The sequence below is a fragment of the Accipiter gentilis genome, chromosome 2 (assembly GCF_929443795.1).
Source record: "Accipiter gentilis chromosome 2, bAccGen1.1, whole genome shotgun sequence".
In the NCBI taxonomy this organism is placed as follows: Eukaryota; Metazoa; Chordata; class Aves; order Accipitriformes; family Accipitridae; genus Astur; species Astur gentilis.
This window is the reverse complement of record NC_064881.1, coordinates 44,664,143-45,207,914: the sequence shown is the minus strand read 5'-3', so window position 1 is coordinate 45,207,914 and position 543,772 is coordinate 44,664,143. Positions and strand designations below refer to the sequence as shown.

Genomic DNA, 543,772 nt, shown 5'->3' with positions numbered 1-543,772 from the left:
AGACAGGGATGGCTTTCTGTGTTATGCCTCTCAAAATCTCCATTAGCATAACCACGTTCCCAAGCAAAATTGTTTGCTAATGAAGTCTGAGTCTGTGTTGACCAGATAAAGAATTTGCTATATCAGCTCATTACCATGAATAATTCTTTAGTGAGAAATTTCACCTGTGACTGCCTCAGGTAAATCCCTGCTTGGGACTATTTGTCTACACTAGCTGGCTATTTGTCACTCTAGCAATTACACTGCTTGTTCCTTTTCCAAGTGTGATGACCTTAAAGGGTCAGCAATGTTATTTCTCATTGTAGCATCTGTTTTCAGTGGAGCAGCAGCTATTATTTATGCTCTCAGTCTTCCAGTTTTACTCCGTGACTTTATGGTATTCAGCTTTCCCTCACAACTCTATCTTCAGGGTTCCTTGTTCATACAGGGTAGAATTGCTCATACAAGGACCTATAAAGCAAAACCACCTAGTTAATATCCTTTGAAACATGCATGTCTGGGTTAATAAAGGCAAATTGCCTTGATATTGTAACTCTTTGGCCAAACCAGCTAGACAGTGTCGAGACCTTTCCTCGATTTTCCTCATTAAGAGGAGGAAGCCTTGGCAGAACCTGATTACACTCTTTGATGTCACCTTACTTGTTTCTACAGATGCACACTACAGAAACAAACAGCAGCCAGCTGCTTGGTCGGAAATTTGTACCTCCGTCCCTCCAACAAGCTCAGTGCCATAAGCTCTGCTGACTTAAATGTTTCCTAAACAAACAGGCTGAAATTCACAGCTTTCTGCTCTGAAAAGCAACATACAATCAACTACATCAAGGGCGGTTTATGCCAGCTTTGAAGTACTCATTCTTAATCATTAAAGCAGATAGAATATTGACTATCTGGACAACAGTCCTGTGCCAAAATCATTACTGTAATGCTGCAAGTGCATATTTGCAACCATCATTCCTATATTCTAGCAAAGACCATATCTGTGGCAAGAGTGCTTGTTTGCATGACAGTGAAGAGGTTTTAGTGTCGATTAATTTAGGCCATTCACCAATCTTAGTAACTTCTATCCAGAAAGTCACAGTTAGATACTGATACCTGTCAAGGTATCTACTTTTAGCTCACATTAAGACTCAAGACAGGGAGAGTTTACCTCTACTGAGAACAGTGTGATAGGTGTGATATCACTTAGAAACGTGTGCTGAAAAAAAAAAAACAATTCAAAAAAATAGCTCTTGCACAAAGGGGAAAAATATCACTCACTGTCCTCAGCTTTAATTCATTCCTGATTACATCACAGTCGTTTGCACATTTCGAAAAGCACAGCAAAAAAAAATCAAAAACAAAAAAAAAAAAAAAAAAAAAAAAAAAAAAAAAACAAACAACTCCTCTAATCCTTTTATCATTAGCAGAACTTCAGCTGCCTTTCCTAAGTGCAATGGGAGTCAAGGAGTTTATACAAATACACAGCACAGGAAAGGTGGCTAATAGCCAAATGTCCTGTCGCTGCAATACTGTCAAGCTGCAATGCAGGGAGCAGAGAGCCTAGCTCCAGAGCTGACTTGACGAACACACAGCAAAATGATCAGAGGAGCAGGAAATAACCACATTAACCATCGTCGGTGGTACATGGTAAGCATTATAATTGCACAGTCAACTTATTAACCTCCCCATCAATCTTTCTGTTGCACAATGGCAGTGCCACAATTAAGTGTTTGTGGTTTCCCCAACTCTGGATTTTGCTGGAAGAGGGGAAAAAATATGACAGCCGAGCAGTCAGCAGATGGGAGGGAAGGGGTAAAAAAATCAATATCCATATCTCCAGGCACTTGAAACTTACCGCAGCTCAGTTAGCATTTAAGGAATGCTCTCATCAGCTCTCCTGGTACAAGAAAATATTTCCTTGGTTTATGTAACTTTAGTAGGTAAGGCCCAATTTAAAAAAAAAAAAAAATCTTTTTTTTCTGTCCATTTTCCACTAAGCTCATTTTTAGGTGACAGCTGTCAGTTACAGAGCCATCTATAGCCCAATTCATTCAACTCTTTCATGTGAAAATGACAGCAATGTGCAGGGCTGGTTAGACAGCACCTCCTGTAGAATGCGACTCATGCTACTTCTCTTGGCCCAGATCTCCCTCAGCCCAAAGGTTTGTTTTGGTTTGGTTTCTGGCTGATAAATATGTTAAAATTGATACACTGAACATCTCTCTGTTTCATAGTCCATGTACCTGTTGAGGGTCTTGAAATCAGTGCCTTCTTCAGCTTTGCAATATCAAAGAAAAAAAAAAAAAGAAAAGTACCAATGTTGCCACATGGAGAAGAAGACGAAACCTCAGCTGGTTTGCTGAAAATCTATGGTTCTAAAACAAATGAGATGTGTGTGAAATGACTTGACTGTAAACCCCTTTTCCAGCAGCATTGACACCAAGGGATATTTTCACAGCAACATCATATTAAGTATCATTTTAATTAACTCATCAGTTACTTAAAATAATAAAAATACAACGGCCTCTTCCCACTCATCTTTCCTCACAGATACTATTGTGACAAGATGTCAGTTTTCTAAGTTTCTGTAAATCGCAGAGTAATTTTGCTTCAGATGAGCGATTGCCTGCTCTGGATGTACCGAGATCGATACTTTAAAGCTCTGTCCAGGAGTCAGGAGCCACATCCCCATCTCTGGGGTCAAAGCACTTTGTATGGTTAAGACCAAGGCTCCCAGTGGCACCAGCTCTTTCCCCGTGGCCCTGTTCCTGAGAAAGGCAAGACCAGGGGTTTGGGCAGGCTGGGAGCTGTAGCATAACGCTTTTCCCATCTGAATGAGGGTGGGAAGAAGATCCCAGCAGGACCTATCCCACGAGGTGAGTCAAGACGCTGCCTTTACGGCTTATTCTTCGTTAACAGCCTAGTGACCTGCAAGTTGTTATAATGGCCACTCAGCAGCTTGGCTGGCCCAGACCTGCTCACAGGGTAACGAGGGCACAGGGAATACCTTCCCCCATGCCAGAGCTGACACTGCCGTATGCAGTCACCTGCTGCCCCATTAAATTCCCCCTTTCCTGTCAATTAACTTGGCAGGACCTATTACCTCTCAGAAACCATTGTATGGATGTTAGCTAGCAAGTTTTCATGGAACTATCTCCAACAAATCCTCTTCTGTTGTTGGTTTTGTTTTGAGGTTTGCTTTTTGTTTGTGTTGTGGTTTTTTTATTGCTTCTTGCAGAACAGACAGAAATATGTGTTTTCATAGTTTCCATTTTATTTAGCCATTCAGAATTTATTTGGAAACAAAACCCACACCTGTGTCCAATACTTAAAAATTAATTTAAGCAACAACATGCTTTCCCCTTACCCTCTCAGACAAGATTGATCCTGTGTCCATTGCAGCTTAAGGATCTCCACCATACTTCCCTCCCAGAGGTATTCCACCCTCAGCTCTATGAACTGAAAGGTTCATGTACAGCATGTTTGCAAGGAGACCTCAGCCACCAACTCGCCCCATCTTTCTGCTCCCATCTCTTTTAGAGCTAGAAGAAAAGAGCAGAAGGGACTTCATGGGCCTGAGAATCATGTAAAAATAAAAAAAAAAAAAGAAAAATTCTCCATGAAACAAGTTCCAGGCTATTTTGAACTTTACAGATAATAGTCAAGATTTTATTTTCAGCTTTAAACTCATGGTGAACACAGAGAATGTCAGTATCACCCATTGCCCCTAGAACACAGTTTCACGTGTTTTATGTTCACATTTGTTTCTACCTCCACATTTAATCTGTATTCCCATGCAAAGCATATTGACATTAGCAAGCCTTGGCTAGCCGTAGCAACCCATGCCTTTGTATTCTGCCTTGTGGAGCATCACCTGACAAACATACAAGAAAGAAAAATTTGATGGCAACAGCTGCAGTGTGAACTTCCGCTTCAGACACTTAGCTATACCTTAATTTGTATTCTTTGATTAAGAGTCCAAAAAACATCCTTTCAGCTCCAATCTATTATCTTTTTTTTTTTTTTTTTTTAACCCCATGCTGGAATACAACTTGTGGATGTCAGAAAGTATTGCACCTTTGCACCAACACACTTGGGAAGAAGTTGGTTTTGTTCCATGTTCCAATGGTTAAGAAATTACTAGTAAAACAAGCAAGCAAACAATCAAAACCCCCAAATAAATGAACAAAAACCCCAACAAAACAAAACCCTTACCTGTCTTTGGAGCAGAGACTGGTATCCAACCAGAGTTCCTCCTCTGAGGTGGAAACCACTACGTCTACACAACAGCCATCATCACCTTTGCTCAAGGTCATAACTTCAGATTTGGGCACCTGTCTTCTGTGTATGTCCATTTTAGATTTCAGGCTCTTTCAACCCTGGTTTGCAGTTCTGTAATAGTCTTAATTACTCTATGGCCAGCGGGAGCAGGGTGGTGATTGTTCCCCTGTACTGGGCACTGGTGAGGCCGCACCTCGAGTCCTGTGTTCAGTTTTGGGCCCCTCACTACAGGAAAGACATGGAGGTGCTGGAGAGTGTCCAGAGAAGGGCAACCAAGCTGGTGAGGGGCCTGGAGCACAAGTCTGATGAGGAGCAGTTGAGGGAACTGGGGTTGTTTATCCTGGAGAAAATGAGGTTCAAGGGGAGACCTTATCGCTCTCTACAACTACCTGAAAGGGGATTGTAGTGAGGTGGGTGCTGGTCTTTTCTGTCAGGTGGCTGGAGATAGGACGGGAAGAAATGGCCTCAAGTTGTGGCAGGGGAGGTTTAGATTGGATATTAGGAAAAATTTCTTCACTAAAAGGATTGTCAGGCATTGGAACAGGCTGCCCAGGGAAGTAGTTGATTCACCATCCCTGAAGGTATTTAAAAGACATGTAGACATGGTACTTAGGGACATGGTTTAGTGGTGGACTTGGCAGTGTTACGTTTATGGTTGGACTCTATGTTCTCAAAGGTCTTTTCCAACCTAAATGTTTCTATGATTCTATGATCTTGTGATCCCTAAGACTGTCAGAGATGACAAAAATGTGTTCATAAAAATTCTGGTGGAGATCAGTGGCATAACTGAGTCAAGCAGTGCGGCTTATGGAAATGAAGGCTCCGCTGGAGTTAATTGATTTAATACCAATATATGAATACTTTCGTGGGCCAAAAATAGTAGTTTCTTGAGACTTCTTTAAGGTAGTGAAGAAGAGCAGAACAAAAATGATGATGGGAAGTTAAACAAGGTCGAATTGGAAATAAAGCATATACTTTTGACAGCAAACATGATTAACCACTGGAACAAATCACCATGAAAAACAGTGAATCTATTATTTCTGAAGAGTTCAAAACAAGATTATAGAGACCTTTATAGAAATTATGTTTTATTCAAATACAAGTGCCTGAGTCCACTGATAGGGGAACAACGAGGCTTTCTGCAATCTGTGAAGTCCTGACAGACAGACTGGATATTTTAAGGTTTGTTTTTTGTTTTCTTTTTTCTTTAAATCCATGAATTTGGCATTATCTCTTCACCACTGATATAAACAACCAAAGCAGAAGGCGGCAAAATCTTCAGTACTGAGAATATTTCACAGCTCTTGCTAGTACTTGAAGATGAGGAAAGCAAACCTTTTTCATCTCATGCATTGATTCAGAGCCCAGAAAAAAACCATAATTTGTTATATGTCTCCCTTTGCGGAAGGCACCGGAGGTGTTGCAAACCAGTGGTTTGGCTCCCTGGCAGACACTCTACCAAGCTAATCAGCTTTCCTATCACTTTTATAACTGCTTCATTGATTTTAGCAAAAAACTCTGTAGTCAAGCATCAGGAAAGAAATTGAATTACTCCCGCAGTTGCATTCCACCATTCCCACCCCACCACCTCTCACTGTGCCATTTCTCCTTACTTCACTCCGGTGCTCAGAGCAATAACTCCCCGTTGCATTTGTTCTAAGTAAGGGCTGTAAGATCCACTGGGGAAGAGCATTTGTTTCTTAACATGAGTCTGTTCTCAGAGGATTTAGTGAGATCTCAGGAAATCTTTGTGGTAGTTGAGTTGTGTGACCTTGGCTATACTGAGGGTGTTCGTACTTCCCCTTATAACTAAAAGTGTGGCCTTGAGTTAAATGGATGAAGAATTTGCTACAAGAGTAGTTTTTTATCATGATGTCTCCCTTTGATTTTTATATAAGCATATGATATTACGTACATAAGAAACCCAGCCTGACAAGGCTTCTGGAGGCTTTTGTTCCACAGCCAGAAAAGCCTGTGTTGAATAGAAAACACGGGATTCAGTAAAAGAAGAATAGAAATAAAAGCTTCCTCTGAAGTAGTGTGGAGGGAAGAAAGAGAGGCATGTTAAATGCTCAGAAAGTATCTTCCAAATAACCCAATTACCTATTTGCAACCTGTAATTCATGATGCATTTCTTAAACTTCTCACAAAGGCTGACAAGAAGAATTTTCCCCCTTCCCTCCCCAAAATGCACCGCTACCTAATTCTGTCACCAATACGAGAACAAGTCCTAATATCTCACTTGGATTAGCAGTTCCTACCAAGTGACAGAGGTGAGAGATTTGTACTGGAAAGTAACAATGGCAAGGCAGAATAAAAGCCTCTGCTGCTTTGAATTATTAATAGTGTATCACTGCAGTGCACACAGCAATCACACTGTTCTCTTTTCTGGTGCCTCAGGAGAAAGGACTATAGTTTCCAGCGCACTTCAAGCTTTTTAAAAGCGCTTTGAGTCCACCCAGCTATTTCATACCAGGGATAGTTTCAGGGCAGGGCAAACTTCTTAAAGACATATCATCCTGCCTAGGGGCATGAAATAAGGATTTCACATAGGTTATTTTGGGAAGACGTTTTCAACAGCATCTAAATGGAGGGAAAGCAGTTTAGTGCTCCTAAACCCCTCAGGTGCTGTTAAAAAAAAAAAAAAATTAAAATTTGTAATTATATAAGCATATGATTGCCATGCACCGTGATTTCCTTCTGCTGGTTGTCTTTATGCAGTTTACACCATAGGTTCTGATGTTTAGTCTTTTCCTAACACATCTAACAGGCTTGAATTGTATTTTTGAGGCAGAGGAGCAGCTTCTTCAAGACAACCAGAAAGCACTTTGCTGGACACCTATTATATGTGTGCTGGAATCATTGTGACTCATGGGAAACACCAGCAAGCACAGCTCGGTTGTCAGTGGTGTATTATCTGTGTCCAAATAAATGTTCTGAAATTATGATGACCTTACTTTCTAATCAGTTTGAGGTTTAAGCTGCAGTGGACTAGAATAAGTTGTCTTCATGGTGCCCTTCTATGGTTGCTCCTGGAATATGTAAAAAGTTCTTTCTGCAGAGACATCTTTATTTACAACCTTTCCTGTCTCCTCTGTCTTTGATAGGTGAAAAGTTTCAAGGTGTGACGGCTTGCAGGGGAATCACAAATCTGTCTCAATAGATTCATTTACCTAGAAAATGTAAGACACTATTTCTACAGCAGAAGCTCACTTTTTACTGTTTTAAAGCAGAAGAAAGCTTTTAAAGCCTGAAACAAGTATAAATGACACAGCAAAATCTTTTTGCACCTGCAGGCAGGATGAAACTATTGGCCTGAGAGATGAGAAAGATGAAGCACACACAGCTGACAGAGTTACTAATTTTGACTCCCATAGCAGGGAGTAGCCTTGCTCAGGATAAATTCCGCTTGCTTATCACAAGCCACCCAGAAGCTGCTTTTGTGTAGGTACCCTCTTCACAATGCCACCACAAGGAGATGCAGGGATAATGTATACAGAGCTGTGGACATTGCCTGTGGGCCTAGTCCCTCTGCAAGTTATGTCCATGGACCAAGGCTTTTATTATCTTGCACTGAAAGCACCTAAGGCTGGATAATCTAAATAAATGAGTTTTATGACCCAACAAAAAATTAGCATTTATTTCTGACCTTGGTTGCTTTTAAACTATGATCTGGAGCCTGTCAGTCTACCAAGTCCTGCAGTTTCTATCCCAGCCACAGGGACAGCAAATACTTTCCTCAGTGGTGTATACATTGCATTTCTTCAAGCATTCATGGAAACCTAACTCCTCCCAGCTGTGTCTGAAGAATCCTTAATCAGTTTAGGCCTCTACTCTGCTGATGCAAATCTCAGTCACAGAGAAATGGATTGGAGAGCCATAGGAACGAATGAGCCCATGAATGACCAACCAGCTCAGCTGAGACCCTTCTTTCCAACCCAAACAGCATAAAATGCCACTAGCATCTCAGACACCGCTGTGAATTTACCTCCTAATCTGACTTTGGCTGTCAACTTTCCCTCATGATCATGATCCTACCAGTATTGAAAGGCCACTCTAGGGACTAGTCATGGCACTCTTTATGCTGAATCTTGTACTCTTGCTGGATTCAAGCCCTCAAGAGCGTGATGTTCATTACTTTGGTTGCCGAAGCACATTAGGGACTGTTAAAGTTAAAGAGCTTTTCTTCCAGAGCAATCAGATCATAACAGCTACCTCTCCTGACCTTTGCTATAGCTCTTGACTGCATCACATCAAGTTTGGGGATGAAACACTAATATGCACATTCTTATAAAACAATTTTAGCAGATGAAAATTCCTACACTTGGCATTACCGCATGTTAGAGTTCAGTGCAAATTCTTCCATTACTTTTGGTAAGACAGGGGGTCCCATGACAGAAGCTATAAAAAGCAACAGGTGCAGAAATAGAAAGGATGCAAAATTTGATGCAGAACATGCAGATGAGCAAACACTGGCTCAGACCTGGATATCTGAAAGAAGCTGCCATGAAACCAAGGTGCCTCATTTTTGAGTCAATAAAGACAAAAACACCTGAGAAGTTGGTGGGGATGGAGAAGAAAAGAGAGACAATGCAAGCTTCTTTTGGAGGCAGGGAGCTTGAAAAAGAAAATCAGAGAATTGTAGCAGGGTTGTCTTAAAAATGGCTCTGGAAAACAGTCACATCTGCTGACTATTGCAGTCTAATTCATCTGAAAATCTGTCATGCTGCTTGCAGAGGAAAACCACTAGCATTAGAAACCCTTCCAGTATTTTCTGAGAGATCCATTTACTGTGTAATCATTGTTTAGGTAGCTACAAACAACTTTCCCTCTTTCTTGCTTTCCTGTGACACCCTTAAATAGCACTCACTCTTTTACCAGCACAGAATGCTAATGTGCAGAAAGGTCAGCTGCTTTCAGTTCTCTACTGTGCATCATTTTTTAAAAGGAGCTCTTAACTCACATAGGCCTCTAACGAACGAGCATCAGATGCTCTTCTCGCACTCAACACCCTCTGCCTGGAACAAAGAAGGCAGATGAGTCCAAAAATATAACGTTACTGTATTTATAGCTGAGCAAAAATTTTAGAGTGGAAATTAAAGTGCATGGAAATCATCTGACTTTGCTCAAAGATCACATCAGGTTCCCAGGAGGTCACATAACATTTCTGAGTTTTCAGGTCAGCTGTAGGGCCCAAACTAACCTAGAGAGGTTTGGCATATCAATTGGGAAATGTGTGGTTTTGATATGAAATCATTATGTTTTGGATGAGATAGGAATTGAAATGAGAAGGAGTGGGACAGGGAGAACAGATGGACTTTTCTAACCTGATTTCTTCCTGGCAATCCACAGCATTTCCTGTGTTTTCCTTCAGCCTGGAACAAGGATTTAGTATCTTTGTCCTATAAAGCAGCCAGATGTGCCGTGAAGACTTAAATGAAAGTAACAGTGAGCAATAACACCCAAGACATCACCATTCTCCCTCCTGGACCTCAGTAAGCCCTGAACTGTATAGGACTGCAGCTACTCAGCGTATATATCTCTGTATGTCTAACACATGATGCTGCAGGAGTCACCGCAGCCGTGCTCCAGATGCACAGACAAATTGTTACCCACAAAAGTACCAGTTGCCATTGACTGCGTGCCTGCTGATAGCTCCTGGCAATTGCAAAGTAAAGCCTGTTTCTTTAAAACAGAAATGTGACATATTGTCACATTTGTGACCATATTGTGACCCATGAAGCTCTGGGACCTCTGTTGTCTCTGATCAGGAGAACACAGCCTGAGACCCAGCCCAAGTCTGTGAACAGCATCAGTCATTGGAAAATCATTCCAATCACCTGGGAGAAATAAAACTTGCTTTGTAGTTTTATCTTGCATAATACATAACCCAGCACTTTCTAACATTAAAGTGGAAGGTTAATATTAAAAACTTTCTACCGGAGTTATTGTACTAGAAACCCTGAAAACTCTACCCTATGCATTATATTCTCCAAAACATTATCTTCCATGAACAAAATGAAAGGTCCAAGCTGTCTGGCTAATTCATTCCACACTTTTTTTTTTATATTACACCAGACTCTTGTTTATTTGCAATACAGTCTCTAGCCAAGATTGGAACCCCACTTTGCTCCATGTCATATGGTGTAAAAGGAGTTAGTTACCTCTTCAGTGCCCCTGGAAATGTTATCAGATGCAGGTGCAGGTGCAGTCACACTGTGGATGAGGGGAAGTATTCGGTAGTGCTCTTGCACTACTACAATCTCATGTGGGGTGCTGGCATGCCAGAAGGCACTGCTACAGGAAGGGAGACTTTCTTGGTACCCCTCATCTCCATCACTGCGCACAGATCTAGCATGGTGGGACTACACAAGACTCCCTGAGTGGGTGTCAGGTTGTATTAATCACTTCACTAGCTACTTCTGGAAGTGTGTCTATAGTGACAGCCTTGAAGAGTTTGCTACCAAAGTAGACAAACGGGATGAATAGGGAAGGAAAAGAAAAGCCCTAAGCACCAGAGGGATTTGTTTGTTGCATCTTGGCTTGTTCGTATCAGTCAAAATTGCATTTCAGGTCCTTGATCTTAACCCAGACCTAAAGAACCTGGTTGTGTCACTTCAGATAGCATACAAGATTTTTACAGGCTGCTTTGTTGACCTGACCGCACATATCTGTCAAACTTTTCTTTCTCCCCATAAACAAACCTTTATAGAAGAGTTCCTGCCTGAGGAGTTTAATCCTCTTAGAGCCTCAAAAGAGACTCACATGGATTTTTGTCTGTTTTCTGTCACTGTTAGAGGATTTGATTGATTCTTTCATTATTCTTCCAGCTCAGAATAATGGAGAATGGCATTTTGCTTGGAGAGATGCACATTGGCTTAAAAAACACTCCCAGTCCATCCATCTGCTAGAGCTCTGGAGGGCTGAGTGTTACTTACTATTTTAGATGTTCAGTCTTACATGGAAAAGATTTTGTTTTCCCTTGCTTGAAAGTACTACACTGAGTGCATGGTTGTATCCCACGTGTGTTTCTCTTTTGGTCTTAGCCAGGGCTTGGCCAGGTCCTTTCCTGCCCTGGAAAAGATTTAGGGTTGATTCTTGCAACCCTGAAGGGACAAGACCATGCACCTTATCCCAGTAAGCCATAGCAGAAGCATGACACAAAGACATGGTGCCCTGGTGCCAGGCAGATGTACTGAGAAAACTTTTGCATGGCTGCAAGCGGATGCCTGACAGGACCCAGTGTGCTGCTCGCAGCAGTGCATAAAGAGAGATGCTCTGCAGTGAGTGTTGGACCATGTCAGTCTATAAGTAGCAGCAGACAGGGCACAGTGGTTATCACTTCTAGTTTGAGTCTGAGGAGGAGGGCTTCACTAGGAAATCAGAAATAGGCCCATTTGTGGCAAAAAAAGGGGGGACAGAGGGACACAGAGGTAACAACTTTTTTTAGGGCAACCTTCCAGGCAGCCAAAATTGCCCCAGTTAAGACATCGGCTCCGTATGGCTGCATCTGCCACAGATGGCAGTGGGGACACGGTCCACTTCTTTATCCGAGCAGCAGGTTGGAGCATGTTGGTGCTTCCCCTGAGGCAGATGCTCAGGTTTCTCTTCTGGCAATCAGGCACATGGTGGAGGGATGCCCAGGTCTTGGGCCCAGACCCAATAGTTCTTGGGCATCACTTAAAGCGATAGTTTATCTGCATCCTCAGCCTCAGCTAAATTGTAACATTTTGGTTACACTTGTGGCTTGCTGCATTTCACGTCTCATTCTACCGCATTCATTGGAAGCAACCAGCATGGAGAGGGATCCTGCTTTGAATAAACAAACTTGTCCGTGTGTGGTCCCTCTTACTTGTGTTCTGGTGTCACCCAGAGCACGCTTTCTGTTAGGTACACTATGGCAGCAGTGGTAGCAGAAAACACCACCATCCTGAGACTACAGAATGACTGAGATTTGGATCCACATCCAAGCTCTAATACAGCCCTTGGAAAGATGCCTTCACTTTCCTATGCTAGTAATTTTTTTTTCTCTGCCTTCTGTTTGTCATTTATGTAGAAGCTGAAACATTCAAAACGGGGAAAAGTCTCCTGTATATTTTAAAGGTAATTAACATGCCAGTGCCCTGGTTGCCTGCAGGATTGCAGAACGCATGAATGAAAATGCAGGATGCGGCACAGAACCACTTCTTTGACTAAATCGCTATTTGCATTCAGCACAGCCACTGTGGCACACAGACACTCCCCCAGCAACTCGAACCATCTGTAACACCCCAGCTCCTGCTTGAATAGCTCTAGGTAAGGCTGCCAAACAACAAAACCCCCCAAATCAGGATTCCTTTATTACCTAGGTGGGATCTTGGGATAAAAGACCCAAAAGTGAGATAGTTTTGTTGTCACCAGGTTGTTTTTCAAGTGTAAGCCTCCCCATTTGTGTCAGTGCTTCCCCAGGCAAGGAGTGGTTTAGAAAGGGAGCGAGGGGTTTGGGGTAAAGCTCTTCAATTCTGCAAGGATAGAGCAATTAGCACTAGAGATGAGGATGCTGAAGCCCAGGAGACCTTGCTTAGCTGCCGTGCTGTTATCACATGATCAAGGAGCGTATTTAAAGGTAATAGCAAGTAACTTCATTAAGGTCTCAACAGATTTGGAAGCTCGGAGAGCATTTGAAAAAAAAAAAAATCTATTTCTCTCACCAGGTGGCTTTCTACAAGCTCTTCTAGTTCCCACACAATGGTATTTTCAGTATCTTATTAAACACAGCAGGAAACTTAAATGCTTAAATGTCCTTGAATGTTTTTGTCTTGTGTTTTGGCAACCATTTTCCTTTGCTGCCCTCTTGTGGGATAATAGACAAAACGCCCATTCAGAACAAATACAAAAGGCTTCATTCACCAAAAATATATCCTGACCTAAATTCACCTAGACTGGAGACAGATCTCTGTGAAAGAAGCTTGGTTTATTTCACACAGTTTCTTCACGAGAGGAGGTTTTCTTTGAGTGTCAGTCTCTGTATAGTAAAACAGATCAAATGTAAAATAACCATGTAGCAAAACGTTGTTCAGGCCAGGTGCAACCAGCATGAAACAATTTTACCTTGAATGAGCTATGGGGGGGAATATACATATATGCAAGTATACAATATATACCTCTATATACCGTATACACCTATATATACTGTATACACAGAAATTATGTAAATGTATACATATGTATGCATATATGTGTATACATATATATGCATACATATGTATGCATATATAGAGAAAGTACAATATACATAGCTGTTTACTTAATGCAGCTCAAGCAGAATTCTCATTCTTACTGCCATGACTCCTAGGACAGACCAATAAAATATTCTTGGATTGGTTATGAAGCCAATCCTGTTCTTGAGAGACTAGTTCCATACCAGAGTTTGAAGACAAAGAGTCAGACAAGATTAACAACCAAATTTTGCATTCTTTAAATACGCAAATGCTGACATGAAAAGCCAATATATGATGAAGGCATTAAATGCTCACAAGTTCCCAGTGAGGCTGAAGAGTGATCTCACAAACCTTCATTGCATTTGAGAGCCACAGGTTTTTCTGGAAACTCAGGTCACAAAAGAAGTTTGCAGCCCACCAGTTCTAATGATCTCAGTGGCACTTGCACTGTGCATGCATCTCATGGTACAGATCACGTTCACCTCTGTAAGTAGATTGTTATCCAAGATCATTCTTGTTTTTATCTGTTTATGGAACTGCTTGAGCTGATGAATGCTGAAGGTTATGCAAGTCCTTGTTCATTATGAGGGAAGTACTTTTTTATATGCACAGATATGATTATGATAGTAAAAAGTACACTGTATGATTCTCCATGCAGGCAGTCTTCTGATCCAAAATAGGGAAAGAACAGAAAATCCTCAAAAAAAACCAAAATACTCGTAGGATAGATCCTATAAGGACTGCTCAAGTTGGTAGGAATGACAAAAGTCACCGGCAATTTAAGGATGTTTTCTCCCAGTGGTATTATGAACACACACTATAACTTTATGCTGGTAAATCATAAGAATTGACCTGAATGTTTTATAGCCATAGTAGATTCCCTTTCACAGTACTAGTTTATTAACATCTTTACTTTCTGAATAATGATGCCACGTGATCTTTATTTATGAGTAACCAAATGTTATTATCCAATACAGGGTGGCCCAGAGCAGATAATGCAATCATCTCTGGATGAGCTGCAGCCAAGGCTGCCTCCAGCTTGCTTCGCTGTCAAGGAAAATATCCACAGACTACGTGACATAAACCTGTGAGGCCTGAAGGTCTTTATGTCATCCTGGTAGAACAGTGCTGTAAAAGCCTGTGGCACTGCAGGGCTCTGTAGGTACAGCGTTGCAAGGAGACATGGTCTCTCATTAAGGCACTGAAAACAGCATCAGCTGAGACACTTTCAATATGTTACCTCGGAATTATTTCTGTCTCTTTTTTCCTCTCCAGTTAAAATTTATCTCTTTAAGAAGAAAAAGGTTGAATCCTATAAAAAGCAGACAGATATTCACATTTTTCAGAAGTGGCTGACATTTCCAAAACTCAGGCAGTTTATAGTACCCTAACCTCTTCCCAGGAGTTTTCAGCAAGATGCAGCCAGCCTCTTATTCCCTGGGCATGGCCTGTCATTAGCCTGACAACAAAACCAAACAAAAGCTTTGGAGTGGTCATTAACCCAAGCAGAGGAAGGAGCACTCTTCTGTAAATCCACCACAGCCCCCTTTCAGTTGTCTCTTTGGGTGACGGTGGCACGTACAAGCCAGGTTAGTTTTTTGGGGGTGCTTTGGGTACACTAAATATCAGCCCTAAGGGAGATGGATCTGGGGGATTACCCCCCCCCCCTCCCCAAGCTGGTTTATTCATGAAACCAGTGCATTCTTTGGGGTTCTTCACAGTCACTGCTGAAGTAAGCCCAAACATTAAACTTTTATACCAAACGCTGGCATTTTGAAACATAGTGAGCTCACCTGAGAGGATGTTTTCAAAGATCCCCATCAGTACACTGCTATTTTCAGAGGAGAGTATCACAACGGGTCTTCCTGTTGGACTGTGCTGCATCACAGTTTTTAATATACGTGAACTCCAAAATCCAGGACAACTACAAATCCTTTGTGTTGATGATTCTGTGATCATTTAGAAAAACAAAGAACATTCTTTGTGTAAATTCACTGAATTACTTAAAAAAAGTTTAGATGGGGAGATGACATATCCTAGAAGAGGACACGTGGCAGATGGAGTGGGAAAGTTAGTCATCAAGCAATTCATTCATGAAGCATGGAGCCGTAGATGTAGAACAGCTACTTTCTTGTTAAGTTTTGCAGTAAACTATAGAAAATATCTTGTCAAAAGTGGTAAGTGTTGTAAGCCAGGACCTCAGTTTAAGAGGGTGAATCACTGCAATGGAATGGATTCATCTACTATGAGCTTGGCACTAATATTTAAAGCACTTTAGCTAGAGTTTGTTAGAGATAATGAAGTAGGCATAACTAAGATGTCCTTTTCAGCAGTTTATCCCAAAATATTTTCCAATGGAGATCAGCAATACAGCCACAGTTCTACAGATGAGAAAACTAAGGCACAGAGAGGCAAATCGATTTATGCAAGGTCACGCAGCAGGCAAGAAAACTCCATTCTTTGAATTGGAGACCAGTACTCTGCCCACTTGACCACACTGCATAATGTTTGCATTCTCTGAGGCCAGAAAATGCTCTATTTGTTCATGTAATGCTTAGCATAACTAGCTGTGAGTGCCTTTCTAAGGGTGATGAATGCTATTCAGTGTGCAAAATAGTCTGGCAATTCACTGATGCTGTTCACCCATGCGAACTCCAAGCTCTACCTCCTCTGACCGTGTAACAGCACACAGTAAGACAGCACTACCTTATGATGGAGCCAAGCAAACGCTATCATCAGTAATTTGCTACAGTAATTACTGTTTTGTTTAAATCAGTGTCACTTCAATAAACTCATGTACTGCCTGTCACATACCTCATTAAGAAACAGCCCAAACATGAAGAGCAAAAATAGCTATTGCACTGACATGTGGGGAAGGTGTGCAAAGGGAATCAGGATGCTGTTCTAAGCCAATGCAAATTTCGGTATATCATCAATTGGTGCAAATTGGCATAGCTCTGTTGCATCGACTTACATTAATTAACACTGCAGAAATTCTAGGCCATAAGTCATCATTTTCCTCATGTCTAATTTAAGGAACAACCTAACCAATCTCATGCTCTGAGCATTAAAAACAAACCAACACCTTCAGGTCCTAGTTTTCTGCAATCATTTTTCTTATGTCCTCATGCAGAATCTGGCAAAATGGGTGAACTCAATGTCAAATCACAGTTTTGCATTCACTGGCCCCACAATAACATTTAACACCCGCAATCCACAGCATAAATGACGAGAGAAGGAAGTGATGCCAATTAGTATCTGACCTGTTGATTTTCAGTAATGAGCAACACATTCAGTTCTGCAGCAATTCAGGCAAACAGGGAAGAGTCCTGGTTGCCAAACTGTACTGACAGCGCTGCTTATTCATACTTTGTGAATTCACCACATTATTTTGTCTGGGAACACTAACAATACACTTATTCACTGGGGAAAATAATGTATCTCACTTCCAGGCCTTTACAATGCTTTGCTTCTTTATTTTTTTCTTTCCTTCTTCCTCCCTCCCTGCCCGCCCTCCCAGTTAGAATCTGTCAAAATCTAATGAATTGCAGAATCACATTGTACTATGTTATGGCTGGAAGAGTCACAATGATTTTCTCTGAGTTACTTTCATGTTTCAAAAACTTTTCATTTGTGTTCCTCCTGGGAATAGGGAAGCATATATTTTTCTTTCATTAAATACATTTATTATTGTCCTATATAAACACCAACAAAGAGCAAGGCCCTTTCACCTTTATATATTTGTAAACTGCATCCTTTATGTGCTATCTATGGAGTATAACACAAAGCATAGCATAATCCCAGTTTCAAAATTCTCAGATTAAAAGGAGAGGACTGGCACAAGCTTGGGGTGGGTATAGAATCATAGAATTGTTTAGGTTGGAAAAGACCTTTAAGATCATCGAGTCCAACCATTAACCTGAAAAGTCCACCACTAAACCATGTCCCTAAGCACCACATCTACACATCTTTTAAATACTTCCAGGGAAGGTGATTCCACTGCTTTCCTGGGCAGCTGCTCCAATGCTTGGCAACCCTTTTGATGAAGAAATTTTTCCTAATATCCAGCCTAAACCTCCCCTGGCACAACTTGAGACCGTTCCCTCTTGTCCTATCGCTCGTTACTGAGGGTGCACTGGATCCCTTCATCCAGACCATTGATAAAGATATTAAACAGAACTGGCCCCAATACTGAGCCCTGGGGAACACCACTTGTGACTGGCTGCCAACTGGATTGAACTCCATTCACCATCACTCTTTGGGCTCGGCCACCCAGCCAGTTTATTACTCAAGGAAGAATACACTCGTCCAGGCCATAAGCAGACAGTTTCTGCAGGAGAATGATGTGGGAAATTGTGTCAAAGGCTTTACTAAAATCTAGGTAGACAACATCCACAGCCTTTCCCTCATCCACTAAGTGGGTCAGCTTCTCATAGAAGGAGATCAGATTAGTCAAACAGGACCTGCCTTTCATAAACCCATTCTGACTGGGCGCAATCACCTGGTTGTCCTGTATGTGCCATGTGATGGCACTCAAGAACTGCTCCATAACCTTCCCCTGCACCGAGGTCAGACTGACAGGCCTATAGTTCCCTGGATCCTCCTTCTGGCCCTTCTTGTAGATGGGCATCACATTTGCTAACTTCTAGTCAACTGGGACCTCCCCGTTTAGCCAGGACTGCTGATAAATGATTGAAAGTGGCTTGGTGAGCACTTCCACCAGCTCCCTCAGTGCCCTTGGGTGGATCCCATCCAGCCCCATGGACTTGTGTGTGTCTAACCATTTCCCCTGGGATTATAGGGGCTTCATTCTGCTCCCCATCCCTCTCTTCCAGCTCAGGTGGCTGGCTACCCAGAGAACAACTAGTCTTACAATTAAAGACTGAGGCAATGAAAGCATTAAGTACTTCAGCTTTCTCCTCAGCCTTTGTCACTGTGTTTGTCCCCACATCCAGTAAAGGATGGAGATTCTCCTCTGCCCTCCTTTTGTTCCCAGTGTATTTATAGAAACAGTTTTTACTGTCTTTTACAGCAGTAGCCAGATTAAGTTCTAGTTGGGCTTTGGCCCTTCTAATTTTCTCTGTGCATAACCTCACAACAGCCTTGTAGTTCTCTTGAGTTGCCTGCCCCTTCTTCCAAAGGTCATACACTGTCTTTTTTTTTTTCCTGAGTTCCAGCCAAAGCTCTCTGTTCAGCCAGGCAGGTCTTCTTTCCCACCAGCTTGTCTTCCAGCACATGGGGACTGCCTGCTCCTGCACTTTTAAGACTTCCTTCCTGAAGAATGTCCAGCCTTCCTGGGCTCCTTTCCCCTTCAGGACTGCCTCCCAAGGGACTCTGTCAACCAGTCTCCTAAACAGGCTCAAGTCTACCCTGTGGAAGTCCAAGGTGGCAGTTCTGCTAAACCTTGCTCCTTACTTCTCCAAGAATCACAAACCCTGTCATTTCATGATCACTATGCCCAAGATGGCCTCCAACCATCACATCGCCCACAAATCTTCTCTGTTCACAAATTCTGTTCGCCTTCCCTCATTGGCTCACTCACCAGCTGTGCCAGGAAGTTCTCTTCCACACGCTCCAGGAACCTCCTAGACTGTTTCGTCTCTGCCGTATTGTATTTCCAGCAGACATCTGGTAAGTTGATGTCCTCCACGAGAACAAGGGCTAGTGATTGTGAGACTTCTCCCAACTGCTTATAGAACATTTTGTCTGCCTCTTCATCATGGTTGGGTGGTCTATAACAGAGTCCCCCCATGATATTTGCCTTGTTGGTCTTCCCCTTGATTCTTACCCATAAACACTCAACCCTGTTGTCACCATCATCAAGCTCTAGACAGTCAAAACACTCCCTAACACACAAAGCTACCCCACCACCTCTGCTACCTTACCTATCCCTTCTGAAGAGTTTGTAGCCATCCATCGCAGTACTCCAGTTGTGCAAGTCATTCCACCATGTTTCTGTGATGGCAACTATGTCATAGCTCTCCAGCTGCACAATGGCTTCCAACTCCTCCTGTTTGTTGCCCATGCTGTGTGCATTGGTGTAGATGCACTTCAATTGGGCTATTGATCCCGCCACCTTTTTGGGGGGAGAAGCCCTAATTCTTACATGATCATTCTCAGGTTCTTCTGTGGTTTCTAACACATCAATAACTCTTGCATCTTTGTGCTGCACGGATCTCCAAGCCCTACCTCCACCGAGATGGTAAACTGAAGGACCTCACTAGCACACTATCCCTCAAACATTGGCGTGTCACCCCCAGGCTTATCTCTAATGAGCCTGGTTTTATCCCTTTCCTCCTTCATATCTAGTTTAAAGCTCTTTCACTGAGCCCTGCTAACTCCTGCACAAAGATCCTTTTCACGCTTTGAGACAGTTTTACCCTGCCTGTTACCATCGTGTCTGGTATTGTGTAGAACAACTCATGATCAAAAAACCCAAAATTCTGCTGGTGACATCATAAGTGGAATGAAGGAGGCAGCTCTGGTGCCTTCTACCCTTATGGTGGTGGTGTTTGTCTTGGCATGTGAGATTTTGTAGGGAAAAAACAGCCAAATACAGAAATTAAGCTGAGGAGAAAAATCAGGAGCAAGAGTAGGTTTGGAGTGATGGAAGGGACTCAGTCTGAGAGTACAGCAAAGTGTCTATGCTGTTTATGGCCACTGCTTTCAAGAAGGGGCTGCCCATGCTCACAGAGAAGGACGCTGGACACAACACCAACCCCAGGCCTGTCTCACTTGTCTGTGCATCTGCTCACCCCCAGGCCTCTCCAGAAAGCAGAGTGAGCTGTTTGTGACACCTATCCACTCCACAACTGCTACATGGCCATGCCAGCTCTTGGTTTCAAGAACAAGCCATAAACAAGCTCTTTCTTGAGTCACCATGTCCAGAGAGATTCTCTTGTTCACAAAGTCCTCCATCCACCCTGGTCTGGAATAGCTTGTTGCACTCCACTACAAGGACCTCAGTCTTCCCTCCTTACTCCTGAGCTATTTTACCAGTGCTGACATCATCACTGTTCAGCAGCTTTCCCAGGAGTTGTTTCTGTGCCCCACAGTGTAAGCCCAGATCATGTATCAGGGGCAGCTTCTCCTAGGAGACCTCCCTAAACCCTCATGGTGGTGAAAAAGAGGCGTCACCGCAAGGAGACCCTGGGTAGGTCATCTCTGCATGCAGCTATAGGCTCCAGGAGAAGAAGGAGTCCTTACCTTCACAAGACACTCCTTAGTGTATGACCTGCTGGGACGCTATTAGTCAGGGTCTGATAAGATTTGGAAATGGTCAGAGAAAAACAGCTCAATAAGAGCCCAAGTAGAACCTCATCTATTCATCTGAGATTGACCTGGGAGATTTCTAATCAACAGACTTGCTTTTGATCTGGGTCTCAGCTGGTGACTAGATAGGATTGCGGTTGCCTGTGGTGGCAGGACAGCAGCCTGCAGGGTTATGATCCAGGTGCACATAACAAAAAAGCTTTGTTAAATGGTGTAGTCTCTGCATGTCACAGTTTTCTCTGCCCCACAGACAAGTGGGGATTCCCCTGTAGAGCATCCCAAATGAAGGGAGATAAGAAGCCCCTGTCCTGCATCTACAAATAGAGATGCTGCTTTGTGTTGGGAAAGACTACCTACCAAGGAAGGCAGGAATTGATGTCCCATTTTATTCAATCCCCAAATACTTGGGGGAGCAATGCAGGTACCTATAGCACCATTTTGGATTCCTCGAGGTGTCCCATCCAGGCATCAGCTGCTGTTCATGAGTGGTGCTGAGTCCCCACCCACCCCATCTCTCATCTGCTTGCCATGTTTGGGAGACCAGTGCTACACTGGACTGACGTGTCTGAAATGCCACGGTGAGCCACGGTGCCATGGCATGGAGAAACTGCTCTTGTCTGTCTGCTCTGCAACTCCACCCAGCCCTGGTTACAAGACCATATTTAGCTAGATTAATTTAGCATCTAGTCTTTTCTTTTTTATTTAATTCCTCTGTTCTCCCAAAGGCCTTATTTTTTGTTCTTTGAATCTTCACCATTTTGAAATCATGGCCCTATGTACAGTGATGCTCTGGATACATAGATGAGACTGACACCTCACAGCTAAATGATCACTTTCCTTTGCTCAGTTTGTTTATGCAGACTGAAAGTTTCAGTAGTAGCTTGTTGAAAACTTGCAGAGTCCTAGAAAATAGGACAGAAAGGAAGAAAGCATCTAGGCCATCCTCCTGATCCAAACACTGTCAACTCTACCTTTAACATTCTCACTGATGTATTTGTCTCTACTTTTTATTCAGCACCATTAATTTTTAATATCCCTCTACCCACTACCTAAAACAAAAATCATTTTCACTGAATCATTTTGCTTCTTTTCCTCTAAACGAAACCTCATTTTGTTATTTGCTAGCAGCTTTGTGTCCTTTATCGTTATTACTTTCTCCTGCCTGGTGTTCACATTTCCCTTCAATTTAATAGCCTAAGAATCCCATTAACAAGCAGCCTACTCAGCCTTCTTAGACCATTAACATGGGTGTTAAACAAGATTGACTCTAATGGTAACCCATCAGCCACGTCTTCAAAAATGCTGCAGTTCCAGTGGGGTTTAGCCAACTTGCCTGCAAAGACATTTTGAATTAATGTTTTGGGTAAGATTTATTCACACACCATTCACAATAGCTCCTTGAAATCCAAAGCTGATTCTCACATTCCGTTTGTCCATCCAGATCCTGATGTTTACGGACAGCTGCAGAGGGCAAACATTTGCAGTGTAATTCTGTCAAAAGTCAAGTCTCCAAAACAAGTCCCATGTTTTTTTGCACATAGTGCCAGTGTTTTCTTCATTTCAGGACACTCCTATCACTTTAGCTGCAGTTTAAAGAACAGCAATTGCCAGGATCATTTTCCCTTCATCTTCTGAGCACTCTCCTCTGAATTTTCAGAGCTATGCCAATTGTCTGATGCTTTTCAAGTTACGGTGTTGTTCACCTGAATGAATATATTTCTTTGTCATTCAGACCATGTCTCAGGTCAAGGGAGGTGAGAAGAAAAAAGAGCCTCTTTCACGATACCTGATGGGGTGGTTGGACCCTGCTTCTGGGCACTGAGTGCGTGGGAACTGAAAGCAGTCACGGCTCTGAGAGGCACTATTCAGCAAAATAGCACAATGGCTCTTTTTCTACTGCTGAGGTGCTGCAGAAGATCCCACGACCTTTAGGTGGGTGATTGATGATCCACAGCTCTCAGGAGTGTGGCACACCTGAGGACCTGAGCACTTGTGTCCCAGCAGCTGAACCACTCAAGGTGCTTGTTTGCCTCGGGTGCCTCTGGGATTCAATTCTCCTCAGACCTTCACTTGCCGGTGCACGAGGCCAGGATACCTCAGTGTCAGCCCATTATGACAAAGGGAGCGTAGATTCAAGACTATTGCTTTCTAGCTGCTGTCTGCATTACCTGAGCCACAAAGCTGTGCATTAGCAGCTACACAGACCTGGCAGATGTCTCTGCCTTGAAGTGACTCACTAGCTTCAAACCGGATGGTTGAAAAGCTTGGCTAAGAAGGGCTAATTAGTTTGGAGAGATATTCTTCTATGCTTTTAATTGATTTTATGCTTAAGGAAATTTAGGCTGTGAGAGATTTAGTTTTTCAGACAGCAGAGAAATTATTTATCCACAAGAATACAAGGCTGCACAGATCTTTGCCCAGCTCTGTGAGTGGGAAAAAAATATTCCAAACCTGCAGTTAGATGGCTTGAGGAACAGCAGCACAATTATACATTTACCAGTCTTAGAACAGGAAATGATCTGTGTAATAGACCCCTAATTCAAGCACCTGCTTTGATTAGAAGAGAACGTAATTAACACTGAAATCACTGCCTTGAGACATAGGTTTACAGGAAGAATGGACCACTGGTCAAATTCAAAAGTTAAGGATATTTAAAGGGCCATTTCACATCCAGGAAGTGCTTCTGAACTACTAAACACTGACTTCTCACTTTCTTGACCAGTTAGATTTTATTCTTTTGTTGTTGCATAGGAAACATTAGAAAAAATAGTGCTTTCCTAAAAATATACCAGACATACATTGTCATCTGCTCAGAACTAGCCCTCAACAGATATTCACAGATAACTCATCCAGCCTTGCACAAAGCCTGTAAGTCTCTCCTCTTCAAAGCGAGAGAAGTTTCTGCAAAAACTTGCATATACTTCTTTAGGCATCTTTCTTACATGTCTCCACACACACACTCCCATTTGTGCACTTGAAGTCTAGGAATACTTTCAAACGAGAACTGAACTAGCGCACTAAGGATGTGTATTTTACAGAACTGGTAAAACAGACATTTTTTAGAGAGATACATCAGTCATTGACAGTTCCTGAAGTGGACTCTTTTTTATTCCAACAGAAGGCTTCCCATGGCGGGGATATAAACCATGACTCTCCTGTCAGTTCATAGCAAACAGTTTCACACTTAATGCCTAATTAAAGGCTTCTGTCCTATTGCTTTAAAACCAGCTGGAGCCTTTCCGTAGTTTGACTAGGCCCCAGCCAGCTACAAAGAGATTGTGATTAATGTTTGACATTGGTAAATTCGATACAAACGGCAGCATTGGTAGTAACTGACTCTGAGATTTTAATCCCACAAGTAACCAGTTGAAATTAATTCTACTTGAAGACTTCTGGGCCTGGTTTATTTGTATGTTAACCCATGAGTAAGATGATGCAGGTCCACTTTCTCAAAACCGAACCTCCAGAGCTGTAACCGATGTCATGGAATAAGTGGGCACAAAAAGCTATGGGAAAGCATAGTGAAGTACTAAGAACAGTTTAATCTACAATGTATCTGTCTGCTCGCTCATGGATGGGCATCTTGCAAGCCAGACCCCAAGAAGGAATTCATTCCAACTGTTGGCATCTATCTTGACCAGCTAAGTGCCCTTGTAGTCAATGGGGAGTCAGTGGAGCCTGGGCTGTGACCCATCCAGTCAAATGTGGGCACCTACTTTGCAGTGAGACAAATCACACCCCACATTCCCTTGACTCTGCTGAACAGGTCCTTAATTATAAAGGGAACCTATGGTCCCATATAGTAGCCTGTATTATAAACACCTAAAACTGAGCAAGCTAAATCCCTCCACATCCTGACATTCAGGGTGTATTGGGTTTGTCCCAAATTGCCAATGCATTTTTCTCTATTCCTTCGGCAGCAAAGTGCAGGCCACAGTCTTTTTGGTGCAGAAACCCAGGAATGTGAGAAATTCGAGATAAGGATAGTAACTGAGAGAAGTAATGGGCAAAAAATGGACTGAATACAGCCAGAGAGTGAAGAGCTGCATGACTGTGGGGAATTTTTGTTGTTATAATTGTGGTGAAGGGACGAGGGGTGGATTGTGCGTAAATTGTCCACTTTCTGTCAGTGTTGTGATAATATTATTTTGATTTTGGTGTGGAGAATTCTCTTCTGTTGATGTGAATGAAGTTTGCAAAAACTGTGAAGACTTTGTGTGATGAATGTAGATTTTAATGATAATTCTTAAATGTGTGATGCACAGAGGTGAGGGGTGGAATGTATTGTGTTTGCATGGCAAGGTTTTGGTAGTAGAGGGGGTTACAGGGGTGACTTCTGTGAGAAGCTGCTGGAAGCTTCCCCTATGTCTGACAGAGCCAATGCCAGCCGGCTCCAAGACGGACCCGCTGCTGACCAAGGCTGAGCCCATCAGTGACAGTGGTAGTGCCTCTGGGTGAACAGGTTTAAGAAGTGGGGGGAAAAACTGCAGTGGGAGTGAGGAGTGAGAAAATGTGTGAGAAACAGCCCTGCAGACCCCCAGGTCAGTGCAGAGGGAGGGGGAGGAGATGCTCCAGGCACCGGAGCAGAGATTCCCCTGCAGCCCGTGGTGAAGACCCTGGTGAGGCAGGCTGTCCCCCTGCAGCCCAGGGAGGGCCACGGGGGAGCAGATCTCCACCTGCAGCTCGGGGAGGACCCCATGCTGGAGCAGGTAAGTGCCTGAAGGAAGCTGTGACCCCCTGGGAACCCCGCGCTGGAGAAGGCTCCTGGCAGGAGCTGCAGATCTGTGGAGAGAGGAGCCCGTGCTGGAGCAGGTTTTCTGGCAGGACTTGTGACCCCGTGGGGGACCCATGCTGGAGCAGTCTGTGCCTGAAGGATGGCACGCCGTGGAAGGGACCCACGCTGGAGCAGTTCGTGAAGTATTGCAGCCTTTGGGAAGGACTCATGTTGGAGAAGTTCATGGAGGACTGTCTCCTGTGGGAGGGACCCCATGGTGGAGCAGGGGAAGAGTGTGAGGAGTCCTGCCCCTGAGGAGGCAGGAGCGACAGAGACAACGTGTGATGAACTGACCACAACCCCCATTCCCCATCCCCCTGCGCCACTGCAGGGGAGGAGGCAGAGAATCCGGGAGTGAAGCTGTGCCTGAGAAGAAGGGAGGGGTGTTTTGAGATTTGGGGTTATTTCTCATTACCCTACTCTGGTTGATTGGCAAGAAATGAAGTTAATTTTCCCCAGGTCAAGTCTGTTTTGCCCATGACGGTAATTGTTATATGATCTCTCCCTGTCCTTATCTTGACCCACAAGCCCTTTGTTATATTTTCTCTCCCCTGTCTGGTTGAGGCGGGGAGTGACAAAGCGGCTTTGGTGGGCACCTGGTGTCCAGCCAGGGTCAACCCACCACAGGGGGCAGTGGGTGTCACACCAAGTTGCTGGTAATGTCATGCAAAGCTGAACTAGGATCCTGGAGAGGAGGTTAGCTCTTCTGTGCGAGGATAACTGCAAGGTCAGAGGTCTGGCTCCACCCTTTGCAGAGAGAGCTGGGGTCAGCATTTCAGCACTTAGTGTCCATACACAAGATCTTCCAAAGTCATTTACCTCCCCTCACTCTTTAATGGCCTCAATAAGAGGTAATGATAAAATCCTACTATGTTTTTGTTTTTCAAGGCTTGATGGCTCATTATCTTCCAGCTTTGCTTTTCACCAAGCAAATTGTTTGTTTAATTCTTTAGCTTATGTTGAAGCTGATATTAATGTGCTTCTCTTCAGTAACTCCCTTTTTATCATTGTTATTAATATGATGTCTATCATTTAAGCAAAATTCAGATTTTGCATAAGGATACTATACAGAAAATTAAAGATGATCTCTCATGGCTGCTGGAAAAAAATTCCTCTCTATTATCCTTCATTATCATAATGAATTGTCACCACTGACAAGAAGTGTTGTAAAATGAGGTTTAAAAATATCCTGCTTCACAAACTAAAGTTAATCAGGTCATCCCTAGGGATGGAAAGATTTTAGTTTGTGGTACCTGTCAAACCCTCGGCAAGGGAAATAACCTGTACAGGTATGTTAGGAGACTTCAGCCTGCAAAGCCAGGGGTTTTTCTTCATTAACAGCAGAATATGAACCCCCAAATGAGATCAGTCTCCTTTAACTTTTGTCCTTTTAAGGACATGCAGCAGTTTTACTGTAAACAGAAGACTACTGAATAAGTGTTATATCTGTATTTCTTTAGGAGTGCTAATGTATGAAAAGCCTAATCTGAGAAAGATCACAGAGAATGTGTTAAAAGTCATAACTGACCTGAGGCCTGAGATGTTGCCTTACTCACAGGATCAGCCTCTAATACATATTCTGCAGCTCTGGCCCATGGAAAGCTCCCTCTGACCTTTTACAATGTCAGTTTTGACCTACGCAAAGAGAAAAGATCCAAAGTCCAATCCTTCCGAAACAATTAGTGTGGTTACTTCTTCAACCCACACAGAATGAGATTTACAAATCTGCCCTTTAATAATGTTTCAGCTACCTCGTATAAGCTCTTAGAAGCGTAGCATGACAAAGAACTGAATACCTTGCTTTAAAACCATTATTTACCAACCTTATACCTATACCTCCTGTAAAATCCTGGAAAAAATGTGTAGCGTTAATGTCCGTGTTGCCAGGGTGTTTTATCAACCCCTCACAATTACATAGTCAGCAATCAGTGAAGACACTTCACTTGAACAGCAATTATACTTCTTGCCATCTAATCAAGATAGCCGTGATTGACATTGCTGCATCTCCAGATGAAACAAAGTTTTCCTCTCATTAATTTATGAAGGCAATGCCTTATGCAACCTCATGTTAGAACCTCTCCTCACACATCACATAGAAATATGTATCTGCTCATAGTACACAAATATCTTCCCTTACAAAGAAATGATAGTTTTATCCAGAAGATGCACACCTGGAAAACCTAATGTAAATTCATATTTTATGCAAGGTTAAATTTATGAGATTAAATTTTTGAAACAATTCACCAGCTCTACTTGGCTAATGACGCCTCAAATGCAATAAAAGTGCATACAAAATTAATGTAATTACTGAGCTAAATCATTTTACACAAGCTGAGGAACAATGAGAAATAAAACATTTTAAGAAAAAGAGGAGAGGTTTTTGCATTGTCATGGGAAAGAACCTGCCAGATGTCCATTGCAAAACACTGGAGCGGGCTAGGTGCTGGAGTTAGCAAAGGACTTACTCTTTTACCAGCTACGTAGATGGTCATCTGAATCAGCACCTAAGAATAGCACACATAAATGTGATATGTGAAAATTAGGAAATTATCTGAAACTTTCTTACATGATGTTCTCATAAACAAATGGAATATAGTCTCTATTAATCCACCTTAAAGCGTCTGAACAATCTGTTGATAACTGCCTTGTAAAGTTTCACATCATTAGCTGGCTATAATGCAGAAACAGCATTTCATGTGGAGGTTTAAAAGGATATCTTCTGCCCTGTCCTAGTCAGAATTCTCATTAACAGCTTGGCTACTCTAATGGCATGCATTTGTAAAAGCACTTTAGATGAGGGACAGAGTACAGGTGATCTTTTTATGTTAGCTGAAGTTCAGTAAACAGAAGTGTCACATTGCATTTCTGAAGGAGAAAGAAAATATGCAAATACAACATGAAGATAAATGGGCTTAGCAATAACATGGAAAAAATAGATTTTGGAAGCCACAACTGGGCAGTGCTTGCTGCTGCTGTCCAAAAAATAAAATTTCCTTCCATGAAGCATGAACAGGTGTAGTACGTGTAAGCTGTGGGACATCATCACTCTTCTAGTCTTCACATTACTGAAGCATCAGTTACAGAACCGAGCTCAGGGATGCCAGTGTAAGCCTAGAGGAGAGAAACAAAAAAGATAAACATTCTGCAAAATATGGCCTCTGAGAATATTTTTTCAGGACTTACTATGGTAAGTCCTGAAAAGAAAAGATCAATGCTGAAGGAATAGAAGTGGAGAAAAAAAAAAAAAAAAAAGAAAGGAGTAGGAAGGAACAAGAGCAGATGAGTTGATACTAGAAGGAATTGTGATCAGCTGCTTGCTAACAGTGCTCCTAATTCAATTTTCCACATGGTCCCACACGAAATCCTGAGTTTAATTTCCAGCATAGGAAACATGGTTAGATCTGAGAAAAACCCTTCCACAACATTGCTAGCGAAGCATGGGACAAAGATACCTGCAGAAGATACCTACCATGGTCCCTCCTTCCAGAGAGTTTTTGAGTCCTGCTTGGGCAAAAAAAACGTGTTTCCCATGAGATGGTCAAAGTTTGATCCCTCACTAGAGCAACAGCTTGTCTTCTGCCATTATATCCATCACAGCTTTGCCCACATTCTCTGTTCTCTCCTACAGTACTGCCTGCCAGGGACAGTCTAGATACACTTGCTCCTATTTTAGTACCAAGGTCCTTCCAGCCCAATATTATTGTGAATTTTCTCCAGTGATATAGAGACAGACAAGTACCTTAAGTGTTTACACTTGGTGGCAATAACAACAGGTTATTGTGGTCATTGTAAATACCTTCAGTGAAAAAAAAAGTTAAAATTGGATAACAATTCCAGCAGGTGATTGCAGGAGTACTACTTTTATTGCTGTAGATGAAAGTTATGATGATTTATTGTTAACAACTCATGTAAAACAAATAAAAATAAATGAATCTGCTTTAAAATGGACAGCAAATCTTATGAGATAGTTACAGAGCCCAAAGAATGAGCTTTCACCAGGGCTATGACTAAATTAGCTTTCAAATTTACAGTTTTCTTATTCCCTTAAGGGTTGAATTGTTCATTGCCTCCCTAATGTAATTTTCCACAACTCCAATCAACAGCCTTAAGAGAAGATATTGCAACTAGAGGTTTTCCTAATCTTTGCTGCCAGCTCTGACTGATGTTCTACTTTTGGTCAATAGCCCTTCATCATAGGTCAGGGCTGCTTCTTCCCTTGTGTTTGATGGCTTACCTGTCTTACATGGATAGCACATCTGGTTTGCAGAGCTCACTACCTTATAAATGAAAATGTGGCTTAAGAGTAACCATCTGTCTAAATTTCTATTATCCTTCCAGTTTCTGGTGGATTTGTTTCAGAGCACTGCCTCAGATAGGTAACACCTTTTTCACTTGTGGAGGGAATTATGACGTTATTCTCACGGGTGATTGATTGGTTGTGTGATTGATTTTAGGTGAAAGTAATAAATGATAATTAATGGAGAGAAAGAACATTTTAGCTGTGTATCACTATATAAGATCTTTTAAAATTACTTTCAATTCTGATTTCATAAGACTAGAAGGAACCTCACTTTTTATCATCATTTTTGTGCCTTGTGGGATCAAAAAGAACACATTTTTCCACTTGATAGTGATTTTCCATCCCTGTGAAATACCACAGGCCAGAAAGGAAGGTGACTGTTTCCTGCACAGAGCAAGACAGGAGCAAAGGAAGAATTGCAATATAATGCGACAATTTCCTCAGAGTACTTTTGGGGGGGTTCAGTGAACCACCTTCAGTGCATACGGCTGAGCCAAGAAACTCAATCCAACCACAGCAATTAAAATTCAGATAAATAATCTGGTAATGAGTTTAGCAGGGAATTTTTGTCTCCAGTTTCACACATGCATTTCTTCAGAGGCACTTTGTGTGTGGTTTGTTTTTTCTTTCACTGCTATTGTAATTCCTCAGCCTTTGGTCATTGCAGGGAGGCGACTGCAGAACGATGAAAGTTTGGCAACATCACCCATAAAAGTGTTACAGCTTCAGCTACCTCCTCTGCTCCAGAGTAGCACATCCTTTGCTGCCTTCATGCAGGTTCCTCAAAGGTTTTGCAGGAATACTGTTCATTGTGCTGTCCCAACACAAAGCAGTGCTCTCACAGATCACAAATGTATCTGCAAATTCTCAGTAAAGCTCTAACACAGTAGGAAATATAGGGCCCTATCCTATTCATACTGCCAGTTGCTAAGGGGAGCATATAAGGAAGACCATATGCAAAATGAAATAAAGTGCGTTGCACAGTTATGAGCAGTGATTGAAAAATTGCAGCTGCAGAGGTATAATCTGATTCCCACTGCTTTTTATTCATTATTTGATAGATCTCATATCAAGTCTTTACCACAGCAGCAGACTACAGCTCATACCCCTCTTGATTCATTGCTGCAAGCATTGCCACTGAAGATAATGATATTATTATTTTATCAGATCCTATACATAACGGAGTCAAACTGCAAGATTAGTGGTATGTCTTAGTGGTCTCTTGGCTCCACCTAAAGATGAAGAGGCTGACCTGGCTCAGAGGCATAACCAACCTGTGGAGAGAGTAAGTCAGTCAGCAGGAAGGAAGGAAATCTCTTGGAACCTGCATGGGGGATCAGCCCTCTTCTTCCCACCTTAGGCTCATGTAGCCACCCTGCGCTAGGGGACAAGCCCCACAGACTCTCCTCTGTGGGAAAAACACCCAGTGTCTGGCACTACAACTGTAGTATTTCCCTGGCATTGTGAATTGAACACTTCAACAGGAGAACTTACTAATACATCTATGAAAATCTTTTACTTGCATTTAAAATTACTTACTTTCTAGGGTCACATAGGAATCATATGTTCATTTCCTCATATGGCTTAAAAATTATAAACATAATGATAACAAAGTAACTATACCCTGAAATATGCTGGTTACATATTGTGCGGTAAGTAGCTCCATTAAATGTCCTCTCTCAATTTCTCACATGCCTTAGTGTTTGTTACTTTTATATTGTTATACAGAAAATTCATCATAATTATAAACTCTGTGTCAGAGTTTCCATTAATCATCCTTTAACAAACCACAGGTAACACAAATCAGATTATGGAAATCTGTAACTCCTGGAATCTCTTAATTGTTACATCACTAGCTCAGCTAGTTACCAGATAATAGTCCACATACTGTTTTAATTGATACATCTCATTAATCAGCTGTAGCCCTATAAAGGTTTCTTCAAGTATCTGCAAATGCCATCTGATTACTTCTGGGACTGGTCTCAACAGCACAGGCCAAGAATTGTTTGAATCAAGGTAACTCTGATGAGTTGCTTCCAAGGGGAGGAAAGCTAGACAAGGCTTCACATGGGATCTTTCACAATATAAGGGAAATAAGCTACACCTGCACTGCTGAATACAGCTTCAAGACCAGACTCGTAAACAGTCCATGCTATGATCTTACACCTGAGGTGTTCCCAGGTAAGTATCCCATCACCACGAAGGTTATTTGCTCAGCAGTTTGGGGAAGAAGACCACAAGATGGGAAGCACGCAGTGCTACAGCCACACTTCTCACACAGTGTATCTGTAAGCTAAAAGAAAAAAGTGGGAGAACGCACAGACTTCATACTGGTACAACAGCAAACTTCCTCACCTAACCTCCCCCTTAAACCCTGAGCACATTGGGGCAACCCTTCCATCTTGCTCTGTGCTCCTCTGCATCCTCAAACTGATGGTCCATGCCCACCACTGCATCACAGGGCAGAGAGCCATCACGGAGGGCACCAGCCTTCTTTCTCTCTATCCCAGAAGTCTGGGGGACATCAATGGGTATAGATTTTCCTCCCCCAAATTAGTTGCACAGTTCAGGAAGTGCAGAGAGAAAAGGATGCTCTGTTGAATGTAAAACTGGCGCAGCTTTCCCCAGACAAGAGTGGGACCCAAGGAGCATGTTGTAAAACTGCCTCAAACGATCTAGCATCGAACAAGTGTGCGCCATTGCCTCTTCAGAGATTTGATGAAAATCTGAGCACTGAAGTTGCATAGGCACAAAGAGGAGCTTAATAAAGGATAACATAAATAGAACCGTATTTTGTAGCCAAGATCTAAAAATACAGGATAGTAAATATAAGGGCTTTGTTTGTTCTTCTTTTATCTTTGATCTAGTCCTGTTGCATTAGTATATTAAATTATTTAGGCTGGACTGATTAACTAAAATCTCTGATTTTCCTTTAAATCTTACAAACTTCTTTCATTGCCTGCAGCCTGGCACAACTGTTTTGCTTTTTCCCCCCATGTTCACTGTGAGGCAGAAAGTTAATATGCTCTTTGCAAACAGCATAATCAGCTAGGTGATATTGGAATGCCTCCGAAAACTTTAGCAAGTGCAATGTTCTCAAATCTCTTCGGCAGCAGAAGCAGCCTTTAGGGATAAATATTAAATGCGGTGTGGTGGGATTTAGCTCCATGCCTCCTATTACCTTTCATGGGAGGCACACAGCTGAAGCTTTCTGCACCGTGTTAAAAATTTAGGCCTTGATGTTTAAATATTGAACAAAATGTTTAATGTGAGAACATCAATTGCTCTTTCTTTGTTGTTCAGCTACTATCAGAAGGGGATAGAAACAGTTTATGAGATTTCATATTGGCTTCTTTCACCGATGCTGTTATAAATGAGGGCACGATTCAGCCAATTTGTGGCCCCCAGCCAATGGCACAGAAATGCCAATTTTAATTTTTTTCATGGTTCATAAATGCACATACAGGGACCTTTAAAATTCCTACCCCAGCTTTCAACATCACAAGTGCTACAGGATGACAGACTGCAGGAGAAGAAAAAGGCATCAAATTATGATCTCAGGAGGGAAAGTTCTGCCTTCCACCAGGTTAGAAGTTCTGGTTGATGGGAGTATGGGTCACCCTAGGGAAAGTGCAGCTGCTATATGAAAAACAGAAATAAGGATCATCCCTTCACATAGACCCCTTGCCAATTGCTGTGCCCTTTTATCAGGGATATTATTGGTATCTGCTTCCATGTTACTGTTTTGCTGCGTATTTGTTGTGCTGTGGAAAGGACAGCAACTACTGAATTTTCTCCTCTTGTTTCAGTGTAAGAGTCAGTTTAGGCAATTAGTAGGAGCAAGTTTTAGATGACTACAGATTATTGGAGTTGGCTCTTATGTTACAATATAAGTATTTAGCACCTGTAGGCTAATAATGGTCTTCCAGGATCCCAAGAGCTATGAAGCTCTTGGGAGCTCCCAAGGGCTATGAAGAGGAGATACAACTTCACACAAAGGATGTAAGCCCATCACACTCAGTAAACAGTGGGAAGACAGAAATGACCAAATGGTTAAAATAGGTCTACTGCTAGCTTATGTCCTGGTTTCAGCTGGGATAGAGTTCATTTTCTTACTAGTAGCTGGTATAGTATTGTGTTTTGGGTTCAGTATGAGAAGAATGTTGAAAACACTGATGTTTTCAGTTGTTCTTAAATAATATTTATACCAAGTCAAAGATTTTTCAGCTTCTCATGCCCAGCCAGCAGGAAGGCTGGAGGGGCACAAGAAGTTGGGAGGGGACACAGCCAGGGCAGCTGACCCAAAGTGGCCAAAGCAATATTCCATACCATGTGATGTCATGCCCAGTATATAAACTGGGGGAAGTTGGCCTGGGAGGAATTGCAGCTCAGGAACTAACTGGGTTGGTGGGTGGTGAGCAATTGCATTGTGCATCACTTGTTTTGTATATTCCAATCCTTTTATTATTATTACTATTGTCATTATTAACATTATTAGTTTCTTCCTTTCTGTTCTATTAAACTGTTTTTATCTCAACCCATGAGTTTTACTTTTTTTTTTTTTTTTTTTTTCTGATTCTCACCCCCATCCCACTGGGTGGGGGGGAGTGAGTGAGCAGCTGCGTGGGGCTTAGTTACTAGCTGGGGTTAAACCACAGCAGCTTATACTGCAGTGATGTACTTGTTTTTCACTACTGATTTCCTTCTCCATCTCTTGCTGGTGGTTCATGCTTCTATCCTGTTTGCCAGAACCACTGATCTCCAGGAAGTGATTTCATCCCCAAAGTAAAGAACATGCTCAGGGGAACTGCCTAAGGGTCATGGGCTGGGAAACAGAGTGGTCCCCCACTTAGGTGGACTGAATTGTCATTGGGAGGAACACTTCCCTTGGCTGATCTTGTAAGGACTTGGTAAAATAGTGTAACAAAATAGTTGCCATGTGTCAGGGCAGAAGAAGCACCCAATAAAATAAGGAGACAAAATTGAAGGGAAAGAAAAAGGAAAAGAATTGGAGAGCAGCAGAATAATAAAATGAGTGAGAGGGGTAAATAAGATGCATTGGCTTTGCATGGTAAGTTTTTGGTAGCAGAAAGGGGGTTGCAGGGGTGGCTTCTGTGAGAAGCTGCTAGAAACTTCCCCTATATCCAACAGAGCCAATGCCAGCTGCTTTCAGGACAGACCTGCTGCTGGCCAAGGCCAAGCCCATCAGTGACGGTGGTGGCGCCTCTGGGAGAACAGATTTAAGAACAGGAAAAAGTTGCTGTGCAACAGCAACTGCAGCTGGAGAGAGGAGTGAGAATATGTGAGAGAAACAACCCTACAGACCCCCAGGTCAGTGCAGAAGGAGGGGGAGGAGATGCTCCAGGCACCGGAGCAGAGATTCCCCTGCAGCCCGTGGGGAAGACCCTGGTGAGGCAGGCTGTCCCCCTGCAGCCCAGGGAGGTCCATGGGGGAGCAGATCTCCACCTGCAACCCGGGGAGGACCCCACACTGGAGCAGGTGGGTGCCCGAAGGAGGCTGTGACCCCGTGGGATGCCCGTGCTGGAGCAGATATTCTGGCAGGACTTGTGACCCCATGAGGGACCCACGGCAGGAGCAGTCTGTGCCTGAAGGACTGCAGCCCATGGAAGGGACCCACGCTGGAGCAGTTCATGAAGAACTGCAGCCTGTGGGAAGGACTCATGTTGGCGAAGTTCACAGAGAACTGTCTTCCGTGGAGGGGATCCCGTGCTGGAGCAGGAGAAGAGTGTGAGAAAGAGTGGCAGAGACAACATGTGATGAACTGACCCTCAACCCCCATTCCCCGTCCCCCTGCACCACTCGGGGTGGGGAGGTAGAGAAAATCAGGAGTGAAGTTGAGCCCAGAAAGAAGATATTTTAAGATTTATTCTTATTTCTCACTATTCTACTTTGATTTGATTGGTAATAAATTAAATTAATTTCCCCAAGTCAAGTCTGGCTTGCCCATGACAGTAATTGGTGAGTGATCTCCCTGTCCTTATCTTGACCCATGAGCCTTTTGTCACATTTTTCTCCCCCTGTCCAGTTGAGGAGGGGGAGTGATAAAGCAGCTTAGTGGCCACCTGGCATCCAGCCAAGGTTAACCATCACATAAGAAAACTCCAAAGCAGAAGGAAGAGAGGTCAGATTAAGCCCAGTGCTTCTGAAGGCACAGAAAAAAAGGTGAGAAGATTGGATGAAAGTGGAGGCGTGCAATTGGGAGGCTTCAGATATTGCTTAATACTGCCTGTCCTTTTTATATCAACTGCATCCCAAGAAGAATCCAGGTTGACATGTGGCGTGTATCAGCTTAGGGTAATCCATCAGCACAGTTGCCAGAGATCCTGGAAATCTGTCAGCATGGTCTTCTTTCCTGGTTAGGGGTGTAAGGACCACAAAGTTAGGCAGTAGAAAATAAAAAATAAGTAGGGAATAAGTGATCAGACAGGTCTTTGGTGGCAAGTGATCAGGAAAACATACTGGAAGCCTGTTTTCCTCCATAGCATTGTCTTGTAAGTGAGTTGACATTGTCCTGTAAGTTCTTGCATACAGATTAATTTTATCATTCACGTGGCGGCTACAAGCAGAAGCTGAAGTAAATCATTTGTCATTGACAGCACCCGATGTGTTTTCTGCATAAATGGAGGAGTTATCTATTAAGCAGTGTACAGAAAGGAAAGTCAGACACCTGTGGGTTTTTTCACCACTCACATAATGACAGTTGTTTGACATTCCCCAGTTCAGCTTATCTCTGTGCCTTTTGGATCCTAGCCTGCAGAGAGGGGACAGTAATGTCTTCTTTGCAGAGGCCTCATGGCCTCCGAAGGCAGCGTAACTGCTAGTAATGTAGAGAAATACCTTCTTTTGCTTTTTCTTCATTTACTTTAATGATATTCTAAACTACAGACACACTCCTACATGATTTTGCCTGTTTGTTTTCTCCCTATTTAATAAGAAACAACTCTGTCAGAACCAGTTAAGCTTAGCCACATGGATTTTAGTAGGAAACATTAAGATCATCAACGTCAGTTGTATGGCCTAAGGCTGCAATGCCCCTGCACTGTCCTCTGCTGCAATGTCAACATAGTCTTCCACGGCGGCAGCCGCTGCCACATTTTATCTATCTCCTCTCATGGAAAGCTTTGCCTGCTTGGTTTCTGGTTTCTGAAATCTAGGAGCCATGTCTTGAGGGAGCTGCTTGTCTGTCTTAAATTCTGCCAGCCATCCCAGTAGAGTGCGAGGGGACATCTGTGCTTCTGTTAGGTCACCAAAGGCCTCCAGCTTCAAAAGCATGAACTGGGACCTTGGTGGGGACAGGCACTGAAGGCCACCTCCAAATGATCCAGTTGTAAACAGGTACCTGATCACTCGCACCAAGAATTCAAGATGGGCAGAGGGAAATGCTGGTCATACCTTCCCCTGCCCTTGTGTGCTGCTAGCTGTGAAACTAGAATGTCTTCAGACAGCCACTGAACCTCACCTGATGGGGACTTTTCTTAGATATTAATTGCCTATGTTCAGCAGGATAGATTAGATGACCTACAGAAGTCCATTCTAACCTTATAGTCTATGATCGCTAGATATTAACCAGAAGAAATGATAAAACAGTAAAGACGTAGAAAGACCCAAAAAACTGTTAAGTTTATCTAAGGGATAGTGTGATCTAGAACATATGCAAGATGGACTTGTGCAATATGTCATTTAACACAGGCTACATTAAGGTTCATCATAGTGACTGAGATGCACTTTCATAATAAAGAACTGTGTCTTTATAAAAGGCAGCTCAGAATTCCCTGAGGGTAACCAGATGAACACTGACTCTTTTTGTAATAAATAACTAAAGAGACCAAACCTCATAGCCAATTAAGGAAAGGAAATGCTAATCAGGAAAAGGAAGACAATATTTCTTTTGCATGAGGAGCTCAGTGCTAGGATATCGAGCCCAGTGCTAAGGTTTGCATTTGGAGAATGATGGATTTCACCAATCATGAAGTTTGTGGGATTCTTTTGTTCATTTTCTTTAGTTTCTAAGAAGCAAGAGTTCCAGAACAATCTAAAGATAGGTTGGAGACAGCACTAGGGAGGCAGACTAAAGGTCAATAGAGAAGCTTAACAAAAAGGAAGGTGAGAAGATGATTCAATAACAGAGTATAAATGCTTCCACGAGGAAAAGATGACCACTATAAAGATTGTTTAATGTAATAATATAGAATACAGGACAGAATACAGTCTCTTTTAAAGTTAGGCAAATTCAGACTGGAAATAAAATAGCATGTTTTAATGGATAATTAAGCACTGAAAAGCTTTCATTACAACACAATTAAATAACCATCACCCTTTAAATGCATACTCTGTGCTACTCTGCCTCTTTAAAGAGATATTTTTTAACTTAGTCATGGATGTGAAACAGAATCACTGAGCAATACTTGGTGGCCTGAGTGATCCAGGAAGTCAAATCACAAGACAATAATGATGGGTTAAGGCAGAGGGACCTAATTCTTCTAAATCCTTGTCCACAGTCCCTATCTACTATTATATCCTGCTTCTGTAAAACTCTTGCATAGACCTAATCTTGCTGTGTTCTCTATGTAACCCTTCCAGCAGGTGAAGTTTTGCTGATCTCTGTGAACAAAACCTTTGATCAGATCACAACATCAGGAGGTAGAGGATATTACTAGTGATACTATGCTAAGCCATAGTCCTGTCTTCAGCAGATCCACCTCCATATCTCCTTGGACCCTTTCTGACTTAAAGATTATTAAAAGGCACCCCTCCTTGGAGCTATCTTCCGGATCTTCAGACTACAGTATAAATTCACTATGACTAGCAATTTTTTTGTGCATCTGCCACTGAGAGGTGCTGAAGCAAGGGAAAAGGAAAAAAAAAAAGAAAAAAAAGAAAAAGTGAGGTAGTTTCCCAAAAAATTTCATTGTTCATTTTGTGTTTTGATCTCCTTGACAAGATAATATTTAGAATTTCACTGGTTATCCTCTTGGTTGCTAAGTGACAGCAGAATTGATGATAAGGAAAATTCACTTTGCAGTAGAGCACCCACAGAACACTGTTCTCAGGATAATGCTTTTACTATTTTAGTGCAACACATGTCATGGAAAATGATAAGCTAAAGAACATCCAAGAAAGGGACTCCTCCAGCAAAGTTGACAGTTTGCAAATTTGAACTGAAACAGTCATTGCTCAAAAAATAGGGGGTTTCAGTGTGAGATCCATGCTGTCATATTCAATTGATACTTCCAGTTCATACAGCAGCCACCCTAGGGCTCTGATTCAGTGTATTCTTAAGCACACTGCCATAACCCAGCCACGCAAGGAAATGTGTGGTATCAGTGACTGAGTTTATTCTCCAGAAGATTTGATCCTAGTGCAGGTGCAATCAAGGAGTGCTCTGTCTCCATGTAGCTGCTTCAGAAAAGGTTGAGGACTGCCTCTACACTCGTCGTTTGGGTACGACTGAACTTGTTCTGCATGTACTATAGAGGATATATCTAAATCTATGTTTGCTGGCTTGTGGTGCGCATGGACTATTATCCTGAGAAGACCTAAACCTCTCTGGGGCTTGTCCAGCCCTACATTCAATCGGCAACCTTGTTGTGGATTTGGATCATGAGAGAGTGTGCAATGACACAGCAATAGCTTAACACCACACAACTTATTCTTTCAGAACAGGAAAGAGGTATGTGTATATCTGAAAAATAACAGGAATACCATGCCAAAATTTTGTGTGGTGAGTCATCTTTACAAGTATAAATCTTCCAAGCTTTCAGGCTGCATAGAGTGCCACTTGTCTTCTCCCTTTCTACCAGTTCTTGGTCGCATGAAGTCTGTACACACGCCACCTGAAGAAGCATCTCTAATCTCAATTCTCACATGGCTGCATGTGTCCAGACTGAAAACCTAAAGGTCTCCCACATGGCCACTAGATAAATAGTCTTTTCTTTCAGATGATTGAGAACAAAGCTGATGTTTCCAGACTGCTCCCTGTGTGTTGGATTTATATGGCAAAGTTTTGGTAGCGGGTGGGGTGGGATGCAGAGGACTGCAGAGGTGACCCCTGTGGGCTGAGACCAGAGGCTTGTCCCCATGTCAGACAGATCTCCAGCTGGCTCCAAGATGGCCTCACTGCTGCCCAAGGCTGAGCCCATCAGCAATGCTGGTGGTGCCTGTGAGATAACATATTTAACGGAAAAAAAGCCACTGTGCAGCAGCTGTGAGAAAGGAGTGAGAAAAAGTGAGAGAAACAGCACTGCAGACACAAAGGTCATGGAGAAGAAGGTGGGGGAGGAGGTGCTTCAGGAGCTGGAGTAGAGATTCCCCTGCAGCTCATGGCAAAGACCATGGTGACGCAGGTTGTCCCCGTGCAACCCATGGAGGTCCACGGTGGAGCAGATCTCCACATGCAGGCTGTGGTGGACCCCACACCAGAGCAGGTGGATGTATCCTGAAGAAAGCTGTGACCCCACGAGGAGCCCATGCTGGAGCAGGCTCCTCACAAGGACTCTGGCCCATGGAGAAGACCCCACACTGGAGCAGATCTGGCATGAGCTGCGGCCCATAGGGTACTCATGGCAGTTTTTTCCTGAAGAACTACATCCCATGGAAAGGTCTCATGCTGGAGCAGTTCTCAAAGAACTGCACCCTGTGGGAAGGACCCACATTGCAGCATTCTGTGAAGAACTGTATTGCGTGGGAGGAACCCCATGCCAGAGCAGGGGAAGAATGTGAGGATGAGGGAGCGGCAGTGATGAAGCATTATAAACTGACCACAACCCCCATTCCTTATCCCCATGTGCCACTCAGCGGGGAAGAGGTAGAGGAGTCTGGAATGAAAGAGTGAAGTTGAACCTGGGAAGGAGGGCAGAGCAGGTGGTTTTAGTTTCGCGTTTATTTCTCACTATCCTACTCTATTTATTTAATTGGTAATAAATTAAATTAATCTTTCTCAAGTCAAACCAGTTTTGCCCATGATTGGTAAGCAATCTCTCTCTCCTTCATTCAGCCCAGAAGCTTGTCCTTAAAACGACCTATGATCTTTTCCATTTTCTGTCCCTGTCCTGTTGAGGAGGGGAAGTGAGAAAGCGACTTGGTGAGTGCCTGGCAGCCATTAACCCACCACACCCTGATGGCATCTCCGTGTTGTGCTTCAACAAGACATCGAGCTTGCTTTCTCTGAACAGGCAGCTATAATGAATAGGCCAAGTACCTTAAGCCAAGACAGAACCATGATTAATCCACTGAACAAAGTGGATGTCTTACTTTGATATAGATGTATCTCAGACTCACAAACATGCCTGCTTTAGCACACAGGTCCTTTCACTGGCTTCAGTGAGACTGTTCTACTTAAAAGTGCTCAATATTTGAGATTCCTGTTTAGCTACAGTCCATAGCCAGCATAGCAATTGATTAACAGTTAGGGTTAATCTTGATTGTTGTCTAAAGACATTGAGGGTGTGAAACTGCATATAGGAGGTAACCTCAACATTAATTCTACCATGAAGCCAAATGCCTCAGACCTCTTTAACAATCAATGATAATTGAGACTAATGAACAGTGGTATTCACTGACCATAATTACATAGTTATTTAATGGTAAAGATGGCCATAAAGGGGTCTGTGTGCACCTTTTCCCTGTTTCTATGCTTTGCTATACCTGGGTCTCTTTTCATCACTGTATTGGGTTTGCATGGTAAGGTTTTGGTAGTGGGGAACTACAGGGGTGACTTCTGTAAGAAGCTGCTAGAAACTTCCCCTGTGTCCAATAGAGGCAATGGCAGCCAGCTCAAAGATAGACCTGCTGCTGGCCAAGGCTGAGCCCATCGGCGACGGTGGTAGTGCCTCTGGGAGAACAGATTTAAGAAGCGGGGGGAAACACGGCACCTCAGCAGCTGGGAGAGAGGAGTGAGAATATGTGAGAGAAACAGCCCTGCAGACCCCCAGGTCAGTGAAGAAGGAGGGGAGGAGATGCTCCAGGCACCGGAGCAGAGATTCCCCTGCAGCCCATGGGGAAGCCCCTGGTGAGGCAGGCTGTCCCCCTGCAGCCCAGGGAGGTCCATGGGGGAGCAGATCTCCACCTGCAGCCCGGGGAGGACCCCACGACAGAGCAGGGGGATGCCCAAAGGAGGCTGTGACCCTATGGGAAGCCCACACCGGAGCAGGTTTTCTGGCAGGACTTGTGACCCCATGAGGGACCCACACTGGAGCAGTCTGTGCCTGAAGGACTGCAGCCCGTGGAAGGGACCCACGCTGGAGCAGTTTGTGAAGGACTGCAGCCTGTGGGAAGGACTCACGTTGGAGAATTTCACGGAGAACCTTCTTCCGTAGGAGGCACCTACGCTGGAGCAGGGGATGAGTGAGGAGTCCTCCCCCTGAAGAGGATGGAGCAGCAGAGACAACATGTGATTAACTGACCACAACACCCATTCCCTGTCCCCCTGCACTGCTCGGGGTGGGGAGATAGAGAAAATTGGGAGTGAAGTTGAGCCCAGGAAGAAGGAAGGGGTGGGGGGAAGATGTTTTAAGATTTGGGTTTATTTCTCATTATCCTACTTTGGTTTGATTGGTAATAAATTAAATTAATTTCCACAAGTCGAATCTGTTTTGCCCATCATGGTAATTGCTAAGTGATCTCTCCCTGTCTTTATCTCGACCCATGAGCCCTTTGTTATATTTTCTCTCCCCTGTCCAGCTGAGGTGGGGAGTGACAGAGCAGCTTTGGTGGGCACCTGGTGTCCAGCCAGGGTCAACCCACCACAATCACAAATATTAATTGTACTTTTTTTTCCCTGAAATTACCTTTGTAAATATTCTAAACAATTTATCAGGAATGTATGTTGTCCTAAATTAAAAATATGGGGGTTTATATAAACAAATGACATATCCATTGTTCTTAATCATACAGATTAAGATCACCCATTCTTAAATTCTTAATTTAAAAAAGTTATTAAAAAAGTATTATAGGAGTATAGGCTTTGTGTTTTGCAATCTGGTAGAATAAGATTCATTTAGAGCTCCAAAGAGAAATTGGTATAGTTTTTTGTCTTGCTTTTGTCTTGAATTTTCCAGTGGTGTGAAAAGACTGTATCCCATCTGTTTCATTTTACACTTCTTCTCTCCTTATAGCACTTTAGTATTTTTCTGTGTTGCCTTGCCCACTTATGGGATTGACCAGCTGGCCCTGGATCCAATTTAGCCAGCTGTTAGATGGTCCAGAGAGGGAGTACCTGTGCTAGGGAGGTTACTAAACTGATTCTCAACCTTCATAGAAAGTTGTGAATGTCTACTTGCAAAATAAGCATTCCCCTGCTGGTTCTGTCAGTGGATTTATGCAGTACTTCTCACATCTCAAAATGCTTCACAGCTTGTTCAGTATTAGTGATTAATTTATAAATACGACTTCAGAAGAACAGCTTGGTTCAATGTATTTATTGACTGAAGCTATAAAAGACCATAACTAATCAGCTTTAAAAAGATATGTGTTATGAAGTCCTTTGCTCTTGTTCCTGCTATAAACAGCAGATCAAAATGAAAACAAGTTTTAAAAATGCATAGTTATATTTCCAGTCATTGTTTATTAGCTAATTGCATGTTTTCTGTAGCCTGACATAATCTCTATTTGACCATTGAATAAGCAGCTGTACCAATCTACTAAAATATTAATCACAAAGACCACCTACAGGCCTTCCTGTTTTCTAGCAGCCATCTGGCTGTTAGAGAAAACCTGGCTCAAAAGGGAAAGTAAGAAAAATTCAGAACTCCAGAATAGCTCATATTGTGGGGGAGAACAACAACAACAACAACAACAACAAAACACCAAAAAAACCCAAAAAGAAAACAAGCTCTGGGTTAGCAATCTAACAACCCCCCAAACTGCTAGGTGAAATATGAGATCTTGAAAAGTTCACCCAGGCCTAAAACTGCACAGCAAAGCACCTTGGAAGTTCGTGACACAGCTTATCATAAGCACATAAAATCTTATGCTAATGAATAGCCAAAATAATGGATGATAACAGGAGTAGTTGAGACAATATTTCATACTTTGAAAGAGGCAATGGGATTTTTATAATAAACTGTGACTTACTATATCAAAGTGCCTGTTTCAGACTTTAATTTAGTAGAAGTATGAATCCCATAAGAGGAACAGAGCCAAAAACTATTTTAAAACTACAGGCTGGTTTTATGAGAAGATCTTCATACTACCAGCTTATGGTCATTTTGTTGTTATTTCACAGCAGTTTCTAGGTTTGGCTTGCAGCAAGGAAGATAGGACACGGACTTGTACCTCTCACCTTCAAATCAGCCACCAGGAAGGCAGCACTGCCCTATATGTCTCTGTAGGAGATTTAATTTTTTTTAATATAACTTTTTTTTTAAAGCTGCTAAATGTTGTTGGTCCTCCTCTCTTCTCTGTTTATACATGTAAGTGCACATTTGCACTTCTATATACAGGGGTTTTATTTATGGTATAATTGCAGATTTTGCTACAGCACCTCAAGTATTTAATGTTCTTTTGAAAAAGCCAGAAGTCATCTTGTAGCCTTAAATCTAGCCCCAACAGATTCTCTTCATGAGTTTTCTCTTCTGTAAAACACTTTGTTGGCAGTTGTGAGGATTAATGAGTTGATGTTATGAAAGTACATGGAAAACAAAAAGTGTTACATTAGATGCTAAATATAATTTGTATTTTTATTTCTATGCTAAAGGCTTTTGCTGAGCTTTAAATGCCACTGGCTATTGGGTGGGTGTTTTCAGTCCTGTTATGTATCATTTTGTGGAAATATTTGAACTAGACCAAGATAAAAGTGGTTTCTTGAGAATGAATTTCATTGCTCTCATTTTCTTAACTTAAAATAAACCTAAACCTAAAAAAACTAAAAAACAAGACTATGTTTTGAGAAAGACCCACAAAACGTTTTCTCCATGGTCACCCAGAATGGGCCATCAGGGGAACAGCTACTTCTCCAAGTGTTGATCAGAGCTGATTCAGCCCTGCAAGCTGTTGCACACTCTGTCAACCCTGTGCAACAAGGCAGCTTTGTGGAGATAAAATGATTGTCTATAAATTATTTTGAGCACCCCAGATGAGTGATTTGAACCAGCAGCTGGATTATCACCAGGTAAGGTATAGTATGGTCATGGCAAAAAGGAGGATCATCTTGACAGAGGGTGAAGCTGACATTTTTGTCTCTTTGGTTTGCTTTTCACATTCAGTTTGGAGTAAACTGGGGATTTTTCCTGGAATGATGAGCTGTCTGCTTGGACATTTGTGTGTAAGCCTAGATGAAGAATATCCAGAGCTCTATGTATATCCAACTTTCCTTCTTTTTAAACCAGTGGGAAACCTCTTGCTGCCTGTATTAAAAGAAAAATGAGGCCTGTGTTCGACTGTTTTGTCTCCAAACTACTTAAATTTCACTCTTGAAGATAAATCTAGTACCCTTGCCAGACAGCTTTTTAGAAGACTGCAGCAATTAGAAATCCAGGAAGAACAGATTTGTTGCTCTATTCCTATAGCTAGCCCAGACACTGTCAATAAAAAGAGCAGCTGACTGAGAACAAGATGGAAACTCTGAAATTTCAGACTTATCAGTTCTGGAAGTTCATCGTGAAAAAACCCTGCCTTTTCAGACCTAATACTAGCCAGATGGAAAATGCCTATTTATTTAAAGAAGACTGAGAGGTTTGTTTTATCATATTTGCAGAACATTTTTTTGCCAAATGTTCATCTCCCTTATTATGGTATAAATATTAATATAGATGTGTGGGGGTTTTTGTTTTATTTTGGTATAAATATAGTGGTCAATACTACACAAGACCAGAACTTGCCCCGTCAAGTGCAAATTTTCTTTTTAAATTTACCCATTTCACATCAACAAACAAAATGAGGAAGATTTAAAATAACTCTTGAAGATGAATATAAAAATTAGCAGTGTATGTGTGTGTGTATATATACATATATACACACGTACACACACATGTTTTCAGGCCCTTTTCTGAGTCTGGTTTCCCCTGTCATAATCATTCTAATTTCATCAGATGGGAGAGAAAAAGCCTGAATTAAATGTTAGTTGTTCAGAAACTCCAGAAGCAATATCCTGACAGCTCTCAGCAATTCACTTAATAAGAGACTGGTGCTGGATTTGAAGATACACGAACTGCCTTTTTATCTGACCTGTTTAGGACAGAGGCACATTCACTAGGAGCATGCACTGGGCAGATATTATCCTTAACAATATCTGCCAGTCACTAATTCCATTTTTCAGATTGAAAAATAATTCTGCTTTAATCCAGGGATGGTAAATTAGACATTCCCTGAATTAAGAAACATCTTACATGTTCTGCTTTCCCCCTCATCATTTGCCTGGGGATAGGAACTTGGATATGAATCACTGGATGTTTGATTTTTCCATTGAACCAGACTTGTCTGTAAAGCAAAACTGCAGTTATAAATACATTACTTGAGAAGGAAGCCACCGGCACCACCTGCGTGTGTGTATCGATACTCAGCATCTCTATTTCTAAGGCCTACAGCGAACGTGTGATAAAAAGCAAGACAAAAGGCCTCTGGAACAAATAAAACTCATAACAGCATCACATTGTTTCTGCACTGAGGTCTAGTAGAAAGTCAGGATTTTGGCTGGGAATGGCAGCCCCGTTGAGGACAGCAGTTAGGTGCCCATCCTTGTTCCATACAACCACTCACCACGGGATGAAAGCGTGTATGTGTTTCACCACTTAGTGGAAGGGGAAATAAATGGCTCTGCTACCAGGTCCACAACCTCCTGAAATGTCTTGGGATTTTGGATGCCATAGGAAGAAAATATTTATTTTTATTTCAACTAGCTCTGCCTTCCCTTTTTTATTTCTGTCTTGGCCCGTTTCTTATATCTGGCTTGGGGACAAATGCAATACAAATCTCTCCACTCCGCAGACCGTTGCGGAGGTCGGTGATGTTCACTGGTGTTTCAGTCTTCTCGGAGAAGAGAAGAAGAAGAGGATGGAAAAAGAAACCTGTTTAGTATGAAACATTTCCCTTTTTTTTTTTTTTTTTTTTTTTTTTCCCCTAGCAAGAGCTCTCTGTGAGAACAGGCATGTGTTTCAGAGACCCCTTCTGTCTGCAGGCAGGTCCTGCTATCACTAGGGCTCGCAAGAGAGCTGCTGGAGCCAGCCTTGGTTTGCCGCAGGAATCTCTGCTCCTCTGCTAAGCCCAGGCTGTAACACAGCTGACTGTGGCCTGCCCACTGCCAGGTAGTGATGGAAAGCTTGGGGAGACAACCTGAACACCGGGGACTCTTACAACCTTCCCTACGAGACATCAGGGGATGCGCCGGTACCCAAAGGAACCAGGCTGAGGGGATGCTGCCAGCTGTGGCTGTGGAAGCAGATCCCTCAGGGCTCAGCCCTATCCTGGTGTCTGGATGTGCTGCCACTCTCCCTGTGCTGTTTACGAGCTCTTACCAGGCAAACACTGGCATGACGTCTTTTTCTTAAGTCGCACTCCCATGCCAGTCCTGACAGAGCGAGAAAAAGATTTTTCCAAAACAAGCACGCTGTTCCACCCAAACAAACACCTCTGAGCAGTGAAATGCCCCATGGTAATTTCATATTTAATCATATGGCTTCTCCTGGCACTGGGGATAGCACTGCTGCTGGTGTCAACTAAGCGTGAATTGTGCCTTGACACCAGCACCGGCATTTCACTGTCATCTCCCTCCTGTTCCAGCATCCCTGGAGAGCACTGCCGGGAAGGGGAACGTGACCAGCTGCATTTCTAAAGCGCATTCAAAGCCATTTCTGTATGCCATGTCTCTACAGAGCTGGACAACTTGACATAATTATTGTGCCATACAAACCCTTTCCTAAACAACATGGCTGCTGTCAGAAAGCTCTTTGATAAGCACTCACTGCCTGCTTTTAAAAATAATTGGTTCGTATTTTCACAGGTGCTGAACTTGTGTAAACCCAGTCATTTCATTGCAGGGTGGTGTACGGTGAATTAAGAACGTGCCAAAGCATTCACCAAGGTAAAGGGGATCACTTACTAGAAGAAAAGAGAAAAGTTGTCCTACCTACTCCCACCTAATTAACATCTCATTTGCATTTGGCTATGCAGCTGCTCAGCTGCACTCCCAAAATGTGCAGCTCTGAGATATGGGGGTCCTGAAAACAGTGTTTGGGCAAACGTTTGTTTCATATTGCCCGTTCTGTGCCTCGGGCCCTTCTAAGCCAAACAACTGATCAGACCGAGACCTATCTGCAGGGAAGATTTGTGATTTACTGGCCAGGGCAGTGGCTTGAGAGGGCCAAACACATGGTTTAACCCCCTGCCCTGAATCTTAAAGTGCCTTCCCATGTGTGAGGTGAGTGTCTGAGCACTACTTGGTAGAAGAGGGGTGTAGCAGCTTCTTGTCCCTGTTTTAAGACTTGATCCCCTTGTGACTCTGTCATTCAGATGAGGACACTTCCCCTTGCAAATACACAGTTTTTGTCATTCCTAAAAATTGTTCAACACATTTGATTTAGTTGAAGATGCCCTTTGGGGCACACAGATGATTCACTGGTAGGAAGTCAGCCTGAGCTCAAGACTGCCTTAAAGAAGGGGGCAAAGCCACAGCCTCTCAGCCCTGTCAAAAGCAAGCCTCTTGCTGATGTCAAAGGCCTTTACATCAAGGCTTCTCAGTGCCAGGATCTTCTCAGGCTCCATTTAGGTGTCTTAGACTAGTCTTCTGAGTTTATTTGTTAAAGGAAGTTGTAAGAGCACTTTGGGATTTCTGAAGCTGTTGGGTAGCATCTGTAATGCCTCTTGACCTCACTTTCCAGGGGAGGTAGAGAGCACAAGAAGAGGCTGGGAGAGCTGTAACTGATAGCTCCTGTAAAAAAGAGTGGTCTGGGAGGGATGTGGAAAAGCAGAAAACATCCAGCAGCATCCAGGAGTTGCTGCAGCTCTGTGGCTGCAATGTGAACCACGGAAAGCTGGAGAGCTGAGGAAGACGGGTCTTCCAAGGGCTGATATCCTGATTTTTGGGGTATCACTCCAAGCCACTCAAAACCCAAGAAGATTGAGGGTGATCTGTGCATTTAGGAAACCAATAGACCCAGGTAAGAAATATAGGCACTTCATCGTCTTTCCATTTGTAGGCTGCTGGTAGGAACAGCAAAGTTCCTTATGGAAATAAAAAGATAAAACAATAACCAAAAAAAAACCAGTTCCACCCCAAATATATCAATGTAAGAAACAAAATATAGGTGCACTGAAGTGGTTTGACTGACTCTTATACCAGGACTGTCTGAGCAAGTGGCAGAGTAGAGCAACGGGTCAAGGGAAGAAATCTGGGGGCATAAAAAAGTGAAGGATCACTCTAAATGAGTCCAAGATCTCATCCTGGAGAGAAAATTAAGAACATTTGTGGTAAGAGCTGGGGTGGTTCTTGGGGGGACAATAGGGATGCCATTATTCATTTTATTTCTCCTATGTCCAAGAAACCAGGATTTCATACATTAAAAAATAAACATAAAAGATTTGTGTCTATCATCTCTCTCTCCTCTTTAAAGAGACAAACAGCAGTTTGAATTCTGCTGTCCATGTGGGCTATGAAAGGCTGGTGCTACTTTTCTGGCTGTCGTGGTTTAATCCCAGCCAGCAACTAAGCACCACGCAGCTGCTCACTGACTCCCCCCACCACCCAGTGGGATGGGAGAGGGAATCAGAAAAGAAAAGTAAAACTCCTGGGTTGACACAAGAACAGCTTCATAGCACAGAAAGGAAGAAAATAATAATGATAATAATAACAATAATGAAATGACAATAATAATAATAATAATAAAAAGAAATAGAATATACAAAACAAGTGAAGCACAATGCAATTGCTCACCACCTGCTAACCCAGTTAATTCCCAGGCAGCGATCTACCCCCCCAGCCAAGCCGCCCCCCAGTTTATATACTGGGCATGACATCACATGGTATGGAATACCCCTTTGGCCAGTTTGGGTCAGCTGTCCTGGCTGTTTCCCCTCCCAACTTTTTGTGCCCCTCCAGCCTTCTTGCTGGCTGGGCATGAGAAGCTGAAAAATCCTTGACTTGGTATAAACACTACTTAGCAACAAGTGAAAACATCAGTGTGTTATCAACATTCTTCTCATGCTGATTCCAAGACATAACACTGTACCAGCTACTAGGAAGAACTCTATCCCAGCTGAAACTATCCCCTTACTCTATACAATTTACATCATGCTCAAGTCCCATACTTTCCAATACATCCTAATTAATGACTTTCACCTTTCCTGTCCTTTGAGAGATACATATATATACACAAACAGTTTTCGTTCCCTTAGTCTATGGGCCATCCCTATAAAATGTCTGTTGAGTTCATTTAGTCCCTGACTTTGGGCTCCATCTGCCATACCAATCTTTCTGGGCAGGAGGGGTGGTGCGAAGTCCACTCAGTCAGCAGAGCAGGATCGGGCTTTGGTGCAGTGCGGTGGGTGGGTGCTATTGGGCACAGCAGGAGGACGGTGTGTAGTGTTGGATTGTTGCATGCTGAAGTCAGTTCTGGTCCCATCCCTACTGTGCTTCGCTCAGGTTTGTCAAAGTTCATTCTTGCTTAATCTATATGATTCTTACTGTAATACCATTGATATAGCCTATAACAATTATAGTGATGATAACTTACAGTGGCAGGGTTATATAGCAATTAACATCATACAATTTAATTCATTGGCTATTCTCACCTAAAATCAAATCCCCTTGAGGTACATATCAGACTTCCCCATCCTTTCGCATCATCCACCAAGTGCACCCAGATCCTTGAGCAAAAGCAATCCCACAAATGGGTTTGCCTTTGCCTGAGGCAGGAGTAACCCAGACCGTCTTCCCCAGCATATTTTTCATGTGCACTACAGGGACTTTATCCACTTCTACAGTACGTAAAAGTTGTGATTGGGCAGGGCCACCCTGATTGGCAGATTGTCTCGTGTTGACTAACCAGGCGGCTTTTGCAGCATGTGTATCCCAATATTTGAAAGTTCCACCCTCTGTTGCTCTCAATGTAGTATTTAACAGTCCACTGGATGGTTCAATTTTCCTGGAGGCTGGTGCATGATAAGGGATGTGATATACCCACTCAATGCCATGTTCTTTGGCCCAGGTGTCTACGAGGTAGTTTCAGAAATGAGTCCCGTTGTCTGACTGAATTCTTTCTGGGGTGCCATGTTGCCATAAGACTTGCTTTTCAAGGCTCAGGATAGTGTTCCAGGTGGTGGCATGGGGCACAGAATATGTTTCCAGCCACCCAGTGGTTGCTTCCACCATTGTAAGCACATAGCGTTTGCCTTGGCAAGTTTGTGGGAGCGTGATATAGTCAATCTGCCAGGCTTCCCTGTATTTATATTTCAGCCATCACCCTCCATACCACAGGGGCTTTAACCGCTTGGCTTGCTTAATTGCAGCACATGTTTCACATTCATGGATAACTTGTGGAGTAGTGTCCATGGTCAAGTCCACCCTTTGATCATGAGCCCATCTATATGTTGCATCTCTTCCCTGATGGCCTGAGGTGTCTGTCTTGGGCCCACCGAGCTATAAATAATTCACCTTTATGTTGCCAGTCCAGATCCACCTGAACTTCAATCTTGGCAGCCCGATCCAGCTGCTGGTTGTTTTGATGTTCTTCAATGACCCGACTCTTGGGTATGTAAGCATCTACGTGATGTACTTTTACAATCAGATTCTCTAGCCAGGATGCAATATCTGGCCACAGCGTGGCAGCCCAGATGGGTTTATCTCTGCGTTGCCAGTTGCTCTGCTTCCATTGCTGTAACCATCCCCACAGGGCATTTGCCACCATCTGTGAGTGACTATAGAGATAGAGCACTGGCCACTTTTCTCTTTCAGCAATATCTAATGCTAGCTAGACGGTTTTCACCTCTGCAAATTGACTTGATTCACCTTCTCCTTTAGCAGTTTCTGCATCTTGTTGTATAGGACTCCATACAGCAGCCTTCCACCTCCGATGTTTCGCCACAATGCAACAAGACCCATCAGTAAGCAGGGCATATTGCTTCTCATTTTCTGACAGTTTATTCTACAGTGGGGCCTCTTCAGCACATGCCACCTCTTCTTCTGGCGATATTCTGAAATTGTTGCCTTCTGGCCAGACCATGATCACTTTCAAAATTCTTGGGTGACTGGGATTTCCTATACAAGCTCTTTGCATGATCAGTGCAACCCACTTACTCCAAGTGGCATCAGTTGGATGATGTGTAGAGAAGACCCTCCCCTTGAACATCCATCCCAGCACTGGCAGTTGGGTTGCTAAGAGGAGCTGTGTTTCAGTATCAACCACTTCTGAGGCAGCCCGAACTGCCAATATGCTTTCATATGCTGCCAATATCTTTTTCAGTTGGAGTATAGCGAGCCTTGGATCCTCGATATCCCCAACTCCAAAATCCTAGGGGTTAGCCTCGGGTCTCCCCCAGTGCTTTCTGCGAGCTATTAATTAAAATGCTTGCAGAGCATTTGGAACCTCGTATTAATGACAAAGTATCTGTGCATTTTATAATTTGTTTTATGGCAATCTTGGAAGATAGACAGTAACATTTCTCTTCTCTGCACGTTTTTGTCCTTTTATATTTCTGAAGCACTGCGCTCTGTTTGTTTTCTCTCCTGGTTTTTAACTATGATGAAGTTTAACTTGCCATATTTTTTGTTTACATCCCTGTTCAGCAGCATCCTCATTCGTTACCTGTCAGCACAACACCAGGAGCTGCAGTTTCAGAAACCACTGGTGTAAATATCTCCCAGTCCTTTATCAGAAGCAATTAGTCACTTTGGGTCAGAACCATCTATCTAGGTGCCCTCCTTCTAAATACATATGCACTGCTATTCCCTTCAACAAACTTCTTGTTTGCCAAGCTGATGCACACTGACAAGATAACCATGAGAAAGCAACCTCCGTAAAGCAAAGCAAGCCTGAGCCCATGACAGGCTGTGCTGCTTTTTTGGAGTAATATATGATCTCCAAACTTTGCTTATGCAGACAGTTGAGAGCAGGTGCAGCTGCTTGTGGAAGAGGCAAGGTTCAGCACCTTGACGAAGTACGTGTCAACCCGAGAGCACTGGGGACTTGCTTTCCCAAGCAGAAGGCTGGGCCAGAGAACAGACACAAAGGTTCTTGCAACCTTAGCAACAAAGGTGAGATTTGGCTCCCATGTCTTCATTCATCTCAAACTACAGGCTCCCTCTAATCATTGGAAAAGTGGGACCAGGCACCACATTGAAAACTTTCTTCCGTGATTCCTTACCAGACATGCTCTTATCCACTGACTCCAGAGGGAGCCTCACGTTTGCCAGCTCTCCAAGGGCTATCAGTTGAATCCTACAGTTCTCACTTTCCAAGCCTGCTTAGCAGATATAGGTGTCTCACCACCTCAGAACTCCAAGGGAATTCCTTCAGCAGGGCTGAAGGTCCCAAATACAAACCTTGCTGCCTACCAGTGCAGTAAAATAGTACATGGAGCATCACTGGGAGACCACATGGGAGTGCAGCATCTTCCTCCTGATTCCGCTGTGGCAGTTTGTTCATGGGGACATGCTCAGAGAAACAAGTCCACTTGCAACTTCAGTCATACTGCCTATGACTTGGTACATCAGTCAAAATGTTTAAATGGGGACCTTCTCCATTGCTCATCGCAAAAAATAAACCAAAGCAGAAAACAGTTGCAGCACACACACACAGAAACTAAAGGTCTTTTCTACCTCCTTCATCCCTCCCTCCCCAGGTTTTATGATAATTTTCAAGTATTTTTCTGCATGCATAAATCTATCTTTGTTAAAAAGTAGAACTGACAATATGGAAAGTAAAATAAAAAACTCTTCTCCCAGTAGAGATAATAATACAGGAAAATGTTGTCTTTACAAACTGGTTTCATGTATAGTATCTAAATCTAGTAATTTGAAAACTAAATTGATTTACCAGCTGGCATGAATTAATACAAAGATGTAGAGGCTAACTACAGGTACAAGCTGACATTTGAGTTCGTTTAAGGACAAACCTGCTCCTTCTATTTATGCAAAGAAGAGTGACAAGGGCAGGGCAAGGGGAAAAAAGTGCAGGACAAAGCCACAATGACCACAAGCCAGTGTTCATTTAGGCAATCTTTTTGAAAGATAGACACAAGATCAAAGTTTGCCTAAATGAAAACAGTGGGCTGAGAAATTGGTTTATTCCTTATATCTCCTCCCACCTAGCTGAAGGACAAGTTACTGCTCCAAACTTTTTATTAACATCTCTAAATTGCTAGGACTCTGCAAGCAGTGAGGGAGGCAGTGCTTGGCAGCCCTGACCCGGGATCTGCTGTGATCTGAGCCTGGTTTTTCATCTCCTGCAGGGAGCTCACTGCCTCCCCAGAGCAGTCCGGAGATCTGCCTAGATATTTTTAGAGCATCTCTGGTGACAGTCATTCAGTTTTCCTAAGGACTGAAAAAAAAAAAAGACAAACAGACTGCCTTTGTAGTTGGAACAGACTGGGGCTAACTGAGGCTCTGCAGAAAAAAATGCTTTTCCCCACCTCCTGTGATGAAAGGCAACCATGAATTCTCTTATTTCTACCCTTCCTTGTTAGGAAGGGTCATTTCAACCCCCAGGTTCTCCCCCAGGGCTGTCGCAGGACCACTACACACAGAGCCCATGCAGATGAACCAGGAATGACAGCTGATATTCCTCTCCACCTTCCTCAAATCAGGCCATTACTTGCCTGCAATCATTCTTGCTGCCTTGTGTCAAAGCAGGGATTGGGGAAAATGGGCATCTGTTGGCAGTCTCTTTTTTTGTCAAAACCTAATCTGAAGAGATGCTGAAGAGACAGGGACTGTTAACCTGAAGGGCCCCCAGGCTGGATGGGGTGGTATCTGTATGCCGACACTGAGAGTCGTATCAACAGACTCTGGCCAAGGTGTAGCAGCTGCTGCTGCTGCCAAAAGAGAGCTGGGTGCTCTTTAGCCCCTCTCTGTCCCTGGTAAAGTCATTCCTGGTGAGAAACAAAAATAATGCTCCATCCAAAGAAGCTGGTGGGTGCTTGTTCTGCCAATTCTCATTTAAGAACAAGGAGGCATTCGCCAAAATTGAAAACTGAAAGTTCAAAACCAGTAAGGTTTTCATACATCACATGCAATTAAACTGTTTTTTCCTGTAATACAGCAAGTAGTCAAGATCTGGGACTCAGCAAGATGGTAAAGTGCACAAACAATTGCCTAGCACAGCCTTCACATCCAAGTTTCCCTAAACTGACTAAAGAGAGAGGATGTGGAAGAGCTGATTAACCTCTATTGAAGGATTTGAAACGATTCGACTATCAGAGACCAGAGTGACAGCTGGTGCATGATAAGGACTTTCGGGTAACCACTTCAGAGCTAAACTTTCCCCTGAAATATCAAAAATGGCCCTTTTAACAAATAGCTTGCATTTTATGCAACCTGTTTTATGACAGATGGACTGGAAGGACTAAACCATGTTTGCTAACTTCTAGTAGCGTTTGGCAAACACTGCTTAAGCCTGGAATTAAACATCAGGTAGCCAAGTGCCATCTATCTATGGTATCATACTAGCCTCATGAGACGTAATGTGAGCTGAGACAGTGGCTAGATGACATAGTTTCAGCCTTGAATATTGTGCAGGCCTGTGGCTTGGTGGCCCCCTTCCTCCAGGAATATGCATGAGACAGCATAGCAGTGGCAGAGTTTAAACAACAGTTGGTGGGGTCTGATCCCTGCACTCAGCTGACAGGAGTTGCCACGTTGCTTTACCAGGGCCCAGATTTGGAAATATCAGCCCCTTTTCATCTCCAACAGCCATCAGGATATTGTGGCATATGTGCTTACCACACCAGTGGGGAGAAGGGGAAAAAAGGAGTGGGAAAGGGGGTACTAGGGTAGTCCCCCCAGGGCCCTTTTTCCATGGCAGTCAGTCCCCATCACATAGCCAGGCCTCCACTTACACCTTCCTGCACGCTCCAGGAATTTACACCCATTACTGCTTCCTTTAGCAAATACTTGTGTAGCCTGGAGCCCAACACTTAGTGGTTTTGCATGAGGACATCCTAGCCGTGCCTTGTTGTCACTCCATCCCTTTGCCATGGGCTTACAGGGAGTAGCCTTAAGCCAGTCACCCAGTTTTTCCACTAGTTTCTTGGCTGGGGGTGGGGGACAAGGAGGTCATTATCTATCAATTGCCAATTAATTGTAGCTTTAAACTGCCAGGGTCATAACACTGTCCATTTCAGACAGTTCAGGGGAAAGAAGAAGCTGTTTTCAGAGCTGAAGGCTCTCAGTACTAGCTTGTTATCTAGGAAATGCTTAAATTCACACCAAAAGTTCCCATTTCTCAGTAGACCATTCTGCCCAGGTACTGACCCCATTAAAAAGGCCAGCTCCTTTCCCAACAATGCAGTACTTGCACATGCATTTGGGGTGTTATTGCATAATACCCATACATTTACAGAAGACTTTCTTGGACTAAGTCTGCTATCCTAACAGCATTGCCTTCATGCATAAACAACACAGAGAACATCTTGCAATAACGTTTATTATTTATAGCAGCAGCCAAGAGCCTTCTGACTGCCTGTTCTGCCTGAAGGCAGCCCATGCCCATCAGATCATGGCCAAGCTACTCCAGAACACCTATTTATTAGTTTGCTGAGATTCAGGAACAGCTTTAACAAGTCTGCTCTGACTCAACATAAACAGGCACCAAAGATCTCATTTAACCAGCTGTTCCCTAGTGCAAAGTGCAAGGTAATGCTTCTGCAGAAGTGCCTCGCTCTTCAGCTATTGTAAAATCTCATAGCTCTATTGAAATTAAACTTGAATACCCCTTTCAGGGGTTTTATAGTCTAATGTTGGTTAAGATGCCTCCAATTATAATGCTAATAAGTTTTATTCCTGGCCCTGCCACTGACTTGCTTACCCAAGAAACTTATTTCACCTTTGCTTCATTGTCCCCATCTGAAAACCAATTTACTAATATTAAGAACCTTTCTTTTTCAAAGTGCTTTCAAGCTTGGAGCTAATTCACCATAGAAGGTATAAGCATTGTTATTATAACCTTGGCCTATCTTGAAAGCAAAGATTGTATTAAGCCAAAGGTCTGTTTTGATGACATTATTGTTGCTGAGATGGGTCAAAATAGCAATGTCTTTGCAAGAATGCTACCAGGTAGCCTCACATCTCATAATTTCTGTCTTGTATGACTAGAGGGAAGTTAAATAAACACACAAGAGAGGCTGCATACAATGAAATAGGGAACATGTTTTACGGGCCTGATCACATTTGTTCCTTTTAAACTTGGTGGTGCTGCATGCCAGAAAACTTCCATTCATCGCTGCCAGTTCAGAGGTTCTTTGGCATTTGAAGTAAATAGCAGAATAAAAGTAAGATAGTGTTTCATAAATGGCACACTGACAAGCCTGAGCCCATTTTTCTAATGGTTTCCTTCCTTTCTGTCCCTTGTTCCCCATTGCTGGTTTACAGCAACAGAATAATCACTGGGCCAACTTAAAGCTGATATTTTAAAACCTTTTTAATGTCTTTATCTTGATGATAAATAGTAACAGCAGAATGATCTTTCTTTGCGTTCCATATTGCACGTGAAAGGGCTTCCTGGAGACACTATATGAGGGATACCACACTTACATCCAAGGAAAATATAAGCCAGAATTGTCTATGAGGCTCTTTAGCAGTGCAGGACTTAGTTTTATAAATAGGAAAGTAGTGGTTTATATAAGTACATGGAGGGAAGCAAAGTTTGGAGAAGAGGACATGTCTCCCGCCAGACCATCTGATAAGGTCAGAGGAGATGAGTTTCATCAGCTCGCTTAGACCAGATGGCAATTACTGCAGATGCAATAACACTGCTACTACCAAGGCACGCACATTTAAAACAGACCTGCAGAGCCTCCCGTACTGAACATGAGGCTCACAATTGGCTTCTGCCTCATGTAAGTCTGCAGGTGAGACACACATAGCATCACAGCCAGGACTTCCCAGCCACTTTCTTCATCAGACCTCCCAGCCCCATCTCTCCCTGTGAAGGGGACCGTGCAGGATGTGCTGCTTCAGCCCGGTGTGGACGAGGGGCACAGGCCTGTGTCACAGCTTCTGATGTGTCACGAAAATTTACAGCTGTGTTTAAAGAAGCCCTGGCTGTGCACCTGGCAATGAGCATGGGTCCTGGCAGTGAGCAAACCCATTCATCAGGGGAACTCCTCTAACAGGGAAGTTGGTTGCAAAGATCTTGTGCGTGATGCTAAACTCTGAGAAGTCCAACATGGACAGGGCTTGATCCACAATTTAGGGCCTAGTAGAAACAGAATACCTGGAACGTAACTGACCTGTTTACGTGCTTTTTGAAACAACAGTAAGAACCATTGTATAGGTGGGCATATACCAGAAGTGTGATTTGCATTGCTAAGTGTAGGCACAAACTATAAAGCCAATTAGCTAATCTGCAACATGACACGATGAAATGGGATAGTCCTTGTGCTTTGGAATGTTGTCTTGTGGCTGTTTCATGGGTGGTTTCTGACCAGCTGTATGCAAGTATTATATTGCTTGTCAGACAGTGTAAATGAAAAACAGACAACATAACAACACAGATATCCTGGTGAGAAGGGTCAAAGCCCCTGGCTGAAGAAGACCATGGCGGCTGGCTGAACATATATCACTAGAAGACAGCTCAGGCCAAGCATCACATATCCCAGTATATTGTCCAAGTCCCATGACCCAGTGCATAAGGTCTGGTGCACTTAGAGACACGATACTTGTGAGGTCTGATAAATGAGCTATGTCTGTGTACAAAACATTAATGGTTTTCTTCAGCTATGTTGTGCATTGAAGCTTTTGGGGTTTTATTTTATCAGAGTTGCTTGAATCAGCCCTGCATTACTGGGAGGCCAAGGAGATGCTGTTTTCCACCACTGTTCCACAGCCTGGGTGGTCTTTGAAGCTGACCATTGCAAGAGCTGGACACTACAGCTTTAAGTAGACTTAGAATATATTACCCATGAAAACTGGCTATGGCTTAGAGAAAGGAACAAGGGTCTTCCTAAGTAAAGACAGGCACTAGAAACATCCCAGCTCCTCCACTATTCTCTCCCACTAAGGGTCCTTGATGAAGGCATCATAGTGGAGTGTCCCTTCTCCTTTGATCCAACAAGCATAACCTATCAATTCACTTAAATTCCAGTCCTCTGGGACTAATAAAAATGTTGTTTGGCCCTTTGCACAGTGTTTGTGGATAGGAAAATATTAATATGATAAGAAAACTGTAAGTTACTCCACCACACCTCAAAATGGTAGGTGAAGATTAACAGCTCTACCCCAAACACAACCTGTGTGAGACATTGGCATACACAAGCCACTTAGATATGCTGCTGCCTCTCAGACCTTTGTTATGGCTGTCAGTCCTGTGTCAATAATGATCACAGAATGAAAGTGTTCAGCAAAACTTCATCTAACCCTTCTGTCCTTCTCCAGTAATAATCAGCTGTCTCAATATACTAGCAAGCTAACCACTAATTACAGTGGGTTTCCCTCCTGACACTGATGTCTGTTGAAACAGACTAGGAGAAAAATTCTTCACAATATTAACATTAACACTTATGTAAGCACCACTAGCCAAAATTTTCAGAGCATTTTGTGATCAGGAATTAATTAATCTGCATAGTGGAAATAGAAGTGAAGCGACTTTGACTATTGTCCCCTTAGGTTTAAAGCAAGAGTGTACAAGCTGGTTTTGCATAAATTTATTTCTGGGTCAAGCCTTGCGTTCTTTGCCAGCATTAGTATTCATTAGAGAAAGAAAAAAAAATATGCAAGAATGGAAGCGAGTGGATTAAAAGTTGCTTTCAGAATTGCCTTGAAACATAAATCATACAAGAAAAGAGCCAGTAAAAGTGCAATAATACCTTCAGAGTTAATGAAATAAAAATAGCATTTTAACAAGTCGTCGTGGTTTAACCCCAGCCAGCAACTAAGCACCACACAGCTGCTCGCTCACTCCCCCCCACCCAGTGGGATGGGGGAGAGATTCGGAAGCAGAAAGGTAAAACTCATGGGATGAGATAAGAACAGTTTAATAGAACAGAAAAGAAGAGACTAATAATGATAGTAATAATAATAATAAAATTACAATAATAATAAAAAAAGATTGGAATATACAAAACGAGTGAAGCACAATGCAATTGCTCACTACTTGCTGACTGATGCCCAGTTAGTTCCCCAGTAGCAATCCCCCCCTGGCCAACTCCCCCCAGTTTATATACTGGGCATGACATCACATGGTATGGAATATCCCTTTGGCCACTTTGGGTCAGCTGCCCTGGCTGTTTCCCCTCCCAACTTCTTGTGTCCCTCCAGCCTTCCTGCTGGCTGGGCATGAGAAGGTGAAAAATCCTTGACTTTAGACTGATCATTACTTAGCACCAACTGAAAACATCAGTGTGTTATCAACATTCTTCTCATACTGAACCCAAAACACAACACTATACCAGCTGCTATGAAGAAAATTAACTCTATCCCAGCCGAAACTAGGATAGAAGTTTAGGTCAATAGAGCTCAGTCATGAAGGATTTTCATTGATGCTGTACTAGAATGGAAAGTCATTATAAAAATCTTGATCTGTTCTATTTCACAACAGATGAAAAATTAAAACCAGAGCTAAACCTCAGAGTAAGGAGATCCAAATTCTCTTCCAGACTGTCATGTGACAAATTACTTGAAACCTTCATATACCTCTATGTACCTTCTTATGACCCCTCCATCACAAGACATTAGGTGCTATCAGTGAGGTTGAATGATGGTATTTAAAAGGGTCCTTGTCCCTCAGAAGAGCCTGAGCACTGCACCCGTTTTGCCTGGAATACTGAACTCAAGAGATGACTACAGTATTTGTGTTTTGCTTTTAGCATAGACACATATTTGAAAAGTTTTTCCAAGCTTATTTTGGCCTTTCTCTAAAATGAGGTCCAGATAGTTAAGACATGCAGAGCATCAGGTGTGGGTGCTGGGCAAAGGTGTGTACCAGGGAGAACACTGTAGCTCTAAGGAAAGATGGGGTGCACTTTATTTCATTGTCCAAAGTTTACTAACTTCTGAATCACTATCATGGAGAAACATTCACATCACATGTGGCTCCTTTTGGACCCTTCTTGATTCCCAGCTCATGGCCACAGGCCACATCCTCTCTTCTGTACTGCGCTATCCCATTTCCTTCATCCTTTCAAGGCTTACTGCAAATTATCACTTGGATTTGTATGTATTAGCTGTTCTCTTAATCTTTCAGCTTAACTTCTTCCAGCACCTTTTTTTCAGACCCAGCCCAATAGTTTCAACGGATGTTTACAGAGACAGGACAAGTTGCAGTGTGCAAGCCACATCTAAAAAGTCTCAAGAAATAGGGCTCTGCGGTTCTTATCCCTATGAGCCAGAGCCAGTTCCTTCCTGATGTTGCACCACAGTCACTCCATACCCTTTCCTGCTTTAGCACATCCTGACAATGTTTACAGGCATGCAGCTAGCATGGATGGGTAAATTCATTTAATCACTTAATCAGGCATACTTGGAAGTATAGGACCAGAAGGAATGACAATAGACCATTTTACCCTAAGGACAGGTATTTATATTTAGATTGTCTGTGAAAAATTTTTGTCCTACTACTCTTAGAAATTGTCAGTGAAGAAGATCCCATGAAATCTGCACACTGTGCTTTGCATATTTCATATTTTGGAATATTTTCCTAATGTGTAATATACCTTTTCCTAGCTGATTAAATTTATTAAAGTGAACTAATTTCTTCCTCTCCTACCCAAAGCGCAAATGATGACATTCTCATTGGCCTCATCACACCATCTTGCACACTGACTGACCATAACTTAACCTGGTGTTTTCTAGATTAACAAACACACTTTCTCCAGCCTTTTCAAAACTCATTTGTTTCTGTAGATTTCATTTGGATTCTTCTGATGTTGCCTACATCTTTTTCTTTAAGTTATTCTGGAAGTCATACTTCTTTGGTCTCACATCCAAAACCTTGCTCAATACCTCTCAGAAGAAAATTTTTCAGTCTTGCAACATGGCCTCATTTTAATGTAATTTCAGTTTGTGATCCGCTATATTCACCACACTCTTTTTGGCAGTTGTACTAATGAGAGCATTAGCCACTTTGTATTTGTCCATTCTTCTTCCGAAAGTACAGCACTTGGCTCCTGTCTTTCACTGAATTTCATCTGACTGGTTTCAGACACCCTCTCCAATTCACCAAGGCTATTTTCAAGGCTGATCTCCCACCAAGAGCTTGCAGCCCACTTCCATCCAGAGCTCTCTTCAGCTGTCCCAACTATGTTGCCTCTTCATCATCAAAATCACTCACAAAAAAATAACCAGCACAGGAGCCCAGACTGGGCCCCACTGAACCCCTATTTCACTGAAAATCTCCTCTTTCTCCATGACTCCTCAACCTGTATTTACATCCACTGACATAATTTAGACGCTGGTCTCTACCCTAGGACCCTCTTAATGGAAAATGAGGATACGGAAATGAAGGAGAACAGGCTAACACAACCCATTATTTATCCTGCCCCACTCCTGTGCCGGTGAACATTGGCTGTCGAGGATCTAAACTGTATTCTCCTAGTTTACGTACTACTGTTGATTGGGAGATCATCAATAACATCACTAAAGCTGGATCTATAAATTGCTAAACAAATCTCATCTTCTGTGTCCACACGATTTTCCAATTCTCTTTCAAAAAAAGGAAATTAAGTTAGTTTGGCCCAATTTGTTATTGACACTCATTGCTTTTTAAGCATCTTTTTATTATTCTACAAACCTGCACAGATTGATTATTTATTAATCTTTTCTGGTACCTACCTGGGTAACAAAGTTACACTAGCTGATCTTGATATCCCTGATACAATGTATAATTTCCTCCAGTCCTCTGGGACCATAGTGCCCTTGCTGAGTTCTCGAAGATAATCACCAACAATTCTGAGCTGCCTTGGCTAGTTCCTTAAATCCGCTCAATTTTATCAGGCCCTGCTGAGCTGAACACATCTATTTTATATAAATAACCGTTGACTTTTGGTTCACTCCCTGATCTCATTTGCATTTCAATCTCTTTGTTAAAATTAATTTTGTCATGTGTCTAGGCATAAGTAATCTTTTTGGGGGAGAAAAGTGAAGCAAAGATGGCAATTATTTTCAGTCTTCTCTGCAATAACCCCCTTTTTTTGTTCTTCACATTAAATGGTGGGTCGCTATGCACTCTCTTTTCCTCCTTTATATTTCTAATGTATTCACAGAACAGTCTCTTGACAGCTTGGTGATTTTAAATGTTGGGTTAGAACTTGGACCTTTTGTGTTCAATCTTTACTTTGAGGAGAATTTAAAGAGGAACAGGGAAAGAATCAAAGGAGAAATCCAGTGAGAAATTGAAGTAAAAAGAAAGGACAGGACAGGAAAAGAACAGAGGAGTTGGAACAGAGTATCAAATAAAATAACATCGCAGTAACTGACAGTCATATTTTATCACATTCAGTTTAAAGATTTCTTCTCTGTGTGAAGATAAAAAATGTTAATCTAGGAAAACCGTACTGATGTCTTAAAATTATTTCAATTTCTGGGGACACATGAAGGGGAAGAGGTGATCCGTGAATCTGAGTCACTCTGTTATCTTAAAAATCAGTTGCTGTGCTTTCCCAAAGCACCCTGTGAGTCACCCAGGCCATTTTCAGCTCTCCCAGCTGATACAGTGGTGAAGGTCACTTTTCAAACACACTTGATGTTGGCAGTGACCCTTTGATACCTGGTACACTTGTTTAAGCCAATCTCTTTCAGAAGTAGACGTACAAAGATGCCACTAATAGAATTGGGTCATTGTCTCAGCCAGTCCCAAAGCCTCGCAGGCTATTCTAGCAACATCCCCACTGCTTCACAGGTGCCAGGATTTCACCACAACCTCTACCAAAGCAAAAAACTGATGCCTCCAAAGAAGGAATAGGAGTAGGTCAATCAAGAACACACAGTGCAGAACAGTCAGTTCAGGGTTAACATTAATATGAGGACTCTTTGTTATTTCTCCTCTATGGGAATTAGTTGTTATTCACTGCCATAGGACTGCAGGGCAGGTGTCATTTTCAAGATGCTGAACTACAGTGACGTGCTGGGTTTTTGTCAGTATGCTCCGACACTGGATACTGCAGAAGAGACCTGATCTGCTGCTACTACCTGTGAATTTGTCACCCCTGGAAAATAAATGAATTACCTGCTAGAGAATTATCCCTCCACTTGCCTCCTTAATGACTCCCTGGCTTTTGTGAGTGTGTGCATGGGTAAAAGATATCTGGCTGGCAGGTTGTGAAAACCTGCGGGCACTTAGCATGCAGTGTTTGCAGCACACTTCTTGGATGGCTTTAGATTCTTTGATCTGACTTGACATTTCAAATTTATAGAATGATATTGAATTTTAACTAGCCAGGAGAAGCCTGGCAGCCCATACTTTCCACACAGCAGACATGTGGAACAGGTACAATGTGGATCACATTTAGAGTACAGCTGTCAAATATTTGGTAGCTGTTACTGGGAGATCAGAAGACTTTTGCTATTCCATTAATTAATGTTCTTTTATATCATGCCTCTCCTAGGGTGCTTTCCTGATTTATAACTATGACACTGAGCTTTGGACTTTGATATCAGCTATGACTAATATAACAGCCCAAGCACGTTGGATGATCTAGATCTAAAGCAAAAGGAACAGACCCAGGCCTAAGGAGTTCATGATTTTAAAAGGTGTGACCAGAGAGGAAGTGGGAAGGAAGGAGGGACAGGTTAATTCTGGTCAAGCAATTCCTCTTAACCTACATATTTGTCCCTAAAAGACATTGTTTTTTTGTTACAGTTTCTTTTTCTAATAATCAGACTGATGAACAACTGCTGAAATAAGGCATTTTTTAATGCACTGACAGCATAACTAATCACTGGCATAACTAGCTCAAAGCCAGAGCTCCATCATGGCAGATCTTTAAATCAAGAAGAAAATTATGTTCCGGCTCTCCGCAGAAGTATATATGTGATGCAGGATCCCATGGGTGACATCTTCTGACATCTGGTTGGGAAAAGATTGGATTTTTTTTATCACAGTGGTTTTTTCCAGTCTTAGTATTTTCTCTTTCTGATTTCAATCATATTCCAGTAAACCACTTCTATTTCAGAGAACACTTAGCCATATGCTTACTTTGCAAAATGACTCCTGCCTAAATCCTATGAACTCCACAGTGACATGAGTACATGCAAAAGAGTTCATTTGAATTTGATTTACATTAAAGGCTGGATGCACCACGCCAGTGAACTGAATCCTAATTTCTTTCTTTTTCCTGCATCATCATTAAACATCATGTGATCATTAAGAGCAGCCTGAGTTTGCACTTGTAACTTTGGCTCAGGTCTCCTCAGTCCAGATCCTGTGGGTTCTGGAAAGCCAAGGGTATGTTAGGATCCTTGCATAACCTCTGCAGCTTTGATGTGGTTTAGTTTATTTATAACAGCTAGCTCTTGTGAATAATAATTCCCGCTTCAAAGAGCTCATAGTCAGCTTCAAGTTCTTGGCCCTATGCTACTCGCCCTCCGGAAAAATAGTCTGTTTATCAGTGCACTTTTCTACCACCCGTGGGGGGAGCGTGCACGATGACAATACCGAGTACTCCAGTTTGATTCACTGCAGGTTGGTCAACGCTCAGGACAATACCATCAATCAGGAAATTAATTCGCTGGATTGTCGGCATTTTCAGACATAAGTTTGATGTTCAGCCTGAGCCTTTTGCTTTTTACAGTGTATTTTTAGAGGCTTTTGCCACTGGCGTTAGTAAAATATTTACAGATGAATACTTTGACTTTTGTTGGCATCCAAATGCTCTAGGTGGCAATTAAACCTCAAAATACAGCAGTAACAAATTTGGAGTTGTGAAAAAAGTTTCTTTGCTCGGGACAATATTTTCACTTCAATCTATTCACTGAATTTCTATTGACATATACAGGAACTTTGCCCAAGGGCCCTTGAGGAGAGATGAACTATTTGTGCCAGTATTGCATAAAGAGTTTAAAAGCATTGTGTTTCACCAATATAATCTCAGTTTCTGTCCTGAAAGAAAGGCACTGAGTACTTGGAAAAGAAGAGGCTGAAGGAAGAAATTCAAAGGGATTTTCCAGCCCTTGGGTTTCTGGTTACAAAAACAGTATTTCAGGGTCAGAAGGCTTCAGAAATGAATCAAGCTTGTGTTTCTGGATTAAACTGGATTTTTACATTACTAACTAACATATCAGAACTGGCATTCACCTACACTGTGGTTCTTTGATGTTCTGGGTGGTGTGGAAAACCACATGTGGAGCCCTTTGTGGAGCAATTAGCTCATCATTTCATCTTTTCAAGGATGTGCTTTAATCTACCTCATCTTTTCTTCCTAGGTCAGTAATTTCAGGCCCCTAATCATTTTTATTGCTCTCCTGAATGCCTTCTAATTTCCAGTAGTTAGAACTTAATGCAATATGCCCAGTGCAGTTACAGCAAAGCCTCCAAGAGCTACAAAAAAACTTCAATTACCTATTTGGTCTTTAAGTACAATTCTGCTTTGCTTTATTTGCTGATAATATCAGACTGACAAATTATACGTTCCCCATATTTGTAATGCCTGTGCTCAAACTATTTTCCACACACTATTTGAGAGCAACCAGCATTTTTCTGACACTTACTGTGTTACTTTCTGTTCTGTATTCCCAGCTTGTTTCTCTGTGTCTTATTTTTCTGGTTTCATTAGCATGCACAGAAGCTCTAGTCCATTTAAGAGCTATATTCACCTGCTCCAGGTCATGTGAGTGATCACCTTGTTACAAAAAATCTGACAATTATAAGGAATTAAGGCAAAATGCATCTGCCATCAAGGAACAAACCAAATCTGGATACAGCCCTGCCACAGCACACAGTTCACCTGAGGACAAGGAGGACACCCCCACATAGGCATCAACATCTGGACTCCCTTTACAGTGAAGAGAAAGAAATGGGCACTCTCAGGGAGAGTTTTGTCTGGTCTGCTTTAGGCATCTATTTTGGCATGACATGCCCTACAGATGCTGTCTCAATTCACTGACTCAAAGGAGCAGAGGTTGCCTCTCTGGTGGGCGGTGCTCTACAGTGTAGGTGTCTAAAGCAGGGTGAGATGAATCCCATTTTATCTCTTTCCAATTACAGCCCATTTCAGAGTCATGTACAGGTGCAATAGATGCCTAATTTCAGCTATAGCAGCTACTCTGACATCTGAAACAGTGGGGTGATAGAGTCAGATCAGGACTCATTTCCTAGGATCTGCACAGACAGTAAGGAATTCTTACGACACCTAAGCAAGGTTCACAGAGTACGCTAATTACCAGCATCTCTGGCCCATTTTCACATTTTTATTGCTTTGATCATGAAAGCCTTTGAGCCAGACTCCTGACTCCTACATTACATATGTACAGAATCTAGCACAATGAGTCCAGTTTGCCTATAAACCCCCTGGGTGTGACTTAAGAAATAATACTGGAATAGAATGGGATTTTTGTTTTTTTCTAAATACAATTCAAGTGGCCAGGCACATTGCCCCTGGTGGATACTTGTCTGATCATATGATCAACCGTGAACACCTTCTGTAAATATCTTTCCTGCGATGAATACTAAAGAATTTAGTTGCTCATTATTCCCACAAGGCAAATTTCAGCTTCTGGAAACCAAACAGCCTGAGCTGCAGCTCAGGATGATAAGAAGGACTGAAGACAGTGGGTGGATGTGCCCAACAAACCAAGCACCACAATACTTTCACACAAGTACTTTCCTTTTAATTTAAGAAGGCTCTTGTAAGCTACCACAGTGCCTCAGTCTCCCTCTCCTTACCTAAGAGATCATAGCAGAGCTGTGCTCTGCAAGGTGAAACACGTTGAAATGGAAAAACGTTGTTCATTTGGTGCTGCTCTAGTATTGTCCATCTCTCAAGGTCATTAGCAAATCTGCCTAAAGCCCCATTTGACAGGCACCTAAGATGCACAAGTCTAAGCCCTTTAAGGCTCAGTGGAAATGATGAGATTTCACAAGCTATATTCAGCTTGTTAGGATATAAGCAGCCTCCCTCTGGGCACACACAGGTCTCTCAATCTGAGCAAGCTAGCCCAGGAGCCAGGGTTGACTTGACCACGCTGTGACATGTTCTCAAAATGACAGAACAAAAACCAGCAGGTCAGAATGATAGCTGTGAGACTGTTTCAATGCAAACAAAGTTTTATATTACCTTGGCCTCCAGATTCAGTATTGCTTATTTCAGGAACAAGGAGTAATTAATAGTGAGAGAAAACACCAGGGTTTTACAAGATAAATAGTCCCAAAGGGACATGCAGGACAGACTTCTTTTTTCCCCATCTCTTGCGAAAGAACTGGCTCCATCCTCGTTCTTTGTTCGTTTGTCCTACTTCTTGCAGCAGCATCTTTGTTGAGTCTTTTAAAAATGACACTGACCTCTGTTTACAATCCTGAGCTTTCCCCAGTCATCCTCAGGGATGACACTGTACCCTGGAAAAATGGGAGATGTTCCTGGACTGGGCACACTGGACATGGTCACAGGTTTTGTTGTGACCCAGGCTCTTCTTGTCACATACAAAATGTTGTTAGCAATTATCCCCCACTGGAAATCCCTGTGTGCTTGAGACACAGAGGACAATCCTGTGTTTAAATAATCCTGGACAACTGCTAGGAATAGGAGACTGGAAGGATCTCCTGGGCCAAGTCTCATCCCCAGCTGCCGCATATCATCGAGTTCAGTTTATAAGCTTATCATGTTCCAAATTTAAAAAAAAAAACAAAAAAAAAAACCAAAAACAAACAAAAACAAAAACAAAAAAAAACCTACAAAACCCCCCAAACAAACAGGAGGAGGGATTTCCAGAATCTCACTGCTGCAACAATTAGAAGCACTCTTCTAACTTCCAGCCAGATTTATCCATAAGCAGTTGTATCCCTGAAATTAATTCATTCTGATCTTTCCCTTGTGTTCACCCGTTGGTGTATTTATAGCCGACAGCCACATCCCTTCTCACTCTTCCTTCTGCAACACCAGACAAGCTCCCAGCTCAGTTAGACTCTTTTCAAATGATGAACTCGCCCTTCCCCGGTCACCACCATGACCTCTCTCTGTGACTGCTGCAGTATCAACTCATCTTTCTTCTGAAATGGGTGATGAGAACTGTGCAGAATGCGGCACAACTTAACGCTTTCCTGCTGGAAATACTTTCCTTGAGACACTCCAGGACTGCTTTTGTCTTTTTCACACCTGCATTATTTCTGTGGCTCATGCTCAGCTTTTATTTGTTACACACAAGTCTTTCTTCTCCTTAGCTATTTCCTGCTGATGAGCTCCCAGCTTATAACAAATCCATCTTATTACTCCCTAAGCCCCTGCTATAACAAAGTATTTAGGTTTCTAATTCCTATTTAGACCGCTCCTAACATCCCGCTGAAATCAGTAGGAATCAACTGATGCTACCCTGCTCCCACTGAAATCAGTGGGAATGAGGTTTTGTAGTATAAAATAGACTAAGTTATCAACTTTTCTTTAAGATGTTTACAATAGAAACATTATCAGGAGGAGACCAGACACCATGAGCCTTAATAGTTCTAATAATTATTCATGGAGTAATAAATCAGAAGTTGTCTTTAGAGACCTAGTAATGAATTCAGAAAACAAAATGAGCATGCACACTGATTTGACAGCATCCATTCTTTCAATAAAAGCTTTACTAACTGAGCAGCCCTGTGCTGTATCTTCTGTTTGCTAAAGAAAAAAATGTTGATACAAGTACAAAAAAAAGGCAAAAGACTGATATAACAGTTCTATCTTTTTTCACTGAGTCAGAATGGACAGGTAGAACTGTGTTGAAAAGAAAATGGTCCCTCTTAGCTTGCTGGTCCCTAAATTGGTATTGGTACCCACAGTAATATTTTGTTCTCAGGAGTTCCTATGAGCAAATCTTGCAAAACAAACTTTGCAGAGAGGGTGAAATTTGGTTATTGTATTCTCTGCATCACAATTTGTGACATTATCCAAACCTGTCATACATTTTTCTTACTGTTACAGTCTAGCCTTGCCATATTGCTAAATTATTAAAGGATGACACTGCTTGGGATATCACTTGAAAAAAATAAAGCACAAAAATAAGAGAAAATTCTTTGATGCAAAAATAACAATAATTTAAGATTGAGTTATTTCCAAACAAACCATAACCAGACAATTATTTCTTGGAACTAGACTGTAAAAATATTTCTGATCATAGGATTCTGCAAAAGTTATAAAAGTGTGCACTTTACTTCCAACCTGTTTTATAAACACTAAATAATGTAGGAAACTGTAACTATGAAGCAAGATTGTATTACAATAATTACATGACTGCTCAGAAGCAAAGGCATATTAATTTTCTTCCAGGACACTTAGTTTCTTGGGATTTTACCAAAAATGACTGGCATTTCTTCATATGTCAGAGATAAGCCCTTGTTGCAGAAATGGGTATGAGAAATGGGAAACCAGAACTGCTGGCAGTGCTTCCCTGTGGCAGCCCATTGCAGGGACAGGGAGAGGCTGCAACGTGCAGAGCAGTAGTTTGGCTCCAGCCCCATCTCACTGCATTGTGTTGAGTCCTAAGTTTGCACCCAAAACACCAGTCTATTCACCCTTCTGTTAATTAGGGAGGATTCAATTCTAGCATTATGTTCTTTATTTTACCAAGTAAAAGGTCCAAACTACTTCAAATCCTCTAGCTGTAGCTAGATTTCCCTGACACAAGCATTTTGGAAGAAAACTGCAATACTACCTTATGAGAAGCCCTAAGCCAGGCACAAAGGGCGACAGAGGGAAGTAGTTGAGATGTGTCCAAGACCTCAGGAGATACACAGAGCAGCCTGAAGACACAGCTGAATGCTTTGCCACCCCATCAGACTTTTTAAAATACCTCAGCCCCCAGAAAAATCCAGATTTATGGTTTCAAAGCTAACTTTGTGAAGCTAGTGCTGTATATCGAAGAAGCACCATGAAGAGACTTGACCTCAGGATTGTGAATATTAAATTAATAGAAGACAGTGAGATGCTCAGGTACTACCTAAAAAGTCAATCAGGTAAGAAGATGCATGGAGGTGTAAGTAACAAAGACATGTTGATGGAAATATTCCCATTTTGTAGATTAACAGTCAGGTTGGAAGGCCAGGAGGTGGGTGGCCACCAGGATCTTGCAGGGTGGCACAGGCCACTGCATTCTTCAAAAAAACTGGACTAAGCATGTGTTTAATAGAGATAGCTAGTCTTATTGTAAAGACTTCAAGCAAGGGCTTGTTCAACACCTTTGCTGGTAGCTTCTGCAATATTTAGTTAATCTCACAACTAGGGCATTGCCATTTTTTTTCTAACTTATAACCCATCATGTCACAATATAATAGAGAACAAGGCCGGGAGGGACCCTGAGACATGTCTTGGTTCATCGTGTTCCAGGAAGGAATCAGCTTTACCTAAACTGCTAATGTATTTGACGTTTATTCTTAACAATCTTGAGGGACATATATAGGACCAAGTCCCTCATTCCCACCTTTTCTTGAATAAGCTTAATAGATTGTGCTTTTTAAACTTTCTAAAGGAAGGCTAATTTCCTAGCTCCCAGTTAATATTTTGGCCTCTTCTGCAGTGTTTTGGTTCTTTCCATATCTGTCTGGAAGGATGTTCAGCTCAATTAGATGAAATATTTTGTTAATGAACCACCCAAAGTTGTGTCCAAAGAAAGTATCACTCTCCTACAAACATACTCTTTTTTCATATAGCCCCTGTGGAGACATTTGTTTTCTTTCCTTCAAGTCCTTTTACCTTGATTAGACCATATGAGACTTAATTTTCAGGATGAAAACTAAAAAAGCAGACATTTCCAATCATCCTTCTCACAGCATGTGTTAACTAACAAATATTTACTATGACCTGCTACATCAGTGATGAAAACATCATATGGTACCAGACGAAGAGCCAGTGTCCAGACAAGTCCTGTATTAATAGCCTCACTCAGGAACAGCTACATTAATGACTCCATTTCAAGGTCTGCCACTGAGCCATTTTTTTCATCCATCAATTTTGTGCCCTGTTGATTCCTTATAACGCAAGATTTTAATCAGTGTGTCAGGCAGTATTAAGTGAAGCGCCTTGGAGAAATCCAAAGGTACCACCTCAGCACAGCTGTCTTAATCATCCAAACCTATAATCTTATCAAAAAGAGATAACGGACTAGTTTAACAAGATGTACCTTCCATTAAAACCATTTTGCCTGGCATCAATTACCTTCTTAAGCTCTAACTCTTCATTGACAGAGTCCTGAATTCACTGCCCCACTGACTGGCCCGTAAGGAACACCAGGCTGACTGATCTTCTCTGGTTTATTCCTTTTCTGTCTAACTATAGGAATCACAAGAGGATTCTCTAATGATACGGCATTGCCTTATTTACCACGATGAATTACCAACTAACCACAGACGTTTAGGGTAATTCTCGCCTCAGGCCTTCTCAACTCTTAAATGTAAATTTTTTTCTTGATTTGTTTATTTGCAGAAGTCTGGTATTAAATGCCACTTCATAGCTTCTTTTGATACGTTTAGTAATAATTCTTCTTCAACCACAACATCACTTGGGATGGGTTTTTTTCTTTATTCTGTGTCCTTCAAATACAGAACAGAAATATCTGCTGAACATTTTTGCATTTCTATGTATGATTCTACATTTACTTATTACATGATTCTACATCTGTATCCAGTAAAAGACTTATACCTGACCTTAGCTTTTTTTTTCCTCCCTAAAATGTTTGTTCTTACTGTCTGTAATCCTTGCAATTGTTGCTATTCCACTGATTCTTTAGCTTTTTCTATCAAGCACTTATATTTTAAAACTTGTAACTTACATTCATGGTTATTAACCCCCATTTCTTTCTTGTTCTTTACATTTGGGAAATGTTTGTTTCGCAGGTGCTTTTTCCTACAGGATGCCTTTTTTCCAAAAAAAACACCCACTTTCTTGAGTTTGGAGGATCATGATCTTATGGACCTTCATGAATATTCAGATAACCAATTTACAGCATTCATTAAGATTTGCCACTTATGTTCCCACATTGCAAACAGATGTTTAAGAAGACAGTTGTGTTGTCCAATGAAAGCCAAGCAGAAGTGGTAACTGCCAAACATCTCACACTTTAGTATTTCAAATCTGTAAGCATTCAAGCATTCTCTCTCACTTGGAATCACACATGGCCCCATAATGGTAACATGGGCTGTCATGAAAAGTGTCTCCTCTTTTTCCTTTCCCTTCCAATGTTACAGAACCATAAGGATCCTCTTATCTTCCCCAGCATCTTGCTTCTCTGCTACCAAGAGAGATGTCTCCTCCCATTTGCAACATCTCCCAGGATCTATGCAATAAAGTCACCAGCTCCAGTGCAGACCACTGCCAGGGGACTGTCCCTCCATACCTCAGGATCTCATCTGTAGTTAACAAAAGCTTCCCCTCCTTCTCCTATAAAGTAGCTGCACCATTCTATTCTTCTACTTGCAGGAGACCTGATCAATTTTCTAAGACTTTTCTCCTCTTTCAGCCAATCCTAGCTACTTTCTGAGTTGCCCAGTTTGAGTTGGATGGAAGTTACTTTGTTTCCCTTTTTTTTTTGAACCTGTACTCCAGTTACTTCTTACATATTGTTCTCCTCCATCTAACCAGATAAGGACATAATTTCCTTTTCTCTCCTTATCCAAGCTGTTTCTTACTCCCTGTCCTTGTGATACAACCTCCACTTCTGTGACAGGACGTGCTGTGCTACTGCTTGGGTCTGGATGTCAAGGAGGTCATCTCTACTTATGACAAATATGAAGATGATCAGCTACTCATCAAGAACATAATTCTTCTATAACTTATAGGCAAAGACTCTTCCTCTTCAGGCAGGAATATCCAAGGCATATCATGACCATTGATTTCTCCACCAACCCTTGATAGTGAATTAAACCTGTATCTAGAAAGCAAGACCACTAATCTTTCTCCCATTAATTCCCATGTAAAATCCATTAACTAAAGAGATGTTATTTCTTTCCATAGCCCCTTATGTCCTTCAGCAGGGAGAGACTGGGCAAAAATGTTAAATACTCTCTTTCTTTCAAAGATAACTGAAGAAAACTACCATGTTTCAGTCCTAAAGCAAAATGTAGCTCTTCAAGAAGGTTAGCTGAGTTTGTTTCACTAAAATATTCATTACTTCCAGAAATCCAGACAGGCAAATTACCCATTTTCTCTCAGTTCAGCTGGGATGTATTTTGTAAATATTATCAAGCAGAAGACTATATTTGAGTATACTTTAGCATCTATATAAACAACGTACACTGGGGGACAAGAGATGGAAAAGCACTCTGATTTCCATTTAAGATTCAATCCTACCATCCTTGCATACACAAAACTTCATGTATTTTCAGCATATGGATGCGGGATCAAAAGACAGAGTGCACAGTAAAACTTCCTACCAAAAAATGTAATGTCAAAAGCTGTCTACTGAGTCTCCCATTCTTTTGTGTAAATTGCAGATCATTAAAATGTCGCAAACAGAGATCTGCTTCTCAAATCTGGACTTCTGAAATGAGAAAAGGGAGATGCAGAATCTAGGTCATGTAATTTCAGAGCCTGCAAGTGTCAACAAAACTTCATAGTCTGGGGTGATTAACATTCAACTGCAGAAACGGCTACAAGTAAAATCTTTTCTTTTGTTCCAAAGCCTTAAGGCTGTAGCCATAAAACTGTCTGTTTAGCAATTATTGATGCTGGACTGGGTTTCTCTTGATTGTTTGGGGGGTTCTCCACACAGTTTTCAAAATAGTGCAATTCATACATTGATTTTCCACACCTAGTTTATAAAATATTGGAGAAGGATGAAATGAGCAGTAAAGAGCCTATTTGTGTGCATCGTTGAGTCCATCTGAGTCTTGGGTGAAGGCATCAGGCTCCTGCAGTCTTAGGTCTTTTTAAGTGTCTGCACCATCAGATTTCTGTGCTCCTCTGTCAGGATGAGGGCACACAGGACGGCAGTGAATTTTACTGTACCTCAAAACCTTGAGCCCTTGATTTAGCCTCCATGATAAGTGGGAGGGAAAGGGATGAAATCTCCTCCTGCCTGGATTAGCTGGGAAGGGCAGGCTACTCCAGTTCCCCAACAGCCATTTTCTAGAATAGGAGGTCAGGTACACAGCCATGGGCCACTAAATAGGTTAGGTGGCACTGTAATTATTTCAGTGTATGTATGGAAGGAGAGATGGATCTAAAACTCCTCCAGGGCCATCATGTGTTTCAGTGCTTTCATCAGCCAGAGTGAGCCACCTCAGTCACTGGTAGATCAATGCACCGTGCTGGAAAGGCACCAGCATAGCAAAGGGGCTGCAAGGCAAGAACAAGTCTGGCCCTGTTTGTTCAGTTGTCTGTAGACATTTTGAGCATGGAGCACCTCCAAGAATGGACCCTAAATCAGCAGGTTATTGCTTGGCAGGCTCTGCCATGTGCAATTTACTCTTCCTTGGAATTCCTCTGTGTCTCTTTTGCCCTGCATTGAAGAAGTATATACAGTTAATTTATTACAGCACCTGCTGTCTCCAAGGTGTGTTTCAGAGTGACCTCTCTTTGACTCTGCGTTATTACCATTCCCTCCCATCACCATTTGAATCATATGCCTTTCCTGCATTTTTCCCATCTGAATTTCAAGGGGCTGGAGAAGCAGAGTTTAATTACAGTTTCACTCGTTTTATTATGTTATGGCACTGGACCCCAAGGCTTGGCTATAAGGGAAGCTTTATAATAAGCTATAATGATCCATCTTTTCTTATGTACCCTCCCCCCCCCCCCCCCCCCGATTATTTATTATTTCAACCAGGTATATGAATTATTTAATTCTCCCAAGCTCTAGCTTGTATGAAAAAATGCTGTGAAGCAATAAAAATCTAGACTTGCTTCCACTGAAGACAAAAACCCAGCCCCTGGCAATTTCAGTGGAAGCTGCATTAATTTCTAAGATTGTTTAAATGGAAATTGCTTCATTACCATGGTGATTTACAATGTTATCTACAGTTGGCTTTCAGGACCCATGTAGACACACAAATAACATCCTGGTGCAACTCCTAAAATCATGTCCTGACACTGCAGGGTCTTGTAGCTCTTCTGGAACCTCACCTTCTCTAGTCCTCTCTGATTTGGTCTAGCTAAGCTAGAGTCTGGGGTCTGAAAGAGGGTATTGGTATGATATTTATGGTCTAAGTATAGAAACTACATGCTGTGAAGCTCTGTTTTGGCTTTAAGCCTGGAGTAGGTATCATTCCTCAGGACTGGCATAGACAGTACTCTTCCAGGAAGCAGTCACTGTTTGGGAAGGGTCCAAGCTCTGCCAAAGAAAAAGAGTGAGTGCCAGAAGGGACATTTATGCACCTCCTGGAAGACATCTGCATCTAAGGGAACAGATTCCAACCTTCTAGGCAAAGGATCCAAAAAAAACCAAAAACGTCTGCAAAGCTCATCTCAGAAGCTCGCTTCCCTTCAGCAACAGCTGTCTTTGAGGGGGATAGAGATGCTGCCCATGCCATGCTCCTGTCTTCTGTTGCTATGGTAATGCTGAAGTTTTTTTAGGACAGAGCTTTATAAGTTTCATTATTTACATTAGGTTACTCTCATTGTTTCTTTCCACTTTTCTTGCTTATTTCCCACTCTCCCCATTCCCGTGGACTGCCTGTACACATCGTTAAATAATTAACACTCCTTTGTATTATGCACCGGGGAGAGCATTGCAAACATCAACTGTAAAATACAATTTAAAGTACAGAATTTCCTCTCTGATTTGATATTAAGCAGGGGAAATGTTCAACCCTGAGATCATATTTTTCAGTGCATTTACATTTCTATGTCGCTTACAGCAAATAATTTTAAAAACTTAATTTGCATTTCAATTTTTGTCATTGCATAGTTGCTTTCTGTATTTTGCTCCACATAAAGAATGAAAATAGACTGTGAAACTTACTGGAAGCTAACAAATCTGGCTCTTCTTTTCTAGCAAAATGATGCAGTGTTTGGCTTACAAACCCAGCAAGGGAATAATTCCAATCAAAATTGTTTTCATTGGAATGCTTAAATATGGAAACATTTCTATTGGTTTGAATCTTCATTTCACAGAACTTAAATTCAGCTCTAACCTGACTTGTTGGTGTACTTCCTAAAAAATACTTCTGCATATACTTTCTTCCCAGTCTGCAGTTAACTAACCCTTAAACAGAAGTTTTTAAGTAAACTTATTGAGGCTTGTCTGGGGACAGCAGGATCCCATATTATTTTTGAACCTAGTGATAGGCTTTAACACTTCTACAAGGAAATAAATTCAAGCAAGAAAAATATCCCAAAATAGATGAGAAAACAAGAATTTGAGAAATGTATTAGGAACATACCTGAAACAAGGCAGCCCTATTTTCTCTGAGTTAGTTGGAATTGGAATAAGAATTTTTCAGGTTTTTCATGTCCTCTGGGCTGGAGTTATCCCGCATTTCGAAGTTCTTTAAATCTAAAAAAAATGTAGGAGAAAATCCAAAATTGGCTCCATGGACTGATTTCCTTCCATTAGACTTTATTTTTCTGTAAAACAGAAAGCTTAACTTCATTATTTTCATGTCCAAAAACAACAGAGCATGGTTCCAAATGTAGACATACGGATTTAGTGTACTTCCACTGAAAACATGTGTAAATCTCCAGCTACCTTTCTTTGCCTGGAGGAAAATTCCTTACTCTTCTCAGCCCTTGAAATCAACTGCAACAACAAAAAAAGGATGATTTCTGACAATTAGGAATCGCTTGTGATGGAAGAAGGTAACTAGGAGGTCATGTCAAAGGAATATCTTTAACTACTTTTGTGATGCTTTCTCAGCTCCAGAATGACTCTCAGTTAGACCCCCACAGAAACATTACTTGTCCCTTGTGACATTGAACATATCTCTGAAACACGTTGCTTCAAAGGCTTGGTTTTGTTTGGGGCTTTTTTAAACTCTCCCAGGACAACTTCCAATGACAGTCCTTGTGCTGGAGAAATGGGTCAGGGCTGAGCGCTGGATCTCTGGAACTCACTGTTGCTACTAATTAGTATATATCCTTGGAGGATTTGAAACAGTAACACCAGTTCTGTCACTAGCATGAAAACAGAGTCTTGTTCAGCAGAGAAAAATCTCTTTTTCTGACTACCTATCAGTAATTAATGACAGTACCTTTCAGAGGAAGAGAAGGTGGCAAGTGGAACAGTTTCCCCTGTCACCCTGTTTTGAATAAGCAGGGGATCTTGACTCAACACTTCTTGGTATCTTCTACCAGAGATCAAGCCACAGTCTGAGATTTTTATCTCAAAACTTCTGTGCACCATGTTAATCATTATTATGCATGTATACACTCCAGTGGTACGGTACGGTAGTTCGTCTGCTGGACCTGAACTCAGGGAGCTCTGATGGGATGCACAAGGGGATCTGGTCACTCATGAGACATGAGTGAGATCAATTCATTATTGCTGGCCACCTGGAGGCAAGGTGGGAAGACTAATCCCCTCTCCCTGCTCCCAAAGTGCAGGAAGAAGGTGCCACGTGGCTGGGGTTGGCTGGCATCCACGGGGCTGCTGAAAGGCTTTGGAGCCCACTTGCTTGGCAGCCATCTCCTAAACTGAGTGCCAGCTCAGTGCTCTGTAATGCAGCCCAGAGCAAATCTCCAAGCCTGAGCTCTGCTGTGAAAACACTGATTGAGAAACAGAAGCAAGAGATGAGGTCCCCGTAGGCTTGCAGGAGGTAGCTGTAGAGATGAAGAGGTCATCCAGCGGTGAGACCGCTTGCTTCCAAGGGGGGAATTTGAGCTAAGCTCTTGACCTCCCACAGACTTCCAGCGTGGAATCGAAGACAAATTATATGGTCTGGTTATGTTTTAGGTCCCCATGTACAGCATGGGTGTAATTCTGTTTTCCCTGCTTCACAAAAGTGTTGGGAGGATGAAATTGGAAGGTGCTCCCATAGTGCAGCGGTGACAGCTACGAAAGCGTGTAGGAGCTGAAGCCCTTGGATGGGACACAAGTCTGGATCTTCTGTGAAACTGGGGAGAGCTAGCGTGAGTCAGCGGTCTGCCAGGCCCACGCTTACCAGAGGAGAGGAACTGGGATGCAGAATGACTTTTTACATTCCCACAGCAACTTCAGAAAATGATAATAATATTAATAATAACTATTCACTGCACTGTTACACCCAAATAACCAATGCAAAGCTCAGCTAAATGTCAGATCTCCTCTACTGTCATAAAAGAGATTGTGCAATGCTGACAGTCAGAAACAAACCGTTTAGGGGAATGAGGAAGATTGTAATAAGAAATGTCAGGAAGACAGTAATAACTGGTCCCCTCGCAATTTCACCCTCAAGAAACACTTTTTTTTATGGGATGAGACTAGGGATGGAAGGGGGTGAAGGAAGGTTGTGAATCATGCCATAGAAAGTCCTTGTTAGAGAGAGATCTATATAAATATAAATCTTGTAAAGAGGATTTTTTGCTCAGCATCAGCAAAAAGGCAACACTGTTCTGTGAAGAATGTCACAAGGAACGATGCCGTAACTGAGGAGAAATTCAAAGTTTAATTGTTTGTTTATATGTACTAGGGGGAACAGTATGGACATTTTCCATCATGTTCACACTTGCATCTGAGATGCTAGTGTCAAGTGTTAGTGTGTTTAACCTTATGAAATCCTTCAGTAGGCATAGGTACAGTTGGAGGACACAGTTTCTAGGACAGCCAACTGCCAAGAACAACAAACATGCCCAGTTAAAAGGCAACCATGGCTTAGCTGCCTTCCGTGCTTATTCCAAGATGCAGTATAGCCAGCCAAGGGTAGGGTAGATGGAGGGGAAACATGATGGCTGCAAGGAGCTGTGGGTAATACTTTCCCCTGCTTAAGACACCAGCTTCAAAGCACACAAAGAAGGAGGAGCAGAAAAGGAGGATGGTGCATGTTCTTCAGCCATACCTGGGGGCCCTCACCCAACCCAGTTTAGACCTTAGATAGACCTCCACATCTTAGACCTGAATTTCATCACCACGTATATCCACCTATTGCTCATCCTGTCCGAGGCTGCTAGGCAGCTGAGAGCAACATCCCCCATGACAACTTAGACCGCGAGCAGTCCCAGATGTTAGCATTCAGCCTTCCAGCTTCATTAGAGAGTCATTCAGTGAGAGTTTAAGGGGGTTGTTGAAAACTTGGAGTGTAGAGGGAGAAAAGAAGCCACAACACAGAAGGCCACGCGTTATACTTGCCCTGCAGCTGCCTTTCATCAACTGTTCTGCAGGAACGTGCACTAACTCAAGAGGGAGCAGCCGGGGTGGTCACGCTGAGGGTGTAAAAGGACGGGGCTGAAGCGTGGTTGAGCAGCCAGGCCCCATGCCCTGTCATCTCAGGGGCTTCCTGGCATCCCCTGCAACACTAGTGAGGGTTTTCTCCAGGGCTTAGCAGCTTTCTTATTTTAAATAATTTACACAAAAGCATCTTCCTTCCCTAAGTCTGGTTATTTTTAGGCAGAGAAAAATACATACGCTTATCTATATAAATAATCAGAACCATATGGCCCAAGCATTCCAAACAGATCAGTGAAACCAGCTTTCTGAGAGAGGGACTTTATGTGTGCGTGTGTGTCCGTTGAGCACAGAGGAACTGTGTACTAGCCTGGCAGCCTCAGAGACCTGAGTGCAGGATTGATCCACTACAGACTGACAGCAGGCTTTACAGCCAAAGAAGCTTCCTACAGCACCGTTGCAAAGGTACCTCAGGCTCTATAAAGGAGGAGACAGGTCATTGCTGCGGTTTATTCATGCATGGCTGCGTTTTATGCCTGACCCAACGTGGCCGGTAAGTGCCAAGATGAGTACAGAAATGAAGACAAATGCAGTTTGACTTGGAGCTGCTAAAAAATCTGAGACAGTCCAGGCCACCAAGGTGATCAGAGGGTTGGAGAACTTGACATATGAAGAAAGGCTGAAGGAACTGGGTTTGTTCAGCCTTGAAAAGGGAACGCTAGGGGGAAACTAATCAGAATCTTCCAATATCTAAAGGTAGTTATAGAGAAGGTGAAGGTACTTTCTTCACAAGGATGCACAGTGACAGGACAAGAAGCAATGGACATAATTGGCTTCAAGAGAAATTCCACCTGGATATAAAAAATAGGCTTCACTGTGAGAACAATTAACATTGGAACAGGTTGCCTAAAGAAGCAGTGGAGACTTCCTCGCTGGAAATGTTCAAGGCTTAGCTTGGCAAGGCCCTGAATAACCTAATCTAAAGCCTGCTTTCAACAGAAGGTTGGACTACGTGATCTCCAGAGGTCTCTTCCAGCCTAGACTTTTTTGTGATTCTGTGATTCAGAGTTCTTCATACAGGGCAACTCTCTAAGTGCAGTAATTAAAAAAATTAAATCCCCTAAATCCATCAGCTGGGCTCAGATGGTGAAGTAGAGCTCATAGCCTGTTTCCTAATGCTCTGAGTACTGCAGGCCCAAAGGGTTTGACAGTCTGAAGGAACTGAAGGTGCATGCAAAAAGGAATGAGTTTCCATATTTAAGACAGGTGCACACAAAGTGACTCAGGTCCGTTTATTTTTCACCATGTTTTGCAATAGAGCCGGTCCTGAGGCCCCAGCTGTCAGGGGAGTCCCAGTGTAGAAGGCCCTGTACCCAACAACAGACTGACCATGTCACTATGAAATGCAAAAGGATAAGCAAGATCTGTCCCCATGTTTCTATGGAAGGCAGCGTCCCTTTTGCTGCAAATACCCAGCAACTTCCATAACTCATCTGTTGGCTTCCACTCCCATTCTTCCACATGGCAGGTCTGCACAGAGCTCTGGGATATAAATCTCCGTACAGCCAGCAGGAATCATGCAGCAACCTGCACATGGGAGCTGAGGAGACAAACATACACCCCAGGAGAGCTTGTTTATTTTTAAAGCTGAAGAACCCACTAAAAATCTGTTGAAGAAAATAAAGACAGAGTCCCGTGGTGACAGCTAATACTGTAAGTAAGAAGACAGATGCATGTATGTGCAGAGTAGATTAGTTGAGAGAGCACTGCCAAAATCAGTTGGCGTATAATTTTCAGGTCATAAAACTGTTTTTAATAGTAGGGCAGAAGCAGTCTAACATTGCTTCTCTGTTTACTTGTTTGTTTTAATTCCTAATCCCAGGAAGTAGTCACTTTGAGCGTTTCGCACTGTATATGTGCAGTCAGCAAGTCTAAAAATTAAGAGCCTCCACTGAGAAGTGAACGAAGGTCTTTGTACTGCCCAGCCTCCAGCTCTCCTTGGCCATCTGAGCATTTCCCTCATGCGGGGAGCTCTTTGACAGATGGCATAATGGGGCTCAGAGGGGTACAAATCCCCTAGGGTTTAGGAGGGTTGTGCGGAGGGTACGAAAGGCCACGCCGAAGCAGACTCCAGCAGCTCTCAGCCAACAGCCACTTTGGCACCGTTCCCAGCCAGCGTAGGTTCCTGCAGTCTCTGGAGTATTTCTAGCTCTGGTGGGGGTAGGAGTGTAAGAGGGGAAGAGAGAGAGAGTGAGTAGGCTGCAGCATCTGTAACTCCCTCAGTAAAAAGTACAGTCCCAGCCTTCCCTTTATAAACACACATATATGCACACGCACTCTCATCCTTGGCCTCACATGGCCAGGAGAAACTGAGCCCTGGATGAGGGACACTGCCAGCAAACGCAGCCATGATAAGCAGATTCCCAATGGCTGTTGCATCCCCAAACTCAAGACAAGATTTGTGCTTACAGTGGGGGCTATAAAGCCAATCAAAGTGTGGTGAACAGCAGAGGTGGGATGGCCCTGGAGTAGTTCTCTTAGGGATGAGGAAGATTGCAGAGACTTGATCATTGCTGCCAGCAAGGGGCAGTGGTATATTTATAGACACCAAAAGTTAATGGATGAGCAGACATCAGTATTGCTCGTGCAGCTGTACAGAGTGGCAAAACAGCGAAACAAGACTACGTGGCTCATCACTGTTTTCCCTCACCTCACAGTAAATTAGACACAGAACATTTCTCCTCTCCCTAGTTCTCTTCTGGTCTTTTCGTTTCCATCAACATGATTGCAAACTCCCGTCCTTTTGACCTGTACTGAAGGAGAGAGAAAATCAAACACACACATCCCTTAAATTCATCACTTTAAAGTTATTTACCTCTGTTATCTCTATCCAACCAGAGTACTGTAGGGGCTTTCTGTCACAGCAATATTTGTCACTGATCTGGCTTCAGCCTCTTGCTTTTTGTTGGTACTTTAAAAGGATTGGTTTTCCTTCTAAACAGGTGCTTAATTTTAAATCAGTGTTTAGCCCCATTACTCATCTAAGTATTCATTATTTCTCAGTTCACTGATATTTATTCATCCACATTTGATCAAACTGAGTTCTTCTTCATCTGCTCTTCACAGCTTCCACGCTTTGACTCTGGTCCCTGGTGTACCCAGCTGTTTTTCTGCCTGTAAAATTTCTCTATAGGCATTTTATTTTTTGCTTCATGCGTAGTTAGGAGCAGGAGATGAATCCTTCCTTTGAGTGATTGCTTTAATATTCATCCCTTTTTGTGCCTTTTCGTGTGCATTACTTGCTTTTTTGTACACGTGGGATTTGTGTCAGGAGGTGTTAATTTCTTCCTCTGACGTGGGTGTCGTAAGTGACAGGTGTTAATAAGGTTTGATCTATGACTTTCACTTTATTCAACTTAAGGATTTTTTTTCTCACTTTAGCTGTCTCTTTAACACCTTTGATAGATGGTGTACAACTGCGTATCAAGGCATATTAGAGAGGTCTCATTGATATTTATATGTTTAGGATGTACTCCACTCACTCTCGCTGTGAACTAATCCCTTGACTGAAGAGCTTTTCATCTTCTGCTCGTACTTTCACGTTTCTGCCCTGACTTCCAAGGAAAATACATCCAGTCCTTCCCAAGGGAGCCTTGGAAAGGGCAGGAAAAATTAAGAGTCACAAAGACAGCAGTGTGACAAAGAAATATCCACATGTTTGTTTAACCCTTGCTCTTCTCCCAGAAATTAGATTTGATTTTTGCTGAGACAGAGGATTTTCAGTAGTTACTAATAAGGATAGCCTTCCCCAAAAAACCTTTCCTCAGGTTGAGACTTAGCCCTGGCAGCAGTGACTCAACTGCTACAAATTCCTAACTGGGAATAAGCCAACCATTAACCTGGTTTGGAGTCTTTCCAGAAAATGATGGGCAGAAAGCGACTTTGCACTTGCCTCTGGGAGCCCCACAGACTCCAGCCTTTCCTGCATTTGATGTGTTATCCACATATCATTGCAGGGAGCTACTGTGAGATTTCACCTACAAGAGTGGTGCATTTTTCTGCATCAAGTTCTTGCACTGAAAAATGATATTTCCTTTGGAAGGGGCAGCATGGTCTTATTGAGGAGTTGGTGCTAATAGCGTTAACTTAGATCCTGTTCCCATCTCCATAAGCTGCTGCTTCTGCTAGCTTACTTGTTATGTTAAATGCTACCTTGGCTAGTACCAGGGCTGCAGTATAGATGTCTGCAGCTGAACTGTTTAGCCTCTCTCTCTCTAGTCAGTGAAGAGAAATGGGAATTTCCACGGGGCAGTTCATTGCATCCGGGAATAGATATCAAAGCTGGAAAGGAAGCCTGTCAAGACACAAGGACTAACCCAGATGTTGACCTCTGTGTGGTGTAAGAGAAGTGCCACACTCAAAGTTCAGATGACATTAACCCCAACCTTGCCTTCTCTTCAATGACCTTTTGCAATGCTTTTTACCTTCCCATGATGCTTCCTTGGTACAGAAGAGCACAGGGATCTTCTCAGCCTCACAGTTGTCTGCAGACATGCTACTCTGGGCTCACTTTATTGGCTTACTGCTGAATATTGGCCCAAATTTAGACATACTGGCAAAGCTTCGGAAAAAATCTTTTAAAATCTCCCGTCTACCAACACCCCTTAATCCTGTTGGTTTCTGTGGTAAAGTTTATGAATAGGAGTTGAGTAGTTCAGTGTTTATCCTATTTGGGCAGAAAAGGCCCATATTATCTACCAGACCTCAACTCCTGCATTTTGGGATGCCCCTGAAAACTTCCGAGAGAATGAGAAACTTGCCTACCATGAAAGTCTACCAGCATAAGGGTTTTCTCAACAGCCAAACCATGTCTCTGCAGCATCCAGCATCTGAGGTGGACTGGACCGTTGCCATTTGCCAGTACCAATATAAATCTCCTCACAGTACTCTCCTCACCGAGCAACAGGTCATTAAGTTAATAACAGTAATTTAAAACTATAATTATCCCACCAGCAGGGAGAGAGAGAACAAGCTATGGAAGAGCCATTCGTTTATTTCTTGATCGGTGGGGTGTCCTAACGCTACAGAATATGCCACCCTGAAGAGAAGAGTCCCATTTCCAGTGAATAGGAACCCACATCACAAGAAGTCACATTAACAGCCATAGCACGAGAGGTCAATGAATTTACATTGATCCAGGGTACCAGCTGGAAATGGCAGGGGTTCTTTCCACAGCACCACGTCCTGCTGTGCCATTGCTTATCTTCCATATGCTGTGGGAATAAATAGAAAATGTTAGCCTCTAACTGCCCTACAGCCAATAAATGTCACACAGGATTATGTTTTTTTTAAATAACCATTTACATTTAATTTGTAGATGTTGAAATGGGAGAGGGGAGGAAGGAAATTCACCTGTATTTATGTATCTTATGATTTCTTGATGATTTTGTCAGACCTGCCCCGAGTTAGTCACGCGTTTTCCTGTCAAAGAGAATGTTTCTCTCAGAGTTTCATTGGGTTAAGTACACGTTTTGATTGACTGTTAGAAATTCCTTGCTGTAGCTCTGCACTGAGGGGAGAAAAGAACTGCAGTCAAAGAGAATAAAACTCCTGAGGACTCGGTTCTCTGTCACCCTGTACTAAATTTGGCCATTCACAGCTGTGCTAAGCAGATGTAAAACTCACAACAGGAGTAAGCATCCACTTTGCAGTCATGTAAGTAACCCTACAGGGTGCCAGGCATCAAGGAGTTGAGTCTTTGTAGTGGAGAGTCTTCAGATTATGGAAGAAAATGGACTTTCAGCATGCATGTATTTTAAGTAGCTCTGTGTGTATGTGTGTGCATAAACAGATAGAAAATAAGCATTTCAGACTAGCCGTGCCTCATCCCTTTGAAGCTATGCCATCTGAGTCATCAAGAAACTTGTTAAGAGCTCCATGGCACAAACGTTAACATGACTGTGAAGAGATGTTGTTTTCTACTTCCAACACTTGGACAAGGATTCATCTGTAATGGTCAGGCGGGAAGTAATCAACAGAATCAACATTGCCTGGGGTGCCTTTCATCTCATCCCAAAGTAGTCATCTCAGGTAGCTGAGATGAATCATGCCCGATCATTAGTTATGTAAAGACATTAGATACATAAAATTAGAATTAATCTCACTGTTGAGGTTTACATCTGAGTAAGAAATCTTCATGATCTCTGAAGAAAACAAGAAAATATCCTTAGGGATTTTCTATTTCTGTCCTACCACAAGCAAACATAATTTGGTTTGGTTCTTACTGAAGGGCTAGAAAACAGAATAACTTTAGAGACTATAACTCCTGAAGTCAGTAAAAGGGAATTCTGTGGAGATTAATGGGTTTTGAATCAAGCCTGCAAGAAGAGGCTGAAACACATCTTTACATCAAATACCTACTTGAGGTAGGAGCAATGTCACACCTATTATCTTCGGTTTTCTGCCCCACAGACTTGCTGGCGGCCTCCACCCAGGAGGTCCCCATTAGTCTGCTTTGCCCTTTTTCACACCTTCATTTGTTCCTGACCTGTTGCTGGACTTTCTTAGCTGTGTGGGCAGAACTGTCTGTGAAGCTGTGGTGGATGAAGCCCACTTTCACAGAAACGTGTTGGACTTTTTTCTAAAACCAGTTTAAATTCCCTAGTACAGTTCATCACAAGGGGGTGTGCAGACACATGTGAAGGGTTATGTGAGTGTGAGAGCAGAAAGGGACAGATATACCTTGGGCAGGAATTGCTGCCAATGCTTCATCTTGGGCAACCAAAGCCTGAGGGTTTTGATCATGCAGTGGGTGTCTCACACGCTTCATGATCTGATCACCTCTGAGCTTTCACCTTTCTCAGAGTGCTCTTTGGTACTACAAGAGAGAGACTCTCAGCAAAAATTCCCCTCTGATATAGCTGCCTTTTTTCCAAGTGTCATATGATGAAAAATGCTATGGTGTTCCATGGTAATGTGAACCACTTGATTCAATATTTAGCAACTTAAACAGGTGCCAAGCAGTAGAGTTATTTGGGTATTTTCCAGAAACATAGTTTATCATTGGAAAATGCCAGTTTGTTGAAATCAAGACTTTTCTTGGGAATATGCCAGTTTTGATGAAATTTTCATAAGAAAGGTTTCCATGGTAGGATAGGATTTCTGGTCAAAATGCCAAAGAGAAAAAAAGATGCTTTTCCTTCCGCTAGGAAAGCCAACATGCTATTGTTAGGGCACCTGCTGAGGTCAGGGCATCCAGGCCCAAATCCATACCCAGACCACAACGTTGGACCTGCCTGCCCGGTTACCTGGTCGACTAGCTTAGCAGCCCATTTGCTATTCTCAGTTGACTGTGTTTCAGCATCTCCTATAAAAGCTATTCTGCATTCTCTGAACAATTATTGGTGTAGGAATTTGAACCCTAGTCCAAACAGCAAGGCTTGAGTCTCAGCCAAGCTCTTTTTCCTTTCTTGGCCAAATATTATTTATTCATTAGAAATGTAGTCATTGGAACAAGTAGCTATTCCTCACTTAGCCTTACTGTGTGCCCCCAAGTCTCATTAGTTGTGTCTATGGAACAACAAAGTGTGGTGTCCATGTTTATATCCGTATCTAGTTTGCATTCCACCCACATATCAACCTTGTGGATAGCCCCCAGTTTGTGTGTTGATGAAAAAGTGCTGAGCAGCAACGTGTGAGCCAAAAAGTTGCCTGAGTGGTCCCACATGCTCTGGTGGGCACATCCCAGCTACACCTAAATCCAACAGAGGACCTTAGTGAATGTCTGGTGAGTGGGTCCGGTCTGGGCTGCAGACTAAGGGCCATCTCAATAAAGAGAGTAAATGCAGACATTGACCTCAACAGGAGTTAAGGACGTGGAGCACAGTGCAAGACGCCTGTTAGGGTTGTTTGGATCCACGTACTTAAATGGATTAGTTGAAATAAGGAGAAGTCTTATTTGTTTGAATTCAGTGAGGGGTGCTGCATATCAGCTTTTGGTTTTGGCATCTCTCTGATGTCTCCAGCTGAGTGAACTTCTGACTTTTTTTGCTGGTAAATTTCCACAGTTTCATGTCCTTAATGTCATCCGAGCAGACAAAAACAGCAGATTATTTTTTTTTTTTTTAACCAAGAACCATTTCATTATACTCAGAGCTGGTGAAATAACCTCATTGTGGATAATAATGAGTGAGAAGTTTTCTAAGTTTTCTCCATGGAGTAAACATTATTTGCAAGTACAGGATCCCTTAGGGTTCTCTGAGGTACAGTAGTGAACAGCAGCATAACCAAGGTCTTTCTTATCTACAGACTCAATGCTGTAGATTATGTAGGAAAGGGCATAGGAACCTTATAGTGTCTGAAACTTTTCCATTCTATATCCCACTGCCCCGTGTGTTGAATCAAGGCAGAAAAAGTGTATTTGTGTACTTAGTTATGGGGAGGGGCAGGTTCTCACTGTTGCTGAGTCAGAAAGAGTAGGTTTAGTGCGGGAGGAAGGGGAAGTGTAAAGACTGCAACAGTTGTTTATCCAGTCTAATTTCCAGTTACACCACTTGACATCCCCCCCAAGTCATGAGATGATAGTGTGAGAAAGAAGCCTCTGCCCCGCCGCAGCAGGCACCCGTTTCTGGAGAGCTGAGATGTGGGCAGAGCTTTGGGTTTGCTTAGTCAAACTGGTAGCTGTGGGAGCAAAGGGTACTACTGATAAGGGCGAAGGAAAGGACAGAAAACAACCGGAGGGAAAGTCTTTGTGGGAAAACTTCTACGCTTCCTTTACTAACAGCTGCCAAAGACACCCACCATGACCCTGAAGGTAAAGACAAACTAAGGCGCTTGTTACTACCACAGTCATTTCTCACTTTCACAGTGCCACCGGTTTGTTGGTCTTTCCTTAAAGGGTGAGTTATAGGTTGCGTACACGGTGCAAGTGACACTCAGCTGGCACTTGGCAGTTCTGAAATCTCACATACACACAACCCTCACTCCCTGAGGCACCCAGGCGAACATGCATTTCCTTCTAATGTAACAAAGGGGTCATCAGGAAAGTAATAGATTATTGATTTTTTTCTGCTGGTAATTTTAATACAGGACAGACAGATGGAGCTTTGAAGATGAAAAGAGTAACATTGTCAAAACAAACAGATGATAAAGAAGATTCATCTAGCAAACAGCTCACTTTATGGCATTAGTTTGGGGCAATCTATGGAGCGTAAGGTGAACATCTATCCTCAACATGCCATCGGTTTCTAGACAGTCTGTACTGAAATAAAAATTGACTGCAATTCCACCATCATGACAAATGTCTTCTACAGTATGAGCATTTTAAATATTTATGTTTTCAATCATTATGGTATAGTCCTATGCTTCATTACATTTACATAGACTTGCAAACATCTAATAAACAAAAAGAAAGATTAAAATCCCACTCCTAGAGAAATCTGGACATTTGTTACTTCCTTTAGTCATTTGGGAGGGAGCATGGCAAGAGTCTCAAAGGGCTGGGCCTCTGTTGCATAGCTTATAGACAACGTCTTATCAACGACAACCAAAAGATCTTAGGCACTAGTTTAGCAATGCATGCAGTGAAATCCAATCTCGGTTAACAAAACACCTAAGTACATGCCTAAGTTACACATTTAACAGCAGAGAGTTAAATGTGTTCTCGAGTCCCTCACTGGCCAGGGAGCTATGGCAGGTAAGTGGCTGCAAGACACTATTAGCTGCCACATCATGCCTGACCCATGCGTCACTCTGCCATCTGGCTTGGACCCAAAATGCAAGCAAAAGCATTTTCATCTCTTCTCAGCAGACTGCAGCCACACCTGGAGCCCCAGGATCTCACCTGGGAATGTGACAGCTCAGTGGAAGGGCAACAGCCACAGATTATTGTCATAGGAGGTACCAATTTCCATGCACTGCATTTCTTCAGAAAACTGAGTCTTTCTCTTTCGCTCTTTCTCTGAAAAGTCGTAACACAAAGGAAAAAGTGTTTCTTAGATGAGGCTATTGAGATGTAGCCAAGTGTTTGGGATGAAGGTAATATAGCATTCAAATTGTGGTTAATCAATTTGCACATTGGAGTAGAGATGGAAGTTCATTGCAGACATTACAGAGGTGGTCATAATGCAGAGTCTTACTTGGGTCTAAATCAATTGCTTCCTTCAAATCATAAAAGGGTCTTAAATATGCATAGATGAGAGACCATCAGTAAATTTTTATTTATTCATGAACCTCTGTCTCTACTAATTGCTGCATTTTCAAGGATAACAGAAAATGCAACACAGTCCTTCCTTCCCTGACTTCCTTCTTGATTATAGCAAGATCTGATGAAATAATTAATTGCTGCAAAGATTGTACAATTAAATGCCTGTCTATTATTTCACAGGTATGAAAATAAATCAGGATTCATTTTATTGTATTCAAACATGGCTATAAAATTTAAAATGGGTGGCATGAGGACCAGACCTCATATACAGTTCATTCAATTGCTATGTCAGTAAGCTTTGAGGAAATTAGAGCTTTGAAGCAGTTTATCTGGCAGAATGTACAAATTCCACCAGAGATCCCAGCAGCAATTACAAACTCCACAAGTACTGAGCTATGAAAAAGTTTGTAAATACTGAGTTTTTAAGAAGTTCTCCAAGGTCCAAGCATTTGGTGCAGATTGTATCAAAATGAATCAATCAGCTTCTTGGGTAAATAGTCAAAGATTTTAGCCAGGAATGGAGTAAATATTATATATATATAGAGAGAGAGTATATATATAATATTTAGGCTAGGTTATTCTAGTTCTGAGACCGAGACATTGAATTTCTTACTTTTTCCCCTCTCCCTCAAAATCAAAAAGAGAATAAAAACCTCTCATTTTTCATAACCCTGCCTCAAAAACATCTACTCTGATTTAGCTAAAACCTCCTGGAGAACAAACATGCTTCTCACAGAAGGCCATGCACCAGAGAGCAGAGGAGAAACAGAGGGGTTCCAGGAAACATTTCTAAGTCAAGCTAGTAGTGTGGAGTAAACTTTAGACAGAGGTGACTGAGGAGTTCTGGTGCCCCTTTTTTTTTTTTTTTTTTCCTCATTGTGGTAAAAAAAGTCATTTCATCAAAATGTAAACTGAACAAAGAAGCCTACTGACTTTTTTCTGGAAGGACTTTGGGGCCTTTATATGGGCAAAACTGGAACAAAAGCAATTACTGCGGTGTTCTGAGGCCCTATAGCTGGGGCAAAGGTTTGGAATAAAAGTGATAATCAGTAGGTTCAGTATTTCCTAACTTTTGCAATAAAACCAACCCCCATTTGCCTGCCTTGTTTATTTTGGCAGTAAACTTTCTAAAATAAAAAGATTATCTACCCCTGTATATGCAGCAAAACAGGAGCCAGATTTGGACTGGGGCTTCAGACCTGTGTTATTTTATAAACAGTCATGTCCTTGTGCATTTATTTCTAACTAACCGTTGCCAACCAGCTATAGAGACTCTGACCATGTACTGCGTGGTGTGTTTGATGGAGAGACTCTGAGTGTCTCTGCTGCTGTGGGAGCCACATTGGCGACCGATGGAGCAGGGACTGGAAACATCCCCAACCAGACAATGCTGCAGGTCCCATTTCATCACAAAGACTCGCTGCAGGGAAAGGCTAAGGATGCTGCTTCTCTGTTTCAAGGATAAAGATGAGGGCTGGAGTTGACCTTAATGAATCTGCTCTTCATAAGACACTCTGAGCATGTAATGTTAAGCTGGGTGCTGGCTATGCTAGGATTACCATAGTCGCTCCTAGGTATTTAAAACCCTAAACCCCAGCCTGTTCCTGATTTTCTCCCTCTAGGCACAGACTCTATGTCCTTTTATCGGTGCAGTAAAATCTTATGCAGTGTTTCTTTATCAACCTCCAAACACAGTCCGTGTCAGGCTGAAAAGCTTTCATTGAGAATACTTTGGCAGATAACTACTAACTTTGGCGTCGTATGCAGCAGGGCAAGTGGCAGCGAGAGTGGATCTGAGGACGGGTGCTGTTATCCTTGGATTCACAGCTCACTTCTGCTGCAGCTTTTAAAACCTGCCTTGCTTCTGTTCTCCAGTCCCCAGCCTTCACCTACTTTAAGCACTGTAGTGTCAGCTCAAAGTCACACAGTGACTTCAGTTCCCAGATCCATATTTAAGCTAGTTTCTATAATCTGACTACAGCGAACCTGGGGGTTTTGGCTCAACATGAAATTGCAGAATGTGACACAGAGAGTTAAACCTAGCCAAGGAGGATTTGGGTTTGTTTTCTCTCCTAAAAAGAAGCTGTAATCCATTCGAAGAATTACTGAGGTATTTTGGAATCAAGCTAGCTCATTTCTGAAGTTCGCACCGAGGTAATGTGTTATTAACCTCAATTGTTCTGTTTTAATCTTCTCTGTCCATGTGAACAGAGTTCGGTTTTGGCTCTAGCTTAATTAAGAAAATATTCAACTACCATCCTGACAAAACTTACAAGTGAAGGGAGCTGTGTGAAGGAGAGGACGGTAAAAGGCATGGCAGTACTATATTCTGCTGAGGCAAAAAAAAGAAGGATAGACCCTGTTTTCCAGACCATTTAATACCATGGGTTTATATATCACAGGCTTACTCAAGTGAGCAGAGGTTGCGTCTCTCACCAAGAGTGTCTGAGCCCCGGGGTGCTCCCAGTTTCTGAAGAAGGGAGGCAGCCCAGAAGGAGGGGAGCTGCTAGGCTCTCCCATTTTTCAGACATGAACCAACCGAGAAGCTTCAAGTCCTTCACAAATACCACCCACTAATCCCCTGCTTTATTCAAAGCACCAGGGACCATGACAAACCAATAGTGACTGTGGCTGAAGAAGTTCTCCAGAAGCCATCAGTTGGCACTTTTCAGCCGTAACTGTAATCTGGGTTTACTGGCCAATTCCTTCTGAGCTGATTTTTTGCTATGTAAGACGGGTCTGCCTGCTCCACTGTACTGATAGGCAGAAGTAAACAGGAGCCAGAAAGCCTGGAAGTGGAGCTAATGGGAAATGCCAGCTAGCACGGTGAGACACGATGTGCTTAGTGCAGAAGTGGTCGTGTTTCATGGCCTGTAGTATGCCCCAGGTCAGGCTAGAGAATCTTAAAGACCTTCCCATCTAGGAAATATGGATGACTACTTTGCTATTTCTTAAAAAAATCATTAGTTGATTATTTGTCCTAGAAAAAGCAGAAGCAGTGTCACAACCTGGGAATAGCTTCACCAGTTTGCCAGCCCTGCTCGTAGCCAGAAGGAAAGGGTGGTTAGGGCAGATGGCAATAGGAAAACATCTGGCACAACACCTGGCAGGGCTACAAGGTGGGGATGTGGGTGGCTCCATCTTCCTGAAGGGGGCCTCAGCTTTCAAAAGACTAGAAAACACTTCTCAGGACTGTGCAAAAGCCGTTCTACAATAGCAGTGCAATATAGTCTATGTAGTGTCTCCAAATAGCTGCTCCTGTCTCTTCTCTCTGTCCTCTTGGCAAAGAGATCCAGATGTTGATTTCACCAAAGTCAGCAGATTTCACACTCCTTTTTGCTGTTTCCTGTGAAATGGTTTCTGTCTTCGTCTTTCTCTTTAATTCTGCATCATCCAACTGCCCCTTCTGGCATTCCTGATTTTTAACATTCCCAGGTTTATATGGTTTTCAATGATTATCCTTAAAAATAAAGTATATAGGTATCTATTCAATCCATTTTTCTGCCTCCCTTCCTTTTCATCTGGGTAATATGATTCTCTCCCTCCTTTTTTTTTCTGCAGGATGCCAGTGCCAAAACAAAGCTAGTCTTATTACTCTGGTCATACATTTTTAATGAATTTTTGTTTCATGCTAGCTATTCCATTTTTGTGAATAGATTTCTATCTTTCTTTCATGTACTATTGTTTATAAAGCTTTCTCACAGGTCTCCCTGCTGAGACTCTTTGACAGTATGTCTCAGAGAAGCAGAAAGATGCACATTAGCCGGCCAGAGACAAGCCGGTTCCAGCACACAAATTGGCTGGTTTCACTGAGGTTGTTGGGAGCCCAAGCACTCAATACTGCATGTTCACTCAGGCTCAGCACAGCACGAAACAGAGCTCCACAGCTTCTTGCTGGAGGTAGCTCAGGTGCAGCCAGCTCAGAAGGGTGTCAGAGCGAGCGTGTGACTCTGCACCCATCGCACAACTACACCCCCATGGCATTCGTCTCCGAGGTAGACTCCTCTAGGAAACGGCTGTCCTTGCAGCCACCTCCTGCAGGATCCTCGGTCCTAATCCCGAGGGTCTGTGGTGTCAGCAAAGATGGAAATCCCCATTGTCCTCTCAACCTCCACAACCGTATAGCACCTGGAGCTGCTTTTAGGACTAGATGCTTTTTTTCAAACAGCGTTGCACAGACTATCACTCTGTCAGCTTTTCTGCCTCTGTTAGCTTTGGTTACTCCAGGAACATTTTTTGCATACTGTCACTATACCTTCCGTTCAGGTCTAGTTTATGTCCTTTTAATATTTTGGGTTTGAACCTCTGGCTCTTTGGTTTGCTCTTTCCCAAGAAGCCTGCAAGGGCATTTGTCTTCAAAGTCCTTGGAAGGAGTAATTTTGCCATTATGATTCTGTGTGTCTTCATTTCCATAGTTGACTGCAATCAAGAAGGTGCAAAGTCTTTGGATTCTGGCTATTCTTGCATTTTAGACAAGATAAGTAGCAGTCTTCTCAGCCGGACAGAAGGCTTCACCTTCCCCTGCCAGAGAAGAACCTGATACAAAAGTTGGGTTTTTTTTTCTTCTCCCCCCACCACTTCTGTGCTCAAATATTCCACTGCACAGTGATCAAATGAATTGGTCAGAAAACTTCAGATATATCACCTTCATCAGGACATTTCTTTAGCAGCTAGGACCAAAAATACTGGTCTGTTAGTCCTTTTCATGACTCCAACACAGTACTATCTGAGCTAATTCAAAACCCCAAATCTAATTTTGAGGGTCCTCCATGGACCATGGTTAGCCTATATCACATCCCTGTCTCCAAAGCCCTTCTATCTTTAAAGTCTATCCAGATGGAAGGACTTATCCAAAAATTCACATTGAAGAGGCTGGAAAACCACTCCCTGGCTTCATGTTTCATCTCCATTGGACATGTGGTTCAAAATATCATCACTGTGAGCAACAAATCTCCCTGGTTTGCCTCAGAAGCCATTTGAAATAACAAGGCTTAGATGCTACATAACAAGAAAAAAAGAGAAGAGAAAAGATCTAAGGGTGTTCTGCAATAGCATACAAGAAAAGCAAGAATCTTCTAATACACAAATGTGGATATTTTTTATTTCACACAAAGTATTTAACCCATAATTTCTTAACTTCAAGTTTAAGCTCTCTAGGCTGTCTTCTTGAAATGCAATTTTACAAAATCCTATATCAATAAATACATTTTATGTGGGCAACCCATTTCCTGGAAGCCAAGCAAAAATGTGATAGGAAAAGAATACTCTCACAACATTTTTATTTTTTTAAAAGAAAACCAGAGTTTCTGGAAAATTCTGCAAGTACACTGTAAATCTGGCTGCTCTGTTGGCTTCCTCTTCCAAATTCCACAGTGATACGGAGGACTTTCTACACAATAGTGGCTGACATTTGAATAGCTTGCAAGAGGTTTTGCTGTTAGCATCCCAGCCTCAAACACCCGGCAGTATTTCCATTTCCCCAAAAAATGTTTAGAAGGAAAATAATTCAGAATTGAGTTGTCTGGAATTATTTTTGGCCTGAACTTGAATCACCTTTGGCATTAAACATGCCTTTCATTTTGGCACTTGAACTTTGCTCAAGGAGATGGGGAAGAGCACAGGCACAGTGCCATGTTTCAGAACAAAATACCCATTTCACATTACATTCCCACTGCCTGTATCTAATTGCATGTGAATATCTGACAGGAAATGGAACAGGATACTCAGCATTCAATGCTTTTAGGAAACAGATAATCGGTAAATTGCTCTTTGCTATAGTTAAAGAAGCAATTGTTTTACTGGACTGACCAAAACCAAATTGCACCAGGGATGCCAAAGAAGATTGACAATCTGTACCCTACTGGGTGAAAACGGGATAATTCTTTTCTTTTTTTCTCAGTTTTTGCTGCATTTCTTTCCTAGTCTAATGTACATGTATGATTTGTAAGGAAAAAAAAAAAAAGGTTAAATTCAAATGGTGTTGAGATAGCTGTTGTGTACAGTTTTTGCTTATTCCCCAGCCAGGATAATGTCATTTATAACAAATTATCAGAGTTGGCCCTACATTAAGGAAATGAGCTGTGTTCGTAATGATCATTTTCCAGCCTTTGAGACAGAAAGAGGTTCTGTGCTTTTTGAGAGTCTTGAGACAGTGATCTGTTTGAATAATGGTAATCAAGTGGTTCAAAGACATGTAAAATATTTTTTTCTTTCTTTTTTTTTTTTTTTTTAAAAAAAATACTTCCCTGATAAAGAAATGAGGGGAAAGAATCTTCCTGAAAAAGAAGCTTTCCAAGGAGACACAATACTCTTTACCTCCACCTAATAGTAACTGTTAATGATCTTCCTATGAAACTTTCCCCTAAGCAAGTTTCTGCTAGGCCATGACGAGTGCTCAGTAAATTTATATTCTCTCAGAGTCACATTTAAAAGTGCAATACTCAAGGGCACACTCCTCTCCTTTGAGTTTGCAGAATTACTCTTCAGCTCGCCTTAGCCAAGCTGTCCTATGTGCCTTTCCTCCTCAGTGACACGGGGGAGGAATGGGGATGTATCCGAAGATGGATCCTCCCTAGCCCCCACCATCCTGCTCTTTTTAAGCCCCAGATCCCAGGCTCTGGAGGAAGAAGGATCAAGTCAATTCCAAAACAGAGCAGGTGCTTCGGATAATGTTTACTCATTTCCAACTAAGAAATCCTAATTCTAGTGTGGTTGGTGACTCCACATTTGAATACAAGACTTCTTCTTATGTGGGCATGTTCAATCATTGCTCAGCACGATGGGATCTAAAAGGTCGTGGTTGGGTCCTCACAGGTCCATGATTGACCTACTTGATCTTCCCTTTCTCCTTTCACTAGAGATCATATTCCCGCCTAGTTCAATAAATTACAGAAACAATTGAAGTGATTTTTTGCTATTGTCTTTGCAGGGGATCAGGAAAAAGAGGTGGGATGGCAACTTTTCTTGTCTTCTTTACACAACGTGCTCTGCAATTGGCACAGATGTCATTGGAGCAAATGTGGTTTGTGTACCCACTGCAGTCCCAGCCTAGGAAATGTAGCACTGTTTTCTTGGAGAGTCATCAGAACTTGTCATTTTGCCCAGCATGGTTTTGTTAGTGTTCATCACATTAAAATATAGAACACCTATTAAGGAGCAAAATTCTAATTGAATGATACAGCTAGGTAGGAAAATTCAGAGATGAGCCCAGGGGACAATTTGAGTAGCTTTTGCAGTTCTAAATCATTTCCCTTATAATGAGAAAAGGAAACAGTGAGGAATAGAGTATGAATATCTAACAAATATATTATATATGACTTGAAATAGGGTTTGTGGGCAGCAAGATTATATTTTACTTTGTACATTTCTTCATGAGAGAAATATAATATTTTTTTTTTAGAAAGCAGAGGTGCAATTCAGATCAAACCATTTGAAGACTGATGTGCCAGATGACAATGAATTTAATGATACTTTACAGTCTTTGGCATCTCTAACAGTAGGATAGTGAAGCACTTCATTAAACTTTACAATGCCCCTGCCAGGTATTGCTATTAGAGACCACTAAAAGGAAGGTGACTTGCCCAAGGTACCACTACAGTGGCAATAAACCTCAGAAGTCTGAAGTTCGTTCCCTGGTTGAACTATAAAGCCTGAACTATGTCAGCCCACTTACCCCGTCCCTCACCCCGGGGTCTGGCAGCATCGTCAGACTTTCACATCATGGAGTGTCTGGTGGCTGAATCGTGCAATCACATCTTGTTGCCGTCTCTGTCTTCAGCCGACTTGGTGTGTCTGTCTGCTTCCTAAACACCATCTCAGCTGGCGATGAGCTAATTTTTTGTGGATTTTGTATGGAGAACACCAAGTTCAGCAGTTCCCGTCTGATGTATGATTGGATGGCAGCTAAGAGACGGTGTTGCTGTTACAGAGTGAGAACATTGGCTTTTTCTAGTAGGAGAAGCAAACACAAGCAGCTCTGAAAAGTGATATAGACAGCCATTTGTTTTTTAAAGATACATTAATCTTTCAGAAAAGTGTTTCTGAAGTTGCATTTGGACTTGGCTTTTGTTAACATCCCATACTGCTAATTGATTTTTCTGACCTTCCCAGCCCATATGAAAACAGGGCGGCTGGGACTGCTGAGGGAAAGTACTGTTTGCTACCACAAAAGCTGCATGGCCAGCAGCCAGCAGCACGATTACACCACGTGCCTGGAATGATAATTGAGATATTGCTCCCTTCTTTACTCGTAACCTTGATATTAGCACTGATGCAGCATTTGCTTGACAGAGTGACAGATAAGATGGGCCACAAAGATTTATTATGAAGGCACTATATAGAAGGTCCTCAGAAGGCAACACAGTGAGAGTCCACTTGGGTTCACTTGATGATGGATTGCCTCTGGAGAAAAGAAGATAAATCGTTGTTGTTGTTATTATTATTAATTATCACTATTGCTGTTACTGCTGTTGCTACTATTGCTATTACTATTATTACTTGCTGCATCCAAGAAGGATCTGGGAGGTGCTAAGGTGGTAGTTTGTACTAAGCAGGGAGCAGGATGGAGAGGAACATCATGTCCCAGGAGAAAGATCTACCATTTTTTACTCCTCCCATCCCCTTTGTACAGCTTTTCCAGCCTCTCCCACAGCCCTGTTTCAGTTCTCGTTCCCATTTCCCTCTAGCCTGACCTCCACCCCTCATCGCTGGGGCTGCAAAACTCCTGGGAAGCCTGAGGATAGCTCCAGAAGTTGGATTTGCAACAAGGAATGAAGTCCTGAGCTGAAAACTGAAATCAGAAGTGGGCCACCAGCAAAGAAGTTGGCAGCATCTTTCCCTGGGAATTAGACCCTTTGGAGATCTGTGGTGCTCAAGTCTGTATAGCACATAATGAGAGACAGTCCCTCTCCTCAAAAAAATTTACAGTCTAAGCTTCATAGGGGAGGCCAAAGCATGGGAAATACATGGTGGGGAATAATAATCAAGGACACAAAATGAGATTCATTGAGAGAAAAAAAACTTCACTTTAAAATCAGAAATGATGGGGGGAGAGGTAAGATTGCAAAGCATTACATATAGATGTAGATTAAGATAGGATTTCCAGATTTCAGTATTGCTAATTTTCAGAGGGCTTTTTTTTTTCTTGGGTTTTGGGGGTTTTTGGTTCAGTTTGTGGTGGGTTTTGTTTTGTTTTGATGGTTTGGGAGGGGTAGTGGTGTTTACATAGAAACCCCAAATCTGTTCCTTTTTAATTTTTATTTTTCTTCAGGCAGGGTATTTTGCCTTTTAGGCAATGAGATTTACTTTTTTTCCAGTAAAACCCTAAGGTTTTATTTATCTTTAGGTTTAAAGTGTAAAAACTACCTCTACATTAGTTTAACCCTTCTATTCTCCTTAGTGGATCCTTTCATCAATATTTTACACCTTTTACACACATCTCATGGGTAGCAGGCTGGTAATTTTTAAGCCCAAATTTACCATAAGAAGTCAGTCCAAATTTAATAATAAAATAACTTAATAACCATACACACAGCACTAGCTGAAAAAAAAGCCTCTGAGGCAACATGAGTCATAACGATCCATTACTTGCTGTCCTTTGCTTTTTCCCTCTTCTGCCTTCCACAATTAAATCCTAATGGTCATGAAGAGATTCTCTGGGGCTTTTTCACAATGTACTTTTTCTCAAAAGCATCTACAATTGCTCGTGCAGCATTGTTCAAAACATACAAATAAGCTGCCCCATCCAATATTTTAAAAGTAGGATTTTGTTGCCAGTTGGAGCGGGTTTAAAGTGCTTTTCACCAATTACCATTTGAGAGAGGCCAGGGAAGAGATGTTTATAGAGATGTACTGCACTGTAGGGGTGGATGCAGCCGCTAACTTCATGGGGGCTGTGCAGCGTTACTGCCTCTCACGTCAGACTGTGCACTGCACTGAGCACTGCTGATGGAAGGAATAAATCCCATTAAACTACTACCTTTTCTGCCTTTTTATTCTCCCTGCAGCAGGCTAAGGATCAAGCCTTGCAGATCGCATTTGGGGACATCTCTGATTTTGCAATGGGGCCCAGAGCAGTTACTACAAAGACATGATCTCCCAGCTACAGCCTGACTCCTTCTCTCACTCTCTTATCCCTGCTCGGCTTCAGAAGCTGTAAATTTCCACCCACAAATGACACAGGAGCTGAGTGAGGATAGCTGATTTGGCCACTCCTATTGGAAAAAAGAAAGGGGGAAGGAAAACACATCCAATAAATACGATGCCAATGTCAATTAATTAGGGAGAGGGAATAGTTTTGAATTGTTCACATAGGGCAGCACAGTTTAGTGGCAATTTTTTCTTCTTTAAATAATCAAAAACAAAGTGTTGAGATTTCTGGATGGGATGTGAAGGAAAATTCAGGGGTTTAAATACATAGGAAAAGAGAAAATTCAACATTCTTATGGACCTAGTCTGGCATAACACACATAGCTCAGTATAATCACAAGAGTTCAAGTTCAGACCGACACTATGCTTCACTCATCATTGCTGCTCTCACAGAGCCACAGCCTACCATCTCTTCTGCGGTACTGCCAACCTCAATGTTTTTTATTACATCTCACATTATTTCATTTTTTTTTCTTTAAGACCCTGCTCCTGGAAACATGCATTGCTCAAGAATCTCAGCTTTCTCTTGGAGAAAATTAAGTTTCCAGACCTCACTGTTGCAGGACAAGGCTTGGAAAACATGAATCTTAGTCAAACCTAAAAGCCTCAGAAACCAGAAGGAAACTCAGAAGAATCAAACCATCTTTCTCTCTCTCTTTTCTTTTTCTTTTCTTCTCTTTTCTTTTCTTTTCTTTTCTTTTCTTTTCTTTTTTTTTTTTTTTTTTTTTTTAAACACCTCCTTGCTTTTAAACCTGTCACATGATTGTTCTGATACCTGACTCAAGATTTCTGAGTGCCCGAGGCTGGAAGTCCAGCTTCCCAAGATGAGGAGGTTTGCCAACGAGGAGCCTAACGGTTCTGAGCGAGAGGCAAAATGAACACAACAGCATCCCTGAGCTATGCAAAACTTCAGTCCACAGGGATGAATCCCTACATGATTTGAAAACAAATGTTGGACTGTGTCTGCTTATGGCTTCCCTCCAGGCTGCCTTCCCCTTCGGTGTCCAATTGCATGAGCTGGGCAAGAATGCTCTGTAAATATTTAGCAAATGCACCTGAGGCAGGAGCCACAGCTATGTATTCCTTAATGAGGGAGGCAGAGGTCTCTCCAAGATGTAAAGCCAATGACTTTCTGGCGATGCTTCCATTGTCTGTAGAGGAAGCCTTCTGATGACCATGACTCTAATCTTGACATATTAATTAAGTGCCTAAACTCAGGTTGGATGAATCCAGGATGAATCCTCATGTCTTTAACAGCTGCCTCTTGGAAAAGTGAGGACTGCAGGGATCCTTACTGCAATCATGGAGTGATCCTGCAACTAAGAGACTGCTCTTAGTAGTGGCTACCTGAGCCTAGTCACAGAAGAGTGTAGACAAATCACTACCCAACATACATATTTCATTTTTCAAAGTGTGTCATATGGATTAAAATATCTGCCACATTCATCCCTTCTGCCTGCAGGAGATCACGGTGGTATGCAAAAAGAAAAAAAAGTTAATAGCTTCCTTCAGATGTTCATTAACAAACACTGGGGAAAATTTGCATAGAGAGTTTCATACAGAGGTGCCTTAAAAAAAGTCCTTTTAATTGGGTATTTCAAACCATAAACTATGGCGGTGGTTTGAGGGGTGTGCAGTATCTCTCACAGCAAGAAGCAGAGATTTTGACTCAGGGGTCACTGAGATAGCAAGAATATGCTTTCTGCTACTCTCCATGAAAACATCTAAAATACCTCCTTCTGCACACACTCCTCTCAGACTTGCTGAGTCAGCTGAATTCAGCAGCGGTTCCTTCCATGCAGGCCGTGCTCTGGGCAGCAGATGCAGGGGTTGACCAAACTATTCTCTGCAGTTCCACCCCAAATATTTGTGGTTCCAAAAACTGGAAACTAGAACCACGCGTGTCTCCATGCCCAAGCGTTGGGGAGGAGAAGGTAGCGATAGCCCTGTGGGATGCGGGTAGGTGGGAGTTAAAAGGATAGCAGAAGAGGTTGCAGAAACACGGGGATGTTTAGGTGGAGGAGGGTGGCATGGTCAGAAGACAATACATAGATGCAAAAAAACCAGAAACCAAGAGGCTGATCAGAAGCAAAAGAATTTCCAAAGCCTGAAGTTTGGAAATACCAGAATTAAAGTTGCCAGGGTCCCAGTGTGTATAAGCTTTATGATACAGTCTTTAATTAGGTGACCACATACTATTTTTTCCACAGAGCCTAAAGATCATTTTCAGTGCAGGGATTGGGCGCGGTGCTGGGCGCAAAGGCTGTTGTCCCCAGCAGTCCTGCTCCTACGGCAGGGGACAGCTGCAGGGATAACAGGGCAGAGCTGTGCGAGCAGCAGCAAAGATGCTCCCACGGTTGGGGAAAGCAAAGCCTCAGATCCAGCAAGGCAGGGCTCTTCCCCTGCTCTCCGACACCGTGTGGGGAAATCACCGATTCCTGTATTTTCACAGCCGGTCACTAGTTGATGTTTTTTGTTGGATATGTCGCTTAATACTCCCAGCTCTAGGGAGGAACATATGCACTTGAAGCCAGCAGGTGCTATGCTATGGGAGTTAAAAGGATGGTAGAAGAGGTTTCATGAGGCATGAGGCTGACCCTCCTCAAGTACCCTGCTCCGTGTTACAGCCCGCTTTGGATAATTATGTCCTTCTAGTAAACCCTGATAGAAGCACCAGAGAAAAGAAGTGTTTTCAAGTCACTCAAGGGCTGGATGGAGCACCTTCAGTATTGGGGTCACAAACTGCCCAGAGCAGATGATAAACTAGCTGCTGGGGCTTGGCAGAGAATCAGCGCAGGACCCTCATCCCCACACATACGGTGTTTGAGAGGAGGCTTCACAGCCACCCTGGACATCGGCATTACCTCTCCTTTTGTGAGCACCACCCAGCAGCGGCCATGCTCCTCTAATACTGCAGGGGTGGATACAACATTAGCAGAAAACCCGCGGCAGCAGCGGGCCCCCAGCTACGTTATGGTGCTCCCCTCGCTGCTGCTGCTGCTGGGCTCAAATGTGCCAACAGCCACGGGGCGACCTTATGGAGGTCATTACCCTGAGCCCCTGCGTCTCCTCTCCTCGTATTTTGTCTCTCTGGTTTTTTAGACTGGTAGCTTTTAAATCAGGACTTATCCTCACTGCCTTTCCACACAATGAGACATGATTTTAGTCCAGGTTTTTTAAGGCCTCTCATAATCCAAGGAAAACCATCTAAAGTACTCCCAGGTCTTTACTATGTCACCACCGTTACAATGGTATCGGTACTGTCATTTCAATTTTTCTGTTCATCTCCAACACTACAGGAGCACTCTGGATGCACACACAAATATTTGTGAAGGTGTTTGTTGCTGACCCAAAGAGAAGTGTGTTACTTTGGACCTTCCTTCCTTTTAAACATTAACACAAAGAAAAATAAAGGAGAACCAGAAAGAAAGCAAGCAGCTCACACAGCAAAATCACTTTCGAGCAGAAATGACTCAGCCATTTTCTGCTTAAACACAAACACATACACAAAAATATCCCTGCCACATTATGCAGAAATCACCCTTATTTCAGCCGGAAAAATAAAGAGCCGCTGAAGCAATATGAAAGCAGCCAAAGCCAGCCAGCTCCTGTGCCGAATCCACCGCGCTGCCCTCCCCCTCCACTCTGCTCTTCTGCGGCTTAAATCTGACAAAAAGAAAAGGGTTTTGAAAATCAGGAGGGGAGGGGGATTATTCCTGGCCTGAAATCAGACTTTTGCTGCCAAGTTTCAGCCAGAAGCAATTTCTTACAGCTGAGTTATAAAACTCTGGGAAGAAAAAGAGGCTGGGAGAGAGAGAAGGGAGGGAGATGGAGGAATTTATAATGGGAAGGCAGGCATGACCTTCGCTTCAGCAACATTAGTGGGTGATGCTGGAGTCTTTCAGGGGCAGAAAGATCTTGCAGTAAACCAAAAAGATGAGACACCTTAGAACAGCAACAAGAAAATTTTTTGAGATCTTTTCTTTCTTTCTTTCTTTCTTTCTTTCTTTCTTCTTTTTTTAATTTATTTAGTTTTCAGGCCATTCTTGGGGTTTTTTTCTGAGTTGTTTTAAAGTACCTGTCAGCTAAACCACTGAGTCATATAAGCAGATATTGTCATTTTACCGGTGACAATGTTTCTTGAACTGTGTTTTTGGCCTGTGTTTTACCTTTGGCAATTATTGAAAACCCTCACAAAAGTTCAGTTAGCCAAAGGCCAGTAGGTATCAATTATAGTTCATATGCATAAAAATTGCTTCTTAAAAATTGTTTTCCATGTTTTCTAAGGTTGCCTATTAAATGCTAAAAAGCTGGACATTTCTAACTTCAGACCAGTGGCTCAAATACCAGCCATTAATCTTCTTGTGACTATTTAAAGACAAGGCTGTGCTTGTAATTCAGGACTCCTCTGATGCCCCAAGTATATGTGTAAACACTGAAGAAGAAAAATGTGCCAAAGACATGGAGTTGTGAAGCAACTTGGCTAATACCACACATAGGCTTTTGGCAGATGGAGGACCTGTGTCTCGTTGCAGAGTCCAGAGCTGTGCACTTTTTATCGCTGTTCTGACCTCAGGACAGTGTTTCCCATCCTTGTTAATTAAAGGGTGCACTGTTCCTTTGGAAACAAAATACCAAATAGACAAAGAAAAATATTCACAGAAAGTTTGCTGCAATGTTGTAGCAATGTTTTTTATTTCCAACTGCATAAAAAATAGATTAAAAGATAAACATCCATTTGTTACTTTTATTTCACCCCTGTTTTGTTCGCTTCCATGTTTGAAGGTTTCTGTGCAGGAGGACTTTGGATGGGTGGGAATAGGGTTTACAACATTTGTGGCAATGCCTCCTGATAGTCAGCACCAGTCAGCCCTGTACAAGGGCTTTGCTCTACTATAAACTGCTTCTTAGCGAGCTTGAAGTTGACCCATGCTGTCCATGCTGATACACCCTCGCTCTGACTGACAGAAAACACTACAGTGCAGAAAAATAACAATTCTGTCTTCAAGCCATTTACGTCTTTGGTCTTGTGGCTTATACCACTAAACATGACAGCATCTGTGGTTTACGTAGAGGTTTACCAGAGATCAGCTACCAGAGGTCATTGAACAGTCATTGACGATATCATCTATAAGGTAGGATCTGATTTAGTTGAGAATAGAGATTTCTAGTCACTGTTGATCTTGAAATGTTTATTAGTTTCATTGTATAAGCATAGGGCAGGGCCTCCCACTTCCATCTTATACACAGTTGCATTTGGGCTCAAGGCACCAGGAGCACCAATATTAAGGATAAATGATGTCTGGGTTGGTTGAACAGTACATTTCTTTTCTGTTTTGGCAATGCTGTGAAGGGCTTCATGTATCCCTGGGCCAGTTTGGGGAACTGGTTGCGAAAGGGAACTACTCATTGTTGGACTTTAAGGAAGCAGTGACTATGCCATAGCCTACAGAGGCAGATCAGTTCAGATGATGCTCAGGAATTGTCCTATTCATCTGCTGGTGGTTGTTCATATGCATGCTCATGTGAGAGTCACTGATTTAGGACCTGAATAAGAAATATGAAGGAAATGCTCACCTTGCAGTAACTGGGTTTACAAGTCATGAAAACATGTCTCTCTCCTCCACATTTGGTGTATTTTTTTAAAAGACCCGTCAGTGCACTCTGCTGCACAGCAGCCATTCATGTAGCTAATTTCTTTTATACTGTCTAAAAATAGTTCACGGGTTTGTATCAAGTACCCTTTGTTCTGTATCAGAATTAGGAACGGGGCCAGACCATACCCAATTACTGAAGTTACCACTGATGCTGGAAAGTATGAAAAAAATTAAGTCCGAAGTTATCCTTGGATTTCATTTTGTGACAAAGTTTTGCCAAACCACACTTACATGCTACACAATTAGAAAAAGAAATGGATTCAAAAATTGTGGAGGTCTTTCAGAACTGAAGTCCCATTTTTATATATCAGTTCAACCAGATCTTCAAAAACAGGTAAGTATCTAACTCCCACTGAAGTAATTTGAAGATAGTTGGGTTCTGGGTGTCTTGGATGTTTAAACACACTGGACTTGAAAGGTGCTAGATCTTACATCTTATTAAAAGTAAAAAAAAATGGGCTTGCAAGTGACTTGTCCTGACTGAAGGCATTTAACTAGCATCATCCTGCTGTCAACAAGACTTGGGGTTTGAGCTAAAATGGTGTCCCTCATAATTTTTCATTGGAAAACTGAAAATAAAGCCCTTCTGATTTTGAGTATTCATAGGCAAGATGCCTAGCCTATATTCTATGCAGTTTCGTGTTCTTATATCACAGCTGGTGTAAACTGGCTTCAGTCCTTGATAGAGGTTCAAGGCTGGACCTCTCAGTGAATCCTAGGGACTTGTATTGTCACTCAGATTCCATGTGTTTGCTTCTTTTTGAAGTTTGGTGCCAGTTTCATGCGTGAAATGTCCAATCCAGAATGCTGGTTTGACTTTGCATCTCTGTCAGCTCTGCAGAAAGTCAGCAATTAGAGCCTAAACCAAAACCAAAATGTAGTTAGAAGTAAAATGCAATGCAGAAGGCTAACGGAAATGCTTCTGTCTGCTCCTAGATTATTCAGTCAAAAATAATTTTTAGATATCTGGCCACTTCCCAGCGTTTCCTAAATGGAAAACTCAGTCAGCTCTAACTCCACTCCTTTTAGATGTTTGTCGCCGAGTTGAAATTGACTGGAAAGATGCAGGACAAGAGGCTGGCTGCCAGGAGGCAGGGTTTTCATCCCACTCCTACGCATAAAGCTATAAATCATATTCTGCCATCAGATCATTATTTTTCTTCTGTTTCTTATAAACACAGCAGCAGCATCAAATGAAATATGAGCTTTCCAAGGCTGTTGGATTTCCTTGTACGTACTGTAGAAGGCAACATTTGCAGACATATGGCATGCAGGCTACTCTTAGAGAAGCATTTTGAAAACTGAACTTGGACATTTTTCAGTCCAATAATGTGTAGGTGGTCTGGGTTACTAACCCTAAATCACTTCAGTGGTAACTATTTTTCCTAGTCCTACACATCAGTCTACATGACATTAGGTTTGAGGGTTTTTTATTAAATAGAAACCTCAGACATAATCCCCTGAAATGAACTGTAAAAGATTATCTTCTGGATGCATGGCTCTTTTTTTTTATTATTATTGCTCATTCGGTTACAACACCCAGGAGTATGTGGGTCAAGCACACACCACTTGCAGTGCTCTGGTGAACAGGCCTCAGGCAAGCTGGATCTACTCCCTGTTCCTCTACCAATTTGTCTTTCTTCCTGCCTGTTTCCCCTCCTTTTGCCAGGGAAGCATTGTTGGGATAATAACACAAAATTTGTCAGGATTTCAGTTGTTATGGGAGAGGATGGCCATAGAAACACCTCAAATATTTTGTTAGTTTTGCCCTTTTGGCTTACATTTACCTCCCTATCTATATTTGTGGAGAAAGATATATATAAGTGGAGGTACATACACACATATATTCATATCCATAGATAAATACGCAGACCATAGATTTTACAATGAATTGTTTTTACGTGATTGACTACTAAGTTACACTCTTCTGTATGGGAACTGGGCTGCGTAGGCCTTTTCAGAAAGGCGGCATTTCAGGGATGGCCATGGAAAAGAGCAAAGGAAGAACAGGGACGGGGTTTTGGCACAGGGAGCTGCATGGGTACAAGCCTGGAGACTACAAAGGCTGATGCAGATTGTTGTGGCGGGCAAGAAAGTGTGAAAAGCTCCATGAAAAGACAATGCGGCAAGAACCTACCACAGGGCACCTTGCATGCGAGGGTGGCAACATTGTCCTGACAGCAAGCACATCCAAGATCCTCCTATGAACTCTCCTAAGCTTTGCTTCTGGTGCGCTCTGCCTCTGGATGCTGCAAGCCCGCTGCGATCGGTGCAAGGGCTGGACCCAAGCCCAGAGGTCCCCGCTTGCAGGAGTGGGGATGGGGCACCCTAAACCACACCTGTATCAGCACGTCACATGTGCCCAGGGTCGTTTCTCAGCTTTTGGAGAACAACCCGTGTCTGCCCTGCAGAGTAGGGTGGCCACATTCAAACCACCTGTGAAGAAGAACCCCCGTCCCATGCTGTCCCCCAGACCGTGCCCAAAGGAGGTTTAAGAGACAGCCAATTTGAGTCAAGACATAACAGTGCCGGCAGCTGGGCTGGTATTTTCACAGTACAAATGATCAAGTTCCAGTTCCTAGAAATGTCACTCGACACCATTTAAGTTACTGGTATGAATGCAGCCCTTCACCTTGTTCTAGCTACAGCGAGGCGCTCAGACACGCACCGGGGAGGAGCTCACCCACAGCCAGTGTTCCTCTTTATAATTCCCTGCCGTAGCGTATGGCAGATGTGGCCCATCTACTGCGAGATTGGTCTGAGGACATCTTTTGTGCTGAGAGTGCGGCCAGTTTAATCACACTGTGCACCCTTTAACATGATTGCATTCATATTTATTGCTGCACTGACACGGGCAGTTTAGCTACATTGCTGATGGATACCCTAGAAAACCTCATACATTAGCTCAGTTAGAAAATCTGATTTCCTGTCTCTAAGTGAATGGAGAGATGCTTTAGAAGCTGATACAAATGTCTTATAATCCAGCTATAGCATACCATTAAGGAAATTGTCTTGAGACCAGACACTGTCAGATTGATAGTCTTTGTTTCATTGCCAAGAGCGCAGGTGCAGATGCTATTAACAAATGCACCAAGGCCTTTTTAAAATACTACTAAGCAATTTGCTCCAAGGCTAACCTGCAGCAAGGAGTTCCTTGAGTTAATTATTCACTGTGTCAGCGCAGACAAAATCCCCAAATTAGAATTAGTAAAACACTAGAAAGTTAACCCTGAAGGCAATACCTCAGAGAAGGAGCCTACATTGACAAAGAGATTGAGTAGATGACCTAATAAGAAAAAGTTAGTCCCTTTTCTAATTTCTGTTTTAAGACTTTACCATATGTGCTCAAATCCCAAGCACATTACATGCTTTGGAGAACTTATCCAGCCCTGAGTGCCTCTCGAACTAATTTTTTCTTTGGATATAATATTCCTCACTGTTGTCTCTTTGGCCTTATTACTGCTGACAAGCCTGATGTGCGCATTCACACTCAATTCAATTCAATTAACACTTACTGTTTGTGCTTGAGTGTTCACAGTGAAACAGCTTTGAGGAACACTTTGGATAAAGCATGAAATCTTATTAGTTATTTGCATTTCTTTGTTCTCAGCCCACCTCAGCTTTTAGTTGTGTCTGCAGAATTATAAGTTTTTAATACCAATGAAGTAAAGAGCACAGGAAGAACCGAATGATCGAATAGGTCTTCTTCACAGCTGAACTCTGAGATTTTAAGTGGTGTTTAAAATTCAGCCAGAGCTGTGACCGCATTTTCTTGTGCTCACTCAATCCTTGATCTCGAATTGGAAGCATTCATTATTTATCCACATCTGTCATTCATAAATCTGTTTATTATGAAAGGGATTAGACACTTCCCCCATACAAATCCCATTATTCCATAGGATTTATAGTCGTACCAACTTTCTCCTTTGAAAATGCCGCTCTCTGTCCTTTAGCAACATTGAGTGGTTGCTGCCATTTACGTAAACACAGGATAAATTCCACACTGCAATAGCCCTTCTCAAAATAGGTGCACTCAGCCACACTGACGAGCATCTCACCAGCCACTTGCACTGAGTAAAGCAGTAGTAAGATGATACACAGCGCAGGAGAAACACCTGAGAGTCCTTCCGTCCTCCCCGACATGTGGTGTGGAAAATCCGACCCTCAGACCAGGAGTGTAGAGTTACCCTGGACAACAGATCTACCACGTTGGCACAACCAGTATCACCCTTTTTGCATGCTGGGGCAAGTAGCACAAGAACAAGGTGCACAGATTGCACGGGAATTAAATACTGGTAGGAGAGTGATGTCTGCAGTAGGAGTGAACAGATGACAAAGAAACAGCACTGGGGGATCAAACCAGCAGCAGACTTAGAAGTTGCCCTTAGAAACGGAGCTTACAGAAGGTTCTTACAGGCAGCGAAGGCAGGCAGACAACCTGTGCCAGGTTTTTTCACCTGATAGAAGATTTATGGTACATACCATCCCAAAGGCAGATCTTGGAAAGGTGTGCATTAGAGCAAAGATCCTTTTGAAATGAAAATTGTCTCCACAAATGTCCCCAACCAGCAGCATAGATCTGAGATTTATTTTTTTTATTGTCGTGTTACTCTTGGACTGAATGGGTGTTGTAGTTTAGCCCCAGTTAAGCACCACACAGCTGCTCACTCACTTTCCTCCACCCCACAGGATGGGGGAGAGAATCGGGAAAAAAAAGTAAAACTCATGGGCTGAGGTAAAGACAGTTTAATAGAACAGAAAGGAAGAAAATAGTAATGATAATAATAATTTTTAAAAATGACAATCATAATAAAAGTATTGGAATATACGAAACAAGTGATGCGCAATGCAATTGCTCACCACTCACCAACCGATGCCCAGCCAGTCCCTGAGCAGAGATTCCTCCCCTGGCCAACTCCCCCCAGTTTAGATACTGGGCATGACGTCACTTAGTATGGAGTATCCCTTTGGCCTCTTTGGGTCAGCTGCCCTGGCTGTGTCCTGTGCCGACTTCTTGTGCCCCTCCAACCTTCTTGCTGGCTGGGCATGAGAAGCTGAAAAATCCTTGACTTAGTATGACACTACTTAGCAACAACTGAAAACATCAGTGTGTTATCAACATTCTTCTGGTACTCAATCCAAAACAACACTCTACCAGCCAGTGGAAAGAAAAATTACTCTATCCCAGCTGAAAACAAGACAATGGGATGGCAGCACATTGAGTAACGGGGCAAGATCACTCAGTAGTACAAGGACATGTGACCGTGCTGACAACAGGCTTGTTTTCCTTCATTCCCTTGACCCAGGATACTGCAGAGAACTCCTGATATATAGGCTGGGTTCAACTCCTTCTAGGCACTACTGCAGGCACTCAAAAGCAGTTCTGGTGGTGCTGCTCCCTGCACTTCCGAGCATGCTGCTGGCTACGTGGCAGAGCTGGGCGTTGAGCTCTGCTCCTCTGATCAGCCGGCTCCGCGCAGCCAACACAGCTTTTCCCCAGCAAGGAAGCAGATGGCTCCTGGGACCGGAGTCATCCCTGGCATAAGTCACTGGGTTTCACTGAGGTAGGACTGCAGCTACGCTCATCCCAGGGGTCCAGACCTTGACTGCTCATCTGCATTGCCATATGCTCTGCTATAATTGTAAGCTCTAAAGTAAAAAACAAATATGCGGCTTAAAGAAGCCTGCTCTGTGTGGTGTTATTTCACTTAAGGATTAGGTGAATCAGCCTCTCTGAAGAAAGCAATCTCTTGCCATATGCCTATACAGACCCACGGCTCCCCTGTGGAGGTGCTGCAGGGCAGAAGGGAGGTGCATGCTGTAAGCTATGTGCCAGCTCTGTGTCTCTCTGTTGTTAATGCCTGGCTATAATAAATGGTATTTAGAGAAACAGATCTATCTTTAAACGAGGCCTCATCGGGTAAATACCTGAAATCCAGCAAGGACTAGCCTGAGTTCTCAGAGAAGGAGTCTTGCACCTTATTAACACCAATGTCAAAATTCCCACTGTCATCAGTGAGCCCAAAGCATCACCTTCAGGTTCCTCTATTTCAGTGCACAAATTCAGAGATATGAAATTTTAAAAATAGAATAACCTCAGCTCTTCTTAATATTTGCATCTCTGAGGCAGCACTTAGTTACCTAAAGCTCTTCTTTCACACAGAGGAGAAGCAATTAGCACAATGAGTACCACACACAGACTCAGGCACATATATATCACTGAGCATCAAGCTGTGACAACCAAAGTAACGGGGCACCAGAAAACAAATAGACAAGCACTGGTTTTGCTCCCGAGACAGGGACATAGCAAAAAAAGCCACAGAAACCTGCCTTAAACTAAAAAAACCCAAACCTGACTATCAATGAGGAACAGCAGCAAATACCAAGAAAAGATTAAAAATAACAGTCAGCTGTTAAAATTGTAGTACATCTTGAGGAAGAAAATTTTAACCTGTGTATCTAAAATGAAGACAAGCAATACCGAGAGTTTCATAGGCAGAAGCTATATGCTTTATGAAACCAATTAGACTAATGGGTAAAAAGGAGGCAGACTGGTAGGCACAGAGCCTTCCTTCAGGTCTGTGAACTTCTGCAGTTGCTTTTCATGGACACTACAAACTTACCTCAGACTTTCAGATACGTGCTGGTTCCCGTCCATCTCCCTTCGAGCTGACAGAGGGTATGGCCCGACTTTGACCTGTGCAAAGCTTCAAATCATTGTCTGAAATACAACTCTGTAATTCCACCACTTTTATAGCTATACAGAGTGAAGTCTTGATGGGAAACTAGTCGGATATTCCCTCCATGAGGCAAAAGGAAGGGCAGAATCCTGCTTCCCTCTCCCTGAAGTGCTTTTCTGCACGGCTAGCAGAAATAAAACACTATTTATGTCACTAGCAGTGGCATATTTTATGCTCAATCCTTGCAGAAAACAGACCTCTAGAGTAATGAAGGGACAATAACTGTAATAATTTCTTCAGAGGAGAGAGATGCTTTAAAATTACAAATAAAGTACTGGGCATGTTGCTCTTATAGGAACCATTTATCTTGTATATACTCCCTCAACCTTCTCTTGAGCTCCAATTATGCACAAACACACTTGTGTGCATGTAGAGTACATATCCACATGAGTCCAATAGCCCAAGAATTAAAAGTCATGTTTTTCTTCCCTTTGATTTGTATTTCACCTCTTAATGCAGCCCTACTTACCCTATGGGTCTGACTTCAAAAACTCAGGCTGATAAAGTGACAGAAAATCTTTCTGCAACTAGCACAATAATTCCTGTGACCTCAAAATATATCCCAAACACATCCAAAAACTTTCATACAAGGAAAAGTGGTCTTAGTATTAAAGGAATTTGGTTCATTACAGCTAGAAAATAGACAGGGGGTTTTGCCATCAGGTTCTACTTAGCTGGCTGTAAGATACTCATTGAATTATTTCACATAACAGTATCAGAAAACCACAGTAGATATAAAAAAATAAACAAATGGTACTGATTCTCTTCTCATTTACTTTCATTCATACCAGTTTAGCTTCAGTTAACCAGTTTTTCAATTAATATAAAAGAGTAAGTTTCTATTGCAACCAATAACTCCAGAGTGATTTCATCAATTGACGTTTAGGTCAACTGAGCTCAGTGAAACTGCTGCTATTTATGTCAGAGTAAATAAGTGAATAATTGGGTTCCATATTTTATATTTTCTTACTATTTTCTTTATGAAAAATATTACTAAATATATATGAAGGAAAGTATCAGAGCGGTAGGCATGGACGAATGCAGCACATCCACAGGATTTCCTAAGCAGGAAGATAAATATGTTTTATTAGGTACAATAATTAGCACTAAAAACATTCTCAGCACTTCCATGGTACTGCTTACACCGCAGCATGGTTACAGCTATCTTTTGGGGCTTGCTTTTTCCAATGCCCCAGGCAGTTTAGATCTTAGTTTGCTGCATAAAGACGAAAAAATTAATTTAGATTAAATGTGTCAACAGAGAGTATTTCCATCATTGAAGTACAGTTTTCTCTTCTTAGCCTCTACAAGATTTCCAGTAGAGACATGCCCATTTATTCACTTCTCTACTCACTCTGTAGAGCTCTGTAGGGTAGAGATAATTTTCTCTTACCTCGGTATGGCTTTGATTCTGAAAGGGAGAAGCATGGATTAAGAAAACACCCCAGCTGAGCAGCTGTTATTTGTGAATCTATCCCTCAGGCTAATCATGTAGCTCAAGACCTAATAAAGCAATGAAACAGGAGCCTTAGTGCTGGCAGGGCATTTTTTGGCATGAATTGCAACTCATCTTAACCAAAAAGGTAAAAGAGTAAAAAACTAAAAGGGTTACATTTAAAGCTGTATGACATTGTTCTTAACAAACCAGATTGTGAACCTCTTACTCCCACTTTGATCAAAAAATAGAGGCAGGACAACCCCTAACAGCCTGAAATTTCAGGTATTTTGGTGTACAGCCAGGAGAGATATTTTTCTGCTAAGGTTTGAAGTAAATCCAACAGGTCATTTCTAAAACAGCAATACCCTGAAAAGCATGTGTTCAGAAATAGTCCTTATTTGAAAGACCTGCTCCCCATGTTCATGTAGCAAACAACTTTCATGTGGAATTTCTGTATCTACCAGTAAAGGGAAAAAAAAAACAACCCACAAACCCTTTTAATTTGTAAATGGACTATATTTGATCTTATATCATTAGTAGACAATCAGAAGGTAACTCCAAAATTGCTAACATCATATTTCCAGAGAGTGTTTTTTGATCTTCACATTAGACAGCTGCAAATTTATCTTACCTTCCCCTGATACTTTTCCACCAATTATAAGTCAGGAGGTGTGCAAATGAACAAATTCTCAAGTTTGGGAACAAAACCTGGCAAGGCCCAATGAACTAATATGAAGTTTTCTTGATTAAATGAAAAAATAAGGCAATACTTTTCTATTTTGGCCTATTCCATTAAAAAAAATTAAAAAATGGAAATAATATTTTTTAAAAATGCCCCAAACAAGCACTACCACCTCTTTACTCAGTGGTTGCAGAGTCCAGCCAGGAGGTAGAAGACTGGGGTTCAGTTCTCAGTTTTCACACAGAGATCTGAACCTAGAGAAGGAAGTTACAGCTATTTCATGGGGGAATTTTCTGCTGGGAAATACTTTCTGTTTTGTTGGTTTTTTTCCCCTGTTGATGTTGTTCCACTGTATATAGAATATTGAAATATTCATTAAGCCAGAGAGAACAACTCTATATCATGGTGTTTAGGCTCTGCAGCGGAGAGGCAGGACATCACTCTCATGAATATTTCAATATTGTAAACAAAGTAGAATATATTCCATCGGAGGTATTGAAAAAACAATCTTTCTTCTTTCTCCCTCCTTCACTGCAAGATACTGAATGGTCTGGTGATTAGGGGCTGTTACTGGGAAATTAAGGTGGGCTCAGATCTCCTCAGGCAGATGAGGAATCTAAAGCCTTATTTTCTGCATTTTGAATGAGTCCCTTGCCAAATGAACTATTGAAAGAAAGGAGACAGGTGGCTTTTAAATCAAGTAATCTATCATTATGTATCTCTTTCTCTTTTCTCCCTCTCACCCTCAAAAATGACAAATTTATCCTGACTTTTTGAACAGTTCTAAGCCCACTGAAATGCCACTTTTGGGCAGAACACTTAACAACTAAAGCTTACTCAAACCTGAGCATATTTTATGTTATTTATATGTTTTTCACAGCTTTAGGTTCAACTCTAGCATTACACAAATCATGTTTTGGCTTCTTTCTACACCTCCTCATACTTGGACAATTTCTTACCCCTGGCTCTGCACTGCAAATTGGATTAGCAAACTAATGGAAAAAAATGGTCCAGAAGGGCCTCTGATAGGTGATCGTTTCTGTTTGGAGGTGGAAATCTTTGATTTGGTGGAGAAGAAGATGAATGGGTTGGAGGGAAGGAAAATGGTGCATAGGAACGCAAATACATTTTACTGTAAGTAAACAGATCTATTAGAATTGACACTTATGAAAAATATTCACCTGATTTCTATGTTACATGATTACAGCCTTAAAGTTGAAAGTTACTACTAACTGTGCCAGAGACTGGAATTCTTCCGTGATGTATTAAAGCCACAGGTTTGGTAGCTGAAGAGGTAAAATTCTTGTGAAGTGCCTCAAAAAAGTCCTAAGCGCTATTGCATTTCTGTCTTTAAAAAAAAAAAAAAGAAAAAAAATCAACATACTCTGGTGAGCAAGGCTTCCTGAATTATGTCTGAGTCCACATTAAAGGCACAGCATGGTATTTCTTCACAAGCTGCATGGAATACAGTGCTCCTTTCCTACCTAAAAGTAGCTAGCCTGAGAGAGTAGAATTTAGGCCAGCCATTTAATTTGATTGTGAAGTTTGCTTTTATGCCTATACAGTATAACTTGGGGGCATGAATAAAGAAGTCGGGTAAGAACTGCAACAGCTGAGGACTTAGCAGAGCCTTTGGATGTTCAAAGCTTTAGCTTCCCTGGGTCTGAATGATAGGCGTACTTAGATCAGGACAAAATTTCTTCTGTTGCCTTCAGAGCTGAGAATATCTCTTTAGCTGGCTAAGAAAAATAATGTTTGGGAAATCTCTGTGTGATATTATATTATTTATATTATTTATTTTGCCTGAATTTGTTCTGTAGCCAGCATTCTGGAAGTAATGCAAGTAAAATAACTCTGCAAGGAATGATATAAATGCAGTGAACTGTCGTTGCATATAGCTCCAAGAAACACTTTCCAGATATATTCACCTAGTTTTCTTCAGTGCAGTTGTCACAGGAGAGTTTATTAAGAATCCTAGTTGACAGAAATTTCACACATTTATTCTGCAATTTATTCACCAAAGAATAATCCCCAGGCTTGTAAGTACCAAGGGAATCATTGATGTTCTGGGAGACAGGCTGTTGCGTAGAGGCAATGAGCTCGCATGTATGTATATGCTCCTTACAGACACACACGGATTCGGGCTATGTCTGCATTCGTAAGTGAAGTGGTGCAAAAGGAGCACCAGTTATCCTATTGCAGAGTGCAACAGCAGCAAAACCATTTGTGCTAAGGACCTAGCAGCTACACCCCACACCTCGTGGTTTTACTTCAGGACAGCTCTAATCTGGTCCTCAGGTCAGAACTCCTGTTAATTGCTGGAGCACATTAGGTGCTTGGTTGCCTGGAGCACATCATTTGGCTTACTTTTATCTGAAGGGATCTGGCTCAGGCACTCTGAGACAAATGATGCAAACCAAAATATGGAGAGTGGGGACAATTAGGAAAGTCAAACGCACAACGCTTGAAGCTAAAAGTTTGCTTATTCCTGACTTCAAACCCATCATTTCTACACTGTTAACTCAGAATACCATGTTCTTCATAGAAAGCTCCAATCTCCTTTCTCACAATGGTGGATAAAACTAAAGACTATTCAAAGCCACCAAAGCCAGGACGACAGAGTGCGTTACAGCCCCAGGTGCAGCTCCCATGGTAGCTGTGAGCCATCCTGGATGCTTTTGTGATGGCAGCTGGAGTGTTACAGGCTCCAGGCTGGGACGGATAGCCATGGCATGTCTGCCCAAGGTCCCTCCCTGGGGAGGAGCAGGTGAATTCATTCATATAAATCTCTGGGCCAAAATGGCACTAATGCTATCGCAGTGAAGAAGCAATTTAGAAGTTCTGCTAGGATTAGACAGCTGCGTGGAGTTGGGGGGTCAACCATCCCAGCTAGCCAGAGACTAACTTTCCTGATCAGTTAATATCAGGATGAGCCTCAGATCAAAGCTGCATATATTGAAAGAGAAAATATAAAAATTTAAGCTAAGATTATTACGATGACCTGAGAGATGCCTGATGGCAAATTGGAAGTGGTAGTAGTAGTAGAAGTAATACTATGATCTTTACTTATTTGGTGGTTATTTGGTTTACTTATTTGGTGGTGCTGAAGGACCCAGCTCATACACTGGCAAACAGTTCATGCCTTGTGATGCCTAAATTGAGGGAGAGGGAGCATTCACAAGGTTAGGACGAAACCCAGGGAGCCTCATTTTATGTGGTTATCCAATCTTTGAAAAAGTCACATGGCTTTGGTAAACCAAAACATCTCACCAGCTTCACTGGAGGTTCAAACGGATCTGGTTTTATACCCATACACAAAGATAAAAGTCCATGACGCTCAAGTTTTCCATGTCAAAACAAAAATACATACACCCTTCTTTATGCATCTCTATCCCAGCCATGGGAAATGCCCTCTTCCACTACTCAGTAACATCCTGAAAAGGTGTTACCAGAACCAGATCCCATAACTGTCTGATTAAACATAAAAACTCAGCTTTTAATGTTATGTCAAAAAACTACAAAGAAAGAACTTTACTTGAATCTCTCACAGTTATAAAAGCAGATTGTCTTAAAAATGCACCTATGACTTTTGGAGCTGGGGCTCACATCTTGGCAGGAAAAATGGGGTTGCAGCACATTGCAATGGTTCCTCAACATAAATAAAAATAATCTAAATAATTTCTCGTGTCTGCATCTCTCACACAGTAGGGATCAGACCCGGCTGGCGTCCTGTTGACAGTGTCATATAAATATTAAATATTAATAGTACTGTTACTGTTAATTTGGCAAAATGTGATACTGTGTAAATGGAAGCTTGTCTCTTTTGGCCGTGCTACAACAAGGAAAACACATGTTCTCAACATTTCTAGCTGGATGGCTTTCTCTTAGAAATGTTTGCTTTTCTTAAATTAACATACATGAGTGGGTTGGGGAGGTGGGGGGCTGCTGCCTTTACCTGAAGTTTTTCAGCCCCCTTTTTTGTGAGTCACATTTACACCTACTGGAGATCTGGGCTTGGGTGACACTTGTCTCTAATTCAGAGACAGTCTCTTATTCATCAGATAAAAACTGGAAAAAGCTATCTATCTAAACCATTCCTGTGTTTTACTTTCGTATGTTTTAATGCAGTTCTTGACCTAAATGTAGGTCAGAGACTGAAGCTAGTGGCTGGAGGAATTAAGTGCTCCATTTGACACAATTGAAAATCAAATAAAATACTTGAGTGTTCAACCATTATATATACACATTTACTCTTATGTTTTCTATATGTTGTAATTAGGAAATATTTATTGTCATGCAATCTGGAGCCACAGTATCAACAGTGAAAAATAATCCTCATGAATATGGCTATCAGGATATTTGCCAGCATTCTCTCTTCTTTAGCATAACAAAAATGTTTCTACTTTACCCCTTCCTAAATGTACTTGAAACTCGGAAGATGAAGTAGAAACTGGAAGAAGAAAAAGTCTGGAGGAGGTTTCCCTAACCCTCTCTAAGTACATATGGTAAAATATGAATTGCACTCTTAAATAGCTCTGCTACTAAGAGCTTGTGAACAGCTCTTAGTAGCAGAGCTATGGAAGCCTAAATGTTATTAGTTGCAACACAGCACAAAAAGGTGAGGTTTCATTGGCCATTTCATTTTAAATGGGGAGAAAATGAGAAATAAACAGGAAGATACAGGAACAGTTGTGACCTTTAGAAATAAAATATGAAGGCACAATGGAAAAGCACAAGCATGAAAAGAGTGAAAGCTGGTAATGACTCTGTTCAGAACTGACTGTTGAATACCGGTGAGAAAATCATGGAAAACTCCTTCATTATCTCACTGGGGAAAAGGGAAGAAACAACACACCACAGAAACAAATAACAGCATTTGTGGAGATATGTTGGAGATTAATTAGCCGAGATAATGCTCTGGCACTTTGTAAACATGATGAGATAGATACAACTGCCCAAATTCAGTGCCCCATGAGATGCCCAGGAACAGCAACTGGAGGTCAAACAGGGCATCCAAGGGCATTTCAAGTAGCCCCAGACACTTTACTGATAGTGAGATAGCCAAACTTAAGCATTGACGTGTGTGGTAGATGTCTAAAGTCCTGTTTGCAGAGGCTGATGAGTCCAGTGTAAGTTTAGGTTCTGTGGAGCATCTGCTCTGGTCTCCATCTGCTCCTCTCTGTCATATTGGCCAAACCACTGAAGGTGTCTCAGGTATCCTAGGGAATCTCAAACAGCACTAGACTTGTTTTTAACAACAACGTTTCCTCCTTTGTCACTACAGGCAATGGAGATTGCAATGGGGATTTAGTCAGCCATTCTGCTTCAAAACAGGCACCCAAAATTGGCCAGTTCAGTTCTTTCAGGTCTCTGAACTGGGCCTTCATTGACTATAATGTAAGCTTAGACACCTCATGCATGTGTAGACCCCTACAGGTAATGTACATTTAAGTGGTTTACTCTTGAGATGAGCTCACCCTAAGGAAACAGAACCTTGGAGAAATAAATCTAAATCTGGGACAATTCTTGGAAAATTCTGAGGGCTGCTGACCTATTGAGGTGAGAGGATCAGACAGTAGTAGTCATGAGGTCAGCAAAGATGGGTTTAAGTTAAAGCTAGTTAAGAAACACAATACATACCTGGGTCGATTCAATTGCCTGATGTGGCCTCGTGTTGCCTGGAAAAGAAAGCTGCCAGCCATGCAACCAGTACACCCACTGCAAGGCTGCAGGATCAACAACAGATTCATTTCCATGCAAATAGTGGGGTCAGCTGCAGTGCTTATCCCAGCAACAACAATCAGTATAAAGCTGCAAAAAATCTGACTATGTGTCTGTGGTATACAAAAAGCCATGCTAAAACCATCAGATGAAAACAAACCGTCAACAGGAAACTCTTACAAAATGCATTGTCTGGTGTTTATAGGACCCAGCAGAAGGCAGGACAACGTAAACCCTCATCTTGTAAAGCAGAGCCGGAGAATGTCCTCAGGGTGCGACAGCAGCCACTGTAGGTCAAGCACTCTAATGGACAAGGGCACAAGACAAGGAAGCGAAGCTGTAAGTAAGCTTCTATGCAGCCTATGAGACATGAGAAATGCGTGGTGTAGTCACCAAGGAAGGAAGTTACAAGGCTGCGAAGAAAATGGATTGTGACATCTCTGGAAACTAGTACAGACTGGGTCTCTAGTCTAATAGCACTGAAAGCCTTGCAGATACTTAGGTATATCTGCATCGACCCAGAAACACTGAACAGAATCGCAAAAAAAAGTGTCACTGCTGATTACCAGTGAGTGAAGCCAGAGCACTTGCCTTGTTCAAGGCAAAACTGCTGACCATTGCATCAAGACGAGTATTTTGGGGAAGTGCTGTGGATAATGAATTTCTCCCGGCTTGAGCTTACCCTCAGTGAGCCACAGGGAGGGTCTGGTGAACACTGAATCACTAGTGGAAGCCCAACCAGCAACATTTACACATGTCTTTCAGAGTGCAATCAAGACTTTGCTGGATTAGGGGAACCTGTCTGAGCACAGAGTAACGCGGCTATAATCTGATGGGGCAATAGTTCAGTTGGCATTTGGGAATTACATGGCTGGTCAAATCACAAGGAGTAAATGCTCCTGAATGCCCGGTCATATACAGAAAAAGTAAAGCATGCAAAAAAGTATCCCAGCTATCAAATCTCAACCAGGTCTTGGAAAAGATCAAAACAGACTTTTAAGAGGGGAATTGCATCATGAGAAAGAACTTTCCCAGCTTCTAGTAGGTGGATAATTTGGAAGCCATTCAGGCAAAACTCCGATGGGGAAACAGAAAACACATTTTGCAAGATATGACATAACCAGGTCCCGTACTCAAACAATTGAGCACATGACACAGTAGCAGAGTTCAAGTGACTCAGCACTCCAGGAGAATTTTAATACAAAACCTCTTCCCCTGGGTACACACAAAGCAATAGGAAAACCAGATCAGCACTAAATAGCCTGAGCTAAACATCCATCTGGACAAAAGAACAATCATGCAGGCAAATCTGGCAGGCTTATATGAAATAGCAACAGATTCGGGGCAGCAGATGAAATGAAACCAGTAGCAATAGGAGAGTAATGGCAAGGAGCTGGAGCCCTTGCAGAACCGAGGCCAAGGCCAGCAAAGCACTGCAAGACACTCAGCTGAGTCAGAGGAAATGGGAGGTATGCGAGGAGAAGACCCTACGGACGACCGACCGCTCTGCGCTGCCTGGGGCAGCAGGGAGGCAAATCCTGCGCTCGCAGCAAGCACATGCTGGTAGTGGCAGCTTTCTTCAAAGACCCACACGTGAGAAGGACTACGCAACTGAGTAGGTCACAGCAAAATGACTGTGAAAGGAATAACCATATACCTGGAACTTCAAGTTAGCAATTTTTTTTTTTTTTTTTTTTTTTTTAATAATAAAAAAAACCAGAGTAGTTATTGCAACGACTGTCATGAAGACGAAAGGGAGAAGTACAGGTTGCAAAAGCATGCATTTTGAAAGAGTCACTAGAGGAGGCAGTTTGGGTGCACGTGACTGGGGTGCTGAGCCAGAGAGAGGAAGACAAAACCCTTTCGGGACCTCTAAGTAGGCCAAAAGGAAACATAAACCTGAAGCTCAGATGCTTATCTTATTTTTTCCTTTCCATATTCCCTCCTAGGTCACAATAAATGCTGTCCCTCTGTGTGCACCCAAAAACTCTGTGGGTCAGTACACGAAGGAGATACCACTTACTGAGCTGGAAATGCTGCAGTCTCTCTTCTGCTACTAAAAACCTCACTAATACATTCCTTTTCGCAGTTGTTTTGCTTCAAACTGTGCAGAGACACATCAGCGCAGTTCCTCCTAATCCTCTCTTGCTCAAACATCCCCTCTTGCTCAGGCGCATTTAACTGCTTATGAGGCTACCACTACCTTAAGGTCAATCATGATTATGCTGTTCAAAATTTCCAAGTGTTTCTTTCCTATTGACTAACCACATCATACAACAGACTAATTAACCCACCAGGTTCTCATTAAGCAGTGTTCCTTCACTCTCCTCCAGGACCACCAGCTGTGCTGCAGATTTCCTCCGAGTTTAGGAAAATAACAAGATTCATTATCAGAAATGGATTTTTTTTTCCTTCGGCATGTCACAAAGCCCATGATCAAGTTTAAAATAGCAACCCCCAGACCCTGGGACTTGGGGCAGGATTTAGACAGCCTCCTGCAGGAGACCGGGATGATGTTTCAGCAAGTCTGTGGGGAGTGAGGGAAGGATCCCATTACGAGGAGACCTGGATTCTTCCCCACATGCCCAGGATGGAGGAAAAAACATGTTTTACTCTTTCACAGACCATGATGCATTAAATACCACTGCTTAAGGTTAAAATTTCATTTTGGAGGCCACAGCACGTCTCCAGCCAGCGCATTCTCCTGCTCTTGGGCAACTCTTCTACCACTCTGGAGCTGATGCTCACCAACTCCCTTGTTTTCCAGAGGAAAACTGCAATACAGATACCTAAGCCCACAAACAGAGAAGGGTGCTGAGCCCAACCCAGCCTCGATCTACCCACCCTTTAGGTGTGTAACAGCTTCAGACACCAGCCAGGATTGAGCAATTCCTACATCTGGTTTGGACACTCATCCCTCAGGATGCCAGCTGCCCTGTATCCTGATGAAGGAGCATCTCTCACATCTGTCGGAGCCCTGCTCAACCCATGAATTCACACCCAAACTTCATGCCTTGTAGCACAAATCATCAGGACACTAATGTCTTCTGGTCAGGCAGGCCAAAATATTTGGTTCTCATATTTAACATTGGTGGTGAACAAATTAGACATCAGTATGTAGACAGGTGCGTTGGGTGTGAACTGGTTTTAAAAACTGGAAAAACTCTTAGAAACTGATTTATTCAAAACATAATGGACCATTTTGTTGGGGCTTAGTAACTTCCAACTCAGAGTGGACAGTGTTTCTGGTATTGCATGCAGCCAGTTTAAGAGGGAACGTTTCTCAGTTTCTCAACCATTGGCCTAATGCTGTGATTTGGGGGATGTTAAGATTTTAAAGGAATGCTTATTCACAACTTAAAATTTCACTGATGTGTTTCCATAATGAAAATTTCTGTTAATCTGTATTAAGTGTAATAAAATGTCTATTTTAAATAAAAATTTCTAATGGCCTGTTGTGAGTAAAAGAAAGAATTTCTAAACTAATTTGTGCATAGAAGTGGATCCCTCATTTCATGAGAATCAGCAGTATGTTTCCATTTTGAATTGCAAGAAAAAAAGCAAGACTTCAACATTTTCACGAAAACACAGGAAAAAAAATATTTTTGTCTGATGTGTTCCCTGATCTCAGTCACTTTGAAATGTTTCTTTTAAAATTTAATATTGCTTAGAAGTTTATGAAAATGTATTAATTAAAAATAAGTTGTTTTGACTAAAATCATTCATTCTCAGCATGTTTTCCTTCAGATTTATTTAGTCTGATTTTTTTTTTTTTAATGTGATACTCATAAATGAACTATTTCCAGTTTTTTACTAAAATAGGGGGCTTTTTCCACTTGGGCTATCAGAAAATAAAGGTATACTGGAAGATTACAAGCCCACTTTTATCTCCAATAAAAGATTTTCCTTCCATAAGAAAATTTAATTTTTAAAGTTTCTAATTTTTTAATTGAGCTGTGCAAAAGGGAAAAAGAAGGGATAAAACATTCATAAGAAAGAAAATCCATATGCAGCTAAAAGGCGGTATATTACATGAACTGCATTAGAATATATCAATTTCATGAAGTTATCTTTCAACTGCTAATTACAGATTTGTCACAGGATTATAAATCTTAATAAAGTGATTGAGTCAATGTATTAGAAGGAAGAAGCCCTTTCAAGTACATGGGTTGCAAGACCAAACTGTGTGTTTCCAGCATCACGCCCAGGCAGGTCTGCTGTGAGAAGAGGTCTTCAGGCTGTGTAAGATCTTTGCGTGAAGCCAGGAGCAGCCTGATGGGGCTTCTCCCTGCCTATTCTGCATGGGTGGGATTTTCCCCCTTCAGCCCTCTCTGCAGAGATGGAGCTGGGACTATTTGAAGAAGGGCCAAGCTGCAGAGCGGTACAACAGCTCACCAGGAACCTAAAGACTTCAAGTAACGTGTAAGAGGAAGCAGCTTCCTGAACACTGAACCAATGACTAAAAAAGCTTTTTTAAGAGGCACTTACAGTTGCTTGGGAATATTTCCTGTTGTTCCAAAATCCCCAGACAATTAAAACTCAGTCTTCTGCAAACTATATTGTGCAGTGTAAAGTGCTATTGAGAAAGACAAATACACGCATGGTAAGAGTACATCCTTATTCAAATACTAGTTTTAATTTGGCTTTCCCAGAAATCACAGCACCATGTACTATTTTGTGTTAAATGGGCAAAATGAGACTATGTGATCCTGCAAAAATACCACTGTGAGCCATGGAAGTCCTGGGCACAAAGGATAAGACAGGCAGGTTCAAGTAGTTTTAGCTGAGAAACTTCTTGCTCAGATGACCCTGAACTGGGATCCCTCTGCACAGGTAATCCAAGAAAACGTGTATTACATAGAAATATAGTCCTGCAAGAGTAAGGACTACTTCAGTGAAACATATGATATTCCACTTGGATCCCAGCACAGTCATTCAGGGAAAGCTTAAAGCAGTAGTCTCCTTATTTGTAAATGACAGTGGTTCACTTGCGCACCCTAAAAGCCATGTTCAACCCAACTGCTGAACTCTGCCCAGCTCTGATTTACAGCATGTTCTGTTTTACAAAACCGACTTAGTCAACATATGGGAACAAGGATGGAGGAGGAGCCGGGAACATCTGCTTTCCTTGTCTTGGGCTAGCACTGTTGCTGCGTACAGCTTTTTGCTCTGGAAGGCTGTCAAGCCTGTAATAGTCACCAACCACTTGGATGCAACAGTGTGCTCTGATGTTGCTGCTGTCTGTCTTCCTGATGTGACTAACTCAGGATTTTTCTGGTTTTGACAGAGTGCTGACGTGCCCGGTGGTTTGCTTGCAGGGCCAGTGGCCGAGGTCTCCACACCACACGTCCACCAGCCACCTCATGCTCATGCTAAAGGTCATCCATGTTACCGGTGAAACAACTGCTGCTTATTACAGATTTCCAATAAGGTGCTTTGGAAAACAACTCTCTTTCTTCGTCACAATCTATACCCCTGCTGTCACTTTCTACGTGCATCTCTGGGACAAGAGCATTATTTTCAAGAAAGAGCAGCATTTTTATTTCAGAGGTGGCAGAGAGGGAGAGGAAACAGCCCGATGTGGCATTTAGCTTTGGAGCATGATAGGGCTTCGGGTCCAGCAGACAGAGCAGAAGTATGGCTCTGGTATGGTTGTGCTTTGGAGACTGGCTGGCTTCTGTCAAAAATAAGATGTTGCCTCAAGAAGAAATTAGCACAAATCTTATGAAAGGCTGTCCGTCAAGCCTCTTCTTCCCTGGGATAAAGAGGCTTGAAATGCTCTTTCTAGTCCTTGTGGTTACATCTATGAGCTCTTATCCTCAACACCATAATTTGTTTGGACTGTGGCAGGAACTTGTCCCTTCCTTTAACAAAACTCTTGCCCCAGCACATGCAACTGGAGAAATTTCTGCTTGTCTGAAATGCCTGGCTGCTCTTGGTCAGAATAATGTGTGATCAGCAATTGCACAGAAGCAATGCCCCGTGTCTGTACGTCAGGCAGAGGGCTTTCCTCAGCCTCTCTGCACACACCACAGCTCTCCCACAAATATTCTTGCTCCCCACTGCACTCCTGGTGGCACAAAATGCCTCAGAGCAGGGAGCGAGGAGGCTGCCCTGTTTCCTTTATTACTGTGATGATCAACTCTGAAATCAGGGCCTCCCAAGGCACAATGGTAAGCACTCCATGATGTGTTAAATCACTATAAAGAAGGCCATGGGAGATGGGTTTGAAGATGCCAAGAGCGCGGCTGACTTACGGGAAAGAAAATGGAGCAGCTCCTATTGTTTCCACAGGGCCAGATCCTGCCTCTCTCACGTCCGGTCCTTTGAAATCACTGCAGCATTAAAGAGCCGACAGCCGATTTGGCCAGCTGGTAGATGGTGAAACAACCCGGGGCCGAGAAGTAAACTTGAGCGAGGGACAAAACGCAGGTCACGGCCAGAGGCTCGCTCAGATGTTGTTTGCAGACTGCACCACCAGGATGCTCAGAGAGACACCCAGCAAGGAGCACCAGTCCATGAACTGGAACAGATTACTCAGAAGCTGGTTGTCACAAACAAATCCCTTTCCAGTCCCATGTCCTCCAGCCAGCAGACCTGCTCCCCAAAGCGGTGATTGGGGCTTCTGAGCACCATGAGGAAACAGGAGAACCGTGAACTGGAAAATGGGTCTGAGAGCAGCTGAGTGTGCTTCCGAAAGCAGCCTCTGCTCCCAGCCGTGTAAGCACAGCCTTGTCTACAGCTCAAAACTATTGAAAGTCACCACTAATGAGTATCTTCAAAAACCATGCTATTTTTTGTCTCCATTCCGTTTCTCTCGCTCTTTATTTTCAATCTTTCTGGGTCACACAATGCCAAAGGATGTTATTTTGGTTGTCTTGCATGTTTTCTCTTAGTACTGCAGATGAAAGTTCGTCCCAGACGCTGTGTTGTCCTTGGCTTTGTCATTTTTCTAGCAGGTTATTTCCCACATTGCAAGGTCATCCCGTACTCTTCAAGCCACTGAGCTGGAGGAGTACTTGGTCACCACTTTTCCAGTAAGTAGCAACTATGATTGCAGCTGTAGAAGAATGAACATCTCTCAGGCTTCCTCATACCTCTCCCAACTCCAAACGGAATTGCAAAGTACAGACCAGGACACTGCCCCAGGTGGTGTCTTTTTTGTGTTATTCATGTTTTTCTCACGCCAACAGTGAAGCAAACAACAAGGCAGTTTGTTGCAGGAGCCCTTGCCAGGTCGCACGGCTCTGTCTTCCTGCCTCCCTGCATTAAACTCAAGCTCCAAAACCCTGCCCTCCCTCCTGGAGCATCCTCCTTCTCACTCCCCTGGGTGGGCTCATACACTTCTTTCACATTGTTGATATGCTACGTGTTTCTCATCTCCCCGTTTGTCGGCTTTTGGGGCCCGCTGGGCCTGGAGGAGGGAATACAATGTGTTGTGGAGACAGCAACCTGATGCTGAGGCAGAGCATAGCATTAGTAAGAAAGAGGCCATGGCCCAAGATCACAGCCTGCCTCCTCGACCTGGCCTGCCCTGCTCCTACATCATCCCTGACTCCAGCCATATATTCAGGCCAGTTTTATCCATTAGTTTCCCTGTTAACGCCCAGCTCTGTTGCATTTTCCTGAGGAACCTGGTTGAGCCAGTGGGCTTCGGCGTTGCTGTAACAGCCAGCTCTGTTTAACAACTATCACTGGATTTTCTGAAGACCCAACTTTGCTTGCACTCACGATCTGCGTGTGTCTCTGTGTGCATCCTCTGAACCCACAGGCCAATCTCAACCAAATCTGGGAGGGGGCAAGACATCCCAGAGTGACTGCATCATTAGCCACGTTAGAGGTGAGAGACTCAGCTCAGGAGAAAGCTGCGAAGCAAGCTCAGCCCTTGATGGATACAGGAGAGAGATCTCATTAATACTTGAACCAACATCAAGAAATAAACATCAATAAACCTCAAGGCAGAAGAGGAAATTAGATGTATTGTTTCTGATCACGGGGTAACTACTTGTTTTCAAAAAGTCGTTTGAAGTCAGAGCAGACAGAGCCCACCTATTAGGAATGACTCCGCCTGTGATTGCGAGAGCTGCCTTGGTTTTTTCCAGCCCTCTCCATCACTCACTTCCTCACATGCCCCACACAGTCACACATCAGCTTTGAGGATCAGGGTCTGTCACACAGGGCTCAACCCTGCAGCCACTCCAGCAGCTTGTTGGTCTCAGCGATCTCCACCTGCACCTGAGGGGCAAGGGTGACCTTTGGCTCTGGAGTTGTCTGGGCTTATCTGAAGGATATTTCATTTTGTTTTCTCCAGTGGGACGGCATTTGAATTCCTGATCTTCTGTGCAGAGGAAATCTGCTCTTCAGAAACATTTCTAGGGAGGGTGACAAATGGACATTTCTGTTCAGTTAACATTTTGGGTTTATTCTCATTCAACATTGCTGAAGTGCCCAGAGCCATTCCAGATTATAGCCTTCTAAGTCTCATAACTTCCCTTAAGCATTTGCACCCTGTTTTCTGGAGCCGCTGGGGTGAGTGGAAGGCAGTGCAGAGGACGGTTGCAGACACCACTCCAGACACCAGCACTTCTTGTTCTCTCACCTCCAGTGACTTCATCACCCCAGGCCTGGCCCTTCCTTTTAAGACAGTGTTGCATAGTTTCACTCAGACATTGCTAAAGTGGTAAGAGAGGATCTGGATCTGAACGCCCAAATTGCACATCCACAAAATTTTTGCAGACTGGTTTTGAGAAGTCCATTACTATCCAGCCTGCTTGTCTTCACATCCTGGACACTAAGCCTGAGCAGCACTGTGAACATTAACTCTTCTCAAAATATTCTCAAAAATTTGGGCAAAGAGCATGAAAGAAAAAAAAAATGCAAAGCTCTAACTGAATCTGTGCTACCCTGAGTGAGTGACAGAGGAAACTTGGTAACCTCAAGGATTTGTCAGATAAAGAACAACACAGGAAGATGTGTCCTGAGGAACATCTGCCAGTCTCAAAAAATGTGTGCACATCTCATCACAGTGGTTTTCTGACACCTTCAGTAAGATCTCAGTGTGTTTCCATGGGTACTTCAACTTTGATTTTCTGTGTTATCCTTCCTTCTGTGCTGCTGTCGCCTGTGCAGCCAGTAAGAAGACAGTGAGCTTCTGGAGGTACAGTGTGGATCTACAAGTTGGCTTGCACACCACTCCAGGGAAACACCTTGGTCTGGGACCATTGTCTGTGCTTGTACACCAGTGGGGGCCCAACCCTGGCCTTCGTAACTCAATGGCTATCCCTCATGATGCTCTTTGGAAGCGAGGAGCCCCAAAGCCTGATCCAGATTGAAAACAACGTTGTCTATCTCAGCCTAGATCCTAACATCATCTTTGATGTTACCATGGTATCATCTGCTGAAATACCATGGTATTTTAGGCCCTCCAGGGAAACACAGGAAGCAGCTGGGTTTCTGTTCATCTTCTCCTAGAGAGTTTTCCTGTGAAAATGGAAAGAAAATGTTGGGTGGAGGAAGAAAAGAAAAAAAAAAATTAAAAAAAATCATTGCATCTGGTTTATATAGTTGCGTGGAATGTCTAATAAAAAACATTAATATTTTCATTCTTTGATTCAACACCATGCACATTAGGTAGAAATGGCACCAGAGACTGGAGCGTACAGCATAGACTTTGTTTTATGGTATAAATATCTGAAGCTATTCTTGAAGGAGGAAAGAGCTGGAGTTTTTGTGACAGCACTAGTCAAAGGACAGCCCGTAGAAATGCAGAAACCTACGCAACCAAGAGAGACATGGAACAAAACCAAACAAGAGGAAAAGGCAAAATGTTGTGATAAATGCACCAACTGTATTTAAGAAAAATTAGAATCAATATTTTGCCTGTCTTTTTAAGTGACTTAATGATAGAGAAACATAGCAGAGGCAGCCTTGCAATTGAAAACCTTCCACCTCGCCACAGAAACGATTGTCACAGGCATTGATCCTCCTAACACAGCTTCTACCAAACATACTCCTGAACTAATCAGTTTGCCATGCCATTTTCCAGACCAGGTGGAGTCACTACTGTAAGTGCTAACAGGCTGAAATGGATTGCCATTTACTTGGATCAGAGGTCTGATTCAGCTCTCAGAGAAAACCAAAACCTCTGTGAATTCCAAAGAAAAACTACAAATGACACACAAATCACTGAAAGCAAGGCTTGACCATACAATAAATCCAGCTTTAAGACAGCTGGTATCAAATAAAGACCACTGCAGCTTCATGATACAAAACATTTATCTGATAAAAACTCACTCTGCCATCTCAAATTTGTTCAAAAACTGTGAGTAGGTTGACTTCACCCTGACAGGCTTCAGGCTGAAAAAAAGTTATCACTTGCTTCCACTGCTTAACTTGATGACAGACCTCTGTCATCCCAAAGCCAAGCTTGAACTCAGCATGAAAACACAGAGCCAGCCTGAACTTCATGGTGGGTGCCCAGCTAATTCAATGGAAAAGTGGTTCTCATACTTGTTTTTTCTATGCTCGGCCTCAATCAAAATTAGTGCTGCTGGGTGGTATGTTAATGCACAGTCCCCGTAGTGGGACTGCGGTCTCTGTGTTTTCCTACCTCTATCTGTAGTTTGAAGGAGGTGAATGTATTTTTTTTCCAGGGAATGCTTTAGAAAGATAAAATGAACCAATGCCAAAATACCAAGCAATTGTTGTCACTTCACCATTAGCTCACTTTGACTAGGGATAGCAGCAGCATGCCAGGTTGCTACAGAGCCCTTCAGCAATTCAAATTCCACCCGCTCCCCCGAAAATTCAGGTATGAAAAACGGGGTGCTGTCAGCTGGCAGCGTGCCACCCCTCTGGCACTGCACGGAGCAAAATCTCCCTCCCCGGCATCCTATTTACGGCGACCCAGCAGCCAGGCGATGGGAGCACCGCAGCCAGCAGCTTCATGGGCAGAGCGGGTGCAGAAGATCTCTCTATTAGCTTTTTAACTGTTTTCGCCTGCAATTTTCCTCCCTTTTGTCTCCCTGTGGTCACGTAACCCATTTTGTGAAATGAGATAATCTGAGACTCAACAGGCAATTACCCGCCGCTTTGCTGAAGTCCGTGGCTTTATTTGCGACCAACCTCTCTGCTTACAGCATACAACCAAACCCATCCCTGATGTGTGAGGAAAGAGGAGTGCCTCACTGTCTTTAAAAATATTTTTCTCTGGGTAGGCCTCTATATTCAGTGTCTTAATATTGGAAGTTGTTGATTTTTTTCCTCTTTTGCTTGTCGAGGAGCAGGGTTATTTCTGAGGTAAGTTGATGTGCATGTGTAGGGCCGTATCACACCTCAGCACAGTCTGCAAACAGAGCATTTCACAGGTAAATGAAGAAAATCATCAGTTTAAAAACCACGATACCTATTTAATAGAGTTAGGAACTGTCTTTTAATGTCCTCTTGATACCTGAAGAGGCCATCCTAGGAAGATGCATGCATGCATTTTTGGTAGCTAATGAAACTGAAATAAGCTATTGACCTCAAAGAGTTTTTCATGTGATTGAATAAGCTTTGTGAAAAGTGCCTGTGTGTGCGCAGCCTCTGTGTATCCACACGCAAATAAAGAAAACAGCTACCTTTCATATTTCTCTTGGCTATTCCTTTTTGCCCATCCTACAGCATTTTCCTTTCTTTATTCTTCAGGCATTGCTGGTAACAACAGCACTTTTCAGTTATTAAGTAGAGCTCTGTGTGTGCTGGCAAACTGTAAAATATTTGGCAATGGAAAAAGACTGTGGTTATCTCCATGGTACCAATGAAGAAACTACTATAGGAGGAGGATTTTGGAGATTTATATCTTATTTGCAGCATATTTCATTGCTCAGTTATCCCATTTGTAATAATTGTTACGACTGATAAGAGAAAATGTTCACTCAAATATTTTCAAGAATTCAGAAAAATATACTGAACCAAAATGAAAAGTCAAAATAATGAAAATACTTTGTGGATCAAAAATCCTAAAAATAATTGTGTTTGACTGAAAGCCTTATTTTAAGTATTTAGAATTTTTTCATTTAATCTTTACCTTATTTTCCCTTATTTTTCTTTTTACCTATTAGTGCCTTACTCAAAAATAATCCATTAATTCATATATTAATGAAACCCTAAACTCCAACAGCGAGCATCTCAGAAGCAGCTGTTACATGTAATGATGTTGTTTATTTAGATTTATGCTATTTAAAGTAGAAACAACAAAGTACAACACCAGTTCAGAGATTCTGGATCAGCAGAATGTATTGCTCCCATCATTAGTTAAACAGTTAGCCTTTTTCTGTTTCTCAACACCACGAATTTCCCTCAAACAATTCAACACACCTGGACACAGTTAGGAAGAAAAATATAAAACACCTCCCAAGTATTGCAATTAGGTTTGTTCTGGCAAGTTCTGCATCTGTATTCTGGTGGCAATTGGCTTCTGGCGCAAAAAGTTGTGCCAAAAGTAATGTTTTCTTTTGCGTACAACATATGGAGCTTTTTTTGCTGAATTCCACTGTGCAGCGTGCTTCTGGTAATGCTGTTGTCCAACCTGGGAGAGGGACAGCCCAGCACCACTAGTTACTGCTGGGACTACCAAGATGCTCTCAGTGCTACTATAAGGAGAGAGTGGCTTGCAAGTTGGTGAAATGGCTTTTAACGCAGTCAAAGACTAACCAGCTTCTAACAGGGGGGATTTCTGACCTACATGTGATGGCCATGAGCACCCTCAAACCCAGGAGGTGGAGACGGGAGGGCGATTTATTGAAATGTGGAACAAGGAAAATACTCAATTTGCATAATTTTCCAGCCTGAGCCTGTATCTGCAAATGGCGAACCTGTGCATCGCGCTGGGTGTGGCTGTACCTCTAGCTACCAAGTATTGTTTTATGTGACAAATCTTTGGCATCAAACACAAAACAGATTTTCCCTGCAGAGCACTTGCAAAGAACTCGATGACATTATTTGCAAAATATTTGCATTGTTTCAGTTTGCTCTTAAACTGGTATTAAAGGATTTCTGAAAATGGTTTTCAGGCCTCATTCATAATGCAGTCGTATTACCAGGTTCAGTAAGAAGTATTTTCTTAGTGAAACTCTTTAGAAACTGAAAGTAAATTGTCACAAGCCAACCTCAGAGAGCTCATTTTTTCCTCAACTTTACAAAAACTGAGGGTAGTAAATGAGCGCCTCGCTGCACAAACCGATCCTTGGAGGGGGAGCAGCATCCAGCCCTCTCTGTGCCCACTCACCCATCTTCCAGCTGGTGAGTTTGGGCTCGGGCCAGAGTTGAGGCATCACGTAACAGTGGGACTTGATTAAAGTGGACCCAATATTACAAAAGAAGCTTTGTCACCCTTTCTCCTATGCCCACAAAAAACTCTGCTTTCTGGCTAATATACTGGAAATGCACTTGTGGGAGGGAGCCTGATGCAGATCAGCATGGTCCTGGAATAACAGCCTGAAAGTACAGGGGAGGGATTTGCAGAGAGACTTGTGCCTTGGTCCTGGATGGAGCTGGGAGGGAGGCTGGACCTGCCGAGGTCTAGCGGGAACCACCCACAGCCCAAGGTGGGAGAAAGCCCCGAAGAAGAAATTAGGACTCTGGAAACTGTGAAGTGTTCAGTCTGGAGAAGAAACTGGGTAATTCAAAGCGCAAATTAAAACAGCTCATTCATGTTCAGAAGCTGGGCCAACCGTTCCCAAGGAGACGCTGTGAGCCAAGGGGGGGAGCTGCAAGGCAGGTTCAGGGGTTTGAGGGCCTGCAGGGATTTTAGGGCCAACAACAGCATGTGTGGGCTAGAAGTGGATGTAGGAGCACAGCGGAAGCACCACCAGAAAAGCTTGGCTGAAGAGTGAGAAGAGCTTGCTTTTCACCAAAGTATTTGCTAAAGACCTTGTGGAGGAGAACTGGAGCAGGAGCTGAGGCGGGCTGAGGAGGTGCTAAGCCACAAACCTGACCTTCCTGTGGGTATGAAAGGCCCAGCAGCTGGCTTAAGATAAGGAATAAGAACAGTAATGGGGACTTTGCCAGCTTTTACAATTCATTTCAGTGACACCCGAACACCCCTGAAGCGGTGGCCTGTGTGTGGCTCTTTGGCATGAGGAGTTTTTCAGCGTGTGCAAAGCATTAAGCACTGCAGAAATAGGAAGCTGTATTATTTCTGAGCAAACCGGTCCCTTTCAGACCCACAAAGTTACTCCCCATGGGGCCCTGGTTCATGCTTCGTCATCTTTGGGCACGTGAGGCATCTCAAGCACCTTCCAGGAGCTGGAGACTCATGCGAAGTGAACCCAGGTTGTGCCATGTGTCCCCCAGCCTGGCTCCTGGGAACAGCAGAACTACCTTAGTTGGCATTTTTTAGAAAATGTTGGTTTTGATAGACTTTCAGAAAAAAACAGCTGTATTTTAAATGAAGACACCTATAGTGGAAATGTTTGGTAAGCTGAGCTACAGCATGGTCAGAGGCAACTGTACTGTAGGGGCGGGAGAAGGTTGTAAAGCTGGTCCACCCCCAAGTCCTGTGAGTCCTGCTCACAAACCAGGGAGGGGATTCAATGTCCCTAAACCGCTCTCAGGCAAATCTGTGCATTAAAATGACATTTTGTTTGCTGTTGAGCCCAGACACAGCAGAATATTAATGAAGCCATCCTCAGAGATTGCTGACATGTGAATATTTGAATGTTTGGCCTTTTTAATTCTCCTTTTTTCTTTTTTTTTAACCCCTGAGCTTTCTCTTTAACTCTTGGGTTGGAAAAATAAGCCAGTAATATTCACTTTTAAAAAAAAAAAAATTTGGCAGAGGTAGAGGACAGTTTGGGAGTCTTAAAGCAGAGCTTGGCCCCAGTTCTGTTCCAGACCCCCTAATCTTATCATTGATTGTGGCATTCTTAACGGGCTTTTTAAAAAAAATAAATAAATGAAAATGGATAGTTCAATCAATCCACTATCTTTAATTCAATATTTATCCCAATTGATTTTCACTTCCAAGTTTCACTTCAGCATGAAACACGGCATTGTGTTAAGGAAGTTGTGGGGGAACTTGTAGGTTTTGGCAGCTGAAGCGAGGGGAAACTGTGGTTTTTAGATTAGAGGAAGGTGTGGGAATCAGCTCTTTAGCTAGCGGTTGGAGCAGCAGGGATTGTGCACGTTGTTTGTGTGCATTTTTGTTGTCAGGCTTTAGAAGTTGTTGCCTGGCGGAGGTGAGCGGGATGCAGAGGCACTGATGTGCTCACGCTCCAGCCGTGGTCCTTGCCCTGCCACCAGCTTGCTCCGCAGCGACGATGGCACCGTGCCATCCCAAAATCCCCAAGCTGCTCCCCAACTCTCCCCTGCCCCTGTAACAGGGGCAAAGGATTTCCAGGCACCATCCCCATGCCTACATTAGCTGCCTGGGGAAAAGAAATTCCCTTTCCCAGCTGGGGCATCTCCATTTACAAGGCTGCCAAGCTCCTGAGGACTGCAGCTCTTGGGCGAACATATTTCCAGATATTTTCTGTGGCTGCGCTATATATTCTGTGGTTCAGTCTCATGAGATATGCAGGGCTTTCCATGGCAACCACAGAGATAGCTTTCTTCTTAAAGAAACAGCAAGTAACAGAAAACGAGAAGTTTACATGGATAAAATCAACCCATTTAAGGACGTCAGGAAGCCCATCAAAACAAACCCCGCTCCCAGGAATGCAGCTCTGTCTCCATGGGGAGCAGGAGTGGGGAAACAGCGTATGACAGACGTTAATCACAGTTCTGAATGCACTGTGGAAAAAGGCAAATTGAGAGCAAGAGGAGCCAAGCAAAAACCTGTCCTATTTGTGCCTCACCTGTCTCTGCCCCTCGCCCAGCTGAGCCCATCCCAGGTCCCTCACCAGCGCCCTGGGGTGCGCTTTTAAAGTGCATTCACACTTATTCCCACTCAAAAAAAAAAAAAAAAAGGGGCTTGCCTGTGCTTCACTACACCTGCCCAAACACCCAGCCAGATTGGCGTCTTGACCATGATCCCAGCTGGTCTCCATCTCCCTTCTCCCTCCATGGTCAGTGTCCTTCATTTCTCTGTATCTCCTTCAGAGCTCACTTTTCCTACAAAGCTCGATGACCTGCTCTCAGCCACATAAATATCTGTCATTGAAGTGGTTAGACCACTTATAATGATCTGTGTAGCACTTTGTGCTTTGCTACTCCATATTTTTACTGGGAGATCCTTTGGGAAGGCATTTTCCCACTTTCGGGTTTGGTGACAAAGGGAGGGAGCAACCACTCCTGAATTATTCTGTTAGCTATTATATGTGCTAGATATCATTAGAGTTGTAATAGAGAAGTGTTGACAGATTAGAGGGAAATTCAGAAAATTACAGCAACACCAGGGGACCAAAAGGGACTACCTTAGGATCACTAAAAACTCTAAATATCCTCCCCCAGGAAGGGCGTAGAAAAGGCTTTGCTAAGTCCACAAGGGTGCAATGGGTACACATAGAAGGAAAATACATGTTTGGGTGGAGTCTGCAAAGCAGCTAAACTTCAGAGGATGATATTAAGAAACAAAACCTTAAGAGAAACCTTTGGCCTGGTAATCTCTAGTGGCTTGTGGAGTTGCCGCTATGGCAGACAGCATAAATCTCTCCATTGACACTTTTCCTTATTGCCAGTTTAACTGTGTGATTTTGAGCTACCGTCTCTCACCATCCAGAAGAGAACCACAGCAGACAATTGGATGGTATGACTTGAACCTCTCTTGTCCAAAGCACTTGTGCTATATGAAGCAATGACACACACTGATGCAGGAATCTATCCCAGATCCACACCTATACCATTATGCTACTGGAGCAAAGATTCTACTATTTCTCTTTCCTGTGAGCCTTTGCTGTGCCCCAAGTCACTGCTTACCCCCACCCCAGGAAGCTCAGGGATGAGACTCTCTAAAATGATTTTGTTGCCTGAAGTGATTTGTCCTCACCAGTGAGAGATGAGGCTTAATCCTACCAATTTCTGAGAATGCTCTGCCCAAGGACTTGGTTCTCCATAGCTGCCCACATGGCATGAGGAGCTGGAGTACCTAAACCAAGGGCTGCCACAGCTACACTCCCTTGTAAACACAGCTCTAAATGCACAATAACAGTCACCCATGTCCCATGGGTGTGGAGGATTTGGACCTAAAGCAGTCTGGCTTTTAACCCTGGGAATTAAACCTCAGGCTCTTGAGGAAGCACCCTCACCAGAATGAGAACCCAACATTCCATAGGAGGCCAAATCATTACCCTCCCTGAAGGTTTTGCCTTCAAAACATGGGTGTGGTCATTTGGAGAAATTTATATAAAAACAGTGAAAATCATTTGTTTGATACCAGTCAGGAGACTCAGTCACGGGATGCGGTGACATGGTGCACTGAGTAAGTATCACGAAGCACTTTGGAAAGCAAGTTACATGATTTGCTCTGAGTCGCATGGAAACAGAGGACAGGACCAGCAGCAGAGCCCTGGCATCCCAGCTTCCAAATCTGAGCCGTAACCACAAACCTCTCCTTCCTTCCTCCCACGGCTCATCTTGTGCAGCTTCACTGGGGGAGGGAAAAAAGCAGTCAGTGCTTGCTAACTGGAACATGAACTCAGTAGCAAAAGCAATTTTGTTTCCAAAGTTTTAAACTACAAATAGTCAAGGGAGGGAAGGGCATAAATCTATAAAAACAGATAATCTACAGTGTTCTGCTAACTGGGGTATACTATAATCTTTATAAGTGAACTATTTTCCAGCTAGAATATGTATGTATTCATCCTCACAAAATGTCTGGAGTAAGAGCCACAATAAATTGTTACAGCTTCTTTGAAGTCCGCCAAGCTTCTGCAAGCTGGGCAGGCTGAGGACTGGCTCTGGAAAACTTTCTCTTCATTTGAATATTAAGAAGGCTAATAAAACAAAGAGGACATGGTAAGTTCTGGAGGGTTTTCTTTAGTTGCTAAGGGACAATTTGGATGTGAGCATGGTTTTTAATAGCTTTCTTCACTCTAGTTCGTTAGTTGTGCTTACAGAACCAGTCGCAAAGAGCATCTCCTGCTGCTTTGCAGATTAATTACCCAATGTTTGGATGAAGTGCTGTGTCAGTGCTAAGTGTTATTACTTCCAGCAGCATCAGTCTGCAGCGAATGCTAGCAGCCACTTTGAGAGGGCCATCATTGCTTCTGCAATACCTCCAAGTTTCTCAAAGCAACGTCCTGCCCTCTGGTCCAGCGAGTGGCATTTCACCATAGAGCTGGAGATACTGGCCCACTCCAGCAAGCATAAACATGGGGAGCAAACACCTCACAGCATTTCATGCATGCCAACAGACCAAATAGGAGCCCTCAAGGGACAAATCCTGATTGCTGGCATGCACTGAATCCTGTCTCACTACTCTTGTTACCCAGCTTAGCTGCTCAAAGAGCTTTTGTCTTGCACCCTCAATTTGCTGTGGAACTGGACCCTATATATAATAATCCCCATGGAATTTATAGAGCCATGGTGTCTAGTCACACTAAAATGTTAAGGTGATGGCTGTCCTATATTCACAGACGAATGTAGGGATTCTGCCATGATGGTGGCTCACTGCAGAATATCTCTAGTGCCTGACCATAGAAAGCAGGATTTTAGGATCAAGAATTACCTGCTTCTCACTCCCTCCAGCAGTGGCTAATGAAAGCCACAATACAGAGCAACATATGTGTTTTCTCACAGTCCTTGGGACAGTGCTGTCTTGTCTGCAGAAGTCCATATGTGTGCTTTTACAGTAGAAAGTCATAAAAGGCCTTTTCCTCTCCTTGCCTGTTTTACTCAAAAGCCAGCTGTCATCACGTCCTACACTCAAGAGACGTGACCTGTGGTCAGCTTGCATGTTCCCCTTTCTCCAGCTACCTTGAAATCCTGTTTACACTGATATCCTGGCAAGACCCTGGGAAGGTGCAGTTCCACTTCTCCCTTGTCAGGGCATTATTTAAAAAGGTAGTCTTGACAGTTTTCCCTCCTACATATGCTATGGACCAGCCCATGCGCATTCATCGTTTCCAGGACAAGGAGGAGGAGAGTACAGAACAGATCAGAATCAGTCTTTGTTTTCTCACCACCTTTATAGCAGAAGTCTGAGAGAAAAGAGGAAGCAGTTCTGAGACCTGAGGTTCCTCTTTATGTTTCTGTAGGAATTTGCTATAAAATGGGGTGTGCATTTTCCAAGGAAATGAGTTATTCACTCAACACTTGCTCTGAGAAAGTCCTGTGGGGAAGAGAGATGGGAAGGGAACACTCATAGAAAATGTATCCATCCACAGGAAACTTGGATTAATGCAAGGTCACAGCCCATTGCTGAAATACACATGGAAAAAATTTCACATCACTTTTATACTGCTCGCTGAATTATTATATTCCTAAAAGGAGCATTACAGAGAAGACAGAGACAGACTTCTCAGGGGTGTACTGCAAAGGGACAACAGGCAACTTAATCTAACTTTGAAGTCGGCCCTGCTTTGAGAGACCTCCAGAGGTCTCTGCCAACCCCAGTTACTCTATGGCTCTATGATATATAAAATGAAATGTATGTTATGTAGAATGCCTATTAAGAGGTAACATGATTTCTAAAGACGCTTGATTTTTTTCAGTACTAAGCTTCTATTTAAAGTCATCAATATCTCCACGAAATTCTCCCTAAAATTGCCTCCATTTAGCTCAAAATTTCCCTGGTTTTCTTCAGAAGTCAAAATGAATCAGCTGTCTCTGCATAAGAGCATAAGCTCATTAGAAATACCCTGCTGTGTCAGATCCATCATCCATCTATTCCACCAGTGACAGTAGGAGATGCTATTTAGGGAGAACACACAAGCCCAGATACTATCTGTGGTTTATTTCCCTCACACTCCCCCAGCATCGACACTGACTGGAATAGGGATGTTCAAGTTCCCTCTGGTTGCTGTTCATGGACTATTTCACAGTCTCCCGTAGCAGCAATGCCAGAAGTTCGGTACACCTTATGTAAAGCAATTCTTTCTTTTATGTCTTTTTAAAAGATCCTCTAGTGGTTTCGGTGAGTGTCAGGTAGTTCCAGTATTGTGGGATGTGGTCAGTAACCGTTCTGCAGTCACGCTGCCCACCACCTCCCTGATCTTGTCAATCCCAGTCATATCCCCTCCTCCAGTTTTCTCTTCAGCCAGAAAAGACCCAGCCTTTCTAGTGCCGCCTCATAAGGCACCTTCTCCAATCCCTAGGTTTTGTTCACCTTCCTCACCGCTTCCCCTCACTCTTTAATGCCGTTGAGATGCAGAAATCAGGATCACACATGAGACTCAGAGCAAGGGAGCACCAAAAATGTAGCAGCAAAATGACTCTTTGTCATGACGGCAATATCCTTCCTGATAAGCTCCAGCATTTTATTGACTTTCTTCGTTTCCACTTAACATTAAGTCAACGATTTCAGAGAGCTGTCAATGATGGCTCCAAGACCTCTTTCCTGAGTTATAACAGCATCTTTACTTTTTTTGTTACAAAAAATCTATACAGATATGTAAGAACAAGAAAGCTCTGTGAGTAGGTGGTGTAAAATGAGAAGTACCTAAAAATACTTAACTCATTTTTAAATAATGATCTAATAAGCTAAATAATTAAAAATAACTACCTTAGGACTATAATAAAAATAAAGCTTAGTTGCATATTCTTAACTCTGTCCAATGTCAGTAAATGAGATGGCCTGGTCTTTACCTATATTATCACATATTACCCCTCAAGCAATACATTTGTTCCATTACTGGAGCTTGGTTTGTGTTTCCTTGCAGAGTTGCATTTCACTCTATGTACATTTTCCTTGGAAATTTTCTCAGGCTTTGCTTTCTTACACTCTTTAGAAGAAATTATGCACTTATGCACTTGATGTAAAGACGCCTGAAGTACCAACATTAGTGTGGCTTGTTACAGCTACATATGTGCATTTTACCTGGACAGTAGTGATATTCCTGCCATACTCTTCCCCCTTGCATGTCCAGCACATAAGCATGACGGACCTATTTCTTCTACAGCGTTTCTATAGACAAAACGTTTGTCAAGAGTTATAACATACCCTTGAGGTATACAGATCCACTCCAGGGCTGAACTAAAGAAGGGTGGTCTTCTGGGTGAAAAATTGATGAACAATAATCATAGGCTCCAAAATCAGTATCAGAAATGTACTGTGCCTTGAACAGTAGTAAATTTGTAAGAAAAATGCAGGCAAGTAATCAGATAACTGACTATTATGACAATGAACATAGTAAAAAAAACTAATAGGAAAAACTTTATTGAGCAGTATCTGCAGCTAAAGTAATAGGTTTACTCTTTTGTGTTTCTGTCATCATTCAGTCACACCAGCCCGCTGCCTGTGCAGGAGACGTTAATTCTCAGTGTTTGATAGCTGCTGACATCTGAGCTATGGATTGTGCAGTCTGAATTTTCTAGTGACTTTTATTTTGTCAAGGCCTACAATTATGAAACATTTGCTCTAAAGAGCTCAGTATCTTTTCACATTGCTGCCTCTTTCATTGTCATAAAATGGGAACATACACAACCTAAGGCTAAGTGCTGCTCTGCACTGGACAATGGATAAGTTACTATGGAGAAAGCTGTGTATGCAACTCATTTCAAAATCTTGCTCCAGGTTCTGAACACGAACTAAAATCTTCTTATACTGACTTATCAGCTTGCAGAATAAAAATGAAGGTGGATGAAGGGCAGAGTCATCCATCCTGGGATTCAAGCACCTCTCAAGGCAGTCCTGGTAGAGCAAACCTGAGGTTTGGGCTGCCTTGCCATGATGAAGACACAGGAAACAACATGAAAATAGAAAACTCCATGGACTTCAGCATCAATGAGAACAGCCAAGTCTTTTACAACCCAAGAAAAGTCCAGGTCACTTCTGCACTGACAGGGTGCTGGTGTGGCAAGAGCATTTCCCTGGTGCTGCTACTTGGGAGCATTCAAAGGGAAGACCTGGGCGAGGGGGCCACTGAGGGTCTCTAAAGCCACACTCCCACTCCCAGTAAACTTCTTCCAAGTTGCTCTGGTAGGGAATGATGTGATGTGACAGAAATGGAAAGCAGGAACACAAATTCCCCAAGGGACCAGAATGGAGGAGTCGTCACACATGATTGCTGCTAATTATGCCTCTGATGACGAGTCGAAGAAGAATCTCAGATAACATAGCAGCATTTAAACCCTGGATGAGAAATCCCTTGGTTCTGGCAGAGTCTGAACTCCCAGCCCGGGGACTCGCCTGTCCCTCATCTGAGCCAAACATTGAACCGATGCCTTTGCCCAGATGAGGGAAATCTACCTCCAAAACCCCATTTTTTAAAGACCTTGTCTTGGCTAAATACGACATTTCTCTTTTTCATCCACTGAATGGCTTTCACAGACATACACAGAATGCAAAGGCTGATCCTAGAAATCGAGCTGTGCTGGAGGAGGCATGGAGAGCCAGAGGAGTTAGGACCCTGCCGGCTGCAGCGAGGCTGCCTGTAAGCAATTAGCTCCTGCCTGAACTAGGATGTACTCTCCTCTACCGCTGAAATCACTGTGGCCAGGCCTGCCTGTGCTACCCTTATGGTAACTAGCTTTAAAAAAAAGATGATAATAACCAGATTAGCATGCTGACATCATAAACCCAGCTACATGTGAATTAAGGGCATCCATTCTCAAGCTGTGAAGTTATTTAGTCAAAAGCACTGTACCAGCAAGGAGAGGAAATATTTAATTTTTTTATGATGTCAGGATCAAGACCTGGAGTGGCTGCGACGGGTGCTGCTGGTGCCATAAGAATCAGTGATTAAAACAAGATGATGTTTATCCACAGCCAGCACTGAAACAAGCTGTTTAAAAGGGAAGTTTATTTACAGCACAGTAGTACCTAGCCTTCCCCTGAATGTACTCCCTCTTCCGGGACCCATCTGCTCTGCAATGTGCAGAATTGCCTTAAAACAGCTCAACATGGGGGCTACACTCTTTGGTGAGGACAAGCAGCCTGCTTGACCCTAACATCCTTCCTCTCCATTAAGCGAAATCCTAATGTCAAACAGGAAAGAGAATGACTATGGGTACCTTTTCAGAGGTGATATGTTATAAGAATATTTGTTTTTTTCTCTCCCAGCAAATTCCAGATGTCAGAGGTTGCCAACGGATGGACATGTCAAACAGTAGCAGGAATAGTCACATGGAAGGAGTCACACATCCACCTTTGGCATTGGGAGGGAAATTCTTTGTGGAGATGCAACCAGAGCTCCAGGATGACTTAGAGATGTCATACCAAGCGTGTCAAAACAACCTTTGGAGTCTCCTACAGCTCAAGCCAAAAAAAAAAAGCATAGGAAACACTATGGTACTTTAACGTCAAGGCACAGTCAATGATGCTACTACAGTCTACAGCTGGTGGAGACTTGGTCCTACATCAGTGATGTTTCCTAGCTCTTCTCTTGGTTTGAGGAAAGCTCTGGTCAGCTCAGCTTCACACACCTTTCTGAAACTATGTGCCTCCCTTGTTTGCAGTGTACTCTGTACTTTGCTCAGTTTGTGGTGTTCATATCTTCGCAAGGAGAACAGGGCAGCAACCCTCTCCAGAACCTCAACTCCATCTTCCACATTCAGCTTGATCTCTATATCAGCTTTCAGTAGTATGACATGACAATGGCCGTCATAAGGGAGACCATCAGCCTTGTTTGTCTTTGCTGGAAGAAACATCTTTTGATCCATGGGCTAGAGTTAACAGTATAGCAAATAGCCTGTACTGCATTTCCTTCAAGTTCATTCTGTCCTCATGAGGAAAAACCCTTTGTGTCTTCTATTAAACACCAGTCTGTGCCTTGCCATTCATGGGCATGCAAAAACAAGTGATGTTATTGCACAAGCCCATATCATACTCAGCTGCGGACACTGTTCTAGTTCATTTGGAAAAACATACACCACATCTGGCAAGACTGGTATTCCTTTTATTAAAAACAATGAGCTACATTTTGGTATGACTCCTGTTTTGCTAAAGCTGTGCAGCTGTTAAATATAACGCATGTGAGCATTAAATAGTGCTTTCTCTGTGCTCATGTGAGCACACGCATGTGGGGAATTGGCAAGTCTTCCTGCCTTAAAAGACAAAAGGGAGGCATTTGAGCTTGGGACAACATAAGAAGAACTTGGACAATTGGATGAATTTGTGAGCGAGAGGGAAGTTCTCTCTGCCGTGCTGTGAAGTGTGGCCAGATAGCCTTGGGCAGACTTGTCACACACAGAGAGGGAAAAACAACCCATCACTCTTTACCTCAGCCATCATTTTCCTTTGGCAAAATAAGTTTCACCAAATAAAGTAACTGCTGATGCTGTTCTGTATAACCAGACCACAGAAAGGTAGCCCTCAGAAGCCATGTCTAACACCAGGTGGTGCATGAGATAAACAAAATGCTGATAGAAGACGCCCCACATCTGCCTTAGAAACCTTACATCCCCACTGGAGGTCTTCCTGGCAGCAGCGAACTCCAAAATAAACCACGCTGAACATGAGGAAAAATTCTCAAAGGTTGAGCAATGCTCTGTGTCCATTGCAATCACATTCAACATCTGCCAGCATCCTCACCAGGCTACCGCAGTGCATCTTGCTGTAAGAGAAGCAGGACTTGGGTTACCTCTACCCCAAGACTGCTTTGCTAGTCAAGTCCTCTTAGACTGGCAGCTACACCAGCAAAGTTACATTACGTTGGTACAATAAAACCACTCCCTTGAGGGAAACAGCCTTTACCCTTACAAGACCAGATTTTTCCAGCAAGAGCATTTATAACAGGGACCAGCAGAGCAGCGCTGTAATGACCAAACCTCTGCACCCAGCACCGATGTGACTAAGCAGGCAGAAGGGCATCACGGAGATAGAGTTCACTTGGGATGTGCTTTGGCTGGGGTAAAACCCCAGGGAAAACAGTAGGGCTGTATCATATCCGTCTCAGGCCAACATGACTGAAAGAATAACCAGATCAGTGCTGAGCTTTCTGAAGTCCCACTGAAATATGAATACAAATCCCTATCCTACCTGCAAGTAGAGGTGAAGGCTGACTCTTCTGCTTCTCTCTTTAAGGGCCACTATTTAATTTCTTTGCTTGAAATAAAGTCCAGAACAACATGGGGGCAAAGTACTCCATAAAGATGGGGCCTGCTGTCTTCATTGTTCTGCCATTCCCTGGCCTGGGACATTATCAAAAATACCAAATCTTAGACCTGGACTTCAGAATCCAAGTGTGACATTTTTAAAGAAACCAAGTTCCTAGCCCAAGCAGCTGAAAAAAAAATCACATTCCACACATGAACCTCTTTCATGTGACTATGTTCTGTATTCAGAAGGGATATTTTCTCCTCCTCTAATCTCACTACAGTCAAACCTTAACTTACATTGGGCACCTTAATCATGACACGTAACGTAAATGTCAGTTCTGTTAATTCTTTCTATGTGGTCCAACTTAACAGAAACCTCACAGTAGTTATTATTATCATGGGCATATTCCACAGCACCAAATTGCTTCTCGTTGCATTTGCACATCCAGAAATCTCCGTCTTCCCCAGATCTCTGCGATGTTGCCATGAGCCTGCAGTAAAAAATACTGCACTCAACAGAAGAGGAAAGCAAAATATTTAGGGCAGCTTAGAATAAATCAAACTGAAATAAGTCTTTGGCAGCCACGTGGGGTTTTTTAAATTTAATTCTGAGGAGGGAAAAAGAAAAACCCTAAAGATTTGCTCAGTCTGTGATCTGCTGCTTAGGTAAGCTTGGTAATGCAGGTGTTTTGATGGAGAAACTAGGTCAAGTTTCTCTGAGACGTGGGCAAGGCCTCAGATGTTATTTAGCATTGCAGGAGTCTGTGGTACTTCCAGGCACTGCAGTGAGGAGAGGACACAGAGGCAGAGCTGTTCTCATGTGGGCACCATGGCAGACAGTGCTAGCAGCTGGGGGAAAGGTCTACAGACCTTTAATTTGCATCTCTGCCCTCCTCGTCCCTGGCAAATCAGCTGCTGAGAAATTAGGCAAGTTAATTTGCATCCAGCACAGAGCAATAGACAATGACGGAGGCTTTCACTTGCTCTCATGTTTAGATTTCATGTGTCACCTGTTTAATCCAAAAAATAAGCGCAGCATGTAAAGCACCACAGAGCCTGCAGCGAGATGAAAACCAGCTTCTTCAAAATGAGTCCAGATCGGTCAGACGGGACACAGACCAGACAGGGCTACTTCCTCCATCAGAGGCATCTGCCTCTCCCCTGACGGCTAGCAGACCGTCACGAGGCCACCTGGGACCTGGGCCCATCCTGCACAGCCACAGGACAGCGCTGAGAAACCGTCCCTGCCATCTTCAGCCCCACCAGAAAGCACCTGGCTTCACCTTGAATGGGAAGTAGGGTCACGCCGAGAGCAGGAGAGGTCCCGGTGGTGTTTCCGTCAGGCTGCACACCCTGGCCACGGCCAAAAAGAAAACACACTGAGCCCTGTGGCTGTGGAGCAACCCGATTTCCTGATCTCTCTCGATCTCCTCCCCTTCCACATATCTGCTTCCTTCCAGAGCAGAGAAGGCTAAGCACCGACCTCCAGGTTTCACTCCAGCATGGAGGCAGAGGGACAGCAGAAGGCACCAGTGCTGCTCCACAGTCCCAACACAACCACCCTCTTCTGCTTTTCTCAGCTGTAGGTGACACCAGACTACAGCATCCCGGCCATCTGACCAAACCATGCAAAAGCGGCACGGCGCGGCATGGCACGAATGTCAAATGTGTCCACAACACCAGTTCCCCAGGGAACATGATCTACAGGATGCCAAGTGCTGGGCCAAGACAGTTAAAAAATGGAAGAGCAAATTGACTGCCAGTCAGGCCAAAGACCCTTCGTATTAGGTCGTTGCTACTACCAGTGGTCTGCCATTTCCAACCCACTTCAGGTGGCAATTGAAGGATCTGCTCTTGCTTCGGCAGCGTCTCCATTCACAACTCGCTGACCCAGCTCTGCTGGCGACAAAACATTTCCAGACAAAAGCTCCTTCTTGACTCAACCACCCTGACAGGAAAACAGAAGGAGGCTGTAAGCGTGACCCTTTTCCATGCACGTGGCACATGACTCACCTTCTTCACAGCTCTCTTTCCCAGAATAAGAAGGAGGGGGGAAAAGGAAGTACAGCAAGAAGAAAACCTCAGAAACACAGCGGGAAAATAAGCAAGCACCGAAAATGTAAAAACAACTGCTATAGGCAGCTGTACAAATCTTCATTACAATATTGTCACACGAGGTTATTGTGAAGAAGCCTTGGAAATACAGACAACGACACGGTGCAGTGTGAGTTAGTGTTTGCAAGAGGACAGTGAATCTCAGCATCCAGGAAACTGCTATTAGTGAGATATCTGTCAAGCCACATTCACACTGCAAACATCTCAGTGACCTGCAAAAAAGCATCCGAGACAGGGTAAATGAGCTTCCAAACTTTGTGTCACTGCAGCTAATATCCTGCTAGTAGCAAAGTCAAACTCAGCTGAATAGCTCTGCCAAGCCCCAGCTGACTGCCTGCAACTCTCACGTGAGCAGCAGTCATGAAAAGCCACATCTCACCAGTACTATTGCTGGCAGTAAATTAAAATTTGGCCCCTGGTTTAGCCAGGCATTCATCTGGAAAGGAAGTGTGGGATCCATCCGAAAAGAGGAAGGTAACTAAAATATAGAGAAGTGCATCTCAGCTCATCACTGAGTCTCCTCTAGTAATGAAACGAGAGGAACCAGCACTTGGAGGCAATAATTCACCCACCCCAAAGCAGGCAGCAGATCTAGAGGAGCTCAGAGGGCTGTTTCCCCACTGGTAACGCAGGGAGGCCACCTGACAAGCTCAGGTGCAGATGACCAACAGGAGGGGACGATTCCCATTCCCACATGCTGGCATATGCTGCAATACAGCTGGCCCATGAGGCCACTGATCCCCAGGTCCACGTCTGGTGGTTCCCTGAATGAAGCCAACCACCAGAATTCCATTTAAATCAAAGTCACCAAAGAACTGGGGGAATTGAAATATGTTGCCAGAGTGGTTGGATTTGGTCTGGTTTCATGATTTCCTCATTCTTCTGACACCCGAAGCTTTTTCATTATTTTATTTCTTGAAGCAATGGGGTTTCCTCCCCTTTGCTAGGGCTGGCATGGGACACCCATCCAAAATCTGCATGAAAACAACCCGGATGAAAGAAACGTCAGTGGAAAGACATGGAGGGGAAAGAAAAGACTGTTCAGAAAAACAGCAAAAAGAAACCACGTTGGCAGCCCTGAGCTTTTCACACTTGTGTTTGCAAAGATAAATTCCCTGGTCAGTTCTGGAGTGCTGAATACATGGAAAAGTCCCTTTTTATCCCATAATAACACTAAGTCCAAATAAATGCCAGCTGTCCCTTATGTGAGGCCCCCCCTCCTTATTCCCTCTCCGAGGAGTCCATACTGAGCAAACTTGCCCCAACTGCTCTCCCGCTGCGATCCTTTGGGAACCCCAGCAAGCGGGTGGAGAGAAGACCTCTGGTGCCATTACAAAGGCAGAATATGATGCATTTATGCCCACAAGGGAACTAGTCACTAGATACCATCCCTGCTCCCCAAAAGAGGCAACAGCTTTTTCTCTAACGCTGCTGCCGTGTGGTTTGCGCTGAAATCCCAAAGCCTCCTCCTCCAGCAGCTGAGCAGACAAACCACAGGCCAGCCACTTTCTCTGAGTTTCAGTTTTCCTCTTAGCAGAGGGGATAATAAACTTACCCAGCACTCGGGAATGCTGTAGCTTTAATTCATTAATATCTATAAGGAGCTTAGAGATCCTCAGCCGTAAGGGGCTCGGGAAATGCCAGCGGAAATGCTTTGCATCTTGTTGCTGTGCTCCGACTTCCAAAATTTCCCTACTGAATCCACCGATTCAAATAATTTGAGTTCTGAATTTTCTGACTCGGCAAATTCGAATCAGCTTTTCACAATGACGCGAGGAGCAAAAACATGCTCTTTGTCAGTGAGAGAAAACGGGGAGCAGCACTAGGCTATCTGTATGCTGAATGAGTCAGCCACAGTTTATGCACCTGCTGTGACTTACAAGTCTGAATGCACTGAATGCACTCGGAGATGCTGGTTTTGCAAACAGATGGATTTTGTAAATCCTGTTAACGTTTCTGTGTGTAAGAGCTTCCCAGCAGAAAAGGAGCATGTCCACGTGAGTATCGGATCCACTTACCCTTATAGATTTTAGAATAGTGTCTTCATTTTACTCAGGCTGGACATATAAATAGATTCATTGTAGAGTGGGCACTTCGTTGTTGTTTGTGAGAACAGTGACTTTCAGGAAATTAAATTTTAAATTAGCTGCTCTAAGCTATAAGAAGAGGAGAGATGTGTGCCTCTAAAGACACATTGGCTCTGGAGGGCTCCGTTCAACCATACTCCAGCAAAATAACCAGTTTGGAGATAACACGGGGGCTGCGTGCGCAAACTGCTTGTTGTGCTCTCTCTCAATCACAGGGGTTTATTCCAAAAAAGTGACTGGAATGTTTTGTTCTCGTAAGGTTTAAGCAGCTTAGGCAGGGAAAATTGCATAACCCGTTTGCTATGTAAGCTTCAGTCTTTGACATGTACTGAACTCCTTTTGCTTCATGCGTATACGGTCGCCTTTTGCATGGGACAGGGCCAGCGAAGTAAACAAGGAAACCGAGCCTGATAAGAAGGAAAAAAGGGTCCTGGGAGCTGCTGTTGTGAATACAGGAGAAAGGGGCAGGGGAGCAGCAGAAACACAGCCTGTGTGTCAGCAGTTTACACATGAAATTGCTGAAAACCTTCCATTCACCTAGGCAGGGAGGCTGCCACGGAGCAGGGCGCACGCACGCCATGCACCTGGCCGTGCGTGAATTGACTCAAAATCCACAGCAAAACAAGGCAAAAAGGGAGAGTGGTGAAGGTTAGCTGGCTTCAGCAACCTCAGCAGGACACTCTTTGTCACTCCTGGAAGTGGCGTCTCTGGGCTACACAGTCAGCCTTCATTGGTGGGTTTAAGCACGGCTGTGGTTTGGGAGGAGGAGGTGGGAACTGCTAAAAAACTCACCCTTTTGTATATTTACGAAGGGACCCTCATACCAGTAGGTATTGAGGTGCTCAGGCAGGGAGGTGGCAGTCTGGCTGTGACCCCACTGCCTGAGTGCAAAGGAGATTAGCAGAAGTTGCATTAGAAATTGGTGTCCAAAAAGCTGAATGCAGCTCTCAGACTCGCCTCTGTTTAGAGAGATGTAACAGCCCTGTGCTTCCCCGCATCGCTGTGATCATCAGTTATTGAATGCTAGAAACCCACTGTATACTGTAAAATCCTAGCTGTTGTTATCGGAATTTATTATGTGGGCAATTAACATAGGCAATCCCATTACCACTGATGGGATTTATCTGAGTAAATCTCACATGTGTTATTCTCCTAGAAAAACAAGCGATCAACTTTTTGGCTTGGCCTAAGTTTCCAAAGATAAATGTATTCCCTCATTTATTACTAACCACACAGCTTGTGGCCATGTGGTGTGAGTATAAACAAGTTGAACAAATGTCTAGTATGGGAAGGAATAAAATGTTAAAGCAAAAAAATGATTCGGTGATCTCTTTGCAGCCAGTGAGATGGGTATTTCATTGCCAGGTCTGACTATGTAAAATAGTAATTGTGCAATTAGCACTTAATGACTGGAGTTTGTTTCTTATCCTTCCCGATCGTTAAAGCCACATTGATCTGCTCAGAACATATTGATAGTTTCTGGATATATAGGCAAGCAAATCAGAAACCACAACAGCTTGTTCAGGCTCTGTTTATTTCTCTGCATTGACATGCAGTAGCCCTTGCCAGATAAAGATGTCTCCAGCAAGGTAGGGCAGAGGACAAAGAACAAGGAGATGGTACCTGAGCTGTTACCCCTCAGAAATACCAAGTCACAAGATTCCATCCATCCAGAGGAAGACGACTGGGGCAATCCTGCTGCTAAAACTAGGGGACAGTGTCATACACAGCTGCTGAGCACACAGGCCCCCGCTTGCTGTGGACTACACACAGCTCACACCCCAGACCACAAACTTTAACTGCATGACACTGCTGCAGCACAACCCCACCTGTGCGAGACCCAAAACACTTCTCCAATCCATTCTTGGCCACAAAATACTTGCTTTGTGAGGTGGTTTCCTGCTTCCCTCCCCCATTACTTTCTGCAGCATTTCAAAGCTTGCAGAGCAAGGCTGCGCTTCAGGCAAAGGGCTTAGTGTCTCTCTGCACCCTGTGTAGGTATGTCTTTTAGCTCAGCTACAGCTATTATTTTGCTTTTGACTACATCTGCAGCATTTCCCAGTCCTGGGAGATCTGACCCTTCACCACCACTCATGCTGCTACAAGTGGTGCTTGAAGTGGGGCTGTTGAGTACCATGGCTGGGATTTTCAGAGATGTGTAAGGGGTTAGGTGCTTACCTCCTGAGGTTTTTCAGGAAGAGAGGACAGCTAACTCCTCCAGTTACGCCCACTTGTAAGAAAAGAGGGTTTCTGCACATAGCATACAGCAAGGACGCTCTCAAGCACGCTGTGAACTGACCGGTGTGAGCACGCTTATGTCCCTGCTCATCCCTTGGCCCAGGGCAAGATAGATGTAGGCTATGTGCCAAAATCACTGCAGAGATTCTTGTTCTTGTTCTGCAGGAGGAAAATCCCAAAACAGAACAAGCTACAGTTATGGATAAATATTCATCTGGCATTCAAGAGAAATGCATAGATGCATCTTGAGTTGGTTTTCATCTGTTAGTGATGATGCCAAGCGGTGTTACTGGAAGCAGAATGGAACCGGCTAATTCGTCCCTATTGCATGACACCTCCAATGCAAAAGCAGAACGCCTGTTTCCTAACCCGGGTCTGTTACCAGGCAAACTGTCTGCCTGAGTGATGGACTTTATTATGAGCAGGAACAGTGCCAGTGCTTTGACTCTGTAGGCAGACGATGACCACAGCAAGTCTGAGGGTGGCATGGTCAAAGGGAGCAGCGCGTTGCTCCTGCTCTGTCTCCTTGCTCAGGGATGCTCCTGTCAATGTGTGTGGGTGGGCGAGCCAGACCCCACCATGTGGTCACACAGCCTAGGTGAAAAAAGTGATGATTGGGTGAAAGGAAAAACCTGTAGTGGTAAATAGAACAAACCAGGATTCTTTGCATGTTTTTAAGGGCAAGTGAAGCGATGCAGCTCACATCCATTGAGCTCTGCACCCCCAAACCAGAACAGCTTCATCCTTGCTACCTGCTGGCCCTTGTTGTCCTCTGAGCTGTGCCACAGCATCTGTGGCAATAGCAGTTGGGACAGGCCAAAACATTTGAAGGAATGTGTTAATTAATAATTAACAGAGAGAGTCTCCAGCCTGTGCCCTGGCTCTGTTTAGCTCGCTAGCCTAGGTGTAGTCAAGGGACATGACTCAGGAGCCAAGCCCTTTGGACTCAGGAGCCCAAAGCCAACTTTTCTCAGCACTGCGGGTTGCGCTGGCCCTGTGAGTCTAAACTTGGAATTCCCAACGGGACATGAATTCCCCCATAATTAGTAAAGGAGTCTGGAGACCGCTTACTGTCCCACTTACAGCCCATTTCCACTGGACAGGCAGTGAGCCCAGATGGCTGGTTTTGATATAAAACATGTTTTCCCTGTTTTTGTCACTCCCTCCCTGCTGCTTATGTGTTTGCTTCACCCGGTTGTGACTCCCTCCTTATTGCAGCCTGACTGTGGCCGTGACTCCAGATGACATGGCAGTACACCCATAAATGCAGAGCTAAATACCCGAGTTTGATCCAACACACCGCCGCAGAGCAGTACCAATCAATAACACAAAACTGGGTACACAGTAAAGGAAATGGATAGAAATCTCCCTAAATCCAACTTCAAAAAATGGGGAAAATAGCCTACAGAAGTCACTTTATTTCTGGTTTTGCATTTCCGATTGATACTACTGTAGGTGGACATGCAAAAAATTGTAGGTGTCCTGCTGAATTAAATTTGGAGGCAACTGATGATGCCATGTTACATTATAAATAACGTCTGCCTAAATCAGTTGAATTCATTCTTGTAAGGTGGTGTGTTTTTTTTCCTTAAAGCCTGGTGCCAAGCCCAATAAATTGACAGAAGAACTCCCACTCACTTTAGTAAATTTTGGATCAGGTCCTGTGGGATTAGCCCACATGAGCTTTACAGAGCAAAGACTTGCACACAGCAGTAACAGATTAATGAGACCATTTCTGTGACCAAGTATTTGCCGACAGGGGTTAAGTTTGCATGGCCAAGCGCTAACAGACTTAAGTCATCATCTTAATAGCCTGTGCATCCATTATATTGAAAGTGAAATGAGCGCATCTGGGTGCCTAGAGATGAGAATGATTAATAAAGGGGGAAAAAAAAGGCAGCGAGCTGAGCGGGTCAAGTGAAGAAACAATATGAAGAATATGGGACTGTCATTCAAAGAGTCATGCTCAAACCTGGGGAGTTTGTGGATCCAATGAGTGGCGTGTTGTCTTGCACAAACATGCCACGCTGACAAATGAGCCCAGTGTTTGATTTCCATTTGAGCACTGGTGTCAAAGCCGTACTGCTGACGCAGAAGTGCAATTCCCGCTCGCTTTGGTAGGAGCTGCCCATACGTGACGGAAAGCACAGTGTGAGCAGCAGGGTCCAGGTCGAACCACCTAACATGAGGAAATTGGGAGTTAAGTCTAACAACTGACTGCATGCGCAGGGAGAGGGTTTAAATAAACACGCTTCTGTGCGGGGACAGGAGATATGTTTGGAAATCTGGGCAGGCTCTTTCTGCCGTCTGTGTTTTGTTTCTGAACCCAATGCTATCATAATGAATAAGCTGTTTGCTCTTTCGACTGCACACCACATGACAGCTCGTTTCCATCCAAAAGCTTTGGCCCCTGCATGTAAATTGATCCTGTAAAGTTAACTCCTTTGTTCAAGAGGTTAAGTATGTGATGTATCAATTGGGCTTTTTGTGTAAAAGCCACAGAGCAATATACTTACTGAGCCATATGTGTATTGCAGAATAATTTGCATTAAAGGTATGCAGAGGAGCAAAGATGGATCATCCAAAAAAAATGTAGGCTCCAGTTCAAGAAAGTGTCCATTTAGAACAGAGCAGAATTTAAGCATATGCTTAACTCCCGCTGAAATATGGTTTCTAATCACATGTTTCAGGTTAAGTATGTGGTTAATGCTGGCCCCAACAGGGAGGGATTTAGACACATGCTTAAAACCTCTGAACTGGGGCAGGGGTTACAAAAAGGCCTCTGGAGTCTGGGCTGACCAGACCAGGAATCCAGACTTGCACCCGGTTGCTACCAAATGTGCCAGGAAGACCCACAAGGGGAAGAAAAAGTCTGAAGAAAACAGCAGGATCATCTGGAGACACTTCAGAAGGCCAAAAATGCAAGCTAGGTTTGATCCTAACCACAAGACATGGCAATTACACCTCTCCGGGATGCAGCAGCACAGCCAGGAGTTGATGATACCTGGGGCTTCACCACTCCCACGTGGACCCCCTGCTTACACTCTCGGGGCAAGTGGATGCTGAAGACACCAGCCCTGGACTCACAAGATCCATGTTCAGTTCTTTTGACTCATGCTTTGGACATCACCTTGGGCTACGTTCCCACTGCAACACGGTGACTCTAGTATCTGTCCCAGCCTCCCACATGACAGTGGAGGACCAGGAGATGCTCTCAGACATGGGGGGGCTACGGAAGTCCCTTTTGTAGATGGAAAAGTACCTCCATCCTATATCCTGGCTGCTGTCACTGTAAAAACGTTCCAGGGAGCAAAAAGGGCTTCTTTAAAAGCAGCTTTGCTAGAACGGAGAATTGAGAATGAACCATGAGGGACAAAGGAATCTTCCTTGCAGGAAACAGGACTGTCTTTGCGTTGTCTTCTTCAGTGAAATCAATGTTGCCTAGGTAGAATGACGTCTCCTCTGACATCTTAATCCCTGCCGCCTACCCTGCTGGCAGTGGGATCATACGCATCTTTGGCAACAGACAATTGGCATTTTCAAAACATGTTAAATTCTTCCCTTCTGCTGCAGTGCATCTGGACACAGAACATACTGGCAGCCTCGCTCAACGTTATCATTTTATTAGAAACTCTTGAAGGAGCATATTTGTCTTATCCCTTCAGTTTTTTGTTATTTCTCTCTGGTAGCAAGAACCAACAGCCAGCAAGGTACTTTCCAAAGAAAATAGAGGCACAGCCTCTGCCTTGCAGAGCCAACAATCCCTATAAGATCCTTTGCAGTGTTGTGAAATAAGAGAATCAGAAATCCGATCCCACCATTGTGAAAATGTAAAGATACTTTTAGCGTTTCTTTTCTGTGTGAGTCTGTGTGTGTATGAGTGTGTTTAACCTTCGTCTCTTTAATAAGGAGGTTTCTTTTTTCCATTGTAAATGGGTAGACTGGGAAAAGAAGTGTTCTCCTTGATTTCCCTGCCTTAATCCAGTTCCTGCTCTGAAGTGGAGCATTGCATCAGCCGCACTGTTAAACACCTAACATGCTCTTCCTCCGTGGCGACCCTGGATTAAGCAATTCCTACGGATGCACGAGCAAAACCTGGAACAGCACCAGCTCCAAGGGCTTGCAGGGATTTCAGGAGCACAGTCAGGCTCTCATCTGATCTAAACCGGCGGAGCTCTGCTGACTTCCCCAGAGCTCTGCCAATTTGTACCAGGTGGGGATCTGGCCCTCAGCCTTTATTAATTATCATACGCACTCAGAGATGAAAAATACGTTTATCACTAAGCAGAGAGAAACCCGTCAGCTGCACAAGCTGCCAAAAGGGAAGGTGCTCGCTCATCTCGGCTTGAAGGGGCATCACCTCGGTGGCACTGGACACATATCTGCCAGGAGCAGGTTAGCTCTCACTGATGCTAACTGGAGGTGATGGAGAGAGACCAGACAGCTTTTTGGAGTCCCTCCCTGCCCTGTTTTTCCGTGATGTCTGTTATTTAACAAGGGATCAAGTCTTCCCTGTTGGTACAAATTATACCAGCCAAGGCCAGGCAATGTCTTGCAGGAGCAGAGGGCTCAGCAGGCTGTGCGGCTCAGTTTGGACAGGATTTTGAGGACAAAGTTGGGCTTCTTGGGATTGGAACTACGGAGGGGGTGACCTGGAGCTCCCGGCGGAGTAGGGTTACACACAGTGTACATGGTGGACAAATTCAGAGCAGCCAAGTTTCCCCGGGCATTTCTCTGTCTGGTTTGGGAGGTTTCACATGGATTAAGGAAGGATTTGTAAGGCTGCAGTGCCAAACCAGTGTTTATCCACAGAAGCCTTTTTATTTTTTAATTGTGTCAGAGATCTCTAGCTGGCATCTCTGTCTCCAAACCTGGCCAGTCGGTGGAAACAGAAGATGTATTCCCAGTCTTTGTTTCATGGCTGGGGGGAGGTGAGGGGAGGGCTGAGGTTTCTTTTGTCTGACTTTAAAGAGATACCCCCTCCTCTTCATCTGCTTCCAGCTCATCCTCCTGGCTGGCAGACGTGGAGGCTTCCCTGCCAGGGCTGGGAAGGGAGGGGGAAGCCGACAATGGCTCTCTTGGTATGAGAGCATCAGTAATAACACAAGGCTCCCTCAGATGCACACGTGCCTTTCTGTTGACTGCTGTGGGAGTTGACTGCATATTTTAGGAGACAATTAGGCCAATGCAGTGTACGCTGCCTATTCACTCTTCATCTCCAACCCCAGGGAGCAGGACAAATGATTTATTAGGGAGACAGGCTTAACATCTTATGGCTTTGGTCAGCTGTGATGTGAAAATAGCCTCACTGAAGGCAATTAGTATCAAACTCTAATTAAAAACAAAATCTTTTGTTGGTTTGCTCACAGACAGCTACTGCACTGCAAGAAGAGCCTTGCAGGGGGACGACAAGGAAAGTGGGAGAGGAGGAGAAGGGGAGCGAGGGGAGAAGGCAGGGACACAGCACAGAGCACCTCGAGGTGACCCATCACCCCCAGCTCCCACTCACACTAAGGGCAAGCGTGGGCTCAGGGCAAGCAGGGGCTGCCCAGCAAGGGAAAAGTCCCTGCTCTGCTCTGCTGAGGCTGTGCAATGACCTGAAAGGCTCGAGAGAGACGGTTTGGGTCGGCCGGTGCGTATCCAGACAGTGCAGGAGAGACTAGCACCGCTCCCCATGACAAATCCTCATTAATCCTCCAAAAGCAGAAACAAAAACTAAACAAGTGATGCATCCTGAGCTTGTGAACCAATGCTTGGGTGGCATTGTCCGACCTTTGGCTCCTGCCCAAGTGGGGCTGGCTAATCCCCCAGCACTCCCGCAAGGTTTACAGCAGCAGAAAGCCCATCTTTCCATAGGTGCCGGGATGAGCTCTGCATCCCTTTGTGCTGGCTTTGCCTGTCAGACCTTACACCTTTGCTGTGGAGCCCCACATTGGCACTCTTACTGAAATTGTGCTTGTTCCATCCTTGCACCTGGCCCTGTGTCAGGTTCTTCTTTTAGTGACACCGATCAAAACCTTTAAGTGCCTTTGCACTAAAATGTGCCCTCTTTTGGGTGTCCCACCCTGTTGCCAGAGGCTGCAGAATGGGAGACCATATGTGAGCGATGGGGAAGCCCCTCTCAGGTTGGGTGACAAGTCGCCATTAGCCCAGTGGTGGGGGTGGTCCCCTTGCCCACCAACTGCCTGCAGGCAGTGAGGCCCTGGCAGGGCTCCTCACTGCACACACTGCTGTGGGGGACATGGAGACTGCGCCTATAGTAGGCAATTAAACCTGCCCAGGACTCTTCTCTGGCAATGAGGCCAAGCAGTTTGGAATAGCCTGCACCCATCCTCCTAAGCTTTTTTTCTCACCAAAACGGTGTGCTCTCTTCCAGGTTGCCTACTGGGAGAGTTGGTTGACCCACGGTAATTCCTGAGCTGTGCTGGGGACCTTTCTAACAATACAACAGTGCAGACAAGTTCTAGCACTTGGGAAAATCCCCTGGCACTACTTAATTTACCAGTCAAGATGTAGATTAGGCGCTTGCAGTATATTCAGGTGACTGCAGGATTGAATTCTGTGATTGAAGGAGCCGCTCCGAAACGCCAACGGTGTAGGAGAATTTTGTAGGGCTGCTCTTCTGGGGAAAGCAATCACTGCTGGAGCCGAAGCCATTACTAATCTGAGCATGAGTCTATTCAGCATGTTCACATCCGCCGCATCTGCTGCAGCCAGCGGCTGCGGGGTTCTCGGCGCACGCCTGCCCATCTGCTGAGCATCCCACCGCATCGCGCCCTGCCGCTGCGCTCCCACCTCCCGGCCCCAGCCCGGCTTCCTACATGCGAGGGAAGAGCCAGAGCCCGGGACCGCAGGTGTTTCCCACTCAGCCCCGCTGGGATGCTGCCAGCAATGCCTCGGACGCCCGCCAGCACCGTCAGCGAAGGGGATGTGCCAAACGGGCCGGCCATGCCGTCTCCTTCCACACCACCCGTTTGCTCTGCCTTGCGCGACTGCCTTCACACTCGCCGTACATTAGACCCGCGGACAGGATGAACGGAAACCCAAAGCGAAGCTGGCCCACAAACATTACGTGTTGTTTCTTAGGCTGGAAAAGAGATTATTCCAAATGCTAGGAAAATTTGGACCTGGAGTCTGCTCCTCGGGCTTATTTAGAGCTTTTTAAAAATTTAATATATTTCAGTTAAGTCTCTATATGCCTCATCATAGCTTAATAAATCAGATGACACATTGCAGTCAATTAAACCAACAATGTTATAGTAAGCAGCGATGTAGAGTGTGTGTGGCACAGTATGCAGTAATGTATACTGTGGTAAAAGAAACTCATTGATGAGTCTGTACTAAAGCAGGCAATCCCACTCGGTTCTGGTTAGATTTCCATATAAAGAAGAGGCTTCCTTATTTGAGGTTTCCATAAAACTTAGGTTCCTGTTCCTGAAAGGAACTGATGTATGTCATCCTCTGTCCAATTTATTCTGAGACGTTTTTCACTTCAGGTCTGCCTGCATCCCTCTGAATAATTTCCCCAGAATCATGTGCAGATATTTAAAATGTGCACTTGGCGTATTTAAAAAACTGAGTTAATAGCCAGTTTGGGGTTCCTTTAGCATAGGCTACTGAAAAGATTTTGAAGATTAACTGTTTTATTAGATAGCAAGGATTAGATCTTCAGCTGTATAAACTGGGGCAGTCTCATTGCAGATTCCCAGATATGATCCTTATCTCACTAATGCATACGTCTTCAGCCTTAAGCTACACTCGCTTTTTCTGCATGCTGGGAGAAATCCAATGGGAGGAATAACATGTTATGTAGCCTAGTGTGGGGGAGATGCTGTCATAGCACCTGCCCTAGAGCCCACTGAAGGCAGCAAAAAGCTGCGCTTTGATTTTGGGATCAAGCCTAAGCCTGGCACAGCAAAGCACTGCTTAAACAAGTAATTAACTTTTACCATGTGCCTCATTTTCAGTGACTTCAACAAGACTCAGAAATGAGATTTTCCAGAGACTGATTTGTGGACATGGTAAGCGTGCTGCTGATTCAGAGCCTGGCTGCAGTTGTTTCATTTGCAGAAACTGGAACAGGGCTTGCACTGAGTGATGCTGCCACATCCCCGCTGCCTCTCCAGGGTGGATGCTCTCACTGCGACTTGGTCCATCACATGCAAGAGCTGCAGCTTTCAGATGCTGCACTTAACCTGCCACAGCCCCTGTGGAAAAGTCATTCACAACTTAATAGGAAATTCCAGCCTTGTTAATGCTTATTTGGGGACTTTTTAATCGTTTTCATTTTAACAGGAAATTACATATAAAATGCTATAGAAAAGATAGGAAATCTGCTGAATTTCAGGGGGTAGCTCTGATTTTTTCTATGGTCTCCCATCCTTGAAGATCCTCACGGTTGCACCAATATTAAATTCTGCAGGACTCTTCCACAGAGGAAATCTGTCATTTGTTTTCTTTACAGTCCTGACTGAGCAAATACAGACAAAATAAAGTTTACTGTGGCACAAGGGAGACTTGAATTTGAAGTCACTTTTCAATCGCTTCACGTTACAAATACCTGGAGCTGTGACTGATATCTCATGCCCGCAGCTGAGTATGTTCCTTGAAAAATCCTGTTACATGAGCAAATAAGAAGGGGAATATACTACTCAAAGTTTTTCACTTTGCAGGGTGGTTTTTTTTTTTTTCATTTCTCATTTTGTCTGCCTTGATTTTAAGAAGCTGACTCACAAACAAGTGTGCTTTTCCTGGCCAAGAGAGAACTGTATCCTCAGAATTATCACATCTGGTCCAAACTGAACCTTGATCCATGCACGTGTTTCCTCCAAGCCCCAGACTGTTTCAGATTCAGGATTGTGATTCAGGTGCATCTTCCTAATGAAGATTAATTACATATGGGTTTCTTTGCAGTTTCAGAGACCTAAAAGGCTGCAGAGAGACTAGCAGAAGCAGATTTTTAAATGAGGGGAGACTGGTGCACGTACATCTTTATAGGCCCAGTTCATACAAGCAACAACATGATGATTGAGTATTTGTATATGCCTTTGTCTAATTGGGAGACTAATTATCCAGGTAGATTTATAGAAAGAATGGAAAAAGAGGGCTGAAAAGAGGTAGAAGAGTGGATTATCAACTCCATCATACACAATCTATGCTCCTGCACCCCAAATGCACACACTGTCCCCTCCCCAGTGTTGGGCTCCATCCACTCCTGTCATTCAGGAGCATTTTCATGCACACCCAGGTGTGACTTTACATTGCTAGGTTCTACAAGCCCAAACACCTATGTGCTACCTGGATGCATCCAGCTTTGAAATTTGAGCCCTGCTATCAAAACTGGCAGATAATGACAACTAATGTAAAAATCAGATTCAAGAGGAGATTTTATGCCTTGAGTTATCATGGCAGTGCAGGGGACCATCCATGGTTTTGGAGTGGCTGCTGCAAAATGCATGTTTTGATTCAGTGCCCTGGGAGTCTCAAGTCTGCAGCTAATATTTCTTTTCCAATTATTGCTGTGAGTGGATAAAATACATTTTAATATCTTTGTGCTAAGAGTCCTATCTACAGAGAGAGAGGTATTTCCACTGTACTGCAAGACCATTACATTTATTTGCACAATTCACTTAACTCTGGTCCATGATATCGCCAGAAGCCCTTGATGGAATTATGGTTCCATAATTATAGCTTTATAAATTACAGGCCTTAATAGCTTTAGGGCTGGATTCTCACTTGCAATAAATCATCAGGGCTTCATTGATTTTATTGAAGTATATGGAAGTATGTCAACTTACACCAGCTGAAAACAGAGGTGAGATCTTCACCCTTTGAAGTCATTGGGAGTTCTGCCATTAGCTTAAAGGCAGCCAGAAATTAACCCTTGGTCCTCATTTTTCATAGCCACTTTGCTACCATGAACTGCATCGATACGATAAATTGTTGAAGATAATGGTATCACAAACCAAGACGAAGTTGCTAATTAAAATCTATCATTACCACTCATGCTCTAAAAGGTTGGGCACTAAAAGCGTTTGATTCCCTACTGCTCTGCACCTTAGACTCTCTTTGTATAGACGAACACAGCAACTCCTACAATACCCTAATACCTTTTTATGGGTGTTCTTAAATATGCACACATAAATATAAAGTTTCAGAGTATGTCACTGTGCACTCTCAGCTAATTTATTGTTCATACATGAGCCTCAGTGGCAGGAATGGATAAATAACTGGAAGGCATCCAGCATTTCAAATGGTCAGCAAATGGGTGGATGAGTTCACTCAGACTCCTCTGGCAACCTGCACAGCCTTCTGCCAAGAAGCCAGACAGTGGAAGAGGAGGATAAAATAGTGAGCATATGGGAAAGCATTGTGCTTAGTGAAATAAATACAATATTCCTATGCAAGTAGTGAAAGTCACTCACTGCCATGGGTCTGATTTGACCTAGTATTGATCGTTCAGAACTGGATGCAACTGTCATTCACTTGAAGAATAAGTAGAATACACTGTCGAGTCTTTCCCATTAAAATAACATATATACCACTCACATAGCGTCAGTGTATTTTAATGACCACAATACTTTTGTGAGCTTAAATTTGGCTATCTGCATTTTCAGTTACGGAAACAGAGCTACTGAAAGTTTCAGTCCAAAATAGCCATTGATTTTTTTGGCAACTAAAATGTGCATATCTGTGCCTTGCCCAAAGTCAATTTTGGCAGGCACATCAGAGATCATCCGTTCCTAAGACCAAGCAGTGAACTCTCGATTACAGCTTATTCCCTCTGAATGTAATTCCTTTAAAAATCAAAACAGGTCCTCCAGAGGAGGATTATTAGGGGTCTGTTGAGGATAGCAAAGCACAGGCCCAAATTTACCAACAGATGAAGCGGCTGTGGCGTAGGCGAAGGAAGGCATAAAATGTTTATCCCTTTAAGCCACAATGACTGATGAAGGGTAAGCTTCGGTGAGGGCTCTCCTGAGAGTGCTCTTGTGCTGTGCTTCTCCGGTTTTCCTTTCCTCTGTGCTTATGGTTACTACCGTATTATTTGTCCCTCAGCTAAGATAAACATAACTTTCCCACATTTGAATCCGTTATGACAAATTTACTGGTTTCACTCAGAAAAAAGCTATCTGTTGCTTCTTGATAGCTCCACCACAGAAAGATAAGAGCAGGCCGGTGAAAATGTTGAGTTTCTCGTAACAAGGGAATCAATGGCCGTGAGACAAACAAGCGATGAGGGAGCTCCTGCTCCAGGGCAAGCTGTGCTCTTCTCAGGGAGCCTGGGGCAGCCGGAGTACCATTTCGGCTCTGGCACGTCAAAGGTGGCATTTGGGAAGAAGGTCATTACTTCGACTTGTGTCGGGACCATGACAAACAAAAAGCAAAGACAGAAAGTCAGGAAAAGGGTAGAGCAGCCAAAACATATCCAAGGAGCAGATAACAGAGAAGTTAAAAGCACTTGGCTGGACTTTTAAAAATGGATGTCTCAACTTAGAGGATGATGTGCTGATGCCACAAGCTACCCTGCAACAGTAGAGTGGCTTTGTCAACAGGTAGCTGGAGTCCTTTTGGGTCCACTGCAGCACGAAACGCAATGGCAGGGAAAAGCCCACTCCAGCAAGCACTCCCGAACCTACATGCTTTTATGTGAACTAAGCCCTAAAAATAACATGACAGCAATATCAAAAGTGAATTGATGATAAAGTCAATCCAGGGGCTTTTTTCCCTTGCTGTTGCTTGAAGGATGTCGTAAGCACAGTTTCATCTCAGTCATTCAGTACTAACACATGCCTCTGCTCATTGTACTGATGGAGGAGAGTGAAGTTTTCATAGAGAGAACATGGTTACTCCAAACTACCTGCAAGGCAGTGATGAATACAGCCCCAGGGACTGCATTTTTCTGGGTACAGTGCATTAACAGAGCATTAACCAGGAGAACGTTAGTAACACATTGTCCCTGCTGCTCACCCAAAAGGAATTCAGCCTGGCGAAACACGATCATAAAAAGGAAGGCATTTGGAACGAATCAGCGTGTGTGTGACATATATAAATGCCATTTGCATCCTGCCTATGAAGGCTCCGCAAGCCTTGTGGCTTGCAGCTGGCTGTCAAGGTCTCTGCAGCACCATCAAGCACACCCTCAGATGATGGTCCAGTGACTCTGATCTCCACTTAATGAACGCTGACAGGGAGATTAGAACAAAAAACAAAATACCCTCTGGTAACATTTCTAGATATAAACCCTTCTTTTCTGGTGAAGCTATAGGTTTGAGCTCTTTTTTTCTCTTAATAATTGTGTTTTAAGGCAGGCTTCAACATTTCAGTCACCATGGACCGAGGCATCTGGGTCTCTGGGGTTAGCAATGTGCTGTGGGGACACGGCTCCCTGAGTCCCTGCCCAGTTTCATCCCCAGGGCCTCCTGACCTGCTCCAATCCACACTGTCCCCAGGGCCCATGAGCCAGTGGGGAACAAGCCAACGTAGCACACCCCTAGCACTCAGCTTGCACCCATCCACCCCTTGGGGAAGGAGACGAGGAGGTCTGGTCTGCCACATCTAGGGCTGCTGAAGATGCCACAGCGGAGGGAGACAGCCAAGACAGTCCCAAGGGGCCAAATCAGTTCCTCACAGTTACGTAGGATTACATTTGGTTTCCACTCCGACCAGTTGTTTAATGGAGTACTGATGGCATCCATCTCCAGGGCACTTTGAGCAAAAGCATACCTATCACCATCACCACTACCAGATGGCCAAATTGCTGTTCAGAAGAGCAAAGTGACCTGCATTTTCAAATCTATACAAGAGAGGCAGCGAGTTACGTTCAACAGCTGGTTACATTACCGAAATGCTGTGTTGTTAATGTATGTACGCGCACGGTGTGCAGACTGGTATGAGCGTTGTGACTTTGGGTTAAAGCCACCATCATTTTATAAATTGTGCACAATCATCCGTAATCTTTGCAAAATACAAAGTACAGTTTGCTCTCTGTTGCCTGTTCTGCACAGCCCTTTCATTACAGAAACATCTGTTAGAAGTGCTTTAGCTAAGGGTTCGTCAGAGTTTCCATTATAAACCCCTATATTCAAGGGGTTACTGCAACTGAGCCATAAAAAGTTGCTCCAGGCTCAAACTTGGCATAAAATGTCTCCAGTGGGAGAATTTATTTTTTTTTTCTAAAACCAAAATGTTAAAATACATGCAGTTAAACAAAAGAAATTTACTTTCCCTCAGAGACCGCCTCTCCTGAATCTATATGTGTTAGACATACTTACATGTACATACATTGTGCATGGGCCTTTAAAAGCAAACTATTTATTAATTTATTTTTTAAGCTATTTATTAAAATAAAGTTACAACTTCACAGCCTTATTGATTCCTTTAAAATATAAGTGGCCAGGTGATTTCAGATAGCATCAACGACATAGAAAATAAATTATCATCCACATAAAAAGCAGGGGGAGGGCAGCACTTCTAGGGCATTTTTTCATCCCCAGCTTTAACTAACTTTCCCCTTGCAGACAATGGGTTTACCCTTGGGCTGGTGGTAGGATCCAATGACCAAATGACCTGAGGGCAAGTGGAGACAATATTTCTTTTAAGAGGCAGTCTGCTCCAGCAGGATGGAGGAGATTAGCAGAAAGATGTTAAGTAGGAGGAAATATGCTTGTTTAGAGAAGATAAGCAGAGGGGAGGGGTTCACTGTACTGTACTGATGGAGGAGGTTAAGGTGATCCATGAGCAGTGGCAGACACAGAAATCCTCCATGCAGCCTGGGGACAATAATGAAAAGGCAGAAACGAGAGCAGAGTGCAATTTAGGGAAGTCTGGTTTGCAGGTAAAGGAAGATGAAGCAAAGCTAAAATCTAGGAGACCTTTGAACTGAGGAAGGGCTCATTTTTCAGGCTTGAGGATATGAGCAATGCTGATGTTCAGCAAGGCAGCCCTTGGTTACAGAACGAGCAAAACTCTTCTTACACCATTAACTGTGCTGCCCCCGGCAGCTGCAGCAACAGACCTCAGTGCTGATCCTGCAGGAATTTAAGCCCATGAGTAATCCCATTTAAATTAATGGGATTATGCCTCAGAAGTGTAGAGTTAAGCATATGTGTATGCGTTTGCTGGAGCAGGCCCCGGGCGACAAGAGCGCTTGCTCGCGGAGCGCCCTGCCTACGGCCAACGCTCTTTGTGCTGCCGTCCCGTCCGTCCGGCAGGACGGCTCCAGAGTGAGCTGTAAAGTCTCTAAGGAAAACCCCCAAACTGGGGGAAGTCAGGCAGTGATTCACCGCGTGGCACCCTTTCCTCTGAGTCAGTCCTGAACAAAAGTCCCAGCAGGGCTTTAAGATGGGAAACTATGGCTGGATGTGCCGTCCCTTGGAAGAGATGGAAAACAAACATCCTGCCCCTGACCGCCATGCGAGGTGTCAGCAGCTCTTTAGGAGAGTTTGGTTGTTTGCCCTGGTGTTTCTGGCCAAGATCCAACTCCCGTAATTTCAGCTTTCTGGTTCACCCTCCCAGCATGGGTTCCTGCTCTCCTGCAGCCTTGGTTGCATTTCTGAACATCAATAAGCAGCTGCCGCGGCTCCGACAGGTGAGGGAAGATGTTGCTGTACAAACAACAGATGACCCAGGCACCCTCAGAGAACGAGCATGATGCAAAGAAACAACATCGCTTCCTTCACCTGCACTGAGGAGCGCTTTGGTTTGTATTAAAATCAGTTATTGCTCAGCATGCTTGACTCCAGCAAAGTGGCTCCCCAGCATTCGTTGATGTTGGAACAACTTGAGATTTCACTACACGCAAACGGTTCCCTTTAATCCCCTCAAAAGCTTCAGTACTAACTGAGCTTAGGGAAAAGCTGAGAACATGGTACAGCATCTTATGTGAGTAATGCAGGTATTGTGTTCTCCTGTCTAGGGACGTAAGAGAGGAAAATGTATCCACTGCACCTTGTTATCAATCAGCATGCAGCATGCTTGAGAGGCTTCTGATTCTTGGGCATTGGCCAACCTCTTCCAGTGCTTTGGAGTCAACACTGCCATTGCCTGATGCCTTGTAGCACACCCCCTCTTGAGCATCAGGAGCTCCTAGAAAGAAAAAGCTCAGGTAAGGAATCAGTCACTTAAGTCATAGGTTATTTGAAGTGAAGGCTACCCATGGCTTCCTTCCTTCTTCCTATTTTCTGTAACCTTCTTCTAAGGCAGTTGTCACCACATTTCTTAGATCAAGAATGCTCAGAGGACCTCTCCTCATGTTATTAATTGTTATTATTATGAAATCATAAAAGTCCTCTCAATTAGAGAGAATGTCCCAAATGTAAATGCTTTGACTGGATTGCTCCCAGCAAGTCAGTTTTCCGCTTTTGCTTTACGCCAACCATGCAGATACATGTTTTGACCGGTTCAATAACTCTTCTTGAAAACATAAACAAATACTAAAAATCTGACAAGAAAAGTTGACATTAAGTAGCTGGAGAGCTGGGATAGACATCAGTTAATAAGAATTTCCTGCTGCTACTACTTATATTTCTACCTTTAATCATTGTCACATACATTATTTTATTATCCCAGATTGTCCTACATGGCATAATAGCAACAGATACGTGACAGGTCCTAAAAAGCCTTTTAGAATAGACCAGACTTTAAAGATTTGCCTTTGCTGTAAGAAGAGAACAATGTTCACAAAAGTTATATACATTTCCATGTATTAAAATATTTTTCCCCAGCAGTCATAGCTAATGTCAACTCTATGTATCATTTCATTTTGAAATTTCCAACATGCCCATCTCTGCAAGTCCAAGGAAAAAAAGTCCTTTTCTTTGCATTCCTTAGATGAAAGTGCTGAAAATCACGTATTTAAAATGAATGGGGATTGATGTGAATCTGTTACTTTAAGAAGAAACAATCTGGTATTTCCGTAAGCAATTAGACTATGGTAATAGTCTACAATCTATCACTCCAAGAAATGACAGAAGCAACTTCTTAACTATATAAAAGTGTCAGGGGTTTTGTTAATGTTTCTTCTTTAGAGAAAAGATAACTCTCATTTCCATCTGGATCCAACTCAGCTGTTGTGAAAGAGCAGCATCAGCATCCAGAACAGCAGAAACAGCAGAGAGTCAGAGTTCAGGTCCCAGTGCCATCCTGTTGTTTCTGCAAGAACAAGGCAAACGACCCTGGAAAAATACAGCAGAATGCATCAGGGAGAGGTGCTATACTTGGCTGTAAAGCTCTCTCTTAGGTAATCACTAGGGGTGTTGACTTGCCTTTCTTTTATTTTGCTTATTAAATATGATCTGTGATCCTGTTAGCACTTTGCATGTCACACTGAAGCTTCACACTAGAAAAGGACTGCGATGGAGATTCCTTAGCTGTGGTCCACAGCGCACTGGTGAACTCACTGTGCCTGCAGTACGCTGGCTTTCATCCTGGACTTCAGTTGAGAGGAACAGAGCCAAGGGAAGGAGAAGAGATGAGATAAACAGCAAAAGCAGAAACCATGGTCAACTTTTACAGGAAGGTCAATACCCATATTCCTCTAAAGACCTCTTAAAAAGAGGCACAAATGCTTTTTCAGTATGATTTTCCATGTAATGTAAATTGCCACAGGGATGTTACACAATGACTCGGAGGATAAGTGCCCATGAGGCAATTTCTTTATTGAGATGTGGAGCTCATCGCAGAAAAGCTGGAAAACACCTGTAGGCGTGGGAATAAGTTTCTGCTCTTACTGGAATAAAATATATCCTGGTCATTGCTCAGGCTTTTCAAAATCCCACAGTGTACAATTTCTATTTCTGTCTTTCCTCTGAAGGACCTTTTCATTTTTTTCACAGATGAGATAATTTACCTGGCTTCTAGCAGAAGAAAAAACATTAAACCACACAGTTAAGGTGGTACATGATGAAGAGAAACTGAGTGTCATTAGCAAAGTGGGGAAATGAAACGTGTAAAATGCAAGATTACGCTAAGCCTGAGATGCAGTGTTATAACTGGCTTTTGATGCACCATATATGTTGTATTGCCCATGAATATAATAAAAGGCACAGCACTGAATGATCCAGAAGTCTGACCTGAAGATCACAGAAGCCGAGGGAAAGTTTCCTGTTGACTCCAGTGGCCTTTGGATGACAATCTTCTGCACGAAGCACCATCGATTACTGAAATAGCGTCTACCATATGAAAGCCCTAAGAAAATTAGTTCACTAAGCTGTATCTATTTGTGCCACATTTTCTACCTTAGCTGTCTGTCTCAGGCTGATCTATTTTAAATAATTATTTCTTTCTGGAAGTTTAAAAGCTTGAGTCATTCGAGATGATGAAGTTGCAGGGAAAGCTCCTTTTCCACCTCCTCTCCCCGCCCCCATGTTACAGCACTCATGAAACTTCACTCCTTCCTTTCATTAGAAGAACTTGAAATTTCACAGTGAAATGGCTTTCAGACAGAGATGTGCCTTTCACATCTTTGAAAGCCAGCATATATGCAGACAAATCCAGGTTTCAGTGACCAAAATTGCCCAAGACACCCTTGACACATAGGATATGCCAGCCCAGAGCTGACCAGGACTGATGTAGTTTACAACTGGGCCAGTGCACAGACATCTGAGAGCTGCTAAACTCACCCCTGCCGAGAAGAGAGGGAGGGAAAATCAGGGATGATTCAAGGAGAGAGAAACACATATCCACATATCCAACAGGGATGGGAAGAAACTTAGTGGCCGAAGATGGGGAAGAGGCAGGTTTGCAACGGCTCTGCCCACATAGCTTTAAGTAACCAATCTATGCTCCCTTACAGTTTGGCTATGGTATATTCTACAGTATACATTGAATTTTCATTTTTCTGTGCAGATTTCCACAGCCTTTCCTTCCTCCTGTGGCTTTTACTACCCAAGAAGGGAAAGAGGTGGAACAAAAAGCTGCAAACCGAAGGGAGTGTGGGTGTGAGGGGGTTTATGTGTGCTTTGGTTTCAAAGCTTTGGCCTGAAAAGAGATATTTGCGTTAACAGACTACAAAAGACGGATGATTTGCTGCACTGAAAAAGTTAGAAACTCCTGCAACGTCAACACAGTTCATTGAAAGTTAAAAGGGGGGCGTGTTATTTTTAGGTGCTAAGTAATTCACAACATTTTGTGTTTAAAATAAAATATTCATCTGTATCATTATGAGTCATCTTTGTTCAGATAGTTTACTAAAATATTCTCCTTACGTAATACTATCATCCAACATACCTGGGATCTCTATTTTATCAAAATTTGGTGTACACTGGAAAGTCTACAGATATATTTGTGTTCTTAAGGCTAACAGCAAAATGAAACAATATTTCAGGTATAGTCACTATTAACAAGTTGTAAAATGTTGACTTTTCTCACTGTATTTTCAAATACGCTATGTCTTTTCTATTATTATTTTTCTTCTGCAGTTTATGTGCTGTATGCCTGCAGCCAGGAACATGTGTTTCCAATTATCTGAGCTTTCCAAACCAGCTTTGCATTCAATAGCAACTTTTTTTTTAAGGTACAGTTCCTCCTCCCACAAAAGTTAATATTCCTCTCCTTTTTCACACAGCAAACAGCAGTGGCTCTTGATTTCAGGTCCACTTAGAAATCATTTAATTCGGAGCTCCCCCAGACAAGAATGTTACTTTCTTCTAAACTTCTTGTACATTTTATGAGGCAAAACCAAGCTTTCATATTGAATGTATATAAAGTGTTGAAGCAAGAGAGGGAAAAATGATGTCATCCAGTCCGCCTTGTATGACACTTTTTCTAGTTTCTTAAACTTATACTTATATATAGTGAAGAATCCAATTTGACCACTAGAGCCATAACAGTAGAAACGTTAGATAGCATCCAATTCTTACAACTCATGCTTAGGCCTTACAAAACCCGTCACTGAAGCATCTGTGCAATCTGTGACCTGTAGCATATCTGAGTCACGTGTTGTAAGGTCATAAATTGTGATTATCCCCATTTGTACATGGAGAATTGAGGCAGACGTGTTTGAACCTCTGTGTTGGCTTAGGGCTCAAGCCTGCATTTGACTTTTCTGTGTGCAGTTCTGGCCCCCACAATTTAAGAAGGATGCAAAGGTCCTAGAATGCGTCCAGAGGAGGGCAACAAATCTGGTGGTAGGGCTGGAAGGTATGTCCTGTGAGGAGCGGTTGAGGATTCTGTTTTGTCGAGTTTGGAGAAAAGGAGGCTGAGGGGCGACCTCATTGCTCTCTACAGCTTCCTGAGGAGGGGAAGGGGAGCGGGAGGTGCTGACCTCTTCTCCCTGGGATCCAGTGATAGGATGTGTGGGAATGGATCAAAGCTCCACCAGAGGAGGTTGACATGACATTAGGAAGCATTTCATAGAATCATGGAATCATAGAATTATTTCAGTTGGAAAAGACCTTTGAGATTGAATCTAACCATAAACCTAAGACTGCCAAGTCCACCACTAACCATGTGCCTAAGCACCACGTCTACACATCGTTTAAATACCTCCAGGGCTGGTGATTCAACCACTTCCCTGGGCAGCCTGTTTCAGTGCTTAATAATCTTTTCAGTAAAGAAATTTTTCCTAATATCCAATCTAAACCTTGCCTCATGCAACTTGAGGCCATTTTCTCTCATCCTATCACTTGTTACTTGGGAGAAGAGACTGACCCCCACCTCGCTACAACCCCCTTTCATGTAGCTGTAGAGAGCGATAAGGTCTCCCCTCAGCCTTGTTTTCTCCGGACTAAAGAACCCCAGTTCCCTCAGCCACTCCTCATAAGACTTGTCTTCTAGACCCTTCACCAGCTTCAGTGCCCTTCTTTGGGCACGCTCCAGCATCTCAATGTCTCTCTTGTAGTGAAGGGCCCACTCTACTGTACAGGGAGGGTGGTCAAACACTGGAACAGGCTTCCTAGAGAGGTGGTCGATCCCCCAAGCCTGTCAGTGTTTAAGAGACATTTGGACAGTTTGGTCAGCCCTGAAGTGGTCAGGCAGTTGGACTAGATGAAGACTGTAGGTCCCTTCCAACTGAAATATTCTATTCTATTGATCATCTGCATCAGTGAAATGTTGGCCTCCGCTCAGGCTTTGGTCTGGGGAAGACCATGGGCTCCCACCCAGAGAAATTCAGGCACAGAGCTGCAAATTGAGATGCAATCTTTATGGACAGTGCAAACATAACCAACATAAAGCACCTAAGAAGAAAATGGACCCCATCCTGAGGCATAGTTCACGAAGACAAGAGATGTAGCCAGAGAGACCCAGGCTATGTCTTGCCTGACTGGAAGGTATAGGGCAGCATATGAGGTAAGTGGGGTTACTGCACACCCCTGGGTCCTGCTCCAGGTTGGGATGAAGCCAAAACACAACTAGACAGCAGTTTGGAAGTGTCCTGGGGTTTGTCAGTTTAAATGAAGTCTGGGTAAATTGACCAAGGCCAGCATAAGAGCTTGAACTTAGTATAATCCACGAATCTGCTTAATGAATCTTTATTAACAACTCAAACTGCTTCCTAGGACCGGAGTGGAATCAGAAGGGGTAAACCACACCAAACTTCATGGGCACCACTGGGGCAGAGCGTGCTCTATGCCCCAGGCAGCAGAAAGGCTGGTTGGAAGGTGTTAGGGTGTTAGGAAGAGGTTATAAACCCCTGGCCTTTAGTCACTGAGTAACCAAAGATTGAATAGCAGATCACTCATCTGACCTCCGCATAAGGAAAAGTCACGATCCCTCATTTTTATGGCAATCACCACATGAACACTACTGCGTGGTTGCCCTGAGTACCAGGAGATATGGGTACCTCCTTCTGAAGCACAAAGCTAGTGAGGCAGTGTGTACCGCAATTAAAACGTAGAAAAGCAAGATGTTTAACAGAAGAAGAGTCATTCAGAAAGAGGATTGTCCTGGTTTCAGCTGGGATAGAGTTAACTGTCTTCCTAGTAGCTGGTACAGGGCTATGTTTTGAGTTCAGCATGCGAAGAATGTTGATAACACTGATGTTTTCAGTTGTTGCTCAGTAGTGTTTAGACTAAAGTCAAGGATTTTTCAGCTTCTCATGCCCAGCCAGGGCATAAGAAGCTGGCACAGGACACAACCAAGGCACCTGACCCAAACTGGCCAATGGTGTATTCCATACCATGTGCCGTCCCATCCAGTTTAGGAACTGGGAAGTGGGGGGGCAGGGAATCGCCGCTCGGGGACTGGCTGGGTGTCGGTCGGCGGGTGGTGAGCTATTGCCCTGCGCATCATTTGTACATTCCAATCCTTTTATTACTACTGTTGTCATTTTATTAGTGTTATCATTATCATTATTAGTTTCTTCTCTCCTGTTCTATTAAACCGTTCTTATCTCAACCCAGGAGTTTTGCTTTTTTTTTTCCCCAATTTCCTCCCCCATCCCACTGGATGGGGGGGAGTGAGTGAGCGGCTGCGTGGTGCTTGGTTGCTGGCTGGGGTTAAACCACGACAAGGATTAATTCATGTTTGGTGTTGTATGACCCTCCTCCACACAGGATGTGCTGTGTAGCCCTAAAATGGATGTTGTGATCAGCATAATACTGCAGTGTTCGAAACTTCCAATGATAACATGGCAGACCGCAAGTGAGATATCCTGACTGAGCCAGGATGAGTGCTTCAGCTGGCGAACACTCACGGAGGGGCTCACAGCAAGTGAGAGTGGGATGAAGGTGGCTACCACCTCCCACAGAAGAGCCGAAGGAATGTCTCCCAAGGAGAAGCCTATAACCAGAGCATAACCAGCCAGAACAGTGATATGATCGGGAGAAATATGGAAATGAGACACCTGCAGAGCCCATTCCTCCTTCAGGGAAGTGCTGCAGTCCTTCTGTGACAACTACTCTTCTCTAATCTCTATGTTCTTCTCCCCAGGAGCCATCAGACCTCTCTGGTGATAGTCCCAGGTGCATTGGTAGTGGAGGACAGGAGCTGCAGTACTTCTGAGCACGCGATACAGCACTTTGTGACTCACTGGATCTAATGGAGGCAACTTCACCACCTACTCCCCCCATCCTGGCTTCTCCCCGCAAAAGTCGCATCTTTCTGCAGCAGTCCCCACCTTCTGCAGGGCCATTGCATTCTCATCTACATATTTCAGGGCCATTACAGGCCAGGCTTGTATTTTACCCTTCTGTTTTGTTTCTCTGTCCTGTTCCCTCATCAGCATTTGAGGGTTTGGATTTTGACTACACACACATATGCATACACATAAAAATCTAATGGTCTAAAGGATTACAGTTGTGGGGAAAAACCTGGCTTTGAATTTACCTTCATCACTGTAGACATGTTGCCATGATGATCAACACCTACTTCCAAAAGCTGTAACTGGAATTAGAAATAACTTTTTTTTCCTGTGACCTTTCATTTTCCAGACTCCACTAAAACTCCCTAGGCTAATAGCTCTTGTATACAGCCTATGCTGTATACATGAATTTTGCAGCATTTATAACAACGTTGACTCTCACATGTCTAAGACAATTCTCATGGCACCCATCCATACTTTTAAATGTTCAGCTCCTTGTGATAAGGGATTGAAAGAAATTTAGCACTAATTTTTATGTATGCGTCTAGTCTTCATTCGTAAAAAATGCTTAAAATTATTGCTCAAATGACTTCCAAAGACTGAGATCATGAGAACCTTACATTTCTTTTTTTAAAAAAAACCATAATTGCTAAACCAATCTGATGATCATCTGGGGGTTTGTGATAGTGTTTATGAATGTCTGGAATTCACATGTTGTGTTCATCATTTAAACTTTTCTGCAACAAACCAATGACAATACACTGAGGAGGCATCTTTTTCACCCGTTTTTAGAAAGAAAGCTGAGGAAGACTTTGGTGGCAAAGGCAGAACAAGCCTGGTGTGATGCTCACAGCATGTCCAAGGTGTCCTCCTAACCCAGCCCTTTCAGCACAACTGATGGCCTGGAAACCTACAGACAATGATGCAGAGAGACTCAGAAATTCAAATTTCAGCCTTTTCCCCACACAGCAGCATTTAATTACTACTCGTGACTGTGGTGTATAATTTAACTTTTAGTTGTCTCTGAACATTATCTGGAGTTTCCACATATCTCTGGCAAGTGATGAGGCCAGAATCTACACTCATACCATGGGGACATCTTTAGGTGACAGCTCTTTTCCTTAGTACCCTTTACTGATTATATTTCTATATAGCGTGTTTTGAGCAGAGCTGGTTAAAAAAAAAAAATTGTTTGGATGTGTCTTTGGCTTCCTTTTTTCACATGCCACCTTGAAATAACAAAATTAGGCGAGAAGAAGAGGACTATGAAAAAATTCCCCTTTTTTGCCACTGCAGGAAGGAAGAATGAATGAAAAGGAGAGGCAAAAAAGAAAATGCTTTGGTGTTTCTTTCCCCTATTAAAAAAAAATAAAAAAATTAAAAACATAAAAACAGTTGAAAATGAAACATGCACAGCCTCCTGCGCATTGGTACAGCCTGTAGTTACCAGCAAGGGTCAAGTGCTTCTTGTCAAGGTAGTGTCTAATGCCCGGACCTTTTCGTAACGTCAAGAGGTGCTATTTGCTTAATAAATGTACAAACATGTCATTAAACCTGTTAGAACACAGCTTCTGCTGTATTTCACTGAATGAACAGAGGGGAACGTGGCAACGTTTCTTGTGTAATGTAAGAGCGCTTAGGTTTGCTGCTGGTTGAAGGGGGCTCGGTGCTTTTCCTAATGCAGCATTGCCAGCAGGGATGCTGGTCTCAAAAGTAAACCTCCTTGACTGCTCATTTAGGAAGGAGCGGACTAGTAATAAAATTGGCAGGGATCTCCAAGCAAACGTCAACATTGAAAGCCAGTGCACAAAGAGATATGTTTTGTAGCGCAGCAAGAAGCCTCTACACCAGTTAATTACTGAAGTTTTGCGAGAAACATAGTGTTTATAGTTTATGGTAAGTTGTGTCAGTGTTTATGAAATCCTTTTGGTTAGAGTTTTTTTACTCATTTTCTCGAATGTTTGCTAAGTTTTAGCTTATGTTGTTGTAAATCCAGATAGAGTCACAGTGTGAATGAGGAACTTTGTTTAAGCGTGTCACAGTATTTCTCTGGCATCCAGTTTTGGTAGCTACTGAGAGGTCTGGCATTGCTGAGCGCACAGGGCTGGCCATGCTCTAAAGGGAAAGTAAATTAGTTTCACGTGAATATATTAAGTCATTTTTTTCAAGGATGTAAAGCCTCAGGGTGACTGAAGGGTGAAGAATGACAAAACTGGGACCTGCGATTTCTTTCTCCAAATGTTTTAATTATTCTGTTGAAGTCTTCTCCAAATCCAATAAGTAGAGAGGTGAAAATTAAAGAACTGATCTTCCTTTCAAATCTATACTGAAAAAAAAAATCCTAACTATTTATAATGATAAGGCTTGTCATTGAAACATGAAAAATAACAGAGCTTGGGGCCTCGTAGGTTAATGATAACTCTTTCTCGAGCATTTTGTTCACAATCTCAATTATAATTTCACGTGCTTTATCTTTCACGTACATAGCTAAACCCTTTTAATCTTTAATTAACTGATTCGTCTTAATTCAGTAGCAATAGAGCTCTTTGTGGATGAAGTGAGACTTTCATTATCAGCTCTAGGACTATAGAAGTTACATCCTGGGGATATAGAGCAAGTGAGCAGAAAGCTCAGCTGCTGTGGGTACATCAAGGGTGGATGTGGTGGAGGGTTTTTTTCCAATTTAAAAGCAAGCATCTTCACATCTGTATTGAGTAAGGCCACTGGCTTTTTTTCTCAGGTGATGGTGGATTTTTTCCAGCTGCTGTGCCCTTTCAGGAATCTTTATCCACTTTTTAGCTTCGATAACTCTGCTGGCCTGAGTTTGAAGTTTTCTCTCTACCCTGCTTCTCCTGAAATGTTTCTGTATGGCTTATTTTTGTCAGCTTCGTTATTCTACCTACCATGCTGTCCTTGTTCTCCCTTATACCAAGACTGGCAATAACACCTTTCTGTAGAGCTTTTCAACAGAAATTTCTCATTAAATGAAACTTTTCACAATAAGCACAACCTTTTTTCAACTTATTTTTAACTAGAAAAACAGAAAAGTATAATACGTTGTGGTTCTGTATGGAAATTGTTGGAGCTGTTTTATAAACTGATAGTTTTCCATTGAATATACCAATGACTTTTTTCCCACCCTTTGAAAATTTTCTAGACAAAAAACCAGTTTTGCAGCAAGCACTTGCTCTTCAGCTTGCAGCCTGTTGAAGGGAGCTAGAGGACACTGGTCTTTTTAATTATTGCTTTATCCCCTCTCACCTTGACCTAACTGTGCCCTGGCAGGGAATGTTTGCCTACCTCTAACTGATTTACAGCAGATGTTAGTGGTAATAAATTATATCCCACTTCCCCCAGCTCCCTTTTTTCTAGAGCTGCTCAAATGTTTTCAAATGAAAAGTCTCTCAATCTTAAAAGGCTTTCTTTTTTTCAAGATGCATATTTTGAGCGTTTATGAATATTTTCTCTTTTTTCCAGTTATACTGAAAAGAAAATGCTGCACTTTATTCTTTTCCTCTATTTTTAATCTCCTTTTGCTACTGGAAAGAGTGGCACTAAGGGGAAAATACAAGAAAAGGGAAGGTGAATAAAAGCGTGACAACAGAAGAACTTGTATGGAAAAAAAGTGAATAACTGAAATAGCTCACTGGCAAAGCACATGGAACATGAAGAAAAAAAAAAAAGTCCAACCCTGACATGTTTTAATTTTTCCCTGTTTTTCCACCAGTTCCCTCCTGACATCATCAAGCAACCATTTGATACTTGTTTCACGTAGCACGTGCTAGGCAAGGGGAATGACTTCATGCCTCTAAAGCCAAGCCTTTGTTCTACCACCTATTTGCACAGATGCTGCCGCCAGCACTCCAGCCACGCTTGTAGGGACCGACCTCCATCACTGGCCTCATGCATCCTAAAAAGTAGTAGGAGAATGCCTGGGAACGTGAGGACCCAACTTGAAAGAGGTTTCCTGACTCAGAACTGGGCTGGAGACCAGAGGAAATTTCCTGAGGCGGGGATGCCCCAAAAGCCCCGTTTTCCACCCCAGCTCTGCTGCCAGGCTCCCCACGGCGTCGCTTGGCCAACACAAGCTGTCTCAGTAGACCAGGCGTGATTTCCAAGCCTGGCCACTTCCAGGGAATGCTGTAACCGATGTTGGCTTGCCAGAGCTTCTGTCTTTGAAATAATAAGCAGAAACACACTACAAGTAGTAGAAGGTGCTGAAGGAAGCCTTTTCCTATAGCGCTCCTATTTTATTCCTAGTGGGTACCTTAATATAATGACATAGGTTAATACTGCATGTGGGACTTACATTAAGGCTATTTCAGATGAGCTAACTGCCAATGCCTTAAGCAAGGGCACCAGTCAGTGGATATTACCTCTGTGTCTAATTACGTCCATCAGCAAATGGCAAAGTAAAAGTCAAGGTACTAATTTTTATCATTTTTTTATTGCTATGAGGTCCTAGCAGAACCGGAAAATCTGAAGACACGACATTTTCTTTCCAACAAGCTTTGTTGGCAGGACTGTCCCAAGAAGTCAATTTTAAGGGAGAAGGAGCACTTTTGGAAGCAGGCCTTTGCCTTAGGAGTCAGTGACCTCTGAAAACCAGTGAAGCCTGCAATTGTCCTCCTGCAGAAAACACGGTGAAGTCCCCATCCTGCAAACACGCAGGGGCTTAATTGTGTGTGTGCGCTTGTAGTCCTAGGGATTTAATTTGGACAACTCTCACGTAAACTTCACTTTATTAATTACATCTGTGGGAGCGAGGGGTCAGGTCTATGAAATATTACTGCTTCTTGTTGCTTTTGTGGCTAGCTAAGAGTTTTACATTAATAGTTTAACCAAGGTAGATCATATAAAAGAAACCAATTAAGAAGCTTCAAAGAAGAAAAAAAAAAAAGTTATGTTTTTAATCATGGGAAGTGAACACAAGACACAAAGAGCAAAGTCTATGTTCCAGAAACAAGCAACCAAACAGGCTTCATCTTACTTTTACTAAGGACTGCAGAGTTTGAGCCTCAATTCCTTGACAAAATGGCATAAAGGGAGTTTTCAAACTCCCCCTGTTCCTTTAAGAACGCTCTATCTCTAATTTCTAAGGTGCCCCCCCAGCCCTGCTGCACTAGCCCTGGAGTAAATCATCACTGGTACCCTGCAAGTATCTTACAGAAAGCCATATAAATCTTGCATTACAGCAAAAGAGAGAGGAAAAACCAGGTAAAACTAATTTGGGACTACCGGGTAGCCACTGGTTGGTGGCACACTGGCATTCAGGCAGGTTGCCCAGCTGTTGCAGGGCACAGGGTGCGATATCATCTCCTTCTCAGAGGAGGAAAATCATAAATGTTTGAACTAAAGCATCACTCCGTAGAAACCAAGTGAGGAAAATATCCTTGCCAGAGCAGCGAGGGAAGGAGCAGGCAGGGTTGAACGCAGGGCTGCTGCTCAGACTTTTTGGAGCCCCCGGGGCAGCTTGTGTTTCCAGGCGTTGCATATCTGATTTCAGCCTCAGCCATGGGCAGGCTAAGGGTTAACGGGAGACGCAGCACGTTAACTGTATCTGTGGAGATTATGGCATGTTTATCCAGTGTTCAGATTTCCTGTCTGAGTGTTTGGATTTCCTGAAATCCCTGCTATCAGCCCAAGTGCTGTCCACTGAGCAGACCTTACTCTCTCTCTCTCTCTCTTTCCCCCCCTTTTTTTTTTTTTTTTACTTTGCTCACATGGTAGGTTTTCCTTCCTGCTCTCTTTCCAGTTGTAGTGCCTGTGTCTCCTCACCCGTCAGGACATTTATGGATGCAGATCAACACTCTTAGACTCCAGAACTCTGGGGATCGCCGTACATTGGATTTCCTTTTTTATTATTATTATTTTATTTCACCTTATTTTATCTTTTTGTGGCAAGAAAACTTGAAGAAACATGCTCTTTTTTCAGCAGCCCATGGAAGAATATGTTTTAGTCTGAGATGGAATAATGGCCTTAGGTTTGAGGACCAAATCTGGAATGGGAATTCAGACTGCACACGTCCTGGTGAGTTACAACGCGCTGGGGCTGAGCATGGCTGGTAACGAGCAGGTCTGAGAGAGGGACAAAGGCTGAGCACGTCCATTCAGTGTGGCTGCTGAGCAAACTGCAAACAGCAGATGGGTGAAGCTGAAGTCAGACCTTTTTCCAAAACAACAACTGAAGTCGATTTTTAATTCCTAAAAATACACGCTGCTCTACAGCTCAGATAACATCTAGGTAAACTTTACTGTAGCAAAATGTATAAGGCCAGATTCTGTGAGCCATTACTCATGTAAGTAACTTTTACTCACATGAACAACCTCAGTGACTTTAAGAAGAGCTCACGTAAGAAAAGACTTACAGAATGGGGCCCACGCTAAGTAAATTGCAACGCCTCAATCTCAGCGAAAATTAATCTTAAAAGAAAAATGAGAATTTTCTGAGTGTCTTTGCATGTTTCGTTGGTCTTTTATGTTTTATTGTTGATCTAGATTTAAGTTTTAAGAAGAATCCATGCGCCAACTATTCCTCCTATTGTCTCTTAAATAAGTTTGCAGTAGGAGTGACAACGTATTTCAGGCAGCAATGTTCCGGGAGGCCAGAAAGGGGCTTGTTGTTGTTGGAGGGAAAATGCTGAGTGCTATGCTGCTTTGAATGAACTGGAAAGCTGCATTCAGTCATGAGGCTTAGCTAAGGTTTTCACTTTATTTTTGGATGTGAGAGTCCATGATGGCATTATTAGCCCTAGGTGGTTTTAGTTAAACCACGGTCACAAATGCAACGAGTTGACCAGTCTCAAAATCAGTGATTCAGCATTTGAAAAGGAAAAATCATCTTTTCAGACCTCTTCGAAGCAGATTTCATTGTTGGCACCCATGGAAGTGTTGCTGGAGTAAGATGTGGAAGATAAAGCATCATCACTGTTGCAACTTTTGTTCTGTCCCATAGCTGGAGGCTGTGGTTGCGCTGAACATTCCTGAGCTGCTCCTTGGAGCTGCTCCAGGGATTCGATTCTCTAATTTTAGGGAAAAAAGCTTGATTCAGTAATTCAGTTAGGAAACATCTACAGGGAAAACAGCTTTCTACAGTAATTTTACTTTAGCCCTGATTTTCCTTACACTATTGAATATGTCCTGAATTCTAGTGTATACTACTGCACATCAATCAAGAGACTTTAACATTTAAATTCTTGGGATTTAGCAGGACAGAATACTTTTCTTTTTTATACCAATAAAGGCAAAGAGCCATTTTCCAAATTCTTTGCAGAGCTTCCAAATCTGAAGTTTTAAACTAATTGCCTAGTGTGCCAGCTTTCCGCACAACCCTTTGAATGTGATCCTGCTGCTCTTCCTCAAGGTTTCCTTTGGTATCAGTGGAAGGTTTGTGTGAGACCAGCCAGACCAAACTAAGGTCTTTTCTGCCTGCAAGCCCTCAGGAATCCAGTTTTAATTATTAACATGGGGCAATGCTGAAACTGATGGCATTTTATGCATTGAAATGTTAGTTCTTGCTGTGTATGTCGCTTTGTACTCTTGACTGACACTCAAAAAATGAAAGGGACGACAAGGAACCCCTCACCTGAGTTAGACCAGACCATGGTGCCCTGCCTTGTGGTTAGCATGCAATTTGGTGGTCTGTGGTTATGGGTGCAATTAAACTGGCTAAGGCAGAAATGTGCTCCTCTCAAAGCTGGCAGAAGAGTCAAAGTGTCAACAATGATCAGCAAAGTGCAGAAAATAGAGTACAGATGATGACTCAGGGGAAATACAGAGACTTGTCTAGGTCTGCCCAAATTTCCTAGCTTTGGAAATTTTGTTGGCTTTCCAATGAACAGGATGCTTGGGACTGGGTCTGTTGTGGGGGTTTTTTTCCCCTTTTTTGCAGGACTGTCAGAACTTTCTGGTTTCAGTCAGGTTGGAAATGCTGTGGGAATAGTTTTTTCTGGTGGTATTTTGGTATTTCCTCTTCTGCTCACACCCAGACCAGGAAGTGCAGAAGCACAACCTTCAGCTCATTGTGTACGTGTTTCTTTTTATAAACCTGAATTCTCTTCCCTCCCTGTCGGATTTTTTTTTTTTTTTTTTTTTTTTTTTTTGGGTGTGTGTGTGTCCTGATAGCCCTAACATAGGATTAAGGTTCTGCTTGATTTAGACTGGGGGAATTTTTTATATGTCTTCATATAACTATACCAAGCACTAAATAGTTCCTTAATAAGTAATTATCACATTAGTTTTGAAAGGTCTAAGTGCAATATTCCCAACTCAGCTACCCACAGCCAATAATGTTAATATGCCAATATACCCCAGTAGCTGTTTCTGCTGGGATTTATACCTGTACCTTTAGCAGTGTGAGGACTAACTGGCCACTAAGACCTATCCACTCAGTTGCCCATGAAGAAATTCTGCAAAAAGTGATTTTTTTTTGGTAACTGGCTGCATCATTAAACTCTCTAAGATTAGACACTTTGTGCTTTAATGGTCTTTCCCTCCCTCTTTTTCCCTTTCTGTATCAGTGAGGAGGTTTGACTCATGTGCCCTCACTCCATGTGTCCAACTCATTCACCATCATGACTGCCAGTCCTCCTGCCTTTCTTGCTGTTGTTGGCAAGTACGGATAAACAGTTTTGACAGGCATAGAGTCCTGCAGAGCTAACTTCATACGCACAGTGATGTTTCTCTGCTCAGATGATGAATGGACCAGAGGAACTAAATCACTTTCACTGAGACTGGTCCCCACATCCAAAGCTTTTAACCCTTCCTTTTTGCACTGTTTTCCACAAAAAGCAAAGAATGCAATTTTGTTTTGTATCTGAGCAAAGTGGATCACATTCGGATTGCAGCTTTTCCTTCAACACTCTTCTAGCCACCTTGTAGAGTCTTTAATCCGCCATTTTATAAGTGAAAATAAACTTGAGATGGATCTTAAAGTTGGCCCATGGCAAAATAATTATCTATGTTTCCACTTGGGTCCACTCTCATGAGCGCAACATGGACAGCTATGCCAATCGTGTTTGGAAACTGTCCCCATGTAGGATTGGGTTTGTAAGACAATTTGCTCCTCAGCACCTTCATAGTCCTCAAAAATACAAGGAAATGCATGCAAGGGGAAGTTAGTTTACTTCATTAAAAAACTCTGTAATTTAAGAAGATTTAAGTAGAGGCAATGGAGTTACTGAGGGGTTTTGAGCTCTGTGCTTGTTTTGGGGTGTTTGGTTTCTCGTTGCTGTTGGCTCTAAGTCTCTTGGCCTTTGAGGAGCTGCAGTGCTTCAGAGGGAGGGCATGAGTGGGGGAGGGAACGACAGCATGGTTCATTATTGCAGACACCGATTAGCAGCATGGCTCAGCCTGGACCATGTATCGCTCTCCTCCCACGTGGTACCCACGAGCCAAGCTCCATCCCTGCTGAACAGGGCGTGATGTGAAGTTCCTCACTTGGTTCCCCCCAAACCCCAGAACCATGAGAGGAAGCGATGCTTTTCGTGTATCCTCCTCTATCTCGGCTGGAGTTAACAAAATCCATCTGCCTCTGTGAGTCAGCAGAAAAGTATTCAGCTTTTATAAGAGTTAAGGGACATGGGATAGGGCAATGTCAAAGCGCAGGAGACTTCTCCCGGCTTAGCGTTTGCACGGCACGCATGGAGAGGAGGTCGCATTTTCAGTTCTCATTCACCAGACGAGCTGATTTACACCAGGAGAGGACTTGGCCTGTAGCGTACATGGCCACAGCTGTCGAACAAGCTTCCTTTCATCAGCGGTAAACGCGAACAAATGTGCAATCGGCAACAACCAATGCACACTGCGACACGGTGGCTGCTAGCAGTTTGGAAAGTTGAAAGAAAACTCTATTTTCTTCTCATCAAAAGCAAAATGAGGAAGCTTCCCTCCTCCCCTTCCGCCCCCACCGCTACCACCCTGGCTCGAGCAAGTTGATCCGTAGGTATTTGTGTGGGGGTTTGTTCTCAATGGTTAACCACATAACAATTTGAAGCATGTGGCTAACTCAAAAGAAACTGCCTTTAAACGTTTGCAGACTGTAATTGTGTTAGGGAGACCGGAGCCCTGGCCGGGGGCTGCTGGCCGCCCCGGAGTAACATCCCACAGCAAGGTCCCGCGAAGAGGGAAAAAACCTGATTTTATCTCTAGGAGCTTCTCTTCTTGCCGATGCTCTGCAGCCAGGGCCAGATGTTCCCCACCTCCTGTTTCATGTCTATTTGGTGTGTCAGGGTGAAATACCCGGCAGGAAACAAAACAGAGAGAAAAGGGGTGGCGATGAGGGGGAGGGCGTTTCGGCACGCAGCTTTCATAAATAAAGCCGGAGGAAAAATAACAAACAAATTGGAGAAGCTTTGCCGCGAAGCCGAACGTGCCTGAGACCGTTGGGCGATCCGCAGGGGAAGCGATGAAAGGCGGGTGGCATGGGGCGGGAGAACCAGGCTCCGGAGGGAATGGCAAGGAACAACCCTGCTCGGGGTGGTAAAATGCCCCATTCAAGCTCTTCCATCCCTCAAACCTGAATTGATTGGGCTGAAGGGAGGATATGTGCGAAAAAGACGTGAGTGGTTGTGCTTGTGGGAGTAAAGATCCCAACACCCTCACGGTGCCACGGCGCTCGTTATCACAGAGCCACAGGGCTATACTAACATCCAGTTCTAAAGACTTCTGGGCTTGAAGAAACCAATAAAACGGAAGATTGCAACATTTCCCCATGGGAGGAGATGCCTGTGAGACATTCTGCAAGTGGTTTGTGACTCCCAAAGGTCATGGGCTTTTAATTTCCATCCATTTCCAGTGCATCCTCAGTCTGTGATTAGGTGAGCCTCTCCCTGGCTACAAACAGACATGCTCTTAAGTGTTCATTGCGCAAATAAAATAGTGCAATTAATCTTCTTCAGCCAGCTGCAGGCCTCATTTGTAATTCAGCAGGTAAAAATACCCTATCTGTACAATCACCAGAATGGCCCCTGATCTAGGAAAGCAAATGACATTTGGAGTGTGGCCTTAAGGTTGAAAATTCAGCCTGCTTTGGAGAAAGGGCAAATGAGGCTTTGCCAAGTCTTGTCTCTCAGTTACAACAGCTGGAGCAGTGGCCTTGTGGCACAGGGATGGGGTGGGATTGCAGTTAGAAACCGAGCCGTGCCCTAGGGTCCTGGGACGATCTGCACCCACGTGCATTTCCCTGTATCTGTTCTCCAGTCTGGGGAGAAAAGAAATCAGCTTTTAGTTTGTGGCTGAACAACAGCCCTGGGATTGTCACCTTCTGGCACTGAATTATGATGTGACCACAGGCAAGTCCCTGCATGGCACTACCCAGATCAGGAGCAGGAGAAGCGTGGCTGGCTCCCCCTTTCTTCTCGTTCATCTCTGGAGTAGCCAGAAGGGAGCACGTAAGTGGGAAATGCAGGGCACGTGGTTGATGTGCTCCTCAAAACTACTGGGGCAAGAAGAGGGAGTTGTCTCCTGCCAAGGCTGGCACAGCTGCATGGCTTTCTTATAGCAGTTGGCCAAATGCATAGAAAGCAATTTTGTTCTGGCCAGAACTGCCAGCCAGAGAGGCAGTAGGACATTTCAGGCACTAGGACAAGCCTTAAGGTATCTAGATTCAGCATAACACCAAGCACCTAGCATAATACTATGGTTCTATATAAGAACATAAACCTGTCTGAACCAGCACTTCAGGATCCTGTCTCCAGTAGTGGCTGACGTGTAGGATGCAAGAGTTGAACAGGGAGAACATGTAGTGGTATTTTCCCAGATGATGGTCCCAGCTTTCCAGGATCTCACCCACAGGATTTTCTGAGTCAGAGCTCATATTTAGGATGTACTTGTCCTGCAGATATTTGCAACATGGATTTGTAGGCTTTTTTGTACTTAAACTAATGGACATTTTAAGCATCCATTAAAAGAAGGCTTATGCGGGTACAACAAATTGGTAGACAAAAATGGGTAGACAAAAATGGGTAGACAAATCCATGGAAGGAATTTTGTCCTGAATTTGCAGCTATTAAATCATTATTGACAGAGAGGGTCCAATCCTAGTCTCCTACCTGATTTATAGTAGTGCTACAAACTGAATTTTGTGGGAATATTCCAGATTTATTTGTGGGTAAGTAAGATCTATGCCAGCACCATGGAACTCTAACATTTATTTTACCTAATTTAGCATGGAACTATGTTGCTACTTTCCTTCTGCACTCAAAGCCAAGCAGTGCAGTAGTCACCCAAATTAATATGCTTACTGATGTAATTATTTAGCTAATGGTATATTTGTCATAAAATGTGTAAGACTGCATTCTCTGCTGATGTAGGATATCGGCTTCACCCATCTGATCGGAGTCAGGTTGTAGTTCCATATCCTTTAATAATTATTTCAGCAGGTGTCCTTTTATTCCTGTTCATAATTAGGAGCTGAGTACTTAGCAAAGCTTGTCAGGATCAGAAATTCCTACAATTCAATAGTTATCTATATTCATGAACAAAGAGGATCTCTACCTTGGTAGAATAATTTCTGAAGATATTTTATTAAAACTAATGGGTACCATAATTCTACATTAAATGTAGAGCTTTTAAATTATTATCAACCAGCAGGGTATAATTCTGATCTTACACTTGTCCTACACTAATGTCACAATGTGACTCCAGATTTATTCAATGGTAAGATAGTTCTTAGCCAGAATCCAAGATATCATGGGTGATTTAAACTTTATCAATTTTATTTTCTGTGTTTATGAAGTTGTGGTTGAGAAAGAGCTATCATGTTCACATGTTGACCAGAATGGGGTTAAAAATCTACTTCTGACCCAAGATGATCTACAGCTGGTATTTGTTCTCACTACCTAGACAGACAAATGGGATTTGGCTTAGTTGAAACAAATTTTCTTACCATTGAGAATATTAGACTTAAAGGGTGTCAGTAGCAGCAGGAACAAGGATAAAAAGGTGATTGTAAATCATGTTTTGGTCCTGTATGCTGGAGCCATACGACAGCCTACCTGACACCTGGTCTGAATTAGAGAAATCACTTGACTGTTTTGATTTATGTTTTTCTTCCCAGAGTTCCTAGGAAGCTCAGAACTGTAATTACACAGTCCCCCCTATAGGGTGGTATATACATGTATGCACATGGTATATCATAAACTCTTATTCTTCGTCCCTTCCATTGATTTCAAGCACAGAGACCAGTCTGGCTGTAAGGTTCTGTGCTGGTTTTGGCTGGGATAGAGTTAATTTTCTTCACAGTGGCTCTAAGGGGCTATGTTTTGGGTTTGTGTGGACACAGTGTTAATAACACAGGGATGTTTTCATTACTGCTGAGCAGTGCTTACACAGACCCAAGGCCTTTTCTGCTTCTCACCCCATCCCACCAGCGAGCAGGCTGGGGGTGCACAAGAAGTTGGGAGGGGACACAGCTGGGACAGCTGACCCCAACTGACCAAAGGGGTATTCCACACCATAGGATGTCATGCTCAGTATATAAAGCTGGGGGAAGTAGAAGGACGGTGAGGACATTCGGAGTGATGGCATTTGTCTTTGCAAGTAATTGTTAAGCGTGATGGAGCCCTGCTTTCCTGGAGATGGCTGAACACCTGCCTGCCCATGGGAACTGGTGAAAGAATTTCTTGTTTTGCTTTGCTTGCAGGCACGGCTTTTGTCTTACCTATTAAACTGTCTGTATCTCAACCCATGAGTTTTCTCACTTTTACCCTTCTGATTCTCTTCCCCATCCCGATGTGAGGGGAGTGAGTAAGCAGCTGTGTGGTGCTTAGTTGCCGGCTGAGATTAAACCACGACAGGTTCCTCTTCAGCCAGAAACCTCCTTGCTCCAAGGATAATTTCTAAGACTAATTCTGCTCATTTTAAGACTGTTTCATTTCCCAAACAGCCAGAAGGCCCTAAGGAGCTCCTTCTCAAGGCTGGGATCTGCAATAGGCCCATGTCCTGTGAATCATATTGGCAGTTTCCTAATTAAGTCCTCCAATCACTACAACTTGAGCAAGAGGGTTAATCTTACACGTGAACTCCTACCATAGATTTGCACCATTAGACAGATCAGGCACAAGAGGGAACATGACCCCAACCAGGGAGACCAGGTTTAGCTTGACCCTAAGGAAAACAAGGAATCTTAGACAACACTTTTTCATGATGCTGGATGCTGAAGGACATCATTTAAGGGAATCTTATTCCTGTTGCAACTTACATCCTGGGAGAAAAAAAGAATTTATATCATGGAAATTTAGATCATTTAAATGAAGTTTAAATAGCGTGTTACTGAGAACTCTGCAATATTTGTAGCCTGGTCTCTATGAATGAGGCTGAGCTAATTGCATGGTGTGTGCACGTGTGCCCCCAAGACTTTGAACCTCCCTCAACCAAGACAGATGGAGGAACAGAGGGCTCAAGTGCTCCTACACATTTTGTAAAAACAGGCAGACGGCTAGAAGAAAAAAACCACTGTTTGTAACCTCTGACTACCTCCTCCCCAAAGGAAAAGCCACAGCTAGTGTGAGATGAAGAGAATTTCCACAGGAGTGCTGTGCTGTGCTCACCACAACCTTGGGGAAAAGCTTCCACAGGCATTTGCCCTTCAGGCTGTGCTCCCAAGTCCTCCTGCTCTTCATGCAAACCTGTGTGTGCCAGCATGGCTTTAGGAGCAATAACAGTTAGGTGAAAGACACCTGTTGCTATTTATCCTAGTATTTAAATTCTTTCCTTGGAAGAAATACCTTCCTGCAATATCACAAGCCATTAAACCACCATGTTAATGCAAAAACTGTTTCCTGGGGATAATAATATCCTGGCATCAGTATTGCTTGCATACTAGTGCTGGCTGCTAGTACAGTGGCAATGTTTTGCTTAGGCAAGCAATACCAGGAGAGGACCCTGTTTGCTAAAGCTGGCCATTGTAGATAAAAGCTTAAATCAGTAACTTTCAAAAGCTAGTTGCCTAAAATTCAGAGCCTTCGCTTATACCAAAGTCCTGGATAAATTATTTCGATGTCCTTTTGAAAGCAAGGTCAGTTATTTTAGTCCACTAATTAGGGTTTCAGTAGACAAGAGTTCAGCACTTCCTCGAGTTTCCCAGCGCAGGGCAATGTATCTCAGTCCTGAGCTGTGGAACATTTGTTTTTATAATTCAAGGCCCTTTCTAAATAGAAATCATCAGCTGGGCTGGACTGTTGAAGACAAGTCAATTTGCATCTTGGAGAAAGACACTGGTGTCCCTCCAGAATGTGAACTTAGATGGGAAGGAAACTCAGATCCCCAGGAAGGGCCACTTAGTGCTTTTGCTCCTCAGCACCTCCAGCCATCTGCAACGTATATTAGTTTGCCGGGTTTAGCAGGAGATGAGTGGTGGTCACAAACACCAGAGCTGAACAGTCTCATCCAGCTCCTACTCCAGATGCAAACTGGTTCCCACAGATACAACGCAAGAGAGGAGGAAGGACCACAGTGGTCATGCAGCTTCTCCGTGAACGCTGGCAACATCCTCTGGTTTCGACAGTAGTTATCACAAGAAAATATGTTTCTGCTTTGTCCTTTCCTGTGCATGACAAAAACAAACAAGATATTTGTTTCCCAAAAAGGAAATAGGTTCATTCTGGAATGCACTGGGCAGATCAGGTTCTTCTAAGTACTGAAGGATACATATGTGGGATTTCAACATTTTTAAGCCCTCCCAGGATATTTGTGCAATATTGTGTCAGTTACTGCACTGTTTTTGCAGCAAACAGTAGACCTGATGTAAGGAAACCTGGCCTCATTTGTGCTGTTAATGTAGTCTTTCTTAGAAGCAGAAGCTATTTGCAAGATTATCATTTCCCTCACAGACACTATTTTTAATTGGGGAAGAGTTCTCTCAGAGGAGTAATAGTCTTACTTCTGTTCACATCTGTGCGGTATTTTCCTGATCAGGAGATCAAGAGAAAGGGGATCTGAGCAACTGCTTCTCTAAGTAATAATGAACAGAGAGCTGTGCAGTAAATCATAATGTGCAATAATATAAAAAACAAAATTTGGCTGGAGATTAATGACTGGAGTGGGACTTACTGAATTAAATTGGATCAGATGTTCCCTGGAAAAAATCTGAGTTAGCTTCACAGTGCTCTATGGTTTTGGTTTTGTTTTTCACAAAGGAAGATTTAACTTGATTGTTTTGTAACTGCTAACAATTCCTAGGCCTTGCAGAGTCGTCTTAGGAGCCTGCAGGAGAGGATAGGCGCTGGCTGGAAATCCTGGTCCCGCTCAGGCAGAGGAGGGAACTGAACATGAAGCCTCCCCAACACACAATGCCGCTAACTGCTCGAGTGTTACGGGGCACATTGCTTTTTTACAAGATATGAAGGGCTGACTTTAGTTCCCACCTCCAGGGGCAGATTCATGATTACAGGTCTGCTACAGAGACGGATCGCCCTGACTTCTCAAAGGCTGTGACCAAAGCCCAGTTGCACCTCCCGTGTTTCTTGTTAGGTGGTTTAGGTGCCTCCTTCTTACCGTGTCTTCTTCTGTGAACCCACTTTTAAATGTCTAGCCTTCTGGATGTTGGCTAAGAGACATCTGGGCAGCTGACTCAGGCTTTTGAATTTTCCCAGGGACTAAGGCACCCGAAACCTACACTTGGCTTGGAGTTTCAGTGCCAGATTTGCTTGTGACTCCAACCTCCAGCAGCAAAACATTTATGCTTCTAGGACTGTTCACTGAAGAAACCAACTTAAAACTGTAAACCAGAGACAGGGACTGACATTTCCCGTTGGTGTTGGTGGTTTTTCTAATCAGAGATGTCTCAGGTTTTGTCAAGATCCAGGCTCAGTTCATGAATATATCAGAGGAAGGAAACCAAAGCTGCATAAATTACCACCGATTGTGCTAGAGATACCAAAACCCTTTCCCCTTTTAATTAATTTTATTTGCCAAACTGAAAGTGAAACAGATCCATAATTTGACAGATAAAAAGGCCCACCTTGGTAGGTGTGATGCTGAAGGTAATGCACACATCTCCTTCTCACCTGCTCTCAGGCACCTGGCAGCTCTGCAGCAGTGAGTTTAGTGACTTTGCCTTATTAACTCAGTTTCCTTAGGCTTTTGTAAAAAATGGACTTCACAACAGTTGCCTAGAGCCAGAAGAAGAGCAAGGCTACGTTATTAAAATCCAGAATGCAATACCATTTTAAAATTCATCAAAATGCTCAGAACAAATTCTCCAGAGATTGGGGGCTTAGTCATCCCAGGTTTCTCCAGCTCATTTAGATAATTGCCCCTTGAAATAGTTATCTTTTCTTTTTTTTCTCTCTCTTTTTTTAACACTGGCACTTGGCAAGTATTCACTGAGCAGGCAGCTCAGCTCCACAGCTGCAGAAGGGCAGAAGAAACTTCAAGATTCCCACCATGCATATCTCTACTTTCTATAACATGAGCCAACCGCATCTGAGTGCATCCAAAATAGTTATCTCACTGTCACTTGCTGAGATATTAGCAACTCATTAGTCAGTTTAACTAATTATTACATTAGTAAAATTCATTTATTTGTGATTTATTAAATAATAGGAGACATTTAGGGAGTTATTATTTTTAACTACCATCAGGGTATGGACACAGTCAGTCTCAATGCTTTCCCACCCTCTTCAAAACCATATGATTTGACTGCTTCTGTCTCAGCATAAATTCATGTTGTCACCAAGAAAGGCAGTCCAAGTACCGTCATGTGAACTTGATCAGGAAACTGATAAAATGAAACTGAAAAAAAGAAGGTTATTTTTTCAGCTGCATCATTCTTCTCTTGGTAAAAATATAAAACTTATATTATAACATATAATTTTATTGTATTTTATTTCTGTAACTTCTACTATCCAAGAAAATCTAAAAATCATTACACACAATCATTACGAAGAAGTGTGGCCTGCAGGTGGAGGGAGGTGGTTCTCCCCCTCTACTCTGCTCTCATGAGACCCCATCTGGAGTACCCCATCCAGCTCTGGGGCCCCCAACATAAGGAAGACATGGACCTGCTCAAGTGGGTTCAGAGGAGGGCCGTGAAGATGATCAGGGGCTGGAGCACCTCTCCTATGAAGAAAAGCTGAGAGAGTTGGGGTTGTTCAGCCTGGAGAAGAGAAGGCTCCAGGGAGACCTTCCAGCAGCCTCCCAGTACCAAAGGGGGCCTACAGGAAAGCTGGAGAAGGACTTTTTACAAGGGCATGTAGTGATAGGACAAGGGGTAATGGCATTAAACTAAAAAAGGGTAGATTTAGACTAGATGTAAGGAAGCAGTTCTTCACTGTGAGGGTGGTGAGGCACTGGAACAGGTTTCCCAGAGAAGCTGTGGATGCCCCATCCCTGGCAGTGCTCAAGGCCAGGCTGGATGGGGCTTTGAGCAACCTGTTCTAGTGGAAGGTGTCCCTGCCCATGGCAGGGGAGGAGGAGCTAGATGATCTTTAAGGTCCCTTCTAGATGATCTTTAAGGTCCCAAACCATTCTATGATTGTATGATTCCTATTAGATTACCAGTGGAAAGTATGTCCAAATCCACGATAGTGCACCAATAGGTATTTTTTTTTCTGGTCATTTCCATTAAAAGTTTCTTTTGTTTAAAATGTGTTTTCTTCCTCCTGGCTCCTCTTCTTGAATGTAGAATTAGAGATACAGTCATGTATCTGCCCACAGTATGGTTCAGGCAGAAATAATAAGGCCCTTCTGCAACACACTCAGGGCACGCAGCATCTTTGGGGTAGGTGTCTACCTTTGGGCTGGGCACCTTACTCTCTCTTTTAGTCAGTAGAATGAAAGAGATAGTTTAGGCTGTGATTCATCTGACCTTTGTAGACATCTACTTTAGTATCTCTACTTTAAACATCTACTTTTGCAGGATGGGGTGAGCTGCAACCTAGTTTTAGTTGTCTGTATTGACTATAGCATCAGTAACGAAAAAGGGACCCTGGGGTGGACAGCCCAGGCAAACACACTTTGTCAGTTACATCCTACTTTTAAGTCTAAAAGCTGAGTCAGAGCTCACTATAGTGGATGTAAAGAATCCCATTTACATGGGCTGAGTTTGGATCAAGCTTTAAAGGCTCTATTCTGTCACTTGGAGTTAATCTCATTTTTCTACGTAGATAGTATATACGATTTCAAAGAGCATGCTCGTGGATTTGGGCATGACTCGCTGTAGGGGCAGATACAGACATGACGAACAAAAGAAGAGAATATTTAGGAACATCTTTGTATTCCCGTATTGAGGTTTCTGTGTGCCTTGTATTTTGGGATATTTCGTAGACATGCTTTGATAGTTCCGCACTCAGCTGAAGGACAGGACGGCTAGCAGTATTACATCAGCCAAAATACATGGTATTTTCACAGGGCTGCTAAGTAGGAGAGTGGTACTGCTTGGTGCACGTCAAAGGCGAAGGCATGAAAAAAACATCACTTTGAAGGGCAGAGCAGTACAAGACGAGGCATTGGCAGAAGGCACCGTGGAGTAATCCTTGTGATCAAAGCCTAGCTCTGTATTTGAGACCCCAGAATGAAGATGAGCATGTCAGGCTTTGGTTTGCAGCAGAAGCCACGAGGTCTCAAGCACAGAGCCAGGCTTTGATCATAAGGATATACAGGCATCCTACAAATATGTATGAAATATATTCATTAACTTCCGTGAGGTGTTCAGACACAAGGACAATGCAAGACCTTATTAGTGCCTGACTAATCAACGAAGGCTACAAGCAGGAGGTGTGCCGCTTGTTTTGCTTGAGAGCTGCCAACACAGAGTACAAAAGCTGCTGTAGGAAGGACATGGAAGGTTCAGATACACCAGACTATTCTTGTAGTGACAAGTCGATCTTCAATATGGCTCCACCAGGTTTAGTTTCTAATTTCTATAATGACTCCTTTCTAAAAATACATCCAGCAAATGGTTGATTTTGAATTCAGCCCACAATCAGTGGCTATTGAGAGTAAGTCGGGTCGGTGACAAAAGGACTCGATGTCACATTCAGATTATGTTATTAATCTATTATTCATATACTATGTACAGGCTATTTTGCTATAGACTACGTACTGAGTAAATAATTAAGCAGTGACTAACCTTACAGAGAAGGTGGGAGGCAGTCTCGTGTTATTAGCCACTCACAGTCTTCAGAAGTGGATTGTAAGTAACTCAAAATCTTGGACTGTGGATGGCAGCCTTGTCATCAAATATAAAAAAATACCCTTGACGAGATCAGTGAAAGCTCTCCAGAGGTCTGAAGCTGGGCAGCAGACACTCTGATTAGCTGCTGCCTCCACAAAATGAAAATTCTTCCCTGAGCCCGAGAAACAGCCAATGGATATAGTCAGAAGTGATAAAAAGGTCACTCTTAAGTGGATACAAGGAGATTCAACTCACAATACCATCATCCTGAAGCCCTTAGACAAATAACAAAAGACAGGCTTCAAAGGCTAGAGAGTCCTTCAGTCTAAATACTTACACAAATCTCTTTGTCATATATCTGAGTCTTAAAGAAAATTCACCTTTGAATGAGACTGCAGGAAATTACCAAACAAGTACGCTTCAGCCCTCTGGCCCTCTATAACAATGTTCCGTAACATTGCATGGTGGAGATATACTACAAAACTGTTGAGTCTTAGAATTATCCTGTTTTGCAGCATGAATTCCTAAACCACATTTAAGCTGTCCTGTGCAACTATTCTGTAGCACTTGCATAGCCCATATATTCTACCATGATAATTTCATAATCATGTGATGATCATATCAGATGAGGGTGGAGGACTAATTTGCATTCTTACAGTAATGCATTTTCTTAAAACTAGATTTTTTTTAATCAGTTGTTGTTGCTAAGAGTACTGTTCAAGAAACTATCTGAATTTTTAAGTTGGTTTTCCATACATATTCAAACAAACACATGAGTATTTCAAGATGAATGGAAGAAAACTCACGCTTTGCCAATATATCTAAAAGTTCAGTGGAATGACCTGAGGATTAATAACCCTCTCAGCCTGACATCAATCCAGTGTAAAACACTGGAATGGCTAATTCCAGACACTATTCATAAAGAATCAGAGAAAAGTAATGCAATTCATTCCAATCAGAATGGAATTAAGGAAAATATATTTTATTTCAAGAAAGCTATCTTGATATTTTTTGAGGTTTTAAATTTTCCTGAAAAAAAAAATCTATACTATTGATGTAGTACTTATGAACTTTGGTAGAACTTCTGGTACCAAACAAAATTTTGATTAAGAAATTAGAGTTATCTGAAGTCATCACTGTAATTATTTAATAGACTAAAAACTGAGCAATTGACATTTCTCAGAAACCATTATAAATAGGGACTCATCATCAAGAGGATGTCAGTCAGCTCTTCAGGGTCACTCCTGGGCTCTATGCTGGGTTAGTACAACTCAGTAGATGACTTTTCCATTATTATTTCTTTCAGGACTCAGCTTGTGCCTATAAGCATGCTAGCATTTTGATGTCGTATTTTTACGGAAGCACTGAAAACACATACAGCTAATGCATGAGGTCAGGATGGAGCTTCTATTGCTTAGGACATACCAAAATCGAGTCTGAGGTGACTTGTCCACAGACAAATATCCTCAGATTTGCTTCACTGAAGTTTGTTAGACCACATCCTAATACTGTTATCCAAATCATGGATTAGGGTGAAGCCAAAGAACATATGTTTGTCACATCCTGTTTGGATGATACCAACATAGACACAAACAGAACAAGCAGATTTTGGCACAAATGAAAGACTTTTTCTTTCATCTCACAGTTGTTCAAGAACATGTCAGTTATCACATGGACTGAGTAATTTAATTCTATATTTTGCCCATGAAAATAGTTTCAGTAGCCTTTGCAAAATGTGATTTTGAAGACAATCTTTACATTTGTAAGATACACTTTTCAACAGAATATAGAGCAATGACTTTATTCCCTGTAGTTCAAATAACCAGCTTAATTTTTTCATTTGCAGGAAATGAGATTTTTTTTCTACCTGCTTTATTTTAAAACTTCTTGGGATATAAAAGCTTTCTGCTCAGTCATTAGCTGTAAATGGCAGAATGAAGCAGTACCCTACAGCATTTCCAGATGAAGTAGTCTGTTTATACAGAAAGCACAAGAGCTATAATTACTACATGATCACATTTGTATATCGAGGTCAGAATTCTGTGATTCACGCTATTGTTTGGACATAAAGGGAGTTGATTTTCAGCATTGTGGTGTACAACTACTATTATTGTTACATCAGTGACTGTAGAAACAATATTAACTTCTGCTTGTTTGAGTTTTTCTAGTTAGGTTAACTCCAGTTCAGGCATACATGGAAACTGGCTGGTTAATATTTGTCCTAAAATATTCATTAGACATGCAAAATATATGTTTATATTATTGTTGTTCAGGTTGTGTATTCTATTATGAAAGCAAAACAATCCTCCAAAGCAAAAAGCAAACTAAAATAGGTCATTAAATGACTTACGCATGAAATCACACAGAGTTTAAGCAATATCAAATGCAGGTAATTAAAGAGAGTAAAAATATTTCCTGATCTTTTTCTGTCCTCTAAAAAATCCCTGCACAAGATTTTCTTCTTGACTATTATCCATTACATTGGCAATTTCCTGAGAATCCATTGGCTTTCTACACTATTTAACCAGTTCTAAAAGCTTAAAAATATAGGGATTCAACTCGTTATATGTGTTAATTAAAAGCTAGGATTAGTCAAGCACTTAGATTGTACCAATTAATTCAATATGATTGTAAGTATTTATAATCAGGCACAAGAACAAACGCTTTCCTCATCTGAGGACTAAGAATCTGCTATTGTATTATTGTATTGTATTCAATTGTCACCCAGCTGCCATTAATGTCACCCTGTTCTCAGTTAGGCCTCTTTCTTACTTAAGTCCCAACTAGTCTTTCTCTTTTCAGGTGTAGGTGTCCCTATGTAACAAGCCATCATAGTTCCCCAGGTTTTCATTGTTCTCTATCTGTTCTGGGGTTTTATATTTCCTATTCATTCCCTGCTCCCACTCACATACTGTCATAGATAAGGACTTTACATAAATCTGATAGTGTTACCTTCACATTGCCAAGGATGGCTGGGAAGCAGCGTTTTTTCTTTTTTGATCTCAGGGAGAAACAGAGTCAAGATGCCCTCTTGACACAGTCCAAATTCTACTGCTGTCCTTGGGACGAGAGTTTCATAAAAGCTGTATTTAGCCTCAAAAGACTCTACCCAGACGATACAATTGCATGGGCATAAGGCCTGAGGAATTTGCCATCTGAATGATGCTCTAATAACTTGTCCAAGGTTACTGAGTCGGGGGTTGAACCCACATGAGCTTATTCAGCACTGGGCCACCTTTCTTCTCTCTAGGGAACCACATCTATTTCCTTCTCAGTGTTGTTTCTCATCAATCAATCCTTATAACATCAACCAACTTGATTGCTTTATAAATATTTTTCTGGATTTCTTTCATATTTCACTTTATTTGCTGGTTGCTGTAGTACTGAGAGGCCTAGAAATGAGTAGGAGACCTACAAAGGGAATGTAATCATCCTGAACCACTGAGATCTAACCACAACTGCTGGTAACGCTGCCTATAGCAAATGGGTAATTAAGTAATGTTCAGTAGATTATTGCAGGTGTAAGGAGATTCTGTGACTTTTTGGACTTACGAAAAAATAAATTACCATCAATTCAAAACATAACCTAATGTAAATCATCGTTACTTGTGAACTTAGGTCATCACTCCATTTAGAAACCAATGAGCCATAATATATTTTTTTTCTTTTTGCTTTGATTTGAATAGCATAAACCTATAATCATGAAGGTGACTGTTTTGCCTAAAAAGATGGATAATATCATTAAAAGGAACAGATGTGCTGGAAAGTTAAACAACAAGCAGACATGTCATCATGGGTTGAGTCAGATCCAGGGTTGCCAGTGGCTATGGTCTTGTTGACGGTGGTACTTGGTTGTCTACTGGTGGAGGCCCTTCCCAGTCCCCAAAAAACAGTGTAGTGCCCAGGTCTTCTTCTAACACCTTTTTCCTCCATGTAACATAATATTCAAGCATAATATTCTTGGCTTAAGGTACATACTTCCCCTCTTACATCCTTGTCTTCATATCAAGGGCACACCTCTCCCTTATGGACAGAGCCCATAACCATTTCTTTTCCCAGGCTGCCAAGCGGGTGGTACCTGGTAGAATCTCAGATGCTTTCCAGCCAGTACGTAAAAATCTGAAATCTGCTGGTTAAAGAGATGTGTAGTCCTCCTAATGGCAAAAGAGCTCTTGACAACATCACTTGAAAGTATCCTAAAGGCTCAGAAACAGAAGGCAAAAGAGATACAGTAACATCCCATCCAAAAACTTATGTCGCAATTTTTAATTGAATCCCATGTGTCTTGGAGACAGGGATTATTCTATGTTATTTTTAATGTTAAGGGTTGGCAGACCTCCAGACCCACATGACATATTTGGAAACATAAAACAAACACGACAAACCCCATAAACAAACTACAGCAGTCTCTGGGGAAATAGGTCAACAGAAGTAACAAGACTTCTCTTAAAAGAGAAGGGGAAAAAAACCCCCAACTTATAGAAGAGGAGATGTGCTTTTCCTCATGGAATCAAGTGGTCTGCTCAAATGGAAATAGGCAGACTAGCTAAGCAAAGGGTGTGATCTGCAGGTGACCTCCCTCCAACTCCCCTTCTGCCTTGGTCCCTCTGTTCCATCCCAGTCTCATCCTTATGGGTCCTTGTCACATCTCCCATTCTGCCAACCTACCCAGTCCACATCTCTGTGTCTCATGTGGCTTGTCCCAGCCTCCTTGCTTCACAAGCTCATCTTTAAAAGCAGTGGCTTCTGGGTACTATTCTCCTTCCCAGCACCGATATCTGGCCCAAACGCCTGGTCAATCTTTTTCCACCTTGTCCTTTTGGACCTACCATGGAGATCAGCTCAGCAGGTCTCAAAGTGAAAGGTACGTCCCAGTCCTTCCCACCTCGTCCAGAGGCTCTGCCGAGTCTCTATCACCTTCCGTCCCCCGCAGCAACGCAAGTCTTAAACTGGAAATAGTATGCAATATAATGGTGGAGAGGTCTGATGAAAAACTGTGAAACCACTTGTCCATGTCCTGGTTTGACTGTCTCCCCACACCCTCCTCCCCTCTCCTGCACGCAGGATTCCTCCCCATCAGGCCACTTCTTGCTCCCAGTCTCTTTATCCTTCAAATCCTATCTCCATCTTCCAAAAAAGATCAGTCTGGTGCATACACCTGACATGGAAATTTTCAGCCTGAATGGTTAGACTGAAGTTATATCTGAAAACAGGGTCTTCTGAAGTGTCAGGCAACTGGGACAGGCGACGTTACCAGCTCTGCATTCAGTGCAGCTGAGTGAGTAGTTGCCACATTGAGTTAGACAGAGAGTTTTCCCAGTCAGCTAAATGAAGCGCTCCTATAGCAATTTCTAACAAGGTGTTCTCTTCAGGCGATTCCTGAAGGATCTGTTTACCACAATGAAATTCACATTATCAAATGCAGTAATCAAATAACTTATGATAAATTGCCATCACTGAACAATTCATAGGCATTGTTTCAAACTGACTGAATAATCTTGTCAGTCCCATAGCTTTGGTCAGTTTTACTTATTTGATCTTTTCTCCTCTTCTAGGTAGGTTTCTGGTCGTGACAGATGAGACATGAGATCTTCAGCTTCCAGGCTTTCAAGTTTTTCTTCAAGAGATTCACTATGGAATCGGTAAGAAGAAAGACGTAAATATAAATTACTGTTTTTAAAAAGGCAGACCAGAATCTATGAAAAATAAGCCTAAAAGAAATTGGTTTTATCAATCGCAATACCTGCCAGTGGGTTTTTTCTCGGCTTAAGGCCACTTTGGACATTACTACAGTGGGTGTTTTTCAGAAAATGACTAAACTATTGATCCTTCCAAGGATCAAAAATTCCAATAAATCAGTAAATCCTTACAAAACATTGACTGCCTGGGCATGTACTGAACAAACACCAACATTTATTATGTATTTTGCTTTGCTTTCATAGATTTCAAAGCTGAATGAGGGGGGCAGGGTATAAAAAGGACACTTTCTGTAACTCATTTCAACTCATCTAGATCTTGTAACTGATGTTGTTTTAACTTTGAAAACAACAAATCTCTGAGATCAGTCTGAAAAATCTATGGCAAGATTTGTGCGGGGGCTTGAAAGAGGAGGGACTCTCTTCTCGTGATGTAAAGTGCTGAATAGCGCACAGTTGTCTAAATATGCTTTTGTTTATTCAGTCTCTGGATGGTGAGCGCTCTTGTTTTAAAGTTTTTACTGTGTTTCATTGAACCACTAAAAGCTACATTTGGATTGCCTGACTTGAACCCCCTACAACAACATTATTGACGGTTAAGGCTGAAGTTTTATTTCTACCTGGTGCGCTGGCTGGAGCTATCCTGGCGCAGGTCACTGCTCCCTGCCTGGCCATCGCAGCAGTGCGGGACTTCCATCTTTTCTTCTTCCCTGGGGAAACCGTTGACCATATTGCACCCCAGCCCAGCCAAGAAGGGTGAATAAATGCTGCTGATCTTCTGAAAAATCAAATAAATCTTCCTTTGGTGCATTTGCTTTGCCACATGGCTACACATATTTTTCCTTTTTAAGTCCATGCTGCCTTAAATAAGCAAGAGTTCAGAAGTCGGACAATCATCTTTTGAAAAATATGAAACTATGAATCTGGATATTCTTATTTGATTTTGAAACAGCACTTAAGTTTTTATGTCCTACTGCCCCTATATATTGTTGGAGGAATAAAACAAAACACAGCCACCAACAAGCAAATAAGTAGTGGTAAGATCACCGAAATTAATGAAACCTGATTCCCTATGGATTTGTGTCTTGACTGCAGCTCCTGAGGAGGTGTGAACTATCAGTGAAACTTTTCCCATGATCAGGACACTTATAGGATCTTTCTCCTATACCAATTATCTTGATAAAGAACAAGATGAGGGTGAGCTTTTTCTATCCATCGGGGCAATAAACATCTTTTTGCTCTGGTCATTTTTATTTTCCCACAAAACTTCTAGGAACTGAAGAATTTTGACACCTTTCCTGCCCCCATATCAAATTTGCTGGGATCAGCAACGCATTAAAAAAATCATTAGAGGCAGGACAGAGGAGCAGATGATCACCCTCTACCATAGTCAATGGAAAGCCAGTGAACTTAGGAAGCAGCAAGCTCTATTTCAGTGATTAAAAGTAGAAGCAAATGAGTAGGAGAGGGGCTGCTGTGATGGACTTCTAGACTAAAATTCTGAACTTCTTTATTTCATTTAGCACCATGTGAACACTGACTCAACGGAGACTAGGTCCACACAGCAAGACCAGTTTCCAAAAGTTTCCAGATGGTTTTCTGCTGTCTTGGGTTTTAACAGAACCCAACAACTACAACATTCAAACATCTACTTTAATAAAACATTCAGGCCCTGATTTTAAATTTGAGTAATTTTTGCTTGATGACAAGCCTTTGAGCATTAAAGCAGATATGCCTCAAATTATTTCAGGTCTTATGTATTGTTAAACATATTGATTTCCTTAATAAACAAACAGACAAACAAACCCCCAAAATAAACACACACCCGCTCCCCCATCAAAACCCAAAAGACATCACTCCTGAATTGAAAATTTTCTATGCTAGGTTCAAGTCTAGAGTCTGGCCAAGTGATGCATCATTGAGAACAGAGACTTATATAAGGGAAATGCAGATGTGCTAGTAAGTTCAGTGGTTGCAAGGGCCTTTTTTATAACATCCAACACCTGCAGATTTATTTCCAGCATTTCTCTAACGAGACGCTATTTAGGAAATTAAGAAATGAAGTATGCCCAGTCAAAATTATAAGCCAGCTTTTGAACTTCAACTCAGTAGGCCCATACACGTGCATGTCTGCAAACCGTGTCTTAGAAAAGCTTGTGTAAAACCACAAATGATTTCTGTGTATCTGTTTAGCATGATGGGGACTCAGTCCCTCTTCTTCCTTCCACTAAATACTGCTTTAATGCTAAAAAATTCATAATACAGAGGGAAAAAAACCCTCACAAAACCAGACCCGTCTGCTTTATATATTCATATCATCAACACCTAGTAGAAAGAAACCCTTTCATTTGCCTGCCAATCCTTTTTGTCTATCCAATAAAATGCTGATGAAATTGTTAGGCCTGAGAGCCCTTCTCAACTTTCAGCTATTTTCTGAAACTCTTACAGTAAAACCTGTAATAAAAATACTTAGTTCTGATATAGCACTACTCAGCTGGAAAAGCCCAGTGTGCCTTCACCTAGAAAAATAAATGTAATTGTCTGCATTGCACAGATAGAGAAATGATGTACACAGAGATCAAATGCCATGTCATAGCCATGACAGCAGCTCAAGGACATGATCCCAGGTCTACAGAGCCTTTATTTCATTCTCAGTCTGCTTCCCAGGTTCATTTTGGCCTGAATCTCCAGTTTCACTGCAGGCAAGACGCATGCTGCCATCAGCATGCATTTAGCAGCTTAGGTAGAACCAGAGATGTGCCTGGATAATGACACAGCCATATCGTTTCCAGAGGGAAAGAGAAAATATTGAAATGTTTGCAGTGCGGGTTGAGGCTTTATTTCATTCTCTTTTTATTTTGGAGAGCCTGCTATGCCAGCTGCCCTGCAACATGTTCATTTCTGCAGTATCACACTCTGATTTTAGTCATTGCTATTTCTCATATTAAAACAAAAAAATGTATTCAGCTACGATTCCTGCTTTGGAAAGACTCATTTCTCTTGTTTCAGTCACAGAGTACCCCTTCATGATATACTGCTTTGCCTCGTGCTTTGCAATCCCGCTAGCATGGCCTGCTGTTGTGCTAATGTGTCTGCTGTGCCCTTCCCAACAATCCTCCAAGGAACCGCTCAGGGTCACGAATGCAAGGATAACCACGCACAGGTTTCCTCCGCGTGGGTCCTCACCCTCACCGACACGGTGGTGGTGGGTGCTGCTGGGGGAGCAGCTCCCGTGGGGTCGGCAGTCCTGGCGTGGCTGTCTCCGTGAGCAAGGGGCAGGCAAGGGTTAAATTTGCCAGAGGCTGCACCGATAGCATTCATAAGAGTTTGGTATCTTTGGAGTCTCCAAAACACAGTCCTTACAGGAGAATATACTGCTGGGTTTTTATATTCTGTAGTTTTAAGGGCTCTATTTGAATCTGATTTTTCCCAACACACGCAGTATTACAATTCCTATGAACCGAAGTAAGGTTTCTGAAATGAGCATCCCTAACAAAAAACCCGTGTGCAATAAAAATACCAAATTCAGCACACCTGCAACAAAAAAAAGAGCATGCCTTCCCTGTCCTTAGCCTGCTGCCTCTTGCTGCTGGTGAGCATTTTGCCGTTTTTCTCTTTGGAGGATGCAGAGGTTGCAGGGGAACAGCCCGTTGCTTGTTGTTGTTACTGTGAGCCTGGAATGCCATTACGTGTTTGTCTGCATGACTCTTGATCTTGCATGACAAAACCAAAAAACAAAGGCAAAACTGAATCAGCAGATTAGTCAGCTTAATCTTGTGTAACTCAATGCTGCACTTCATTTTCAGTGCTGTTATTTTCAGCTGTCCTTTCAAATGGCTATTTGAGCTCACCTATCGTTTAGTCATGCTCCTTGCACAGGACATTCAAGTAAATAAGATGCAGAATTCAGTGGTACCGTTCAGTGGTATGTTTCCGAAGTTTTGATTTAATCTTTTTCATTTGGTACATATAGCGTTAAAAATGCAAGATCTTAATGTTACCAAAATGTCATTTATAATGAGAACACAATGGGTTCTCTTTTTGCTATCATATTAATATTGAAAAAATGCAAAAAGAACCTTTTGTTTAAGCCACTATTCCTAGTGCTAAAAGGCCTTTAAACTAATACTGTGGTTTCTGAGAGTTGCTTATGTTTTTTTATCTAATTTTAAATACCAAATGAAGACAAATGCTCAGAGATGCCAGTATTAAAATTGAAATCAGCTGATCCTTGTATTCAAAACAGTCACAGCAGCAACAGAAATTGTTGATGCAGTTCATGTAGTCCATAAGCCATATTGGTAGATACTGTCGCTTAAAAATACTGAATTGCAATCAGCATGTTTGCTGGATCTGGATTTTGGTTTTCTGCATGTACAGTGATATGATTTAAGTAAGAACGTTTTTCATTGACCGGAAAGTTACCTGACTATTCTGTCCTCATAAAACAATCATTTCAAAGACTTGTTTGCAAATGTCAAATCCCACAGCCTTCTTTCACAAGCAGAAACACTTTGCAGTTTACCATATAAGTTCCCTTCAAGCAAATTAGCACCAGTCACAATGTGTGATGTAGGCTTCAGTGTTTAAAATAGACTTTGCCTTTTCCTGTGAGTACATCATGCACTTATGCGATATTAAAAGTGTAAACATGCTGCAGGTTAAAATATGTGGTTGTTACATTTCATACAAGGCTCAGTCAGCCGACGGGACTGTCCTCCGAGAGGACACTGCTCCTGGAGGTGGAACTCCTCCTGACTAAACATTTCCCGCTGAAGTACAAAGCGATGATGTTATGTGTCCTTACATAAATGGGGCGGTTTTGTTTTTCAAAACAAAACTATGGGAGTTCCATTAACAAAAAAAAATTTACCGCATCTTGAGCACATGAGATACTCCAAAACCAAAAGCCAAACTCACCCTGCTGATATTGTTGATTTGAAGCTCCTTTTATCCGCTAAGCCCAACATTCAACTCAAATGAGAGGAGCTGATGTTCAGAAATTTTGTGGATATTCTAGTACTGATGGCCATAAATTTAAATAAGCATTTCCCATTAATTTTGTCAGAAGTTACCTGAAAATGGAATTACAGAAATGTAGCGACAGCAATTTACCACATAGACGTTTTCTCAGGGAATATGTAACCAACTTGATCGGGGATCAAATGCCATGGCTGCCTTGTGCCATACAGTGATCCCACACAGGGAGTTAGGATAGCAAGGAGGATGGGAAGTAATGCTGACTGCTGTGTTTAGCTGAAATGGATAAATGTAACACCAAACCACAAATTTATTCAGAATAGCAGCATAGTAGAGCAGCATAGCCTAAGGATATTTTCCTGATGAGTTTTAGCACGCCACTAGTTCTGTTGCTATTTGCTGCTGAGCTGGTGATACCCTCCATATTTGTGAAGATACTAAGGAGCATAAAAAGAACAACTATATAGTTTACTAACAATAGCATGCGTATTTCAATGATCTGATGTTTTAATTAGACACTATTCCCTGATCTACACCCCTTTTGTGAGCAGTATTAGCCAAGATGGGAACCTTGAAAGTAAAGAAATGCATGTATGTGTAAGCCCTTATTGGCAAAGTGGCCTCCTCTCTTTCGTACTTGGGGAGAAAGAAAACACAAACTTGACACGTGAGATCCTGGCATGACTATGTCTATACTAATCAAGAGGATTCATCTGCACAGTAGCCATGTGCACAGTGATTTCCTCCTTCAGCTAACAACTCACTTCACCGCCACCACTGACAGGTTGCAAATGGCCCTGGAGGCAGCTTGTCTGAGCATGCTTGACAGCATATTTGGTGCACAGCCAGGGACCTGGGTCAAGCTCGTTTCCAAAAACCAAGCGGCAGCCACGCCTGAGTTTGTATTCCTGAGCTCGTTCTCTATGCAAGCAGGCAAGCGTGGCCTCGGGGGTGGTCCCGGGGCTGCTTTCTGCGGGCAGCCTAATCGTATCCCGCGGGAGATCCGCCACCGGCTTCAGCACAGCCGAGGCGTTGATACCCTGAAGAGCTGACTTGGCGTGACTAGAGCGAGGCGGCCGAAAATACAGCCCTGCCTTCGGTCAGCAGGGCCACAGCCTCCTGTATCTGTCTCCTTATCTGTAGTGGAAAGATAATCTTGCTGTTCTCTACCTCACCACGGCGCGGTTTAAACGGTTAATTGCACTGACTACCCGAAGCGTTGTGCAAGTGCAACGTAGCGCTTCACCCCTGACACGTATCTGTAAGGTTTGAAAGTTCGCAACGATGACAACAGTCATCATCACCTGATGACTACCGCTCAGCTCTTGTGAATGAACTCATGATCTCAATCTAAATATGACTAGAGTACTATAAAATGAAAAACACCGTAGTTGCTGTTCAGCTTATTGCAAAACACCTGTGTTAGTAGTTTGTGCTGTGGTTGCTATGTTCCTTAGCCTCTCCCTAAGCATGGTGACTGTCACCGATATTGCAGAAATATTATCAGTTTGCTGCAATTAACTCTCCTGTTGGCAATCACAATAAAAAAGGCCAGGGAATCAGATGGATTTGGGGACTGAATCACTGGGTGGGATGGAAAGACAGCAGAGCTTCCTTGACTGCAATGCATCATCAGTAAGGAGTGGGCTTTCCAGGGCTGCTTGCACGCTCCTCACCCGGGCTAACTTGTCCCAGGACGGACACTGAGATGCATTTCACACCAGAATACCAAGAGGAGTGAGATAAGCATAACTTCTATTGGCAAGCCTCAGATGAGAAAAAGGCTGCGCAACAGCCTCCTCCCCCAGGATCTAGCACAAACGAAGATAGCGTTAGAGCAGACGCCGTGAAATATAACTTTCACACTCTGCTGATTATTCTTTGACATTTGTGAAGTGAAACAGTGATTTCAGTTAGTGACAACTTATAGGGAGGTGCATCTTATAAATTTAGAAGTGAATCTCAGATACTGATCGCAATTCAAAACAGGAAACGTGGTTAAATCTGAAATCCACTAAGAGCTATCTGAAACACTTATATAATTTGTCTAGTTTAAATGTAAGCACATTTTTACAAGCAAGTTGTAGCATTTATTTTTGATTAGCATCATATTAATTAACTAGTCTTGCTTCCAGGGAGTTTAAGTGAAGATAATCCAAGCCTAAAGAGGTCATGCCCATAGGGCTATTTTCTCTACTAGCATTTGTATAGGGGAAGAGGAAATGCTGCTTCAAAGCAGGGAAATTGAGCACCATACTCTCTTTAATAGAGTTAACAATTTCAGAACTGTCAAAACCCCTCGACTAATAGGCAATTATGATCAGTAGCTATTGGTCTTCCTTTTTCATCTTTAGGCCTTGTGCTCTTCTCTTTGTTTCCCAGTATTCTTCTGTATTCATTCTATTTTTTTAATCTATTTTATATTTTATTTGAAAAGATCATTTTTTTTTCCTGATGCGGAAACACAGAAGCTCAGCTACTGTTACTCTCTGCTATGCCTTCATTTCTGTCACTCTTCACTGCTCCAGTTTCCTTGGCCTGCCTCCTCCCTTTCTTTATCGAACAGGCTCTTCAATTCTGCAGTTTAAATTTTCTCTACATAGTATTAAAGAAATGATGTCTGCAGCAGTATGTCCGGCTTTTGTCCACACTCTTTGCGGTAGGATTTGTTCAGGATAGCAGACGAGGTTATTTCACGATCCAAAGACTAGTGCTCAAGCTCAGTAACTTCAGCCTGAAGAGGAACAATTCAACATTAACAGTGGGAGTACTCAATTAATTAAACCGGTTTACCCATCAATGCGACGGATTTATCCTCACTTGAAATCTGCTAGAGAGGGATCAGGTCTCCTTCCAACGTGAGCACCGCAGCTGACCCGCAGAGCGTAGGTCTGGCTCAGGATGGCGGTGTGACAGCCCATGATCGATCCTCTGCAGGAAATTTCAGGAGATGACCACAGAGGTCCTGTTTGGCCCTCGGGCCGTATCCCAGCCCCTCACCCCTCCGGTTTCCAAGCAGGCTAGGCACTCTGAAACAGCTCTTTCTGATGCCACCAACAGTTCTTTCCTGCCCCAACCCCCAGACAGTTCTTCACTCTCCTTTCCATGCTGCTTTTGATGCCACCAGCCATTTTTATCTTCTTGTTCTCTCTTCCTCCTCCACAGCTCTTGCGAACGCCATCCTCAATTGATTTTCTTCCTACCCCTCCAGTCGCTTCTTCACCGCTTCAATTTTTTTTCCGCCCAGATCCATTTTTTCAGTGCAACTCCCACGCGGTTCTTTTCTTGGCTTCCTCCTCCTCCTCCTCCTCCTCCTCTTGCCTACTCTACCTTCCAGAGTCTCATGACGTTTAACACTCATCTGTACGAGCCCGGAGCCTTTGTGCCGGAAAGCTGGATCACGTGAAGCAGCGGGAGCAGCGGCAATCACATGGCCAGATGGAGGGCTTCTGCACAGGCTCTGAAATCAAAGAAACGTGTTCAGGCAGGACCATTTCTCAGGAGTATTGGTCATATTTTTGCTGGCAGAACTGCACGCAAGTAATTTTTTTTATGGGTATACACAAATCAGGTATCTCCTTTTTATGCTTACTCAGGCTTCGCAGCCTTTTGTTGGCATTTTCAACTATTTTTGAGTTGTACAGGCATTTCATTAGAATTACGTAAAAGCCCATGTAAAAGCCTAAGCACGTTGTAACACAGGAGTAGGTGCTTATGTACAGAACATTAAAACCTTTGAAATGGATATATCCATGTAATATTGCTCATTTTCAGTTGTTCAGATTTGAGACTATTTACCACTCCTGGATTTCCCAGCTTCTGGGGAGAGAATCCCAAATACAAAGAGAAGGAAAACACATAGTACGACTAAACAAATCAGACGGAAACAGCAGATGACCATAATTGCTTGAGCCTCCTGAGACCCTGCCTTCTCTAGAAAGGCACATATGGGCCCCAAAATCTAAGCTTCAAAAAAAACCAGAAAGAAACCCTCATTAGTGCTGCCTGTCAATTCCCAGAGTTACATGAGGCAGTAGCGGATAAAGGATATTTTAACTTATTCGGGAATGCTCGTTGTGCGAGGACGCAGGACTGGTAAAGGACACAAAGGGAGGGCAGCAGGGATGCGGGGAAGGTTTCGGGCCAGCGCTGCGGCCGCTCTCTCGGTTGCACCGGGGCGAACTCTGCGATCCAGCCATTTCGATCGTCAGATATCCCTCTCCCCTTCTCTTTCGAGAAGGCTCGGGAGCGGAATTAGTAGCACGAATCAGCACCAGCAGCTTCAAGGGTGTCACTGGGACACGGCAGGACTTCTTAAAAATTCCCCGGGTGTAAGGAGGGTAAAAATTTATAGAGGCAGATTGCTTGGAGCGATGACTTTATCAGCAGCGGCTGTAAGAAATCTTCACGCTTTACATCGCAGAGAGCTCGCAGCGCAAAGGGCTTGACGCAAAGGGGCTTCGACCGGCTGGGATGGACTTAAAGAAGGAAAAGGAAAAACAAACAAACCAAAAAAAAACCCACACAACAACAACAAAAAAAGACACCCGCCGACTTGCCCTTGGAGCGTACCCGGCACCCCCCGACCTTGTACGCTTCCACCAAGAAGCCTTTTTATAACAAACAAACAAACAAAAAAGGAAATAAAAAAAAGAGGCGCAGCACCACCACCACCACCAACCCGCCCCCCCCCCCCCCCCCCCGCCGGCTCCGCGCCTCCCCCGCGCCGCAGCCCCCGCGCGCGCCCCGGCGCGAGGCACCCCCCGCGGGGGCGGGGCGGGGAGGGGAGAGGGAAGGGAAGGGGAGAGGAGGAGGGGGGGGGGGGGGGGGCGCGCGCGCGCGCGCGAGGCCGGGGGAGGGGGCGGTGCCGCCGGGTGAAGGGGTGGGGGGGGGGAGGCCAGGCGGGCTTCGGCGCCTGCGCAGAGCACTTCCTCGTTGGCCCACGTAACGGCTGCGGGCGGGCGCTGGGCAGCGCGTGTCAGTCACCGGGTGACTGTCAGCGGCGGCGGGAGCCCCCGCCAGCCCCGGCCAGCCGCCGCCGCCGCCGCCGCCCCCGGCCCTTCCCTCCTCTCCTTACCCCCACCCCCCACTCCCACCACCCCCACCCCCCCGGCCGGGGGGCGCCGCCGGAGCCCGCACAAGTTAGTGCTCAACTCGGCGGCGGGCGGGAGCGAGCGGCGCCGGCGGCGAGGGGCGTGAGGAGGGGTCGGCGGCGGGTGGGGAAAGGGGCTGAGCTCGGCGGGGTGGGGGCTGGCGGGCGCCGCTCCCCTTCCCCTCCCCTCACCTCAGCGCCGGCGGCGGGGCCGGGCTCCTCAGAGGCGGCCCCGTCCCCGCAGCCGTCGGGGGGCCGCGGTCAGCCGAGGGAGCGCTCCCCACCGGCGGGGCCGAGCGGCGCGGGGCGAGGGGTGCCGTGGGGGGGGGGGGGCCCTCTCCCCCCTTCACCTCCTGCCCGGGGAGAGGAGGAGGAGGAGGGGGCGGCCGGGAGGAGGCTGGATGCGGAGGGCGAAGCCCCAGCCTCTCTCTGCGGCTCCGCTGCTTTGATGCTGCGGGTCTCTGCTGGCTGTTAACATCTTCCCTCTGCTTTTTTTTTTGTTGTTGTTGTTGTTTTGTTTTGTTTCCCCCCCTTTTCTTGTTTTCTCCTCTACTCCCCCCTCCCCCCCCCCCCCCAAAAAAAAACAAAAAACAACAAACAACTTGGCTTCCTCTCCCCCGGATCTGTGTCCTCGGCTCCTTCTGGGCTTTACCGGTGGGGTAGGATCATGCCGGACCAGATCACCGTGTCGGAGTTCATCGCCGAGACCACAGAGGATTACAACTCCCCGACCACCTCCAGCTTCACCACCCGGCTGCAGAACTGCAGAAATACGGTCACACTCCTGGAAGAGGTAAATCATCCCCCGCCCCCCCCCCCCCCTTTTTTTTTTTTTTCCTTTTTTTTTTTTGTGGTCTTTGAGAAAGAGCATCAGGGACGGGGCAGTACCACCCGCCCAAATCCACGGGAGCTAGAGGCATTGGTATGCATGTAATCTGGTCTTTTAATTGTGGGACTTTGCTCTTGTGTTGAGCTAGTTACGGAAAGCTTTCCTGCCCTGGCGTCTTAAAGATTAGTGCGTAAAGCAGTTGCCTGAACTGAAATATTACTGTTGTACTTCTTGGTGGTTTTGGTGTTGGTGGTTGTTGCAGTAGAAAAAAGTGTGAATGTTGGGATTTTTAGAGGGAAGATGAAGGTTGAGTTTTGTTTGGGAGTGTTAGCAGAGGTTTTCCCCAGCCACTCGTTAGATCAAGTCAGTGCAGAACTCTGACTGCAGAAACCTGCCAAGGGAGATTTCATTTAAGCAATGAGGTAAGGATGGAAGGGGTGAACGTGGAATGAGGAAAATAATATGGAAAACAAAATAAGTGGTGGAAGGAGAGGAGCAAAACAATGCAGCAGAAGTGATTAGACAGTCTCGGCATCTCAACCTTGAAGCCTCAGTGTTGGGGTTTTTTAATGCTTATTATGAGCGTCATTTAAATGTTCATCCTGCTTCACTATCAAGAGATAGGAGTGTGAAAACAGGTAAACTACCACAGCTGGTTTCTATGGGGTATCAGTCCACTGCTTCCTATTTGAGGTTTAAGTGTGATTTCCTATGGACTAGGTCAGCAGTTATGAGGAAATGCCTTCCAAACGACTTTAAAACAAGACAGTGTATGGCTCTTCTCTTGCCCTGCACTTGGTTGAAGGTACTAGCGTAATGATGCTGAAAGAAAGGAGTTTTTTGCCGTTGTTTCATAGATTGCAGTTTGTTGTTTTGGGTTATACGCTTAGTTCATCAAGTATTTGTCAGTTCTTCAGGAGCCAGCACGTATCTAGGAGATGGATTTAATAGATTCTCTTTAGTTTTGCTGAATGTGTTGGCATGAGCAAAGCATTTGGTATGCAAGGAAAGAGTATTAATCATGGCGTTGTCCTGATAGTCTTGGGTATGGAAAATATAATTCCATAGGATTAAAATTAGTTAATGTTGGCTTAGTGAAAAAACTATGTTCAAAATTTTAGCAGTGCTTTTGTTTACAGTAACTGGCTAGGTAAGAGAGTAATTGTAATATTGCATTTAAAATTATATATTTTATTTTTATTATGTAACCTAGATTAACTTCTGTAACTTCCCTGTTAACTGTAACTGCTTCTTTTCTCGTGTGACTAAGCCATGGTTGCTTATAGATCTGTCAGAAATCAACCTGTTCTGTTTTGTGTTTGACAGTATTGCTGCCCCTTGGTCTTAACTATGTAGAATAGGTACAGCCATTGGTATGCTTATTAGTGCAGTTGACAGCATTCATAGAGTTAAGTAAAAATATGTATTCTGCCATCTCTGGTGACTTCTAGGGTAAGAATACAGTATAATGCTTTCATGGTTTGGGAGATACATCAGTACAATCTGAGCGTGGGAATGCCTGTCCAAAGAAAACCCAAATGTAGAAGATAAATACAGAGTTCTGCACCATTTGTGTGGATTGTGTGTATTTTCAAAGTTAAGTCTGATTTGACAGCAGTAAATCAGAGGAATAGAGAATAGTGGGTGCTTCTAGTACATTTCTTGAGTTTCTTTTGTTTGTATAACTATTTTATGTTCCCTCTTTAAACTGTTTGCAGTTTAAATTGATTCTGGACTTGTTTTGTATTATTTTTTTATTATCTGTAAATATAAAAAAGCTTTATTTGATGGGAAACAAGATATAAATATGCTCTGCTATTACATACTGCAAAAAATCTGCAACTCTCCCAAATTTGTTTTTATTAATTTGCATGAGGAGATACAGATGGTCAGAATCTGGCAGGCAAAGTGCTCCAGTCTTTTACTGTGTGTCTTTATTGTAGTTGTAGCTTGCATGCGCAGTTCTGCTGCTGCTACTTTAAAGCTAGGTTGTTTTCTATACATCTGCTTACCTAAGGCTGTGATTCATATGAAGCAGGCGATTGAGACTGAATGGTTGAAGTGACTGTTACGTAGCTCTTATTACCTCTGCTATTGTCCGTGCATCGTGGATGACTGAAGAGCTCTTCAAGCAGCTCCTGAACTTCAATTTTGAGCCCACTATATTAAGGCAAAGGGGATGATCCCATCCTTGCAGCTGTTTGATTTTTAACTTAAGTGTTGCATGTGGGTTGGAGCCCTCACTGAGCTTTTGCAGGCAGTGTCAAGCTCTGTGCTGTTACGGTGCTGCAGCCTGAAGTAGCTTAAGTCATTATGTTAAAGCTAACTTAATTCAACACAACCTGCACCTACCTCAGTGACTTTAAGTTGGTTTGTGGATAAACTAATTATTTTCTTTATTTTAAATAAATAATTTAAATAATAAATACTTTTCTGAACAGAAATGGTAGGGAAATTAAACAGATTTAACAAAAGTTAGATCTGTTTCATAGCCTCTCGGTGTGGTATAATTCCTACAATAGTTCAGCTCAGTGGTTAGATCAGAACAACCTTTTCATAAAGAACGTGACAAAAAAGAAATAGACTGTTTTGTGTGTGTGTTTGTGTCTGTGTTTCTATCGGTTCTGTGAAGGTATTACAGAATGGTGAATTTGCTGTTCCTTAATCACAATTAACAAGTTTTCTGAAATAATAAGGTAGATGATGGACTCAATTGCTGGGTTTTTCACTTGGTTGTCCTCCAGTAGAAGTGCAGTTAGTTCAGCTGGATGCATTGATACATATTTTCTTCTAGTTGTGGCTCTTTTCCTATTAAAACTAAAATTCTTTTCAGAGGAGACTTTGGATCCAATTAGATGCAATGTGGGAACAAGTTTCAGATGAAAAATCAGACCAAGCATTTTTACTGATTCTGATGACTTTGCATTTGGTAAGTTTTTAGTGGAAAGCACAACAAAATATAAAGGCATACCTCAAAAAATCAGAGTCCTAGGAGGTATTCTCCAAAGGACTTCTGTGTGTTTGGCTTATTTAAAAAAAAAAAAAAAAAAAAAAAAGGCAAAACCACCCCCCCAATACCCAAACTTAATTTAAATCTGTTGTAATATTATCGAAGGAGAAAATAGTAAGTACATGCTGCTGTGTAGCAGTGTGACTAGAAAGGTTTCATGCTATGTTCTTTAAACTACTGAAACTTTTGAATTTTCTTTGTCATTCAGTCACAACAGACACCCCCCCCCCCCCCAAAATACCCTGTCATCTTTCTAGTTGTGCTTAGGCATCTTGTACAAAGAACTGCAAGATTTTTTTTAATAATAATTTTTTTTAAAGCATGAGTGTTATCTAATGGCCATCAGTAAACACAATTTTTAAGGTCAATTCTACTGCTAAAGTAGTGCTTTGAAGGAACAAACCCATTGTATTGTAGTCTAGGTTTAGTTTAAGAGAATTTACAATCTCTACTCCTTTCTGTGTTGATTTCTTCAGCATAATGTTACATTCATGCAAAGAAAACATCTTTAACTTCATATTTCTGCATGAAACTGGGAGAAGATTTTTATAATATTCAAAGAGGTGGATTATTACACATGTAGATGGGTGGTTAATTACTTTATATAAAAAAAAAAAAGTTGAAATCTGAAGATGGTATAGACAGATTACTGATACAGTGTCTTAAAATACGGCCTCTGCTTTGTTCTGACCAGACATGCTTTTATATCCACAGTAGCTCCATGATTTGTGTTACTCAAATAGATTTTGAAGAGTTGATTTTAATCCTTGAGTTAGTATTACTGTGTGAGCTAGCTGGAATTTTTAGGGAATGATGACATCTGTTCTGAGAATAAGTACTGCACATGTGGGATCACCACAAGACCGTCTTGATTACCATTCCGCTGTGTCCCAGCTCCAGCTGAAAGGACATCTTTGCACTCAAGGGATAACTCAGTTATCATGACCAGGCAGTTCTGAGACTTTCTCCTAAAGCAGCAGATGTTTTGCAGGACTTTCTTGAGATACAGAGGTTAAGCTTACATTTTTAAATTCCCTTTAGGCAGGCTGGTAGATAAGAAGGGACAGTTAGAAGCTGATGATACAGTACAGAATAGCTGCAGTTGTTTCCGATGCCTGTTTTACTGTTATACTTTTGTAATACTTGAGCATCGTTAATGACTAATGTTATTTCTTTCTTTCTTTTGCTCTTCAATGAGAAGTTGAAAACTCAAAATGTGCTTTCGGACAATTAGAACTTGTCACGCATCCTTTTTTAAAGAAATATTTAACTGATGAGTGCAATGAAATATGGCTGTAGATATGTTTGGGTTTTTTTTTTTAAATTAAAAAAAAACCAACCCAAACCACCATTCCTGCGATGGCTGTTGCTCATTTTGTTTCTCACTATGCTGATCTGCTGGAGCTTAGAGGTCTGTTGGTCTAGACTGATCCTGTAACAGATGTGTGCGTGCTACATCAGTGAAAGAATGACTGGCTCCTGCTTAGCCTAACATAAATTTTGTTGTTCTCGGTGCAAGTCTGGTGTAATCTAACATAACTTGAAAGGGGAAGATTTCTTAATGTTCTTCGTTGTGTCATGGACACTTATCTAAGATTAGAAATGGGAAAGGGGAGAGTATGGGGTTTTTCTTGTTTGTTTCGCCTTTTTTAAAATTTTCTTTGAAAGTATGTTCTGTATGAATCATTTTCACAGTTTCCTATATGTAACTTTCCCTTTATGCTTCAGTTTCTGTGAATTTTTTTTATTGTGCTGGGGGAAGGACTTTTGGGACAAGGTAAAGGGACAGGGTTTTTCCTCCTTATGATTTTGTAGAAACTTATGCAGCACTGAAGCTGCTATACAGTCACTTAATCTACAGTGATTTCAGACACTTTTCTACCACAAGATCATTTTCCAGCTACAAAGTATTCTGTCAAGTGAGGCAGGTGAAATCATGCAAGAGAACAGGAGCATTTCCATTCTAAATCAACTTTTTGTGTTTGTTGGCAATACGTACAGACTTTGTTCATTAGCCTGGACTGTGAAAACCGGTAAGATCTATTTTGTATGTGTGTCTGAAGAGAAAGAAATTTTTCTGTCGTTTCTATCACTTCATTTCCCTTGAAGCATCACCTCTACGTAATTACAATAGGTAAATCGTAACATCCTATTTTTTATCCTTGTTTATTTTTTTTAATTAAAATAGATTTTTATTTTTTGAGGTGGAATCCAGGCAACTCCAGCAGCACTAGACTTAAAACCAGCCTTTTTTAACCTTGTAACCAGTCACTTAGGGCAGTCAGAAACAATCTTGCATCATAGAAAGCTTTGTACTTAGAAGCTGGTTCTTATGTAACAGGCTACAAGCAATCTTCAGTTTTCAGAGAAATATGCTTTTGGTAGCAGACCATCCTAAAAAAAAAAAAAAAAAAAAAAAACCAGATAAGAAAAGTTTCTTTGTCTAGTAAATAAAACTCAAGATAATTATTACTGTTTTTACACTGAATGGCAAATTGCACCAAAGACGTAGAAATGGGTACATGAGCATTCTAAAATACAGAGGCCACAGTGACAGCTCATGGGTGGCTCCTGATCACGATACTGAAAATGTGGTGCAGGAGACTTGACAGCAATGTCCTGTATTTACAAGACCATGTTTCATAAAAATGCAGTTGAGGCTGCTTTTACATTTACATGCTACAATACTTACTCATTTAGTATACGTTTTACACTTCATTTGGTAGTAGCCAAAACATTTGGTTGTAATAATCAAGCAATCTCCTTTTGCCTAAATGTGACTGATGTGAGGAAACCCCCAAAAATATTCACTAGTAGCTCAAAGTTTCAGTCATCTCAGATTAATTAGCTTTGCCTTTTGAGAACTTGTATTTGTTTTAGGCACATTTTTGAAAGTACTTGCTGCTTTTTGGTAGCTCGTATGGTTTTTAGAGAAGTACTGCTTCTTGTTTTGAACTTCTAACAGGCTTCTTCATATTTGCTCATCAGTTAGGAAACTGTGAAAGTGCTTTTTGGTGTGCTCTGTTCAGTATGCCGTTCAGATAAATCCTGACAGAGTGTGTACCATGTAGTCATGGGAACTTGGGCTCTGATGGAGAAGAGAGAGACGCTTAAAGTGACATGACTTAAAGTTGGTTTTAGTGTTTAGATTGGAGTCCTGTGGAGATATCTTATGTTGTTAAAAAGCAATAAAAGGGAAAAAGCTGTCTGAAGAAAAAAAAGGGGGGGGGGGGGGCACGGAACAACCCACAAAACCATGTTTGTAATCCAGCAGGGTGTCACTGAAAGACTGCAGATGTAAGATTCAGAACAGAATTAGGTTGGTTGATTTAATTTCCAGTATTTTTCTCACTCCAATGAAGGAGTTTGTTAATAATTTTTAAAAACAGATGTGAAACAAATTTAGAGAGCAGTACTGTAAGAAAGATCATAACATCTTATTTTGAATGGAGCAGTACCTTGCAATAAAATCATTAGGCAGACTCAAGCCAAGAATGCTAATTATTAGTATTGTTTCAGGTGCAGAGGTAGACAATATAAGCATGTTCTAAAAAAAGTGCCCTAAACCAATAGTATATTTTTATATTTCATGGGAAACTTTTCAGAATCCAGTTAATAGCATGTGGCACGGTACTTCTCTTAGAGACTGTTCTGTCAAGTTTGATTGATACTGGCCAAGAGGCCTAAAGTTTACTGGTGAGCGTGAAGGAAAACACCTGAGATAATAGCACAAGTTTCCTTTCCTGAAGGAGTACAGCTTAAAGTATGTATACTCCCTGCTGAGAAATGCAGCAAACAGTTATTTTATATTTCTAAAGAGACAGTATTGATCTGTGTTTATATATATTTAGTTTTAAATACCAGTGGGCTAATGCTGAGGTTTTGTATAAGCATTGTGACAACTAAGATTTTTGAGGACAGTGGGTTTGACTGCTGATTATGGGAAACTTAATGCTCTTGTGAAAAAGCAACAAAACTGTTGGGATCCCATTTCCCCCTTTATACACATACACGTGCACTTGGGAGCACACACAGCGTCCTTGTTTCTTGCTCACTGGTGAAAGGACAGGCCTGAAGTTGTGTTGTTACTATGGTTAAGCCACAGGGTGTATGCTTTTTCTTTCTTTTTAATAGCCAACTCTATCTTCACCTTACTTGTTTTATCCTTGTTACGTTTATTTTCAGGAGAAGTATAGAAGTCTTTATGGTGCAGAAATAGATACTTACGATACCAATAGAGTTATTTTCTTTTGTTGTTTTTTTCCTTGCCCAAGAACTAAAAATCTAGTATGATGCTGGAGATAACTTTCAGTAAAATAAAAGTCTGTAGGACTGCAACCTTTGATGTGGTTTGCTCTGGTAGCCTTCTATACAGGTTAGTGAGAGATGGACCAGATAAGTGACCTGCAGGGTGGGTGGGACATTGACTGGGTTGCCAAGCCCAGAGGGTAGTGGTCAGTCAAGCAAAGTCCAGCTGGTAGCAGATGGCAAGTGGCATTCTTCCAGGCTCTATTTTGGGGCCAGTACTATTTGGTGTCTTTTAATTGTCTGGTTGATAAGCTGGAGTGTGATCTCAGCAAGTGTATTTGGGTGATACCAAGTTGCTCAATATGCTGGCAGGCAGTCACCATTCAGTGGGTCCTGGAGAAATGGCTTGACAGGAGGAGCCTTTTGGGGCTCAGTGAAGAGAAATGTGAAATCCTGTGGCAGGGAAGGAGTAGTCCCGTGCAGTAGTACAGGCTGGCTGGAAGACGGGTTTCCAGGAAAGGACCTTGGACTCAGGTGGATGACAAGTTGAATGTGGGTTGGCAGTGATGAAAGCCAGCCACATACTGGGCTGCATTAGTAAGAGTACAGCCAGAAAATAGTGGTTCTTCCCCTCTATTCAGCAATTGTGGGGCCACATCTGGAGTACTATGTTTGGGGTTCACCAATACATGAAAGAAATTGCATACTGTCACAAGTCCAGGTGAGGATCACCAAGATGATTAGGGGCCTAGAGCACATCACTTAAGGAGGGGAAAGTGGATTTCTTCAACCTTAGAAGAGAGGCTAAGGGAAGGTCATACTACTTGCTTTAAGTATGCAGGGAGAGGAAACTGATAAGGCAAATATTCTGATTAGATTTGAGGTTGTTTTTTTGGGGAGGTGTTTGTGGTGGTAGTGGTATTATTATTACTACTTTGGGGTTTTTTTTTTTTGTTCATTTTGAACTATGAGTCTGATGAACAGGTACCTGGAGAGACTGTGGAACCTCTGTCCACAGAGACATTCAAAACTCCATTTGACTGTAGTCCTTCTTAAAATTGTTTGGACTGCATAATTTAATCTTTAAGAAGATATGATGACAGAGTAAAGTGGTTATTTAGTTTCATGAATGTGTTTTTTGTGTTTTCAGGTAAAAGTTTATACTGAGCTTATTCTTGGAAAACCAGCACATTTAAACCTAATAAAATTGATGTAAGCAAAGTTGATAATTTTTTTTCCTTCAGTGGAAGACTTCTTTAATAGAGTTAATGGGATACTACTCACATATTTACAAATCTGTATTTCAGAAAGTTATCAAATTTGGGCTTTTGTATGATTTTTAAGAATAGTTTGAATAGTTACTGAGTGTTTGACAAATATATAGTTCTTTTCAAATGATCAACCTCCACATCTAGAAAGTCAGCTAATTTATTCTGCAGAGTGATAACTGTTACAGTTTAAGTATGTCTCTGCTGGATTAACTTTACTTCTATGAGGAAGATGATCTGAAATTTGAATTCTAGAGTTCCCATCTTCCATTTAGTACACTAATTGCCTTTCCTTTTGTATTATAGTTTACTTTTCAGGTAAATTACCTTCTGATTTTTGGATTCACAAAGCAAGAATTTAGGATCAAAGAGGGAAATATACTTGAAGTGTTCTTGATATGAAACTTAGTCTTTTCCATAGCACTTCAGAAAAACTTCTTAGGGGAGCAAAAAGGAATAAAATGTAGCAAGTTTTGTTTGCCAGGAGGGTTATGGCTTGTTATGAAACTGCTAGGATTTAGATATCATATTCTGGTTATATTCTTAAGACTTCATTTCATAGAATCACAGAATATCTCAACTTGAAAGGGACCCATCAGAATCACAGAGTCCAACTCCCTGCTTCTCGCAGGACTACCTAAAACTAAACCATATGACTAACAGTGTCATCCAGGTGTTCCCTGAACTCTGACAGGCTTGGTGCCATGACCACTTCCCTGCGGAGCCTGTTCCAGTGGCTGACCGCCCTTTTGGTGAAGAACCTTTTCCTAATGTCCAACCTGAACTTCCCCTGATTCAGCTTTATTCCATTTTCTTGTGTCCTATCACTGGTCACCAGAGAGAGGAGATCAGCACATCCCCCTCCACTGACCTCCTTGAGGAGGTTGTAGACTGCAATGAGGTCACCCCTCAGCCTTCTCTTCTCCAAGATGAACAAACCAAGTGACCTCAGCTGCTCCTCATAAGTCTTGTCCTTGAGGCCTTTCACCATCTTGGTCGCCTTGCTCTGGGCACACTCTAATAGTTTGTCCTTCTTATACTGAGGTGTCCAAAACTGCATGCAGCACTTGAGCTGGTGCTGCGCCAGTGCAGTGTGGAGTGGGACAATCACCTCCCCTGACTGGCTAGCTGTGCTGTGCTTTCTGCACCATAGGACATGGTTGGTCCTTTTGGCTGCCAGGGCACGCTGTTGACTCATATTCAACTTGCCACCAACCCAAACCCCCAGATCTCTTTCAGTGGGGCAGCTCTCCAGCCTCTTGTCCCGCAGTTCGTATGCATAACCAGGATTACCCTGTCCCAGGTGGAGAATCTGGCACTTGCTCTTGTTAAATTTCATACGGTTGGTGATTGCCCAGCTCTCTAGTCTTTCCAGATCTCTTTGTAAGGCCTCTCTGCCCTCAGGGGGGTCCACAGGTCGTCCTAGCTAGTATCGTTGGCAAACTTAATGTACATTAAATTCCTGTGTCCAGTTCATTTATAACAAGATTAAAGAGCACTGGCCCTAAAATTGAGCCCTGGGGCACCCCACTGGTGACTGGCTGCCAGCCTGATGGTAACCCCATGGACTAAAACTCTTTGAGCCTGACCCATCAGCCAGTTGCTCACCCAACATGTTATGGAGTTGTCTAGCCATGTGCTGGACATTTTATCCAGAAGGATACTGTGAGAGACAGTATCAAAAGCTTTGCTAAAATCTAAAACCACCACATCCACTGGCTTCCCTTGGTCAACTAGATGGATGACCTTGTTATGACAGGACATTAAGTTGGTTAAGCAGGACTTCCCCCTCTTGAACCCATTCTGGCTATGACCAATGACTGCATTGTCTCAACTGTTTTTCAATAACTCCCAAACAATCTTCTTCATAATTTTACCAGGCACTGAAGTGAGGCTGACAGGCCTGTCATTACCAGGGTCTTCCTTCTTATCCTTCTTGAAAATTGGGACATTTGCTGGCTTCCAGTTGACTGGGACCTCTCCAGACTCCCAAGACCCTTGAAAAATAATGGAGAGAGGTCCTGCAATGACATTGGCCAGCTCTTTCAGTACCCTGGGATGAATCCCATTGGGCCCCAGAGACTTCTGTGCATCCAGCTAGAGCAGCAAGTCTCAAACTAGTTCAGGGTTGGCTTGTTTCTTTAAAACAAGACAGAAAACCCTTAATGAGTACATGAAACTCACTTAACATTTTGGTTATGCTCTGCTCCTGATAGATATATGTCAAAGTTTCACATTGTATTTTAATTATTTACATCTATTTTAGAATTCAAAAATTTTCATGTTGAGCATATTGCTGAGAAAGTGTTTCAGTGTTTAAATCTCAGTGTGTATGCTTTTGATGCTATCAACAGAATTTGGTTTTGTTGTGTTCAGGTCATCTTAGAAGGAGACTGTCGTGTTACCGCTAGGTGTAGAAACTTGGATTTCTGAGATACTTCAGGTTTTAGTTAATGAAAACTATTTTTGCCCAAGCAATATTTAGGTTATTACACATCTTCTGGAAAAGTGATGCTTTTTGCTGTACTCAAATTTGGATTGCACGGTGTTTTTGTAGAGCTGGTTTTGGTAGTTCTTAGTCATGAAGGTGGCAGGTAGCACTATGTAGCATTTAGTAGCACTGCTTGCTAGTAATCCTAGTATGGTTTGGTTTGGAAGGGACCTTTAAAGGTCGTCTAATGCGACCCCCCTGCCCTGGACAGGGACATCTTCCACTAGATCAGGTTTTTCAAAGCCCTGTCCAGCCTGACTTTGAACACTTCCAATGATGGGGCATCTGCAACTTTTCTGGTTAACCTGTTCTAGTGCCTTACCAACCTCATTGTAAAAAAAAAAAAAAAAAATCTTCCTTATCTCCAATGTAAATCTACCCTCTTTCAGTTTAAAACTGTTGTGCCTTGCCCTGTCACTACAGGCCCTGGTAAAAAGTCTCTCTCCATCTTATAAACCCCATTTCAGTATTGAAAGGCTGCAGTAAGGTCTCCCCAAAGCCTTCTCTTCTCCCAGCTCTCTCGCCCTTTCTTCATAGGAGAGGTGTTCCAGTGGTTCCCCTGACCACTTCTGTGGCCCTCCTCAGGACCTGTTTTACAGGCCTATGTTTTGTGCTAGGGCCCGCAGAGCTGGATGCAGAACTCCAGACAGGGTCTTACGAGAGCAGAGTAGAGGGTGAGAATCATCTTGCTTGACCTCCTGGCCACACTTCTTTTTATGCAGCCCAGGATACAGTTGGCTTTTTGGGCTGCAAGTGCACATTGCTCGGTCATGTCCAGTTTTGTGGTTTTTTTTGTGGGTTTTTTTGTTGTTTGGTTGGTTTTTTTTGTTTGTTTGTTTTGTCCACCAGTATCCTCAAGTCCTCCTCCGCAGGGCTGCTCTCAATCCATTCATACTCCAGTCTCTTGCTGCTGGGGATTGCCCAGACCCAAGGTGCACGACCTTGCACTTGGCCTTGTTGAAATTCATGAAGTTCATGTGGTCCCACTCCTCAAGCCTGTCAAGATACCTCTGGATGGCATCCCTTCCCTTAAGTGTATCAACTGCACCACTCAGCTTGGTGTCATCTGCACGCTTGCTGCAGGTGCACTGAATCCTACTGTGTCATTAATGAAGATACTGAACAATACTAGTCTCAATATGGGCCCCTGAGGGACACCACTCATTACTGATCTTCACTTGGACATTGAGCCATTGATTCAAAGTCTTTGGATGCAGTCATCCACCCAATTCCTTATGCATCGAGTAGTCCATCCATCAGACACCTATCTCTCCAATGTAGTGACAAGGATGTTGTGTGGGACCATATCAAAGGCCTTATAGAAGTCAAGGTAGATGACATGAAGGTATGTCACAATGAAGGTACGTGAACGTGATGTTCACTGCAAAACAAACAAGACTGTTCTAATAAATACTTCTATATGTCAATGTCATTGTCTTGAAAGTACAATACTATGAAAGTAGTTGAGCTGTTGTTTTGTCCAATGTGTATGAAGGAAGTGAAGACAACTGTTAGAAAAATGTAACAGTGATATTAAAAAAAATTTGAATGCTTTTGTTCAGTGATGACAATGTCTGTTTACAACCTTCAAAAACTATTTGTTAAGTGTCAGTTTATGAAACTGTTGAATTTTAAAAAAGTTGAATGATGCTGGAATGGGTCTGGGAAATTCAAGTCCCTTGACACATTGAGCAAGCACTTCTGTGCTGAGGATGTTGTCTGGGAACTCAAGAAAAGTGGTCTGTCGAGTGTAGTAGAACATGCAAACTCTGTGCCAACCTGTGCCACGCTGTAAGCATGCAGGACCATGATGGTCCATTCCTGTGTTCTTAATAATGTAATGTACAATGCTGATGGTAAGTGTTTTTGAAATCGGCAGGAATGGGTGACTTTTAGCAAAGAAGTTTTAAGGAGGTACCTTAAATGTAAGATATACTGACATTCTTGTTGCTTGTGTTTTGTGTTTGTATTTTTCTTCCCTCACTACATGTCAGAATTATGGGGAAAATTGTGAAACTGAGTGATGATGCTATGACAATTCAAGTGGGATATCCTGACTATGTCTGTTGTTTAATCCAAACTCTTATCCTAGAAGAGTGTTTATACTATCCGTGTTAGTCATTAAGATGGAACTTGGTATAACAGGCAATGAATATAACTAAAGAGAAAGTTGAATTAAGTTGCCTTGAATATTTTGGCAAAGTTGTTTGTTTTTACTATAGAACTGGTCTTGCATGCTCCATTTTCCTAACCTTGCAAATGATGCTTTGATTTCTTTTGCAAATTGTTCTTCATATGAGGCCTTCCCAAAATTATGCATTTATGAGTTGATCTGTGAAAAATTACTTTGATCTTTGAGGCAGAGGGATATATTTTACAGTTTTTAGTATATTGTCATGTCTGCAGCACCTGCACTGGTGTCATTTTTTTGGGGTGGGTTTTTTTTTTGTTGTTCATTTTGTTTTGTTTTCCCCTGCCTTGTAGCCTCTTCTGGGAGGGATGAAAGAAGCCTACAGAGGCTCTTTGATGTGAAGACCTACTTAAATTAGTTTTCAGTGTTACGATAGCTGGGCTGTCTGTCTGCAGATTTGGAAAAAATGATGGTGTTACGTAGCTGATGTGATTTAAGCATACAAGGGAAGTAACATCTTTTGGGGTAGGGTCACCTGCAGAAGTTTGAATGCCCAAAATACTGTCTGTTCACTAGTACAGTTATAGGGAAAGAGGTGCTAGTTCTCTCTAAAACCTCCCTTTTAAAAATGTTTATAGTCCTCTGGTGGCGGTTCTGTTGCCAAGCTAGTGTTGCTTTCACAGGGAGTGCTTGGAAGGATACCTTGTTTAAACTGGCAGAGAAAACATGAGAAGTGCAATTTTTTTCTTTGCTGACACTTTGCAGGGTCATGAAGGTGTTTGTGATAGATGCTACTGATTTAAACCCTAAAATTCACTGCTTGCCCTTCCTTGTCTCCCCACTTCGTTTGAACTTCAAATGCTTCCTTGCTTGCTTTGTTCCACCATGTCTAGGATAGGTTCTTCAAAAATATTTTTGTCCATGGGTATGGTACTTTCTGGTTAAAATATCTGTGACAGTGTTGCTTTACTTCAGCAAAGCCTAGCCTATTTGCTGAACTCATCTGTAGTTTAGTATAGCTTCCTGTTTTTCTCATCTGATTTAATTGGGCAACAAGTTGCAGCAAAGCAGCTTCCTTTAAATTGAATTAGTGAATATTGCGCATATTCTATATATGGAAGCAACTAATGTCTCTTTGAATCTTACAAAATTCTTGGACACTTTTCTATAGTTTAAATGTTTGTGTGGAAGGCCAAACCTGGTTACAAATAAAGTAATTATCTGCCTTTCTGTGTATTCCTTTTCAATTTTATTGGATTTATTTTTTGCTCTCCGTTGCTGTCTTTAGATGGTAACAATAAAGAGCTGTCCTACCTTATTTTTTTCTGTCACCTTTATTGCTTCGTGTCATATAACTTGTTCCTGCAAGTAATGGTGCTATTCATTGGGTCCAGATGTGTGTACTGCTATGCTAAGATAATTATACAATAAAATTGACATGTAGAAGTATTTATTAAAACTGACTTGTTTGTTTTGCAGTGAGCATTGCATAGTGTGATTATTTTTACAGCAATACAACTATTTCTTTGAAACACTGTGTGTGTGTTTGCCTTGAGAAAAGCAAAGGGAAATGAGAGTAAATACAGGCAATCTAGCTAGGTGCAGAGCATAGTTCATACTGTAAACCCAGGAAACTGACTGACGTGGGGATTAGTACGAGATCATTGATTTGTGAGTCAAACTACAAGGCTGAACTACTGGATGGAGCAATGATATTCTGCTGGTAGTTGTAGTGTGCTGAAAGCACATGTACAATGTATACAAAGATATTTGGATGGATGTCTCTTCTCTGACAGAATGATTTTGCCCATTGTATACATGCAGGCTGGACCTTTGTTTGCCAAAAGTTAAACCAGAAGGCTGTCATGACTTACTCAACAGGGCATTTCAGAATATCTGTCATCAAGTTGCCATATGAATCTCTAATTCTGAAACAATCCTGTAATCTGTGGTAGAGGAAGAAAACCTGAGCTTTTTCATCATAAAGTAGTGTGAAGTAGAGCTAGAGCTTTGCTTGAGGTTCTAAAAATAAGTGGATGCACCTGTAGAGAACATATTAGGTGCAAGAAACATGGTATCTGTTTGTGATTCCTGAGCATCGGAGAGTGAAGTGCAGTGCTTAGAGGACTTCCCAGTTAACGTGGACATGGACTGTCCTACTAACCTGCTGAATAACTCCACCACATGGAGTTTCTGGTGCTTCTGTTGGAAGAATTTACAAAGGAAGTTACAGCTTGACCATGATTGAGAATTTTTAAATAAAGATTAGATCACTCCTAAAATGATTCTAGATGAACTAAATGTATAGAACACTAGGTTTTGATAGTGTGGATTTTTAACTATTGCTTATACAAGCTGTAAGAGTTTTTGGTGTTATTTCCTGTCTGGCTTCAAAACCTGTATGAGAAATGAGTAATTGCAGGAAAAAGAAATGAAGATCTGTCAGTTGAATGCTAGAGAAGTAGGTTTTGTCCCTGTCTGGTTAATGAATTCGCCTGAGATATTAGAAAAGTAATGTAAACAACTCATTTTTCAGGTGACCAGTAATTGAGATTTCATAACTTCTGAGAGTTTGCCTTGAAGTTGAGTGGTCTAGTTGAATGTAGAGTGTGTTGAGGTCTCCACCTGAAGACAACTGAATGTATTCATTTAACATACAAAATTTTGTAAAATGCTTGTGTCCTGGGCACTCAACATTAATGGAAGATTTTAACCCTAATCTTTCATTTTACTGTTTTTGACAGGGGTCCAGGCAAATTCATTCATATTGTTAAGCTCTGAGATTATAGTAGTCTCATAAAACTGCAAGAGGAAATTTAATATTTATGTTTTCAGAGCAGAGTTTTAAATAGCATGTGGATGTAATAGGAAAGAAAAAGAATGCAAGCCTAGAAGTGTATGATCACAGTAGACTGAAAATGCTTTAAAAAGCAGTTCATTGATTGAGCACCATGCAGCCTTTGTACAAGATGGACCGGGATAAGTTAAAATAAAAGGTTATAGAGACACATGATCACTTAGTGACGCAGTAGAGAGAGGTGTGTGTCTTACATGCAGTAAGAATTAAGACGTGAATGGAGCCTGTAATCAGGCTTCTGTGTTCTCTATTAATCTTACTGCTCTACGCTACGTGTGAGGGTATATACACGCACATCAGTATGAAAAATATACGCATGCCTCAGTACAAAACTGTTGTGTGAATGGACCTGCTTCTTTTCTCTTTGTGCTATGGTTTCTGGCCCACTAAGCAAGGCAAATGTAGCATGTAGAGAAATGGTGCTTTTTCTTCAGCAATGTAGGCATTTCATTTGAATCAAGCTGGTGTGTAAAGAGTAAGTGTTGCCCCAAGCATATTACTTCTCTCCTGAAACTTAAAGACAGTCAATCAGTTTAGGGTGGTATAGAATCATAGAACTGTTTGTGTTGGAAGAGACATTTAAAGGCCAACCCCTTGTCCAACCCCTCTGCAATGAGCAGGGAGGGACAACTTCAACTAGATCAGATTCAAGTGCTTTGGTTTATTGAACTGCATTGGAAGCCTGTTTGAGCCTACAGTAATCAATGGGTTTATTTGTGTTGGACTTTGATTTTGTGGATTAATGTTCAGATCCATTTGGAGCATTCCTAGGAAGCTTTCAGTTGCGTTTGAAGAAGCCCTACTTCCTACTTTGTTGCTAAAAGTAAATGTGGTCAAGTGCGTATGTTGTAGTTGGCCTCTACAACCTGGTTTGGATCTACTGTTCTGCCCCATCGAATTTGCAGCCTTTGAAACATTTTTTTCTTTTTTTTTCTTTTAAAAGAAAGAGTTGACAAAATGGAATAGGCAAACATGTTAGCTGAAATGAAAAGACAGTTTGTCTAGAAAAACAAAAATGCAGACAGGAGAATGACAGGTCAAAGGCAGACAAACTGATGTGGTCCTAAAGTGCGTATGCTGTATTGATGTAACGGGTTATGCTGTCTTGGACGTTGCTTTCCAAAAAATTGCATGAGCTGCATGAAGAAATATAAAGCAAAAGGTACATGATGAAAGATTATGATCATGTTCCAGGGACTGCTGGGGACCAGATACAGTTTAGTGCTTAATGAGCTGAAGCTTCATGTTATTGCTCCAGAACGTTGGAGGCAGAAAACTTTTTAATTTCAGCTGAGGAAAGAGGAAGTGATATTTAAAAAATTCAGCAGTATTAAACTTGAGCAGTACCTTCTAATGAAGTTATATGAATTTCTGCTCTGAATTTGAACAGAACATTTGGATGGTACTAATTTGTAGCCCATAGTAAACAATTTACTTACAGATACAAGATTTACTTGCAAGATTTATTTAAGTATATTTGCTACCCAGTAGAAAAGTTAAATTCTTACAAGGAGAAAAATCCTTTCTTTTGCTGTCTTAGTTTTACGTTGGTGTTCACGCTTTCCACCCAGCTTTTCACCTTTCTGTTGTACCTCGTGTCTTGTCCTGTCTTGAGTGGCCTGATGTTGACTGATACCAAATCTGTGTGAAAGGCTTTTAAATGCTTTAGTGCTTGTAGTAAGATCTCCGAAAGACTCTCCTAATAACCCTTTCTATAAAAGTGCTTTTATTTTGCAGAAATAAAGTTGTGAATAACAACTTGGTAGATTCTGGTTTGCTGGGTAGTTTGTTCTGAAAGACAATGTATGCCTTTCTAAATTGTACTAGTTATAACTTTTATTCTGTTACTCATTTTTGTAACTGCTTTAACTTAAAGCTTCTCAAACTCCCTGGCTTATGTGACGATGACCATCTGTATTAAGAAACAAGAACGATGAATTGGTAGGAATTTAAACACATTGTGTGGGTTGAGAAACGTAGTTGAATTGTGTGCTATGGTTGAAACAGTAAAAAGTTTATTTGCACAAGATATTCTCAAAAGTTTTCTAGGTTGTCATTTTTTTCCCACCAGAAACTACCATCACATTTGGTCAAACCACAAGTTCACCTAACCCTGTATCCTACCTTTTAACAGTCAGTGATCAATAGCAGCTGTCTTGGGGAGAACATTAAGAACAGGGAAACTTGCTGTGATACTATCCCTACAATTTGCAGCTCAGAAATTTTCTGAGCTGAAGGTGATGAACTATTAAATACACATATGTCTTGGATATCCCTCTCATTAATTGTGTGAGTTCAGAAAGAATTTGTTAGCATCCATGGAAACCTAAATTTTGCAGCTTACCTAGGTGACGTTTAGAGTAAAAAGCAGATTTTTAAATGAAGCCTGCATCCTGATGATTTAATTTGATGTCCCTAGTTTTAACAGTTTGAGAAAATAAGTAATCATTCCCTGTGCATTCCTTCAATTCCTTACAGACTGTAGACCTGTCTTGTTCTACATTAATCATTTTTTCTTGAGGTTGAAGAATTGTGGCATAAGTATGTTTAACTCCACCTCTCTTAGGAAATATTTCCCTAGTTGAGGTCAACTTAGTTGCCTTCCTTTATCCCTTTTTTACTGTTTTGAGATACAGAGAACAAAATGTAGATGTACTATGAACTTGCATCTTGGTATAATGATGCCCTTTGTGCTGCTTTTACTCCATCCCGGATTACATGCAGCATTATGGTTTGTGCTGGTAGTTCCTGAATATTCAAGCAATAGTTCAGGAAAACATCTCTTAAAATTGCAGCATGTTTTTGCCTATCCTGGTAATGGGGGATTCAGAGACTCACATTATATATATACATTTACAGAAGTGTTTTTTCCTGGGTGTGTTGCTTTATGTTTATGTATAAATTGATTTTTTTCATCTGTGGTCTTAATGGAGAGTTAGTATTTGTGAAGTTACCTGTACTCTCCACATTTAGTTTTCATTTTTCTTACTTGAACAGCTTGTATCACCAGCAAACTTTGTCACTTTACCATTCACATCCTTTTCTAGATAATGTATGAATACATTGAGCTGCACAGATGATAGAGCTGCTTCCTTGACTTCTGAATGACAAAGCTGACAGTTTATTCGTATTTCCTTTCTTTTTAAACAGTTGCTGCTCCAGAAGAATGGTTTCCCCTCATGTTGTGTCAGCTTATTTTTTTCCAAGAACCTTTGGTGTTGAATATTGTTAGATCTTTTTGGAAATTCAGATAGACTGTGTCAAAATAGTTGCCAGCAAACCCATTTGTCTACCAAAAAGTGGATGTAGTTTACTAAATGACTTGGATCTTGAGAGATCTCTTTATAAAATTCATGATTTGGGTTATTTTTTTACCTCCTCTCCTCATGCTTTGTCAGTTTCTTTGTTGGTTTGACGCATGTGAATGAGAGAGGAGGTACACAGCAGAAATAAGACAAGCTTTTTGCTGTGAATGTTTTTGAAAAATATACTAGTTTTTATACAATTAGAAAAATTGTTACTATAAATCTCCTGTTATGTGATTTTTACATATAATTTGTTGAGTACTTGTGCAATTTCCTCATTTGCCCATGACTTCAACTTGTTGAAGGATGTCTTCTTTTAGTAATCTCCTTTACTGGCTCTTCTGTCATTGTGGTCTTTCTGAAAAGATATGTTTCTGAAATGACAGCCATTTACTTAGGTACAATCACTTAAAATATTATTGTCAAAGATATGAAGTTGTATATCAGGGAGAATGGGAGAAGATTGCCTTCAACATATCTTGCTGAAACACTGTAGTATTGAAAGTTATATGACAATACTATTTTGGAACAACTAAATATTTACAGTGTTTCAGCAGGAGACCATCTCATGTTAAGCTTAATTTTAATGTACTTTCAAAAAGTTTGCGTGTTTCCAAATAAACTGTTACAATTGGATTAATAATGCCCATGCTAATACATTTTAAAGAAAAAAGATCTTTTTGACCAGCTGGACTCTGCTAAAACCATGTGCAAGACTGGAATGCTTATGGAAGAACTTTAGCTTAGAAATATGCTGAAGACATCAGCATCTAAATTTCCTTTTATCATTTATTTGAAGAGGTTCTGACACCCACTAGCAAATGGGATCGGTGAACATGCTTTCCATGCGTTGTCCATGTCTGTTGAGCTCATGTTCAAATGTCAGGAAACTTCCTTCTTTCCCTTTGGAAAATTAGGCAGCACTTCTGTGGGGAAGCTAATATTGGAATATCCTGCTACAGAGAAAATGGTCTTAAGTGCTTTCTTATGTCATCTGAGAATTGGGCAGATGCTTACTTGAAAGAAATGAATAGTACTTAAACGGGGCAATCCATTTAGTAAAATGAGGGGTAAGGTTCACAGTGTTACTGCTTTTCTCTTACCTACTTGGATGAGTTAAATTAAAAATAAACCAAAACCCTTTATTTTTTACAATGTCATCTTTGTGTCTTTGCTGAGAAGATTTTGGCAGCTTTTTTTCCTTCTCTTCTTACCTCAGTACATTACTGTCAGGCAGTCTTTGCACTGCTGGAGCTTGCATTAACCGCACGAGTGCCTGTGCAGGAAATGGAAACTTTCTTGCATGCACTGCAAGAGAAGTTGTGACATTGGCTGTGTACGTGGCATTGGTGGTGTGAAGTTCTGCTTCTCGACAGGAAGAATGTACCTTCTCCGCTCCTCTCCTGAATGGGGCTGATCAGGGAGAAAGGTCAGATTACCAAACTTCAAGTGGAGGTGATCAGTTCAGGATTTAACAATATGCAGTCAACTGCTGTTAGTTACACTGTTAGTCAAAGAAAAGGGTAACTTTGGTTTTTCATACTGCCTTTGGGGTTGCTTTTCTTACCACTTTCTTTTGGTCACTTGTGTAGTAGACATGGAAGAAGTAAAGGGAGTAGTCCTCCAAACTGAACTTGTTAACCAAGACTTTTTTTGTTTCGATCTTTATATCAAACAGTAGGTGAACCACTATGCTGGTTTTATACAATTCCCCTTTAGCCAGTGACAGTTGTGTGTACAGCAGGAGGGGCGTTTGCTACTGCGCTTCTTCCCCAGCCTGCTTTTCTTGACCTGCTTCTATGCCTACAATTGGGAGCGGGCAGCACTGGATGGTACAGTACCAAGGGCTAGTTCCTTGGCTCTTGCTGCTGAAGAATGAGATTGCTTGTCTCTCCTTGCTTTTATTCCTGTTGACTGGACATTTGTAGTTCTTTTCTAGTAGAATATTTGTTTCCTGAGCTGAATGTTTTGGTTGCCAGTTTCTAAGTGTGAACCAACCCCCCCGCCCCAAAAGACATCTGCCCCACAAGTGGCATTGTGCTGGAAATGCAAGATGATGCAGTTCTGGGAGAAGAAAAAGGGAAAAGGGCTGAAAAGGGAGACGAAGTTCTTCATGCATGGTGGGGTAATATGCTTCCGTGCTATCTTCAGCATGTAGCTCTCCTCTTCTTGTTTCTTCTTTTCGTTACAGAGATAGCAAAATGTATCATTAGATTTAACTAGGAATTTTTTTGGGGCCTGAAGGTACTGAGAGCACAGGGGTTTTGGGGACCTTTGATGTTCATTAGGGAGTAGTTCTGTTTCTGTGCCAGGCAGTATTTACTTTATCCAGTTGTTTTTTTTGTTTCTTTTGCAAACTGCAGTCGTCGTCTTTCTCCTGTAAATGTTAAGGTTTCTTATTTAACTTTTCTTTCCCAGAGAAGGTCCTAGGCTTTAGAAAATTTGGTTTTCTGACTTCTATGGGATTAAATTTAATGCAAGGGAAAATGGAGGGGTTTGGTTTGTTTTGTTTGATATTGGTGTTCTTTTTGTTTTATACAAAGGACTAATTTTTTTTAAACAGCATGTTAGTATTAAAGTTGCATTTGAATGGATAGGTTATCCCCATATGGTCATTAAAGCCAGTACTTAACATATTACAGTCTTGATGTCATGGTCTGTGTTTGTTTTTTTTATTATGATAGACAGTAAATTGTAAGTTAATTTTATTTCCTGTTTATGTTCTGAGTATTTCAGTGTTTGGCTTTCAGGTAATTTTAAATAAATATTTGTTTTTTAAGGCTAATGGAATCATTTCACAGTTTTAAGAGATGACTCTTCATCAAATTAGCAGAACTTTACATTTGATGTCATATTTAAACTAAATTACTGCTTAGGAAGAAAAAGAGAAGTTATTCCTTGCAAGCCATCACTTATGGCAAATGGAAACTTACTTTATTTTTAGCTTGCAAAGATTTGTATCATACTTGCTTTTTGCTGTGTTCCCCAGTCTCGATATATTTAAACCTCTCTAGTCTTCACAGAGTAAACTTCTGTATCAAATAGTGTGGGTAGGCTGGTACTACAATCAGGTGTCATGCATGCTTACTAAACAGATTAAAAGAAACTGAAATAGAGAAAGCAACCTGCACAGAAGGTCAGACTATTAAAATAATATTAATGAAACATCTACGTAATACATATAGGAAGTTACCAGGTTTCAGCTTAAGGCCAGCAGATGAGACACCTGTACCAAGGTTACTTTGTGTGATTGATAGGAGGATTGCTGTTTGAAGGTTGATAAATAAATGAGATTCCTATCTCTGTAATCATGTTGTGACTCAGGCTGACCTTAATAGGTTACACGGCACCACTGCAGCAGCTGAGAACAGTTGTTTTCAACCAGTGATACCACTGAGATACCGTAGGTTGTCTAAGAGAAGTCATGTCTTCTAGGGATTCTCACTAGCCTTCCTGTGTGTAATTTTTTCTGTTTCTTAATGAATAGGATTTACTGATTGCTATGGTGTCTCATTAAAAGGGATTGTAAGGAACATACCTGAAGAGCTTTAGTCAGTTCATGAAAGTGATAATTTTCATGATAAAGTTGAATGAATGATAAATTAAATTGTAAAATTATCTTAAAAAAATACTCCTGTGATCAAAGACAAATTCAACAGTTGCAAGTAAAAAATGTTGCCAAGAGTATTGGGTCCTTTGTTGAATTGGAGCTGTCTGACATGGAGGCGGCTTGTGGTGGCTTCTCACTGAAGACACCTCCGTAGCCCTTCTCTGCCTGCCCCCCCAGCTGCCAATCCTTGCCACATGTCCTACTTGGTGTACTGAGTTTAGGAACTAGTTTGACTGATAAATGGACTTAAAGGACATTTAAATCAGTTCTCTGGGATTATTGCATGTGTAGCAAGTTTGACAGTTTTGGGAGATCTAGGCTTTTAGTAGAGTTGGTCTGAAAGTGTTTAACAAATGCAGTGCTTGCTTTCAGGAGTTACTGTGCATGCCTTGTGGATTTTGCAGAATGGATATAGTGAGTGGGTACTGATGTCCAGATTCATCAGTATACACAGGCCCAGTAGGAGTTTCTGCTGTACATGTTGTGAGCTAGTACTTATGTTGGATCACAAAACCTCTGGAAACCCAGACAGCTGCAGAAAATCCTCAATCTGTGCGGGCACAATTTCTGGGTTTCTTAGCCAGTCGTACCACTTCGCTGCTTGGACCATTCCATTGAAATGGGAACTTGTGCTTCTGATAACTCCTTGAATAATCTAAAAGATATAATAGGCAGCTGGGGTGTTTGGTAGCATGCCCCTCTTTAGTAATTTAATACATGGTAGGAGGAGAAATTCATTACTACTTCTTTACCTTAAGATCATACTCAATTCAAACCAGGGTAAAATAGAGTACAAATTTAAAACATTCATCATGACTTGAACAACACAATTGCAAATGTTTCTAAATGATGTAGGGGGAAAAAAAAGGGAGAAGGATACTTAATGGAGTTGCACCTGACTTCACTTAGAGCTTTTCCTCTCTCTCAAGTTAGCACACTGAGTCGGCTGGAGAACTGCCTGTTGGGGATTCTTTCTTTCATTGTACCTCCTGCTGCACAACCAGTCTTGAGGCAGAGACTTGATGTGTGTATGACTAATCTTATCCTTGAAGTCATCGGTGGAAAAGAGGGAGGGATCTATACTTCTAATCTTTCTCCAATTTTTTCTTTCCTTCTTGGAGATGTAAATATGGGTCAAGGTGTCTTGCAAACTACCCGGTTGTATTTGACAGGCTGAGGTTTGCCTGAGAGTGTGGTACAATTTTCCTGTCCCTTTGTGACTAGCTAAGTACGTTACGCTGCAAAGTCTTTCTGATTTAACTTTTTGGTTTTTTGATGGTACAGACTCTGTCGCTCTGTACACCGACAGTCATATTTTATACAGGGTACTGAACAGGATAAATATCAATACAGGCATTGAATTAAGTCTAGCCACAGTGGGGTCTATAGTTTTTGGGGTCGCTGACCTCCAGCTTTTTTCCTAAGCTTACAAGAACAGTAGACAGTAACCCATAACTGCTTATCAAGTATGAGGGGGGCTGTGGAATGAGTAGTTAAGCAAAACAAAACAAACCCACCCCATCCCCCCCCCCCCCCGCTTTCATCTGTAATTGTTGTTCTCACAGGATCAGGTGTCTTCAATTTTTTTAACACAACTGTAATAAAGCATCTTCTTGGAAAAGAATAACTCATTCAAGAATTCTCTCATGTACTTTAAGGGTATTTTTAATGTATAATAAGATATACAATTTGGAAGAAATATAAATATTGTATGTAAGTAAACATTTTGTTGCAAATATTCCCTATTTGATGTGATTTATGATGAATGAGTTGTAGCACAACCTGTTAAAAAAATTACTGCTTTATGTTTACTGATGTCAGTATTAAATGAAAAATTTCTGCTTTTAGTTCAGTAGTATAGTAAATTGTACCAATGATGGCTTACCTGATGTTAAGACCACACAGATGTGGTGTTCTTGTTGAGAACACTTAAGACGGCTCAGACAATAGTATTTACAGGCAAAGCAAAATAGTGGAGAGCTAGTTTTTCATCCCCTTCTACCAGCAGTTGAGATCAATTGGGCTACAAACTGACAATCATGTTTCATCTTTGGAGTGCCTAAAAGATACCTTTAAGGTATGTATGTTTTAGTGTCTCTCTTGGTACTTTTTGAAAATAATATTTCTCCTAACAAGTGAGCTGCTTGGAAACTACTAAGTGATTTGGAAAGCATGCTTTCTGGTTGAAATACTCCTTTGTAATCTATGGTGCAGATGCAGTTAAGGCCTGTAAGTTAGGCAGTGGCAATGATTGTGCAGTGCTGTTAATGGAAGGTAACCTGTAAAAATGTGGTCTAAGCTATGTAGTGTTTGCTGCAGGCTAGGAGGATGCACAGAGGTAGTTATTAACGGTTCAATTTCATTTTCCTTGTTAAGATGCTGTATGTTAGTTAGATATCTAAGGTTTGGGAAACAAGAACCCGACTTATATTGTATGGTCTATGGACATTCCTACATTCTTAATAACTTACTGATTTTCAAGACTTTCTTTTATTTTTATTAATTTGGGTGAATTATTTCTACAGGACTTGTTTTGTTTCTTTGTATCAGAAGAAATTCAAAAAAACTGCTGCTCATGCTAATGAACAACAAAAAGCTTTATACTGACTCAAGGCATAAACAGAATAGAGGTCTCAACTGAGCATGTGACTGTTCAGGCATAACAAAATCAAAGCAGCTGGTTGAATAGCTTGGGGGTTTTTTTTAGTGCCAACCTTGCCAAGACATCTGTTCTATAAGATGTTAAGGGGAGAAGTTGATTTCAAATAGTGGTATGTTTTTGACAGCCTTGCTTTTGAATAAGGGGTTTGTACAAGTTTTCATAGTCAGAAAGGCAGGATCCCATGTGACTGTCCCTTCCACTGCAATCTTCTGAAAATGCAAAGTATTTTAGTAAGAGTTTGTTTTAATTTGGAGTGTCAATTTTTACATTGTCTGTTCTCTTACCAAGCAGGAAGGTACTTGGATTCATTGCAACAATAGAACCAGCACTGAGCTTTGCATTGTAAGAACTGGGGGGAAAATCTTTACTTTGGGGGCTTTAGATAAGCTGTTGTACCACTCAACTGTGAAACTAAGAGGTGCACAAGGTATTTGGTTTTTAGCTATGAGTTTTGGAAAGGTACACTGGAAAAGTATCCTATAGTACCTTCATGAGTGCATCTTTGGAATATCCTTTTTATAGTAGAAAACTACCTCCAGCTAATTGTTTTGGTATGATTTTTCTTTCAGTTTCACAAAGCTTAGAATATAACTGAGATTTCCCCCCCCCCCAAGATTCTCAAGACACACCTTATAATCCCATATTTAACCTACCTCAAGGAGTCTGTGATACCTTACTTCACTTTAAATGACACATGTAGGGATTGGAAGATACTGCTATATCATAGAAAGGCTTATTTTCTTATAAGACTGAGGATTCTCTGAATTACTTGAGCTCAGTTGAAGTCAGTGATGCTTCGTCATAGGAATAACACTTTATAAATTAAGTATCCTAGCTAAAATAAAATTATATACTACCACAAATTGCCCAGGAAGTTTTAGTTCTTAACGTCACCGAACAATTGAGAAGAGGAGCAAAGTTGCTACTAATTGCTGTGAAATAGTGATGTTGCAGTGCAGTTCTTTTTTTAATATTACTGTTCCTGTATCTAAGAGCATGCACACAGTAGTTATAGGAGCTGAACGTGTGGTGTTACCTGAGTGACCGTGGAGTCTTACCCTATTGTCATGTGAAGGTAATTTAAGGTAGCTTAGTGTAATAAACAGTCTGAAAGAATCCTTGGAATTTAAATGTCTTAGTTAATAAAAAAAGTCTCATTGTAAATATTAGCAGTGTAAGTGTGAACTAATAATTTCTGGAACTCATAATTACAGGCCAAAACCTAAATCACCACTTTTCAAAGTTTCACAAGCAAAGTTTCTGTAGCATCTGTTCTTTCAGGATCAGGCACTGTGACCAGTTGAAGGTGCTCTCTCTTCATGAGCCTGAGTGGTTTGTGGACTGAGTGGTACAGTCCTGCCTGTCTTCTAGCCCTGGGCTGCAGATTTTGTTCTGCCACATGCAGCTGTGCAGGTGGAAGGCGCAACAGCAGTATGGATTTGGGTTTTCTAACTGGGAAACCATTTCTTGAATAAAATTTGAAAAATTAAAGAAATTCTGCATTTTCCCATTTTATTTAGTAGTGGCTATAACAGCACCTTGTGTATGGTGACTTTTTTCTGACTGCATGTTTTTTAGGTTTGTATTTTGTCATATTCATTTGTTCTAAATTTGTGCTCGGTTAATCTATGAATTCACTCAACTGTTTGGTTAGTCTGTGAGCATGTGATGTGCTCTTTGGTTGTTTTGCAGTTACCTTGAAAGTGTGTTAAAATGTGTTACTTGTCTGTTAGAAGTTTGGGTAGGTAGTGGAATTAATATTTTTTGGAAAGACATGAACTTTTACTGAGCTCTTAGCCAGAACAGTTGTAGCTAAATGTGTTTTGTAAGCTATCTGTGAGGCACTGATTGATTGACAAAGAGAAAGAGAGAATGGGATAGTGGAGACTTGAGGAAAAAAGCCATGAAACTCTCAAAGTGAAAGTGGGAGGAGGAAGAGACTAGCTGGAAGAAAGACTAGCTATGCTGGGTGAGCTTAGACAGACACGGTAAGGATTCAGAAAAGGGAGGAGCCCAGAGAACCTTAACAGCAGGCAGGAAAGGACACAAAGTATTATCTAAGTGGGCTGTAGATCTTTTAGATCAGTAAGTTAAAACAAATATTACCAAAGGGGGTATATTTTTAAGGACATGCAGCAAGGCAGACATCGAGAAACCATGGCACTTTCAGAAGTGCATGAAATGCAGCATCTTGGAGCTTGTGGATCTTGCCAAGGTTTGAACTTGATTAGAGTGAGATTTTCTGCTTTTCCAGAGATTTTTATGTAGTTTTTTTTTATCTCCAGTCCTTGACGAATCCATTGATCTCTGGGATACATCTGAAGAACGTGTGCTATCTTGAAGATTGTTCTCATGAGAAGTGGTTGTCTTGTGATTCCTCTAAAATAGCAGTGGTGGCTTGTATATACACCTTCAGCTGTTTGGTTTCTTTGTGGGGAGGAGTAACCTTACAGCTTTCCACTTTTTCGTAACCTCTTGTCTCTTTCTTGCTGTCTTCCACTTGCATCTGTCCTTGACTCTGGCCTTCTGTGCTCATTTGCTTGTAAACTTAAAGGGAGTTTCTTTGACTTCTGTGATACCTCTTATGCTTGCTAGGGACTCCCTACGAGCGTGCTCAGATGTTACATATCTCTCTTTCATGATGTCAGTAGAAACTTGAAAAGACTGCTGTCTGTTCATGCTATCAAGTGCTGTCTTGTTGTACTGCTCCTTTGTGTAAGAAAGCGTATTCATTTTCTTTCATGTGTTGGCTCTGTCAGATCAGAGGCTTTTTCGGCACTTGCAGAGTTCTTACCCCAAAGGAGCTTGGCTTATGCTTGGGCACTTTGGTAATATAAGTAAGAATACTTTAACCTTTGCTGAAGCTGACGATTTGACTTAATTTTTCTTTTTTTTTTAAATTGTTAGACTATACCATCTATGGGGAATTTGTCATTAATTGGTCAAGACAAGTCCTTATTGCCATTGCAAATTAATTTCTTCTCTTAATTTTTTTAGGGGATAGGGAATGGCATGTATGTCCTAGTATGTTTCTGATTTGATTTTCAGGCTTTAAAATAAATTTTATAAAAAATAATTTTTTCATATCACAACACCTTAACTCCTGAGTATTTTGAGGTACAAAGCGTTCAGTGGTACAATCCTGCCTGGCTTATGTACAATGGTGCAATCCTCTCTGGCTTTACTTTTAAGTGGGGGGAGAAGTTAGGTTGTGTGATAAAAGGCTCATCTCCACAAACACAAAGGAACCCAGTGGAATGGTGACAGGTGGGGAAATCCTAATTATCTGAGAAATGGAGCACCCTGACCTGGCTCTTCCTGAGTTTGCCACGGGAAGGTGATCAGCTCCATGAGACTCATTATGGGATGGGGAGGAAGAGCATCATGGAATTGTTCAGGACTTCTTATGAAATGTTTAGAGGAAGGACCAAAGGCAGGGTAGAGGAGGATTTGAGGTGGTTTGGGGAGAAACAAGCATAGGAAAACAGAAGTATAGGGTAATAAAGGGGCTAGTCCTATTTTCCTGGATGAGGGGGCTCTCTTCTATACGCATGTTTATATATGGAGTGCTAAGTGCAGATGCAGTCGGACCATTGGGTCATAGGGGCCTGCATGCCTTCGAGTGCCAGCAACTGGAGTGCATGCAAACTGTGTGGTTAGGTATGTCCGTGTACAACATTAAGCAGGAATATTATTAGGCTGGTGAGTAGGTAAGATGCTTGGGAGCCAGGTACTGAAGCAGCCATAAATCTGGGAGAGTGAGAGAAAAGAAGGTCTGCCAGTTCGCTGCTAGAGGGACCAGCAGGTCCAAGCCAACTACCAGAGACATGGTAAGGTCTCAAGGCTGGTTGAGAGACCCGTTTGCATGTGTACATCTCTGTGTTTGTCTTGGTCAGCCATAGTGGAGACCAGCATGAGGAGTCCTTCATGCTGTGTGTATCTGCTGGAAGTAGGTGCTCAACCTTGGTACTGGCTGGACGAGGAATGTGGAACCTCACGTTCATCAAGCTACTGGAATCAGCAACCCATAACCCATTTGGATGGAGTTTGTGTGTATGGTTGTCTTTTTTTGTCTGCTTTCTTTTGGGTGTGGCTAAAAATAGTATAAGGTAGACATTTGGGATATATCCAACATGGCAATGAGTCTTTTTATAGATTTTTATTCAAAAGAGGTTTATTTACCACATTATATGTCTAAAGATAGCAAATCTTTATTGAGATGTAACAGACTAGATTTTTTGGGTTTTTTTTTGTTGAAGCCCTCTGAAGATCATACCTAATATCAGGAGGGCTTCTTGCTTCTTCCTATAGTAGCCTAGCGATAGCTGCCCTTCACTGCATAATCTGTAACCCATGGTTCCCACTTTCAAGGAATAATGAACGAATACAATTTTGTATAGAAAGGAGCACAAATTTAAAGAGCTGCAGGATGAGTAAGCATGTGGTAGTCTAACTATTGCCTTCTGAAAATCAGACTCATCTGAAACAAGAAATCTTTGATAGTGGTTGCAATTTTCAGCACTCTGCTTTGTTCTAGTTTGGAGTGTGAGTGTTGTTTTGAAGTGAGTTTCCTAATTATCTCTCTTATTATGCCATAATAATCATGTCATCTCATGTCATCGAGCAGTTTTATAGTAGGCAAAACTGGCTTAGTTTTGGATGAAAATAAACTGGAAGATGTACTCCCAACTGCTACTGGGCATTCGGTGCACAGAGCAGTTTAGATCTGATCTGGAGTAAACCTGTCTGAAATGCACCTTATGTGGATAAAATATATTTTGTTTTACAGATCCTGTCCTAATATTGTGCTCTACTTGTGGCTACAGATAGGATCTTTATTTTACGGAGCAGCACAGATATATCTGGTGTGAGTTGTTTGTTTGCTTTTCCTCCTTTAAGCAACAACAAAGCTTCACCTAGGAAGAGTTTGCTTCCCACACTCTCTAGGGAGGCTTTGTTTTTGTGCACCATCCTGATGAGGGAGCTGCAAGTAATGTATACCCCTTGAAAAGACTGCAACTCTGCTTCATCTTTCCCTTCTTGTAGTATATTTTTAAATGCCTTTCCACTGTGCTGCTTATTTTGCTTCACTATATTTCCTTAACACCATTTTTTTCCTCAGTGCCTATGACTTTGTCAGTTGAATGTCTGTAAAATAATCCCTTGTTTATGGTCCTCAAGCTCTGTCTTTGATGTTTTTGTAACTATCGTGAAAGGTACCATACAATCACATCTACTGTGGGAGACAGTTATCTACAGTTGCCATCACCTCTTGTATTATATGTCTTTAACTATGGTTTCTATTTGTCCACATTACACAAACTGTATGTAACGTTGGCATTAAATCAGTCTATTTCCAAATTTTGGAGCTCTCCAATTTTGTGATTAACAAGTGTTGCCTTTTATGATTATTCAGTGTATAACTAGAGTTTGAATGTGTTCCAAAAGTGAACACTTAGAAAAATAGTTCTTTACTGAATCTTCCAGTTATACTCCTCATGTGAATAAGCTGGAGGTTTTCTTACTTTCTTCCTCGTATTCAGGCAGAATACAAAGCAGCAATAGGATTTTTTGCATCATTGCACACAGCTTCCTTTTCTAATGCTCCGTTCTGTTTGTGTCCTGCCTTCAGTCCTGCTCAGATACAGCCCTTAGCATTCTGTGCAGTACTAGCTTCCAGAGAGCCAAACAATGCGACGTTCATGAAAGCTTTGAAAGACTGCAGTTGCCAGGTGTAGGATTTACTCTGTTCTAGCTGCCTACTGGTGACTTGTAATAAGCCAAGACAAAAAAAATACAATCCTACAATATTCTCTTGTGAATTCACAAGGAAAGGTTTATGGTCATGGGTATGTAAGTAAATTTGCTTGCTCGGCCCATAGCTTTCTCTAACTAAGGTGAGAAATAGGTGCTTACGGAAAGAATGTAGAAACAGTATGCAGTGATATTTGTCTTGATATGTTGTTCCACCAGTTTATGAACAGGGATATTTTGAGCTGGAGTTCCATAAAAGGTGTTGCGATTGAACCAAGAGTTTCTGACTTAAAGGCAGCATCACTGCCGTGTCTTTTTCCTATTTCTATTTTCTCTACCCTCAATTTAATCCAAACCTGTGATGATGTATACTGGGATTTTGTTGTAATTTGCCTGGTAGATGTTCATCAATAAATTCTAATTTTATTTTATTTTTTTTGGTCAAAGTATTCTGTGTCAAGGTAGATACTTCTCAAATAAACCTTGTTATCCTCATTGGTAAGGAGATCAGTAAAGGGCTGAACTCATCATGGTGTTTTTCTTCAGTGTCTGATGCACCAAGATCCTTTCCAAAACAGTATATGAGTAAAGAAAATCTATATTAAAAACATCATGCTTAAAAAGCTAGGAGCTAGCTTAATAACAGTCCGTTCATTTTTTCTGTAAAGGATTATGGGTTTTGTCAAACCAAAATGGCCTTCTGAAAAGACTTTCTATACTTTCAGTGTTTCAATTAGGTGCATTAGTTCAGTAAGTTTCCATTCACTGCATAAAGACTGGATATTCTGGAATAATATGAAGTAGTCAATTGACTTTCACTCTTGGTGGGTTTAGGGCAAAAGATACAATATCGAACAGCTGTCCTTGTTAAGACTGGCAATAAATCACAGCTTTCCTTTTTCTATGACTGTAAAAGCAATCATTATCCAATCTATACGCTAAACAGTCAGCTTTCGTTCTCTTTTGAATTTAAGATGTACTGTAAAATATACAATGGAAATTTGAACAAATTGTTTATTTTGTTTTAAGTTTAATAATTTGATTTTACTAGAGCACATCAATATAATTTGTGAAATTTGGACTAATGTCTAAGGGCTATGTGCATTTAAAACCCAAAATGTATGAAATGTTTCATTGGTCCAGTGAACATAATTGTTCAGTTAATATCTTGCTACTTAATTACTGCTAAATCTTTCAGAAAAGCTTTCCCTTTCCATATGTAAATAGTTTTGGGGGTTTTACAATGATAGCTGATATTCAGATCTGGAGAAAACAAAAGCCATATAAAGGAAGAGGAAAAATTGTCCTAGCTTGCTACAGGCTTTTTGGTTTTTTTCCCTGTGTTTTACTGAGGTTTGTCTGTTGCTTGGTATTGTTCATATATGGTTATCTACTGGTGAATTCCTTCTTGTTGCAGCTTACATAACAGAAATACCATTAGTGAGTGGAAGAACAGCTGTGCTGGGATAGTCCAGAAGTTCATGAAAGCCTAGGATCTCTTCTGATGTCGCCAACAGCAGATGACAAGAGAAGAGTGTAGGAAAATGGCAGAGACGTAGGGATACCTTCTCCAGTAACTTGCAGCTGAGAGTATGGCAGAACAAAGGTGTTAAATTTATATTTAATGGCCATACTGAATTTCTCCTCCATGACTTTATCTCCTTTCTCTTTCTTTCTTTTTTTTTAAGTATATAAAATTTTAGGATCCATAAGGGGTTCTACAGCTTACCATATGTGCTGCATTATGCTTTTCCATTTTTAATTTTTTTTTTTAATTTGATTTTGCTACCCGCTGGTTTGCTTAAAGTCCTCTGCCCTTTGTGTCAGAATAGATTGGATATCCACCCTTCTTTTCCATTTGGGATTTTATAGGCCTGTGAGGTCAGGCTTGTCTCCAGAAATGCAGCTTGTGCCTGCTGTAGCTGCCCTGCAGAGATCTGAAGGGTTGCGCTTACTGTCTTGGGTAATAAGGAGGAATAGGTGGAATTTTTGAAGGGGCTTCTCTGTGTAAGGAAACATAAGGTGAAGTATTTCTGGAAAAGCTACTGTCAATTTCCTACGACTTCTGTTGCATCACTTAGTGTTTTCTTTCTGTTTAGTTCTCTATCAAGGCAAGCTTCTGGCCTTTAAAACTAAATTCACCTTTGCTAAATAATGCTTTCTGAGTGAGAAGCATGCTGAGAGGAAGTGCTGCTTGCTTGGAGTGATGTGTGGTGTTAGGGGATAAATGGTCCTGTAAAAGTAGCAGGAGGTATTTAAGCTAGGTTACTAGAGAGTTAATAATACAGCACACTGAAAGTTACATAAAATGCTTTTCAGGTTTTGCTTGATTGGTATTGTCAAATGCAGTAATTCTCTATAGCTGCAAATGTAAAACTTCAGTCCATACTTCAGTAATGGTTTACGCACTTGTGAAGATCATGAGAAAAAGGCATAAAGAACTCCAGTTAGTTACTGTAGTTTAAGTAGTTGTCTGAGTTTCTGAAGGATATAACCATTTTAAAATTAAGAGAAAGAATGTGAGATTAAAAAAGGAAATCTGTAGCCCGAGTTACCCCTGCTGGTGAGAGAGAAAATTGAATTTAACTCCTACGCGTGTGAATATTGCTGCTTTTTCACAGAGCTGGTTTCTGAGGTTCCAAGTTTTACAGTCGCAAAGTGTATCATCATGGATCAGAAGTAGGTGAAATGCAAGGCATGCAGCTGGGATGGAACAGGTTTTAATGTAGTTGAAATATTAAATATAATCTGTCTCCTCAGGTTATGGTCGCATAGCAATTTTAATCTCTTATAAATTTGTGCATCCATTTGAAAGAGGTAGCGTCACCAAGTGTGTAGTTGTCCTTTGTGCTGTCCATAACGCAATAGAAAAGGCAATTTTCATCTGATCTAGTTTCTTGACTTTGTGGTTTTCTGAACACTAGTGTGCTGGTATAAAGGAAGTAGTGGGAATGGGTGTTGGCACCGGGCAACAGGAAAACCACCTCTTTCAGGTCCTGTGGAGCAACTGAGTACTCTAGCTTTCCACAGAAACCTGCAGGGATGCCTGTTGACCTCTTGCTTCTGGCCATAATATGCCAGCTGGAATATGGAATGCGATTGATCTTAACCTTCATTTGTTTAACCATTTCATCTTCCCTGTCCAAATTTTCACAATATTACTCACCATTTTTTCTATACATTCATTCTGCATTCCAAAGAGGGTATTTTAACCATACACATACATGTAGCGTATATAAGACTTATAATGTATTTTGTAGACATCTGAAGCAGTGAAACGGTGGTTTATTTCCTAAGGAAAAGGAGAAAAACCCATCTTCATTCATATGCCTCTGCTGAATACAATTAGATTTGGAGGTTTAAAATTTTTATTAAAAAATACAATGAAGAAGCTGCAGAAATGTAAAAATGAAGAAAGTATCTTTCTGGCTAAGTAAAAGTGTTCATGAAAAGGTACTACATTTATTGGTGATAACATTGTGTCATGTCCTATATCATCTAAGTCTAAGGGTGTTTTTCAAGAGAGTACGCTGTTGCATAAATTTACAAGTTTGTTCCGGTCATAGTTTCTTTGCAAATTTGTGAGAGCAACTGTGCCGTTACTTATTTTAAAATACTGCAGCCTATTAATCTACTATTGTTCTAGTATCTCAGTCTGTCTAGTTTTTATGTAAAATCATTTGTCAATTGTGTGAGCTTCTTGAGTATCTTTAAGACTGATGTTGCCATGTTAATTTTATTTAAGCACTAACTGCATCCATTAGTATTAGCTAATGTAATTTTTGGAGTGAGCTGGAATGAATAAATTGTTTTTGAGAATCAAGGTAACTTTAAGATAAATGCTGCAAATTAATGATTTTAGTATTAGTCTTAATTTTGTGCCTGGGGGGATTATGTAGTTAAAAAACATCATTGGAGTAAAATATGAGTAACTTGGTTTCTGATTAAATATACTTTATTATATAATTACTCCTCATTTGGGTGGGTTTTAAATTATGCCATTGCTTTGTCCTATGTTTAAGTGTAACCTATATTTTCTGTTTACGTATTATACAAGAATGAAAAGCTACATGGTTATGATTAGCTTTGTCCATGCACTCTTGTTACCCTGTGGTAGCAGTCTTGGTTTTCATTAGCTTTCCCAAATTCCTTTCTCTATCCTGAATCATAAATTATATTCCTTATTCTAAAGGAGAATATTGCCAACCTGTACTCTTTTGAAGTGATATATATCCTCTTCAGCTGCAAGACTGCTGTTTAAATAAACAAATCCAAAACCCGACAATAATTTCCTTCTCACTGGTGTTTTCTGATTCTTCCGGTATGCAAAACTGTTAGTTCCAAACTTTATTTTGCCCCGAGTGCTTTAAGTTATATTCTAGCTAATCCTTTGGGAAATGCCATTTGATGATTATTGAAGCTGATTCTACCTTTACCTTCCTTGCTGCTGCTTGCAGAAGACAAGGTCTAGGGACCCATGTTTTTTAAATCCCCTTAAATAAGTAGTAGTTGTCTGAAGAATGGACATAGGAATGCCTCTTCCAATGGGGGAGACGGGGGAGACAGGAGTAAACAGACTGAAAACCTACTTTCCATACAATATCTAATATCAGAAGGAAATGATAAGCTGAGTATTTTGAAGGTTTGTGGTGGGGGTTTTTTCTTTTTTTTTTTTTTTTTTTGTCTCCAAGCAAAATAAGCTAAAAGTCAATAGCTGCTGCTAGAATCTGGCTGTTACTGAATAAACTGGTGTTGTCATTAGTAGAACAAGAATATTGATTTCCAAGAAGTTAACATTCATTGCTGTGTTTAAGGTCCCTTATGTCTATGAATCACTATATGTGAGTTATGTACAAAGCCTATGTTTTATCTGACAAATATACACTGAAATAATATTTTGTAGAGCAGAGTTTGTTGCACAATTAGTTGATATTCAGCGTGGGTATATTCCTGGGAGTCTAGCACAAGCGTTAGCAAAAGTGTTTTAAGCCCTAGCTTGAGGAAGAAAAGGATGACTGTGCATGGTATTCTCTACCTCCACTGAATTTGAACCTTCTACTTAGGTGCTGCATATATGGGGAAGTCGTTATCTTTGACTACTTTTTGCTTTTGAATCTGTGGGATTTGAATGCTTTAGAATCCCCAGGTCCTCAAACAGTCACCTTCCACTTTATTCCTAAGACATTTCCCTTTCTGAAAACTCTTCTATTTTTTTGCTAATTTGCACAAGCTGCTTTACAGTGCCTCCCAAAACGATTAAACAATGTAATTGAAAAGTATTGTAAAATTGGGACTCTTTTTTTTGGCAGTTAAATACTCCCTAACAAAACAGTTATTTGTTCAGCTAGTAGTAGAACTGTATACTTATGTTATAAATGTGGGTTTACTTATATTAATATTCAGTTAAATCTGTGATCAGACAAGGCAGTTGCATTTTCTAAATGGAATACAGTGCAGCTATTTTTATTTTAAAGTATTTATAAGTATTTTAAAGAAAGTTGTTACCAGTGTAATTTAGTTGTGTTTAGGATCTTGGCTGTAAATTGTATCTGAAGCTTAATATTGTTAAGAAAACTTATAGAATACTCTGTAAGGGTGTCTGTTCTCTAATATAGTCATAAAAGAGAAATAGCATAGGACTATTTTTACCAAACACAATACCAGGTAAAAATTGCTGTGAAGTAAGTAACAGTTTGCTTGCAAAGCGCTCATCCTGTTTCCTAACACACTAGAAATTACTGCCAAATTCTTTTAAGTTTCATTGTGGTTTTAAAACAAAACCTTTAAAATCAGCACTGTATTTAAAGTGCCCTTCCTATGGAAGGGAAAGTGGTAGCTTCTATGTTGTCCCAATGACTTTGCCAGGTCATATATGCAGTTCGGGCAAATTAAGGTTACCTTTACACTGTAGGATTTCAGTGTTGTTAGTATATCCTTTTCTTTCACCTTTGATTGATTGCTATAGCTTATGCATTTGTACATAAGTCAGAAGTTCCTTTCTAGACTTAAACAGTTTGGCAATGTGTGCCAGCATCTTCAAAATAAACCTAAGAATCTAATTAGAATATAGGTCTTTGCTTTGGGTTGGATATCCCTTCTCGTTTCACTGTATTACTTGTATATTGAGAAAGCAGATCTCTGGTTGTAAGTTGTACATAGAATTATTCTGTTAATTACAGCATATATATCATTATATAATATGTATGACACATATGAGTTGGGTTTTTTCAGCCTGTATTGCTTTTAGAGGTCTGTTTGTTTTCTGTACCACAGTGAAGATGCAATGCACATCTTAGTTTTCTAATGTACATTTATGTTATTTTTTGCATGTTGATCAAAAGAAATGAAAGACAACGTAGGAGAAAGTAGAGGGTTTTAGATAAGGCTTTTATTAAGGTATTAAAATTGACTATGCTGATTATCATGTTTCCTTTTCTGTAATTTTCCCCACAGAATTAAATATGTTCAGATAATATGTTTGTATCAAAGAAAATGACATTGAAATTCAAAATTACCTCTAATGCTTCATGTGTAAATTATGCTCTTGTGATTTTATTTTTTTTTTCTTCCTCGAGGGGAGACTCAAAAGCCCTCTTGTGGATTTTGTGAATCAACTCTTAGCCAAACTCTAATCATGATGATTAGAAACACAACTCCTGTTGTACATTGTAAAACTTCTCATTTCCATTTTTAACTTTGACCTTAAAAACGAAGAAAATTGAATGTGTGCTTATTTTCTAGAATGTTTTTAAATTTGTTGTTATTCTCTCTCCTGTTGTTATCCTATAGTGTCAATCTACATTACTGTAAAAAGGATTAGATGGTAGACTCTTCTAGCTGGTCATCCAAGTGTAGCTCTGAATTTCATAGTAAGTGGTAGTGGTTACAGGTTTAACATGATGTAAGATGAAGTCTTACTGAGTCTGTCATCGTAGCCCTCTCCAATAACAAAAGGAAACTGAGTTGTAAGCAGTGTCCCAGAATGCTGTAGTAGTCTTAAAGGTCTATGTTGTAATGGAAATACCCTTCTTTGTTTTTAAAAAACCTAATGAAAGTCTTGAAATCTGCAGCTTGGAACAAATAGCCACAATTCAATTTTACTTTTTTTTTTACATAAAACAATTTAAATGTGTTAATATACCTGCTTTTTCACTCTGAATGGATTAATTCTGAAATGAAATATTGCAGTCATGCATCAATGTACACATTTAAGTGTTTCTTCAGGGGTTAGGAGGAGAAGGAGCATGGGTTGTTTCTGTTCTCAAGAAAGGGACCATGCCCCCCACCCCCAGTTGAAGCAATTTTTTTAAAGAAAAATGGTTTATAATAGTAGTAATAACATTTTGAAACAGCTTGGTCTACCATGAATATGTTTCTGATGTCATCCATATCTCTGTGGCTAGCTGATACCAGATATCGACAAAGAACAATAATGATTGAAATTTATAGAGCCAGGAGGTGTAAGTGTACTGTGTAATTGCAACACCACTGTGAGGCTGGCAATGGCTGAGTGAGGGAGTACATTATTTATCCCTCAGTGTCACTTTTGAGCTCCTGTAACGTTCACGGAATCTGTGTACAATACTTGAAAAATTTTGCTGCGTGAGAAGGTGGTGATAACCGTAACTCACCAATCCTGATCTAGTGCATCTTCCCTCCCTGCCTAGGTAATGCCTGTGAGTTACTGGGATAACACTTTAAATACAGAGCATGCTGCAAATTATTTTGTGGTTTCAAAAGAAGAAAGGGAAGAGTTAACATGGGAGGAAAATATTCTGTGGTATTTAACTCTGGTGCAGCAGCTGAAGAACTCTCCTGTTACTGAAATTTACGGTCAGATATGGTGGTGGGGAGCAATTATCCAGAGACTTTTGTGCTTTTTTTCCAATTCAGTTTGCTAAGAATCACAGTTCTTTCTAATAAGTCTTCACTGTGAGGGTGGTGAGGCACTGGAACAGGTTGCCCAGAGAAGCTGTGGATGCCCCATCCCTGGCAGTGTTCAAGGCCAGGTTGGATGGGGCTTTGAGCAACCTGGTCTAGTGGAAGGTGTCCCTGCCCATGGCAGGGGGGTTGGAACTAGGTGATCTTTAAGGTCCCTTCCAACCCAAACCATTCTATGATTCTAGAATAACTATGTCTGCTAGCACGTCTGTTTAGTGCATTTATGTTTGTTCTTTGCATGCCATCTTCTCTTCAGTTTGCTTCCTTTTGAAAGACCTTAGCTCAAGTATTTGCAGTCTTCTGATGTATTTTTTTATTGTTCTAGAAAATAAATAATCTTGTTCTATTTTGGGCTGTTTTGAATTGTATTTTGTTATGTCTTTTGCATATAAGCTTTTTAGTTTAGATTTTGTTAAATGAAAATGGCTCTTTATAGTGTATTTGGTTTTTCAAATTACAAGTATCTTCAATAAATTAATTAAAAATCTTGTTTATATACTATTTCTATGGGACTGTATGTTTGTATGCTGGAAAAGAAGATTTTTAAAGATAGTATTTGGTAGCCAATACTGGCACTTAAGGTAATATATTTCCACTGGACTTTGAAAAAAAAGTGTAAGGAGGGTTTTGCAAGAGCACAGGTACAGTATAGGCTTCTATTTCTTGATTTTTAAGATAATTCCCTTTGTGCTTTTGAAGCAATACTTAGTAGATTGCTAATGCGGACAAGAAGGATTAACTCAGGGGAAAAAAAATTGACAATATGCCATGACTTGCTAAAAAGTAGAGCTCAACAGCACTACTTATTTTTAAACAGAGAAGCGTTTATAATGTAGGAAGACTCTTACATTTGTGTTCTGTGCAATCACTTGCTAGTGCTCTGCAGCTTTAACGCTAGCAAAAGCTGTGTGTGCAACTTGGGATCTTGTACTGTGGTATCTTCAGGAGCTGTGGGGCTGGCTATGGGTTTGCTGCTTTCTGAGCTTTAACCACATTTTACCCCTTTAATCATGCTAGTATGTTTTTTTTCTGCTGCTGGCGTAAGAAATAGTTAAAACTGCTGCCGTGATATGGTCACTGTTTTTGCTGTGGTTTCTAATTGGCAGTAGTAAAGCTGACTAGTGTAATGAATTGAGTCTGGTTAGAGTGAATGATAGCTGTTCAACCAGTCTCTGCTAGTTAAAGGTACGTTGTTGCCAGTAAGGCAAGAATATTGGCACTAAGTAGTTGCGGATGCCCGACTGTGCCCTGGGAAGTTGTGGATGCCCCATCATTGGCAGTGTTCAAGGGGTAAGGTTGAATGGGGCTTTGAGCAACCTGGTCTAGTGGAAGGTGTCCCTGCCCGTGGGACTAGATGACATTTAAGGCCTCTTCCAACCCAAACCATGATGTGATTCTTCGATAGTTATCACCAAGATTAGTTTCTACCCAGTGGAAGCTGGTTTACAGTCTGTGCCTGTGGGGAGAATTTTTTATGTGTCACTGGATGTTTTCAAGTGCTGTCACTAGTTGTGGGTTTTTTCAGTATCTCCTACACAACAGAAGTTAGAAAATGAATCTGATCTGTGTCATCGTCATATCTGGGAACAAATCTCATCGTTTTATTTTTCACTATCTCTAAATGTACCTTGTGCACAAAATGAGCTAGACACAGAAATATTAATGTAACTCAACTGAGAACTTAAAGGGAGGAACTGCCCAAAATATTGTTAAATATTCCCAAATGTATCAGAGCATGATCAAGATCAAATATCAGTTCCAAGCTCATTAGGAAAAACGTGATGCTATAACTTCATTTTATCTGTAATCATACATAGATAGCAATTAGTATCTGCATTCATGCACTTGCAGAAAAAGCTTCTGGGTAGGAGCATGGTTGCGAAGAGGGATCCAAAGATCAATTGTCAAAACAAATTGCAATTTGCAGTACTGTATTTTTTTATAGAGAGAGATTTTACAAGCAGTATCTATTGTGCTGCCATTTGACTAATACTTGAAGAATAATTTATTGACTATTATTTTTGAAAGTCTTTTTAGAGACTACACAAATGAGCTTGCTCATCTAACGTGACCTTTACAGCACTGAAGGGCTGATGATTTTTCTCATGTATGCTGGTTTGGAGAGAGGCTGTTGCGTTGCATCAGGCCATGTAACTAACAGCAGGAGATGTGAGGAAAGTTCAGCTGATGGGATCTCTGTTAAGCTTTGGCATTACCTCAAATATTATTTTCTGGAAAAATGTATTTCCTAAATTTGATTACTGATGCACTTTTCATTAGTTTATGGTTAAACACTTGAAGTTTCAATTTTCAGGGAAATCACAAAATTTTTTTAAAAGTATCTTATCTTTTAATTGGTGTTATTTTGGGAGTAGCTGGTAAATGATGGCGTACTAAATGATGTTGGTAGCAGTTATTACAGGGATAAGTGTTTGTTGATGTGGGTTTTTTTACTTTCTTTCATTTGGACCCTTTGGATTTTTAAGTAATTCGGGACAAGTTCAAACTGTGCCTGTCTATATCAATCTTTTACACAAAGTGATTAAGCGTCTCTACAAGACTTTTAATCACTCCCCTATTTTTGTTATATAGACATGTGCTGAGATCAACAGTTCAAAACAGACCTTATACTGGTGACTGGTAGGGCCAGTACAAACTGAGTGGAGAGAGAAGGACAGGAAGGGTGGTTTGAATCACTTCTTTGTGTACAGAATTAAGTGAGTTTGGTAGTCTGCTCATTTCTGAGTGGGTAAGCTACGGGAGACGACTCTTACCTTCTCTTTTCATTATATTTCACTGGGGAAATTATGGGGTTTTTTCTTGTTGCAACTTCAGTGGCATGTAATAACTTATTAACCTGTCTAGTCTGCATTTATTATCCATCTGATAAAGTTTGGATTTTATTGGAAAGAAGAGTGATACTGGTGCTGAACAGCCGTAACTTTGTAAGGTGCCATTGTTCTACTTTGTTATATGGATATTGTAACTGGGACTTGAGCAGGCGGCAAGCATATTTTCTAGTACAGACAATAGTAACTGTCAGTCACTTCTGTGCCGGGGTTAGACTAGTGTGTAAATTGATAAGTGACTTAGTACTTTTAGTCCCTTGAATCCAATATATCATCCATGTATTCTCCATTAATTAACCTTGTATCTGACAATGGATGCATGTGACAACTAAGTATTCATTATGCCCATTTGTGTGTATAACCTCAAATATTTTACACTTACATGGATTATTTTTGTAATATATGAAAATAATTTCTTAATGCATGGAGAGGTTTTTGTCACGAGTGCATAGATTGTGCATGCTCTAATAGACTTAAAGCTTCTGTCATGGGTTTGTCTTGTGCAAAATCTTGTAATTGTTTAAAACACTTCTGGTTTGGTATATAGTTTTTGTGGGTGGGTTTTCATAGTGGTAAGATATGGCATTTTTTAGGGCAAACCTCCTACAAATGGAGTGAAATTCTAAACCTCCTCTGATATGAGGATGAGCAGTTTGTACCAGTTGGAAAATGCATCTCCTCTGGATAATAATCTACTTGAAGGGATTAATAATGTATGCTGAAATATTAATGTGATTGTCAGTGTCTTGAGCCCCTCTTCTGTTTTTATTATTGTAAGGCTGAAACAGAAATCGGTGGGGCTTTTTTCTCTTCAAATTGTAAAGGTTTGCAAGGTGCACAAAACTTGTTTGATATTTTAGTAGATATAGTGGGCTGAAGCGGCCGTAGCATCCTCTGTGCAAATGTATGCCCCCAGGATGATGCCGATTTCTAGAGTTTCTGTAATAGTAGTTTTACATCAGTCAAGAAAGGAAGGTGGTTGTTTAGGGTTTTTTTAGTTGCTCAAACCATGCTTTTCATGTTTGTTAGGGATAAGTACATCAAATATTCTTAAGTATGATCTCCAGTATATAGACTTTTACATACACACACATGCATACAAATACATACATACTAATATCTACACACACGCGTGCACACAAATATATATATGTATCTATAGAACCTTGTGTCTTTGTTTTCTGTAAAGAAACAATAACTGGTGTATCTAAATGTGAGTTTGGCAGTTTTTAGTACATCAAAGATAGATCACAATCCAGAATCTAGGACTTCACACACTGCACGGTAGTATAATTTCTGGTTTAAAATTTATTAGCTATTATAACAGAGCATGGCCCAAAAATAGAAATACACTTTAATGACAAGAGATCAGGTTCTAGAGGGTTGAAGACAGGCAAAAGCCGTGTCTGTCTGTGTGAACCAGCAGTGCATGGCTCTGCCTCATCTAGCAAAGAGGACTGTGGTGTAGATTATGGGATGTCAACATACACCTACTCTGACCTGGTACTGACTTGTGTGCTGTGTTATGCTGGTAAAAGTGTATGTGGAGCTACCCAGTGATCTACACCAGTGAAAGGATCCATTAGGAGGACTCACCTTCCCTCCACCCCAAAATTAATTTGATTTAGTTTCCTCAGGTGGACAAGTTTTCCAATTTTTATATTGGTATGAATAGCTACCAGTAAATATACATCTTAAAAGGGAGGTTGCTATGAGAAGTCTTGCTTCTGAATGTGAAATGGTAGCTGTAGGAAGGTGAGCTAAATCCATAGTGCTCAATAGGAGCCCCTGGTTTTCATGGAGCTCGGGTCCCCACAGCAGCTCCTGAACTGTATCACAGTGTAGCCTACATGAGTGTTCTGGCATGAGGAAGGAGAGGCACTACTTTCTTCACTAGTACAGATTTGAACTAGGTTGGTGTTTTGAAATTGCAGGCTAGGTTCAAAGTAGCTAAATTTTAGCAGAAAGGAGAAATTAAATCTGGGGTGACTGTCTGGGGGATTCCAAACTGATTAATTAGAAGAGCTGATCTTGCGTGATCAGGAGGTTTTCTTCTTGAGCATAAGCTTTAATATAAGGGAATGCAGGAATATGAAAACTCGACAGGGTATATGTCAGAGATCATGCATAGAAAATCTGCTGAGCATGAGGAGCAAGGAGCTTTCCTTGTTTAATTTTATATAAGCAGATTAAATATGGTGCCTTTCTTTTTTTCCTTCATTTCTTTGCCAATATGTCTCAGGGTTTTTTTGTGAACACTAATTTTACATTATTTTGAATAAAGATAGAGGTTGTCTCCAAGATTACTGTTTTTAAGAATAAAGCTTTGTTCAGCCTAGGAAGTAGCAAATCTGTGTTGCAGGTACCTTTAGTAAATTATCTGTCTTTTCAGAATGCATAAGGGGGTAAGAAAACATTCTCCCAGGGAAGTTAAAAACACCTCCTGGGAGGTGGTATCACAGAAATGAAGAAAGAAGCCTTTTCCAGGAATGGGTGGTGATGAGGAAGAGTTTAGTATGTAGGAAGGTAGGAAGGAGAGCATCTGAATACCTAGATATTGTCACAGAGACTCCTTGTTCTCCAAGACATTGTAGTTTTCAGTAATATAATTGTATGTAATTTTTACTGGAAGGTCAGATTTTGTGTTTTCTAAGATGGGGAGTAAAAATATTTTTTATTCTAAACGCTGGATAATAAAATTAATGCATACTGCAGAAGCATGCTTTCACCTAACTGGGGAAAGCTAGGCCGTTCCCGTCTAGTTTAACATACATAAAAGGTAACATTACTCTGGAATAATAATTGAATTGAGCACTGAGTGCAGCTTACTTCCTTTGCAGCAGAGTGCAGCTAAAAATTGATAGCAGAAGACATTCAAGAGTCATGTAATATATTTGGAAACAAACTCCCTACAGTTATATAAAACAAACAAAACAAAACCAACCAACCAAAAATACCCCCACTCAAAACCACCTAAAACCCCCTAGATAACAGTTCTTGTGTAGCTAGAATCCTACGTAGGATTGGGTTCCTGCTGTGGTAGGCATTTTACATTCTGCCCTGGTATACCGTTGTAAATGTACATGGATTTGTTTTATTTAGAGAGTTTTGGACTAAGAAGAACTAGTTCATGTAAAGTAAAAATTGTACTTGCAAATATAAAAATACAAAATTGACCTGTGATGTCATTCTGACTTAGATCACTGGCTCCTTCAGGCAGTAGATGTCATCTCTGTATATTGCTTTGCTCAGTGATTGCTCTCTTAAAATAATGAATGTTCCCTTCCCTCCTGCTCCCATATTAGTGATTAAATTTAACTCTACATCAAATCCAATTTTGAAGATTTTTCTAGTCTATTTGTCCTAGTCTTCCAGATTGATATCTTTAGGAACAAGTACCATCTTTCTTGGAGTTGTTGCATTTGTTTTTTCCTCCTGAGTGTCCAGTTTGCTTCAATATTAGAATTTAGTACAAGGTTTTATCTCTGAATCTCATCAATGTTAACTGCTGTCTTTTTTCCAAAATATTGGTTTCAAATTCTTATACTATCCTGCATTCAAATTCTAAGTAGACAAGTGAATTATTTTTTTTTCTGGTCATTGAAGGTGGAGAGAACTGCAGTGGAAATGTATGATAACAACTGTCTGGCATAGCATGCAGGCAGAAGCAAAAGCTTTTGACAGCATTTGCAGAAGAATCTGAGGAGAATCACCTTCTGTGCACTGTCTTGAAAAGGAACACAGAGTTCTTAATATTTTATTAAATTTAAAACTTTTAACTCTGTCAAGATGAAAGTCAAGTAAAAGCCACTGTTTTATTGGGGAGCAAAATAAATGATATTTGCAGTACTGAATATTTGAATCCATTGTTCTGCTGCAAAAGAAAAACTAAAGGTAAATAGTATTAGAAAACACTTAAATTCTGTGGTTCCAAACTTGCTAGTTTTAACTACCATAGAAGTGATTGTGTAATCTGAGAATGTGGTGGTTTTCAGTTAAAGAACAGAAGCACTACATTTTTCTTTTGTTACAGACTTTAATGTATTGTTGAACTATAATGTTTCACTTGGTTAAAATTGAGCCACTGCAAAAATTATTGGTTTCTTTCTATATGTTTTCCTACTGTAAGTGTGCATACACCGAAACACTCGGCGTTTTGAATTTATCTAGGAGCCGTACCCTCATGTATGGCCATCTCCAGTGCTTAACACTCTAGTTGTCCTGGAGCTCCTGCTCCAGGCTTTTGGAGCTTCTTAATGCCCAGTGCAACATAGTGCAATCATCTCAGCTTTGACAGTAAAAGATCTACTTATTGGTTAAGTTTTCACTCATAGTGTTGCTGGTGATGACCTCTCTGATGAGGTACACTCTGCTGTAGGAGTAGCTGCCATTCTGCCTTGGTCTGCCAGTCTTCAGATATCAGACAACAGGAGATCCAAGCTGTTTGGATAAAATGGCTATCCAAGGGTCTCTGCAACTTGAACTTTGTGGTCTACAACAGCTAACACGCTCAGTTGGGCTGCCGTCCTGACAGCCACTCTATGTTCTCCAATCTTCAGTGATTTGAACATGAATATAATACGGCAAACACTGCCGGCTTCGTTAAAACTTGAGATTATTGATCTAGCATGATTTATGTGATGGGAAATTGCCTATGATCTAAATGGGAAAAAACATAGGAAATAATTTAAACATTTCTTTGTATGTTCTCCATGGATAGCAGGGAACCATGTACAACATGTTAAGCATGCAGAATATCCAAAACACACTTAAATTAAAATTAACTGGATCACTGCACACAGTACCAGTATGTGGCTTTTAATTTTCTTAATTCTACGAGTCTACACTAATGTTTACTTTGAGTTTATATTTTGCTTTATCATAATAGTTCTTTCTCATGTTAATTTGATTTCTTAAAGCAGATTGAGAGTGGGTGGGGAGAAGTTAAGTTGCTTAAAAAAGAAAGTATCTAGAAATCTAATCCTGAATTCATCATTACTTAATACTATTTTCTTCTGGATTTTAAGTATTTCCTTTCAGTCACATTGTGTTGCACAAAATCAGATCTTAGTCTTTTTTGTTTTATCTGCTACTTTTCATCTTTTGTCTTCATAAAATGCTGTTGTGGAGTTTGGGGCAAGAGGTTAGTGTGATAATCTGTGTCTATAGTTGGAAGACTATTACTGTGGGAAAACCATAGATGTTAACAAGCAATTTGGTTGTAGTAGAAACTATAGGGCTATAGTAGAAGCATCTACTAACTCTTTCTTGGTGTTTTTTTCAAACTATATTACAATTTGAATAAATGCTTTGTCCCTTGCAAAACTAAAATAGTGGTTTAGCACTGTCATTACTGCTCTACTCTGCCTTCAGAGCATTTTCAGTTCAGCTCTTTAATTCATCTTGAAGGGGTTGAATGACCTTGGACCTCCCTGCAGGCTGAATATGTTGTATCTGCAGTTTTTCCCAGCCTGTGAAACTACTTACTCTGTGGGTTTCTTTTTAAATGTTACAGTGTATTCTGTTGATCAATGAAGTAAATATTTAAAGGTTATTTCTTGTTATTGTAGGCATTGGATCAAGACAGAACTGCACTACAGAAGGTGAAAAAATCTGTGAAAGCAATATATAATTCGGGGCAAGGTAAGACATTGTTTTCAGTTCTACGTGAGAACCTAAGCTTTTGATTTCAAGTTTGCGAAGTGTCTTGCAATTTATCCTATTGAAGCGTATAGCATAAGAGATACTTGTCTGTTTAGGAGTGTTTGGACTTAAAAATGTTCTTTCTTTGCTTATGATTATACATCAGATTAATGTTCTCTCCAATGCTTTCACCCTCATATTCCTTCTCAAAGGCCTCTCAAAGAATTCGCATGGGTAAATTTTCCTGCTGTCATAACATTTCAAGCAGTTGCTTTCAGCTAGAACAGTGACAAGACAGTGTCCTTCCTACTCTGAATTTATGGAGTGCATTTCTAAGTGAAATAAGAATGAGAACTTCTGAACAAGTTTAAAAAATAAATAAAAGAAATATCTACGGGTAGATGTGTTTGTTTCTTCAACACATGCTCTCCCCTCATAACATGAAAAATAAAAATTATGTATTTCCCTTCTTAACTGAAATAGCGGAGATTTATCATTATTTTGCTTGTTTGAAGACACTGTTGATGTTTTATTGGAGCTATAGTAATAAATTTGATGAGAGGATAAGTGGCTGTAATATGAATTGATAATCAGTTTCAAATCAGTAACAAATGATCAAACACAGATCAATATACATATTAGGCTTTAAAAATGTTATAAAGTGTACCTGGCTTCTCACTCTGTTTCTCATAAGGTCTAAAAACTGTGCCAAAGGCAGATAGGGTAGCAGAGCTGTACACCTTCCAAGAACCATCTGGCTGTAAATATTGGATTTTAGAAAATCCCAGTTCCTCTTCCCTAGCAATAATAATCAGTTTAGGGAGTATTTTCCTTATGCAGAGCCACTTCTGAGTGGTCTTAGTTTCTCTGGTGTTTTGTGTGTTGTCCCATTAACTCATGTTTATGGAAGTGTATGGGGGTTTTAATGTATTGTAGATTCTTAACTTTTCTCTTCTGCCAGTCACTAATACAGTTGTGCCACTAGCACCATGTTTTAATTAGCTTTTCTGTAACTTCAGTTGATGATGAATGTTTTCCCAGTAGACTGTGAAGCCTGATAGAAAGTGAGAATAGTATTTGCTACATGTGTATTTAGTTTTATGCTTTTAGAAGTATTCAGATGCTGCAAGCAGCTTTTCCATTTCAAAGTACCTACTTACTGAATTTCAAAACTGATGAAAATTGTAGAACACGTGAAGTGTTCTGTCTGTTTTGAAATAGCTAAAATCTCTACTATCATTAATATATGATGCCATTTGAGTCTTGTAATAAAAGTAATACTGTTTTCAATGCCTTCAAGTAGGCCATACTATATCATTAACTAGTCCCATTGAGTAAAAGCAATAGAAGGTTGGTTAATGGTTTTAATTGGCTGGCTCTACACTTCAAAAGGACCAGAGATAGTTAGGTAGATGTCTCTCTCTCTGTCTCTGTCTCCCCCCACCCTCCCACCCCCCACCCCCAACAGGTCTTGTTTCAAAGGTACAAGTTAGTATGAATTCTTTTGGATAAAGAAAGCACTATACATAATACTCTAGCTCCCTCTTCAGAACGCTGTTGTTACAGGCTACATTATGACTTGAAAAGGGGTGCACAGGAGGCAATTAATGCAGTAATTGATAAACATAAACTAGGCTTAGTAAGAGCAAGACTAAAAGCATGTTACACATGTGAAACCTTGTAAAAATAAATCTAGAAATAAAGTGACTGAATTAAACTCATTTTGCCTGCTTGTGCAAAGAGAATTGCTAAGCCAGCTATTTTCTTATGCTTCAGCGATGAAAGTGGATTTCGTTGCTGTTTAACTTCATGTAAAACGTACTAAAACCAGCTGTAAAATGCATTGTCATTTATCAGTTCAAGCAAGAATTTGGTGACTATTTTTGTATTTCAAAAGGAGCCTCTAACTACATTTTTGGGAACTCAAAATTGGAATTTTGTTTTACAAATTTAATTGTTTGTTAGAAGGTGAGACCATATTTAAACTACTAGAGTAGGAGATTGTTTGGGGTTTTTTTTGTTGGTTTTTTTGGGGGGTGGGGTGTTTGGTTGGGTTTTTCTTTTTTTCCAGACTCCCCTGCTTCATAATCTCCTTTGAGAACTCTGGCTGGACTGGTGTGAAATGTTTATTCAGGGGCAATAGAAATTCTTCTCTTCAGTTCAGTAATCCAATTCCTACTCTACCAAAACTCATAGGTAGGATTTTTTGGGTTGTATTGGTTTTTTGTTGGGTTTTGTGTTTTGTGGGTTTTTTTTTTTGGGGGGGGGGGGGTGGGGGGTGTGTCCCTCCCCCCATCCCCCCAAGTAACTTTTGAACAGTGACATTCACACAATGCAATGTCTTACACAGAAGTCTTCAGAAAGCCCTAGCCCTCTGGTGTGTTGGTTTGTTTCCTCTTCATTGCTGAATTAGGAACTGCAAGGGACTCTCTTCTGTTATGAAGAGAGCTTAAATGTCGCCCAAATACTTTTTTCTTTTTGTGCAGATCCCTCACCCATTTGTTGTATTTAGATTTAGATCTTCTGTTGTGGAAGTGAAAATGTACCAGCACAGAAATGTGAAAATCCCTTAGAAAGGTCCCATCAGTTTTTCCCTATCTGAAAGTACTGTTTCAGAAGGTACTGTTTATGAAATCCAAGGAGACATACAAATTGATACCTCTTTTTCATCACTTCCTCCTTATCTGGTTTGCTGTTTATTTCTGGCATGATAGATTGCATCTGCAACTAGGAACCCATCTTATGTGAATGGTGCTTGAACTTAATGGAGAATCTGTTCTGACTAGCTTTCCCACAACATTTGGATTGAACTGAAACAGCAGTAGATTGCACAATTAGTTTTGTTGTAGATTTTTCAATAGTTCTTTTTCATTAGTTCCCTGGTATAACTCCCAAATATAGTCAAAAGAATTTACGCAATGGAGAAATAAAAACATAAAATCCATGCAAGACCAAAGGTACCGAGCTGGACCAGCAGTCCACATGGTCTCCCACAATGATCAACAGCAGATGCTTGCTTGAGGAAGTAGAAAAATGGTGCAAAGATGGAGTGGTGGTTGTAATTTTTATTATTTTTTTTAACACTTTCTCAGCTCACAATGACATGAAGGCCAGGAATTACCTGAGTCAGGACTGATATCGTCATGCTTGATACTTCTTAATGGACTTTTACAATTCATTTTGTCTAAGGAATTTAAATTCATGTAAATCTTTATCGTTTGTAGTCTTGCATCAATCTAGTTGAGTGCTCCCTTATGAAGTTGTCCCATGCTCTTCAGGCCTTAAGTCTCCTGAGCAGGAGACTGGCTCTGTCCATGCCTCAAAGTGTTGGCCTCAAGCCCACCAGAATGACTCATTTGATGTGGAATTGAGGGACTATTTCATGTTCTGAGGCATGAGAGTTTGTAAAGGGCTTTGAAGCTAAAGCTTGCTAGGATAGTGTCAGAAGACTTTTTGGTGGGTGAATCCAAACTTGATTCAGTGTCGTCCATTCCGTCTCTTGAGATAGGTTTCTGGATTGAGTTGTTTCCACAATCACCCACAATATCCTTCTTCTGAACTCAGCAGCCCTAAGGGTTTTTGAGGGTGGTTTGCAGGTTTTTTTGGTCGGTGGGGTTTTTTTTGGGGGGTGGGTTTTTTCTTTTTTGGTTGTTGGTTTTCTTTGTTTGTTTTTTTTACAGAAACTGTCATATTTAATCATCCTTACTGTCTTTCTCCAAAATGGCAGCATAGGCTTTCGTTTTTAAAACAGGGAAGAGGAGGAGTGAATTTTGGGCAACAGGGACAGGAACTGCAGACAGTATTAAGGGTTTAAGCATGCTATGGTAATGTTTTTATGTTGCTCTATTGCATGCTGTGGTTCTTGATAATTTCTGATGTTCAGCTTTGTTTAGCTTGGTACTGAATGTTGAAGTGATAGAACTCCAGAATCTTTCTTTATAATGTCTAGTTACACAATCATTTCTTAAAGTTAGGAGTGTTTTCCCACGTGTGTTACACTGCCTAATGCACGCTTTCATGCACTGGCCGTTCAACATAGGATTCCACATGTAACCTGGGAGCTACCCAGATGCAAGCCTGTTGCTGTAGCCTCTGTGCACAATTAATGGATGTATGTAGATATTTCTAGGGTGAGATACATCTGACTTCCTCTGCATTTACATTAGGATGGGCTGAGCTGTGACTTTTCCTATGCTGAACATAAGGGGAAGGGTAGACCCCAAGGTTCAATATGGATATCTTTGTTGTAGAAGTCTGTGTTTGGACAGATTAATCTTACCTTTGAAGTCAGCTTTTGCTTCTATTGCCCTGAGTAATTTATAGTATTGTATGGAAAAGAACAGTTTATCACTATGAATCTTATTTCCCAACTCATTTATGTTGTTAAATGATGTGGGCCTTATCACTGTTTCATACAGGACTTCACTGGTGATCTTCCTTTGTTGAGAAAATTAACTCTTTAGTCTTTCCTTTCCCCCACCACATCTTTTTGACCTGTCTTTCTTCTGTGTGAGGCTCATCCCTCTTAGTTTGCTTAGTTCCTTTCAGCGTTTTGGTGAGAGGACCAACCTTCTCAGAAATCCAAACAGATCATTTAATGTGGATTTCCTCTCCCCATATGCTCATTGATCCCCTGGAGGGGGGAGTTTTTCAAAGTAAAAATTTCTTTCTATAAACTCTGTTTCTTCTTCAGCATTTTATATTTATCCACATGTCCACAAATTCTCTTCTGCACTGTAGTTTCTACATATTGCCTGAGGAATATATCGGCATTACTGCTCTGCTGGTGCATACTTGAATTCTCAGTTCTCTCTGGAGCTCTTATTAAAAATAGCTATTGTATTCGCCTCTCATTCTTCCTGTAGTATTGAGGCTGTTATAAATAAGTGGCTTTACTTTACAACTGTATAGTTTGCCTATTTTGTTCTTCTGTATGTGGGTCTAAGTGACTTGCCATTGCTCATTTTGTCAACTTTTATGAATTCTACTGTTAGCACTTAGATTTGGTATAAATCCTTGGAAGCAGAGTTGAAAGAAAATTCTTCCATGAGAACTTCTTCAAGCACATCAGCAATGAACACAGATGCAAAAAGAAGTCATTTGCCTTTCTGGACTGGCTTATCAGTACTCTTATACCGTGATGATCTAGAGAACCTTACAGACTCACTGAGATGCTCCTTGCTCTGGAAACCTTTTGAATAAGGCTTTTATTACTTTTCCCTTCAGCAATCTCAGTCCAGAAGGTGTTATTGTTATCAAGTCCAGGTAACAATATAGTGGTCAAATGTTTTTTCTTTTATTTTTTCATTAGATTTCAGCTTTGTGAAGGATGAAATGAGAAAGGATGCTTTCTTACTTCAAATAACTTCTTTTCCCATCCTTTTTAACCTTGCCAGCTTTCTTGCTTTTTCTAAAGTCATTCTGAGTCTTTCTAATGTGTATGTTTTTTCATTCAGAAATGCAGCTTGGCTCTGACCTTGGTTATTTTTCCTCTTGCTACCCGTGGAACAAAGCCATTTTATAAGTGCAACATAAAAATAGTTGATCAGGAATCCGAATCATGATTTTTATTTTTAATTAATTTTTTTGGACTTAACCAGATACACGGAAGTAATTCTCAGTAATTTAGACATTCTTCAGGTTTCTTTGGGTGTAATTTAAGTATAATCAGTGACAGGAAAGAGTTGTATTTGTGTGTTTTTCTTCTGTAAACTATTTAACTCTTTTGTTGTTGTTTTGTTTTGTTTCGTTCCTCAGTGGTTGCAGGGTAACATATCTGAACAAAACCGGTTTAGGCAAAGGGAATTTTAAGGCTTTAAATTTAGTGTTGTGTCTTCTAGCTCCAGTATGTAAAGGCTGTTCCTTAACCTCTCTTCACAGTATTTGTTCTTCAGTTTCCTTACTTAATATGCACAAATAGACATGAATTTCACTGGGTTCAGAAGCATATGCTAAAATTCTGGTAACTTTGAATGGGAAATAAACATAGTACTTAATGTTGTGGGTTTCAATGAATGAGTACAAATTCTCTGTACGCCTTGGGCATCCGATTTCAGTCTTCTATGTGCGTTCTGGGAAAAGTTTACCACAAGGTGACTTTAGGCACAGACAACTTCAGGTGACTCCCTGTGGCAGCAGAACAAGGTGGGATTCAGCCCCAGGAGTCCTTAAGCCTGAGTCTCCGCAGTGCTTGGGGCTCAGAGCAAGCGTGCTCCCTGCTCCTTGTGAGTACTGCTGTGTACCAAAAGGCTGCTGTAAGCTGCTGTGGCTGTCGTCCCTTCCTCACTTGCTTGGATCTGCATCTTCAGATGTGTTTGTATTATTTCCTCTTAACACATAATCCTCAATATACACGTTACAGCGCAGAAGTAAGGGATGCCACCACATTGCTGTGCACTGGGCCCTACCAGGGTTTTCTCAGAACAAATGTAAATTCTGTGCTGAGTGTTTCTCAGAGTTGAAGGTGTGGATTGTGGAGAAGAGAAGATGCATGTCTTTCAGCTCAGGAAATCTCGCTGCTGTATCTGGTCCAGTATGTTGCTTTATACTACATCTGCCATTCTGTAGTGAGGTCCTCAACATGGGCTCAGGTACTGGCTGCCTTGCCAGATCCCATCGGGGAGGGGATGATTAGTGAGGCCCCTTTCCTGTCCCCTTTGAAGAGAGCTGCCTTTGTCAGTGGGTGCAGAGCCTGTCCTCAGTTGTCCGTGATTCTGGCACCTCTCGGGGAGCTACTGAAGGAGGAGGATGTCTGTCTGAGGAAGCTGTTCTATTTTCATCACAGTACTGAACTTTGTTTACGATATTGAGATGACATGAGCCAGTTCTAGAAGGCAAATGTTATCCTTTGTGTGTACTGCTGTCAGTGGTTGTGTCTTGCTCTCTAGAGTTATTAAAGTCCTTCCTACAGTATCTAAGGATGTAAACATTGTCATGCACATTATAACTTTCTTTATGCAAAGGTCATTCTGTTAGGACACTAGGAAGTCATTTTTGTGTTTGCATGAGGCGCCTAAAGGGAGATTAAAGCTTGTTCTTTTTTGCTCTAAGCATGTCAGTTTTCCTGTGTTGCATTCTACCATAGGCTATGTTGCAGATTTAATTTTTCATCTACGTGCCTTTAAGGTCAAGTAGGGAACTACCTTACCTCTTCAATAGAAAATATTTCTTCTCCTTTTAAAATATTTACATTGATAATTATGTAAAAATTGAAAGTTTATTTTTCTTACACAGTACTTGAATTTTGTGTGTATATGTGTGGTAATTACAGAAGTATTCCTTTTATATTATAAAGCCTCATTTCTAGATTTAAGTGATCTGCTATCTGGGATTCTTGAGAATTTCCTATATATTGTTCTAAGACAATGATCATCTTCCTCTTTCTGACGGGATTTTTTACCTTTCCACAGGCAAAGGAAACAGTTGTCTTCAGCTCTTTTACAGTCTCTTTACAATTTTTTTTTTAAAAAAAAATGGTGTGTGAAACAACACAGCACTTAAAATCAAAATGCTAGGAAACGTTGTGGGGTTAAAGTGCTTCACAGGCAAGGACAGGGTTTCCATGATATAGCAGACTTCTTTCTGACCTTGTTCCATTATCCTTCCTTTTCCTTCAGCATAGTTGGGTACATTTGAGTTTTATGAGCTCAGGACTGCATAAGCCAAAGCTCCTTCTTAGATGAAGTCTTCTGTGTATATTTATGCAACAGCTTTTACATCAAAACAAAATGCATATTTTATTATTATATAGTGGTTTTCTTGGTTTTAATGCTAAGCTATTTGATTAAAACTGTATGCTTTTGGAACAGTTTTATTAAAAACATACTGTTTGAATTACAACTCCATATTAACATATGATTAAATATTTGGCCTTTTGAAAACCTCAGTGTTAATGTCTGATTTTAAAATGTAACTTGTCTGATGTGTGGGGTTTGGGGTTTGTTTTTTGTAAATAAGCATTGTGATTTTTTTTTTTTCTTTTAATAAGTTTTAACTTTTTTGTGTTGGAGCTTTAGTGCACTGTTATTTTGAGTACCTGTAATGCCTTCAAAGTATTAGTTTAATGCTTCATCAGCGCTTAGTTAGTGTCAAAGTAGATTCATGCATTGACGCATTGTGGGACATCATCCACAAGCCTTGTTTGAAGCATATGTCTTGTCTTCCCCCCCCCCCCCCCTTCTTTTCACTTTTATCTGCACCCCCCACCCCCAGCCCCCATAATTCAAATGCTCTCAGGCAATATGAGAATTTGAAGAATATAAACTTTGCAGGTCTTCTGGGCAAAAACATGGTACCTATTGGCAACTATTCTCTCTTCCCCCCCCTCCCCCTTTCATTGCACAGAACTTGTTCTAGTTGGAATATCTCTGTGGTTTTGTGTTTGTGGCTTACAGAAAAAAACATAGGAAGAGTAGGAAACTCTTTAAAGTGAAATGTTGATTTAATTAATACCAACAATATTCCTCTAAGAGAGATGGAGGTGATAAAGTATGTCCCAAGGGGCTGTAGTGGCAAATTTTCTATTTAAAGATGCTAAAATGGAAGTAACAACAAAATATGCAAACAGATGCCAGAAAGGAAAGTAATAGAAGCAAGAAAAACATTTCAGGCACAATGGTCTAATTCAGAATTTCCTTCATCCTTGAGTTAAGGATTTTGCTCACTTACACTGGCTTCAATTTCATTTTCTTGGTTCTGACCTCTCTGTAAGTCCAGTTTGCTGTTAAACATATTGAAACAAGTCTTTGGCTATATACCAATATATATTCCATTCTGCGGGGTAACTCGGTTTTACAAAGCAGGTGAAAAGGGCATCTTTGTCTGTAAGACATGTTTCTTCTTTTAAACTTGCAGTCAGATTCAGACTTGGTCTCCTTAGTTTTATATCTGATACTATTGACTTTTTTGTTCTGTAGAAGTGTCCTACATTACAATTAAAAAAAAAAGGTTGTGTTACAGTAGACAATTATAAACTCCTATGTTGTTTACAAAATGGGCACATATACTTACACTGTTTGATTGACCTTTTATTTATCTTACTACTTTATTAATAACTACAGAGCTTTTTTCCTTGATGTATTACAAATTAAAGTTGCTGATTTAAAAGAAGCATTTATGTGTATATGGCTAAATACGTCTTTTTAATATTAAAATTATTGTAATTTTCAGTAAATGCATTAATTTCTGGCTTTTTTGAAAGTACTGTTTGTTAGTTGGTTTGTCACTGCACTGCAATACATAAGCCTAAAATAATGTCTATAAGAAAATTTCTGACTTTTATTTTTTCTTTGCAGATCATGTTCAAAATGAAGAAAACTATGCACAAGTACTAGATAAATTTGGAAGTAATTTTTTAAGTCGGGATAATCCAGATCTTGGCACAGCTTTTGTAAAATTTTCCACGCTTACTAAAGAATTATCAACGCTGCTGAAGAACCTGGTAAGGAGTTTCTAACATTCTTAGTTTTTTATTTTTTTCTAAAGTAAAATACAATACAACTGCATGATCCTGATGACTGATGATAATTTTAGAGATGTTTTCTTTTTCAAAACACAGTAATTTCATCAGAGATTATCTCTGAAAGGTGTTATTACACACTTGCTGTGTTTGGTTGTTAATTGGCAGTTAAAAAGAAAAATATAAATGTTGAGACATTGCTTAAGGCATCATTCTCAAGTGCTTGATGATGTTACATATCTCTTCTTATGGACCTTAATTTTAAATCATTCCCTGACTTGAAGTCTTTCCAGTTAAAAATCCAATACCATTACTTATGGCTGGTTTTTCTTACCTCAAAAAGAGAAACTTTCACTTTTTAGAAGAAAAATAACAATTTGGGGAGCATGCTTAAATGGTGTTGCTAAAGTCTATTCTCCCTGTGGTATCCGAAGCATCCATTGCTTAAATATTAGGTTTATGAAGGTGGTTTAAAGGTTTGCCTCATCTAAAGTTCATCTTAGTCCTTTTATAATGCTGAAAGCTGGATAATAAAACTGTAGTCATAGCAAATGTCTTTGAACACTGAAAGTAATAAAGCCAAATTTCATGTGAAATAATGTTTCATGGATTTGATAGCTGTTGTATTCAGAAAGTGGTAGCTTCAGTTTTATGTTTTTCTTAGAGTTGGGGTTATCTTCAAGCTTTTTTAGTGTGTAAAGTATAAGCAATATTACAAGCTAGAGTCCCTAGCATGAGCATAGCTGCTTTTAGGTCCCATCAAAGGCCCATGTAGCCAGTACGCTGGCTTTGACAGTTGCCTCAGAGTGAATCTTTAGGGAAGAGTGTAGGAAGAGAGCAAACATGTAGGTATAACTTCTGTACTGTGGTTGTGAAAACAGTCTTCAGCTCAGAGACATTGGAGCTGGAGGCAATATTTTTTTTTTTGTAGTCCTTGTTAGTATTACCTCCATGAATTTGTCTTAGGATTTCTTGAACGTATGCTATGCTTGGCACAGAATATAGTGAATTCCTCCAGAGGGCTAAAATGAAATGCTCTCTGAAATATCAGTTCTATTTTTTTTTTGAACCTGATCCTTTCATTTATTGTTCCCTGATTCTTATATCTTACAAGAAATGTAAGAATTTCCCTATTTTTCCCAGGAATTTACAGATAGCCATCATTCTTCCTTTCCTTTCTTCTGTTACTTTTCTAGCTGAGTCTTAGTTATTCCGTAACTTGGATTGTCCTTGTTGGTCCTTTCTATATCTTCTCTTAGTACTACTGTACCCTTTTCTGAAATGAGGGGGGACAAACATGAAGATGGTTGCATTTCTTATTTCTTTTCCTGAAGGCTGATTGGTTTATAATTACTGAGCATTGAGCTTGATGTTTTCAAGGGATTCTATGTTGTAACTTCAAGGTATTTTTTTTCCTTGAGACATTTTTCTTGATGATTCTTATTTCATAAGCATGAATCTGTATGCAGTTTTTTCCTCCTTATTCATCACTTTACATTTTTCAGTGTAGACCTCAATCTTTAATTTCATTCTTTCAGCGGTAAGTGTTACAAGGTCCTTATGCAACTCTTCATACTGGCTTTTGCTTTAATACCCAGAATAGCTTAGTATCGTCAGACATTCTCCCCTGACTCTCTGCACTCCTCTGAGATTCACTTATAAACATCTCGGACCGCACAGGCCCTAACAACACTCAAAACACTTCTGACCTCTCATGCTTGTGCTTATTTCTGCCTCCTGAGTCTTGCCGCCTCTTCATCACCTACTTAATCATCTAAGGATGATCACACTTGCCCTAATGAAGCTTGCTTTCTTTAAGAGCTTTGCTCTGGCCTATTACCTGGATCATCCTTTGTTTCAATGTTGGCAGTTTTAAAGACCAGTAGGTATGCGAGGGACCTGCTTTCCTCTGTAAAGACTTCTGTCATTCTTGGTTGTTTTGGCCTCCTTTAATCTTAATTTAGCACACAATTAAAAATAAGTATTTTAAAATGTGTGTTGGAGTGCAGTTTGAGGACAGTTTGGGACTAGAACTCATGTTTGTTGGAAGCTGTCTGGACCTCATCATTCCTTGCAGGGCTTCCACAGAAATTTTTAACTTCTTTCAACTGGCAAACAAGAAGTCGGGGTTTATTTTATTTAAAGTAGTGCTGATTGAGAGGAAAAAGCTCTTTTACTTAAGAAGCCACACTCATTCAAAACAACATTATGCTATTTCAGCTAGACTATGAAGCATTATCTATCTAAATTCTTGTTGACAGGTTTTAAATTAGGCTATTCCCTAATTTACTTCATTCAGAAGTCTCAAATAGACAATGAGCTTATTTTGCAAATGTCTCAGTGGTTTTAAAACACTTATTTTTTCACCCTTTCTCCAAGATAGATAATTCTGCTGTCTTGATCCACTGTGGTTCTTAAGCATAGTACTGATTAATACGATTACACTGAAAGAAAAGGATTTTTATAATATCAAAATAGAAGTTGACTGAAAAAGTCCACTGAAAAAGCAGTTGAGAGGAGGACTGTATAATGTTACTGATAAAGCCCCACAGTAGGTGCTGAGGCTTATGTTAATAAAATTAATTGAAAAAAATGGCAGTAGGTATTAAAATGAATGGCAAGCTAATAGGGCACTTTTTTTTTACATAAAGTAAATTGTTGCAGCCTTATTTAATAAAAGTACAATAAAATGATGAATGGTCTTTAAGGACAGGAAGACGAATAAGGAACAGAGCTACACAGTTGGCAACAAAAAAAATACTTCAAAAACTTGGGTCCGTTTTTATTAAATCTTTTGAACTTTAATTATGATTCATTAAATATTTTCCAACAAATTGTGATATTATGCATATTTCATGAGATGGAGGATACAGAATATTCTTCTGTGTAAAGGAATTGCAGAGTGATCACTTGCAAAGTGATCTTCACTTACTTACTTATGACCACTTACTATGATGTAAAGCCAGCAACTTGTATTATATATACAACTTCTGGAAACCATCATTTTGATATGATTGCTCTGCACACAGAGTCAAGAGGAAAAGCGTATCCATTAATCAGTTTAACAAAACCAAATAAGTCACTATGCAAATTTTACTAGAAATTGTTGATGTTATCACTAAATATAACATATGAAACTTAAAACCTATAAATATCATGTTATATTTCTGAGGGGTTGTTGTTGTTGTTGTTAAGATTATCTTGTAAGATTGACACACAGTGACCACTTCTGTAACATTTTCTAAAGGTAATTACATTTTCATTGGCCATTGCCAACATGGGTCTACGTTTTCTGCAATCTCAGAGTGTCCCGCCAAAATTGGTTTCTCTGCTTTTTACTGCTTCTACTTCCTTTCCTGATCCAGGTTTCATTCTTTATGCAGTAATTCATTATAATAGTGCGTTAAAAAGCTGTATGAAGATCTACGCATGTGAAACTGAGTGTGTCAACATCTTTAAATTGATCTAGATGAGGTTTTGGAAGAACATTTGGAGCACTTGCAGATTACTTTTTTTTTAAATTTTGCATGGTTCTTGGCTTTTTTTCAAATGTTTAAAGCCTGTTTTTTCCCCTCTCCCTTTCCTGTAAATGTCCTCAGCTAATCTTTGCAGGCAAATTATCTTCTCTTCATATTCTTCCTCCTCAAATTATCATATGTGTTTCCATCTGTTAAGGTTTTTTTTCCTTTATTTTGCTCTAGATAGGAGACCGTTTTTGCTTTATCAGATGTGTTTCCGATTCATTTGGGCTACTGTTTTATCAAGTCTTCAACAATGTAATAAGTGATTCCGAAATCTTACCATATTGGACTAATACACTACTATTTAGTTGGGGGGTTTTTGGTGGTTTGGGTTTTTTTTCCCTAGCTGCATACTAACTGGCTACTGTTCAGTAATTTCAAGCCAAGTATTTATGGCTTGAATTGGTTATCCTTAACGGATACATTTGGAAAAAATAAAAAAAGCTACAGTAATGTACTGTTGTTCATGCCTGCCCTGATAACTAATTTAAGTCTGCCCATATTGCAGAAATTTGTGTTCTCTCTGTTTTTATGAACTACGCTAGGATTAAAATCTTTTGAAAATTCTTTCTCACAATTCACATTTGAGATATCAACTTTGGTTTAGGTTGTTAAGTGGAAACTGATTAAAATGGTTGATTATGAAAACAGGAATGCTTTTTCTTTAATCTTTGTATTGATAAAGTAGGTATTACCTTAATTACTTGTTGGCTTAGTAGTCATAGAATCATGGAATCTTTTAGGCTGGAAAAGACCTTTAAGGTTATCAAGTCCAACCATCAACCATGTCCACTAAACCATGTCCCTAAGTGCCACATCTACACGTCTTTTAAATACCTCCAGGGATGGTGACTCCACCACTTCCCTGGGCAGCCTGTTCCAGTGCTTGACAACCCTTTCGGTGAAGAAGTTTTTCCTAATATCCAATCTAAACCTCTGCTGGTGCAACTTGAGGCCATTTCCTCTTGTCCTATCACTTTTTACTTGGGAAAGGAGACTGACCCCCACCTCACCACAACCTCCTTTCAGGTAGTTGCAGAGAGTGATAAGGTCTCCCCTCAGCCTCCTTTTCTCCAGACTAAACAGCCCCAGTTCCCTCAGCTGCTCCTCATAAGACTTGTGCTCCAGGCCCCTCACCAAGTTGATTGCCCTTCTCTGGACACGCTCCAGCACCTCCATGTCTTTCCTGTAGTGAGGGGCCCAAAACTGAACACAGGACTCGAGGTGCGGCCTCACCAGTGCCCAGTACAGGGGAACAACCACCTCCCTGCTCCTGCTGGCCACACCATTTCTGACACAGGCCAGGATGCCGTTGGCCTTCTTGGCCACCTGGGCACACTGCTGGCTCACTCAGCTGGCTGTCAACCAGCACCCACAGGTCTTTTTCTACTGGGTATAATTCTGTTACTTCTTCAATAAAAATGACATTGCTAAGGAGTTGTTCGTTGTGATGCATTGAGATAAAAAGCCAACAGAGGACAAATTGAGAAAAAGCGTTATCGTCTACAAATTCCCTGGCTCCTTTTATATCTGTTATGAAATAATACTGCATGGGGGTCATGTGCAAATGTTTAAGCTAAGTGGAAAGAAAAACAGAACCTAGCTCTTTACATAGAATCAAAGCTTAGACTATCCGTTATAAACTCCTTTTGTGAAGCCAGGTAAAGAAAAAAATCTTTTGCTGTTTTAATCACTAAAAGTGATCAGGTTGCTTTTTTGCTTCATACGAAATCAATATTTGAGCATTAATTATGTTGTTGCACCTAAGGAGAAAATCCATTCTCAGATCATGATCTTTCAAGCCATGAAGAACCTTTGCTCTGTGTTCATGTTATTGTTTGAAGCTGCAGCTCAAGATATTCTAGTGGCTGTCCTTCATCTCGCTTTGAATATATTTTGAATATAAGATTTTTGTGAATTTAAAAAATATAAAATATTGACACATGGAACAGTTGTCAAGATGTCTTGAACATGAAGATACAAGTGTGTGTCATGTTTTCTGAATTTGATTCCATTTCATACCAAGAATAATCATAGAGTAGCGTGTGTTGGAAGGGACCTTTAAAGTTCATCTAGTCCAACCCCCCTGCAATGAGCAGGGACAACTTGTACTAGATGGGGTTGCTCAGAGCTCCGTCCAACCTGACCTTGAATGTTCCCAGGGATGGGGCATTGACCACCTCTCTGGGCAACCTGTGCCAGTGTTTCACCACCCTCATCCCATAAAAATTTCTTCCTTATATCTAGTCTAAATCTACCCTCTTTTAGTTTAAAACCATTACCTCTTGTCCTATCACAATAGGCCGTGCTAAAAAGTTTCTCTCCATCTTTCTTACAGTCCCCCTTTAAGTACTGAAATAAGGTCTCCCTGGAGCCTTCTCTTCTCCAGGCTGAACAACCCCAACTCTCTCAGCCTTTCTTCATTGGAGAAGTGTTCCATCCCTCATCAGTTATGATATCTGCAAGCTGTCTAATAAGAACAAAACCTGAGGGGTGTCTGACAAGCTACCAGGTGATAACTAAGTAGCTGTGTTAAAAGATCCACCTTCCCCTCTGCCATGCTGAGCCCCCAGTGCGTTCCAGAGGATAACGCACATCAAGTTCCAGAACTGTGCTTTGTAGGACTGCTTTGTATCTTTATTAGAACAACGGGCACCTGAAGCGTGCTGGAGCTCTTGCGGCCAGGTTTGGCAATAATCTCTAGGGGACCATACGGAAATCCTTGTGCCCAGGATATATGAAGAATGAAGCAAGCCTCTTTGGTTTTGGGTGGGGTTTTTTTTGTTTGTTTGTTTGTTTTTTCAGTTAAAGACTGATAGTGAATCTAATGAAGGAAAATATGCTATTTTATATGTAGTGGATGTAGTTCTTGTAAATAATGTGCATGTATTTAATATTGTGTAATGTCTCTTTTGAAAAATTGAATATGTAATTTTTCATACATGCCTTTTAAACGTATAAGGAGTTTGAATGGAACGTTAACACCTGGAGAACCTGTTTGAGTGATCATTTCGATATTCTCATCTGTGTGGATCATCTATTTCACAAAAGTCCCTTAAAAATTAGTTTCATCGTGTAAAATATGCTCAGAAGACCTTGGGGGGGGGGGGGGGGGCTGGCTGTATATATATATGGCAGATTAAAAACTAACGTAACACTTCTCCTTTGGTTTACAAGCAGAGGACTTGGTGTCTTGCAGCCTTCCTATCATTCTCCCTATCGTTCCCTAGCAAGGAACTGAAGAATTCATGAAGTGTTTTGGGGGAGAAACAAAGGGAAGGATGAAGGGAAGCGGCAACAGACTTTTCACTAGACGGGGATAATATTGATACACATCTTCGGGAACCGTACACACCATATGTGTTCAGATAGGATCATAGCAGTAGGTTTTTCTACCCTCAGACTGGCAAAGCCAGACGGAACATTTCCACAGATATGTAATCAAACAGACATGGACTTAATGGGGTGAAATTTAAACTCTCAAGAGTTTAAGGAAGTGTCAGATTTCCACACAGGACAAGGAAAGGAACAGTCTTCCCAAATAGTTGTGAATAATCAAAGAGCTGGTGACTCTTTGCTCCTTTTGTTCATGGTTGAATTAACGTGTGCCTTGCATTTTATCTGCCTGTAGCACAGCACGTCCTTGCTTCTTACACAGGAGGCTGAGAAACATTTGTTCCAAAATTTGCTTCCTCAATAATTAAGCAGTATTCAAATGTTTGCTTTGAGAGACTGAAGATTACCTTGAGGTGCTTTCAGAATTTTGCTTTTATGCAAATTTTTTAAATTCTGGTTTTGTATCACCCTATGTAAGTAAAGATTAATTATAATGCTTCTATAGCTGATGCAAGTGAACGTCTATTAATTCTTCCCAGACCTGAATTTATTATTGATTTAGAAATTTTGAGGTGATTGCAACTACATTAGTGAAGTTCAAAGACTTGTTGGCAGTAGTTTGATAAGATCATAATAAATCTTTTTGAATTATAACAGTATAATCTTTTTCTTTTTAGCTCCAGGGTTTAAGCCACAATGTTATATTCACTTTGGATTCTCTCTTAAAAGGAGACTTAAAAGGTGTTAAAGGGGTAAGTGTTGAAAACTAACTTTTTATTTAGGGAAATGTTTTCAGGTTCAGCTGTCTTGTGACTGTTTTCCATTCACCCATCAGATTATTTGTTATGTTGGCATCCATTAATATTCTGTTTGTAGTCCAAAGAACAAGTTCAAAATTGACGTGATTGTGATGCTGCTTTAGAATTTCATTATAAATTCTTGTCTTAACAGGCACAGGAAAGCAGTACTTTACAAGATTCAAAAATAGGGTTTTTTTCCAACTGCTGTCTGAAAAGTTTTAAAAGAGAACAGTATTTTTTGTTGCTATTTATAACTTGATAACTTAACTATAGAGACAAAGTTTTTAAAATGTTCTAAACAAATTTTCTGTTTCCTAAGGACCTCAAAAAGCCTTTTGACAAAGCCTGGAAGGATTATGAAACCAAATTGTAAGTATTTTTCTCCCTCTTTTTTTTTTTTTTATTATTCTCTTGCCTCCTGGTCGCAAATGATGTACTGTATCTGTGGATGCAAATATGAATACAAGCAAGGTATCTCTTCTGCACTAATAGAAAGAAAGTATTTTTATGTGAAGTAGTTAAATGACTGCCCAGTGTTTCTTTAGTGTAAAGAAGGTACCTCATGCTTAGATACTGAATGTTGTAAAGTGAATTGTGGAGACTTAAGATGGCATTTACACGTTCTTATAACCATATAAATAAAATCTATCGATAGTAAAAATTATGAGATTTATATGTTGTCCTGTATTGCAGAACTGTATGTTTTCCAGAGGCAAGAATTTTAGTGCAGTTGGTGTGACTTCTAAAATACCTGTGGTTTTAAAAATATTTTCTTGCTATAATACCTGTATTCTATGGCTAAAGAATGATTTATAAAAATAGAAGGTTGGAAACGAGTAGTATCATAGTCGCAGAACTGTTTGTGGAATGGTTCAGAATGCTATCAAGGAAGAGATGGGCAGGTTGCTTTATCAGAATTCAAGAGCTCTCAGGAGTTAATTCATATTTTGTATCCTTCCATTTATTCCCCTTTTTAATCCTATTATTAGCTTTGTTTCATTTCTGTCTAACCAGGAGGGGAAAAAAGGAATGAAAGAAAAAGTCAGGCCACTAAGAACTGCTGAAACATTTATTTTTGGCATAATTTTCTTACCTACTTATAGTAACTTTTGCCTTCAGAGTTCATTACAATGTTAAATCCCTGTGAACAACTGAACTGAAATGAGGTTATTACTAATCTAAGGCAAAAAGAAGATTGCTGTCCCAAAATCACATCATTGTACTCAGTTAAACATTCAGATTTACATGCAGAATTGGTTTTTTTGTTGCTTTTTAGTTATTTAGTTCTTACAGATATTGCATATTTTGCAAAAATATTGAATAGTTTTCCATAGGCAGCAAACTGGTTAAAAAATATATATATTTCTGCCTCTCAAATTGCTATAAGTAAAATCAGGGATATTTTTGCCAGCCTATTTATGCTGAATGACATTAAACAGAATTTAGGAGACAAAGGTGTCCCATTCAGACTCAATACATGGAATCTGTGGGATTCTGTTCTGAATTTGGAAAGTTTACAGAAAGGTGCCTGTTGTCTGGTTATTTTCGGTTTTGTTTTTTTTTATTTTTTTTCTCCCCTCTTGTGAGCAAATTTCAGTTGGGCTTCTTAAAACCAAGAAGGAGGTGTCCCTTAAACTTCTCACAGAACCCCATTTCCCAGAATTTGTTCAAGACCAAATATCAAATCAAGTTTAGAGGCACAGTGCTGAAAAGTGCTTTGCTCTACCTGCAAACATTATGCTTTCCTTAGTTGGAGAAAAGCAGAGTTCAAAACCAAATAAATTAATCCTTATTACATTTTTTTATTCCCCCCCCCCCCCCCCCCCCGGCAAGGGGTACCAGTCTAATAAACACACAGTGCTTTCTCACCTGTTTTACGAAGTACAGCTTCAGTGTTTACTTTTCTCAAAAACGCTGCTAGAGAAGAAAGGTAATTTCTTTTTTAAAAAGAAAAATGAAAATCGTTTAGATTTTTCTATTGGACATCTAAGTTTGCTTAAAAATGGAGTATCCAGTTAGTTTGCAGAGTAGATACGTAAGGACAGCCCCACTGTAAAGCTCTAAATAAAGTCTCAGGATGGCCTCTTAGTTCCATATTTGCATTTTATTATTTCAGAATTTTGGTGTTGGCTTTCTCTGAAATCATGACTGGAAGTCATCATTTAGCATAGGTGGTAAACTTCATATGCTATCTTATTGTTTTTCTTAACTCCTGTCTTACAAGCATGGAACATATTTGATTACATTATTCTGCCACTTTCCTGCCAAGTCAGTAGTTCCTTATGTATACTTTCCAGTGCAGTATGTAGAGATGAAGACTACGGAGCACATCATAGAAAGAATGAGAATTCTCCCCCATCCCTGCCAAGTAGTACACCAACTAGAGAAAAAACTTAAAGGATGAAAGGAAGGAGGGGCAACTTCATCACTCCATTACTTCTGCACACTTACTAAAAATATATAGGATTTGGTATCATAGAGGAACTCATCTTCAGAATGTCTTCTTTAATATTTTTTTGTTATTATTTTTTTCCTAAATAATATTAGGTCACAGGATAGTAGAATAAATTTTCTAAAATGTTTTCTAATTAAAATTTCAGTACAAAAATTGAAAAGGAAAAAAGAGAACATGCAAAACAGCATGGGATGATAAGAACTGAAATAACAGGAGCTGAGATAGCAGAGGAAATGGAGAAGGAAAGGCGGCTATTTCAGCTACAGATGTGTGAAGTAAGAAACGAGTTTCAGCTTTTAATTATGACACCATAACTTAAAAGTACTTTGTGGGCCTTAAAGGTGGTGAAATCTACTCTGTTGTTTAATGGGGGTGGAGAGAAGAAATTATTTCAGTGTCACATAGTACAGCAATATGAAGATAATTATTTTAGCAACTCTGTACAAAACTTGTCTTTTTGTTTTATTCCTTTTTTTTTTTTTTTTTTTTTTTAGATTATTATGCTAAGGTTCTTGGGCTGAAAATATTGGCTATGGTAATATTTCTTTTCAGATTTATGGTCGAGCAGTTCAGGAAGTATTTTTGATACCTTTCTTCCAACATGCTTTCTGCAGCCTTTATAATGAACTGATAATGATAGTGATACTTTAGTTCCATAAAACTGCTTTTTATATTAATAGTTCTCTATTATGTTTTAGTTGTGTTTACTTTAAATTGCATAGTATTTATATTTTTAGAATATTTCATCAATTACTACGGTAGCATTCAAAAAGGGACATCTTCAGACAATTATAAAAGATGCAACTTTTTCCTGAATTGGTTTTATGGTTTGGGGTGTTTGAATTTTTTAGGAATGGCCAAATAAACTGTTATCTGTTTTATATTTTGCTTAACTGTGGTGGACTGGTGGCTTATGAGTCAGCACCCAGGTTAAATAGAGAGATAATTAATTCACAGACCAAATGATGTTTTATCGATTGAAAACTGTTGAAGGTTATGAGGCATGATTATCAACCTGTTTTTCACTGTCTATGCAGTATCTTATTAAGGTTAATGAAATCAAGACAAAAAAAGGTGTGGACCTTCTGCAGAACCTTATTAAGTACTATCATGCACAATGCAAGTAAGTGCAATGCTTTTAATCTTTAGTTGCAATTTTCTTTTTCACACAAGTGTTTGTTCCCCTTTGTTTTGAATTTGTTTTGGTTACATCAGGAATATTTATCATAATTGTAGTCTTCTAGGTGTCTGCAATGTCATCTTATTAGGCTGTAGTCTTTCAGTAGAGAGTATGGAGGTGAGTGGGGCAGGGGAGTGATGGAGAAAGAGGCCATGGGAAAACCTTGCATGCTGCGTACAAAATTAAATTTGGTTCCCAAGGCATAGATCTAGAATGTAATTTTAGAAATAGCTTGTTTATTCTATTTAACAGGTTTAGGTTTTTATGCAAATTTTAAAACCATTGTGAAAGCCAGTAATTTCTTTGAAATTTCTTGAGGTGAAACTGGTAAGATAGAACCTTGTCATCAGTAGAACCACAGAGGCAAACATACATGAACTCTTACTGAAGTTAAACACAGGAAAAAGATTCTGGAAATTACTAAGGGGAAACATATTGACTAACAGTGATAAAAATAAGCTAAGCTATATTCTGTCTAATTTGGTATATGTTAAAGTCACAATGGTATATCTCCATTGCTGAAAGATACTGTACTTTAAAACTACTAGGAAGAGGGGTTTTTGTTGTTTTTTGGGGGTGGGTTTTTCTTTTGTTTGCTTTGTGTTTCGGAACATGGGAAGAGCTGGATATTGGTTTTGCTGTTTTTCTCCACAAGACAATCTACTTTGTGTTATGAATTATATGTATTCCTGGTAAATCACAGGTGTTTTTCATTATAGTTTCTTCCAAGATGGCTTGAAAACAGCTGATAAACTTAAACAATATATAGAAAAGTTGGCTGCTGACTTATATAACGTAAGTTTACTTATAAATAGTTTAATGTCTTAAAATGGAATTATTTTTATATATGAATACATTTTAGGTATGACTACAAAGGTGTATATTTTATTTCTATCTTATAAATGAAAAGTGTGTTCTTTGTAATTTTGAATTAGCTAGACGGAGGAAAAAAATCTTGGCTATTTTAAACTTTGTATTCTGTTTTACAGTTATTAGGAAAAGTAGCTTTCATTCTACTACTAATTTAATGTTGCATTAAAATAAAACTAATTTAAAGTGGGAATCTTTGAATTAGATTACATTATTACCACCAATTTTAGCTACCACTTTCGTTTTTCAAAACCGAACTGCTTGATGATAGCACCATAGTTTTTAAATGAATTAACTTGTGATGTTCATTGAAGGCAAGTAATAATGTGGAATCAAAGCCCACTTGTCACCCAAGTTCTTCTGTATTCTATAATCAGAATTACAATAATCCTATTTAATATTGTAGTTTGTGGCTAAATTAAACTGTATTTTCATTCCTTAAATCATCTGTCAAGCTTATTGGAGTTATTTAATTATTATTTCAGAGACTATTTTAGTTGCATTAGATAGAATGAACCTTTAAAGCATAACAGAACAGAGCATGCAGAGTTGTACATTCATTTTGGCTTGCTTTTCAACTAATACGTGCATAGAAGGTGAATACATTAGAATGGACTAGTCCATGAAAATAGGCTCAAATATTACAGAAACACAGAGTAGTTGAGCTGGTTGTTCAGGACATCTAAAATGGTATATTGGAATGCATAAAAAATTAAAATTAATGTTGCATCCAGAAACCATATAATGGCAATGTCTTTTCATAGATAAAGCAGACACAAGATGAAGAAAAGAAACAACTTACTGCTCTTCGTGATTTGATAAAATCTTCTCTGCAGCTTGATCAGAAGGAGGTAAATAATTTAGACGTTATTCTCGGAGATCATGTCAATTTATGAATTCTGTATTCAGAAGTTTGTTTAATTGATGTTCAATTTGTATAGTTACTGCTTCAGAAGAATTGGACTTTGAACATTATGACAAAACTAATATTTAGAATGTTTAACTACATATAAATAAACAATAGTTTTAGATTAATTTTCTGTTTCTGTTTTATATATGAAAAATTATTTCTTTTTTTATGTAATTTTGTATTTTTTTAATGTACTTTTTTAATGTACTGTAAGAACAGTTGTAATAGATCAGATAAATGCTTCATCTAGACCAGTATCCTGTCCTTGACAATGATACAGAATGAGTGTTCAGGAAAAAATATAAAGGGATGGGGTGCACAGTTCTTTCTTATGTCCTGCCATCCTCCAGCCAGACTGTGTTGAGGATTTTCCTGACCTAGGTGTTCCTGAATAAGCCAGAACAAGAACTGGAGGCTTGCCTTTATTTATGGTTTCCATATTACTATTCATCTGCTAACTCACGTGGATTTTGTAATGATGTTCTCCTTCAAAAAACCCCTTTTGCTAGTACTATATCATAAGGAAGAAAATATGTATGTTAACCAGATGGCAGAGGCTGAGACAGGGCAGTTAAAAATACATCATCAATTGCACTGGTATTAGAAGTGAAGGGGCAACACGCAATGTCTATTGTAAATATTCTGGAATACTTCTTGAACTAGGAGATAGGACATAATATATAAAACAGCTTTTACCTGAGATAATATTGTGACTTTTTCCAAATTGTAGTGCCTGAGAGTCAGAAATACTGAACATCCTGTGGTGAAGCTGAGTGTGTGGGGGTGGGCGAGTGGAGGAGAGGGAGTGGCTTTCCTTTAGGAAAAGATCACTTACTCTCTGTTCAGTTTTCTCTTAGGTAAATAAAACATTAGTATTTGCTAGGTGTCTACTCAGATTATTAAATATTTATTAAAAAGTTATTATTATTAAACATCAGACATGCCATTCTGCTGCATATACATGATCATATATATATGATTGGGCAGTATTGCTATTATCAAATATACATAAGAATATAACTTGGAATCAGAGGTACTGAGTCAACCAAGTTTCCAACAGTGATCAATCATGGATGTTTAGAATATAATGCAGGGCAATAAACACTGATACTTCCCCAGAATACCCTCCCATTAGTAGTTTGACTCTCCTCGCAGTCTCTCCACCATCCTATGGATTTCCTTTCTTTGAATTTGTGCAGTTGCTTTTTGAAGCAGTGTAAACTATCAGCTTCTGTTATAGCTGTGTCTTTCCCACCATCACTATGTGTTGTGTGGAAAAATCTTTTTCCTTTTGTTTTGAACTTTTAGATCTGCATACCGTACTCAAGATGGGAGTACTTGTGAATTTATGATAGCATCACTAGATCATTTCTGATCTTTTTTTTTCATCCAAGTCCTAACATCGACTTGCTTTTTGACCAGTGCTTAGTGCAGAGAAGGTGGTGTGTAACATTTAATCAGCTGTAAAGCTATAACCATATCATTCTGTTTCTGAATCTTAATAGTCAACTCACAGTATCTTATTTCCCGCCCCTGCATCACTTTGCATTTGTTTATGCTGATCTTCACCTGTCATTTATTGTCAAGTTACTCACTACTGTGAGGTCCTTGAGAAATTCTTCAGTCAGCCTTTCTTGGGTATCCTGAATAATTTAATACCATTCAGCAAACTTTGACAGTTTACTGTTCACCCTTTTCCAGACTGTTCTAGTGTTAGATACCACATGTGCTGGCACAGCTTTCTGTGAAACTCTTTTGTTTGTTTCCTGCTTTTAACTTGTTAGCTCATTTGAGGACTTTTCTTCTTGTCCGTGAGCAATGTAATTCTTTCTCTTTCACAAGAAACACTTAAGTGCCCATTGAAAGTCCAGGTACGCTGTATCAGTCTGATTTCTCATGTGTATCTAGTTACCGATTTCTTCAGAGAACTCCAGGAGATTTTTGAGACATAACCTTTCTGTACAAAAGCTGCACTGATTTTTCCAGTATATATAATACTAAATGTACTCTTAAAAGTAGTTTTCATTAGTCTTCCCTGTATGCTGTGAAGCTTACTGATGTTTACTTTCCTGGAATTCTTTTGGAACTGCTTCAAAAATAAGACTTTAGTAACTGGGGCAAGTAAAATATTTTTATGGGCTTTCATGTAATTTTGTAGGTAGCACGTTGTGATTATAGCTACTGTGTGTAGATAAATGGCTTGAAGTTAGAAAATTATTTCAAGTGGAATCACAATTAGTAAGGAATGATTGATGAGTCATTCCTTACAGTGTGGTGGTGGTGGTTCTTTTCTTTTGAATACTTGCCTATGTGTGCTTTTGTAATGTAATGTACGTTATGGCTAGAAGGCATCTTTAATCCCATCGTTCTGAAGGACAACACAACCTTACAACACACTATGCATGGTTTTTAGAATTTCTTTGTCACAAATGATGACAGGAGCACTACAGAGCACCTTTGAATAGATCCCAATTTATTGTAAGACCTGCCAGCTTTCTAGTACTCAGTTTTCCTTTACCTCATGGTCTACAGTCTTTTCCAGTGCTCTGTTTGGTATTTGTTTTTCCTTCTATCCCCAATGTGCACATGGACCTGCTAGATATCTTCCATAATACTTACAGAGCTTCCCATAAATGTGTTACATCTGTAATCTTCCTAGTATCTAAATCACTGTGAAGGTGACTTATGCTCGTTCTCCATCCTCACCCCCAAAAGTTGAACAGAGAACATTAGATTTCAAGACCTGTTTGGAAGTAACTTTAAATTCTAAAGTGTTTTATGGATTGATTCCCAACACACAGAGGAACAAGACCTGCTCTCTCCTCAGGTACCTTTTTCTTCCACAAGCTGGTTATCTGGGAAGCAAAGAAAAATACCTCTTTCTCTCCTGGCTGCTGCGTATTCTGTTAAGTTCAAGCTACTTGGTAATCAGCCAGATCTCAGAAATAAAGTAGGACAAACAGGTTGTTCTTTGATGCTGTGTATTGCATATACATGGCTGCATACAGTACAAGTCAAGTTTCAAAAGTTGCTCACAGAGTATTATGAGGTAGAATAACTGAATGAAATATAGTGTTTGTTTTTTTTGTTTTTTCCTGGATGTGTAGTAAAAATTACTCTGCTTCAGTGGAAAGTAACCTCATTGAAAATATAAAAAATAAATGAAATTCTGAAACTTAGATACATGTTGTAATAAAGTAGCTTCACAGGCATCAGCAAAATAAACTAGGCAACTTTTGTGACTTTCATTATAGTGTAGACAAATCCTAGGACTTGAAAAAACTTGTGTGTGCATGTGTGATATCTGTATAAAAGGTTATATGATAAATATAAAAATAAAGTGTTTGGCTTGAAGAGAATTGAAGTTGTGTCTTAGAAGAAAAAGGAAGCAATATTGTGATTCTCAGATATCCAGGAAAATCATGGGAGAGAGAGATCTGCTTTAATGAAAGAATCCACTATTTTGGATAAAATAACCATTTGATCACATTGATGTTCAAGTGTCTCTTTCAAAGCCAACATGAGGACTTTCACTCATGTGATTCTCCTACATTACGTGAGTCAGAGTGTAATGATGCTGGCAGATACTGAGGAGCTTGATAAAACAATGTCTCTGTTATTTAGGTATTCACTGTTTTAATCCTGAAATAGTATGCCAGCATTCATTACTCATTAGTTAAGTGACAACGAAACTTGAAGATACACAGCCTGAGTTACAGCAGTAAGTTCTCCATCACTGTGTATATCTGAATCTTCAAGTATGTAAAGCTGGCCTGGTTGTTTGAGGTTAAGAACACATTTTCCCCCTTATATTAGTGCATTAGAATGTCACTGCTGGAAAATTTATGGATTAATGGAAATAATGAACATGAAATGAACGGGATTTTCTCTGGTGGATTTGTAAAAATTTAGAAGTACTCTTAGTACAAATTGCTTTGGCAGGGAAACAGTTTGAAATAATAAAATTGAGGCTCTGGTTGTGTGTAGTCTGAAGTTTCTTTGACCCTTTGTGCAAGAGAAGGAAATTGAAACTAGTGATTCCTATCCAAATTGTAAATTCTGTCACCTTTAACCTCTTTGGAGTTGCCATTAGATGAGTGAGGCTTCCTACCCATCTCAGACTGACTTGCTACCTACCACAGATGACAAAAGAGATTCCTGCGTGGCTGTTGATCCATCAAAGCATTTAGGATCTTCTTGAATTTAAAACAGTATGTGTGGACAAATTACTCTTCAGCACCCATACTTTCATTCAGGAAAAAACCACTAATTTACTAAATGAGCTAACCTTGTTCTGTACACTTTCAAGGTCTCATAATGCAACTCTTGTTTTACTGTTGCATGCATTCAAGGTGTTTATTTAGCATTATGGACAACTTGTAATGCTCTTACACGTTTTGCTAGCATACCTGTCCTTTCATTGGTGAAAAATCTGTTAATGTAATCTTTGCGGTTACCTGGTTCTTGGAAAAGCACATCTTGACAATCTTTGAATCCGTGGTTGTGCAGAAGTGCTAGTGCTGTAGCTTCGCTACAGAGAGTACAATTTACTGTGGCTCTGTTATATGCAATGTCTCTTGTTACCACTATGGTACTGTCTTCATATCAAGTTATGGCAGTTTCTATTACTTTGCACAAGAATGATCTGATTTTGTAAAATGACTATGGTTTAAAGCTTTAGGGAAGATATTTTAAGGGACACTAGTGTAATTTTAATTGTGTAAAGTATTTATTTTGTATGTTGAAAAATGCTTATATGTTAAGGAGCTTAAATTTTAAAGGAAACCAGGCCTTTAATACAGGCTTCTATTCCCTATTTTTGTATATGAATTATTGGTACGAATGTAACTTAATCACTTTGAGTATAGATAGTCTTCAGAATCATGTTTTGTGTCCGTTTTGTTAACTATTTCTTTACATTTTGTTTTATTTCCCCAAATCTCCGTTTGATATGCTCTTTGGCACAGGAATTGTATCTCATTACATTCTTTCCTATGCTAATACTGAATGGACCCTAATTCCAATGGGGGTTTGAAATTTACTTATAACAAATGAGCCGCTTACTGTGATGGTGTAAACACTGCTGACAGCACATTGCATGTAGCAGCTTTCATGCTGCTTCCAACCACAACTGCCAGTTTTACCAAAACACTTCTTTCTAAACACCTATGGCAAATTTGTTACAAAATGAAAAACAGTTGTAAGGACCCTGAATAAAATAAGAGGGAGTAATCTTCAATATATATCGGTTATGGTAATTTTAAGAAACTCTGCTTTGAAAGAGAAAAGGTTTTTGCCAAGGGAGTAATTGAACTTCCCATTCTTTTGACTTTTTGTGGGATTTTGTAAGGTGTTTTGCAGGCAGTTGTTTCACAGCTACATTTAAAACTGTATCAATGTGTCCTTAATTATAGCTTTTTATATAGATTTGCATAAATTGAAAGTTAACTTTGGGCCTGATCTTTTTTCAATGGAAATTCAGAATTAGCTCCAGTTTGGTGGAGGATACAATATAGCTATCATTTAAATGCAATAAAGACTGGAAGACATTTAGTAAATTTTGATCCTGTAGTCATCTTAGTTGCTTTTTGAAGCCAATGTCATATATGTGGGGTTGCACAGAATTTTGTTAATGATGTTTTGTTACTTGATGAGAAAAAGCACCAATGTGCCTAAAAAAGTAATTCTTGCCTTCTTTCTAGTACTGTTGTTAGGAAGGGGAAAAATTGTTATACTAGATATGGGGGCTATAAAATTTTATGTTCAAGGAACATGTTTTTAAAATAAAATAATAATTCTTGTTTTAAATTATTTGCTTTCTCTTTCCTCTATTGCTTTTGCCTTTCGTGATCGAAGTCTAGGAGAGTAAGTCAATGTTTTAATGAACTTTTGGGGATATTTTTTTTCTGCTGTGCTTATAACAAGTTAATCCATTTCACTTAATTGTTTCACTAGATCAGGCCAAAAGTTATTTCAGTTGACTTCATTCACTAAAACTCATGAATTATATACATATTTTTAATTGGATAAAAAAAATAGTAATTATTAGCATTTGGTTTTGTTTGTTTATATATGTGTTTCTGTATATATGCATGCTACATTCTGTTGCTTTCTTCTTGAAATTTTATCTTAGCCTTTTACTCTTTGATTATAAGATTATGCAATATTAAATTTCTGTATTTTAAAAAGTCATTGTTTTGAGATGCATATTTGCATCCATACTGTACTTCAAATGCATAATGAAGTAATTGAATCTTGGAACATGCAGTTAGTTCAAGGTCACATGACGTAAAAGCAAGCTCTCCTATGGATGTAAAACATGCATTAGGAGTTTTCTCTTTTTTTAATCTTTATTAATTTGTGAAATTGTGGTAGAGAAGAGAAATAGAATAGGCTTAAAGGTTAAGAAAACTTACTGTTCACATCAGGAAACGTTCATGGTGTTTTTCCCTTTTTTAGGATTCACAGAGCAGGCAAGGAGGATATAGTATGCATCAGCTTCAGGGGAATAAGGAATATGGCAGTGAGAAGAAAGGTTATCTTTTAAAGAAGAGTGATGGGTATGTTCTTGGAGCGCATAGTACATAGTGAGAATCATTACTATGTCCATGCACTGATATTTATTGTTTTCTACTGTGGGTGCTTAAGGCACATTCTCGTAATGCATGTGCCACAAGTACTCAAGAATTTCACAGTTCAAATCTGAACACATCTGAATTTAATATAGTATAAATATATACAAAGCATGACAAGCAATTGTAAAAAAAAAAAAAAAAAAAAAAAGTCATATTAGAAAGAAAGCTCTTGTCTTTATAAGTCTCTAAAAGGTGATTAAGACCTGTCATAAATTTCCAAGTTACTTTTGGTGAGGCATTTAGTAAAATTTTTACTGTACCTGTTTGTTTCTCAAGGCTAATCTTCTCAAAATGTTAATGGGATTAACATGTGTTTTCAAAATGTTTCTAGTTACTGAATTTGTTGTTGTTGATGTTCTTATGCAGGTTAAGGAAAGTATGGCAAAGAAGAAAGTGCACTGTTAAAAATGGAATTCTTACCATATCACATGCAACGGTAAGTTATTTTTATACCTTTTTATTAAAATAATAAATTAACATTATCCTTTCCTGGTGAATCTGTTGGTGTTAATCTGCTATTACAAAAAAGATGCCAATTCTGGTTTTGACTGTTGAAGTTCTGTGGATTACCAGAAGTTGGAGACTGACTTGCAAAAGTATTCTTACACTTGCTCTGTTAAAATTTTTCCTGATTGTCTGCTGCTGCTGACCACTAGTGGGAACAGTGCTTCAGATTAAATGGAGCAGTACAGCTGTTCTTACATAGAATCATAGAATGCTTTGGTTTGAAAGAGACCTTAAAGATCACCTAGTTCCAACCCCACTGCCATGGGCAGGGACACCTTCCACTAGACCAGGTTGCTCAAAGCCCCATCCAACCTGGCCTTGAACGCTTCCAGAGGGGGGGCATCCACAACTTCACTGGGCAACCTGTTCCAGTGTCTCAGCACCCTCAGTGAAGAATTTCTTCCTCACATCTAATCTAAATCTACCCTCTTTCTTTCAGTTTAAAACCATTACCCCTTCTCCTATCGCTACACTCCCTGATAAAAAGTCCCTCCTCATCTTTCATGTAGGTTCCCTTTAGGTGCTGGAAGGTTGCTGTAAGGTCTCCCTAGAGCATTCTCTTCTCCAAGCTGAACAATCCCAACTCTGTCAGGCTTTCCTCATAGGGGAGGTGCTCCAGCCCCTGATCAACTTCATGGCCCTCCTCTGGAACCACTTGAGCAGGTCCATGTCTTCCTTATGTTGGGGGCCCCAGAGCTGGATGCAGTACTCCAGGTGGGGTCTCACGAGAGCAGAGTAGAGGGGAGAATCACCTCCCTTGACCTGCTGGCCACAATTCTTTTGATGCAGACCAGGATACGGTTGGCTTTCTGGACTGCAAGCGCATGTTGCTGGCTCATACTCACCTTTTTATCCATTAATACCCCCAAGTCCTTCTCCACAGGGCTGCTCTCAATCCACTCATTGCCCAGCCTGTAACTGTGCTTGGCATTGCCCTGACCCATGCGCAGGACCTTGCACTTGGCCTTGTTGAATTTCATGGGGTTCACATGGGCCCACATCTCAAGGCTGTCAAGGTCCCTCTGGATGGCATCCCTTCCCTTAAGCGTGTTGACCGCACCACAGAGCTTGGTGTTGACAGTGAACTTGCTGAGGGTGCACTCAATCCCACTACCCATGTCACTGACAAATGTTAAACAACGCCGGTCCCAATACCAACCCCTGAGGAACACCACTTGTCACTGGTTTTCATTAGGACATCAAGCTGCTGACCACAAATCTGAGTGTGACCATCCAGCCAATTCCGTATCCACCGAGTGGTCCATCCATCACATCCATGTCTCTCCAATTTAGAGACAAGGATGTTGTGTGGAACAGTGCCAAATGCTTTGTGCAAGTCCAGGTAGATGACATCTGTTACTCTTTCCTTATCCAGCAAAGCTGTAATCCTGTCATAGAAGCCCACCAAAGTTTTCAGGCACAGTTTGCCCTTAGTGAAGCCACGTTGGCTGTCACCAATCATCTCCTTATTTTCCATGTGCCTTAGCACAGTTTCCAGGAGGATCTGCTCCATGATATTGCAGGGCACAGAATTGAGACTGGCCTGTAGTTCCCTGGGTCTTCCTTTTCTCCCTTCTTAAAAATGGGAGTTATGTTTCCCCTTTCCAGTCACTGGGAACTTTGTCGGACTGCCACAACTTCTCAAATATGATGGATAGTGGCTTAGTCACTTCACCTGCCAGTTGCTCAGGACCCACAGATGCATCTCATCGGGTCCCATGGACTTGTGCATCTTCAGGTTCCTTAGATGGTCTCAGACCTGATCTTCTCCTACAGTGGGTGGTTCTTCATTCTCCCAGTCCCTGCCTTTGCCTTCTGTGACTTGGGTGGTATGGCCAAAGCACTTCCAGGTGAAGGCTGAAGCAAAAAAAGTCATGGAGTACCTCAGCCTTCTCCATGTCCCAGGTAACCAGGCCTCTCCTGTTTCCTTCTGGAGAGGGCCTGCATTTTCCCTAGTCTTCCTTTTATCACCGACATACCTATAGAAGCTTTTCTTGCTGCCCTTGATGTTTTATTATCTGAATAAAATTAAGCATCTATGGTGTAGCTGTCTGCATCAGAGCAAGATCATGTAGACTCCTCTCTTCGCCACTGGAGAGCTGGTCAATGTAGTCAAAGGAGTCTGAGTAGGTTTGGTCAGATGTCTTGTTATAAACTCAATTCTGTCTGTTGACTGTACTGGAAGACCAGTACCTAGCTCATACATAGATGTCTGTATTAAAGATGTTTTATTCCCACATAGGTTGTTAACTATTTAAAACATTTTAATGCCTACACATTAATTTTGTATAAAAAATAAAATTGTTCAACTAATCAGAGTGAGAAAATGAGAATAAAGGCTAGCTTGGAATTGATTTCAAAACTTCCTGTGGACTGTATGAAGTAAGTGAACTCTTCTTTAGCCTTCTAAAATTTTTCTTATTTTTTCCCACTGCTATAGCTTATGATAGTTGATAAATACATCTAAGTATTAAATCAAAAGTTTTATAAGAAAATGGCAAATATATTGAACAGACTTTTCAATTAATACTTCAACTGGTTTTGCTCAGAAGGATTGTTATGGTATATCTGTGAAGCACATAATTTGGAAACTTGGAAGTGTTTGATGTTAGATGCTATCGATAAAGTCTGACAGAGGAGTAAATGTGTTAACATTTTGAGTGCTTTCAAGTAAAAGTGTGAAATTTTGGGAAGTTTTGATCATAGTGAGTTCTGGGAATTGGGCATATATCTGAAGTATCTTCCTAGGAATCCTAAATCATGTGGAAGCAACAACATTATCATGGTGGAGGCAGTCCTAAAACTGTCTTGCGGCAGTATGACACAAACTTGTTGCAAACGAGTAACTTCTGTTACTCTTGATGAAGGAGATGGTCCCATTTCATCAGCCTTTTTTCCCCCCTTTGCCCCAAATTCCAATGGTGGCCATGAGTATCAGGGTCTAAAGTGAACTACCTACCTTAAGTAAGTTAAAGGGAAGTTACTACATTTTGTGCTGGAGTGTTGGGTTTTTTAATGGCTAGGAACATATCCTCACGTCCTTTGAAGACTCATTTAGTGAAATTATTTATACCTAGGTTAGTAATGGTTCAGTTATCACCTTTATTTAAAAAAACAAACAAACAAACATATATTGTCAAGCTCAAGACTTGGCAATTTAGAATTCTTGGAATTGCGCTATTGATTGTAGATTTCCTTGTCTTGTATGTAGCTGTGTAAAAGCAGTCTGTTTGCTCTTTTCTGTTGCAGTGCCAAGAAGAAAGTAATTTTGTTTTCAATGATGAGAAGTTCAGATTGTGACAGTCTGTTCAAGACTAAATTTTGAAAACTGAGACTCCAATTGCATATTTACTACTTCAAGGAATCATTGCTCCTTAAGTGTCAAAAATACTGTGTTCATGAGCTTGTTCTGACAAACATTTGACAATGTGGGAAATGCACTTCGAGATTTTTTTTGTTTGCTGGTTTTGCATTACTTTTAGTTTACAATTTATAACATGAACAATTTCCAAAGCTCAGTTCGGAAGTATTTACTGATAACTGACATCTCATGTTCAGTTTGTATCTGCCAGCTGTAGTAACTTTAATTCAGTATCTCTATGGTTTCTGTTAAACCTGTATAACCCCCAAATACTCCGAAGACACGTTTAGTTATCATGTCTTAAGTAACCTAATTACAGTAGAGAATGTTAGTAACTGTATTTATTCCAAGTTCTGAAACTCCAGATCTCCAGCTTCCCACTTCCCTTTTAAAGTTTTAGGTTTATATTTTTGATTCATTTAAAATGGGTGGAAAATTGGAATATGGGCATGCTATAATGAAAAATTGCTTAATAGTTTTACCACTGTTTATGAAATACAATAAAAAATTTCAGTATTAGCATATTCTAAATTAAGGTTTATTCCTTTAATTGCTTCAATCCCTTTCAAATAATCAGGAAGAATAGTCTTGAAGATTTAAAATTTAATTAATAATTTAATTATTTTTAATTTAATTAATAACTTAATTTTGTTGAGATTTAGCAATCTGTCCGTTCTGACAGACCAAGTCAGACGAAGTCATGCTAGTCTCAAGTGTTTTGAGAGTGTACATGTATGCATGCCCATGCTTTAAGTAAATATCATATGTGCCCACTCCCCAGAAAGAAAACATAATCGTAAATCAAGACATTTTTAAAGTAAAATAAATCTTCTTTTTAGTCCAACAGGCAACCAGCTAAACTGAATTTATTGACCTGCCAGGTGAAGCCAAATGCTGAAGATAAGAAGTCTTTTGATTTAATATCACGTATGTAGCAACTTAGTACCATCTTGCATTATGTGGGATTTCTAAAAATGTCATTACAAGATAGTTTGAGTAAAAATAAGGCTACAGTTCAAAATTCAGGTTTGTCTCCAGAAACATGCAGCGCCTCACGAGTGTTCAGATCCCTCTAGTTTTGAACATGAGTTGAATGGACGAATGAATAAAGAACCTTTTGTGTGTGTATGTGTGACATAAATACTGTTCGTTTGACAACCATGAAATGCAGCGTATGTGCTGTTCACCTAAGTTCAGAGAGATGTTTAACAGCTTAGTGGAACATGCGTAAGCTATATCCGCTAGGAAATGGAAGAGACTTTTGGCCTCATCTTGGTTTTCCTTCATTGTCTATTCTGCTTTTTGAGTGCTGTATGTGGGGTTGAGGAAGGCAAGAAGAACCCAGTTTCTCTTGTTCTCTTATCCTCCTTTTACAATATGCTTCTGTCTGTCTAAAATTGGTAGTGACTTGTCTTCTCAGCATTAAAGCTCCTGTGATTTCCCTTCTTCCTATTTTGTTCTTGTATAGCAGGTATTTGTATCCAGCCTGATTTTTAAAAACGCTTTTGAAGTTGATGAGTCAACTTACTGTTTTCAGTCTTTACATATATAGTATTAAACAACAAACAATTCCAACATTCTATATTTACAAGGACAGTCACAATTACAGTGAGGGATAATACCCAGTTCATATCTCATCCTTTGGTTAGTGAAAAGAAGTTTAACCCAAACGGAGGGAAAAGTATGTAATAGGAACAAAGTCATGTTGCCATTTTCTGCTACTTAGGTTTCAGATGTGACTTCAGAAGGGCAAAATTTGATTCATGTGCTTATTTTTCTTTAATATTTCTAACCATGAGACTTTTGAAATATGTACATTTGGTATAAATCAAAATTCAAAATTTCCATCTTTCTCTGTTTTTTAGAATTGTTTTTCATAGCTATGAATAAAGTATTAATGTTGCTGGTTAAGAGCAATTGCTCTTAAAGGCTTTAGTTGCCAAACAGGTTTTCATAACAAATATGTTGATATTTTAAAATTTTATCATGTGCCAAATGAAAATATGTATTTATTTATTTCAGATAACAGAACTTACCACTTTCAAGCAGAAGATGAACAAGAATATGTAGCGTAAGAATGTTTACATTTTTTCAAGTTTATTTTGCCAATAGAGGTGTATAAAATCGCGCATAACAGTGGAAATAGTTTTCTCAGTTAATGCAGAATTAGTGCCTACTGTCTGTTTTTTCTACTGTTGTGAATCTATCAATGTAAAACTATTTAGTGTCATGCTACAGGGGTCTTTGATAACCTTGTAAAATTATAACAAAAACACAACCCAGTGAACCAAAACTCCATACAGATTGCGTACCCTGCCAGCACATGGGTTTGTGTGCAGTTGCTTGGCATGATATAGTAGATCAGGTTATTAGGATTCAAATGATATATTTTAAATTCTTAAATCTTCTGTGTCAGCCCTCTTCTGCAGTTACTTCTTTTCCTCCTGAATCCTACTTTTCCTTTAAATTTAAAATAATAAATAGATAAAAGATCTCCATATAACACATAGAAAATATTTACAGGTAATGCATCTTTCCTGCTGTAGGCCTAGAATAAACAGCAAAGAATATCTGAGATGTGGCTATTTCAGAATCCAGTAACTTGCTTCATTAATGCATGTTTCCTTTAAACAATCTTTCTTCTTGCTACATCGAAACTACTTCTTGTCCTAAGAACCATGTACCACTTTTTTCCTCCTGAATATTGCTCTTGGTGTCATCAAATGTGTGTTGTGCAGAACATTACAAACTAATGCTCATCACTTGACAATTCTGGGAATAAAGCTACTAGTGAAGAGGGCAGCAAGCCTTGAACCTTCCAGGCTGCCTCATTCTTCAGGACTGTTGTGGTCTTTTGTTACATGTCCATATTCCAATGGAAGACTGTGTATTTCAAAGGTACAGGGAATGTTAGTAGGGTATTTCTGTTGTTTGGTAGTGTTGGGAGGCAATGGCATTGAGAGTTCAACATTGGAAGGCATGGGTGAAATGAGAAGGCTGGAGAGTTCTTTGTCATGCAGCTATTTCCTTCCAGAATCTCCCACAGCTTTATGTTGACTCTTAGAACACAAAGCTGACTTGCTAGTCATGCTTACTGCATTCATTCTGGAACTTAATTATTCCAGTAATTTTCTCAGTCAAGATAAAATACTCTTATTTCTGATCAGTAATGCACTTGATGAGTCATAAGTTTTTGTGTATATTTCATAGATTAGTTTTTACTGTATTTGTTGGTTTACAAGGTGAAGTGTATTTTGTTTTGGTTTGGGTTTTTTTTGTCTTAATGCATGAGCAAGGTAGAGGTAGAATACATTAGTAACATACTTCTTCTGATTGGCAGGTCAGTAAATTTGGTTTAACTGGCTGCCTGGTAGACTCTTTTAAAACTCCAGGCTGGTTTTGCTTCCCATTAGAAGCATAGTTACCATTTGTTTACCACTGAAGTCTGGTTTATCACCTTAGTCCAGTGGCTGAGAAAATAGAATCATAGAATATCTCAAGTTGGAAGTGACCCATAAGGATAATGGACTCCAACTCCCTGCTCCTCACAGGACTACCTGAAACTAAACCATATGACTGAGTGTCATCCAGATTTTCCTTGAACTCTGACAGGCTTGGTGCCATGACCACTTCCCTTGGGAGCCTTTTCCAGTGACCGACCGCCCTCTTGGTGAAGAACCTTTTCCTAATGTCCAACCTGAACTTCCCCTGATTCAGCTTTATTCCATTTCCCTGTGTCCTATCACTGGTCACCAGAGAGAGGAGATCAGCACTTCCCCCTCTGCCGCCCCCCTTGAGGAGGTTGCAGACTACGATGAGGTCACCCCTCAGCCTTCTTTTTTTCAAGATGAACAAACCAAGTGACCTCAGCTGCTCCTCATAAGTCTTGTCCTCAAGGCCCTTCACCATCTTGGTCGCCCTGCTCTGGACACGCTCTAATAGTTTGATGTCCTTATACTGAGGTGCCCAACGCTGTACACTGTACTCAAGGTGGGGCCACACCAGTGCAGTGTAGAGTGGAGTGTAGTATTTTTATGTTGTTGCAAGTTTCAAAAGTTTCATTTAGCTAAAGAGACGTTAGCTGCATCCAAGTGTTGGAATACATGCAGACAAACTAATAGAAGCTAAGTGTATTTTACCTGTATTGGCACTGTAGGCCACCAACAAAAAGGTATTGTAATGTTACTCAGACAAGGGTTCTGTTTCAGAAAGTTACTGAAGTGACCCAAGTAATGGTATATATGGATACTTACTTTCTTTTTTATTTAGGAAAATTTCTGCAATATATCTAGTTAATTGAAGTTCATGAACCAGAATGACTGTTAAGGTGTTGATGAAAAACTACAATATAACCAAATGTTTTGTTTTTCTTGTGCAGCCACTGAGTAGGTCCTAAACAGCTTTATTATCTAAGGTGTCATTCAAAAAGCACCCTTTGACTTCCAACCTTCTTGATTTAAGTGTTGTGCAGGAACTATGTGATGTAGCTCCTTGGTTAGAGTTGTCATCCTCTTGTTCCAATTTCCACTTAACTTGTATATGTGTGCCTCTCTTGACCCTTTCTTCTCTATCTTGTGTTTTGTCCACTGAGTTTTAGTGCTGCCTCTGCTCTGTCTTTTTTTCTTTGTGCACCAATTAATTGAAAAATAAATGCGTAAATAGATTTTCAAATCGCTCTCCTTCCAGACTCACATCTAAATAGAGAAAAAAGCAAGATTCATTTCTTTATACTCTAGTTTAACTGACCTTGCATATATACCCCTAGTGATCATTTTAAACTGCTTCCATAAATAGATCCTCAAACAACTTATAAAAATAATTTTTAAAAGCAGATTGTTTAAAATACAAATTGCTGAAGCCTACATTCTGTTATAGGTTTATTACTGCTTCCTCTCAAACATTTCCTTTAGTCTACTGCATTTCTTGATTTTTATCTGGCCAGCTGTCCGTTGACCTTTAATTGCTGCTTGACTGTCCTTCAAAATTCTCAGTGGATTATTAGTTTCTCTTGTAGATAACGTACAGTGTGTGCTCGGGGTGGGGTGGGGGGGAGTGTGTCTATGTGTGCATGTGTGTATATATAATTATATGTATATCATGAGAAACATAACCTCAGATCTCTAAAATAACTAGATTTATTTTTTTAACATACACAATAATAGATGCTTTCTACTTTTTGATAATTGTGGATAGGGCCAAACATACTCCAGACATCACCTTTTAGTTCTTTTCTACCCTCTTTTTGAAGGTCAAGAGTATATTCATTTCTGTAGGAAACATCTGGATTATAAACAAAGCTAGGTTCAGAAATTTTGCTATGAAGAAACACGCATCTAACTTCAGTCTAGTGTTTAGAAACAGTCTTCAGTCATTTTTTTACTTTGGGAAGGCTGAGTTGGAAGGTCTTCATACTATCTGTTGCTTCTTCCGTACAAAAAAGTTGTTTCTGAATACTTGAAAAACATGCTATTCTTGTTCTGTTTATGCATTTACCTGGAAACATCAATGTTGCAATAGCGATTGTCAGAAAAAAACCCAGAGATAATTTTTTTATTGCAAACCAAAAACCCTATTAGACTGGTTGTTATTCTTGGGGAGAACACATGGGGATGAGATTACTTTTATTGGCTTAGAAACACTGAAGAAAAATAAGAGGAATCTGAGTGAAAGTCTGATCCATCTGAGATTAATGAGTACTTCTGTTTCCTTCATTGGATCCAGAAGTCACCCATGATGCCAGATTTTTGTGTAGCCTCGTGAGTTTCTTCAAAACTGGGAATCTCCAGCAAACAAAATGCCTTAAAGGATCATAAGAAACTGCTGAGATCCAGAAAAAAAAGTAGTAGTAGAAGATTGGACAACCTGTCTTATTGTATTGGATAGAAGACAAAGCGGTTCTGTAAGACTTGAGTAATTTTTAAATTATTTGAAAGAACACTAGAAAGTATTACCAGCAGCTTTTTGACTGTTGTCTTGACACTGGTGGTATTGAGAAATAAAGCAAATACATTTTTTAAAGGGAAGAAAAAAAAAAAAAAGACTAGTACAAATAAGAAAAAAGAGGAAGAACAGCAGTCATAAAGCAGTTTTTATGAACTATTGACATTGAATTAATGTACTGTATTTACTGATTTGAATTGTTTATTTTTAAGTGTAGAGCCTGGCAGGAAGGCCTGGCGACCAACTGGGCACTTCTTGTCTAAATAGCACCAGTCATTAGGAACGTGTCTGTTGTTATGCTTGTGTTAAATGGGCTTTGTGCTGATGACTGGAAAGAGCCGACGCTGTGGTGCTTCTCGCTTTGACTGTCTCACAGATGACACCAATGCCATGCAGCCTTGGACACTGGGTTCCTTCTAGCTAAGGAAATGCAACCAAAATAAGTTATTGCTCTTACGGTTTAGAAACTCGTAATGTGGAAATCTGTATCAAACTAACAGCTGGCTCAGTCATGTTGTGTTTATTTTAATTGCATCTAATAATTTTTTAATTGTTACTGCATAGTTGAGTTTTATTCAAATTCTGTCTTTTTAACAAACTAATCAAATTGTAACCCTGAAAGAAATTGTCAACAAATGTCAGAATAAATGTTGTCTGTCTCAGTTAAATGATCATTCTGTGTGTTTAACCAAACATTACTATAATATTAGAAGCAAGATACTGCTGCTTCTTATTTTTTTAATAACATTGGACTTCATCAGAAAAATTGCAGAAGAATGCCATCTAGTGTGGGTTCTTGTATTTTATCATATAACTGGAGAGAGAGAGAGATTAATGCAAATATTGTTTTCAGCATGTGAACTATGGAGCAAATTTGTATTCAAATTTTCAATTTCTTTTATTTTTAAGGTTGATTTTTTTCAATATTTTTTACGCATTTTCTTATAAGTACAAGTTCCCAGATTATTCTCTGCCCATAAAAATTTAAGAAACATATGTGTATGAAGTATATAATACACAGTGCTCATATACCTGTTCAGGCTCTGAATCTGTATTGCAAGACTATATACATAAATCTCCCTCTGAAATCCTTTAAAGTTTGTCTTTGCATTACTATTTCAGTGAGAAATCATGAATTTCAATATGTAGTTCGCTTAGTTTGTTTAGATGACCATAGCCATTTTAGCACATTTTATAAGATTGATGATTTTGGATAATGGGAATATTATAAACAGGAGATGGATTAAGAACACTGTCAATTTACACCTTTTTTTTACGCGGAAATATTTTAGGTTTTAGTTGCAGTAGATCTAAAACCATCTAAAATCACTATACCTGGGATTAACTTGCTCTTTTTCTAAATTAGGCAACACTGCATCTGCAATGTGCTGGTCCTTAGCGTAACTGCTTTCCCCTCTTTTACTTCCACCTGCAGGGTAGCAGTGACTGAGAGGGGGTTTTTTGTTTGTTTTAATTAAAACATTATTGTGTAAACAAAAACTTGCAGAGTGGTTGGGGAGGCAGGGGAAACTGGTGCCAGAAGTATCATTAAAGAGTCTTGATTTGTTCCAGTCAGCAGCTGCTCTTAAAAATTTTATGTTGGCTATCAATATCGTTACTCTCCTGCCATCTTCTCTTCTTTACCCCATTTGTTGCCATGGCAATTTTCATTAATTTGGACATTACAGTCTGAGTCTGATTAGTGCACCGAGACCTGCATTTTGAAAGGCAACTAGACATCAACACATTCAAAAATGTGCCTGCTGTCTTCTCTATGGAGAGAGAGATGCACATTGGAGAAAGTAGTGGTTATAATTTTCTCCTTTAATAATGAGAGAGACTTAAGGAAGATATTGGGCACCAACTTTTAAAGCAGTTAAATTTACAGGAGCTTAATTGCACCCTTTCTCTTCCACAGCTTCTGCTTATTTGAGGAACCCGAGAACTGTACTGCTTTGGCTTTAAAATTGTTTACCAAAGGGACTTTAGAATTAAGACTTTTACTCTTTGTCTTTTTTCATTCTTACTTACCTTTTCTCAAACCTTTCTTTCCTGTCTCTGACTTTTTCCCCCACTCAGTCTCTCCCACAATAGTCCTTCTTTATATTTCCACTAATATTTTGTTCCTGACAATCTTTCTACAGTTTATAGATTAACTTGTATTTGCAAATGCAGATCTTCATTAAGGTCTTTATCTTGTGCTAGATGGATATCAGTATTGACTAACAGCAAAGAAGAAGCATTAAATATGGCATTCCGTGGAGAGCAGAGCACAGGGGAAAACAGTTTAGAGGATCTGACAAAAGCCATTATTGATGACATACAGAGATTACCCGGAAATGAAGTCTGTTGTGATTGTGGCTCACCAGGTATCTCAACTTGTTCATGTCATCAACTTCGTGTTGGGAGCAAAGTAATTTCTTTAAAGAAGTGTTTGTAGAGTGCAAACTAATTTTCTAAATGGTGTGTTGATCAGTCTTCAACCTGTTTTTAAAAGAACAAATATGACTTTCATACCTTAGTTCCATTTAATTCACTAAAATATTTTTGTGTGTTGTCTGTGCTTACTTCCAGCAGTTCAAGCCCCTCTGGAGTTTGAACTGTTCTTGTTGCACTGTCTCTAGATGCTTGTTGCACTTGAATGGAAGTTGCTTGGCATCACTGATCCTGTGCATGCTACTAAGTAGAAGTGAGTAATGCTTAGACAATGATTGTGGAAAAACTGACCTGGCCAGGATCTTACTCTGAGGTTTTATCTTGGCATGAGACTACTGGAATTGCAGTATCAAAAATACTCAGAGGTGGAGTAAGTAGTCTTGTGCAAAGAATGAGACCCAGAGTTGGAATCTTACCAGATTCTGTCGTCAGAAGTACAGAGCTACAGGTCAGTTGTATGTTGCTTAGAGCTTGAGAATTCAACTTGTCATAGAGCTACTGAATCGATGTGGTAGTTGGCAGCTGTTACAGCTTTCACATCTAAAGAGACACTTCAAGAAGGTGATGTTCATTTGGAACTGAGTAGATAGTATGTATCTTGAAGATGCTTACTGATGTAGAACTGATCCAAATAAGAAATACCTAGATAAAAAATACAAAGTGGAATATAATTATGTCAAATCCTGGAATCGGTTCATTCAGTTATTTCATCATGTGATGTTACAGAATCTTCAGATTACCGTTTTCATTCATCTTTTAATTTATGGTGAAGTTTTAAGCTTCACTCCTGCACCCCAGCTTGCTGCTGTAAAACTCTTGACTTAATGCCTTATCAGTTACTATTTAAGATCAAGGAAGAGACTAATTTGAAGACATGTATGTATAAAAAAAAATATCAGGAGCTTTTTCTTTTCCTTAAAAACTGGTCTTGCTTCTTATGTAGCATTCATAGTATAAGATCTATTCCAGTATTACATGCAGATCTCCTCCATGACAGCAGTTTTTTGTATTATTTTTTTTTTTTAATTTGCTAGATTAGCCAGCATTCCTTAAATTTTCTACAATTCTACATATTGGAAAATGCTATGGTTAATCTTTAATGAAGAAAGACTATTTAAAGTTCAAGAAGTAAAGATTAAAACTTCAGAGGTTACCAACAGTGGAATTTAGAAGATCTGTTCCTTTTAAAAACAGGAAACAAAAGTCTTACCTTCTTTATACAAGAAAAAAATCCTAAATGTATTCAAATATGGTCATTCAGTATGGATTTATAAGACTAAATTCAGTGTCTTTGGGACTGTCCCTAAATCTGAAAATCTCAATTCCCTTGGTTGCAATTTGGGGTTAAATTTGCACTGCAGTTTGGAGGACAGTATGGAATATTCTTAGATTTATTTGCATTTGTTAAAACATTAAATGAGGAATCCTTTCAGAATACATTGGGATTTCTTACCACCATTGAAAATCTTTTCTTGAACTTTGATTAAATATATTAATTTTTTTTAATTCCACAGATCCAACATGGTTGTCAACTAATTTGGGCATTTTAACCTGCATTGAGTGTTCTGGAATACATAGAGAAATGGGTGTCCATATTTCTCGAATCCAGTCTTTGGAATTAGACAAATTAGGAACGTCTGAACTCTTGGTAAGTTTCTTTAATTTGGATATTTATTATTTTTTTTAGTCAAATGTTGACCTGTTTATAGGAAACATTCAGATGTATAATTTACAGTTAATTTTTTTCAAGGTATGGGTTTTGCAGAATGTCATCTTCATATTTTTGTATGTCTCTTACAGGAGGGTTTTTACTATTATGTATTCTTGATGCTTTTGACTACTTGTCACTTCTCGCGTTCATTTCATGAGGTTTTGCGGAATGAATATTGACATAAGTTGTGATTAGTGCCATCAAAATATTGTCTGTTATTAGCTACTCTTGTCCTTAAATCAGGACAGTCTAAAATCTCATGTAATTAAAAAAAGTGGAAGCTAATTTAACTTGACAAGTGAGAATGACCATTGCTAATTTTGTCAGAAAAATATTGGATGAATCTTTTAATTTGATGGAAGAAACCCTGCAACATTAAAGTTATGACAGGAATTTGATGTGACCAAAAAAAGGAAAAAAATACAAACAAAAAACCCCAGTAACAGCAGGTTTATCTCCCCAGCTGTGTTTGGCCTGTGAGAAGACACTTGTTAAAGAAATTTTGTATGGGAGAATTGAGAGAAGTTAGAAGGCAATTCTGGATTTGTGTTTAAGTTTAACATGCACACTAGTGCTCTTTTTGAAATCTTGTTTGCAAAGTTACTATTAATTTAAATCAAATTTTATTAAGCATGACTTCCCAGTAGGTCTGAACTTCTTTCCAAAAGTAACTTCCTGATCAGTGTACTAGCACTGTTTCAGTGTTCATGCTGCTAGCTCCTCATCCTGTTTCTGTACTGGTGGCAGATTGTCTTGAAATATAAATAATTAGCTGTGACTGTGAAGTCTGTTGTATTAGTTCTGGGATGATAGGACTCATACTTGAAAAAGATCTTTAATTGCTTTATGTTTAAATGTAATCATCATGCTTTAATTTTGCAATCCTGTGTGTTCCATCTTTTATTAATAGTGTGGAAAATACACATTAGTAGTCCAATTTTTAGGTTGCTGTTAGAACCCCCCAGAAAACCCACCCTCATATATATGTATATTTTTTTTATTTTTCTTCTTATTGCAGCTGGCCAAGAATGTAGGAAATACTAGTTTTAATGATATTATGGAAGGGAATTTACCTAGTCCTTCACCTAAACCCAGTCCATCAAGTGATATGTAAGTTCTGAATTTCTAAATTCTTTAACAATAAGTTTACTGTGGAATATATGTGATGTAAAATGTCTTAAACAGTAACCAAGCCACAGGAGGGCTAGGATGGCAGAAGACTGGGGATTTTTACTCCAACTGTGGAGTTTCTTGTCATGTAGTCACTTTCTAGCCATCTCAGCTTTTAAGTTTGGTTTTCAAGATTCATTATTTTGAATCTTGAATGTTTCTGAGTTTTGTAGTATATCTTTAAGTGATAAACAAAGTTGGACTAAATGATGCTAGCTTCAGGTACTGTCCTGAGATGGTAACAAGGTTTTTCTTCCTTTCCCTGGTGTAGGAGTCACACAGAGAGCATAACAGATGTGGTTTTGCTACAGAAGACCTTTTAACCTATTAATTATTCTGTTTTCTAGCTGACTTAGTATTTTTCTTTTATTCTGTTTTTACCATGTTTTTTATGCTTATCTTGTTTTTAACAGGTAGATATGTTTCCATGAGAAATCACACTTCAGGCTTTGTTTTTTCTTTGGTCTTAGTCCCCAGTGTCAGAGTAATTTTCATATGTAACGAAGTCAGGGTAAAATTGAATATGTACCTTATTTGGGGCTTGTTTGCAAGAAAGATGTGCATTATAATAGTAACTAACACACTCTTTATCTGATAGTTTTCTTCTTCTCAGGTCCTGAGTTTGGCAAGGTGATTTTAAATTTAAGCAATTGACCCATTTTTCTAAAAATTTCTAAACGAAGCTCTCTTTCATACCCCACAGGACTGCACGTAAAGAATTTATCACTGCTAAATATGTAGATCATAAGTTCTCTAAGAAGACTTGTGCATCTGCAGCAGCTAAACTGAATGAATTACTTGAGGCTGTCAAATCCAGGGATTTACTTGCACTAATTCAAGTCTATGCAGAGGGGGTAGAGCTAATGGAGCCACTGTTAGAGCCTGGACAGGTAAGCTTATCAGGTAAACAAAGCAGAGTATTTTAAATAATGTGTATTTGTAAAATGTCCAGGACCTGGGACTGCTACCTTAGATGCTAAAACAAGAGAAATAACAGATGAAAATGGTGGGGTTTTTCTTCCTTTCCTTAATGTGGCATCCTTGTGGGGAGGGAAAAGATGACTGTATCTGTTGTCATCAGTTGGTCTAAAGGAGTGTGAAATGCAATAGTAATATCATACACTGTTCTAGGTGCGACTATAGTATGTTGAAAAGCACCTGTTCTGCAGTAAGTTTCTTTTAGGAATAGGCCCAAAGAGAGAGGGCTAGACTTTATAACCCAGGGTCACTTGATACCACAGACAGTATCATATCTGCTTTTCAAGTAGTTGCTGAAGGAACACATTGACTGTATACAAGTCTCTGTTTACTCTGTATGAGGAAAGAGTAAATCTGATGTTTCATCAGAAGCTGTGAAGGCATTTACAGGCATACAATTTCTTTCAACCAGGAAGAGAGTTTGGGTTTGTTTGTTGTTTTTTTTTTTTTTAAATAAAGTTCTGAATATTTGATCTTTGTTCTGAAGTCAGTAACAGTTTTTCAAAAAAAATAGTCCTGGTTGACCTCAAGTGTCCAGGTAGAAATGTTGCTCAAGAGCAACGTAACCTGTTTTTATAGGTAATTGATGCTGTGTAACCACTTGGTTGGCAATGTTTTTTCCTGTTACTTTTGAACCCAACTTGGAGAGAACTCAGAGAATGTTTTCAACAAGTTCTGTGAAAATAGCTAACTTGGCAAAGGACAGAGTGCCTGTTTGTATCGAGTGGAGGGAATAAGTTCAATGTAGTCTCAGCACTTGAGATATCACAGAGTATTTATCATGGAAACACATTACAAATTCTCTAACTACAAGGTAAACTTTCTATATTTGTCATCCAAAGCAGTTACCACAATTAGCTCCTTAGCATTTCTCAGCTATTAAAGTTGGTGATACCTAGAAGGGTATGAACACCAGCTGAAATGTAGTCTGCAGACGGGACATTTATAGCAGTATTCACTGCTGTAAATTTTCTCTGATGTTTACTAAAGTCATGGTTTTTTACAAAGTTGTGACTTTAATTCTAAATATATGTACTATAATATACTGTTTTTTAAATGCCCTTTATGATCAATAGGGGTTAATGAAATCTGCATTTAAATTAATTTCTTATGCAACTTTTAAACATATAAGTATGTTTTATATATATATATATATATATAGAAAATAAAGTATGATTCAGTTCAAGTTCAACAAGGAGAAGGAAGCCCTGTATCTGGGGAGAAGCAACCCCATGCACCAATATATGCTGGGAACCACCCAGCCGGAGATCAGCTTGGCAGAAAAGACCTGGGTTTCCTGGTGGACGCCACGTTGAACGTGAGCCAGCAGTGTGCCCTTGTGGCAAAGGCGGCCAATGGTATCCCAGGCTGCACTAGCCAAAGTATTGCCAGCAGGTTGAGGGAAGTCATCTCACCCTCTACTCAGCACTGGTGAGGCCACAGCTGGAGTACTGTGTCTAGTTCTGGGCTCCCCAGTAGAAGAAAGACTTGGACATACTGGAGAGGGTGCAACGAAGGACCACAAAGCGTTTGGAGCACCTGATGTATGAGGAAAGGCTGAGAGATCTTGGATTGTTCAGCCTGAAGAAGAGAAGGCTCAGCAGGATCTCATCAATGTATATAAATACCCAAAGGGCGGGTGCAAAGAGGACGGAACCAGGCTCTTTTCACTGGTGCCCAGTGACAGGATCAGAGGCAGTAGGCGTGGACTGAAACACAGGAGGTTCCCTCTGAATATCAGGAAACACTTTTTTACTGTGAGGGTGACCGACCGCTGGCACAGGTTGTTCAAGGAAGTTGTGGAGTCTCCATCCCTGGAGATATTTGAAAACATTTGGACATGATCCTGGGCAGCCTGCTCTAGGTGGCTCTGCTTGAGCAGGGGTGTTGGACTAGGTGAATTCCCCATGTTCCTTCCAACCTCCACCATTCTGTGATTCTGTAAGAGATTTGATGTTTGTAGGACTATGATTTTTGTGATTCCCGCCCCCCCCCCCCCCCCCCCCCCCCCCCCCCGGTTTTGTAGGAAATAGTGTTGTGGCTATGCTTGATGCTCACCAAGGCATCATAAAGCAACAAGTACTGTAAACTCACTCAGTATTCCTTTATAGGATCCCTTTTAATTAGTAGTAACGAAAATGGTTAAAGGCTCTTCAGGATTGTTCCATCCATCTGGGAAAAAGGACCAGTTTTGAGAAGGCTATGATCTCAAAGTGTTATGTCGCTTCCTTTGAAGCACATGGTGTCTTTTAGAGATCAGAAAGGCAATAACTGTTTTCATCATAATTTCCTAATATTTTTCTGTTGAAAGGGTTGTAGAAGAGTGACATATTTCTCCATAGGTCTGATATTATAAGCTTTGCAGAAGTAAGACATAAAAATCTAACTTCTATTTACATGTGTTTAGGAGCCAGGTGAAACAGCACTTCATTTAGCAGTCCGGACTGCTGACCAAACCTCTCTCCATCTGGTTGACTTCCTTGTACAAAACTGGTATGGATTGCTCATTTTTCATCAAATTGTGCATTAAAAATGCAGATGTTCAAAGCTCTGCTTGCAGCGGTTTGGACAGTGTTTGCTCATCACTTATAATCGTTCTCCTTAGATATGTTTCAAAAGAGCATAATTTAATACCTTTGAGTTGACCTTTGTGTTCCTAATGAGTAGAGAGAGGGAAAGAAATGTAGATTAAAAAACATGGAAAGCAGTTACATAAAAATAGAATGAAAGGAAAAACTATGTAGAGCAAAAGAGAGCATTGATTTAGAACACATGAAACAATGCAAATGAATGGTTCAGGTAAAGGAGGGATGGACAACTAAACGTTCCAAATACAGGACACATGCAAAGAAATTGTAAGAGTAGAAGACAAGGAGCTTTCTCAGAAAATTATGAATAGAAGCTGGACTGACTTTGAAAAAGTTGTTCTAATAGTTAATAAGCTGTATCAAAGCTATTGAGAGCATAGTCTTCTTAACTAGTAATTTTCAACATCTAGGTTGTCTGAGCTATTCCTTGTTGTCGAGAGATGTGTTCATAGAAGTGAATAAACCTTAATGAAAACATTAAAAAAAAATAATTTGCATGGTGTAGTGGTACAACATTATTTTTTATACGTTTCACAATATAGGTAATGATTAAATGAGATCAATTCCAGTCCAATTCTACAGTATGCTATTAAGTGAAAGAAGCAGCAGTCGCTTCTGTGTCAGATGGTGGTTTTTACAGAACGATGAGAGGGGAGGGTTGGGGAAACACAGAAGATTCGTCATAACTTGTTTGAGCTGGCGGGGGAAAGGCTTGAGGATTTTTTTTAATTTTTGTTTTTCCATCAGCATAGCGAATCATCCCTGCTATTGAAATGCAGTCGGTGAATACTTATTTCTTTTCCTTCCCCTCTCTCATAGTTTATGTAGCGTTGTATGTAGGGAGTGTTAGAGAGAAAGTTTGGTGTTCTGGTAACAGGACAGACTTGGAATCCATGTTCCATTCCTGACAACATCTCTTGGGCTACGTGGACTAGCTGTGTAACCTTCACTTAAACTTTATTCTACACTACTCCCTCATGTTAAATGGAGTGCTGACTATTGTAGGAGTGTTACTAAAGTAAAAAATAAAATAAAAACTAAGATACTTATATTTGCAAGCTGTTTGAGATCATAATTTGGAAAATGTTTTAGAAGCCCAAATTATTATTCTGAGTATTATTAAAGGACTTGTTATTTTGCATGATTATTTAAAATTATTTTGTTTAGTTATGAAGCCTCGTAGTTTCTTCAGATGACTATCATCTTTTACATGTTTCTGTCAGCTGTCTGTATTTTTGTCTCAATCTCAACTTTTAAGAGCATCTTCACAACCATATGGGCTCGGCACCTACTGTTCAGTATGGGTAATACTGAGTGGAGGAAAAGCTGTCATCTTCTGAGCTTTTCTTTTCATTTTTATAAATGTATTATATTGATCCCAATGTGTCAGTAACTTTTTTGAGAAACCTTGTTTTAAAAATTGAAATCTGAAGGAAGTACAGTTTTAAAAAGCCCTTTGAACTCCTTTGCACATTTTGTCTTTCCCTAACTCAGTGTCTATCCTTGTATTCCTTCTTATGACTCTCTTATGCATCCTCACAGCCACCTTCTTTATAGTTCCTTGAATGCATGGGACTTATTAACCTAACTGTATTAAAATGATTTTTTCAGATACTCTTTACTGGGCTAATTTAGCATGTTTGAAAAAGAAAATTCCAGTAAAGTGCCAGGTAGAAAACAACTGGCATGACCTTACAAAGGATTAGGTTTGAATCTTTGAGTTTCACAATTTGAGTTTCACTTTTTTGTGGTGTTTTGTTTTGGTTTTTTTTTTTCCTTGAATGAACATTTGTAGATGCTCAGTCCTTTTCAGCCACAGCTCAGGAATTTCCAGTATGCTAGGAACTATTCTTAATAGTCTTTGAAAGTAATTTTTAATTTTAAAATCTTTCTTTCTCCTCCTACTTCATATTTGTTCAGTAAAGTATTTATGCATTTATTATTTATAGGGATGCTAGATCTGAAATGAAGAGCACAGCATAGAATACTTTTCTTGATTGTTTTTTCTTTTGTGTTTAGTGGAAACCTGGATAAGCAAACAGCATTGGGTAATACGGTTCTACACTACTGCAGTATGTATAATAAGCCTGAGTGTTTGAAATTGCTTTTGAGGGGGAAGCCAACTATTGATGTAGGTAAGTTCATTATTGAAAACTAGGAAATAAAGATTTCCTAAAATTTCTTTCCATTATTTTAACCACTTTTATTTATGTCCCACTGTGTTAAGTGAACTTTTAAAAGGAAAAATAAAATTGTATTAAGAAGATGAAGACTTTACCACCAGCAAGCCTAAAGGAAGCAGTCAGTTAAGAAATGGGACTTAAATTCTTAGAAGATAATAGAGACAAAAATTTTCTAATACAAAATACTACTGAAAACCCCTAGTTTTTCTGCAGTTTTATTTCTGACACATTGTAAGTGTCCTGGAAATTAGGTTTGTTGTTTATATTGTGAAATTCATCTAGTACTTGTATGTTAGAATGCTTCAAATGCTAGAATGTTAATGTTCAAATGTTAGAATGCTCACATTAATTCCACTCTGGATGTATGTGGGCTTTGTGTACACTACAGTTAATTCTTCTTTTAGTAGTAAATGTCGGTTGGCACTGTGACTTCACCCAGCATGCCCTAGCCACCACTGTAGCTGATTAGGGAAGGGATTAGCTTTCTCAGCTGCCTTTCTTCTTCTGTTTACCATCTACATGTGTAAGATAGGTAAAACATTTGCTGTACCTAAATCAGTCTGTTTTCATCATGGCTTGGCAAAAGTTTAATTAAAAACAACCTGTGTAAACTGTTTGCTCACACTTAGGGTAATCTCTCGTTTACTAGACGGTCTCCTTTCCCCGCCATATTTTGAGTGTTAGGAAGGCTTGTTAGGCTCAGGAGCTAAAGTGTCATCAGCGTGTCTATAAAACATTTGCATTCTCTCAGTTCTTGGTATAGGAGGGAAGCTTTCTGAACAGTTGGTGCAAACTGAAGAGTATGAACTTTTATTTCACCCTTTCTCCTCATTGCCATCATTTTCCTCCACGGCTCAGTAAAAAAATGTTTCATAAATTTAAGTTCATAGCTCAGTGGCAGAAGTCATTGGTTTCCTTGGCCTTTTTAATACTTCCTTAGAATATTATTATCATAAGTCAAAGAATTTGCTGTGAGCTTTTTTTTAGCAGGTATGTCCCTAATTAAGAAAATGGGAAAGCTATCTGAACAAGCTTAAGTCTGTTTATTGGGCCTTCCATTGAACTCTCTCCTAGGTAGATGCCAGAAGAGCGTTCTTACCTTTTTGATTGTTTTGGTTGGTTGGTGTGTTATTTTTTTTTGTTTGTTTTTTTTGGGGGGGGGAGGGTTTTTGGTTTTGTTTTGTTTTTTTAATGCTTTCACATAGGAACTGTATTATCTTCTTTAGTCCTTGAAATAACAGATTTATACTTAAAGGTTGAAAGTTTGAAATTTATATAGTGTCTTAGGCTGTTTGTGTGTTAACTTAAGAAATACTATTACTTTCATTCCTTTTCATATTAAAACTCCTGAGCCATCTCAGATTGAGCTCTCTGTAAGGAGCCCTCCTTCTTCTAAGGAACTTAATTCTTTCAAATTCATAGGCTTTTCTAGATGACTGCTTTGTGTTTTCTAGAATTCATGACTGGCATTCTGTATGTAGTATTACAGATAGACATATTTGCTTATCATACCTCAGTTTGGCTGTTTTCAGTTCCCAATCACAGAAATGCTTTACAATCTGGCTATTATGTAGAGCATACTCTGTTCCAGCTCCATGGCATTTACAGCTATACTGTAAGAGTGAATTTTACCTGAGCTTTGTCCACATAAGGTTGGGGTGTGGGGGCTGTTTTTATTTCTTGAGACTTGCTACTGAGCATCTAGGAAGGATCCCATTAGATGTGCCAGAGGAGCGTCCAGAGTGCTTGGATATGACCTTCTTTCTGATCAGGCATTATTTTAAAAAGTAAACCCATTTTATAGCCTTTATAAAGAAGAAATGGCTAGAAAGTTTTAAAATTATTCTTGTTCAAATGTCATCTTAGAATAGGACTTCTGTCTTCAAATTCAGGCTTCAAACTGCTACATATTAATCAAAGTAAAACATGCTTGGATCAACTTTAGCTTTTTTTTTTTTTTTTTTTTAAATCTTAGAATAGTTTTTTTCTTTAAGCTATCTTACCCTGTCTGCTTGCTTTTTCTGCTTATTCATGTAAGAGTTTTACTGGCAAAGGAGTTGAGTGGAGATTGAAATGACTAAATTTCTTTATATTCTCTGCTAGGATGGTTAGGAGGGATTTGGGAACTGTCCCAGCAGATGCTGCTGTTCAGAAAGAACCTGATGAAATGCATGAGCACTTAGAGTGGAATCTTAAAGAGCTGCAGCTGCTATAGAGTAAATAGATGTTTTTGATCACTTTTAGAAGTTACTCTGCTAAAAATAGTGAAACTTAATGAATTGATTCTTTAGACATCTCAAAGAATCACTTTCTTTTTCTTTTTCTTTTTTTTTTTTTTAAATTGTTAAATTTTGTAGTAAACCAAGCTGGAGAGACGGCTCTGGACACAGCAAAAAGAGTGAAAGCTGTCCAGTGTGAGGAACTGGTAAGAACCAGGGGGGAAGGCAAGGGGGGAATCTTTACTTCTTTAAAGAAGATATCATTACCACTGTATCTTAAACCTGGTATTGCTACCAGCTGGCTGTGCGCTGATCTGAAGGCCTTAGAAGTATTTTCTAACTTCAAAAACACAACAGTCATTTTCTTTGTAACAGTTTAAGTTCTATTGGAAGTACTTGGTTATTTTAACCAGTGTATTTGAAGACCTTTAGTACTGGAGAGTGAGGTATTTGAATACCAATTCATGCATCATTCTAGGATATTTGGGCTTCATCACCTCAGAAGTTCTTAGAGACATTTCTATCAGGAGTGCAAAACAACCCCTGAAGTATTAAATCTATCAAGACCTTTTAGGTCTGGATCTTTGTTTGACTTTTCCTGCTTTGGCTTTCTCCAGTTTATTTAATGGGACAGATAGTTCAGAGATTGTGAAAGTCATCTTAAAAGGAGAATTGAAACAACTTGAAATTAAACCTCCTCAAAGGCAAAAGAAGCAAAAATGTAATGTCTGGAAGTTAGGGTATCAAAAAATGTAAAACACCAGCTTCTGTGGGACTTTGTCTCTGTATTGAACATGATGAGAGCAAGAACTTTCTGGAATTTTGAGAATGTATGAGTGATGTGAACAGATGCCACTCAAGAAAATTATTGGAGTTCAAGAAATAAAGGTGGTAGAGTTAAAGGTACTCTTCTGAAGCAGTTAGCCAGGAATAAGGATTCTACATCAGACCAACAAGCTTGTTTGTTCTTAGCCCTCTGAGGTGCCTCTGACCAGCATGCATTTAGTAGGCAAGTGAATTGAAGTACTATCAATGGATTAAAAAGTCTTAAGTAGTGTGGTAGTTTCACATTCAAGACAAAACCAGAAGAATTTACAGAATAGTTGTCACTTGCTGCTTAATTCTATTTCTTAGAATTTTTTTGCCTCATTTTGATGATCCAAGAAGGGTATCTACTTTTCTCTGCAGCTGATAATTTTAATACCTTTCATTTGACAATTGAAAGTTCTTGTCATGTATTACTTAATTATTGCATAATCAAGAGAGCTTATCCTTCACAAATCATAATGATTTCCCATATTTCTGGGGATGCAAGTCAACATTTTGCTATGGTTCATAAGGTGGTACTCTCACTGACTTCTCAATTACTCCCATGCCTGGTGTGTAAGTACTGTTTCCAGTGTTTTGAGTATTCTGTTCAGGTAAAAAACAGCTCAGCTGTACAACACACAATTGGTATGGATTGTTTTTTTCTTTGCAGTATATATTTAATAAAGTAACATCTGCCGTTAACGTGGACCAACTGATAGTGTTGTTAGAACAAACAAAAACAAGTGGATATTATCAGTGATCTTATCTAGCAGTTAATTGTTATGATTATTGTAATCAAAATTCCATGAATACCTCACTGATTATTTCAGTTAACTGTAATAGAGCATTTATGCCTTTTCTCTTTTTTCATTTTGGAAGGGGAAAATTATTTCTGGATTTTTCTCAAAAGTGGCAATGAGATAAGGTTTAGAGTAAAAAAGAAATATGAGTGAGCATGCTGTTTATCATGTGCAATAAAAAAGTACAAAATAAATATCTAGATGTTTGAAGTATGGTAGATGTACTAAGCTAATTTCTGTTGCATAGGTGGAGTCTTAACTGTTTAATTAAATTCAATTTCAACTCAAGTGCGCTCATTAATGCTTACATAACAGATTGAAAATACTTTCTTCTTCCAAATTTTATTTTGGGAAGGTGGTTAAAAGCTTTCATGAATCAACGAGTACAAAGCAGACTACATTTCAAAGGATATGAAGGGATAAATAATGATAGGAATCTAAGCATTGAAAAGGCGAATTTATGTCCTCAGAATAACCATGAACTGCAATTTTCTTTTATTGCTGATCATTGAAGTAGTAGATTTTTAAAGAATGTGGATACATTATTTGGGCTGGCAAAGCAGAGGAATTTTGTGCTTAAGACACATTGGCCTCATCCAGTGAGAGGGAGGAAAATATTTAAATAAAGGATAAATACCTTGTGTTTTGATTGCAACAGAAGGACTGTGATTTTGGAGGGGTAATAGTTGTTTGTACCAGAATTTATAGATAGGTTTTGCCTTTTCTTTTTGGAAAGCAGGGCTGCAGATGCATTCTGCTTTTGTGCATATGCCTTCTCTTCTTGTCATCTTTTTAAATGGTTGTCAAACATGGCAACTTATACCTTTTTGAGAAAATCTTCCCTTTTTGCCTTTTACCTGTTTTTCTATACCTCAAGTAAATGAAGGATGTTTGTGTGATTGCTCTGAAATTGTTTCTTTTTAGTGTCTGGAAAAGTTTTAAACCTCTAAATATTTCAGTTTATTGCTTGTTGTTACAAAACTAACTTCGTTGAAACCAAAGGAACAGCAAATATTTTAACAAGAATTGTTATTTCTTTCAGCTTTCTCAAGCCAAGGCAGGAAAGCTAAACCCACATGTCCATGTAGAGTATGAATGGAATCTTCGGCAGGAAGAAATTGATGAAAGTGATGATGACTTAGATGATAAGGTAAGCATGAATTACTGATACGACTTTGCACAACACCTGCCAAAATTTCTGTTGGGGGGGGGGGGGGGGAACTAGTTTTGAGGTCTGTATTAAAGACTGCCGAAGTGCTTTTTGAATATAACGTAGTTATTATGGACTTGAGTTTCAGAAGTTTTACTTTGACAAGACATACAATATAATATAAAGCAGTAAATGTAGATTACTTTGTTGTCATTTTATCCCCTTCTGAATTCTAGGTTGTTAATATTTAGCTGGAGGAAATCCAAAGCTTACATACTTATTTTTCCATAAATTAATTAAAACCCTAGTTGAATCAATAACTATTTTTCAAAAACTGCTGTGCACTTTATTGCTGATTAAAAAAAGTAATGGAAAGACAAAACTTGAGGGCATAGGATAATTGCCATCCTAGAACATGTGAAAACCTAGCTTTAGTGTCCTACTTCAGCAAGTCAGTTAATTACTCTGTGCTCTGTTTCTGTAATAAATGGGAATACACTTATTCTATTTTATATATGTGCTGTAGAAAGAAATGTGGTCAACTTTTCATTTTTCTGTGACACTTGGGACTGAAAAATTCAGAAACCCAAATAATTTACATATCATCCAGGACAGTAGAGAACAAAATGATTATCTGTGCAAGGAGACTCAGGAGGATGACTAATGCTATATTAGAGATAATAGGCTGCCTGAACCAGAGCTGCAATGAAACAGATCGTGCTCCATATGTAGCTATTAATATACAGCAATCAAAAATTGCTGTGCAAAATTTCTTCAAAGAGCAGTTATATACATTTAAAAGAAGAGACATACCACTGAATATATTGCTAGTTCAGTCAACAAATAAATCTGAAGTGTCAGAAGTGGTTATTTTATTTTTTATATGCATCAGTGGGGTTAGTATACTTGATCTTTGAGGGTAACTGTCTGGGCTGAGTAAAGGGCCATTTGAACTGAAAATTACTCATATTCTAAAAACTTCACTAGGCTTTTATTAATATATTATTCAGTATATTATTATTGTGTATCTGCTGCTTTAAGAATAAATTTAACTTTGTGTACATGATGATTGAGGATCTTTCAGGTTGGATCTCTGAGAAAGGGAGGAATGTGGGCTTATTTGTCCAATAAAGAAAGAAATTATGTTTGCTAGAATATGTTCTGTTATATTCTTTCCCAATCCTATTAACTATATTTAGTATTTAGACAGCTGTATAATAGGTTTTTCTATTCACAGCCTAGTCCTATAAAAAAAGAAAGATCTCCAAGACCTCAAAGTTTTTGTCACTCTTCAAGCATTTCTCCTCAAGACAAAATGACTCATCCTGCATTTAGCACTCCTAGAGACAAGCAAAGACTCTCCTATGGAGCTTTTACCAATCAGATTTTTGCTTCTACAAGCACAGATTCACCCACCTCTCCAACTGCAGATGCTCCTCCTCTTCCTCCTAGAAATGCAGGCAAAGGTAAGTCTTTTCAAACTACGCTTGCAAGCAGTAATTTTTCCACAGTTGTCAGTTGTCCTTCCTTTAACCATGTGCATTACAATGGTTCAAGATGTAGTGTGTTTTTCTTACTACACTGATGTGGTAAAATATACAATGCATGTTCAAAACTTTAAATAAACAAACGACCCCCCCACCCCCAAACCAAAACCACAACAACCATAGGGGACAATGCTTTGTAACAGACTCATTCATAACAGCATATGTGAATGGGTGAAAAAAATAAAGTAATACTCTGCTAAATAAAAGTTTGTTCATTTTATGTAGAAATTCTGTTCATATTTTGGAGAAGTGTTTTTACGCATTTACAGTCCTCAAAATACAAGTGTTAGAAAAAGGCTGATGGTGTGTAGTGCTATATGATGATGTGCTGTGTAGCATCTGGCAGAGAGGGCGAAGAAACAAAGCTTTGGTGGAGAGGAGGTGCATGAAGACTCCCTCTCTTGCAGTCAGACAGTGTGTAAAAAGACAAATGCCAGAATGACCTGCGAAGTGCTAAGCAGGTTGGTATTACAGTTCCTCCCATCTCAGTGCATCTGGATTCTCCTCTTCCATTTGGGTGAGTGCTAGAGGGGTGTAAAGAAAAAATACAGGGTGCAGAGAGGGATGCAGAGAAAATACCAAGCCTATTGCCAGACAGTTAACAAGTCACACACTGAAGATCTAAACTAAACATCACCCATTCTTCCCTGAGTGAAACAACCATTTTGCTCTTGTAGAATTATCCATAAGGAGGGTTTGTGCTACAGTTCAATCAGTTTTGCAATCTACATTTAGTTGAAATGAATGAGTTGTTTTTTCTTAGTAATAGTAGTGACACTCTTGGTAGTGCTTGAAAGGGAAGAGGACTTATTTTCATGAGACTTGACTCTTGCAGCTGTAGTGGAGGATGGTTCTTTGACCTAGACAGCTATAAATGTCAAGTTTAGAGGATGTATTATGCAACAAAACCTGTTACTTTACTATCATTTGTGCAAATCTACTTTTTAGAACAAAAAAACTCTTCATCTTTTCCCTTTTTTAACTTATTTAATTTAGAAATAGCCAAATTGTGTTTTTACAGTAGACTTCTGTCCTGGTTTTGGCTGGGATAGTTAATTTTCTTTCTAGTAGCTGGTATAGTGTTATGTCTTGGATTCAGTATGAGAAGAATGTTGATAACACACTGATATTTTCAGTTGTTGCTAAGTAGTGTTTAGACTAAGTTAAGGATTTTTCAGCTTCTCATGCCCAGCCAGCAGGAAGGCTGGAGGGGCACAAGAAGTTGGGAGGGGACACAGCCAGGGCAGCTGACCCAAAGTGGCCAAAGGGATATTCCATACCATGTGATGTCATGCCCAGTATATAAACTGGGGGGAGTTGGCCTGGGGGGATTGCTGCTCAGGAACTAACTGGGCATCAGTCAGTGAGTGGTGAGGAATTGTATTGTGCATCACTTGTTTTGTATATTCCAATCCTTTATTATTATTATTATCATCATCATCATCATTTTATTATTGTTATTATTAGGATTATTAGTTTCTCCATTTCTGTTCTGTTGAACTGTTATCTCAACCCATGAGTTTTACCTTTTTCATTACAATTTTCTCCCCCATCCCACTGGCTGGGGGGTGCGGGGAGTGAGCGAGTGGCTGTGTGGTGTTTAGTTGCTGGCTGGGGTTAAACCATGACAACTTGTTAGAAAAAACTTTAGTTTTGATGAAGGCTACAGTATAGTTTAAGGCTTCAGCAGTTATGCTGAGGGATGCTCCCCTGTGTTAGCACCGCTATAACTTCATATTTCATTTCTTCAACTGGTAGTTAACTTTTTTTTTCAAAAATAATGAAGAAATGCTCTCAGTAAAAGGAACAGAACAGAGTGTGTTGGCATCAGATGTCTGCTTTTACATGTTCAGATGCTGTACTGAAGAACTACTGTTCCACCATCAGTCTTTGTCATGTACTGACAACTTTCAGATGAATCCCTTGGCTCTCTTTTTCAAACAGGTTTGTTTTCCATTAAGAGGCAAAGCGATTTTGTCAGGTTATGCATTTTCACATGAGATTTCATAACCCACATTTCTTTGTATCATTTTTATTGAGGACTCATTTGTATTCCTTGTAACTTTATTATGTTGACCTTCCTGTTTGCTTGACAAGATTCTAACTTTTTCCTTCCTCTCCCCCATGTTTTTTACATGCTCTAACAGTTTGCTACTGATTGTCCATTGTCAGACACATTATATTGGCTTAGATGTTCCTTCAGTCTGGCCTAGGATAACCTTTTTTGTCATAAAGTTGCAACACTTGGAAACTAATCATGAAACTCATTTCCTTAAGAAGGTTAAGGAGCTTGCATCTTGTATTCGTCTGTACACTGCTTAGTATGTTGTCAGCTTTCAATGGATTATAATGAACATTATTTCAGCAAATTGTTTTTTTCTCCAGGAAGGGGAATATTTATGTGCATATTTCATTCTAAGTATGTGTTCAAGTTTCAGAAATGTTAGGCATTTTCCCAGGTGTTCCTGCAAAGTCCTAGACAAGTGAATCAACACACCACCAAAGCTACTTGGAAAGAAATGAAGCGTTGAGTTCTTGTGTGTTTTCATGTCAAGGATTATGCAGAAGAAATCCTTATTTATATTACAACAAAATAATATATTATTACAAAATACAGAGAACTATTGCCTTCTAATGTAACATTAACTGCTTCATTGGAGTGGAAAATGCCAGATTCACAGTATAAGTCAGAGAGAAGTTGAATGGAACTACTGTTAACGTTGAAGTCACCAGGCTTCTCTGCTTCACACATGCCAAAATTTTACAGTCTGTGAGTGATGCTGCATTTTTGGTTGATTTCCATTAAATAATATCGTAAAGTATTTAATCAGAGTTAGAAGTCTCCATTAAATACATGCCTGTGTTACAGGAATAATTTAACAGACTCAAAAGGACAGGGGAACGAAGCGACAAATGCGTAAAACATTCATCAGTGTGGAAAAAGTTGCTATAGAAGCATCATTGCAGATATACTTATGCTTCATTATAAACTGTGCAACTCCTTGTTATCTTCCCCTCCTTCTAGCTCCCAAACAGATTGTTTAAAAGAAAAAGAAGCAGAGGTTCTCCACTTCCATAAGACACTGGTGACACAACTTAATTTTGAAACAGTCTGAGATGATTATTTTTTCCTACAGAAACAAAATTCTTTACAATTTATCTGCTCTTTTGAGGTTAGTAGTAATAGAGCATATCCCTTACATCAAAGTTTAACATACAAGCTTACTTATTGAATCCTTTTTTGTTAGAATAGTTCATTTTAATAGCTACCTATTTGATTTAAGATTATATGAAAACATAGAATTACATTTTGCACTAAGTTCCCAAAATAGCGAGAGTAAGAAGAGCACTGAACCTGTAATTAGATTTCAGCTTACCTTCTGTCCCCAAATGTAATCTGATCTTCATCCCTGCGCTTCTATGAGGCCCCAGCAGATACCATGGGACCCTGTTAGAGCATGGAGACAGTCTGTAGGGAGTGGATAGCTGGTGGGATCCATATTTTAGAAGGAGGCAGAGGATTTTAAATTTTCATGGTTTTTATCCTTTGGAGCATACAGATAAAACTCTTTTCCAAAACATGTTGTATATTTTAACAAACACACCTCCCTTTAGCCCTCTGTAAGCTGGCTTCATTCACCAGTGAAGTTCCTTGGTAGCAAGGTTCTATGGTGTTTGCTGAGATGCCACAGTGGACTGGAAGCCATCAAGTCTGAACTTTGTGTTGGGGAGAGAAGGTAAGTTTAGAGCGATTTACATAATGCACACCACTCTTGCCCGTGTTTTTTAGTGGATATGGTGTCTAAAAATTAGTTTGATTCATCATTAAAATTGTATAGGTACAATTGTTGGAGGATGTGTATGTGGGGATTTTTTAAAGTTTCTCCATACATCATTACAATCTAAGTCCAGATTTTCCAGTTTGATAACTTTTCAAAATATTCTTAAAAATGCTGGAACGTTAGTGTATTCTACTCCAAACCAGCTCATTTGTGGATACATTTTATTTTTCTGCTATCTCTGATACAGATATGGTTAATCCTAGTAGAATGAAAAGTACTGAATGAGTACAGTAGCTGCATAAGCCAGCCACTATGCTTTTTTCCAGTAGTTTATCTAAGCTTATTCAGGTTCAACTTACTTGTGTTGTCAGTCAAGTCTTTAGTCTGTAACAGTCTGAAAATCATCTTTTTCTTTAGTCTTTCCACCTCATACCTGCATTATGGCTCCAGACATCTAGCAGGTCTTCTGCCTGCTTTTTTACAAAAAGCTTCCCCCCCCCCCCAAAAAAAAAAAAATAAAATAAAAATAAAAAAAAAATCAACATATAAGTAGTCGCATGATTCAACACAGTAGCTAAATAAGCTTTTGCACAACCTTAATTGCAAATCCAATGTGAGGGCAATGCTGCTAACTAGTTTTGTAGAAGTGTTAGGCAATCTAAGGCAGGTTTCCTTAATTTTAGCTGAAAGCTAATTCATTTTTGAATGGTTCTACCTATTTCTGTCACATGGGATGAACACGGAGGTTAGGGATCAGTTTTATTCATTGAAGTAAGTTTGGATCTTCAGTTCAAGTTTGCACATTTTACACTCTTTCTCACAGCTCTAATGTTAGGTACATAAACCAGAAGGCACTTCCTTTGTGGTTGCAGTCCACCGATACTGCAGATACTATGTCATACAATTTGCTTCTTCACTTGATCAAACTCAATTTCTAAACAAATTAGCTTATTTGCATGGACTAGTAACTTCTAGTTGTCTTACTGCATTGCTCACAGGATTAGAAATCTTTTCAAGTCCACTAAATTGCTTTGTTCGTGTATCAGCATTATCATTTAGCTTCGGTGTTTTTTCTGTCATAGGTGTCTGTATCAAGGCACTATCTGGAAAGCAATCATACAAGTTTCCACTTCTATTTTGTTAGACTAAACAAACCAAGCTATTTCACCTTTTCTGATAGAAGAGTACTGCCATTCTCCTATCATCCAAGTTGCCCTTTTGGCATACTAGCCCTTCTCTGTACCTTTGCTGTTTAAATCAGCTTTCTTAAATGCAACTGACTGGAAGCATAGGAACGGCAGCAAAACCTTGCTTTTTCTGCTGCTAATACTATATCAAAGCTATTTTATTTTTTTCATGGTTGCATCATACTATGGAGTGTCAGGCATTACACAGGTAGTGTCTACTACCATTTCCAACCAGAGTCCCTAATTTAAAGTACAAATGCTTTCTTAGTCTAGAATTTTAACTTTGCATATACTGTTGTACTTAATCTCATTTCTGTTACCTTAGTCTTTGAGGGTATCCAGCTGCTTCTATTTATTTTGAATGCTTTCAGGATTCTACTGCTTTCTTGCATACACTTAGAGATAATTCTTTAAATATTCTTATAAATGTGTTGTACATTTTCGTTAAACAATATGAGTTATCCCACTCAAACTTTTTTTTTAATACCATAATAGGAAGAGAAGGGTGACAACTGTTGATTTCACGTGTTTTATATTTTTGCGTCAACCCAAAATACAACATCCTTCAATATAAATTTGGGGTCTTTCTTTTTTTTTTTTTTAACTCAATGTATATACTTAGCTTTCTTGTTCAGAGCGATTGTGATAATTTTTCTTTTACTATAGCCTTAATTTTCAGTACTGAAGATATATGATCTAAAGCAAGACAAACTGAAGAAGGCTTTTAGTAATATCTTTGCAAAAGTGTCATAAGAACTTTAAAAATAAGTATAACCACACTTGTTAATGAAAAGACTATTTTAATATAAACTTACTTTCCTTTGCAGTACCCGTTCTGCCATTAACTGGAATACTGGTTCTTCCATATCTCTCATTAAGTGGTAAAAAAATAAATACAAATGTGAGGTTTTTACACTCTAAACCCACCATTTCTTGAGTGGATGGTAACAGCTTTGCATGGTTTCACAAGTACACAGATTAATAGATACTATACTGACTGCACAAAACCTGAAGGGCAATGCACTATTAATTGCAGACCTTTTTCAGTTATTTACCTTAGTACAATAAATTTGAGATTTGGTCTATTTGCACATGCAAGCATGATCCCTTTACTAAGAAAAAGTGATAGATGATAACAGCTTTACTGAAAGCAACTGCTTCAGCTAACTGAAGAAAAGAGAGCTTAATGGAAGCTAAATTTAAAAAAACAAAATCTAGGTCAAGATTTTTGTTTGTTTGTTTTTTGCTTGTGTGAGGGAAAATTATTTACATGAAATGTGAACTTTGCAACTATGTGAGAAATCATCATTAAGATGCCTATGGAAAAGAAATAGTTGGCTTACTTGCTGCCTGGTTAGAATCACAAAATATCTTTGATCTATAAAAATAACTACTCTGATTATTACTTAGGAATATCTGGCTAGCCTTGCATAGTTAAAAATACCATGTAAGAATGTTTTTGAGATTTTGTGTGTATATATATATATGTAATACAAAGTATTTTATAATAATTTTACTGACACTCCATACGTCATCAGGTCTTTCTATTATTCCACCAGTTGTTTCCATAAACTGATTTAGATTCCAGAATGTTTCCCACATTTGCTTTATTCGAAGCATGATGTGACTTTATGCCTCTTTCTGAAAAGATGTTTTGAAGTTTTCCTTTATTTTCGGTTTATTTGAAAGTCAGGTATTTTGTATTTCAGACATCTAGTTGTTAGTGTATGACTTCTAAATTCATATTTATTCCTTCCATGAAATTAATATATGAAAAAATGCTAGGAGTCTGAAACGATGCACTATTTTTAATACCTTAACACCTTTTCACCTTTTCCCTGTAAGGGTTGTATTCCATGTGAACTTTTGACAGGTGTGAAGTGATAATATTTTTCACCTCTTCTGTGATGTCTGGAGATACACTACTGGTGTGAAATACAAAAAATATACCCATATATCCACATTTAAAGAGTTTTTAATCCTACTAAATTTTATTTTTGTAGAGGAGGATTCTTCATTTTATTGGCAATAAAAAGTACAAATTTTACTTCATGTCTGAAGTTTTATTTTTGTGATAAGTGCATAATACTATTTCTATGCATTTCCTCCACTTTTTTCCCTTTAAGCCAAGTTTGAACTGTTTGTCACTTGTGGCGGGGCTGGAGACCCTCTTAGCATTGAGTGGTAAGACTGGAGTGCAGCACAAACAGCAGGACACTAGGTGGTGGTAGGACAGAACCTCTCTGTGATGTTGGCCATTCCCACTTGCATACATTTTGGAGACGTGTAGCTCCTTTTTGAGATGTCAGGACAAGAGAAAAATACTATACTGACGTATACTGATATACTCTGAGTTACTTATGGTTTATAGAACACCTTTGATTCATATTTATTTAAGTGAACTAGAGAATTTATAAATTGCAGAAGTCTAGGGGATCGTCAGGCAAAACTTAGCATGAGAAAAGTTTTTTATTTTTGCTGGCAGAAACATTTCAATGCATGGTTTCAATTAGCTTGCTTAAGCTCAAGGAAGAAATTAAAATGAGAAAGGATGCAAATTGGGGAACAATCATTAATTTGCACTAACATTTGACTTCTTGTCAATTAACGGTTTTGTGAACTTGGAAGTAAAGTGAGAGGAACGATTGCAAAATACATAATTTGATTTACAAGACTAAGCAATTAATGGAAAGCCAGGCCCAAAATACCTGCTGGGGTTGTGGTTGACAGATTCTCCTGAGCAGCAAAAGGCCTTCCAGGTCTGAATCTGGAAGTGAATAGATTGAATCATTAACTTGTTATGGGCAGTTCTATTAACCTTTTCTTTGGCGTTAAGAAAGAGGGAAGTCACCCACTGAAAATATCTGGCAAATGTACACATGCTTATAGGATAATTGAAGTTACTTTTTTCAGTGTTTAGTATTTCATGTGAGGAATTTTAGCAAAGGTTATTCTTCACTGATTTTAATACTTTTATGATATATAGTAATTTAGGAAGGAATGCAGACTTTGCTAATTCTCAGTCTACCTATAGAGACTGGTAATAAATATTTTTAAAGAGGCAGCTCTAGTTCTGTGTGCAAGTTAGGGTATATGCTGATTAATAAAATGAAGATTTTGTCTCATACTGTTCAAATAAGTTACATTTTCAAAAATAGGCAAGTTGGTTCTATAGTGCTACAAAAATATGTGATGATAGACTTGACATTTCAGGTATAAATAAACTTTGCTTTAAAACTATGATGATTTCCTGTATTTATCCAAAGCCTGTGATGGCAAAGCTCTCTTACATGCAAAACTTACTGCAAAATCATGACTGCAGTGAAGTGTTATTTGTTGGTTAGATTAAAAAAAAACAAAACACAAAACAAACCAACAACAACAAAAAAAACCAAACCCCAACAACAAACCCCTTAGAGCTATTCTAACCTAATGTAGAACTAATTTAGATAAATGTTACAAGTAATTTCTTTTGGCGCTAATGGCAACTGACTTGAGCAGTTGTCCCCTCGCTGCCTGTTTGCGCCCCGCACTGCCTGCTTCCTTGAGCTTCTTATTAAAGACATTTTTGAAGGTGAATGGTGAAGTTGATTAGGGAAAATGCTTGTCTTCCCTCTGGGTTATTTTGTCTTTTAACCTGAATCTGTTCCCATATCCTGCAAAACATGCATTGTGTTGAATACTACTTGTGCCAATATTGATGCAGGGGGAAATAAAGTGTTTGAGGGTAGGGGCAACTGTGTAAACTCTATAAGCAATGCTACCATTAAGTATCTAATCTCAGTCTCAGAAAGGGCTTTTCTGATGTTTATTTTATACACACGGTATACAACAATTTGCATTGCTCTAAGAATGCACAGTCTGATGTATTTAAGGCACAGAAAAAAAGGGAAAATAACTACAGAAAAACCTACTAAGCTTACAGTCCAGTTTTCAAAATGCAAGGAAAATTTGTAGATAGATTTTTTATTCCCCTTGTCCCCCCAGTTTATTAACAGAATTCTTATGGGTTGCTCTGGAGGGGGGAAGAAATCCCCACATAATAGAACATCTAGAAAGCCATTTCATTCTGGTATAAATTAATAGTAATTTTAATCCCACATGCTAAATATTACTTAAAACTAAGATTTCATGGGTTGGCTGCTTTTTAAAAAACAAAAACCAATGCCTAAAATTAGAAATCCTGGAGTGATTAATCCTGTGTAAACATAAGTGCACGTGTCATTCTATTGTCAAGTTGCTTATATTCCCACAGCTAAGATGGTTAAAAATGTGGTGAATGTGTCGCTTAATCTAAACAGTGTTTTGGCATGGCTTGTCTTTTTATTTTAGTCTTTTGCTGCACTTCACTGTGGGTCTGACTGTGAATTTTTCAGTGCTGCTTTGACGTTACTGCACATGTATTTGTAAGAAGATTGTTTGTTATTTTGCAGGCCCACCTTCAACCCTCCCTCTAAGCACTCAAACCTCTAGTGGCAGCTCCACTCTTTCCAAGAAGAGACCACCTCCCCCACCCCCAGGACACAAAAGAACCCTCTCTGACCCACCAAGCCCACTACCTCATGGACCCCAGAATAAGGGCCCAATTCCTTGGGGTGAGTTTTGAAATGCAAAACAAAAGGGCAGGGGAAAACCTTTATGATGGATGATATATGATCTTTGGTTTCTTTTACCTGATGCTTGCTTTCCAATGATTGCAGCTTGATGTAACGTCAGCTCAGATAAATCAACAGTTCTATCTTCTGTCACTCTAGCTTCCAGGCTTCTGTATCTGAGTCTCGCTTGAGAAAACTGAAAATATTCCACACTCCCCTGGGGCCCAATTCAATCTCCTCTGCTGCCTCCCTCTCTCTCCCCTAGCTGCCCAGGCTGCCCTCACCCCAGCCCCCTCATCTCCTGCATCTACTTTGCATCTGCTTCTTCACCCCTGCTCCTGTTCTGACCAGCTCGTTAATCTAGATGGATCTTGATTTGGGGCAGATACACCTCTCTGAACCTGTGTAGTTCTCCTGATGGCCAGAAGAGCTTGTCTCCTTGGGCTCTATGCCAAATCCCTCCTGTAAAGTGTTCGCACCTAGCTGGTGGGGATGTGTTGTCTTAATATGTTTTCGGGTTTTGTGATGTTGTCTGTACGTATACAAAGGCTGATAGGTTTGCATCCTTCTACCTGCGGCAGTTATACAGAAACAGCACGTTTTTTTTAACGGGATACGTTTTTGACAAACTTTTTGGAAACTATTTTCCAGACTACTCAAATTCTTCCTCTTTTCAATAAACATTGCTCTATGCAGTCAAATCCTAGTAGCTAATAAATCTCAGGCCCGTGTAATGTTCTATAATTTTAGTCTTGGTGGCAAGATTTCCATAAATCTGTAAACTTTTGAGCTGGAATCCAATGCTTACATAGTGGGTCATCCATACACTACTTGTATCTTAGGAGTATCCTCTCTCTGTTCCAATATAAACATGAAATTACTAGTCTAAAAAAATAAAAAAAATGGCAAGCCCAAAAACACCATTATTTTTTTTCCTCAGCAAATTGAGTTAACTGTGGTAAATCATGGAGTACTCGTGTATAGAATATGTAATTTAATCTAGGATTTAATATGAATTGAAGTACAGAGACCAATGAAAGGCAAAGCCTTTTTCTCAAGGAATACAAATAATGGCAATCTTTTCAGTTCTTTACTCTTCACATGTCTGGGATATGGAAAAAATGTTTCCTATGTTGTGGAGGCTAACAGCCTTGTACTATTTCAGAGGTAGTAAAGACATTTTGAAGAACTTGGACTTTAAAAATTTTTTAAAAGCCCAGATATTTAAGTCTGAAACAGTACCTAAAATACCATATATTAGAATACTATATAATGCAACACTATTAGAATGAAAAGTGTGGTAGGAACAGATGCTGAGCTAGTGCCAACTTTTCTTTTAAAATATTAGACAACAGATAAATGTGGGAAAGGTCCAGGTGTGGAGTTGAAGAACCTCATAGCAGTAGAACACCTTTTCAAAGCAGGGCCAGAGAAGAACATTCCTTATTCTGTCTCTTCCCTGCTCTACAGTGCAGACTAAACTTCCATGGATGGAAGAGGGGCCTCTTCTCCCCTTTTTCGTAGCTGAGGTCTGTACAAAAACTTGTTTCAAAGTCCATTTGGATTTTAAGCAAGTATTAAGTTTTGTGTTTATAAAAGAGGGAGTTTCTTGTATCTGCCTTTGTGGTTTTGGTTTAAGAATATTGTCAAATGTTCACTGCTTTCCCTTTCAGAAGCTTTTTTTCTGTGCTGTTACATTTCTTATGTTGAATTTCAGCATTTGTTTTCTAATCTGTGCATTAGTTGAAGTTTCAAGCAGAGCAATCCTCAGCTTACATCTAAGGAAATTAAGTTACTATTCAAAGATGGTCTAAAAATGTCATTTAGATTATTTTGGATTTCCATAGCAACCATGAGATTTTTCCTTGCTTTATCCATAGGTCTATATGTGAAGGGTTTGCTGTTTGTCTTACCTTTTTTCTTCTTTTTTTTACTTTTAAATGTAAACATTTTTAGCAAGGTTCAGCATGAGCCTTTTCCGCTGTTTCATTTAGACTTCAATGCACTAAGAATGGTGTCTAGGCAGATACATCATTCTTTTGCCCGGGAAGTATTTTGTGTTCTTGGATTGTTAAATGTCACTTTACATCTATTTCAGTAACAAAATTTACTAATGGCTGTTGAAGTTGGTTCTAAGATTGTTTAGACGTGCTGTAATAGAAGAGGGAAAGGGGAATAATAAAGGCACTAAACCAACATAGTTAGTATAATTGTACTCTGGGAATGGTGATGGTTAATGAAAGAGGAGCCTTCTGCTGAAGGAGCTCGGAAACACTGGGGTTTGGATATTGCTGCCTTTTGACAGAGTTGAGCATACCCAGGATCTTTTCTTTAGTAATGGTTAACATTCAGGTTATGGCAACTTATGGACTTAGTCACTGAATCAGTAAAGGCTATTCTTTATGTAGGATAAAATACCAATCCGTAGAAATCTGATGTTTTGTGAATAAAATCAAACTCAGGGCTGTTTTAAGGTGACGTGCGTCATAAAGTAAAATGTAAACATCTACAATAAATTTATTTGATACTGGCCTGCAGGGTCTCCTTCTATTCAGAGAAAATTGAAACACGATATTCAAAACAAATGCCCTGCAGCAGTAACTCAACAATGTCACTAAATCTTGCCTTGCCAGCAGATGTGAGCTACCAGTGAGTTGTTTTAAAATGTGTTGTATGAAAGGTCAAATTGCATTATTATGGTCCCTGCTGCTTTTTCAGTTGCAAAATCATTAATAAAGAATGATCTTCAAAATCTTTAGACGTGTCGTATAGAGGATAATTGGAGGAATATGTACTTTGCTTTAAGTTGCACCCTCTGCTGATTAATTTTAAGTTATCCTAATGATTTTTTTCTTTAATTGTGCTTTTTTCTCCTCAGGTAATGATTTGGGCCCACCTTCAACTAAGGCTGCAAACAAGTTTGAGGGCATGTCTCAGCAGTCAAGGTAATATCTGTGTGTATGAAGGCAAAGATGAAAACTTATGTAAACACAACTAATTTGTAAATTAGAAAAAAATTGTCTTTCATATGAATAAAAATCCAGGCTATGCTTCTTCATTAGTTTTCTGCATGCCTTACTGCCATACAAATACTTTGGCTTCATTGAGCCTCCTACGCTTTGTTCATAGCTGTCCATACACAATTCATCCTTTCAGCAGGATGGACAGAACGACTTGTACCAGAATCTATCTGCTGCTCCTACAGAAGTGTTCTCTGAGCTGGGGAATGTTGCCTCAGACTGCAGTCTAGCAGGACAAAAGTTTTATTTTCATGTCTCCTGGCATTTCGTTTTATCCGTTTCAGTGCGAGGTCTCATGCCTTTAGCTGAAGTGTCACTCGGTACAAGTTGGCATCGAAGATAGCTCTATAAGAGAGAGAATTAATCTCAGTCTTCCAGCTTAACTGTCTTCCAGTCTGTCGAGCTTATGTGCTGATACGGTCTGTAGTAACACAAACTGCTTTTAGCTCGTAGTTCATCAGGTCAGTACATTACAAGTGTCTTTTTCAATAACTGAAGTAGTAAGGATAGCCATACATTCCTGTCACTTCATTACTCCTTTATCAGTGTTGTGATTCCAAGCTCCTGAGGTTCAAAGCATGGTAATTCTAATAAATGTGTGCCTCAGGCAACATGACGGAGACCTCGCATGACCACAAGTGTGCGCGATCAGGCCATGACTGGAGATGGATGTGTAACGTCAAACAAATCACGGTAGAAGATGTGTAGGTAGAATTTCTGGACACTGCTCAGTCTGTGATCTGCCTTGTCAGGACAGGCAGTGGACGTGGTGTTGGTAGCACAGCTGACTTGCCGTGTTTGCTGAATCCAACCAGGTGGCACTGGATATTCAGGGAAAAAGTGGCGATGTTCTTCAGCACAACAAGCTGGTGCCATACTTGATACTTGTAAGACAAGGGTAAAAGTGTGATACTCGTGCTTGATGACATTAGATAAAGGCCAAGGTAATTACTTATTGAATCAAGATTGAGCTTGGCTGTTCTTTCAGTTTTGTGTCATGATATATTTTGACTATTTAAAAAACCCCTAGGAATAAGATAAAAGTGTTTCATCATGCTTGTTTTGAAACATTAGCTTCAGAGACAACACCAGAATTAAGGCTGTCGATGCAGAAGAGTCTTATTTATTTTTAGGTGATTATTTTTAGGTTATTATAGTTATTTTTAGGTGATTATTTATTTTTTTATTGTTTGATTTTTATGCCTTAAATCAATTGGCTTTCTTCTTCTACAGTCATTTTCTATAAAAGTGACTTGGGTGTGGTTTTGGTGGAAGAAATTTGGTGGTTTTTTGTTGAAGCTTGTAGTATATTTTGCCCTCACGTGCCATGTTTGCAAATTTGAGCCAGCCTGGCATTAATTCTGAAAAAAATTGACTACAACAGAAAGCATAGATGGAAAGTTCTTGCAATATGCAACCATCTCAGATTTTTATGTTGTAATTAAATTACTTGCAACTGTCCTGCTCGTATTGTTGCTTACCACTATGAGTAACTAACACAGCTGTAACACAGGTTGACAGTGTTGTTTTCCCACAATCATCAGTATTTCCTTGGAGTAGCAGAGACTTTGTCTCCTAATGCAGCTGCCATTTGTGTGTAATACAATATCATACTCGTGCAGTAGGCTACAAAGCATAGGCTCAGTCCTAGAAAACTTCAAACCACTGACACACAGGACATACTATGTTTTTGAATGATTCAGTATAATTACTTTAAAGACCAAATTTTCCTTAATGGTCAGTATCTGCCCACTGAGCTGGTCTTTCAGCTTCACCTATTTTCAGAACACATTTTTGCACATACCATAGTTCGTGGAATAAATCTGCCCTGTAGCATAAAAGCTGTGTGGGGTTTGTATGTCTTTTTCTCTGCAAAAGCAGTTCATTCTTAATAGTGTTTTGAGTTTTGGGATTGATCCACAGACAAGATGACAAGTTGGTTATACAAAAGAAGCAAAATAAATGGGGATTTTTTTAGATTATAGATGTGTAGAGGGGAAAAAAAAAGGAAAAGAAAAAGTATATAATTGTTGAAAGCACTAATAATTCTCTTCTGTTGATTTAGCACTGGGACTGCAAAGACTGCACTTGGCCCTAGAGTTCTTCCCAAACTACCTCAAAAAGGTAAGTGTTCTTTTTGTGGGTATTCCCATAATGATATCTTTGAATGTGTGTAAAAATACATACTTGTTTTAAATACATGAATCTTTTCAGCATTATTTCTAAAATGCCACAAACCATGAAATTCAGCAAAACTAAAAGGATTTTGGAAGATCAGGAAGGTTTTTATTAAACTAAAAAAATAGTTAGATCTATGGAACGTAAGGAAGAAAGAAAAAAAAATCATAAACTAACTGAAGCTGGAAGAGACCTCAAGAGGTCAGCTGGTCCAATCCACCACTCAGAGCAGGGCTAACTTTTTGACATGAGAGCAGGTTGCTCAAGACCATATCCAGTTGCATTTTGAGTATCGCCATGGATAACCTCTCTGGCCTCCCACTTCTTTGACCACTCTCGTTGGTAAAGTCTTTTTTCTTCCTAATATCCATCAGTCCAATTTCTTGATACCCTTGAGGTGTGTTGTGTTCATTGCCACATTTTGGTGATCAGGGTTGTTGTCTGTATAAATACTCTGAAAAGAATCGGGTACTGTTACATACTCGCTTATATATTGGTGACGAACTCGCTGAGCCCATCATCCCAGTGAATGCCTTATGGCCCTTTCTTTTTAGAAACACTTTTTTCTAGTCTCTCTTTAAACTCATACAGCAGGTTTTATATAGTTTTTTGGATTCTTGCAGCAGTTGACTATAAAGTTGAAAGTAGACCTACCTTCTAGCTCAGTCTGATACAGAACCCATCAAAAATACATTATATCTTTATGAGTGGGTGATCCCTATAGAGCCTGAAGATCAGGAAATTATGCCTGTCCAAACTTCTGAAGCTAGATGACTGAAATTGAGAATGCAAATCATTTTAACAGAAAATACAAATGTGAAATTTCAACTTTATTAAATTATAATTATTATGGTATCATCTTTTGAAAGACGCACCAATGACACAACGGGGTACCACTGCAAAGGAAGTCAATGCTTCCTTGATTTAAAATTATATAGGTGAAAATTTAAGATGGGCTCAATCAAAGCATTTTGATAAGGGCTACTAGCAGTTTTTTCATATCATTTACTTAAGTCTCAAACCAATGTGGGTGATCAGTGCTTGTACATTTGCTACTAGAGGTAAGTCTAGGAGATAAAGCCATATACAAGTATCAACACAGACATTTTTTTAAATGAGGTATCTGATAGTAGCTATACAATTTCTTTAATGGAAATTATGCAGTTTTCCTTTTTTGCTATAAATAACCACAAATAAACCATGGAAGTGTTATTGCAGTAGGTGATAGCGAAATCGAGTATTGTTGCTTTCATAGTAAAATGTCAGGCCATCTTTTTGGCTGCTATTATATGATACTAAAGCAATGCTGAATACAATAGGAAATTATTGCTTCTAGTCAAGATGTGTTTCTTTCATCATGGGTTGTAACTTTTTTCTCTCCTGTCCCCTTCATCTGCTTTAATACAGAGTTGTTTGTTTTAGGGGTTTGGTTTTGTCTTTAGGGTAGATTTCAGTCAAGTTTTCGTAGGGAACTTAGCAGTAGAATGAATGCATGACATGGACAAAAAATTATTTCAAAAGCTATTTTCAATTTCCTTCCATAAAACCTGCAAAATATGCTCGTTTAATACTTCTAATCTTTACTAAATTGTAAATATTTACAATATTTTTATTAGTTTTAGTTTGTCTATAATACCGTTTATTCTATACACTGTATAGACATACATGCTCACTCGCTCTCTTCTTTAAGATTTTACAAGTACTAATCCTGAGACTCAGTGGGTTTTTTGTATGGAGTTCAACTGTGTATATTAATAATTGGTATTAAAGAGAATTTTCATTGCAGTCACATCAGTGGGTTGATAGGTTGTTTTGCAAAATGCATCTTTTCGTATACTTAATTTTTTGGTTTAGGCCCAAAAAGCAATCACTTTATTTCACCTTAAGTAGTTAATCTATAAATTGACACCAAGTAGCTGTTGGATTAAGCACTTGTGGGCTCCAGTAGGAGCAATGAAATGAGATCTCAGTGAAAGAGGGTTAAAGTAAAGACTTATTACCTGGCATTTGTCATAGACTAGGAGGACATATGGACAGTTATCAGGACTCAGTTAACATGTGGTCATTACACAATTACAGTTCTGATATGTGCCTAAATTCTTTAATATTATGATGAGATTGTGGAAAACCATTGTTATGTTCTTTTGTTTTAGTGGCACTAAGAAAAATAGAAACCAGTCATCATCTTTCAATAGATAAATCCCATCAGCACACGGAAATCTTTCAGAAGCCCTCACTGTCCATCGATATACCACAGAAGCCACAACCTGGAGACTTGCCCCCAAAGCCTCTGCCTCTGGAATTAACTCAGAAACCTCAAGTGGGAGATTTACCCCCAAAGCCTGGAGAACTACCCCCAAAGCCTCAGCTAGGAGACTTGCCACCAAAACCACAACTTGGAGACTTACCTCCAAAGCCGCAAATGAAGGACCTTCCTCCAAAACCTCAGCTAGGAGAGCTGTTGGCTAAAACTCAAGGTGGAGAAGCATCACCGAAGCCTCAGCCCCCAGAGGCAAATCAAAAATCTCACTCCTTAGATCTTTCTCCAAACGTACAATCTAGAGACACCGTCCAAAGGCAAGCATCTGAAGAGTCTAATGACATAACACATACCCTGCCAGAAACCCCTGTGCCACTTCCCAGGAAAATAAATATGGTAGGTATTATTCCAGCTAGTTGAAATTATCCATGGAAGGCTTTGAAGTTACTGTAGGATTATCTGTGCAAAAAAACCAAAACCCACCCTTGAGCTATACACACAAAACAACGTAACTTTATGGGCTAGGATGGTGAATGAGGAGGTCTTTTTGCGCTCCCAAGCAGCTTCAGCAAATGCTGGGGGTTTACAAGGCCTCTCGCATGCTGAAACAAATGCTAGCAACATAAAGCAATAGTCTTGGGACCATGACAGTGTATTTAGATTTATTAGGGAACTTGGGCATTTTTATCTGTGCCAGTCATACTTCTGAATTGAGTGCTAGTTTTCTTTGCTGTCTTTGCTCACTGCTTTGTATGCCTTAGATTACTAGAATATTTATGTATTTGATTTTTGTATCTTTAGGAAGGAATGTTAGCACCTATTGTCAGTAGATAAATTTAAGTCAACTGTGACAGACTAGTAAATGTTCCTGTCATGAGTACGTAATGCCAATGTACTTGAGTGGTTAACAAAGGTTCACATATACTTCTGAAGTGGCAAAATTGACATTGCTGGATGGTGTGTAGTAGCAGAGCTGCAACTATAACTCGATTCCAAGTCTCCTTGTTCAACCCCCGATTCATCTTGCTGTTCATCTTGCTAACCAGTGCAATTTCCATCCAACAGAGGATTCTTCATGCATATGTATATTGAAATAATTTGATGAAACTCCAAAGCTCTCTTAAGATTCATTAAGAATACATCAAAAAGGAGAGGGTTTTGCTTGTCAAATTGGCTATGCAAAGCGCTTATGTAAAAAGAAAGAAGACTTCCGTTCTTGTAGTCAAAGAACACTCTTTCTCTGAAGCCATCACTCTGCTTGGCTTCTCTCGTGGACTTGTCTGTAAGCTCCTACCTGACTGAGAACGATAGGGTTGTTGCTTGGGCTTCCTGAGTGTTCGGAGATGAAATAAAATAGTACAGAGATCTGATCAAAAGGTGTCTGCAACTACGATTTGTTTATTTAAGTACTTTTAAATATAAGCCGACAAATAATGCTGGACATTCTCAGCTATTTGTCACTTTAATGAAGAAGGAAAGGAAATAGTGGATTAGTTGTTTGGTTTGGTTTTTTTAAACTTTCACTTTATACAGAAAAATTCTGAGGAAGAATTCAGTGTTCTCCAAATTCAGCCATTTTCATATGTGCAGTAAATTAAATAGTTCCACTGGTTTACAGTGATCAGAATTGTGATGTATCTGTGATAATTACTTTCCAGTTTTCTACACATTGTTGCATGCACACGTGTATCTCTTCTTGTTCGCTGCAGTCTTTCTTGCTCAAGTAATAACATGCAGGAATTCCTCTTAAATGTATCTTGCCTCCAGTTGCATCCTCTACTCTGTCTTCTCCGCACAAACTGGTGAAATGCTACATCACAGTGCAACCGTAAGACCCATGACAGCAGCCAGTAGTACTTCTGGGGACTTCACTCTTGGGTTTGACTATTTAGCCACTAAATAGATGAGCAAAAATTTATTGGAACTTTTAGAAAATCAATTGTTCAGAATTATTAGGTAAAAATACCGAAGCTGTTAATATGTAAGGAGTTGAAAGGACATTTTTAGAAAAATGAAACTTGCTCTGAGTGCTTCTAAAATAATACTGAGCACTGGAGTGTTTTTTTGTGAGTTTTATATACAGGAGACAAAATTATTTCTTTTGAAACAAAAAAAAAATGTTGAATGTAAATAAGAACATGGAGGGATTATTAATGACCACAGCAGCTGATTATTATTCAGTCTTAAGCATTAAAGTCTCTTTTTAATAAGTACTAATATTGGCTAATATTGGATACAAGGAGTTGGGGGTGGGCTGGGTGATATTTGGTTTATAGTTGCAGATTACATTTCCTGTAATTGCTTCTATTTCTTTACACACCAGTGCCCCAAACTGTATTCTAGAAAACATATCGTCTCTTCAGATCCATCCTTTTTTAAACCTTCCCAAGATTAAATACACCTCAGACTTGAATTATCTTTTTTACTGCTCTCCTAACTGAAAGAAATAGAATATTAAAATGTCATCTGTGGTACTAATCAGAAGGAACCAGGAGCAATTTCCATCATTTTTCATGTGTTCTTACAAGCCAAGTTGCATGCAGTTCTTTAAGTTTAGAGGAATTTAACTTTCCTTAGTCTTTTTATTCAATGAGACAAGTTTTATCTGGCAGAAGTAGTTATTTCCCTTCATCACCAGGGTATTGATTGGAAGTGTTCTTAGTTTGTAAAGGTTCTCTGGAGTTGAAAGCTGGGACTGGCCCCAAATACCCATTAATATTGAATTCCAATCCCTAGTGATAGTTGAGAGTTTTGTTCAAATTACATGAATTTGTTTTAAAAAAAAAAAGAGAGAAAGCATTCTTTGAAGTAACTTCTTGCTGCAGCAAATCCTTGCTGTAAAAAATCCTTTGATCTATTATGAACTTCACTTCAGGTATTTCTATTCATTTGTCTTGAGTATGGTTGGGTTTTTTTAGTTTTACGTTGTTGTGCCAACTGCTTTGTCCCTTAGATCCCTCTAGAATTGTTATTTTTCTGTACTTTGAGTTTAGTATGAACGCTCTTTGCTGTGTGCCTGTTCTACTGTTCATCTGCAGGGAATTTTTTTTTTTTTTTTTTTTTTTGCCAAGACCTGGAGGTATTTTAAGTGTGTAGGTAATAGCAAAGAGAAGGCTCCCTATGAAATTTCCTCTGTGAAGTTACTTTTGGCTCAAATTCCTCTAAACCTGCTGACTTTTTCCTTCATAGCCCTTCTGCTTCTCATCTCTTTGTGCTCTTCTTGGTTTTTTGCATTCTTGTTATCTGACTACTTCTGTTCAAAGAAGGAAATGTAGTTTTTGAAGTGTGGGTATGAAAATACAGGAATATAAAGTAGCAGGAATGTTTTGCTGTGAATATTGCTTCCTTACTCTATTTGGAAATAATTTAAAGCATTTTCCCTGCCGTGAGAAACATATGTTCAGGGAGGAGTCCATGGCTCAGGCTTTTTCATATGAATTATCAGTATGCAGCAAAGTATGACCTAGAAAATACTTGGCCTCAGAATGGTAGAACTGCGAGAATATCTATTGTGAATTATCATCACAGAATAGCACTGCCATCTGAAATTAAGATTCTTTTGGTAAGAAATTGCTAACATTCTGGATGAGCAGATCACTCAAAAAATAATTTCCAGTCCTATAAGCAGATCTGAAATGAAAGGATACTGTATTTTTGCACTAGATCCAAACCCGAAACTGTAAGGAATACTGGGAATTCAGTGCAGAATTTTCCTCAGCCCTTGCCCCTCTTGTAACATTGAGAGGAGACTGGATTTCGTTTTCTGTTCATGGTGGGTTTTGTAATGAAGTATGTATTAAAGGAAAAAGAGGGTGTTTGTGGACTGGAACAATGTAAAGACATTATTTATACCTTCTTTACTGGAGGAAGCATAGGTTACTTAAGCCATGCACTACATGTTAAAGTCTCTTGGGAGTTCTGAATCTGAAGAAAAAGAAAACCTACACCTGCAAAGGTAATTTTTCATTCTGTTGTTTTGTGGGTTTTTTTAAAATAACCTTGTTGAAGCAGAGTTTTTTGATTTTAGGTACCTGATTGCAGGGAAAGCAATTTGGTAGTCTTTACCTTCTTGTAAAATAAAACATAACTAAAAGGCAAAATTGATATCATATGTATGGTTTTGCTGTTCCTCATGTCCTTCATCTAAAACTTCATTCTATTTTTAGGGGAAAAACAAAGTTAGGCGAGTGAAGACCATTTATGACTGTCAGGCAGATAATGATGATGAGCTCACGTTTGTTGAAGGAGAAGTAATTATTGTAACCGGTGAAGAGGACCAAGAGTGGTGGGTATGTATCTTTTCCTTTTATAGTTCCACATAACTTCTGTATGACTTTCCTTTAAAAGCCTTTTTTTCCAAATTTGAGGAGTTTCTTGTTATTTTGGTTTGTGGGTGGTGGTTTTTTATTTTCTTTGGTTTGGTGGTTGGGTTTTGTTTTGTTTTTTTCCTGAGCTAACATCCAGCCCTTAAACTCATATGAGAGGAGGTCCCCTTTCTCTGGTAAGGTCTGTCTCTTCCTGGGAGTCTGCTAGAACCGTCCTGACTAGGTTTGACTTTATTGCTGGCTCATAACAACACGTACTTACATATGTCACTCTTTGGAATGCACACCAGCCTTTCATTAAATGAAGAAGTGGTGATTCTTACTCTATTTAGCATGCTTACACCCTTCATGAAAAATGAGATATGTAATTATCTTCAGTTCACCAGAAATGTTAAGTTATACCTACAGGGGTTGCAGGAAGTCTGAAAAACTATTTATAATTGGTGCTGTGAGCTGATGGTTTTCCTCCTTAAATGAGAGGTAGTTAATATTTTCTTTCCCTTCTTTCCTCCTGTGCCATTGGTTTGTATCATACTCCCCCCTACCCTGGACTGCATATTTTCTTTGGTTCTTGAGTACCAACACCAGGTTTTTCTCTACCCCACTTGAAGGCTCCAACCCTCCCCAGGCACTCTACTTCTTGCCTCCAAAGCCCTGCTACATCATACTTGGCTGCCTAAGAATTATTACGGGGAAAAATGAGACAGATTTCATTTTGATTAAAACAAATTCTTACTGCAATGCTGCCTATGATTTCCTAATCTAAGTGCAGTGCAACCCTTGCTGTTTCGGTTCTAGCTACACGGTTTCCTCTCACTCATGATTTAAGTGTGGAAGATTTTCAACTGAGAAGATGGTATCAAAAGAGCAATGCCCAGTGAAAAGCTGGTGTATCAACCATATCATCCAGTCCCTGATTATGGTTGTATTAGTTGCTGAATCTGTTTTGTGAAGTGGCTTTTTTAAATCCTTGGGTAGACGCCTGACAAGTTCCATGAAGTGCTCCAGCTTGAGTGTATCTGAGAAGGGAAACGAAGGCTGTTGACTCATATGCTTCAAAAATTTGGCTCTACAAGAGGAAATGGCCAGCCCTGCATGTTTCCCCTTCCCATTTTGTTAGCTTGTGGAAGAGGAAGGAGGTACACTATTATTCTGAAAGTAGTGAGCAGCACTGTAGCTGATAGTTGGTTATAATTATACATTTTAAACAAGTGAAGTTCATATAGAAGGAGCCTTTTAAAGTTGCTTGGCTATTTCTTTATAAATTACTATTATGCAAATCATAAGAAGTTGTACATGAAGGATACTTAAATGATACTGTGATTTGTTATAAACACCAGTTTGCACATAAATCATTAGGAATCATCCTAATTCAATGAGAAAATAGCTGGGCCTTTATCACTTTTAAGTGAAGCATGCAGATTATCATAAGTAACTTAACAACTATAGCAGACATTTCCCTTAAGTGAGATGTTTAGGATTTACTCAGTTAACTAAGATGAATGGGTTTGAAAGACATAGACTAACTTGCAGTAACAAGATACATCAGGCAAGAAAATAAGGCTTCTGTTTTGGTGAGATTCTTGAAATTCAGTGATCTATGTAGCTCTTTTAGGTTTCCATATTCAATTGTAGTTGTTTAGTTCTGTTTAGATTCAGTTGGCTTAATTTGTCTTATTTATAACATGTTTGTATGGTTTTACTTTGTTCCATTATGCAAATTCAAATATTAACTAAGGTCTGCTTTAAACTGTCCAAGAACTTGCAAATGCTCTGTAGGATCCACGCAGTTCAGCTGCTTTTGAAGGAAGTAAATGCAGTCTATGTACTCTATGTGTACACACACACATATATATGTACGTTTTTCTCCTGTGTTGCAGATTGGCCACATCGAAGGACAGCCAGAGAGGAAAGGGGTCTTTCCAGTGTCCTTTGTGCACATTCTGTCAGACTAGAAAAAACAAACAAACAAAAAATCCTAAACTTGAGCATTGCACATTCTTCATGCAAGACGGGCTTTTTAGCAAAAGCGAACGCTGCTGCCTCCCTGTAATCCTGTGCACAATTGTATATATAGCTGCTGTTACAAATTAAGAATTCATTTAAGTTTCACCTCATGAGGTTGAATTATATGTATTGTAAATATACTGTGTTATTCTGCCTTTGCCAGTATTATGGTAGCCTTGGAACCTGGCACGCCTTATTGGGTTCGTTGAAGCCATCCTTGGCATCTAGCACTTACATCTCTGTTTATGCTGTTAAAAATACGTATGAACTGCCAGCTTTCCAAACATAGGTGGTCTCCGTCAACCATGTAACTGTACAGAAATGACTGTTCCTAATAACTCTGTATTTTCAATATACAATTAGCAGAAAGTTAGAATGAGTGAATGGTTTTGGACAATTTAAAAATCAGTCTGCAGTTTATAAGTGTATGCAGTTTACAGCTATGAAACCCACTTCGGTATTTATTTAATATAGTGCTCAGTTAAGTGTAATTATGAAGACAAATATTCACTGACTTTACAGATAACAGTAATGTTTTATGGTGTGCATACAGCATTTCATGTTTATATTATGTGGACCTATGCCAAACTGTGATTGCAGTTCCCCTGTGATATTACCTCACTATAAAAAGTTACAAATTTATTTCATTCGAAAACTTATTTTAATGAAAATTAGTCATATTGTTCTTTAGTAGATATATGTGAAATTTGCTGGTTTCTTTCACTGAATTCTTAGTAACCAAGGACTTCTAGAAAATGTTAACTGTTGACATTATGCATGTATTTAGACGCTTACTTGAAACCTGCCTTTGTACAAAAGTAGTACTGTAGTCATATAGCTACATTTGAGGAAAAGAACATTTTAACTTAATTGCTATTCAGATTAATGTGAGCTTGCAACAGTATTTGTTTATAGCTAAATTGGCTCTTTGAAAAATGATTTTGTGGGGTTTTTTTCCTCTGTCTTCAATCTTGCTAAAAGTTAGTTACCTAAAATAAAATTACTTAAGTCGTGATATAAGGATAAATTTAAATTATTTTTAATTGCTCTAAAAAGTGGAAGTTAAGATGACCTCTCATGCATTCGATCAGGCTGTTAATGGTAGAACTCAGATCACAAGTATCAGGCTGGTTTTAGTAGAGCTCACTAAACTGTGAGTGTAATAGTCTTAATTCAAAGCACCAAGTAACAGATACACTGTTATGAAGCTAATTTCTAAGAAAATCTTTGGAAGGCTGCATTTGACCTGAGGTTTCTTGAAAGTTGGTATAAAGTTGCATTGCCAGAAAACACTTAAATGTATTACTGGAAACTTTCATTTCCTATGTCACTTTAAACATCATTTTTTAACTTCTGAAACATAATGAAGTTATGTTTTTCCCATAGTTTGTCTGTAGCAGGTTCCATGACTTTCATATGTAGTTTTGTATTACTTGCTTTAAATGTTTTTTTGGCTTCAGTACCTAGTACTGCTATTTCAAAGCAGATTGTCTTGGCTGCATGGAAAGATTTTCATTTCATAAAAGCACATCTCAGACTTTCTGAGGGCTTTCATTTTTAATTCAGTTTTACAAGACTGTAGTCAGTGAATATTTAATTCTGTTTGTGGTTAATATAGAAACAAATATCAGTCTAAACCCCACATGGAAAAAATGCAAAACATTTATCAACTGTTAATGGTTTTATCATTTATAACAAAAGTTTATTTAAAAAAAATATAATTACGCAATGAGCAAGCAAGCCTGCTGGCATCTAATCTTCAGTATTACCAGCTCCAGTATTTCAGACTTTATTCTGTTTTTTATGGAAAGGAAGTCAGGTTTAGCATTTACTTAGCATTCCATTTTATCCATTGCTACAATGTTTTAAGTTGCATTAAAGAACAAAACCTATTCACTTTTGTGGTCAATTGTATTTTTAAGTGATCTTGAAATAAACTGATAAAAGCAAATCATATAAAGAAAACCTAGGCATGTAAAATTATGTAGAGTCAAATGTCTATTCTTTTCTACGCTCTTTAAAATAGTATACATATGCATTTTATAAAATTAAATGAGTTCCATCGGGAACAATAGTTCTGTTTATTCTGGCTTATTGTGGGTCATAAGAAATCTGAAAATGTATGATATTGATTGAGTTTAAGTACAGTATTATATTTGAACTCAGTGAGCCACTGTCTACAATTTTGTATATGACATAGTATTTGGAAAGTCTAAATCTTTATGGAAAATTAGCTGATAAGGGGTTGGGGGGAGGGGCAGGGGAAGGTGCCCCCAGAGGGGGAAGTATGCTCTGCAGATGATGTCTTATTTACTGTTGAACAACAGTTGCTATTTATTTTTTTATTACATAGTACATCAACGTGTACAGAAATCGGATCTGGTCATGCCACTAGTTAAAATCTTGACTTCTCATTGAATGTTAAGGTAAAACATCAGTACACATGTCTATTCACATGTATTTAATGTGACAGTTTTTGAGTACTGTATGTGTTAATTTCTACTTTTTTAATATTTAAAATTGCTTTTAAATAAATGTATTCAGTTGATCCCAGATATCTGAACAAGGCCCTTTTGTCAACTGGAGTATCTTCTAGGGAGAAAGCCTGGATTCCAAACAGGTAGAACTAAAACACTTGAAATGTTTTCTCTGGAATATAAAGCACCCCTTATATAATGCAATTAAATGTGTATGTCTTTAACAGCTGTTAAATATGGATGCAATTGCCTTTATCTGGAAAACTTTACTTACTAAAGTTAGCATCAAAACACTTATTTTGTCCATGAGTTTCGATTGCTTTCTCTCTGGCTCTAGTAGGCTCTACAGAAAGCCAGCCTGCTGTGTCTTGTTTTCTACATCTGGCCCTTCAGGTTGAAAAGAGCTGCTCAGCATGGCCCTCTGTCCTGTATACGCCTTCCTCTGTCTGTGGGCAGGTCTACCAAACCCGACAGCAGCTCTCAAACCAACTCGAGCAGTACTAACCTTTCCTGGATGGAGTGACTTTATTGCTTACAATTTCAGTTCTGACCCAGGTTGCAGAGGTTGTTTTTCCCCTCCCTGACTTGGTTCTTCAAAGTTTCTCATTCAAGACCCGTTCCCATCAAAACTGCTCCAAAAAGAACAAGCCACTTGAAATTGCTAGAAAGTGATGAGAACATCCTTTAGCCAGAGGGAAAGTTGGAGTGTGGAATTCTCAGATCTGGTTTGTATCAAAAACAGTGACTGCAACAGCACAGGGCTCAGGAGACCACTGTGATAGGGTAGCTTTTCAAACACTGAATTGTAGCCCAGGCATAGCCTGGGTTGATCATAGAATATTCTGCTCGGTTAGTTTTGGGCTTTCAAATTTACATAGGCTAAACATATGTATGGTGCGAGGTGTGTGTGAAATGCGGACGTGGGGCAAGGGAAGCAGTCTGGTTAAATATTCTGCTCTTGCTCAGTTTCTACCTTGTCACAATATTTCAGATAACACCATTCAGAGATCCGTTGATTCCAATATCCTCAGTTCTCTGTCCTACTTGTATTACTTATTCTTCAGTGACATGTATTGATTTCCTTTTGAAAGTCAAAATTGAGGTGGATATCTTGTACGCTGTTTGGAGCAGAAGAGACCAAGACAAATGCATGCCCGGAGAACTCCCTTTCTTGTTCAAAGTTTCAGTCTGCTTACCCTTCTGCTGGCAAACTTAAAGCTCACAGTTGAACAGAAGACTGACTGGTAATCAAAACCAGTGAAAGTGGTGCAAATCTTAAATATCAATGAGTGAAACTCAGAATTGCTCCCCACTGCCCAACAAAACCCCAAATGCTCCAACCCCATAAATATGATTTGTTTTCAGATGCTTCTCCCCTCCCCAGACTCAGTAGTCCTGTGTGACAGTTCACCAGAGCATCAACAAAAAAACAACTTTATTTTCCTCACACTCTACCCTGTTGTTATAAATTCATAACCCTTCTATGCCAAGAAACCAGAATGTGACAGAGGAGCAAAAGTAAATAAAGTTCAGCTTCAGACCTTAAATTCTTACAAACAACTTATCAACTTAGTCTTGAGTTTAAGGCTTTTGGGGGTGTTTTTATGAGACACTTTAGCCCTTGTAAAACACAGATGGAGGCTTTTCAGATGGATACAGAATGCACACAGGACTATAAGATGTTTTTGTCTATATAGCTGCAAGCCAAAAATTTCCTTATCTAATACAAACTATTTCAAGTTTTCTTAATGATACTTCTAGGGCTATAATACATAACATGATTTACAGCTCAGGCATCTGCTGAGAGAGTGGTCAAGTTTCTTCTTGAGATAAGCGAAGTGCTGTTTGTCAACTTGTACTTAAGCTTACACCCCCCCCTGCCCCGCTGCAGCATGCACAAAACCTGTAAGTCTTGACTAGTTCTCGTCAGCTGCTGTGCAAGTAACACTAAGAACGATAGTACAGGCTTTGCCTTGTTCCTCTGTAAATTACAAAACCGATCCTCTTGTCTGCAGTGAGGCGGATGTCTGCTCTTGTCATTTTTATAATAGCAGGGGCAGGGGACAAACAATTTGTGACAGCTGTCACATCTGCTAAGCATGTCAGAGCAGAGGAGAAGCTGATCTGTCATTTGCTGTATCCACCTGAAGAATGTTTTGAATGAGCTTTAAACTTACCTGGAACTTTAAATCCAGTGTTAATGCTACTCTGCAGTTCTTACCGCTTTGGTCTTGGTTCTTGTAGTGTTTGATCAGAAACATCCCCTCCCCTTGTGCTTGTTGCTTTTTGCTGAAAGGTGGTGGTGTGGGACTAAGTCCATTCCCCCATGGGATTTTTTCCCTAAGGCTTAAAGATGTTTCTTGTGCTTCAGTTACCACCTGAAATTTAGAAATCTGATTTTTCTCTCACAGTCCCTTTGTGTAGACAGATCACCCTTGAATACTCCAGAATGGCTGTATTAGAGGTCATTTCATTGTATTTACCTTTGTTCAGTTTAAAGCAATAGCATTAGGCTTGGGTTTTGGTAACTAATTTCCCCAGTCTCTTCCCCAGGAAAAACTTACTACAGCTGCCTGTAAACTTACAAGACTAAGGAGTAGTGTGCAATAGCTTAAGTCTGAAGCTGCTCTAAAACCTACTTTACTAAAGTAATGTTTTTCATCTCTCCCTGCTCCCACACCCCTCCTACTGTAGTATCAACATGCCTCTGAACTGGAGTTCTTAGTGTTTAAATAAAAATCAAAAACTTACTTATGGGAAAGGATTGAAATGTGCTCCTGAAGAAAGACAAGCCACCTCTTGAGCTGAACGTGCACAGAAGAGGTCAGCAGCTGTTTGTTGGTTAAGCAGGGGTTTTGCAGTGGTTTTCTGTTGAAACCTGCAGACTGCCTTAGCGACCTGGTGACACCAGTAGCCACACACTGCTTCAAAGACATCTCAAAGATGAAAGCAGACATTTTTTTTTCAAATTAGTAAAGATTATACAGCCTGTCCATGCTGCACGCTATTCCATCCATGGCTCTAGACCTACACATTGTAGAACTGTAGAATGGGGGACCCTAAAGATCACCTAGTTCCAACCCCCTGCCATGGGCAGGGACACCTTCCACTAGACCAGGTTGCTCAAAGCCCCATCCAACCTGGCCTTGAACACTGCCAGGGCTGGGACACCCACAATTTCTCTGGGCAACCTGTTCCAGTGCCTCACCACCCTCACATCACAGTGAAGAATTTCTTCCTTACATCTAATCTAAATCTACCCTCTTTCAGTTTAAAGCCATTACCCCTAGTCCTATCACTACATGCCCTTGTAAAAAGTGCCTCTCCAGCTTTCTTGAAGGCCCTCTTTAGGTACTGGAAGGCTGCTATAAGGTCTATATATCCATGTGTCCTAGCCTTCCCTTTATTCATTGCAGATTTTGAATACTGAGCTGTAGCTCTACTTTAATAACTCTAGGCAGGAAAGCAAGAGGCCCAGGTAGCTGAGCAGTTAAGTGAGCTGTATCCAGCCACACACTGTCATTCAGGTAAGACTTTTTATTGTGTGGAAATGTATCCAGGAGCTGGAAAAAAGCCTTGTGGGGCAATTCCAGGACGAGTGCAGTAGTTCTGACCTCTGTGGATAGAAGCATGGGGATGAAGGGCAGATTTGTGATCCAGGATCTTCCTCAGCCTCTTATCTTCCCTACAGGAATTGGGCCAACCTCCGCAGAGAACAGGAGAGTAAATGCTAAGCCTGCCTCGATAGGGTGTTTAGGAGGGGAAGTTTAGCAGGTTGGGTAACGGCAGAGCAAGGAGCATTAGGCTCCATGTGACGGGAACTTACACTAGTTCATTGATGCTGGAAGATGGAGACTTCCAGGTCTTCTGCAGAGTATAGGAACAAATCTGAACTCTACATCTGCTACAAGGTGGAGGTGTGGGAAGAGCAGGGGGCAAAGCAAACCACAACTTGGACACCTTTGAAAGAGTATGAATAACTACATCGTTGACGTGAAGATCAATCATAAGGAGTCAGGAGCTCTTCTGTGAGCACTGCCTATAGGTGGGCCATATACTCGCCTCAGAGCTCAGGGTAATGCAGAGATTCAAGTGATACAAAGAAGCGAAGGTCCCTTGTCCAGGAAGAGCAGCAAGGTCTTAGCAAACCATAATGGGCGAGAGAGGGCAGTGGGGCAGTCAGACCATCTGGTCAGCACCACGCAAGTAGCTGCTGCAGTAGCTGGGCCCTGTGAAGGAGCAGAAGGTACCAGATATGTGGATCTGTGCCCAAGATCCTGTGAGCAGGAGCTTTCGGTGGTAAGCAAGGAGGTGCTGCTGCCCTGCCAGACCAGTCTCTGGCAGCAGCCCTACACAGGGTCCAGGTCCACCTTAGATGTGGTTCTGCCCCCCCCACTATCTCCTTGGAGCAGGTCTGGAAGGGTCACCTTGCTTAGGGATGGATTTTGCTCAGGATCACCCTTTAACTCGGCACCTGTGTTCCTGCCAGGTCTGCCAGAGTGAGATGATGCTGGGTCCAGCAGAAAAGCTCTTTCTGTTCCCCCTTACCTGCTAGGATGCAGAGAAAGTTGAGACGAAAAAGAAAATACTAAATTTGGGAGTAGAAACACCCTCTCTACTTCAAAACCCTCGAGAGCAGGATTTTGTTCCTCTCACTTGCCCATGGCAGTGTTCTGCCTAATTGTTTTTCATGCAAAATGTGGCCCCAGGTAGTGTTTATTTAGACTGGGGTCTGCCCAAGGTCATTGCCTCCCTCTCTGTATAGCAGACGCCTGGTCTTCCCATGACCCATAGATTTAGCTGCTTGCCTGGTGGAATATAAAAGGCGGCACTGAGTGTAGCACCTCTGCATAGGGGTCCTGTTATCTACGTGACTTCTCAGCACCCTGGCCTCACTGCCGCCCACGTCTCCATCTGCTTTGGGCCAGAGATGGGACTTGTAGCCATTGTGGCTGTCGCAGTGAGACCTGTGCCATGGCGTGGGGCCTCTGGGGCTGCAGAGCGAGCTGAAGCATCGCAGCCCCCCGCCAGGGACTGACAGGAAAGCCGGGCAGCAAAATACCATTTAGAGAAATTACCTTAAGACGTGTTACCCCCATCTAATCCCTGTCCCTTCCTGAAAGGGATTGATGGTGCAGGAGAACAACAGCATCTGTTGCTGGAGGGAGAGCTTCCTGCTGGGCAGACAGGGATGGGGATGCCGCATCCTGGGGGGACCCTCACCCCTTCTGCCACCAAGATGCCGTCAATCATGAACACGAGATGGAGGACAGACCGAGCAAGGTGCCTCAGGGACGTCACAACCGCTCCGGTGCCCGGACGCAGCTCCAGAGGTTGAAGGAGCTGTCGGGATTTGCAGGAAAAAATTCAGCTGCGATGAGTTTTCCCCCGAGTTTGGGAGGATCAGTCCTAAAGGCAACATCTCACCGAAGCTGGTTCGGCTGCCAGGCCCCATAACCTGGCTCTGACTGTAGCAGGGACCGACACCTGCGTTTGGAGGTGCCACCAGCCCCGTCCCCAGGACTGTCGCCGGCCGTGCCCTTCCTTTCCCCGGGTGTCACCCTGCGGCCCCAGCCTGCCCTTCAGGCCCGGGCAGCGCTCCAGCCGAGCCTGCAGCCAGAAGGCCGCTGCAGGGGGTCGTTCGCGGTGTGCACACTCGTGAAGGTACCCCCGGCTCGTCGCTGCCACCATCCTATTTCTGCAAAGCCCGGCTCGCCCTCTGCTTTGGCCCCTGCTTGCCTGCAGCGGCCCGCCCCGGTGTGTGGGGACACGGCTGAGCTCCCCGCGAAGGGGGTCCCTCCTCACCCCCAGGGACCCCCCGCCGCGGGTGGGGGCTGAGGCGGAGGGCTCTGACCCTCTCTCTCCCCGTCCTACCCCCGGCCGGCCGGGCCTCCCTGGGCGGCTGAGGGGCAGAGCCGCCCCCACCCGAGTGACCGCCTGCCCTGGGGCGGGGGTGTGAGGAGAACCGGCGGGGGGGGGGGGGGGGGGGGGATCGGGCGCGGCGAAGGTGCCGGGGCCGCCTCTCTCTCCCTCTTCCCCCCCCCCGCAGCCGCTTCCTTTTATAGCGATGCGGCACCGCGCCCGCCGCCCGCCGCCGGCAGCCAACCTGTGGCCGTGACGACGCCGCCGTTGCCGCCGCCCGGCAACCCGGAAGGCCAGGCTGAGCCCCGCGGGCCGCCCCGCTCCTCCGCCGCCCAGGTAGGCTGCCCGCGCCCCCCCGCCGCGGGCGGAGCGGAGCCGGAGCGGGGCGGGAGGGGCGCGGCGGGGAGCGGGAGCGGGGCGGCGGGCGCCCCCCTGCCTCGGCGGCTGAGGGGAGCCGGGGCGGGGCGGCTGAGGGGAGCGAGCGGGGGATCGCCTGAGGGGAGGCGGGAGGAGCCTGAGGGGAAGCCGGCGGAGGGGAGGCTCGCCCCCGCCCCGCTGCTCCACCACCACCACCACCACCACCACCATCACCGCGGGGCCGGCGGAGGGTGCTGGCCGCCGGCCGGGGCAGCCTTGCCCCTTCTCGGTGTTCCCCCCCACCCCGGGGCCGTCTGTCAGACCGGGGGCTGAGGCGGCGTCGGCGGCAGCCGGGGGGAGCCCGGCGCTGAGCCCGGTTTCGGCGCGAAGGCCGGAGCCGCCGCCTCGGTTTCCCTCAGGGCAGGGGTGGGGGGTGCGAGGCCGCCCGGGTGGGCAGGTGCGGCGGGGGCTTCGCTCGCGTCCGCGAGGGGCGACAGGCTGGGGCCGGGAGATCCTCTGTGCCCCGGGAGCGGGGGACGGCGGGGACGGAGAACGGTGTAAATGGTTCTCACGGCAACCGAGAGGATCTCCGGCAGCCGCCGGGTTGAAACCGAGCAGCAGTAAAGCCGGGGCGGTCGGCTTCAGGAGGGAGCCGCGGTTCGGTACCGCGTCCTGGGGGCGGTGGGCGCCGCTTATGGCCGTCCTGGGTTTGGGAGCAGCGGCAGCGATGTCGGCTGGCTGCTCCTTGCCCTGAGCTGGGTGCGTTGGGTTGGACCATCATCCGATGCCCGGGACAGGTGTCAGGCTGGAAGACTGCTCAGTCGTCACCGTGCGTGCAAATCTTGCATCTACAAAAGTTCAGCCCAGCAGCCAGAAATGCGCTGGACTGGCCGGCGAGGAGGCGAGCGCTTCTGCTTTGGGGGATCCGGTACTTCCTCGTCGCGCAGGGACCGTGGTGTGGTTGTGATCGTGACTGTGTGCGGAAACTACCCCTCTCTTAAGCAAGTTGTAGCGTTTCAAAAGGATTAGTGGTGAAATAGAGAGGAAATAGCCCAGAGCAACCCCTAAACCATGGAGGTTAACTGGCTGTATGGTTTAGAGCGGTGTTACCCTTTTGCCATTTAAAAATGAACTCTTATCCCTAATAATCATTCTTTAACATACACGACCCAGAAAGCCACGAGGGGTATACTGTTTATTCGGTGTTTTGTTAGGTGTGTGATTAAAACAGTAGAGAGGCCCTTCTTTCCGTTCAAACAAAGCAAACCCCGCATTTGCGCCCCAAACCGAGAAGTATTTTGAAGAGATGTGAGACTTCGTTGGAAGTGCAACGTTGTCTTTGTTTCGGTGCTTGACTGCAACCAAGCCTGGTGGCAGGCTGCCGCCTGTTTAATGTCAGGATTGCCAGTACTGCCGCTGTGGGGGGGGGGGGGAACATTTGGGGTGCCTACATGAGCTCTGAGGGACTCTCCTGGGTGCACACAGGCACCCTGGGTCATTTCGGTGCTCAGCCTTCATGGAAGAGCTGCTCGGAGTCATCTTGCCTTAGTGAGAGGCAGCACTTCGCTGCATGGCTCCTGCTCGGCAGGACCGGGAGCCTGTGCCTATCCGGGCAGCAGATGCTCTGAAGCTGCTGTTGCAGGTAGCAGTTCCTACCTGCTGCTCGCTCTTGCCCGCTTCGAGCACTGATCAGACCGAGAGGCCTTGCTGGTTTGTTTTCTGACAGTTGTCACCACTTGCTTTCCCAGGGTGCGGCAGGGGTCGGTGGTGCGGTTTCCTCCGTGGCTCAGCAGCAGAAGCACTCCCGGCACGATGGAGTTTCTGAGCAAGTCTGAGGCAGTGCTCTGCATTGGGACTAGGAAGTGCTTAGGATCCAGCAGGAACAGTCATACCAACAGGACTTTTAAAAACGTTTCAAATGACATCTAGAGCATCCGTTTCTCTAACGGAGATCGATAGTTCAGACTGCTCAGCAAGGAGCACGTGTGATGGATTTTCAGTAATCTACACGGCACAGATAGGGCTTGAGGAAAAAATAATTAGGCCTCATTCTGTGCCTCTGAACGCGAGTTGCCCGGTAAGAGCAGTGGAAGAAACTGATGCGCTGAGGGTAGTTAAAAGCTTGATGCTGCCTCTAGAGCGTGGGAGGGCACAGCCACTCTCAACTGCTATTTCTTTTTACTCAAAGGTATCAGAGGATAAATAGTGTCTCACAAGAATAAAGGCTGGTGTTTGAGATCCTTCCTGTGCTTGTTGGAGAAGAACAAGGCCAAGAGTATTTTGAAAGTAAAAGCGTATTTCCTGTGAAAAACTTTTGCTGAAGCGAAGGGTGAGATCATTTTAGTCTCAGCTGCGGTGATTCAGGCCAGCCACGCTGGCACCTGGATGGGGCTGGCCGGGTTGGTCTGAGGCAGAGTAGAGGGCACGGAGCACTGGCCTGTCTAAACCTGCAAATGGGGAAACAGGCACAGCATCATGTGCTCCTCTTGCTTCACTGGGAACAGGAAGAGAAGGCTGTGTCCTCTGCCTGCAGACAGCCTCGAGAACTTGGTTAGAGACTACAGGTTGGTTCATCTGCAGGTATAGACTGGCCTGCTCTGGTTGACTAAATACACGCTCCAGAGGCTCAGTTGAGAGCCAGTGTGGGCCTCTTGGCTGCCCAAGCAAAGTAGACGCAGGAGTGTGATCCCGTCACGGGTATCAGAACTGTTGCTGTAAGCTGAAGGTCATTGCTGCAGCGCTCTCTCAACCCTGACTTTAGAAGGGCTTGTCTCTGAGGTTAGCTCAGTCCAAGACCTGTCTTCCTAATCATCTGGTTTAGGTTTTCCTTAAGCACTCACCATGTCTGTGAGCTTGCTTATCTGCTGAATCACTGCCCTCATGCAGACCTGGACGGTTCCACCAGGAGCTGAATCAGGCTCGCTGGCTCCCAGGCACTGCCTTTCCCCTGCAGCAGCACAGCTCTGGGGGAGGAGATGGCCAGGAGCGGAGTATAGCGCTGACAGTCTGCTGGAATACAGTTGCTGGAGCAGGGATTTCAAATCTGCAGTCAGGCTGTATCTCGCAATGGGTAGAAAGCACTTTGCACGGTGTCTGCAGTTACTCAGCTGTTGGAAACCTTTGTTCCGTGCTGCTCCATGTGGAGCTTGATATAGCTTGGATTTTCATTTGGTGCCTGAGTTCTATTACTGTCCTTGCTGGGTATATTTTAAAACTCTTATCCCCCAGTGTTTTGGGTTTTTTTGTTGGTTTTTGAATACTGCACACGTGAATTTATTCCCTTAAGATCTTTCTATGCTAGAGATGCTCAAACTGAGTGTATGTGTGACCTTGTGGTATTAGGTGGGGTAAATCTAATAGATAGCTTTTGTTTCCATTCCCAGCAGTTCTTTTACATGGTGCAAGCTGCTTTTCTATAATCAAAAATGCAGTTTTTATAAAATGCTTGGTTTGATACCTGCTTTGCAGAAATGCTGTAAGATCTACTGCAGAGTATCTAGTGGACAAACTCTTTATTTCTCAAAGGCTTGCTGGATAGAAAGGGAAAAATATCAAATCTTCTGACTGCAGCAGAAAACCAGGAATTTTATCTGAGTCTCGCTAGGACAGTCTTTGTCTCAGCCAGAACTAGGAACACCCCCCCCCCCACCACCATCTTCCTTTTCCCAGTCTTGAGGTCAAACCTCCTGGCCACAGCCCTCTCTATTTAAGAAAAAAAACACAGACACTAGTTGTAATCTGTGCTATGAAAATCTAATCTGTGACCTAATTTGTTGTGATACCATGAAGAACCTGTCAGTAGCAATCACTGTAACCCGTGGCACAGCCGCACTGCCCGCTTTCCAAGAGCGCTTGCTGGTCGTAGCCTCTGAGAGAGTGGTGTCATGCTGAGCGCGTACGTTTGGGCTCCTCTGCTGCCAAACTTGGGGAATAATATACCGACAACTCTCAGTGTAACTTCTGTTACTCTTTTAAAATGAAAGTAGCATTGGCAGTCTTATTGTGTGTGGAAGTGAACCTCTTCTGCAGGCGATCCCTGTGGAACAGGCTGGTTTGAAATGTGGGAAGGAAAGTGAGATGCAACCAAAACTGGACAATTTTATGTGTGTGTCGTAATAGCTGTTTACCTGTTAATTGCTCATTCACCTTGTCTGTGGCAGCGACTTGGATGCAACCAACTCACTGGGTGAGTGGTTAGAGGAGTGACTTGTCTAAATAACTTGGCACCAGTGTGAGCTGAGGTTTCGTGGGCTAATTCTCAGAGGGCAAAATTGGCTGGCTTCTGGTACAGCCCCTTTGAGTTGAGTTTGTTGTCCTTTAAGGAAAAAACCCAAGATCTTCTGTGGTGTGTTACTGAAACTGTAGCACTGCCAATCTTGCTCTGCAAGGCTGGAGAAGGAAGGAAGGTTTTACAAGCTGGGAATGCACAAATAATAGAATGGGAATCATATTCCTAGGTCTGTGCACTGCTACATCTGACAGGGAGAAATCTTAACTGAGGAACTACTGCTCTATCAGAAACAGACAGCAGAGCTGGGCTTCCGGTTTGATTGTTCTAGAAATAACAGTTCCTTTTTTTTAAATATTAAAGTGCTTTACTTGAAAGTACTAAATTAAAATGTGGAGGGGCATGCAGTCTATTAATAACTGCTAAGATCTGTGTCCATGCTTAGTGAGACGCCATCAGTCCATTTGGACTTTGAGAGCCTCCAGGTTACTAGCTGGGGTTTTGGGATCCAGTAAGATTTATGTCCAAAACGAGGCCATAACCTACGATCTGATGCCTTCCCTGCTTAGCTTCACGGGACCTACCTGGGCTGTTGTTAAGGCATTAGCTCTTAGACTTTTTATTTTGTGCCTCCTTTTTATTTTCAGTACTTACACAGGTCTTGTTCACTAGCATATGGTAGGTGTATGTTAGCATAGAATACATGTCTTCGCGTAGTATTTTGTAAACTCAGTGTCCTTTTATCCACCCTGGGCACTCGGTGCTCAAGTTTCAATGTGTTATTTGTTGATTTTTGTTCACTCCAGGCTTTTCCCTCCACCCACTCACTTCCTCTCACAAATGTTTCCTCACTTCACCACTTTCTCACACATGGTTCTAGTGCAGGGTTGCCACCCGTTGCGGGCAGGCTCAGCACTTCATCTGCCGTTCACCTCTGCGGGAGATGGGCGACAGGCTGGTGTGCCAGGGGAGGAGCAGAGGCAGGGAGAAGGTGATTGCACATGTTGGGGAAAAGGTGCAGCAGCGGGGAGAGGGGTTCTGGGTACAGCTGTACCTCTTGGGGCAAGAGGAGCAAAGGCTTGCAAGCGGGGTGGACGTATGGGTGGAGGGAGTGAAGGCAGAAGAGGGCAGATGGTTATATGCGTGCTCAGGGATGGGGCGCAGCGAGATGTCTGCATGTACGCAGCTGGGAGATGGCAGGGCATGTAGGGCTGGCACACATACAAGCTTTGAGGAAGGTGCGTGCTCCAGACCAGAGTGCAGGCAGACCAGAGGCCCTGTCCCTTCCTCAGCCCAGCACAGGCAGGCTGGTCTGCCTCCAAGGCTTGTTCCTGGAGCTTAATAGCATGTTTTAATGTGCATTTTTTTCTATCTGCTTCTTATTTCTAACAAAGTTTTCCTACCTCCTCTTGGACAAAACCGATTTCTCAGCCACATGGGGTGCATCTGGCAGCTTACAACCTGTTAAAAAGAGGGGAAAAAATAAACCCACCATGGAAATAGCATGTCTGTAGTTTTAAATTAGGCAAGGGCCAAAATTAGTAAGAACAGGCCTGCCTGTGGCTGTACGAACCAGCAGAGAATTAATATTCATCTGATGCTGAGCAAGGCAGGCAGAGGTTTGCAGCTTGCGCTTCCTTTGCCTTGTCCCACTCCTGTCCTTGCAGCTTCTCTTCCCTGTGGGGCTCGGTCACTGGTCAGCAGAGAGCTGAACAAATGCCGCTAACCTTGTGCCAATACCAATGCTACTTTCAGCACTGTGAAATGTTAGCAACAGCCAGAGTTTTTTTACCGTACGCCTTTAATTTCTTTGCTCGGCTGCTATGAATGCAGCTTTGGATGCATCATGCTAAGGTCACTTGTTGTCAGAGCCCGGGATACGGCCCAGGTGCCATGCTGGGGCCTGTGTCCACCCACCATTTCCTTGGTGAGATAGGTGCCCCTAACACACTTGTTCTTGTTTCCTCTCCCCAGCTGTGGTTTACTTTCCTCCGCTGTAATTGTGTTGCTGTTAATGGAGCTGCAGTATAAACCAGTTGCTGAAATAATTCGCATCACAAGAATAACTCTAGGTTGGTTTGGTTCTTTTTAAGTCCATGTTTCATTTTACATCCTGCCATCATTTTCATCTGCAGGATCACCCATGCAAATGGGTTTATCTGCACAAGTTAAAGTGGTCAATAGACTGGTGGGAAAGGGTGGAAACTTGATGGTGGAGGGGAAAATGATATGAAAAAAGGATCTTGAGTTGCTGGGGAAGGGAGTTGCAGGAGGGGTGGTTGCGTTGTTTGGCCCTATGTTGTTGGTGGAGGCGACATGCAGCTGCTGATCTTTGGGAGTGGGGGTGATGTGTTTGAGGGAAGGGAGAACAGCAAGAATCTTCACCTCTCTCCCCCCTCCTTTGGGAACCGCTCTGTTATGCCCTGTGCCCGCCACCAGAGATAAACTCCTGGGAGTGAATGTTCTTCCACCCCTAACATATCCAGAGGAATGGGAGGTCACTTGGAAATCAAAATTAAACAATGCCTTAGTGCAGCTTTGAAAAGTTTACTCAAAGGGCTGGCGTTGCTCCAGCACGGTTAAACTGATGACCTCCCTCCCGTAACAGTCCAAGAGAGAGTTCTCTGCTTCGGCTGTCAGCAGCCAGCAGTGACTGCAGAGCTGCTTCTTCGGTGGCAGGGCTGGATTCCTGCCCCTCTCACCTTGCTCCCATCGCAGCACGCAGGGTGCGAAAGGAGGGAGGGCTGCGCTGTGCCAGGCACGTTGCAGCCCAGCAGCGTCTGGCGGGGATCATGCTGGAGGCTTGTGAAGTGCCTGGGCTGCTGCAGGCAAGGGGCAGCGCTGAGGGACCATCCCAAAATGGGAAGAGCCATGTGGTTGCTCTCTGGAGGATCACAGCAGCCTGCAGAGGACCTGGAGTTGGCTTGTTTCTGTGGGCTGAGCTTCCTTTGAGCTGCTCTGTGGAGGGACAACTGGAGCCTGTCTCTGTAGGTATCATCCAGCATGCTTCTGATGGTGGACAGCTGCTGCCATCGGGGTTGAGTTACATGATGAATGATTTATGTTCTCCCCCCAACTCAGTGTCTTGCCAGAGACACAGGGACAAGGGAGTAGTGTGATGGGGAGTAGCTCTGCAGTCTGCAAACTCCAGGCATGATTTGGCTTTTCATGGTGGTGGGTCTGGACTAGGCAACAAAACTTAAAGGGAAGAAATAGAAGCCCCATTCCCAAGACTGTTCTGCCAGTCCCAGAACTGAGGAGGGCAGATGTTCCTGCCTGTGAATCCTAACTCCCTCTGAAGGACTAGCTGTATGACCAGATACGATCTGTGCATTAGTAGTTCTGTCTGGCATCCTGCTTACGTTGAGGCATTAAGAAATATTTACTGTATGCGGCAGTGTTCTCGTGTTAGTGCGCTCTGGGTATTGCAGATATCCACTGGCAATGGCATACAGCAATCTGTCAAATGAGAGCATTGGTAGGATTCCCTGTGAATGAAGCAGCCGCTCACATCTCTATTTAAGGGTTGGGACCAAGTTTCTTTCCCAGGATTACTGCTTTGAAAGGAGAGGGTTTGTTTTAGGAATGGCTCCGAGTTGCAAAACTTGTACCAGGACTTCCTGTGCCCAGGATCCACAGCTGATCAGACATCCTGGTTATTGGCATTACTATCGTTGCATTTATGAGGAAAAACTGCTTTAGGCCCACTTGCACCTCTTCTAGGTCTGCTGCTACCCAGTCGTATGCCTCGACGTAATATGAATCGCAACATCTCTAAAATATGTTTATGCATTCAAGGTATGATTACGCCTAGGACTTGTAGCTGCTGTTAATACCAAAAAAATGGTCTTTTAAAGTTGTTGAGGTTCTGTTTGGTCTGTCATCTTTTTCTTAAAAATAAACTAATTGATGTGAGAAGCGGTTGGTGGATGTACTCAGAACTTTTGTTCTTCAGGGGAACACCACCCAGATGGAGATGGCAAAGCCTTGCATGCTTTTGCATCAGGCTCCCAAGAGATCATGTAGCTGGTACAGGACCAGTAAATTCTTCCCCCCCCAGACTCCTGCAGCACATCAGTCAGTTTTAGGAAGCAAGAAGGCGGGGTGAAGGCCCAGAAGGAAAATACTATGCTTGAGTTAGCGTGTAGAAAAGGACTGATCCTGATAACCCAGTGTGCACTGGCAGGCTGGAGTGCTTATCCACAGCCCTTTGAGAGGACTGTCCCATACAAGGCCACCAAAAAGATCGTGGCTTATCAGCCGTTGGTTAACGCTTCATGGGTTTGGAGCTGTTCCTAGGCAGTTGTTTTTATAGAGCTGAATACAGTCGTTTGCATATTGCACAGCGTTTTGGGGCTTTTCCTCTTCCTCTTAACTCTGTTGGGCACCATTGTACGTGTGTCTGTGAGGGAAGTCGTGTTCTCAGTCAGCACCCAAATTGGTGTAACTTCCCCTGGGCAGTGGCTCCCAGAAATGCAACCCCCTCTGCACCAGCCCTGCTGGGGAAGGGAAGGGGCAGAGGCTGCTCTGCAGGGGGACCTCGGCAAGGAACTTCCCCTGCGTTTGCTTCTTCTCCTCCCCAGTTCCTCCTGCATGAGATGATCCCAGTCCTCATGTTCCCCCTGTCACAGGACATTCACCAGCCGGGGCTTCTGCAACAGGGGATGCTCGTGTCCGCTTGAGAGGAGCCACGGGCTTCCTCTGAAATCCCCCTGTGAAATAATAACACACACCCCATCCAAATTACTACCCGTGTGTCCGGCATGCCCCAGCCTCTTGTCAGCCCTGCCGCTGTGGAGGCTTTGGGGGGCAGCCAGAAGGTGCCCTTGCTGCTGGGGGAAACCAGAGCCAGCCCCCACCGGCCCTGCCTGCCAGCGGGCAGCACACGGAGCAGATGCCCCTTTTGGTCCACTCTGTAGGGAGCTGTACCGCCTGCTGAAGGACAGGGAGAGGAGGAAGGTGAGCCTTGCTTCTGACCCCATGCCCTGCCTGTAGCCGTGCCAGTGCATCCCAAGCCTTGGTCCAAGTGCAGGTGGTGGTAGTTAACACCCAGCTGAGACCCAGCAACTCTCCAAGCTGGCCCTTCTCCAAAGCTGCTCCAGGCCTGCCCTACCCTCTTCTGCAGGATGGAGCCCAAACTGACACTCAGGCTTCGTTGGGTTTCGTTAAGGTTTGACCTACCATACCAGGAACTCTATCCAGGTAGTTGTGGATGTGTCCTAAACGTTTGTTTAGATGGTCTTTCTCACAGTGTGCTGAATAATTTCTGAGCTGGAAGAGTGGCCAGAGCCTCTGCCTGGGCAAGCTGCCCCCTCTTGCTGTATTTTGTTTTGTTTCCTGCGCTGTTTTGTTGGGCTCCAGTCCTACCGTGAATTTCACTGACATCAGTAAAACACTGACAACTCCCCCAGGTGGAGTTCAGCAGGATCAGAGCTGTTCGGAGATGAAAGCATATCCGATAGCGTGAAAGACGTATTTTCAGAGGTCACTGAAACTCGGTGCCTTATCTCAAAGCCTCCATTTGCCCTAGACACTATTACTGCAAGTGCAATAGGTGAATTTAGGTTCCCATGAGAGGATGCACCAGTTAATACAGAGAACTTTAGAAATTGCCCTTCCTTTCTCTGATGTCACTTTAATCCCTTGAGTGTACAGAGATTAAAAGATACTTGATGAGTATACTAAACGTATATTGCACATTTCTCTTCCAGTATCCAGCTGACCTCAAATCCTGAATGAAATGCATTTGCATTTGTTTCTAAAAGTGTCTTATTTTGTGAATCAAAATGTCAACACATTTGAAAATGGTCCCACATGAGATGTTTGTATCTCTTGGAGTTTAAATTGCTGGATCAATTTCCCATTAATGCTAAGGGTATTTAAAGGACAAATTCTCTGCCTACTGCAGGGAAAATTTACCCCAAGGTATGACATTTCACCTGCCACTGAGTGCAAGATTGTTGCATATAATGGACTGGAATAGCTAGATTTGCACATACTGGTAACAAAAGAGGGTGAGCAGTGGATCCCATTACAGAAAACCTCCTTTTTTCCTCCTTCTTTTTCAGCCATCAAAACTTGCATCCTCTTTGCAATTTATATTACTGTGCTATTCAGAAGCTTGTGCCTGAATTTGGGCACAGTTTAATCACGTACCGTATGAGTGGGTAAAGAGAGCCCTGAAGAGTTTCCACTCAAAAGGGCGTAAAGAAATGGGAGCACCAGGGTGCATCCAAGCTCTCATAGCTGAGCAGCAGCCACAGAGCCTGGCTCCAGCTTCACTGGTTCCTGCCTTGGACCACAGAGCTACGAGCCCCGCCACATGCTCTTCTGGTTGTAGGTATGCCGACTGACGGGGCTTTGCCACAGCTTGTCTCTCTCTGCTCCTCAGCATGGCTCTGTCCTGAGTTAGAAGAAAGGAGGAGGACAGTTGGCGAGCCTCGACCCCCTCCTCCTCAAATGAAATGTGGAGGCAACTGGAACGAGCTATCAGCAAGCTAAAGGAGACAGTATAGCTACAAATAATTTCAATCTAGGGGCACGGTGAAACTGAGCCTGCGCTAAGGCATGTTTACCCGAGGAAGTGCCAACATAACCTAGGAGAGCATACCATAAAATTGCACCATACTGTCCCTCCCTTGTGCTATCACGGAAACCAGATGCCAGGATGGAAAAGCACCAGGAGCTGAATAAAAAAAGCAAGTGTCAGAGAGCCCTGCTCAGCCCTACCTTCTGCTGCAGGCCATCTATGCTTCCCGGCATTCCCTGGTTTCTTGCCAATTCCCATCAACAGCTGTGGTTTGTGGTTGTAATGCTCAGCATTTGTCTCCTCTTTCTCCTAGCAGACCTGCATCAAAACTAGATGTGCAGCATGTAGCAGTTTGGGAGCCCCAGGACTCCCAGAACTGGCCTCCAAGCATGAAATCAAATCCTTCTTTACTCCTTTATCTTCCCCAAGGTCTGAGACACCTCAAGTGTGGGTTTGTAAGTCTTCTGGGCCCTTCTGACAGAGTTTGTGAGGAAAGTTTATAACAAAGTGCTTTGTAACACTTTATTTTGTTTCTTTTAAAGAACACAAAAGTGCCAGTAGTAAATCTAAAGCTGGATTGCCAGCCCAGAAGCAGCCTACTTACTGCATTTTGCAGATAAAATGTTCTTCCCTCTACCATGCTTATTCCCAGTTTCTGTGTCTCTGTTTTACTGTTGAGACTGCAGTTTGAGTAGGAGCAGCTTCAAGATGTAAGCAAGTGTTTGTTAGGAATCCCACTCCTTGCTTCAGGAGGCCCCAGAAGTTCATTAGATGTTTAATAGCTTCCAGCCACTGCTGTGCTGGATGGACCTGAACTGGTGACCAAGAGGGGAAAGGTTCTCTTGCACATTTACAAACCGTGAGGCATCTGTTCCCCAGACACAGATTTGTCTAATTTCCCTAAACCACTGATGACCTGCCCTGAAATGATATTCTCATTCCCTTAGGAAATCCCTTGGGTTGATATCAAGTAGATAGTTATTTTTGGGCTCTTTCCCAGAGAGAGTGCACTGTATTGCTCTGAACCCTACACACCAAATAAATATATCATCAGACTGTAGTAAAGGTCCAAAAAGCTTTATTGAAGGGGAAACAGATTATTAATAATTCAGGGTAGTTCACTGTATTGTTTTTGGGCCAAGTAAAGCTAATAGAGCTTTTTTTTATAGCAGAGATGAAAGTGTAGAGTATCGAGACTGAATTGATTGCAACATTTAATGGCAACATAAAACTCAATTAATGAATTGCAATGGTTAACTCTGCATTAAAGTGAAACATGCAGCTCCCAGGCAATGTATTAAGCATTTTTAAAGACTACCAAAACAAAGAGACAAAAAAAACCCCAACCCCTTATTGACTAGTAAATGCCTATATTGTTTTTTTACCTGGGAGAGAAACTCATATGAACATATTTTTAATTAATTTATCCTAAAGCTGTGGGTGCATGTATGTACGTGGTGCTTTTCCCTTAGCACTTTTCAGAATTAAATAAAGCCTTTACATGAAGTTGATCAGTGATTAATTCTAACAAAATTCTCTCAGGGCTGCCTGCGATTTCTCGTGGCAGGGAGGATGGTAGTGCAGAGAGAACAGGCTTCAACAGATGCGTTTGTAAGAAAGGCTCTAAACAAGGAGAGTACCAAACTGCTACGTGTTTGAACTGCCTCGTGTTGTTTATTATCTACCCAATTACGGTTTCCTAATTTAAAAGTATATTTTCTATTTCTCCACCATAACAGAAGAACATAACATTGAAAAGAGAAAACAGAATCATTGGGTAGAATAGCTGTACTTCTAGAGGATGAGGAAGGTTTTAAAATGTTCCACATTAAACAAATTAAAGGTTTATTGCAGAATAAACCTGCAGCCATTCCTTCTTACTGACAGTCATTATATTGTAATTTTGTCCCTTTGCAGCCTTTCCAAAACCATCCATTTCTTTTGAAACCTTTGTTCAAGCCTCAGTCTGACACGAGGTCTTTTCCCGCACTGCGGTCTCCTACTCTCTGCCTATTTCATGGTAGCCATTCAGTCTTCCAGTGGGGACACATGCCCCCTCTTTGCCATCTGGCCGTATTTGGGTCCTCTGAGTGCAGTCCCCTCTACGCTAAACCCAAGCTTGTCGCACTCATCTGCAAAACCTTTCAGAAGCTCAGGGCCAGAGTCTGTCATCCGAACGCTAGTGTGTTATGCCTTAGGTCAGAAGTGACCCCATTAAAACCATTTAGAAGCATGCATACTTAGGACTGTCTCGCTGCCCTTATGTTTCTCTCTGCTCCCACGTGGTTCCCCAGGCCCTTTCACATCCCTGCTTAAGCTGGTCTTCTTTGAGCAAACCACGTTATATTCTCTACATCCTTCCCGGCCATCCTTTTAAAGTAAAATTCAACAGATAAATAATTAGGATTAAAATAATAATGGGAACATAATAGGAGCATGAAGAAGCCAGTACCGTTCGCCTTTTCTTTGAAGAGAATAAGATATAATTGAAAAATAGAGTCCTCTGAATAGTGTAACTAATGAATCCTAATTTTCTCCTAATTTGGGTTCTGTGCACCACGCATTTGCCAGTGGAACCTTGTCACTGCAAAACCTCTGGGCCCTTCCCTGTTCCCAGCTCTCTTCTTCCCTCCCATGTTCCCATTGCCTCCACTGCAGTTGCCCTCAGTCTCTTTCTTATATCTTGCCAGCTGGGCAAGAGATGACACGTGCAGGTTGACTGGGCAGTATACACATGCTGTTTAGTGTCCAGCATCATAAATCAGATTTCCAGGAGAAAGCAGGCTAAATGTCCTGGGATAGGGAGGATTGCTACCTGGCACAGGCCAAGGTCTCACCAGCAAGCTAGAGCCAGCTCTGAATGATCAGCCTTGCTGGGAACACGTAGTAGAGATGCTGTACTGCTTTGTCTTTTGTACTCAGGTTAGTTGGCTTAGGACTAGCCTGGTAACTGCTGTGGAACATTGTATTTTGCCATGTGGAGACACCTTGCTGCAGTGGTAGAAAACCAATGTGTACAACTGATCTCGGTATTTGTGTTTTCCTCTCATCTCTGACTGTGAGCTGCTTTGAGCAGGAACTGCACCGGTGTTTCTGTAAAAGCACCATACAAATCTTTCCAACTTAATTTTTTACATATGAAGTTACTGAAGTTTAATGGTATCGCTTTAGGCACTTACAAATTATCAGAACGGGAGGTACCAATGACAGGCTACCTAGTCTTCTCGATTAGCACCATGCAAGAAGTCCAAGGCCAGAAACATGGTCTACGCTTCTCTGAAGTATAGCCTAGTACCTCACAAGAGAAGACTATTTTGCTTCTTTCCACTTTTTAGCTTGTTCACTGCCTGAGACAGGAATCATTTAGAATAAGGAGTATTGTTATTATTAAGGAGTATGACCATGTACTTAAAAAAACCCACTGCTTTGTGATGCATTCCTGTTGAGGCAGCATGGTCATGGTGGGAAGCTGCTTGTTCTAGCCTGATTGCTAAAATAATACACAGCTAAGCTCTGACTCCAGGAACCCAGATGTCTCAAATGGAAGTGTATCCAGGTTGGTATAGACAGGCACAGAGTGTTTCCCAGCTCATGCGTGGGGTTTATCAGCTGGACATAAAAAATATCTTTCCATCAATTGGCTAAGCTCAGAATAAGTTTAAGTAATTGCAGCGTGCAGTGTCAGCTTTACTCCCTTTTCTTGCTAGCTGAATGTTAAACAGCTGCATCTGGTGCTAGATTTAGTCGTGGGTGCCATATTCACGCTCAGGAAAAGGAAGAGAAAGACGTCTGGTGTGCAGTGTTTCAGTTGCTCAGCAAAGGAAGTGTTTAAGTGCATGCCTAAATGGTTTGTTTTATGGCAGCCTTCATCTGCACCCAGTCTGTCCTTTACAGATTACAGTATGGGGAAAAGTCCTGGCTTTCCATTTCCTCTGCTAGCAAACTCTTCTTTGCCGTTAGAGAGACTTCTGCTTACATGAGCAGTAAGGACTCTGTTTCTGTCCTTCTAGCTACCCAGGCTTCTTAAAATGATCACTCTCAAAGACTTTACTTTGGAAACCAAATATACCTACCATGCAGGTGATGGGTGACTGGGAATTTCATATCCCACAGAAAAAGAGTGCTACCTGCCCACTTCGTATGAGATCACTGGATGGTATACAAGAAAATTTGTGTACTGATGGGGAAAGGGTTTCTTCAAAGTTCTTTACATTCAGCAATTGGGTGCACTAAAATTATTTTAAAGTCTGCTGCTCTTTGGAGCATATTGATGGAATTGCATGAAGGTAACAGTATAATGGGATACAGCAGATGACTGTACCAAAATAGTGTTATTTTAAAGAGGTGGATATAGTTGGTGAGCAACTAACTAAATCATACTCTTTTTTTCTCTCATTATTCAGTAAACTTACACTCAACATCACTTAAATCACAAATGAGGATGAATTTGATTTATAGTAGTTCAAATGAATGTTGCAAGACCAGTCCAGGTTTTGATCAGCTAAACTGAATTCTACTTTTCAGATGGGAAAAAACAGCCAGGTCCTTTCAACCCGAGCTAGTGGTGCAAGGACAGAATAGCGGCAACAGTGACACTGCAGCCCCGTGGGGTGCTGAGCCACCCTCAGTTTGCGGTCGTGCCACTGGAGGCACCCTGAGATGCTTGTCCTTGGTCGTGTCTCTCCCAGCAATGCCTAACACTGTTGTTTTGTGAAATCCATGTTTGTTCACTGAATTTTGAAATTGGCTCCTGAGACTGACGCTCCAGAGCCCCTCCCTGAGGAGCTTTAATTAACTTACCTATTTCTCCACCAAAAGATAGCAGCATCCCCTGTGATCTGAAGAAGAAACTAAGTACCACTGTAGCAAAGGAAACAGCTGAGACAAAGTGAAACGGTCTCTTGACGATGTCCCTTGGCAACACCTAGACACAGCCCAAAAATCACTTATGAGCCAAGTGCTATTCTGAGGGTTTCTAGTAACAAATGAATTAAGCACTTTGGGGAAAAAGGAAAAAGAAAAAGCAATAAACAAAAAGCCTCCAATGATTACATCACTACAAAGGATGTGACCAAAGTAAAATACCAGTCTCATGCTCCTGAGGTAGGCAGAATTCTCAGTGAAATCAATGAATATTTGTTTCCATCAGGGCAGCGCAATTGTGTTTGCTCAAAAAAAACCCCAAAAACAAAACAACAAAAAAATTGGGTTCTCTTCCAGAGAGTAATGAAACAGTCTAGCCCTCTTAAATATTGCCTTCCCTGTTCTCTGAAACATTGATTCTGTCCATTAACTGGAATACTATTACGCTGCTGATTGATCTGAAACATTTTGGGGGGAGGGGGGAAAGAGGCTTGTGAGAAAGTTCCAGTTCAGATTTATGGTTTATTTCCTACCGTGGTCCTGGTGGTTTACTTTGTTTAATAAACTGGGTTGACTGAATGCTAAGGGGAGGTCAAGTGACACGCCTGCCACTCATCGGCCCCCAATTTGCAGCCACCCCTGACTTACTTAGTGAAGCCCTTACTTAAAGGCACTAGCTGCTATCCAGAGTCAATAAACCCAGTGACATTTAGGAGCTTTGCTGGATAAAGGTGGCTTTCATACGAGCAGAGGTGACGACCTGGCACCTGCTGAAGGAATCATAGCTTTTCCACTACACTGAGCAAACCTCTGCTAAAGGAAGAATGGGTGCATCTCGGGTTTTTCCTCACCCGAGTGCCATAAATTCGGAAGCACAGTCTGTGGCCGTGACCTCCTGAACTTGGTAATGCTGGATGATCTCGATTGCTTAGCAGGCCTCTTTTCTTGCTGGCCAGCTCACCTGTTTGCTAGCAGCATAGGTTTTACCACTGCCATTGTTCAAAGTACTTCTCAGTGCAGTGGTGTCCATGCAGTGGTCGCTGAAGAAATTCTGTATTTCACGAACTTTAATAAGCAGCTTAAAGATCTTGGTGTCTAATACCATGTTCTGCTCTATTCTGTAACAGGTCTACTACTAAAATTTATCTTTCTATTTTCCAGTAGAGATAAAATGTGATTAAAATAGCTGCAGTTCCTCTTTCCACCTTCCCCTATGCTTCCTAGTCTACAGTCTTCTTTTTAATGCAGGCTTAACACCTGCCATTTTCTCTTTATTCCTCTTTTTGCTTCCCTGTCTCATACATGTGAGCTGTACTGTTGAGGAAAGGCAGCAAAATGTGAAAACAAAAGAGCTTTATATTGTAAAATCATCATTATTTGTAACCACGGTCCAACACTGAACCCTCCTGTGTCATTTGACTTAAGTGTTAATCGAGAGCGTGCTGCATATGTTAGCTGAGGCCCCCCTGTACAAAGAGGCCGAGCTGATTGTTTGCAGGGAGCGATTGCATCAACAGATGAGCGAACCCAAAGATAATCTCAGACTTTGTAATGGCAGAAGAGGAGATGACTAATGTCATCTATTCACGTGACTATTAGTCACGTGAACGACAGACTTGCACCAGGTCTGTCAGAGTAGAAAGAATGAACTTCTGAAGTGCCTCAGTTTCCCCACTTGCCACCTAAATACCAAAATGACCTTTTGAGGGGCGGAAGAGGCATTTTGAGATCGCGAGTGCCTGTCTCCATGCAAGTATAAAACATTGTAATTGTTTGGCACTACAATATCTGGAAGCACTTCAGGCATCCTTGTAAGCCTCCAATGATTTGTCCTTGGATTTTGTTTTGTCTGCGCTTTTTGAAATTTATGTAGATCATTCATATTTTGTTGCAAGTGTTTATATTTCTAAAAAGCTACACTTATATCAGAGGATTTGTACTATCCAAAGTGAAAGCCCTTAAGGACACTGTAGTGTGAATGACTGCTTCTGCAATCCCTCATCTACTAGCCATGCACTTGAGAAGATGGAGAAATCTGGAAGGGGGAGGGCAAAACCTGATGTTAGCTTTATCTGAACTGAAAGGTGCTATGAACCACAACAGCGTAACAAGGGATCTCCGCAAAGCTGCCTCTCTCTTCCGTTCTTGAAATTTTGCTGTAAGAAATCGTCTCTCTTTAAAAAAAAAAAAAAATAAAAAAATCTTTGGGTATAGGATGCTTACTTTCTATTTTTAGCCACGTAATGGAAAAGTTAGTGGTGTCCTCCCCCCCCCCCCCCCCCCCCCCCCCCCGACAAACAAAGCTGTTGTCAGTGGACAGTGTGCCCTATTGTCCCTGCTGAGTACAAATGGAAGAGGATGATGATGACTTCCTTTTCTCCTTTTGACTTTCTCCCCTAGGCTACCATTAAGCATAAAAGTAGCCGAAGTATTCAAACTGTGCATGGCACTTAAGGGTGGGTTTGCTTCTGTGGTTTTATTTACCTGTCTGGCCATCTATATATAAAATAAAGTTATCTTTTGTCACTGGTGTACACCCACATGTATACAGTACATATACATCCGATAGTACCTTGGGAGCTTAATAATCTTTGCTCTATGAAAATGCTCTGACCTGTTTTCTTTCCTAAGTGTCAGCTATACCTACCTGGCAGCAATACTCCTACTAACAAAACAATCCACAGGCATTTAGCAGCATAAGAGCAGTTATGTTCTGTTACCCCTCCTTTATTTTATGATACTAGTTGGCAAATACAATCTATAGTTTTGGGTTTCATATTTATCGCAGTAATAACCTGGTAAAATAATATTCTATTCAGAAGAAGCAATTAAGAAATTAAAAGTGAAGGCAGAACTAATAGAAAATTGGTGGGTTTTGTAGTCACACAACATTTTCCAGAGTGTTCAGTAATTTTTTATGCTTCAATTATTACATGGGATGTGGATGTCTTAGTATGCAGCTGCTGTTGAAAGCATTGCTGATGCTCAGCATCTGGGCATTCTTACTTGTACTTCTGAAAGATCAGAGATCCAAATCAAGGGTACCTTACAATTTTGGAGAGCTCTAAAGGGTAGATATTATTATAAACCTGCTTACGGTTTCAGCAGGAAATTTTCCTTGTCTCACCCCACCCTGCCAAGCCCCCAGCAGCTCAGTGTTAGGAGCATCAAAAATCATTCATCCCTGAGGCTGGTTGTGTGGTTTCCTTAGCTCTGTGTAACAGCACAAAGTACTGTAGTAGGAGAGGTGAGAGCCCCCAGCTTTGTATTAAGCCCACACAGTAACAAGTCCAACATAAACTCAGAGCACAATTCTGCTTCCCTTGAATTCAGTTCAGTGGGACCTGGGTCGCTTCCTGCCTGGCACACAGACTCGCAGAGGTCTGCGGACTTCAGAGAAGAAGGAGATGTGGTAGTGACCTGCCATCATCTGAGGAAGGAGGGTGCATTGACCCACACCTCAAAATTTGTATCCGCTAGTTGCAAAAAATCCTTTCCAGAGCAGAAGTGAAAAGTCATGTCAAGCGCTTTGTTTAGCCTACCCACTTACACAAATCAAGCACAATCAGAACTGGGACTTACCCTGTCATTCTGCCCAAACTGCTCCTGTGAAAATCTTCTTTCCTATCTCCTTGGGCATCTCCTCTATTTGCTGCAATCTACTCAAACTTCTAGGAGCCTCCAGGGCTTGCCTGAGCACTCCCCTTTCCCTGCTTAGGTGAAGGCAGCAGGCAGGTACGTGGTGTACCTGCCCTGGTCTTGCCAGAATGTTACCCAAGGACCACAACTAAAGCGCAGTGATTTCCTCTCAGTTCACCGAGCAGGTTTTGCAGCTGAAGTGCACTCACAAATGGCTTCCTTTATATCCCAGGATACTCTTTTTATGTAGAATACTTTAAAGTTATTAGTGTAGTGAATCTATGTATCTTGAATCCTACCGAGTGACAAGAGAAACTAAGTTTACCAGTTTAAGTCAACATATATGTAGGTATGAAAATAAAAAGAAGAGAAATATGTCGACATATAAATAAATCTCTGAGGTCCTTTCCATTTTTGTTCTTTCTCAATGTGCGTTTGGGGGAACCTGGTATTCCCTAATATTTGGCGGTTATCAAATTGGTGTTCGGCTTCTGAAGAGAAAGTAGCAGAAGTGGTTAGACTTTCAGGTGGTTTGTTTGGCTCTTTCAGATTGAATAAGCACCTTTGCCAATGACAATGCTCTACTGGTCGAAGCTGCGAGGAGTTTTGTCTTGGCTGTATCCGTACACTACTGCCCGGCTGTCCGGCTCGGTCTCTGAACCGCTCCTAGCGCAGCCTCACCGAACGCAGCATGTTCTGTCCCTCGGCTTCAGAGGAACCATTCAACGTGAAGACCAGATGAGACTTCATGGCAAAATTTTGAAAATCATTGCCTAGTTTCCAGGTTACTTTACGAAAAAAAGAAGCAGAACTTCTAATTTTTCTTACTCTGTGTGCGTATGTGCAATTTTACTAAAGAAGCAAGACCAAAACAGGGTGTTTGTGCTATCCCTCTGCTTTGGCAAATTTATGCAGAAGTAGAAGCAGTTCAGGGTGTGCGATGTCCCAGGGTAACGCCGCCAAAATCCCAGTTGTGATACAGGCAAGGAAAAGGTGAAACCTTCATCAACAGGATGCGTGCAACGGGAGAGGAAAATACATAATTAAGTCCATGAAGTGCCCTTAAAATCTATTTTTGTGTTTCTTAACACATTTTGCCTGTCTTTTACATTTCAGGGGAGATGGAGAGCAGTGTGGCGTGGGGCCACGAGAGCAGCGGGACGTTCGTCCTGCGCGGGGTTCTGGCAGCTCAGAGCTCACTGAGGGATCCAACTTTCCGCTTTTTATTTTTTTTTTACCTTAGGTCTTACAACATGATCCCCCTGGGAAGACATTTCAGTCAGCAGCCCTGCTTTTCACACAGAAGGAACCCGATTTTCTTTCCCATCCTGGCTTTGCCAACTGCAAACGTTTAAAAACCTTGAGTCAGGCCTTTAAAAAAAAAAAAAAAGTACCGAAGTCACACAACTGGCTTAAGCGGCCATCCGTGAGGTTAAGTTAGTGGCTTTGATGAGTTGTTAGTGGAGGCGGGGAGGGTGTCTCAGCCCTGCACGCTGGGAGCTGCGGGAAGATGGCTGCCCCCTCCCCGGGCCGCCGCGGCGGCGCCTTTAAGGCGCTTGACCCACTCGCCGTCTCGCTTGCCCGCCCGCCTCTGTTTCTTTCCCCCGCCCCTGCCCGAGACACTGGGAGTCGAAGCAGGTGCATGCGCAGTGCGCTGGCAGCCTGGCGCGCTTGCGCAGTCACCTGCTGGCCGCCCCCCGCACCACCACCACCACCCCCCCCCGCCGCCGGTACATCCGGGTCACCGCACGCCCGCCCGCACGGCCGGTCCCCCGCGGCGCTGCGCGGCTCGCTCCCCCTCCCCCCCCCCTTCCCCCCCAGCGCGGGCGGCTCCGGCGCTGTCGCCATCCGCGCCCTCCCCTGCGCGGGGCTCCGGCCACGCCGCTGCTGTCGCTGCCTCCGGCCGAGCGGGGGGAGGCGGCGGCTCCGGCTCCCGCTCCGGCTCCCGTCCAGCATCGCCGTCCGCCGGGCGGCTCGGTGAGTGTCAGCGGCGTGGAGGGAAGGAGTGGAGGGCGGGGGGCCGGGGCGGGGCGCCTCGCTGCATCCCCCGCGTTCCCCTCAGCCCCTTCCCGCCGGGGCCCGGCCTGCCCCTGAGGGGACGGGGGCTCTCCCCCCCGCCCCGGCCCGCCGCCCCGGCTCCCATCTGTTGCTGTCCCTCCCCCCGTCTCCCCGGGCCGAACCCGCTTCCCCTCAGCCCTCCGCAACTTCCCGCGTCTCTGCCCTTCCCGTCCCGCCGCCGCCTCGGCCCCGCTCTCCCCGCCGGGGCGAGGAGGGGGCTGCCCGCCCGCCCGCCCTCCCGCCGCCGGGGCCTCACGGCCGGGGCGGGGGGAGGGTGTTTGGTTGGAGAAGCGGCGGCCGCTGCCTCCCTCGCCTGGGGAGACGGCGCTGACTGCCAGGGACCTGCCCTGCGCTGAATAACCCCGCTCTGGGTTTCCCCTGGTTCTGCGGCGGGGCTCCTTCCCCGCCCGGCGGCGGGTCGGAGGCAGAGGACCCGGTGTGCTCCCTGGTGCAAGCGCAGGCAGCTGCCCGGCGACGGCGGCGCGACCGGCTTGTGGCAGTAGCTGGTGGTGGTGGTGGTCGGAGGAGGAGGAGGAGGAGGAGCGGGTCCTCCCCGCCGGCCTTCATCCTGCCTCTCCTCTGGTGCAGCCCTGCGGGGTGCAGGTGGTGCGTGGGGAGGTGGAGAGACGGAGTGACAGTGTCAGTGGTTAACCAAGAGGAGGAAACCTCCTGAAGGGAGGTCTGCAGTCCTCCGAACTGTAGCTAAAACGTGCAGCGAGTTAAGCAGAATACAGAAATCGCCGCGCGTTTGTCATAGTTGGGGTGTATCCTTGCAGTTCTGCGTGCGGTAGCTGTGATGCTGGGACTGTAATGCCAGGTAGGGTTAAGGTGAATTCAGAAGCTGTAGCAGGAGGCTGCTGTTTCTAACCTATTCGTTAAGTAGCTGATAAAAGCAAATTTTATTTGGATTTTAGTTCTCTCCCGTGCGATTCGGGAATAACGACACGTGCAACTCGGTTCTATTTTGTTAGTTTTTAGTCTGGTGTTTCATCTTGCGTGGTAATAAAACAGAAGAAGTTTCTTCACAGAAACATTTCAGATACCAAAGAAATCAAGAGACTGTGTTTTGCGAAGGTTTCTGAAGTGCTTTTCTTTTTCTGTTCCATAGCATCAGCATCCTGGATCCAAATGTCAGTGACAGTATGACAGCTGTCTTTCCGCTGTGATAGCGGAGTCTTACTAACATTTTAAATCTGTCTTGCTGAATTTCTCATAACGTAATATGGAAATACAAGTGTTGATTAGCATGTATGTTAATCTTCAAACCGGTAAAACTTTTTCTAGATTGATCTAATAATCCGTGTTCTTCCTTATTACTGGTTTTGTTGTTAAAAACTGCAAAGTCTGTTTTTCTTAACGCCACCCCCTCCCTCCCTCCCCCTCGACACAGTCTTTCTTTGTGTTCTGATTGCTTGGACTTTAAGTATACCTTTAAGTTAATGAGCATTTTCTGTAGCAGGTTGTGGCAGATAGGGGTATTGGACAGGAGATGGTTAGTAATTAGCCTGAGGTTACTATTGTCAAGGTTGGAATGTGAATCCAAACTTACAAGGTTCTACGTGACAAACATCTTTGTTTAGCAAGGTGCGTTGTTTTGCAAAACATATCTTCAGTTCCATGTGGCAAGTTTAACACCAAAATCCTAAACCACATGAATAAGGTGCTGCTCTTCCATGAAGTAGAAATGTTTTTTTCTGTCTAGCATACAGCGAGTATTCCATTGTTGAAACAGAAGCTTTCAGCAGAAGAGTAGATAGCTTTTTATCCAAGTCAAACTGACAGATTTCTTACCGTATGCATTAGCTGTCAGAGAGTAGGGTCTGTAGAAAGAAGCAATCCCAGAATCTGTTTTAAAGTATCCCTGTCAAGAAGTACTGTGGTTATATGGAAGTGAGGAATGAATTTGATCCTGTCTGTTATACAACTTCCATTTGTTGTCAGGTGCTCTAGATTTTCTTCATTGTTTGCAGTTTGGCTGGGACCACCTGACGTGACGGATTATTGAAAAGATTGTCTTCTGAAATTCTCTGCCTCTTCATGTGAAACCTTTCCTGTGGGAGCCTCGCTGACTGTGGAAGCGTGATGCTAGCCAGTTCTGTTCTTGCATACATAGCTGTCCTGTCCCCTTATCTGAGTTTTGCCGGAGTCTTAATGTCTGGATAAAGAGAAAAAGGAAACAATTTTTTACTGTGTCTTTCAGTAGTTATATATCTTAGCAGAATAATTAATTCTGAAATTATTTGAAGACAATAGGTAAAATAATTTAGGGATAGTTACGTGGGGAGTTTAATTCAAGGTGTTTGTCACCAGACTTCTAACAGTTCTCACTAGACACTTGGAATTAATACTGTAAAGAGGCAGAAGGGTGGGGAATATTTGTATTGCTAACTAGTGAATTATTGAGTAATACAGTAACAGAAATTGGCTCTGTCATTTGGAAAAGCATATGTAGGTACCACTTTGGACTTCTGTAGCTGCTTAGGCACAGTAAACGTAAATGCAGGGTTTTTTTCCCCTCGCTGTGTATCTAGGAGAATACAGATAGACAAACAGCCTGCAGTACCCTTTTTGTTATTGCCTGCCAGCTGGGGACATAGATGGAACTAATGCATACCCTGTAGCAGAGACACGCAAAATTAAAGCTTATGTGCAAGAAGTCAGATTTGGTTTTTAAGCAGTCAGAATTGTTTGTGTGTGTGTGTGTGTTTTGGTTGTGGGTTTTTTTTGTTTTTTTAAAGAAATAATGGTGCTAGTGTAAATCAAGGTTATCATCTTTGCCTGTCCTTCCTAAAAGCTTGCTCTCTTATAATTACACTGAGAGTTTTAGTCATTGATGTAGATGGGCTTAAGTTGAGAAGAATGACTCCTGTCTGTTAAGGTAATGTTAACTACCCTGAAGTAGATTATAAATCAATTTTATGAGACATTTTCATTGTAAAAATGTTTGACATTACATCTTCAAAGCTGAAATATTTTGAGTGTTGTCAAATTGCATCTCATGGGCTATCAGCTGTCAAGCAAATGTGCTACAGGCAAGGTATGCAGCCCAAGTGAATATATGTGCTGAATCCACACAAGGTTTGAATGTCAGTGCCAAGCTCCTGTGCTTAGTATCAGGATGCAGAGAGTCATCCTGGTAGTCATTTTGGTCCAACTGAATCCCTCCGAGTCTATCAACATGGCCTCAGAGGTGATGAGGACAGGGGGACTGGGCATATGAATGAAGCTGCGCTTGAATTGGAAAGAGTTCAGTGCTGGGAAACCTGAACCAACTATTGGCAGTGCTTACTAGCTGTGGCACCTGAAATACATGCATCAATTAGGCAGGGTAAAGTTTATTTCAAATAATTTTCCAGCTGTGAATTGTGGCCAGTTTTATGCACCTTTTGATATCTTTCCTACTCCCATTCACTCACGTGTATCAAGAGAACTTTTAAATAAATGGATGGTCCTCTTGCGTACCTTGTAAGTCTTCCTTTAATCTATGGACATACAAACTTTACTCAAGAGCATTAGTAATTTCTTCCTTGTGATTGCGGAAAATTTAACTCCTCTAACTACCCGACATGGAGAAGTTTGCTTTTGTCTTCATGTGTATGAAGACAGAGGCTTATTTGATCGCCTTTAATTTCAGGATCTCTTATAAATTCACCTCAGTTTCCCCCCTTCTGTGATTCAGGAATGTTCTCTCGAGTGTCACAAGTTGGCAGCTGCAGCTGGTAGAGTGTTTCAAACTGTCTAAAATTTGCTGAGAGTAAGAGGCTCTCTTATATAGGTGCTGTTTTACATTTGCAATTCCAGTGGGTGCTGGAGGTATGTGTATTGTAATTATATAAACAGCAGAGCTTAACAGAAACCACCAACAATGAGCAGTTTTAGAATTGACTAGGTAAAGCTGAAAGTATTTTTAGTTAACAGCACTTTCTCCTGTGTTCCCCACCTCTTGTGGTTTTAATTGCATTCTCCTTTTTAGAAATAACATTTTGTCTTCTCTGTCATGTGAAAGCCTGATGCACAGAGAATGCCTTCACTGTGGACATAGTGAGACTAGTTACAAAGCATATTGAAAGGTGCAAGTAAAAAGGTGCATTCTTTTGCCTTCACTTATGATATTTTGAATTTCAAGGTCATCTGTATGCTACTGTCTTAATTTACTGTTGCTACTGAATCAGGTGGTCTTGGTGAAATGTTTAGTAATTTATTTCTGGTTAACTCTGGTAATGTTAATACGGGCCATGAAATTGATTTCTAAAAGGACTTTTGGTACCAGACATTTTGAGTGCTCTTTAACATTACTTTTTCAGCACCTAGAAAAAGAATTTTTACGTATCTAGTACCTAGACAAGTATTGGCTAATTTGTGTGTATCAGGAAAGATTGTTGTTGCTTTATTGCACTAACCTAAAGTTCTGGTATTGTATTTGGGGAATGATGTATGACTGACCAAACCGAGCAATTTTTTTTTTCTACTACATGAAAACATTGTGGGACTGCAGGAAAAATTGGAGGCTAACTATCTCTGAAACAAAGAGGTTGTACTTATGTACAATCTTAAAGTATATAAAAATTGTTTCCTCTAATAATGCTTGTATGGGAGGATTTATTTTTATTCTTTTACTCTTGTTCAGTGGAAACGCTCTATGGTTTGTGGTCTTGTTTACTAAGTGTTTGGCTGATTGTATCTACAGCTTCTATCTGCAGCACTTGGGATTCCCAGGTGGTCTCTGTGCAAATAGTGTAATTGGGTCTGGGACAGCTTAGTTTGTGAGATTGAGTGCATTCAATTTGGTGTGGCTGTAGCTACAAAAATAGCATGCCTTGCAAAACAGGGCTTCTGTCTGCCACCCACACCAAAACCTAAAGCTTGATCCTGTAGGCAGTTAATACGTTTGTCTGGAAGGCTGATTCCCATCAGCAAATGCTTTACCTGAATTGGTAACCAGCAGGCAAAAAAAAAAAAAAAAGTTTTCTATCGGTAATCACTTTATATGTAAGAAAGTGCAGCAGAACACTGTCCTAGATACATTTTTAAAAGCACTTTTTACTTCAGACTGCGGGGCTTAACCGTTCCCCGGTAGCAGCAGGCTGCTCTGTGAGCGAATTCTGTTTAACTGGCGTAGTTCAAAAGACTCTTAAATTCAGCCATGAAGCAATTCTGGTTCTCCTTCAGTACTGGATGATTAAATTAAATGGAGTGTTAGCATGAGTAACTTTTTCTGGTGTACTATACAAGGTAATAGATGAGTTCCTACCCTAGTTGTAAATTAGTTGACTGGAAAGCCCTGTTTTTGTGACTAGTAGCTCTAGCAGTTGTATAACTTCAAAAGTTGTGTCTAATTGTGTATTAAGTCAGGTGTGGCACTGGATGATGGTTGGTTCACCTTTTTACTATAGCAGTTTTGAGGGTAACATCCTCACAGGGAGAGGGAATTCTTGCCTTTTTGTGTAGGTCAAGAAATGTGGGGTTTTTTCAGCTTCTGATGTACAAGTCAGTTTGACCTTTCTACTGAAAAAAAAAAAAAAAGTAATTTTCTGAATTCTAGCACTGTTCATAACTCTTATTTTTTAAAAACCAAAACCTTCCTGTTTAGTGTCCCTGAAAGTGAAACTTCTCAGGCAAAGCGCATTCTGGGCATGAAAAGCCAATTAATTTCTTTTTGTTATATTTGTACCTTTTATGTGCTGAGACATACAGTTATTTGAAACTTCCTTCTTAATGTGGAAGTGAAATATGTAACCACTAGACTTCATGAGGCTTCATCTCAAAGATAAAATTGCTGACCTTTTATATAAATGAAGATCATACAGACAAGGCAGAACGTTATGTAAGGATTGCTTATGGATAGTAGTTAATTGATTTAGAGTTTAGATTTCCTGCTTGTGTGTAGAAGTCTTATGTGGGGAGATGTGAATTTGTCAGCTGAACAGGCAATTGAATTGTAATGACAGTTTTGAAATTTTCTGTTCTGGGTACTTCTTGTAGAAGATTACTTGCTGCTTGTTCCCATGTGCAACTGGCTAAAGTAATATTCTCCTGAACACTAAAATAGTACTTCAAATGCTTTAACTGTTCTTACCTTTGCATCTCAGAGTTCAGATCTGAATGAATTCTTCCTAGCAGTAGTAACAGAATAACATGACTGAGTTGATACCTCCTAGCTTGAAGTTCGGAGGATGATCTTACAAGAGCTTTCAACTAGCCTAACAAAATTCAAGGTGTTTTTTTTATATTTTCTGAAGTTTCTGGTTTTAGCAACGTTCAGACTTCTTATGGAGAAGCTACCCATTTTTCTGTAACTATGGCTTCTTAATAAACACAGGGTAGAATCATGTCCTGGTAGGGAACTTTATGTAGGTAGGGCTAGCAGTAAAATCTAGTAAATGGCAGTGTAGGAGACTATTGATTAAGACCTAATACTTTGAGCAAATAATGTTATATAATATTGATGTTAATATTGTGTCAGGTTTTCAGAGGAATTTCAGTCAAACTACTTCAGTAGCTGCCAAAAGTGAGGTTTGGGAACAGATGTTGTAACTGTAGTCTTAAAATTTTTTGACAGCTCTTCAAATAGCTCTAGTATGTCTCAGCTTTACAGCAGAGTGTTTTTACAGGGCTTATACCTCTTGCTTTGCTTCTCTCCCTGTCCCTAGTCCAGAATGGGCCTGAGTTTGACCCCATTACAGTCCTGTGAAAACTCATGCTCTATCCAGCCAGGCAGCATGGGAGAAGAAACGGGTTTGGATGGAGAGGACAGCTGAGGTGAGGAGTGATGGCAGTTAACTAGGAGGAGCAGCTTACTTTGGGCTGAAAGCAGGGAAGAGTATTAATTAGACTCTGGGACTGAGTTGGGGACAAGTTGTTCAAAAACTAGTGGAGAGGTTGGGTTGGAAGCTTGTTGGCTGTGTGGAGAGTATCGGTCAGGTACCAAGGGAGTGTGTGGAAATGATGCTGCTTCTCACCAAGCATCTTGGGGACATCAAGGGAAATGGGGACTTGCTGGACAAAGAATACAGAAAAGAGAGCTGATGGGGAGAAGGCTGGACAGCAGACGTAAGAGTTAGAAGCTAGAACTTTGTGAAGAAGGCAGACGGGCATGTTGGACAAGGAACTCGGGATGGTAAAAATAGAGTCAGAAAAACTATAAGGAAGGGACTACAGTGAAATAAAACATACTAAGTTTTGTCTATTGCCATTAGTAGCCATCATGTTTTCACCACTTTATCTTAATATGTGTCTCTAAGTGGTAGAAATTGGTGTTGTGAGGAAATGGTTTTGATTCTGGCGATGTGCCATGCAGCTATGAGCATGAATTGTCCAGGCTTATCCCCTAGTTAAGAGTTTATACTTGGTCTTTTCTGTTATGCTGTGAAGCAGTGCTCAAAAGTGAAGAAACAGCAGAAGGAAGGCAGTCTTGAATACGTAATGTATGCTGTTTCTTCCATTAGGATGCTTGTTTTATCCCCACGATGAAGTGGCTGGTGCTAGTTTAGTGAACAAGTGCTCAATAGTTTGTCGTCTTTACTTAATACCGTACTATGCTCTTGTTAGATTGCTTCAGAGATGCAATTAATTTCCTCTTGGATAGTCTGGTAACTGCTTTCTGTGCAGTTATTTATTATCAGAATGGTCTAGTGAGATGAGGAAGTGGTTTGCTTCCTATTTTGCACATGAGGAGCAAAGGCACGATGAAGAGAAGTTATGCTAGTTTTGCATGGTTAGAAATGACTAGAACCTGAGTCTTTTTAGACTAGTTTAAATATTGCAGCCACATCCCCATTGAACTCACTGCTTTTCTCTTGCTATGATTCCTTTTTAATACTATATTCTAACTTCACAGTTGTTTCTTGTGTTGATTTATAGTCTGTTTAGACATGTAGCTACCATAACTGAATTGGAGAACGTGGCAGCGCTCGAGGTCATTCTGTTTATCACAGCAGCAGAACATGGCCATTTCATTTCATCAAAAAGGCAAAGTTATTTCTTATTGTTTCGTCTTGTGTAAATATGTTGTTTGTTCAGAGAAATGAGGAAGGATTAATTCTGGTATTGTGTGACTCTCAAGAACTCATACTCTGGTATTAGTAACTCCCACAAACTTTTGGTATTGATGCATATTGATGCATTCCTTAGCTGTACTGCATTCACACAGCTTTAGGGCCAAACTTAAAGGGCCAAACTGCCATGTGTGGTAAAAAGACCTATTTTTAGTGTTTAAATGTTATGGAAAAGTCAAAGTGGTGGTGCAGCTTTATTAACAGAATTGTGGACAATGAATTCCTTTCTCTCCTTTATGGTGAAGGAAGGTGGTATGAGCTGATTTTTATTTTTCAGTTGGGACTCTCTCAGCTGTCTACATTGCTTTGCTTAGACATTTAGTTTGAAAGATAGTTCTGTCCTGCTCTAGCTACTGGAAGGAGGAACCATAAGCTGTTTCTGTTTTGTAGAGCCTTGTGGCTTCTCAAGTTTCTCTTTAGAAGAGAAACCATGTCAACCAATGTAAGAAGTATAAAGCTGCTGTTTCTTCTGCCATTAGAAGGAAGGGTAAAAAGCCTTTGCTTATCACTTAAAGTTTTTCTTGGGAGCTTCTTTTTTTAAGAGAAATACTATGAATGAGGCTTATGCTGGTTAGGAAACTGTATAGTATTTAAAAAAAGAAAAAAAAAAAGTGTTTACTCCTGGGTAAAGGAAAGAACAGCAGCCTCTGCTGATGGAGCTGTGGTTTTTTGACTTTTCTTGCCAGGCCTACTGTGTTGGCTTATGTTCAGTTGATATTTGGCTGATCAGCTTTGCAGCTAGCAGGACTAGAAATACTTCTGCTGTAGCTTAAATTTAGTGGAAACTTGCTTTCTTTTGAAAGCTTTGCATTCGTTGGTAGCAAATCTCTTTTCAGGTCTTAAGGTAGAGATTTTTCTCCCCTGTTAGGGAGGGGAATGGCCACAGGATTGCTTTTGATCTGAAAAGTCAATCTGTACTCTGGGTTTCTTAGAAGCACAGCTGGCTTCTGATGTGATACTGGGTATGTGACAAACATTAGTGTTCAAACTTGAGGTACTTTCATGTGGAAAAGGACACCCAAACAAAGCTTTTAAACAATGAGAGCCTCAGGTGCTGTTTTCTGGCTTTATGCAGGCTTTTTGTGTGTTTAGTTATGTGATCTGTCAGCTCTGCCCACCTTTACCTCTGTGGGTGGATTTATGCAATTTAAGTATCTTAAGTTCAAGTAAGAATTGTAGTGACACTTTATAAAAGAACATGAAGTGCAACATGCTGAAGCACAGCTACGTGTGGGTGAGTCAGTAGATAGCTGGGAGTAGCAGCACTAAAAAAGAAAAGGAAGTACAGTCATGATAAAACTTTGTTTAAAAAGGAAAAAAAGAAAAGAAAACAAAAACCCAACAAACCAACAACTATCTGTCCCCAGAGGATGGGAATGCAATAAGGTGATATAGTTAGTATCTTATAGTTAATCTCTGTGTGTATAGATTTTTATATGCATGTGTATATATATATATCTATATTAACACATGTGCACTCACATACTTGCATATGTGTCCACACACTGTTCAGTGTAGTTAGCTATATTATATCTCAATACAGTACTCAAGTAGGGCAGTTTGTCCCAAGCAAACTTGAGCTGATGTAGAACCCACATGTATTTTTAGGAAACTAATATTTTAATTGCTGGTCAAAATACTTACATGATTTTCAAGCCTCTGTTTTGGTATACCAGTGATGTAGGCTTTGCATATGCTCTTGTTCCATCTGTTGAGGGCAAATCCTCTCTGCCAGGGGACAAGAATGCACATACTCATCAGGTCACACAATGTGCTGCTGACTGTTGTCAGGTAATAAAAAACACAGAGTACAATATAGTTCATTTTTCGCAATGTGTTGGCTTTACAGCACTGCCGGAATGATTCAGTGCTTCTTAATTTTGTGTTACTGATGTATATGCAATAGCTTCAGAAAAAGAACTAAAATTCACTTACTAACTTCAAGTAGCTTGTATTTAGCTTCCACTATTATATAGCTTTACCTTCCTCAGAAAACATGTTGTCTTTGGTCTTAGTATTGCGTGTTAAAAAAAAATAAATTGAAAGCCAAGTGCTTTCTTTAAAATGAAAAGCACAATTGTTGTGCCTAGAATTGGTCTATTTCCTGGTTCTGAATCGGAGTGTTAGAAAAAAGCAACTATACCTATTTACTTTAGTCCTGGTAAAATGCTGTTCTTGGCAAAAGGATTGGGTGTTTAACTTTTATCATGCATTGTAAATGAGCACAGATTTGATTTAACAGTTCAAGATGTTTCTTAACTTAATCATAAGAAAAGCTATTTTTATGTTGGTACTTAACTGTATCTTTTCAAGGACAGTGTTCAGTCTTAATTTGAGCTAGTGTTACAACTCGTCTTTGGAAGTTCAGAAAAAGAAAAAAAAATTGAAGTCAGTGAGTGAAAGCCTTGTTAGATGTGTCCTTTATAAATACCCTAATTCTTTAAAGTACTTATGCTCTTGTGTAGTTTTTTGTTTGATTTAAAGCTGGTTTAGTTAAGGTATTATTTTTTCCCCTTGCCTTAGGAGGTCCCAGAGTATGGATTTCTACACTTCATCTGCTGGCCTTCACTGAAGGAGGGCACCGCATAAAAGTGTTTTTCCTCTTATCAGCCAGTTATTGTGTGTAACATCATCTCTTCCTTACTACTGTCAGCTGTGCTCTGCTTCATAAATTGCTGAGACTGCTGTTAGAGGATAGGCTTGTAACGGAAATGCGAAGGCTGTGTCCTGCCTGTGAACACTGTAATAGAAGTAACTGGAAGGTAGGGTTCATGCTCTTGTTTTACGTCTGATCAGATAGTTTCACTCTTAGTGCTCTGTCCTTTCTAATCCTCTTTTATTTGGCATTTATGTAGAAAGCTTATCTTGCTCATACTTCAGGAAATATCTGGCATAGGTAACATTCTTTGTGTTTTCTTTTGCTTTTTACCAACTATACTTTTCTCTGCTTTATTCTTCCTTCAGTATTTGTGGAAACAATGTTTAGGGTAACTGCTACTAGTAGCATCTAATTCAGTAGTACAGTAGCTCTGGTTGGTATCCTAGTGCTTCTTTCATTTAGCATCATTAATACTTGTAATCATCTCTGCAGAGTTGAGGCTAGAACTGCCTGAAAAGGAAATTTTGAATTTTGTCTTTGAACTTTCCTTTTTTCTCCTCCCCGCCCCTCTTCCTGACTGAGCAGGTTCAGGGATCCTGGAAGTATGCTCCTTAGGGGCTGGTTTTCAAATTTCTCCAAATGCGGGGCCAGTCTGGCCAGAAGTCCAGACAGGTTTCGTTTGAACTGTGCTTTGGAGTCGGGGATGGCTTGTTGAACAGGACGTGGTGTCTCCCCCCCCGCTTTACATTTACACTGTGGTTCTCAGGGTTTCTCAGTACTTGTAATTGGGGCAGACTGTGTGCCTGTAGTAGTCTGTTTTTCTGACAAATACTCCATTTGGGTCTGAGTAAAATTTACAGTGCAGAAGCAAACTTTTATTCTTTGTGAAGAGCCATGAGCACTATTCTTATACTTTCCAAAACAGTGCTTCCAGTAAAAAAAGGATAAAATTCTCACTTCAGCAGCGAATCTGATCTTCCTGGTCAATACTTCAAGATTTTCTAGTATCATTTGAGCAAAAGCAGTAAAGTCGGCATCTCCTTATTTTTTTTTAACTAGGATGAGCAGTGTTTATCATAGGCTGTAGACAAAAACTGTTGAAAGATGCCACTCTTACTTGTCAGTGTCTATTACTCCGAGACTTTATAAATGACATGTATTTCTTACTTATATGGGAGTAATTCTGAAAATCTCGCTGGGCTTTTGTAGTTTGTCTTGAACAAGTTTCAAAAAGGTGATCTTTTCTTAGACAGGTGGGTGTGTGTCGTTCCCTCCCCTCCCCCCAATTTTATAGGTTAATTATGAAAATAAAACCTTTTGGGGAAGTTTGTCTCTTAACACAGTAACCATGTCCTCATCCCGGAAACTTGGCAATAAGTTCCTCCTTTGCTGTAGCACCTGCACCAAATAGTTGACTCTGTGTACCTTGCAAAATAGCACTGATTTAATCTTTAAATAGAAATAGTATGGTCACGGCTTTTAAATATGTTGCATTGTTGTTTTAATAGCTAGCTAGACTTTAAAGAAATTATTTTGGAAAATATTTCTGAAAGCTGCAGCCCCAGAACTGTCCCATGCTTAATGAGACTTGTACCTTTTACAATTGAGTTACAGGTATTAGTTTTATCTAAACCTGTGTTTATAGAAAAGTACAGTACATATCAAGACTGATACAATATATTAGGGCCTTTAGCCTATCCAGATTAGAAAGGATGGATATGTGTTGTCTACCCCATTTGCCTGTTAACAGGGGATCAGTTCTGTCTGCTTATCATAATTATAAGAAAATGATTACATTTGCATTTGCCTCATTGCCCAGCTTCTTACTCACTGGCAGGCACGGATAGTTATGCATAATCTAATGTGTAATACATATAAACATACTATTTACAATATATCTATACAAAAAATATATTCAAACACAATATTAAATACTATGTGATATGTGAGTAATTGCTCCAGAACCTGATAGACAGATTACGCAGTTGAAAGTTGCACTGACAGAAACGGCAATCTGATTCCAGCAGATCTGGAATGTTACTTCGTTGTCTTTGTCAACTGAGGTGCTCTAATCCCAATTGCTTAATTGTTCTGATCATACAAATGTGTAACGTAGATGATTTGAAGAGGTCCATCCATTTCAGTTTGATGAAGTGAACTGTAGTAGTGCATTGCATAAATAGAAGTAGCTATCTAAAGCTTGAACTTACTTAAGTTAACAGTTTTGCTTGCCCCAGCCTGTGTACTGATTGGGCTGTGCAAAACAGACTTGAGAAACTGGTCCAGATTTCAAACAACTTGTGGGGGTACAGTATTTTTAACCAGGGAACTTACCTGTGTTAACCCAGTGGTGTTCATGTTGGTACAATAGAGGAAATAAGGGAAGAACCGTTTCTTCTGCTGGCAGTCATGGCTTAAAATATATTAGGATAAAAGCTTTATTTTATTTGAAGTGCTAGAGAGGCCAAAGGAAACAAATACAGATCTTAATTTTATAGTGAACTTTCTCTTTAGAAAGACATTCATTGTCTTTAAAGGTAGTTGAACTTTCTGCTTTCTCCTGTATGTGAGGGTTTGTTTGTTGTTTTCTAAATACTGTAATTTCAAGGAATTTGTTTTCACTAATTCACTCCTTATGAATGTTAAAGCCTTTCATTTATCTCTGAAATCCTTTGACAAAGTTCTCTGGCTATGAAGAGCACCAGATTTTGCTTCTAACAGGAAAAAAGTGTGCAGTTCTCTTGTCTGTGTCACTGCAGAAAATGAGCCAAAGAATTGAACTGTGGCCTGTGTCAGTGCTGTATGTTCTCTTGAATGTTAGGTTTCTCCATTAAAGATTTTTTTTTTCTCCTTCTAACATAGTTTGTTAGCTTTCTAAAAGGAGACCTAAGGATGTGACTCAACCTTGCAGAAGGAAGGAAACATGAAATGTAGGCTGTTCTCCTGTTCTGAACTTACAGCAGACCTTTGCAGAGGGTTCAGTATTGTTGCTAAATAAATGTAGAACCACTGTACTGTGCATGGAAAATAGGGAAAGCATAGCTATGTGTGAGTGTTCTTGGCTTTATGAAAAAGACATTGTGATTAATGACATCTTGCATGTAAGTAAAACAAAAAACCAACCTACCCCCTTATTTAAATAATTTCAATCCAAAGGAGTGTGAAGTCCTGTTCTTCCCCCTCTCTCTTAGAATGTGGGAATGGAATGCTATGTGTCCTTGTTGGTATGAGATGGGACTTTGAGAAGGTGGATTCAGGTTTGCTGACACTGGTGTGCAAACAAGTGAAGTGTGGACAGGAGGAGGATAATACTGCTAGTTCTCCATTTTTTTTATGCTTGAATCATTTTGTCATTTAAAGGTCTGAATATGATGATTCCTATCATTTGTTGATCCAAAATGAATTTGTCTTCAGTGCAAATTTAGAAGCCAAAATGGTGAGCATCAATATTAAACTTGTTTTCCATAGTCATAATTAAACTAGGCTTTCCATAGTCATAGGAACTAAGGGTGGGGTTTTTTCCCCAGACTGGGGTATGGACAGTGTACTGAAGTATATTTTTATAATAAGTAAAAAGCAACAACAACAAAACCAAACAAACACTAAAAGTAATGCCCACTGTGCAAATCACAACTGGTGGCCCCTCTGAGCCAGGAGAGAAGCTTGTACAACCATACAAATGGTTCTCCTGGCATTATTGCAGCTGAGGACAGTGGAAATTCCCAGTACTTTGGGGGTAGGAACAAAAAGTTGTGATGTGATTAAAACGTGATTGATGGCTGATCCAGGACTTCTGCACTATATGCTTAACTCTCAATCTGTTATGCTGCTTGGTAAATCTACAATTTGAGTTGTAGGGTAAGTGAAGAAGGGGAAACCTTCAGGAAAGCAAAGATGGGAGGAGAAGAGGTGGCAGAAGATGGACTTTGTTAAAGGTGCAGCCTTATTGACTTGATACCGGATTAATGACCTGTTCAGATGCCACTCTTAGAGTACAGTCATCAAGGGCAGTAAACTTTAGCAAGGGATTAAAGAAAAACCATGAAGCTTCTGAAGAACAGCCTTGCTCTAATAAAGGCTGAAGAGTTAAATCCAAACAAAAACACAGCATACCATCATCACCTTTTTCTGCTTGTTTGCAGAGATTGAATCTGCATGGATTTCAGAAAATGGTTGACCTAGTTTCTTGGGTAGTAAATTAATGTACATGCCTGCTTTCAGTAAAATCTGGTCATAGACCAAACTAATGTTTAAGGTGATTGAAAATCTTAGAATACAAAGACAGGATACTAACCTAAACACTTTATGCCTTAATTTTGAGGAAATTGAGAGGCAATGTGATAAAGGTAAATAAATGATACAACACAGGCTCTCAGGGAATGAGTAACTTTTCTTCGTGGCACCTGAAGTTGGCACCCAGTTATCAGGCTATAAGTGTAAAATAATAAGTCTTCCCCCCCCCCCCCCCCCGTACCTAATTGGACTGTGGCACTTGCTGCCAGTATTGGTTAAAGGAGCAGACGATGTGCCTAGCTATCAAATGTGCAGCTATACCTTCTAGTTCAGACAGTCTCTGCACTACCTTTGAAGTGATCCTGAGGATATTTCCCTAAATACCTGCTACTGAACTAGGTGAGCATTTGGTGTGAATCATATTGGCTGTTCACTCCTTGCCAAAAAACACCCATCTGCATTCAATAAATGTGAGTGTAATGGGTAATAGTCTATGTTCAGTGTCAAGATCCTTTAACTTTTAAGGAGAAAGTTCAGGCCTTTTGTTTGTCCTTGGATTTTATCAAGTATAAAGGCAAAGAAAAGATACTCAAGGAAAAAAAAGCTTCTGTTACAAAGAGAGATATTCAGCTTTAGGTAATGCTTGAGTTTTTAAGTTCTGTAAAAATAGGAACATGTGTGTACTTATTCTTGTATCATTAGTGAAAATCAATGTATTTAAAGCTAGTGGTGGTGCCGGTTGTGATATTGTGAGATGTTTTGATGCCAAAAATTAGAGGGTGAGGGAAGCTACTCTCCTTATCTTGATTAAGGCCACTAGATATGAAATCCTGTACCTGTAGAGCTACTTCTGAAGTAGTCCTAAATCAGGATCTAATGCCCTTCCTGTGGTAGTCTTTGTTATTAAAAATGCTGAATGATTATTCATTTATCACTATTCTGTGTGGAAGGTGACTTTGTAAAGCTGCTGATATGGGGCTATTAATCAGTTCCCACCCCATCACTTGCATACTTGCATCAGTGTACTAGTTAGCATCTCTTGCTCTGTAAATCCAAATTTTGTGACCAAGTTAAGCTTCAGCTAGAGTCTTTTTTGCTACTGTGTACAGCAGAAGAAACAGGTTAACCTGCTGAATGGAAAAGAAACGAATTGTCCCTCCTTTTGTTCGTGTGAAGCTAACAGTGCTACAAGTGGAGGGGAGAAGGGTGGGAAGAATATGCTTGCCGATTAACAGCTACCGTAGTTTTCAAACAGAGCTGCACTTAACGTTATTCAGTGTTAGACAGTCAGTCTTGTTTAGTGTGGAATTGTACAATTCTGCATAAAGGTAATTCTGTATTTATTGTGTGGCTGCTTTTCCATGCCAGTATTGTTTTTCTTCCCTTTATGAGAGTACTATAAAAACTGAATTGTCAATACTGTTCTGCCCAAAACTGGACTTGATGGGTTTTGTTGCTTGAAGATGGGATTTTTCTGCTAGCAGGTGTAGTTCAGATTGGGTTTTAGTTATAGTGATTCCTGTTTATATTAAAATATTGTGTAAACTGACTTTTTGTAGCTATTTTGGTGGCTTCACTTTTTCCTGAGTGTTTAACCCCAGCTGACAACAAAGCACCATGCAGCTGCTTGCTCCTCACTTCCTCCCTCCCTGCCCTCGTTGGGACGGAGAGGAGAATCAAAACCAAGTAAAAATCATGGGTTGAGATAAGAACAGTTTAATAATTGAATTAAAATTTTAAATATAATAATAGTAATAATTGTAATGAAAAGGAAGATAACAAAAAGACAATGAAATACAACCCAAGACAGGCAAGTGATGCACAATGCAGTTGCTCACCACCTGCTCAGCCAGTTCCCAAGCAGCGATCTGCTCCCCACCCTCCCCCCCCCCGGCCAACTCCCCCCAGTTTATACACTGGGTGTGACATCACATGGTATGGAATATTTGGCCAGTTTGGGTCAGCTGTGCTGGCTGTGTCTCCTCCCAGTTTCTTGTGCCCCTCCAGTCTTCTTGCTGGCTGGGCGTGAGAAGCTGAAAAATCCTTGACTTAGTCTAAACACTACTTAGCAACAACTGAAGACATCAGTGTGTTATCAACATTCTTCTCATACTAAATCCAAAACATAACACTGTACCAGCTACTAGAAAGAAAATTAACTCTATCCCAGCTGAAACCAAGACACTGAAGTTAATAGCCTCAGTGTAGTTTAGCATGATAAATGAAAAATCAAGAGCAATGATGTCATGAAAGCTATTATAAAATCACACCACCACCCCCAACTACACCACCACTTCCTACCCCTCCCCCCATCTCCATCTAATCCCTGCTGTGGGTTCAATCCCACCTTCCCACCCTCGTGCTGACTGCGAGAACCCTGTGCTTGCTGGGTGGGTTTGGAAAGGTGCTCTTCTGCTCTTCCCCTCGCTTTTCTGGCATGCCAGGCTGAGGCGGTGGCAAGTCTGCCCCTGCATCCCTCCGTGGCTTCTGTGGCCCTGTCCTGATGGTTTTGAATTGCTCTAGGCTCAGGACTGCATTGGAGGTCTCAAGGATGCTGTAGTTGCAGGTGAGCAGCTCCATGGGCAGTGATAGTGAGCCGCTGTTGCAGTGGGAAATGGCTCCGCCAGTGCCACTATGGTCCCCAGGCATGGGGATGCTGCTGGGCCTATCCTGGCTGACCAAGGAGCAATCTGGTAGCATCTCCTTGGGCAGTGGAAGGTTGCCTGCTGGGTCCCCAATGGCTTAGATGTGGGGGGCAGCACAGTGGCGGGGGATGTTGCTGCCCCACTGGGCTGGCCATGTCAGAGAGGCTGAGCTGTGCAAGCTGCCTCTCCATGTCCTTGTACCCAGGAAAGTATGGTGGCAGCACTGGGGGGACTGAGGCCACCGCTCTCCTCTGAAGGTTGAAGAATGTGAAGTGTCGCAGTTGGCCCTGCGGGGGGTCCCAGGGACTGCCCAAGCTGGGGGGATCCCACAGCTCTGGGCGCCCCACAGGGCAGCACCCACCAGAGACATAGCGCTGTGACCAAGCATGGAGGTGGCTGGTGGAAGCAAGTCGTTGCTCGTCCACTGGACACAGAAGACCTGGGGGTTGAAGAAGCAGCCACATGGAGCCGTCTGCACCCCTGCATGGGTGAGTGGGAGCTGTGCTGGGCCGACTCCTGGGGAGACCCCCACTGAGCTGGCCCTGATCACTGACGTCCCCCAGCTCTGTGCAAGGCATGTGGGGAGCTTGTGGCCAGGGCGCTCCTTGTGGTGTGAGCTGCTGTGCCAGTGGGACAGGGTTGCAGATCAGGGAGGAGACTCAATTAAAGGAGGTGAAGCAGGAGAGATGGCCCCAAGTGTTTGGGGAATTCTCTGTAAATTGTGTTTACTGGGCATACCTCACCCAGGTGAGGGCAGGGATGCTTGCACAGGATTGCTGAGCCTTCATGCCACAAATGCTGGGGGGTGGGAGTGCTGGGGATGCTGGAGGTGCCAAAGGTTCCATACCTGCTTGGGGGTGCCTGGGGTGCCCAGGCTGCAGGGAAGGGCTGCTCCTGCCCAAACAGCACAGGTTCACTGAGCCAGAAAAGAGAGACAGGGGCAATTGCCGGTGGTCACCTCCACTCTTGCCCCCAGGAGCGTCCCCAGGCTGTAGGGGTTAGGGTTGGTCCCTACCTTGGGTATAGAAGGTTTCAGGATGGACAAAAGGCTGAAGCAGCCAGGGCACTGGGCGGGCCCAGGGGCTGTGCAGTGGGAGCTGCAGTGCTGGCAGCCCCATGGTCTGTTATGCCTGTTGGCTGCTAAGGGCTATCTGGGGTTGCCAGCTCAGGCCTTCTGTTTGGGGGTCTCTCAGGAGGGAATGTGGGGGCTCCCCATGTTCTACCCCCAACAGTCTCCCCAGCGTCTCATGGGTAGGTAAGGGGTTAAGGGGGGCTGGATTGCCCCCTGCCCCTACAGGCAGCTATTGGGTGCTGTGGTTGCAAATGCCTTTGGCTGGAAGCCTTGGTCAGTTCTCAGAGCTACAATAATCACTGGTGTTACTGAGAGGTGGCAGAACAAGTCCCACAACTGGACTGCTGGGATGGAGGGTTATAGGCTGTTCCCTCTCTGTCCTTGTCTTGACCCACAAGCTTTTCTTTATATTTTTTCCTCATCCCACTGGGGCCAGGGAGGGGAGGGAGGAGTAAGTGAGCAGCTTCATGGTGCTTTATTACTGGCTGAGCTTAAACCTTGACATACAGCCCTTACAGTTAGCAATGATGTGGTTTAGAGGCTCTGCATGAGGATTAAGGGGATGGAAAACAAAGGAGATGTTGTAGTGGGTCTCTACTACTGATCACCCAGCCAGGATGCTAGCACCAAGTAGTTATTCTATAGATGATTAGGAGTCGTCTTTGGATCAGTAGCCCTTGTCCTTGTGGGAGATTTCAACTTCCCAGACATCAACTGGGAATATCATACTGCTGTGACAAGCAGGTCAGGGAAATACTTGAAGTTTGTGGAAGATAACTTCTTGTCAGAAGTACTCAGTGAGCCAGCGAGGAAAGGTGCCCTCATAGACTTGCTATTTGGGAATGAGAAGGACTCCATGGTCTCCTGCAACATCATTCTCTAAATTGGGGAGAGGTGGATTTGATAGATGTGCTATTTAGTGGATAAGGAATTGGTTGGATGGTCTCATCCAGAGAGTAGTGGTCAATGTCTCAATGTCCAGATGGACATCAGTGACGAGTGGTGTCCCTCAGGGGTCTGTATTGAGACCAGTACTGTTTAATATCTTCAGTGACAGTGGGATCAAGTGCACCCTCAGCAGATTTGCAGATGACACCAAGCTGAGTGATGTGGCTGACATGCCTGAGGGATGGGATGCCATCCAGAGAGACCTGGACAAGCTCAAGAAGTGGGCCTGTTTGAACATCATGAAATTCAACAAGGCCGAGTGCAAGGTGTTCTGCACCTGGGTCAGGGCAACCCCTGGTATCAATACAGGCTGGGGGATGAAGGAATTGAGAGCAGCCCTGCAAGAGAAGGACTTGGGGGTGCTGGTGGATGACAAGCTGGACATGAGCTGGCAATGTGCGCTTGCAGCCCAGAAGGCCAGCCATATCCTGGGCTGCATTAAAAGAAGCGTGGCCAGCAAGACAAGGGAGGTGATTCTGCCCCTCTGCTCTGGTGTGACCCCACTAGGAGTACTGCATCCAGCTCTGGAGTCCTCAGCACAGGAAAGACATGGATCTGATGGAGTAGGTCCAGAGGAGGGCCACAAAAATGAACAGAGGGATGGAACACCTCTGCTATGAAGACAAGTTGAGAGAGCTGGGGTTGCCTTTCAGTATGCTTATAGGAAAGATGGGGACAGACTTTTTAGCAGGGCCTGTTATGATAGGACAAGGGATAATGGTTTTAAACTAAAAGAGGGTAGATTTAGACTAGATATAAGGAAGAAATTTTTTATGACGAGTGTAGCGAAACACTGGAGCAGGTTGCCCAGAGGTGGTAGATGCCCCATCCCTGGAAACACTCAAAGTCAGGTTGGACGGGGCTCTGAGCAGCCTGATCTAGTTGAAGATGTCCCTGCTCATTGCAGGGCGTTGAACTAGAAGACCTTTAAAGGTCCCTTCCAGCCCAAACCACTCTATGATACTGTGCTTCTCAGCAATGTAATGTGTTGGGAAGATCTGTTTTCAGATATTTCTCTGATCTGGTGATTTGTATTGGCTTTGTATTATGCATTTGTGGACTGAATCGCGTGTTTCCCTCTTGTTCTGTTAAGGATGAGTAGTTCATCAGAATCAGAAGAACAACGGACAACAGGTTAATTTTTGGACTTGTGTTTTAATCGCTTATGCAGCTTTTAGCCTCCTTTAGCGTCAGTAAAGAAGGAGCAGTTCATGAACACGTAGTTGAACCTGCTTGAACAGCAAAATTGAAATGAACTTAACGTTTTTCCTAGCTGAAAAGTATAAACAATCCTAATCTGAAGGTTATCAAAAGGCAGTCAATAACATGCTGTTGAGGAAAGCTAGAATTTAACTTGTCCTGAGATACTAATTATGCTTCTTGTGACACTATGCTGCTAGTGAGAGTAGCCTGGGAAACTGTAGGCATACATACTGCTGGCAGTTACTGGAATATCTTAAAGATCCAAGATTTTGCTGGTTTACATTTTATGTTAAACATAAGCCCTACCAAGAAGTTAAACAGCACATTCTTTCAGGTTCAGATCTGTTTCAAACTAATGTTGCACTTCCGATCCTTTCAGAAATCTGTTCCAAATGTGACTTGTCTCTGCACTGTGCTCATTATTTAAGGCCCTGTTTTACGAACCTGTTGTCTCAAAGCAAACTTGAGATAAGTACTAGCCTCCCCAGATCGTTCTGACAAACTGCTTTGTTTAAAGATAATTGGGAGGCTTATCTTGTAGTGGCTTCATATTCACAAAGAAACCCAAATGAAAACTCCAAACTGTATCTTAGTATTAAACTGAGATGTATATGTAACTGAAACAGTGAAGTGGTGAAAGAAGTATTTGTTAATGACTTTTTTACAACTTAAAAGAATTTTGCTTGCTGAGCAGCAGCTTTTTGTGCATGTGTGTAAAGACGAGCACAAAATGATTGCTGTTCCAACTGTATGGCAGATTATTGTGCTAGCTACTGTTAAAATAAGTGGCATAGTGCTATAAATGGTGTCGGGGAAATGAAAAACATTTTACATATTCGAGCAAATTCTTTCTGCTGTTAGTTGTACACAGACAAAGTCTTCTTTCTATTATATCTCAGTATTCATTAAGCACTATTTGATGCAATCGGACTTTAGATGGCTACATTTAAAACTATCTCATGAGAGCGGACAGTATTTTTTCTTCCCATGATATAGCTAGAAGCTATGTTAAGTAGGACTAGGCTCAGCTGTATGAAAGATAGGGTGGAAAGTTTAAAAAAAACAACAACAAAACAAAAAAAAACCCAAACCCAAAACTCACTGATCATAAATCTCTGGTCTGTAAACTCAGAAGATAAGATGGTCTCACTGCACAAGTGTGGCGTTCATGGTGGCAGAACTTTTTTTTCTGTGGAACTTCTGAGTCCTGAACAATCTCAGTGCTGTTGCAGTCTTTAAAAAGTAAGGCAAATGGGAGAGATCTTTGTTTATTCTTAGGAGTTGAAAGGAATTGTATTGAATAAGAATGCAAAGTAAAACTGAAATCTGTTTGAGTACACAAGTAACGTGTTGAATTACTGTCATGCATTTTGTATTGAGGGCTGTTTATTCTTGGGATTGGAGTTACTCTGAAGTGTAGTTATTTGTATGAATAGTAGAGCCTTTAGAATAAAAGAAGATTGATGAAAAGTCACAGTTTGACTCTAACCTGTGAACAACAAAGTTGAGATTGTAAGTGTATACAGATACTAAATCCTGCAAGTGCTTGACAGGCAGAACTCCTCTCTCATAACACAGAAGTTGATGAAGGTTTGACTCCAGTAAAAAGATGGGCTGCTACATAACCTGTAACTGTAGCTACTTTACTGGAACCAGTTATAATTCTCTTCTCATTTATAGTATGGGTCTAACTGTGTTCCTGGCATGTCAGCCTTCCACCCTCCTAATGTTTATAATGTTGGGTTTTTTTAATTTCCTGCTCTTTCTCACAGCTAACCTTTTTGTGTTGTACAGCAATAAAAATACGTGTCTTCCTGTTTCCCCCTGGGAGATAATGGGGACAGATGATAAAATGGTTAATATTACCTCCTACCACTGTCTCTGTTTAGTAGCTCCTTCTAGGCTTAAATAAATTTGTAGTAGTTCTTGTCAACGTGTATAGTTCATTATGTTCATTTTCAATTTCAGGTTTTTAAGGCTTTTCTTCTGACTGGATCAGGCTTGTAAAGAAGTAGAAATAATTCTTACTAATCCAACTCTAATAAACTGTTGTCACTGCCAAGTTACTCATGGGGGACCTGAAAGGGTTATGTCTGTAACTGTCTCATGAAATTCCAGCATTCTTCCTGCTTTTAGATGGTTTCTAAGGAAAAAAAAAAAAAGCTGGTAATTCAGGCCAACTGATCTTTCTTTTGTGAGGAGGAGAAATGGGCTTTTTCAGGTCTGATAACAGAACAGATCTTTAAGCTAGGAAGGACTTACTGTCTTGCAAATGCCTTTAAAAGGATGTCCTCCCATCAAAGTTGGGAAGGCAAATGCTTTAAGTAAAAGTTTGGAGATAAGTATAATCCTGTGATCTTTGTCACAAGCAATCCCCACTGTCATTGTGAATTCAGAAGTAATGTGGTATTGATTGCCTTGATGCCTGCCTTTGAATTCTGTACATTTGTGCCAGTTTATTTAATATTAGTTTTGTATGTACTTTAGGATGTAATGGGAGACTCCCTTCACCTACAAGGAGTTACTTCATTCATCCTTTTTCTTTGCAGATGCCTGTTCATATATGTACAACAAAATTGCTTTTACAGTTTGTATGCTATCTCAACATTGAAAGCATCCAGGAATGGCATTCCTTGATTTTTATCTCCTTTCTGCCATGGAAAGGAACAAACTGCCAAGACTTATGTGCCAATAAAGAATACTTTTTATGCATTTCTTTGTGAGTATAGCTACATAGAGACAGTGTAAATTAAAGAATGTTTTAAAACTAGGAAGTACGTTATTCTAGACTGACAGAGCAGATATTAGGTCTTGCTTAACTTCTTTTAGTCAGGTAACAGTGGTAGGCTGAAAGCCTGCTTGCACTTAACCTTAATAAAATACAGCTGTATAAATTAATGTTTTGAATAGTTCCGAGTTAAGAGATTTATAAGAACAAGACCGGTAGCTACAGATAATTCTTCATTTTCCCTAGCACCTCAGGAAAGTTCAAAGTTGACCTCATATTTGAATAATTTGCCCATGGACTTGCTTTCATATGCAGAGATTTCTCCTAGAATTGTATTATTTTGGCATGGTCTCTTTTCGTTAAATAATTGCAGGACAGTTTTTCATGCCTTTCCTAACTAAGCCGAGCATCTGGAACTGCTTGCTCTCTGCCTCCAGAAATGGAAAAAAAAATAAAAATCTGTGCATGTGGACAGGTTTTGGTTTCTCTAACTTACAATAGTGTCTATTTTAGTCTCTAAGTATCTATTTTGTAAATAGGAAAAAGTAGACTTGGTTAGAATTTTTGAAAGCAGAAACGAGTTCTTAAAGGTCAGTCACTTAAGAAGTGCTCATTTTTCCTTAAAATATCCAGTTAGGCATTTTTAAAGAGGAGTAAACAGGACAGAAATAAGTTTTTATTCTTCAACAGAGGGCTACAGGCTAAGGAAAAGGCTGAAAGCTATGAATTTGCATGCTGGGATTGGTGTTTATAGTAGTGACTTTGAACTGTGTTGGAACACTTCTGAGCGCTTTACCAATTTGAGTATTTCTGATAATGCTTGCCCATCAGAGAAGCCTGTTGAGGGTAAGTGTGCAGCTTGACGGCAGATGAAATTTGCTGTCAACAGATTCAAAATCATGAACAGTGGCACAAATAATGTCACTTATTAAAAAAATTGTTAATTCTTAAGCTTTCAAAACATTTTATTGTTAAAAAAGCTTTTGGGGAGCTCTGATTTCTGATGAAATGCAGTGATAAATTCAGATTAAAACACTGAACTGTTACATTGTTCTCTTGTAGAATGCATTTCTGACTGTCAACTTGTGAAAGGTACTGATGTGGCTGAGTGAAATTTAGAGTAATTTCTGTGTAAAGAGAGAGTGAGTTGTTTAGGGTTCTTTTTTTTCCATTGGAAATATCTAAAATGGTGTGAGATGTGAAATATGTATCCTATATTTAAGCATTTTATTTACTTACTAGGACACACAGCTGAACTTTGATAACACGTAAAATTGATAGCATGAAATATTAATTTAAACCAGGAATTTTAGAGCTGCTCTTCTGTGTGTGTGAGACAGCAGCTTTATGGGAGCCCAGGGCACTCTAGAGTACAGTGACTATACTGAAAACCTTTTCATCAACAGAAGTATTCAGAAGAGCAGAATAGATCAGGTATATCCATCAGTGGGCTGGTCTGTCTCTCGCTCTCATCCCTGTCTAGACTGAAGTACACTTTTCCTTTTCACCTTGTGTGTTTTTTGGTTTTGTCTTTGGTATTTTTTAACTTCCATGTCATTCTGCATAAGCATGACTTAATTCTACTTGAGTTTGAGTGCTGGGGAATGATCCCTTTTGCCATTCACCGGCTCTTAGCAGTGACATAGGCATCTGAAAGGAAGTGAAGTAAGTATTCTGCCTTTGACCTTATGGCGTATGGGCTTATGACAAAAAGTTGAAAGAGTTGCAGTTGGAAGAATGTTGAGAGTTGTAGCCTAAACCCAGCCTTTAGGGTCCCAGCCTAAACCACTGGCTTTAGGTTGTAGCTTTTACTGGCTAGTAGAAAAGTTATAGCTATGTTTTTTGAAATAAATCTGTTTCAGTGGCTTGGCACTACCCCAGTGTACCTTTTTGGAACAGTGATCCTTGACATAAGTGAGTGTTGAAGCAGCTCTTTCCTATTATGGGCAGAGTGCTTAATGGCAGAAACTAAATGTCTGTAAAATACTGTTTGATAATTCCTTATGATAATCAAAACTTTGATAGTGCACGTATAGGGGTTTATGGTAATGAAGAAATTGCTTTCTTATAGTTTGATTTCCTACCATGCATTGCTTTTGTAGTGCTGTGTACCTGCACAAAAGCAATGAATGAGGCTTGAGAAACTGCCTTACAAATATGGGGGTTCTCACAACTAGCATCTGTTAGTTCTCGTCAATGTTCTTCATGTTTGGTGCTGTTTCCCAGTATCAGTAGAATGCGATACCATCTACGGAAAGTTCTGTATGCCTAAAGTTACGGGGTTTTAAGCCACTTCTTGTGCGAATGGTGCATTTTATTTACAGGTCCCAAAGTTGGCAAAGTGCAGCTGCTAATGCCCTTTGCCATTCCGTAGGAATGTGACATGGAATCCAGAGTTAGAGAGATACCACCTTTCTGAACTAGCCTTGTGTCCCTACCTAGTTTCTTGAGAAAACTTTTTCTACATTCTCATGAGCTGCTCAATAATGTCTTTGTTATTGTACATATTCTCTGTTGTGTCCTACGTATGTTGTTCGTGATCTTGGAGAATACTCTGGCTGACCAACAAACTGAGAAGCTGATTGTACTTTTCCAGGGGTGGTTTATTCTTCAGACTCTTGGTACATGAGATAGGATAGAATTCGTGGATCCTGTTAATTGTTTGAGTCTAGTTCTGCATTGTCAAGACCACAAATTTATCTTTGAATCTAAGGTTTCCCCAAGGGAGCAGTTTTTTCTATAAATTTTATTTAAGTACACCTAGTAGAATGCAAGTTGTACTCTTACACTCATTTTTCACCTTAGAAAGTTGTCCTAATGTTAAAAAACAACACTGAATTTACAAGTACGTTCTAACTACAGGATGTCTTATGATACTCCACTGTAATAATCCAACAATAACCAGTGTTGGAGTTGGCTGACCTGGATGAAACTTGTTGGTTTTTGGGGTTTTTTTTTGTGGGTTTATTTTTTTTCTCCCCTCAAGCCTGTTGTGTTTAACATGTGCATCTTTTCCTTTTTTTTTAATTATGTTTGTTTATAATCTTTGTGAAAGCATGACTTGATCAGCAATTTGGAACACCTGCATGATTTTTTGTGATTCAAAAATAGTCTTAAAAAGATTTTATGGGTAGAACTATAATCCACATGTTGAAGTGAAGTTACTGTTTGTTATGTCCAGGATTAGACTGGACTGTCTCAAATGATTAGTTAACTTCTTACTATCTGTAAGGCCTAAGAAGCTTAAGTTTTCAGCAGTTAAACAGTAACTTCCATTGTTTTTCAGGTTGAAGCATGAGAGTTTAACATGAATATCTTTGCCAGATAGGAATGCAGTATCTGATTTTTGGAGTCTGTACTGCTTCAGCAACTTCTGTTTGTAATGTGAAGTACTAAAGAGATTTTGAAGGTATTCTGCATGTGTGCTTTACCCAGTGTATCCTCACCGACTGCCTTGAGGGTCACTAAACAGCCACTTCTGTATTATCCCCGTCAATATTTGTCCAATGCCATCCTTACCAACTCTTGCTGTAGCAGAATTCAAAGATGACATAAGTGTCTGAAGTCCTGCTATGCTTAATGTTGTGTGTTTTGCCTCATTACAGATAAGAAACTGAGGTACAGCAATGTTAATTATCTGAAAGCAAACAGGAAGTTTGTAGTTAAAAAAGGTGATCAAATGCCTGTTTCTCTAGTTACAGCAGCATTAGACTGAGTTTCTGTAGTTGAAAAACTCCTAATAAAACATGTTTAGAAGACAGAAGCAAGGTTAGTAATTCCCTGTGAAACTCCTTTAGTTTCTCTGCAATGATACACTGACTGAAAGTATATCCATGTGAATACTTTTTTTTCAGGTCTGGTAGATCTCAGTCATTGTTGGGTTTTTTTCATACTACTTTTGCTGATAGTTGTATTGTTTTTATACTACTTTTGCCGATATTTGTATTTTTAAGCAAGTAACTGAATTTCCACAAATATGTGGGGAAATGGAGGCCCAGAAGACCAACATCCATTTCTAGATTTGGGTGATAAGACATTGAATAAGCTAATATTTGTCTTGTTATTAAATCTTTGAAAGCCAGATTAATTTTTATTGAAAGACAAAAAAGCTACTGAAAGACTGTTCATCAGCCAAAGGGGTTTTGCATTGCACTTCATGAAGTTGGCTTGCTTGTTTTAGTATGCTGTGACACTCATGAGAGTACCATAAGGCAAAAATAATTTTCTAGTTTAGCCACAGTGACAAGCGTATCTTTATTAATGAGATTTATTGTTATGCAAGTCTTCTCACTTCCTCTGTCTTGTTTTTGTCATATTCCAACATTCAGAGATTGCTGGCAAATGTCTGCTGTGTTGGAAAGTTCCTGCTATAGGAGGTCCTGCTGTAAGAACACCTATAAATCATCTAGTTTTTTTGGCAGTGTTTTTGCCACATGAGATGTCCCTGATAAATTGCATAAGTTCATGAATGGCAATGCAAATAATTCCATAGTAGGTAATGTTTGTTCTAGCCCATGCTAGGCATGACAAGCCTCGAACTAAACCCTGTCTATCGTGAATGTTAACTAACTCCACTTATTCTGAGACTCCTTACAACAGAGATGATAGAGAAGATTTCTGTAGTTGCACTGAGTGAATCTGAGGCCAAGAAGGCTTTAATCAATCCTGTTATAGCAGATGATTTAACTTCTCTGAGTGTTCTTAATTGTGTATGTGTGTGTAGCCTTTTCCTGTCAGCAGCCAGACACGTATGTGGTGTACAATTAATCTGTGCATCTGTACTAAATCCAACACACCCTGTAGGCACTGAATCATACTCCTTGTACAGCTCTGTAGGCACTGAATCATAGTCCTTGAACAGATGAGTACTACAGCACCACGTGGTAGATCCAGTTTCTTCCTAGAAGGCATGCATCTATGGTGCATGTGCGCACACTTTTCGTTTATACCTCCTCCCAACCTGGAGCTTGCTTCTGGGCTTCTGTGATGCAATTCACGTAATGCTTTTCTGGATACCGTGTTTCTGAGGAGCTCCGGAGTCTCTGTCTTTCATTTTGTTGAACATAAACCTCATATGTTGGCACTGCCTACACTCTGGTTCTAGGATGTGGTAAAGGCCCTGTGGGTTTCTCATGAAGGAACAGCCTAAAGCATGTTCCACCTGTAGAGCAACTCTCTCATCACATGGCTTGAAAGCACTTTGTAGATGGAGTCCCCGATCTAAATTCAGAGATTGCAGAAGCCAGGCACCTTAGTTTCAAGTCTATTTAAAATATTAGTACCACTTATCCCGGGTATTCAGTTACTCTTGAAATTCATGGTCCTAGGACTGTGTCTCAATGCCTGCAGGTATGTGCAGTGCTTGTATTGATAACGCTCGTTGCATGTGCTTGCATCTACTACTGCGAACTGCTATGTATGCATGCCTGTTGTTGGAGTTTTACCTAGAGAGCAACTTTGTGTCTGCTGGAATTACAGTGGGCATGACTCTACAGTGTGGATTTTGTTATGTGAATTTTATGTAATACAGTGCCTTTGTTTCATGTGTGTATTTAGCTTCATTTCTTCATGAAAAATTGTACTTCAGAATCTGTTAGTCTTCAAGTAAGTCTTTCTAGCCTTATAGTAGCAAAAAAAGCTTTGCAGTGTGACCAATCTCTAAGTAAAAGGTTTCTTTTCTACTTGACTGCTGTTCCAGGGTAAAGTTTGGTTTGCAAAAGGATGAAGCAACTCCCTTGTTGCAGTCTCTAGAACATGTATGTGACTATTTGAATGTTGGTGTTTGTCATTTCACTGAAGCAGAAAAATATAAGACTTGTTCTTAAATGCTTCCTTTGTTACTCCAAATACAGGGTAATATAGAAAAATTGTTGCGCTCCTATTTTGGCTGAGGTTGTAACATGCACATTAAATGTAGGAAAAATGCCTCTGGAGATGATGGCATCTGCAAGTACACTTTGAACAAAGATCTTGTGCTCTCTCAATAGAGACCTAAATGGGAGGGTGTGGGAGTGTAAGAATGGCTTAAAGTTCATCAGATTTCCTGTGCAGAAACAGGAGTCCAGTTGCCTTTAATGTCCTTCTAGTGAGAAGCGGATGTAAAAGCTGAGATAGTCTGCAGACAACCTTCTGAGGGTGAGACTTCCTACTCAAAGTCTCAAACATAAGCTCTGCAGTATCTTTTTTTGTTTTAAAAGTAAATATTGGATCCTAAAAAGATCATTCAGACTGCTTAAGCCCTTAGCTTAAACTATTTACACATCAGATAGAGAAGGTTAGGTACTGTAAACATGGCTAAGAACTGGAAGTAATGCCTGCCTCTCTGTGGACTAGATAACAAGCTTGTTTAAATCCAGCTGATTAGGAAACAGGGAAAAAAAAAGGATATGTTGACCCACTAGCCAGATCTAGTGCTTCATAGCATCTCTCCTTCTCCCACCTCTCTTTCAGAGTTTTTAAATAGCAGAGGCTTTTGCATAATAACCTACAGATGGTAGCATAAGGGGAACCTAACTCTAATCTCTATTTGAGTAATCTTGAATTCAGCATCTGCTTGTGAGCCAGGCTGGTACCTTGCTCAGCTGAAGCTGAGACACTTTGAGAATTGGGACTTAAGGGGTGGATCCAGGGAAGACAGCACAGCAGAAGCTCGTGAGAAGGAATTTTTGTGGGATGGGCAAGTCCTTGGGTTTAGTCTTTGCTTACGGTAAATCTTTGTTCAATGGAAACCTTAAACTGTTTGTGGAGTTGGGGAATATGCAACTTCTATCCTCTCATTACAAGCCTTAACTTATTGAAGAGTTCATATAGATTGCTCGTACCTTTAACCGTTACAGCAGGCTCTTTGATAGCAGTCCTACTGGTCTGCTGGTTCTGGTCCCACACAGAACTTTTTCTATTGTGCCTCTGTACAGAGTAGACAAACTAAGACTGGTCCAGTGTTCATTCCGTGATTTAATTCCTGCTTTCTACGGTGTAATTCAGTTCCTTGGTCAGGTGTTCTGTATCCAAGGAGCAAACACATAGTAAGTGAGATCTAGGGTCAAAAGATATGTGACATCTGTACTTCAGAATGAAGAAATCTTCCAAGTTGTGTTGTTTCTCTATATGGCTAAAAGTTTGCAAGTCAAAGCATACCCATCAGTAACTTGCTTCTGCCATCTGATTGCCAGAATGATCAGTGATTTTGCAAGGATTGAGCATTTCTGACCAACTTTTTATAAGTTAAGTGGTACAAACATAATTGTCATCTGCTTTTGTGCTCTATCAAGAACATTGTCACACTAGTAATAGGAAAAGATTATTCCTGTTTCAGTCTGCATAGAACTGTACGTACCTGCCCTTTTCACCCTTCTATGGAAACCTCTTCCATAACTAATGTGGAGAACATGTCATCTGTGTCCTGCCTCTTCATCTCTGAGTTGAGTCACTCTGAGGCCTTTTAAAGAGGAACTGAAGAAAATATTGGTTATGTTTTTTTCAAGTCCTGCCTCAAAGATATTCAGATTGTCCATGGTTAAACAGTCTGTCTTATATTAGAGTATTCAAATGATTGCTATCATTACAGTTATGCTTCCACTTCCACATTTGTCTTTGAAACATGGAATGTGCTAGTTGTAGGGTTGTAGAATAGGTGTTTAGCAGTTTCAGGTTTTTGTTTTACACAAGAGCTACATTCTTTCTAATGCTTCATTTATGGTATATATAGGCATAGGTTCCAGAAGTCTGCGAAGCTGGGTGAATGAGGGCTTGTAGGTAAACAATAGTCTGATGGTAGTCAGAACTTCTGAAGTGTGAGCAAAACTCTCCTGGATCTGGAGCACATATTATTCTCTTTGCAATTAATAATTTTTAAAAAGCTGATAAGGGTAGTCATAAGATTCAGACCCTCTGTAATACTCAGAGTTGCTTTGAAAACCTGTATTTTTAAGGGTAGTTGTTAAACCATGCAACACTACTGAGCTCATAATGTTAAGTCCAGTGCTTGAAAGCTGAGATGTGGCACTGACAGGAGAAAAAGTGTTCACTGTTGGCAATCCTTTCTATGATTTTGGAGTCCTTGACAGAGGAAATGCAGGTCGGTGTTCTGTTTGGTAAATTACACTTCAATTAATGCATTGTGTTTGACTGATAATACTTCAAACCTGGGCCAGATATTTGCTGTGGGCACAAGGGAAGGTTATGTGTGAGTCTCTTCCATCTCTGTCTTTGCAACTCTGAATTAACTGGACAGTCTTCACACACCAAATTAGCTTATAGTACATGAATATGTTTTGATGCTTTCCAGCTCAAACCTGTAAGGAAGATGACATTTAAATCCTGTAACTGATCATGTTCTGGTGAATGAAGGAAAGTAGTAAATTGATGTTGGAAATGGTCATGGTATCTCTTGAGTTACTATGGTGTTACATGGAAGCAGAGCTGGGCAATCTTCTGGAAGCAAATAGTTTTAACTTTTTAATGTGTTGTAGCATCATCAGTATTAACTGTATGATGTACAGTTGAAGCTCAAACTATTGAGTTTTAGTATCATTATTTTGATCGTAAATGCTCAGTTTCATTGCTGTCCTGAAAATAAAGGAATGAGAACTTAGTTTTTCAGCCCTGTAGAAGTAAACTACTGGGAATATTTTAATAGTTGTCTGACCACCAGTTCCTCAAGTAACGGGAGAATTTCCTCTGTCAACTGAAAATTAAAGTTTTGGCAATACTTGTTTGTAAGAGGTGAAAAAAGTAGTCCATATCATTTTAGTGAGGAATAAAATTCTCAAGTTTTGTTTGCCGTGGAGCTATCTTTGTGAATTCTAGTATTTACAGGTTTTCCTATTTTTGTAGGGCACTGGATGTGTTGCTTTCTGCCTCCTTTTTTCATAGCTGCCTTACTATGAAGTGTGTCAGAAGCTCTGCAGGGATTATTTTGACTGCTCAATTTTTGTGCTGTCTTGTCTTGCAACAGAATTCTTTATAAACTACCATAAGCCTTCTAACACTCAGTTTCATGGATCTTAATGATTATTTTTTTTACTCTTTTTGTATACTCTGCTTTTCAGATATGTCTTAACCCGTTGATGAGCTGCTGTCACTAGCAGTCTGTTGCAATCTGTGTTGGGGAGGATACAGGACCTTAAATCCTCATTGCTGTCTCTTCTGTGCTTCCTATGTTTTGGGCTAAGCAAAGTCAAGCACAGACAAAGATGATGTGTGGGACATGACTTTAAATGTGGTTTATATCTATACAACAGTGTTGGGTATACAGGCTAGGTGGAGTTATTCCTAAATGTACTTTAGACAAAGATTTTGAGTTGAAATAACCTGCATATTAAGTTGTGAAATCTACATTTCTCTGGGCTTTTGAAGATGCTGTGTAAGTCACCAATCACAGAGGAAGTGAAATGGCATCTCAGGGCAGTGCAGATGGTCACCTTGGTAGTGTCCTTGGGGGGTGGGTGCCTGACTGAAGCAAGGCAGAGAACTGGAGTGTGGATTACTGGGTTGGCAGTCAAGTATTGTGCAGGATTTCAGGAAATGTTTTGACCTCCGTTTCCCTCTGCATCTCAGCCCTGAGTCATCCCTGTTACCTGCTGGTGAGGTCTTACAGCCAGCTCCGACACGGGGCTTGCCTGGGCTGTGAGTGGCAGTCTTGCTTTCATGGTGGCAAAGGTTGAAAAATTATTTAAGATAGCTTTAAGCCCCTACCTAGAAACTGCTCGTCTGGCAATAACTAGCTGTTTTGCCACAGTGTTTCAGCAAACTGTCTTGCATGGAGTATGCTGAATCTCTCAGTAAAACCCATTAACCCCTGTGTTACTGGCTTTACCATTCTCCCCTGAGAATATAACCATGAATGAATTTCTCAGAAGTGTTCTTCCTTGTAGCTCAAATGAGTGCAAAACGTGGAGGCTGGGAAGCAGTGGCTGTGATTCTGCCTGTTGAAATGTCTGCCAGAGAAAAACGAACACCGTGCAATTCACAGAAGACTCTTTGCATCTTTATGGTTAATAGTTTTCTTGAGCATGAATTTTGTATGGAGAACAAGATTTAATCAGGTGCTGTACTTCAGAGTCTAATTCCACCTTCCCCTTAAGTGACAAAACTAATGAAGTAAGGGATGGTCGCTTAAATGAATAGGTGAAGTCTCTCTAATTTACCAGGAACAAGTAGATCTATTGTCTGCTTCCTTCTTTTGAACTCATCATCCTACAAAGCTACGCCAACACAGTGTGTGGAGGGCAAGCAAGGATATCTCCTGAGAATGAGCTTATTCTTTTGTTGTTCACCTGCTATTCTCATTAGCCTGTCAAAGAACAGTGTTAATTTACTTCGCAAAGGTCTGTTGAAGTAAAGAAAATTAATTTTTGAACAAATATTGACTGAAAACTAAGATGGCAGCTAACTCAGTTTTTCTCAGCTGTGTTATTTATACTGTGGGTTACAGTTTGGGGATCTATTATTTAAAAAAGGAAAAAAAGGAAAAAGAAAAAAACCACTCTTGACTGGTTTTATCAACTGAACCAGATTAATCTTGATCAGGTATATGGAATGGTTGCCTTTAAAGCTGCAGAGGTCTTCCAAAGGGACCACATATCTACAGCCTTCTGTGTGTACCCCCGCTTCAACACCCCTGTCCTTTTGATGTACATTGCAGCCCGGTTGCTCCTAGCCAGCACGCCTTGTGTCTCCAGTTCCTCCTGTCTCGCCAGACTTTTTTCTTTGTCCAGCACTGGCAGATTACGTAGTCCCCCTGCATGTGGATGTTTCCGTGATCCCTCCAGTCCGCTGTACCTGCTGCTGTTCTGCCAGATTGACTTTTTCCATCCAGAATTGCTGTGCAGCTGTAGCTGCTGGCACTTGCTTCTCTTTCTCACCTGAAGGCCAGTCTGCAGCAACGGGTTGTCAGGGAGAAAACACAGCACGGGAGATGCTGAGCAGCCAGGAGAGGGAGCAATGCAGAGCAGTGTGGAACTGGTGGGGCAGAAGGGTCTCCAGCTGGTTTAGATAATTGCTGTCAGTAAAACAAAATCCTGCGTGCTACTTCGGGTAGTTATGAGGAAGTTTAAACACTCGAATTTGGCAACATGATGGTATGTGCATTGGTCCCATGGAAGTGTAACACAGTTTTTCTGCTTAATGAAATGATCAGTCATGCTTGAAAAAAGTTCATTCTCTGGTGCTGAATAGGAAGCTTTTCATACTGTAGTGTAGCAGGGTAGAAGGAAGTATTTTTGTTGAGTATATTGAAGGAAATTGCACATGGTGCAATTGCATAGATGGTCACTCAGCCAGCAGAACTTTCAAATTGTGTTACCAGGCTGTAGACGGTGACAGTGCTGCTCTGCTCAGCGACTTACCAAGCAGTGTTTGAGTGTAAGGACCTTATGGCTTCCATTCTGAAGTTTTTAACTGAATTGTTAATTTTATACGGTTGCTTGGCAAGAGGACCATGAATGAAAGGGACTGAAATAGGGCAGTGGAACAATTGTTAAAACAAAGCCTATGCTTTAACAAAGTGAATAAGGTGGCTTGGATGTTTTTTAGATTTCCTTTTCTGCAAGAGAGAGTAGTGCTTCATACAACATTTGCAGGACAGAAACTCAAACAATATTAATTTGCCAGGCACCTGCTTATCACTGCAAAACAGCATATTTTTTATTAAATGCTTGTTGATCAGGATTATCTGATGTAAGAGGAGCTGCTGATAGCTGATTAAATACAAATTAACACTGAATATTTCATGCCTCTTCAGCTGGATCTGCAATGACATGACAGGGATTTTTTATTTCTAAAACAAGTTTATGCTAAAAACAGATGTGTTGCAGAATGCGCTTGACTTTGCTGTAGAAGCAGAAAGAGAATTGTACTATAAAATGGAATGATCACTCTTTAAAAGAAACTTCGAGATGCGACATATTGACAGGGTGGATTCTGATACCAGGAACAATACCTGAAGTAGGAGCAACAGTGGTTTTACTGGAGATAGGTTAAGCGATGACACTCAAGTATTTAAATTAGCTGAAATCCCTGAAAAAGAAGCAGCTTACAAAACCCCAAATGGAAGAGGCTTATCAACCTTTCACCACAGCAGAAAGTTGCCATTTTTGGCCAGTTCATCATCCAGTTACTGTACTAAAAAAGGTAGACTGTTTGCTAGATAAACCTACTCCAAATGAACTTAAACACCCTTCAGATGCTTGTAATAGATCTCAGTGCCACATTTCCATAGGAAATGCTGTTCTGTCTGATCATACGTTTACTAATTTTCTAAACCAGAAACTTAATTTTGAAGCAGGAAATCTAAGTAATCCTGGAGTAAGTTCAGAAAGGTAAAAACTGCCGTTGGCCAAATTTGTCTTTAACTGATGAAAACTGTAGCATTGAAGCATTTTTCCCTGCATGCAATATGTATGTGATACTGTAAATAAAACTTGAACCGAGACCTACTTTTTTCTGCTGCAATTATGTGTAACTTGGCTCAGTAATGCAGGGATGTAATGCTTTCTTTTTTGGGGGCTGTAACTATGTGTAACTTAGTGCTGAGATGCGGTGCTCTATTTCTGATGCTTGTGATCACGGATAGCTACTTGCCTTACTGAGTCACAGAAGAGTTTGTAAGGATGCCACTCCATTTGCTTGTAATGTCACTTCCATAAAATCACAAGTGTTTTTGAGATTGGCATGTTGTATTTGCATTCCTGAAGATTTATGTAGTTTCCTTGGCACTGCAGAATTAACTTTGATTTACCTCTGGCACTGGCTTACGTAATTGAAATGCTGTGTATTGTTTATGTTTAATGGTATTCTTCTTTTCCTTCAGATCCTGAAGACAAGCTGCTGCATCCATAATCTGAGGAAGGGAGTTCTCTGTTAAGACTGCAAGAAGATACTACCAACTGGTAAACACTTTCTTAGGTGTCTTTGCTTATAGAATGTTTCTTTTATGTTTTACATAACATTTGAGGCCAAGGAGTACAAAGTATTTTGCTCTATTGAAAGCAAGAAGTAGTTCATATGTTTTTTGGTTTGGTTTTGGGTTGGGGTTTTGTTTTTTTTTTTGGTAATTAACTGTAGCTTACCAGACAAAAGGCTTTGTAGCAGTGGATAACATGTGGGTATTTAAACTGTAATAAAAAGTGATTAAATTCCTTCTGTCGCAGTAGGAGAGAAAAAAAGACTAGCCTTTTTTTCTGTAGTGGGACGTTTAACATTGTCTATTTGCCTTTTCCACTGAGACTAATACAATGTATTTGTACCTCTTACTATATAAAGACTGTTTGAAGTGTGATAGTCCAAACACTGAAACTTCAGAGCCTGGAGAGAGAGAAAAAAGGCAACTTAACAAAGTCTAGTTTAGAAGTTGAACATGGCTAAGCATGCTAGTTTGAGTGTCCAGGTGCTTTGGAAGATGCCATTAATGTGCTTGTAGTTATTCTGTTGGTGTTTGAGGCTTAATTTCCACTGAAAATAATATATAATGATAAAATTAGGGATGTATTGTAATTCACAGACGTTTAAAGTCATCTGCAGGTTCAGAATGGTAAAAGGATCATCAGTGAAGAGCTATAACCACTTAGGAGTTTACCAGCCCATAAGTTAAGAGATTGAGCTACACTGTTCCAAGGCAATCACAAGGAAACATGAGAATTTAGGACATCTGAGTATGCCTTGACATAGTTAAATCATATGCACATTGATAGTAGGTACGAGATTTATATCTCACTTCTCAACTACTTAATGTTGTAAATGAAGTAGCAGTCTTCGGTGTGGCGCAAAACATCCACAAAATTGTAAACTAAATATTCATTCAGTTTTCCTCTGTGATTATACCTTAAAATATACCTTCTATAAAGCTAGAATTCTACCCTTCTGTTTACTGCTACCATTTGAGCTATAGGGCTAAGTAAACTCATGACAGGAGAGGGTTCTTAGCCCAGAATGGGGTGATGCAGCTGGGTCCAAGGATGAACGTGAAAAGAAGCAGTATCCTAGCCACTAAGGAAACATTAAGCTTTTATGACCCAAATATTTACAGATGCTTTGTTAGTCTTCGCAAGCCAGTTATTCTGCCTAAAATTTATAAGCAATCGAGGACAACTTTATGAAGTTGTGTTGCTGTTGCTAATAACCAGGGTTCACAGAGAATACTAAAATACTTTGTTCTGTTATGCTGCCACTGCCAAACCTAGATTAATGATAGAAAGTTTTGAAGGCTTATAGTGGTCAATAATGTGCATCTGTCAGAAATGACATAGTAAAAACGATGTTTGACTTTATGTAGTCTTTTTTTATATAAAGATTACTTGTATAGTACAGCTATTTGTGAACGATAATTTCAAGAGCTTTGTTGCCTGGGTCTGTAAAATAGCAGCTTCTGCAACTAAAATGTGTATGAGACTCCTTTCCAAGTACTCAGTTTGAAAATGCATGTCCCTCAATTTACAGGAGAAACAACCTGTGGCACGTAGAATGTCACAATTTGAGGTACCAAAGCACTGTATTACCAACACAAGTTTTGAACCACACTGTAATTATCTGATAGTAATTTTTAAGTTAATCTTTTGGATTATTCTGATCATATATGATGTGAACAAATACTGTAGCTCTGTCACTAAATTGGAGTGCATAGCTTGCTCCATACAGAAAATTGAAAATCTCATTAGCCTAGCAGTGAGGGGTCCTCTGTCCATTTCCCTACTTCAGCTTCCCTTCCCACTCCATCATCACCCCACCTTCTCTTTAAGAGAGCAGTTAACAGGATGGCCATGCTGAGTGAAACTGAGTAAATCTAGAAAATAGGTCTTTGTCTCTAACCCTGGTAAAGTATTTGTCTTAATTCAGCATTTCCTTTAGGACCAGGAAGTGCTTTTTAGCTTGGGAGTAGTGCTGCACAAACTTGATTTTGCCGTTTCCAGCATTAACTTTGGTCTGGGAAGACATGAGCTGAGAGCACACTGAACTCTACCACATTTTAAACCTGATCTGGGTCTCAGCACAGGCCCTCAGCTCTGGTAATATGCTGAAAAGAGCGTGAGACACATGGACACCGCGTCCCTTGGGGCAGAGTGTGTCTGGGTCTTTCATGACTGGTGCCAAGATAGAATATTAAGCCAGCTGGACCTTGGTGTGGTGCAGAATAGCCCAAATGGTTGTGTAAGACATGCGTGCCTTTTTTATCCAGGTGGTATTTCTTTTGGTTATGATGTTTCAGCTGTCCATTATCACAGACACTGAAGGACATACAACATTTTAGCATTTGCCCTATTTTTCTTGTGTTAGCTTTTCTTTTTCATTACATTAACTTTAGTTGTACGGGATTATTTTTCCAGAGTATCAGTCATTCAGAAAAGATCTTGGTAATTATCTCCTGCTTTTGAATATAATCTCTGATAATTATTCATTCTTATTTTATAGCTTTATCTCTCATATGCAGCTTGAACTTGTCTGCATGCTTGAGGATTTAAAAATCTTTCCATGCAACTTAAAATTGTTCCCCTGTAATGTTGGGGAGGTGTTTGGTGCAAGCTGATTAACATGTTGTGGAGTCCTGTTCCAGCTTTGATACTGTGGTGTTTGTGGATTAACAAGTTTTGCATTTTGTACTAATTTTAATAAATATGAAAACACTTTCAGTATTATATTTGCAAAGTGGAAGCAAATGCATACCTGTCATTTTCTTATTAATTTTGAGAACTCTTTGTTGTGGCTTGTATAGCTCTTGTAAGAGTAGCATTTGTCTGGCTGACACATCTTTAAATGTTGTGCTTCCTTGTGGGGAGAATCTTTAAAATCTCTTTGGTAACAATGTCAGTCTTTAACACATATTATGGGATTTGCACTAAAACTTAAAAGGAGCAGGAAAGTTTGTTTCTAGTTGTCTCTGTACCTGTGTGCCTACAAAGGTTAGAAGTGAAGGACCTCATTCAGAAGAGATACTGTACTGAGTAAGGCCATATTGCACGTGTTACAGACTTCTGTATGGCTTTGGCTGTCTGGGAAGTTTATATAAAGTCAAATGTGCTGCAAGAAATATAAAGCAAGGTTCTGTTTTGTTTTGCTCAATGCTAAATGTTTCCTCCATTAAACAAGGAAATGGGTGTTAAAAAAGGTGCAGCTTTTAATGTGTGCTTTCAGGATTTGTTCCATTTGGGGAAAACTATGTAACCAATGGAGAAAGTGGTGAAGTTACAAATGCTTCTGAGCAACCTGAAAAGCTTTCATGCAGAGCCTACCAGATACCAACAGTAGGGTAATGTGGGAACCATCAGGGTAAAGGAATAATCTGCCACAATGAGGTTATATACTGTAAATACATGAAGAAAAATGAATACCTTTCTGACAATTGAAACCACTTTTACTTCCCATTTGTGCCACAAGTTAAAACCAATCTCCTTTGGTAGTATTGCTCTAAATACATTGCTGTAGATTTGCCTATAAACTCTATTTGCAGTTCAGCAGAGCTTCTTGAATTGATTTGTCATCCATGTGAAAGTGAGTTTGTTGAAATGGTTCTTATATGGACGTTAAGTACCTTTTTGTGGTTTTGACACTCGCTATAAAATATTTTGGTAGAAATTCTGATCATGTTACTGATGTTATACCAACATGCATTTATTTTGTATTAATGCTGGTATCTAAGGCAAGAAAGAGGAATAGCTGACATTTTTTAGGCCAAACTAAGTTGTCTCCTATTTACTTGCTGTATTTTATCTTAGGGCTAGTTTAATGTGGCTGACTGCGGTGCCATGGGAATAGATTGAGGGGCTAAAAGCTTTTATGCAATCATGTGTTTTTTGAAGTCTAATAGTACGTATTAGCAATGAATGTAAACAACCTGCCTGTGCTGATGCAATGTAATGTGGTATCTTTTCTCCCACAGTGGATGTAAAATTACTTAAAACCTTGAATGAAGATAGTAGTAATCTGCAAATGATCAGTGAGAGTGGTTTTTTACGGTAATCAAGCAGAATTCAGTGTAGAGCTCTTCCAAAATATCCTTCCTATACGTGCAGGAGTACTACTGCAACAGTTAGTAGAGTAAGTTTAAAAAGTGGGTTTTGATAATGGCGCATTTAGTAAACTGTGTTCTGCTTCAGCCTTTAACCATGCTGATTTGTTTATGAAGGTAAAGCTGCTATTTTTCTCTACCTGTAAATAGTTGCCCAGGACAACATGAACTGTTTAATTCTGTTTGTCCAATGAGCCTTCAAATCAAAGACATTAATTGTAGTTTTGTTTTGACTTTTTGAAAAGTCGCTTTTAAACAGATGAGCAGAATATGTACACTTTGCTCATCAGAAAGGCGTTTGACCTGAAAAACTGTGCTTGTTGAGATGGGTGACTGGACTTTCGTATTATGTTTTCTGTGGTCTGTTCTATTGGGTTAATGTCAGATGTTGCTTATTTCACTTCCCGACTTACAGAAGGACTCTTAAATTCTTGTTAAAGGACATTTCTAGGTTTTGTGGGAGTGTTTTTTGTTTGTTTTTTTTTTTTAACTCTGTAGGGCCTTGGACTATTAACATGTAGTCCTTCAGATCTGCTTAATATTCAGTTTACTGCTTGACCACATAACTGCAGTTTTATTATTTAGAATCATAGAATATCTCAGGCTGGAAGGGACTCATAAGGATCATCAAGTCCAACTCCCTGATCCTTGCAGGACTGCATAAAACTAAACCATATGATTAAGAGCATCATCCAGGTGTTCCCTGAACTCGGACAGGCTTGGTGCTGTTAACTACTTCCCTGGGGAGCCTGTTCCAGTGACTGACCGCCCTCTTAGTGAAGAACCTTTTCCTAATGTCCAGCCTGAACTTCCCCTGATGCAGGTTGTCCCCTTTTAGCTTATAATGGAATTAATTTTGGAAATTATTGAGCAGAAATAGTGTGCAGGTGTTGAGACTCAGTATCATTAAATTAAGACCTTGTTGTTGTATGGCTTCTGTTTTTTCTTTTTTTTTTCCCCTGACTGTTGGACAAAGCTGTTGAATACACACAGTGGTCCCTAGGAGCTGGGCCCAGACATCCCCTTGTTATGTCTCTTACATTTGTTACCCTATGTTCTGTTATTTTTGTGCGTGCTTCCATCTTAAATGCTACCCAATAGACAGTTGAGGTCACAGGTTAAAATAACATGGTTAGTTTTTTTCTTTTCTGCACAGCTAATGATCAGTACAATTGTTTTGAGTATTCTTGTTTATAATTTTTACTGGCATCTAATCACCCATGTTTTTCTTTCTATTAGAATAATCTCAAACTTCTGTTACTGGATGTTACTGTTTAGCTGATCTGAAAAGCTTCCCTTTCCCCTCCCCGCTCGCACTTCTGTTTTTAATTTTAGCTGAAACAGTTACTAAAATCTTTCCATGTAGGTGGAGCTCAAGGCACTCCTGGGCAAGCTGAAGGCAGCCTTAGTGCTATATGATAGTTGTTACTCTGGCCAGAGCAGAGTCCCGCACAGTGTTGCCTCCTGGTTTGTGCATGAATTATGACTATGGAGGAGCTGCTTCTGCTGAGACTTGCTTAGTGGGGCAGTGCTGGGGACCTTGAGGGGAAGGAGTTAAAGCGAACTGCTTGGGTATCCACTGTAACCTGCTCAGTCCGAGAAGCATGTCACAAAACTTACTGCTGTTGGTTTCCATAGGAAGGGCTTTTCAGACTTTTTGAAAGCTAATCTGTGTTCTTTGAAATCTGGAGTAAACAAATCCATTGCCTCTGAGCAGCAGAGATGCTGTCTGTGATCTTCTAGAGCTGTAGTATAATCAGCTTAGGTCTAAATTAATCTTATGCTTTTAACTATCAGAGCATTAACTATGGCTTCAGCTCTCAATTTCTGATGCTGTTTATGGTTAGAACTCAGTAAAACCAGTAAAAAGATGTTTTAGGTGGTGACTTACTTTGCTGGTTGGTTTCCTTTCATGATCGAAGTTCCTTTCTGTTCATATGACCTAGTATAGTCCTGAGGAAAGTGATTCAGCCTGAGCATAGAAATCTAGATTATAAGAAAAAAGGACTCCTCTGTTTAAGTGTTACTGAATAGGGCTGTGGGTCTTGGGGTTGCTTAGAGCTGATAATGCACTACTAATAATGTTGAATGGAAAAGCCCTTTTGACCTTTTCTTGTCTTACTGTTTTTATTACGCAAGTGTATGAGTATTGCTGCAAACTTCCTGGGACAGGGTATGGTTTTGTTTCTGTTACGCTGATATTGAGTGAGAACTCTGTCTTAAACTCTGCCATACTCCTAAGAAATTATATCATTTGTGTAGCTTAGATAAAAAAGCTGTTGAATCACTTGGTTGGTATTCAGCAATACTTTACAGCTGGCTGTTAACGCCATAACATCAAAGGAAGCATCAACTGTAGAAAAAGAGCAATGCTAAGTAGTCATAGGGAAGTTAAACATGCAATGGATAGCAAACGGCAATATCATTTAATGTTGTAAAAGTATCCAGTATCTCTTCCTAGCTTAGGAATACCTAAGTACTTTTTTGAGGAGTGACAGCCTGAATGCTAGAGAATTCTTCAAAATTCTGCTCATGTTATATACCTGGTACTAAATCACTTCAGGATTTAGATTTATTAAGGTTCAAAAGAGATAGAGGAGATAATATGCTACCAGAAATAGTAAGTTCAGTGTTTGAATAATTGACTATTAGACGCGGGACTTGCTTCAGTAATTCTTGCAGGCTTTTTAAATTTTTTTTTTTTTTTTTTTTTTTTTTTTTTCAGTAAAACAAGAAGTTGTATAGTCTGGACTAAAATATCACAGTTCTACTCCTCCATCCCACTGCCAGAAAAACACCCTCACAAAGAAACGAACAAACCCACCACAAATTAAAAAAACAAAAAGTCCCATCTCTGTTTTCCTAAAAGTCTTTATTTCATGTTAGCCCACATTTAATATTCTCATGTGCTTCAAGAAGTGAAAGAGATTATTTGTAAATATTTAAAGTAACTTTCTGATTTGGTTAAAAAAAATCCCAAAACTTATACTTAGTCTTCAGTTTGGAGCTTGTTTTTCCTATGTAAAGCTTTGACAAGATACAAAAATGAGGATTATGATCATTTTACTGTTTCCACTAAGCCAAGGTAATGGTTCATTGTGGAAAACATACCTGTAAGTGGATGAAACCTAAATTTTCATGCTGAGTATTTGTCTTGTATATGTCTGAATATCCTCTTATGCGATACAGGCTTCTCCATTATCTGTGGTTTTCCCTCTTTTTTTTTTTTTTTTTTTTTTTTGATAAAATGGGTTTATGTTTATAACCTTGTCCCCTTTTTGTTAATCTGTAGTGCAGTATCTAAACTTCCTTGAAATGTTTTCTTCCAAGTAAACCTCATGGCTCTTTGCTACATTTCTTTTAAAGCCAGATCTTCAGACTAAGCTTTACAGAAACTGAAACAGTGCTTTGTGGACCTCACTTGGAGTATGCCAAGTAATTAGTTGTGCTCCTAACTTAGCACGTGGAACTGAGAGTGCTGCTCAATGTTTGGATGTGTGGTATGAAGAGCTGTATGCCAGTATAGATGTGTATAATATGAGTTATAGTGGCATAAATGAATTTTAATCTGTGAATAAAGGACAGAAAGCATAATGTATGCTTTTGGTACATGTTTAACACAGGTGGAGAACTACTAAGAAAGCTTTCAGGTCAGATCACCCTTTCTGTCATTAAATTATAAACCTAAAACACAGGTTTGAGTGTAGCAAGTAATACGAGTTACTGTAAGACAACATTGAGAAATTATATAGGATAGGGAAAGGCTTAATATAACTCATAGAATTTTAAGATGCAGTTTAGCTTTTGAAGGTTAAATAAAAATGAATGAAGAAGAAAGATTTGAGCTGAAGCTTTCCTCAGCCAGAAGTCAAAAAGGTGGTTTTATAGTAAGCAACCAGCAGATATGCTTTCTTATGAAGAACTACTGTAATTTTGCAGTAGTGATAGACTACCTTTGCATAAACTTAATCTAATGTTTGATAGTGATACAGATATAGCAGAATCTTTTTTAGAACCACTGATGTTAACATTGAAGTTTGCATCTGTTTAGCATTGAACTATGGGTTCATCTGCAGATGCCCTGAAACTTCCTCTGAAACATGATCTTAGCTATGATTTATTTTTTATAGCTTAGCCATCTGTTATTGTTACTAAAGTAAAAATCAAGTTTTACTGCTAAGCATTTCTTAGCGTTCTTTTTTTATTACCCACAAGATGTGGGATATATTTGACTTGTGGTTCTGTTTTGGACTGGGCTTGTTTTTATGTTTTAATTTGTGCTTGTAAGTAACCAGTTTTTGGAGTGGTTTCCTCAAACTTAATCTCAAGTTTGCAACTGAAGCAAGAGAGCAGGAGTGTCTAAAAATTGCTAGAGCACTGTAGTCTTTCAGCTAGGTTCTGTTCAGCAATATGCAAAGGGCAATTAAGATTCATGGACTGAGAACATCTGTGCCGTAGTCCACCTCTGGTTCGCACAGAGTTCAAGTTGGTGACGCTTACCAAGGGAAATCCTAGTGCAAGCTTGAACTTCAAACAAGCAATTTAAACATTTGCTCTGTGAAACCAGCAGAGTGGATTGTTTTGAAGATGACTAGTAAAGCCTGGGTGCCTAATACATCACATGGAGTACATGAATCCTGTGCAAGCTTTCTTTAGTAAGTGTTGTAAGCTTTATGCAGTAATTCTTTCTGAAGTTTACTGACAAGCTGAGGTACTGATCAAGTACACAGAAAGTAATTTAGATTCTTATTGCAAAGTTGTTGTCAATTCTTTCATACTACTCAATGTTTTCCATTCTTAATAGGCAGGAAAACCTGAGTGTTGGAAAGCCTGCAAAATCACCATTCCTGTAGCAAATCTTGACTAACAGTTGCTGACAAGTTTATGCTTGTGTGAAGAGGCTTCTTAATTCAGTCGGGGTTAGGCAGAAGATGTTGGTTTCATACTGAAAGTTAATGGTTAGCTTTTCTCTTCTGAAATCTGTTTTCATGTATTGCTGAGTTAAGCAGCATCAGTTCAATATGAGGTGGATGCCCAAAACGCAGGGCTTATTCAGTGGTAAGGCAGTGTATTGTGTTTGTGTGGCAAGGTTTTGGTAGCGGAGTCAGGGTTACAGAGGTGGCTTCTGTGAAAAGCTTCTGGAAGCTTCCCCTATGTCTGACAGACCCAATGCCAGCCGGCTCTAAGACAGACCCACCGCCGGCCAAGGCTGATCCCATCAGCGATGGTGGTAGCACCTCTGGGATACCAGATTTAAGAAGGGGAAAAAAAGTTGCAGCGGGCACAGAAACGGCAGCTGGAGAGAGTAAGAACATGTAAGAGAAACAGCCTTGCAGACCCCCAGGTCAGTGAAGAAGGAGGGGGAGGAGACGCCCCAGGCGCCGGAGCAGAGATTCCCCTGCAGCCCGTGGGGAAGACCCTGGTGAGGCAGACACACGCTGGACCAGTTCATGAAGAACTGCAGCCTCTGGGAAGGGCCCATGTTGGAGAAGTTAATGAAGGACTGTCTCCCGTGGAAGCGACCCCACACTGGAGCAGGGGACAAGTGAGGAGTTCTGCCCCTGAGGAGGAAGGAGCAGCAGAGACAACATGTGATGAACTGACCGCAACCCCCATTCCCTGTCCCCCTGCGCCGCTGGTGAAGGGTAGGTAGAGAATCTGGGAATGAAGCTGTGCCTGGGAAGAAGGGACAGGTGGGGGCAAGGTGTTTTGAAATTTGGTTTTATTTCTCATTCCCTTATTCTGGTTGATTGGCAATAAATTAAGTTAGTTTTCCCCAAGTCGAGCGTGCTTTGCCCATGATGGTAATTGGTTGAGTGATCTCTCCCTGTCCTTATCTCAATCCAGGAGCCTTTTGGTTATATTTTCTCTCCCCTGTCCAGTTGAGGTGGGTTGGGTATGATAGAGCAGCTTTGGTGGGCACCTGGCCTCCAGCCAGGGTCAACCCACCACAGCCAGTTACTAATTTTTTTTTTCAAGTTTTGTTATCCACAATGATACTAAGTTTACTTAGTGCATCTTTTATATTTGGGTACCATTTGACTTGTGTCAACTACAGGCTTTTCCTCTGACAAACTCAATGATGCTTGGTTTTGTTTTCTTCTGAAAATGAATAGCTGCAGTTTAGATGATTCACCGTCCCTCTCCAATGGCTGTAGACATTTTTCTGCACGTGGTCTCCAACTGTTGTGACAATTCTTTGAATTCCTGTTGTAGTTGGTCTGAGATGTTAGTGTAAGCTTTGGCCTTCTCCTGCTGTGGTGAAGTTAGGCTGCAAGTCAAGGGGGGGTTGTGTAATAGAGATTCCTAGGATGGGATGCATTAATCTTTCTGCTGTTTGACTCCATAAAATGGTATTAAAAAAAGGCTAAACAAAATCTCTGAGCTGTTAACCCATTGAATAGAGCTGCTTCTCTCTAGCATAATGTTAAATACTTGGCTGCCTCAATCACAAGCAATTGAAAAAATGCTTGGTTCTGTAGTATTCAATTTTCACTAGCTATTAAATTATATACTATACATGTCTCATCTTGTGCCTGTTGATACTCTTTCTATATTAATCTGCAGATCCAAACCTTAATAATGAGTCAGAAGGAAGCTCAGATGTTTTGCAGATCTTCTGTACTAACGGGGAGAACCCAAGTAATGCACTCTGAACCTGACGAGGCGATTGTTCATTTAGATACTCTTGGGTCTGAATCAGGGTGCATGTGGAAGTGCAAAAATTGTGTAAAGAATCTATCACACCATTAATTTCACATCTGGCCCTTTTAATGAATGTTGACTGATTATTGCCCGCTGACTGCTAGAGATCTGCAAGTCAATTTCTTACCCGTTTAGGCAGTGCTTTATTATATTGCATAGTGCTAACCTCTAAATTTAAAATATTGTATGATGTGAAGTCACACTGTACAAAAATCAAATATCTGTCAGCTTGCCAGTATAAACCAAGCTGTGATAGCATGATCTGAACTGTTCCGCATGAAGGCGTGCTCATCGGTACTAAAAGACAGGAATCCAGTTAATGGACTCCTGTGCTAACATCTCTTTGCCTGTTATTGATGATAGTCCAACTGACCTATAATTCTCAGCTTTCCTGGTTGCTTCCCTTTTGCCTAATGGCTCTACTAGGCCATTCAGTCATTCATTGAAGCCTTGAGGACAAGCTACCTGAACATCGGCACGCTTTTGTTGCAGGTAGTAAGTGTTTGTGATTATAAGTGCAGTATTCTGTCTGGAAAGATGTAGAGAGCTGAGCAATTCTAGGGTTTTTTTTCTAATAATTTTATCAATTGGAAATTTAGATATTTCTGTTTAGTAATGAACTAGTAGTGTTAGGAAACATTTTTTAAAAAGTCTATAGTCTTGCTGTTATAGTGGGGTGGTTTTCCTCTATTACTTTCATATTTGTTTCTATAGTCTGGTCATTCTAATGAATTAGGACTACTTTTGTTTTCAGCTCATTGAATTAAGTTGGGCTCTCACCCAAAATCATCTTAGCCAAAGCTCTTGACTAATCCCCCCCCAAAATAATCTATTTTTAGGTAGAATTTTTTAGTGTTCTTAAATGTTTTGTCCTATTTGATTTTCCTTTCACTTTTTTCAGGAAATTAGCTATTTGAAGTAATGTTGGGTCTAACTTTGGTTTTGGTTTCTCTATTTGCAGTATCAGTTATGTTCATCCCTGACCTGCAGGGCACCAATGTTTTCCAGTCAGTATTTGATGTTTGTTGCTTTGTCTCAAAGCACGATTTGAGCGGTGTGCAGTCATGAGGATGGAAAAAATTCCATATTTAAAATATGCCTAGTGAGAGCACATGAGTTTTAGGGAAGTTGCAGCAGCTTTTACAAAGATAGTGCTCTTAACCATCTTTTTGTCCTGTGAAGTAATTGTCCTGAAGAACTAGCTAGCTGTTGCTTACTACTGAGAGAGTAAAGGGAAGTTGACGCCAATTGGCAAAGGAAAAAGCAGATGCTACTCAAACTTACGGAAGTCCTAGTCAAGGGAGAAGCCTCTTTGAGAGAGATGCATACACAGGAAAGAATGGAGCAGTAAATTTCTACACCTGTAACAGTGTCTGACAGTTGTCCTTCCGCTTATGTTTAGTTCTGCGGGCTGTGAAGGGTCATTCTCACTAGGGTCTCCACTCTGCTTCTTGCCTTTGGTGTTATAGATCTTCAGAGCCTTCCCGAGCTAACATTACACTATTATTTCCTGTGAAGCTCAAGCTCTATGAGATACTGTAGTACTCCGTATCTTCTCCTTTAAACTGTACTATCAAAAGTACTGTTTCACCAGCCTTAAGATGGTGGTTAATAATGTGTGTAACAGACTGAAGCTGTCCAAGAATGCTCGTTTTCTTTGTTAAGCAAATGGTTTTCAGTGGTGACTTGAAAATGCCTTCTCTGGAGGTCAGTATGCAGGCCATGAATTTTTTTCAAGAGCCAATTTGTGTGGTTGAATTAAGAATCTTGTGTTACACTCTTTCTTTTCAAAGCAAAATGAAATGCAAGTGGAACAATTTGTCACTGGTATTTTATTGCAGCTTTGACTCTTTACTAATTCAATTTATTAGGGGTATGTGTTCTTAGGGATTATCTAACACCAGCAGCCTTTTTCCCTAGAAGCAGGTTTGTTGCCAAATAATTGTGTTCCCTGTTTATTTATATGCCTAGAGATAAAACACAGTTCTGCATTTTCAAAAGTCACAGTGGCATATAGATCCAGGACTACATTGATAAAGTAAATCCAGAAAAATAGTACAATGTCTGGAACAGATGCATGTTTGCTTTTACAAGGTCATGTAGCATTACATTTAAGACTTTCGGTGCAAAAGAATGAATTTTCATAATCTCTTTTTCTTTTAAAACAGACTGGAGGCCAAGAACAGAGTGCAGCACTGGCTGTAGGTAAGAATTGAAACTTAACCTGCTTGAAAACTCTCCTGACATATAAGAAGCAAAAATTATAATATGTTAAAGGACAGAAAATGGGACTGTACTGAATATGAGCAATTTTCTCTTCAAGAACTTGTTTTTCCCTATTTCCTTCTACAACTTTTGAAATCTGTAGTGTTCACTAGAAAGTCTTGATCTATAACATAATTTATGCCTCTCTGGTTAAAAATTCTAAACCAGGTGGCAAGTGTGTTTTTTTGCTTGCATGGTACCTCACCACGCAGCCTGGTAATGCTTTTGAAAACTCTTCACTGTAGCGATGTGAAGAAGTACCATTGTTTCAATAAAGGCATTTGTACTGTGCACAGAGTATAGTAGTTTGGCCACATCTAAGAACGTACCCTGGAAGATTGTGCTTAAACTCCTTGGAAGATCTGAATGAAGACATGTTTTGGTGTTTTTTCTTTCTCAGTCTCTTCAGTAAAGTTACTGTGTAACTTTACTTCTTTTCTGAACCAGATGCCTTATGCTAGAAACCAGTATTCTGAACTGGCTTGTAAGACTGAAGAGGTAGCATGTGCTCATGTGAAGGTTTTAGCTTTTAGTTTTATCACCTACTTGTCATCTAAGCTATTGCATGGAGTGTGTGTGTTATACTTCATGTTTATTGTGCTGTGCCAGCATAGCTATCTTCTGTCAGATTTGGAAGGTAATGCTAGCAAACGTGAGGTAGGATTTATTTTTCTCCCGTTTCTGATTAATTATCAAAAAGCTCTTTGAATTCTGGGGAGCTGATTAAATTGATTTGTTATCAGTTTTGCTGACAACAGTAGAAAACATTTCTAAGTGCTGTGTCCAAAACTATTTGAATGCTCTATTGAGTAATTAAGAATATATGGCATTATAAATGTGTTACTGAAGTAATTGTCTCTTATTTTAGTGAACGATTGATCTATTAAAATACTTGTTTTGCAGAGTTGCTCGTTTTGATGAGATTTATATCATATTTTTGTCGTTCTTCGGAGAGTTTCTCGTAATGTTGGGTCAGACAAACAGTCATTCTGGCCTACTGTCTGGCCTTCTGGGTTTATGGAATGAGTCTAGGAACTGGGCAAGCATGCAGCAATATTTTCCAAATCTACAATAAACTAATGGACAAACATCCAGTGTCAGCAGTAGTAGTACCTTTTTCATTTGGTAACCTTTTCTTCTGAAGTCATGGATAAGTGTAGTAGCAAAGTTGCAATTAGAACTAGTGACAACTTTTATTTACAGCATTGTGTGCATTTGCAAAGGATACATTGTAAGTGTCGCTAAACTGAGTCAGACCATGGGTCTACCTAGGCACCTATAGTCTCTGGGAATCACCATCTTCCCTCCGCATGTTTGCACTTGGTTTTGCTCAGGAAGGTGAGAGTCATACAGAAAAGCTAGCAAAACTCAAGGGGCATTGCTGGGAATGGTACTGCCTGCAGAAGGAGGAAGGCTGTCCAGTGAACAGCTACAACACATGGCAAGGAACTTCTGTTTTCTCTGAAGACACTGTGAATCAACAGTATTTTGGGTATCAAAGGGAAAATGTTTATAAACCAAGGTGGTGGTGTCCGCTTCAGCAGCCCTAAAGTTCAGGTGTCTGACTGCTGATGCTTTCACCTTCTCCAGCGGTGCTCACACAAAGTAGCTGCCAGATGCTTAACAGCATCTTAAACCAGCTGGGAATCACCACTCTAAAGGGTTTGAAGGGACTGACAGAAGCCGTACTCGGGGAACACTTTCAATAGCAAAGCACCAGTAAGCTAACAATGGTAAAGATCTGGAGTCTGTTGAAAACTGGTTAAGCTTCAAAGAATGGGGCAAACTTACCTAGATCTTGCTTTCTGAGTAAGGTTAAAACTTGAAAAAAGCTTAGTACCTAACAAAACGTGAACCTTCAAATGTGAGCAGATGCCTAGGGAAGAGTGGGAACAGGGAGAGCATATATTGATGGTTCTTCTGGTATATATTTTCAGGTCAAGTATTTTTCAGAGCCAGATGTGATTATTAAATGTATTCAGTATTGTTTAATGACTTTCTATTCCACATATGTGCCTCATTTTCCCCAAGAACTGCTGCAAACTCTTTGTGAGATGAAATGAGATGGACTTGTAGAGGTCACAGATGAACTGGTACAGGAGTCGTAACTCTGCATGATATTCTGCATCCTTGCTACTGATCTTAATAGTTTGCAGGTTGTATAATATCACTGGAGAATAGCAAATGTTCCTCCATATTTCCAATATGTGGATGAAAATAAAGTGTCTTATACCTTACACTTATAGGACACCTCTAGTTTGATTTTAAGATTAAAACAAAATTTGAGATATGTTGGGAGAGATGGAAAATGAGATGATCAGATTTAGCACAGCTAGAGAGATCTGGACCAATGTGGTCTGGGTTTTTTGTTTGGTTGGTTTTTACACTTGCTTTCTAACAAGAAATAACTGTCCAGACTCAATAAAAGTAGTTGATACTGTGCCTCATGAGGCTATCTGAAGAAGTAACTGGAAGTAACAAAGATGACTGTAGAACCTTGATCTTGCAAGAAATCTCATGTAAAACTTCAAAGATGCAACCAACTACGTAGAGACCAATTTTCTCTGTCTGCCCTGCCTAATGCATGCCTGTTTTGTTTCTGTTTCTGAAAACAGATGGGATGGTAAGGAAATCATTCTGCTAGTCATTTTCTGTTGTACCATCACTAACTTGATGTGTTTCATTAGCCTTTTATATTTTGCAAACGTACTTTGTCTGACTGGTGTCTCAGAAAAAGGAAACTCCACAAAATAATCAGAAAGTTCTCCTGAAATATGGAAATCTGCCCTTCCAGCTTATGTGATTTAGAAGGCCATAGAACTTCCCTTCCTCCTTGGTAGATCAGAGCTGGTGTGTCACTGAACTGAATTAGCAGATGGAGGGTCAGTGTCAGGTTCATACACACAAGGTTTGTAGTTCAGTACTGCAACATTCCAAAAAATTCCTTGACATAGAATATGTCAGTGAATATTTATATCCATCAACTTGATGACTAGGTAATCTGTCATAATATTGTTAGTGTAGGATTTGCAAGCCAAGGTGCTCAAGGGGTGCAACAGTTCGGAGCCAAACTAAAGGAAAACATGTCATTTGAGTATTAAAGAGTGATGCAGCTGATTGTACTCCTTGTCCTAGTACATTAGATGGCAGCATTATCAAGGCTGGCTGTCAGAGCCTCAGTACAACTTCATCCAGCTTGGGTACTGAAACATATGGGAGTCTGATTCTTATAGATGGAAATTCAGCTATTTTGAAAGACAACACATTTCCAAATAAAACTAGGCTTGAAGAGGAGTGCTTTTTCACAAGTCAAATACCAACTAAAAGGTGGCAGGTCAATTGAACTAGACACTATAGTGAAGTTAGGTATTGAAAAGACTTTTTTTTCTTTTTCTAGCAGTTAGATAAAACTTGCAGGTTTGGGGCTTGTGGTTTTGTTTTTTTTTTTTTTTTTTTTTGTGGGGTTTGTTCCCCTCCTCCCCCCGCATCTTTACACTAAAATAAAAAGCTGGCAGGAGAAGGACTTACCATACAAATTATTGTTGAGTTTTTGGTTTTTTTGGAGATGAGAGCTTGACAGCTGAATTACAGGCTGACGTCTTTGAAATATGAAACTTTCTTAGTAATGTGGTATTAGAGCACAGTTTTAATAGGCATACCATCTTTTGTAGAGTAAGAAGCTTTTTCTGTAAAATAATAAAAAAGCAATCTGTAAATCTACCACATCTCTTGTTAAACACTTTTTTGCATCTTTACCTGATAAAAATAGAATGTTCTCAGCCTACTTTGAAAAAAGACAAACTTCAAGATCAGCCACTGTTTCCATGATGTCATACTATTGTGGACTAAATGCAGTATTTGGGCTGGAAGAATATTGCTGACTCTGAGTGGTAAGGCTCTAAGGTAGTATGAATACATTTGTTACAAGCTTCCCTTTCTCTGGAAGTTCAAATTGTAAGGTAGTGACCTCTGTTGGAGGAGTTATAGCACTGCAAAAGGCTTTTAAGATTTCAAACTTTGAAGGAGAAAGCAAAGTGTAGATTGCATTCGAATGTAAATCTCCCTGAACTAAAAAAAGTATATTTTTTTTCTTGATGGTTGCAATGCAATTGAATTAAAAAGAGCATTGTGCAGAATTACGTTAGAAAGCATGTTGAGCTTGTGGCATTTTGAAAGAGGAAAGCATATCTAATTTTTATCCCCAGATTCATTCTTGGAAGAGTTGTGCAGTTACTCATTGAAGGGTAAACCAGAGCAGATTTTTGGAGCATAGTCTCTCCCCTTTTCAATACAAGTTCTGTTTTAAAAGTAAGAGTAATCCTTCCAGACAAACTGGGTTTTATTGCAGACTTGTGTGGGCACGCTTAGTTATTTTATTGTAGCTCCTGTCAAATAAGTTATTCAGTGTCAGCTGTGCCACTAAAATATTCCCGCATTAACAAGGCTTTAAGACTGCCTCTTCAAAAGGAACTGTGGATTCTTCAGTGCTTTTCCCTTGATTTCCTCTAAATGGAAAAATGGACTGAATAAACACTGACCTGACCATACTTTACAATTCTGGTTTTGAGGAATGTGAGCCTTTTTTCACTAGACTATTTTCCCTGGCAGGCCTCCATTTTCCTGATATGACAAGTTGTGAATTCAGTTTTGTTCAGAAAGGAGACTTTATTGATGATGTGTGATCTCAAAGTAACTTCAGTTTCAACTAAAACAGTTCATTGTATCAAAGTCAGTTTAGCCAAAAGAACTGACATCAGAGGCAGCTTTAAACAGCTTTTAAGTAGCCTAAATACTTACTTTCCTATACAAAAATATTTTCTATATAGCTGTATAAATTGTTTTCCCACTATTCAGATAAATTATTGATGATTGAGGCCCCTGGAATTCAGTGGTGGGTTTGTTTGGGGTTTTTTTGGTGGGTTTTGGGGGGTTTGGGTTTTTTTGGGTTTGGGTTTTGGGGTTTTTTTGGCTTGCATATCTTCTATTCTTGATATGGTTGATTTGTAATTAGTGGTGTGTGGAAGAATAACCACTAGGTGTCAGGAGTGGCAAGCAGTGTACAGATCTTTGCATAGGTTTAGACTGTGAAGTATGTCGTAAAAGTGTATATAAAAACTGATGAAATCTTAACGTTTGGTAGAACAACTTGTTCAGCAAAGAATGAAATTGTGTGTTTTATGCACAACTGGTGACTGGTGTGGCACTTCATATATGTGTTTGGTTCAACAGATAGATGTCTATCTGAACTGATACCTTTAATATTAATAATGTTACTATAGCTATGATGAGTCCTGAAAATGAGACCAGCCTATCCAAAATCTAACTTACTTTAAGATAATAGCACCAAGCTTCTATTTCTTAAATCTAAAGCTGGTAATTTCCATATATTGGTCTCTTTTTCCAGAATATGAGTGATAACTACTTTTTTTTTTTTTTTTTTTACTGTTACCTCAATAATTATTTCTTGTCTGGACAATGTATTTTATTACTTGGGGATTTTGTTTAATGACAGATCTTTATTACTTAAAACACCACTAATATCAGTAGTAGGAATTAGAAAGTCTCAAAGGGCATCTATGCTTCTCTAGCACTACATAGAAGATAAATGTGTGCATTAGACTAGGAAAAACATGTTTGGATCTAAGGAAAAAATTACGACTTTCTGAAAAGAGTGATTCCTGCAATGTAGTTTACAAGCCTGTTTCCTTCTCTGCAGCACTCTCTAGCTTTTAAGGTTAAGGGCAGATGCATTCTCACTGCTTGTGAAGCTTAACTGCTTCATCGGGAGAGAAAACGACACTCGATCCAATAGGCTGTCCACTCTGTGATTCCATGTGTTGCTAAGGGCTGCCTTGGATTCAGCTGATGTGGGCAGCCACCTATTCACTGTCTTCCCCCCCGCCCCGCCGTTCATGGCTAGATACTATAGGCAGAACATGTTCAGTAAGCCTTGAAACAATCGCCAGGCTGATAGGATTATTGTTCTAGAAAAACAGTATAGGGAGACATTCAGCTAGGTTTTTGTTTATGTATTAACACTGTAAGTGTTGTAACAGTGTAGTGTTATACTATAATGTTAGCCTTTCAATGCTATAAGTGTTTTTCACTTACTATTTTACCAAAATATCTCTGAATTGGATGTTTATGCCACACATACGTGACCAATTGAAAATTTAAAACTCAATCCCTGAAAGAAAACGTTTGCTCTTTCATTAGATGTGCTTTCCATATAGTGTCATGCTTAACTTCCTCCTCCAGACTCTAGAGCATAGATATGAGGTTTTCACAGAGTGCAGTTTTCATACTCTGGATGTTCCTGTTCAGTCTTAAGCTTCGTTAAAAGTAGTCTTGGGAATAGCATATAGTTTTCCAAAAGGTGACCCGATTTTTTTTTTTTTTTTTCCTTGAAGCAGACATTCTTCAATGGTTACAAACATATAGTTTTTTATCTACTTATTTAACTGGGTTTTTTTCCCTAGTTTGAAAGCATGCTGTTTTTCTGATAGAACAAAGCAAAATTAAAAATGTCCCTTTTGAACATCTTTGTAATATTTTACCTTTAACAGGAGTAAGTTTTCTAGCTGCCCACCAATTGCAACTAAAATGCTTGTTAATGTACACTTTTTCTTTCAGGTGTGAGAGGGGGAATTTCTTTAGTGCTCGGCTGAATTTAGTTGCATCATGTATTTCTATTAAATTTCCCCTGGGCTGAGCTTAGGAAAAAAAAAATATTGAAATGTGTCACGGATGTTTTCAGCATGAAGGGCATGCGTGCAAGACTTGTTTTGAAAATATGCCTTTGCTTTCCGCTTGTCTGATCATGACACTACACGCAACATCATACAACCCCATAAGGCTGTAATGGGCCAAATCATTGTAATCAAATGTGGCATTCCGTATGTCTTCCTCTGCAAGTAGGTCAAGTTTAAACCATGTTCTTGGCTTGCGCTCTGATTTCCCATAACCTGCTCCACGTGGATCAAGTATTGTGCTGGAGTACAGAGCATGTCAGGAGGGATTCTGGGCAGCTTCACAGGGACAGTCAGTTTTTAGACGGAGACTAGTGGTTTTTTTCTGCTCTGATTTTATGATGTTGGATTCATGGCCAGAGAAAAACTCCATTGGTCTAAAGCGTGCTTTTACTGAATCTCACACTGTCAGTTTGCCTAATGAGTTACCTTTGGACACTGCGCTATAAAATGTTCAAATTGGTAAGACCGCTGGGAGAAAAAACAGGTTGCAAGTTTTGAAGTGTACTATATTCTGAATGAGAATACCAAATAAAATTGGACAAAGGTTGCTGTGGAATCTGAAGCTGTGGAAGAACAACTCGGTAGTGACCTAAACCGTACTTAATGCTGGGCATGTGAATATTTTGATGTTGGTGAGTGCAATATGCAAAATTCTTCTTGATAAGGACTACAGCTTTAGTGTGGATTTTGTTCCGGTTGCGCTGGAACAATTGTGGGTCAAAAGGTGTGTTAGCACACACAAAAGTTACTTCCAGTCAGTGTTCTCAGTCAGCTGTTTGGCTCTGAGACAAAGCCCAGCTGCAGGATATAAAACTCAGTCAGTAGTAGTGCTTGCTGTTGGCTTTGGTCCTCATACAAGCTCAAGTCTCTTGAACTGGGGCTGACTGATGTGGCTATGTGCTCAAGAAGGATGCAGTTAGTGCTGGAAGATGTCCTTGACTAGGCAATGATAGCTCAACGTCAGAGCTTGTTAACTGGAACCACATCTGACTTTATAAAACAGTTTACTTCAACTGAAGTTGTGGTCTTTCAAGGAAGTTGGAAGAGTGCTTAGTAAATCAGTACTGACTGGGCATGCTGTTATGCTGGTTAATTACCAAGATAAGTCTTCATAGAACTACCAAAATCTGTGCTGGTGATGTTTTTAGAGGACATCAAATAGCGGAAGAGGTCCCTAAAAATAACTGTAATGGCTAGTTTTGTAGACTGTTTATTTTAGATGCAGATTGTCATCAACTTTAATATTACAGCCAGTAGCAGACCTTCTTTCATGTATTCTGAACCCAGCAGAAATGCAAACAATGAGCCATCTTTAACAAAACAAGAATCTCTACATCTGGATCTGTCAGGAGCCTGAAGCATCTCTGAGCTAGGCTCCTTTACTCTAGATTGATCCAGGTATTCTGCTGACATAGCAGCCTCTCAGAAAGCGTCAGTTTTCATTTTCCCCTCTACAGGTTTCCACCCGAGTGCAACAGGTCAGCTCTTCTTGCTGCTTAGCTGTACCTTTTGAAGGAAAATAATGTACAGAAGTGCAGAGCCATCTAACCTGAGCCATGGCATGTTGACCTGCTGCTTCTTCCATGCATCTGGGAAGTTCCATACTGTGACACCACGGTCTTGTTTCTAGAAGGCCATTTCAGAGCTCGAGAAGGTAGTGCTTAGCCAGCAGGAAGAATAAATTCCTATCTGTTGGATCTTGCATTCATTACCTTGAATGCTAAGGAGAGAGAAAGTATTCTCCCAAGAAATGCTAGATCAATTATATCTTCTCAAATTGAGTTTTCAATCTCTCTTTCTAGCTTCTTAATGTCTTTTTGGATTACAACTTGGAGGAATGGTTATTTTCACAGTTCTTAAAACACAGAAAATCTTCTAATATTAAGGAATACTTGAGAACCTCAAGTAGCTGTTAGAATTCATCTTGATACAAGTTTCAAAAATACTGTGTGTGTCCAGCTTCTGCTAGATCTTCATTCACTCCATAAAAACTGAATATACAGTGAATGTTTTGCTGTGAAGAAAGCAAATGTGTTTGTGTATCTTGTACACAAAACTGACATGACTGAAGTTTATCAAGATTTTTTTCAGTATGCTGAATGCATGAGGGAAAAGGTCTGTTAGAACTTAATTACGAACAAGTGTTCATGTGGCTTTGTAATCATGTAAATTGAAGAGTGTTCCTATATCACATATTGTCATCTTGTTGCTGTCGTAGTTGAATTAATCCATTCTCATCATCTTCAATTTCTCTCCTTTTCTCAGAGAGGCTGTTCACTGAACTGTTACCATTAGGTCAGTTGTATCTTCTGCTTGAATTTGTTTCCTATCTACTGTTTCATTGTAGTGCCAAACCTTTTATTGTGCTTCTCTGTGTTAAACTTACTCCCAGAAAACAAAGCATATATTCTTATTGGCAAACTTTTTTGAGGGATGAAGGTCTGAATGAAAGAATTTGTATTGCCAAACTGAGTCCCCAACCCCTTACTCCTTTTAGGAGGTGGTAGGGATTCAGTAATCTGTTCTACAGTGGCTATATGCTCTTCTGTAAACTTACCTTCAAAACACTTAAACCCTTCAAGCATGCTCCTACTCTAGCCTTCAGAAGTAATATTTTCCAATATTTAAACACATGCATGACCCTGTAAACTCTTAAGAGACTGGTTAATATGAAAACAAAAGCAAAACCTACAGAGGCATTTACTTGAGGTATTGAAAATATTTTGGTGGAGGAGGGGATGGTGCAGTTGAAGAGCTGAAGCATGGTAGTAATTGCAGGTATAGTAAGATTTCTCTAGGCAGTTAATATCGTTCTCTGCTATGTATTTGCTGTTTGCTTGTTAATGTTGGAATTGAAATATGCAATACGCTGTTTTGAGGCTGAGGTTTGGTTTTTAAATGAGTCTACAGACTCAATCATCATTAGGCAGCTTGTGCTTTTGGCTTTTTATTGCCCCTGTTGAAAATACTTGTTTAAGAATGCCTCTGCTTTTTCCACATTATGAATGTCCTCGTTGTTGGGGAGTGGACTAAGTGGGTTATTCAGTCTTGTGTTACAGAACACACTTGCAAGATATAGAAAAGTAATTTCTCCGCTTTCTGATGTTGCTTGTTTACACTGCATTGGTGCACATGTAGCATTTGAAGAGTTCACTGAGCTATGGAAGAAAAAGCTCTGGAAAAGCTGCCTCTTTGAAGAAACACATTTTGATGGAATAGTTTTTAAGATAAGTGTCTAAAGTGGACACCCTAATTTCAAACTTCCTTAAATAATGGGTGTTTCTCACAGGCTCAGAAATCTGACTTTCCAGAGAACTGAGTTCAAATGCTTAGGAAGCAGAACTTGCATTTTCTTGAATTTCAAGGCAAGAGCTGAACAAGCAAAAAAGCAAGCGTACACCTGCTGATGAAGTTCTAGGTGCAGAATTCACTGTGATCAGTTGGGTTACACTCAAAGTTGCTTTTCTAAAAATCTGATTGTTGTTTGGTCATTCTGTAGAAGTTGCTGGAGTAAAGACCTGAGTAACCTTCAACAATCTGGTATTAATTCCTGCTTTCTTCTGTAGCTTTTGTTGATGGTGTGAGTTATTGCTGAATCTTGTGGATCCTGAAAAATAAATTGCGTGCTGTTCTTAGTTTGCTTTTCCCTCACCCAGTGGTTGCATTTTTCTTATGGAACTCAAGAAATCTGTCAACACAGGTTCTGAAAATTTGTCTTGCCTGACAATTTATTTTGACTTCACATTGCGTCTGTTTTCTTGATTCCTAGTAAATTAATAATTCTTACTGTCATGCTACCTCCCTCCAGGTAAACATCAGTCTTCAGTAAAAGTAAAAATCGGGGGGAGGCGGGGGGGGGGGGGGGGGGGGGGAAGGCATACACTGGAAAGTTGGTATAGTTACACTAATTTGAAATTTGATTTTTTTAGATTTTATGCTTGAATCCAAATGTCAGACTGTTGATGACTTAAATAATTTGAAATCAGATTTTTTGGTTAGTGTCTTGTGTTTGTCTTGCAGCAGAATTCCAGTGAACTCCTGGTATTTCAGGGCAATGGTTCTTCAGGATATTTTCAGCCTCTGTAAAATATGGGAGGGTCCTTGAAAAGGTGCCTTGCTATAAAAAGCAGTTTTCATAGTCATACTGAAAGTATTGATTTCTGAAACTTACAGTGATGTTTGAAACTGTTTCCTTAATTTATCTGACCTCGAGTAATCTAATGACTATTTAATTTCTCTTCCACTTTTCATATCTTTTAGCTGGGATGTGACAGCAAGCATAAGAAGAACTGTTGGAACTTGATTATCTTCTGTTTTTGGAAAAGTCTAACTTGCATTTAACTCGTCACTTATGTGATTTGATGGGAAAAATTGTTCATTGGCCACAGATGACTACTACTAGTAGGCTTTCTGAAATTTGTTTTGGATTATGGAGAGAGAGTAAAAACTCAGGCTTATGACAACACTAGTTCCATTTGAGGTTGCTTTTGTCCTAAGCAGTAATTGTCCTTATTGGCTGCAGGTTGCGGCAGTTATGCAAAGCAATTGGTCAGTCATCATAGCTAATGTATTCTTTAAATGTATTAAAGAAAGATGAGAAAGAGCCAGTAATTCAGAACTTATTTTTGTCAAAGCTATAATTCTTAATTTTTTCTCAATTGTTTTTCAACAATTACTCCTCCCAAGAAGAAGGGGAGTAGAAATGCGCTGTACAGTGCACATTTTCTACTCCCCACCAGAAGGTGATGAATCCAGTGGGCAAAACCCAATGGGAGCCCTGCTCCAGTGAGCCCCAGGCATGTACTTAAAATAGGAAATGATTATTGGAACTAAATTATTTTGCCATTTTTATTTTTAGGTTTGCTGGCATGGGTAATCTCATTAAGGTGCTAACCAGGGACATAGACCACAATGCAGCACATTTTTTCTTGGATTTTGAAAGTAAGTCTCTCGGCCCTTCACAGCTGGTGCATTTAAAATGGTAACAGTAGGGTTGCTTATACCTGCTGCAGTGAAGGCTAGGGGACTCAAGTTACAAATGTGCAATTTGAAAAAAGATTTGCATGTGTTTTTTCCGTTCCCCCTTTTTTTTTCTTTTTTTTTTTTTTTTTTTTTTTTTCCCCTCCCCACCTCCAGTAGTAGCCAAGCCACCATCATGCTACTGTGTAAATTTTCTTTCCTTGCGCTTAGTCATTTTGGGTCTCTGTGGTCAGTGATGTCCATCCATCTGCCTGCAAATCGAGTAATCGTAAAACGAAAAATTCTGTCAGTATGCCATAGTAATGTGTGCTAAGCAGTTTTTCACTGTAATCCTGTCTTATACAAGAGTGAGTACTAAATCATTCCTGATCCTGGTTTGGTCATTCGTGGTGCAGTTAATGTGCATTTTTTCCGTCCAAAGTGGAATTGTCGGGGCTTCACAGATGTTTTGGGCAGCTTGTGTAAAAGATCTGTGGCATACCTGTGTTAGCATTTTCTGCACACTGAAAGGATGTATTGATGAGTTTTTCTATAATGGCTTGCTGACAAAATTATAAGGCTGACAAAATTAAACCTCTATCCTTCTGTTGTCCCATCAGGTAAAAATCTGTAGCATGGCTACCATGTCAATGCTTGCAAATACAGTACTTTGTCCTCAGTGTGGTACTCCTGCTCAGGACACTGGTGCTAGGGTGTGCTGGGACAGAATTAGTCACTGGCAAGGCCTTCGGTTGGAGTTCTGCCCCGTTCTCAAAGGGGCAGCTGTGAAGATGTTGGTGACGTAGTCACTTCTTACAGGAAAGCTGCATTGCATCTCTGGGATCACCAGCTGTACGTCCTCAAGGTGGGGGTCACCCTCCACCCATCAGGGTGGCAGCCTGAAGGATGGGTTCGTGCCTGATGGAACTCTGGTCTTCTTTCCCCCACAGCTTCAATCAACTATATTTGGGCTGTTCCTTCTTACAAAAAGAAAATTTTCTTTTCTCTCATTCTTGTCTTGGCAGGTACCTAACATGGGGAACCTTCTAAAAGTTTTGACATGCACAGACCTTGAGCAGGGGCCAAATTTTTTCCTTGATTTTGAAAGTGAGAAGATGATTTTATATATCTATTACTCTTTGCCTGCAGTAGACTGCATTTGTCATGTACTAAGTGTATGTTTTCGCTTTGCCGTCCTTCTGACAGCTTTGCATGCCTGAGCTATGGATAATTGTTCAGCGAACTTTTGTAGAAAGCAATGATCAGTTTTAGAATAACCTCGGTTTCTAAAACATAAAATCTCTATTTCAAGGAGGGCTTTCAAATTATATCTTACTGTTGGAATCTGATATGGTCCTTGTTTTAAACCAAAATTCTGTCTGCTTTTAATCAAAACTTTAAAAATAATTTGAATTATTTGAAGACTTACTGAAATTGCAAGGAGATACGTGCCCCTTAAAGGAAGGACCGAATATGAAACCTGATCCTCTTTTCTTCACTTCCAGTGTGCCACTGAATAATGGTGCATATACAGATTGGCTCACAACAGCTATTCATAGCTCTCCAACATCATCACGTTAAAGGTGTATATGTGAACCTTATTTGATTTGGCATTGAAATTTGATTGTTAAGCTCATCCCTCCTTAAAGGGGGGGCTCAGAGAGTATAGAGATGAAATTGCTTTTGAAAAGAGACATGTAGCTTGTCTGATCAATGCCAAGCATTCTGGAAGGTTCACATATTGTTAGTATTTCTGCTTTTAGTTTTTGTTGCATGATGTAATGTAGCCTAAGAATGGCAGGTAAGTGTTGTTGGCTGCTGCTATGCATGTTTAATTACTTTCTTTTGGGATATGCTATTGCTTTACCCAGCTGTACATCAGCAAGCATAAAATAAGAAAACTAATGTTCAGGTGCATTTTGACCATGGAATAGAACACAATGGAATAGCATAATAAAAAAATTGATGAAGTATTGTGATAATTTGAGATTCATTATATCTTATTTTCTTTTCTTCCCCCAAATTATTTTTCAGTTGTGTTTGATGAAACAGTAGCAATTGATTGTACTAGTTCTAATGGGAAAGCAAATGCTTGGAGAAACATGTTTTTGCTTCGGTGATGTTTAAAGTTGTAACTTCTTTAATCCCTTACCCTGTACTGTTGATTTTATCAATTGTCTCTTCTGAATATATTGTTATTGGAAGATTATAGCCATACATATTATTCATAAAGGGAAGATAATCAAGGGCTTTGTTCAAAAATCAGAAAGAAAAATGTTGTTTAAAACCACTTGAAATCTCACATATGTGAGATGCATTAGAATAGGTACAACTTAGTGAAGTAGGGAGAACTGATATGGGAGAACATTGGAGTTGTGAAGCTCCAGCTTAATTTGCAAATAATGACTATTTGATTGGACTAAATTAAATTCAAGTTAGCTGGATACAAGAGGCATAATTCTAAAATCAATTGCAATAACAATTGCTGCTATTTTTAAAAGAATAATGATTCTTTAGCTATCAATTTTGTTTTAAAGTGCATGTTTTGAGCATGAACAAGATTTGGCATGAGAGTAAGCAGGTTGCTGACATGAAATGTTTACATACGCAGTCAAATTAAGTGACTTATATTATGGCTGAATTGTTAGACTGTTCTTTATTCACTTTGGACCCTGTCCTGCGTTTGTTTTTTGCTGCTATATTGTGTATCCATGCTTCTTTCTACTGTTTCAGATAGCTTGCCTTGACAGGATCTTGGCTTTGACACAGTCAAGATCTTTCTTCAAGACTTGGCACTTAATCTTGTGATACTTAACATTGTGTTTTTATGTGGAAGAGCAAGTAAGCTCTGTATTAAAAACAAATTTGCCATTCTATGTTACGCCTGGCCCAGTAATACACAGTTTGAAGTCTTTTGTTCTTAAATCCACATATATCTGTGGAGTGAGTGAGTAGACTAGTTAAACATTTCTTGCACAGTACCATGAAGAGCTAAAAATCTAATGTCCATAAACCTTTATAGGGTTACAAACTCCAGATTTAGAAAGGTTTTAGACTGCTTTCTAAGATACTTTTTCCAGATGTTTATCTTGATGCTAAATTCCAGTGATTTGTGTGACTGACTATCAGAATACATGCAAAAAATGTTCTGATAAATGATACAATGGGCTGTTGGCTTTTCCTTGCCTTACCACTGGTTAAGCTTATGTTTGCTTTGGTCATTCACCTTACCTGTTTGAAACAAATAGTTGCTGAAGTATTCTACTAAAGTCTCTGCAGTGCCACTTTAACATGAGCAGAGTAAAATGCACAGTATTGTAAGGACAATATTGTTAATGTGAAACAGGCACCTACAATGTGGGAAACTTACAGCTCAACTTCTGCATTGGTGTCAACACTGTCACAGTGCAAATCCTTTCCAAATTTACTGATTTGAATAGTAGCTAAAATTCAGAGTACTTTTAGTTGCAGATGGTGATCTCAAGTGAGCACTGAAAGTATTCTGCATTATCTCCAAAGAACTTGGCTAGGTTTCAGAGGAGCCACAAAGATAGCATTCTCCATAGTAATGATGATAGAGATGAATAAATTATTTCATCTCCAGCAGTCTGGGATTTTTCTCTCCCTTGCTTGTGAGTTTTATCCCAGCCAGTTTCAGATGAGTTGATACGTTCTTCCCTGGGAAAAATCTCAGTTTAAATAGTGTCTGCTGTGCAGTATAAACTTTTAACCCCAAATTTCTCTCCCTACTAGTTCTGTAGGCTAGCCAAATATTTTTTTAAACAGTCACTAAATGTGTGTGTTCCCCGCATGCAATATGTTGTCATAATTCCATAGCATTTAGTTCACATAACAGTGTTTGTATATTGTTTTCAAGTCTACTCTTTTGTCTTTAATGCATTACCATGTGAGCTTTCTGAACTCTAAGTGTATATTGCATCTAGTTCAGTAACGTTCTGATTAAATTTAAAATTAATTTAAATAAGAACTCCCCATTTACGTGAGGGACCTCAGTCTTCACTTTTCTTAGTGTTGGATTAAAAATGGGAAAGTTGCCCTGAATAACCAGTGGTCGACTCCTGTGGCAACAACATCAAACCTCAGAACATCTCAGTGAGCTGTGCTGTGCTTGCTGCATTTGTTCTTTCTGTGGAAAACATTGCTGGTTAAAGGCAAAGCCTTATCATAAAGTTGTAGCAGAAGCTTGCATCCATGGAAGGGGAAAAGGGAAATCCCTTCATCCTGCTGTTTGGATGCCCCACATTGCTGGTTGCTTTTTCTTAGTGGTCAAGACTAACTCCAGAAGTACAACTCCCTTTCCTGCTCTGTGCGCTCCACGTTGAGGAAAACGAGTTCCACAATTAGTGATTCTCAAGTGAAAGTCCTATAGCTTGAGTCCTCAGGTACATATTGATATGTGGGAATGCTACCTCCATCTATTCAAGATTACAACAGTGCTTAGGAAGAAGAACCTCTCCCTCTTTCTCCGCCTGTGATGGGCTTTCAGAATGCAGTGCCCTAACCAGCACTGAGAAGCAAATAAACCAATTGCTCTGAGCTAGCCAGCACTAGGGCTTGAAGATTTTCTATATTGTGCCTTTCAAATCTATTCTAATAAAATCCTAAATGTATTGTGAAGTGAATATAAAAGAATTTAGGTTTACTTTTTAAATTTGAGCTCTTTTCTAGGTGCAGAAGAATTGCAGATGGGAGAGGAACTTAGTTGGGACAAATCAGGTTTACAGTTTTCTTCTATTGGAGAGGACTAGGTGCACCAAACTGAAATACATACCAAAAGAAATAATCCAGTGCCTACTGGATTTTAAAAGTTACATATTTGGAAGTTTTTTATAATCCAAACAAACAAGCGAACAACCCACCACCCCAACAAATTCACGTATAAACCATTATTTTAGAAATGTTTCCTGAAATGCTTTAGGGAAATGAAATACAGTAGTTGGCCGATTATATCCTAAGTGAAACACACTAACAGAGGTTTTGAAGGTGTTGACTTGCATAGCCAGCTGTTCAGTGAAGACCACTTAATTTGTGTCTGGAAAATGATTTTCATGTCTAAACTTGGGAGGTCATAGTACTACATCTGTTTTGCTTGTTGGTGGGTTTTGCAATGAGGAGGAGGAGTTCTTGTGGGCCCTTCTGCTGTCCTGTCCCATCCCCACTCCCCACCCCCCGCCCTGCCCTTGAAAAATGAACTATCCTTACTAAAGAGGGTAAAGAAAAAATGGCATGAAAAATTAAATAGGCAAGAGACGTACTCAGTGTGAGATGATCCAAGTGGCAAGTCTTGATTGCATTATTTAACAACACAATCTGGAATGCTACAGAGCTTCACGTTTTAGTCTGTATTTCACTATAGCATTTCATGTTTGTGCATGAACTGCTGCCAGTCAACTGCTGCTTACCTGTCGGCTCTTTTCTCTCATTTTTTTTGTCTTCATTTCTTACAGCAGTCTTCAGCAGCTTTCAAAATTATAAACGTGACTTTTGTGATGATCTGAGTAGCACTGGCCACTTTTACTTGATGCCTAATCAATGTGGTGCTCTTTTATTTTTGTTTAAAAGGAGCGACCAGCTTTTTTTCACCCCATAATTCTTGCTGGTTCTCAAAATATCACAGTTAAACTGTTGCAAGGTCTATATATAGGCATAATTGCTAATAATGCTCACTCTTTATGCATTAAAACATAAAAATAAGAAGTAGTATGCAAAAATTACAGCAAAATCCAGACAGGCAATGCATGTGAAACTTATTTTCTCCTAATACAAACTTTGTTTTCTAATGTTTTTTTTTTTCTAATATGTAACACTAGGATACTGTCTCTTTTTTTTTTTTTTTTTTTTTTTAATGTAAGTACATACCTAACTTCCATCACTGTTAGTGGGAGTTTATACATATGCATCATGGAAAAGCATTTTTAAAAAGACATTTTCCAGACTCTTTAAACTGCTCGAAGTCATGAGAATATATTGTGTGTAGATAGATTTTGTTTGTCCCTATTAAAAAAAAAATAATCTATTGTTAATACCCTGACTTTTGGCATTGGAAATCCTGCATTAAAATATAGTGATATTTATTTAATAACATATTTTGCCCATGTAAACAGAGAAGGGTTTTGGTGTGGGTTGTTGTTGGTTTTTTTTTGTAAGACCTTCAGTAGCAGCTTCAATAACTTAACAAATATTTTTTTATATATATCAGTCTAAAAGGATCTAACCTTATAGCTTCCATCAGAATTTTAAAAGAAAAATTGATCTCAGATAAATAAGATCTGGAATATTTGTACTAGGTGATTATTTTTAAAGCTTAAAGCCTTTTGTTGATTCTTCTCAAAACATACTACTTATTGAATCACATTTCTTTAAACATGTATATGTGGCTTTTTGAAATGATGATCAAATATACTTTTGGAAAGTCTTTAGCTAATTATAGAAAAACTGGGAGACAGCATATATCCTTAAAAAGGGGAGAGGGAAGAAAAACCCCACCAAGTTTACACTAGATCTTTTTGCTCTCAGCTCTGATTTTGCGATTAGGGCAATAAAGAATATGTTTTGAGAATTAAATATATTTAGAAATAAAAGATATGGCTCCTCTCCCAACCAGTAAAAGGGGAGGCAGGGAAGATGGAAAATAATCTGATGCAGTGTTTCTAGATAACAATTAGACGTGAACATGTCCTGTAATAATCTGCAGTGAGTCTATCTTTTGAGTGCTTACCTAAGTCTCTTCCATTGAGTTTGTACTGTACCCCAAGGTGAGATTGGTACGACAGTCAAAGATGACTTGTCAGGATTTCTTCTCCGAACTCGTCAGGAAGGATAGATTCCAGGTGGATTTTTGGGATGCAAAATGAAGCTAAAAGTCTACTAAAATTAATATAATTACTCTTTTGGAGTCCCTCATACATTGTAGTAGCTCTCCAGAGAGTGAAAATTCTTGGTGAGGTGCTGCATAAAGAATATGTCCCGTAGGTGATGGTGTGCCTGTTGAATTCCATATTATTGTTAAATATATATATATTTAATATGTTCTACTGTTTAGATGCCCAACCTACAGAATCTGAAAAGGAAATTTATAATCAGGTGAATGTAGTGTTAAAGGATGCAGAAGGAATACTGGAAGACTTGCAGTCATATAGAGGAGCTGGCCATGAAATACGAGAGGTGAGCTAGAGCATTATATGATTGTGCACAACCTGTGGTTGTTGGTTGTCTGATCCTAACCAAATACTGCTGGATTTTAACTTTGCTTGTAGGAGCTCTTTTGGCAGAGCATGTTGTCTATTAAAATTGCTGTCTTGAATTTCTGCTCTAGAATGTTCCTTTTTAGCAGCAAAACCAGACATCACTTGTTTCAATAATATTAATGCACACATGCAATAGCAAATGATGCTTCTCAAACTTTTTATAAAATTGTTGCTATTGATTTTTTCATTATATTCCTACATAAGCTCTTCCTCAGCAGTGAATTTGGAGGGAGCCTGGCATGACTACAATGCAGTATTGAGTAGTATCAACACCTTTTGTACGCTAATTGGAGAAGTCTGATGTGTGATAATCCTAACACAAAAGGCACCTCATTTTCAATCCCTTTTAATTGGCTTTTATTTACTAAAATAGATGTTTGGAACAGAAGCAAAGTTTCTGTACAGCATGTCAATCCATTTTTCCTTTACCTTTAAGAAAAGGTGGAATAAATGCTCTCTCAACCCCCTTCTTCCTCAGATGCAGCAATGGGGGCTGCTTTGCTCCTAAAGTGAGGAGTTACTCACTGTAACATATCCTAAGAAATATTGTTAGATGAGTCCCTGCTCACTCCAGAATTTGAGATACTCATAGCCATTCAGCTTTAATTGAAGTACCATGATTTTTTTTTTCTGTTGAATTCATAAGGTAGGTTTAAGAAGGGTAACTGTCACACAAAACCCTTAGGAGGGGAGATAGCTTATTTGTTCTTCAAGGAAAGAGCAAGGTCGCAGAGAGGCTGAGGATCAGGCAGGAATGTGTGTCTCTGCAAGGAAGCCTGCAGCTCCCATGGAGAAAGAAGAGAGACAAGTCCTGAGAGGAGGCAGACATTGCAGGAAGGAAACTTTCTAGGGACCAGAGAGGAGTGTGCTGCAACTCACAGCCCAGGGTTGACTGAAACAGATTTTTTGGAATCAAGGACTTGGCCATGAAGATGCAGCAGGAGAGCTATGAGCATTTTTATTTCTGTTTTCTTAGTAATTTTTCAGTTGCTAAGTAGTCTAGTTTCTATCATAAAAACCTGGAGAGATTGAATTTAAGGCTTGGTCTGAGAAGCTTACTGTAAAGCTCTGTATACACTATGTCTTGGTAGCACTGTATGTTGATTATGCTGAAATGTTCTTACTGTAATATTTAGCCTGAATTTCACAGCAAGTTTGAATTTATTTTTTTCCCCTTCACTAATTCAGAAATTGGTCATAGATACCATCATTAGGATGAAGCTTTGATCACTAAACTTTTTTGCTTGGAGGTGCCCCAATAAAGTTGTTGATTTCAATTAACTAGATCTAGTTATGTAAATTTTCTTATTTGAGTAGCTTTATTTTTAACAATTTCTTTATACTCTCTCCAAGCTGTTTTCTTATTCAGGATACTTATTTTCAACACAAGTATATAGAGCTTTTTGGAACAGACATGGGTTAGTACAGGCTTGTCTCTCAACTGGAAGCTTCTCAGGAGGTAGAATTTTTAATTACTAGCTCTTCAAACAATTGTCCTGCATATATTTTTTTTTTTTCTAGCCATGTATCAGTTATTCTTAATCCAAGCATACTTTTTTCCTCTTTTTTTCTAATTTAAGGCAATACAGCATCCCAGTGATGAGAAGCTGCAAGAGAAGGCATGGGGTGCAGTTGTTCCACTAGTAGGCAAACTAAAGAAATTCTATGAATTTTCTCAAAGACTAGGTAAGTGGAATGGTATTAACTTGGGTTTTTTTGTCTTCATTAACTAGTACGTTTGGCATATTCACATGTGATTGCATCTAGGTCAACCCCCTGTTAGTAGATAAAAGCTCATATTGCATAGATTCCTTCTGTACACTGGATTGAATCTTACTTACATCTGCATTCTGCCTTCTTGCATGTGAAAGCAAACTTGCTTCAATGGGTGCTGAGAGGAGAGAGGGAACGGGCACTTAGTTGTCATCTTCTTTCTCTACCCTTTTAGTAACTCTGGAAAGCACTAACTAGCTGACTGTTTTGAAAATTAGTAGACTAGTTAATTGGGAATCAATTCTGTTAATGTTTCTGATACCAAGATTACTTAAAAGTGACTGTATTATTTCCTCCTCAAACACTAGAAATAATTTGGTCTGTGGAAATGTCTGATCTTGGTTCATGCAGGTGCAATACTTAAGATGGTGCTTCATGCCTCTTACAAAACTAACTTGACTGGTGTGTCTAAGCTGATAAAACCTATCAGACTGTTTTTTCACAAACTAATTGTGTTACCTCACTTTTAGACACAGTTGTTAGCATGGCTCATAAAAAAATGAGCTCAAAAAATGGAAGCTTTATGCAGGCAAGTTCTGCTTTGTTAAAGAGGTGAGGTATTTTTCTCAAGATGAGGAGGAAGTTGGATTATAAGTTTCTTAGACATGACTTCTGATAGGTATGCACTTCTTGAATTCTGTGTTAACCTAAAGGCTGCAGTCTGCTAATACAGGTTATTGAAATATGTTTTACACAAATGCTGCAGATAAAGCTGGAATAAAACTTTTCAAGAAGTTTTTTCATGGCTGTCAGTGCTGATTATACCTAGTCTTTACAGCAGTTTATAAGTAAATATGGTAACAGTGGCACATAGAAGCAATTCGTCAAGCCCCTTTATTTTTAATTGCCATGTATTTTGGCAGATGTATATTTTAAGTCTAGCACATATCAGTCAATAGAGATACAAGAAGCAGGTGCAGTTGTATATTGCAAAATACTCTCCTCTCGTTTAAGAGGCAGGATTGCGAGGTCTGTTGGGAGCCCTAACAAGCACTCCATATTCACCAACGCAACACCTGGAGCGAGAGCAGGCTCTTGCTAAGCAGTTTGCAGAAATTCTTCACTTTACACTCCGATTTGATGAGCTCAAGGTAAGAACTTGTTATAATTTTGTAAGCACAAAGGCTAGCAAAAAGAAAACAAATGTATTTACTGAAGCAATCTGGGTTGTGTTGTGTTCTGTTCTAGAAAAGAGTGTGCAGTAGATACTGAAATATCTAATATGCTCGGCTGGTTCGCATGACCTAGAGTTAGATTGAACTGGAAAGCAGATGAAAAATCATATTGGCTTTAGGCACTTGTTATATTTCAATTCATATTAATCATGTTTCTTCATCTGAATTTGGCATACCTTTTGGGATAATGCTGCTGCTTTTAGGATGTGCACACCCATAGTCCAGCTATTTTCTTGCTAATGTGCAAAGAACTAAGCTGAAATAATATTAATTTGCTGGTCTGATCCTTGGAGTCAATAGCAAAGCCATTTTTTTTTTCAACCTACTAATTTCAAATTCGTATTTAGGAGACTACTCCTTTTCTTGTTAGATCTTGTTCTGAAAAGTCTGAGAATTTAACCAGAAAGCTTTATGTTCTACATATCACTTCCCAACGTCACAGGCCTTTTTACTTCAGAAGGCTGAATATTTTCTTTTTCTCAGTATTACATTTTATGAATGCTTGTCCTCCTTATATTTTTTTGAGTTTGTCACAACTGTTTTACTTCCATATCTATATAGATGACAAATCCTGCTATACAGAATGACTTCAGCTACTATAGAAGAACTCTGAGCCGTATGAGGATTAACAATGTCCCAGTAGGTAACCCTTGGATGAGATGAAATATAATCTTATACTACCACCTATCTTTTTCATGTACAGAACAACAAAATTCTTTTTTCCTTTTGTTTTATAGGCAGAGGGAGAAAATGAAGTAAATAACGAGTTGGCAAACAGAATGTCTTTATTTTATGCTGAAGCAACGCCAATGTTGAAAACCTTAAGTGATGCTACAACAAAGTTTGTGTCAGAGGTAAGAGTATAAATGTATAACTTGGATAGTGTACTTCAAAGCACTGCAGGGCCAGACATAATTTTACAACACAAAACTCTTGTACCAGGCTTAATCTGGCACCTAGAAATCAAACTTTTTGGTTTTTGAGCCTCAAAACCCATAAAATATCTCTCTCAGATGCCATGGAGGTTAGAGTAAGTTCAGGTAGCCACCTTGTGGATGTGTCGCAAAAGGTTAATGGATAGCATTACAACATTGCTATCGATAGCTTTCCTTGAGGAGAGAGGTGGGAGAGGTAAGTATGTTGCCTGCATTTTGGTGGTGGTTTAGAGCAGAAACTTCAGAAAATTGAAAGGGAAGTAGCTTGGTTATGCCTGAAGGAGGGAACAACGGAATTACAATGTAGCTTCCTTTTCTCCTTCCCAAGACATTCTGTTGTGCTGTGTAAAGTCAAGTATACTTATATCATTGCAGAAGAAGGGAGGAACCTGAACTGAAAAAGTTCAATGTGTCAACATTTTGACACATCCCTATTTATCCTTAACTGTCTAAATAAATATTAGTGGTAAAATCCAGTCACTACAAGTATTGTGCTTGTCTTCTGTAACTGTGATGATTTTTGTCTTTCATGCAAAGAATGCATACTATTTCTTAATAAAAAATAATTGTACATTACATGATTAATACAAAGCTACATGTCTTTTAATATTTTTCCTTAAGTTCTGCTTTGCATTTGAAATGCCTTTAGAAAAATGGTCTCTTATTTTACATTTCTTAGATGTTTGTCTGCAACAATTTTAAGTCTTACTATTGCAGCAGATGCATGTATTTGGCTATAGAAATTTCTGTCTTTAAAGAGCAGGATTCCTTTAAAAACTTCCCAAAAGTCAGTAGTGTCAATGATGTATTTCTTTAACTACAAACAAGCAAGCAAAACCCATATGGTAAACTTTGTAAGTTGCTAATCTATATTGTAACATTTTTAAAAACCAGTGCAAGGCTACCTGATTTACCATAGTTGTGTTGATGTTTTTAATTCTTCCACATTGCCATGTGAGCAGAACACTGATTTAATTTGGGTTTTGTAGTATAATATTTCACAATAATTGAATTGGAAACTGTTTATCTTCTGCAGAATAAAAATTTACCGATAGAGAATACAACAGATTGCTTAAGCACCATGGCTAGTGTGTGCAGGGTCATGCTGGAAACCCCGTGAGTATAAACAGTGCTCGTATTGTTTATGAATCATCTCTGTATTTAAGACATGACTTGTGATGCAGAAGGTGAAAGAAATATAATTGGGATAATTAGGAGCTATGGTGGGGTTTTTTTACCAACTTAGTTGTTTATCTTGACATGAAACTAATGTCTCATCCTGCTAGCCATGCAAATCATGCGGTCTACTTTTCTGAACATATTAATATTTTAAAATAGAATGGCTATGAAAGCTAGACAACTCTTGGCACTCTTTATAAATGGTTTTCTCATGTATAATTCAGGAAAATATACTATTTGAGCATGATTGCCTAAGGCCTCCTGGAAGAGGGGTTATGGGCAGTGCGTTGGATTGGTACCTCGCTGCAAGTTGGCTTGGCTGATGGCTGTAACAAAATTACAGCGCCCCTGTCTGGGGAATTATGAGACGACTTTTGGGCATGAAGGCAGTCTGTCTGCTGTAAATTTGAGAGGCACTGGGAGTGTGAACAAGAAGTCAAACTAAACTTTGGGTTTTTATCTGTCTCTTCTGGATTCTAAGTAGCTTCCCATTGGTAAATGTACTCAGGTATAAGGTATGTCTTACTTAAGTTAGTTTCTGTCCAAATACCACAGTAAATTTTTTTATTTTTTTTTTTTGGAGCACATTGAGAGGTCCATTTATATTCTTACCCTTCTTAAGAATGGTCTGCCCCATTGAAGAAGGTAGTTAAGCGTTGTTCATTAAGCTTGCTTTATTTTCCCTTTTTTTGTTTCCTGAGTCAGAAGTTTGGGTTGCGTTTATATTAGAGGGTGGTGGGGAAGAGGGTAGGAAGCATTGAAGGCAAAGTTAATATGTATTGTTTTAATATTTTTTTTTTTTTTCCTGCAAAAATATATACCTGAAAAATGGTATAGCAGCAGGTTGCTGTTTTAGGTTTCAGAATCTTTGTTAATTTCCAGATAACTCTTTCTAAGCAGTCGTCTGACTTGTAGGCAGTTTACTGGGGGGGGAAACAAATAGGGTTGATAGGTTGTGGGGTTTTTGTGTGGTTTGTTTTGTTGTTTGGTTTTTTTTTCCTCTGAGGACTTATAGTAGGATTTTTCTCTTTAATCTTATTTCAGGCATTACTAGTATGTATTCGTATCTTGTGTTTGATAGATAATAATCTGTGTTTTTAAATTACAGTGAATATAGAAGCAGGTTTACAAACGAGGAAACAGTATCATTCTGTCTGAGGGTAATGGTGGGTGTCATCATACTCTATGACCACGTGCATCCAGTGGGCGCTTTTGCCAAAACTTCAAAAATTGATGTAAGTTTATTGTTACAAAATAATCTTTGGAGTATTTAAGTTGTCCCCTCCAGGTTCTAGTAGCGGACATACACTTTGGTTGACGCTAAATGGATAGCGGTAGCTTTAGCAAACCATACATATAAGTACTGAGAAATACAAACCAGGCCTTCAGGCACATAAATGGTCATTGTTAGGTCATGAAGAATCTGGTTTGATAGAATTCAAGTAGTGTCTTGAAACACTTGTAAACAGTGGATGTGTTGAAAGATCCAAATCAGAATGACTGGAAATAACAATGGCATCTGGCTTCCTTCCTCACTATCTGGTAAAAAGTTAGTTTCATCATCCACCACTCTTCAAGTCTTTAACTTTCCGCTGTTGTTTGATAGTAAGTCTGTGGAGTACATGCTGTTACAGTATGCTGCTTTGTGGTTGTTTCAAGTGGACTATTACCCCATTGTATTACCTGCAGAGTTTGTCATGATTTCACTGGCTGAATGTGATAATTCTTAATGGATTTATGATGAACAGAGATTTTTGTTTACAGTTCCTTTTTTTAAGGTTAGTAAAGCATAGCTTGACATCAAAGTTGCATTGGCTAAAGATATGCAGATTTTTAAGTAGGTAAGCCATTCTGTCATAGGAAAATGTAATACTGAAAGTTTAATTCCTTTCTAATATCAAGAAAATGTTGTCACACTGCTGCAATTTTTAAGTACTTACCTTTTTTCTTTCTGACAAACTGAATATAAAACACTTCTATGAACGTAGAAAGTATTGGCATGAAAAAAGCTGTATTTTTATTTTTTAACTCCTAGATGAAAGGATGCATCAAAGTTCTTAAAGACCAGCCTCCTAACAGTGTAGAAGGCCTTCTAAATGCTCTCAGGTACTCTTATTCTTTTATCTGAAATATTTTAATGTGAATTTTCATAAATTGTCCAAGGCATTTCATTCAGCAGCAAAGTATTCAGTCAGTGTTACAGGTGAATGTGGTTATTGCAGACTTCTTTTCCAATGTGTCTTGAGACAGGGATGCAAGAAGAAGCTACTGTGTTTTAAAAGCTAGGTAGTAAACTTGCAGCTGTTCATGCTAAGATAACTTTCTGCATACTTTAATCGCATGCAGGTTAAGAACGAGTCTGTAGACATAAGCGTGGCAGTAGACATTGTTCCTGAAGTTAAAACTGATGACAAAGTGTAATACCTACTAAAATCTCATTAGAAGTCAACTCGTGATCACATCTGCTGGCTGAACAACCAAACAAGCAAATGCGCAGCTGCAGTGTGCATGCTGTGATTTGTGCCAGCTTACCAAAGAAATGGCTGGCTTAGTGTGCATTGGCCATATCCTCAGCTGTATGTGGTTTGACCATGGCTTAATGATTTTATTTATTATTAGTAGAATGTAATTTAGTTTGATGTGATTTTTATGTTTCACAGATAGTTTCAGACATGTAAGGCAGGTAGTTTTTTGGTACGTAACTAAAAATTGTTCCTCTTTCACAAAGTATTTATAGGGAGGTACTTAAGGCAAGAGTCTCAATGTTTTTCCTGTAGACTAGATGTGACGAAGTTGCCACATTAATTGCAAAGGTAAACAAAAAGCCATTCTGTATAGAAAGGTAAAAACTGCTAAATTGGGTCATGAAACTGTATCTGTAGTAAGTAACATGTTCTTCATGTGGGTGTCCAGCTTCAGAGGAGTGGCAAGAGGTGCCAAAATGTGACAGGCAGATGAAGCCTTCATTCTTGTTCTTACATGAAAAAGTATCGTATTATTTTGGTAACAGTTAACTGTAACCGAGTGTTGTTATTCATTTGCTCACTTTGAAATGTGGAAGCTTTAGTTTGTCTTGCCTGAAAGTGTGCAGTTGTACTTTGGGTTTTTTATCTGTAGTGAAACTGCTTTGATTTCATTTACTCTCTTTTTTGTGTGTGTTAAGATGCAAGAAGTGAAATAATGTGGTATTATAAGTGGTTTCACTTGCAAAGTTTTTTCAGATTATTAGCTAAAGAAAAAAATTAAATCTGGTCTTAATTTAAGACTTCATATGAGTATTTCCATGCCCAAAATTCATTTCTGAACCTCTTGTATGTGATCAGTCTGAGACGGTGATCAGTGAAAACACAAGCTTCCAGAGGAAAAATGCTATATTAGCGTTATATTCTCTGAGTAATTTGTGATTGCAGCTGCAAATGAACACCAATCATTACTGGTACCCCATTTTTCCCCATTATGGTTGACACTATTAAAGTACATGGAAAATATGGTTCAGGTTCTCACTACATTGTGCATTATTTTGTGGTTAGCAGTGTAAATTCAGTCTGTGCTGTCATGCTGACCTTTTACCACTCCAACCCATTTCATGTATACATACTTTAACAGTCTTGATTTCATACATTTGATTATTCATCTGGGTAGGATATTTAAGTCTTTTTTTAAATGATGTGGAATTTCTAGGAGGAGATGCAGAGGTGAGCTGCTATGTGCATGTGTGATGAAAACAGTTTCAAGATGATGTCATGAGAAATTAAGTCCAAATCTAAGTCTTTGATTCTGGAGGAGTTTTAAAAGTTCTTGTGTTTTCTCAAGAGATAGATAATGTGTCTTAAAAGCAAATGGAAGGTGGCATGGATTTTAGAGGGAGATCTGCTCTTTATAATTTGAAATTCACATAAGTATTGTGATCATATTCAGCTTTTTCACATGGGCAGAATACCACGTGGAATAACTTTTCAGTATTTTAGAGAACCTCAGGCCTCTTGTGGAAAGTATAAATTACCAAAAAGTACTGAAATCTATATTGATATTCATTTCCAAAACAAAGAGTCACTGCATATTCTTCAAGTGAACAACTAAAATATCACTGCAGTTGTGGATAACAATGAAAGTGCTAATTTAACATGTTAAATTTAAATTACAGAACAAGTTTTTACTTGCTTTTAGATTACAGTTAGGGAAAGAAAATCAGAGAAATCAATCATCCAAAGAAGCCAGCATCAAGGACAGTACTTGCTTTTAAAATAAGAGATGGCTGAGTTTTTTGTAGTGATTTAAAAATGTGCTAATGTTCTAGAGAATTTTTAAGGGGGAAGGAGCTGGAATAAACACGTGTATACTCTTTAGTTTTAGCAGCACAGGAACTAAACAGGAAATTAGGCTGAAAAGTGATTAAAACCATTCTTTTTGAGGGATCTTAGAAAGGTTTGGTCACTGGCAGTTTTGAAGAAAAGTTTCTGAAGCTGTGTTTTATTTGAAGATGTTTCCGATGGGCAGACACCTCAGTCTTACTGATAATTATTTATCACAAGTGGTAACATGAGTTCACTATGAAATGGCCTATGAGCATGAAAGCCAACATCCAGCTGAGGCTTATTTTTAACTCCCCTTGGTGCAAGGCTGTTGTGTTATAGTTCTGATTGACAATAGCATTTTCTGATCAGAATGTATGATTTGCGTACTTGGTAACTGTCGAGTGGGTGATTTTCAGTGGCTGAGGGTTTTACTCCGGTATAGTCAGGTTGAGCCATAAACAAAGAAAACGTGTATATGTTAAGCCAAAGTAAAATAGCATCCATGCTCTTCTCAACTTGATTTTTATTTCTGTGTTTAGGTACACAACAAAGCATTTGAATGATGAGACTACCTCCAAGCAAATTAAATCCATGTTGCAATAACAATTACCTGGAATTCGCACCTGCTGTAGACAGACAGTATTCTGCAATGACTGAGATGCACAGAATTTTTTTTTTTAGTGATTGCAACTACTATCTCGTTCATTCTTGCTTTTTATTTTCTCTCTTCCTGTTTACCCTTTTTTTTTAATCACTTTCTTGTTCTTAAGTAAGTTCAGACTTCTTTTCTGTGCCAAATCAATGAAAATTATCAATTCTGGAAAGTATTTCTACTTTTCAGAATAGCCATCCTAAGTGGCAGCTAATTATGCGTTGCATTTGGATTTCTCTGTACTGGGGAAAGATTTGTGACTTGAACTAAATATTTTTAAACTTGTGGTTTTTTTCTTTTTTTGAAAAACTAATATTTAATATTGCTTCTTCTGCATGGCAAGACTGCCTACTTCTGCTATTTAAAAATCCCTTGATGACTTCATTTTCTATTGCAGCTTATTTTCATGTGCAACCATGAGGAAACTAAAAGCAGATTTGTTTAAATTAACTGTGTTTGTACAAAATGGTACCCAACACAAAGGTTTTTTTAAATGAGTAAAAACTGTTTTGTTTAAAAGTTACGTTTGCATTTTGACTCATTTTTGTAAGGATGTATGTTGTATGTTTAACCTTTAATAACTAACGTTAAACTGTGGTGTGTGCGTAGCAAAATTACGTATGCATGTTCATGTCAAATGATTGGCTGTGGATAAGATAATAAAATCAGCTTTCATTTTTCTAAGTGTGGTTTGATTTACCAGTATTTTGAGTGAGATGTCTTCGTGCTCTTTGGATTTTTACAAAAAAATAAATTTATAAATTTTATATTAGTGAAAACTCTGCTGTTTCATTACCAGTAACCACTAGTCTAATCCACTGATTTAAGCCTAGTATGTTTCAGGGTTCTTGCTCTCCACCCTGTGCTGCTTCCCTGTCCCCAGAAGTATTACTCGTACGGGGTTTGGGGGGGGAAGAACTTTGTACAAGTCATATAGATCCCGGCAGATGTTGCTAAAGAACCTGCATCATGGCTACTCACGTTGACGTCTCGGTACAGTCATCAGAGATGATGTTTCAGATGAGGCTGCCAGTTTGGCTCTTTCCATACCAGGGGTGGGGAGATTAACTTCCCTCACTCTTATACTGGTGTATGCCCATGTGGATCTAGGTATTTTGAACTGTGTGTAAAATCTGAATAACCTTAACATACTAAATAATGTTTCCTGTTTGGCTCGTATTTTATCACAAGTGTTAAGCTTTCATAGGTTGGTGAAGAAAAGAAAGCTTTTTTGGGGAGGGTAAGAATTGGAGGGGAAAAGAAGAACTGAGAATTACTGGAAAGAAGATCTCTGGGAAATGGCATGTTTTGCATCGATGGGCACACGTTAGTGTACCTCATGTGCGTGGTGCTGTTGTGATTGTGCCTGAAATGAGTTCTCAGTGTTCTGCAAAGGAGATTTGAAACCTGCAGGCAAGCGTGAACACCCTCAGCTTTATTTGCTGGACAAATAGTATTTTGTAACTTTGCATGGCACACTAGCTCCAAGTGTAACATACTACTGTGACCATGCTGGATTTCTTGAGCACGCCCTTCTTCTGCACCATCAGGAAAGATTTTCCTTTTTTTTTTGGTGGTGGTGGTGGTGGTTTTGGAAAGAGGTCTGCAAAATTTTAAATCATGACACTTGAGAAAGAGTTCAAAGGAGTCATAAGTGTGTATTGCTGGTACCTGCACATCCTTCTCTGTTAAGCAGGATAATACATCTTTTTTTTCTTTACTGTTAAGAATGCTTAGCAGAGGTTCTTGCTACAGAGAAAGCAAACCACGTGCTGTGCTGTCTACAGTAATAAAATACTCTTAGTTTGACACGGTACTGCTCTCTAGTCCTTTTGGCAGCATCACAGTTGAATCCAGCTGAGAAAGGACAAAACTTGATTTGTTTGGGTTTTTTAAAAAGAAAAAAAAATTTCCCAGGATTGTATGAGTGTTACAAACTGTATACAACCAATCATTCTGCATGTATCTGAAAGGGTAACTGTCCTCATGAATTCATTATCCCAAGGAAAAAAATAATTTCATCTCAGCCTTGTTACTGTGAATACAGTTCTCAAATAATAATCACAGGAGGGGCAGATCATATTCCTGTCCACAAAACCTAATTTACAGAGAATAGGTTTTAAGCAGAGCTTGGGTATTTGACAGTTTTTATTTCTGATCTTGTTAGAAAACACTTGAAACAGTAAATCCAGCCTGGGTGCCATTATGGAAGAACTAGCCATGTAACAGATTTCTTCTTTGTCTTGCCTCAACGGCTACTGACTAAAGCAACACAGAATTTCTTCAGTTGACTGTTTTGGACAGCTCTTCCTTTTTGCTGCCCTGCCAATATCTTTGCTTTTAAACATTGTTGTTCTTGTGGTCTGAGAATAATTGGAGCTTTCCTTTTTTTCCTCCGGCATTTGTGTCCTGCAGTTTCTGTGTGTACGCAGCTGGGAAAGGAGATTAGAGCTGGCGTGCCTTGGAGTTGGCTGGCCTGCAACTCTGCAAGCTTCCCTACTCGTGAGCTCTCCAAGAGAAGACAGGCCCTCCCGTGCATCAGGCATCAGCTGTTTGCATTTTTTAACTGAAACTGCTACGTGTTCGCTGCTCAAGCTTTTGTGCTTGTTCCTTGCAAAACCGCTCTTTAATCTTTGCCCTCTCTCTCTTTTAATTCTTCTGTTAACTGTAGTAGTGGACAGAAGAGCAGCTGGCAGGCTCAGGACTAAGTATTGGCCACCAAACAGCTTTTATTTAAGTTTGGGGGGAAAATCGCTCACTTTGGATGGCACCACCCTGGCGTATGTGATAGCCTAGTCTCGGGGCACTGGGCTGGGTGGCAGTCGATGGGTTTAAATAAATGCTCTGCTCAAATGAGCCATCCTCCCTCTGCTGTGAGCCAGTGTAACCACCCTGTAGCTGCTGTTGTGGGGGGAAGGCCACCTTCTCGTGATGCTGTGTCTCTTGAGTGTAAATGCTATTGCTGTTTTCTTATGGGCCTCAAATTCTGGGCCCAGGTGGGTCTCTGGGGGAAATGGGTTTACAGTGGCTTGTGAGATGCGTGTCACCATTCACGGACAGTAAAGTGGCTGCATAGCTTCGCTCCTGATCACAGGGCTAATAGTCTGTGCCACCCACCCCACAAGCCCTGGATTTTTTTTCTGCAGTTCTTTACTGCCAGCCTGCTTACGTGATATTGATTTGGATCTTGAAGTTTCACATAAACAGTACATGAATTATGGAAATGTTTCTCCTAAAAAAGTATTCTTTCCTGTCTGTAGCTTCTGCTTATAAACCACATCAGCATTTCACTTTGCCAGCAATGCTGCCTAGTTCCTAGAAGTTTTATTATGGCTAGAGCAGATCTGGAGAGGGAGATCCTGAAATGGCTGCTTGTTGCAGGTGAACCTGAAGCATTTCCAGGCAAACATCTAATTCTGGATGCACCGTCCTCTGGCTGCTCTCCCCTGGCTTACCAAGCCAATGCCAGTGAGTCTTCTGCAGCGGGGATGTGGTGATTCTTCAGGCAATTGCTTCACTAGAAAGAAGCTCATCCTCCTTTTCTTCAGGTTTTCTAAACTTAGTGTTGTGTTTCTGCCCCTGAAAAGACTGATACCTGTGAAATAAATGTAAATAATTAACGAGGAGTAGTTGACGCAATCACTGTGGGTTCATAGTTGGCATTTCAAAAGCACATCTGTGTGGAAACTCACTGTGATGGTTCCTGGGTGCTGCTGCCATGTGTAATGACAAGGCCTGCTCGAGGCAGGAGGCATCCTCCAGGGTGCCCTTCCTGGCTGTGGTTACTTGTTTCTCAAAATTTTGAGAAACGCTTCTTTGTGAAGCAGCTTTCTTTTATCAAAATAGAGGACTAGCTCTGAAGTACCAGGCCGTTTGCTCTTGCTCTTTCTTTTGGTCTTTTTACTGTGCCTAAACAAAGTTTTTTCACTCCTTTTCCCGAGTCCGGTGTAATGTCTGCTGGCTGGTCAATGCAGTAGTAGCAGCCTCCATCTGGGGGCAGTGAAGCAAGGACTAAAGCAATCCCAGCGTAAAGTTCATGCTATCAGTCTGCATATGAATTTTGTAATGAATTGCTATCACACGGGATATTCAAAAACTGGATGATTGCATCCAGTTCTTGTGCCCTGGATCCAGGGCAGTGATTTGCTTTCCCCTGCTTCAGTGCTATGGATCCTTTCAGGCTGGTCTCATCCTTCCATTTTATTACTGTGATGATACAAGGGTGCCTGGACAGGCTTATTGCTTCTGTCAAAGTTATGACACAAGGAGGCCTGTACCTGGTGAGCAGATCTAGCCAGGTATAATCGGATCCTCTTGAATCTGAGCAGTGTTCTGGTCCCTTTTTGTCACAGCTGTAATAGCACGAAGCAGGTGTTTGCGGAGTCGTATGGGGCAGAGGAGAAGTCATCTACTTACTGTGGGGATGTTACAAGTTGCAAGACTTGGGAAAGTTGTAGAGTAAAGCTGTGTAATTATTTCACTAGCAATGCTTGAGTGCATGGTAGGCTAGTAGTAAGTTAGATGGACTTGCTGTGTTACGAACATGCTTACTGAGGTTGGCATTGTGTGCAAATGGTCTTGGAGCTCCCGGGGCCATGCTTACTTGCAGCCTTTCCTTGGCTGCCCTGCTCAGTCATGTCTGTGTTTCACAGTTACAGCTTCATGCAAGACTTTTCCTTTTGAAAAACATTGATTTAATACATATAGAAACACATTGGTGCTGTTTGTTTTCTTCTGTTTGCTGCTGTGATTAGGAATGATTGAGAACAGGTCCTAGGACAACTTCTGGGATCTCTGCGCAACAGGAGTTGGAGAAATTCAGGTGTATTTGTCTTCTCCCCTGTAGCAGTCTGCTGTGAACTACAGCAGTCTGCTACCCCCTGCAGGCTCCTGCCCTGGGGATCTACGTTCTCTGCTCACACTTGAGCCTTATCCAGAAGACAACAGGTTGCTGCAGCGGGTCAGAGGTGTCCGATATACGAGGCAAGGAGTAACAAGCACCTGGTGATCATGATGATGAAGTGGGATATTGGAGAGACGTGCCCTCTCCGGGCTCCTGCCGTAGGATTCCTTGTTAGTGATGGCAAATCCCTTTTGATGCCAATGTCTCCGGATGTGTGTCTGCATGTTCATCCCTTCCTCACCATCCAGGGTGTATCGCTGACATCCTCATCTTGCAGAAGCATGGAGAACTCCTGCTGCAGGTGATGTCTGTATGTCCTGCATGGCTTTGTTTCTTGCTGGTAACCATGTACACCATGAACTGACTGAGGCAGAGAAGAGGTGGCCTTTATAGTCATGGGAGTCTAAGACAACCCCAAGTCAGAGCTGGCCTGGCAAGAGCATGTGTTTGGCCTGATCTGTGGCCCATCTTTTTCTTGGATGCAGGCAAGGAAGAAAACGAGTTGCTTATTTTATCCTGGCTCCCCATCTTCCTGCATTGCATGATCTCATATGTGCCTATTGTGTCAAAGTGATGCTTGAACACTACCCAAATGACGGGCTGGTGTCCAGGCTTGGGAAAGGAGTATGTGCGCACATCCAGCTCATCCCATGCGGCTGGAAACACACCCATCGTGTGAAGGGGCACAGGAGATAGCGTCCGATTGCAGGGTGGAGGGAGATGTTGCAGTATAAAACTGATGTCCCCATAACCAGCTATGTGACCTCTGGTCGACATTGGTGTAATTAAAAGCAGTGTGGGAGTGCTTTTGCTGAAAAACTTGAGCTTAAGTAATGTGGAAGTATTAACTGTGCTTTTCCTAGCTTTTAAGCAATTTTCTTTATCATCTTTAGCATCCTGATTGTTGTTTTTAAGGTGGAATATTCCACATTCAGTACTCTGCATCTTTGAAATGGCTTGTAGTGCCTGAGAGTGAAATGCCACTTTGAGATCTGGGCTAGAGGTGCTTTCTGCATTTACCAGCTGATTGACTGCATTCTGGCTAGAAAAAAATGATGATTTAATGCCATGGGAAGGAAAGTTGGCTGGTGACATTAGGAGTTTCCTAATACATCTCTTACGCTAATGTAAACATCTTGCAAGAGAAGTGGAAGGGCATGGCTCCTTAGAGACATTTAAGCTAGACTGAATAAAGGGCGAGGGGTGTCTGTTAGGAAATGTTGCTGCACTGAAATGGGCCGGACTGACTGACAGGTCTTTTCCATCTTAAACTGCAGTTGCACTGGAAATTATGCTTATGAAATGTTTCTGCGTAGGCAATTTGGGGTGAAATTCAGAAGCTGGGAGGCATTGGACCAAACCATCATCCACAGAGCGTCAACGATAACTAAAAATATAACTTTGCCTGGAGTTGCAGAAAACGCTTCCTTTTGTATTGCATAAACCAAAAAAACGCTCTCGGGAAAGCTGCTGCATGGCAGGAAAGAGAAACCAGCTGTCCTGAAGATGGCAGTGATGCTCTTCTCAAACGATCCATATTTACTGGCTGAATGCCACTGTTCTTTGAGAGCGACTGTCCCACCCACAAACTCTCCCTTCTATAAATTACTGCAATATTACTTTTCCCTTCAAAGACTCAGTGATCCATTGCTCTCTTTATTTCTCTCCTCATTTCGACACATTAACGCAACTTGCTTCATGCTCTGGCTTTGCAAATGAGGAACAATTGATACTGCGGCGTAATTGCGTGTCTGCTTTCAAGGAGGGAACTTGTTTAATAAACGAACGGCCCCAAACCCCGAAGTTGTGCCTCTGCCGATCTGCAAGTCTCTAAAGAATTTTGAAATATGCTGTTAATCAAAAGCTAATTAAATGTTTTAGTTAGTTTTTATGGGGTGGGTTTGGTTATGCAAGGCGCTGTCTAGGTCTTTGTGGCATGGGAAGCTCTTGCTCGTGGAGCAGAGCAGTAGGGTTTCAGTCAGTCACATTGCTGAAGGACCTTCAGCCTTGAAGACATCATCATCTTCAGTATCTCTCCCCCTTCACTTCTAGCAGAGAGCACTGTCTCAAGCAGCGAGGCTTTGGGGATGATGCTGATTGCAGGGGCAGCATCAGCTGCTTTCATCCAGCCGAACGAACGGCTACTCTGTGCTCAGCAAACTCACGGCCCCTTCCCACACTTTGGATTCGTATTTCCTCTATCGGGGCTGAGCCTTGGTCTCTGCAGCCCCAAGCAGCTCCCTGGTGCAGAGGTGGCTTATCTGAGGCTCAGATCTGGAAACCCTTAAAAGGCAGATCTGATGGGAGACCAAACCCACCCCATCTGCACCAGGGATAGATTTCTTCTGGAGTCTGGGGGAGCTGGAGATCAGACCACGGGAAATTTCTGTGGTCTGAACCTCGATCAGCATTTACAGTTATGGCTATGAAGAGTGCTCTGTGCATCTGTGTGTGTGTAGATATTATATATCTTTTAAATGGCCTACTGTATCACTACTGTAAATGCTACAAGTTTACAATAAAACCTCTGTTGCAGGTAAGGAAGGAGCTGATGTTGTGCACTGCAGTGATTTCTTCAGCCTGCTGCATCTCTCCCCCACCCCGGGCTGGGACTTTGGCTGCATTCTTTCCCAAAACTGTTTTGGGTTTTGTCATTTTTTTGGTTTTTTTTTTTTTTTTTTAAGTAATGTCAATAACAACAGATGCAGCTTGAGACTGCATCCAATGCAGAGAAGTTTCTGGGGTCTGATTAGCCTGAGGTTAGGAATATCCCACACTCGACTTCTCTTGTAAAGGAAGAGCTTGGCTCTCTGAATCCTCGCAGCGTTTTTGGGTCTGAGCAAGCGGCCGAGGGCTGGGCTGAGCCACCCGGGGAGCGGCTCTGAGGGGCTGTGTAAGGGGATCGGAATTTGGTCAGTCTGTGCCGCTTCCTCTTCAGCAAGGCGTTGGAGATGGAGGAGGGCTGCCTGGAGCCGAGTGCTGGGCTGGTTTTTGGGGACGTGCCGGAGGAGTGGCAGCGGGTAGCAGGCACGCTGAGCACCGCTTCAGGTGCAGCCTGATGCTTTGATAAAACAAGAAATGTGTGAGCATCAAGGAGCGAGGCTCTGGAGCCCAAATGACATCTGTGTGTCTGAGTCGCTGATGAGATGTGGGGCACCCTTTAAAAACTGATTTTTGTGCAAGGATAATATGTATGCTGACAAGCTTGGGGTGGGCTGTAAGTAGGCAAAGCAGACAAACTTGCATTACAGAAGTTCCTGGGGATGCTAATTGAATTGCATCCGGAGGCAGAATCTTCCTTTTTTTCCTTCAGGAGTGATTCAGCCATTCAGCAGTCCTGTCACCTCTTCTAACTAACAGCCCATTGCCAGAAATGCCTGTTCTTCAGCAGGCAAACAGCATCAGTGCTCACTGAACCTCAGGTTTCAAGCACAGTCTTTGGATTTAGGCCAGAAGAAAGGACTGGTAACTCTTTAGTAGCATCATTGGAAGATTATCACCTATCAGGACTCAGAACAAATGCTGCTTCCAATCCCATCCCATCGGTGTCTATTAGCGCTGCTGGCCATTAGGTGCCATCTTGCTGTGGATGAGCATTCCAGGAAAATGCACAAAACTAATTTGAATTTTTTGCAGAGGGGTTCACACAGCAAACAGCAGTGCCAAACGGGCTGCTCAGGATTAGTGTTGCTAAACTTGCCAAGTCCCACAGGAGTTAATTGCCTCCCACTTTTTTCTTCTGACATCTGCATGCAACCACTAGTGAAACTTGTTAGGCCGTCCCAGTCCTAGTGCAGCCGCTGCAATGATTGCAAATCCTGTTCCATGGTCTGTACCAAAGACAGATCATCGCTCCCAGCATGCTGGCTCATGAGTGGATGTGCCCAGGTCCTTCTGGCTGACACTACTGGTTTGGAGATAGCCGTGCTTCATGGTGGCATTGTCAAAATCAGCTGGTGCTGCCCTCGCGTCTGTTGGTCGTGGCACTGACTGGTCTGCCTTGGAGTGCTTGTGCTTTCCATGCTTTGATCGACTCCACGGGCTTGGCAGATCCCAGAGAAACCTGTCTGTTCCTGTTCTCCTCTAGTTCAGCTGTGGCTCACCAGGGCCCCAAAGGGAGCCCGAACAGGCACACTAGCTGGTCATCTCTGCTGAGGCTCACCTGCTCCCTGTGTCAGTGCTGGCTGACCTAGATGGTTGGGCTATTTCTGTATGTCCTCCTTGCACAAAGAACAGACCCTTGGCAAGACTATGGCTATAGGGTAAATCTGGCACAGCTTGCAGCACATAGGTGGCTCTCACTGGTACAAAATGCTGCCATGTGTCGCTGGACCAGCGCCAGCTGCCCCAGTGCATCTGTTCTGGCTCCTGCCCTGTGTGCCGCCTTCCCACAGCACTCCTCAACTTACATCTTCTCCGGGGGATTGGTGGGCCCGAGCCCATAACACCCAAAAAATCACTAGGTGCTGGGCACAGAAGTTTGGGGCTGACCATTAAATTCCTTTGGCTACCTGCTATAGCAAAAGAAAACACATTTGGACAGGAGCTGAAATGTTCTTGTGTTGAGGTTGAGGATCTGAGGACCACCATCAACCTTCCTGGCTGTAAGAAGCATCTTTTGGCCCTCCTTTGTCTAAGACTTGCCCAAACCCAGCTACTTCCACAACAAACTACTCCATGCATTCCTGCCTCAGCAGGCTGAAAGCAGAAGGGACGGTAACTTGGGTACATATAGCTATGTATGTTGTGAGACATTTGTATTAAAGGACCCAATCAAGGTTGGAGAGCTATTGCTTTGGCTATTACAAAGTAGGCAGTGAAAATAAGTTTCCCAAAAAAGAAAGAAACAGTTAATGGATCCAACGCTATATGGAGGAAAGAGAAGTAAAGCAGGCTGCACATAATAATTAAAGTTTCAGTGAATTGATTAGATCATATTGTATATCAATAATTACTGTGGCCTTTACTTATTTCTTTTATACAGTTTATCTGTAAAAGTGTTTGAGCTTGGGTCTCTTGTGGTGAGAAGCTGTTTTCTCATATGCTAAAAAAATCACTTAAATAGTTTGCAGCGTCTAATTTGTGTGTATATATACATATATATAATGTATATGTTATATAAATAAAAAACAGATGTTTGTAATGGACAAACTATTAATTGCAGCTCCTGGGGGGGGGGGGGGGGGGAACCACCAAAAAAACAAACATAGCTGTAGTTAATGGTTTGCCTGTAACAAAACATCTGATTTTATATAATAATATATTTCTATAATTTGTGTAGAAAATCAAACGTTTGTAGCAAGCAAAGTATAAGTTACAATTGCTTTTCTAGGAATTTAGGAGCTATTAAGCTCCCTCAGACCTGCGAGCCTTCTAGCCCAGGATTTTGACAATGACCAGAAAGGGGTGGACTGAGGGTGTTCCAAGAAACCCTGCAACAAGCAGTTAGGTTATCCCTTATCTCAGAAAAGTTTCCATTCCTCCACTTCTCTCTGTAATTAAAAGTTAGCTAATGCCTCAAATCATGAGAGTTTACATCTTTCCTGAGACTTCATTTCAAAATAACTTTAAATATTTACTGCTGTAACTCTGGTCATGCTCGTTACTCATCAAAATGTCTAATCATGGCTGGAGTCTTGCCAAGGTTTTGTTATCTTTCAGCTTCATCCCATTTTCCTGCTGCATGATGATCTGAAGATGGGTGAGATCAGTGATCTGTAGAATGACCAGATAAAGAATGGTAAGAGTTTGGGGAAATTGCCAGAAAGCAACAAAGTTTTGCTATATATAGTGTTTCCATTTCATGTCCCTTACTGTGGCAGCACCAAAAAAGCACAACCCCAGGCTTTGACACCACATTTTGGGATTGTTTTCCGCCCTGGTAACTCTGTGTTGATGGCAAGCCCAAGGCATGTTGCGCAGAACTGCCCCTCCTGACAGGAGCTGTGGTGTGCTGCTGGCTCAGAACCATCTCACGTGCCAGGGTCCACGACCTGCACTGGACCAGCCCCCCTCATCCTTTTCACGCACTAAGGGTGGGTCTCAAGGGCAGAGCTGCAAGTATTGCCCCACAAGGAGCAGACAGGAGGACCACCGATGACCCAGGCATGGAGATATTTGGGGATGTGGGATTTTGGAGACTGTGGGCACAGCATGCTGGGAAACTTGTGCCATCTGAGGCAGGTAAGTCATGCCAGCGTGGAGGCAGATGTGACTCTGGTGAGTGACTTAGCCATGTTTGCCGTAGAGGTGAAGCAGAGTCAGACACGGGGGCCAGCTTTGTGGAGATGGACAGTGGGCTGGACACATCCAGTGTGCCTGGGGATAAGGGATTTATCCGTGTGCATGCATCCAGCAGTTGCTTTTCTGGTAACCTGTAGCCAAATGTCATGCTAGTGCTGATACACGGCACCAAAGAAGCCCATGGCCATGCCTGTTTTCCTTGTGAGCCATAGGCTGTGATCCTACGTAATGGGGTATCTGAGAGTAGCCTCATTAAAGGGTCAAGGTATGGAGTGATGGTGGTTCATGCGCAAGAGTAGAACTGTAGCTGGCAACTCCTTAGAGCACAGAGGTTTTCTGAGACACCTTGGTCCCTCTGGGATTAGCCTTGTGGGGTCCAGACTGGTCTCTCTGCCAGGCATGCTGTTACTTAGATGAAAGCAAGGCACTGGGGAAATGAAACAGCGTTCTGGTGGGATGATAACCTTGTCACAGACTCCCTGTTTGGAGTTAGTGATGGATGAGATCCTGCTGATAAACTATGTGCCCTGATATTATCAGGGTGGGTCTCGGTGTTAAAAGCTGGTCTGATGTAGCAGACTTTGGTTTCCTTCTCACTCCTATCACAGTGATAAGACAGTCATGTTTAGGTGGGATAAATACACTGCTATATTCCACTGCCTGGCTTTTTTTTCCTCATTTGCATTAATAGCAGGCATTATTATAAATGTATTATTGTGTTCAGGAGGGAATTGTGAAATTGGCAGCTGAGGGGCTCTCTTGCAAGAGGGAGACAGCTTCTTCTCAGGCTGAGTGAATATTTAATCTTGGATCCATCCTTTCCCATATGTCCCTCCATGGTCAAAGCTGCTGAATGTCACAACCCGGGCTGGACAGACCAGGGAGGGGTTGTGGTGAGTTCAGAATTCCCTCAGGCTAAATTAAGGTGAAACGACATCAAACATGATCAGTTGAACGATTTAGTCATGGCAGAAGCAGCCCGAACTTGGAGGGCGTAACATTAGGTGGCGGGGTTTCTGTCATGACCCAGACTGGACAGACCAGGGAGTCATGTTTAATTCAAAATTCCCTCGGTCTAAATTAAGGTGAAATGACACCAAACGATCAGTTAAAGATTTTATTCATGACAGAAGCAAACTGAACTGGGGAGGCATGGTAGTAGGCGGCAGGGTTTCTCACAACAGGAATTGGTATAAGGCTGCTTCTGTAACTGTGTAACCATATACATCGCTTCAGGGAATAAGGAGATCCCTCCCGTTGAGTCAGGAGGTTCAGACCAGATCCCCTTGCTTTCCAGACTCCTCCTCAGAGAAGGGTCTAGGGGCGGCTGGATCTGCTCCTCATCCCAGACTTGGTCAACGGTTTTATGTCTGAAGGCTTGAGGTGTGGGGATTATGGAAAAACAGAAAGAGAGGACAGAGAGAGAAAGAAAAGAGGAAAGAGAAAGATTCCACCAGCCTGGGTGCAGCGTTGGCCCAGCCAGCCTAGGGGTCCAGTCCCGGTGGGCGCGCGGGGCCCCTCATATCCATGTCTCTCTCAGCCCAGTTCCCGCCTTTTCTCCCGTCAGCCTCACCCCTCTTGCTCTTCTGCACACGGCCCCTGGGGACTTACGTAACCCTCCATCCTGCACGCAGGCGCCATTTTGGGGGTCCCTGAGGCGGCCGTGAGCCCCTGCCTCAAGTAATCTTTGTACAAGCTGTGGCCATACGTGGTGAGCTGCCCTGCTCGGCGCGTCAGAACAGGGGATGGCTCAGCCGCTGTCACAGCACGCTCTGCCCGCCCTTATCGCTGACAGGCTTTGGCTTCTCACCTGTGGTCATTGCTGTGCGGGGTTCGTTGTTAGGCAGAACTTGCCCCTCCACAATGTTTGAGACGTTTACTCTTTCAATCTCTCACACTGATTAGGAGGGAAAACAAATTTAAACCGACTTTGAAAGTTCAGTGAATATTCAGTAAATAACCTATTCCCTATGAGGGAGGCCTTGCATTTGCTGGAAAAATTCATAGGCGCTTTCCTGTGTCGATAGGTGGATCTTCAGAAAGCAAAGCATCTTTCTAAAAATCTACTAACAATACCGGTGTCTTTATTTGTATTTAAGTACAAATCAAGGTACCTCAGGACCTTTGATTTAAAGATCAAGCCCTCATAGAGATAGAAGCTGCAGAAAGAACTAAGAAGTAGGAGAGCTGCTGCTCTGGTGGTCAGATCGACATGATTAGTGGTTACATGTTGGGATGCAACATGGAATGGAAGACACAAACGAACTGGAAGAACTGACTAGTCATAAAATCAAGTTTTTCAGAAAAGGCAATACCCTAGTTGACCTAGATGTTGTCTTCTGGACATGACTTAGTGGTCCCTGGGTGAAATAGACATTGTGGCATGATTTAAAGTAGGGCAATGTGACCATGTAGCAAGTTTTGACAGGAAGTTTGCCAAAAAGTGGGAAAAAAGCTGTGTGACTCAAAACAGTCAAGTCTTACAGCTCCCAGAGGTGAGGAATGATCTCCTGGATGCCTTGTGACCTTCTGGACTGCCTCCTCAAAGACCTTGAAGGCAAAGGCAGACACCTCAGGTCAGCGCTGTAGGGGATGCTCAAGAGTGAAGCTGAGGCTATTCAGGGTGGGGTTTTTATTCCATCTCAACCATTGCTTAAGATCACACTTGTTCTTCAGGCTTCGGTTATTGCTCTAGCAGGCAATTTATCTGAATGAGCAAATAGCACCATGCTCTTTTCCTTCAGCTACAGCTGATTCAGATCCTATTAGTGTCTCCGACTACTTGAAATTGCTCTTTGCCGGATTCATTGCCTGGTGCTTTCCTGCACGCAAGCGTAGGGGCTGATGCAGTTGAAGTACAAGACTTTGGCCTCCATCCCCAGTGTTCCTGACAGAGAGGCTGAGGTTGCACATAAACCCGTCCTCATGCATTTAGATGTCTTCATCAGCAGAGAGCACCGTTTGGGAAAGAGACATTTAAAAATCTCTTTGTTGGGTTTATAGGTTCTTTAAAGCCACTTAGTCATTTGATAGCAGGTTAAAATTAGTCCATACAAGATGAGGCATCAACACAGTCTTTTCCCAAAGCTCCTTATTAGCATTGATTTTTCAGTCAGGAGAAGAGTCGAGTGGTGGAAGATTAAATTAATGATACTGCGGTTTGTACGGTTTGCCTGGAAATGCCTGGCATCTTGTGTAACAACTTTATCACGTGGTTTTCCATGATACAAAACCTGAAGATTCAGCAACAAGAACACAAAAAGGTCATTCCCGTTTTTAGACTGTTATTTTGACTAGGATGAAAACCACTTTTTCCCTCTGTCTTTTGTTTCACTAATAGTCGGTGGTTGCAATGCCATGACCTTCATTATTCAGAACTTCATTTAGACAATTTCCTGGTGATTGTGGTCATTGAATTCATGAGTGTACTTAGAAATAGTACATTGATTCTTTCAGAAAAATCCAGTAAGAATTGTAGTTTTTGTTGTTGTTTATTTTTTTTAAAAAAACCACGTGTGAAGGAATGCTCTGCAAAATGGTGTGCTGGAAGGATGGGATGTATTCCTAGTCCTTGTGTCTCACTGCTTGGCTGTTGCAGACAAAAGGGCTTATGCAACTTCTCTTGAAATTAATGTGACTTTTTCCCCTGGCATCTGTGGGCAGTGGGGCAGTGTGATGGGAGGAAGCAGCCTGGCTGAGGCCCTGTACTCCTCATGCTCTTGGGCAGACAAGGATCCATGTGTTGGCACCCTTCAATATATGTTGGAAGGAATTAGTTGTTAAAGAGATGAAGATAAAAAGGGTCTAGAGGGTAAGGAGCTCCTCCAAGCACTTTAATTTCTGGGAAGTCTTTTTGTCTTGAGCTAGTCAGACCTACCTTGAATGATGCCGAAGCAGGAGTCTCATCTAAGCTTTCTTGATAGAGAGTGAAAAGAGACAGGTGTATGTCCAGTTTGATTCATCCTGTCCTAACATCATTAGATAGACAAGATTAACATCTTTCTGCAGGTATCTCTCTCTTCCTGAGGCTACAGGGAGAATGAAGGTGGCTATGTTTATTTCTTAGATAAGTCAGATTGTGTGAGATCAATCCTGTTTTTTATTGCTGCCTTTTTCTGAAGGGCCACACTTGAACCAGCACAGGTGTATAGTATATATTCATGGCATGGACACTTGAGTTGTAAGGTGTCTGTGAGACCTAGGAGGTCACAAAAGTCTGGCGCAAATATACCTTAGCATTTTCCTTTTTTTTTTTTTTTCCTCTACTTTGGAAGCAGCAGGGATTGGGTAGCCTGAAGTCAGTGTACCAGTGATGTTAGGTGATTGGACGATAGACCTTTTTTGAGAAAAATCTGCAGACTGGCTTGTTTTGCACAAGTGATATCACCAGAAATGTACTCTCATGCAAAGCTGTAATTACAGGCTTCTTAAATGAGAAACAATGATGACAAAAAATCAATCATGAGCTTTGTCTGACAATTGACCAGTCACCAGCATTCTCCATAGACATTGCCAAATACCTGGTAATAAGTGAAAAGTCCTTTTTTGGTTGGTTTGTTTTTCCTTGAAGCATTTCACAGACCCATTTCCAGTTCCTCGCAGCCTATCACTGGTCGGTCTGTACCTTACAGACTGCAAACCACTGGTTTAGCAGATATTTGGGAATTGGACCTATGCATCCCATGGGAGGAGACTCTTAGAGCCTATGGAAGAACTGATGAGGTGACTTCTTTGAAGGAGCAGGCCTGAAGGTGACCATGGAGGGGCTGCAGTAAGGAGCCAACTCTGTTTATTAACTGTCAGTGGGGTAATGGTGCGCTGAACCCAATGGAGTGGTGGCCTCCCTGGAGAGATGGGGACAGCAGCTAAGGTGAATTACAAGCAAGGAGGGACTGGAAATAATGACTGCATCTCCCCTTTTATTTATTTGTCTCCAGGCTCTCCCTTAGAGTGATTATGTAAGTTTCCAAGCCCAAATTTTGCCTTGTGGGACAAAATGTGTTCCAAGTATTTTTTCTTGGGTTGCTAACATGCCAGGCTGGGGTCTTTGAGGAGCATGTGACCACCTGTTTCTGCAGCTTCATTAGCTCTCCTTCTGCCTCTCCCCAAAACCATGTGTTCGAGCACTACAGGAATATCATATCATCAATGCTGCAGCAGCCAGTTACTTTATCCTATTTGATGCCATCATTTCATAAATAAGATCAGAAAATGGCACTGGGTCATCCTGTCCTGACTGAAGTGATTAAGTAGATCTGTGCTATTAACTGCAGTTATCTTCTGAAAATGTCAGACTGCCTGCCAAGATCTTGCCCTGAGTTAAATAAGCATCTGCTGCCTGAGGATTCAGACTCTGGAGTGGAGGCGATCGTACGTAACTGCAAAATGAAAACCCACAGATAGAGCAGCCCCCTTGGATCCACCGGGTCCTGCATCTTGCTGCCCCTCGATGTTGTGGTCCTGCACAGAAAACTCACGTTCCCAGCAGTTTTGTCCCAGCTTTATGGGTTCTGTCCAGCTGACGTATCATGTAGCTGTCAGCTGTTTCTCTGGAGGGGGGGGCAGAAATTCTGAGGAAATTAAATATTATTTTAGAAAGACAGGACTTTTTCTGTGTGTTCACGGTATTAATTCAGTGGCTCCCCCAGACATCTGGCAAATATTGTGGCTGTGTCTGAGAGATTTTGGAGAAGAAGCCTTGGCACAGACATTAAATGCAGCACAAGAAACACAAGAGGAGAAGAAATTGCTGCTTTAAGGAGGGAGAACGTTTGCAGCATTGCAAAATGGCACAGGGAGCTTTTACTGCAGGCTGAGATGGGATTAACATCCCTGCAGCAGTGTTTTCAACTACCTCCTGGTTGTCTGGAGGTCGTTCAGGAGCTAACCCCCCCCACCGCGACAGTGCCGGCCGTTAGCATTCTTCATCCACAAATGGATGCTGGCTCACATGTCGGCTCTTTAATAGTTCCCTTTAGGATCTCAGGACATAAAGCATTAGGAAACTTGCAGTGTTGTAATAAAAGTCACTGGGGATGCTTGGTAAAACAAAGTATTAGAGGTTTTCTTCTGCATAATTAGTCTGTGTATATATATACGTGTGTGTATATATATGTATATATACACACACACGTTTGCTTCAGGTTAAGTGCATAGACAGAAAGTCAGGGCTTACCAGCCTTTCCTAGGTTAGGGAAAGACCACTAATGTTCCTAACACATAAAAACACAATTGGTAGTGAATTTTGTGTATCGCTTTTTATTGTTTTCTTAGGATTGCTTTGCAGCCATATGAGGATGCTGCGGAAGTGTAAATGAAGAGTCTTTACAACAGAAATGCCTTTTACACTGGCAGTGGGAAGGCAGGACTCTCAGTTTTTATTTTTCTTGGACTTTTAAATGTTATCTTGCCTATTTCACTAAACCTTTCTGGACCTCTGCTTAACCTTGTTGCTACAATGGGATTCCTCTGGTGCTGGGAGGCTGCAGGAAGCAGACTAGACTGGTGGGACAGTAGGAGAAGGACGATTTGTGTTGTTTGGCCAGTGCCGGTGTCATAGCCTGTCACTGTCCCAGGATATTTGCTAGATTTACCATTAGCTTTGCTTCCAGGGGAAGGATTCAAAATTGTGGGTATTTGAAAGAGTATGTTCACTTGCAGGCAGTTAAAGAAATGGCATAAGGTCATTGTCACTCAATTCCTGAACATGATTTAATGGCAAGGTTCAGCCAGGTTTGTTGGGTTCAACTTATAGTTTATAAGGGTGTCTGCCTTAGCGAAGAAAGAGTGTCTCCAGGAGCATCACAGCAAGAGCGTCTCAGCTTTAGAAGAACAATTGACCTTGGGACCTGGGAAGGATGGGGATGGTAGCTCTTCCAGTCCATCTTGTGCTGAGGGCAGGGGTCTCCCACACAAGTCCTACAGGATTAACCCATCTCTCCAGGAGAGGATTTTCCATTTGTGAAGGTAACAGTACTGAGCTGTGCAGGACACATTTCTTTCCTGCTACTTCAGTGCTGTGCTGGGAGAATTGGCCCTTTGTGGGCTGGTGTCAGTGGCTATAGGCATTTCCCCTCTCGACATGCTGCAGCCATATGGGCACAAGGACACACGCCGTTTTCACAGCTGGTGGTTTTGCTGCAGCTGACTTTTTTTCCCTTTAAAGTTTTGATTGCCTGAGATAATACTCAGGCTCAGAAGCAGGGTGGCAGTGATGTTCCCTTGCTTGTTGGCCATAAGAATTTATTTGCTTTTTTATCACCCACCCTTGTAATACCTTAAACGCAAGGTCAGAACAAGAAAAGATTAAAAAGCCTATTTTATAGGCTCATGTAAATACCAATGCCATCAACGGCATTATCCCAGCAGGATGTTAGACTTTAAATTCTTATATAAGGTTTTAAAATAAATTCCCCAAATAGGACATAATTCAAAATCAGTTAATTTTCAAATTCATTTTGTTGAATATTTGCATAACTTTGTTGATATTCACAGGGTGTGAAAACTGTTGTGTCACATCCTCAGCTGCTGCAAAGTGGCACCATGCCACTGAAGCCAAAGGGGGAACAATAATTTCCATTAGTTGAGGTTTTTGGAATCGTGAAGTGGTGAGGAAGGGACACAAATGGTTTCCCCTCATGCCCCACAAAGGTGTACAACTTCTGCATGGCAGGTTTATAATTTTCTTTTGCTACTTGGCAGTTTCAGTCTAACCCCTTTTCCCCACTTCTTCCTGCGAAAAGTGAAATACAAGAAATGAGTCAGGTCTCCCTCGCTCTGGATGCATCATGAAATTGGAAATAATGTTACTGCTTTCTAGTAATAGTTGGTGCAGATTTTTTCCATCCATGGCATATGGCTACTAATGATGGGTCTTTTCAGGCAGTTGCAGAGGGCTGTCAGTGGGATTCAAGAGTACTGAGTGTGTTAAACAATGTAATTCACCTCCATCACAATTTGGGGTGACATGTTGTTTTGCAAGATATTACAAAGAACCCCGAAGTTCACTGGGAAATGGGGTCACCCTTCTTGCATTAGGGGTTTTAACAAATAAGTGTGCATATATATATATATATATATATAAAAATAAAAGTTGGGGTTTTTTTTTTTTCTCTTTCTCTGGTTTATCATGTACACAACATGTCCCTTAAAGTTCCTGGAAAAACTTATTTCTTGACCATGGAATTACTTTAACCATGTATTTATTTCCTTAAAAACATCCACCTACCAATTATTTTTTGCTGCTTCCTCCCCTCAATTTCTTTGCTTGCCACAAACAGATTCATTCCCAGCCTCTAATATTAGTGATAGCCAAGAGTAAGTCTGAAGTTGGTGCAAATTTGCCACGTTTTCACGGACTCCTCTGGGGAGAAGGAAGGGACAACATTATGCATGAGCTGTGAGTGTCCTTTAGCCACCCATATAAGTGAAAGTGCTTTATGTGGGCCCAGGCACTGCAGTGATGGAACACAGATGGGGCTTGGACAGGTAGGCATGGAGCCGGGAGCAATAGGGGCTCAGATACCAGGACCCTGTGCTTTAGCTACAAGGCTGTATTGCACCTCACCTCAGTGATAAGTTCTCACCCTTTTCATACCAAAATAGGTGCTGTTAAAGGGAAGAGCAAAGCAGCCTCATTTGCTTCTCGCAAGCTGCCAGCGTCCTGCATGTGGGACCTCCTGAGGTTGGGCAGATGATGGGGAGAGGAGATGCCCTCAGATGAGGTCAGGTAGAGGGTGAGGCCAAGGGAAATCTGCTTTACTTCAGCCTCTCTCACCTGGCTGATCTGAGCCACCTCTATTTCAACTGTTTGAGGGTTTGTGACACAGTGAAATGTTGTGAGAGAGCTGGGAGCCCTCCCGGTATCTCTGGTGACGAAAAGCTGCAGTGTTTGCGTCTCCAAGCTCGGGTTGAATTGGGGACCCACCAGAGTTACAGACATGCTCAGCTTGGTTTGCATGGAGTAATGAGCTATTTTTCTGCATTCAAATCATGTGTATGCCATATTCTGTGGATGAAGAGAAGGCAGGTTGTAGTGCATTGAAGTATAGCTTTTTCACATGCTTTCTTCCCTCCTCCTGTCCTTCCCCCAAGCCAGGAGTCTTTTTCACTCTCCTGCCCTTAACCTGAGCTCTGTAGGACGCGCTTTGTATGGTGAATTAGTGAGTTCAAATGGTCACCTTACACAGCAGAGATGTGCGGAAAAGAAAACCTGTGTCAATGTGAAACATGTGTGTGCCTGTCCAGAGAATGAGGCATCTGATACATAAATCAGTGGCAGGGAGGTAAGGACAGATGTGTGGGTTTGGTAACAACTGTCGGACTTATAGTACATTTCACTTTTTTTCATCTTAGGTCTCCCAAGAAGATCCTATTTTTGATTTATGTGTTTACTCTCTGGTGCTGACCAGAGTTTAAAGCATCCAGAAAGTCAGCGTGTTCCCGTTCCATGTAGTCTTGTGATTCCCGGTGACGCCCTGTGCACACAAGCACTGTCAGGACCTGCAGGGTACCTGTTTGGGGGAACGAAGGAAGGCTGCAAAAGCTGCCTGAGAGCTGTGTCTTGCCTGCCCCTTCAGGCCGGTCGGTTGCTTGGAGTGTGTTGATGCTGCAGTGAGTAGGACATGAGGAAATTCAAAAACTGCTTATCTGTACTGGAAGCATTTCCAGCAAAGACATGTGAATGTGTCTCAGGGGAGGACACAGAGAATATATTGTCCTGCTCATGTAAATTGCTCCTTTTAAAAAGACTCAGACTGAACTTGCAGTAGTTCTAGATGTCGCGCAGGGAGTTGTCCCATTGCAGTAAAATCTGCAGCCCACTAAGAAGCTGCCTGTCTACCTAGGTGCAGGCAGCTCTTGGGGATCGCGTTAGTGTGGGTCTGAGATCCAAAACCAGCTTTGTGACTGAGCCTGTAGTTTGCAGGATCTCCTCTTCTCTAGTGTGATTTCACATTAGTTATTGCAGCTATAGCAGGTGTGGAGGCTGAGGAGAGCCCCAGACCAGGGGTGCTGCCCTTGCCCACGGAACCAGGCTGAGGCAGAAAGAGTTGGTCTAGGTCAGAGAGAAAATAGATGGAAAGAAGCCTGCCCATTTAGCCTGAAGACAGCAATTCCATCTGACATTTTAGAAGTGCCTCCCTTTTTACCCTTGCACTGTCTGCATTAGCAGTCTCTGAGCATTGCCTTCTAGGCTGAGGGAGAGGAAAACTGTGCTGAAGCAAACTGCACCGTGTCTTCTCCCACACCACAAAGATCAAGCAGGTCCTGCCGAGACTCTCCAGTTCCTGTTTACGCCATACATGACGTTCCCGATCCCTTCAGCACTCGTGGTATTTTCTGTGGCTCTTCCTCGATAACTAACTCCAACTGGCGCAGCTGAGACATCAGCAAGATGAATCCATGGAGCGCAGCCAGCTCTTGCTTTTATTTTGCACTTGTGTTGCTGATGTCAAGCCTTTGAACAAGGCCTGAGGCCCCCATTACAGCACAGGGCAGATGAATACAAGGAGGGGGTTCTTGTCTTGTGGGGACAACAAGAGTCACAAGATCTCCAACGGGATGCCAGACTGTAAGCGTTTGTTGTGGTCCAAGCCACTGCTTATTTCCTCCAGTGACGCAAACTTGTGTCAGTCCTTTTTGGTGGTTGAGCGCGTGCAAAGGGAGATGCTAACCTCCCCGGCATTTCTCCACTTGTACATGTGCACGTGTTTGCGCAAACCCAGAAATGACGGGCTTGATTCAAAGATGACTGGGTGGGGTTGTTTGGTCTGTGGGCTGCTGGAGGCCTGAACCAGGAGCTGTTGGGCTGGAAATCTCCAGATGAAGATCTGGAAGGCGTGTGGGGTGTGTAGCACCTCATGTTGCTGAGACCAGCAGAGGCTGGGTTTTAAACTTCTCAAGCTGCAAGCAAGAGCTTCCCAGCAAGAGCTAAACATTTGCCATAGATATCTGTAACAGATGTGGGAAAGAAATAGCATACTCTTAACTAGCCTGTGGTAATAATCATACCCTCCTGCCAGTAGTGTCCAATGCAATTGTTTACAAACTGGTCAAAGTGGAGATTAGGCTTCATGATTGCATGACATTGAGTTTGCCTCCTGCTCTGCAAGGAGGAAAGAAAACTCTTCATATTGAATGGTGCCTACAGCTTTAGGACCTATAAGCTATCTGCTTGTTTGTTAAGAACAATTATTTACTCCTCAATATCTCAGCAGCCTCTTTCCCATTTAATAACAACACTCTTCCTCTCTGATTTTGCTGTAGTTTGTTGTATGCTTTTTAGGGGTGCACTGCCTTACTGGATGTTAATAGCTGAAAATTCACCTGCATTGCACATGCAAAAGGATTTATCATTTCCAGAATATTCTGTAGAACTTACTATTTTCCAGGTGACACTGATCTATCCCTTCCTGTTCCTGACACTGTACAGCTCCTTGAAAGCATCACTCTCTTCCTGTAAATAAGAGCAATTCCCACTGTGCAGGAGTAACAACCTGTACAGAAAACCTCTCTGTTTTGGAAGAAAAAAGTCCCTCTCCTCTGTGGAAATTGAAATTTTAGCACATGTAAGTTCTTCCAAAGGAAGTTGATTTCTTTTTGTTTTATAATTTTTTGCTGTCTTTCCATGTAATGGAAACTTGCCCAATGCTTTTCTAGTTTAAAATGATTTCTAGATCTACATGCTACAGCAGTAATGAGATTTCCTTGGTTTTATTGTGTTTTATACAGACAAGTGCACACAAACTGAAGTTCTGAGTTGACATCCTCAGCAAGACATAGGACAATTTCAAGAGCCTGTACCTAAGCTAAAATACTTGGCTGAGATATTTGGCTCTGCCACCTGAAGCTGTGGGGCTCCTGTGCAGAAGGACTCCACAATGCTGAAGTGGATATGGCTATGTCTCAAATAGCTTTTCCAATAGGAACCTTTGCTCTTATATTTGGGAGAGAATGTTTCTACAAAGCCAAAGCACCATGTGCTTTGATTTGCCCTGATGTGAGTTGGAAAATATAAGTAGAATTAGTGAAAACATTTTTCTTGCCTGACTGATAGTTTTCCACACACACACACACACACACACACTTTAAAATATTGGAGGTTTACTTCTTTAAGTCTCAGATCTGATGCTTGAAAAAAAAAATAAAAATCTTTGATTCCCAGAGGGTATAAAAAAAAAGATTCTCTGCTATTATAAGTTAATTAAATTACATATCAGGCTGGAGTGTTACTACAGGTGCAGAAAGCTTTTATCTGCTTTCCTAACTTCTCCAATCTTATTATCTGGCATGACAAATTTCCTACAATTGACCTAGCAGCATTCCAGCAGCTAAGTATATGGCCAGTCATTCTTCTTAGCAAAAATCAGCCAATCCTTTTTTTAACATGGAATTAATGAAGTGATGAAAATTTACATCAGCAAAGGATTTATCACAGTATTTTACACACAGCTTTACTACTGAATTAAAGACATTGAATGGTTCCATAAATACCAAGCATTGTTGATAATCCAAGACTTGAAGTCTTAATTCTGCCACTTTATAGTTAAGCTGCTAAAAAATAAGCATGAAAGAGAAAGATTTTTTTCCCCTTTAGTTCAAAATATGCTTATTTTGGTGCTCCAGTAAAGAGAAATTATTACTTGAGCAAAAAATACGATCATGCTAATTGGCGATCTAAGAAATCTAGGGTTTCTAAGCAGAAGGATTTCATTGCATGCAACAAAAAGATACTCTGGTATCCCCAAAGCTTTTCTCTTTTATCTTTGCATCTTCTATACAGAGTAGTCAAGTGTCAAATGCCAATATGCATAAAGCCAAATGGGCCAACAAGTACTCCTCTTATTTCTTCACTGACCCTGAAGTCTTTATTTCACTTTAATGGGTGGAAGCCAGAAGTAATTCATACGGCCTGACACCTGGTTGATCATCTATAGCTTAAATGAGACCTCGAACATGAGTATCCAGAAGGAAAGAACCTGTGTGGTCATTGTGAACCTACCCAGGAAAACTTGACAGTCCCAGAAATAGCATTCATAAAATGTATACTCAGCAATTATTATTTTTTTCAACTGAATGGGTGGGTGCTGTGGGGTGTTGTTATTGCACACTATTCCCAATTCTTTCCTAGTGTGTTTAAAAACACACCTGGGTTTGTGCTCTTACCATTGGATGTAGGCAGTGTCTGTGTAATCATTGGAAGAGTGAGAACACACAGGTGGGCAGTGAGATAAAAACTGGATGCTACCTGGGCTCTAATTAAGCCAGATCAAGAGACAGTGAGTGCTTCTGGACTAATAAGCAAAGCCAAGTCCCAAATGTCATGACTAAACTCTTTCTTCTTGTTTTCTGCCAAGCAGAGAGGGCATATCCAAACAGTCCTGAGAAAATACTGTTCCCTGAACCATACCCAAACGTCACCTGGGAGGAAGATGGCTGGCACAGGCCAGACCATGTCAGGGAGCCCACCAGCACTTCCATGGTGAGGGCAGTCATGGTTCAGTGCTCAAAACTCTTCCCTGACCAGGGTTCATTTGCCACTATGGATGTAAGGTTGCTAACCATAAATACTGGTTTGGGGCAGAAGGCAGGACTGGGCATTGCAGTCATTCAAAATTGGTGCATATGTTCAAGGGCTTGCTTAAGAATATACTCAGATTTTATGACATGTATTTCAATGTCCCTGGGAATTCTTCATTCAAGGTCCAGATATGGACTATTTCTTCGTTCCAGAATGATGCTGATATGATGCCCAAACATGCTGTACCAAAAATGACCAAGTCTTTAATATTCAGAACAACTGAAGGATTTGACCTTTTTCTTCTTGTTTCAGGTTAGTGGTTTAAAATACAGAGGGACTGAGAATTGACAGCCTCTGTCTTGGTGTAAAACCTCAGCATCAGACCCTTCATCTCTGAAACAGACACAAAAGCTGCCTCTACTTCAACAGGTATCTGGAAGGGATATGGAGATGAAAATGCTTATTGCAAGCTCCTTCCCAAACCCCCATCCTGGCCCCTGAATTTGTAGATTCACTGTATGTTGGCAAGTCAATATTCATCATGATTTCATAGGAAAACAGGAGGTGGGATAGCTTTTTCATGTGTTTTTTTTTATCTTCACAGCTACCTAGGAGCAATCAAAAGTGAGACATACATATCTGTTCAAAAAGGCTGCTGTTAACTTCCCTTGGAGAAGAACTCCCAACGCTCGGCTTTTGCAAATGTGCATGTGCAGATCCCCTGCTGTAAACAGTAGAAATGATAGATTTGGGACAAGACCAACTAGATCTTTAATGAAAGCATGTGTCCACTGCCAGCTTCAGCCCAAACCCACATCCTTTTGGTGCTCCTCGGTTCTCTTAGCACCTAGATCTGAACTTGATCTGCACTTAGTATAACTGCCCAGTGCTAAGAATTGCCTTTCTGGGCCCCTGGTGTCAGCACAAGATATTCCCCTGGCATAGTGATAGCTACATGCAATTCTGTAATCTTTCCAAGCCAACAGGGTCATCCACCTTGTGTTGTTAATGACTGTTATACTCTTAAAAACAAGAGTGGGCCTGCAGTGGATTTGTTGAACTCACTTATGCTGTCACAAAACTAATACTCAGTGTTGATGTCTTGTGACTGGGGCACGAGGAACAAGGGTTAGCTCAGGAAGAACCATTTTGGGGTTTTGCAAGGGACAGGTATCAGCACTGACTCGGCCCTTTGCAGGACATGGACAGAGACCTGCACACTTGCATGACCTGGCGCTGCGGGGGAGTCCCTGCATGTCCCAGGGAGGCTGGGCTGTGGCCGCTGGAGCAATGAGTTTGGACTAACAGCCTTTGGTGTGCTCTGAAGCTAGTAGGATTGCTGGGGGAGCAGGCTGGAGTGTTTTTGCCTTGGCCTTGTGGCAATCCTGGCTTGCACCTCAAGGTCAGTGGTGTGCTGGGTGTAGCTGCAGTTCTGTGTTCATGCTTTTGCTGTTGGTCTTTTTTCTCTGAGCTCGAGGGAAGACTGCACAAGGTTTTCAATTCTGGATCTAACACTGGTGTGCAGGTACCTAACTGGTAAGGTGGTATAGCCAGTCATTTGGCAGCAGTCATATTACCAGGCTTTCTCCAGAGAAGGTTGACGGTTCAGATCCTTGGATTCAGTGACTCAGGGATTCACAGACCAAATCCCAGTTGCAGGACACCCTCCACAGTGAAGCAGCTACAGTTGCATGGACTCTCTTTTGAACTCTGTCTTGTTCTCTCTAAATGCTGGTGTTCCTTATTTTTAATTCTGTGCTGCCATGAAGTAACTCACAACTAAGTAATCTATTCATTTTCCTTTACTTTGACTTCTCCAGCTTCCTTGGTCATGCCTCAGCCCTTTTTGGCTCACGTGGGTCTCCTTGGTCTACCTTACTGGTTGTAACGCTCGGTGGTGTGGGTGTGGTGGTCTGTTGGTGGTGGTCAGACTCTGAGGCAGTTTTGGTGAAGGGCACCAGAGTTAATTCACACAACCAGCACTTGGAGAACAGTGTGTCCTTTGAAACACACACACTTGGCAATGGCATCCACAGTAAATGTCCACTTACCCTCTCTCCATATCACTAAGAAACGAGAAACTCCTCCTTTGCAAAGGTGAGAAACTCCTGCTGGCACCTGAGAGACCAAAATGAACAAAATGGAGTTTGTTGGATCAGATAGGTATGAGTGCCTTCTTGACCGCCACAAAGAGAGACTGGGAGGGCCTAGCAAGAAATTCCCCTCCTCTCTTGATTCTCAGTGGAGGACAGACAGACATGATCAAATGCTTGGATCAGGATCCCAGCTTGGGCCAAATCAGGACAAGGGTTGAACTCAGATACAAATTGTTCTCACTCAGGTTTGGCTGCCAATGGTGGATATCTCCCAAGATCCAATGGCTGCATGAGCCTTTTGCAATCTTGGCTGGAGATCTAGTGGAGATTGTTCAGCTATGTGCTGGTAAAACAGGCCCTTTTCTGAAGTGAGAGTATAGAAAGCATTTTCTGGAAGTGTAGACACAGGTTTGGAGTAAGGCAAGGGAACATTTTAATTCAGGGACTGGCCTGGAGTAGTAACAAGTGGTGCAAATAGTCCAAGAAAAAACAGGCTGGAAATGAAAATGTTTGTTGCTATCAGAAAAAGCTGCTCCAGAAGAGATTTCTAGAGGAGCAATGAGCTCATGGGCAGATTTTCCCAGAGGAGGCTGTGGCTCCCCCACTATTACTGTCTTCTGCAGTTTTTCAAGTAAAAGCCTTTATAAAAGCGATATCCTAGTGTGGACAGCTGTGACAGCAGTGGATGGTTACCATGACCCAGTGGAGATGCAGTCATGTTGGGATAGAGTCTAGGCAATCAAGTAGGACCATGCAAATGTGAGGTATCCTCCAGCAAAGTCACCAGCAGTAACATAAAAACCAAGGTACGGTTTTGCAAAGGGAGGGTTTTTGCTGCCTGTGTCCATTTGCTCTGTGCTCGGGGAGAGACCTGTGCACAACTCACATGTCCCCAAGAGCACCACTGGGCTAAATTTTGTTGGCTTTTCTGTGTAGTCCAAGGCCTATACGCTTTGGTGGGTTTTGTCCCTGAGAGGTATCCTTTTTTTTCTCACCCTGGCTTCATTTTCCTTTGGATTATTGTCCTTTGCCTTAACTCAGTACTGCATGATGGTACATAGCTCTCACCTTATTTCTAGAAATGGGTCAGAAACAAACAAAAGCTGTTGACATGCCTGTTGACACGGTAAAGCTCTGATGGCTGTGGGGATTTGGGACAATGAGATTGGGGCAGGTTGAGTTCCTTTCATGTTGTAGGTGTCAGTGACATGTAAACTCCTCCCTCTCTAATATACACCTGCCTGTTTGGTTTTACATTTCTTCAGCATCACTTTGGCTTAGCTATGGTTGCATGTACCTGGCAGATATAGTTTCCCCAGCTGTCTGCTTGTTTACTCTGCTTGCTAAATGCATTTCCCTGGCATCTTTGCAGAGCTTTTGTGACAAGTTCTCCAAAATTCTCACATAGTGCAATTGCTGAAAAGACTGTTCATGAGGTTGGGATCTAAAGCCCCTTTGAGTGGGCAAGGACTTTCATGTGAAGAGATTTCCTGGTTCTATGACTAACTGTGTTTTTTTAAATTCCTTTTTGCAAGGTTGGTACCATCCTATGATGTGGTCAAGTGGTTGAAATGTGCTAGTCTTGAGCTGTGTTTGAATGCTGTAGGGTGTGCTGGGAATCTCAGGGCATAGAGATATATAGGTTTTTTTCACCCCCGATTTGTCTTGATGCCCAAATTAAACGGGCAGTGCTCATCCAGAAAAAGGGAAGGGAAGAGGAAAGGGGGAAAAGGGGGAAAGGAAAGGGGAAAGGACAGAAAAGGAGGGGGGAAGAAAAGAGGAAAGGAAAAATGTTTAAAAAAGATGTGATGGTTTTCACTGAAAACAGAAATTTGTCTGACTTCTTATTTGCTGTCTGAACATGCCAGTAGCTTTGCTAATCTCATCCTGCTACTTTAATAGTGTGTACTATTAAAGTGCATGCATTTGATTAAAAAAGGAACATCATTTATTATGTAAAAATTAAACTTACATTAAGGTTAATTTTCTAAATTTGCCATTTATGCCTGTGCATATCAAGAGAGATGGGAACACTTATCTCCTAGTACCTCAGCAGGAGGCTCATCTCTGCATGGGTGCTGTTAGAAGTCCAGCCTCCAGTTTAATCTTGGGGACTCCCCTAAAGAGACTCCTGCCTTTTTCTACCCAGGTAGGGCAATATTTGCTGCCACCCTGGAAGACATAGAGACCTACTGAGAAAGTCCTTTCTATAGGAGTTAATATTTGTTGTTATTTTTATATTGGGGTGGTGATGTGACAAGATGCTGCTGGGTACCGAGGGAAGGGAGGATCATTTGGGAACGCACCCGTTTGCAGTGTTAAATTATTTGGAGTATTATGGAGGGTGCCTGGTCTTGACCATGCAGGGTCTCATGCAGGTTCCCACTGCCTTAGTTTCTCCTTCTTCCTCAAATAACAGCAGTCATTCTGCCTATGAATGCATGGGATTAGAAGTAAGTATTTAGCAGCATTAATTCATGGTCTTTGTAAGAGCTCCTTCCTTCTTCGCCCCATCCCAGAGCAGTTAAACCTTCTCTCTGCCAAAATATAATAAATTGCAGGTCTGGCCCCTAATGATTCCTCGTCCGGGAAGCTAGGGATGCGGGCGATTTATCTCCCAGTGATTAAACCTGCAGACAAAAAAGGGTGAATTGCCTGAACTAAATTACTGCCCATGCATTATTCAGCCAGCTGTGGGGAGCTCTGCGAGGGGGGGGGGCAGGCGGAGGCCAGTAATCGCCACGGCTCTCAGGAGGGTTTGTGTGGGGTGTGCACCCCACGCCGGTCCCCATCCCGTCCCCCCCGGGGAGTCATGGGGCTGTAGATGGCAGCAAAGGCTGTGGGATGGAAAGGCACAGTCGGGACTGGTTTCATCAGCTCCCCAAGGAGGCGGTGAGTGAGCAGACCATGGCCTGAGCTTTGTAAAGCGGTGGGAAGAGGAAGGGTGTTCACCCCACTGTTGGGGAGGAGAAGAAGACATGGGAGAGGATCTGTCCTCCAGCCAGGAGAGAGGTGACTGGGGAGAGGAGAGCACTCTGCATTTGAGTGTGTTTAACTCTGTGTTTGACCGAAAAGCCTGCTGCCCTGACTGGGTTATCCAAATCCCATCTGTGCTTTTGTTGCTGTTGGCCCCTCTGTTGGCCCACGTACAAGGCTGGTGCAGCATGGAGTGGCCTGGAGGTCTTTCTTTGCCTCCTCCCCAGGTGCACAGGAACCTGTCTGTTCCTCAGGGACAGGAGGGGACAGTGGAGGAGGTGCAGCAAATCCTCTCTCCTGCTCTCTGTTTTGATGGTTGCTAAACAGGATTTTTCCCCAGCTTCGATTATAGTGCCCAACAGGATAAGAAGATGTTAAGCTTTTGGGTTTAGATACAAGTTATGGGGTCTCCCCTGATCTGCATCTGCAGTGCCTCAGGCTCTGTGGCTGACCCTTGTCTCCTTAGTCAGACAGAGTCAACGGGTGGGACATGGTGCTCTGGGGTGAATTCCCTGATATTTCCTCCTAGACATGAAGGGCATCCTAATTCAACTGGGGCTAATGATCAGTGTGTCACATCTGGCACACGAGGCCGCACAAGACTTCAGGGAACATCACTAATGCCCATCCTGGTTTAGGGGTGAGCTCTGCTGGCCCTCCTGACTGATGGGGCAGCTTTGGTGCATTAACCCCGTACTACTCTTTTCCCTGCAGGGTAACCAAGCTGGCAGCCATCTTATCCTTTAAACTCACAGGGTTGAGAGATGCAGATACAGGGCAATACATGCAGATAAATGCTCTTCGGTGAGCTCAGATGTTGGCCTTTCATCCTGACTCTGACCATGGTGTCCCTGGACCTGCTGCTGGAGAGCAGAGGGAATTTACCCACCTGGCTGCTCCTTTCTTAACTCTTCCCTGAGCTCTCAGTTGCAATGCCCTAGAAAACTGATCAGGGGCTAGCAAGTGTATTTTATAATGTGCAAAACTATGTTTTCCTCTTGGACAATCCAATGAAAGATCCACATTCAGTCTTCAGCAAAATCACCTTTCATCTTTTCCTTTAGGCTCCTTCCAGCTTTGTGTGATGTAAGACTAGGGCAGGGGGTGTGCACAACTGCTAAGGAGTGAGTGCTGCAGTGCTGTTTGCTGAAATAACGTTACTTGGCAGGCTAAAAATCTGAGTGCAAGCCACCTTTAAACTGTGCCAACTGGCTATTTTGAGTCTGAGAAATAGGCAGTACCTCTAGGGTGCTAAAAGTTCAGGAATTCTCTTTATTTTGATTGCACATACATAATAGAGAAACCAGTGCCGTTTGCTCCAGCAAGGCGTAAGCAAGTGTTGAAAAGAAACAGGGTCCTGTCTGGTGTCTCTCTACAGTGAAATACATCTTCTACTTCCCAGTATCAAAGTATGGGAAAGGATTTTGACCAGTGAGCAAGAACAGGAAGAGTTTTTGTTCCCAGAGCAGTAAGAACTGCCTGGCTGTGGTTGAATGTGCAACGACGGCACTGTAGGAAGTAGGTCAGCATCTTTGTGCCAGGGATGGATGGCAATCCCAAATGGCTGTTCCAGTGCAATGTGTAGCCTTATCCCCTGTGAGTCAGACCTGCCTCATACCCGAATGACTTCTTTCCCTTGGGCAACCCTTATGTGGCATATCATGTCACTGAGGTTCATGCAGTTACAAAACTCAGCCTAGCTGAAAATGGGCAAGAAACACTTTGGGGTCTGTCGTTACAGCTCTTCTATAACAGCTTGGGGACTTGCATGACAGGGTCTGGTGTTGGTCTCACTTACATCAGTATCTGTCCAGACTTACTGGAACTGGCTGAACTGAGGGTCATGTGAGGGCTGGTGAAACTAGATGGATGCAATTGTAATGTGAGAACAAAAAGAAATGGCATTGCACCCATCAGCTCTGGTCCATGAATAATAGAGGTTCCTGGTTTGCAGGATGTGGGGCGATTGTTTCATTATTTTAGTGTTTGCTGGAATTATTTTTCCTTTTTGTCACATCTTTTAAAGCAGCATGTTTAAAAACAAGGTTTCAGGAGATGGGGTGAGTCTGTGGAACCCTCATGCCCCCTCCTGGGGCATGGACCTCCGCCAACAGTGACTCCCCAAGAGCCATTCCCGGGGAGATCACCATTCCCATCTCCACAGCCCAAAGACGCCGTGGGATTTGTGTGCTTCTACTCAAAGGGCCTTTGAAGGAGACAGCGAGTGCTAAGGGAGAGCTAACAAACGATCGCTTCTGCTCCTCCTTGCCCTCCCGGCAGCCTGGGGGCCATGTGGCTTTAATTAATCAGTCGGCTCACGCAGCGATGCTGACACAAATGGCACCTGCTGTCGTCCCCTCCCACGTAAGTGCCAGTGATAAATGGCACAGGGTGTGCTGGCCAGTGATTCCAGTTGGCCGAGTGGAGATGGATGCTTGTGTCCCTCTCTGTGACGGAGGAGTTAATCATAATGAAGAGTGAACATGTAGGGCAAGTGGCTCCAGCCTGCTCTTCCAAGGAGGGTGCTGTGGACCAGTTTGCAGAGGGTTTTTGCCAGTGGTTTAGAAAGACACAGAAGGAACCCTGTTCTCCCTTGTGCGCCAGCAGTTGGGTTTGATGCAGATTAGTCACATTTTAGAGGATATTTTAGGTACCTGTGTGTGGGAGCTGCTTCTCATCCTTAGCCCTTCCCAGGTGCAACATACTATGAGTTCCTCTGCCCCAGCAGAAATGTCCTGGATGACACCATCAAGAGTGCAGCTCTGCTCCAGCCTGTGGGAGATGGAGGCACTGCTTCTGCTATGCCAGTGTCTGCCAGGCAGGACTTCATGATGGGTCTAGGTTCCCCAGAAGAAATGGGCACGAGCTGTATCTTCAGATCCTGCCCACCCAGAGCGTTTTTCATGGTCCTTTTGGTACATCTAGAGGGAGGAGTCTGGGTTTTCCAAGTACCCTGAATCCCTCATTGCTCCTCTCCCTGCCGTCACTGTCTCACTGGAAAATCCCAAAGCCCTGGCCACCATGCATATATCCTTTCCAGGACACGAGAAAGGATATTTCTAGGTCACAGTAGTGTGACCCACCACAGATCATGTTGTGAGATGACACATCAAGGACTGTCTCCATGCCTGGAGTATCAGAAAAAGGGACAATGCCATCAGAAGGCTGCGTACCCCTCTCCGCGTCTAGCCAAGGAGACATGCAGAAGGTCTGTGTCCAGCATCCGCGTGGCCCTCAGTGCAATTCTTCCCCCAGCACCTGATCTCAGCCACCGCTCTCAGTGGCAGTGACTAGTATCAGTAAAAATGTTTTGAAAGGAGCCGGGATGGAGGACACTTATGCATGTGCCCAGCTCCCCTTTTGCAGAAGTGTTTCAGAGGTATCAAAGATACTCAGGTAATGGGGTATCTGGTGGTGGAAATGACACAGGGGTTGGAGGAAGAGCATGGTGATGGGACCAAGAGCAGGTCCAGTTTGTCAAGGCTGAGCTCCATGGAATTTGTCCTGTCTGTAGTACAAGGGACTAGATGGGGAATGCAAAGTCTGGAGCAAAACCCCTCACTCTCTGGTGCTCAGACTGGCTGCAAAATTTCTGGGGACTCTCTCAGGCCTGGCCTAAGAGATTGAAAGATCATGAATGGCTTCCACTGAGGGATTCATTGGAGCCTTCCCCAGCAGCCAAGGAGAGAGCTTTTAGTATCTGCAGTGTTTTGTTGACTATGTTACATGACTGAAAAATTGATATTTGTATTGTTATTGATTTCTCCAGGATGATTTCAGCAACCCCTATTAAGGATCTCATTCTTGAAGTAATTCTGTAGTTATTAAGAGTAATCTTTACAAATGATGCTATGCTTCTGCATAATCTCATCCAATTAATCTTACTCTATCAGCTATGATTTTTTTTTTTTTTTTCATGGGGGAATTGGTGCAGAGTTCCTTGTTGTTTCACTAAAAGAAGACCTCAAAAAGCCTTGCAAGCACCAATTTTTTTCAGTCTGTGCTGAGCAGAGTGATTTAAGACTGAAAATACATTTTTTTGTCTGAAGTTTTTGACAACACAATTTGAATGTGAAGAAGCATCCAGTCTTTTCTCCTCTGACAGCTCATTGTACAGGTCTATGTGTCAGTGCACCATATGGGGACATTACCCAGACTGGGGTCACCAGGGTGACCTTTACTCATCGCTCTGCCACTGAGCTGGACATGCAGGGAACTGGAGATGCTGTCTGCATGCCAAATGAGATCAGTGTTCCCGATCTTCCCTTTTCTCTGCTTTGGGACCCATTGATCACTGTCAGTGAACGTCTGCTGGGTCTCCCCTGAAATAAAGTCTTTTTCTGTTGCTTATTGTCCAGATCCCATCAAGGGCTGAAAACTCCTTTTGACTTCAGTGATATTTGGATCTTTTTCTTTGAAAAAGAGAAAATAAAATACATTATTAACTCTGCCTCAAATCCCCTGAAGAATTAGAAATAACATCAGCAAAAAAGGTGGAGTTGACTCAAAAACTACTAGCACTGCTCTAGGCACACAGGACAGGTTTTGATTTGCAGTGCAATTGTTGTTAGAAAGCAGAGGACTGCATGGTCTGCAGGCAGCATGTTAGTCTGCATCCATGGACCAGCTTGGTTCTCTTGCCTTCTTCTCAGACTCCAGCTTCTGGCTGCTGTCCAAGATGGGACACAAGATCTTGCACCGGATTAAATGTTGCACATCTCGCCATCCATGTGAAACGGAGAAAGCCCTTTCTTCCCTCTTATTGCTCCGGGCTAGAAGTTGTTGAAAGTCAAAGTTTCAACTTTGTGAGATGGGTGTGGGCTGCCCAGGGTTTTACTGTTAACCTCCTTTGTTCCAATGAGAGATAAAGGAAATTCTGAGATATGTGGGGATGTACATTCCAGGGCATTTCAGAGCTTTGTTACAATGACCCCAAATTGCTCAGGATTCTGTTCTCTCTTGCAACACTGGACTGCTGGTCCTCCTAGAGCACTGCTCCTGCTTGATGCTGGTGTCTCTCACCCTGCCATCTCGTAGGTGACTCCTGAGCAAGATGACACCAGGGGTTAGAATTGGATGGATTCTCTCATTTCCAGCCTGCACCAACCCCTTCTAGGCAGTACTCAAATTTTCCCTTGGAAAGTAGAAATGGAAAGTGGAATGAGATGGTGGTGTTTGCTCACTTTTCAGTGATCACAGATGTTTTCATCCTAGGGTACACCAGTCCTGTGGATCTACATTAGCAACATTGCTTGTGTTTTTATCAGAGAGAACTTGATGTGACTTGACTGTGGAAACTGAACTTCTCCTTCAACCACTGTGGTGTGTCTGAGGGCAGGAATCAAATGACCACTGATGCGGTTTTGTTGCACCAGTTTTGTGGGTAATTAACACTCTTCATAAGCTACATGGGGGAAAAGTTAAAGGCACATTTGATCCTTAAATAGCTGATCTTTATTTTTCTAGAGAGAACTCAAAACACTTAGGATTAGCACATAGCACATGAGTGTAACTAGACTTTCCCAGGGAATTCCCAGTACCTTCGGTTCCCACAAAGCACATTCTGGTCTTTTCCCTCTGGACCACTTCTGAAGTGTGAACCCACTGTAAAGAATCTTTATAAATCAACTCTTATGCCCGTGGAAAGAGAATTTAATACTATGGCACACTAACCATTTTGTTCAGGCACTGCCATCAGAACCTGCTTAATGAGCTGATAGAAAATTCTCCCCAAGAGAAGGAAAAAGTTTGGAGAATTGAAATAGCTTGAGCAGGCTACTCTCTTGATCAATATGGCCATGAGTCATAGTGAGAGGAGGGGTACTGCCAAGACTTCTTGACCGCTCAGGTGTCTCCTGTCCTTCAGGCTCCTTCTTGTTTCTTCCAGGGACGTGATGGATGCTTTGGAGATCAGAAGAAATCAAGAACTGGCACAGTGCTGCCTTTGCTGTCACCTCCTGAGCTGTCCATGGCAGTGGCATGGGAGTGAAACGTGGTTTAAAATGGGAACACGTACAGAGCCCTGGATTTCACCTCTGTGCAAATCCTTGTGGCTAGGTCAAGTCCCAAGCAACAAACTATCTGTGTTTGTCTTCAAGAAGTCTCAGTTTTTGTATTCCTTCATTTTAATTTCCCTATTTGAGACGCTTAGTCTTGATTTCCCTGGAAGCGTTCAAGGTCAGGTCGGACAGGGCTTTGAGCAACTTAATCTAGTGGAAGATGTCTTTGTCCATGGCAGGGAGGTAGGACTAAATGATATTTAAAGGTACATTCCAACCCAAACCGTTTTATGAGTCTATGATTTTCAGTGGGTCTGAGCATCCACAGGTTCCGTTATTGCTTACCCATGCACTTTTATTCAAATCCCCCTTTGCAACAAGTTCTCCCCAACTTCAAACTTTGGTAGAACTGTGATTTGGCACTGCTTATACAAAACCTACTATAAATATACAGCCGCTCCCTTGCTTTCTCCCCAGTATTTTTACTTTATTATGTTTCCCAGACGCATACATTTTAAAATCCCTTGTCACGTCACTATCAGACACAGGGGGAAATACAGACTGCTGCATTAAATCACATAGCGGCAATGAGCCCAAGCAATACTCAGTGGTGCAGAGATGTGCCAATTAAGAATGCATCCTACTTGCACAGTCTGGATGCTTTTCTCCTTCAGAGGGATCGGATTGTTTGCTTGCAATTATTTGGTAAGTCTAATGAGGCTGAAAAGAGGTCAGATCACCTGTAAATGTCTTAGAAGTGGGGAAGCAGATGTGAATCCATGTCTGTAAAATTTAATGTTCCAAAGACTTTAAAGTAAAACAAAACAATTTCCCTAGAGTCCTGACTGCAGACTGAATATAAAAATAGTTCTGTCCTAGTCTGCATAACCTTTGGGACTCTGGAAAGAAACTGCCTGCCAGAATCAAAGACTTGTTGCGTTCAGTCTGTCACTTGTCAAACCCAATGCTGTCATTTCAGAATAAATACTAATATGCTGATATTTCTGCTGATATGATTTCATCATGCCCTGTCTGTAGACATCACTGCTGGAAAAAAACCACAGGGCTAATGATATTTTACTTTGGCCACAGGTGGTTTCTTGGTGGCATTAGTGCAAAACTTCCATTGATTTTCCTAGAAGAAGGACCAGGACTCTTGCATGTGTTTATCAATCACAGTAAACTGTACTTTATGTAGGATTGAGATTACAAAGATTGTGGCTTCCTATGGTCTGTCTTGGGAAGCGTTCCTATCCCAGAGAGGTAAGAGGACATATATGAACCTTAACCCTTCATTGAATCAGGCCTTCTTTCACCTTGGGAAAGTTGTGATGACCTGAGCTGGAGAATAAGCATAGTTAAGTTGAGTTTGCCCCTTTAAAGATTAAAAAGGGCTTACCTTTTTAATATTGCCTCTTGTTATTACATTATTAGTAACTATTTATAGCATTGTTATTCCTTTGTGAGTTTGTTTTAGGCATGGAATAAACATGTAGGTTATTGACTGTCCTTGCTCCGAAAACCTTAGCTCCTAAACAGGCAAGTGAATGAGAGGACAATATTAGCAACTTTAGTTTACAAAGAGAGTTCTAAGTACAAGCTTAGCAAGACCTCAGACTGGCATATGTATAACATTAAGGATGTGTATAGTCTCTGGGGCTAATCACCAGTGCCTGATTCAGGAGGTGCCAGAGATTTTTTTTCTCCAAAGGTTCCTGAAAAGATTTTACACTAACTTCCCATAAAATCAATAATCTCCAGCTATGGAGGATTTGAAGATCTGGCTGGGTAACCAAATTTTATAAAATACCTTTGAATTTTGGCCTAAAGTAGCTTTCTTAATGTCATGTTGGGTATTTCTGGTGGGACTGGCACAGGAATCCAAATTCCTGCAGTCTCATTCCAGTACCTTACAGCTTCTCATCCTCCCCTTACTTTACACAGATATGAAATAGGGACACTTGTACCTATTCAGTGTCATTCTTCGAGCTTTGTAGAACTATGTTGCATAATGTTTGCAGAGTGCCTGGAAGATTTCTAGTTGAAAAAGCATGGTATTGGATCTAACACCTTTTTTGTTCCTTCTGCTTTCTTTCTTTTTTTTTTTTCTTTTTTTTTTAAAGAGTTATAAATCTACTTGCCAATGTTACATCCTTCTGCGGCTTGGTCGTTGGTCAGTTCCACATCAATGTGTTCATTATATAATATGCTGATGTGGAAATTGCCGGAAATTATTGCTTCCTATTACACAACTGTTGCTGCGTATCTGATGTGTTTTCTGATGCTCAGGGGAACAGAAAGAGCGGTGGCTCTAATTGCTGTTACACTTTTTGCAGACCCTTGACTGTAGGTCGTCATTAGCTTTTAACAGTTGCACAACATGATTTTCTTGGGATGTCCCAGTTTTTTCTTGAAGTATCTTTATATTTACAAGCTCCTTTACTGTCCCTATAAAATCAAAGCTGGTATTTGTATTTTTGCATAGGTATGCTGGAAGTTGTGGAGAGCTAGATCCCCGCGTTGCACAGGGATCTCAGGCAATGGGATCAAGCAGCTTATATCAAGCATACATATGGCTCAAATATGCAATGGAGACATGGCAATTGAAATGTAGGAGCTGGACTTCTGTAGCTCTCCACAACCTTCCGAGAACATGCTCTTGACCTGATGATGAAGTCAAGTCTCTTATCTTAAACTTTGATAAAGAACATTAAAATTACATTATATTTCCACATATCTGGAGATAAGCAATCATATAGGCAGTCTCCAAAATTCAGCTGATCACTGATAACTAATGAAGCCACTGTTTCTCAGCTGTGTGCACCAAGCCCTTGGTGATTAGTACCTGATAGGGCTACTGGTTTCTGTGAAGTGGTATAACGTCAAGGTTGTCACAGTGGTAGCCCACGTTCTCTCTTTTAATGTGCTGCAGAACGATTATACAGCAGCATCAGACTAAACAGTGCCAGTGGAAAGTGTGATAGTTTCCCATTTCAGCAAACTGAAATCAGAGTTTTGTGGGATAGATTTGAGTCAACTTTGAAGTTGTCAACCTATGGTGTAAGTAATAAACCCAACCAGAGTCTACGCAATAAACTCTTATGGCACAGCTCATAGCACATCATCCAGCAAACAATCAATCAAAAATGCCATACGACTGGTGCATATCATTTTGAGAAGACGGTGACAACTGATTTAAAGTTTTCAGAGGCAAATAATAGTCTGCATCTGAACAAATATAGCATGTAAATTTCCAGTAACAAGCAAGAAAACTAATTTTGCTGATTAGTAACTATTAAGTGCTCTTGGGACTTGTTGAATATTAATGATGACCCTAGTCAAAATTCAAGACCCTTTATAAGAGTTGTTTTATAAAACATATAGAAAGAACAAAGGCTGTCTGCCTTATATGTCTTAAAGAGTATATGTAAGGTAAGACATCCATGTTATCTTTTGCTATGGGTTTGTGGCCTATTGCCTTGCCCAGCCCTGACTGCTAACTGAAAAGATGCAGCTGGGCCTCTACTGCCCATGAGTTTTGCAGTTCGTCAAGTTTGTGCAGCAAATCCAACATAATTCATCTGAGACCTGCATGCGTGCCTACATGCACAGTGCTTAGATCTTTGTGATGCTTCAAGTGGCTCTGCTGGATGGTGTGAGTTGATACAGCAGGTAGATAGAAAGGGGAGCACAAGATCCAGGATGGGCCAGGAGATCAGGTTTCAACAACTCATTTATCACACTGCTATCAAGTTTCCTACTGCGAATTATACAGTTGAGATTGATTTTAGAAAGTGATTAACCTATCTGACTGCTGTTGGAAACACCACTGATGGTATCAATAACACAAATGACTTCTTTGTGTTTAATATCGAATTCATGTAGACATAAGAGTAACTTTTATTTGTGTTTCTTCTAGTGAAACATACTTTAAACTGAATCATCATGCAGAATTTGGTGCATCTTTAAAATAAGAATCCACTTTCCATAGAGTGGAGAATTTGTCTCACACAATAAGATCATTAGATCATGGGATAAAACCAGGTTGGAAGTTTCTTGCCCACACTCCTTCTCAAAGAAGGGTCAGCTATGAGATTGGAGCATGTTGCTCAGAGCTTTATCCCATTGGGTTTTCAAAAGCTCCAAGGATGGAGAGAGCACAACCTGTCTGAACAGCCTATTCCAATTCTTGGATGTCCTCATTGTGACCTCTTGTTGTCTTTTGAAAAGTGCATTTCAAAGGTGGTAATTCTGCTTGCTTTCCTCCCACCAGCCAGTCCAGTCACTCCACTGGCACTAGTCATCTGAAAAAGTGGGCAGATCCCTCAGATTTTAGGTAAGAGACAGAAGTGTTTGGAGTAACACAAGTAAGCAGGAATATTTGGTGAGCACCTGAAGAGCCCATAGTCGAAGGAAATCAGTGGTCTTAGGAGCAGGAATTAAGATGATAGCTGAGAACATGCTTAAATGGGTTTTGTTAGAACTAAGTGGCAGCTTTTCTTATATTTTTTTACAATGTTCATAATTAAAAAAAAATATTTCTTTAAGTGCTCTGGAATGTACTTCTTTTTGTTTACCTTCTAGTTTTACAGGCATTAGAGGTCTGAGTAAAGGAGTGAGTTGTAGTTAGGCAGGGTTAACATGTTAATGTGCTAGGTCAGGTGATTATCAGTAGTCATCTACTAGTGACTGTGATGAAGGAGCTGGGATGAAAGGAGCTGGGATAACATCCGTGCCTTGCTAATGCTTTCTGCAATGTCTTTGGGCATGCTGTTTACTTTCTTTTCAGTTCCTCATGCAGAAAATTATGCTGCTTACTTTCTCCCCATATTTGTCATGTCTATTTAGAAAGGCTTTTTGACTGGTAGTATCTCTTACAATGCTTGTGTGAGGAACCTAACACAAAGGACCTTGTTCTTGGAGACCTCTATGTCCTACTGTTGTACAAATAATAAATAGGACAATGATGTGCTACACTAGTGCTTAGCTCATGCTGAAAGGATTGTTTTAAAAGAAAGATTTCTTTTATGTTGGATTTTTCCTCCTTACACACCTGAACTCTATGTACTCAAGAGGCTCCCTCTACTTCTGTTTTTTTTTCCCCTAGATGTATCAAGAGGGCCATTGTATAGGAAAAATTCCAGTCGCTTTCTCTCTCACAAATCTTTCCTCTGCAGGTGCCTTAGTGAAAGTGAGGGAAGCTGCATGGCTGATCTGTTTGGATTTATAGACATGCTCCACTGTGTCATGGTTCCTCTCAGCTATTTTTCCTGGGCTTTTCCTGGCGTGCTTTGGTTGCATTTTATGTCAGAGCCAAGAACCAGAATACTTTTGCTGACTTCTCAAAATGTTGCAAAAATCTCTGTGTAGGAGAAGGTCACAGCTGAGCTGAAAGAGATGGCGTTTAGCTGGGAAAGAGTCCACCAAGGCTGACCACAGGTCCCCAGGACTCAAGGGTTTAATCCTCTGTGATATGATTTGTGAGCTGCTTTGTGGGGGCTGAAAGGAGGAGGACTCCTCACTTCTTGCATTCCTTCCTGGAATATTACAGCATCATTTTCCAGACTGGCTCCCAATGTTGCAGTGAAAGTAAAAACAACAATCCAACAACAAAACCTGTCATCAAGTCTGTATGAGAAGTATTGAAGTAAGCTAGTTTCCCCAAGACCCTTGAACATGTAGGGAAGATCATCCTCTTAGGAGACTATAGTTAGGCAATCTTATCAAAGTACTGAAGGTGGTTCTTCATAATTTTTCCCAGAGTTCCCTGGATTTCTATCAGTGTATTGCTTGAGCAAGTCATTAATATTGCAAAACAGGGTCAGAGGGTTATACATCTACCCCTGTATATACCTGTCTGTTGAAAACCTGAGGACCAGAGATGGTGCTGCTAATTATTCAGGCGAGGTTACCTATAGAAATCTTGCCTTGCATAATAATATTTTGTGTCCACTGCTTCTTAATTTAGATTGTATTATGTGTTCTTGCAGTGATAATTAGTTAGATAAAGACCGGTCATTTCCAGTTCTGAAATAAAAATACTTCTAATGGTAGGCTGTGGTTCATCTGTAAGTAATAGGACTCCATATAGGAATTATCAAGTCTGATGGCTACAGTGCTCAAAACTTCATTTAGAACTACTTTAAATTTATGCCCATATAAACCTCATGATGGTGATGGGATAGTTTATGGGTCAGCACCTGATACTTGATTGAATATCGAGTAATAGCTTATTCCAGGGGATGCGCTATTTCCTCCAGTCAGGCGTGAATGATAGCTGCAATGTCACATAAAGTCATGTCTTAACAGCTGCTTGTCATTGTGGTAAGATCCTTATAATCTTGATCTTGTTTTTCCTCTATTTATAAAATTCACTTGAAAAGGGAGATGCTCTGCTTTGGGTTAACATAAAAGAGAGTTTGCCCCTTGATCTTTCTCAGTATTGTCTACTGCCTAATAGATGGAGGGAAGCATGAGCAGTAGAACTTCAGAAATCTAGTTTCTTATGTGTTTGTCTGTTGGAGGGCATGAGAGGCACCATTTCTGTGGATTCATGTTATCTAAAATAGATTACTGCACATTGTTCTTGCTGTCATTAATAAGCCTTGCTCCCCTGCTCAGCTACCTATATCCAGAAAAAACTGTAGGAATGCAGCGTCTCTGAGGTTGCTATTCCTTTGCCACATTCAACTGATGTGGATTGACATGTTCAAGCTATTGGTGAAAGACTGCCTGACAGAAAATATTGTTATCCTAAGCCTTATTTATTTAAGGAGCCAAGTTAGAAAGAAATATAAACTTTGGGATTAGATTTTTCAAACCAAGTGTCTTAGAACCTTTCAGCTGTGATGTCTGGTGTATGGGTGACCTAACATTTTCTACATGGTACTTCTGATTTAAACCAAGAGGAATATTAATTGGTTTAAGAGAAATCTAAACCTTTCTAAAATGTTCTACCAACAGAAAATTTGGAAGTAGATATTGGGTTAGTGACACTGAACTACAGACAAGAAAAAGCCCTTGATAAAGACTATGGGTCTTCTAGTCTAACTTTTATGTTCCCTTCTGCTGAAGCCCCAGCAGCAGTGTTAGCATGAATGCAGGTGGTGTGTTCTGTTAAGAGCCGTTCTGGCCACAGACACTGAGACCACATTTGGCATCTCTTTGCCACTAAATGCACATGATTACCCTGTGAGCAAAGTTCAGTCTAACTTATGTGAGCAATGCTACTACAGAGTTGAGCATAGTTTTTTGAGCTGGATGTTGATGAGACTTTTCTATGTCAACCAATCAAGTGCTGAATGATAGAAGAGTGAGTTTTCAAGGGAAAATATGTTCAAAAGCAGTAATTGTCAGGATATTATAACAAACCAACAAATGCCTTTTCTTTGCTTTTATGCTTGACCTTTGAATGGTAGAGCTTTAATTTCATATTGCACCAACACTTCTCTAACAACAGAAATACAGTCATTGGCAGGACTGAGATTTTGATCACTATCCAAACTGTTTAAGCATTTTGTTTACCTGCAGTTACCAATTTATTGAGAATGGAATGACTCAAACATGCAAAGTTTTACTGCAATAAAATAAGAAATTAAGGCAATTGAGAGGCTCTTGTGCAATCTTTATGACTGTTCTTGTTCTTAAAGTAGCTGTCCTTTAAGGCTTAACAGTATTTTTTATAGCCTATAAAGCATGAAATTTAGGTATTGAACACACGGGTGTTCTATTTAAACTGTAGGAGAATCACAACACAGGCAGGTCTGGAGTCAAAAGGAAAAATGAACTAGAAATACTCATAAATATATTAAACATGCATTGGGAGGTAGATGAGGCTTATTTCACCTATTTATTCTATTTATAGAGAATTGGTTGTGTATGTATGTGTCAATATATCCACATTTCTAACATATACACACATACTTTAACAGAAAAACATGCTACCCTGATGATTGGTAGGGCTATGCTGGCATTTTTCAGAGATGGGCTACAGGAAGAAGAGTCAGAAATGGGGCAGTGTTGAATGTGGTTATTTATTACTTGATGCAGAGATGTGGCTTACTGGAGGCCAGCAGGATCAGCTCAGTTCTATATGCTTTGCTTTGGGTGAAGGTGGATCTTACTGATTATCCTCAGGCTGCCCAATCTGTTACCTCTAGGAAGCTCATTTCTCTATTAGCCTCCATTGCAGTCCTAAATGTGCTTTGCTTCTGTGTAGGACTGTCTCAAGGATTGAACAAGTGTTGAGTACATTGTGTTTCACCCCCCCTACCCCCCCGTCATCACTAGGTCTGGAAAATCCTACAGCTCTGAGCTGTGTCACTCATGGGCTTAGTCTTTGTCTCTGTCTGAACTGAGAGTGTTTCATGTTCGGATTCCTGATCACAATTATTTGTTCAGGACCTGACACAGAGATTTTATCTTAAATTCTGCAGTTGCCACGTTGATTTGGTGCAACAGTTTCAGATGTCTGATACTAATTTTTTAAAATTATTTTTTCCAACATTCCATCTGCTTGGAATTTGATTGCATCATTTTAGTGTTTTTCTTCTGGCAATTACACAGTATGATTTTGCAATTTGTTCATTTTTGCCACTCTGTTGGAGACTGGGTAGGCTTTTTTCTCTTTTACAAACAGGGAACTTACTTACTTATGTTTAAAAAAGAAGTTCAAATAAAGCAGATGATAATAACTACAGTATACAGCCCAGCAAAATAAATTAATATTTTGGTAAATCTGTGTTTCCCTCAGCTTTTCCATAAGGAATATCCCAATTTGCTTGGCTGTGAACAACATGGAATTTGTTAGGCCATATGTAAGTCCAGTGTAGTTATGATCTGCCATATTGTATTCGTAGTTGCCAGCTGTGAAATAATATAACAAAATATGCTCGTTGTCACTTCTAACAGAGAGCACTCTGGAACATTTCTCCATCTTTCTCACAATATCAGCAAAACATTTTGCTATAGTTAAAGTTTCTCCAACCATGGAAGTAATTAATGAAAATATACCATTAAACATAATTTGTTTCCAGAGTACTGTAAGCCTGCATAGGAAGAGACCAAGGCAGCCTCTGTCAGATACTGAGATTGCACATCTCATATCTTTATGACATTATTCATGAAGGTATAATTTTGGTTTGAATTGTGGTGTTTTTCTTTTTTCAAAAAGAGTATTATGAATGAGCTTACAAAAACAAATTTTTCTTTAGAGGATTCAACAAAGTACATGTTGAGAGCAGGATTTCTATGACAAGTGTTTTGCATCATGCCAAAATGTTTGACTTCCTTTATTCCCATTAAAAAATCTGAAGAAACAAGTGTCTTCAGTCAACCCATCATAATGGATTTTGGGAAAGTGATGGGCAAATAATAGCAAGGCATATTCAACCATACATATTTGCACTGACACATGCTTGAAGACACAGACAGTGGGACTACACAGATATTGTTTTCCAGGAACTAGTTATTGGGGGGTGGGGGGGATAATGTTGTAATGAGAAAGGACTGGCCATTGAGATTAGCAGAGGAGTATTTGGAGAGCACAGCCTCATACAGACTTATGAGAGGAAACAGGGTAAACTAGATTTGGATCAAGCAAAAGCAGTATGTATGATCTGAACTCATTCCTAGTATGACAATTTTGAAATTGGGGATCTAGACATGTGGGTGGAAGTTATTGCTTTTAGAAATATGTGGTGGGGATGAAAGAAGATGTGAAGTTGGAATGTGATTTTGAGAAGGAAAACTGCTGCAACCTTGCTGACTTCTGCCTTGTCTGTGGTATTAAGCTCAGCTGTCGTGAAACTATGACTCTGTATCACCCTATTTGTGCCATTAACCAGGAGTATTTGGGGTTGTTTTGTTCATGCTGGCCAGGTGTTGTTCTGGTGCAACTGAGAGATATGGGATCCCGTGGGATCACCCCTGCCTCTCTGCTGGGTGGGTAGCTTTCCCTCCAGTCTGCCAACATACCCATGTGTGAAATTGTACCCTCATTCAGTGCTCGAGGGGTCAAACAGGAGGCTATGCTTTGACATGCATCATTTGAGTGGACCAGTTTAGGCAGAAATTACCCAAGCTGATTGGTTGGTAGATCAGAGGAGTAGTGGCTTCAGATGGAGAGAAAGGTGACAGAGAGCTTCTCAGGGTAGGCTGGGCGAGCAACCTTCTCCCAGGGCTGACCTGCAGCGGAACAGGGTGCGTTATTCCTGTGTCCTGCTTGTTTCCACTCTGCTAGACAGCCCATAAGCCTCGACCCTGTCTGTCCATGCAGCCTTTGGATTCAAGCCTGATCTTCAGCTCTTTCTCCCTACCAGTGCAGTCTCCTTTCTCCCTGCTCCCTCCTACTTTTTCTTCATTTCTTATACCCTGTAGCTTTTCAGCTCATTAGACACAGAATATCAGCTCAACTTGACACTCTGGGAACAGTGATTTACATTTTTTTTCAGTTGATTTCTCTGCTGCTTCTCCTGGATTTCCGATGAAGTGGAGGGTTACAGACACTTTGGCCATCTGAATGGTTAGTAATGACCTTGGACTGAGGAGTACCCGAAACAAACTCCCTGAATTATGAAGCTTAGGCAATAAGCAGAGCAAGGGTCACCCAGACACAGGCATATTTTCCCCCTACTGCCTCAGGGTTAAGACTGGGTAATTGGTATTTCCAGTTTGGCTTCTTTCTCATTTTGTGTCATCCCATCACGGCATGTCAGCATGCATTACATTAAATGGCATCAAATAGTCAGGAAGTGTGACACGATACATTATCTGACATGTCACCTCACACCCTGTCATAACACAGTGTACTCAAAGATCAGTGGGGACCAAAAATTCATTTGTCTGATTCCATTTTATCATTAAACCCAAAGGGAGGCAAGCTTATTAATTATTTGCATGGTGTTTTGCATCCAGTGCTGGTGGGAAGAGGATGGGGTATAAGGGCAGAAGGACAATTTCTGTACTTCAGAACAATTTTATACCTATTCTCCATGCGTATAAGTGATGATGAACAGGGTGTGATAGTGAAGGATCAGTCTGTAAAACTTGATGCATGATGCAAAGTTAACAAAAGGATGAAAAGATACCTGAAGAAGTGCTGGTTGCCCAGAATTGGAATTTGAATTAAGTATCCTTTGTACTCTGCAAGAAATTGATTACACAGGCCAAAAATGCAAGGATTTCCTTTCCTGTTTGGAGACAATGGATCCTAATATGTAGATTTTTATAAGCTTCAGAAAAATCACTTCAACAGGCATAAAGGTTCAGACAAATAAGCCTTCAATGAATCTAGCCGGGATGTTTTAGGACATTTGTTCCTTTTTCTTAAGGTACAAACTGAGCAGAAGGCAACGTTTAGGTCTCAGCTATACCTTTATAATCTGTTAGCTAATATTCTGAGAAAGGTTGATTTACCTCATAGCATGTGACTCTGGATATGTAGAAAAGGTGAGAGCACCTGATTTGGACAGCTGAAAAGAAAAAAAGTTCCATTGCCAAGTGATTTCCTGAAGTAGAAATCAGTCTGGGCTCTTCCTGACTTCTTGATGTGTTTTTTGTGAGTAGTTCTATTTCTGTGACCGGATGTTTGGATCCCCAAACTAAGATTTTTTTTTTTATGAATAAATGAACAGAGGTTGTTTGACCTCATCAAATAGATGAATGTCACAGCAGCTTAGAAAGTGTTACTTTATAAACTACAGGTGCCACATGAACTCATAGACATAGTGTATGACCAAAAGGAGCAGTCATGCATCAAAATGAGTGAATTTAAATTGAAAGACAGAAATACACGCTGCAACCGGTGTGAGGAACACTTACCTCTATGATTGCTTTTAAAGAGGAAGAGGCTGAATTTTGAGCACATCACAGGAATTTGTGCCTTAGCCTTGCTGAAGAAGGTGTTGCTGTTAACTTGCACATATGAGCAAACCACTGGTATTGTCTTGTACCTGTGGCTGTGGAATGAAGCTGCTCTAGTGCATGGTTGAATTATATCCCCCATGTCACTCTTGTTCTGTAGTGTTTAAGGACTAGTTTTAAGGCACTCCTTGAAATGACTTGCACAACATGATGTAAGTTATGTTAGCACTGGAGTAACACAAAGCTGCATCTAATGCCAAGGTATTTGCTTCTGGTCCACATTTCCCCATGCCTTTGGGACTAGTTTGTAGGTTGACTTGTGGATGAAAGTTCACATCGGTTCTTTGATGTAAACTGGGTTATGCATCCCTAGTTAGCACAGATCTACAGAGAAAAGTACGTCAAACATCTGCACTGGCAGGTGTTTCTTGTGGTAGGAAACCATGTTGCCCTCTTCTGGCTGCAGAAATCCTTGGCAATGTCCCAGGTTTGTGGAGTGGGATGATGGAGAGACCATAGCTTACCTCTGGGAAACAGGATGGAAAGGCATTGCTAACTCTAATGGTAAATCTGTAGCATAGGAGGGGATTTCATTCGCCTCCTTCAGGGTAATATCCTCAAAGTGTTTCAGCTTTATGACTTTGATCCATGGAGACTGCACAGAGGAGAGATGGGTGAGATCAGAATGCCAATGAAAAGTATATTCCCATCCTGTAAAACCTGTGTTAATGTATATTTGAAGGTTGAATACTTGTTCAATAGATGACAGTTCCATCTGAGTCCTTTATTTTGGAAATGAACGTTGTAGCACTGGTAAACACATGCACAACCCCCAAAGACCAGGTCTGGTCACACAAACTTCTGAGCAGACACATTTTTAGGCGGATATCATCATTGCTTGTAATTAGACCATGTTCTCATCCCAAAACTAGACAAAAACAGTACCCCAAAACATCCTTGGGAAGAAGTAGTCCTGTTCCTGAGTTGCTAAAGCAAGCCATGAACGATGGCGTATATATTGTATGGAGTATTCTTAGCTGTTTTCAGAAGAGAGCTTTCCTCTTGGTGCTGCTTGTTTTGCTCCATGTGTGGCACATTATGGAAAGGAAGAAAGGAAATGGGTAGGTTTTATCAAACATGATAATAAGCCAGGTAGGAGAAAAGGAAAATTATTTATATCTTCCCAAAGAAGATCCTCTGCAAAGAAATACTGAAAGTGGGAGGGAATTCTAGGAAATGGGAGTATTATATACAGAATATGACTGACGACTGTCTTGTGGCTCAGGCCACAGTACAACAGGGTTGAAATCTTTAATATAAACTCCTATTAGCATGACAAAGGAGAGAGGGGTAAGGAGTGTGGCATGGGAACTTCACAATGCATAGACTTAGAAAGTGTCAGAGGAGAGGAAAGGATTAAATGTGAGTTGGAGGAAAAGAATAAAGAAGAAAATACACTTGGAGCTTTAAGGTGTGTGACTTTTAGTGACAGTCCTGCTGGTCGCCTGTGCTATTTCAGCTTCTGGTGGGAGAATGTATCTATCTCTGAAAAAGCAGGCAAAGGGCTGGGATTTTGATCTGGATTTGTTCTACAGAATTTGTACAGCTGACAGATCCAGGTGCTGCAAAGAAATGACTGCAGAGAATGTCAGGAAAGCAGAGATTTAGCCCATGTCATTTCAGTCATTCAAGTTAAGTGAAGAAGTCTAGTAACTTTAGACACCTTTGATAACCAATTGTTGGGGTTTAACACCAGCCAACAACTAAGCACCACCCAGCCACTCTTATCACTCCCCCTCTTCAACTGGACAGGGGAGACAAAATATAACAAAAGGCTCCTGGGTCAAGATAAGGACAGGGAGAGATCACTCACCAATTACCATCACAGGCAAAACAGACTCAACTTGGGGAAAATTAACTTAATTTATTGCCAATCAGACCAGAGTAGCGTAATGAGAAATAAAAACAAATTTTAAAACACCTTCTCAGCACCACCCCTCCCTTCTTCCCAGGCACAGCTTCACTCCTGAAATCTCTACCTACCTCCCACCAGTGGCGCAGTGGGATGGGAAATGGGGGTTGCAGTCAGTTCATCACACCTTGTCTCACACCTTGTCTCTGCTGCTCCTTCCTCCTCAGGGACAGGACTCCTCACTCTTCCCCTGCTCCAGTGTGGGGTCCCTCCCACAGGAGACAGTTGTCTGTGAACTTCTCTGAGTCCTTCCTACAGGCTGGAGTTCTTCATGAACTGCTCCAGCATGGGTCCCTTCCCTGGGCTGCAGTCCTTCAGGCACACACTGCTCCAGCGTGGGTCCCCTGCGGTGTCACAAGTCCTGCCAGAAAACCTGCTCTGTGGGCTCCTCTCTCCACGGGGCCACAGACAGGTCCTGCCAGGAGCCTGCTCCAGCACGGGCTTCCCACAGGGTCACAGCCTCCTTTGTCATCCCCCTGCTCCAGCGTGGGGCCCTCCCCGGGCTGCAGGTGGAGATCTGCTCCACCATGGACCTCCCTGGGCTGCAGAGGGACAGCCTGCCTCACCAGGGTCTTCCCCACAGGCTGCAGGGGAATCTCTGCTCCGGTGCCTGGAGCATCTCCTCCCCCTCCTTCTGCACTGATCTGGGGGTCTGCAGGGTTGTTTCTCTCACAAGTTTTCACTCCTCTCTCTGGCTGCAGTTTCTGTGTCACATCAACTGGTTTTTTCCCTTCTTAAATCTGTTATCCCAGAGGTGCTACCACCATCGCCAATGGGCTCAGCCTTGGCCAGTGGTGGGTCTGACTTGGAGCCGGCTGGCATTGGCTCTGTTGGACATAGGTGAAGCTTCCAGCAGCTTCTCACAGAAGCCACCCCCGCCATTACCAAAATTTGCCATGCAAACACAATGCACCAATGAAGACCAGGAATGATACAGATCTGGGTGGTCTCACAGGGGATATGCATCCTTCTTCATGCTCTTAGCTCATTTGCTCTGGTTCAAAGCCGAGGTAAGTCAGTAAAGTGGATTTCCATAGGCTTACTCTCACATCCATTGAAAACTGTCCTCCGAAGTCAGAAAGTAAGGACATAATTCAATCTACCTAACATGGTCGTCTGCACATTTGGTCCTCATATGTCATCAAAGGAGCAAGACAGGCATCTCCCTGAGACACCTCTGTTGGGTTGGATGAGTTACTCTAAGATGAATCCTTCTCTTTTGACTAGATAGAGCCCAGACAAATATTTCAGACCAGATAAACAGGCAAAGACAGATGACATAAAGGCTGTATCAAAAGTTATGTTATGATGATCTGTTTAGGGTTAGTCCGTATCATGGGCAAAATGTGTGGTTTCTTAAGGAACCACTTAACAGATGACAGTTCGCTTTGCTGCCCTCTGACTAGCATGGTGCATGTGGAGGCTGGAGTGAGTAAACATGTCGTACTCATGCAGAGAACTAGCCAGGCTCTGTTCAGGTGAATCTGTGGTCCACGCAGCTGAAGGCAATTTCAAAATTTGGGGGTTTAATTTTCAAAGCGGCTTTCTCACAAGCGGTGGGGCTGGTTCCAGGAACAGTGCTGTGATGGCAGGGCGTGGAGAAGACAATGCTGTTCCCCACGCTCGCCTCATTGTTGTTTTGATTATGCAACATTCCCCTCTGCCCACAACACTTGGGTCACTGTACCATAACTCGTGAACTGTTTTTCCCCTTGGCCGCATTTTATTGCTGTTATCCCTCAAGACAGTCAATATCTAATTGAATGTGGGTTTTGTTGTATGCTCAATGAATTCCATGTGTTTGTCTCTTAAAAGCAATTTGACAACAATGAAGACAAGAAAAATTGCAAAAAATAAGGACTCCTTTTTAGGGAAAAGTAATTGAAATGATACAAGCCCAAATCCTGAGTGATGTTGAGTTGTACGGTGCCTGAGTTGGCTTGAACAGAAGGTGCTAGAGATTCAGGCAGAGTTTGTTCCAGAAACATATGAAAATGTCCAGGAAAAGTTGCATCTATCATCTAGCGCAGTGTTGATTCACTAAAATACAGATGCAGGTTCAACCTCTCTGTCTCTTACTAACTTGAGAAGACCAAAAAAGTATAAGTGAAAGAATTCTATTTACCTCACATGAATTAATGTATAACAAAAAACCAAAACACATAAGATACTCTGATAAAAAATGGAAATATAACTAGCTCACAAAATCATGTAACTGCTTGAGCAGACTGAGATAAGGATGCAGTGTTTAAACCAGGCACCTTTCACAAAATACTAGTTTTCCGTAATCTGGGATGTTATATTGAGTTGTTGTTGGTCTTGTTTAATCACTGATCAACTTGTAATACTAAAGCATAAACACTCACTCACACACACAGAGAACAAACAAACAAACAGACAAGGCAGCGAAAGCAATAACCTGAGAGCTGGTTGGGGACAGAATATATTTTGCCCTGAAGAAGAATCAGTTTTTGTGTAAGGGATGAGAAACTATCAAATTTACTGTTACTGTCAATTTCATAATTAATCATGACCGAACACAAGCGTTTCATGCCTTTCTTCTCTCTCTGTTCTTTTCCTCTAATAGACATTTTTCCTAACGGCATCTGGCTCATTAAGCACTCAACAGCTTATTACACTATGTTAACCCAGTGCTATCTGACCGTGGACTTTGTGTAGATTTCCAGTTTATCATATTTTTCTCCCATATCCGCTCCGCTCAGTGCTTGTGCTCCATGCAGTAGCTGTGTGATAGCCCATTCATTCACATTGTGTTGAAGGGCTGACTATAAAATTCTTCTTTCTTTCCCCCCCTCCTCTTCTTGCAACCTAATGCTTCCTCTTGCTCTTTGATTCTGACTGCATTCTTGTGGGATTAAGGGTTTTCTGTTTCCTAGAAGGAATAAAATATGGCTATCTGTCTGAGCCACAGGAGTAGGAAATCTCTCCGTAAACTCCTTAATGGGGGGTTTTATGGGATATATTTTCACCTCATTTAGTTTTTATTTCAGTATGGCTCTTTCATCAGTCTGAGCATCTGAAGGAAATGACAACTTTATGGGAAGGCGAGGAGGAATCGTTGGATTAAAAGAAGATATGAAAACAGAACTCAAAGAATGGAAAGGCTTAGAAAGAATAAAGGCCTAATAGGTGGCTCACTGAAGTAAAAATAAATGTGCTTTTTGGGTGGAGAGATTCCTGAGGGACTCTGCATTGTGACCAAGAGGCTGTATGTGATGGTCCGTAAAAGTGGGCAGATTACTTTTTTTCACAGGTTTTAAAAACAATAAAGGGGCTTTGATGTCCTGTACTGCTTTCTTCTCAGCAAGGGCCCTGGTCATCCCCATATCAAGATGAATATTTCCTTCAACCAGGTCATGTCATTGTGGAAGATACCTGGCCTTTCAGACTTCATGAGATTTACAATCCTACAACTTTCCTTGGTAAGTTGATTCAGTAATTATCTGAACTCATTAGTAAAAATATATATTTTACCTCACCTTAATCTAATTTTGAATTTTGGCTGGTCAGACATTGCATGCCTTTTTTCTGGTAAACTGAGCAACTTTTTATTCTCAGAAATAATTTCCATTCCCCAAATACAGACTGTGATTTCATTGCCTCTCAACTTTTTTCTTAGAGAAGTTAAAGAGGCTGAACTTCTTAAGTCTTTTGTTTTAAGACAGATTTTCCAGATATAAAATTATTGCTGTAGCATTTTTCTGATTCCTTTCCAGTGCTTCAGCTACCTCCTTGGACTGTACATGTTATTTGAGTAATAACTGCACTGTATGCAGAAGTAATAATAACATTTCACTTTGGCACAACATGTTCTTTGTACAAACATGCATTGTGTTATCTGTTTTACAGGTTAGTATACAGGGGTTTTGGGAGTGCCTACTTCTGAATATGCTCCAAGAGTGACTTTGTCTTAGATGTAGGAATAGTGTGTTTCACTGCAGAGTGACGTTCAAAATAATGCAGTTTACCAAGCCGTAAGCACAACTGACCCGTTCCCATTATTGTTTACTGTTCTCCAAATGTCTGTGTCCTCTGAAAACTTCACCATCCTGGCTAAAGATGTTGAATAACATTGGACAAAAGGAGATCTCTGTAGGACCCACAGAAAATACCCCCCCCCTTTGATGGTGATTCTTCATTAACAATTGCTTTTTAGGAGTATAACTTTGGAAGAGACCTCCTGGGTCACTGAGTATAATCCCCAGCTATTTCAAGTAACCACATCATACAGTCACTATTAGAAATCTAGTTCAATTTTAATCCATTTAATATGTGCTGCATTGGTTTTTATGTAGTGCTGCTTTTGTAATCTGAATGCCATGTGATAGTAAGTCATTAAGTCATTATTTTATTTCTAGTAATGACAAAAAACATCTGAAGTGATTTTTACATATTGCAACTTCAGTCCAGAAACAATGAACCAAAAAAAAAAAAAAAAGCCTGAGGTTTTTCTTTCTTACTCATTTCAAATGAAATGTTTTTTAAAATTAAAATAACAAATAAGATGACACCAATAATGCACTGAAACATGCTGCTGAAAAAATAATACACGGGATGTTTTTAGTAGGATAGTTCAAAGTTCCAAATGGATTTTTTCCTAAGGATGTTGATTCACAAGGACAGGAAGATAAAACTTAGATGGCAGAGATAATTGCCTTCCCCAATATTTCCTTCCTCACCTCTCCCAGAAATGGCTCCTTTTCTTTGCAGGGAAGCTGAATTGCATGTGAAGCAACTTTTGGACTACAGCTGTCTGCATCTGCTCTGTTAAAATCACCTAGGTTGTAGATGATGGTTTGGGAATTGCATCACATAGAGTTTGACTGTATCCACTGCAGTGCAGGAGTCTAGAAAACAGGCAGAACGAAGAGCCGAGGGAGGTACCTCTTCTAACTGTCCATGTTTAACCTGCTAGTTGCCATGAATGAATAGCCCTATGTCTAGGCTTTTGCTGGGCTGATGATGCGGGAAAAGGCCAGGTAGTCTCTGAAGCAGTGTCCTGCAGAAGTCGCAATCTGCAGGGCTGAGTATCCGATGGCCAAAGTCACCTATGGCTGAGCTCAGTGACAGCTGATGGCACGTAGCACCTTAGGGTACTGACGTTGTGCGAGTGTGTATCTGTCTGTATTACATGCCCATCAGTGATCAAACAAGATGCCTTTGTGTGTTATGGGAGGAATTAACACCGTACCCACCCAGATGCCTGTGTGTTTTGAGGATTTTGCTATATGACTTCCTTCCCATTTTGTAACTGGGAACTATATGGACCTTATTTGTTTATAGAGATACATTTTAATCTCTGACTGTCAAAGTGGATTTAGGTAACATATATCCTTCTTGAATGTTGGAGGTTGAGCAATTCTGAGCTCATCTTTAGAGGTGGGGATAGGAGAAGGGTGGGAAAAATCTCTTGAATATTTTCAACACAGTAGTGGTGTCAGATTTACCCTCATTTCCAGACTGACGGCAACACTGATGCTAAGGTTTGAAGGATTTCCCACTACGTCTGAAGCAAATGTAGTCCTAGCCTATTTCCGTGTTGCTATGAGCCAATTACTGCTTTTGGATGCTTTGGGCTGTATTTCCCTGTGAGACTATGAGTTTCTGTTGTTCTGAGCAAAATTTGTAGGCGTAAAGCCTTGGCAATGTGCCAGCACATTGAATCGGAACTGAAACCCATCTTTGTATGAACCCAGCTAAACAACCCTTCCTGGGTCTCAGACGTATACTCAAGCTCATTTATTTGGTGAAGTATACTTCTAAAAACCAGCCCATGTTCTGCAAGACTTCCCTGCCTTACTGTCATATCACACATGCTTAAATGAGATGCTTTCATGTCAGTGACATAAGTCCAAAAAAAGAGCAAGCGTTTGGAAGCTGCAGCAGGAGAGTTATTTGCCCCTGCTCGGTAACCTCAGAAATATCAATCTTGCAACTTCTATAAAAGTATTTCATCAGGGACCTGTTCAGGTTGGGCGTCAGAGTGGAAAACACTTAGGTATGTGACTAAGCGGAGTTTGGTCACCCAGGTGAGCTATTCCCTGCACAGCTGAGTCCTGGTGGGATGAAGGCACTGGTGTGATGGTGTGGGACTGAAGGCAGTGGAGCATAATTGTAATCTCAGAACATTTTTGCTTCTATTTGATGGGGCTGTTGCTGCTCCTGGGAGACAGTGAGTTTATCACAGTCTTCCCCATTCACCTTCAGTGAGTGACTTAAGGCAGAATTCACATAGGCTGCTTAGGCAGAATTTAAGACCTGAAGGATCTTTGTGATCTGCAAAGGCTGTGCTGAAGTGGTAAAAAAAAAAATAAAAAAATCTGGTTTCTAGATCTGCATATTCATCAGCTGTGTTTTACTTGAATTCTGATGGATGGCAGGACTCCCCCATTTTGGCAGAGTGTTCCAAAATGTGAATGTCCTGAGGAATTTAATATTTTTTTAGATAGTTCTCTTTGTGCTGTCCAAGGGGGCATGTAGCCTTTCCTATCGACTGGTTAGGAAGCTGTCTAGCTCCAGCTCTTTGAAGCACTCCGATGTGGCCAAATGCCTAATTTCTAGGCATCGCAATATCCAAGCTGAAGGCAGCGGAGGCACTTTATTGTCCACAGCCTCTCTTGTGCCTTAGTTCCCATCTCAGCATTGGGAATGGTAGCCCATCCTCCCTCCTAAGGATGGTATGAGGATAAATACATTTAAAAAGGTGAAGTGCTCAATTATTATGGTAATAGGACTCCTATAAATACCTAAGATATATGTGTATATTTGGATTTTAGCAGAACCTAACTTACAAATGCAGCTTAAAAAAACTACCATAAACCCCCATATAAATTCCATCTGTGAATATTTGATCAGATGCTATGTGGGTGGAAAAGTACGTTTCATTGCTATTGTGATTGCTTTCTTTCTTTAGCTTTTCATGAGTAATAAACGTGAAGAATGTCCCAACGCTTTTATGCTCTCCCAGTCAGTAATATTTTCTCTGAACCCGTATGCGAATGTTTAATTCATTAAATAGTATCATGCAACTTTATGGTGAAATCATAAATCTGTTCTGTTACATTGCTTATTGGAAAATCTTCAACCTCAAGCAAACCCCTAGCATTATAGCTTGCTTCCCTTGATTACATATGTCTTTTATTGGCTGCTTCCCACTTTTTCTTAGGTTGCTTTCTCCCTCTGCTTCCAAATTCGCATTCCACTTTACAGTAATGAATCTCACCAGTTTGAGAAGAGGACTTGATGTGCATATAGCTGGCAAAAAGGAAGATACAGTATGTCCTGCATTTTACTTCATAGGGCTTTTATGCTCAGATTTTCAGGATGAAGGTAAAAAATTCACTGTGGGCAGGAGACACCTGTGACAGTACCAGAGGTGAAAAAAAAAAGGAAGTTTCTTTTTACTTTTTTCTTAAGTTAGCCAGTTCCAGTGTTACCAAAACTGTGCAGGGTGGTGTGCCTCACACAATATCATACATTGCTGCCCTTCTCAGCATCGTGCTTTGTTTTTCAGTTGCTCGTGGTCATGACTAATCCTATAGGACCCTCGGGAAACGTCTCTGGAGACCTGGAGGTGGGTATCACTACTCTGAAGTGCTCCTAGGAAAGCCATTGGATAGCAAGAACACAGGCTGCTTAAATCTCTGCAGAAAAGTCCAGCATGCAGGCTGCACAGTCAATCTACCACAGGGGTCCAAGTTTTGGTTACAATTATAGACCAAATACCTGTCCAGACTGATGATAAACAAGCTTCTTTTTCTAGACTGCTGTGGCCTTAGTTTTTGCCAGAATCCAATTAAATTGAGACAAAATCAGCATGCCTGTGAATGGCACCCCAAGGGACAGACGATGATGCTCCCTGCTTGTGGCTCTTTGCAGCTGGCTTGTCTGAAAGACCATCAGCATAAGCAGCTGTGAGACAGACAGGGCAAGTTGCCCAATGCTCGGCTGTCCCAGACTTTCTTAAAAACTACCTTTGAATCCTCCTTCCTGAGCGACGCTGTACTTTCTGTGGTCATAGCAGAGGTTGTGGGACAGTAATTATTACTGAAGACTTGTTAGTGGATATTTGCTGAGCTCTCAGTGGTCTGTATCACAGAAGCTGCCCAGGCAATTGAAGATAGTTGGCAGCTTCTTGGCAGTGTCAGCAGAAACACTCAAAAAAGAGATTAGTCCTTAAGCCCAAAGCTGGCTGAGGGACCCATAAGTTATAAGAAAATTGCCCTCCTCTTGCTATGTCTACTGCTCATCCTGTGGCTGCGACTGCCTTGGATCTCATCTGTCCCCATGCTCTGATTTCCAGAGCGGTAAGCAGTAAGGTTTCAATCCACCAAGATATGTTGCCACCAGTATGGCATCATTGGGCATAATGGTACAACTCATATCTGTGCCTAAAAGTGGCTTTTTTAAGTGCCTTGGTACTACTAAGAGCTATAGGATACAGTAGTGATTAGGCATCTAAATATATAGGGAAAAAACCCCCAACCCTGTTTTTTCAACCCACATGTAAGCTCTTGCACAGTTTTATTAAAACCAATGACCTCCTTTTCTTTAAAGTGAATATGTGCTTAAGGGCTCTGCTTTTTTTAATTTATTTTATTTTTCTTTTTTTTTTTTTTTTAGTTCTCCTGTATTTTAAAAGAATCATTGTATTTGCATCAAGGAGTGTCCTTTTCACAAAGGGTGGGATTCCAGTATATTTTTAGGAAAGTGAACCAAGCAATTATCTTGCAGGACCAGTGCAGATGCCAGCACGAGGAGGTGTGGTAAAGGGGAATGCATGATTGATTTCTTTTCTATTCCAGAGCTGGATGAAATGCCTGACACAGCTGTTAGCTTACACTGCTTACAAGAACGAGGAATCAGTCTCACCAGATGTTGTTCATTTCCTCTGTTGCTGTGTGGCCAGCTCTGTTGTACAGAGGATGCGGGGGGCAGAGGGGAGGGAGGGAAAAGAAAAAGGAGAAAATCTCAGTCTAAATTACACAAGAAGGACCCTGTGTGGGAATTTAATGTAAGAGAGAAACACTAAAATCGGCCATGACTGGGAAAGTGGAAGCTGGAAAGACAGAGCCCACTCATTCGTGAGTCTGATTCATTCGCCAGGGAGAAGAGCAGACTCCCATCCCCTGTGGGTCGATGCATGACCATCTTATGAGTTCTCCTGAAAGCTAATGTTTTCCATTAAAAAGATGCAGGAGGTACATGGGGAGGGTTCAGTAGCAAATGAGCCAATGATTCAAGGCCACATCTGCCAGCTGCACTGTGCACTGTGTCGGATGAGTCTGTGGAGCACTTACTCACATGTGTAGAGTGTCTGAGCAGCATTTGGGGAAGGGATCACAGTGACAGTGTGACGTGCTGCTACCACAAAAATAATCTACCTGGGTGCTTGTGGTCCTGGGTATGCCAGCACCATTTCAAACCACCTTCTTTCCCAAGGCTGGAACAAGCTCCTGTGCTGGGACATGCAGCTGGGGAGACCAGTCAGGACATGGGAGGCACCTGGTGCTAGGAAGCTACTGAGATGTTACACCATCTCTTCAAGCTTTTTCACTAGAGCAGGTGTCTTCTGTAGGTCCCTTAAAGGTTTCTTTGCCTGTGTAACTGGCTGACAAGAAACCAAGCAAAGAGGCAGAGGAAAGGAACTTCAAATGAGGAGGGCACTTTAAGGGTAAATGCTTCAGGAAGAATTATGTGAAATGAGAAAAATTTGCAGATGAGCTGTAGAGGTGCCACAGGCCAGGCGATGGCATGGTGATATCTGCTTCCCATGGAGAAAAGCTATTTAAATAAACCGGTTGAACCCTGACTTAATGATTATCATTTGCTCTGGAATATCCACTTCAAAGTGAATTGATTTCTTTTGTACACTTTTTAACAACATTTTTGCACATTCTCTATTTCTCTGCAGTATGGACCAGGTAGGTTCCTGTCTCTGTGGCTCTATCAGCCTTGCAGGTGTAAGGAGAGGGGGGAAGCTCCCAGAGCTGCTGCCATGGAAGATTAGACGAAGCCACTGCTCACAAACAAGCTCTAGCTTGAACAGTGTGAGGAAGGGCTAGTGCCATGCTTTATGACCTTTCTGTCTAAAACACCTTAAAATAAGCCCATCTGTCTCTGCCATATAGCATTTAATGCTTTATTGGTAAAAACCCCTGAAGACTAAAAAACAAATAAAAAAAGGATTCCAAAACAGAAAAAAAGTGAAAAGTTGTTTTGTTTTTGCCTGAAGTGTTTGGCCTATAAGAGGGTCAAAACTCTGTGGGAGAATATAACAAACAAGCTGTCACTGCTGAAGTCTCTCTGGAGAGACACCGTGACAGGATCGTGATGGACTGACACATTCCTCTCTTGAGATACAGCCACCACCACTGAGGAAAAGACAACCAGTCTCTTGCTGTTGGGCCTTAGGACCCTGCTGAGGTGGGAATAGGGATGGGAACAGGACTGTAATGCTCCAAATGACACTGTTGTGTTGCTTGATGTATGGCCACGTCTGGCCTGCAGTTATGGAGCAAGATGGACCTACTCTAAGATGTCTTCTCATAAAGTAGTTACTTTTGCCAAGGGTGGGACACTGGGTTATAGGGAGAACTCATTTCACCTTTGTGCCAGTTTCTGTGGTTTTGGTTAACAAAAGGAGTATAGATTGACTTGGGAACTGTTGGGTTGAAAATAATGCAAAGATTCTGTTCTCCAGTTACAAGGATGCTAAGCTCTGAGTCAATCAGTTGACATCAGTGCAGATAATCTAGATTTACACCAGTGCGAAATGTTGTCATTCAAATGGATTAGCTGAAGTGATTCCTCAAGGGTGAATAAAATGCTCTCACAGGGCATGTTAGAGGCTCTGATGAAAGGATTTATTGTACCCTTCCTGGGAATGTGGATGAGACATCCTGATAATCTAGTTACGTTGATCAGATCCTTGCTATTGCTCAAGGCAATTTGGGAGTTATTCCTTGAAGTGCCATCAAACAATTTCCTGTTTTGTTGCAATTATACCCAACCGAATCCTACTTTGCCGTGTTGCTTGCATAGGCTGCTCTGAATATCACCTAGCATATCAATTACTTGCTGTAGTTTGCAAACCTTTTTATCAACCTGTGAGATGTGCCAAGGGGAGCTGATTCTTCAGTGCCAAAGCTGGCAACTTCTGGTAAGTCCTTCACTTTATGTAAACCTTCCTTCACCATCACTGATAGGCAGACAATGCATGTGCAGTTTGAAGTTACGGTTAAAATTACATGGAAAGAAAATGACAGGCGCAGCTGTCATATTTTTAACAAAATTTGGTCACTGCGGATATGAAACCTGAGAACTTGCATAAGAGACCCGCTCCACTGAGCGTTGGTTTAGTCCACAGAGCAGCTGCACAAAGGGGGGCATTTCACCGCTTTTCTGGAGCTCCTTGCGTGGGGAATTGTGGCTGCAGGTTCCCGAGGGCCCCCTGGTGTTTTGCGCAATCTATCTTTAGAGAACTGCAAGTTAATTTCTGAGAAGGGCACTGGCTTTGAGCAGGGACTACCTCTAAACTGACAAACCACTTCCTGCAATCGTTAACTGAATTAAGAGCTTGCTGTCCCCTTCACTCCCCTGAAAAGACCCCCCCCCCTCCTGCCCCTTCACCATCACCACCCCCTCTTGGCTTGGCATCAAGAAATATTGGTAAAGACAAGAGGGCATGGAGGGTTGAAGTGATACTAGTTCATAGGCCTCCTCCCTTCCCGCGTCTTCTACAACGAGCCCTGATATCAGTCCCATTGGGTTTCTGCAGGAGCTAAAGCCATGACATTTCCAGAGTGTTTTCCAGTCCTGGGAAAGGAGGTGCCTCATATGTCCGTGCATGTGATGCTTCCTTTGTATTTCTACCAGCACGGTCCTCCTCTGAAACTGACGCAAAAAGATGTTGTAATTTTTGGCCAAATTCTGGGAAGCAATAGAGCACCTGCAACTCCTGGGATGTTATTCCCTACTAAAAATATCCCAGATCTGGTCTGTATCAGCTTCCATTATAGGATATTGCAAAACCTTGCAATCATCAGTGTTGACTTCAATGGTATATGTTTGTAGCCATTGAGAAAAAGACCTGCAAAGCTATTCTGAATTCTTCCTGTCTGATTTTATACTTGCTGATGGTGGGTCTTTTTTGGTTTGTTTTGTTCCCAGATTTGTGGTCTTCTAACATCTACTTTATTCAGGCTTTGCATACACATGTCTCCCAAACCTCTTTCTACTGGGTGAGATTTACAAGTGCTTACTTAATACACATTGCTCTCTCCCTAGGTTCCAGGTCCTCCCTCTCTGAAAGTGGCCAGGCAGGTTTATTCACTGTGGGACTTACAGATGCAGACTAGTATTTTCCAAACCGGTGACAGAAATTTAAGTGTTAGCTACATAATATCTTTTTTCAAGAACTTTTCAATTATGGGCAAGGCAATTTATTCAAGAATGTTTTTCTTGCATTTTTAAGATTCCAGCATCATTGCAGATGTTGATTGGTTCTATACACAAGGAACACAGAGGTAGTTCAAGACTATAAACCCACCTTAACACATGCTCTTCTACTTAATTTTTATTAGATAATCTCCATTAAAACATGACCGTTGCTTCATAACTTAAATGGTCATGAAAGATATTCTTCCTGCAGACATGTCTATCTCAGAAAAGAATATAAAGGCTTTGACTGTTTTCATATACAAATATAAAGAAAAGTTTGTTTTGCAAACAAATAGTTTCTCTCAAAGCAACTGTTTTGCTTCTCCTTTGCCACAGACATGATGCCAGCAAGAATTAAGGAAGAGCTAAATGGGGAACATATGCTATATGTTAGTATCCAAAGACTGGGAAATGCATGGAAAAGCGCACAGCCCAAATCAAGAATATATGCAAGTCTAGAAGAAGCCATTTGAATTTCCCATTAAAATTTGAAGGTTACTTATAGGTGTTTGCTTTTTATACTAAGGACATCGACAGAGCTGAAGTGCTATGTGTAGAAGACCTTCCAAAGGATGCTAACTTCTGTCCCAGAAAGCAGCCAGAAAAGGAACTGGAAGCCTCTTCTACTACTGTCTGTGCAGGATGAGCAAGAGCAAATGACCAGGGGACAGTTTGTCGTCCCCCTCCATCTGGAATGGGGACCGACAATGGTGCATTTTAGCGCTTGCAGAAGATGGACTGAAGAAGAGTATAATCACTATAGTATCAGATGTTTTGATTCAGTATTTCCTGAGGCTCCAGGGCACCTGAAAGCAAGACGAGCCTTTAAATTAGCTCAAAAGGCAGAACCAGTGAAGAATTTTTTTCAGCAGAACAGTTTTTTCATTGGGAAGTGACATTTCTTTAAAATAAGAACTTTCTCTGGGAACACACCAGTTGGAACGAAACTCGTCATTGTCAGTGCTGACAAAGTTGCAAACTCCAGAGGTTTATAAAAACTGAAACTGCATAGGAAATACACACAGGCACGTAGCTTGAATACAGTCTACAATATATACACCCCAGGAGGCTGGAGTGTATAGAGGCAGGCGTTTGCTCCCACCAAAAGCACTTGGAGTGCTTCCATCTTTCTTAATGGAAGTAAGATCAGGCCCAGAGCATGGAAATGCAAAGAGGCAGATAGTGTGAGCCGAAGGGAGTTGCTCATTTTTTTGGCCATTGCTGCATGTCTGTTGGATACTCACTTCAGCTGCAATATTCCTTGTTCCGTAGGAAGCCATCGATGCCAAGGGTGCCATTTCTTACACCCCTGTAAACTGGGGTTCAATCCATAAATGCACTGGAGCCTTCACTGGCCCCTTGGTAAACCTGGGAGTGAGAGTCATATCCGTTTCCATTGCTGTAAGCAGGATGTAGAAAGCTTTTTGAGATAAGTAGATAAAATATGCTACAAACACATGCAGGATTGTGTCACTTCATGGTTCGCACAGTCCTGACTGTGGCTGGCTATTGAGCTGTTTCATCAGTTAGTTCCTTTCTCCCACGTAAACTCACGTGAGACCGAACGGCTGTGGCTCACAGCCAGTCATGCACGCTGGGGTATTTGAACCTGCTGTCCTCATGTCCTAGGAGAACATCCTGCCAAGAATGCCTGGAGGGCATTTGCAGCAAGACTAGGCACAAGTTGCATTTTGAATCCATCACTGGGAATGGAAGGTTCACAGGTCCCTGAGAAGAGCAGGAAGCTTGAGTGAGACCGTGCAGCCCAGTGGCCGTGGCTCTGAGTGGGAAGCCCTGGCCTGGGTGGTGGGCAGCCCCCGGTCCATCAGCAGTGCCTGGGCTTAATTCAGTGGCTGCCTGGTGTCACAGATGGAAAGGAGCATTGATAGAGACACTGAGAGAAATCAGGCCAGGAACATGTCTCTGTAAGGACTTACTGAACCCTGCATCTCCAAATTACACATTTATCGTCGCTTTTTGCGTTCTAAATTGTAACTTGCAAATACTCCATTTGATAACGATGGTTTTCTATGGTACAATTTTCACCTAAGCACTTAGTCAGTCGTCTAATGGAAAGAGGAGTGTATTAAACTGCTCTTACGATCTCTGTTCTAGGAGTACAAATCTCTATCTCAAGAGGCAGACTAAGGTTAGACTAAATGCAGGTATGCTGGTTCCCAGGACTGTGTACTAATGTATTTCTCACCCACCCACCGCCAGAGTCTGCCACTTGGAACTTGATGTGGTGTAAAGGCCTTTGACTCCAATTCCTCAACAAAAAATGCATGTGGAAGAAGACCTACTAAGACATTCAGACCACAAGGGAAAGCTCAGCTATCCATGATGGACTTCTCTGGGCCCCTGAAGTGAGCAGCAGTGACTTTTGAGGAAAGTCCGTAGATCTCATTTACCCTTTTCAAGAAGACAGACATAATTTCCAGCCATCTTGGCCAGAGTTTTTCCCCACTGTAGCAGAGGTTGTGATCTTACCAAGTTATACCCCCATCTTGCTTGTGCAATCAGCCAGCCTTGATGCTCTGCTTTTTTGGCTATTCCCTCATCCTTTCTCTCCCTCTCTCTGCCCCCATTTCTTTTCTCTTAGGAAAGTTCAGCTTCTCAATGTAAAGCAATAGAAATCAGGGCCTGAAGGGATTTCATGGGAGCTGTCTAGCCCATCCCCCTTGCCCACAGAAATTCAGCTATACCTAAATTTGTATATGAGGAAGAGGAGGAAGGGGCAGAAAGGCTGTCAGGCTGCAAGCTACTTTTGGCTTGGCTCTGATTAGCACCAAGCACAGGTGCTAAGCACCTCTTCACTGTCAGATTTTCCATGCAGTGTGTGTCCTTAATACAGGCAGAAACTATTTTTGGTTACAACACAATCAGCTATCTTTATCAAGGGTTTTTCTACAGTGCCCATCTGTATAGCAGCCAAGTACTTCCCAGACAGATTCAGTCTTCATGGCATGAATGAGAAAACATTTCTCTGACAAATTATTTAAAAATAGTATGGGTACATTTATTAACACCTTATAAAAACCTAGGCAGCTGCAGCTAAGTATAAAGTCAGGCAGCAAAACGATGGGGTAAAAGCCGTTAATGTTTTACAAGAAGTTTTCTAGACATAAAAGATCACTTCTTTCAAAACTGATTTTTTACAGAAATGAAGCCTTTGAAAAGTTTTGTTTGCAATTCACTTATACATCCCAGATACACAACCCACATAATAAACATCTTAAATTGAGAGTCTCACTTCAGTTTACTTGATTCCAGTCAGTAATTATGGATGCTAAATTTCTGTAAGTAACTTCTAAGCTAAGTTTACATTGTCTGCAGAAAGGTTTTCACCATTTAAATCGATTTAGAAATCTGTTAAGTAAATCTGACGCAAGTTTAGTTATAGCAAATGTCTTCGCTAATAAATTTCTTGGGACTGTGTTGAATCTTTTCTACATGCATGGATGAAACTCAAGTGCTCTCAAGGCCTCAGTGAATAAATAATAAATGATGCAAAATAGCTTTTTGATACATAATAATAGCATAACTTTAAAATGTGTTTTCCCAGGACTAGAAATGAGTGTGGTGTGTCCCTCTGGGAAGTTATTAAATACAAAGAAACAAGAGCTATTTCTAGCGTTGGAAGCTGGTCAGTGCATCTCTTGCCCACACCCTGGTTCCTGGTAATCATTTACACTCATCTCTTACGCCCTTTCAAAGGGACTGTAAAGTATTGCCAACTCAGTATGTAACACCCACCTTATCACAGGTGAAAATAAATTGTAGAGCAATGAAGATTCAGATCTCTGGTATATACATGCACAGAAAGGCTGCTGCTTTAGCTTATCAGGTACCTTTATCTTCACTCCATCGCAACCTCGTGTTTAATGCTCTTAACCCTCTCTCAGCTGATATTTGATCCTATGTATCACCAGTCTGTTTCTGCCTTGTTGTGTGTCTGTAAAGCTTTCTTGCTCAGATTAATCTCCGTTCAGACTTAAAGTGTTTCTCTGCTCACTAAACTGATTTTTAGTGATCCCTTGTGACTGCGTGGCTTGTCCCTAGTGCTCTTGGGATTTTAGGTGATCCAAAGCCTGACCAAAGCTGAAATCACTTACCCGATGTGATCAAGTGGAGTATTGTCAGTGTTACAAGTAAATAAATTTTCTTAATCCAGTTTCAGTCATGTATAAGTTATTTTAAAATATCCCTTAAAATGACTTTTTTGTAACCCTAGATGACCACTTAAAAAGCCCAATTTTTCCCCTCTGTGATAAGTTGAAATGGAAGTTAGACTTAACCCTTGATTTTCCTTCCTGGCAGGAGCTGGAGAGGCTGAGCACATTATACCTGTCCCTCTCTTTCCCCTTCCATCTGCAGGGGAAACTATCCTTCCTTTCAACAAACCTGTCCCCCCTCCACAGCCCCCCTGCAGCGGTTACTGTGTAAAGCTCAGAAGCCAAGAGCAGTTTCTGAGCACCGCACGGGGTCTTGCCTGCTCCTCTGCTGCTTAGCCCTGTGTCAGCTCCTGGGACGCTCCTGGGACAACGAAGCAGCTGCCGGCCATCAGCTCTGACAAATGAGATCTGTGACCTCAGGCACAGTAGTTCAGAAATGTTCCTTGCAATATTTGTTAAAACCTTTGAAACAGTCCCTCTCGCAAATATTGAAAGAAGCCTACGGTGGTGGCAAATTTAAGGACTCCCAAATTAGGAAATAAAGAAGATAAAGTTGTCTAGGCGGCCCCAACTTGATCTCTTCATATGAACCAGTCATCTTTAATGATGTGTGAACACAGACCCTTGCACATCCTGGGGGTCCCATGGACAGTGATCATTTAACGCTGGGCAGCTCAGCATGGTCAGTGTGAGGCTGATCTTACTTATCAGACCCACACAAACCATCCTCCAAGTGCAGCATCACTCATTTTCCAACAGCTTTTCCATCATGGTAGCAGTCAAATGCTATGCCAACGCTAAAGAAAATATTTTTTCACTAATGCCAAAAGATGAAGTTAAGCTATTAATCTCATTTGTGGTGGCAGAGAGGGATTCAATAGCCACAAATTACAGGCCATGTTTTTCAAAGGCCTTGGGTATAGCTCCCTGCACCTCCAGTTACAGCTGAGGCAGCAGCAGCTGCAAACCAGTTTTTTCCTTTGCACTGAATGAACGTGGGAGAAGCAGGCTGAGTATGGCACTATGTATTTAAAAGTGGACCTATAAAATGTGCAAAAAGAGCCTGGGTATGTGACCTTTATTTCAGCATGCATTTACTAACTTTATAACCTAATTATTTCTTCTTATCTTTAAGTGGGTACACGGTGCATTTTTAGGTTATGTTTTCAATGCATTCAGAAATTGGGAAACACAACACTTAACATCGCGTAGGAATCTAAACTTGGTATCAGCTGGACCAAACACTTTAAATTCACTGTGTAAAGCCCTGCCAAGTGTGTTAACAGGGTAATCCACAGCAGCAGCCGGTCCCCATCTTCCCTACTGCCTGGAAGGAAAAAGAACATGTGGCCCACAAGCATCCCCGATGTTTGTGGAGAGCAGAGTAATGAGGAGATTTTAAAAAGGAGAGGCTTGGACCATGGAGAGGAAGTGGTTTTAGGACAGAAACTAAGGAGAATTTGGGGGCTGGAGTCTAGAACTATGATGACTCTTTAACGCAACAAGAGATCAGCAAAAAGGCATTTTAGGAAACAGCTTGGAAGGAAGAACAGGGGATCTTTGTGTGCTGTTCAAGCCACTGACATCAGTGCTGACTAACTCGACAGCTGCTTTCAACTCAGACATGCTGGGAGGCAGTATGTCATATTTTATCTCAAGCTTCCTACAGAGCCAATTACTTTACCAACTCATGCCCACTCACAGGCATAATAGAGGTTTCTAATGAGGCATCACCAGGTCTCAACCAGTGTCCGAGCTGACCACCTCTGTCCTGTGGATGTCTGAAGCATTTTATGAGTTTTAGCTCTGCTTTGCTCAGCCTTGTGCCTCCTCTTGCTTTATCCCTTGCTTCTGTTGATTCTGGTTTTGATGTCAAGGGTTCAGACTCATTCTTTTTTTCCCTCTTCCTTTTGTTATGGAAGCTGTAGGTCTGTCTTCCATTAGGAATCACCTCGTGGGAGGGAGGCTACTTCACAAGAGACTATTGTCCTCTGATGTAATAGACTAGTCTGGTGTCCTGCAGCCCCATTAAATTCATGTTATCCAAGATCACGGTAAATTTTCTCGTTAACTTTTTCTGGTGAAATGCCCCAGCATTTAGCATCAGCACCTAAAATAACCTGCCAGTCTGGGCTGAAGTGTTCTCTGCAGGTGACAGCCCTGTTCAGAGGGTACTGCTCTGAAATTTAGCAGCATCAAATAAAGCTCCAGATCTGACTCTGCATCTCTTTTAAGTACCCTTTTACCAGTTGGGTTTTTTTTTTGTTTTTTTTTTTTCTTTGTTTGTTTGTTTTGTTTTTTGTTTTTTTTTTTGTTTTTTTAATAGCAACAATAAAATATAGCTATCCTAGACCTGAAATAATGTTATTTTAAAGTCAAACTTTTTTGCAAAACAGTCATGGCAATTGTGGTCTGTGACCCATTATTACTGCAGATGGTATGCTGTGGCTCACAAAGAAAGATTTTACACGTGAGATTGCATGTTTAGTCATTGCATTCTCTAATAGTGCTCTTTATGGATAAAGAGGATAATAATCTAAGCAGTTTTTTCCCCAGCATATACAAATGAATTAATACCAGTCTTGGATCACAGGTTTAAAATTTTTAGAGATATCATTCTACACTGCTTCTGTTTGACTATTTTGGTCCTGTAAAATGGCCTTTTCTTTACATCATTACTCAGAGCGTATTAGTCTGTATTGGTTTATTTATGGGATTTCTTGACAACCTGGATATTCTGAGTTTTCTTTTGTAATTTCCATATAATAATCTACCTCTCCCTTCTCCTTATCTCTTTATTTTTTATACAAGACTGTTTGTTTTCTTTTGGTTTTCAACGATATACTTACGATCCACTAAGGAGATTGTCCGAATGTTGTTCCCATCCCCGGACCCTTTCCTTCTCCTTTCCGTATGTAAACATTGCTCCTTGCATCCTGGTTTACCAAGCTGGGTTTTCTAGTTTAAAAAGTGAAGTTTTTTACTCAAAGCAAAGATATCTTTTTGGGTAGTACACTTCCCAGGAAGGGTCTGGGCAGTTCCACCTCTCCAGCCAGGTGACTGTCCCGTTATACTTAGATGCCACCTTTTCAGGAGTGATTTATCCCCCATATGGACTGAGCATCGGTGGTATTGGTTCTGTCCTCCCGCTCAGTATTGTAAATCAGGTATCACACTGATCTGTGCACCCAATCTAAAATTAATAAGGGATCTGCTAGTGTGCAAGGTAAAAATCTGCTCCATTTAGGTATCACTTAAATCTTCCCCATAATGAATTATGCTTGCTTGTGCAAAGGTGAGGTACTTCACACCCACTTCGGTAAATTCTGTCTTTCCAGCAGGCTTTTGCAAAATTATTTTGCTTGTTACAAAATATAGCAGCTCTTTACAAAGGCTAGATGTAAATTTGCTTTTTGTTTTCTTCCGCTTTTTGTGCAGTTCTTCATGCTGCTTCTTTTAAATTTTGTGTGCAGTTTTCTCATTCCTTTCTGAGCTTTCAATTTTCTTCCAGTTGCCCCTTTGACTAACCCAATCCTCTGAATGAGACCTGGTTTCCTTCAGCACTTTCAATCTGCAAATAATGTTCTCCTCTTATGGTCTAATTGCCTTTTCCAAACTGAAGGCAGAATCTTTTCTGCAATCTTGTTCTTCATTTTGGCTCTCCGTTACAACTTTTGCCTCAAATTAAAGATTCTATAAACCTTTCAAACAACACAGTTGATTCAACAGTCACAACTCTGTTCTCAAAGCCTTAAAAGCCTCTTTTTCCCTCTTTTTGAGTTCTCATATGATATCTTGTCAGACGTCATAAGATGTCTCTCAAAAGTTTCATTCTATCTAGAATGAAGTTTTTTTTCTGTGTCTTGATCATTATCTCATTGCTAGTTTGATCTTCACTTACATGGATATTATCAAACAAGGTTTGTGATTCTCTGATGAAAAGGCTGCTTTTAGTCACCTTTTTCAGTATCTTTGTTTGCCTTCATGAAGGGACAATCTTCTAGCTTCATCTGATTGCTTGCTGTGAATTGATGCAGTTAGAGCAGTTTTGGCCAACTCAGATCCATGTTCTTCACTCTTTTTTCCCCTTCTGTTTCTAGGTACGCTCATTTGTAATTACCTACACTTCTTGTGCCACACAGCATTGCAAATTCAGTATACTGCAAGTTTGGCCCCAGAATTTTCTAAATAAAATGACAAAAATTTGCTAGTACCAGAAAAAGGGATTTGTTGTGTTGTGGTTTTTTGTTTGTTTTACTTTGTTTGTGTGGTTTTTTTACTCAATATTTACAAGGTGTTGGTCATCTTTTCCAAATTTTCACTGGTTTGTCTCTGCGTATAAAAATATGAGCCTTAATATTATAAGTTTCACAAAGGTTGTGAGCACCTGAAATAGTTTTTAGAATGAGCAATATAAAGCAACTACGATATGCTTCCAACCCACCATAAAGGGCACCTCTCCCACAGAAAAAGGGCCTTGGGGCAAGGTGTGCTGTTCTTGTTAAAGTGTCAGTAATGAGCATATCGACCTGCAATACTTCATCACCTTCCCAGCTTTTTACCTGTGAACCCTTGATCCTACATCCCTGCCTTTGACTGTTATATACTCTGATTTTCTATATCATGGTATCTGTACTGCAAGTCTGTAATCAAAACTGTGCTGGGCTTAATGTGCCCGGCTGTTGAGTGTAGGAATAGGCATCAGGGTGCTTGGTGTTACACCCTTGTCATGGCACCCCTTTGGGCCTGAGCTTATTCCCCTACCTTGTGCTGAGCTGAATTGGGGAAAGAAGGGGATGCTGACCTAATCCCACCCCCTAGCTGGTCTGGCTGCAGACCCTGGATACTGAGGGGCCAGGTAGCTCTGCTAGGCAAAATCATCTGAAGGCCATTATAAATTTATTTTTCACTCAGACCTTTTCAGTGTTCGTAGAGCTGTTTTGCTTCTTTATTTTGCTCTGCGCAGGCAGAAGGGGGAGAGAAGGAAATGCTCTCAAGCAAATAGCTGTTCAGCAGGGTTAAGGGAGGACGCATCCTCAGTGTGAAAGGTTGTGAGAGTTCAGACTCAATTTGAGATCTAATGCATGCATAATGCATTTCTAATACTGTAAATAGGTAGCAGGTCATGAGAAAAACTCACATGTTTAGAGCTGGCTGGAAACCAAAGCTGTTGATCCTATACAAGTGAACAAGGGTCACCATTTGCATGCATTAAGATAAATCCAGAGCTGGTTCATTGTGGATCACTGGGTGTTTCTAAATTTGTACTAATAGGATGAAGAAGGCTGTGATTCAACCACATTTCACTCACTGAAGCTAATCAGCTCTTCCTATCCCCACACTGACCACAAGATATCAGGAGATGAGGAGATGAATCTAAGCCTAAGAAAGGTATGAGATGGAAATGAATTTGTCAAGTGTAACTAAAAGCCAGGACAAAAGCTCCTATTCAGAGTTAAGGTGACCTTAATTCACATTTGTTTGACTAACTCTGAGTGCACTAACCACTGGCTCTCCTGTGGGTAAGGACGTCCAGGTTCAGCTGTTTCATAAGGAATAACATGTTGAGGACACGTGGGGTAACTCCAAGTTTCCTTTTAAACAGCCAGAGTTGTACATTAATTACATCTATCCATAAACATACTTTCTTCATCCTTCAATAAGAACAAAGAACAGCTGTATTCCTGTTAGTTGTAATGTGAGTACGTACACGTCTCTAGAGACTACCCCCTCCCAGGCCTATGTGCTCATCTCAGATCTGAATTTCTGAGACACTTTGCTCTATTTTTCGTATCCAAACTATTCCAATTTTCTTTATATCTATCTATATATCTATACCTATTTCTATATCTACATCCATATATCTTTACATGACCAGCAGCAGCATAAAACTTCCCTGACACAGCTAAGTGGCCAGACCATTCCTGCTCTCGTCAGTGTTGAGTTTTTGTAATTCAGTATCAGCAAGGGGCAGTGTAAAGAAAAGTAGTTTCTAGATGAAAATGGCACTTTTACTTCCCACTAGACTCTGGCCACATGAAGTGAGCCCTGAGGTTGTGCAACTCATCCCCTTGTCCTCAGCACTTTGTTCTGTGCTGAGACAGTGGCTCAACGAAGTATGCTCTTCCCTGGGGCGGATGCCCTCTGAAATATATTTTAAATTAAATTTATTACTGTCCTCTGTTTCTTACCTTTTACCTGTTGGTCTTAACCTTAACCTCTGCTTGCCATGACAGACCTCTCTAGCAGATGTTTCTCTGTAACTGTAATTTTGACACAAGGGAATTACTACCTCATTTGTCACTGCATAGGTCACGGTTGGCTGGCAGTGAGTGGGAACCAGGCTGCTCTTTTTCTCCAGTGATGGTCTGGGAGGACACAAATTTGAATGAGAGGATTGAGTGCACCCTCAGTAAGTTTGCAGATGACACCAAGTTGGTCAGGAGTGTTGATCTGCTCGAGGGTAGGGAGGCTCTACAGAGGGATCTGGACAGGCTGGATTGATGGGCCAAGGCCAAATGTATGAGGTTCAACAAGGCCAAGTGCCGGGTCCTGCACTTGGGTCACGGCAACCCCATGCAGCGCTACAGGCTTGGGGAAGAGTGGCTGGAAAGCTGCCTGGTGGAAAAGGACCTGGGGGTGTTGGTCGACAGCCGGCTAAATATGAGCCAGCAGTGTGCCCAGGTGGCCAAGAAGGCCAATGGAATCTGGCCTGTATCAGAAATAGTGTGGCCAGCAGGAGCAGGGAGGTGGTTGTTCCCCTGTACTGGGCACTGGTGAGGCCGCACCTCGAGTCCTGTGTTCAGTTTTGGGCCCCTCACTACAGGAAAGACATGGAGGTGCTGGAGCGTGTCCAGGGAAGGGCGACAAAGCTGGTAAAGGGTCTGGAGCACAAGTCTTATGAGGAGCAGCTGAGGGAACTGGGGTTGTTCAGTCTGGAGAAAAGGAGGCTGAGGGGAGACTTTATCCTCTCTACAGCTACCTGAAAGGAGGTTGTAGCGAGGTGGGTGTCGGTCTCCTTCTCCCAAGTAACAAGTGATAGGACAAGAAGAAATGGCCTCAACTTGAGTCAGGGGAGGTTTAGATTGGTTATTAGGAAAAATTTCTTCACTGAAAGGGTTGTCAAGCATTGGAACAGGCTGTCCAGGGAAGTGGTTGAGTCACCTTCCCTGGAGGTATTTAAAAGATGTGTAGATGTGGTGCTTAGGGACATGGTTTAGCGGTGGACTTGGCAGTGTTAGGTTTATGGTTGGACTCAAAGTTCTTAAAGGTCTTTTCCAACCTAAATGATTCTAAGGTTGTCACAGAGGAGGTCACGGCTGGCTGGTATTGGTCAAGGAGGCTGGAGAACACAAGTTTGGGCAGACACACTTGACTGGCATCTGTGTGGGATGAAATGTGGAACTTCCATTCCCCAAGTATGACTGAAGTTTGTTTTGATTTCAAATGTGATGACAAAGTAGAAAAATAGTTGCTATATAAACATGTGACACTGAGCTAGAGAAGATAAGCTGATTACTCCTAATGGCTTAAAAAGCCAAACCAAAAAGTAACAATAGCTTTCAGCAATTGTACTGTGATACATGAGCAGTGGTAGTACAGTATATCATTCTGGAAAATTCTCTGATGAAATTTCAGGTTTTTTCCACAATTAAACTTTTTAAACTTTAACTTTTAAGAAACTTTTTAATTTTTCTTGCAGAAAAATGAATTCAGTTTTCCATGATTGTACAAGAAAATTTGTTTGATTTTGATATCTTTCTTTCCCTGAACTAAAGCTTCCAAACCCACACAGTTTTGATGAAAATTTTCCAGTATATTCCAACATTAGAAAAATGACACAATGACATCTGCAAAATCTTTAGATTTGGTGCAGAGAATACCACTACCGAAACAGACTGCCCTGGTCCTCACACAGTCAGAGAAATTTTTTAATGCTGTTGTTTGGAGTAGTGTGCACTCAATGAGATGGTTGGACTTTAACCATACAGATTTTGGAAAAAACGTTGTGTGCTATTAAACCCTACCAGCTTTATGTGTTTGTGCTCACACTATCGCCGGGAGATATAAATCTAAGTTAAGTCAAGTGAGGTAAGACTCTGGTCTCTAGGGAATAGTGAAGGAGCTTCTGGAAGAGGGTGGGTGATTTAGCGGGAGCATTCTTTCTGCACTGCCTGGCACCGAAAGTATAAAGCTGATAGAGTTTCCAGCTAACATACCAGAGATAAAAAAGAGCCCTGAATATTTGTGTTTATAAAAGATCTCCTGGCATTTTGCAAAAAAACCCTGACACTTCAAATCTCTGCATCCTGGCTAAGTTGCAACTTTTATTCTCCTCCCATAGACACCCCTGTTCTCTCAAGAGGAGAAGAGTGTTCTGCTTCCCATCTGCAACTTTATCTTTTACTTTATCTCTGTAGGAGCACGCACAGCAAGAGTAGTGTGAGCCCCAAAGATCCTCCATTTCGATGACGGTGCTGTGAGCACATGGCAGACATCCTGGAATGTAGGTGCCATGGCTATGTGTGTTAGAAGTTGAATGCTATAGATTTACGTTAACAAAAGTATTAAAGAGGTCAGGTTATTTTATCTGCTTTTGGTCTCCAGGCTCAACGCAGAGTGCATAATGCACTGTAGATGCTAATGGCCATCTTGCCCAGATTATTAGTAAACCTGAACATTTCTTGGCCCCCAAGTCAAACATCTAATTGAATTTCAACCTGTTATATAGTGTGTATGGGGTTTGATGCTTTTTGCTGTCCACCTTCATTCTTTTCTAAGTTAAGATGAGTTGCATTGAGTGGAAGAGATAGTGATATTGCATGTGTGTGATACGTATGTGGGTATGATCCCAGTGTTCACGGACTGTATGATCTCCTGCTGCCTTTTCCTAAACTCTTCACTGCACTTCTTGAATGCATCATGTAGTCTTTTAAACAGCAGAAAGTGGTATGATTTACATTATTATATATATGTGATTTGTTCAAACAATCAAGTTTAGATGGAACTGGTTATAAGTAAGCAAGTACCTATGGAAGAAGATGAGGTCCTTTTCATCTAGTTTGTAAACCTATGTGTGGTGAAGCCCATGTGAGAAGTGGAGGAGACTGAAGAACACTGTTGGTTCCGGTCGATCCGTTTGCTTTGAAGACCATTTGGGCACTGCAAGATCTGTGGACAGAACAGGTATGTTCCTCAGGTACAAGTCACACACTGCCTGTGGCCCTATGGGGGAGCTGAGCCTGGTGATATGGAAACCAGGCTTTATTCTCTTTTGTGACACAGATTTCATTTTTGATCTTGGGCAACATTTGATCTTGGGCACTAGAAATGCAAACAGAGTTGGACTTCCTTTTGGAGGTGGGGCGGGGGAGGGGAGGGAAATATAGAATATTCAACCACCAAGATATAAAACAAAAAGGAAATAAAATCATTGTATACAAGTGGTGTTTTCTTTAGTTTTACCAATTTACTATCAAATCATCAAAAGTTCATGCCAATCTTTCAAACTATTGTGTCTGTCTGATGACTAATATTTATTTTGGGTGATTAATGGAGGTGAATAAAGATAAAACACAAGAGCACATGTGTTTTCTTGATCAAGTCTTATAGAAGGATGCACTTGGACAAAACAATTTTCACATGTTCCCAGTTGTAAAAATACCCATTGCAAAGCCAATCGAAATTGAAAGCATATTTGACTGACTCCATCTTAGTTTTTCATTCTCCAACTGCTTTTGACTCTTCTTCTTTTTTTTTTGTTTCTTTTCAGTTTACATTAACACAGTTTCTCTTCCTGTCCGGGTGAAAAATACCCGAATTTTGCCTCAGTACTCAATGCAATCCCTCCAGTGATCAGCAGGGGCTCCTCTTGGACTGTGACTACCTTGGCTTTCTGCTCCCTTCCCTTGCCATTGACCAGCCCATGGTGTTTCCACACTGGCTACCTGATGTGGATCCTATAACACTGGGGAAACAATTTGGTGCAATTTTGTGTTCACGAATTGTCTCTAGTTTTTCACCTCACAAATCATCCAAAAAGGGGAATAGGTGGATCACTATAGTAGTGTTGTCAAAGTACACCTACAGTATTCCAAAAGCTGGGCAATGAAAGAGTAGCAGCACCATCACGTTCAAGCTATTATGATCACTGATGGATATGGACAGACTTTGATATAGTTTTGCTACACCTGCAATTAATGCATGATGAATTTCATATCTGGATAATAGGACAAAAAATCCCAAACCCACACAGATATCTTCTCTGATGAAGTATTACATCTTCACAAATGTGGAGCTGCATTTAAGCATATCTTGAATCTAATGCTCGTTTGTCTGCAAAATGTTCAGTTTAACTTCCACCGAGTTCAAGCGTATTTGGACTCAGTGCTCAAGCTTCACGCTACACTGGGAGCTGAGAAGTTTGATCCAGACGGCAGGGGGGAGGTAGGTGCCTGGAGTGGCCAAGGTGGCTCATGCGATAGCATGACCCACATACCCAGGGTGACTAAATGACTCAGGTGCTTTCCTTCACATGCTGAAAAAAAATGAAACAGAAAGCAATAGCTCCATTCTACCGACAAGATTGGCTAACTGGTCACAAACCTATGTTACTGATATATAGGTAGCCTGGGGAAAATACAGTGCAAATGTACAAGTGCAAGACCAACACCAATGAACCTGGACAGTTGGTAAATCCTGTAATTAACTCAAGTGGGGCTTAGGAGTGAGCCAGAAGAGCTTTCAGAAGAGAACTGAAGAAGGTGGAAAAGGTAAGTCTTTTACTAGTTTATGTTGAATAATTTATTTCATTACTGAAAATCTGAGAGGATAAATTATTTACTCAGCTATTTTCCAGCAGAAAAAAACCAAACCTAGTAATAAGAAACATTCCTGGAAGGTGTTGTGTTTTAACCCCAGCTGGCAACTAAGCACCTTGCAGCTGCTTGCTCACTCCTCCCCCTCCCCAGTGGGAGCAGGAAAAGAATCAAAAAAGAAGTAAACCTCATGGGTTGAGATAAGAACAGTTTAATAATTGAAATAAAATATAATGTAATAAAATATTAATAATAATGATGATAACGAAAAGGGAGATTAAAAAAAAAAGAGAGAGAGAAAAATAAAACCCAATAAAGAAAAGTGATGCACAATGCAATTGCTCACCACCCACTGACTGTCCCCGGCAGCCATTCGGGCCATCCGGTCAACTCCCCCCAGTTTTTACACTGAGCATGATGTTCTATGGTATGGAATATCCTTTTGCCTAGTTTGGGTCAGCTGTCCTGGCTATGCTCCCTCCCAGCTTCTTGTGCACCTGGCAGAGCATGGGAAACTGCAAAATCCTTGACTTAGGATAAGCACTGCTTAGCAGCAACTAAAAACTTCAGTGTGTTATCAACTTCATTCTCATACTAAATCCAAAACACAGCACTGTACCAGCTACTAGGAAAAAAAAAAGTAATTCTATCCCAGCTGAAAACAAGACAGAAGGCTATTATGATTTATCATGAAGAAAATAAGACACTGAGAGCAGTGGCTGCAAACTGAGTTGTGCATATGCTATACAATGGAAATTAATGAGATGCCTTTTCCATCTTGTTACAGAAAGATGAAAAGCAGTAATGATTGCTGGCTCAATCTTCCCTAGCATTTAGTAACATAAAATTCTTGATTTTTTGAGGGGGAGAGGAGGGAAGCAAATTTTTGGGAACCAGCATTCATGTGGTCTTGCTTTCTCACTCTGCCGTTCTCTATATTGTCATTGTTCTCCAAGGCTCAAGGACGGGTTTCACGTGTTCTAACTTCAGGCGCTTACAGTGTAGGTGTCTGGATCTGAGCTGGCTGGCAGTAGAACTCTGTGACAGTCTGTGGAGACATGTCAATGCAGCCAGTGGAGTTCAGGGTGAGATTTGACTCACCAGAGCCAGGGGTCTATCTAAGCTGGGATGTATTGCACCTTAAAGAGCATACACGCTATTGATCAGCTCTCCACTGACTACGCTGCCTAGAGGTGTGCTCAGGTGTATATGCCTACATTATAAGCAACTACATTTACTACCACAACTCCTAGCACTTGCATTCCAAGTGCCACTTTGGGACCCTGGGTTCTTCGGAGGATGCCCAAATCTGCCGGGTGAGTGTCAGTAAAACCTTTGGATAAAATTCTAGCTTGCATGACAATTCCCTATGATTTGCTCTTACTTTTGGTGAGGGTGTGATTTCATTCCATGTCATATGTTGCTCAAGCATGACAGCTATGTGCTAGCCACTACCTAGGGCAAAAATAGTGGAGACATTCATGGCACTGTACCTAAAAATGGGATTTTGGTGCATAAAATAACCTTAGCAACCCAGGCTTATGCATCTGCTCTCAGGTCATCTGAATGAAAGTGATGAATTTATTTCTGGCTTGCTTAGCCTGAGTGTTGTATGGGTCAAAAGTGAAGAGCCTTTTCTAGGGGTCTGGGAAGTGAATTTGAGGTTGGCTTCAGGCTTGCACTGAGGCTCATCCCTCTTGATTTGCATGTGTGATAAAGCTCACCATGCACCCATCTCTAAATAGATGCCTGTGCGTCGGGGTATCCATACCTTGCCTTATGCACCCTCAACTTTGTTTCCTGAGACCTGGGCTTTGCCAGGAAGAGCATAGCACCAGCTGTCTAACGTATGGAGGAAGAGTGGGAATCAGAAGCACAGCCAGAAGCAACACTACTAGATTAGACCCGGCTGACGGCTAAAGCCAGCCACCTAACCTGATGTGGCTGGTTCTGTTTGTCACTGGCTGGGTGGGCCATTGCCATAACTGAATCATTTACCCTGTCCTGGCTCCTGTAACATCTCTCATGCCACTGATATTCTGTGGACTTGACTTTAAAACAGTTTGGAGGAGGTTCTGTCTCTTGCAGAGTCCATCTACAGTTTTGCTCATGCTGGGACATGTAGACACTACAGCTATGCAGATAGTATCTGGCTAATAAAAGCAATCCCAAATGTTGTGGTTATTGCAATGAGTGCAAAACCGTTGTATTCCCTCTTTCTTCATACTTGCGATATACTGGTATGATAAATATGAATTACCAGGTAAGGATATATTTTGAGTATGGTTATTGAGGAATCAGCCATGCTATTCTCCTGGCAGGCAATAGGATCTGTATGACTAATTCCCTAAGAAGCAAAAGGACAATGTTCTTCATTAACAGTAAAGGGAAAGAAAACATTTGCATGGTGAATGCAATGAATTTGTACATGAATGTAATCGGCTTTGCTCAGTCTATTGAACTTAAATGATTTCTGTGTCTAGCATGCAGAGCAAAAATACCATTTCACAGCTCCTTATGAAAAGTGGCCAATCATTAGTGCAACCCTTGGGACTGGCTATGATAACATTAATCATGATGAATCAGTGTGGGATCTATGGGACCATAATATGCAGCTCAATGAGAATACCATTGGGTTGTGTTTCAGAGTACTGCAGACTAGTTTATATTTTTCTCTTCACCCACATAGAACTTTTTCCAGTCACTAAAAATACCTTATTCACAACAACATCTCAGCTGACTGTTTGTTACAGTGCAATGGTTGGATTTTTGCTTTTTTAAGGTCAGAACCATGCACTTATCTCTTCTGACATAAAATGACTTAATCATAAGCAAATTCCAAACTATACAATCGCTGAAGATACTAGTCCTGAAATAATTTTTAAAATCCTACAAGTGAAGTTGTTCACTCTAAAAAAAAAAAAAAAAAAAAAGATCAAGGGAAAAACTTATCTCGTCCTGTGTGATTGATCTTTTTCTCTTGCGATTGCCCTCTGACCTACAATAAATCATTTTAGAGTGTGTCAGGAAAATCTCTTCGGTAGCTTTAGAGCTGGGAGGAGAAATGTTTTGTCTCTCAAAGTATTATCACACAAAACATCCAAACAATTGCAGCTTTTCTGTTATTTTTCCCACATCCAATGAGATGATGAGAGAAGGTTTTTCCCCATATTGATGTAAGTTGATGGTGTCTAATGAATATTGCCATCTGAAATCCATATACAATCTTAAAGCTGTAGGAGTTATATAGAAGGAGTCTTGAATATCCTTATGGATGAGGAACCTAGCAAGAAAGAGATACACTGGAGAAATTATAGCCCTGCTTTATGGAGCTGGTGCTCATTTGAAACTAAGAGTATTTTCAAAATAATTCCCTATTTAAAAAAAAGTATTTTGCAGAAACTGTTACCACACTTGGTCACAGAAGGCAGGAATGGGTATGAAGGCTGACTCTCCTCTGACCTGTTTTCAGGTAGTCTGATCCCTCATGGTCATTTCTGTGGTAAGTTGCTTGTAATTCTTCCACACAGAAAAACACTGTATTTGCAAAACCACCTGAGCTACATCTCAGCCTTGCTGTGGAACTGATGTACAGTAACTCCACTGTGGAAATGCCTCTTGATGCATCCTGAAGAAACCATCTAAAACTGTCATCCCAAGAACATCCTAAAAGTGCCTATTTCTTTTAATGGGCTTTTAATTTCTTTTTCTGGAGCTCTCGGAGATTAGCTGATAGATAGATGTCAATATTTCAGATGTGTGATGTTAGGAGAGATGGATCCCTACAAGTCCCAAGCAATTTTATAGGCATTTTAAAAGCAGAACTCCCAGTCTAAGTACACTAACAGTTTCAATAGGTTTTAAATACTGAGTTGCTGTATTTTACTTATACAAATATATGTTTTTTTTGTACACTATATATTACATGAATTTGTCAAATTGTTCTCCCATTTAAATTCAATTTCTTGCGGTTTTGCTATCCGCAACCCCCATCCCTTGCTTCGAAGAGGCCCCCCACATCTTTACAGTAAAACAGCCCAGAAATGTCATTATGTAACTCCGATACCCTCCTAATCAGTTGAGCTCTGGCTGGGTGGGTAACCCCAGAGGCAGTGAGAATCTCCCGCACCTACGGCTTGTCCAGCTTCCCGTTCTCAGAACTACCGACCACAAGAAACTCCTGTGGTTACTAACAGAAGAAACAAGTTCCCTCCAATCTCCCAGTGCACCTTGTCAGTTGTGGTTTGTGAGAATTACACTGTGCTCTTATCCAAGACAGTCAGGACCAGAAGCAGGCTTTGAGCCCCTTCGTGCCACCAGTTTGGGGTCCTCAGCCTACTGCTTCGAACTTTCCGGCACAGTGGCTCCGTTCTGTGGGAAAATGTTCAAATTAGTGCCACGAAGAAAACCATTGCCTTGTGAAAACTACCTGCGCTCAATCACAACCACTCTGTGGGAATGAAACAAGGCTTCCCTTGAGATTTTTTTACTTATTTTTCATTACGTGTCTGCTAACGTGTGAGAGAGATAGCCCGTGGTGAAAATCTTGGTGCCTTCTTACATATAACACTTTCTGAGTAAAACTGAGCAGCCTCTGTTCATTTATATCATTGCTCTGACATTACCTTTGCTGTGAGAATGATAAGGAACCATTTAATGGCAGTGAAGTGGGAACTGGGTGACATGAGATGGCATGCTTCCTAATTAAACCACTAAGGACAATAAAAGAGGCCACTAAGTTCTTCTATTATAACACATAGCAAGAAAACTTTTTAATACAGTTTAATACACTCTTTCCATTTTGTTGAGGCTTTTGTGTACATTTGTTTCTCAATATGACCCAAAAGATCAGGCCTTGCAAAACACGCTTATTTTTAAAAAGTTACCTTGTGATCTGTCAGTGCATCTCTCACATTGCTGCTTTGTCCTGTGACTACTTGGCTGTGATCCTGATGGGATTACACCAGCCTCTAATGGGCATGTTTTCCCTGGTTGCTCCTGGCTGTTCTGCAACAGCACCACTCAGCCCCATCAAGGAAATAACTGCAATTTTCTCTTCCCTAATGAATTTCATAACGTAATCAGTGGCAGGCCATGACTGAGAATGAAACTAAAACTTGATGTAATGGTCAGGCAAGAAATTTGACTTGGAGCTTTGTTTTGACTGGGTCCCAAATGAGGACAGGCATTGCTGACAGCTCTGCGTATACTCTGTGGATGCTGATGGCTCCAGTGGCAATAAAAATGTTGACAGTTTTTTGTTTTTGTCTTGTTTTCATTACCACTGTCTTGTTGCTTCTTTCTGTGAAGTTTGGGTTGCCAGCTAATGATCTGGTTCCAGTGGCAGGAACGGCCTTTGGCTTCCTGCAGAGATTAATTAAAGAAAATACAATAAAAGCATGCCGGGATGGGAGTTATTGTGTGGAGGCTGAGCCTCCACTGGGTGCTGGCTGACAGCAGGTACGCATCTGAAGATGTCATCAGGGACCCGGGGGTTCTCAGAAATACTCAGCTCTTGTGTGTACTTGGGATGTTGAATGCAAGTTATTTAGGTGTAAAGCATCAGGGACAAACTGATGAAGGGCCACGAAGCTTCACCCACACAAGGGCACACGTCCACGTTAGTTTTGTACTCTTCAGCACGATCCATTTTAGGTTTGACCTAGCAGGGTGAGCAACAAATGGTCAAGAACTAACAAGCCTGACTCCTCCTCCCTTCCCTGCTTCTCAATCTGCTGGACAAGTTTAGCAGCAGCTGACCACTTCAACCAGGCTGGGGCAAAATTCAGTTTGTACCGGCATGTCTTTTTTAGCCTTGGGACAGGCCAGACCAGGACTCCCAAGCGAAACATCTGTGGGAATCTGAAGACGTTATGAAGTCCAGCTCCAGAGGGTTTTAATGTAAGAACCAATTCGGCTTAGTCAACTTGTGGGCATGGGCGACATCTGAATGATTCCAGATCAAGAGAAGGCCATCCTCGCAATGAGTGGGCAAAGCAGCATGACTATTCCTTCAACATGTCAGCCCAAGTATATGCCACGTACCACTGTAAGTGCTGCAGCTTCTCTAAGTTCCCTGGGTAAGCCTGGGCCTGGCGGTGAATCACCGTGATTATTGTCTCTGCAAACACCAGTTTCCCAGGGGGGTCAAAGAGGATGAGGATGACTGTCTGGGAGCCCTTGCAGCTTGCAACTGGAAGAACAAAAGCCACTCATAGTTTTATTGTGCTCAGTTGTGGCTGCAGTCGTTGTGCCAACCTTTCCCCCTGCGGAGCCTGGTCCAGACGCCATGGTTCCTTCCCCTGGGGCTGGTGGCTCAGGAGCTGGAGCAGTGGGAGCCTTCTGGAAAGGTAGTTGGGGTTTCTCCTTGCTGCAGGCAAGGTGGCTGCTGCTTTCACACCACTGAGGGTGGTGGTGAACTTTCCTGATGGGCTATGGCTGCCTCATTGTGCTGATAAGCAGAATCCCACACTTCTGGAGTGCTTTGGAGGGGCAGGGCAGGCTGTAATACTTTAGGTGAAGTGCATGCAAGGCTTCAAAGACTCATTTATTACGACTGCTGTTCCACTGCCAAAATCTCTGTTATGGTCATTTGGCACCTGTCCGTGGAGTTGAGTGCAACAGTGCCAATTGCCACCAACAGAGACTTGGCCCTCTCTGCTGGAAAATCCCAGCCTTCCAGGATACGCTTATCTTGCTAGAGCTATTTTATTTTGTCTGCAGTAAAGCTGGACAAGTGATTTGGCATTGCTGGGCCAGGCTGTTAAAAGCATTCATAAACGCGAGGAGTTTTTTGTTACTGCAGAGGACCCAGCTCCACAGCCAGCCAAGGACAGCACTCTCACTTCGGTGAGGGCAAGCAGTCAACAGTGCTGACCCGTCTAGTTATTGTGCCCCAGAAAGAGGCCAATCTGCCCTGCTCCTTGTCCTAATACCCTTTATTTTGGACATGCTTAACCCGACACCTTGCACTTCCATACCCCACGGCTCACCCGTTTGGGAGTATCTGCCATTCCCAGTGCTGTGCTGAGCTGCTTTCCTCCCCTTGGCTGGGATGCTCTGATGGTCTACCCGCGTGGTGTGGCTTCCCCTTCTAGGTCATGGCTCATTGCTCTGGTTACACCACAGGTGCCACAGTGTATGGGCCTGCACATAGGGAAAAACCCTATGAAGCTGCTGATGTGCATGAACTATTTCTGGCTGGGTCCCAGGCAGTCTCTTGGGTAGACTAAACTCAGAGCTGGTCCACAGGAAAGTTTGGGAAGGTGGTGTTCCCACAGACAGACATCCACCACAAGGCAGAAAAACCAAACAGTTCTGTCTAAAATATGCAGACCATCACATACTTTCTCCTTCTAACCTGAAAAGTGAATATTAGTGATAGGCAGCGTTCAGGACTTGGCTATTTTGGGTCAGTGACCAGAGAAGTGCATTATGAGACTCACTTGGTGTTCCCCCCCAGTTCAGAGGGAAGGAGGGAGGCACTCTCGCACTGCGCAGAGCTCAGTGCTCTCAGCCAGGCAAGGGTAGTATTGATGAGTGCAGTGTGCACTGAAGCTCCACATGTCTTTTTTAGGATGGCAAAACTGCTCCATACTAAGTACGTATGATGGGATATAGCAATTGTTAACAGTAATGGTAAAGGTAAGCCTTGCAGGGCTGTCACCTCCACACAAACGTTCTCCTGTAAAGAGGGGAGTTGAATTGCTGAGATGAATGACTTAAAATAACTGCAATAGCTGTGGGGTTTTTTTGGTTGCTCTTTGTGCCAGTGTGATTACTTCAAGGTACATGCTGCCTTCCTTCCCAGGACTCCAGTCAAAACGTGGCTTGTGGAAACCAGTTCCCTTTTACACTCCGACGGCCTGGTATTTACATTCTCTGCTCATTGTTTGTTCTCACTTTCCTCTTGCCTCTGTAGAAGTGTCTGCTGCGAGTCGTGCCATTTGTTAGGGACAGCCAGAAGATATTGACTCTACTGCATTCCCCGCAGGAGTCCTCTGTGCAGTGATGCTCACCGCAGCTGTGTCTGATTTCCTGAACGGTCTGCAAGGTAAACATGCAATCAATTAGCTGTATTGCATGAGTGATGTGATCACATTTGCTAGGATTCATTGATTTTAGAAGCAGAAAGGACTGTTATCATGTAGCCTGACCTTGCATTTTCAAGGTTTTGTTGCAGAATTTATTAAAACCCCTTTCCCTCCTTTGTGGCCAGTAGGACTAGGGACTACTGTATATAAGGCCGATGCCCACATCCCAATTTCCAGAGGCAAGCCCCAGGAGGAGACATGAAGTTGGAAACCAGGTGAATCAAGCTGGTGGTTAGCTGCTATAGCACTTAAATGCTGATTTCAGTAACTAGCTAGAATATTTGACCATCCTGTTTAGACACCTTAAAAACTGGACATTTTGCACTGCAGTTTCCTGGCACTAAATCCTTTAGAAAAGCGGGCCAATGACTTCCTATAGATCCTAAATTTCAAACCTATATGCGTTTTAGAAAGATTATCTGTATGTTTTATTGTTAAGCATATTTTTTGAAAAGATAGAAAAAAGTTCTTTCACACACAGAAAATGAACTAAAAAGGGGGACTTAAATAGTAATGAGAAGTTTCTACACTTCTTAGAAGCAAGAATTCCTCCTCCCCATTAACTTCTCTCTAGGCAATTTACTAATTCTAAGTAAATGCCCACTCTTGCAGTTTCAATACAGTCAAAACTCCTGTTAGTTAAATTTGGTCCAAGGTAGAGGCCACGGGGTCTTCAGCAGACTATTTTTAACTTCTTTAGATTTCATATAAGTCTTCAAATCAGGCATCGGTTGCTCAGGAAACAGAGCAGGTGGGAGAGTTTGTTGTTTTGGGCAGTTTGCAGAATAAGCCATAGCTGGGAGTAGAGGCTGGTCTCCACTGCACCGCACACGGGGTGTGAACCATCAGTGCCCAAAGGGCGCGAGTGGATGTGATGTCCTGCCAGATCAGAGCTGCAGCATTTGCCTTCTGCTTTGGTCTAGTGTAAAGGACCCTACATACCCTACAGCAGTGCGGATCACACTGCATAGTCCAAATTAAGCTCAGGTTACTTTCAGCACCAGACTAAGGAGTGCAGTTGCCACGGGCTGCTCTTAAGTGACTATCTTTCCTGGCTGACTGAGGACAAAACTTAAGGAGAAAAGTTTCTTGACTTAGTCCTCTTAACTGAGCTCCTACAGGTGTGTAGGCTGATCCCAGATCATCTAAGTGATTGCTAGTCACCAGACAGCACTTACTAACATAAGTGAAAGTAACTAGTGCTGTGTAGTTGGGAATCTTGATAGCTCCAGAGGGTAGGAGTTCAAAAGTCTTCTAGAAAAGGAGCCTTGTAACCTACCCAAATGCATTAATGAAGCAAAGACTAGACACCGATGTGCATGTGTTTGTTAAGTTACGTGGGGCTTTCTCCTTGGCTGTGTGAATCAAGAACTATTCTCCATCCTACTCTGCCTGAGACCGCCAGAAAAAACTCTTGCCGATTTCCGTAGATGTGAGTTCAGAACTCAAAGTGTTGCCCCAGACAGGCAACAGGAGCTCAACAGGAATAAAAATGCTGGAATAGTGCTAGGCAGCTGGGTCAAAAACCAGCACAGCCTGGTCAGAAATGCCCCTGTCTGATCTATGCAGCGGCCATCCCTTCAATGCAACCACAGTAGCACTTGGCTTTTCTTCCATCGCACAGGCAGCCTTGCTGCTGGTACCTATATATGGTTAGTTTTCTCTGTGTAGGTGAAGGGGTTGCTTCTATCAACGACCGAAAAGAAAGTCAGGCCAAGCTGCTAGGGCCGCAGTAAAAAAAAAAAAATGCACGTGTGTGACTGCAGCAGTTCAACCCCTAATCTGTTCCTCCTGTTAAAATACTGTTTCTTGCTGCCTGTCAGTAAGGACTGACCAGTAAATGGGAGATGCCAGCTCCACCTGGGTGCCAGATTACTGGGAGGAGAGCTGCTTCCTTTGGATCTTCCTTACACATTTCCTAAACTGAAGAAAGGATCTCGGCTTCCTTGAGACTGACTTCCAGCCATCATTAGAGGGAGCTGTTGCCCCAGCAAGCCCCAACCTCCCTTCGCGCTCTTCTCCAAACCTGCTCCGAACTGCTGTGCAGCGAGGAAATTCCATTGATTCATGAGTTGGCACCTTTCTGTACAGCACTGTCAATCATGTCAGCTCTTGAGGGTGCTTCATAAATAAATATCTTCATTTTCATTTGTTTGGCTTTCTGTACGCAACAGAAGAAACATGTCTGGGCTAAACTGTGGCGGCACTGTGATCTTCCACTGCTGGCTGGGGGAGCCGGGGAAGCCTTTTAGCCCTTCTGTTAACCTACATGAAAAAAGCAGGGGAGAGCTTTGACATAATTTTCTTCTGTCGTTTCACCAGCCCTTTGTTTGAACCATCAGTCTTTTCCCTCATCCTGACCCTGTTCTCATTTCCATCACAACTGGAGTAATTCAAACCAAGGCAGGGAAGTTACATGGGTGCAAACTCCTGTGAATGAGCTCAGAGTTGGACTTTTTGTGAAAAAGGACAAAGGCCCGGTACCAAAATCTTAGCAAAGTTGAGCATCTGACTCAGTAGTTAACCTTTGCTTTTAACTTGTAACCATTTTTCTTGGAAACAAATGTCAGGATCGTGGCTCGGGGTACCCTGTCTTCATGCATTCTGTGCTTGTTTTCCTAATTGGGGATGGGCATGTGGTTAGGTTTTGTTTTCTGACGAGAAATGTGTGGAGATTAGATACACGGTGTCACTGGTGTTATTCCAGGCTGATAACATCACATGGCGTATTTCATACTAAAAGAGGGTGTAGATTGAATTACTGCAGGCCCAGCATGGGTTGTGCACCGAGTGTATTTCAGCTGCATGAAGCAATACACGGGGTATTGTTTTAAATGTGCATGGGCTGAATTAAAAATGTCAGCTATCACATGAGGGTTGTTTTTTTTTTTTTTTTTTAACGGACAGGAACAATTGTGTAACCAGATCCCCATGCTTATTAAACCAAATTCAGATCGGTGGATAAAATTTAAATAGGAATGAATTTGCCTGTTTACTTTTAGTATCTTGAAGCTGGGAGCTAGCTCACTTGCAGCAGAGGGACTGCGCCCTTTATACCTGTAAACCACTGTTCTTAAAACTATGCAACTCATTTGAAGCAGATAAGGTTATCTTGGTATTTGCAGTTTTCATTCTACTCTTCTGTTTTTCCTATGGAGAGCACTTGGCACTGTCCCTGCTCTAAGGTAATACTATTTCATTTTCCAAAGCAATTTGTCAGGTTTCTAAGTGTGACCATTCAGCATGTAAATTCAGTGCATAATCCTTGTGCTGTCATCTTACTTATTTAAATGGACTGAATACAAGGCATATTTTTGTAATCTGTCTGTGCTTTCTCAGGACAGCTTTGTAAATGACATGTTACATTCCCAAGTCTCAGCCAGGCAAAGAGGTTCATTCAATGCCAATAAAGAGCAGTTATTTCCTAATAAGCATATTAACTGCTCAAAATGTGGTTGTGAAGATCTGAGAAAAAGCTCTGTCAGAGAGAAAGCAAGCAGGAGCGAAGCTCGGAGCGTGTGTCCGTCAGGACAGCGTCCAGCATGCTGCTGGCAGATCTGGCGTATTTGCCTCAGTGGGGTGACCCAAGTACTGTGAGTTAAACTGGTCTGCGGTCAAAAGGCACAACACCAAGGAGATGGTGCCCAGGAGCCAAGCGCTGTTTCCAGGCTCACTGTAAGCTAGCAGCAGCCACTATTGCCACTAAAAGAAGCAGCTCTGCCCTTTCCTGCCCTTCCTGTAGCCATCACTAAGAGTAGGTTTTTCTTGGCTCTGCAGGCAACTGGGTCTTGGAAGTGACCTGGTTTCAAACTATCCAGGAAACAGCAACAAAAAGTCATTTTAACTGATCTGATTTATTGTACAGCCACAGCTACTGGCCCCAAGGCATGGTGGTACCAGAGCAGAAATGAGTTGCGGGGAGTAGCAAAGAAGACCAGGACTACTTCTTCTGTCTGCAGTGCTGGTTTATGGTGGCTTAAAGTGAGCACGAGGCTCCAGATTAAGCTACCTATGCAGCCAAAAGCTCCTGCCTGCCTGAGCTCCGCAGTACTGGGCCATTACCTCCCTAAGTTGAAGGACCGCAAATGGAAGTCTGCTCTGCCAGCTCCCCTGGCTATAACCCCTGCCCAGCTTTGTACCTCCATGCTATCTCGGGCAGTTTGGTTCAATCAGTGCCAGTATCTCCTGCAGTGAATTTCCTTTGCTGCTTCTCCTTTTGCCGCTTCGGGCTGTCAAGTTATGGTCTTGAATTTCAAGCAAAGAAAAGAAAGTAGTATTTTCACAGTGTGCAGAAGAGAGCAGTGGAACTCACTGCCACGGATGTTGTAGATGCCGAAAGCACAAAGGAATTTTGTTTTTTAAAAAGGCTTAGATAACTCATGGAGGAGGGCTATAGTGACAGATATTAAATATGATGATCTGAGGAAGGCTGTTACTAGCTAACTGATGTGAAAAGGATCATTCTGTGCATAACCTGCTCTATTCTGTTCCTTAAATGTTAATGTACCCCCTCAATCCTGTCCTTAATCTGGCAGGGGCTAAGGTTCAGGACAGAAAACTGGGACATTGGACTTCTGGTCTGATCCAGCACAGCCGTTCCTACACTTCATAAACAATGCTTTAATAATCTGTGAGTGGAACTTAAGACATGAATGTGCATCGACACACTTTGTGCACAAATTATCACCTGCAAATGTAGTAGTTTATCTGGCAAACTGTGCGGTCATATATTCTCAAGGAAGAATAAGATCTGGGTGTTAGCTTACAAACTTGAAGTTATCCAGTCCTGCACAGCAAAGATAAGGCCAACTATGTCAAACTTCCGATGCCTTTACTCCAGCTGGTACTCTGCTGCGGACACCAAGCGCTTGGGAAGAAAGGAGGAATGTGAAACTTGTTCTCTTTGGTATATAGCTTTAATTACAATCAATTATTTATCCCGCAAGCAAGGGTTTGCGACTGAAAATCTGTAAGGAGTATTTGGAGACTGAATTTGCTTTTGTTTGCAGGGGGATACATGCAGAAGGATTCCTTGCAGTCAGTGGATATGGGGCAGTGTGACAATGAGCAGGATCGGGCCTTTAGTATTTCATGGGTACCTTGGTGCTCCTTCTCCCTGTGTCAGACACAGCAGAGCCGGGGAGAGCTGCTCCTGTCTGTCCTCTACCCGTCCCGCTGGCAGTGCAGGTGTAGCTTTCAAACAGCACTTGGGAACATTTGGATCAGTGTGGTTTTTGTTGCAAATGCTCTGCGAAACCTATCTCCTTAAGTAAGAGGAAAAGAGAAAAAAAACCCACATTGTCCCTCCACCCTCAAATACTTTGCGGTTGAGAAGGTCAGCATGGCTGATTGTGTTGTTTTCTTTATTGTCATCTCCGGACCATGTGAGAGCTTTTCAAACCCATGCCATTCCCTACTGCTGGCCCACAGTAGCGTGTCCTGTGTGCTTACAAACACTATCACCCTTGATGAGTTTGGAGCTATATCAGGTGAGAGAAGGTTTCCTCCCTGCTGAGAAGCCCTTGGCAGTAATGCCAGGTAGTTTGTGAGGAAGGGCCAGCTTGGGTCTGGCTCCCGGGTCCCTTGAGCTCCTGGGGGCAAGGAGGAGACCTCTCAGGGTGTGCTTCAGAGATCTGACCTCAGGTCCACCTGGCACGCTCTGGGTCTGCAGGATTTATCAGGAAAGAGAGAGAGAGGGCCATATCCTTCCACCATGCAGTTTGGAGGACACGCACAGCCTGGCATCACCAAGCGAACCTGGTTTCCAACGCAGCACGCAGTGCAAAGCCCATGGGGCACGACAAGTATTTTTAGTAGCAAAAGGCACAGAGGGCTCCCAGTCACAACAGCCGCCGACAGAGATGTGGGAATTTCAGCACTGAACTGAGCTGCGATGGAGTGGGGATCCTGCCTGCTCAAACACAGCAAAATAAGAAGTGGTTTCATTCAGAAAGGCAGTTTCTGCTTTTCATTCAGAGTGGGAAGCTTGCGACAGGATCCAGCAAGGTGACGGAGGGAAGTAACCTTTACACGCAGTGGGAAACTGAATTCATTGAAGAAATACCTCCCCCGTCCCTACCCATCTCTTAAACCAGTCTTCTGCCCCGGGAGAGAAAATCTATCAGATACTGACCACGTTCTCGTTTTTCTCAATGAAAAGTAGGAAGCTCTAAGCGCCACGCAGACAAGTCCTGCTTCCTCGTGCCGGCCAGGCCAGCGGGCGCTTACAGACTCGCTTGTGCTGGAAGAAACTGCTCTTTGTGGAGTTTGGCCTTCAGGGAGGCTATCGCTCTTGTCTGCGAGTCATGTGCCTTAATCCTCCAAAGTGGACTGCCCTGCAGTTTAACATTCCCCGAATTCCTGCCGCCTGCTGACACGAAGCCCATTCAAAGGCAGCTCCAGAGGCCGGCAGGCTGCGGGAAACCTTTGCACCAGCTAATGGGGGTGGCCGCTGCTCCCGCTCGTGTCCCTTGTGCCAGGCATGCCTTTCTATTCAGAGCTGCTGGGCCACCCGTGCTGGGGACCGATATAGCTGGGGAGCAGCAGGAGAAAGTATCTGGAGGGTCACCACCAGCACCCACGGGCTGGATGCTCGCGTGCCCCCGGAGCCCCAGTGCAACGTAAATCCCGTCCTGCTGGAGAGTGAAACTGAGGCAGGGGTCGGGGAGGATTTTTTTTGGAAGGCTGGATCTCCCATCACAGGGGGACAGGGAGGTGGAACTGGGAAGAGGGGTCTAGAGAAGAGGACAAGCTATGGTGGCCCCCTGTGCCTCAGCCCCACTAATGAGACCTAGCAAGGTGGGAAGGGTACTGCTTCTGTCTCTTGAGTGTGCTGTGGGCAAGGTCTCATAAAGCCTTAAAATTCAGGACAAAGTGACATTTTTGCTATCCCAGGAGGGTGGAAAGCTTTCATCCTTGTCCTGACTCCGGGTGCTCGGCAAACCTTGACTTCACTGGTCCTGAGCAGGGCTGAAAAGGAAGGCTATCTCCCTCTCATTTCCCTGTTTCTGAAGTGGAAACAATAATTATAATTAGAAGAATTAATAATTCTGTCACATAAGGAGTATTTTAATTGGCTATAAATAAAAACGTCACCAAGGTGTCTGCAGCCTTTGGAAAGTCTGAGAAATTTACTTGGCCATCTGACCTTGCAAACACTTAAACAAACTACGGGTCTTGAGCATATCAATAAGATGGCTCTGCTGAGTAAGGGTTATGCTTGCAGACAAGGGCTGGGGACCAAGGCGGTGGCAGGATAGGAAGGATCACAGTTATTTTTTTCTCAGTCTGTTATGGTTTCTCATTTTCTAAGAATTTCAGTGACAGGTAGGAATTTGGAAGCTTTTGTGTGCTGATAACAATGGCCGTTAGGATTTGACAAGTGTGAAAGACAGGCATATGTTGTCCCCAAAGATATGCAACACTAACCATCCATGCATCATCTGTGGACGAGTGTTTACATTTTACAACTTTCTGAATCAACTGTCACTTTTTCTCATTCTCTCTCCTTTTTTTTTTATGAATGAAGTCTGAAGCAAGTCAGACAGAAAGGAAGGCTGCAGCATGTTTTATAGCTTGTGTTTCCTTCTGGTGAGGTTGTTACATTTGCTGAAGTGAATTTCTGAAAGAGATGTGGAAGGGTTTTCTGGTCAGCGTTAGGGGATATTTCATCCAGGCAGGAAGTTGCAAAAGCTGAACAGAAAGTGTATATTCTAGAAGTTTCAATTAAAAAAGTAGGCTGGAGGGTAAAATTGCAAAATACCAGCTGAAGCTCAGAAGTCAAGTTCACTTCATAGTCCTAGTAAAGTGTAATGTTAATAACAATAAAAAATTTCCTTTAAATCTAAGACATAGGAAGAGTTTTCCATCCAATCTTCTAGGGTAAATTTTTGAAAAAGCTTGTTTCTGTGGTGTATTTCTGAGACAAATAATAGCTGCCTCTTACATAAGCTCTTCCAATGCAAAAACTTTGGACTGAACATGGGGAATTCTTCAGAGCGGGGATGGATGGGATGGACATAATATCACCTGAGTTTGGGTTTAGGGAGTTTCAATATGTTACTGCCAAGCAAATCACCAACACAGAAAGAAACGGGAATGCTGCTCTGTTGTCCAGAAGGGATGCATGAGCTGATATGAGTGGGGATTGTGGTTAAAATGCCTTTAATACTCCACATACCAGTGCATCAGGGAGTGGAAGCTGATGTGTTTTAGCTTTGTTCTGCTAAGCAGTTAGGTTTTCCCATTCATTTGTCCTAGACCCATGGGACACAGCTTTTCTACAGACGTGTAGCCTCAGTGGGCCAGATGCCAGGGGGATGGGAAGGCAGTGTTGGCACAGGCTGTGAACTATACCTTACTGAACCACAGGGATTCATAGTTTTATAGGTTTTAACATCAGGAAGAGTTTATTGTGGCCATCTAGGCTGATGCTCTGTGTCACACAGGTGAGAGAAGCTCACCCCAAACTTTCTACACCAGGCTTATAGTTGCTGTTTGAGTGTCTGTGTATTTTTAGGAAGACAAATTCAATGTTGATTTAAAAGACTTCCAATGAATTTACCATTCACATAGATAAAACTCAGGCTGTGCAAGCCCTTTATGCAGACCAGTTTCAGCCCCTTTAATCCTCTCTGACATCACTATTCCAAATGGATAAATTCCTAGGTCTGAGCACATGATAGGGAATAAATGAGTTAGTTACTGAAGATGCCCATCATATGAGACCTGCTAACTGACCATGTGCATGCCTTAAGCTTGACCCAGTGAGAAGTGTGTTAGTTCAAACTGTCTCTACAGTGGATTTCATTTTCATTAGGATCTAAGCTAGCACAATTTGCTTTGCTGCTGCATTATGCTAAGGACACATGCACCGTCAGGCACCGACCATTACTGTGGCTTAGCTGACAATCAGTAGCTTGATTAACTGCCTGAATTCACTCATGCACCCCGGCCCAAAAGGAGCTGGTGGAAAAGATCTAAATAGCTATATTGTTATCTCATTTAATTGTCCCTGGACACGTTTTATAAGCTAGAGGAGGCTTTGGATGCACTTCAGAAGTCAGTTTACTGTGGTTTTTGAAAGTGAAGGGCAAACGGAGGCAAAATTTACATTTTTCCAATGAGAAATGGGACCTCTAACTTAAGCTTTTTCCATTAGAGAAAGCAGTCTGTGATCTTCAAAGGTCACAAGCGTTCACAACAGCAGCTTAGCGTCTCATCCAGCAAAAGGACTTCTCCTGTAGCTTAGCGACCCCTTAAAATCACATGAGGCCACTGCTGTGAGGCCTGTAGCTGCTTTGCCTGTGTGATCTCATGCGATCAGAGCCTGGAATGGCATGTAAAGTGACAGGTTGACCCACCAGATGGTTTCATTAGTACTGCACAGGTCATGACAGCAATGCCCGCCATAGCCCGTAAGCATATTGAGAACGAAGTGCCAGAAGACATAGGGAAAGCAAAGACAAGTTCGCAAAATCAGCCGGTTAAAAACTCAGAGGAATGAGTAAGAGAGCAGCTAAAGTGTGTGTAGGCTGTTCTTCTGCTGGCGTACAAACCCATCTTTCTAATACACTGGTGTCCAAGTGCCTGACACGGACTCTAACAAGCATTCAAAATCATGAAGTGCTTGGAGGTCTCTCTCTGCCTTGTGCTTGCCTTTACCATCATTCCTGAACACTTGCAGGTAGTTTACGAAAGGGATATTGTTTAACAGTTTGGTGTCTCTCAGCTTTCTTGAAGCCTAATTGAACCACCATCCCCAAGTTGCAGACCCATGAGCCCCATTCGGTATGGGACCTGTGATGTTTAATGGTGTGTTGTATGGAGCAGGGACTGCTCCTAGCTCTGTCTGTGCTCCTCAGGATCCCAGAAATAGTGGGTGGAAGGGAGCTTTGGAGATCATCTAGTCCTCCTTCCCCCAGGAAGCAGGGATATTTGCAAGTGGAGTGAAATAACAGAAGGGAAAAGGAAACAAAGGAAAGGGGGGGGGGGGGGGAACAGGAAGAAGGGAGACCCTGAGAGCACATTTTTACATCTATCATGGAGGAAATATACTGAGGAAGGAGCAGGACTGGAGAGAAGTAATTAATTTTCTGTGTAATCTGGGTGTAAAAATGGAAGATTTGCACTCTCATGGGATGAAGGTTTGAGGTTCTGCAGAAATTTGCAATGAAGACCCAGTTGCACTGGAAAAAAAGTTTTACCCACTGCTGGTTTTCATCCCAGCTTTGCCTACAGGCATAGTGGAGCAGCGTGGCCCAAAAAGTACAGTTTCTGGCAAGGTTTTTCCTCTGCTGAATGTGAATGCTATTATTCTGCTGAGCTTAATTAAACTGTCTGGCTATTTCAGCTTGCACAATTTAGATAAGAAAATGACTATTCCTCCCAGACTCAGAAAGAAACCACTAGCCCTCTTCCTTATTTGGTGTAAGTCAGTCGTTGTCATGCTGCCCAATTTGTAATACTGAACTGTCTGTACTCAAATTGAAAGCTGCTCCCCACCATAGATCAAAATTTCTGTCTTGTTTGCCCTCTAGATGGCAAACTCTCCTTAATTTTGGGACGGGAACAGCCACAGCTGTTGCTACTGGCTTTTGCAGACGTTAATCTGCAGCACAGCTTCAGTTTGTAGTTTTGAATCAACCAGACACAAAAAGACAAATCCCAGCAATGATAATGGAGGAGTAGGGGAAGGGGGGATCATTGGTGACGTATGCGAGTTTCACGGGGAGACTTCTCGTGAGATGAAATGTGAAAAAACAGGCATTGCTGTACCAAATGCATTTGGGAAGTGCTGGCTGGCTGTCCCCTGCAGCTGGGTGCTGTGGATCTCCAGGAGTTACTCCTCCAGCAGTGCTACATAGTTCTGCTTAGGTGCTTTAGTTATGATCTAAGCAAGAATAAACCCGAACTTTTTATTTATTTATTTATTTATTCATTCATTCATTTTGCCAGTGAGAGGAACCTCAAGTGAGGAGTCAGGGCTCCCAATTACTCTGTAGGCAGCAAGTTCTCCTGTTCTTCCCTTGGCAAACCATACCCTGGGTTTACCTAATGTCCTGTCTCTAATTTTGTTCCTTTTTTTTCAGCTCCTGTCTCCTGCCAGATGTTTTCTTCCCTCTTTTTCAACCAGAACCCAGCCCTGGGACTCCTTCTTTAACCCCTCCATTTATGCACCCCCCATTCCCAAACCGCACCTCCTCTCTCTGCCCAATTCCCATCTCGCCTAAACATTCAGATCCAGAACAAGGTCAGCGCTTGCACAAGGCAGTGTGACAAAGTCGCAAATGACCATCTCTCAGTTGCCTCTCAAAATGAA

At 41.3% G+C, this 543,772-nt stretch overlaps 2 protein-coding genes and 1 long non-coding RNA gene across 11 annotated transcripts; 2 read left to right on the top strand and 1 right to left on the bottom strand.

Annotated features, from left to right (window-relative positions):
• Positions 1-105,352: 105,352 nt before the first annotated feature.
• LOC126050173 (uncharacterized) lies at positions 105,353-121,217 on the bottom strand. The gene is made up of 3 exons (XR_007509445.1): positions 114,459-121,217; positions 112,949-113,022; positions 105,353-107,184 (listed from the first exon to the last, which is right to left on the bottom strand). It is a non-coding gene; the product is annotated as an uncharacterized LOC126050173 (long non-coding RNA).
• A 59,033-nt stretch (positions 121,218-180,250) lies between these two features.
• Positions 180,251-341,651, top strand: ASAP1 (ArfGAP with SH3 domain, ankyrin repeat and PH domain 1). Of its 4 annotated transcripts, XM_049827688.1 has the most exons (30): positions 180,251-180,514; positions 200,155-200,241; positions 211,031-211,160; positions 258,893-258,965; positions 268,259-268,404; positions 275,957-276,031; positions 276,399-276,448; positions 278,680-278,809; positions 279,572-279,657; positions 280,434-280,509; positions 281,349-281,435; positions 287,954-288,054; positions 288,496-288,565; positions 292,837-292,924; positions 294,020-294,068; positions 300,143-300,306; positions 301,888-302,021; positions 303,103-303,194; positions 303,958-304,144; positions 306,640-306,725; positions 308,840-308,955; positions 311,361-311,428; positions 313,875-313,982; positions 315,220-315,448; positions 324,932-325,093; positions 327,972-328,038; positions 330,179-330,237; positions 332,445-332,947; positions 336,718-336,840; positions 338,757-341,651. In XM_049827688.1, exons 2-30 carry the CDS (start codon positions 200,183-200,185, stop codon positions 338,829-338,831), a joined length of 3,393 nt encoding a protein of 1,130 aa, XP_049683645.1. In that variant the 5' UTR covers positions 180,251-180,514; positions 200,155-200,182; the 3' UTR covers positions 338,832-341,651. The 4 variants fall into 4 exon arrangements, with proteins under 4 accessions (XP_049683645.1, XP_049683655.1, XP_049683665.1 ...); XM_049827698.1 differs by lacking the exon at positions 324,932-325,093; XM_049827708.1 differs by lacking the exons at positions 180,251-180,514; positions 200,155-200,241 and adding an exon at positions 210,295-210,416.
• Positions 341,652-347,438: 5,787 nt separating this feature from the next.
• On the top strand, positions 347,439-448,015 carry CYRIB (CYFIP related Rac1 interactor B). 6 transcript variants are annotated; one of them, XM_049818981.1, is made up of 14 exons: positions 347,439-347,558; positions 405,190-405,268; positions 418,251-418,287; positions 426,557-426,753; positions 429,958-430,040; positions 437,122-437,243; positions 438,907-439,012; positions 440,054-440,190; positions 440,836-440,913; positions 441,012-441,128; positions 442,246-442,325; positions 443,497-443,623; positions 444,424-444,494; positions 447,223-448,015. In XM_049818981.1, exons 5-14 carry the CDS (start codon positions 429,968-429,970, stop codon positions 447,284-447,286), a joined length of 975 nt encoding a protein of 324 aa, XP_049674938.1. In that variant the 5' UTR covers positions 347,439-347,558; positions 405,190-405,268; positions 418,251-418,287; positions 426,557-426,753; positions 429,958-429,967; the 3' UTR covers positions 447,287-448,015. The 6 variants fall into 6 exon arrangements, with proteins under 6 accessions (XP_049674938.1, XP_049674927.1, XP_049674893.1 ...); XM_049818936.1 differs by lacking the exon at positions 426,557-426,753 and adding an exon at positions 431,084-431,165 and having other exon boundaries at positions 347,440-347,558; XM_049818944.1 differs by lacking the exons at positions 347,439-347,558; positions 426,557-426,753 and adding exons at positions 369,456-369,713; positions 431,084-431,165.
• Positions 448,016-543,772: the final 95,757 nt, after the last annotated feature.

Bases quoted from the DNA above. Each gene is read 5' to 3' on its own strand.
- ASAP1 (XM_049827688.1), top strand. From the start codon at position 200,183: ATGAGATCTTCAGCTTCCAGGCTTTCAAGTTTTTCTTCAAGAGATTCA. The intron at 280,510-281,348 runs GTAAGTTTACTT...GTCTTTTCATAG, and splicing joins TGGCTGCTGACTTATATAAC to ATAAAGCAGACACAAGATGA. The intron at 306,726-308,839 runs GTATGGATTGCT...TTTTGTGTTTAG, and splicing joins GACTTCCTTGTACAAAACTG to TGGAAACCTGGATAAGCAAA.
- CYRIB (XM_049818936.1), top strand. From the start codon at position 430,011: ATGCAGCACATTTTTTCTTGGATTTTGAAA. The intron at 439,013-440,053 runs GTAAGTGGAATG...CTCTCGTTTAAG, and splicing joins TGAATTTTCTCAAAGACTAG to AGGCAGGATTGCGAGGTCTG. The intron at 441,129-442,245 runs GTAAGAGTATAA...TATCTTCTGCAG, and splicing joins CAACAAAGTTTGTGTCAGAG to AATAAAAATTTACCGATAGA.